The sequence below is a fragment of the Mugil cephalus genome, chromosome 9 (genome assembly GCF_022458985.1).
Source record: "Mugil cephalus isolate CIBA_MC_2020 chromosome 9, CIBA_Mcephalus_1.1, whole genome shotgun sequence".
In the NCBI taxonomy this organism is placed as follows: domain Eukaryota; kingdom Metazoa; phylum Chordata; class Actinopteri; order Mugiliformes; family Mugilidae; genus Mugil; species Mugil cephalus.
Window position 1 is genome coordinate 1,275,606 of NC_061778.1, and position 531,571 is coordinate 1,807,176.

A 531,571-nucleotide genomic window follows, 5' to 3' on the forward strand; every position below is an offset into this window, starting at 1 on the left:
AGGAGAACCAGCTGCAATTAATGACATGGTTTCTCCAGAGCTACGATGATCTGTCACAGGGCGGCTCTGCTGTAGAAAAGACACCTCGTTTTTTTCTATTTGCATTTTACCGTCTGTTTGACCTGTGTTTTAGTATAAGTTCTGTGTGTGTGCGTAGAAAGGAAGGGAAAACAGAGACAGGAAAGACAGGATGAACAACTGAAAGTCAGTTTAATGATGACACAACAAACCAGCAGGAGAAGAAACTGAATCTGACTTTACACAACGTGGCACAACATGCAGGTAACTCAACGGACGACTGGGAAAAGAGGGGGAGGGGGTAAAATACGCAAGGGCTGATGGGATAACAAGAAACAGGTGGATCATGAGGACAAAAGAGGACAAATGTGAGCACAAAGACAAAAACAGGAAGTAAAAACAGGTGGTAAGAAATGACCTGATAAATCAGTTAATTACCAGATATGTGTGTGTGTGTATATGTGTGTTTTAGAATCAGATCAGATCCTGAGATTTATCGTCCAGAAAAGTTGATGTTTAAAGAGTCTTATGCTTATTTAAGGACAAAGAAAACTTACAGCACTTTATTATTAACATGTCGTCACATGAAGTAAATTACAGCCGATTCAGCCGCAGAATAAAAACATGAGGATTCTTCTTCTCCTGGAGGGATAAAAAGAAAAAGTCAAGGGGAACAGGGTGAGGGGTCCTGTCTCAGGATAAAAGACCAAAATCATTCATCAGATCCAGAGAGCCACAACATTATGACCACTGACAAAGGGTTCAATGTTCTCACCCTCAACGCCCATCCTCTGATGAGACCTGCACGATATTAGTGGGTGGTCATAATGTTATGCCTGATCGGTGTATGAGAACTCAGATAAAATAAGTTAAACTGAAATAAACTGTCTTTCTCTGTCTCCAGGTGTCAGAACCCCCTGATGCTGCAGCTTAATCTGGTCACCTGAGACTGAACACACACTCATTAACACACACACTGGTACACACACACTGCTGCACACACACACTGGACACACACACTGGTGCACACACACACTGGTGCACACACACACTGGTGCACACACACACTGGTACGCACACACTGGTACACACACACTGCTGCACACACACACTGGTGCACACACACACTGGTGCACACACACACTGGTACACACACACACACACTGGTGCACACACACTGGTGCACACACACTGGTGCACACACATGGCCGGCATGCGTTCACACCCGCCCGTCCTCACGGAGCAGGAGGAGCTACAGAGAAGAGCCAATCAGGTCACAGATGAGGTAAATAACGGCTTCATGAATTATCATGTGTAAAAATTACGTATAATTATTATTATGTCTCCACTCAGAGTTCAGAGTTGTCACCAAATGACACATGAACTGAAGTTCCTGACATAAAGAAATAAGCTGTTCTTCCAGCAGGTGGAAGCCCTCACTTTAAATCTGCAGCTGAGCTTCTAATAGAAACAATAAGGACGACCTTTACTCTCTACTCAGCTTCACCTGTTAATAAATAAAAAACGTCTTGAATTTAACTCTTAATTACTCTGGAGGGTCTCGCATCCAGAGTTCATTTAAATAAATAACAACAGAGGAACAGTAATATAGGCAATAAAGGAACAGCGTCATTACGATGTGTTTCAGGTTTAATTGTGAAGACTCTGGAAACACATGACGGCTGAAATATGACTGGATAAAAGCTGAGAGACAGACAAGACATAACATGAGAAGAAAAGGATCAACAGGGAACAATTTAATCAGATTAATGTGGAAAATATTAAAATGTAGGTCAGTGTTTTTGATGAAGTTTAGGCCAAAACGACCCATCACTAAACACAACAACAACAACAATAATAAAGTCATTTAAGTTCAGTTAAATAAGGTAAATAACAGAATAATAGAAATAATGACAATAAGTAGTAGTTTTAAATTCTGATTAAATCAATACTTGTAAATCAATTATTTATTATTATTAATATTGTTGTTAATCATATAATATATTGTAGTTTTTCAACATATTCTTCATATACTTATTATATATTATATATACACTGTACATATACAGTGTGTGTGTATATATACGTATCCTTGTATATTGTATTTGATCTGAAGCTTCTCCTCCAACTCATCCTTAGAGCTACTGAGGAAAAATAAAACCATAGACACTAACGTCCTTATGACAGCATTCAGCTTTCCACACAGAGTCATCCTTTCACGACTGGTTCCTCCAGGGAGCGTCACAAGCTTTCTGTGTAACACGCCCACAAAATAAACGCATAAATAAATAACCAAAAATAACCACGGTGTGGAGCAGAGGGGCGTGCGCCCCACACAAAGAGATCTGCAGAGGCCAGCGCTCTGCCTGAGGGGAGTGTCCCCTTTAAGGACACCTGGCTCACCTGGTTGCCGTAGTGACGGCCGGTCTCCCAGGGCAACCGTCTGCAGAGATACCGATGAGCTCAGTGTGTGGTTCTAAACACACACACAAGCACTACTACAGAGAGAGAGGCTACTGCAGGTCAAAGACGTTCGTCATGTCATCGTCCCCCGTGGAGGGGACGTCCCCAGGGACAGACGTGGTATTTACACAGCGCAGCGAGGGGCGGGGAGGGGGGGCAGGGTCAACATGTGAAACAACAGGTTGATGTCACATCTAGGGATGTCCTGATCAGCCAGGCATTTTACAAATGATCAGATCACTAGGCTAAGACTTTTGTAGTTATTTATGTTAGATCTGCCTTAAGCCAAACTAAAATTAAAAGAGTGATATCGAATCAGAGGAAAAACATTACTTCAGAAAATATTCCGACTTCATCTTTTACATACTTTGCTGGGTTTTCAGACGAGACCAAAAGACGTCACCTGGATCAATAAAGGTCCTTCAATCCATGTTTGAGAAGTAACTCTCCAGACCAGCAGGTGGCAGCACTCACAGTTTGTAGAAGCATCTGGGTTTGAATCATCCATGTCAGCATGGGTTGAATTTGAATTTATTTTAATTTATTTGAGTAGGGAAAGTGATTTCTCAGATACAATTTGTTATTTTTCACAAAACAATTTGATACATTGATGATTATCTCAACTAAGTAAAAACAACACAATCAGAACTAATTTCTTCATGTTTAGCTAATTGGAAGGTGGTTGTTATTTATTTATATATTTATTTGAGTGATATCCAGTCATGTTTTATTAATAAGTGGTTGTTTTCATAATAAATAATTACGTTTTTTAAAGACATGATCATGAGGAAGATATGTATGAATGACCCAGTTACTCTCACCTGCTTAGAAACGTGCATCAGTTTCAGATCCTCGTGAGTTGTGAAGATTTGTTGCGATTTCTTCTAAATGAACGAATACATTTGTGTCTTCCAGTCACTGGAGAGCACGCGGCGGATGATTCAGCTGGTGGAGGAGGTAAATGCACATAAACAAACTCATGTTTCTAACTTTGGGAGGACCTAATGCATTACATAAGCTTTTGTCAGGATTGCCAAAAAAAAAAAAAAAAAGTTTTCGAGGCCTGTAGATGATGCAGAATGCTGCAGCTCGTATTCTGACCCTGTGTTGGCCTCTCTTCACTGGCTCCCTCGTCAGGTTAGGGCTGATTTCAAGGTCCTTCTGCTGACCATTGAAACTGTAAATGGCTTTATGCATCTTATCTGAAGGAAACTGTGACGTTTTTTGCACCTTCTCATGCACTTGTCTGTTCAATGTTCCCAAATCAGAAAAAAAGAGATTTGGTGAGCGTGCTTTTTCTTTCCGTTCACCAATGTTACGGAACTGTCTTCATGGAGACATTAGGCAGCGTGTTCTGTAGAGGTATTCACAGTTAAAGACCCAGCTGTTCTTGTACTGCTTCTGATGAGACATGACGTGTGTTTTAATTGTTAAAAGTGTTTTATCTCTGATTATTATTACGTAACTCAGTCATTTCTTAGACTGTTTTCCACACAAGCTTCCTCTCTTCGACGTCTTTTGCTTTTTAGTTTATATTCCCGTGATCTCCAGTTGGGCGGCCGTGTGGTAGTTGTTGGTTTTGAGATGACAGACAGTGAATCTTTTCTAAATGTAACTGCAACACTTTTTAATGTGTTTATGCGTTTATGCTTCCTCCCGCAGAGTAAAGATGTTGGGATCAGGACAGTGGTGATGTTAGATGAACAAGGAGGTAATCAGTTCTACTTTACTAAGCTTCAGCTCTCAACCACACCAATCAAGAAGGTGCATTTTACAAGGAAGAAGCGTAACCCTAACCCCTAACCCTAGGGCTTAGCCTCTGGTTTTCTCCCAGTGTCTTTGAACATCTTTGAAGACTGACTCTCTGATTTGAGATTTTGATTTATTGGGAACTGTTGGTGCACATTGTTTGGAAACGCCACCATGTGTCGAACCCTGTTCCTCTCTGCTCTCACCGTAAAATTAACCAACGGCGCCGTGAACCTCCCGTCCCTAACAGAGCAGCTGGAGCGCATTGAGGAAGGCATGGACTCCATCAACAGGGACATGAGAGAGGCAGAGAAGAATCTGACAGACATGGCCCAGTGCTGTGGTCTGTGTATCTGGCCAATCAGGAAGTAGGTCCAGGACCGAAACCCACAAACTGGTGCCCGGTTCCGCTAAACGAAATGTCATCGAGGTATTTGATGCCTCCGGAACCCACAGTGGTTAAAATCCAACTCATCTGAAGATAGAAAATGAAACATAATAAATCAATAATATATGCAGATGTAGATGCACAAACAAACATGCAAAACAACTTGGAACTGGGCACCAAGTGTAGGAAGCAACAGTTAGTGCAGAGTGGCATTTTTTATGATTTGCGAATAGTTCAGAAGCTGGTGTTTCAGTATTTGTGCAGTTTTTGGGGAAATAGTTGGTGATTTTTTTATTATTATTTCTGTTTGGATTTTGCTTTGCCTTCCCCGGCCACATCCCCTTGTGTTTTGCCCCCCTCCTCCTCCTCCTCCCTCCCCTCATAGAGCAGTTGGAGCGTATAGAGGAGGGTTTGGATCAGATCAACTCTGATATGAAGGAGGCAGAGAAAAACCTGACTGACCTGGGCAAGTGCTGTGGCCTCTGCTCCTGTGATAAGTAGGTGGAGGTGTGTGTGTGTGTGTGTGTGTGTGTGTGTGTTCATATGTTGATCTGCTGCCCAGTATTCTCAATAAAAAACAAAAAACAAAAAAAAAACACATTTGCATATTTTAAAATGAGTCTATGCAACTTCTCGTTTTTTAATGCTACAACATGAAACACAAAAACTCTGTGGACACTTTATTAGGAGAATGTGTGATGTAGTTCTGCTTATTTTAAAATATTACTTGTAGTTAAATTACCAGAGAGACTCGCTGCTTTTAGCTTTCGTTGCGTACTCGCTTTGCCTTTAGACGTGTCTTCTTAGCGCACGCTTCACCCGACAAAAGCCTTGATTCCTGAGAAACAGGGAAGAAAAGCTGCAGATGTAGACGTTGATTAAGTCACTTCTTCGTCTTCCTCAGACTGAAGGCGTTTGAGGAGAGCGGCGCCTACAAGGCGGTCTGGGGCGGAGCCTCTGGTCAGGATGGCGTCGTGTCCAATCAGCCGCCGTCGTCTCGAGTGGTGGACGAGAGGGAGCAGATGATGATGAGTGGAGGATACATACGGAGGTGAGGAGGTCGCTGGGATGCTGTAGGTGTGTTGTTAGAGGAGGCAGCTGCACGGCGGAGTGTGTGTTTGCTCTTCTTTACAGCAGGCTGCTATGTGATACCCCCAGCTGGACAAACATGGGACTGTGGTCGCAAACACAAGTTCCAATAATCACATCTGTGTGTGTGTTTTCGTGCTTTGGTTCCACGCAGGGTGACTAATGACGCCCGGGAGGACGAGATGGAGGAGAACCTGGCTCACGTCGGCAGCATCATCGGAAACCTGAAGAGCATGGCCCTGGACATGGGCAACGAGATCGACACGCAGAACGTCCAGATCGAACGCATACAGGGGAAGGTACGGCTGTCACCTCCGCACACTTCACTCTGCAGCTTCACGACTTATCAACACAGTGTGGCTCAGAACCCAAGGGAAAAGATATGGCTCGATTTCTGTCAAGCGTTGCAGTTGTGTTTCTGGGATTGAGCTTTGCCTGTAGGAAATATATCATTTATGGGTTTATTTGTAATCATTGTTAAGATTCAATTACCATTAAACCCTGTCCTGGGAGGAGAGTGGGCTTATAATGTGATACAAGCGCTAAAAAGTTTGTTCTCCTTGTCAGAATTCTCTGCATTTCTGCATAAAAATGAATTGGATTTCACATGAATCCTGAAATTAGACAAAGAGACACAAATATTAGACTTGTGCATTTGTTTATTCAGGAAAATCAGCCAATATTACATATGAGTGAGGTGAGCCTCCAGGATTACAAGTTCATTTGTAAAAGACAATAGGGACAAAGGAGCTTCCTGAAGAGTTCTGCAAAGAGAACAAACAACAAGAGTCTATTTTTCACTCAGAAGCAACTAAACCCTGATTTATTTAACAATATTTGAGCCCAGTGTTGAGCAAATACACACTCGTGACTTCAACCCGGGCCATTCCTGTGGCTGTGACAAACCCTCACTCACATTTCCTTCAGGCAGTGTAGCTTTTAATTAACGTCCCCTATGAGAAGAACCGGATCAGGAAGACACGCATGCTAAAAAAGAAACACAACTAAGATGGATTCCACCAAGAGAGTGCGATTCTGTTCGCCTCAACGCACACAATTATCTGCCCCAAACCAAACTTCAACCACAACATCTCTTCCAGATCTGAAGCTTCTAAATCAGTTTCTTTCATCTGAGTGAGCAAGTGGTGAAAACTGGAACCACATGTTTTTCATTTCTTGAACTTTGGAAGGAGTGTCTAATTTAGCTGGTGCAATAAAGCAAACATGAAGCTACACATAGAGCTGCGGTGTTTTCCTCCCGACAGGTTCCTTCTAACATTTCCTGTTTACCCTTTTTTTCCGCTCCCCTCTCTGCAGGCGATTCTCAACGTGTCCCGCATCGACGCTGCCAACCAGAAAGCTAACAACCTCATGAAACGATAGGAGTTTCTCCAGCCACTTTCCGTCCATTCTTTTCTTTTTCTACCAAACTATGCCGTTGCATGTCGTGCCAATGTGTTGCCGCTGTCCCCCTGTAGCTTTGCATTTGTCCCCGTCCATCATGAAATGTGCTGTAATTAGTATTACTGCTTTGATATCCCCGTAGTAGTGACCTCATCTCTTGTGTTTTGATATTTTCTTCGGGACTGGTCTAATTAACCCATTTGAAATGTTTTTGAGGGTTGTTGTTTTTTTTGTAGGAGTTTGATAGAAGATTCCTACACTTTTATTACGACTTGTCGGTCGTCACTCATCACAGGAAGCTTCTATGATCCCTGTGGGGAAAGTGGGTCACTGCAGCAGTGGACCACATGCATGTGCAGGAAAAACAGAGCGAAGAACGTGTCCCTGGGTCGCGACGTGCATCTTAAGCACATTTGTCGCATTTATTTGTACTGCACAGAATAAAAAAAAAAGAAAGTTAAGAGATTTGTCTGTGCAGAATATGTGACCATTGTCTTTCTGAAAACAAAATCCATCAGCAGCAGCCAGGTCAGTTCCCCCCACTTTCTCTAATCTGGGATGGCTGGAACACGTGCGTGGTGGCGCCATCTCCAGGCCCAGTCGGGTATTGCACAGAAGAATGAAACACGTATTTGCCTCCAGTGGAAGACCTCTGGCGGCACCAAGCGGACAAATGCGGAACTACGTCTCCAACCCTGACCTCTCCATCTTCTTCCTTATCCCAGGTTGATATAAAATGGTGGAGAATGGACAATGAATCTTACTCCGGCATCATTTTCCAAATTCTTTTTTTTTTTTTTTGCCTAAAACACCAGAAATCTAGGACAAAGTGGGGCAACTACTGAGCATGCATCTCGTTGTTTTGTTGTCACGAAATGCTAAATAATCAGTGGTATGAATTAAAAAGCATGGAAAGAAACGCGGCATAGAGCGTGGCTTTTTGGACTAATTAACTCATGCATACTCATCTGCATTATTATTATTATTATTTATTTTTTTACTTAAAACCGAAGGTTTTAAGACATCCGGGTCAAAGTGGTGCAACTACTGAGCATGCATCTCGTTGTCATGAAACGCTAAATTATGAATTAAAACGCGTGCGTGTTTTTGGGACTAATTAACTTGTGCAGGGTAAGTGGGAGGGATTTCCTTATGCGCATCATAAGTTTTTCACAATGGAATATTTGTGATTTGCGTGAAGTTTGTTGGTTTTGTGTGATAATTTAGGGGTGGGGGTGGGGGGGGGCAGGGGCAGTGGTTGGTGCACACTACGCCTGTGGCAGCTGGGGGCGCGCATCCGCCTCGAAAATATTGCGCGTTCAAGACGAAAGCGCTGCGGAGTCTGCGCATTTCGCTTCTTGTCGTCACTCCGAACTTTCGGGAGAACCACGGAGGAGGAAGGAGGGGAGAACCACGCCATTTTTTCCTGGTAAACATTTTTTTCAACCCAATTCTATAACTGTCTATCACTGGCGTTGCGATGGATTAAACACAGCGCACCGCGGATTTAAAGCGCAGAATAGAAGCGCTGGTAGCTACTGTACCGTGAAAATAAAAATAAAAATAAACGTTAGCGCAGTTAGCCGAAGCTAGCTGACATTTCGTCCTCTAATGTGGTGGTCGCGTAGCTGGACTCAGTCTGTGCGTTGTCAGTACGCGTTTGACATCCGGGATGAATGAACGCATCGGTGCCGAGGTTCGCGTTAAGTTAGTTTTCCCTGTGTCGGAGTTTGAGCCCGTTGTCGTAGCTAACGGAGATGGCGGAGTCCGTAGGCAGGATGGAGCCCAACAAAGAGCCCAGAAGACCCCCTCTGATTGGCTCAGGCCGGACACGTGACCACGCCCATGTTTATTTTACTCATTTCGCAATAAGAACTTCTCGACTGTAAATATTAACAATTATACATTCAGACAGCGTGTTTATTATCTATTTACCTGCGTATTGGATAAAAAAGATGGTTTTAATAAAAAATAACTTAAGACCAAACAAAGTAGGAGGAAACGCCTCTGTGACGAGAACTAACTGGACTGTGATTATAAACTTTATTATTATTATTATATTCTGTTCTATGTGATGAAGCTACTGGACACGGAATTTCCCTCGGGATAAATAAAGTATATCTATCTATCTGTCTGTCTATCTATCTATCTATCTATCTATCTATCTATCTATCTATCTATCTATCTGTTTAACATATCTTTACTAGTTAATAGTTGGTGTTTGCTGTTGTTGAGTATTTATTTAAATAAAACAGGATACTTTACTAATTTACTTGTTATTAAAGATGTATATTTAATAATAGTGCTAGAAATGATTACTCATCCCATGTTTATTTTAACGTCCAACCAGGAGGAGGCAGTATGGACACACAAGCTAATGAGAAAACAAGATTTTCTTGGAACGTGAAAATAACATATTGGTGGAAAAAATCAGACTTTAACAAAATAGCTAAAACCAAATCAAATCATTATTAACTCTCAGAAAAGTAACTATTTATCATATTTTTTTTAAGTTTGCTTAACTTGCTCAAATTTGTATTCTTACTCGTATTAGTTATTCTAATTCTAAATTCCAAAATGGAAATCAGCTCCTTTAAACCTCCTCCTGTTAAAATTAGACGTTGAGACTCTCGGGAAAGGCTTCGCACTGACGCACTCGACAAAATATTAGGTACAGCTGTGTAGATTCATGCTTTTGTGTGGAGACTTGTTATATTAGGAGGCGTTCGCTTTCCTTTGGGTCCCTAATAAACTGACAAATGAATGTTTATGTCCAGTCTACCTTCTACAGGTACATAGAAAAGTGACTACATTGCGTACAGATATATTTCAGTCATACTGAGACAAAGCAAAAGTACGTGTTCTGTTATTAAAATACAACATCTTGCTAAAACGTTAGGTGCACTAGTGAAAAGGGATTCCTCCTGTAGAACAGTATTTTGTGGTGCTGTTAAACTGGACCTAATGAATTGTGTATTGACTATAAGTGGACGAGCAGTAAATCTGAGTAAACTTTTTTTTTTTTGGGATCGGGGGGCATATCAGTGTCACTCATCCATGTGCACATATGACGTGCTTTCACCATCGGTTTTGTTTCAGAGACGTTCCGAAATATTGGCATTAAAACATTTATTTATCTCGGTATAAAAATCTTCTGTGTCACTGTTTAGTACCGTCTGGGTTCTGTTTTATGCTGCCACCAAGTGTTGGCACAGGATGATGTACTGGGCATTTGTTTATGTAACATAATCAGCATTTATTCAACATTTATTTTTGGTTGTTTGAAGGATGTGACATAAAGGCTCTTATCTTTATCTGCCTTCCACTGATGTCATATTACCGTCTCTCTTTTACCTCATTCTCCTTTTCGTGTCCTTGCCCTGTTGCTTTTGCAGGTTCTGTGCAGTTCTTAAGTCCAGACTGGCAGGCGAGTCAGGACCAGACAAGTCTTGGGAGGGCGGTGAGATCAGATTCAGGACGGTACCACGCTGAGTTTTAACCGAAGAAGAGGAGGCGGTGGCACCATGTCGGCCAAGTGGACTGAAGACGACGAGGAGTTCAGGTTGGAAAGAGTGAGAGGAGGCTTGAGGTCCAAACCGAGGTTCTCCTTCGACGAGGTCAAGCTGCTGCTGGAGGCGGTGAAGAGGAACAGATACATCGTCCTCAGTGAGTGGGAACGACGTCGTCTTTATTCTCTTGTACTGGAGAAATAATTAGGTCGTTGTTAACCCTCAGATTCAGGATCTCTGTGACGCGCTGTTCAGGAAATACACCGGTAACGAGGTAGAGGCTGCTCTGTTCTTAATGAAATTCTTAGAGTTGTTACAGATAAACACGTTATTTCCCTGCACGACAGCATTTGTTCATATTGAAGCCAACAGTTTCACTTGTTGTTGCTTTAGCACTTAATCAAAGAAAATTCCTGCATTATTTGGGACAGATTTTCCACTGGAGCTAAAAGTCAAACACGTTTTACAATTTCATTCCAGTTTTTTTTTCCAGTCCTAAATTGCCGCTGCATCTATAATGACTTCCTCTTCATATAGAAAATAATTTTAAAATGATTCTGCTTTTGAGTGGGTGTGTGTGTTCTGCTGCAGTCTTGTGCATCATGCCATAGTGAACAACATTACTCCCATTGCCTTGGTTTGAGATAACGCCTTCAGTTGCAACAGCTTTGCAACAACAACAACAAAAAAACATGTGGTTCCTTCAAGGACTAAATCCACAATGAAATCTGGTTCTGGTTTGAAAGTACCAGACATGCAGACATTGTAAACTGTTGAGCCTGTTCAGGACCGGTCGGATGGTAGAAATTGGTGGTGGTGTTTTTAATATGTGGTTCCTGTTGCTTGTAGACCATTCAACCAATCAACTTGCCTCCTGAAATGTACCTGGAAGGTGCAGCTCCTCGTATTCTCCGGACGGGCGCACCCCGTTTATTCTTTAGATGTTGAAGTAGTGAGTAGGGATGAGAACAGATACTTGGCACCATAATGGCCCCAGCGCTGACTCTAACAGTAGTAACCAGACTGATCTGGGTGATTTATTTGGTGCCTGTGAGTTTTTAGTTAGCTTAGCCTCCTTGGCTCTATTGCTGTGACGTCGCTACACGTGACAACACGTCAGTTTTTCACCTGCAGGGATAGAAGTGAACCTTCAAGATATCTAAGGACAAACATTTGTCAAAGGTTTGGCTCGACTTCACCTGTAAAGATGCAGACTGGTCAACCTGCAACAAGAGAGGGAACACCTGGAATTAGATTCAACATCTGGCCACGCGTAGCATTTTATTAAAAGACCAGAAATGCAACGTCTTTGATGCCTGACACTGGTTTTATTAGCATCATTATGAATTTTATTTCATATTGGTTCATTTATTTCACTTCACAAAATACCGTAATCCTTTAACACCTGAACATCCACCTGCATATAAAAAGAAAAAAAAAGCTTGCAGTATTTGAATTACCGTAACTCACCGATGGACAAAATTCAAAGTTTGCCTTAACACTGGGAAGTTGCGCCATCTGGGGGAAAAAAGCTGCCATCACGGTCATGCTGACGCTTCGCTGCTGTCGGCTGCAGGTTGGAGAGCGACACAAGACTGGGGAGACACAAACTAAGTTAGCCCAAACTAACATCACTTATCTTCTTATTTTTCAGGGAAGTTTAATCATGGTGTGTCGGCTGAAGCCAAGAAGCAGACCTGGGCTGAAATCACAGATCAGGTCAACAGTCTGGGAGAGAATCAAAGAGAGGTTAGTGTCTCTGATCTGGAATTTATTTGTAGTTTTTTTATATCTGAATATGATGAACTGTTAAAGGAGGTTCTGTTTTCTCTCCACAGGTGCGTCAGATCATGAAGAAATGGGCCGACCTGAAGTGTGATGGGAAGCGACGCATGGCGGCCCTGCGGGGCCCCAACGGCAGCAACGTGAGGAAGAAGAAACTGGGCCCCGTGGAGAGGATGGTCCATAAGATACTGATGCTGAGTCCTCAGGGAGGTGAGGCTGATCAGATTCAATGTGTGACCTTTAATAAGTGAACCGGGCTCTATCCAGTTTTTCCGTTTGTTGGATCTCAGGTTGTGACAGTGACCTGGAGATGGCTGACGATGAGAATTTTTCCAAGTTTTACGGTAAAGGGCCGCACACCGCCCCGACCCCCTACTCCTACCTCAGCCTGACTGACATCTCCCAGCCGCTACCAGGAGGAGCCTCCTTCGACATATCACCTCTTTCCTCACCAGAAAAAGAACTTGGCGGTAAGTAGATGCACCTGTATCATTCATATATAGATGGATGGGTGCATAGATGCTTCATTTATCTGGAGGGAAAATGATCAACATGTTTAAAAATTAATTCTGTTATAATTTAAATGTAGTATGAAATCAAGATGAATAGAGTGGTGTTGAGGGATTGCTTGTTGTTCTACAGCAGTCAAGGTTAATTGTGAGCAGTAGAAAGGAGAGAAACAACTTTTAATTTTAAGAAAGAAAAACCTGGGATGGTCACAGAAGACAGAAGTCTGGTTTCAGTGTTAATGGAAAAAAAAAAGGGAAAGCAATCAGTCAACATGCACGATTTTCAAGGGATCTCAATTCTGAATAATAATTCTGCAAAGTCTTCTTCCTTTTAACGGCCAAGCTCAGATTTTATGAAACATTATTGATTTATTTAAGATCCAGCTGATTTATCAGAAGCATCAACAACGCGTTCATATGCACAAACTTCAGCTGGTTTTATTCAAAGCTGTGCTAATGTTTTGCAGGTGATCCCGTCCATTCCTCCTCTGACCTCGACCTGGCTGACGAAGGAGGTAAGAATGTCCTTAGGGACAATTTAGACTCCGATTTAGTTTAGTTTTAATTCGATTAGTACTCTCAAACGATTAAAACATTTAATCAGATTAATCACAGGGTTGGTGTGGATTAATTTCGATGAATCACGATTAAATATCATTAATTCTTAATCTATATTAATCACATTTCAATTTGCATGAGCAAACAGACTCAAGAAAGAAGAGGATATATCTGCACATAACGTATTGATTAAACAGTTTCAACAAATCGTTAAACAACTGAACTACTTTTTTTTTTTTTTTTGAAACCACCCTGTGTCCACATTAATGTGTCCCTGTTGCTACGGAGACAAACTAACTTGTGGACATTGTCCAACCAGAGGAGAGCTGACGCTTCTTATTGAGAACAGTCTCTCCCAGTGAACAGTGGCTGCAGGAGTGGACACATATTAGCAGCAGCATTGGCAGCTTGTCTTTGTCTTGGTTTGTCTTGGTTTGTCTCCAGCTGTTAGCCGCGTTAGCCCAAGTGCTAGCAGAATCCCCGCTAACGTATGCTTGGCTTGGTTCATGTGCTGTTTGAAGCTGGAAAGAAAACTCCTTCCTGTAGAGTGTGATAATACTTTATGTGTCTCCACTGGTCCCTCTTGGTTTCTTTGTCCTCAAATGTCCCATGGAGAGGACCAACGTGCTGTTTAGCGTCTTCCATCTTTATGGGTTGGTTCTGCTGCCTGTCACTACCGGATCAGCTGGTGCTAACGCTAACACTACTTGGACAAACTGCCTTAAATGAGATGCTGCAGTTGGATTAATTGCGTTAAAGTTTTTAATCAGATCAGACGATGGATTAATCCGAGTTAACGCGTTAATTTTCACAGCCCTAAAATATTATTCTGGCTGCCATAGAAACGCCGTGGACACCCCAGCGATGTTTAAAGCAAACTTTAACCCGGAGCTGATGCCTGTTTTGTCATTTTTCCAGACCGCTCCATGGACTTTGAGGACACCGAGGACGCCTTGTTCTCCTCGTACCCTTCCTCTGCTCCACCGCCCACCTCCTTGGATCCGCTGCCCGACAACGCCCTGACCAGAGTCAAGCCGGTCCACACCTACTCCAGGACCAGCCAGGGCCAGAACCCCACCCAGAGCCACGCCCCCTCCTCGCCGCCCTCCTCCTCCCGACCTCCGCCCGGACCATCCTCCTCTGTGGCTTCCACTTCCTCTGACTTCCCTTCAGTGTCCGATTCGGATGCTGCGCCTCCCCCATCCCAGTCCCCCACCAGCTCCAAAGTGACTGCCTCCTCCACCTCCTCCTCCCTCCCTGCTCCTCCCTCCTCATTACCTCCCCCTTCCCCTGCGTCCTCCTCTCCGTCTGTCGCAGCCAGTGATGCTACCTCTCAGCCTGCAGCCTCTTCTACCTCCATCCCACCTCCACCGCCACCACCGCCACCACCTCCTCCACTTCCTCCTGCTTACTCCAACTCTCGCCAGCCTCCCCCCTACTCCTCGGTCCTCCCACCCAGTCAGCCTCCGCCCACGTCCGATCCCCTCCCGGCCGGGGCGTCCTCGCGCCGCCAGCCCGACCACGTGGCCCAGATGGTGTCCCAGAGTCTGCAGCAGCAGCGGGCCAGCAGGATGCTCCTGACCTCGGTGTCCCAGTCGCTGGAGGTGTTGGCGCAGTCGGTCCAGCTGCTGGTGGAGAGCCAGCAGGAGTTTGTGCAGGAGTCTTTGCTCCTCCAGAGGGAGACGGTGGACATCCTGAAGGACTTCTCCAACACGGCACTGACTATGCTGAGGGACAAGGCCAACAGCGGACAGCTGACGTACCACCATCCTGCTTCATATTTCTAAGGAAAATAGACAGAAATAAAACTCGTAGTATTTCAAAAGAGACGGAGAATAATCTTCTTGGTATGAATCCTAAAAGAGGTGGAACACATTCGACTCCAGGACTGAAAGAGCTGCTCTACTTTTTCTGAAAATGTGATGAGACGTTTTCCCAGAGGCGCCACTAGAGTCCTTCTTTTATTTTTACTTTGTAATTCTCAAATTACTACTAATTGTTTTTGTCACTGTACTTGACTTTTTAAACGGTGCTGACTGGAGACGGATGAAGGCTCAGCGGTTCTCAGAATGAATGGACTTTGTAAGGAGTGATGGAGAAAAAACTGTTGGAATCTCCTCTTGATGCTTTGCTCAGGAGCAGGAAGAAGGCGCGGGTGTCCTTATTATTTGTCTAATTTAAAGCTAATTCTCTCTCATTTGTCTGTGTGAGCTGCTTCCAGTATGTCCCCTGACTTCCAGTCAATGCAAAGTTTGTATCATAAGCCACAAGAGATAGAAATAAATAAATAAAGTGGAATCCAGGAGTTTGTTGCACATAAACGATCTGGAAACTACTTTAAAAGTGAAGTGACGTCTCTCCCTTCTGCAGTGAGGCTGTTCATACAGGACGTGTTTGTAAAGTTAGTTCCTTCCAGGTTTAAAGTAGATCATTAATACTGAAATCATCTAGAACTGAGACTCAGTGGCAGGTAATGCGCTTTCATAACCACCGATCAGCCGTAACATTATGACCCCCTTCCTAATATTGTCCAGGTCTCACTCGTGGTGATTATGGAGGCCAGGTCAACACCTTGTGATGTTCTTCGAGTTCCTAAAGTGTTGTTGTGCGTCTGTGTCAGTGTCGGGCTGCATCCTGCTGTGTCATTGTTAGCGGGTGGGGGTGTCTGGTCTGGTCCTGTCCTGTCCTGTCCTGTCTGGTCTGGTCTGGTCCTGTCTGGTCTGGTCTGGTCTGGTCTGGTCCTGTCTGTTCTGGTCTGGTCTGGTCTGGTCTCGTCTGATCTGGTCCTGTCTGGTCTGGTCTGGTCTGGTCTGGTCTGGTCTGGTCTGGTCTGGTCTGGTCTGGTCTGGTCCGGTCTGGTCTGGTCCTGTCCTGTCCGATCTGGTCTGGTCTGGTCCTGTCCTGTCCTGTCCTGTCTGGTCTGGTCCTGTCTGGTCCTGTCTGGTCTGGTCTGGTCTGGTCTCGTCCGGTCCGGTCCTGTCCTGTCTGGTCTGGTCTGGTCTGGTCTGGTCCTGTCTGTTCTGGTCTGGTCTGGTCTGGTCTCGTCTGATCTGGTCCTGTCTGGTCTGGTCTGGTCTGGTCTGGTCTGGTCTGGTCTGGTCTGGTCTGGTCTGGTCCGGTCTGGTCTGGTCCTGTCCTGTCCGATCTGGTCTGGTCTGGTCCTGTCCTGTCCTGTCCTGTCTGGTCTGGTCCTGTCTGGTCCTGTCTGGTCTGGTCTGGTCTGGTCTCGTCCGGTCCGGTCCTGTCCTGTCTGGTCTGGTCTGGTCTGGTCTGGTCCTGTCTGGTCCTGTCTGGTCTGGTCCTGTCCTGTCCTGTCCTGTCCTGTCCTGTCCTGTCCTGTCTGGTCTGGTCTCGTCCGGTCTGGTCTGGTCTCGTCCGGTCTGGTCTGGTCTCGTCCTGTCTGGTCCTGTCTGGTCCTGTCTGGTCTGGTCCTGTCTGGTCCTGTCTGGTCTGGTCCTGTCCTGTCTGGTCTGGTCTGGTCTGGTCTGGACTGGTCTGGTCCGGTCCTGTCCTGTCCTGTCTGGTCTGGTCTGGTCTGGTCTGGTCTGGTCTGGTCTGGTCTGGTCTGGTCTCGTCCGGTCTGGTCTGGTCTGGTCCTGTCCTGTCTGGTCTGGTCTGGTCCTGTCCTGTCTGGTCTGGTCTGGTCTGGTCTGGTCCTGTCTGGTCCTGTCTGGTCTGGTCCTGTCCTGTCCTGTCCTGTCCTGTCCTGTCCTGTCCTGTCTGGTCTGGTCTCGTCCGGTCTGGTCTGGTCTCGTCCGGTCTGGTCTGGTCTGGTCCTGTCTGGTCCTGTCTCGTCCTGTCTGGTCTGGTCCTGTCCTGTCCTGTCTGGTCTGGTCTGGTCTGGTCTGGTCTGGTCTGGTCTGGTCTGGTCCTGTCCTGTCTGGTCTGGTCTGGTCTGGTCTGGTCTGGGTGGGTGCTGCATGTCTAAGTAACGTCCACATGAATGAATGTCAGGTCCAGAAGTTTCCCAGCAGATCATTGAAATGTCACAAGATGGTTTAAATGTTATTTACGTCTCTGGTCAGTGGTCATAATGTTGTGGCTGATGGGTCCTGCTGCTCAGAACAGACCTGAAGTGAAGTGTGATCTAGTTAAACTTCCTTTTCCTGCGTGTTCTGTCACAGATTCTTAGAATAAGTGGAGATATAATATTTTTTCAGGGCGGTAGGATTCACTCACAGCTCCAGGCGTTTTTTTGTTTGTTTGTTTGTTTGTTTTGTTTTTCCATTTCTGGTTTTAAAAAGAGACACTAAACATATATATGGATAATTAGAGCTGCATTTGTAAAAGTCGTGCCTGGGGCAGGGGCCTGTGATAATTAGGAGTAAAAATAACTACTAATTGTGTCGTGACTGGAGGAGGCACTAAGCTGGACTCAGTCCATGGAACAGACCCCAGATTCCACAGTACAAGCTGCTGTTACCTACAACCAAATCTGAAGAATAAAGTCTTTATTATTAAAAAAAGAGAAAAAAACAGTTGTTTTGTGTCAGTATTTTGTCGTGGATCATTTCGAACCACAAGCTGTGCCTCTCACCACTGCTGTGTGACGTGAGCGCGCTTTACAACGACAAAGAGATGTTTTAGTTATTCCTTTCAGAGATACTGTATTTGATAAATGTTATGGAAAAAACCAGCTGACCCGAACGTAGCGTTGAAGACGAGTTAGACACAAACATCGAATGACTTCATTTTAGTTACTCCTTGGTGAATTTGTGACAGTTTGAGGTCAATATCCTGATGGATACAGAGCCAGATTCATCAAGTAGAAATTGATATGAAAGATATTTAAGTTGTATAATACTAATATACAGTATAATGTGCTTTTTTAATAATATCCTGCAGAGGGCGGCGTTACAAGCAGCACGTCAAAATGGACAAAAAAAACCACTAAAAAACAAGTAAAATAACGAGACTATTGAAATAAATGATTGTTTAACTATTAAGAACTACTGTAAAATGAAACCTTGCATCTTAATTGTGACCCTGTTCTCTCCTCTTCTGTCCTCATCATCATTTGCAGTAATTAGCAGTAATCTAATCAACGGCCTCACTGACAGGGCTACAGCTGTAAAACCACAAACTATGATAGTGTTGCTCAACACGTAGAATCAGATGAACTCCATTCACCATCAAAACGTTTAAAACAGGATGTTGCTGCAGATGAAGAAATGGAGAGGAAGAGCTGATCTGAACAAAGGATCAGGGCTCCTCAGGATGCTTCAACGTTTCCTCACACATCGATCTGATCTGAAGCCTCATGCACAGCGACGCTTAGATAATTTATATATTTCTGAGTGTAAACGATTTTCAAACGAGGCCTTTTACATAATACATAAGTCTAATAGATGAGTTTCATGTGTTTGATTGGGTTCTCTTTGTCTACTTTCGGGACTTGTGTGTAAATCTGATGCTTTGAATCGTTTTTATTGAGAAATGTAGAAATCTCTGAAGGGTGTAAAACATTTTAAGTGGCTGTACGTTGAAATAAAAATAACCCTGAGTGTTTTGCACAATCGTCCACATTAACAGCGGAAGTCCCTCAGAGAAAGGGTTCCTGTTCTGATAAAGACGTGACACACATGAGGACGACTCTTTGTAGAAGACACAGTGAGGACATGAGTCACCGAGTGCTGATGCTGTTTCTGTCTGTGTGGAGCTCAGGTAGGACTCAGAGGTTTTTACAAGTCGCATCCAACGATCAAGTCAGAGAGAATCTGGGAGACTCGCAAGCTGAGGCTAAAACTGTCAAACATATTGTGTCAGTGTTGAATCCATGGGCCTGGGATCGACTCACACTGCAGCAGTCTGTCTTTGCATTAAGATAAAAAGCAGGGAGCTTGTTTCTTTAGGATTAAATGTAAAGTTTACATGGTAAAGACCCACGGTGCATCTTTTCATGACCAGATTAACCTGGTGACTGAGAAAAAGCTACAAATATATTTCCCATGATTTCATTCATTTTTTATTTGAAAAGTGAGAAATGAATCATGTAAGTAAATCTATCACTAAAAGGTGTTTCTGTTATTTCGTCCACATCGTGTACCCAATAAATTCTGACTTTTCATTTGGAATTCTGACTTTTGTTCTCAGAATCGTGTGACTGCGTTTTTTTAATCTCAGTATTTCTTTGGTCGTGTAATCACATGACCAAAGAAATACTGAGATTCTTGTTGTTATTGGAATCCACTTTTTCATCATTTGGAATTCTTACTTTTTCTCTGAACTATGACTTTTGTTGTCAGAATTCTAATCAAATTCTGATTCCTTTTTACTCAGAATTCTGACTGAGATCTTGGAATTCTCATTTTTCTTGGGAATTGTGACAGAGATCTCAGACTTCTGTCAATTCTGTCTAAAATCTGCAGAATTCTGCAGTCTTTCTGTGAACTTTGACATTTTTGTCAGAACATTTCTTTTTTCTTGTAATTCTGACTTTTGTTCTCAGAATTCTGATCTTAATCTCAGAATTAAGGCATTTTGTCACGTGGATTGTGACTTTTTTTTTACATTTAGATTTTTTTTTCGTCTTTATTTCTGAAATTCTGATTCTTTTTATTGGAATATGAACTGTAATCCTTTTCATTTCATTTCACTTCATTCACTTTGGCTATTTTTCTTGAGTTCATTTTTTTTTTTTAGGTGTGCAGACCCATGAACAGCAGCAGCAGCAGCAGATCATTGCTGCAACACTCTTCTTCTTAGCTGAGCATCAACTGTCTTCCTTAGTGTTACACTACTGCCTCCTTCTGGACTTAACCCTTTATGACATCAGTCAGCTCTCTGCCTTCCACACTTCTGCAGCTGTTTGATGGTTTCCTTTATTTTTCTGCATATGCACCTTCAGGGTGAGGAGCATTAACATCTCTAAGAGCCGGTGGAAAGACAAACATGTCAGTAGATTCACTGAGTGTGTTCATGTTTCTCCTGTGATTTTCTCCTCAGGGCTCTGGGCTGAAGACAAACATGCTTCCACAGGTAAATGGAGGGAAAATGACACGATGAGAAACGTTGTGGAAATCCCTCTGATTCACTGATATATTTTGTGTGTCTGTTCAGCAGTTCCTGGTGATTACAGGGTGGTGAACGGAGGCGGCCACTGTTCTGGGTCAGTGGATGTTAATGATAAGGGAAGATGGAGAAATAAATACTCAGAACCCCGGGACCAGACGGAGGCCGCTGCAGTGTGCAGGAAGCTCAACTGTGGCTCTGTTGTGTCTTTACAAAGATATTTTAATCATGGTGGTTCAAATGAGGTTTACGGTCTACACATCACGTGTTCAGGTCAGTGTCATTAACTGTGTGAAGCTTCAGTTTCCTTGTTTTCTGTCACTGGTGAACTCACATTGTGTTTTATTGTGGCTTCTTACATTTTAGATACCACTTCCTTAATTCAGCGGCATCATTTGAGACAAAGAATGAATGAATGAATGAATGAACGTCTGAAAGTAATTTTGTCGGTCAGCATTACGAATCTTCACTTAACAACAAACATACACAATAAATTAAGAAATAAATAAATCAAGACTAGTTGTTCATTTCAGCTGAAGCATAGATTATAAATTCTGAACCCTTGTTTTCTTTTTCTCCAAATCAAATCAAACAAACTAAAGTATCATGGAATTTGTGGAGATGTGGACCCAAGTGTAGGACAGTGTACACTGTAAAAAAAAAAAATCGTAAAAAAAAGGTAAATTTCTGGCAGCAGGGGCGCCATAAAATACCGTAAAATAACGGAAAATTACTTTCTAGGAAAAAATACAGTTATTTTCCGTAATTAAAATACAGTTTGTACTTGCAATTTTAACAAGATTTTGTCGTATTTTCGGATTGTTTTAACATTTAATTAGAAACATTTTCACATTTTAAAACAATTAAATCACATAGAAATATGGTAAATAAATGTTGTATTACGAACAATAATGCTTAAATTTACAGAAATGTGCTGTTATTAATCGGTTTTAATGACATTATTTTATGGGAAGAAATTGTATAATAATTTGTATTTGATGTAATACAACAGTATATAACACAAAATAATGTGATTGATCTTTCAATACAGAAGTGAGCTTCTAGATGTTTAGCCCAAACTTCAGCACAGTAAGTCAGATATGGCAGCACAACAGTACAATACAGTGAGTATGGTGATTTGGAATTGAGCATGTTTGTCCTACATAAAGTTTTCATTGTGTGTGAAAGTTTGGACCTGACATATTTAAGATGAGATTTCCAGTTCAAGTTGTGGTCAATGATTATCCCTAAAAATGTACTCTCATGAACTCTTTCCAGTTTAACACTGTCAATCATTACTTCAGCCGATGTTTCCAGTTGTTTATCATAAGGGCCCATCAGCCTTGCTTCAAATGCATCATGAGTTCTCTGAAGTGTCAAATTGCAGTCATTTTATTATTCATGTTTGCATACGGGAAAAAAAAAATTGTAATGTGTAATGTTGAAATGAATACAATTTAGCACAATTCTAGTCCACTAATTTTGGATATTTTAACAACCAGTTATTAGTGAATTGTTTTGTGCAAGCATCACTCAGATCACTATCTGAGATGCCCCTCTGGACTGGGATCACACAGCTGGTCTTGTAAAACATGAATAAATACTTAAATTCATCCAGAACATCTTCTCAAGGTGAAATGTTCACACACTGCTTCTCCCAGTCGAGTCCGAACCACTTCTTACAGGTGGTGAAACCCGCTCTGCTTACGGCATCAGCGGCTTCCTCGCGCTTTCACTCCAACTGTTGAGAGCAGCCAGCTAGCGCTCATTTCCACACAGTACTTTCATAGATTCTCTTCAAACGCAGACATGGCAGTAGCAAAGAAATAAATTTTGCACTTAGCAGTCCTTGTTCTGTTGACATCCTGTTCGTGACGCCAGTTTGTTGTGGACATATGAGGTTGGTGGAAATGACACAGAAGACTCAGATGACTTGTAGTGAAATAAGGTTTACTGATCAGGAGAAATGGTAACAGCTGTTCATGCATTCAGAGCCAGAACCATTGTGACCAGCCCCTCATTCCAGGAGGAATATATAAGATGAGAATTTAGAGGTCAACCACCGGTTATCACCATCGGTGGCGACAGTCAGTCCATCCAGTCAACCATGTAGACCCTGTTTTGACTGTGGAAGGATCACAAACAGGTTTAGGCCAAAGAGACATGTTTAACATACTATAATAATGAAGTATTTCCTTCACAGTTTCCAAAGATATTTTTAGTTTATTTGATGTTTAATGATCTTGATCCCATGTAAGAAAATTACTTCTCTCCATGAAAACATGATTTCTACCATTTGAAGAGAAAGGAATTCTCTAAGTGGATGACAGGCCATCACTGAAACTTGTCCAACTCCTCCATGCTTCTGATGACTAGGACTTTAACCTGCCCTGGATAAAGATCTTGCAACTGGATGTCCATGTAGCATGTATCTTCTTCTGGTGTCTCAGTTGTCTGTGTTCTTTTTAGTCAAGTGTCCATTCATGTACACATTCGTTCGCAGTCAACCTTGTTTTTAACAGTGCGATTCTGTGAAAATGTATTCTCATCAACTCTTTCCAGTTTAACACTGTCAATCATTACTTCAACCGATGTTTCCAGTTGTTTATCATACTTAAAAATATTTTTTTTGATGCTTGATAATTTCAATAGGGATCCCATGGAAGAATTCTGGATTTTCTGTTTGCAAACTGTAATATTACAGCCAGTTTGTCAGTTTTGAAGAAGATGACATGCCTCTGTGTTGTTGATATCATCATACTTCCATGGGAATGTACAAAGTTGGACATGTGTCCCTCCACTGAATTGACAAGATTAGTATCGGTAACTTCATCTCTTCCATGTTGTGGAGTTACTGCATGGGCGTAGGACCAAGGTTTAATATCCAAACCTGAGATTATGATGTCGTTGATCCTTCAGTATTGTTCAAGTTCTGCCACCCGGGTTTCCAGCACTGCAGTTGTCTCGTCTTTCTGTTTATTCTGAGATTTTACCTCTTCCAAAAGATTCATGAGAGTCGTCTGCCTTTCACTCATTTTAGTGATCTCTTCTTTTCTCCTTCTCTCCTCAAACTCGAGGCCTGTTTCTGTTTCCAGCCTCATGTCGTCAGTTGTTTTCTATCAGTTTTGTTTGTTTGCTCTCTGGCCATGTTGCTCTTCTGACTACAGAGATGTTTTTTAGTCAGAGTTTTTTAGACAGAGTCAGTGGTGTGTCCCGAAGGAACGGTCCACATTTGATCTGCTCCACAGAGAGTTGCTCCTTCTCTCCTCCTCTCTCTCCACAGAATCATTGAGGCTGGTGAACGGGACCAGCCGGTGTTCAGGCAGACTGGAGGTGAGGTCCAAGCAGTCGTGGTCCTCAGTGTGTAAAGATGGTTTCCAGTGGCAGGAAGCAGAGGAGGTCTGCAGGGAGCTTAGGTGTGGGCCCCCTTCAGCCTTATTTGGGGAACTACACAGAGAGGCTCCACTGGGGTCCAAAAAGCTCCAGTGTCCAGGAAATGAGTCTGACCATGAAGCTGCTGTTATCATCTGCTCAGGTAGCTCCTCTTTCCACTTTTCCTCCTCCTTCTCTTTTCCTATTTGTAATTCGTATCCATCTCCTCCTCAGACTCCTCCTTCTCGCTTTCCTCCTTCCACTCTTTCTCCTCATGCCCTCTGATGGGCTTTAATGAAGTCACATTGGTCAGGTTCAGTTCTTCTTGTTCCTCCTCAGAGCGAGTTATCATGAATAACATCACCTTGTTCTGCACAGACTCAGTGAGGCTGGTGAACGGGACCAACCTGTGTTCAGGTAGACTGGAGGTGAAGTCTGACTGGTCGTGGTTCTCAGTGAGTGAAGATGGTTTTGACCAGCAGGATGCGGAGGTGGTCTGCAGGGAGCTTGGCTGTGGACCCCCCTCAGTCCTCCAGGGGGCGCTCTTCACAGGAGGTCCAGTGTGGAGAAAAGGCTTTGAGTGTGAAGGCACAGAGTCTGCTCTGCAAGCCTGTAACATCTCAGCTCCAGATAGAACCCCCTCCTCAGCCAACAGATCTGTTCAACTCACCTGCTCAGGTGGAGGAGGAGCTGCATCCTTCATGCAGCGTGCTGGCTTTCTTCTTGTACTAATTCTTTTCCTTTTTTCTGCTCAGATCCAAACTCTCTAAGGCTGATGGGAGAGTCCAGCGTCTGTGCCGGTAAGCTGGAGATGACAAACAAGGGAGAGTGGAGGCCTGTGGTGGACTGGGAGTTAATATGGAACCAGGTTTCTGCAGATGCAGTGTGCAGACGGCTGGGCTGTGGGACTGCAGTGTCTGCAAATATGAAGAAAGAACATGAGGACAGACCCGTGTGGTGGATCAAGTCCTCCTGCATCCAGTCAACATCTGTGCTGCGAGATTGTGTCACACTGACTGTTCTGGGTAAAACCTACTGGAGCATGGAGGTGGTCTGCTCAGGTAAGTCTGAACTCATCACACATTTAGCTGCTTTCTCTTCTGTCTGGTTCACATCAGGTTATCACTCAGAGACAACAAGAGCTGAAAAACTTGAATCTACAGCACATGCAATGAGCTCATTTGTCGTGTCGTTTGATTAGAAGAAGACAGAGATGGAGGAGGACATCAACAATAAACTTTAATGAGACTAAAGTTAACTTATCTATAAGTATTGTAGTTGAAGTCCATGTTCTGCTCTGTGAAAAGTTTCTCCAGTTCATTAAACCCCTGCAGCAGGGGGCCAGTGCTCTTCTTTAATCTGATCAAAACGTGGATGGAGTCTGGTGCTGGAGACCAGGTCACACAGAGTTCTTGTCAGATCACTGTTCTCTTGCTCGTGAACGTGAACCAGCCAACTACATTACCCACAAGCCTCAGCTGCATCAGTCAGGAGTCAGTTGAATCAGGTTTGAGTGTTTGTCGTCAGCTGTGATGTCTGCAGTCACTGTGCAAAACTCCTACTGACTTTTTGCTCATTTTTACTTGAAACCAACAAATGCATCTCATAGATCATTTTGTGTTTCAACATTCATGCAACTTCTTCTTTAAGGAACTCAATACGTCTGCAGCATCTAGTGGACATCACAGGAGCTGCAGCTCTGAATGTAAACCTACATCCCTCTGGTCTTTTCTACCTGTTCTCTGGCTCATGTTGGAGTTGGAGCTAATAAGACAAGTCTAGTAGAATTGTGTCATCAATTGTGCGTTAGGTTCCTGATCTGCTGTTGTTTTCCTGCTGTGCAGTGACTGAACTAATTTCATTCCTCTGCTCCTTCAGCTGACCCTCTCCCTGTTCCTTCACAGAACTGCTGCTTCAGCCAACAATTGTCACCTTTCCCAACAGTATGGAGGTCTTCAGGGTGGACCAGCGGGAGCTTCAGGTGCTCCTTGGCTCCAACTTCAGCATCATGTGCTACATCCCAGCCCAGTACCAGGGAGGTGACTTCCAGCTCCTGTTCACTGCCTCTAACGCAGCACTCAGCTACTCCCTACCAGCTGTCAATCACTCTGCCCATTTCCGCTTCACTTCGATGGACCTCAGCCACCAAGGCAGCTACAGCTGCATTTATCATCTCCACGTTTTCTCCCACGACTTCTCCTCTAAGAGTCAGACCATCTATCTCAGAGTCGGAGGTAACTCAATAAGATCAGGCAGTAGGAGCATAAATATAAAGCAAATAAAAGCTAGGAAGTGTTTGGACCAGTGTTCATTTTGACACATAGTCATAACTTCATGTAAAACATCAACTAGTAAAATATGACACTTCTTTAACTTCATAGTAGTCGCAGAAAAAAACTAAAACTAAATTAACAGTGGCATGATCCTAACACTGAATAAAAGCAATGTGGTGATGAGCTGTTCAGTAAATTAAAGAGTGTGCATGCCAGAGGACTGATCATTGTCAACGTGTTTCAGCCTCTGTAACAGATCTGATCATCAGACTCGTCGTCCTCCTGCTGGGAATGACTCTATCTGTCACTGCCATCTGCTGCTACTCTAAGAGACTGTACGTATCACTCATCAGATGTTCACTCACAAGACAAAAGGGATTTATTTGCTTCTGTTTTTATAATCTATGACATGTTTGCTGTCATATATTTCCAGGGCAGCCAAAGCCAGAGTCCAGGAGAAAACAACTGTGATTTGTGTTGGAGGAGAGAAATAGGAGCAGGAAGATTTGTTCTGGACTCACTTTGGATATGAAGTGTCATCTTTTTAAGCCTTTTGTTTATTATGAACTGAGTTGAGCCTTTTAACCTCCTGAGACCCTACATCCTCATACGGGGACATTAAGCTTGATTAAGGTAAATTATAAGTGCATAGCACATAAAAGCTCAGGTCTCAGGAGGATATATATCACCTGTTAGCTGCCAGTTCAGGAAGTTATTCAGCTTCATTTAGACCTGTTGTCCTCATAAATGGATGCTTTTGTCTACCATCTAGTGGTAGAAATGTTGAACCTTGTTTATTTTATTTACGCTTATTAGCTTTTCTAGTTTAATATGACGCACAGATTCTGTCAATAGAAACGAGCTACAACGTCGCTAATTAGAAAGTACTCGTTAGAGGATATTGGGACTTTATTGTTTGCAATTGTGTCTTTTTTCAGCCACGTTCAGGTATTAAAATCAACAGTTTTATACTTTGATACACACAGGTGACTTCATTGTATTATACAGTAAAATAATCCCTGTGTCCAGGATGTTGCATCTTGATAATGGTTGACTATTGACCGAGGTCACGGTGTCAAACATACGGCTCATGGGCCAAAAGCAGCCTGTCAGAGGCTCTAATCGGCCCACAGCATGAATTTGCAAAGTGACAAAAATTACGTAGAGCACGACAATTTGTCAGTGATGATAACTGCTCTTCCTAATTTGTCCACTGTTTTAGTCAGAGAAGTGGACAGAACACAACACTGAGACCCAGGACAGAACAACAGGGTGCAACACGCTCAAATTGCACTTATTTCTCTTAAGAAATTTCACGTTCTTTTAAAGCAAAGGTTCTCACAGTGCGGCCTGCGGAAACATTTCTGGCGGCCAGCAATGAATTTCAGTTGTTAGTTTTAATCCAACCAAAGCCCTTACTGTACATTGCTTTGAAAGGATGAACATCCATTTTATGGCCTTTAGCGACATCTATAGGGAAACGCGGTAATTGCAGGTGTGGTTAGACCTCGGAAGCTGGAATTAGAGGAATCGTGTCCAACCGAAAACAGCATCGCACGACCCACGCCAATAAGATGATAAGATGTTTTTCAAGGTTTTCAAGTTCTTAAGCCTCATTTATAAATTGCAACCTGGTCATTAAAATGATTACAAATGGGATTATTTTCTGTCCCCCCACAGCGACCCTCAGCCCAGTGTTTGGTTCTGAATCTGTCTCTCAGTCCTCAAAACTTTGACAACCCTTGTTTTAAAGGATAGGTTATTAAATATAAACATTCTCCTAATTTACTTGTTCTTCTTTGCACTAAAACAAATGGAAAAAGATTATTTTGTTGTCTTACTGGTACCGGCCCACTTAAGATCAAACTGGGGTAAATGTGGCCCCCAAACTAAAATGAGTTTGACCCCCCGTGATCTAGGTCAACAAAAGTTTGTGTAAAAGTCTAAAAGTTACTCCCTGATGTTACTGAGACAGCAGGAGTTTTAGATACAAGATAAACTGACTCTGACCTCTAACCCCAGAAAAGTCATTGGTTTTGATCCTATTGTCTGGTAGAACTTGAGACATAGACACATAATAAGCGTGATGCCGTGTTAATAATGTTATCCTGCAGAGGGTGGTGTTACCACCAGCAGGTGGTAACAAAAGAGAGAAAAATCCAAAAAGAAGAAGGAGACGTAATTGTGAAAATGTAAAATGTGATGTATTATTTTATTTTCCTCTTGTGCAGGTCTCATTTGTGAATCTCTCTGGCTGCAGACACACATGATTTACTTTTACATTTACACCTTTACCTTTACAGACATCAGTTTCTATGACAGTATCTGACCACTAAAATGTTTTACATGTCATTAAGAATCCAACATCCGTTTCTAACATCCTTTCAGGGGGCGTGTTTTATTACCACAGCAGTAATCTAATCAACGGCCTCACTGACAGGGCTACAGCTTTAAAAACACAAACCATGATAGTGTTGCTCAGCACGTAGAATCAGATGAACTCCATTCACCATCAAAACGTTTAAAACAGGATGTTGCTGCATATGAAGAAATGGAGAGGAAGAGCTGATCTGAACAAAGGATCAGGGCTCCTCAGGATGCTTCAACGTTTCCTCACACATTGATCTGATCTGAAGCCTCATGCACAGCGACACTTAGATATTTTATATATTTCTGAGTGTAAACGATTTTCCAACGAGGCCTGAAAGTAGACAAAGAGAACCCCATCAAACACATGAAACAGAAATATCACACTTTTGTGTTTATTCAAGAAAATGGTCCAGTGTTCCATGTGAGTGAAGCCTTGTGTCCAGTGGGTGAGTCTGTGAGCTCCCTGTAACTAAATGTTTATGGTAACAGCTGATCAGTGTCTACAGCAGCTCGGAGGAATCTGATCCCATTCCTCAGAAAGGAACCAGTTGAGTTGTGAGATGGTGGTGGTTTCCTCTCATCAACTGATGCTCCAACATTTCTACTGGATGAAGGTCAGGACTTTGACTTGTTCCTAAACATTCATCTGGTTCTTCTGGAGAACCACTGGTGTTCTTGGGCTCCTTGTCTTCCTCCATGACCCAGTTTCTCTTCACATTCAGCGCATGGACTCATGGACTCATGACATTCTTTTACAGTGTGGAGCATGCGCACATGTATTAAAACCCTGTATTAAAAATATCCAAGAAAGCTGGTTGCACAAGAAGAAGAAGGTAAACAGAGCCGGTAGAAGAATCAACTGGGGGATAGTGCCATCTTATCTGCACCATAAGTAGCGCACACATTACGTCCACGATTATCAAAGCTGAACTATGATCCATCTGATTGGTGTTTGAAATGCCGGTCTGCCGCATGAACGTCTCTTGTTTATTATATGATATATTTGGTCAACCGGAAAGGGGGAAGACATGTTCCCATCAGTTTTTTGACTTTCGCCATTGCATGTAAACTGGAACAAGGACCTCATTCAGAAAGTCAGATTTCGAGCACAGCTCCATTAAGTTGTGAAAGTAAACGCACTGACTGCTAATGCCAGCATACAGGCCACTGGTTAAATTCACCCAACCAGTTAGGAAACGCGTACTAGTGTAGCCAGAAGGGTCCTTAGAGGCAGTTGAAGACTGTTTCTCCATCACAGACTGGGACATATTCAAACAAGCTGCCACCTACAACTCCTCCACTGATCTCACAGACCGAGACAGTAATTGCCTACATCAGCAAGTGCATGGACGATGTTCCCACCACTGAGTCCATCACTGTCTGGGCAAATGACTGGGCCGTGACTTACAGGGAAGGTCTACAGGCTACTGAAGGTCCAGAACGCTGCCGTTAGATCTGGGGATGAGGAGGGCCTGAGGACAGCAAGGGCCAACCTCCCCCATGGCATCAGAGAGGCCAAGAGGCAGCACTCCAGGAGGATCACCCTCAGCTTCACATCTGCACATCTGAACTCACAGATGTCTTCACAGAAATCTTCAACATCTCTCTGAGTCAGGCTGTTGTCTCCACCTGCTTCAAAGCCACCACCATCATCCCGGTCCCGAAGAAGTCGTCTTCCTTCTCCTTCAATGATTACCATGCGGTAGCACTCACACCAGTGCTTTGAGCAGCTGGTCGTGCATCACATCTTTGTTTGTTTAGCTGATGCACCGTAGGCCCATTTCAATTGTGTTACACACAGAATTGACAATAAAGTTGACTTGACTTGATGAGCAACAACAACTCTTTTTCTGAGCTCCTCACAAAGCTCCTTTGTCCGTTGTCATCATACACTTCAACACAAACATGTGTTGTGAAGATCAGACTGAGACAAATCCCTGATCTATAGAAACTAAACCAGGAACTGAACCAGAACTGAGTCTCATCACATTGAAGGAAACACTTCTGGACACATGATTTATTCCTAGAGGAGCTCCTCTCTGATATGTAGTATTGTCTCATTTTCTTGAATAAACAAATACATAAGTCTAATAGATGAGTTGCATGTGTTTGATTGGGTTCTCTTTGTCTACTTTCGGGACTTGTGTGTAAATCTGATGCTTTGAATCGTTTTTATTGAGAAATGTAGAAAACTCTGAAGGGTGTAAAACCTTTTAAGTGGCTGTACGTTGAAATAAAAATAGCCCTGAGTGTTTTGCACAATCGTCCACATTAACAGCGGAAGTCCCTCAGAGGAAGGGTTCCTGTTCTGATAAAGACGTGACACACATGAGGACGACTCTTTGTAGAAGACACAGTGAGGACATGAGTCACCGAGTGCTGATGCTGTTTCTGTCTGTGTGGAGCTCAGGTAGGACTCAGAGGTTTTTACAAGTCACATCCAACGATCAAGTCAGAGAGAATCTGGGAGACTCGCAAGCTGAGGCTAAAACTCTGTCAAACATATTGTGTCAGTGTTGAATCCATGGGCCTGGGATCGACTCAAACTGCAGCAGTCTGTCTTTGCATTAAGATAAAAAGCAGGGAGCTTGTTTCTTTAGGATTAAATGTAAAGTTTACATGGTAAAGACCCACGGTGCATCTTTTCATGACCAGATTAACCTGGTGACTGAGAAAAAGCTACAAATATATTTCCCATGATTTCATTCATTTTTTATTTGAAAAGTGAGAAATGAATCATGTAAGTAAATCTATCACTAAAAGGTGTTTCTGTTATTTCGTCCACATCGTGTACCCAATAAATTCTGACTTTTCATTTGGAATTCTGACTTTTGTTCTCAGAATCGTGTGACTGCGTTTTTTTAATCTCAGTATTTTTTTGGTCGTGTAATCCCATGACCAAAGAAATACTGAGATTCTTGTTGTTATTGGAATCCACTTTTTCATAATTTGGAATTCTTACTTTTTCTCTGAACTATGACTTTTGTTGTCAGAATTCTAATCAAATTCTGATTCCTTTTTACTCAGAATTCTGACTGAGATCTTGGAATTCTCATTTTTCTTGGGAATTGTGACAGAGATCTCAGACTTCTGTCAATTCTGTCTAAAATCTGCAGAATTCTGCAGTCTTTCTGTGAACTTTGACATTTTTGTCAGAACATTTCTTTTTTCTTGTAATTCTGACTTTTGTTGTCAGAATTCTGATCTTAATCTCAGAATTAAGGCATTTTGTCACGTGGATTGTGACTTTTTTTTTACATTTAGATTTTTTTTTCGTCTTTATTTTTTCTGAAATTCTGATTCTTTTTATTGGAATATGAACTGTAATCCTTTTCATTTCATTTCACTTCATTCACTTTGGCTATTTGTCTTGAGTTCATTTTTTTTTTTAGGTGTGCAGACCCGTGAAAAGCAGCAGCAGCAGCAGATCATTGTGGCAACACTCTTCTTCTTAGCTGAGCATCAACTATCTTCCTTAGTGTTACACTACTGCCTCCTTCTGGACTTAACCCTTTATGACATCAGTCAGTTCTCTGCCTTCCACACTTCTGCAGCTGTTTGATGGTTTCCTTTATTTTTCTGCATATGCACCTTCAGGGTGAAGAGCAGCAACATCTCTAAGAGCCGGTGGAAAGACAAACATGTCAGTAGATTCACTGAGTGTGTTCATGTTTCTCCTGTGATTTTCTCCTCAGGGCTCTGGGCTGAAGACAAACATGCTTCCACAGGTAAATGGAGGGAAAATGACACGAGGAGAAACTTTGTGGAAATCCGCCTGATTCACTGATGTGTTTGTGTGTCTGTTCAGCAGTTCCTGGTGATTACAGGCTGGTGAACGGAGGCCACAACTGTTCTGGGTTAGTGGAGGTTTATGATGAGGGAACATGGAGAAATAAATACTCAGAACCCTGGGAACAGACGGAGGCCGCTGCAGTGTGCAGGAAGCTCAACTGTGGTTCTGTTGTGTCTTTACGAAGATATTTTAATCATGATGGTTCGGATGAGGTTTACAGACTACGCATCACGTGTTCAGGTCAGTGTCATTAACTGTGTGAAGCTTCAGTTTCCTTGTTTTCTGTTACTGTAGTGAACTCACATTGTGTTTTATTGTGGCTTCTTACATTTTAGATACCACTTCCTTAATTCAGCGGCATCATTTGAGACAAAGAATGAATGAATGAATGAATGAATGAATGAAAGTAATTTTTTCGGTCAGCATTACAAATCTTCACTAAACAACAAACATACACAATAAATGAAGAAATAAATAAATCAAGACTAGTTGTTCGTTTCAGCTGAGGCATAGATTATAAATGCTGAACCCTTGTTTTCTTTTTCTCCAAATCAAATCAAACAAACTAAAGTATCATGGGATTTGTGGAGATGTGGACCCAAGTGTAGGACAGTAGGTGAAAGTCAAGAAACATGTTCACAGGTAAATGATAGACACAGAATCATGACAGAAACCTAAAAATGATACAAAATGCGCATGGTTTATACATGTAATACAAAAACACGATACAATGAAATATTTACATACATACTATGTCTACATATCCTGAACAGGTCCCAATCAAACCACAGAAAAAGGAAAAAAAATCGTAGAATTTTTTATACTTTTCAAATATGTTATTTTTAAGTTTGGTTTTTAAATGAACACCACATTTACTCTCCTTTATTTCCGCTGGTAAACTATTCCATTGTTTACCACTTTCCTGGTAGTAGATCATTCCTTACTTCATTCAAGCTTTCTGCAACATTGTAGTCAAGCAGATCTTTGAACTTCAATGGCCTTGATTTCAGAAACAATGTATTGGTGTGTTGGTAGTAGCCCACACTGTGAACTATTCTTATAGCTCGCTTTTTCATGATGCACATCATCTGAAGGGAGCTTTTATATGTTTTAGCCCAAACTTCAGCACAGTAAGTCAGATATGGCAGCACAACAGTACAATACAGTGAGTATAGTGATTTGGACTTGAGCATGTTTGTCCTACATAAAGTTTTCATTGTGTGTGAAAGTTTGGACCTGACATATTTAACATGAGATTTCCAGTTCAAGTTGTGGTCAATGATTATCCCTAAAAATGTATTCTCATGAACTCTTTCCAGTTTAACACTGTCAATCATTACTTCAACTGATATTTCCAGTTGTTTATCATAAGGGCCCATCAGCCTTGCTTCAAATGCATCATGAGTTCTCTGAAGTGTCAAATTACATTGCAGTCATTGTATTATTCATGTTTGCATACGGGAAAAAAAAAATTGTAATGTGTAATGTTGAAATGAATACAATTTAGCACAATTCTAGTCCACCAATTTTGGATATTTTAACAACCAGTTATTAGTGAATTGTTTTGTGCAAGCATCACTCAGATCGCTATCTGAGATGCCCCTCTGGACTGGGATCACACAGCTGGTCTTGTAAAACACGAATAAATACTTAAATTCATCCGGAACATCTTCTCAAGGTGAAATGTTCACACACTGCTTCTCCCAGTCAAGTCCGAACCACTTCCCTTCCGGTTCCGGGTCACTGCTCCTGTGGTTGACCGGTCGGAGCGCTGAGCGGTTTTCCTCCTATTTCTACATTTTTCTATTACAAGTGTTTTGTTTTGTCTGTGTTTTTTGTCTTATTTGTTTTATTACACTGTCGGAATGCATGTTCCTGGAATGTTTTTCACTCTGGCAGCTCTACACACGTTGGTTTATTCGATCGCTGCTTCACCCTTGGAGACAATAAGGATTACATACTCGCGGGAGCTGCTGCTGCATCTCGACCTCAGTTCGGCTCCGTTCTCCCCCGACACTCTCCCCGGGGAGATTCGGAAACGGACATTCGAGTCCAGCACCAAACAGAAACTGCACAAGGCGACCAGACGGGGGGAAAGGAAGGGAGGTATCAGAGCACGACTTCGGCGAGCAACAGGTAAACAGCTGACTCTGCAGGCAGTCATCCTCGCCAATGTCCGCTCACTAAGGAATAAATTGGACGAACTTCAGGCTAATGAACCATCTGCCTGAGTACAGGAATGCGTCCATTCTGGCATTTACTGAGACGTGGCTTAATCATGGTGACGACAACAAAGCGCTGCACATCGATGGATTCGGGCTCTGTCTCTTCGTCCTTTTTACCTTTCCAGAGAGTTCCCTCAACTCTTCTTTGTCCTGGTTTACATACACCCCAAAGCTAACTCCACCTCAGCAACTGATCTCATCGAGAGCTCCCTGGACAAATTTGAACATTTATCCCCTGACTCCCCCAAATTCATTCTTGGAGATTTTAATCATTGCAATCCTGTTAAATCTCTGAAAGGCTTTGAACATTACATCCACTGCTCCACTCGTCTGGGAAAGACACTCAATAGATGCTACGGTTCTGTCCCGGATGCCAACAAAGCAGTCACCCCCCCTCGACTCAGCTGATCACCTCACCATCCTGCTAGCTCCTGCCTACACCCCAGTCATCAGGAAAATTAAGAAGGTTACCAAGACCATCAAGAGTGGACTTACAAGAGTATAGCCATCCTCCAGGGATGCTTCGAGTCTACTAACTGGACCAACCTCCTTTCCTCTTCTGATGACCTAAACGAACAGGTGGATGTCGTCTCTTCATACATCAACTTCTCTGAGGAAAACCTCATTCCCACCAAGACTGTCACCATCTTCCCTAACAATAAACCCTGGGTCACCAAGGAGCTTAAAACTATTATCAACAAAAAGAAACGGGTCTTCTTCTCTGGATCAGAGACTGAGAAAAAGGAAGTTAATAAAGAAGTCAAGAGGGCCATTAAGATTGCCAAGCTTAACTACAAGAACAAGGTGGAAGAAAAGTTTTCTCATGGAAACCTCCGCTCAGCTTGGCAGGGCCTGAAGAGAATGGCGGCTGTTAACCTTCCCATCAGCGACAACCCTGTTACCATCCCCGGCAGCACACCAGCATCTTTCCCCAATGACCTCAATTCCTTCTTCTCCAGGTTTGAGACCAACAACTCCACCCAGCTAGAGGACATCAGATCCACCCTCATACCTGACGACGGCAACGTCCCCTGTATCTCTTTCCTCACCACGGACGTAGTGAGGGCCCTAAAGAGATCCAAGGCTAACAGCGCACCTGGAGCCGATAACATCAGTGGCCGGGTCCTCAGACACTGTGCGGACCAGTTAGGGAGTGTCTTCCAGGAACTGTTCCAGATCTCCATCAACACAGGAACTGTCCCCAAATGTTGGAAACACTCAACCATTATTCCCATTCCCAAGAGAATTGGGTGATGAAGGCTATGGAGAGGCTAGTCAAGCAACACATTCTCACTCTGACCAACTCTAAATTCGACCCGCTCCAATCATATCAAAGCCACAAAAGTGTTGACGATGCCAAAGCCTTCATCATCGACACCATCCACAGACACCTGGGGCTTCCCAACACCTCCACCAGACTCCTGTTTGCTGACTTCTCCTCGGCCCTCAGTACCCTGCAACCGCACATCCTGGCAGAGAGACTCCAGCGCAGGGGCGGCCAACCCGCTGCCATGCACTCATGCCCCTTTGGCTGGTTTCATGCGGCTCTTAAGGGGCTTTCACATGACAAGTGTCAAAAACGCTCGGCGCTGGCGCTGCCATTCATTCCCTATGTGGCAAGCTCATAGACATAGAAAGATACATGCCTCACCCCCCCCCCCTCCTGCCATTCATTGGGAGCGATGAAGTAACAAATGGAGCCGGACTTCCTGAAAAACTGAGGGACTCAGCTGTTCTTATAGGCTGCGTACGAAAAGACCCGCCCCCACCTGCCTCTGATGGCGATGCAAGCAGAATCCCTCCTTCCGGCGACTTCATGCCCTAGAGTCGAACGAGGCGTCTATCCTTCATGTCTATGGGCAAGCTGACTAGGAAGCCAGTTTGAGTGACGTGAAACCCGTATGTGCGTGAGATGAAAATAGATAAGATAGATAGATAATTGAGTTGAGTAGTAAACAATTTGTGTCAAGTTCGCTCTCAAAATGGCAGGGAAAAAATGCACAGCAAAATGAAAATATGAAGATGAACACAGGACTTTTTTAACAGAGTGGGAGAGTTTAGATTTTGTTGTTGAGTGTAATGCCAAGCCATTCTGCCTTATATGTCAGGCGTCATTAGCGCATTTCAAAGCTTCAAATCTTCAGCGCCACTTAAGTTCACTCCATGCTAACATCGACCAGGAATTTCCAAAAGGGACTGAACTTCGCAAGCACAAGTTGGTCACTTTGAAAAGTCAGGCAGAAAAGCAGAAACAGTTTTTCCAAAAATTTACGAAGCACTCAGAGACCGTAACGCTTGCATCATATCAACTGGCTTTGAACATTGCACAGGCTAAAAAGCCATACAATGAAGGGGAGTTCATTAAAAAATGCCTCCATGACGCTGTTGAAATCTTGTCTCCTGAAAACGACAAACTAAAATGAATGGTATCAAACGTCCAACTGTCCTGCCACACTGTTGAACGCAGAATAAACGCGGCTATTGAATCACAGTTGCACTCTGACCTTCAAGCATGTGAATATTTTAGTGTTGCATTGGATGAGAGTTGTGACGTACAAGACAAAAGCCTCAATTGGCAATATTTGCATGGTCTGTGTCAAACGATTGTGTGATCAAAGAACTCCTTAATATTGTGCCATTAAAAGACAGAACCCGTGGCATAGATGTGAAAGAAACAATGATGGCTGCATTTTAGAAAGCAAATCTGCCCATACCGAAACTTACTACAATAGCCACGGATGGCGTGCCAGCCATGATCGGATCTGTGAACAGGCTTGTGGGGCTGTGCAAAGCTGACCAAACATTTCCCGGGTTTTGGAATTTCCACTGCATCATCCACAGGGAGCAACTCGTGTCTAAATCATTGAATTTAGACAATGTCATGAAGCCTGTGATGGAAATCGTCAACTACATCTGCACACATGCGCTTAACCACAGGCAATTCAGGAATCTCATCGCTGAGCTGGATCAAGGGCTTCCAGGCGACCTACCGCTATGCTGCACTGTGAGGTGGCTGTCAAAATGCAAGGTACTCTCTCGGTTCTTTGAGCTTTTGGATGCCGCGTGGCTGTAACACAGTAAAGAATGTGGCTCTTAGTCTCTGACTGGTTGGCCTCCCCTGCTCCAGCGGAACTTCCACTTGAGCAGCCAGCTCATCCTCTGGATCCTGGACTTTCTGACCAACCGAACTCAACGAGTCCGAATTAACGATAACCTGTCTGATCTCCTCACCACCTCCACTGGCTGCTTTCTCCACTGCTCTTCATTCTGTACACCGACGACTGCAGATCAACGCACCCCAACTGTCACCTGGTGAAGTTTGCTGATGACACAGTTCTCCTGTGCGGTCCCTCCCTCCACCATGGTTCGTAGAGTGGTGTGACTCTTCGTGCCTGGAGCTGAATGTCAGCAAAACGAAGGAGATGGTGGTGACCTTCTTAAGCAGCCAAAGGGATCTGGCAGCAGCTGTCACCACTATGATCCACGGTTCTCTGGTCGAGACAATTGGGGAATACAGATACCTGGGAACCATCCTGGACTGCCAACTGAGGTCCTCTTCCAACACCGGAAGGATCCTGAGGAAGTGCCACCAGAGCATGTACCTACTAAGGAAACTGAACTCTTTTTCTGTTAATAAGAACATCTTGCTGACATTCTATTACACATTCATTGAAAGTGTTTTAACTTTCTACAAATGCTGCTGGTATCACTCTGTAACTGTTCAGGACAGGAACCGGCTGCATAACATTGTCAAGGTGTGTTCTAAGATTATTGGACTCCCTGCTCGCCACCTGAGCACTGTGTACGAGCAGCAGGTCAGCGGCCTGGCACGTCGAATTCTCAAGGACTCAACCCATGCTCTGTTTCCAGCGTTTGAGCTGCTGCCATCTGGTCGCAGGTTCCGCTGTCCGGCCTGTAAGACCCAGAGGAGGAGAGCAACCTTTGTTCCCAATGTTATTCTCCTCCTGAACTCTAAGAACTATACGACGGTCACAATAACTTAAGTTCTCCTGTGTTACACTCAAGTCCAATATCACATGTGACACATTTGACACTTTAACTACAATCACTTTTTGTTTTCCTTTTTTTTTCTTCTTCTTTTTTAACCACGTCTCACTTTATTTATTTTATTTATTTATTTGTCATACTTTACCTGCTGTTTTACATTTTTTTTTTGTTTTTATTTTTGACATATTGGTCTTGATATTATTTTCCACAATCCATCTCTCTTCTGTTACTGGCAGCAGGCCAGCCATTGTACATAATATGCTGTTTGTTTGTTTTTTTGTTTGTTTGTTTTTTCTTGTTTTTTTGCCCACTTGCAATTTTTATTCTTTTGTTATCTTATTCTCTTGCTCTTATTTTATGTACCGCTCTTCACTCGCCTAATTGCCCTTTGGGGATAAATCAATTTGATTCTGATTCTTACAGGTGGTGAAACTCAGGCCCAAGTATCCAGACCCCGCTCTGCTTACGGCATCAGCGGCTTCCTCACGCTTTCACTCCAACTGTTGAGAGCAGCCAGCTAGCGCTCATTTCCACACAGTACTTTCATAGGATCTCGTCAAACGTAGACATGGCAGTAGCAAAAGAAATAAATTTTGCACTTAGCAGTCCTTGTTCTGTTGACATCCTGTTCGTGACGCCAGTTTGTTGTGGAAATATGAGGTTGGTGGAAATGACACAGAAGACTCAGATGACTTGTAGTGAAATAAGGTTTACTGATCAGGAGAAATGGTAACAGCTGTTCATGCATTCAGAGCCAGAACCATTGTGACCAGCCCCTCATTCCAGGAGGAATATATAAGATGAGAATATAGAGGTCAACCACCGGTTATCACCATCGGTGACGACAGTCAGTCCATCCAGTCAACCATGTAGACCCTGTTTTGACTATGGAAGGATCACAAACAGGTCTAGGCCAAAGAGACATGTTTAACATACTATAATAATGAAGTATTTCCTTCACAGTTTCCAAAGATATTTTTAGTTTATTTGATGTTTAATGATCTTGATCCCATGTAAGAAAATTACTTCTCTCCATGAAAACATGATTTCTACCATTTGAAGAGAAAGGAATTCTCTAAGTGGGATGACAGGCCATCACTGAAACTTGTCCAACTCCTCCATGCTTCTGATGACTAGGACTTTAACCTGCCCTGGATAAAGATCTTGCAACTGGATGTCCATGTAGCATGTATCTTCTTCTGGTGTCTCAGTTGTCTGTGTTCTTTTTAGTCAAGTGTCCATTCATGTACACATTCGTTCGCAGTCAACCTTGTTTTTAACAGTGTGATTCTGTGAAAATGTATTCTCATCAACTCTTTCCAGTTTAACACTGTCAATCATTACTTCAACCGATGTTTCCATTTTTTTTTATCATACTTAAAAATATTTTTTTGATGCTTGATAATTTCAATAGGGATCCCATGGAAGAAGTCTGGATTTTCTGTTTGCAAACTGTAATATTACAGCCAGTTTGTCAGTTTTGAAGAAGATGACATGCCTCTGTGTTGTTGATATCATCATACTTCCATGGGAATAAAGTTGGACATGTGTCCCTCCACTGAATTGACAAGATTAGTATCGGTAACTTCATCTCTTCCATGTTGTGGAGTTACTGCATGGGCGTAGGACCAAGGTTTAATATCCAAACCAGAGATTATGATGTTGTTGATCCTCCAGTATTGTTCAAGTTCTGCCGCCCGGGTTTCCAGCACTGCAGTTGTCTCGTCTTTCTGTTTATTCTGAGATTTTACCTCTTCCAAAAGATTCATGAGAGTCGTCTGCCTGTCACTCATTTTAGTGATCTCTTCTTTTCTCCTTCTCTCCTCAAACTCGAGGCCTGTTTCTGTTTCCGGCCTCATGTCGTCAGTTGTTTTCTATCAGTTTTGTTTGTTTGCTCTCTGGCCACGTTGCTCTTCTGACTACATAGATGTTTTTTAGAATCAGTGGTGTGTCCCGAAGGAACGGTCCACATTTGATCTGCTCCACAGAGAGTTGCTCCTTCTCTCCTCCTCTCTCTCCACAGAATCATTGAGGCTGGTGAACGGGACCAGCCGGTGTTCAGGCAGACTGGAGGAGAGGTCCAATCAGTCGTGGTCCTTAGTGTGTAAAGATGGTTTCCAGTGGCAGGAAGCAGAGAAGGTCTGCAGGGAGCTTGAGTGTGGGCCCCCTTCAGCCTTATTTGGGGAACTGCACAGAGAAAAGGAGGCTCCACTGGGGTCCAAAGAGCTCCAGTGTCCAAGAAATGAGTCCGACCATGAAGCTGCTGTTCTCATCTGCTCAGGTAGCTCCTCTTTCCACTTTTCCTCCTCCTTCTCTTCTTCCTTTTTGTCATTCGTATCCATCTTCTCCTCAGACTCCTCTTCCTTCTCCCTCTCCTCATCCTCTTTTCATTCTTCCTCCTCACACCCTCCATGCCCTTGTCCTTCTCCTCTTTCTCCTTGCGTATCACCTCCTCCTGCACCCCCTTTTCTTCTTCTACTCCTCTTCCTTCTCGCTTTCCTCATCCTCTTATCTATTTTCCTCCATCATCTGCTTCTCTTTGTCCTTCCCTTCCTTTTTCTTCTTCATCTATTCTCTTCCTCCTCCTTTGGCCTTCCCCATCTCCTTCTCCTATTCTCCTTACTTTCCTCCTTCTCTTCCTCCCCTTTGCCCGTCTACTTCTACTTCTCCTTCTCCTCATCCCCTTTGATGGGCTTTAATGAAGTCACATCTCATATTGGTCAGGTTCAGTTCTTCTTGTTCCTCCTCAGAGCAACAGTTTGTGAAGTTGCATATGGCTGGAGCCAGCAGGTGTAGCGGTAAACTAATGATGAGGCAGCTGATTAATTGGTTGTATGTGGACGAGAAGAACTGGGACCTGAAGGTAGTGGCTGCAGTGTGTCGACGGCTGGACTGTGGATCTCCAGTCTCTATCAGGAGTAGATCGATTTCTTTAAAGGCTGGATGGAGAATCAAAGCTGACTGTGATGTATTGTCATCAGACTGTCTTCTGTTTAAACCATCTACTTCAGTCATAGAGATCACCTGCTCAGGTAAAACTCTACATGTAGATGAAGCCTCTGGTACAGAGCTCAAGTTATGAATAACATCACCTTGTTCTGCACAGACTCAGTGAGGCTGGTGAATGGGACCAACCTGTGTTCAGGTAGACTGGAGGTGCAGTTTGACTGGTCGTGGTCCTCAGTGAGTGAAGATGGTTTTGACCAGCAGGATGCGGAGGTGGTCTGCAGGGAGCTTGGCTGTGGACCTCCCTCAGTCCTCCAGGGGGCGCTCTTCACAGGAGGTCCAGTGTGGAGAAAAGGCTTTGAGTGTGAAGGCACCGAGTCTGCTCTGCTGGCCTGTAACATCTCAGCTCCAGATAGAACCCCCTCCTCAGCCAACAGATCTGTTCAACTCACCTGCTCAGGTGGAGGAGGAGCTGCAGCCTTCATGCAGCGTGCTGGCTTTTTTCTTGTACTAATTCTTTTCCTGTTTTCTGCTCAGATCCAAACTCTCTAAGGCTGGTGGGAGAGTCCAGCCTCTGTGCCGGTAAGCTGGAGATGACAAACAAGGGAGAGTGGAGGCCTGTGGTGGACTGGGAGTTAATATGGAACCAGGTTTCTGCAGATGCAGTGTGCAGACGGCTGGGCTGTGGGACTGCAGTGTCTGCAAATATGAAGAAAGAACATGAGGACAGACCCGTGTGGTGGATCAAGTCCTCCTGCATCCAGTCAACATCTGTGCTGCGAGATTGTGTCACACTGACTGGTTTGGGTAAATCCTCCTGGAGCATGGAGGTGGTCTGCTCAGGTAAGTCTGAACTCGTCACACATTTAGCTGCTTTCTCTACTGTCTGGTTTACATCAGGTTATCACTCAGAGACTACAAGAGCTGAAAAACTTGAATCTATAGCACATGCAATGAGCTAATTTGTCGTGTCGTTTGATTTGCAAATGGAACTCAATTAGAAGAAGACAGAGAAGACAACAATAAACTTTAATGAGATTAAAGTTAACTTATCTGTAAGTAATGTCGTTGAAGTCCATGTTCTGCTCTGTGAAAAGTTTCTCCTTCAGTTCATTAAACCCCTGCAGCAGGGGGCCAGTGCTCTTCTTTAATCTGATCAAAACGTGGATGGAGTCTGGTGCTGGAGTCCAGGTCACACAGAGTTCTTGTCAGATCACTGTTCTCTTGCTTCTATTGCTCGTGAACGTGAACCAGCCAACTACATTACCCACAAGCCTCCGCTGCATCAGTCAGGAGTCAGTTGAATCAGGTTTGAGTGTTTGCAACTTCTTCTTTAAGGAGCTCAATGCGTCTGCAGCATCGAGTGGACATCACGGAGCTGCAGCTCTGAATGTAAACCTACGTCCCTCTGGTCGTTTCTACCTGTTCTCTGGCTCATGTTAGAGTTGGAGCTAATAGGACAAGTCTAGTAGAATTGTGTCATCAATTGTGCGTTAGGTTCCTGATCTGCTGTTGTTTTCCTGCTGTGCAGTGACTGAACTAATTTCATTCCTCTGCTCCTTCAGCTGACCCTCTCCCTGTTCCTTCACAGAACTGCTGCTTCAGCCAACAATTGTCACCTTTCCCAACAGTATGGAGGTCTTCAGGGTGGACCAGCGGGAGCTTCAGGTGCTCCTTGGCTCCAGCTTCAGCATCATGTGCTACATCCCAGCCCAGTACCAGGGAGGTTACTTCCAGCTCCTGTTCACTGCCTCTAATGCAGCACTCAGCTACTCGCTGCCAGCTGTCAATCACTCTGCCCATTTCCGCTTCCCTTCGATGGACCTCAGCCACCAAGGCAGCTACAGCTGCATTTATCATCTCCACGTTTTCTCCCAGGACTTCTCCTCTAAGAGTCAGACCATCTACCTCAGAGTCGGAGGTAACTCAATAAGATCAGCCAGTAGGAGCCTGAATACAAAGCAAATAAAAGCTAGCAAGTGTTTGGACCAGTGTTCATTTTGACACATAGTCATAACTTCATGTAAAACATCAACTAGTAAAATATGACACTTCTTTAACTTCATCGTAGTCACAGAAAAAAACTAAAACTAAATTAACAGTGGCATGATCCTAACACTGAATAAAAGCAATGTGGTGATGAGCTGTTCAGTAAATTAAAGAGTGTGCATGCCAGAGGACTGATCATTGTCAACGTGTTTCAGCCTCTGTAACAGATCTGATCATCAGACTCGTCGTCCTCCTGCTGGGAATGACTCTATCTGTCACTGCCATCTGCTGCTACTCTAAGAGACTGTACGTATCACTCATCAGATGTTCACTCACAAGACAAAAGGGATTTATTTGCTTCTGTTTTTATAATCTATGACATGTTTGCTGTCATATATTTCCAGGGCAGCCAAAGCCAGAGTCCAGGAGAAAACAACTGTGATTTGTGTTGGAGGAGAGAAATAGGAGCAGGAAGATTTGTTCTGGACTCACTTTGGATATGAAGTGTCATCTTTTTAAGCCTTTTGTTTATTATGAGCTGAGTTTAGCCTTTTAACCTCCTGAGACCCTACATCCTCATACGGGGACATTAAGCTTGATTAAGGTAAATTATAAGTGCATAGAACATAAAAGCTCAGGTCTCAGGAGGATATATATCACCTTTTAGCTGCCAGTTCAGGAAGTTATTCTGCTTCATTTAGACCTGTTGTCCTCATAAATGGATGCTTTTGTCTACCATCTAGTGGTAGAAATGTTGAACCTTGTTTATTTTATTTACGCTTATTAGCTTTTCTAGTTTTATATGACGCACAGATTCTGTCAATAGAAACGAGCTACAACGTCGCTAATTAGAAAGTACTCGTTAGAGGATATTGGGACTTTATTGTTTGCAATTGTGTCTTTTCTCAGCCACGTTCAGGTATTAAAATCAACAGTTTTATGCTTTGACACACACAGGTGACTTCATTGTAATATACAGTAAAATAATCCCTGTGTCCAGGATGTTGCATCTTGATAATGGTTGACTATTGACCAAGGTCACGGTGTCAAACATACGGCTCATGGGCCAAAAGCAGCCTGTCAGAGGCTCTAATGGGCCCACAGCATGAATTTGCAAAGTGACAAAAATTACGTAGAGCACGACAATTTGTCAGTGATGATAACTGCTCTTCCTAATTTGTCCACTGTTTTAATCAGAGAAGTGGACAGAACACAACACTGAGACCCGGGACAGAACAACAGGGTGCAACATACTTAAATTTCAAAAGTTTCTCCCCCTCAATCTGTGTGTGTCTGTCTTTCTCTGCAGGTTTTTCTGTGGTGCTTTGATAGATGGAATTGCTCCTGAATAAGGTCCATGCTAATAAAACAGGAAGCAAGGCACACTGAGACTTACTTTTTGTTCTAAATAAGTTTTTACATATATTCTGAAATTAAATATCCCAAATTTGACTGTAGAGGGCAGAAACCCCAGGGTCTTTCTGTGCATTAAGATGTTTCTCAAGCTTTTTCAAGTTCTCAAGCCTCATTTATTAATTGAAAAGTGTTTGCATGTGCAAATTACTGGATGCAGACCAATAAATGTGAATTGTATAGACACAACCTGGTCATTAAAATGATTACAAATGGGATTTTTTCTTTTCTATTCTATCGTATGGTAGAACTTTACACATAATTAGACACATAATTAGCTTGATGCTGTTCAAACAATGTTGTCCTGCAGAGGGTGGTATTACCACCAGTAGATGGTAACAAAATAGAGAAAAACGGCAAAAAATGAAGGAGATGTAATTGAATGTAAAATGTGACTTATTAATTTATTTTCCTCTTGTGCAGGGCTCATTTGTGAATCTCTCTCTGGTTGCAGACACACATGATTTACTCATGATTTACCAGTTCTGGGGGGATAGGTACTAACAAAAAGGACAAGACACCGGTTAAGGGTAGGGGAGGTCATAGGCTTGGGAGAGGAGGTATGTTTTCAAACGGGACTTGAATGTGAGGAGTGAAGGTGAGTCGCGGACCGGTTGGGGAAGAGAATTCCAGAGTCGGGGTGCTGTTCAGGAGAAGGCTCTGTCGCCAAAGGATTTGAGCTTGGATGTTGGTGCTGTCAGTGAGGGAGAGGAAGAGGATCGGAGGGCACGGGTGCGGCGGTGGGGGATAAGGAGGTCAGACAGGTGAGGGGGAGCCAGATGGTAGAGGGCTTTGAAGGTGAGGAGGAGTATCTTGAAATTGATACACTGTTTAATGGGGAGCCAGTGGAGAGAGTGAAGAATAGGAGTGATGGGTTGGCGGGACCGGGTATAGGTAAGGAGGCGGGCAGCAGAGTTTTGGACCAGTTGGAGTCTTTGGAGGGAAAATCAGTATATGATTTTTTGCGATGCGGCGGAGGTGGAAGTAGGAGGTCTTGACAATGGAGCGGACATGAGGATCAAAGGAGAGGGTGGGGTCCAGGATAACACAGAGACTGCGTGCCAGGGCGGAGGGAGTGATGATTGAGGTGTAGATCTGAGTGTCATCGGCGTAACAGTGGAAGTCCAGGTTGAGTTTGCGGATGATGTGACCAAAGGAAGAGGTAGCAGATGAAGAGGAGGGGTCCGAGGACTGAACCTTGAGGGACACCCTGCTTGACTGGAGAGAGGGAGGAAGTGTGGCCAGAGAGGGAGACGAACTGTTGCCTGTTGGTGAGGTAGGAGTTGAGCCAGTCGAGTGCTGTGCCCTCAACACCGAGATGGTGGAACCTTCGAAGGAGGATGGAGTGGTTCACAGTGTCAAAGGCTGCACTGAGGTCGAGACGTAACAGGATGTTGAGGGCACCGGGATCTGCAGAGGTGAGGAGATCATTAATGACTTTGACAAGTTTTGGTGCTGTGAAGTGGGCAGAATCCAGACTGGAGGGGTTCGTAAGGGGTTGTTAGACTAGAGATGGGTGTGTAGGGGCGTTGAAGATGCATTCTAGGGTTTTGGAGAGGAATGGAAGGTTTGAGATAGGGTGGTAGTTGGAGAGGTTGGCTGGCTCCAGGGTGGGCTTTTTGAGGATGGGGTGATGGAGGCAAGTTTGTAGAGAGTGGGAAAGTGACCAAGGGACAAATACTGGTTGAAGAGGGTGGTAAGGTGAGGGAGGAGGACAGAGAGGCAGAGCTTGGTTAGGGCCGTCAGGAGGGGGTCAAGGGAGCAGGTGGTTGTCTTGGATGCAGTTAGTTATTTATTTATTTTTTAAATACAGTACATACAATACAAATATGAACAACAAAGATATGAACAATGTGTATTTGTGTGCGTGCGTGCGCGCAAATGTGCGTGTGAGACCTATCATAATTTGTATGTTTACCAGTTAATACAATAATACAGAAATAATAATAATTATCACATAGTAATTTATATTATAGTAAGGATATATAATGAACATATGAAGTAAAACAATGCTTCCATTAATAAGTATTAAAAAAAGAAAGTAATAATGATAATAAATAAAACAAACAAAACCAACAGACATATACTTAACAATTAATAATTATAGTGATGATAGTTACTAAAAGTGAAGGATAGTGAGAGATAGTGGAGGGGAGGAGGAAGGATTTGTTTGATTTGTTTATTCAGTCTATTTTTAATTATTTTAATGTGGTGTCTCGGGCCCCTGCTGACTCCCTGGGAACCAGCCTGAGGGTCCCCACACCCTCCAGCCCCTGTCCCCCGCTCGTGTGTGAGAAAATGAGTGGTGACCAAATAGAAAGAGATTCCTTTGCAAGCTGTTGATTGAAGTCTTCCATTGAGATGTAGTCGGATAAGAGATTTTTCCAGTGAGCTATGTTTATGTTGTGTTTGGACTTCCAGTTCATGACGATAGTTTTATTGGCGATGGTTAGGGCAACCAGTAGGAGTTTATTGTTTGAGTTTGTCAGGTTTGACGCAGAGATGTCACCAAGTAAGTAGAGGGAGGGAGACAGGGGGATATGGCAACTCAAAGAAAACAGAAAGTGATTCGGTGACCTCGCTCCAGAGTTGTTCGACAGGTGTGCAGTGCCAGAATGTGTGAAGGTAAGTGTCTGGTTTATTTTGCATGCAGTTTGTGCAGGTTTCTGATGTGGATCCCATTTTTGCCAGTTTCTGTCCTGTGTAGTGAATCCTTTGAAGTATTTTATATTGTATAAGTTGTAGATTTGGATTTCTAGACATGGAGTAAATGTTTCTGCAGATGTGGTTCCAGAAGTCAGCATCAGGAGCAATTGCCAGATCTTTTTCCCACTTTGATGTAGGTATGGATAGAGTTGTGTCAGATTGTAAAAAGATTTGATATATTCATGAAAGGACTTTCTTTTTTGTATGGATGTTAATCAGGTTCAAAATTGGTGGGGGTAAATCTAAGTTAATGGTTCTGATATTGTATTTTGCTTGAATTGATGATCTGAGTTGAAGGTATTCCAGAAACTGCTTGCTCCTGATGCTGTACTCCTGGACCAAGTGAGGAAACGGGGCCAGTGTGTTGTTATGTATTATGTGTTCTAAGTGTGTTATGTCTTTTTGTGACCATATGGGAAGGTGGAGTGATTTTTTTATTACTGAGAAAGTCGGGATTGTTCCAGAGTGGTGTGAATTTGGAAGGTGCCAATGACAAGTTTGTGATTTTGTGGAATTTCCACCAGGCTGTCAGAGCTGCAGAAATTGTTAACAATCTAAAACATTGATGCTGTTTGATCGTCTGACTGAGGAATGGGAGATCTGAGATAGTGATGTAATTGCAAGTTGCCTGTTCTATGTCTAACAAGTGCTGTCTGATTGATGAAGGTTGATCCGTTTTAGAATGTATTGTAGTTGGTTTGCCAGGTAGTAATTATAAAAGTTTGGTGCTGAAAGTCCTCCGTGTGTCTTTGGTTTCTGTAAAGTTGTGAGTTTGATTCTTGGTGTTTTATTTTTCCAGTAGAATTTTGTTATAATCTAATCTAGTGATTTAAACCATGATGTGCCAGGTTGAGACGGAATCATTGTGAATAGATAAGTTATTTTGGGAAGTGTTGTCATTTTAATCAGTGCTATACGGCCTAATAATGAAGGTGGTAAGTTCATCCAGCAGAGGAGACTGTCTGATACTGATTTCAGTAATGGTGTGTAATTTAGACTACAACTCTGACAGCCTGGGGGAAATGTTAATACCCAGATATGTGATGTGATTTGTGCATATAGGAATGGAAAGTGTCTGGGTTGCCATACCCCCGCTGTTGCTGTATAGTGGGAGAACTGAGGATTTTTGCCAGTTAATTCAGTATTCAGAGATGTAAGAAAATGATTCAATGGTTTTTATTGTCTCTTGAAGGGATGTGTGGGGGTTTTGTAAGAAAAGTAAGATATCATCTGCATAAAGGCTGATTTTGTGGCGTATGTTCTGTGACTGAATTCCCTTGATGTTGGAATTTTGGCGTATAGCTGTGGCTATTGGTTCAATGAATATTGTAAACAGGAAGGGAGAGAGTGGGCATCCTTGCCTAGTCCTCCTGTGAAGTGTGAAAGGTTGTGAAGTTAGTCCATTGGTGATAACAGTGGCTGAAGCTGCTGTATATAGAATTTTTATCCAGTTAATAAATGATTCCCCAAAGTCAAATTTATTCATAGTTGATATGAGAAATGACCAGTTAACCCTGTCAAATGCCTTTTCTGCATCTAGTGTGGTAATGATAGTTTGTACATGGTGCTTGGAGGAGTAGTCAATTATGTTGTAGAGTCTGCGTGTGTTGTTGGAGGAGTGTCTGCCTTTAATGAAACCGGTCTGGTCTGGATTGATTATGGATGGCATTACTTTTTCTAGTCTGTATGCAAGTGCTTTGGTGATAATTTTGATGTTGGCGTTTATGAGAGAGATTGGACGGTAGCTTGAGGGTAGGAATGGGTCTTTGGTTTGAGAATCACTGAAATTATGGCTGTATTCATTGTTGGTGGCAATTTTGCGGTTTGTTTTATTTCAGTAATAAGTCTTGGGAAGAGTGGGGCGAGAATGGGCCAGAAGTGCTTATAGAACTCAGCAGGGAAGCCATCAGGTCCAGGTGATTTGTTGTTAGGCATGAGTTCGAGAACATGGAATAATTCTTCTGTAGTCAATGGATCTTTAAGTATGGTAGATTGATCGGGAGAAAGTTGTGGTATAGTGATATCATTAAAAAAAGAGTTGACCTGGTCTTGAGCAGGGTTTATTTCAGATGAATATAGTTTGATATAAAGGTCTTTAAAGATTTTATTGATTATTATTATTGATTATTGTGGTGCTTGTGTTGACTTCCCTGCTGAGTCCTTGATGTGGGGGATGGACGTTTTTTCTTTGTTTGCTCTGATTAAGTTTGCTAAGAATTTTCCAGATTTGTTGCTATGGTGAAATTGTTCTTGTCGGAGTCAGTGTACGTATTTGGTTTTCTTATTTATTATATCATTTAATTGTGATTTGTATTTCCTGAGCTCATTCTGTATATCTTCTGCTGGATTATTCATAATAATATTGTCAAGGTGTGTGATTTTTTGTTCCAGTTGAGTTTCTTCTTTCTGTTCCTTCTTTTTGTTGTGAGTAGAAAATGAAATGATGATACCTCTTAAGACTGCTTTACCTGTTTCCCACAGAAGTGATGGAGATGACTTTGGGGAATCATTTATTTCTAGGAAGGATGCCCACTCCTTTTTAATGAGCTTGTCGAAATCTGGATTACTGAGGAGCGATGTGTTGAAGCGCCATCTGGGGCTAGATTTAGGTAGACTGAGTCTCTGCCATGTGAATGTTACTGGTGCGTGGTCACTGATGGTTATAGGATGAATTTACTGTTTATTTAAGAAAGGGACAGTGCAATTTCATAGAACACATGATTACCCATGGTTAAAAAAGCCAGAATTAGCCAGAAGGCTAGTTTTCATCTGTAGTCCCCTGGCCTTGATGTAAAAAAGGCAATAAGCATACAATACATGTACAATATAATACAGATACATAAACAACACTTACTGTATAATTAAAAAAAAACAAACAAAAAAAAACAATCAAAATACAACACAACATTTTATCATAACATCAAAACATCAGAGCATCACAACATATTTTAGTGTTGGCAGCTATAGGTGTTGATAAGCCACGTTTTCAGTTTTTTTGTAAAGCCCTTGTATGTCGTGAGCAGTTTAATCTCCTCAGGTATTGAGTTCCACACACTTGCACTCCTTACTGACCAGGCCGACTTACTGAAAGTGCTCCTGCGCAAAGGAATATAACAGTCACCTCTGACAGAGCCTCGAGTGACACGCTCAAGGCTGTTTCTTTGGCTGATGAACTCTGCCAGAGGATCTGGAGCCAATTTATGGAGCACTTTGTAGGTCAGTTTTTGGTCTGCAAATGTGTGAAGACTGTCCCAATTTAAAATACTATACTTTTTTAAAATTTCACAGTGATGATAGTGCCTAGGTTTTTTATCCATAACTTTAATTGCTTGTTTGTACAAGATTTCCAATGTTTTTTTTGAGCTCTGACCAGCCTGGGACCAGCTAGTTAGGCAGTAGTTGAAATGACTGAAAATCATCGAATGCAAGTACATTTTTGCGGCTTCAGTAGACATTTCATTTCGAATTGCATGAAAATTAACGAGGTTTAACTTGATTTTTTTACACAATTTGCCAATATGGGCTTTAAAGGAAAGCTCAGAATCGATTATTATCCCAAGATATTTATATTGGTTGACAATTTGTATTTTTTCTCCATTAACATGTATGTCGGGGTCAAGTGATACTTTGTTTGTTTTAGTGAAATACATGCCTACAGTTTTAGAAACATTTAGCTGTAGACAGCACTCCTGCAACCAACTTGTAACACAGGACATTGCTTTGATGAGTTGAGCAGCAACAATGTCTTTGGTGTGACCATGAACAAAGAAAACCGTATCGTCTGCATACATTACGCATTCAGCTTCTGGACAGACAGTGGGCAAATCATTAATATAAAGACTAAATAAAAGGGGGCCTAATATTGATCCCTGAGGGACTCCAGAGGTTAGCCTAAGAGAGTCAGATATGCAGTTGTTAACAGATACAGATTGTGTTCGATCATGCAGATATGATTCAATCCATCCCACAGCGTTTTGAGAGAAGTTAAATTTTGAGAGTTTGGTTAGAAGAACAGAGTGATTTACTGTATCAAAAGCTTTCCTGAGGTCCAAAAACACCGCCCCTACAACTCCACCCTTATCGAGAATTTTTTTTATTTTCTCAATAAGGAAGCAAGTAGCCATCTCAGTGGAATGCTTGGATCTGAAACCAAACTGCATGGCATGGAGAATCTATGATATGTGGGATTATTGAGTTACTAGTAAGGAAGTAGTCGATGGTTGTACACGCCAACCATCGCCAGGACCAGTACCACTCATGAACTGTTTTATTGTGTCTGTGGATTGCTAGTTTCGTTTATATGTGGTGTTACTTCTGTCTATTGATGGATTAATGACTGTGTTAAAGTCTCCTCCTGTTATTATGGGACTATTTGAGTTGGCGATAATGGAGGAGAAGAAGTTATTGAAAAAGGATGGGTTATCAGAATTTGGACCATAAATATTGCCAATTGTTACTGGTTTGTTATTGATTGTAATATTTATTATGATGAAACGTCCTTCCGGGTCAGTAATAGTGGAGTTGTGAATGAATGAGATTTGGTTATGTATCAATGTAGCTACTCCTCTTTGCTTTGTATTGTAGTGGGCTGAGAATACTTGGTTAAATTGCGGTGATAGTAGCTTGTTATAGTCTGTTTTGGAGAGATGAGTTACCTGTAATAAACATATGCTTTTAACACTATTAATTGGTTAAATATTTAGTTTTTCTTTGCCTGAGAACCAATTCCACGGATATTCCAAGTAACAAACTTTAGCTGAGGCAACATAGTAACATGGGTTATATATATATATTTTTTAAACAGTTGTTAAAATTCATCTCTATGAGCGTGTGAATGTGTGTGAGCGTGTGTGTGTGCATGTGTGTGTGTAGAAACAAAAAGGAAAGAGAGAAAAAGACAGCAACGATAACAATAAACAACACATGGGGAGAAAAAACAAGACAAAAGAAACCTGAAAGTAAATGTGAGAAAAAGCATATGGTAGGTACTGTACAGTGAGACTTTAGCGTAATATTTAATACAAGTGGACCCTGGTTATTTTATTTAAGTGTAACATTTAAGTGGAGGGAGAGAGAGAGGGGAACTGCAGAGTCTGATGAAAAGTTTTATGGTTGTGTGATGGAGGGTGAGATTTAGAAAAGCCAGGGGGTTATGTCCTTATCTTTGAATAGTTGACCATCAATGTAAAGTTTGTCCATTGTTATGACTGCTCGCTTACCCTCCTTCATCATCTGCTTGCGGATGGGGAATAGCTGCTTGCGTCTGTGGTTCTGTTGGATACTGGTTGTTGAGTCCGTAGTCCGTTCCTTGGAGTTGTCTGCCTTGTCGTTGGACCAGTTCTTTTCGTTTGAAGTGCTTGAATTTTGTGATGATGGGCCGGGGTCGGGTGGTGTTGGAGTGTTTTTGTCCCAGACGGTGAACGCGGTGAAAGGTGATGTTGTTGACGGTGTCCGTGGGAAGTTGCAGTTGTTTAATCATGGACTCCTTGATTGTTTTTTCGGGTTCGCTTCTGTGTGGTTCTGGAATGCCGGTAAAAATCAAATTGTCCCTCATGCTGTGCATCTGCAAGTCCAGGATGGTTTCTTTCATGATTTTATTTTCTGCGGTGATTGTAGCGAGTTGGGAGGTGACGGAGGAAAGTTGGGAAGACATCATTGTTGCGGCTTGTTGAAGTGATTTATTTTCATGTGCGAGTGTGTCGATCTGTTGTTGGCTGTATTCCAGGCAATGTCGCAGGTTTTGAAATTCTTTGTGGAGAACTTCGATGAGTGCCACTCTGCCATCCAGTCCGGTGAGCTTATTGTCAATAGATATTAGCATGTCTTTAACCGGTGCAGCACGGTTGTGTCGGTGATGAAGGTGATGACGTAGAGATGGGTGAAGCTGGTGAGTCGGGTGTGTATGGTTTTTTGGCTTTTTGAGAGTGTCCCATGTTGCAGAGTCGGTTGTAACAATCGTCAATGTATGCCTCAAGGTTTTCCAGGTCTAATAATCTGGTTTATTGCGTGAGAAATGAAAAAAAGAAAAAAAAGAAGATGAAATAAATGAAAAGTTTGTGTATGCTCAGGTGTATCAGAGGTGTCTAGCAGCAGGCTGCCATGTTGCGTGTACGCACGGTCCCACGAGAGTTTGCGGTCACAGCACCATGCAAAGGATGAATTCCCAGTCTTGGATGCAGTCATGACGTCCAGGATGTAGGAGGACAGGGGAGAAAGCAGTGGGAGGTGGGAAGGGCGGGAGTTCGGGAGGGGGATGTGAGGGGATGGGTGAACCATCTGGGAAGTGTCGGTTGAGAGAGAGACCAGAGCCATGGTGGATGTAGTGGCGACGGCGAAGGATCCCAGCTTTGCAAGCTGCAGTAGCAGCAGCACCAGGGAGACGGTGGTTGTTATTGAGACGGTGAAGGTCAGCAGCAGTATAGATGAGTGGGCGAGAAGTAGGTGGAGAAGGAACCTGGTCTTGGGCAAATGAACGTATGTAATTATGAATCTATCATCTGTTTCTGACATCCTTTCAGGGGGCTTTTTTTATTACCACAGCAGTAATCTAATCAACGGCCTCACTGACAGGGCTACAGCTGTAAAACCACAAACTATGATAGTGTTGCTCAACACGTAGAATCAGATGAACTCCATTCACAATCGAGGGTTTAAAACAGGATGTTGCTGCAGATGAAGAGATGGAGAGGAAGAGCTGATCTGATCAGAGGAGCAGGGCTCCTCAGGATGCTTCAACGTTTCCTCACACATCGATCTGATCCGAAGACTCATGCACAGCGACGCTTAGATAATTTATATATTTCTGAGTGTAAACGATTTTCAAACGAGGCCTTTTACATAATACATAAGTCTAATAGATGAGTTTCATGTGTTTGATTGGGTTCTCTTTGTCTACTTTCGGGACTTGTGTGTAAATCTGATGCTTTGAATCGTTTTTATTGAGAAATGTAGAAAACTCTGAAGGGTGTAAAACCTTTTAAGTGGCTGTACGTTGAAATAAAAATAGCCCCGAGTGTTTTGCACAATCGTCCACATTAACAGCGGAAGTCCCTCAGAGGAAGGGTTCCTGTTCTGATAAAGACGTGACACACATGAGGACGACTCTTTGTAGAAGACACAGTGAGGACATGAGTCACCGAGTGCTGATGCTGTTTCTGTCTGTGTGGAGCTCAGGTAGGACTCAGAGGTTTTTACAAGTCGCATCCAACGATCAAGTCAGAGAGAATCTGGGAGACTCGCAAGCTGAGGCTAAAACTCTGTCAAACATATTGTGTCAGTGTTGAATCCATGGGCCTGGGATCGACTCAAACTGCAGCAGTCTGTCTTTGCACTAAGATAAAAAGCAGGGAGCTTGTTTCTTTAGGATTAAATGTAAAGTTTACATGGTGCATCTCACGGTGCATCTCTTCACGACCAGATTAACCTGGTGACTGAGAAAAAGCTACAAATATATTTCCCACGATTTCATTCATTTTTTATTTGAAAAGTGAAAAATTGTTCATGTTGTGAACAACGACCCTGCAGTAAATCTATCACTAAAAGGTGTTTCTGTTATTTCGTCCACCTCGTGTACCCAATAAATTCTGACTTTTCATTTGGAATTCTGACTTTTGTTCTGAGAATGTTAATATAAATCTAAGTATTTCTTTGATCAGGTGATTTTTTTTGGAATCCACTTTTTCATAATTTGGAATTCTTTTTTCTCTGAACTATGTCTTTTGTTGTCAGAATTCTAATCAAATTCTGATTCCTTTTTACTCAGAATTCTGACTGAGATCTTGGAATTCTCATTTTTCTTGGGAATTGTGACAGTGATCTCAGACTTCTGCCAATTCTGTCTAAAATCTGAGTGTAATTTTAGAATTCTGCAGTCTTTCTGTGAACTTTAACATTTTTCTCAGAACATTTCTTTTTTCTCGTAATTCTGACTTTTGTTGTCAGAATTCTGATCTTAATCTCAGAATTAAGGCATTTTGTCACGTGGATTGTGACTTTTTTTTACATTTAGATTTTTTTTCCCCTTTATTTTTTTTCTGAAATTCTGATTATTTTTATTGGAATTTCAATTGTAATCCTTTTCATTTCATTTCACTTCATTCACTTTGGCTATTTGTCTTGAGTTCATTTTTTTTTTTTTAGGTGTGCAGACCCATGAACAGCAGCAGCAGCAGCAGATCATTGCTGCAACACTCTTCTTCTTAGCTGAGCATCAACTGTCTTCCTTAGTGTTACACTACTGCCTCCTTCTGGACTTAACCCTTTATGACATCAGTCAGTTCTCTGCCTTCCACACTTCTGCAGCTGTTTGATGGTTTCCTTTATTTTTCTGCATATGCACCTTCAGGGTGAGGAGCATTAACATCTCTAAGAGCCGGTGGAAAGACAAACATCTCAGTAGATTCACTGAGTGTGTTCATGTTTCTCCTGTGATTTTCTCCTCAGGGCTCTGGGCTGAAGACAAACATGCTTCCACAGGTAAATGGAGGGAAAATGACACGATGAGAAACGTTGTGGAAATCCCTCTGATTCACTGATATATTTTGTGTGTCTGTTCAGCAGTTCCTGGTGATTACAGGCTGGTGAACGGAGGCCACAACTGTTCTGGGTTAGTGGAGGTTTATGATGAGGGAAGATGGAGAAATAAATACTCAGAACCCCGGGACCAGACGGAGGCCGCTGCAGTGTGCAGGAAGCTCAACTGTGGCTCTGTTGTGTCTTTACAAAGATATTTTAATCATGGTGGTTCAAATGAGGTTTACGGTCTACACATCACGTGTTCAGGTCAGTGTCATTAACTGTGTGAAGCTTCAGTTTCCTTGTTTTCTGTTACTGTAGTGAACTCACATTGTGTTTTATTGTGGCTTCTTACATTTGAGATACCACTTCCTTAATTCAGCGGCATCATTTGAGACAAAGAATGAATGAATGGATGAATGAACGTCTGAAAGTAATTTTGTCGGTCAGCATTACGAATCTTCACTTAACAACAAACATACACAATAAATTAAGAAATAAATAAATCAAGACTAGTTGTTCATTTCAGCTGAAGCATAGATTATAAATTCTGAACCCTTGTTTTCTTTTTCTCCAAATCAAATCAAACAAACTAAAGTATCATGGGATTTGTGGAGATGTGGACCCAAGTGTAGGACAGTGTACACTGTAAAAAAAAAAATCGTAAAAAAAAGGTACATTTCTGGCAGCAGGGGTGCCATAAAATACCGTAAAATAACGGAAAATGACTTTCTAGGAAAAAATACAGTTATTTTCCGTAATTAAAATACTGTTTGTACTTGCAATTTTAACAAGATTTTGTCGTATTTTCAGATTGTTTTAACATTTAATTAGAAACATTTTCACATTTTAAAACAATTAAATCACCTAGAAATATGGTAAATAAATGTTGTATTACGAACAATAATGCTTAAATTTACAGAAATGTGCTGTTATTAATCGGTTTTAATGACATTATATTATGGGAAGAAATTGTATAATAATTTGTATTTGATGTAATACAACAGTATATAACACAAAATAATGTGATTAATCTTTCAAAACAGAAGTGAGCTTCTAGATGTTTAGCCCAAACTTCAGCACAGTAAGTCAGATATGGCAGCACAACAGTACAATACAGTGAGTATGGTGATTTGGAATTGAGCATGTTTGTCCTACATAAAGTTTTCATTGTGTGTGAAAGTTTGGACCTGACATATTTAAGATGAGATTTCCAGTTCAAGTTGTGGTCAATGATTATCCCTAAAAATGTACTCTCATGAACTCTTTCCAGTTTAACACTGTCAATCATTACTTCAGCCGATGTTTCCAGTTGTTTATCATAAGGGCCCATCAGCCTTGCTTCAAATGCATCATGAGTTCTCTGAAGTGTCAAATTGCAGTCATTTTATTATTCATGTTTGCATACGGGAAAAAAAAAATTGTAATGTGTAATGTTGAAATGAATACAATTTAGCACAATTCTAGTCCACTAATTTTGGATATTTTAACAACCAGTTATTAGTGAATTGTTTTGTGCAAGCATCACTCAGATCACTATCTGAGATGCCCCTCTGGACTGGGATCACACAGCTGGTCTTGTAAAACATGAATAAATACTTAAATTCATCCAGAACATCTTCTCAAGGTGAAATGTTCACACACTGCTTCTCCCAGTCGAGTCCGAACCACTTCTTACAGGTGGTGAAACCCGCTCTGCTTACGGCATCAGCGGCTTCCTCGCGCTTTCACTCCAACTGTTGAGAGCAGCCAGCTAGCGCTCATTTCCACACAGTACTTTCATAGATTCTCTTCAAACGCAGACATGGCAGTAGCAAAAGAAATAAATTTTGCACTTAGCAGTCCTTGTTCTGTTGACATCCTGTTCGTGACGCCAGTTTGTTGTGGACATATGAGGTTGGTGGAAATGACACAGAAGACTCAGATGACTTGTAGTGAAATAAGGTTTACTGATCAGGAGAAATGGTAAGAGCTGTTCATGCATTCAGAGCCAGAACCATTGTGACCAGCCCCTCATTCCAGGAGGAATATATAAGATGAGAATTTAGAGGTCAACCACCGGTTATCACCATCGGTGGCGACAGTCAGTCCATCCAGTCAACCATGTAGACCCTGTTTTGACTGTGGAAGGATCACAAACAGGTTTAGGCCAAAGAGACATGTTTAACATACTATAATAATGAAGTATTTCCTTCACAGTTTCCAAAGATATTTTTAGTTTATTTGATGTTTAATGATCTTGATCCCATGTAAGAAAATTACTTCTCTCCATGAAAACATGATTTCTACCATTTGAAGAGAAAGGAATTCTCTAAGTGGGATGACAGGCCATCACTGAAACTTGTCCAACTCCTCCATGCTTCTGATGACTAGGACTTTAACCTGCCCTGGATAAAGATCTTGCAACTGGATGTCCATGTAGCATGTATCTTCTTCTGGTGTCTCAGTTGTCTGTGTTCTTTTTAGTCAAGTGTTCATTCATGTACACATTTGTTTGCAGTCAACCTTGTTTTTAACAGTGCGATTCTGTGAAAATGTATTCTCATCAACTCTTTCCAGTTTAACACTGTCAATCATTACTTCAACCGATGTTTACAGTTGTTTATCATACTTAAAAATATTTTTTTTGATGCTTGATAATTTCAATAGGGATCCCATGGAAGAATTCTGGATTTTCTGTTTGCAAACTGTAATATTACAGCCAGTTTGTCAGTTTTGAAGAAGATGACATGCCTCTGTGTTGTTGATATCATCATACTTCCATGGGAATGTACAAAGTTGGACATGTGTCCCTCCACTGAATTGACAAGATTAGTATCGGTAACTTCATCTCTTCCATGTTGTGGAGTTACTGCATGGGCGTAGGACCAAGGTTTAATATCCAAACCTGAGATTATGATGTCGTTGATCCTCCAGTATTGTTCAAGTTCTGCCGCCCGGGTTTCCAGCACTGCAGTTTTCTCGTCTTTCTGTTTATTCTGAGATTTTACCTCTTCCAAAAGATTCATGAGAGTCGTCTGCCTTTCACTCATTTTAGTGATCTCTTCTTTTCTCCTTCTCTCCTCAAACTCGAGGCCTGTTTCTGTTTCCGGCCTCATGTCGTCAGTTGTTTTCTATCAGTTTTGTTTGTTTGCTCTCTGGCCATGTTGCTCTTCTGACTACATAGATGTTTTTTAGAGTCAGTGGTGTGTCCCGAAGGAACGGTCCACATTTGATCTGCTCCACAGAGAGTTGCTCCTTCTCTCCTCCTCTCTCTCCACAGAATCATTGAGGCTGGTGAACGGGACCAGCCGGTGTTCAGGCAGACTGGAGGTGAGGTCCAAGCAGTCGTGGTCCTCAGTGTGTAAAGATGGTTTCCAGTGGCAGGAAGCAGAGGAGGTCTGCAGGGAGCTTAGGTGTGGGCCCCCTTCAGCCTTATTTGGGGAACTGCACAGAGAGGCTCCACTGGGGTCCAAAAAGCTCCAGTGTCCAGGAAATGAGTCTGACCATGAAGCTGCTGTTATCATCTGCTCAGGTAGCTCCTCTTTCCACTTTTCCTCCTCCTTCTCTTCTTCCCTTTTGTCATTCGTATCCATCTCCTCCTCAGATTCCTCCTCATCCTCTTTCCACTCTTTCTCCTCATCCCTTCTGATGGGCTTTAATGAAGTCACATCTCATACTGGCCATATTCAGTCATTCGTGTTCCTCCTCAGAGCCAGAGTTTGTGAGGCTGGATGGAGGAGCCAGCAGGTGTAGCGGTAAACTAATGATGAGGCAGCTGAGTGATTGGTTGTATGTGGATGAGAATAACTGGGACCTGAGGGAAGCGGCTGGAGTGTGTCAACGGCTGGACTGTGGATCTCCAGTCTCTATCAGGAGTGGATCGAGTTCTTTAGAACTTCGATGGAGAATCAAAGCTGACTGTGATGTATTGTCATCAGACTGTCTTCTGTTTAAACGATCTACTTCAGTCATAGAGATCACCTGTTCAGGTAAAACTCTTCATGTAGATGAAGCCTCTGGTACAGAGCTCAAGTTATGAATAACATCACCTTGTTCTGCACAGACTCAGTGAGGCTGGTGAACGGGACCAACCTGTGTTCAGGTAGACTGGAGGTGAAGTCTGACTGGTCGTGGTCCTCAGTGAGTGAAGATGGTTTTGACCAGCAGGATGCGGAGGTGGTCTGCAGGGAGCTTGGCTGTGGACCTCCCTCAGTCCTCCAGGGGGCGCTCTTCACAGAAGGTCCAGTGTGGAGAAAAGGCTTTGAGTGTGAAGGCACAGAGTCTGCTCTGCTGGCCTGTAACATCTCAGCTCCAGATAGAACCCTCTCTTCAGCTGACAGATCTGTTCAACTCACCTGCTCAGGTGGAGGAGGAGCTGCATCCTTCATGCAGCGTGCTGGCTTTCTTCTTCTACTAATTCTTTTCCTGTTTTCTGCTCAGATCCAAACTCTCTCAGGCTGGTGGGAGAGTCCAGCCTCTGTGCTGGTAAGCTGGAGATGACAAACAAGGGAGAGTGGAGGCCTGTGGTGGACTGGAAGTTCATATGGAACCAGGTTTCTGCAGCTGCAGTGTGCAGACGGCTGGGCTGTGGGACTGCAGTGTCTGCAAATATGACTGATGAATTTGAGGACAGACCTGTGTGGTGGATCAAGTCCTCCTGCATCCAGTCAGCATCTGCGCTGCGGGATTGTGTCACACTGGCTGGTTTGGATGAATCCTACTGGAGCATGGAGGTGGTCTGCTCAGGTAAGTCTGAACTCGTCACACAATTAGCTGATTTCTCTTCTGTCTGGTTCACATCAGCTCATCACGTACAGATGACAAAAAAACAGGTCAATTATATGGGTGATCTGACGTTTCAGATGAGATATTGTAAATGCAACGCCCACAAGAGCTGAAAAGCTTGAATCTACATCACATGCAATGAGCTAATTTTCCTTTTCATAGGAGTAGTGGACCCCACCTGACACAACTCTTCACACTCGGTTCACTCACGTGTCATTAGGTCTGAAAATGGAGCTCAGTAAGAAGAAAGAGGAGGAGGAGGACATCAACAATAAACTGGACATTGAAAACAAACATACAGTAGTGATTTAAATTTGAGTGAAAACTCTTAAACCATCCTCTAAAATAAACATTAAAGAGATTTAAGTTAACATATCTATTATTATGTAGTCGACACCTGCGTTCTGCTCTGTGAAAAGTTTCTCCTTCAGTTTAGCAAACCCCTGTGTTGCAGTTTGCTTAACTTGTTGTAATCATCAGGGTGCGGGACAGTGCTGTAGTCATCTCACGATGGACAACGTCAGTGCTCAGGGTCATTAAGGCCCGATTTAGACACCTGGGAGACGCCACCGGGACACTCATTAGCCACTAACCAATGTTTTCCACCTCCCCTTTTTTGATTTTAGACATTTTAAGTAATACAAAATACAGATAATATTTTTTACTATCAAAATATGATATCCGCACCTCACACCCTGCAGCATGGGGCCAGTGCTCTTCTTTAATCTGATGAAAATGTAGATGAGCCTGGTGCTCGGGTCCAGCTCACACACAGAGTTCTGGTTGGATCACTATAAGTGAATTGAAATAATGTACAGTTATCTGTACAGAGTGTTATCTGTCACATACAGATGAGGAGTTGGACAGGTGTATGGCCTGGGGCAGGAATGATTTCCTGTAGCATTCTGTGAGACAATGGAGTTGTCTGAGTCTCTTGGAGAACGAGCTCTGTTGTCTGTCTATCCTCTGGTGGGGAGGGTGGTCAGGGTTATCCATGACTGATAACAGTTAAGTGTCCTCCTCTCCACCACCACCACCTCAAAAGTTTCCTGTGCGCAGCCAATGACAGAGCCAGCCTTCCTGATCAGTTTATTCAGTCTGTTGCTGTTCCCCCAGCAGACCACAGCAGAGAAAGGGGTGCTGGCCACAACAGACTGGTAGAAGATCTCCAGTATCCTACCGCACATGTTGAAAGATCTCAGCGTCCTCAAGAAGTAGAGTCTGCTGCAGGCCTTCTTGTACACAGCTGTTCTGTTGGTCCTCCAGTTCAGTCTGTTGTCAATGGTCACCTCCCCCCCCCCCCCCCCCCCCCTCAGTCAGGTAGTCAGTGATCCAGGAGACAGTGGATCCACCAACACCCATCAACCGCAGCTTCCCACCCAGAAACAAAGACTGGATGGTGTTGAAGGCACTGGAGAAATCAAAGAAAATGATTCTCACTGAGCCTCCACCACCATCCAGGTGTGAGTGAGTGAGCTGCAGCAGATAGTTGACAGTTTCATCCATCCCCAGACTTGGCTGGTAGACAAATTGTAGGGGGTCTAAAGACAATCTTGCCTGCGGCCTTAGGCAGGACAGCACCAACCTCTCTAGCACCTTCATCACATGGGATGTAAGGGCCACTGGACGGTAATCGCTGAGGCCAGATGGACACGACTTCTTGGGAACTTCTTGTGTCTGGGGGGAGAAGTGAAGTGAGTTGTGTATTGGTGGTCTGATCCAAAGGGCTCACTGCAGGGGGTGGAGTAGGAGACTTGAGGTGCGAGATCGTTGGAGGCAGTGGTGAGGTGTGGGGGGATGGGGTAGAGGAGACAGGGGTCCAAGAGCTAAACCTGTTGAAGAACGTGTTAAGCTTGTTCGCACGCTCCAAGTTTCCTCCAGACAGCCTGTCTCTCCCCCCACAGCCAGTTATGCGCTGAAGTCTGTTCCTCCTGAGTGCTCCTTGTGGTCCACTGATCTGGTAGTATCGTGGTGAAGGATGTTTAGATATCACAGTCTCTTCTGTTTTTGCATTTGAGATCCACACAGAATCTCCAGGTGAGAGTTCTGGGAGATCCCTTGCTCTGTGTCTAAGATTGAAGTATCTAGCCCCCTTTTCTCGTTGTTCTCTCACCCTGTACCGGAGAGCTTGAAGGTCCGTGAGAGCTGGTTTCAAGGTCTCTGGAAAGGTGGGCAATGGGGTGTGAAGGCGAAGTCCCATGAGCAGCTAGGCATGGCCCTGTAGGCCAGTAAAGCACGGTAAGGATCACAAGCCTTCTTGAGCAGGTTTTTGATAGTCTGGACAGTGTGCTCTGGTTCCCTGTTACTCTGGGGGAACTTGTGGCTGCTGGTTACATGGACAAACCCGCAGTCTGCAGCAAAGGCTTTCATTGCCGCTCCTGAAAACTGTGGGCCATTGTCACTCATAAAAGTCTCTGGGATACCTGTCTGGTGAACATTGATTTGAGGTGAACAATCTGTGGACCTGGTTCGGCTGAGCTGAACTGTCTCAACAAAATGAGAATAATAGTCTACCACTAGCAGAAATGTGCTGTCTCTTAGGGAGAACAGGTCAGCGCCCACTCTTTGCCAAGGCCTATCTGGTAATTGGTTAGGCATTAAAGGCTCTTTTGTGTTAATTCTCTCCTTACAGCATTCTCTGTTATCAGACTACTTAGTCCAGGCCACCACACTGTCTGACCTGCACGATCCCATCACTTTACCCTGATGGCCCTTGTGAACCTTTTCCAGCACACTGATTCTCATATTAGCTGGTATAACTAACCGTGTGCCATACAGAAGAAGTCCATCATATACACTTACAACTGCTCTTTCGTTCCAGTAATGTCTAATTGGAGTTGGTAATTGGCTCTTGCCAGGTCAACCCTCCAGACAGTATTTCATTACCTTAGCACAAACACCATCTGCACACACCTGCTCCCGCAGCTCAGCCATGTAGTTGTCACTCACTGGGAGGCCTTCAACAACGCTGTCATAATAGGTCCTCCATCAGGCCTATGTCAGCCTGTGTTGCACCACTTGTAAGGGGTGAATGTGACAACATATCCGCTGCTGTGAGACTCTTACCGGGTGTGTGTAAGATCTTGTATGAGTATCTCATCAGGCGCATCCTGAACCTTTGCATTCAAGGGAGCAGCGAGTCTAGAGCCCACCCACGTAGTAAGCTCACCAGAGGAAGTCAGTCAACCTCTCACAGGCCCAAGTCAGAGCAAGCGCTTATTTTTCCAGCTGTGCATAGCGCCGTCAGTGACTGAAGTGTAGACAACCGGTGCCCACGTCTCTCCAGTCTTTTGTAACATCACCACCCCCAACCCATAGGATGACGCGTCAGCAGATAATCTCAGAGGTTTGTTGGGCTCATACAGCTGGAGAACAGGTGATGTCAGCAGCTCCTATTTGAGTATATTAAATATCTTTTTCTGCTCTGCACCCCAGTACCATAGATTCTTTTTTGGCAGGAGGTCTCTCAGCAATTTGTCCTTCTCCGCCAGGTTAGGTATGAACTTCCCTAAATGATTTACCATACCAAGGAAACACCTGATCTTGGTTGTGTTCATCAGTTCTTTAAGCTCCTGCACAGGTCTTGTTTTGTCAGGGCTGGGTTTTAGGCCATCAGCTGAGACGATGTAGCCGAGGAACTTCAGAAAAACTTCAAAATCAGCATATTCAATGGCAGGCCTGCTGCCAGTAACAGAAGAGAGAGATGAATTGTGGAAAATAATATAAAGGCCAATATGTAAAAAGTGTAAAACAGTTGATAAAGTATGACAAATAAATAAAGTGAGGCGTGGATAAAATTAAAGTGACATTGTAGTTAAAGTGACATTGCAATATTGTACATGAGGACATGTGATATTGCACTTGAGTGTAGCACAAGAAGACTTAAGTCATTGTAACTTAGAGTTCAGGAGGAGAATAACGTTGGGAACAAAGGTTACTCTCCTCCTCTGGGTCTTACAGGCCGGACATCGGAACCTGCGACCAGATGGCAGCAGCTCAAATGCTGGAAACAGAGCATGGGTTGAGTCCTTGAGAATTCGGTGAGCCAGGCCGCTAGCCTGCTGCTCGTACACAGTGCTCAGGTGGCAAGCAGGAAGTCCAGTAATCGTCACACCTTGACAATGTTATGCGGGCGGTTCCTGTCCTGTGCGGTTATGGAGTGATACCAGCAGCATATGGAGAAAATTACACTAACACTTTAAATGACTGTGTAGTAGAATGTCAGCAAGATGTTCTTACCTACAGAAAAAGAGTTCAGTTTCCTTAGTAGGTACATCCTCTGGTGGCACTTCCTCAGGATCCCTTCTGTGTTGAAAGCGCAACCAGAGGATATATCTACTAAAAAAACAAAAACAAAAAAAAAATACAACCGGAAGTGCCTCTTTCGCCTCTTTCTTTCCAAATTCGCACTTGTTCAGGTTGAGAGTGACTCCTGTTTTCTCTGCTCGCTGTAACACTGCATGCATCCTGTCATCATGCTGCTCCTTTGTGGTCCCCCATATGAAGAGGTCACCCATGTGACAGACAACCCCTTCAAGGCCTGCTGTCACTATCATGTTCTGGAAATGCTCTGGAAATGCTGGGAAATGCCAAAGGGAAAGCTGTTGAAGTGATAACGCTCAAATGATGTGATGAAGGTGGTAAGGAGCGCTGATTCTTTGGCCAAAGGAATTTTCTGGAATCCCATGTTTGTATCTAATCTGGTAAAAAAACAAACTGTGCATCAGTTAGCATGCCAAGAGTCTGGTCAACTCAGGGAAGAATAAATGTTTCCCTGCACACTGAGTCATTTAGGGTCGTCATGTCTATATGTATTCGGACCTTCTTTGGGGCTATGATCATGCTGCAGCACCAGTCCGTGAGCTGTACTAATGACCCCTAGACTCTCCATCCTATCTAACTCTGTTTTAACTTTACCCATTAGAGGTAGTGGCACCCGTTGTGGTACCTTCAGTGAGAATGGTTTAGCATCAGGTTTGAGTTTTATAGTGTAGGGCTTCTGAACCCGGCCATGACGATTGCAGAGCCTTGGGTAAGCAATTTTCACTGTGTCTAGGTGTAAGCTTATGCTGTCTAGCCTAGCCACCAACTTTAGCCATAGTGAAGCCGCTCTGTTCCACTGCGCTACCTGTAGATCTTTCATTACAATTAACTTCTCTGTGGTATTTTTCTCTTTGTATGAGAGTGTCTCTGTAGTAACCCTTGTGACATCTAATTTTGTAGCCCCATTTACCACAGTTGTGGCATTCCACGCCAAGCTCCTTGGGATAGGAAGGTCCACTGGATATATATGCCAATCCAACAAGCACGGCACAAGCCCTTGGAAGATTATCCAAACCAGTCAGGACTTTCACACCCAGTACCATGATAACCGATCTCGGGACCCTCTGATGTTTCACTCTTGCTAGATCATGTGACACGCTGTATATCCCTCTGCTCTCTGGAACAACTAAATCAGTGTATGAATTGTTAAGAGATGGCCAGAAATATGGTCTTTTACCACTAACCAGTAAAGTGTGAAGTGAGTATTAGTGTTGGAGGTTTGAAAACCTTTGAGCTTGGACCACCAATTGATTAACTTACATCATATTCTTTCAAGAGTTGGTCTGTAGATTCTCCCATTTAAACCATCAAGCACCAAATTAAAGCATCTCTGGTCACTTGGAAGGTTCCTCAGAACCTCAAATGCAAAAAATAATTATTTCAATAAAATAACATATGTAAAAGAAAATGCACACAATAGCAGCTTACATCCAGTATGGTCATCATCTTAAGACGACGTTTCCTCCCAACTCCAAAGACATGCTTATTAGGTTAATTAGTGATTCTAAATTGACCCTAGGTGTGAATGTGAGTGTGAATGGTTATTTGTCTCTGTGTTAGCCCTGCGATAGGCTGGCGACCTGTCCTGTCCTCTCACCCGACGACAGCTGGGATAGACTCCAGCAGCCCCCACAACCTTAGTGGTACTATAAGATGAGATGAGATACCTACCAGGTGCTTGACATCAACCTGCTGCCAAATGAGTGTATACAAACTATTGCAACTATGTTATCAGTATTTCCCCTACCATTATATTATTATTATTAATAATTAGTATAATGCAGACAGAGAGAGACACGGCCTGAACAACAGGCCAAAATATCTACGTTTTTTAACGGCACCATAACTGATTGTAGCGAGGCAAACTTTAGCTCTGCTACTAGTATAAGGTCACCAGATATCCCCAATTTATGGGGACAGTCCCCTCTTTGGAATACCTGTCCCCCATATGTATATTTTAGCATTTTATGACTGAGAAAAAAACAATTAGCACAACAAAAAACTTACTAAACTTACAGAATACCTTGAGGAGGACATCCTGCAACCTCGAACCTGCAGTTCCACACTTGGAACGAAAGAGCGCGGGAGTGAGTTTGTTGTCATCCTGGGGCTGAAAGACAAAATAATATTCTATTGTATAGATATATACACACACACACATACACTGGTAGATTTGTGAATTGAATACGAACGTAATCAAACAATTTTTAATCCTAAAAATGGTCTTTGTGGCTCATAATGCATTGCGTGGAGTACTACCCGCGTACCTAGGTAACCAACTGGCATTTTCCGCATTTATCGCAAGATTACAGATTCTCATCGTGGGGATGTTTTTTTCTTTTGCTTTTTTACGGGATGGTGATTGTTTTTGGCGGTAAATCGTGTACAATAAATTATCTTAATAAACACTGAAATACTTCACTGGGCTGTGAATGGAGACAGTAAAGGACTGCAGTCAAACCCACCTCCACATCTTAAAAAACGGTCTATCTAGTCTCATCTGTAAATCTCTATACCAACCATTACTGTAAAAGCCTGTAACTACTGATTCAAAATGAAAGCATTTTAAATACAAATTTCGCTATGTTCGTTGTGGTTCAGATAGTAACAACCAGGAAACTCATTGATTCCACTGACTATTTCCACTTAAAATGAGTGCACCACACTTTACATTTCCATTTCTTTTTTATTATGGTTCTGAACTTCAAAGTGAACACACTTTTTTTACACGCTTTTACCGTAATGACAGCCAACAGTTTCATTCAGACTTACAGCACAGTACAGTTGAGGTTTGAAGTGCTGTTGTAAAGAAAAACACTAGTCAACTACTACAGCGACTTGTTCAGAAATAATTTTTTCAACAGTAATATTTAAAATGATCTTACCTGTGGCAAGATGGGGACAGCAGCTCCTCCAGGTGACGATGACCACGCAAAAATGCACTCGGCGCAAGTGTGATTAAAACCAAATATCTCCAAATGAGTAAAATTAATCAATTTTCACCGTATTTGGTATTCCTGAAAAAAATATATTAAAATCTGCTCATTCTATCAGAGCTTTTTATTCAACAAAATCGTGTAGGATTGAATTAATAGTGTATGCAAATTTGTTGAATTCAGTTTGATTTCAAACTGCATCTAGCCATTTTTGTTGTGTAGAAATTACTAATAATTATTCAATAAATGTTACTTAACCCGAATCCTCCTTGTTCCAGTGTACTGCTATCGTTGCTCTCTGGTTAAATCTAACACCCATAGCACGTTGTCAGCCTCGTCTCCCGTGTAGTGAACTAGCTGTTAACTTGATTAGCCTCCGGTGACTCATTCAGGTTACTTGCCAGTCTGAAGTGCTCGAACCTCTGTATCCACTTCTGCCACTCATGGGGCTTGTAGAAGTCGAAGGAGTGTGGAGATTTCATGGTGGAAGCCGGCAGCGGTCTGTCTGACATCTTCCGGTCTCGTCCGCCGCAGTCCTGACGTCATCTTCCCCCGCGGCCCTGACGTCCCCAGTCGCTAGCAGCCGTTAGCTGACGTAGTCGAAGCTTGATAGCGTCAAGCTCCGTAACCAGAAATGCAACTAACATGCGGTGGACCAGTGCAGTAATGTTGTGTTATCTATGTGGGTTCTTTGTTCTAAAATAACACACTGTATATCTAGTCTTTAGAACATTTACTGTATGAAGTCAAGGTGGCATGTTACAGGTGGGGCCACATGTCATACCTGAGGTAACCCTGAACTACCCAGAATTCCACTGTCTCTGACATCATCATATCAACAAAATACCATTACATCACAGACATCACAGGAGCTGCAGTTCTAAATGTAAACCTACGTCCCTGTGGTCGTTTCTACCTGTTCTCTGGCTCGTGTTGGAGTTGGTGCTAAAAAGTCAAGTCTAGTAGAATTTATTAGTGTCATCGGTTGTGTGTTAGGTTCCTGATCTGCTGTTGTTTTCCTGCTGTGCAGTGACTGAACTCATTTCATTCCTCTGCTCCTTCAGCTGACCCTCTCCCTGTTCCTTCACAGAACTGCTACATCAGCCAACAATCGTCACCTTAGCCAACAGTATGGAGGTCTTCAGTGTGGACCAGCGGGAGCTTCAGGTGCTCCTTGGCTCCAGCTTCAGCATCATGTGCTACATGCCAGCCCAGGACCAGGGAGGTTACTTCCAGCTCCTGTTCACTGCCTCCGATGCAGCACTCAGCTACTCCCTACCAGCTGTCAATCACTCTGCCCATTTCCGCTTCCCTTCGATGGACCGCAGCCACCAAGGCAGCTACAGCTGCATTTATCATCTCGTTTTCTCCCAGGACTTCTCCTCTAAGAGTCAGACCATCTACCTCAGAGTCGGAGGTAACTCAATAAGATCAGCCAGTAGGAACCTGAATACAAAGCAAATAAAAGCTAGCAAGTGTTTGGACCAGTGTTCATTTTGACACATGGTCATAACTTCATGTAAAACATCAACTAGTAAAATATGAGACTTCTTTAACTTCATAGTAATCGCAGAAAAAAACTAAAACTAAATTAACAGTGGCATGATCCTAACACTGAATAAAAGCAATGTAATGATGAGCTGTTCAGTAAATTAAAGAGTGTGCATGCCAGAGGACTGATCATTGTCAACGTGTTTCAGCCTCTGTAACAGATCTGATCATCAGACTCGTCGTCCTCCTGCTGGGAATGACTCTATCTGTCACTGCCATCTGCTGCTACTCTAAGAGACTGTACGTATCACTCATCAGATGTTCACTCACAAGACAAAAGGGATTTATTTGCTTCTGTTTTTATAATCTATGACATGTTTGCTGTCATATATTTCCAGGGCAGCCAAAGCCAGAGTCCAGGAGAAAACAACTGTGATTTGTGTTGGAGGAGAGAAATAGGAGCTGGAAGATTTGTTCTGGACTCACTTTGGATATGAAGTGTCATCTTTTTAAGCCTTTTGTTTATTATGAGCTGAGTTTAGCTGACTCACCATCTTTGTCGTCTAACTCGCAGTGCGTCTGTGGATGAGGACAAAGTTACATATATTTACAATCTATCATATTCCATTTTAATTTTTGTTGAGATCCTCAAACAAAAAAAGACAACTGAGAACAGACTTGGATTTGTTCTGGAGTCGCTCTGTTGGGAACTGATCATTATTATGCTCCAGGCCAATCAAATCATTCCGACATAGAGTTGAATTTGTCATATAATGAAATCCAGGATGGATCTACAATTCCTGGGGGCATTAATCCTCTGGTGACCATGGGCAGCTGAGAACAAATTCACGTCAATCAGTACAATAATTATTTAGATTATTCTGCTTTAGCGCTTCACAAACACCCACCGTGGCATTTATAGCACAGCATCTGCTCACAAGCCTTATTACCAACTATTAAAGCTCTATTTGACACCACAGGGACAAAAAAAAAAGAAAAAATATTACCCAGGGACGAGCTAACCTCTGGGGAACCCTGTGAGGTAACTGCGTTTGTTTAAAACATGACAGGACATGTTGATATGAGCTGGGCTTTGGATTTATACCTAATAAAATTATTACTGAGAAAAGATTCCTTGAAAAGGCCTCGACCATTTCTATCAGAGAGTTCAGTCAGTGCATTTTTTTCAAGTTTTCTCTTTAAACCAGAAATGAAAACTATAAAAAAAAAAACTTGATTTTTATTTTTCAATCCAAAAAAATTAATTTCTTTTATTCTTTAGTAATAACAAAGCTTCGGGAAAAATCTAAGCTTGAGCATAAGTCAGCATTGTATTTACTAAGATGGCAGAAAGCAGCCCTGGTCCCACCCACTATCATGGAGGTGGGCAGAGCTTGTACTTGCTTTAGGTTCACTTTAGAAGAGTTGTCGTGGCGTCCACTTTTTATACATAATTCATTTTAGTACAGGGGTCACATTCAGTCCAGTTTGATCTCAAGGGGGCCGGACCAGTAACACAATAGCCTATTAGCTTATAAATAACAATTCAACTCCAAATATTTCCCTTTGTTTTAGAGCAAATAAGTACATCATGAAAATGTTTGCATTCAGTGAACTGCACTTTTAGAAAACATGCAATGAACAATGGGACATTTCTTAAGGAAAAGAAGTGCAAGTTCTGTTTAGTTCTAGCTTATGTCTCAGTTATGTCCACAACTCTCACTAAAACTGTGCGCACGCTTGGAATAGCTGTACTTTTGGGTACCTGGATTTTTGCTTAATTTTTCAGTCCAGGATGTTGCACCTTGGTAATAATTGACTATTGATCTAGGTAAACGTTTGCATAAAAGTCTAAAAGTTACTCCCTGATGTAACTGGGACTGCAGGAGTTTGAGACCCACCTGACTTCTATAGATAAACCCTTGAGTCTTTCCTCTAACCCTGGAGAAATCATTTGTTTTAATTCCTCTAGAAAAACAAAAGAGGCGCCATTTGTTTTCCTGAAATCTGAATAACACCACATCAGTTTATCCAAGAAAAATACCTTTTTATTTCATTATAAATCCACATAATTGTATCTATGAAAGCATAAAATCCCCATTTCGCATGTCGTCATTTTTTTTTCTTCTTCTTCTCCTTATTGTGGTCATTCGTTTCGTTATATTCAAAGTAAATCATGGGTATCAAACCATCGAAGACTGTAAGGTGTATGTCACATACAAACACAGACACTGTCAAACAGCATAAAAGGGGGGAGGGGGGGCAGTGAGGAGGAAGGAGGGGACGGGACAGCATGAGTTCTGCTGGCCATCTTTTAAAAAACTGCAGTAGCGCAGTAACGAGCGCCAGCTTTTAGTCGCAGGAACACATGCAGTCGCGTACACTCGTGTTCTGCAAGCGTGCAGCTGCTTTCCAGAGTCAAACAGATTCCCCATCGTGTAGAGATGGACATGTGTGCTTTAAGTTTTGGCGTTGAATCAAATCCCGCTGGTGCTCATCAGGGCTCCGTCCTCGGGACACCAAGGTTTTGTGTTTGTTGTTGTCTTTTTTTGTTGTTGTTGTTTCTGTTTTGTTTTTTTTTTTGTATTTTTTTTCAATACTCCGACACAGAGAGAACCAATCCACCATGGACGCAAACACACGGATTATTTCAACATTATCTAAGTCATCCACAGCCAGAAGAGTTGAGAGAAACTGGTAATACTGGAGAATATACTATTCAGTTTGCATGAGCATGAGAAAGAAAGACTGACAGAGATAGAGATAGAGAGAAGGAGATGAGATGAAGACATGTGATTAAAGTGCCAGAGAAGTTCACCGTTTAGTTTGATGCTTTTGAGACAAGACAGTGTGCTCGTATTTTCCTTCCAAGGCCCAACATGTAATCGTTTCTCTTCGTCTGCTGAGGAATAATAATTATAACAAGAAAGAGGAGTGTGCTTTCACAAGTCTGCATAAAGTCCCGATGATACTGTTGTAATCCTTTGGCATGTGACTGTATGCTGGGGAAAGAGAAAAGCGACGCCACCGACCAGAAAAAAACACATCCGAGACGGGTTCCCCCCCACCCAACATCCGCAGTAATCCGTTCAGCGTAGTCCCTGAGCAGAATTCAGGGTCCGTACAGATTCAAACTGTCAAAATGCAGAGACTAAATCCTGCAGACACCCGTTAGAGCCCCCGTCACATCTCTGGGTTCATCCTCCAGAGAGGAGGAGGAGGAGGAGGAGGAAGAAGAAGAAGAAGAAGAAGAAGAAGCTTTTTCCTCTGATCCAAGGATTTCGAGACCCAGTTAAGCACCGAATACGAATCCAGATCCTGGCCTGTGTCCAACATGTCCGTCCCTGCAGCGGAGACGTTTGCATATCAGCAGGTAGGATGGACGTCCTCCTCCTCCGGCTGCAGGACCCTTCTCTGTGTCAGAGGGTCAGGTGTGTCTGCGGGTCAATACCTGAAGATCACGACGAAGATGAAACCACGAGACACCTGAAGGAGACAAGAGGTTTTCAAGTTTTGTTTTCAAGCTTTTAAACTGGCACATCTCCCCTGCAGTTTATTCTTACAATATTAACAACTCCAAGGGGGATTTCTTGTCTGTCTTATCATTCTATCATTACAGCTCAGATAGCAGCATAACTCAAACATCACAAACATCAGCGCAACTAACAGAGTGGAAAACTGCTGCTATCCGACAGCTGTTGGTTTGTTAAACACGTCTAAAACTAATGAATTCATGTTCATTGAGGGATTCTGTAATAATAAAGTTTTGGCATCTATAATAATAATAATAACATTTTTACACAATATTAGTGCAACACAACATACATTTAAGACAGAGCATCAATTTAAATTCAGAGATTCTCAGAAATTTAAAGGATTTAAAAGAACTTTAAAATATTTAAAAGAGCCTTAAAAAATTTGCAAGAGATTTAAAAGAGATTTAAAGGATTTAAAAAAACTTAAAAAAATATTTATAAGAGCTTTAAAGGAATTGAAAGAGCCTAAAAAGATTTGAAAAAAAAAGCTTTAAAAAATTTGAAAGAGCTTTAAAGAATTTACAAGAGATATAAAAGATTTAAAAGAGCTTTAAAAGATTTAAAAGAGTGAGCAAACCTAACAATCATACACAACAGTAAATGGTTTGAAGCCTGTCGGACATCGGAGGAAGATTATTCCACAGTGTGAGCGCCTGGTAACATGTATACATATATAAACATATAACCACACACACACACACACACACACACACACACGTATATATATAGCATGATACAGCATCTATTATATTATATTTCATTCAACTTGTGCACCGAATGGACGACACATTGACAACAGAGACATTCTGTTCTACAAATATTGTGAAGAACTAGTTATAATGAACCCATTTAGATGTTGTTCATCTGTCTTTGAAAGATACATCATGTCATATTTCTAATTCTTGTGGACAAGGAAACATGCAAAAGAAATGTTGATCCAAATGAAATGTGACGAATGAATCAAGCTTAAATAAAGACTGCACCCCCACGGTATATTTTGCTCTTTTTTTATCATTAACAGGACTCGTGGTGGCGCCTGGAAGACGTCCCGTTGTTCTTTTCTTCCTTCTAAGTCAGCGTGTGCCTCATGTGGAGCTCTCTCTTTTTATTTGTCGACTTGAATATGTGCTTGTGATCCTACACACTCGAGACGTCCCAATTTATGGACAAAAGAAACACCGTGCACCAACCCTCACCCACTTTGAGCAGACTCAAAAAAAAGCAGCCCACAGTATCTGCAGGGGTCTGGAAGGTTGTTCATCAGCGCCGATGACTCAGTGGCTGCTGAGAATCCAGGATTTAAAGCCTGGTTCCTGCCAGTGCTCGACTTTTGAAACTCCCCCCTTCTCACCCACGGCCTCTTTCGTGCTGGTACTTGAAACAACAGTCTATTGTCTGGTGACTACAGTAAAGCAGATAAAGGTGCATGGGGAAATTACGTTAAGGAAGCTGTTCAGCTGTGATGCTGCCAACAGGGGGCGATAGATGGTAGCGAGAAGGCCAATTATAGTAAAGACTGTTTAAAAAAGAGAAAGGAACACGTGCAAGAGCAAATAATGAATCATTTAAAGAGAGAGTAAAAAAATAAAATAAAAAAGGAAATGAGACATTTCATTCAACTTTGTAAATGTGTCATTTAAATGCAAAGCAAATCAATTTATAATATTTTAATTGTTAATTTGTTGAAAGAACAATAATAAGGAGTAGTACAGCACCGAGCAAACTGCAGAGTTTTCTAGAGAAAAGGTCAGAGAGGTTTAGAGAAATGTTTGATGGACACAAAAATCAAAACCTCAAGTTTTAAATAAGTTCAAGTTTTGACGTCAACACAACTGAGTCAGTTGTGCACAAATAATAAAACATGACACCTGGAGTTTAAATACTTTCTTTACTTTGAGGATTTCCCTGTTGTTTTTTTTTGATTATTTAGTAAAGTTAGTGAGAGAGACTCAAAGAAAGTCACATGACAACAAACATCCTGAATTCACAATTCGAACGAGTGAAATCTAAGATGTGAGTGGAAGTGGCTGAGGAGATGAACTCTGGACAGAATGAATGGAGAGAACTGAGAGAAGAGGAGGAGCAAAGAGGGAAAAAGGAGGAAGAAGGAGGGTATGGTAAAAAAAAAAAGAGGAGGAAAAACAAAAAGACAAGAAGAGAAAGATCAAATAAAACGAAACCACAAAGAAAAGAGAATAATCTTTTATTTATCCCACAGTGGGAAAGGAGAGAGAAAAGTGAAGGAATACAAGGAGGAGAGAACAGAAAGAGGACACGGGGGAAGAAGAGGAGAAAACAAGAAAGAGAAAAGCAAGAAAGAAGAGGAGAGGAAATTAAAAGAGTAAAAATAGAGAACGGAGGGAGGGATGGAACGGAGAATAGAAAAGGGCTGGAGTCAAAAGGTGTTAATGAGAGACAAAGAAACGAGAAGAGGAAGTGATGGAGAAGAGGAGTAAACAGAAGAGGAGTGTGAATGAGCGGTGGAGGAAAAAGAAAAGTAAAAATAGAGAGAGGAAGAAAGGAGAGAGCAGCTGCAGAAAGAAATACAAGGGACGGAGTGAAGAAGTGTTAATGAGAGAAGGAGAAGGGTGAGGAGGAAGTGATGGAGAAGAAGGGAGGAAGAGGAGGAGGAGAAGGAGGAGGCTTACATAATGGAGCGACACCAATCTGCATAGTGTGGGAGCTCAGGCTGTTACATAAAGAGGAGTAATGCTGTTTACGAAGGCGAGGACGTATTTATGAAGCACTTAGAGGCAGAGACACACTCCACCTCCCCCCCACCTCCTTCTCATCCTCCTTTTTCCCCTCCTCCTCTGTTAAAGCATGCATGTCGTGTTTCCACTCAGGACGTTCTGTGGGATCCTCAGTGGGTGGGTGTCTGGTGGGGTCACCCTCTCACCTGTGTACATTGTTGTGTGTGTTTGTTGGTGTGCGTTTGCTCTCACCTCTCCCGCCTCTCCTCCCTCCAGCTGAGTTTAAGTAAATCTGAAAGACAGACAGAAAATAAGAGGAAGGAGGAAGAGATGCATCCATGATCCGTGATTTGAGACACTTGTTTTTAGTGTAAAAACACTCGTTTTGACAAATGATCTTTAAAGCTAGACATACACCGATCAGCCACAACATTATGACCATTGACAGGACAGGTGAATAACATTTAAACCATCATGTGACAGTTCAGTGTTCTGCTGGAAAACGTTTGGACCTGGTATTCATTCATTCATTCATTCGTTCATTCGTTCATTCGTTCATTTGTTCATTCGTTCATTCATTCATTCATTCAAGGTGTTGACCTGCCTCTAAATTCACTAGATCCCAAACTGATCGATTATCTGTGATCCGACATCTGACTTTTATGGATCCAAACTAGAATTTGACGACTATAAAATCTGAGATAATAGTTATAATGTGTTAAACTTTCCTTAAAAAAAAGAAAGGAAGTGGTTAATCTCAGAAATATTAAATCAGTGAGTAACAGATTAATGATGGAGACAAGTCGTCTTTATTCCTGAGCCAGCTGTAAATCTGTGCTCAGCTTTTCTATTTGCAGACTTCTCCTCATCCACTTCACGTTCCAATCTCCTCCTCCTCCTCCTCCTCCTCCTCCTCCTCCTCCTCCTCCCCCCACCTCATCCTGGAGTTTTCATTTTCTCTCCATCTCTCTTTATCCCTCCATCTATTCTCTCTCGTCAATAACTGTCTCGGGGCTCAGTGACTCATCTGTACCTCTTCTCTCTGGTTGGTTGGCTGTTTCTCTTTATTTCTTTTCGCGTGTTTGTTTTCTTTTCCTCCTCTGTCTCCAAAACTAAATATACCAAGTCCATAATCCTCCCTTCTGTCTGTCTCTCTTCTTTCTTTCTTTCTTTCTTTCTTTCTTTCTTTGGACGTCTCTCTCCTTCACCAACACAATCTGCCTTCCTGCTCCCTCTCCATGTTCGTTGGGTTCCTCAGACGCACACTACAATGACTTTGTTTTATTTTAGTGAAAGGGTTTGAGTCATGTGTTCACCAGAAACACAACACGACTGCTTTTTAGGGGGAGGTGATCTTTTTGACTTTTTACAGACGAGGAATTTAAATAAAGTTTTTGTGTAAAAATGTCTCTGAGAGTTTGTTATTTTCTGGAAAACTATTCGTGTTTGAATGCTGATAGGTCATCCTGCCCACGGGAGTGTGCACTTCTGGCCAAGAAGCTGGAACAAAGTTTTTAAATGTGGTAAATGCACATATAAGAGAAATTTCTGTTTTTGATTTTTAATATAGAAGAAATGAGTCAACGATGACTGAGCTGCAGAGCCGATCAATGGCCGAGCAAATGCGTGAATGCATGAATGTGAATGACAGGATGCTCCTATTTTCCCAAGATACAACAGAGGTAAAAATAATAAGAATAAAAATAAATAAATAAATAAATTCAAAAATGTCCATGTCCACCGTGGCCACTAGGTGTCACTGTGACTCTGCAGAGTGGCTAAGTTCTGGCCTCAGGTGGGGCTGGGGGTAATGGAGCGGGGTGGGGGGGCTCTGTGGGTCCCAAACAGTTTAGTCACTGTGCCATCCTGCTGCTCGGTGCCAGGCCTGGATAATAAAAGCAAACTGAATGATGCCCTGATGCCTCGTGGGTTTTGCCGAGCGCCCTGCGATTATATCTGCCTCTATTTCTCTGCTCTCTCTGTTTCTCTGGTTTGTGGGAGTCGTGAGGCGAGGTGGTGGGACTGCATGCAGGTTGAACTAATACATGCATTTCTGTGCAGTGTGGGTACTTGTTTTGGATCGCTGTATGGCTCACAGCTCCTCGGTGAAAAGAGAAATATCTTAAAAAAAAAATGGTGGAAAGGTTGAAACTAAAATATATGGTCATGGGAAAGTGTTGACTACAAGGGGAAGGGTCTGTCAATAAAAACACATGGAGATACCTGGGAGGGATACGATGACCTGCTGGGTCAAGATTACGTTCAGATTTATTTTTTCTTCCAGAAAACGAATCTATTGACGTCTTAAAATGTACCAACTACACCTTTACATCATTAAGCGTGCAGGGATCTCTGAATATGGAAATTTGCCTCCACTTGCACCTCCACCCACCTCCCCCTCCGCTCGCCTGCAGCTCGAGTGTGAAGCTACACAACGGGAGGCTGGAAACACTGGACTAATTCACCCATTCCACTCGTGTGTGTCCAGAAACGTGGCGGTAGTAGGCGTGTGAAGGTTCTTAGACAGTTTCTAGGTCATGGTTTATCTAAAAGCCTTCAGATGTTCCTCTAACAACCAACTAATGGCTGGAGACTCCACTCTGGAGCGAAGAAACACTAGATCAGAACAGATTCCTCCAGTCACACGTAAGTATCTGGTCATTATCCAAAAAACACAAAAGGAAAGGAAGCAACTGGACTTGATGGGGTTTTTTTTTGAAGATGTTTCATTCAAGTCATCAGTTCTAAAGGACCAGCAGAGGAGTTGCGGTTTAAACATCAACATCAGTGGGTGTTACCCATCAGAACCTTGCTTCACTAGAGTCTAGACTAGATACTCATCTATCATCTTCTTTCTCCGATGAAAAGTCAGTCAGAGGCTCTGACAGTCGGGGACAGTTGTTAAGACTGGATGGTAGATTAAAACAATGATAAAAACAACGGCCTGGTAAAACCAAAACAGAGTCAAACACCATTGTGGCAAACTGGGATTAATAGTGTTTCGGTTGGTTTAAATTATCTGTTCCAACTTAAACAACCTAAATTTAGTTTAACATTATATTTAACATTTGTTAATATCAAGAATTAAAAAAAAAAAAGAAACTTTAATAACACTCTGCACCCAAAAACTGTAAATATTAAACACACCAAGTTTCCAACAAGTCACATTTGGACATGGAAGGAGCTTTCATGGAGGCGGCCATCTTGTTTTCAGACTTCTGTAGCTGGAAGGCCGATAACTGTGACGTCGTTCCCAGTGCTGACTTCCACCCTCCGAGGTAAATGGAACCCACCATTTGTCCTTCAGGTGTAGGTGAACCAATGACAGGGGAGTATCTAGCCGTCGGCCGCTAACAGACTCTAGTCAAGTGAGTTTCTCGTGTTCCTGTTTTAATCCCAAGTCCTCCATCAGCCACATTTAGACCTGAATATTTGGATGAAACATCTTCTAGAAACTCTACAAGTCCATTTGCCTTTATTTTTTTAAAGTTTTGACTTAAATCCTGACCTGGAATACTGCAAACCGGTCATTACAGAAACACAAACCTGTCATTACTTGGATACCAGCCAGTTTTAGAACCAAAGACTTGGATGAAACCTCTTCAAGAAACCCAACAAGTCCAGCTGCCTTGGTTTAAGCTTTGTCTATTTGAATATAATGGTAAAAAAATAACATGGGATTTGAGCTTTGACTATGAAAATAAACCTTGTTCTGGATGACTGAACAGTTATATATCATTTAAGTTAAACTTCTAGATGTGCTGTCATATCTAACCTCAGCCAAGCAGGTTCTTCAGCTTCGTTAAAACTCTGATTGTCTAAATCTGTATTTTTTATTTATTTTTCATTTTCAAGGTGGAAATAGTCTTATTTTCTCCACATAGAAAAAAACCCATATGTTACCAAGGTTAAAGCGCTGATTTTCATTGAAGGACCTATTGATTAATTAAGTCTATACTTCCTGTTTCATGCTTCAGGCCAAGATCCTTGAGCTCTGATGGAGCGTCATAAAGAAAAGAAAAGCAGACATAAACCGTGATGTGAGAGCAGAACAAAAGGTTTTGCATGTAAATGCGCACACAATTCATTTGGTGTTACAGAGGCTGTATTCGTTTGTGCAGAGATGCTGATGGTATTTCAGCGAGCGGTGAGTCAAGCTGACCAACAAACACCAGCTCGATTGGTTTGGTTTGGAGAGGAAGGAGGTCCGTGTGTGTCTGTGTGTGTCCGTGTGTGTCTGTGTGTGTCCGTGTGTGTCCGTGTGTGTGGGAAATATTAAACCCACAACAAATGGCCTAAGGGCCGACAGAAGCCTCTGAGATTACTTCCTTAAAAAAAAAAGAAAAAGAAAAAATGGGTGTTTCATGTTTGTGTGTGTGTATACATGGTTGAAATGTGTGTTTGTAGATGGGAGGTGCATTATTAGACGGAGGGAAGAAGGGACATTATGATGGGTGGATGAACAGAGGATGTAATATCATAGGAGAATAGCGGGATGGGTGGAAAGTGGATGATGAACGGAGAAAAGAAAGGGCCAGGAGGAGGAGGACAAAAACAAAACAAAAGGAAGACAGAAGGAAAGAGGAAGCTGTAGAGAGATGATCTGAAATCTGGTCGACTATTTCTGAAAGCACGAGGCTGAGAAGACAAACGTTTTGTTGTTTTTTTTCAGCATAGACTGTATAAATGTGGACGTCTCACGGCTTCATCCAGACTCACTCACGTGGTTATTTCATTAATACTACGCTCTGCTCTACCTCCACCAGTTACAAGAAAGAGAAGAGAGGTTAGCAGTTAGCGGTTGTTATCGAGGCAGAGCAACTTATCGGTTATGTTTTGTCCTTTCGTTCTTTGGATACATTGATAAAAGTTGTGTTTTTATAAAACCCTTTTCAGGATAAAACTTCTTAAATCCTTTAACTCCTAATATACAAATACATTGATTGAACTCAAATTATTTTGACATATTATTACTTTTTTTATGAATAATGTGCTGTCATTGCATTTTTTGTGTTTTGTGCAAAATTTAAAATTATAAATAAAAACTTTATTGAGCTACTTCTTCCAAACATTTTGTGAAAAACAAATTAAACTCGTGACGTCTAACCGAGAACCGATCTCCCAGATCTCCAGAATAGAGCCAGTAAAACAGGCTGAAGATGTAGTTGACGTCATCTAGAAGCCGAATGGACCTGGAAGCGTCGGACATTCGGGGTGAGCAGATCTGGTACCGACACGGCCGTCCATATTTATACTGTCTATGGTCTTAAGGAGCAACAGAGAACTCAACAGGAAAGACAAACGTCCTCCAAACCCCAACATTTTAGTTCTCTCCATGCTAAAGGGAAGAGGCCATTAGAACAGTGCCCTCTTGTGGTAGTAACTCATGAGTGAAGACTCTGCATGGTGGAGGTTCAGATGTTGTCAGTTATTTAGAGGATTTGCCTTGTTACTGTATATATGCTACATGGATCGTACAGTACATGCATGTTCCAGTGCTTCTTCCCAGAAGCTGTAAGACTGTTAAACTCTGGTGGAGCTGTGTGAATTGCACAAAGTAATGCGGTTTTGCACAAACTCATTCTGCTGTGATGCTGTTTTTACTAACTTTATTCTTTATCTATACAGTTTTTATTTAATACCTACATATTATAGTCACTTATGGTAAACACAGCTCCATGACTGATGAGGTGATTGGGCTACAAAGCATTTTACAGCTCATTAAGATATTTAAAGGAAGTAGACCTGGGATATTTAAGTGAGGACCTTTTACATATTGACAGACGTTGGCAATAACATTTATAGGCCCGTTAATGGTGGAAATAAAACGATTATTTAAACATAGCACATCCTCCCCATAGAGTTACACTGTAGAATCTAACCTCTGATGTAGCAAACATGGCGCCATGGTTTGAGTTGGACAGACTCTCTCTAATATACGGCTCTGGTATCTCAGACCACATATTTACTGCACTGAATTTACTACTTGATGATCAAACGACTAAGTAACTGCATGTCACTGCCAAGAGGAGACAAAGCCAAAGACCTCTGAGTCTCACTCTTAAGGCACAATGATTAAATGCACCTTTAAAGTGAAGAAAACTCCAAATGCTGAAATAATGTTAGTGAACAAGGTCAATGAAAGAACACATGTCATGTTTCTTGTTAACTGACGGGAGAACACAAAGGTCACTGAGACACACGGGACATGAGAGGCTCACGGCTCATTCAATGAGCAGGACATCACTCATATTTCAATTCCTATGGAGATAAAAAAGAAAAGAAAAAGGAACTCATAAATAGTGTGGGGAGGAGAAAATCCTCCAGAGCCTCGAAGGATATCCGAAAATAGGATATACATCTCAATTTAGGAGAGAGAAAAATATCAGAGGAAACAGAGAGAAGGCGACGTGAAGGATAACAGACAAACAAAGAGACCTTGAACTCAGAAATGAAAGGAGCTGAGAAGAGAGCGAGAGGGACGCGCCGACACAAAACTACTCATTAAAATCAAACGCATGAATACGGGCAGCAACAGAGAGAAAGAGGAGGGTGGTAATAATGTGTAATAATGTGTAATAATGTGTGATATGGTTTGTTTTCATCGTCAAATAAAAAACGTAAAAAAACAAAAACAAAAAAGCAAAGCTACATTCAGTATAATAGAGCTGATCTGGTCGATCTGCAGCTAAATGCAGCTATTTAAGTTCCTGTGTCAATATTAAAAAGAGTCTCTGCATGCAGCGCCACCATGTGGTCAGTAGAATATTATGTGAGCTGCTGACTTTAATGGATCTCTACCTACCACTGGACCAGAACCAGGGACACATGGAGGGAGACTTGGAGACATGATCCAGATTTAGAAACAAGATGTAAAGGAAGGAAGGAAGGAAGGAAGGAAGGAAGGAAGGAAGGAAGGAAAGAGTAAAAGAAGGAAGGAAGGAAGGAAGGAAGGAAGGAAGGAAGGAGGAAGGAAGGAAGGAAGGAAGGAAGGAAGGAAGGAAGGAGGAAAAGAAGGAAGGAAGGAAGGAAGGAAGGAAGGAAGGAAGGAAGGAAGGAAGGAAGGAAGGAAGGTCAGACGTGTCCCAGACCACTTCGTCATATGGACTCAGACCAGATCAGTGTTCACACCAGGATTTATCCGTTTGATTCCTTTTGATGCAGCTGAGTTGCTCTGTAAGTTGAAGTCATGTTGACAGTATTTATTTAAGTTTCTCAGTAACTATGCGACACTAATAACACAACACAGAACTCTGCTCTGAGTCATTCTCACCATTTGGAATAAATGCTGACACTCGACCATACGAGTTCTCTTTGTCCGGCTTCTCTTTGTCCACGATCTGGACTTCAGTGAAAAGCTGCTGATGTTTTGAGTCTTTTTATGCAGAAATGTAGAATATTGTGAGGGTGATGAACTCTTTCTGCAATAACCTCCTGGGTATTTCTGTTGTGACTGTGACCCCTGGTTAGCTCTGTGACATAATGCATCTTACAAGAAGGCAAATAACACAGTACACGTACTTATTGATTCATATAAAGCCCACAGACCCTTAATCAGACAATAAGTCATTACTAACTGAACGTTAGCTGGTGAGAGGAAGCTTTGCAACGTATTCGGCAGCTTCCACCTGCAGCAGCTCAGCGAGCGACTGTTCATGAACGTGAACATTTCCCGGCAGGCTGAACAAACTTAGTTCATTACTCAAGCAACTCACTTCTGGTTCAACTCCATCACTTTCTCCCCCAGCCCCTCTTTATTTCAGATTTTCAATTTCAAACAGTCTTTAAATGAAACTCCTACTCTCTCTTCCTCCTCATTTTCACATTTCAAAATTTTCACTTCTTACGGCTGAAGCGTAAACACACGAGTCGTTTCCCAGAGGTGAAATATTCTTCCTCAACCAGCCGGTTCAAAGACATTTCATAACCAGTCAGTTCTGGCAGATTCATTGCTGCGGTTCAACCGTGAACAAAGAGACTGTAACATCGGTATCACACGATATTCCCGAGGATATAATGAGAATGAAAATGCCTCATGTAACCACCAGACTTCTGCGGGTGAGTGGAGAGCCTCGTGGATCTGTGGCGCAGTGGATAGCGCGTCGGACTTATTGGACTCATGTTTATTATAGGAGAAACAGAATGGGGGCCATATTAACCCACTGACACATATCGCCACCTAGTGTGGAGGAGGAAGTCATGTTCCTGTCAGTTATTGGATTTTCTCCGTTGCATGTAAACGTACGAGTGTTTAGTCGAAAACTTGGGTTCATGTGGCACCTCAAAAGTAGCTACTGCCATCTAATGGAACTTGTGTGTTACTACGTCCGTAACTGGCTGAAACATTAACATACACTAGTGCATCCACAATGACGCAATATACGGTTATTTTTTCTTTCTCTTTATCTGTTTGTAGAAACCACAGAGACCTGGCTATTAACGGAATACCAGCCACTATTAGAGGAAATACGTACTGTACGTGTAATAAGAGCTGCGATTGGTCAGTTTGGTAGTAGTATGTTTCCAGCTGCTTCTTCATTTTGTGGATCAATGAAGATGAAACAGATGGAAAAGTTAAGCTGAGGAGGTTCGGAGCTTCCAGCAGTTGCACGACTCGTCTTTGGTGAAATTTCACCAAAAGTTTCAGTCGCCATTTTTGAAAGCAAAGTAGGAAGTAGAACCAAAAATGCACCCGGGTGGTAAAAAAAGACACAGCGCCGCCTAGTGTTTGCTCTGTCTGGAATGAATCTGTCAACATCAAACATCAGGTGACAAGTATTTTTCTTCTGCTCTATCAATTCAAGTTGTCAATAAAGTTGGATAAAAAAATAATAATCTTCTGTTTGTGGCAGATTTAATTCTGCACAACAGCAGAACCACTTTGCCAATAAAGTTTTCACTTAATGTCTTTTATTTAGTGTCCATGTAAACACTGACGGTTCAGGCTGAAAATACAGTGTTTTAAATATAAATACTTTCTCGTGCGTGACGTGCTGCTAATCTGACATTGGACTGGTCGTACTTGCAGCTACTCACCAACGACAGGAGCGGCTCCTCGGCGTGAGGTGGAGTTCGGCTCCAGGCACCAGCAACAAATAAAAAAAAGGAGGGGTGGGGTCGGGAGGGGGGAGGGAGGGAGGTGGTGTAGTGGTTTTGGGCGAAGAGATCGGTGGGTGTGGGTCTGAGTGACAGTTTCTTGTGTGTTATTGGGAGATGGTGTCGTCGTCGTGGGTGGGGTTTAAGTCCACTACAGTTGTCCCTCGAAGAGAAGCTCCTCCCATCCCCTCTGACGATGATGATGGCTGGCAGTTTTTACTCCCACCTGGAACAAAAACAGACAAGAGGCAGACTGTTAAAAATATATAAATATATTAATACAGACACACCAGCATCTAGATATCAGTCACAACACAAATGTTCTTAGACCACGACGCCCCACTTCAAAGACTATCTCTACTCTATTTTATAGAATTATAATTTTATTGAAATATTAGATTCAATTTATTTTATTTTTATTTTATTTTATTTTTATTTTATAAGTTTTATTTACTATTATGTTTATATTCTTTTCTATTATATATGACTAGTATATATTCTGAGTTTATTAGCTTATCAATTTATTATTATAATTATTATTTATAATAAAATTAATATTTTTTGTCCTTTTTAAATCTAATTAAAAATATATATTTTTAATTAAATTTGCCTATGTATTATTATTATTATAAAATACTTAATAATACTTAATATTATTTTTCTTTTTTTATTTGTACTTATGCTCTTCTTACTCTTCCTCATTTTATTTGTATTTTATTTTTATTTATTTTTATATTTTACTGTTCTACACAGATGATGTGTCTCAGTCCTGTAAGCGTTTCCATGTGTTAAATAAAATTAAATGAAATACTTTTTTTTTTTTTAACAAAGAGGACCACCACCTTTTTTTTTTCTCTCACCTTGCCCTGCAGAGGAGGAGGACGGAGGCAGGGCGAGGATGTTGGCTCCTCCTGCTCCTCCTCCTGCTCCTCCTCCTCCGTTGGTCTGGGAGCAGACGTTGGCGTGGCGCGCCACAGCTTTCTGCTTGTAGTGGTTACTGTGCAGCTTGTACTTCATCAGGAGGATGAAAATGAAGACGAGCACAGAGGCCACGATGATGCCCCCGATGATGATGATCATGGTGCCGCCCAAGAACTGGAGGGAAAGATCAGAAACATGTGGACAATGGTTTATAAACCTTTACGGCTTCGTGTTGCTGTTGTGCCTCACGCTGCACCGACCTGGTCCCGTATGGAGTGACAGCGCCCGTACTCGGTCTCCGTGGTGAAGGACACGCAGCCCACCAGCTTGGTGCCGGTCAGGGCGGTGATGCCGTCGTCGTATACGGCCAAAACACACAGCTCGTAGTCCCGCGATGACGCCAGGTCACTCAGCAGGAAGTATTTGTGGTTGGCTGGGATCATCCTGAGAGAGAGAAGAAGACAGAGGAGGGCGTCTTAATTCATCAGCTGTTCCAACGAGGTCCAGAAAACAGAGAAATGCATGACACTCCATCCTCACTGTGTTCATATGAGAAACAAACAGGACATGAACGACACACAGTACATCCTTCATCCTGAGCCAGCTCCATGTCGCCCCGAGACAAAACAAAAGAAGAAGACAAAGAAGCAAGTTTTCCCCACGACCACACAGAAGACACGACCTGCTTCATCACTACAGGAGGAGGACGGAGACCTTTGTATTTCTGCAGAACTACGCACATCATTGTGTGTGTTGTTATCTGCACTTCTCTCTTCATCTTCTTCTTTGTTTGTAACATTAGCTTAATTTGAAGCACTAACCTGAACCTGCAAGTTAATGAGTTTCCCACGACAACTTCTTGCAGATGTTTAGGAATGAATGGTAGGAGCCTCATAATTCCAAATGAAGCAGATTGTGTTAAGTTTGTATTAACAGCATCGTGCAGAATCTTTGAACAATGCAACCCGGGAGCAGGATCTCTTAATAAAATACAGAATAAATTGCACTTATGAAACAGATGTAATTAGAGAAAAAAAGTCTTGTTAGATAAAAGCCTCTGTGTCATTTGAGTGAAATAATAATATTTGTATAAATCCATAAAGTCATATGATCTTTTTCAATGGATATTTTATTTTCATGGACCCTTGCACTTACACCACAGAGCACTAGGGGTCCACGAACCCCCAGTTGAGAATCACTCTTGCATGCAATAAGCTCTCAGTTTTTCTCACTGCAGAAATAAACCCACCTGACTATGACAAACACAGAAAGAAATAATTCACTTTTATTGCACCTTTTGAGAAAAAAGGTCCAGGATTATTTCCAAGTAAAATAAGTTCTTCCATTGATTTGTTACCGTTGTTAATACCCACTGGTGGAGTAAAGATAAATGTTTTTGACCCAAAAACCAAACTTCTATGATTTGATTTAAACTCAACAATAATGCAGCTCATGTGGATATTTGAGACCAACAGAGGTAAATAAAGAGCAGCCGCTGCCGTCATTTAGACTCCTGTGAAGCTACTGCACAAAAACCAAGCTTCACGTTAAAAAAGGAATTACATTTTTAAAGTTTTAATCCTGTTAATTTAAAATGACCACGTCTCTGATGACCAGTAGTGTTCCAGCTCCAAGGTGTTTTACCTGCACTACAGTACATTTCTACCTTTGCTTCCCGTGTTTTCTCCACCTCTCTCTTATGCTGCTGTCACAGTCGTCGTCTCTTTGTCTTTCTCCATCAACTCTTTTTTTACCTATTGACGGAGCAGCTGTGCCGGTGGTAATGACTCCTGCCCCCGTTGTGCTGACAGTCAAAATGTAACACGAGGCTCCGGTAAAGAAAGAGGAGCTTCTCCGATAATACGAGAGACTGAAGTTGAAGTAGGAAATTGAAGTGGAGGGAAACACACACAGAGGAAAGAGATGTTGCACTTTCAATTGTCAACTTGAAAATCAAAGGGTACAATGTAGAGTGAGATTAAAGCCAGAGAGGAGGGGGAGGAAGACGAAGGAGAGGAGGAAAGAAAACAAACAAGGGAGACGCCAAGGAGGAGAAGAGATGAAAAAGAGAAAGATGGAGGAGGAGGAGGAGGAGGAGGAGGAGGGAGCAAAATGTCAGCGGAGGAACAAGGTGAAGATGAGACGACAGAATGAAAAGAGGCAGAGACGAGAACACAAACTTTACGTTCCTTCAGTTTTTGGCTCAGAATGAGGCGTCACTCACGTACGTTTTTAACACCCGACCATTAACTGAAACTGATTTTCAAAAATCAAACACGACGTATGCGTCGCTATATAAATGAAATATGTGCTGCAGAGCATGTCGTCCATCTCAGCATCCCTCCAGGTTTGGAGCTTCATTCCTCTCTGAATAGAAGAAATAATGGCTTGTGTCCACTCTGCAGAAGCAACATGTGCATGGAATATCAAATCAAATATCAACCGGTATTTATGTAGCACTCTTCATACAAAACCAACTTCATCTCATTGAGTTAAATCCAAACTGAGACGACTTGAGGCCGACATGCACTTGATTTTTATATCATCTGCTTGTATTTGTTTTCTCTCTGTCTGTGTTTTAACTGCATCATCTTGAGCAGGACTCTCTAGAAGAAGAGGTTCTTTATCTCAGAGGGATCATCATCATCATCTGATGATGATGATGATGATCAAAAATAAAATAATTATGAACAGCAGGATCCGTTCAATGGCTCCATTAGAGAAGCAGTGAGTCACTGAGGCAACGGATATGATGAGTTTTGAAAAAGTGGCCTTTAGGTTGGAAAATGATGAGGAGGATTGTGTTGAAGTTTGGCACGTTTTTCTTCTCCTCCTTGAAATCCCATTAGATGCTGCATATGAAACTTGTCTTCTGAGATTTAATAAGATGTGATGCTAAATAGTTTTACCCTTCAGCCAGATTTATCTGTCTTATCTCCACATGAGTTTGGTAACTCTTTGTCTGGATTTCATTATGGGGTTTCCGGTGATGCAGAGGAAGAAATCTACTGGATAGTCCTCCAGCCAATCAGAGAAGAGAAGTTTGGAACATGAACTGATTAAGGGTTAATGCCACTGTTAACTGTTCATCCTCTAAAGTTATTTATCTTTCAATTTATTTTACAGCAGACAGTAGATGGTAGTAGAGGTGAAGTTGTTCTGTCCACACTGAATTAGTTTCATTACAGGGAGTCCATTTTTATAGAAATGTGGTCAGATATCTGCTTTAAAAAGAATTAATAATAATAATAATAATAATAACTACCAGGTTCCATATTCCAACACAAAGAGTCTGTCGCCTCCTTCTGAACTCCTCCACTATATTTCTATCGAGTGTCACATCCTCCATCAGCCTGGTTTCTACATGAAGGAGTAACATCTGTTTCTCCCTCCTCTTCATCACAGAAGGTGACGTTCTACCTTTCAAACTCCTCACGTATAAGCCGCTCAGGCAGGACCATGTGCCGGTCTGTTTGGATTCCTTAAACTAATCTGAGCGGCGGTGGCAGTGATGGAGGAGAGACGGGGGGAGAAGAGCTTGTAGAAAAGAGCTGACGAAAACAGAAAAGAAAGAACAAAGTATTCAGAGCTGCAGAGGCCGAGGTATCGATGGAATGATGATAGAGAGAACTAGGAAACCCTCTGAAACATTACTGCTAACACTGGACCCAAACACACACACACACACACACACCCATCAGGCATAACATTATGACCACCTTCCTAATACTGTGTAGGTCTTGTGGTGACTCATCACTGAATGGACTTGAGTAGGGGTGGGAAAAAAGTATCGATATGGCAGTATACTTTATTTATATATATATATATATATATATATATATATATATATATATATATATATATATATATATATATATACTTTTCCTTGTGATAAAATATGGATTTTAAAAGAAAAAGAAACACAGTCCCCACCTATATATCTTACTAAAGTGTTTCTGTGTGTGAGCCTGTGTCAGGCTGCATCCTACTGGAGATGGCATTGCTGTGGGTAGGAGTTGGGGGGGGGGTGTCTGGTCTGGTCTGGTCTGGTCTGGTCTAGGTGGGTGCTACATGTCTAAATAACGTCCGCTGACGTCCGTCCAATGAATGAATGTCCGGTCTTAAAGTTTCCCAGCGGAACATTGAATTGTCACATTGTGGTTTAAATGTTGTTTACTTCTTTATCAGTGGTCATAATGTTGTGGCTGACTGGTGCATGTACTAGTTTAAAATCTCAGTACATTCTATAGGAGGGACACTATTCTCTGCAGCCGGATGTGACTTTGTCCTTGGACGTAAACTGTGAGCTGCTCAATTAGTGAATCAAACAAACTGTACTGGATTATAATGATGTTGGGCTGAAGGACTGAAGCCGACACAGACACAGAGTGTGTTCGCTCTCCCCTCCGGGCTCTCCCTCTGCAAACGTGTGTGTCTTCCTGTGTTGTCCTTTGTCTGTGTGTACCTGTGTGTACCTGTGTGTACCTGTGTGTACCTGTGGGTCGGTGTGTGTGTCCCATATATTATTCAGGTGTCAGGTGGTGCGCGGCAGTTCCTATTTATCAACGCTGGAGCAGAGGTGACCAGACAAGAAATGGAATTATAAAGCCTCCCCTGAACCCTCTGGGTGTCTGGGGGTGTGTGTTTGCTGCTTTCACCGTGTGTGTGTGTGTGTGTGTGTGTGTGTGTGTGTGTGTGTGTGTGTGTGTGTGTGTGTGTGTGTGTGTGTGTGTGTGTGTGTGTGTGTGTGTGGGATGGTAAAACAGAAAAAGACATAGAGAGACACTGTTTGTTTGTGAGGAAGGTGTCACTGTGTGCGCTGGGCAGAGGCAGCAGGTCTATTATAGAGCTCTGGTCTGTAAGTGCTGGGTCAGACTAATGGTTGAAATGTCCAGCAGCTATTGTTGCCTGTGGCCTCCTCCTCCTCCTCCTCCTCGTCACTGGAGGAAGTCGTTCTGCAGCCTGAGGCTTCGACCATACACACAAAATACAGTGGCTGCGCCTCATTTACCTCCGAGGTCAGAAGTCAGAGCTGAGTCATCAGATGGAAGCCATCGCCTTTTCCCAATATAACCTGTTGGAAACTTGCTGTGTTCAATATTTACATTTTAGAGCACAGAGTGAAATTATTATTTTTTTTTTTACATTTTTTTTTTTTTAGAAATTCTTGATATTAATGAATTATTAATTATTCAGAAATTTCCTTTTTCCAGACCTGAATTTCCAGACTTTTTGTTAAAAATAAATAAATAAATGAAATTTATGCTGTTTGAGTAAATAGTTGTGTATCATGTTAAATTATGGAATTAATCATTAGTTTTCATTCATCTGAATATACATGCTGTATTGTCACCAAATGATTTCCGAAAGATTATAGCTGAGTAATGTAGCTCAGATAAATAACTTAAGACCAAACCCAGACAAAATCAGTTCACGTTTTATTTTTATTTTTTTATAGCAGTTGTTACATTGGTCCTTTTTCTTATTTTGCACTAATGACTTTTTTTTCTAAAACAACTGTGTGTAGTAAAAAGGAATTATTAAATTTTTATACTGTTAAATTGTTTTATATTGGAATAGTTAATGGAAACAGATTTATTTGACTGAAGTATTGTCCTGTGTTTTATCATAATCAAGTAACTAAAGGCAAAGTTATGAAGTTATTCAATGATCATGACATTTCAAGTAAAAAGTATCGGTATCAGCGATACTAGTCCGGTATTTACTTAGTATCAGATCAATACCAAATGTCAAACTGAACATACTGAAGAAAGGTTAGTTAAGAATAATTAGGAAAGTTGAGAGTGAAGCAAGAAGCAAAAATGAACCCGACTGACCAAAGAGACACAGCGTCAAAACTAACGTTTTGTGCTGTGTTTTTTCAAAGCGAGTCAGACTGACGAGCGTATTAATGACTTGTAACTGCGAAGGCTACATGCTACGTAGGTCATGGTGTCTAGTCCCACAGAGGCAAAAAAAAAAAAAAAAACAACAAAAATGCACTTATAGCAGGAGTCAGAACGAGCCATGTTTGAATGAGAGGAAGGAGATGAAGCTTGGTGGTCCAGACCAGACAACTCAACAAAACCAAGAACATCCCTGACACATACCTCTGTATGAGGTCTTTGTAGAAGCTGTTTGCCAGAAAAGAGACCAAGAGGAAAGTGGGAGCCAAAGAACCTGTGTCCTTAAATAGTTTGGAAGTAAGCTGAGGTCTGACGAACTCAAATGAAATGGATATACGTTACAGCCAGTCACGGTTATTCCTTATACTTTATATTTTATATTCCTGTTGCCTTAGGCAGAGAACGCGTTAGCATTCTGCGTAATAAAAGCCAGCAAAGATCCCAGATAGCTGCAGTTTAAATATGTCATTTAAGGCTCTGAATAATGCAGCGGTCGTAATGATGTGAAATACGTCGTTCAGGATATAGACAGAGAAACGGGACTCTCTGAATAATGCAGCGGCCACAAACCAAACCAAATGGAGCCACTGTGGATTTTATTCTTTATTTTTACGAGGCGTGTCACTAAACCTGAGCCATAGCCAGGGTTGGGTTTTATATAGGTTCACATTGTGTATGTATGAAAGGGCTGAAAGCTTCCATTCACTTTAAACGACACACTCCTCAAAGAAGAGGCTCTACATCTTTTAACGTCTTCAGAGGAAAGGTTCCAGGTTTGATCCTATATTGGCTCACCATGTTAAGCTGCCAAATAAGACACATCACCATGAGACAGATTAGTGACTTCACGGTGAAATGAGCACAGCTCAGTTCTGCATATCTGATCCTGTCCTCGCATGAAAAATAAAAGTGAATGACTCAACTGACGGCTGCAACAAGGATAAGACTCATCTCTCAGGAGCAAAGCCAGAAGCAGCATCACATGGACCCTTCTGGGTTCCTTTAATTGTGCACGGAAAAGGTATTTTTTGTTGAAAGGTTTAGCTCCTTAATGGATATTATAATATATTCATGTAAATAGATTTATGGGCCACTATAACAAAACAAGACAAAAAAGGAAAACTGTAAAAGAAATTTACCACATGTGACAAAAAACAGCAGAAGATGCACAAGACTGCAAACAAGTGCAGAAATGTAAGTGGGGAAATGTTGCTTCAAGCGCATCTGTTTGTAGAACAAGAGCAGATAGTTAACCACATGGTCTGAGACGCAGGCTAGTTTTAATTTACCTCTATTCATTTTATTCTCTAAGCGAAGTTTAATCCTCTGTATGTGGTCCTGAACAAAAAAGTCTTGTACAACCCTGATACAGACATTGCAAAACAAGTATTTTTTGTGCAAAACATTAAAGTCCCAGTGTGTGTGCAGAAAATTTCAGAAAAATGGTGGTTTGGGAAATTAAATGCAACCTTTTAAGAGCTCTTAATGAAATTAATGTCATGCAAAGCTGATATGAGGTTCAGCTCCTGAATGGATATACAATAAAGACAATTTCCTCTAATTCTAGTGAGTATCTGGTCATTAATCTAAACGTCTAAAAAATAAAGTGTAGTTGTCTTTGGTTTTTGGACGACTGACAAATGTTCTGGGGTTTAAACTAAATGATGAGGTTATAAGTTTGTATTTTCCCTGAGAGAAAACACAAGAAAGAAACTGAAGGAATAAACCAAACACCAAAAAAGCCTCAAAGCAGATGGATCAGAAAACAATGAAACTCTAAACTGCCTAGTACGTTTCCACCAGACGTAAACCACAGAAGCGCGGTGGGAACATGCCAACTATGACTCTCAGAATAAAGGTGCACCAATGGGCAGAGAGACGTCCAACATGCTAATTTTGTAATTAACATCATACAGTCAGATGTATACAGGTAGGACAGGACCTGAGGGAATCACCTGGCAGGATGAAGAAGAGCTCACCACTGATCCAATATCACCAGGGAGAGGTTTATTATACCAGGAACAAATCAGCATTTTCTTTATTTTATTTTGCCTTTTTTTGTCCACTCAACTCCTGAAAGGCTGATTAGGCTATAACATAAAATATACAGGACACAGATACATCATTCTCTCCACACCTTAGACACAAGATCAGACTTTCTCTACATGCACTCAGCCTCACTGCCTCTCTGAATGTCAATAAGAAAAGAAAGAGAGGAGAATGAGAAGAGGTTAAGTGTAGGACAAGAAATGAGGTAGAACATGCTGAACAGGAACTGAAGACACTGAGTTAACTAAAAAATCCCAGAGCAAAGGCTTTTTGGTCAAAATCAATCTCTTTGATGTGGATGGAAACAGAGGTGGACAAAGTGAGTCAGAGAATGACAGGTGGTAGAGAAGAGCGCTGCCGTCATTAGCAGGAGAAGGTCAGAGAGAGGCCTCAGGTCGGGTTTATGCTAACAACTTATTATACACATGCAGCCGCGCTGGTGAGTTCATGAGGCACAGCTACTGTTAGTTGAGAACCTAGGGAGAGCTACCCACTATTAGCTGGGAGGCTAGGAAGAGCTGGTATTAGCTTTAAGGTTAGGAAGAGCTACTATTAGCTGGGAGGCTAGGAGTCTAGGAAGACCTACCTACTATTAGCTTGGAGGCTAGGAACAGCTACTATTAGTTGAGAACCTAGGGAGAGCTACCCACTATTAGCTGGGAGGCTAGGAAGAGCTGGTATTAGCTTTAAGGTTAGGAAGAGCTACTATTAGCTGGGAGGCTAGGAGTCTAGGAAGACCTACCTACTATTAGCTTGGAGGCTAGGAACAGCTACTATTAGTTGAGAACCTAGGGAGAGCTACCCACTATTAGCTGTGATGCTAGGAAGCTAGGTTGAGCTACTATTAGCTGTGATGCTAGGAAGCTAGGAAGAGCTGCTCTTAGCTGGGGGGCTAGGAAGCTAACTCGAGCCACTGTTAGCAAGGTACTAGCTAAAGTTTCCAAGAAACTTTTCCTGTAGCTGATGTTTAGTTATTTCCCTGTGAAACCAAACTGACTGACACTCATGGAAACACTAAAGCACCTCCTTCTGAATTTTACATAGCACAGACTTGACCTCCTGCTGAGTGATGGGGAGACACCGCGATCTGAGCTGAGAGTTTGAGGAGGAAAAAAACCTTTTCTGATGTGATCTCAGCCTAAAAGCCCGACTGTCATCTTCTGCCGAGAAGTGGGACAAAGTGACATGAGTCTGAGAGGAGAAAACAGACTGAGATGTGTACTGTATGGGAAGAAGGGAAGAAGTAGAAATAAAAGAAGATGGCCTCTCAGTGTAAAGGGCTGATGGAGTGATGAGGAGGAGGAGGAGGAGGAGGAGTTGTGAAAGGGGAAACCTGATGCCGCATCATCTCAGCAGAATATGATCAGCTGAGACCTTGCTTCCCTTTTCCTTCCTTCCGTCCATGAACCTATCTCTGGATCAGCTGAGTCAAACAAACATCTCCTTCTTATTCACCGCACTGCAGCACAGTCTCCTGCTCCATCACCATCATCCATCCATCCATCCATCCATCCATCCATCCATGCATCCATCCATCCATCTCCCTCTTCTTTAATCTCTCCTTCAAGAGGCAGGCGGGATGGTAATTAGAAAACTAGCGTGCATAGAAATTCAAATTCACACGCCCACATGAAGCCTTTCATGCACACACACACACACACACACACACACACACACACACACACACACACACACACACACACACACACACACACACACACACACACACACACACACACACACTGGTGTGGGACAGAAGGAGAGGAAAAAGACGAGAATATTAAAGGAGAGAGAATCAATAGATTCATTTCCTGGTGCTGACAGAGGCTGATCTCTCCCTGGACCCATAATCCTTAGAGTGTATGAGAGAGACAAAGGAAAAGAGGTGAAGGATAAAGCTGGTCAGGTTATTCTCACCCTTGGGCAGACATGTGGAAGAAAGGAGGGAGTACTGTAAAAAAAAAATAAAAAGATAACATAATAAATCCTCCCCTCCCCTTTCGTCCCACCCAGACAGAGGAGTAAATGTCGATGTGTTAGTGTTAGTGTTATCTCAGCACTTCAATTCTTTTTTTTTTTTTTTTTGCTGGTGCAGCACATTGAACTGAGAACCTCAGTGTATGAGGAAACTGAGAATTAAAAGAAACACAGCACAGAGGAGGACGAGGAGGAGGACGAGGAGGAGGAGGAGGAGGTACACACCAGTTCATACCAGCTCTCCTCTTCCCTCAGACCTGATTTGCTCCTTTTTCTGATCTTTACTCAGATTGACAGTCAAGACAGAGTTGATGAATCAGATGTTTGGATGTTCCGTTAGATATTTAAACCAAGGGAACTTTAATCTCTTTGGTCTTTGAGACTTTTACAGTTCAGTCGTTCATGTGCAGTGATACATTTTTTTAGTGCGAAGAACCACCAGTACACTATGAAACTATGTGCATTTAATGAACTATGCTCCAGAGCTGTATATTCCGCAATGTACCATAGATAACAATTTAAATTCGCAGTTAAAGTCTCTGCTAGCAGTCGTTCAGAGCTTTACTACTTTATTCTGTCTTGTTTGTTTGCTATGCACTTTTAATTTCTCCAAGGTTTTTGGGAGTAGTAGGACTTAAGAAGAATAAAAACTGACTGTTCTCTTTAAACATAAAGTAGCTCATATGTTTTATTTCACTACATATTATAAAGTCAAAGTCATAATCTGCTTTATTGATAATAAACATGTGCAACACAGACACAGGACTGAAAACAGCTTCCTCAAAGGCCTACGATGCTAAAGTTAAACATAAAATGTACAAAAGTGAGATTTAAAGATGAATATATATATATGCATTCGTCTTTAAATCAGGTTCAAAGAAAAACAATTGAATTGATTCATTTAAAGATATCGTCTTTTAAGCCTAATAGCATAATTGTCTAAATCATTTTTTGACTTAATGTTTCAAAATCAATAAAAATACCAAAACAAATACCAAACGTTCAAATGTGACAATTATGTTAATGATGTATAAAATGTACATAAACAAAGAGAAAATAACTACTGCACATGACAAACTGACATAAAGTGGCTGGTTCTAACCCTGAGTCAAGGAAGGTGCCAAAAGGGATGAAATGAGTCAATAAATATAATGGACAGTAAAAATGTCGCTGATGTTACAAACCTGAAACTTAACGTCCTCATATGTGGACGCAGGGTCTCAGACTGTTAATGGCAGATATATTTCCTGAGGTTTGTCCAGGTTCAAACATCCAGCCTTCGACTATTACGTGAAGATGCATTTGAGGCCTTTTACTGCACAGTGTCACGTCCTCCACCACAGGAGGAGGAGGAGGTGGAGGAGGAGGGGGAGGAGGAGGAGGAGGAGGAGGAGGAAGAGGAGCAGGAGGAGGAGGGGGAGGGGAGGGGGGGAGGAGGAGGAGGAGGAGGAGGAGGAGGAGGAGGAGCCACAAAGAACAAGTGTGAGCGCTGAAGGAGCTGCAGGATTATTTCATCTGTAACACATAATTTGTTGGTGTGTTCCCCCGTGGCGAGGGCTGCAGTGGTAACCGCAGAGATGGTCACTGAATTCCAGTGAACTTCTGAAACATTTTCATTGCTCAATTTGTCGTGCTATTATGATAGGGCAGCAGCAGCAGCAGCCTGCAGGGAACAGCCGGCAGCTCCGGACTGGAAGACCAGCGGCTGAATGAGTCTCTCTCTCTCCCACAATCCCCTGACAACTTGCAGGATGAACCGCCGGCCGACTGCAGCTGCTCGGTTCACACAGTTAATGCAGTTCAGCAGAACTGGGCAGCTCCCTAATGTGAGTGTGAAACAGGCTGAAGAAGAACAGCAGGCGCGTTCCCTCCGCTTTCCCCAGGAAGATAAAGGTTAGCGCATGATTTGGATGAGCCATTTGTGGGAAAGGCTGAGCAGGAGGCTGAGCCTTTAATGAGGGAAGCGTTGTCTCAGAGTTAGCTTCAGGAAGAGGGAGACGGACACGGGCCTCAGCAGAGGAGCTGGTCTCATTACAGCGGAGCAGGAAGAGATGCTGTCACTGAGGCTGCAGGTTTCACTTTGCAGCCAAACATGAGAAACTGAAAGAACTGTGTGCTGTTAGCTGACAGCGCCTCGTAATTGAGGACTGCACTGGCTCAGCTTAAAATGCAGACTGCATTTATGATCGGTTATGGAGAATACTGTTGTACAAATGATGCGTTTGTTATTTTTAAGACCTCAGGTAAGAGGACGTCATCTTGAAGAAGCAGCTGATGCTATCGTATCGGTTTTGTTCTGTGTGTTGTTTTATTTTGAGGAGATGACTGAAGGTTGTCTTGAAGGTGAAATGCTGAGAGGGAAACAAAGTTCCCTCCTCTTCAGTCCACACCTCATGTTTATTCCAACATCTTCAATGAAAAAAATAAGTAAAACGTTCATAAAATCTGCAGAACTCTGAGCAGAAACCTGCTGCTTACGCTTCAATCTGATCTTTGAAATGATGTCAACAGCAGCAGAAATAAAAAGAAAAAAAGAAAACTACTTTTTAAAATTTTTGTAACTTTTTTTGTATTTCTTTTAAATTGTAATTAAAATAGGAATAAAAGAGACCTATTCTTTTTGTCTAATGGTTGTTAAATGAAGGTCCTTTCCCTTTTTTCATGCTACATGTTCCTGTTCTACTCGGGGAACGATTCCTTTCTTAAAAACCAGCCGAGTTCTATGTGTTCTGGGATGTATTTACTACATGATCTCACTTTGCTTTTATTGATATGAACCATTTTCCTCAGTGAACATTAATGTTACCAGAGCATTTCTGAATAAAAGTCAGTAAAAGAAAAGTTTTAGTTTTAGTTTTAGGGTCGAGAAGATTTGCAAGAGTCACAACTTCAATGCAAAATTTACAAAACGAATCACAGTTTGGATTATTCACTTTAACTGCATATAAATATCCTCATATATGTCACGCTGCTGTTAGAGGAGGAGGTTACTATGAAGAAAGAAAAACTCAAATACCTGATAATTACAGAAAATATCTTCTGATAAGTTACTCTTTATATAATACTCATCTTTATTTTGATAAGTAAACCAGTGAAACTCTGATCTTTTATGTAGTAATTTGATGTTGCATCTAAACTTTTGTCCTATAGTGAATGTCCCGCCGTACTCCAGGGGGTCCTGTCCCTGTCCACCTCCGTAGTTTTAGAGATTCAGCTCTATCACTCCACACTTTTACATTTCATGTTTCACGTTTCCCAGATAAACGTTCCTCCTTCACCCTCTCAATGCCCCTGCATTAAAGCGGCCGATGTATTCATTAAAAACTCCTGGTGGCGTTATGTTTCTGTCAAGACGAGCTCATAGAACGTGTCTCCAAGTTAAAGCTGCTGCATCAGATGCCTCCGTTAAATAAGTGCATGTCCACATAAAGCTGGAGACCCCCTCCCTCTAAGACACCAAGGAGGAGGAAGAACAAGGTCGGAAAAACGACGGCAATTACAGAAACAGAAGAGAAGAGCTCAGCGGAGCAGAGTGAAGATGATGAGGCTCAGTGCTGTGACTGGCAGAGGCCAGAGGGGGCGTCCTGATCTCCTCTGTTACAGAGTAATAAGTAGCAGACTGACACTGGTGCACTAATATCAAATAGTCTCTAGTAAACAAAGAATTTGACCTTGCAACAGATTTTCTTTTTCAGATGATCAGCTGTTTGCTTTCCACCAGCGAACAGAGTCTGAGCTCCACTGGAGCAGCTGTACGGAGTAAACGCTGAGCTCCAGGGAACGACAACAACAGTTGGTATAAAAGCAAGAGGCAGAGAGGTTTTTTTTTATTATTATTGTTATTATTTTTTGCTTCCCTCACTTCAATTTCCCCATCGAGTCAGAGGATCAAATAGTTGACCTTTAAAAACATAAGAAGGCTGCTTCTCCGTGGCCCTCGGGCTCCTACAGCAGACAGGAGAGGCTACGTAGAACATCCCCAGAAACAAATAACACCTGCACAACTCCCTGTCTGCTACACAAGAGCTACGAAAAATCATCCCATCTCCTCTTAACTTAGAACTGAAGCCTTTTCTTCAGGTAAACAACAAGTCTGGGTCAGACAAGCTTAAAGGAGGTTAAACCTATATTAGCTCAGGTTTATGCACGTAGCCGTACTCTATATACTAATTTAATCATCAGCGTGTAGTATTCACGAGAAGAGCCGACTAGTCGTCTCTTATATGAAACTTAAATGACAAATCTGGGCCAGAGATAAAAGGAAGTTAAGAAACTTCAATTAGCTCCGTTTAATGACTGTGTTGGGTTTTAACAGAAGGAAATAATCAGCTAATAAGAAACAGTGAATTAACTGCCATCTCATTCCCTTTAACTAGTTTATATTTAGATGAAACAGACCGTTTGCTTTATTGGAGCTGGTGATAATGATGATATGAATTACACAGAAAAAAAACAGTATTGTTTTGAGTACATAGAAAAAGATGGAACACGTTTATTCAGGTCATAACAGCATCTAAATGTTGTTGGAGGCGTTCGAATCTTAGAATATATGTTGGGTTTTATATTGATTCCTTTTTTTGCTTCATTTCAGAGTAAAATGAGACGTTAAACTGCAACCGTTCCAATAAAAAAAGAAAGAAATGTGTTTGACCGGCAGTGTAATTTCATTTAATCCGGAGAAATCTGAGCAGTAACAGTCATCAATCAAAGGAATGAAACAGGAACAGTTCACTGACCCTCTGCACTCTGTAGGACACGTGTGAGCGGAGATAAGAACAAAAACACTGAGCTGTGACAGCGACTCTGTTCCTCTCAGGGGGAAGAAACCATCACATCCTCCCACGGATCAATCCTGAGGGACGCCGCGGGTCCCAGAGCGTCGCAGGCCATGATAACATTTGATTATGCGTTTGGTTTCGTGTTGCTAGGCGACACAGCTGGCTAAGAGGGACCGTCCGGTGGTCAGTGATGGGGGGTCTACACCAAATGAAGGACGCTGCACTGGGTCCGGAGGCTGATGGCTCCTTTACTTTACTGATAGTAAAAACATGAAGGTGCCTCTGTTTCATTTACACTCGTCTAAATGTGTAATTATCTTTACGTATAATTAAAGAACCGTCTCTGCATTGATTCTCCTTCATCAAATAGAACTAAATCACATCTTTACATTCGTCTTAACGTTCTTGCCTCACTCACTAGTCTTCATATTGTCTTTTCTATTAAATCTTTTACCTCTTACTCTCTTTATTTTATTACTGCTGCATCGTCTTGATCTCTCAGCCTTCATCTTATCTTCCATCATCACGTCACCTTTTTTCTTTTGTCTCCTCCCACGTCTCACGCCTGAGTTCATCTCTACAACCGATTAAGTGGCCAGAACAGGGTTAGTTACTAGAGTCAAAGAGCTGATGTCATCTGACGACTGAAACCAAATCACCTTTTCAGAACACGCGAAGTCAACAGTGTATGTGCAGTTCCACTAATGACCACAAGAGGCTGGATCTGAACTCTGAGTCAATCCCCATAGACCTCCATGTTAAAATGTCCATCTTTACAGCACAAATACACATGTGTGCATTCATGACATTTATACAGGAGGTCATATTTTTAGGACTAGAATTGGTTTGAATTATATTAAGGTTCAAATTTCTGCAGAATTAAGGGCGTGAGTGACCAGGGGTCATCCAAACATACTCACTACTGTAGCTACATATATTCCTATATATTATTATTAATGAACTCCTCTTTAATAAATAAATAAAGCTGAATCTAGCTGAACACTTCAGAGCAGTATCAGAGGAACATATTGAGACGACTCCCTGGATGCAGCCTGATAAACTAATTCAATAACAACGTCTCTGTCAAATATTACTCTAACACTTTGACTAGCTTAGCTTTGACTCCTCGTGCAGCTCACAGAGTCTCCGAACTAAAACGACTGGATTTATTCGAGAGAGCATGAAAACGTTCACTCACAGTGCAAATATCAGGAAGCCTGGATCGACCAGACAGAGGAGACACTGAGTGGGTGTCGTGGTAGAAGTGAGACCAGTGTAAGGAGCTCAGTCTCAGACAGATAATCTGAACCGTCTCCTGCTGTGAGTTACTCCACGGCTGAAGGAGCAGCTGAACTCCCCCCGTCCCTCCTACCTGTAGATGAGGATGTCGTCCGTGGAGCTGTTGTACTGGATCTGGTACATGCGGACCCCTGGGATGTGGTTCTGCGGGGGCCATCGGATGGTGGCGGAGGTGGACGTCAGGTCGGACACGCTGACCCTCTGCTGGTCGGAGCGGGCGTGGCCTCCGCTCACGTTGGACTTGATGGACGTGGGGATGTCGGAGGGCCCCGGGTCGGGGTCCAGCTTGGGGTCAAAGTGCGGAGACGGGTTGACGACTAACTCCACGGGGGCGGTGGCCTCTCCGGCCGCGTTAGACGCTATACACGTGAACTTCCCAGAGTCCTACAGAACATCAAACAGGTGGATGAACCAGGAGTTCGTTAGTTTTATACTGGAGACAAAAGATTAGCAGTGAACTCCAGAAAGAAAGATTCAAATGCAGAGAAACAGAAGATGGTGAGCTGAGGAGTCACTTACCTTGACCGAGGCCTTGAGGATGTCCAGGGACCCGTTCTCGTAGCAGATGGTTCTGGACGTGTTCCCGATCAGCTTCCCGTCCGGACTGACCCAGTGCGTCGAAGGCTCTGGGTCTCCGATGGATTTACAGCGCAGGCTCACCTCCTGACCCGCCATCACGAACATCTTGGAGGTGTGACGGGTTATCATCGGCGGCTCGCAGACAAACTCCTCCTGTTAGAGGACGAAGGAGACAACAAAACATTAAAGTCTGTGTTTAAAGTTCAACATGAATGAGACATTCAAATTTCCACTGCTATAGATAAAACTTCCCAACAGAACATAGAGTCTAGACTAATAATACTGAATTTAATATTACTGCATATTATTATTTATCCTTCCAACGCAGTAAATTTACTCACATTCCTTGTAGATTTATACATCGTCTTATATATATGTGTGTCATATATATTTGCTTATACTATTGTATTTTTTATATATATATTTTTTATTTAATTTCAATTAACTTTAAATGTATTTATTAATGTATTTTGATTTTTAAATTAAAAAATAAATATATTTTTTTCTTTATTATCTTACGCCTATTTCACATTTTACCTTTTACTATTTTTTTAACCATGTTTTCTTATGTGATATTAATATTTTTGTATCTTATCATTCATCCTGTTTCATCATCCAGATTTATACATCATCATCAACTGTTTTTATATTTTGTAATTATTTTTTATTTTTATTTAAAATAACTTTCAACTATTTATTAATTTATTTTTATTTTTTAATTAAAAAATAAATGTAAATGTATTTTTTCTTCACTATCTTAGGCCTGTTTCTCCTATATCACATTATTATATTTTATTATATTATATATTTGCTTATACTGTTGTATTTTTTTAGCTACGTTTCTATTTTTATTTTTATTATTTCTATTTTTTTTAATTAAAATAAGTTTACATTTATTTATTGATTTCTATTTTTATTTTTAAAGAAAACATAAATATAATTTTTTTCTTTACTATTTTTCCTTTCACTACTGTTTGTCAAGGCTGATTTCTTATGTGTCACAGAACCGTTGAATGCAGGAGAATTCTGTCAAAAAGAGAAAAGCTGATTCTGGTTAAAATACTTTTAAAATATCTGAGTAACTTCCTGGGTTCCTCCACCAGCTCCAGAGTTTCAGAAGGAGTTGAGTTGTTTGCACATGAAGACTAAAGTGATGTCAGCCTGATCTCAGAGTTTTTCAGCCCTTGCATTATTTAAAACCCACCCAGTGGCTCCAAAGCCGGCGTAAATCCAGCGCCAGCCCTGGCGGAGTATTACCGCGAGGCCAGGCAGGAGCGAGCCCGGGCTTATCGGGGCTTACTCATCATTCCCACCACGCAGTGCGTCTCCAAACCCCCGTTTCTCATTTCTTTTTTTTCTGCTTGAGTCTTGTTACCAGCAGAGATGATTGCTGACCTGATGACCGCCGGGCTGCAGCTTCAAATAAACCACTAGTGCCTCTCGGCCCGGTATTACTTTCGGCCCCTCGATTGCTCCTGAAGCTCTGGGTAAAAGGCTGGGATTGAACTGTGCTGCTCCCCGGAGTGATGGAGAAGAGTGAGAGGGTGAGAGTTGAGCTTTTAGAGGTAAAACAGCACCAAGACTCATTTAGTGTCTTATGAGTGAATAGATCGTCCATATAACCCTAAAGTCTGTGGCGGTGGAGCAGCTTTGGCTGATGGCTGATGGCTGATGGCTGATGACCTCTGGTCCAGGTGGTGGACTCTCTCTAGACCTCACAGTGGTAAAGAGGCTATTACCTCTTTTAGCATTAATATGTCCTGACACTCCAGTGACACCGAGGTCTCGGGATCGAGGCTAATCCTCTTATAGTGATCCTACAGCCCCTCTCTGAGGGAGGTCCCTGGCTATTACTGGAGGGGAGTCAAAGGTCTGCGCGTCTTCCTCTTTAAGACGATACCAATTAATCCCCCCTTTATCTGCTGCTGCACCTCCACTTATCACAGGAGCTCTCAGGCTGCCCGGTGGGGTCGAGGCCTCTCCAGGTGGATGTATCATCATCTTTAAGGTAAGAACACTTAATTCTGCTCTTATCTCTCAGAGTATCAGCATAGATCTGCTGCTACACAACGCTCCCTCAACCTTTAGTCCAAACCAGCTGACTCAGACCCTGCTGTCCTATAGGCTCTTTATTAAACACCATAAGACTGGATCATGTGACCTGCACAGAGCTCGCCTGCAGCCAGAAGTATAACTCAAATGAAATTCATGCAACATTCATGCACAGTAGCGACTAATGCTGCATGTCGCTGTGGGTTTTACTATTTCTGTCCCTTGACGAGTTGAAATACGGATTTATTGCACATTTTATTACGTCACCCCCGACTTTCTGTCTGGAGTTCTGTGTTCTGGGATTATTTACTACATGATCACACTTTGCTTTTATTGATATGAACCGTTTTCCTCAGTTGACCTTTAATTAATGTTGCCAGAACATTTCTGAATAAATGTCAGCAAAAGAAAAGAAAGGTTTCGTTTTAGGGTTGAGAAGATTTGCAAGAGTCACAACTTCAGTGCGAAAGTGAAAAATCAAATCACAGTTTGGATTATTCACTTTAACTCGTTGGCTTTTCAGACTCTTCATGAAATTATCCCTCGAGGAGTGAATGTCTCGTTTATGTCACGGTGCTGTTAAAGCCAGAGGAGGAGGAGGAAAACTCAAATACCTGATAATTACAGTCAAAATGTCTCCTGATGAGTTACTCTTTATATAATAATCATATTTATTCTGATGCACTGAAACTAAGTGGCCATTGGTTCCTACATATTATTTCCTCCATTTTCCCGTGACGAGTTAATTTCCTCTGTTTTCTCGAGATCTCGACTTAATTATCTCATTATTTTGGGAAAACAAAGCTTTGTTTGTTCCAGATCTCCAGAAACTTAATCATTATCTATCAAACATTAACCACAGAGAAACAGCTCAACGTACAGTAGAGCTAATACATTATGTCACTAGTGTTATTACTACATCATTAGTGTTAGGAGCATCCACTGTCAGCGTGGCAGCTCACGTATGACAGAACTCTAGGATTAAATAAAAAACTTTGTTTCCCTGGACCATGAGATAAATAACTCATTAGCTCAAGAAAACAGAGGAAATAATGTGTATGACTGCACAGTAGATTAGAGCTTCCCTAATGTCAGACTTTATATTTATCCGTTTCAATGTTAATAAGCTCGACTCAGGGAAACACAATAAACCCAGTGCACATGTTCAGTTATGTAGTTGTGCCAAATAAAAATACTGACAAATAAACTCTATTCTATTCTGTTTTATTTTATTGTTGCCAAAGGGCAAATGTGAACCAATGAAAATGCAAAATTCAAAGTGTCAGTTCGTCGGTTCTGCTCTGCTCACCTTCTATGTTCTGTCCCTCACGTTTCTGAGCTCCTCGTGTATTTGAACTCTTTTTAACGTGTCTTCTGTTAAATCCAAGTTAAGTTTCATTAAATCTGTCTTTGTTTATGTTGCACATTTGTGGAAAATGGATAAAATGCAATGAAAGTCCGTTATTGTCACTGTTCAGTGGATTTGAAAACTGCAGCTCTCGACCAAAGTAAGAGTGAGACTAATATGAAGACATTACTATTGCACATGTCTTTCCTTTCTGTCTCCCTGGGGCTGCAGGTTAGGCCTCATTTAAACAGTGGTAAAGATCCAGGTGTAATTCTGGCGCCGATGTGGTTAAATTCTTTCATTTCTCCACACGTTCATATTTTATTGAATAAAATCTGAGTTTGTTCTCGTCTACGTTGCCTTTGTAACAACTCTCCAGGGAGCTGGGACGAAGAAAAGCTTTATTGCCATATTTGCAGTGATGTTTATTTAATGTGCTCGGTTCCTGTTAAATAAACCAACTGAACCACATGTATGTGGGTAAAGGCCAAACATCTGCCTCATCTTTGCCCCTCGTGGCTTCACACACCTCAGTAAACCAGATCCACGCATTTGCAGGGACGTAATCCAGAACCTTTTATCTTCCTAATGTTTCCTTATGAGATAAAGCGCTAACGTGACGAATGCACTCGACAGACGGTTGGTTCCTCTGCGACGCCAAACATCTGCCTTCGCTCGTGTGTCCTGGAGACGCGACGCAGGGACGGGTCCACGGAGGACAAAGTTAAAACAGCAGAAAATCATCAGGCTTTGCTCCAGAGCAGGATGGTGCTGGTCTCTGGGACCAGACTCATCGTTCAGCTGAGCACCGGTAAGAGCTTTAACAATGAGCCGCGGTCCAGAATCATCTCTGAGGGTTCAGACACGGGCTCCTCAATAAAACATAAAAGATCAATCCCTAAACGGTGAACACGAATAAATACGTTCAACTCGGTGATGATCAGAACAACTTGACTGAAATGTGAAATAAATGTGAAATTAAGTTTTGCACTGCTGAGCACCATCATTTATCCCACCCATCTATTATTTTATTTTATTATTTTTTAATTGCATTTTAATTTACAACTACAGGCCAAAAGTTTGAAAGAACATCAAACTTGTACATAAAAGATCATAGTTTCATTGGTTTAATGCAAATCTCAAAAGAATACATAGAACTCACAGTTTTTTTTTTTTTTTTTTTTACTTTTAGTCTGTAGTGTATTTCTTAATGTCTGTTTTTCTTCATGTGTAGCTGTGACCAAGTATTTTTCCTCGTGAATAACTAAAGGCTGAGTTTGATATTACTCGTGTCATGGTGGTTCTGCTTAATGAGTAGTTTTCATGCTACGTACAGTGGGGGAAATAAGTATTTGATCCCCTGCTGAATTTGTAAGTTTGCCCACTTCCATAGAAATGATCAGACTCTGGTTTTTATGGTTGTTTACTGGTTATGGGTATAGACAGAATATCAGTCGAAAATGCATAAAAAACACACAATCTAAAAGTTATAAATTGTTATGTATTTTATTAAGGGAAATAAGTATTTGATCCCCAAGCACAACACAAGTCAGTACTTTGTAGAGAAACCTTTGTTGGCAAGCACAGCGATGAGACGTTTCTTGTAGTTGGTCACCAGGTTTGCACACAGCGCAGGAGGGATTTTGGCCCATTCATCTTTACAGACAGTCTCTAAATCCTTCAAGTTTCTTGGCTGCCTCTTGGAAACTCGGAGCTTCAGCTCCTTCCACAGGTTTTCGATCGGGTTAAGGTCTGGAGACTGACTAGGCCACTCCATGACCTTAATATGCTTCTTCTTGAGCCACTCCTTTGTTGTCCTGGCAGTATGTTTTGGGTCATTGTCATGTTGGAAAACCCACCCACGAGGCATCTTCAGTGTTCTTGCTGAGGAAAGAAGGTTTTTGTCCAAGATGTTACAGTACATGGCTGCATTCATTGGCCCCATAATGCGGTGAAGTTGCCCTGTACCCTTTGCTGAAAAACAGCCCCAAAACATGATGTTTCCACCTCCATGCTTAACCGTGGGTATGGTGTTCTTTGGGTCATACTCACGTTTTTTCATCCTCCAAACACGGCGGGTCGAGTTAATGCCAAATAGCTCAACTTTGGTTTCGTCAGACCACAGCACTTTCTCCCAAGCCTTCTCTGAGTCATTTAGATGTTCACTGGCAAACTTAAGGCGGGCCTGTACATGTGCCTTCTTGAGCAGGGGGACCTTGCGGGCACTGCAAGAGTTCAATCCATAACGGCGCAGTGTGTTGCCAACTGTTTTCTTGGTGACGGAGGTCCCAACTGCTTCCAGATCATTACAAGCTCCTGCCGTGTTGTTTTAGGCTGCTCCCTCACCTTTCTCATCATCATCCTCACTCCATGAGGCGAGATTTTGCGGGGAGCTCCAGACCGAGGACAGTTGATGGTCCTTTTATGGGTCTTCCACTTGCGAATAATGGCACCAATAGTTGTCACCTTCTCACCAAGCCTTTTGCTGATGGTTTTGTAACCTATACCAGCCTTGTGCAGGTCTACAATCTTGTCCCTGACATCTTTTGACAGCTCTTTGGTCTTGCCCATGGTGCTGTAGAAGTTGGAATGTAAGAAACTGATTCTTAGAGCAGGTGTGCTTTATATACATGACGAGTTAAGATCAGGAGTATTGGTAATTAGTTGACTGAACACAGCTGTGTGCCACATGCGCACCAGCCAATCTGTAGGAGCCTGAATTCTAAGTGAATTGTTGGGGATCAAATACTTATTTCCCTTAATAAAATACATAACAATTTATAACTTTTAGATTGTGTGTTTTTTATGCATTTTCGATTGATATTCTGTCTATACCCATAACCAGTAAACAACCATAAAAACCAGAGTCTGATCATTTCTATGGAAGTGGGCAAAATTACAAATTCAGCAGGGGATCAAATACTTATTTCCCCCACTGTATATTTGTCCTTTTCTCTATTATTGCAAAAAGCAAATCTTTTTTAAACTTCTGGTTCATTGTGCGTGGACCTGGACTATATCTATATACGGTGAATCTGATGTAATCTCCCTCTGTTTTTGACGCGGTATCTTGAGCCCACCTCTCTGATGGTCCAGAAGTATTTCCCGGCCAGGTCTCGGGGCGAGGCGCAGGTCTCCAGGTCGTCCTCTCTGGTCAGCCTGCGCAGCCACACCAGCTCACAGTTACAGTGCAGCGGGTTCCCACCAAAACTCAGCACCAGCGCCGTGAGAGGAGACCCCTTCATCTTGGCGTAGACGGGGATGCGCAGGAACAGCGGGTCAGGGGGGATTTTCTTCAGCTTGTTGGACGTCATGTCCAGCCTGAGGATGGATGGAGACACAGAATGTGGATAGAGTTAGAGGGATGAACCTTATTTTCATTTCATTTCTGAGCCCATTTCTAACTTTTATTCCCTGATTAATCGTTAATATGACTTTAATTCCTCGTCTGATTTGAGTCCAGGCAGAGGGAAGGATGGATCAGTTCTCCTGTTTCCTCCATCAAACATCATCAGCCAGAAGCTTAAAGAACCACAGACGTCTACAGGAGGCTGATGGATCTAGAAACAGCTTCCACACATCTGAAGGAAGGTCTGAACTGTCCCTCCGTCCAGTCTCCGTCTGCAGCTCAGATTCAGTCGTTTAAAAGTAGATTGATTCAATCATTTCTTCACTTTCAGTTACACTTTTTTTTCCTAAATCTTAGAAGCGGAGGAAAGTCTTTCATCTCTCCAGCTCCACATGTGTCCAGGGAGGTGACGATGGATGTGACTTTAAAGCATGTGGACGTGTGACCTGGACAGATTTTACACCATGGAAACACTCACTGGGACAAAAGAGACATCTATTGTCTGTTTCCTGTTCTCTGATGATACTGATGAAGCTAAACTGATAAAGATAATTAATATCAGATCCACAGCTCAGGGAAGTAAACATGGTTGACATTTGCGAGTCTGTGTGGCCTTTCTGAGCTCAGTTAGTGGTTAATGATTCTTATTACTGTCATTAAATGAGGAACGACGCAGACATTTCACAGAACCTTTTTATTTCTAAACTTCACTTCTAATCTATTTCGAATCCTTTTTTCAGTGAACACAGCAGCTACAGATAAGTCTCATCTGAAGCTGCACTTAAAAGTGTCTAAATAAAGTTTTTTCAATCTGAATGACTGTCTTGTGTATTTGCATCCTCTTATTAAAGTTATTGAAGCCAAACACTTCATGTTCACTTCTTGTAATTTTCCTCACGCTAGCCTGGATTTGTGTTGAGACCACGTCACTTAGATTCAGTTTAAATGACAAACAATGATAAATTAAAAACCGAAGCAAAATAACACGATGAGCTCCAGAGAGAAAAGAGCAGGGCCTCGCAGGCCTCTCCAGGTGATAAATTTCCAGATGCACCTATGGTCAGAAGATAAACCAGAGAAGAGACTGTGAATGAGGAGAGGATGAAAAGTTACTAAACTCGTTTTGCTGATATCAAACAACCTCTTTGTGCAAGATCAGCAGCAAAGTCAAATCTGTTTGTTCTCTTCTCTCAACAACGTAGATATGAAATTACAGCAGAAGTAGATGGAGCAGAACGAGGTGAAGGGGTTCAACCCCCCCACACCGAGAAAAAAAAAAACACTGCATCACAGAATAAGATGAAAAACACGACTCTCTCTGTCTCCGAGGACAGAGCTGCGATTTTCGGAGCGAAGCCCTGGACCTGACGCCGCCTAATAACGCAGAAGCAGACCAACGCGAGGAGGAAACTCTATTTCCTCCCAAATTCCCTCCAGAAACATTCCACAACAACGATGACTTAACAAGAAGTTAATAGCTGTCGGGAGCAGCGAGCGTGCACCACTTGACAAATTTCAATTATGTTATTTCATGAGCAGCATCCTGGCAGTGTGTTCACCTGTGTGTGTGTGTGTGCGTGCGAATGGAAGCTCACCTGTGAGCTCCACCAGCTGGTCCAGAGACGTCGAGTCTCCGGGGCCAAAGTAAACCATTCAGCCTTTTTAATAAATGCACGACTTTACCTGGAGCTTGGCTGACTTTCACTTTCACGTGTCGGTGAAGGACTTAAATTAAGATTGATTGCTGTTAATGGAGTTTAAAGTTATTTTGTTCCGGTAAAACTACTGACGAGTGCACTGAGATCAGCCAGGCGGTAAAAAAAAAAAAAAAAAAAAAAAATGTTTTCATGTCAACATGACAAGCAGCAGATTGTGGATCCTAACTGAATGCAGTCAGAGCAATGTCACATCAAACAGATGCTCTGCAGCTGAACTGGGACCAAGGACCACGTCTACTGAAGGTTTGTGTGTTAATGACGTGCGGATCGTTACCGAAATATCGATACATCCGATACCAGGTCTTTATGCTCAAAAATCGATTTCTCAAATCAAAGCATCGATACTTTTGATACTTCAGTCATTGGAGGTAAGTCATTTCTTTTTTTAGTGGTTGCACCATTTTCACATATTTTATGTGATTGTGTCTCTGTTTGGTTTTTCTGTTCTTGTATCAGCTCGGCTACATAGTAAATGGGGCCCACTGCCTCAATATACTTCAGAGTTTAAAATAAATAAATAAATTACTCTGAATGTTTGTATTCTATATGAAGTTATCTTTATGATTGGTATCGCCGATACCAGTCTGAGTTTTACTCAGTATCGGATCAGAACTGAAGTCGCTGGTATCGGACATCACTGATAAAATAAATAAAATCTATAAAAATGTTAAAACACGTACAAACTGATTTCACAGCACACTCACGGTTGCGTCTTTAAAAAGTGCAAAATAGCGAGTCGGTTTCCACTTAGCACGTTTACCTCAGTGAATGTGCAATGTGGAGAATTTAGGTGCAATTTTGAGAGCGATGGGAGGAGAAAGTGCAAATATATTAATTTAGCACATGCAAAGTGATTTATCAAACCTGAAAGTAATTTTAAACATGCTATAGTAAACATGTCTATATTTTACACCTTCGATATAACGGCATCAAATATATTTTTGCACTTGCAGTCTCAACGGTGAACGGCAATAGTGCAAAAACAAAGCCCTCATTTACATATGACTGTTTGTAGTCTGTCTGAGTAAATCACCTGAAAACTGCAGTTCCATCCCCCGCGCAAAATTCTAGATTCTAGATTGTAATAACGCAGTTTGGGCTCAGTGGATCCGGCCCTGAGGGTTTAAAGAGGCTGTTTCAGGACCCTGTGCAGAGAAGCAGAGCAGCTGTCGGCTCGGCAGAGGGAGCAGTCTGGGTTCAACACTTCAGATCCTCGTCCCGTCTGGACGTCAGTGAAGGCTTCAACATCCACCATCATCCACTATGAACATGCCCCCGCCCCCCAGGTAAGACGTGCAGCCACAGCTCAGCCTGCTCCTGTTTCCAGAAGCTCATCTCTCATCACGGTGAGCTCTGACACGCAGGAACGTGCTCTGTGGTTTCAGTGGAAGGATGCTTTTAAATTCCTCGGCTTTAAAAGATGAACTCCTTTTATTCTTCATCCGTTCGAATATTAAAGCCTACACCGATCAGCCACAACATTACGACCGCTGACAGGAGAAGTGAATAACATTTAATTCTGCTGGGAAACATGGATCTGGCATTCATTTATGTGGGTATTACTTAGACATGCAGCATCTATCTAGACCAGATCAGACCCCTCCTGCCTCACAATGACACTCCATCTGCAACAACACACACAAACACACTTTAGGAACAACAAAAACATGAAGAACAGCACAACGTGTCTGTGGGATGCACTGGAACAAGCTTTACCACATATAAATAAATAAAACTCTGTTAAAGACGGGCCTAAAATATCAGTTCTAAACCAATAACAAGACTCCACCAGCTCTGAAAAACCCAAAGCCTGAGCTCAGGATGTTGTGTCAATCGAACCCCCGTGCTGCATCATCAGATCCTGACCTGGCCAGCTTGTGCAGGTTGGAGAAGATTCCCTCGGGGACGCTCTCTATGAGGTTGTGGTCCAGGCTGAGGGTGTTGACGCTGACCAGCAACGCGATGGTCTCCCAGGGGATGTCCACCAGGTTGTTGTAGCTCAGATCCAGGTCCTCCAGCGTCTCCAGGAAGTCCTGTGAACAACATGTGGTATCAACTTTTGTCTGCATAGATCAAAGCTTGAGAAGACTGAAAGGAGGAGGAGTCACCTGGAGGTACAGGAAGACATGGGAGAGGAAAGGAGGCAAAATAGAAAGACACAAAGAGGGAGAGAAGGAGAGTGAGACTACTGGGTTAAAATGACAGAATATGACGAGAGGACGCAGATAAAAGTAGAGATCTACTTCTTGAAGATGCTTCATCCAAGTAGCGTCTGCAGTTCTAAAAGACCAGGGGGAGGAGTTGGGGTCTAAATGCAAACCTTAAGACTCTGTCTCCTGTCAGCAAGGTTTTCTTTTTACTGTGCAAGGACTGATCTGAACTGACTGATGTTTAATCTGCTGGACACGAGACGACGAACAGTTCAGAAGGTTTTAAGTTTACGTCCTGCAGGTGTCCCTGGGCTGGACCTTTGGGGACACGTTGGACTTTTAACGAGCAGAGAGAGGACAGCGTCAGTTAATGAAGTGTTGACCACGGTTTATTTTAGGGCCGAGTTATTAAAAAGGTTTCCAGCTGTGTTCTCCAGGTGAGCGGTGGAGAGTGTTTCATGCTCCTGCATCATCACTGTAGCTGCAGAGGAGAAAGTTCTGCACAGGGAGGTGATGGCTGCACAAAGGACTGTTGGAGACGGACATTTAGATGCAGGCAAAGGACAACCTGTTTTAGAAAGGACCCCACTCACCCAGCACATGCACTCTTTGTCCCCCTCCCCTCAGGCAAGAGGCTGCAGAGCATGAAGAGCAGGACCAGACTGAGGAACAGCTTCTACCCAGAAGCTGTAAGACTGTTAAACTCTGGTGGAGCTGTGGGAATTACACAACCCAATGTTCTGCACATTTTTCTTTGCACAAGTTCATGCTGCTTTGTTTGACTTCTTCATTTACACTTTATATATCTTTTATTTTATTTATGTATGTTCTTATCTATACTGTTTATTTATTATTTACTATGAGAAATAATCCAGGACCTGAGAACATCATATGTTTGACGGCAGCACGCAGTGAAATTTGATGCATTTAAGAGCAGAGTGAGCACGATGTGAATGCTATAAATAAATTTACAGATAAACCCGGAACCGTTCATGAAGAGATTTTTGTCTCTTTTGTGGAATTCTTTCTTTTTATCGACGCAGCAGAATTAGAAGCAGCACAATGATTAATTCAATTTAAATTCTAATTTAGAACAGTTAAACGCCTGAGGACAACTCAGCAACTGTCTGGATGTATTTATCTAACGGGGTCGTGGTTCAGTTTCCACTTAATAAATTCAGACATAAAATCAAACTCTTTCTGTCGGCTGCTTCAGTTTTTCCTCTTCGCCAACAAACACAGGTCAGATGAGATCAGGAGCAAACTCAAAGAGATCCAGTAAATGAATTATTATGCACAGGAAAAAGAAGCAAAGATAGATTTTAGTAGATCTTGAAACACATGTTAACATTTAGGAAAGATGTTTTGAAATCACTTTCTGTTTACTTCAGGGTACAACTCACATTATTTTACACGTCGTGTGATAAATCCACACTTGACTCTCACACTACTTTATATTAAATAACTAAGAAAGAGGAGGAAGAACAAACCTTGGAGCCTTGAATGTCATGTGTTTATAATGGGTAACTTAGCTGAAAGTGATTTCTCAGATACAATTTGGTCGCCATGTTGGATGAGCTTTACTCCGCCCTCACCTGGATACTCCAAATATGGACATGGGGTTGTGTTGGGGCGGAGCTAAATCAGCCAGCCTGTTAAGACCCGCCCACCCAACACTCCACTACCTGTCACTCAAAGCCGGAAAAGCCTTAATTATGCAGAATATTAAACCTTCATAAAAAATAAATGACTGAGTTAGAAAAAACAATTCACCCCCGTACAGTTGTCATGAAAAATTAAATAAGCCATTAGGTTGTAAACATGTCTAATAATGCTGTAAAGTTGGGCTTTTTAACATGGGGGTTTATGGGGATCCCTTTTGGAGCCTCAAGTGGCCACTCGATGAACTGCAGGCTTTTCAACTTCTGCATGGGCTTCATCGCTCACACCTGGAGGTTGACGCTTGTAATGAACATATGTATATATATTTTAATTTAATATAAATGTATGCAAGATGTATCCCATGGACTTCGAAAGCCCATCAATTATATATATTGATATATTGGGGCAGTATATTAATAATAGTGAGAGTAGGAACAGTGTCGGATATCTGATAACGTACCTGGAAGGCCCCCTCTGATATACTGTGCAGCTGGTTGTTGGCCAGGATGAGGTGCCTCAGGTTCACCAGGCCCTGGAAGTGGGAGTCGTCCAGCGTGGTGAGGCGGTTGGCGTCCAGGTGGAGGGCGTGGAGGTCCTGGAGGTCGGCGAAGGCGTACGGCCTGATCTGACTGATGGTGTTTCTGCTCAGAGTCAGATGGATCTGGACGAGGAGGGGGAACACGAGATCAGTTTGATTTCTCCCAAAGCACCAAGCAGGTTCTTCGCCCTGCACCTCTAACTTCTAGTTACTCAGCTTTACTTTTAGTTTGAGCCTCTTTAAGATGAACTAATCTAACACCAGCAGGAATTTATTAAGATTCAATTGTTTAGAATGAAGCAGTGTCAACGTCTTTTTAGTCCAAGGGCCACAAATTTGGCCAAGTTTGATCTTCAGGGAGCTGGAAGGTTTCCCTTTATTTTAGTGCAAATAAAAGTACATTAATAAAACATTTTAATGAATTATTCTCTAACAAAACATTTTATGAACAATCTGAAATTCCCCAAGAAAATTAAAAGTAATTTCGGCTCATTGCCTCCATCTGCTGTTCAGTTCTGGGTCTCAGTGCCCTGATTTTTCTGCAACTCTGACTAAAACAGCACGACCCCCACTGGAATAAAAATAGACAAAAAATCTGCAGTTTCATTTCATTTGCAAACTCATCCCACGGGGCAGACTGGAACCTGTGTCTGATATGTTTGTGTTCCTGCGCAGGGAGGTCAAAGGTCAGGGACAGATGATGGAGTTTAGATCAGAGGACTAACATATGTTCAGTATATTTAACTAATAATGACCCATTCATGGATGCAGGTGCAGGTAAATACTCCAAACACACTGAGTGTGACTCTGCAGACGTACGTTCTATTAACACCTCAGACTCTGCGTTGTGATCTTTGGGGACATCTGCAGCGTCGCTTCTGTTAAATGATTAAAACCTCATTTCCCACGTTTCCCCCGTGTGAGCAAACATCTTAGAGGAAGCTGAGGAAGTCTCCAGCTGTGACGAGTGTGTCTCCATCTGCAGGTTGAATATCAGGATGTTTTGTTTGGACGAGGCCTCTGATTACAGCGGATTAATCCGAGGATTCACCTCAGTGAGGAGCAGATGTTCCTAACGTTCTCTGTTAACATTAACCTTCTCTGGAAACTCTCCCCACGGTGTTCACTTCAGTTTCTCATCTATTTATTTTTATTTTCACTGAAACGTTTCACACGCTGCTGACAACACAGAAAAAAACACTGTAACATTTAATCTGCGATGTTCAATTTATTCCTAAAGTTATTTTGGAACAAATTTACTCCTTTGGTTCCTTCTCTTCTCTCAGCCTTCACACTTCAAGCTGTGATGCTCAAAATGTCTCAAAAATACTTTTCTGTAAAACATGCTGATGCCCGTGGGCTGTGTTTTACTACAGGTGGAGATTGGAGCCAAGAAACTAGTGGAGGAAAACATCAATATTATAATGTGAAGTCAAAATTTACACTTGTTTGTGTCATGTTCAGTTTGTTACTTTAACTGTGTGCACATTTAAGGGTTGATGCAGGCGCAGGAAAATGGCTCTGTGTACTTTTTTTAAGGAAGCACCTGGGGATTCCTCTAGAGGACCTGGTGGAAGTGGCCATGGAGAAGGTCACCTGGACGTCCCTGCTGAGGCTGCTGCCTAACACTAACCCTAACACTAACCCGAACTCTAAACCTAATCCTGACCCTATCCGTGACCGGGATCTAGATAAGCAGATGACGCTTGTAAACAACAAACTAAATATCATTTGTATTTCTTTGTGTCTGTCTAATGCAGCCAAACCTTTTTGAAACACAGATATTTCATGAGAATATTTGAGTAAAATGTAGAATCAGCTGGAGCCGTAAAACTTTGATTCTGTAAAACCTCGGATCTTGATCATTTTAGTCTTTAGTTTTGGCTCAGCTCTGATGGCTAAGGCTGATATTTGAATAAGTTTGACGTTCCCCTGGCAGTGATTTCTTTGCCACTCGACTAAAACAAACTAAAGAGAGAACTGACTCCACTCATCAAGCTCAAGAGCCCAGTGGGTTTTACGTCCTGATCTGATTAGACAGAACAAAAGCTGAGCTCTGACCAGGCTGGACATGTTGGCGAAGTCCCGGTGCCTCAGCGTCGTGATGAAGTTGTCCATCAGCCGGAGCTCAGCCGTCTGACGGTCGATGTTGGGCGGGACGAAGAGGAGGCCCGTCTTGGCGCAAAGCACCGTGTAGGACGGCAGAAGGTTCTGGCAGGTGCAGCGCTTCGGACACAACATGGAGGACAGGCCGGGGGGGAGGGAGGACAGGAGGACGAAGAGGAGGAGGAGGACGATGAAGAGGGACGAGGTGACCTCCATGGCTGCTCTCCTGCTGCAAGAGACACCAGAGAAACGAAGGAGACGTCAGTTCATGCAGCTCCACATTTATTTATTAACTTTAAACTAGTTAATCTAGACCTCGTTATCTGTATGAATGGAGATTATTCATCAAACAACGCGTTTCTTTATTTTGCAGCTCAGAAAAACAGACGCAAAACAAACAAACACAACAAGTATCATCGTGAAAGGTTGGGAGGAAGATTTGAAGACAGGGAGGGGGTCAATTAAAAATTTTTTTTGTTTTTTTTAGAGCAGCCCGTTTCTTTCTGCTGAGTAAACGCTGGGTGCATCTTCATGATTACGATCTAAAGAGAACACAAAGTACATTCTGTTGTCACGCCTCATAAATTTCATTTCTTTTTTTTTTTTATTTATTTGTGCATAAAAATGAAACTAAACCATGGGTTCCTGCCAGCGAAGTGGAGGAATACATTAAAAACTGATATCGACTTCCATCCACTGGGTTTGTACGTTCAGCTCAGTGGAGCCGGAATAAATTCATAGGACGAGAAAAAGAGAAAACATAACATGCCCCAACACACACTCACTCATTCACTCATTCATTCATTCATTCATTCATGCATTCGTGTGGACTCCCCAATGAATACGCTCCGAAGAAACAGTTCCTCTGAGTCAGATGCAGATAAATAACAGAGGAAAGAGACGAGGTGTTTTATTTACGAAGCTGAAATATTCAAACTGTGCCTCAGAATACGGCAGAGAAAGGTGGTGGTGGTGGTGGAGGTGGTGGTACTGGGGGTAAATTCAAACACACTCAAATATCAGTGGGTAATTGGAAGAGCCAGAGGAGCATTCATGGGTTTGAGTGTTTCAAATCAGACGTTCAGGCAAGTTCACGGTGAATGTGAATGTTTTAATGCTTTAATGGATGGATGTCGGTTCTGTACCCACACACAGGAGAGAACAGTTCAGAGGAGACCAGAGAGTCGTAAAAGTCTCAGAGCGATGGTTTGAATCAAAGGATGAAGGGTGGATATGTAGATATGTCCACAAAGTGATCAGCTTTACGGCCCGACGGACACAACGAAAGGGACGATAAAAACAGTTTCCCCAAAAATCTCCTCAGTCACCTCTTTCTACTATATCTGGTATATTTGGAAGCTACAACGCTGTCATCCAGTCATTTACCCAGAGCAGCTCTGCAGCTTTGAGATGGAAAAAGTTTAAAGCACAGAGAATAAGGGTTTTTATGGAGCGTCATCCATGTTGGAGGAACTCGGTGAACAAAGGACTGAGGTAGACGCTGGAAAACGGTGAATTATTGTCGTGTTTGTGGCTGCACCAATAGGACTGACCATGAAAAACATTTGGATTTTTATAGACAGACACAAGTTATCTGAGTAAAGGAGACGCTTGTAGTTTGAAGCTAAACCGGAATCTAGAGGATAAAATCTGGACAACATCGGCATTCGTTCGGTCCATCTCTTGTCAGCTCATTGAAATGTTGCTGATCTGAACTCATTTTCTAGTGTAATGATAATAATATAATTCATGTCGAGCCCAGATGAACTTGTCATTCCAACAGATTTCATCCACTCTGGGTCATGATCTAAATAAAGGTCGGACTTTTACCTTGAATACAATGAGAACTACAGCAGATTTTAGATTCTCTGCATTTGAAGAACGGTGTTGATACTGTAGCAGGTTATTAAATGTGATCAGAACCAGACAGGATAGAAGTCAATGATGCCACATGTGGTCGCTGGATATGAATTATATTAGCATCATTACCACAAAGAGATGCTACATCAACAGTTCAATTACCTGACAAGACACGGGACGAACAAAGTTTAGCCTCATAGATCATGGTTTTTCCTTTCCTCTGATAACTTGTGTCAGTCTGTAACATTCTGTCCTATTGGCGCAGCCAAAAACAGACTGTGGACCACACTGCCTCTGGGAACAGATACCGAGTCATCAAATCCAGAACTAATAACTGAAAACCAGCTCCTACCCTCAGACCCCTTCACCCCTTCAATAACCTGAACATTTAGATTTATTCGCTGGGCCCATGGATATATTTGCATGACTGTTTTTAAAATGCTGCCATTCCTCTCTGAACCAATCACATTCATTTGTGTGTTGCTGTGTGTTTTTATTCTATATATTGTGTTTTGCTGCTTTAGTTTCCATTTTTATTGCTTCTGAACCAAAGAGCTTGAAACTGAAACTTCTTATTCTGAAATGTTATTTGTTGTTTGATATAGTTGTGGTCGGATTTGTTTCCGAAGACTATGGATGGAAATGAACTTGTAGCTAAGTCATATTTACACGGTGTATTCATTAATCTGTAGCGTCCTCAGAAAGTAAACTACTAAAAAAGTGTTTTCAGACCCTTCGTGTATTTGTCAAATATTGCATTAAGAATCACTCTTAGGTCGTCAAGTGTAATTTCTTTTAAAGTCACAGACAAAATACTAAACAAATACTTACAAAAGCCATTAGAAAATGGATTGGTTCCATAAAAACACAGAAGTTGCTTCGTGTCTATATAAAACCAGCACATTTGAAAGTTCTTCACAGACAAAAATGTCTAAAACCAGGAACCTAAGACAGGAAGTGATGATTTATTTAGTTTTTCTTCAGTTTTGAACTCATTCTCTGTTATTTCTTGACTTTGACACCAACAATGTTGAGAACTGGCCTTGAAACTGTCATGAATTTAGTTTTGTTAGTTCAATGATGACGTGAACTCAGGAGGAGAATCTGAGAATGTGTTGGTTTGATTCTTTGAACCAGTCTCTGACACAGAGTCATGTGACCAATGATCCGTGAGCCGGTTCCTGATCCTCCTCTGAGATCTGGTGTCGGCCGTAGGACCCCGAGAACAGATTTAATTTGTTTGCTCAGGACGTCTCAGCGTGAGGAAAATTCAAAGCAGCTCTTTTTGCGACTGCCAGCTCTGCTCCATCTCTTCTTTTCATCTGTGACTGAGTGCTGCTTCTCATTTCTCCGTCCTCTCCGATGATTCGGATGCTCCCCTCACTTTCCTCCCATCCCGTCATGGTTCTTCTCCTCTACCTGAACTGCTGCCTCTATCCGTCCGTTTCTCAATTTTCCCGCCGATAAGATGAATTTGTCATCCATCACTCCAGATAACGTCCATCTCCATCACTCTCTTCCTCTCAGGCGTGTTCATCCTTCATGTTCACACTGCTGTCATCTCTTCACCTCCATTTTCTCTTCTTCATAAAAGCACATTTAGAGCGGCGTGGATATGCAGCTACACGTCCTCATTATGTAAATACGATGATAACGAGCCGTCTGATTGGACGCTGACGTGTTCATTTACACTCTGATTGAGTTTCATGGTTCATTGATTCGTCTGTTACAAGTTTTCCACTTCACTTCTGACAACATCATCCACATTCTTTCTATTTCTTTCTTTCAATTCGTCCGTCGCTCCACTGATTTCACCCCGATAGCTTAGATAGCACTGTGTAGCATACACACTGTGTAGCATGCTACTGGCTTCAGCTAAATGCTAACACGGCTCATGAAATGTTCACCATGCTAACCCTTGCTAATGTGCAGTGATGAAGTAGTCGCCTGGTAACACTGGACATAAATATTATTCAACACGAAACTGGCAGAATTAATCTTACTGTTGCAAAACTCAAAGCATAATGACATGGAAAGGTGGTCATAATGTTATGTCTGATCGACGCAGCCGACAGTTAAAAACAGCTGAGACTAAAGTTGAAATCAGAGACCTTTAGTGTAGTGTTTGTATTTCAGTAGCAACAGGAGCAGAATGAGAGAAGGAGCCAAAGACAAACACTGAGTCAGATATGAAGCAGAGACACAATCAGAGAGTCGAGACACCGTGAAATTATTCTGGTCGTCTCGTAAACTTAAAGGAGCGGACGGAAGAAATAATGTGAAGATCGGTGTAAGAGGAGGAGAGGGGAGTAAGATTTGATCTCAAATAAGAGGACACATAAAGAAACAACGTACGGAAGAAAGAAGACGATGGAGAGAAACAGGAGACATTTTGTTTGGACGGTTCCTTTTCCAACCAGTGGGTGGGGATGTTGTGCTGCATCTCTTAGAAACACACGCTCATAGACACACATGTACAAACAGGAGGAGGGAAATAAAGAAATGGAGTTCTGGAGTAGAGAGAAGTTCTTCTTTGTCTCAGTGTGTTTATCTCACAATGCAGCAAATCTTCTTTTTCTTCAAGCATCACGTCGACTTGTGACTAATAACGTGACAACAACAACATGGACGCCTCCTGGAAGACAGGTGAGGAGTCCAGTTCATCAAGTGTGTGGAGATAAGGCTCATCCTACCACGACATGTCACCACCAAACGTCCTGTGGTACCAGAGAGAAGGAGGCTGCATCTGTCTGATAAAGTTATCAGAGCTTCAGGTGAAGTGATGCACTGGGAGGTTCAGACTGTGCAACGCCACCGTTTAAATGCTTAAATACTCACTTTTAAAACTGTTAATTGGTTTCCTTTACAATCTGACACTGAGTAAAATTCAGTCTGGTATCAACGATACCGATCTAATACTTTGTGCAAATACCTGTGACTGTACATACAAATACACACTAATGTGTCTGGTTAACTTAAATAAAAAGTAGTGCAGTTAATAGTTATGGAGCACATGATCCGTCTGATCTCAGCGTATGGGTTCAAGTTTACTTTTTTATTAGTGATGTCATCAGAGACTAGTCGGTGTCTAATTGACTTTATCACTTGACTTTAAAAAATCTGGACGCCCAGAACCAAACGAGGTGATGCACCGGGGAAACCGCCAGTTCGCCAAAATCCACCCTGCTGATACCAGGGGAGCGGCGCGTCAGGTGATACCACATGTGTTTCCATGCGGGAGGTGGAATGTGAGATACGATGTTTCTGAAAGATGAGAACGAGGTGGTTAAATAAGTAACTGGGACCGAGTATGTGAGCTCCTTGTCAGCTGCTTCTACTCAGAGCAGCTCTACAGGACAACGAGGTTTAATAATAGACTGAAAGAGCTTCAGTCCAGAAACAACGAGCCTCTCTGCAGGTAACACACGCTAAACATGATACTGCAGAGTTCAACGGCAAAATGTAACATTTAAAAAGTAGCTTTATTGTGTTTTGTGTTGTAATGAAGAGAGTTGCCAGGGGGCGCTAACGTCTAGGACGCACTGAGACAAATGAACAGGATCTCCCAGCAGGAGGCCCCCAGTAATGACGCTGTGCTTCTCTTGATTTGTGCGTCTCTTCTGAGTGTGACACACAAAACCAGCAGAAAGAATTGCAATTTCAATTAACATCAGTCACTGTCATTCCTGCCAGCGACATGCGAGACATTTAGACGGTGTGTCGGGGATATTGTCACTTATATTGAAATGAATTGACATTTCATTTCTGCTGCCATCACTGTTGCTCTCATTACAAGCCAGGCCTGGGTGAAGCTGGCAGGAACCAGGAGCTCCGATCAATATCGCTCCAGGTTCATTCTCTTCATTATTAGATTTATTACTGTTTTATTTACTGAATATTTAATCTGGTGTCAGGAGAATATCTGGGAGCATAAAAACACCATCACACCAGTCGTCTCCAGTCACATGAGCCCTGCAGCGCGGTCATTCCAGTCAGCAGTTTTTATCCGTCAGGCTTGAGTTCATTCTGGTTTCTGTCAACGCAGCCGGACGTTTATCCTGGAACCTGCATTCTGCTGGGACTCAGCAGCACGAGGCTCTGGCCACCTCTGGCATCTGCACTCTGCACAACAATACAGTCAGAGGCAGAAAACAGGAATAAAATCCTTGTTTGTGCGAAATGTTTTGGCCTGGAGGGGCTCTAATGTTTGAAATAAGCCAAGTCACATTTGGATCATTTGGCTGAGATGAAAAAGAAAAAAACATCCAGTCATCCAGTCATTTAAACTTTTACTTCTGGCCTTTAAACAAACAAACAAACAAACAAAACAACAGAATTTCCCCACTGTGGGATGAATAAAGGCTCATCTTATATTAACATCCTTTAAGACGACTGATATATATATTTTTATTTATTCTGTAGCCCTGATCTCTTGGCTATGGGAGATATATGGACAGGACAATATTCACATTTATTTATGCTTTATCCTCATTATATCAGTGATATCTGTCCCAATTACAAGTATTGTCATCTATTTTCTATAGCTGCTTATCCTCTGGGAGGTCATAGGGGCCCAGAGCCTGACCTGGTCAGGTCTACCTCAGAATGAATAATGAATGATATGAATCCTATGAATAATGACAACTCCACATTTATGTTATTTTATTTTTTAAGCAGATGTACAAGTAAATTAGGAGAATGTTTACATTTAATAAACTTTCGTTAAAAAGCTGCTGTTTAGTTCTGGGTCTCAGTGTTGTGTTCTCTTACCAAACAGTTTACAAATTAGGAACAGCATTTATTTTTTAGAAAAATTGCAAAAGTCTTCTATGTAAATTTCCTGGCAGCTCTGACCTCAGGATCCGTCCACGAATATATTCACTGTCCCTCGTCTGAATGCGTCCACGTCAAAGCTCAAAGATTCATTTTTATCTTCTTTAAACTTTTAATAACGGTGTTTGATTCAGAGGGTATAGGTATGATTTTAAACACATGTGCAGTTCTTTTGACATTAAATACCTTTTTGTGTCCAAATCTCCACCAACGCCTTGACAGAGGCTGTGTTTCTAATTTCTTTCCATTAATCGTCTGTTATCTGTAGTTTTTATCGTTCTACTTCCTGTCATTATAACACTTTAACGTTCCATCACTAACGTGAGGACTCCTTCAGGTTAATGATGGAAACTACGGTAGAAAACTAGTCATTTCTGCATGAAAGTGGTGTTTAAGCAGAGAGCTGATTATTTAAGGCAGCTCAACGCGCCAAAACCCGTCAAAGACCCGGAGGCTGAAATGTTTGTTCCTCCTCTAAACATTTTAAAACCTCGTTATCTCCGAGCTGTGACATCGATTAGCGAGGACCTCCTTCAGCTCGTGCGCTGATGCTCAGCTCACGCTGCTGCAGCTCTTTTCTTTCATTCATGTTAATATTAATGTCAAAGCAGCCAGTATCAATCACTGAGGAATCTGCCTCAAAGGCTCCAGGATCAAAGTCCCACAGCAATCTGCCTTTCAGGAAAAAAGTCCATTTAATAAGCCTTTGATCGCGCACGCTGCACGTCTCTAAATCAATGACTTTTTTGGGATTTTGTCTAGAGAGCTCATTGTGTTTGCTCCTGTTTGATCACAGGATTGCAGGCAATCAGTGAGTTAGTGTGCGCGCCTTGTTTGATGCAACAAAATAATTTGGAAAAGAAAAAAAAAGCTGCACACAGCGTCTCTGATCAATGCTGATTTTTAATTTTTACTTGTACTTTGAGCTGGAACCAGGAGATTTATTGTGTTAATAAACAAGGGCACCCAAGTGGTTTTCAAAGCTAAGGCTGCACCAATTTTCTTTCTTTTTGTTTCTTTAAGAGAAGCCGGCGCGATGTTTACTTTGTTTTGTTTAAATGGTTCACAGAATCCACAGGCACCAGGAGATATAATGAATGTTGAGCACACATCGATTCATACGGTGACACATCAGTCCACAGTCGAACATACGCAACGAAGCAGCTTCTGCTTCCCCTCCATGAATAAAACAGGATGCAGGTTGTTCTATAAGCGTTCACACATACAGAGCAGCGGAATGTAAGTCAGGACCTTTTACTGAGGTCTTTAATTATATTTGACCATAAAAGATCATAATTTGAGTTCATTTGACCCTTTTACAGTGAGTGAATGATGGCCAGTTTAACCCCGATAAAAGGCTTTAACTTTATTAAAGTACATGTTGGTACTGATCTGTGAGCAGGTTTACACTGGATTCATTCACCTTTCCATCGTGTCCTGCTCTGCTGCAGCTGTACGAGATTAAATATGATCAAAATGTACTTACTAGGCTCAGTCAAACCAAAGTACTAGATACTGATGAATTCATTCTGGTCTGGAGAGCATGACTGTGGAATGAATGAAGCTACAGATCGTTTGTACATTGACTACTGGCTCGAATAGTTTATTCATCTTAAAGATGGAGCAGCACACGGTCGACCGATTAAAGATCTAACACTCTGTGGTGAAGAGAGAGTAAATTAACCCTCACTTTAGTTATGAAATTACGCCCTGTCAACTTTAAAAATAACTTTAAGAGCAGCATGGTGGAGCAGGAAGAAGGTTCTGGGTTCTTTATTAATATCCACATTACAACAACTGCACAGCTGTTTTGATCCATGCTCTCATTAAAAAAAACAAAAAACCTTCTATTTATTTGGCTGTGACTTGATCTCAGACTTCAGTTCCATCGTATTTAGGAACGAAGAGTTTGCTTGTTTCCTCCCTTGGTCCAAAGACCTGCCTGTCTGTAGTTAATGGGTGATTGTAATTAGTCGTAGTTGTGCATGGTGACCTGTCCAGGATGCACCCGATCTCTAAGGATGAGCTGTGAGAGATAATGGATATTTGGAGCTCATTTGTTGTGCAGCGCTTGTCTCAGCAGTGAAGGGAAGAAGTCATTCTGTTGATTTCTAATGACGGTGTGTAATCTCAGCGGGCTGTGGGACCCCTCTGGTGACATTATCACACCATTTGCACCCCCTCCCCTCCCCTCACTCCCCCGCCCTTGGGAACAGCTCATCTCCTGAACAAACAGGAATACCATTATCACTGGCAGCCAGTGGCCCAGTCACACTGAGCTGAGGTTAGAGACGGTGAGAGGAACCGGAGAAGCTTCTCATACGACCACTGAGCAAAGAACCAGTCGACGCATCACAAAAACATCAGCAGAATGATTTTCGTCTTCTACCGTTTACGGCCAAACTGCTTCTTTCATGACTCTAAACCACCCGTCCCTGTCTGTATTAAAGCGTCACGATGACCAGTACTCCTTTATACTTTTTAGTTTTTAGATAAGTGCATATTGAAGTCTCACAATGAGTGAGAAGTTGCAAGATTTGACTTCAGTGCAGCTCAGAAATGACTGAGACTTTTCTGTGTTCTAAAGGAAACTACACTAGTGTTAAATCTGATCTGTTCTCAGGGCTGTGTCATGTGTTCTCTGTCTGCTCGAAATAAACCGCATGAAGCTTTCACCAATCAGATTTGGAGTTGGTGACGGCGGCTCCATGCTGCTAGCCAATAAAAACATCTGCATGTTCACGTCTTTTGATTGGACGGTCAGAGGTGGGGGTGGTGTGTGTGTGTGTGTGTGTGTGTGGGGGGGTACGATTCAGAGCTAACAAAACCAATTTGTAGCGACGTGCACGAGCTACATTATTTTTGTGTCGATGTAAATGCAGTCAGCATTAATTATCTGTACGACAGAGTAACTGAACTAATCACAAGTTTAGGTGAGAATAATGAATTGAATTAAAATGAATTCATATCTTTCTCATTTCATTGGGTTAATATTGACTCTCCTGCCAGATGTGATGTATGTGGTGCAGACGTTGCTGCAGGGAGATGGAGAAATGTTGAATTGTGTTTAATTGTGTTTCTTGCTTCATTCATTCTCACTATATAAGATACCTGTCTGTCTGTCTGTCTGTATAATATTGATTATTTTCTAACAGTGGAGCCATGATGATGGTTTTAGAAGGAGGTTTGATTGAGGTGTAGTTGTAACACTGGTATATACAGATCTGGAAGGTGTGATATTTAAAACAAAATGAAGCTGATAAGGAAGCATTGAGGTGCACATCTTTCTATTTTAGGTTTAAACTTTTCCTCCAGCTTCCAGTCTGCCACCACCATCAGCATCATCTACAGCAGAGCTCGACACAGCGTCCTGTCTCCCTGTGTCGTGGTTGTTTAGGGAGAGTAGATGAGTCAGTGTTAAAAACAACATGCAGAGTTTTCACAGCGTCGCTCTCACCTCCAAAGAACCTGTTAAAAAACTTCACACTGTGACACTGCGATGCACGTCAACGGCGTCATCCCTGAATCTAACTCGCACGTCTCAGTGACATGATGCGCAGCTGATCACGTCCTATAGAAAACCTCAACGAGTCATGTGACCTCACTAATTATCCCTCACATCATGTCTGAATCCAGTGGCTTCTACCTCCAGCAGCCTTCACATTTCACTGTTTGTCTAATCATGGACCATTTATGATGGTGAAATGTCCAGAAGAAGAACAGATTCCAGTCAGACGCAGCACTGAGTGATTCATGTGTTCATAATTGTGGGAGTCGATTGGTCTTTGTCAGTAGGAATATACCAAGAGTGTAACAGGGCTGCTTATGATTCTGTGGAGACCAACGAGCTGAGGCTGCTACGGTTCATGATGGATCAGTGTCATGGTGGCCTGGAACCCCACAGTACAAACACTGTTATTGATAGAAACCTCAAACCCGAGGCCGACACAGATGCAGTTTGCACACGGGCCCACCAGTGCATGTACGATTATCGGAAGCTGAGAAGTTTAAATATAGACTCCACTTTTATGAAGATGTTTCACTGCTGTTTTATGGAGTCTGTTCTTTTATCTGCTGGTTTGAGTCCCTCACTGTAGAAGACAAGAACAGGCTCGCTGATATAATGAGGCTGTGTGGCAGAACTGCAGGGGGAACTTCTGAAGAGCTCTCTGTTGGGGCTACCAGAAAAGCACAAACTATCCTGTGTGACCCTGCTCACCCTCTGTCCTCCCGATCCGGGCCTCTGCCGCCCGGCTGCCGCTACATGGCACCTCAGCTTAGGACAAACAGACATGAAAATTCTTTTGTGCCAACAAACATTGGCCTCATAAATACTCTGCTGTGATGACCAGTCCCTGACACACTGGTGCCTGAGGTCTATTGTTGGACTGTGTGATTGAATGTTTCTGTCTGTATTTTATTTGTGTTGTTTCTCTTCTGGCTGCAAAACAAATTGTGTGGGGTAAAATAAGGGCAAAGTTTGGAGAGTCTCCGTTGGGAGCTGATGTAGTTTGTGATGGACAGAAGAGGATGGGTTGTATCTGAACATTTACCGATTCATGCAGAGTTCTTTGTCCTCTCTATTGGTTGAAACGCCGCATAATGAAAATGACTCAAAATGACTGATATAAAAAGTATAAAGTGGCTACTGTCATTAGTAGCTGGTTTGCTTTTACAACTAGGACAAGAGAAAATGTGTCTTTAATCCGTCTCAACCTTAATTTCTGAACATGAAACTGTGTAAAACCACAGCTGATCTGACTATAAAGACAAACCTGTACAGGAATCTACTGGACATGTTGCAGGTTTAAGACACACATCAGCACCAGACTGAACAGTCCCCACTATAATGAGCCCGACATCTGAACGTGGCTATAGTGTCAGATATGATTCCTGTATCTGAGAAACTGATATCGGACGTAAACTTTGAAATCACCTAGACGCCAGCAGTATCACTACCTGGCTTTTCCCAGATAGGACCCTTCCTTCCCAGCATGCACCAGGAGCCCTGTGGTCCCTTCATGACTCCATTACTGATTCCCAGTTTATCTGCCAGGAATCAATTAAAGAGAGGTTCAAGAGAACAGCAGGGGTACGGAGGCCAGAACACCGATCAGCCATAACATTATGACCGAATATTGTGTAGGTCTCCCTCCAAAACAGTTGGACATGAGTCTTCTGAAGGCGTCCTGTGTGAGTGGGGTCATCCAACAGATACTTGATCAGTGTGGGACCTAGTGAATGTGGAGGCCTGTTCATCATGTGTTTTATTTTACCGTTTCTGTGTGCTACGGGTCTAAGTAACATCCACTCCAATCCTGTCTGTGGTCATAATGTTGTGGCTGATCGGTGAACATGCTCTTGCTTCTAGTCGTTTGGCCTGAGCTCGTGAACTAATGATTGTGTTGAAAGACATCGCTGCTGAGGCGACTCAAGGGAGGAGGGTTGTGTCTAAGTGTGTCACCGTGTGTGTGTGTGTGTGTGTGTGTGTCACGGCTGTGTGCAGATAATCAGAGTCATCATCAGGACTCAGATCTCTTCATCTCATCTCTGTCTCTGTGTGACTGAAGCAGAGTCAGGGTGAGTTTGTGACATTTAAACATTAAATAACTGTTCACATGCATCTTTAACTACTGTGTGTGTGTGTGTGTGTGTGTGCTTAATTACTGAGTTTGTTTTCGAACCTGTTTGATTGTGTTCCTGATGTTTATATGTGTGTGTGATTGTTTTCTTATTCAGTCCTGAATAATTTTACATAATAAAGACATTTACAGATGAAATGAAGCCGACATTTGAAAACACCAATCAGCTCTGTCTGCACAGGAGCTGCTGCCTCACGCTAACGACTGATGTCAGGAACAAAAAAAAGAAAGAATAGGAATTATATAAAAAAAAAAGATGGTTGCATAAATCGAGATTCGATTTTTATTGCTGAGGTTCAAAGAGTCCAACGAGCTTTACTGAACTTTACAAAAATACCTGAACAACCCATAAACAACCAGCCTCCACATCCTCACACACGCAAACACAGAGATTACTGCTGCTTCTACAAACACAGGCGGCCGTTCGTTGTTGACAAGAGGATTACCATGTCAATAAGAAGCAGCAGCAGAAAGGAGGAGCAGCAGGAGGAGGAGGAGGAGGAGGAGGAGGAGGACGAGGAGGGAGGCAGGGAAACAGGGCGACAAAGAGAATACGTGAGGAGGAGAAGAGGAGAGGTGAGGGTCTGAGCTGATAACACTAAGAGTGTGGTTGCTGCAGTGTGTCTCCCTGACGTTACATTGTTCATCAGACTGCGTGTGATCGGTTCAGATGAATTAACATAATCCACTGGAAGCTGCCACACGCCAACGAGTCAAACGCTGCAGAGTAAAAACGTTTAAAGGGAGGGGAGCAAGATGAAAAGTTTATTCAAATAATTCTTATATTCATAACTAACAGCGTTCACTGATCAGCCACAGCAGCTCCACTCACTTCACCCAGATAGCTTGGTTAGCATGCTACTGAGCTAAATGCTAACATGCTTCATGAAATGTTACACAAAACTGTCAGAATTAAACTTAATGTTGCAAAATTCAAATCAAAAACCCATGGATAAGCTTCAGCCACAACATTATGACCACTGACAGGAGAAGTAAATAACATTTAAACCAGGAGGATTATTTTTATTGGGTTTCATGCTCAGATACTCATGTTTTTGTAGAATGCATTACTTCTACCTCATTTACACCTAGAATCCAAGAGAGTTTCTCTTTCCTACTGTGGACAAGACACCGACAATAACTCCTACTACGACTACTACCACACTTATTATACTACTCTAACTACTTCTTGTGTTGCGTGCAGATCAGACTGTGACTTGGGTCGTGGCTGCTGTTTGAAACCTTTAAGCCTGTTGAGGTTTTAGGTTTTCAGCTGGATTTTACTGTTAAAAATAACCCAAAAACAAACAAACGAAAAAAAAAACACATTTTCATGTCTGAGCTTTAAAGAACGCTGTGGACCAAACACAAAGCTGAATCTAATAATCTGGGTTTTATGAGCACAAATACTCAGTGTCTCTCATCTCTGAACCGGTGCAGAGCTGCAGTCAGACTCTTCATCAGCAGCAGCATTAATCAACACCCTCAGCCTCACGGTGTGTGTGTGTGTGTGTGTGTGTGTAGGGGGGGATGTATGTAATCATGGAAATGTGAGTGAGTGTGCACACGCATGTTCGTATTTACTTTTGGAACAACTGGGGAGAAGGCGAGACGATGGCGAGGGAGGAGTGAAGGAAGTTTGACAAATCACAGGGAGGAGAGGAGAGGGATGAGGGAGGCAGCAGGAAAACTGACACCTCAACGCTGCAGCGGTACATCCTGTACTCAGCAGCACAGCCAGCGATAGGCCGTGAGATAAACACATTGTTCTGCACATCTAAGACGTTCACTTTAGTCTAATTAGGTATGCATGCACGTATGTAGGATGATATTATTATGTGGCAGAAGAGGAGACTGACTGGTGAACCCTGGTGGTTCCTCCTCCACAGACCCTGCCTGGTTTCTTTCTCAGTAAAGCTGGTGATATTCTATTATTTTATAAATTCCTATAAAAAGAGCAAAACTGACAGCGCGTACAGTTCCCAGATGTTCTAGTCTGTCTGTGGAGCTGACTGCGTACAACCAAAACCACTGACAGGTGAATAATATTGAGCTTTTCTTTACAATTCAGTGTTCCTCTGGGAAACCTTGTGGCCCCTGGCGTTCATGTGGATGTTACTTTAACTCTTATCACCTAAAAGCACACACTCCAGGCAACAGTGCTCCATGCTTTTCCTCCCATGCTGCACTGCGAAAAATTCTCAGGAACACGAGGATTCGGCTTCTGAACTCCCGGATCCTGGTTCAGCGTCTGCAGAAGATGTCAGCTCAACGTGTCCCAGCGTCGGACCCCGGGGGACACTGCAGAGAACACGTGTCCATGCCTGAGCAGCTCAGAGTTAATTTGTCATGTCAGTCATGCACACTGTCTTTGAGAAATTTAGACATTTCTGCATAAAAAAGACTCAAAACATCAGTGGATTTTCACTGAAGTCACAAAAGTAGATAAAGAGAAGCCAAACAAGAAAACACATGAAACTAGTTTCATTTAAACTGATAAAACACAAACCAAAGTGTTTTAAGACATTATTCTTTTAAGACATCTAAGTTTTAAGACATAGATTAAGATGTTGTGAAAAGAAGATACACGATGTGGACAGGAGGAGACGTGAGGACGTCTCACAGACATACTGAGGTGGTCCCGACATTATTTTCCCATGCTGCCTTGCAGAGAAGCTGGAGGTCAGGGCCTCGGAGACTCTGTTGATGCTAACAGGCAGGCGCTGCCAGCACTAATCAGCCCCAACAACCCGACCGCGAGGCCGAGGTCCGTGAAGGAGGCAAGGTCGAGGCGGCGGCCACGAGAAAATGAGTCTACCGGGGCGACGGCAAAACCGGCGTCACAATCTCAGAGCGGTCAGAGAGCAGAGAGCAACGGCTACGAGGTCTGATTCCTCTGTGGCTGCAGGCCGTAAACAGGCAGAGGGATGACCGGAGCTCACGTCGTTCCTAACTGAACATTTAGTTATGAGACCAAATTAAATTCTGTTTTTAGTCTGGTTTGGACATTTAGAGAGTTTAGAACGTCCCAGTGCTGCAAACATGTCCTCAAAAACTAGATCCAACCATGATGGAGTAACGCGAGAAAAACTCTAAATGCATGGAACTCTTAACTCTACGCAGATGCTTCTTAGTCTAGTCTTCTCATTCATACAAAGGACTTCACTGCACATTTACACACTCAGAGTTTGACAGACGGAGCTGATGGAGAGTCTCAGGGGGCCCATTGGGGCTTCTCACTTTTTAGCCTGAGAATCCCTTTTAGTCTATTTCATCTTTTTTTTTTTTTTTAATGATACAATGAAACATATATTTTTTTTTCATCAAGTGCATTACCAGTACCTCATGTACCTTTACACTGTCCTTGCACTCATGTCATTTTTGGTGTAATACACTTTTTTGAATCCTGCTGTTGCAGTTTGTTGATACTTGTGATATCAAACCACTACACCAGCCTCCTACTGGACTTTGGTTGCTTTATCACAAAACTTAAAACCTGATACAGTCTTTAAATATGCACCAACATGTACTTTTTTTTCCTCCTTATCAGCCACAACATTATGACCATTGACAGGAGAAGTGACTAACATCAACCATCGTGTAACATTTCCCATAGCAATGACACAGCAGGATGCAGCCTGATACACACACAAACGGGTAGTAATAGAAATCTGAGCAGATTCATTTTTCAGAACATTTAGAGCTGCATTCATTCCAATAAAAGGCTTCGAGACTTTAAAGCTGGAACAGGCCTGTGACAGTGATGCTGCCTGGTCGTGTGTTAAATCAGTTTGGTGCTTTAACATTTTTAGACAATTTGAAGTCGACGTCTCATCAGGAAGTTGAAATTCTAAAACGTACGGTCACAAAGACACACTGAGGAGGACTATCTGGAGACTTGTCATCTGACTGCTGCTGGAAAACAGGAAAATGAAGACTAACTAAAAGCTCAGACATGAGGAGGTGATATTTGCTGGTGGCTTGTAAGAAGCTGCAGGAGAGTTTAAAGAATGACTCAGCAGCAGCAGCAGCAGCAGCATCAGAGATGTCCCAGGTGTGTGTGAGTGTGAAGGATGGGTTTACAGCACAATGAACTGTGGTTTTTACACAGACTGAGCTGAGAATGAGTTTTTATGGGGGAGGGTGGAGGAGTAATCGTGTCATCGCCTTTGAGAATATCACTGTTCGACTCTCCACAGACTCGACAGGCAGGACCATTTTAAATAGAGAAGCTGACATTCCGGCTCAAAGAATTTCATTTCTGTTTGTTCCAATCCACGGAGTTTAGTGTCTAAGTGCTGTTTCACTGGTTGACCAGCCAAGAGATTACATGGGAAACACATGGCACCACATCAGTTTATCCACCGTCCATTTATTTAGAGGCGGAGGGAAGATGGAAGCCTCAGCCTTCACCTGCGACCATCCAGTCTCTGAACCCTCATCTGATTTAATGAAGCGAGGTTTAAACTTGAGCAGAACTTCCTGAAAACTAAAGAACGCAAAGAAAGAATGAAATAATCATGGTTAAAAGACCAAGATTATCGAAAAAATTTAAGGATTTCCACGAGCTTTTAAGGCTTCGTGTAGAACAAGAAACTGTAATTAGATAAATTCATTTTCCTGCAGCAGACGGGGAGTTCGTCACCTTTCTCTGGCCGATGAAGAGAAGCAGAGGGAGGGAAGCCTCATTAGCCAAAGCCGCTTGAAGGGAATCGTCACTTTTGTCAGGGGGAGAAAGAACGTCCAGCCATGTGGCTCCAGTATCGTGTTGGCTAGCATCTACAAACACTCACTGGGGACGAAGCTCTCGTTTGAAAGGCTGTCAGACTTGTTATGTCGTGATGAAAGCTCACGGTGTTTGCCTTAGAAATACCAGGAGGGTAGAAACAGCCACTGAAAATGTACCAGACCAAAATGCTTCACTGGGCTGGGATTGGGTCTTTTTCATAGTTTCACCTACAAAATGTAAAATAACTGCTCCTCTCTGTTGTGGATTGACATAAAGTGGAATCCAACACCTTTTTCTGTGACTTGCTGATTTGTGAAGAATGTTTGTGTGAATTGACGATTTATTTAAAAAAGAGATTTTGATTAAAATTGCAACTAGTGTGTTGTACTGAGACTGACAAGCTGAGTTTAAGTTGTTGCTACTGGAAAGAGGATTGAGACTTGACTTGACGATTACCACCTTGTTTTTTGTCAAACTACAGAGAATCTCTGACTTACTGCTGTTACTCAACGCATTCATTTAGTTTTATTTGATTTGTCTGAAAAAGCTTCTCATTCAGCCTGGAAGTTGAATTCCCATCTACAGTCTCTGGCCAGTTTTTAACTCAGTCCCTGTCGAGACTGATCGTATGGCTGCAGACTTCTGGATAAGTCTGATGCACCACCACCACCACCACCTCCACCTCCACCTCCACCTCCACCTCCGCCTCCGCCTCCGCCTCCACTCAGATTCTGCTGTTTGTGGTAAACAACCCCTTGCGTCCTTTTCTCATTTCCAAGGTGGAGAACAGAGATGACAGCAGCGTTTCAGTCCAGCACAGCTCAACTATTCACACAGAAACATTGATCAGTCAAATCACCCATCCAAATATTCACCTATTCATCTTTGTGTGTCCACCTATTATAACGCCCAGCCATCCATTCATTCACCTTAATTGCTTTCCGTCCCCATTCAGCCACAATATCTATTCATCTATCCATCACTGCAAACGCCCCGTCCATTTACCCACCTCCGTCCATTCACTGGCAGAGGATTTTTGTTTGGGACAAACAGAAAAAGAATAGAAATAGTCGGAATTTCAAAATGCTAAAGAAAGGAATGAAAAGAAGACAGGAGGAATTTGTGGGGAGGTTGTGTGTTTGTGTGTGAGAGATACTTAGAGAAAGAGAGATGTGTTTGGGTAATGGTCTCAGGGGGCTGAAAGAGTTTGTGTTGACCCTTCATCAGTATTCTCCACCGCTCTCCGTCTGCTCCGTGTCAGTCCGAACGATCCTGTCCAACCCCATCGTTCTCTGCTAATGTTTCAGTCTGAAATAAGGATCCTGGCAGACTTCACCTCTCTGCTGCCGCGTTACAGGGATTTCTGAAGAGGGGGTGAGGACGAGTTCAACCCAGAGAGCACAGCCAGGTTTCCTCCCAACAATAACGAGAAATACCGGAGTTCACATTTAGCTCAGTTTTAACCCCAAACCCCACCTCGGCTATGATTCTCCATCAACTTCATCCTGATAATGATTTAACAGGGAAATCGTTCAGACATAACTAATGGGTAAAATGTTTGCTTCAGATGGAAATATCTGGACAAATATTTGGATGGACTAATAGAAATTTGGTACACAGTCACTCTGGAGGTCCATCTATCCAAATATGAAGGTTTGTTGTGATGGCAAGAGGCTAAGAATGGTATCCCTCTCTCCTTAGCAACATATTCGACTTCCTCATGACGGGTCCAGAAGGGAGGTGCCTTAGGAGGCATCCTCACCAGGGGCCAAGGAGCTCAGGGTCATGATAGATTTTAAAAGTTAAAATATGCCACAGTGCTCAGCCTACGGCTCCAGCACAGGATCAGGAAAACACGGAGGAAACTCCACCGTTTCCTCAGTGAACAAAAACGGAGAAAGTTATGGAGCAGAAGATTAAAAGGAAGAACTGGATGTCAGCTGGTTTCTAACTATTATGTGATGAGGTAAATGTCAATGTCTCTCTTTGACGTTTGTTAAGATTTTATATAGAAAATAAAGTGATAGGACCTTGATCTCAAAAACACCCAACACCACTTTACATATGAATGAAGTTTGAAGTTAGCCTAGCCTTATGCTAGCCTTATGCTAGCTAGTTATCTAGACTGAAGGCTCAGAAAAATAGCAGCTAGCATCATATATACTGTGAAACCCATGTGTTCATGTAATTTATGTCCATGTAGATAAACACATTTAACTGACACGTCACTTTACCTCAGTTACTACTAAGTTACTATGGCTAGCATGCTAATGCTATAATAATAATACTAAATAACAGTGAGACTAGTTTAATTTTCACAATTTCTGTATTTTTAATTTCAACCTTATAACGGTGATGGATGAACAGAGACTGAGGAGAAGGTAAACAGCTCCTGGTCTCTTTTGTTTTCGTCTCCATAATCAAGTCTCATTTCAAGGCCTTCGACGTATAATAACAAACATCTGCACCTTCTTTATTTTCCATCATTACACTTAGTCATGTATCTTTTCTTAAGTATCAATGAAGACGTTGTTGGCTGCACAAAATGGAAATGAAGGATATTTTAATATAACATGGTTTGTTCTTAACGCCTTCTAATGTAACAGTCCTGCACTAATCTGACATTCAGTGTTGGTTTAGTGTTTTCATTTTGGAAGCTGTGGTTTGCAGAACTGTTGAATTATACATCAATCAGGCATAACATTATGACCACCTTCCTAACACTGTGTATGTCTGCCTTGTAGTGACTCATCAGAGAATGGACTTGGGCCTTCTGAGGGTGTTGAATGTTGTTATTGGAGGCGCAGATTGGGATCTAGTGAATTTGGAGCCCAGGTCGACACCTTGTGCTGCTCTTTTGAGTTGGTCCTATGGTGTTTTTGTTTCTAGGTGGTTGCTACATGTCTACACACCGATGAATGCCAGGTTCAGAAGATTCTCAGCAGAACACTGAATTGTCACACGATGCTTTAAATGTTATTACCTTCTCCTGTCGGTGGTCATAATGTTGTGGCTGATAGGTGTATATGTTGATCTCATTTATGTGAACTGATGCAGTATACCGGTTTACCGTAACTATATATTGGACACGCTGAGTTGAGTTGCAGCAATAAACTGCAAACCAAACATATGCTGCAACACTTATTCCATTTCTAAACAATCACATTTTGTGTTGACATGTTCACTTGCGCGAGGGGCTTAACACGTGTGACGGATGTGTGCGTGACTTGAATGTATACATAGCCCCCCCACACCACCTCCCACCTCCACCCCCCTTTTGAATGAAAGCTGCAGGCTTTCGTCGGTAATGATGCTGCAAATTGATCTGAAAAGAGCGTGATGATGAGAGAGAGCTGGAAACAGACAGAGGTTGATCTGATCTTTGAAACGGCTGCAAGTTAACCAGAAAGGTTTTTTGCCTGCCTGTAAAATAAAAGATTTGAAGTGGTTTGAAAACCATGCCCTCTAGTTTAACTCTTTACGTGCTGTGTTGCAGTTTTAATAATCCTCAAAGATAAAAAGAAATCCCACTAAAGCCTGAACACCTCCGCCTCAGCCACCGAACCAATGTGTGCCTGCGTGTTTTTAAAATACAACGTGCCACAGGATTTACATTGAGAAGCAGGTCAGATCTGAGCTGAGGTGTTAGCAGAGGTGAAATGTCTTGGCTGGAGAACTGTTTCATTACAAATAATGAAGTCATCTCCAGGTTAGGAGGGGGTTCTACTTCAGACGGGCATTTAAGGAGCTTGGAGATGAGGAGCTTCCTCATGAATTAACATAAAAAACTACATTTGTACAGTATTTATGTTGAGGAACGCACGTGTGAGCTGATCTTTTTAGAGAACATCCATGCTGTTTGGTCTCTGTATAAGCATATACAGTAAATATATGTAAGACGATGAAGTCACACAAAGAGACAAACACAAAGAAATCTCTGGGATTTTAGTTTAAATGTAATTCTATCCGTTCTGTATATGGCATTTATTAGGTCAGTCCACTTATTTATGATTTTTATTTATTTTTTAATAACACCACCAGCACTGACCTCAGTAAGTATTTAGTTTGTTTTGCACAGTGAAGCCCTTCTGGGTCACAGAAATAAACACACTTAAAGTTCAAATTAATTTCCATCTCAGAGCCTGCCTCCAGCTCACAAGGACCTTCTCCAAAAACGGAACCACAGAGGAACAATTCCCCCATAAATGGGCAGAGTGTTGCCTATAAAACATGTTCCACGTTCAGATTATATTTGCATTCGTTAATACACAGGATTAGATGTTACAAACCCAGTCCAACTGAAAACAGACCAGCTAGCAACCAACATGAAGACACCAGCTAACTAGCCTAGCCAGCAGCAGGCGGCAGAATGCAGCACATCATTGGGGTTTCACCTCCCTTCACCGATGTTTTGTCAAGTTTGACTCACGACACCTCAAGAAGACTTAGAGTGAGTTCCAGTGTCCTGTAGTCACCCCCCTCCATGCACCCACCACACAACAGCGTGACTTTCAATTACAGAGAGAATAGCTAATAGATTAGCTTAGCCCTTTATTCAACAAAATACACAATTGTGTCGGTCCGGTGTCTGAGCTGCTTCTCTCCACTGGATGGGAAGTTCCTGTTTTAAAACTCTCAACTCAGTAGTAACCTGTAGTACTTATTAAGTATTTTATGTACAGTGTAATGGCATTACTAAACACAGTCAGGGGTACAAAAGGGTAAAAACAAACTGTGGCATCGTTCATTTAAGTTTTTACTTGTGAAGAGTAGTCATGTGTTTTTACCACTGAAGACAGATCCTCGCAGCAAACCTACTGTAGAAAAATACATTATTATTATAATGAAATATTATAAAAGCTTTTATTGTTTGTGTGGTGATTCTCATCTGCATCCACTGAAACCCCCTCAATGCACTTGATTTGCAATTAGTTTGACATTTAGACTCCTAACTAGTGATAATTAGCTCCCATCACTGTGTCTCCCATTGAAAAGATGACTTTTTATCTCTGCGGCTGATCAGAGGGACGGCCGTTATTTATTCAGTTTCAAAGCATTATTATTCCATAAATACGGCATGGGTACAGATCATTAGCATACAGAGAGAGGCTCTGAGCTGGAGTCACTAAAGACAAGAGGGGAAGTTTGACATCCTGCTGCGGCCGGACTCATCTCCTCCTCGACTCCTTGATGAGCTAAACAGATAATCTGTGGTGAAGTATATTCACTTATGCATGTTACTCTAAAAAACTGTACACGCCAAAACGGAGGGAAGCATGATAAGATATTTGTGACTGTAATACAGCGATGTGTAAAATGTATTGAAATGAGTTTATAGACCGGACTTAAAGCATAAAAAACAGGTGCACACACTACTGCATGAATGGATGGGTCTAATGCAGAGAAGGAATTTCTCCATGTGGGATCAATACAGTATACCGTGTACAGTAAAGCAATTTCATTAATGCAGACTTTTTTTTAGAGTGTTAATAATTCTGAGGTCAAATAAAAGTTATATTTGTGTAAACTGAGCGTCTGCAGGAGGTTAAGTTTTGATGGATGTTCTAAAGAAACATTATTCATCCACAGAGGTTGGTCACAGCAGCTCAGTTGCACAGGAAAAAAAGCTGTCACACATAAATAAATAAATTGAAATCTCATAAAATAAAAATAAAATAATAACAAAATAAAATATACGAAAAAATTTAATAAAATATACATAAAATTATACAATAATTGCGCAATAAAATAAAATATAAATAAAAATCTAGTAAAATAAAACAATAAAATAATTACACAATAAAAATAAATAAAATGTAAGTAAAAATCTAGTAAAATGAAATAAATATGTATAAGCAAAAATGCACAACATTTGCAAATAAACTAATGTACAAGAACTAGAGAGAGAAGTAAATATATATTATATTATATTATATTATATTATATTATATTGTATTATATTATATTATATTATATTATATTATATTATTTACATAGAGAGATGCATGTTCCAAAAAGTTTTCCCATTGAAGACAGAGTTGTTTCAGGGAAGAAGAACTTGCTCAGGTTCGTCATTCATTCCACCTCACTGGTCCGTCCCTGACCCTCTCCCCCTCCTTCTGCAAATCACATCCTTACTTTCATTATTCCCTCCCTCCTCCTCTCTGGCTGATCTCATCTCCACCGTCCTCCCCCAGTGAAGCCCAAGGAGCCTGCCCCTGAGTGTGTGTCTGTGTGTGTGTCTGTGTGTGTGTGGCTGTTTGAGGTTTTGTTTGTTTGCCTGAGCGGCTGTGTGAGGTGATCTTTGCTTCGTCTGCCTAAATTTGGAGCGTGTGAATGTATTCATGCATGCCCGGGTGTTTTCAGGGAGCCAGCCTGTTTAAAAAAAAAAAAAGAAAACCAACTACGCCTGAGGATGTGTGTCTGCATGGGCCATGCATGTGTGTGTGTGTGTGTTTGGGTGACAGGATGCTGTGTTCTGCCCAGTGGGTGAATACTGTCCAGACTGGCAGCGGCCCTGCAGGTAGACCACCGCCTCCACCACCACCACCACCACCACCACCCCTGGAGGTTAAATGTGCGTGTGCACGAGGAACGAAAACATGCATAAGGTGCATCCCAGCGATAAGCTCCAAACAATAGAGAATGTGTGTGTTTGTGCTTGTGTGTGAGAGAGAGATGGTAAATGAGACAATGAGACAGCTGCTGACCAACGCTGAGTCTGTTCCACTGATAGCTGGAGTATTGATTCATTAGCTGAATTACTTTAACGTTGTTTAGTTACTATCAGACACGAGACAATGTGGTAAAATACAAGAAAAGAGGACAAAGGGAAAAGCTTTCCTGTAATTACTGAGGACAAACACGAGATAGAAAGACGAAAGAACCCAAGGCTTAACGTTAAAAACTCAGAGAGGACGTCGTTAACGTGAAACAAATTTGAGCAGATTCATGAGCTCAGAGGAGCGAACGTGAACACGAAGGCTGATCGATGTTTGAGCTGCGTGAGGAAAAGTGTTTCTCAAAGCTGTGCATGAATGAGCAGTTTGGCTTCATGGAGGCTTCTGGTCCTGGAGCACGAGGACTCCACGGCTCAGACCGACAGGTTTCAGCTCTCTTATAGGTGCGCTGTGACTCACGCCGCCATCCTGGCATTTGATGAGATAGCAGAGAAACATGTTCCCGAACATCGATTTTCTTAATCAAGTCTCGGCGGCTCATTAAAGTTACATCACGGAGAACTGGGGGTTGTTGGCTGTGACTGTTCACTACTCGCAGACTGGGAATAGAAAAACAAACAAGTTCTCTTCTTCTGGAGTTGATCTGGCCTGCAGGGTTTTCTCTTAGCTTTATTAGCCTCCTTAGCATTTCTCACCAGACCAGAGGATATACACTGACATTGTATATACACTGACACACAACATTATGACCACTGACAGGACAAGTGAATAACATTTAAACCTTGTGACAATTCAATGATCTGCAGACACACAAACAATACACTTCAGGAACAACTCAACACCTGGCCTCCAAATACACTACATCCCAAACTGATCAAGTATCTGTGGGATGATCAACCCCCCACTAACAACAAAAGAAGGCCCATGTCCATTTTCTGATGTCCATTCTTTCTAACAGTGTTGGGAAGGTGGTCATAATGCTATGCCTGATTGGTTTACAGTTCAACAGTTCTGCAAACCACAGCTTCCAAAATGAAAACACTAAACCAACGCTGAATGTCAGATTAGTGCAGGACTGTTACATTAGGAGGCGTTAAGAACAAACCACGTTATATTAAAATATCCTTCATATCCGTTTTGTGCAGCCAACGACGTCTTCATTGATACTTAAGGAAAGATACATGACTAAGTGTAATGATGGAAGATGTAGATGTTCATTATTATACAGTAAATTACTTGAGATGAGACTTTATTATGGAGACCCCTCCCCTCAATGTTCCCTCCAGGAACAACATTCAAGAGAGAGAGAGAGCTACACAATATTAGGAAGGTGGTCATAATGTTATGCCTGACACCCTTTCATAAGAGAAGCGTTAGATGTGTTTTTAAATCCGACATAGAATCATTACCAGTTGCTCCATGTAGGTGTAGCCTGAAACTAAAGGGAAAATATATTCAGTTTTCACTAAAGGGAAACTAAAGGGAAAATATATTCAGTTTTCATGGTGAAAATAAAAACACACAGACACTTCAGGTGAGTGACATGTTCAGCACATCCTCTGGATGTATATGGAGGTAGAACATATGGAGAGATTTGGTTTCTGCAGGGATTCAGGTTGGACGCGATGCAGACGTGAAACTAACGGATGTGAAGATCTGAGCTCAGTGAGCGTGAGGAGAGACGACGGTGCATATATAATATGTGCATATAATGTGTTTACTGTGGAGTTCAATACCTTCTGTTGTGTCACAGTCTGAGTGGCTCAGCCCTCAGTTTTAATCTAAGATAAGAGAAAGGATGAGATGGGGGAGAAGGTTGTCTCGTTTTAGAAATATTTGTCACAGGCTAAATGCAGCTAACTTTTACACCACACACTTTTTTTTTCATCCAGATGGTGTAACTGTAGTGAAGCTTCCACAGGAGTCAGAGCACGGTCCTGCTGGGGCTCCCCAGTCTGGACATCATCTACACCAGCCAGCGTGTGAGGAGGGGAAACAAAAACCAGAGACAACTCAAACACCGGCCACTTCCTGTTCAGGACGATCGTTCTACTTTATGCATCAAGACTGACTAAATCAGCAAATTAGCTAATTACAAAGTTCTCCTAACCTCTCTGTCACCTCTATTACTTCAAAACGAGCCATCAGTCAATCAGGTGGCTTCGTTAAGGCTCCGGGCTGCTGCTGCTAACGAGGCCTCTGTGACCTCATTGAGCTCTGGACTCTGGGACGATGCACAGGTTGGAATTCCCAGGCCGACCGAGGTTCATTGATCCAACGTGACGCAGGTAAAATCTAATTTATGAAGGTCACCACTCACCACCTGAGCTCACACAGGAGTTTACACCTGAGGTGAAATGGTTCAATCTACACTTAGACAAGGCTAGAGTTTACTGATCCACAGGGAAAGTAGCTGGCTGCTCATTACAAAATTAAATAATAAATAAATAATAAAGGATAAAAGAATGAATTAAATTAAATATAAAATATTTCCAGACGAACAAATCTACAGGAAAAAAAAATGGAAATAAAAGTAGACACAGAAGAACCTGAGGCCACTAAAGCTAAAGTTTAACTTGAACCTGTTCTTTTTCATTAGAGATCTGGACTAAAGTTACTTAAATGTCTCAGCAGGTTTGCTTTTCTCACTCAGTTCTTTGTGACATTTTGCAGATGCACAAAAAGCAGGGATGCATTTAATCTGGAAAATAAATAAATAAATAAATGTAAAGTAAATGAGTGAAGGCACAGCTTCTTCAGCCCAACACGTTGAATAAGTGTCTTTGCTCCCACTCACATATTAGCAGACTCTTTAAATGTGTCTTAATGTGCAGTGGATGCATCTGCAGGAATTACTGCTAATGAGTTAATGTGTTTGCTTTATGTTCATCACTTCATTTCATTTTCATATTTTCCAACTAGTGGCTTCATTAAACTTCGACGTTTTAATTCAATTCAGCTACTTAACAATCAGCTCGTGTCCTCATTACAATAACCTGTCAATCAGATCAGATGATTGATAAACTGAACACCGTTTCAGGTCCAATACGAATCATTTTACTGTATTTTGTTCCGTTTAACTTTTCTATTTCATTTTGCTGATTGAATTTGGAGCCTCTGGAGGACACGCTGTTATAGGAGATGAGAAGATGAGATTTCATTTCCTAAATGTGTTCTTTATTCTGCATCATTTCCCAGGAATTTAATAACAGTTTTGAAGAGCCTTACTAAATATTTCTTGATTTATTAGGGATTGATTAAATGGCGAAAACTTAAATATTTGAGTCAAACCTTTTAACCTGAGGCCGAGTACGACGACTTTTTACCTGAAGCACGGAGAGCAGAAAGCTGCCGAGAGCAGGAGGAATAATGAGAGCAGGAACCGGAATGATTGCCAAAAAGTATGTGAATTTTCTCTGATAGCAGAGTTGAAATCCCTTCTGACCGTGTTGATTATAGGCTTCTGAAAAGACTCATTAAACCTGAGTGAGGTGCTGCTTCACAATGTCAGTGTTTTGTCAGATGTGTTGTTTACCGCCGTCATAAAGGTCTGATTGAGTTTTACAAAGGCATGTAATCATATACCGCGGGGGCCCGAGTCGCCGAGCACACCTGGAATAAATGGGAGCGCTTTTCACACGCGTGCATACGTCCTGTAAACTCTGTTATTGTCCATTCATCGGCGTCCCGGCCCATTGTGTTTAGTGCGGGGCTGTAATTGCTATGTGCAGTTGGGAAAGAGAGTCTTAATGAGGAGTGTGTGGCGGCGCCATCGCTGAAACACTTTGTGGAGAGACTTTCTGAGACTGCTCGTACCAACAGTGCTCAGTAAGGGTTTCACTTTGAAATGTCAATCATGTGCACATAACAGGTTTGAGTTTCTGCTTCAGCCTCCAACAGCTTCAAAGGTAGCATCATGCTAAGGGCCAGATCTACTGAAGGTTTCTGTGTATAAAAACATGCACACGCAAAAAAATGCACAAACTGATTTACTAACAGTGCACACTAAAGGTTGCGTGAGGTGAGAAATAGTGCGCTGGCATCCAGTTAGCACGTTTACCTCAATGAATATGCAACAATTACACTCTTTCACTGTGTCTCCACACCCTGAAGGAGGTATTGTTTTTAATGACTGCAGCAAGTTCAATTAAAGACCTTTCCAAACCCATCCAAGGGCCAAGACCTGGATTTGTTATGCATCTTTATTATTTATTTATTTATTTTTCCTTTTCCAGTGCATCATTGGTTTTAGCGGCACCAGTACCACTCCAGCCATTTTTCTTTTGTTTTTAGGAAATATGGGGCGTTTACACACAATCATGCTTTTACACGAACTCACTGCTGACTGCACTTTTGTTAGATGCTAAGCTACATTTCGTTGCTCTGTACCTTGACATGTGGAATGGTAATAAAATCTAACCTAATCTAATCATAGAAACAGCGTCTATATTCAACACGTCTCAAAGGACGTGCAGAAAGTTTGTCCTATGCGTAACTACGCACACGAGGCTGCTGTTGTAGTGAGGAGGAATTCATGCATCTTCATTTTGCAACTAAATATTTCCCCATGAAGCACATTGGTTTTTATTCGGTAAATATCTAAACGGATCAGGTGTCTCCAGTAATAATTTGCGTGTTTCTTGTGAGCCTGACGTGGTCTATAGTGACTACTCTGTTGTGTGGGCCTCTTTTATTTGTCGATCCATCACTGTGCCGTGTCTTATAATTATATTCAGGCGTTTGTTGCTCTAATTCTCTAATGTGTTCATTAGACACCTTCCATGTTGCAGTCTCAATGCAACAGCCTCATTTACATACGTCTGTATGCACCTGCTGTCATTGATGCAAGTCTTAGTAAATCAACCGCAAACCAAAATTCTTGTGCACGCGAATTAGTCCACGCAGTCTAGGATCTTAGTAGATCCGGCCCTTAGAGCAGTAAACAGCCGTTCTTCCCTCTACACACACAGTGTTTCAGAGACTTGGCTGGAAGTTTGGTCAGAATGTTGGAGAACTTCCAACTCCTAAGTAAAATGATCTATAAAACGATTTTCCACCACTCCTTTACTTGCCCTCATCGGTTCCGTTAAACCAAATGCTCAGGAAGGACGGATTTATTCCAACCTGAGTTAATGTTTACACGGTTATCAGGTTTTCCTAATGGACCAGTTTTGGAAAGAACTACCCTGTTCTGAGAGGGCTGTTATTCTATTATTCAGGTTAGTAGCTGGATACCTTGGTTCAGGTAAACACAGCAAGCGTCTCGTGCTGCAGAAAAGAAATTAGAGCGGGCCGACACCTCACTGGTGTGTGAGATGGACAAGAATATAAATAAAAACTGCCAAAAACTGTTGGACAGAAGTTGAAACTGGCAGACATGAGGCCAAACTGATAGAGATGTTGTAGAGTAAGGAAGGAACTATGAGAATTAAAAGTGTGAGCATCGAACCATCAGTCCTAAAGAGAAATGACCTGCTCTCATTCCTATTAAACACCCTGCACATGCTCAGAGCAGTCACACAGGACATTAGATTATAATGAGCTATCATGATTTTCTTGTTAAAGTGCTAGAAATGCTAATGGTTCTAACTAATTATGAGCCCGTTTTCATGTCTTTTACACTATTTCCCCATTATTTAGTAAAATTTCCCTCCTTGTTGGATTAATCGTAGCTTCAAAAAATGTGGTTGACCTGCTGCGGCCCCCAATAAATCATTATGAAAATTAGTCCAATAAAAAAATAAAAAATGCACACAATCCTCAATCCACAACAAAACAACACAAACAAACAAAAAAACAAAGTGGATGAAAAAGGAAAACCACACAAAGAAAACCAGAGTCCAGCTCAGCGTTTGTGTGTGTGTGTGCTGGTGTGAACGCTCGCTGGTAATTACCCAGAGCTTTGATATGCTTGTCCACTCACACACAGGCCTTTTTCAGGCGGCTGTTAGCTTGTTTAAAGCTATTGTTCCTCCGCTCGTTTAATTAGACTGGAGGCTTTAGAAACATGAAGTGGGCCGTGGAGGAGGAGGCGGGGTGAACCAGAGGCCGGTGCAGCAGTGGTGTCCTCATTGTCCCTCCAAACTTCAATGAGGCCGAGCACTGCACAGACACACACGCATCAGCCATAACATTATGACCCGTCCTCATATTGTGTATGAGAATGGACATGGACCTGAGAGTGGAAGTGTTCATATGACTGATGCGGCTGCAGCATTCACGTGATTACTGATGTATGTAAGTATGTTCATTGACATGTGACAACTCTAGGAAGCTGTTAAAGTCCAAAAGAAAATGAGTTTGAGCAGCTCCTCAGCAGACGAACTATTTAAACTGATTTCTGTAGCAACATCTATTTTTGGAGCATGTGGATCAAAATGATTCAAATCAGGTGTCAGAAACTTACTGTTGTTAACTCAGAGACACAACAATAAGAAACAGGGACGCTTCTACAGATGATTTTTTACAACACGCAGTCGATCATTTAACAAAGGAGAAGACACACAATGGACAGTTACTTAAAGCTATGGACACACTGGGCCTTTTAAGCGACGCCGATGCACAGACACGAGGCTGTCAGTCAGAGACGTGCACACACACACACACACACACACACACACACACACACACACCGGGGCTGTTAATAAACGTATGGACGAGGCTATTCATGGGCAGCATGGCCGCGCCGAGGCCCGTTATTTAAAAAGCGCTGATGCCTGCTGGCAGCTGGAACGTAAACATGGACACGTCACGGGCTCTTTGTCAGAGGTGTGGACACATGATGAATGAGACACTAAAGACACGGCAACACATAAGGCCAATCAATGCTGCAGCCACACGGAGATGGAAAGCTGTTTAAAACGGTGATTAGTCCTCAGTGAGTCCATGCAGAGGGCACGGACTCTGCATGGACTCACTGAGGATGGACGTGCTGGTGCATCCAAATCACATGACCGACATAGTGCAAACTTCAAACTATAGACCAGTTTTCAAACAGTGTTGCTAGGCCAAATAAAACTAGATTATAATAGATTTATTATAAATAATTCACGCCACACTTTTTCCTGAATATGTCGTCATGTTGGTGTGTGTCTGGTGCACAGAGGAGAAAAAAGCATCCCATCAACCAATCGTTAGAAATAGCTTTGTTGTTTGTTAAATTTGTACATCAGCTTTTGACATTAACACTTTAGATTTGCATTCTAAGTTATAAAAACGGTTCGTTAAACATGTTTTTGGTTTTAACAGTGAAAAAAAAAAAAAATTTCCAACTAGAATTTTATGATTTTAATCAGGTTTTAGGTCCAATGTGTTAAGAATGTGTAAAGAATGAAAGGCAATGTAAAGAGTTTTTAAGATGCAATATAAAAGTAAAACCAACCAAGAAGTCAAAAACGGCCAATTAATAAACATGATTTTGGTTTTTCATGTGATGATCAGATAAATGAGTAAACATCTTTGAACAGGTAATTAGTTTCCACTCAACCATACAGAAGATGTGTTTCACCCAGTGAAACACGTCTCAATGTCATATTTTAAAGAAGGAATCACTGAAAAAAAAGACAGCGTGCAGTTCCTCTGATGTCCACTAGATGGCTCTTAAAGAGACTCTGTCCCCATAGATATTCAGGTAAAACATCCAACTTTGGGAAAAAAACAACCTGGTACAAAAACAGATTTGGTCTCTTTAGTGAATTTCTACATTCATGACAACTATCCAGGAGATCATTTTTATTTTTGGACAATATCAAACATTAAATTCATTCAGAATTAAGGGGCTTGGCTGCTTTGAGTGACAGGTGAAACTGTGTCTTTGTTCTAATTCTTATTGCTTGGGGCTTGTTTTGCTGTGGCCCACCTTCATGTTTTTGGCCCATTAAATTATCTCCATTGTGTTCGAATCAAATCTATTCAATTGCATCAATGAAAAAAGAAAAGGAAAAATAACAATTAACATTTAATAAGGCTTTGTGATTTCATTGAATTTTTTTGATGTATAAAATATGTGTTTCCATTTAACCTGCAAAGAAAAATAAACTGTCAGGAGCCAGAAGGTCACTTCTAACCCAGCTGAGCCTCTTTGTGTGCGCTGCACATGTCAAAGACGTAGTCTCATGTGTGACACACAATCATCAAAAAGGATCTGAGGGACACGGAGACGTGGTTCTTTAGAAAACAGAAGTGATGTGAGGATAATGAGCTGTTTGCTGTAGCTGGTACATGAGGAGGAGTCAACGCTGAGGTCAAACTATCCACTCAACAAAATGAGACCAGCTTTGGTTTGGTTAAAGTAACTGTGTTGTCTTTTTTTTTATTTTTACATTTGAACAGGAGAGTTGTGTATCTGGCAGCTCCTCAGAATCAACTGTGTGTTTATCTGTCATGGAAATTTCCAATGGCTGTTACCTGCCTGCAAGGTGTGTGTGTGTGTGTGTGTGTGTGTGAACATACGCTCGAGGAACAGAACACACACACACACCTTCCACGCAGCAGGACAGAACACACACACACACACACACACACACACACACACACACACACACACACACACACACACACACACACACACACACACACACACACACACACACACACACACACACACAGTGCTGGTGAGGCAGGTGAGTCCGACTGTGTGTTTGGACGCTGGACGGTGGCTGACAGGTGTCACACCAGGTAACATGCCTTGTTTTGTTCTCGCCTTGTCAGCCGCACACAAACACCTAACGGGAACGGACACAAACACACAAGTATCAGGCTGTTTGTCTGTGTGTGTGTGTGTGTGTGTGTGTGTGTGTGTGTGTGTGTATAGTGTTTGCACCGAAAATAGATCATTGTCAGGATGTTTAGCGGTCGGTGCACAGGAAGAATCAACATTATTTCATTTGATTTTATTGGATTTTTAACTGTGCACGTTAGTTATTGTTCACTCTAGAAAAATGTCTGTGTTCATCTGTTGAGCCTGTGCACTTTACCTCTTCACTGCAGGACAGTAACAAAGGTTATTCGTTTCCTTGGTATGTCTGGTACATGTGAAGAAATAGACAATAAAGTTGACTTTAACTCTCATTTAACACAAAACAATTCATTTGAAAATTGCCGAGATCGAGAAGAAACTGGAGATACTAAAGAGGAAACATGATACCACCAAGCGGACCAATCACAGCTCTAGCTAGTGATGTGTGGCTTGATACTGAAACATCGATACCTCCGATACCACATCTTTATGCTTCAAAAACCGATTATCAAATAAAAATATCGATACTTAGGATACTTCAGTCATTGGAGGTGATGTAGGAACACAGCTGAAAGTAACTCCTATTTTCAGGTTTACCAGACGCATTAGGGTGCATTTATACAAAGTATCAGATCGGTATCGTCGATACCAGCCTGAATTTTACTCAGTATCGGATCAGAAAGGAAATCAGTGGTATCAAACATCACTAGCTCTTGCACTCTGCATCACCGTGATGCACGGTTAAATTGGGGAGGTGCATGTTGGGCTATGGTGCTAGGGTCTGTCACCATGGATGCTATGACAGTTCCAAATCATGATGAGCTCCCCCTGGTGGCTGGCTGAAGCGTCGGTCACAAGCTCCACCCCAATGTTAGTGGGCGGAGCTTGAGCTAAAACACTAAAATACGCGTCAAATCTCTTTCTTTTTTTTTTTCCCCAGGATAGTTTCTATTATTCTAAGTAGTTAATATAATGTTGATGCACGTTAAAGAGTCTTATGTTAGAAGTATGAGTTATTTGAAGCTATGAAAACAGGATCTGACATCATGATGATTGACAGTTATCACTGACAACCACTGGAAGGAAGCAATCCAGTAGGACTTTGAGAGTAGGGAAATAAAATGCAGTGTATGAGCCATGATTTCTTTATAACTGAGGTAGAACAGAGTGCAGTATTAATCAAATGAATGTGAGTCTGCTCCAGAATAAGTATGTGCAGACTCTGGTTCAAACCTCTAGTGTCAGTTTGACCAGTGGGAAGAAGTGAGGCCATTTTTTTCTACAGTCTCTGGTCTGAACACTAAATATTCCTGAAAGCACTCACTTAAGGAAGCTGTCAGCCGCTCTTTACATCTTTAAAACCCCTTCAAATGTCTGTTTCCTTAACGCTCTCCCAACGCACATTTTCCCTTCATCTTAAAGCGTGCAGCAATTAGACCGACTTCAAAACACACTCATCTTTGTTTCCTTTGAAGCCTCCCATTCGTTAGGCGGAACTAAAAAAAAAAGAAGCTCGATCTCTTCTGCACCGTCAGCTTCACGCAGCGCTGCAGATATGAGTGATCACACAGGCAGAGATTGGAAGTCAACGAGGATGCAAATGAGAGCGCTTTGTGATTGCTCATCATTTCACGTGCTCAACCAATCGCGTCGAGTTACGCGAAGGTAAACACTGTTGTTTCGGAGAATTGCTCGGTTTGGAAATGAACTGTAAACAACTGCCTCTTTCAGCCACTTTACACTCAGATGGGATGTTGACTCAGAGGACAACAAACTTATTCAGTTACGTTCATTTCTAACACTGACACAGATAAGGGACAAAAGTTTGATCAGTTTCCACAGACTGTGTTTAAAAACCTGCACTAGCAGCTAATTTAAAGACGGTCAAAAGGAATGAGCAGAAGATTGATAGCAACATGTAAGGACAGTCCTCAATTTAAGGTAAATTTAAGCCTTGAAATAATTTAAACAGGTGAGTTTAGAAAAAACAATAGTTATAGAGATCAACACAGTCTTTGTACCAGACTGTAAAGATGTATTTCTGGTTTAAAGTTGAACATTTTATCCTGAAGGTCTATGAGAGAGCCTCTAGTAGACATTAGAGGAAGTGCATTTTTAATTTATTTAAGTTATTATTATTATTATTATTTATTTTTTTTTTATTTATTTATTTGTGCCACCTTTTCTCAGGCCTAGAGGTTGTAGTTTGGTTCATACACTGATCAGCCACAACATTATGACCATGGACAGCAGAGGCAAGTAACATTAACACATTGACCGGTTCAGTGTTCTGCAGGGAAACATTTAGACCTGGCATTCATTGGTGTGGATGTTACTCAGACATGTAGCGCCCACCTAGACCAGACCAGACACCCCCACACACACACAACTGAAAAAAACATAGCCCTAACCCTCCAAATCCACTAGATCCCAAACTGATCAGCCAACCCCCCCCAACCAACAACATTGTGTTACACCACAGGCCCCCCTCAGATAGATACATATTAATATTAAACTTCACTCTCGACACTCATCCAGGTGTTTGCTGCAGGACTGCTGTGTGTTATTATTACACCGTACACATCATGTACGCCTCACATATTTGCTCCCTAGGCTCACGCTACACGCTGTATATGACGTGTATGTTCACATGAATGTCTGATTAATGAGTGCCCTTGAAAAGGAAGAAAGGCCTTCAGGGATCCGCGGAGTATGAAAATAATTAGCCACTTCAAAGATGAAATCTAAGCAGGCTGAATGGAAATAGAGGCCGGTCCAGGATTTAAATATCCTTTCATAAAATTCAGTATCCAGAAGGATTAACACAGCTTCACATCTCTGAGTAAAAATAAACACTGATTGTACACCTGCTGTTTACTGTATCTGACACCGTGTTCTCTGTCCGATTCAGAACCAGCACATTACAGGATCAGCAACAGATAATAAAAAGGTGCAACCAGATCTTTATGGAAACACGTCACGCACTGGTGTCCTGACATGTCAACAATAAGTAAAGCTAGGTCTACTTTAGCAGTCAGCTACTCATATTTATGCTTTGATATATATCAAAGCATAAATAGAAACGGCCATGGAATTTGCATGTAATTGTTGTTTAGTGATACTATTTATAATGTTAGTGCAGAGCAGAAAGAAGACGAGAAGAAAGGGGCTAGAAGCATAATGAGGAGAAAACAGAAGAACGAGAGAAGAGACAATGAGAATGGAGAAGAGAAGAAGGGAAAAGGAAAGTGACAATAAGAAAAATGTGAAAGAACCAGAAACAACAGATTTTAAAAAATAAACAGTAAAGAAAGAAGAAGAAGTGAATGGAAAACATGAAAGACAAGAGGAGAGAAGAGAAGCAGAGATAAAAATAGAGGATGTGTGCAGTGAGCTGTCAGCTAGAGAAGTGTAGTGAATTCAGCTGGATACATCAGTCCAGGTGCTGTTACTGGCCTGGAGCAGCGAGCGTGCATCCCCCCCCCTCTCTCTCCACCCCTCCACCCTCCACCCCCCATCTCTCTGTTTCTGTGTTGATGTGTTTGTGCTGACTGAGAGGAAAAGTTCTCACTTAAACAACAATGAGGAAACCCAGAGGCGCTGACCTTCCACTGATGGACTAACATCCTTTACACACACCACACACACACACACACACACACACACACACACACACACACACACACACTGTGTTCATGTAATCAGGCACAGCACCTTCACCCCCGGCCTACCATCAAACACATCACGATACTCAGGGAGGATATAAAGAGGCTTTAATGGAGGGAGATAGAGCATGTCCATGGTTCTGTTGTTGGCTCTACTGGTCTCACTTAGTTTTAACTGCAATTAAAACATTAAAAAATAAATTTCCATGAGTGGATGCAGTAAATATCTATCTAAATATATTAAAAGTACAACAATATGTGGTAAATTGAAATACTTTTCTTTTATTTTCAAGTATAAAACATCTCATCAAACAAAAGAAAGTATCAAAGGTGGCTCATATAAAAAGACTCTAAAAAGGTTAAGGGAATATTTAACAAATAGCTGCATAGAAAAAAGACAATAATGGACTTAAGAACTTGACATTTGGGTCCCCCATTCCTGGGACATGTGTGACTTGTCCGGTGAAGATTAAAAATGAAGAGCTGACTATAAAAAATGTTTTTGACCAAATGAATTCCATCAGAAATTACCACTAAATGTTATTTACCCCTGCATCACTCCCCATGGAGAACTGTCTTTCTCTTTCTGCGGCTCGGTCAGTTAAGCTGCTGCACAGTGGCCCGGAGGCCTGCAGGGATTCAGGCCCAAATTCAGTGAAGGTGTGCGGAGGGATGAGCACTCACTATTTCCCAAAAGTGAAAGAGTCAGAAAGTCGTGCTCTGGAATAACTGCAAGCACTGAGCAAAAACTCCCGGGCATCAGAACGTTTAGATGCTAAAAATAGTTAAAATAGTAAAAATAATAGTTAATACAGGCTGGGCTCAGTCCAACACAATCAATCAACTAATCAATCAATCAGATTTTATTTGTACAGCACTTTTCAGAACAAGTGAATGTCATTCAAAGTGTTTGAGATTTTGATCTACAAATACGAATATTAAAAATAGAATGAAATAAAATACAGAATAAAAACAGTGAATAAAATTTAGAATCAAAATTACGATATAAAAATAATGATAATAAAAAAACTATTAAATAAAAATAGGAGAATATAAAATTGAAAAATAATAAAATAACCATAAAACTATGACACACCACACCCCAAAGGTTCCTCTATTGGATTGAGATCTGGTGACTGTGGAGGACATTGGAGAACAGTGAATGCATTGTCATGTTCCAGGAACCAGTTTGAGATGATATGAGCTTTGTGACATGGTGCATTATCCTGCTGGAAGTAGCCGTCAGAAGATGGTCCACTGTGGCCATAAAGGGATGGACATGGTCAGCAACAATACTCAGGTAGGTTGTGGCATTTAAACCATGACTGAAATCGAGACTCATCAGACCAGGCAACGTTTTTCCAATCTTCTATTGTCCAGTGTTGGTGAGCCTGTGTGAACTGTAGTCTCAGTTTCCTGTTCTTAGCTGACAGGAGTGGCCCCCGGTGTGGTCTTCTGCTGCTGTAGCCCATCTTCTTCACGGTTTCAGAGATGGTATTCTACATTCCTTGGTTGGAACCAGTGGTTATTTGAGTTACTGTTGCCTTTCTATCATCTCCAACCAGTCTGCACATTCTCCTCTGACCTCTCACATCAACAACTGCTGCTCACTGGATCTTTTCTCTTTTTAGGACTATTCTCTTAAAATCCCAGCAGATCAGCAGTTTCTGAAATAAATACACTTAAATGCCCTTTCTTCTCCACTCTGATGCTATCTATCCTGAACAAACAATTAAAAGAGAGGAGTCAAAACACAACAGGAAGGAGACTAGTTGTCAGGGTTTGGTGTCTTCAGAGATGAACTAGTGAACATATAGAGAATCCACTCAGCCTTTAGAGCAACAGAGAGGTGCAGCAGTGATGCTGCGTTATAAGATTCATCCTAGAAGTTCATCCAGGTCGAGGTCAGGGACCTGAGCAGATCTGTCAAACTGCCATGAACCGTATTCACCAAAGTTTGTGCACAGGGAAACTATGGAAAGAGCCATTTAAAGAAGCATTTAAAGAACAGTGACTGATGAAGTTCAAGCTGTGGTCCAGCTTATTGACCACCAGGATCAATATTCAGTCAAATGAACCTCTTCTGTGCAAAGTGACAGTTAAAAGAAAATATGTGAAGTAAAAACATTAGCAAGAAGGCTCCTCCATTCACTTTCAGAACTTTTTATTCAGTGTCTCACCATCATTTATTTAACATTTACTGCAGCAAATGTCTCCTCCACTTCCCTGATACATTTGTGTTCTGTGCAAATTTGCCGTCCACGGCATTCACAATCTATCAGGTCTTAGAGCTGCACACGTATTCACAGTGTTCACACAGAACAAGCATATCTAGTACAAAAGTGGGATGAAGCATTCAGCTAACAAGCTAACAAGCTCAGGCTTTTCTCTGTCGTTCCTGTGTGGCTGTACACTTTGACACAACGCCCTCAAAGGAACTGTTGCAAAGAAAAGAAAAAAACAACATAAGGAAGCAATCATTTCTCCGCCACCGCAGACTCGTTAAAAGCTGTCCATTCATGAAAGATGCCGTGTCGAAGTAGTGTGGGGCCAAACCTGGAGACACTGTCGCTGCTCACTTACTTAATGTACCCGAGGCTGGCAGAGAATGAATCAGCTGAAACAAAGCTAAAGCTAAAGAAACGCAGTGTGTACATGGATAGAAAAATTCAAAGGGGAACTGGATTTTTTCTTTTTGTACAATGTTGTCATGGTTGAGGCTGCAGAAATTCAGCCTGTAGTCCTAAATTGAAATCTCAATGTCAACAGTTGCAGGTCTGACGAGTCGTCCTTCAGCAGCACAGGCTGAGGCAGCACAGACAATATCCTCCTGATACCAGCATCATATTTCCGGATAGAACTAACTTGTGGTTTGATTTTTAATTTTCTTATTTGCTTCATAAATCTGCTGAGGATGCATCAACAAACTACATCCGTCTTCATACGAACCCTGTATGCGACCTTTTATATTTGTATATTTATGTGAATTCATTCAGTAGGATGAGGTGCGTGTTACACAGGACTATTTATTTATTTAAGTTTTTACAGCATCTAAACTTTCTGTTCTGCCCGGGAGTTTTTGCTCAGTGCTTGCAGTTATTCCAGAGCACGACTTTCTGACTCTTTCACTTTTGGGAAATTGTGAGTGCTCATCCCTCCGCACACCTTCACTGAATTTGGGCCTGAATCCCTGCAGGCCTCCGGGCCACTGTGCAGCAGCTTAACTGACCAACCGCAGAAAGAGAAAGATAGTTCCCCACAGAGAGTAATGCAGGGGTAAGAGGAGAGAAAACAAGGATCCTTTCTAAAAATCTCCAGACACACGACAGAAGTTTGTCAAGTTAAATTAGGAGATTAGCAAACGTGTGTGCATAGAAAACATTAGCATAAATTTGAGCATTTTTTTTTTTTTTTGTAATGCCCACATGGACCATCAGTTCAGCTGAAAACAGGAGACCTAACAGGGCACGCACACTTTCAGTTTCTTTCTTCGTCAAAAATTCCCAATCCAGAATTATATGGCTCTAGTCTGAAGCACAGTACGAGAGCGTAAAATAAGAGTAGTGACCTATAACTAAAAGAATGGACACATGAAACTAACATCAACAACTACCATCACAAACAGTGGACTGTTCAGCTGTCCCCTGTGTCTGGATCAAAAAAAGCTACGATCTAAGTGGAGCTACTATTAGCTGAGAAGCTAGGAAGGAACACTATTAGCTGAGAGGCTAAGGAATGAGAAAGGAACACTATTAGCCGAGAGGCTATGAAGGACTAGGCTAGGAAGTTCTATTGTTAGCTGAGAGATCGGGAAGCTAGGAAGATCGACTATCAGCTCACAGGCTAAGAAGTGCTACTACTAGTTGGGAGGCTAGGACGCTAAAAATATCTGCTGTTAGCTAAGAGGCTAAGAAGCTAGAGAGAGAAACTAGCTGGGAAAATGTGGTGCTACAGGGAGAGCGAAGTGTCCCCTCCTGAATAATCGGTTTGTCTACTCGTTATTCGTTCTAGATAATCATGCTGTTGTGTAAACACTTGTGGATTTAGACGTGGAAATGCGAAAAAAAAAAAAAGACTGGTTATCTGTTCCAGAAACCTAACTACCTAATCACCAGGGTTCTTTACATGGTTGTGAGGAAAACAATTTCGACATGACAGCAGTGAGAAGAATGTGGTGAGAAACGCAAAGTGAAACCAATCAGTGCTGCTACATTTCTTCATCTGCATCTCTACATACGATTGTTTAACAGATGAACGTTCTGTGAAGGAGACGGAGAGCAACAACGGAGCAAGCACATCGAGATAATAAATAGTCTCAATGTTCTATTGTTCATCCAAGAGCAGTGAAAGTAAAACCTGGAGAATACAATAAAAGCTCCAATAACAGTCCTCACAAATTTATCGTCTTCATTACCTTTATTAAATCCCCCTTTATCTCCCTCCTGTGCCTCTATTCATTCATTTATTCATCCCCTGTGGTTCTGTTCTAAGTGTGCAGATATGATGATTTTTTTTCATGCACTTTATGTCTCTGTGCGTTGGTTCCCATTAGCAGCAAGCTAAAAATCTGTCACAGACTGAGAGGCTTTTGTTCAGCACGCCTCGTCGTCACAATTGTTCCACACCGAGGCTCCTATCTGCAGCCAAAGCCCTCTAAAGCTTCACAGCAAAGAGGCTCTTTTAATGTGGCTCCATCACGGTGCAGAGAATAGAGCCGGATATATTCAGAATGATGAATACAAAATACATGCAACACACTCGGAGATGTGAGACTGTGTGATTCACTGAGCTATTCTCGGAGCAAACCTGTTGTTCTTAACCTCTGAAGATGAAACGATGAAATGTGCAAACTGTCACTAATCAACAGATTTTTAAAGACGCGGGAAAACACTGAGACTTGTAGTAGAATAACCTACAAGCAACTTCCCGAACTCCTAATGTTTTGTGGTGGAAAGTGTATCTGGAGTCTGGAGACCAATCAGAACGTGGCTGTGAGGCTTAACAGTAGCAATATTAACTCTGCAGAATTTAATGTATTATGTCATTAATTATTTCATAACGAGCTGCAGGATTTCTCATTTATGTGTTTAAGGTAAGTCCTGGTCTGAGACCAATGTTTGGATCCTATCTGCTGTTGTTGACAGTGGGACAGATGGAGGAGGTACAAAGAGGGAATAAAACATTTTGGTGTCGATTACAGAGGAGAAAAGGGCAGAATCTAGAGAACACAGGCTCCGATCAGGACTTATAGGTGACAGTCATCTGTCCCCGCCAACGTCATCATTGTGACCTTTGCAGGGAATCTCTGCAGCATCTGAGCGGCTCACAGAGGGAAGCTGTTCTCCGAGGCTTCTTTAACGAAGTCTTCTGAAAACTCATTCCGTCAGCATCAAGCTTGATTTTCTCCTCTAAATGGAGCAACTGGCAGGCTAATTGTCTTTAGTGGATCGCGACTGATTGCACCGCTCCTCTCTGGCGGCCAGACCCTGTCCTTCTTTGCACAAATTGTTTACCAAATAAAAAGCTAGGAAGTTCTACTATTAGCTAGAAGGTGATGATGCTAGGAAGAGTTATTGTTAGCTGGCGGGGATAAGATGCTAAGAAGAGCTACTGTCAGTGCTTCTTTGTGCAGACTTTTACTTAATAAAAAGCTAGAAAGATCTACTATTAGCTAGAAGGCTATGACCCTAGGACGATTTGCTGTTGGCTGGGAAGATATGATGCAAAGAACAGCTAGTCCTTCTTAGTCCTTCATGTTTACCAAAATAAAAAAGCTATGACACAATTAAATCTCGTGCTTTCAGTCATTTTTCCTTGGTGAAGTCCATAAAATATGAAGTCTTCGTCTGTGTTGTAAAGTTAGCATAAGCTCTCATCGTGTACTTGATGAAAAACACAACAATATGGCGTCAAGGCAAATCTTTATACTTTAAAACCCCTATAACCATTATCAGTGTTGGAGGGAAACACCCACACACTACCAGAAGATATCCATCTCTTATAAAAGCTGCTGAGAGGCTGAGACGAGGCTTTGCAGCTGCTGCTGCTGCAGATAGTCACGCTGTCCTCGTCTCCACTTTAAGAGGCTGCACAAATGTCCTTGATACGCTTGTCTTTTGCTAGCTAACAGATGTGGCCTTGCTCAGCAGGAGCATAACGTGCACCCGCACAGAGGCACATAAAGTGGCGGACGGGCAGCCAAGAGGGCACCCACAGACTCGTATTTATAAACCTGTGCACACTGTAACAGTACGGAACCGAGCAAAGACAGACATTTAGACCAAATATGACACATTATTTACCAGGAGCACAGCTTCTGAGTTATGTAGAGATGAGTCACATTTGCTTAACAACACCAACAGGAAATAAAAATGACTGCATGACACCACTCTCTAACTTATGGCACGCTGTAAACGTTTAAGAGCTATTTTCACTTTGTCTGCACCACTCTCACACACACACCTACCTGCCTCAGACAGCTGGTGGCTGACACACACACACACACACACACACACACACACACACACACACACACACACACACACACACACACACACACGGCCTCTCAGTTTACGCCTGTCACACCTTGCTTTGTGCACTCTGTCAGAACGACTGCAAACACAGACACACACACAGCCAGCTTTCCATTTTGCCTTTCTGTTTGTGAAGCAGACAAAAAAAAATCAACCTTCTAACCCATGGTGGGTTCGGTGTGATGTTGTCTGTGTGTATGTGTGCGTGTGGATGTAGGGATAGTGTATGTGTGGATTGGCATTGTTAAAGATCTATTTCAATTCTGGAAGATTCAATATTTATCAAATGGAGGCGCAGGTGTCTGACTGCTGGATCTGAAATTACCACTGAGAGTGAGAGACATTGTCTTTGTTTTGAGTTTGCACCAAATAGAATCCAGTGCTGTGTTTAAAATGCCTGAATCCGATAATGTCAGACATGTAGTGGACACTCAGTGAAAGAAAGGAAGGAAGAAAGATGTCACTTAAAGAGTAAACCTACCTGATCCAGAGGACCTCAGCGTTTATTTACCAATGGAGCCAATCAAGGTCGGGTCCAGCTGGGACGTGTGACGACTAGATCTGATCTGCAGACGCCTGAAAAAGAAGGATTTAGTTTGGTTAGAAAGCCACTGATACCTACAGTATGTGTGGAGTTCAAGGTCGTGGATTAACTGCGAAAAGCCTCTGCACAGGAACTTAGAGTCAGGAAAAACTGTGATTTTTGGTTACAATAACAATTAAATCAGTGAGCTCAATATGTAAAAAGTGATGGCACAAGCTGGGGCGGAGGTCCAGCCCCCCCTCCTCCTTAGGGACGTCCATGACTCAGAGGCAGGTCAGAGTCCAGCAGTGAGAGGCTGTTTGTCTGAATCATCTACCAACAACTCACAACGCGCATCTAAACAGACAAACAAGTGCACAGGATGGAGTTCTTCTGTCGTTTGAATCATTTATGAAGAACAATCCAGAAACCACAAGACAAATGTGACATGAAGTGAAGAACGTATTTCTGTGCTGAGACATGGGCACAGTTTTAGGCGCTGAGCAGAAACACAGAGGAGGATTTTTCAAATCACACACACACACACACACACAGAAAAAATAAGAGAACGCTGCTCAGTGTGGAGCTGCAGAGAAAAAGTGACTGGTTTGTGTAATCCATCACACTGTTTGTTCAGCAGCAACATCTCCGCCTCCCTCTGCTGTCAGTCACAATCAGTCACACTGTGAAAACACAGCAGCGAGGAGACTCTGGAAACTTTAGTCTACTCCAAACGATGTCAACTAAACTTGTACATTTTAATATTTTTTTGTATTTTAGTGCATTGCATAATAATGCTTAAAATATTAATGACTTTCACCCAAGAAGTGTGCAGGATTAGGAGGAGGAAGTTTCAATAAGTCATTAGTCCCACACAATCACAGGAAATGGAACTAGACAATGACTAGACAATGGTCCAGTGATATTTACAAAGTCTAGACAAGTCTCAAGAAAATTCTCAAATTCTCGTTTCAGAGAAGTAACAAGATCTACAGGCCCAAAACTGTGCAAATGTGCCAAATGTCACTGCACCTCATGCAATCAAATCTAAGAAAGTGTCTTTGGCATATTTTCCACTGAGCAGGTTTCATTCTAATGAATCAGGCTTTGGTTATTTGGAGGGATTTCAGCACAAATGCATGAAAAACGTTTTTCTGAACTGAAAACTATCGGGTCTTACCCCGTGATCTACATTGTACAGGTTGAAAAGTCCTGTCCAGTTGGTTTGAAATAAACTGAGCTATGGATGAGAGTCATGCATTGCTGTGTTTCCATTCCCCCTAGAAATGTGCAAAACCTAAATATCCCAATAAAAAACTGGTAATAAGCTAAAACACTTTGACGCTCTCATGAGGACGAGAATTTAAGAGAATTATGGGATATTACGATACAAGACTTTACGAGAGTTACAACTCATTTGCAGAACACATATGGAAACACGTACAAAGCACATTTGTAATGTCAGAAATATCACTTTTCAGAATCAAACCCAAGCAGCTTCTTTTAAATGCAGACAAACGAACTGAACTGAATCTGGTTGGACTAGAAAGACAGAGGACCATCATCAGAACTGTTCTACTCTCTATCTGACATCTGAATCACACATCATCCGCTCGGCTTCAACATCCCTGAGTAAAAGAGGAAGGTCCTCCTCACAGAGAGACCAGAGAGGCTGATATCGATGACGGCGCAGAGCAGAGGACGTCAATGCTTTGGCTTTAAACGAGCGAGTCGGGACGGTGGAGCTCTTTGTGCTCTAGAGGTCCGCCGCGTCTCTTTAATGAGACGGTGGTTCAGACCCAGACAGCGTGGCCTTATGGGAAGGATGCTGCTCTGGTCTTATTAAGATGAGAGCAGAGATAAGTGGAGGGGAGACAGTTAGCCTTGGCTCTGTCTGTGATCTGCTGACGTTCAGCTGTGAACAGGCTCCGGGAGGACGGCGTCGATGGTGGAAGATGATGGAGGTGATGAGGTGCTACTACTAGCAGGTCAAGACAATAGTGACTTCAACTACTCAACTGTCTGTCTACTAAACAGATTGACACATGTGTGATTGAAACTGTTTTTAATCCCAAAGCAGAAGCTTACGTCGATGCTGAAGGATATTTATAAGTCATGAAATTTTCAACAGGAAACAGTTTCATTGGTCAAATCATGTCCACAGAAGCATGTCCTGAATTGCGGCTTCTAGTAGCAGCAGGTAGCACAAACATTTCTTTTCACCTGTGTTTTCTCATGTTTACGCATAAAGATGATCAAAGTTAAAGTTTTCTTCATACAACAGGTGGGATAGGCTGTACTGACCCATCCATCCACCCAGACCTCCTTACATGGAACCTTGGGTCCAGACTGAAATCTTGACAATTATCAGAATAACTTGTTTTGAAACAGGAAGAATCAGCCACAACATTATGACCACTGACAGCAGAAGTGCAGAACATTTCAACCATCTGGTAATAATTTATTGCTCTACAAGGAAACTTTTGGACCTGGCATCTCCCAGTAGTGAGTTAGAATCTGAATCTCAGCTTCAGCCTGTTTGTGCCGGTTCAGTGTGTGAACAGTGTGTGTCTCTGTTGGCTGGCGTCTCTTTAAACAGCTGGAGAGTCCAGAGGTCTCAGATTAAAGACGGTCCACAGTGGAGTGTCTTTAATCTATCTGACTGTCTGTCTTTCCGTCCTCTTCTTTCTCTGTATTTTTCTCCTTCTCTCCACCATCAGTGGACAGTAACCCTGTCCTTCCGTCTGATCAGCAGTGAGTCTGTGCTGATGGAGATACGTCATCTTCATTTACTCAACACATTCGGGCCAAATGTTAAGTTCATTACTAAAGCACTTTTAAACCAGTGCAAAGTAAGAGAGACTGTGAAATATTAATATTCTGATTTATTGTCAATAAGAAAAACCACTGGTAGTGACCTTTTCAGTGTTTACTGAGGACACAGCTATGAAGTGTAAATGTTATAAAGTTCAATTTGTGTGAGATGAAGAAGTGTAGGGCATTTTGAACATATTCATAGAGTTTTGGAAGATTGGTGTATCAGGGTTCTGATTCTGTCTTTATCCCTCTCTGTGCTTCCTCCTCCATCCTCCATCCTCCTCCTTTAGAGCAGGTTTCATTTCAGGGGAGTGTCTGATTGCAGGTTCTGACCAGTAATCCTTCGTCTCTCTGTCACACTGAGAAATACTTTCTCCCTCCCAACTCTGTTCCTCTCCTTTTTTCCTGATCTGTCCATCTATGTCCTCCATCCTCAGTTTAATCCTCAAGAGGACAGCAGGTGAATAAAGAGGGAGGGGAGGGGGAGGTGGGGGAGGAGGAGGAGGAGGAGGACATTGAAGGGGCTGAGTGGGGCTGACACTGATCCTGTTTTCATTAACACAGACTCACCTTCCAGTCTGAGCTCTGGTGTAGAAAACAAGCTCTGCTTCCTGACAAACTTCCAACACATTCTATGGAGACTGTTATCGAGTTACAGCTCGATATTTATAAGTTGTTCAATTCTGTGAAATCCGCGAGTCACATTACACATAAACAAGTGTGAATAAAACGTCTCCAAATGTCCATTTACTTTCCTTCAATCAGAGCCTCAGAGTTGAATTTTACTCCTAATGTCTGTTTAAACTTCCTTCAGGTCACATGACCAAACCTTCACGTCTGAGATGAAGATGTTGAGGTCGAGATAGTTCCTCACAAGGTCACACATTACAAGGCAGAGGGAGTGGACCAGAGTCAGGAAATGAGTTGTGTCTGTTTGAATCTTTTTGTATTTCATTGCTTGTAGTGGTCGGATAAACAAACAGTGCCGAGAATGACAAATATCCAACAGGTATGAATAAAACAGGACGGGGAACGAGTGGAAAAGTCTGTCACTTGTCAAATTCAGGGATGGGAGAGGAAGGGGGGGAGAGGGGGAGACAACGGGAGGGGAGGATGAAAGGGGAAGGACAAGAACATAAAAAAACAAGACGTAGGCAAGGAGAAAAGACATGAGTGACGTAAATATGTAAAGGATGGATGGATGGATGGACTGATGGATAGATGGATGGATGGATGGATGGATGGATGGATGGATGGATGGATGGATGGATGGATTTTTAGGAAGCATGAATAAAGAATGGTTTGACAGGCAGTTGGATTCTTTCATAGATAGTCAGCGTGATGCAATGTTGATGGATAAACAGATGAACTGATATTTAGATTTACAAGGACGGATGAAAGAAGTCAGAAAAGATGATGGATATGTGCATGATGGATGGATGCACTGACCAAGAAAGCATGGATAAAGATGTTGGCTGGTGTGGACAGATGGATGGATGGATGGATGGATGGATGGATGGATGGATGGATGGATGGATGATTGGATGGATGGATGGATGGATGGATGGATGGATGGATGATTGATTGGATGGATGGATGGATGGATGGATGGATGGAAAGTTGATGCATATATATACGCGTTGGATGGATGCACTCACTAACATATAAAGGAGGGATGGACATGTTGGCAACAGTGAACAGATGGATAGATGGATGGACAAAGGACGGATACATGACTACATGGACAGGTGACCTAATTAATGGATGAACAATAGATACATAGAGTGATAGATTAATAGATGGATGGATGACTGCACTGATAAATGGCTACACAAGATGGATGGATGAACAAATGATTGATATAGGGCTACATGGACAGATGAACTCAGTAATGGATACACTGATGGAACAATGGATGCACTGATAAACTAATGGGTGGATGAGTAGATGGGTGGAGGGCTGGACATGTGATTGATGGATGAGAGGAGAAACATCCTGATGGACTCAAGGCTTCCACTAATTAATGGGTGGACAGGTCTGATCCCTCTACCACTTCCCTCCTGGTTGAACAAACAGCTGTCACGTTCTTGGATGCACCTCAAGAAGAAACAACGTCCAGCCCTAAAACGCAGCGGTCTCCGGGGTGAAACGACAACCTGGTCTAATTCTATTAATAAGTGTCATCTATCAGCCTGATGAAGTCACTAATCCTCTCTGTTCTCAGCTGCACTGATTAACACGACGTCACACTCACTTTGACAAAATTCACATGTACTGTTCCCAGACGGCACTGGGCGTTTTACAGACTAAATGCACAGTGAAGATATGTAACAGAGATGTTAAAATAAAAAAACAAGAAAACACCAACTCACTACTTATAAAAACAGAACTGCCTCCACGCTCAGCACCCTTGCAGTTGCTCGCGTGCCTCTGTGACGTTGAGACCAGGACGCTGTGGGAGTGAAACCATCTGCTGCAGGACTCCATGTTCTTCTCATGGCTGAACATGAATCTTTATTTCTGGCGGGATGCTCGGGCTCATTGTCACGCATGCAGCATGACTTCATGATCAGATTCCTTCCTGGTGGTGTGGTGCATCAGATGTGAACATTTGCACCTCCAACAAAAAGGTGCAAGAGCTTTATTCTGCAGAATATTTTATAAAAGGTATAGGGAGAACACATTTCTTTAAACAGAAAACTTTGCTGATATTTTTCATCTTATTCGTGGAGATTGCTTCCTCCGATGCAAAACTAAATCTTTTGAACAAAGAAATATGATTTGCTTGGCCCAGAAAATGTCCTTTCAATCGAAAACTGCTTTCCTTCATTTCAAGTGGCTGATTTTATAACAGAGAAAAGCACAGCACAGGACGCATCCTACATGAATGAATGAGTAGATCGATAGGAGGGATGGAGAGATAAACTGATTTATAGAACGAAACAGAAGAAGAAGAATAAGGAGAAGGAGAGGGGTGAAAAGAGAAGGTTTGCAAGGATGGATGGACAGAGAAGTGTGTAGTCAGCGGGGAGTCTGCACAACTGAGCATCCATCCTGCCAACACACGCACAGCACGGCACGAATGTATACAAGCAAAAAAAATATGCATTAAAGGTTTTTTTATGTGTGTGTTTGTGTGTGTTGGCTGAAGCTGGAGGTTGGCAGATGGTGACAGCCGCCGAGTCTCTCTCCCCCATGGGTCCCTCATCTCTCTCTCCACCTCCTCCCACCTCCTCCCTACAGCTCCACCTCCAGGGGGCTCCCCGCCAGAATTAAGCCCCACCAGAACATCTCCCAGCTGGGCACAGACCTCCGCCACCTCCTGCCTGAATGGAGCTAAACTCACTGAACGGTTATTTTGACTGGAGGTTAATGCTGTCAATAAATAATAAAGACTTTTTAACTTCGTCAGGAGCTGGAGACTTTTTTTCTCATTCGTGTTTCGTGTTTACATGAACCACTACTTTTAATCTGATCTCTTGTCTAACCAGTATTAGTTGCTCTTGTTTTTACACTTTTATTATTAAAGCACTGCCTTGATTTGGAAAGTTTGTGGGCTCATATCCACTTCTGCTGATGTGCTGTTTAGCCTTATAGGAGCCGGTCTTCAAGGTTTTCCAGCGGTTCTGAATTTGTTCCATGCTTCGATCTATCCCGGCTTCGATGAATTTTTGATGGACCTTTTTAAACAGTTCAGTATTTCCATTTTTTTCTGCCTTCTAAGCGTGCGATAATGCCTGACTTCGTTCTGAATCACTGTTTACATGACGTTAGATCAGTTTGGGACAATGTGAAAGCTAATGAAATTCGATTCGGTTTGGGTCTGTTTATTCCCACTGAAGTGTTGATATGGAGCATTTTCATTCGGTTTCTAAACCGATTGTAACTGGAATATTTGGCTCCATGTAAACCCAGCTACTGTCAAATGCTCAGCAGCATCAGTATCAAAGGAAATCTCTTTTTTTCACTCTTAATTTTTCTTTTTCACTACCGCACTTAGGGCTGAAGTATCACATTTAGGGATATTAGGCTGTTTACACAATGTTTTAAAATTGGAATTAGTCACATTACCAACCAACAACACACCTCAGCAAGACAAAAAGGACGAGCAAAATGAAATTACAAATGCAGAGAAAGTATCAGCCTCACAGGAGATAAATGAAATCTTTGGAGTAGAAGGAGGAGGGAACAGGTCTGAAGATGACTTTCTTGGATGATGTCAAAAAGGAGACGTCTGCGTCAGCTGCAGGAGCAATCAGGATACAAGTTCAACTCCTACATCCAAACCCCCGGGGCAAACCCAGTCCAGCAACACTCTCCATCCATCAGTACAGCTAGAGCCAGAGCTAATCCTCTGGTCTGCTCGTAAGAAGATAAATAATAAATAAACACGACTTCAGGAGATCTTCATTGGGGACCAAGCTGAACAAGTGGAGGCAAAACTAGACCTCTGGTCCAAGGTCATGAGAGAAAAACAGAGATGGTTTTAACAGAGATGACAAAGACGGGAAATACTAAATCAAGATAGTACTGCAGGGAAGCTGGAGCACATGAGAGGGCTGCTCATCGACCCATGACCCAGAGATCTTCATCTGTGGTTTGACCGGGAGGAGAGTCACCCTTAACGTTGGGTAAAATGTCCATCAGGACATCAGGAAGTCAGCTTCCTGACCACTACAGGAATTAGATGATGGAGCTCTGAGGAGGAACCAGAGAAGGACCACACTTTGTTCACTGTTAATTAATATGTTGAGTTGCTGAAGGCCATTTACACCCAGGAAGAGGAGGAGGAGGGGGAGGGGGAGGAGGCTCATACAGCAGTTTAATGATCCTATAATAATGTTCACCAGTGATCACAAAGAAAAACTAGAATTGTGAATATAAATCCATTGGCTTTGATGTGCTTGAGAGAGAGAACATTTCACACAAACAAGTCAATTATTGACTAAAAGTCCTTGATAGCAGCAGCAGCAGCAGCAGCAGCAGCTGAACAGGGAGGTGAAGGGAAGGTTAATGACAACTTCAGTGTTTAATGGAGACACAACAGGCACAAAACTGGCCTTGACATGAAACTATTCCTGCATAGTGAGTTCAGTCACTTAGATGAGTCCTGGATAAGATGAGGAGAAAACCACTAATGGAGAAGACACTGGCTTCTTAACCCAGGGATGGAGGTTTCAAGTCCCATCAGGGGCGACTGACTTTACCAAACATCTGTCTATTTACTCAGAACACAAACATCAGTGTTTAATCTGAACAATGAATAGATCACACGGCTGACACTGTTATTCATGGAGATGGTTTTCCAGCTACCAAACATCTAGAAATCACAATTTCTGTTGCCAGCTGCATTAAGCAGAGTCAGCAGACAGCGTATAGTTACTGATGATGACATTTCAAACATCTTCTACCTTTATTGTCCAGGACCTGAGGTCTGGTTGGACCCTAGAGACAAAGCCAGGTGATTTACCTGCTCCTCCAGGTGTACTAGACCAGATATCCACATTTTATCTGCTTCATTCAGTCCAATCCAGGCACTATTTAGTCAGACATATAGTTTGTGTTTGTTTTGTGTTCTCTAGAATATTGTGAACATTTGTTATTATTGAGTTAAGCCCACATGACTGTTGTGCCTCTTCCCACGCTGCAGATTCTATGTTCTCTTTGCCTTTGTGTTCGGGTTAAATTAAGCCAAATAAAGAGAAACGACAAAAAGAAGAAATCCTAAGCAGCGTGTAACCTTGTACTTCTCTTTTTTAATAGTCAAAGGCTTTCTTTTGTTTTCTTTTCCTATCCAGAGACCTTGTCTGTTTCCAGGAGACTAATATTTGTCCTCTACAGTTCTAACATTTACAGTTCTAATGTCAGCCTGAGCCTGGAAATGAGAACGATGAATTGATTTCTCAGTTGTAGCGTGCAGCGCACAAATACATTTATAAAGCTACTGTGAAGGAGCGAAGGAGCTATTTTTCTGTAAATTATTGCAAGCACAGGACGTTGTGTTAATATTCTTCCATTAACATCTTAATGTAAGGAGGAGAGGAAGGTCCTGACCCTTTAACGAAGGTACAGACTGATCTCATCCACCAATCAGAGGAGGAGCTGGTGGGAAGTGTCAGTCGTCCAGACGAGTCTATTTGTGACCGTGTGGGTTCTTGGTTGACTGATGGTGTTTTAAATGACTGATGAGGTGGATGATTTGGTTGAGTGCGTCCCTGAGGTGACGGACTGAGCCTCAGTTTACAAGCTGCATCTCAAAGTGGCCTTGTCCCCCAGCTCTGTCACGTCTATCATCCTTTTTTTCCCCTCTGTTGGCTTTAGTGTCTTTTTTCATCCCCCACGTATCCCCTCACTTCATGCCTTTGTCTTTTTTTTTTTTTTTTTTTAGCCGTTCCTCTTTAACTCCATGTGACTGGTGCTTTTCTTCCTGGATCTGTTCTTATTTTCACACTCTCTACAGACGTCTCAGTCACTTTGTTTCATCATATTTGTAAAAGCAAAGAAGGTGCTAGAGTTTGCACGAGTTCTGTGATGAACGTCAAGTCGACACCGACTCGTCTCTGATGACGTCACTAATAAAATCCCAGTAGAAAGTAATGAATCTTTATTCTTGACCTGAATCCATATGCTGAGATAGCTGCAGATATGTACAGCCTGTATAAAAACAGGCTGGAACTTTAAGAAGCACCTTAAGACCCAACTTTATTCCTTAGCTTTCAATGGCATTTGATGTCGCCCTGGGTGTTAATAATAGTTAATAATAAAATATATAAATAAAATATTTTATGTTTTATACGACATGTTGAATGTGAAGCACGTTGGTGCAAATGCTCTTTGCTTTTAGGGTGCTGTATACAGTAAATGAAATAAACATAAAATGTGTGATTAATATTATTGTTGAAGGTTTCTCTGTGTACTGCAGCTAAAGGTCTAATAACTTCATCAAATAGACGCAGAATAGACGATATGTGAAGTTGTTAATTGACGACCGTTCCTCTGCTACCATTAGCATTAGCAGAGGCCCGTTTGGTAGCACTTCAGTTGTATTTCAGGATGTACATGTCACATGTCAGTATAAGATACACCCTTAGATTCATGCTGTATTCCCATGTGGATCTCAGCAGTACAGCTGCTCAGTTCGTGGTCGGGTGTTCGTATGTTTTATGTATGTAAATTAATATTTCTAACTCTAGATGTCGACTTTGATACATCCTGTTGTTGCTGTTGATTAGAATCCTGCTTGATTAGAACTCACATGGAACTGGACTAGAAAGACACTCAGGACTCTCCCAGACCCCCCAAAAGAAAACCTAATGAAGAGACGAGTGGACTAATCCACAGCTTCAAACAAAGGATGCACAACAACACAACAGCACAACAGCACAAGGACAGAGGCAGACAAGAGTGGTGTCCAAAAATAAATCTGATTTCCATTATCCCTTTCTTTCACTACAAAGAGAGAAGAGATCACGCTATAAATCTCAGGTCATCTCTGTCAGAGTGTGTTCGTTTTTATAAGTGCTCCATAGAAATCCATCGCGCACGTACCGCTGTTCCACGGGGCCGGTGGCCGTTCAGTAGACGGATAGAGGGAAGGAGGGAGGCCATGAATCACAGAGGAAGGTCTACTCTGAAATATGTGGCTCTAAATCAAAGCGTTAAACGGCGACATGGCGGCGGAGGACGAGTCCGGAGATAGACGAGGAGGGAGAAAAAGAAATAATAGATCGTAACGTTGTGACGTTAAACTGGGATTAAATTTGTCAAAATCAAGTTGGAGAACGTCTCCATTAAACCTCAGTCAAAGACAATGAATAGATTGTGGAAAGCGTTTCATGTACAGAAGGTTTCAGACCCTAATCACTAGTAGTAGTGTGTTTTGGCTAATTTAGGATCTGTGCTCATCCAGGCCCCAGTACTGTACGTATTAATGAGCAGGACGAGCTGAGTCAGTCAAACAATGAGAGCCAGAGTTCCCATCAAGATCTATTAGAGGAGCTTTAAATGAGCTTGTCAGATCTGATGTTTTTTCATGCGGTAAACACCGGGGAAATCAAATCCTAGGGACTGGAGGGGACCTGAGGCTCAGGTTTAATGAGAAAGTCTCCACAGCACCCACCTCTGTTTTAATTTATCATCTCCTCGACCAGTGAAATGTGACAGGAAGTCTGGCTCCTTTCAAAGATTCAACTCTTTTGGCTTGGCTCCCATAAAGTGGAAATAAATGTGAAAAGACGTCTCTCATGCCTCCCAATTGGCTCTTCATTTAGTTTCACCCATTTTAACCTGACCTAGCGATTATGAATAGTTTGTGTGTTGGTAAACTTTCACTGTTTTCATAAGTCTTATTTTTATGCAATTTTGTGTTACAAGAAAAAAAAGTATTGTTAACATTTTAATCACCTGTTAACATGATGGTGTGATCGTAGTCTGTCCTTGCATCTGATTGGCTGCATGTGGTGACACTCATATTACGTCCTGCCCCTACCTGCATAGATTTGCAGAAGCCACTGAAACAGCATTGCCAGACATGATAATATGATAATTATCACATTTGTACAATAATATCACCCTCTGTAAGATCAATAATTCCTAAAATCCCATAATGTGTGATAACTTGACCACTTAAATACATGAATATTAGCAAACACAAACAGTTCTGTTTATTTAAAGGTGAAACTGCGTCATAAGCTCTACTATATGGCCTGTGGTCATGTTTTACTGTAGGTCCTCAGCAACATCAAATCAGTTACATCCCGTGTTTTTCCTCAAAATACTCTAATTTTAAGCTTCTGGTGCCATAATGTGTCACTTGTCAAGCTTCAGCTCTTTAAGGCCAGGTCTCTTAGGAGGAACAAAGATCTCTGAGAGCTGTGGTACGCGTGGACGTGGCCTTCACTGACCATCACCAACAAACCTGTTACCAAGGTTACCAGATTAATTTATACAATACATGGTGTATTTTTAGTTCTCATCAGTCCTGTAGTTGGTCAGCTTTGGTTTGACACAGAAAACTGAATGTGATGATTAAATGCACCACAGTTTATTTGAATCAATGCAGCGTATTAGATGGAAAAGCATCATTAATGCCTTTGGAGTTCAGGTGGTACTTTATTAAATAGGTATAGATATAGATTTTTCTGCTTTTTAGTCATTTAGTCTCTGATACTAATGATTCCATGTAGCTAATTACTTGACAGAGACGTGATTCTGTTGCTGCAGACACATGAGCAGTGTCTGAGAATAAAGATGAACCCAGAAAGATTTCCCTCCGCTCAGTGTCACGGCTGATTCAGAGGAGCCGCTGTGAAGACGAGGGTGCACTAGTAAACAGAAAGAACAGAGAGCTTTTCTCATATTTGGACTTTGAGCCTCCGCTCCTCCTCCGCTCCTCCTCCTCTCCCTGGAATCCATGTCAGAGCGGCATCTCCACGGAGAAGAGGAGCTTTCCGCGAGGAGTATCTGGTAAACTCCTATCAGCACCTTTGACGTGTGAAACCACCGAGAGACGATGCTGCTCATCTGACAGGTGCAGGGAGCTGAAAGAATGCTGCGACTTAAGTCTTATTTATGACATTTATGTTGCTTTAAAATGTCGCCTCAGAAAAAAAAACAAGTCTCATTGTGTCTCACTTCTTCACCTTTGGGATGCGAGGACAGCGATAGGAGAAGGAATCATAGTGGCACAAACTGAGAGACGAGACATTATTAACATGAAAATGAGACATTTTTGCACAATAATAATAATAATAGTGATAATACTGTAGTGATAATAATAATAACCATAGCAACGCTAGCATTCAGCCGGGCTCTGGTGAATTACTAAAGACTTCTCATCAGCAGAGAATGTGATGAAGCGACTGTCTGGACATAAACAGTGCTCTCCTTTAATTCTGGTACGATGTGCACCGGTTAAACTCAGACCTTCATTATGTTCCCAGTCAGTCTGTGGAGACAATAAACTGGTTACCGGGCAGGTTTTGTTTTTTAAAGAGCAGGACAACAATTTCAAATGACTTCATTAAGAGACCGGTGACCTTCCAGACTCAACAACCACTTTAATGATTGGATGTTAATGGGGTTTTTTTTATGGGGATTTAGTTTTTGAAGGCCAGAAGTAAATGAAAACTTCCAGTGATTCACCATCGACAGTCAGACAGTTTAAATGAAGATCGATTCATGCTTCATCACTTCTACACGGATCAGCCATAACATTATGATAATATTGTGTAGATTTGTGTAGATAATATTGTGTAGATTTCCAAACAGTTGTGACTCATCACAGAACAGACGTGGGCCTTGTGATGGCCTTTTGTTTTGAGTTGTTTCTAAAGCGTTTGTGTGTGTGTGTGTGTGTGTGTGTGTGTGTGTGTGTGTGTGTGTGTGTGTGTGTGTGTCAGGCTGCATCCTGCTGCCATCAAGGAGTGTCATGCAGTGTCATGCAGGGAGGCTCCACCCAGAGAGGCCCGAGCTGGGAGGCATCAGTGCCAACTGCCGAGCCGCCGCCGTGCCGCCCCAGAGGAAAATAAACTCAGCTTTGCACAAACTGACCTTTTAAAAATGTGTCCCAGGCAAAGTTGTTGATGTCTATCAAGAGATGTGAAATTGAAGACCTGGCTTTTCTTTACTCTTTTAATTCCTTCAGTTTATAACAAAGTTATCGTGTAAAGTGATTTAGATGGATGTGTAGGAAACACGAGCCGGTGGACTATGGAGGAGTGATCCCTGCTGGGAGCACATTAAACAGCCATGATGTGATTACACGCAGCCTACACGGCACCAGTGTTAGTGATCAGTATATGAAGCCTCCACTCAGAAAAACATCCTGAGTCATCACCAGGGTGTTCAATTGATTTAAGGAAAGAAAAAATAGATTGGGATCTACAGCTACAAGCAATCAATTAGTCATGGAAAGCAAAAGGAGCTGCATCAGAGACCTGGGAGGGAAGTAGCTTAGCATCGAAGATGCATTAGTATCGATCCTGATCAGCGTTACAAGAGGTTAAAAAGATAATCGAAAACAGGCGGCTCTTAATTAGAGCTCGACCAGTGACATCCCATAGTAACCAACAGGGAAACCTCTGGAGACAGAATACAACCTCAAAGCTGCTGATGAGAAGATCTGGGCAGGATTTTAATTTAGTTTAGTTTTATTCCAATATGATCTGAAAATGATCTGAAACCACATGAGAAATATCACACGACGTTAAAACCCTGAACTACAGGATTCCACACGTTTTTGTGATGGAGCTGCAGTTTTATTCTGAGCATTAACCAAGGTCACAAACAAAGAACATCATTCTATTCATCCATCCATCTATTTATACACACCAATCAGCCAATCATTATGACCACTGACAGGAGACGTAAATAACATTTAAACCATCTTGTGCTTTAGGAACAAATAAAAAAAAAATAAATGAAGAACAGCACAAGGTTTTTGATCTGGCCTCTGAATTCACTAGATCCCAAACTGATCAAGTGTCTGTGAGATGATCCACAGAGGCCCTCCCCTCAAAGACCCCCCCCCCCCCCCCCCACTACTAACAGCATTGAACCCCCTCAGAAGGCCCATGTCCGTTCTCTGATGAGTCTGAGTCTGTTTTGGATGATTAAAGCAGAGCTGAGTCAGATCACCTTCAGTAGGAGCGTCCTGCCCAAACCACAGGGAGCAAGAAAGTCACCTCCACCGTTAAAACTCTACCGCGTCCTTCTACAGGCACCACTGACATTTGTCTGACATTTAAACCAGCGCAACTTTTGACTTGGGCCAAAACGCACACTATGAAATAAAATAAAGTGAAGTGACATTCAGCTCTCACATCACCAACACCGTTGTCAGGAAGCCGATACCACAGCAGAGTTCACCCACAATATTCCTGTAATATTCCAAAACAGAAGGGCAGTAATGGAGCTCGAGAGACAGAAAGGGCAGACGGATCGTCTCCGTCTCCTCACCGTTCAAGATAAGTGTTTATTAGAGAATGTGGATGTGACGGGGCTGAGTGAGGGCAGGGCGGTGTCGGATTTACACGGTGGAGATAATCAGAACAGACTTCAATGTATCAGACAACGGAGTTTTATCATCATTTTAAAAGTCACTGGCTCCCAGCTCATACAGAGCAGAATGATCCCTCTGAGGCCGGGCTGCCACAACGTATTTAAACACAACAGTAACAAACTTACAAAAATAAGTGCTCATGAGTTCAGACTCAGCAACTCAGCTGTGTTTAAGGAGGTGGCTTCATGTTGTCAGACATTACAGTTCTCAGAAATCATGGCAACACAATAAACACACACAGCGCGTGAAGTCTCTGGCTCCAGTGTTTGAAACAAACCAATGAACAAAACTAAAAATTAAAATTAAAATGCACCTTAGCTGGTGTGTGTGTTTAAGTGTGACCGTGTAGGAAGCCTCACCAGGTCACAGCTAAATATTAAAGCATCCACAGTGGAACACGTTGCTGCAGGAGAAGAGTTTTAATGTGGGGAACTTCTCTGAATGTTGGAAGTCTTGACTGGAAGCTCAGGTTTTAATAATAACTGGAAAATATAAATGAATGACTGATAAACACATGATTATTTCTTACATTTATATATACTTTAAATATTCGTATTTGTTAAAACGAGAAAAAGTAACCAGTATAACTTTACTTCCTTTTTCAGGTTCAGATTAAGTTCAGAATTAAGTTCAGTTCACCTGGTGAGAACCTTTCTTTCAAAAAGTGTAACTGAAAACACCTTGAAGTAGGACTTGTTAATGAAAGGGCGAAATGCAAAATGACAATACTGATAATTACCAGTGAAGGTTATTCTTGAAGAAATAACTCATATCTGCAAGTAAAGCTTCCTTGATCACCCTTTCTGAATTTACTCCAGATGTTTGCACCGAGGAACGTGCCTTGGCTTTAGGCCTCTGTCTTATTCTGTAGGTTATTACGAATTCATTAGATTTTAAATGCACGTGTGATGTTTCAAGTTGTTGTTGTCTGATCATTTTAAAGTGACCATATGATATTTCTTCATTTCCACTCTGGCAACCGCCCACTGAAGAGATCTGAGGTCCAAACTCCACATTCTTTAAACTCAACTGCAAGAAAAACGTCTCATCAGCTGTTAGTGCACCACTTACAGCAGGATGTGCAGGTTTCTTTTGTTTTGCAGCATTTGATTAATGTTGAGTCCAGAGTCCAGTCCGGACTCCCAGCACGTGTCCCAGCACGATGAGTGCAGGTATTTGTTGGTTTAAATGTGACTTGGTGCAGATCAACCAGCAGCATCCATTTAAAGAGCTCACCAAACAATTTGCATTTCAAAAATCTCTTCAGGCAGAAACTGGAGAACTCAAACCTTGAAGAAAATATTCAGTGTATGAACGTAAAATAAATGTAAAATGCACCAGCAGAGACTACAGTCCTCTGCATCATTTCTCTCGTATTGATCAGCGTGTCTGCAGTCAGTTTTTATCAATCTGAAAACAAATTATTAGGAGATAACTATCTTGGTTGAGATAGTAAACACTGAGCTTCAGCTGTGGCTTCAGTAGAAACTCCTCCTCTACTCTGGAGCTCCTCTGCTGGAATACCAATGCTTTCTAATTCAGTGGCCTTGGACAAAAAACAAAAACAAAAAAATACTCTTTAGAAGGATTTTGGACTCTGCGTTCAAAGAGCTTAAAATACTCTCAGTACTCAGCACTGGTGGGAGCACACAGCAATTGAAAGTAATGAGAAAAATAAATTAGCCCTGTGAGGAGAGGGTTCTGGGTGCACTCCACAGCCTCATCAATATTTATACAACACGGTCAGCTTATTAATTCACCAGACCTACACGGTTCGATTGTTATTGAAGAAGGGCCACGGGCTTTTAAAGGGAAGAGGGGTTTTATTCCTGTGAATGTGCACGGTGAGCGTTCGTCTAAGTCAGAGTCCGTGGTCACGTTATCCTTCACGCCTCCTCTCGTCTGACTGATCACTTTCTGTTTGCATCACCACTTCCAAACTCTGCAGACCTCTGAACTCCTCATCACTCCCCCCGACCGAACTGGAGCTTCAGGCACAAACTCAGGTCTGAAGAGTTTTAGCTTTTAATTGATTTCTCTTGCACCGTGTTCTTTTATTTTTTGTTCAGGGAGCAAAGCCAGAATGTCATCGTACACTTTTTAAATGTGCATTTGACACTAAACATCTCGAATAAACAACAGCTAGAAGAAATAGTGTGGACTTGGAGAACTTTTCTTTTAGCTTTTATCTTGTTGGGGTGCAGGTGCAGAATTTACTGCACAGTAAAAATAAAATGAAAACTAAAGGTTCCACTGTTTTAACATCTCTGCAGTCAAACTGCAGCTGTTTAACACATCATTCCTACTCTGTGTGGACTAACGTGTGTGTAAATGTATATGCAGCTGTTTATGAAGTCTGAGCGGGTGTTTGTGTTCACGGATCACTGGAGGAGTTTCCACTCTCTCAGTTTATTGATCCATGTTCTCCTGTCTTCTCCCTGACTCTTTGCCTCCACCTCTCCATCATCATCTTCTTCTTCTTCTCTCTCCTCCTCCTACCATCTTGCACCTTTTACATTACAATAATGAAAGTGCCTCCTCCTGTCTGATCACAACTAAATAATAAACCCTGGAAGGACAGAACAAGGATTTTTTGTGCCTTAAAGGAATAACTGTAAGGAAGCAGCACTTCCTTATTGGAAGACATTAGTAAGTAGTTTATAAATGTAGTAATAAATACATAGTAATCATTTTACTATTTATGATACATTAAGTACAAGTATTAATCAGTGATTCATACAATCTGATTAATACGTATATGTTATTGTTAAATCTCATAGTCCTTGCTTTAGGTGAGCTCAAAATAATTAGTAAATTCTTTAATGTTTCATTTACAAACTGATAATTTGCAAAGTATGAAAATAATATCATTAGACACTTATAGCGCAGCGGTTCTCAGGTTTGTTGGGGTCCTGGACCTCCTGCATGTTTTTGATCTCTCACCCTCATCCCCTCACCATCTTCAGCTGCTTAGCTTCTTTTCAAGAGCTAACCTGAACATGCAAGTTAACACCTTCCTGCAGATGTTTCACAATAAGAGCATCACTAAGAAATGAATGGTGTATGAGCACTGAAACAGAAATTCAACTCAAAATTTGAAATAAAAAATCCTGTTCTTGTCTGTAGTTTAGGTAGATAAAGGTCTCAGTCACATAGAGTAAACATAGTAAAATAATCCTATTTCTATACATGTGATCTCTTTTAAAGGATATTTTATTTTCAAATTATAGCATATATGGAGCAAGATAAATGTATAAACTTCTTATTAATGTTTATAATAAGCACATGTCAATATATGAATATGTAAAATATCTCTGTAAATAACATGCTTAAATATGTTATATACCATTTTTTCCTCCATAAAGATGCAGGTTCTTATCTAACCCTGCATCTCCTCCACTAGTCACAGTCCATTTTTAAGTCCTTGGTCCCTCGATACGTAGAGATAACTATGCACAGTATCTCTTTATGAGACAAGGAAATGTCATCAAATATGGAATGAAACCGAGCTGAAAGCCACAGACAACACAATTTTTTCTCATTTTCAAAAAAAAGTCTCGAAACTATGGCTCCAAAATCTTGAATATTAAAGGAAGAAGTGCAAAATATTTCTACCATCGACACACCACAGTTTCTGGTGAGCACTCTTTCTGTGAAGGAGTTCATCAGCTGATGTCAATCACGTCATAAAGATGAGGCCGTTCCACAGAAAACTCAGCCACTCTAAATTCATGCATTTCTAATGTAGCCGTCCATCTATTCCCTATAAGGATGCTATTTATTGGTTTCATTTATTTTCATGCCAGAGAGCTCGGGTCTGTTACCTCTCTGGTCCTCTCACCACCTAAATCTCTCAAAAGCCACATTGAAGCCTGAACTGCCTGGCACGAGGAGGGTGTTGGAAGCCACGTGGCTTTACTTCTTTACAATTCTCTTTTCTGCCGGAGCCCAGATGGAGACAGAGCTCCGATCAAATAACCAGCATCCCCTGGGTGAGGAGAGGAGGCCTGGCGCCGTTAGATTAGACGTAGCCGTGTCAATAATGCAGCGGAAAAAATAAATCTGCTCACCTACTGAAGGAGATAACGGTGGTCGATGCCATGACATATAACAAAGACGGAGATATTCTTTAATGAAGCATCTAATAAAACTGATGCATGCACAGAAAACAGAGCAGAGCTCCAAGAAGCTGAAACACCTCAAACTCTCAGATCAGCTACAGAAACAACAATAAAATAGTGAAAACCTGCAGCAAGTTTAAGATATACAAATGACAATAAAGACAGAACAACACACTCAGATGAACACACGGGGAGGAGGAGAAACAAAAAGGTAGGTGGTAGAAAAACAAGCAAACATCCATTTACTGCTGGATTTGTGTATCAGATAGTGAGTGGGATGAAAACTGAGGGCATTCATTTCATAAATAGAAAACAACATTGTGACAGGGAGATGTGGAATGGGAGAGAATAATAGCAGGAGATAAAGAGGGGGAGGGAGGTGGAAGGCAGCGAGGAGGTGGAGAACACCCAGAGGTAGAGAAAGAAAGAGATAATGACAGAGAGAAACAGGGACGGAGCTTCTTTGTTGTCAGTGGTGACGATCATAGAGACACTAAACTCCAGCAGCCCCTTCTCATCAGCCTGCTACGCTCCACTAGGCTTTGGATGGGGCGGTGGGAGATCTAAACCAACATCTTGGAAGTGAGAGCTGTGATGAGAGTGATGTCTGCAGACTGTTAGGAGAACCCAGACCTGCTTCCTGTGTGAACCATCCTGAACATCTGACCTCCAAACCAAAAGACGCAGAGGAAGTCCTTCCTACAGATGAACAGGTTCAAACTTCCAAAGACAATGGTGGTCCACCTCTAAACCTCCATCCTCACATGCTACAGTGACGTTCTACCATCTCTCCAGGACCTGTAAGCCTCCCACGCCCTGAGGAAGGCAGGAAGCTGAAGTCTATCTCATGAACAACTTCTTCTAGACTAGTGGTTTTCAAATGGGGGGGACCCAGCATGGCACGTGGGAGGAAACTAACCAACAGTGGCATGATGCCGGTGAAGGTACCAGATCGGCTAAGGGAGCATCCGATGCTTCTAGAGGATATAGACAACTATATGTTCAGCTCCATTTGTCTCGGACTGTGTGATCGGTTTGTGGTTAGACAACATGATATGTTTTTCACAATATGTTTGGAAGAGATAGTTTGATAAAGTTGTTGTTTATTTATAGTTTGTAATGTTCCACAAAACACAAAAAATACGATGACAGCACATTATTCAAGTTCAATCCATTCATTCGTATAGACGGCACGAAAAGATTTAAGAAGATTTATCCTGAAAAACATCAAATCAATTCATCCAAAGAATAAAAAGACAAAACAAAACCCATAAGTTGCTCTGCTTCAGTAACAACCACTAACCGCTAAAACTGCTAACCTCTAAAACTGCTAGCCTCTCTTCTGCTTCTACTTCTTCATGTCAACCAATCATAAAACGCGACATCGCCGTCCCTAACGACTACCTCAGGTCATCTGGAAGCGTTGGATACTCCACCGAGCAGATCTGGTACCTACACTGGCTCATCTTCAGCACCATCTCAGGATAAAACGTCTTAAGAGGAAACTTTCAGGAATTCAGGTCCTCCCCAGGCACGATGTGGAAAATCTCCACAAGATCAGCGAGGCCCCGGAGGCCTCTTATGTGCCGTCTTTGTTCGCAGCTAAAGTAAAGAAAGCATTGACCGTATGTGAAGACCTGCTTCTTCTCACCGTTGTTGTGCTAGTGGAGAAGTTAAAGTCTGAGCCTTTGTCAGAGATGTAAAAATGTTAAAATTTGTTGATATTGTCAAGAAAATTGTGGAAAAACTTAATCATCAATGCTCCAGTGCTGTGTTTTACATCTTTATTTCAACCAAAAACACTTTTGTCTGGTTAAAGGGTACATCAGTGAAGAAAGGTTGAGAACCACTGGTCTGGTCCAGACTGTGACTTAGCTCCTCCTGAGGGTCTGGGAGACAGATCCTGCCCCATGCAAATGTCCAAACCAGTCTCAGTGTGTTACATTTACACAACACGCATTTCCCTTACACTCCTCCTCCTGCACACTCAGTGCTTCATACTTTGCATCATTCAAGGATCAGGACACTGGAGGTGTTACCTGCTTATTATCTGCTTAGATTTTTAAATTTCGACACAAACAAACAGAAAGTAAAAATAAAAATAATTTTCTGTACTATTAAAACCAGCTGGGAAATGTCAGTTATCTCCATCAGATCTTTGCAGAAGAGAATCTCTGCTAAACATTCCTCTGCCTTGGTGAAGGTCAGTCCAGTCATCACACTTTTATGCTCTTGATTTGTATTGAAACTAATTAAGAAATAACTCGACTACTGTGCAGAGCCTTAACATTCCTAAAACTGTCTGAAGCTGCTTTCACATCATAAACAGGGGCCATGTCCTAAAATGTCAAGAATTGCTATAAAAAGAATTACATTCTTCCGAAAGATGACACCTACAAACACAAGCGTGGCTCATTAGGCTGAAAACTCAAGAAGATATTCATGGAAACATCCTTTTCTCTTCCCTCTTGACTGAAAGTTTGGTAGTTTCTCGTCTCCAGACTTCTTCCCTAACATCCTGAACTGTTGGAGCGTGAACCAGTAATGTGATGCTCCATGGATCCTGAGTGTTTCCCTGTCTGGACTCGTCTCATTCCACTGCGAGGTTAGAGGTCAGGATCAGCCAGAGAATTAAAACCTCTGGTCAGGATTCAGAGTCGAGGGTGATTCAGCTGGCTGGACTGCACCAAATCATCCTGCTGAAGGAGGCTTTCCACCACACCGCCCGCCCCGCACCACCCCACTGCCATGAGCTGTCAGCACAACAATCCCTGGATGAGATTTGTAACAGCTTTGATTAAAACTACACAACATCAACAAATTCCCACGGACGGACAGAGCATCATAACTGTGAGTCTCATCATCTAGATGTCACCAGTTGTCTTCATAAAGGAGCTATGTTTCATGAGGCTGCTGCATTTTCACTGTAGTTACAACCAGAATGGGGACATTTTAGAGATGTATGGGCCGTTTAAGTCCCTGTAGATGGAATGAAGTTTACTCCACACTCAAACATTGTAAGTTGAGAAGCAGAAAGAGACAAAAAGCTGCAGGTATGCAGCACGGTGTTATGAATTTCCCTTAAAACTCTACAGCAATCAAGGAAAATAAGGAAGGAAAATAGCCCCCGTACATTTATTCATTTATTTTTCTGTGGTGGACAGTCAATCGGGAGACTCTCTGTTGGGAACTGATTAGCTCCTGCAAAGACCAATCTAATGTAAAGATGGACAGAACAGGAGTCCTACATGTTGTCTTCTGTCATCTGGTTTGAATTAATTAAATGTCTCTGATTCGTTGGAGGCCTCCAGTTGATGAATAGGTAATTTATTTTTCTCTATATCGGTTGAAGCATAGACTGTAAAAAAAGATGGACAACACAGAGCTCCTCTAAAAGCATGTGGAGCTCCCCCTGGTGGCTGGCTGGATAAGCTCCGCCTGTGTTAGTGGATGGGACCAAAAGTAAACATCAGATAATCATTTGGTCAAGAGTGGTGTCTGGCATTTTAGGTAATAAATATAATGCTAATGTATGTACAAGCATTTATCCGAGAAGTTTTACTTTAGTTATTTACAATAAAACAAAATAACATTTGACATGATTGACAGTTGCCAACCATTACATGAAAAAGTTCTGTAGGAAAGAAAATGCATATAATATAACATTTCGTTGTAACTGGTGTAGGCAGAACCCATAAGATGGCCCCATATCCTCAGGGCACTAGCTTCAGTTTGGAAAGAAGTGGGGATGCACCATCCGTATTTTCTATTGTCTGTGGTCGAAACATTCCCAATGATGAAATCCAGAGGATTTTCAGCCCCATATTCTGATGAGGGTTGACCATATATACGAATACAATGCTGTCGCATGCGTTCAGATTACAACCTCTCAGGAATTCCTAATAATCCACTGTGACGTCTGTTGCACTTTTCTTTCACTGGTAGATTTATATTTATCTTCTTTTTAAATGGCAGTGACCAGCTCATGGCTGCAGCTAAGACAGGAAGCTTCACGTGTTCACATCAGTTCACCATGTGAAATGAAATGAAAGATGAAACAAACTGTAGAATTAAGAGCTAAATAAATAAATTAAAAGGAACAAAAGGACCAACTCCAAAATGATGACCTTCAAAACATGACCTGTATTTTCCAGTTTCTGCATTTCATGACCAAGCCTCACTTGCTGTTTAAATTACAATCTCTCCTCAGTTAATTACACCTCGTTGCATTTCTGCATGCATGACTGTATTTGTGTTGCATGCTCATTTCCCATGGTGTCCTGGGACCAGGCTGGCCTGCATGCAAGTTACAAAACGAGGCGTGATTTCATAAAAAAAAAAAAAAGCGTGCACACATGCACATGACAGTGAGCTGAGAAGCTCAGACAAATTACCACAAAGTGCTGCGTAGATAACATGAATACACATTTTGCTGTGAATTAACAAAGTAGCCAATCCAAGGAACTCACATAACCCACCAGTGTTGCGTAACGTGTTGTGCAAAAATATGTAAATGGTGCGATTATACGCCGATGACGCTGTTGTTTTCCATCTAAGTTTGGCTCATTTGGTGCCGATGCGGGAGAAACAGCCCGGAGTCAAAGAGAGGAGGTGTGGATGAAGAGAGACTCACCGAAGAGAGGAGAGCAGAGGACGAGGGTAGCAAGAAACAGATGGATGTATGGGTTTATAATGAAAGATAGTAAAAGATGGCAAAGAGAAAGGACAGCAGGGGAGGGATTGCGGGAATAATACTGGTCTGTTCCACTCAATATTTTAACAGATGGCAACCCCTCACACACACATAGTCGTCTTCTGTCTCTCACACATGCACATGAAACACACTCACGCTGTGCTCACCAAAATAAGCAAAACACACCCACACAAACACGGATGGCTGGAAAACTGGGCCGAAGTCCAGGGGAAAGCTGGACAGTGAGTGTGAGTGTAAATCTGAGCGAGTTGTGTGTCCTCACGTGTCTGGGTGGACACAAATGTCTGCAGCATGGTGAGGAACATAGGCTACATGTGTTTAAGAAGACAGGTTTCATGCATTCAGAGGTCGATCAATAGACATGAACTACGCTGACAGGTCACATCACAACACACAGCTCAGTCATCTCACTTATCACCGCCGAGTGATCGACTCTTCACAGAATAACGTTGGGGTTTTGGTGGATGTTTACGGAAACTACAGAGATAATTGTGCACGTAATTTGAAGCCTATTGAGCAGGTGGGCAAATTATCCACTGCGTCTATAGTTCAATACACAAATGACATACATCTGTGTTGTCATGTGAATATAACAGCAGGGTAACACAAAGCACGGGTGATTGGGCGTAACAATTATAAACATCCACTCAACTCCCAGAAGACACAGCAATCTGTTCTGACTCCATGTCAGCTGACTTTCAGTCACTCCAAAAACACAATCACATACCACAGGCTTTTTATTCATACACGATATAGATACACACTGATCCATCATAACATTATGACCACCTTCTGGCTGGGGGGCTGGCTGGTCTGGTCTTCTGGTCTAGGTGGGCACTACATGTCTAAGTACCATCCACACCAATAAATACCAGGTCCAAACATTTTCCAGCAGAACGGTGAATTGTCTCAGGATGGTTTAAATATTATTTACTTCTCCCGGTCTTAATGTTGTGGCTGATTGGTGTATTTAAAAATGTTAAATGTTAAAAAAAGAGAGGGATAAAGGTGATGAGGAGGTGAACAGGAAGTCAGAGGAAGAGAGAGATGCTTGGCAGACGGAGCGTAACACTTTGACACCTTGTTGCGCTCGACCCTGAGTCACTGGCACAAGATGAGGCTTCTCCCACCAGCAGGTTCATCTACTGTAGATCAACAGATGGCACCAGCTCTGTGTGTGTGTGTGTGTGTGTGTGTGTGTAAGTGCACATGCATGTTTATTATTTGGTTTATTTGTCTGGGTCAGTGAATATTCGTGCTCTGACATACGCTCATTGCTACGACAGAAATAACAGAAATGTGCTCGTCGTGCTCTGAGATGTTTTCCTGCAGCAGCTCAATGTTGCGACGGTTCTACTGCTGATTAAAACATGAGCATCATTGTTAGCAGTTTCACAAACTTATTTGCACCATTAGAAGGTAATAATTACTTAAATTATTACAAAGTAGTCTAAAACTAAACAGAACACAGGCAGCCACAGCACCATTCCCTTCTATTATTTACAAGAATTTTATTTTTACTTCATCAGAATTTAATGATTCCCAGAGAGATAAGAGAAACCAAACTATCGAAACTCTACTGTTGAGAGCTGAGCCCCATTAATAATCATTATTTTTTCTTTCTTATGCATCATGGGGGATAATCGCTGTCGCTAATTGTCCCAATATTTCACCATCAGCTGAGGAGCGAGTCTCCGAAGGTGAAAGCCGTCAGCGTGGGTGTTTTACTGGGCTCATTTTGTCTCTTCTACAGATTCAATAAACTCTCTTCCACCAGCAGAAGAGGAAATGTCTTCAATTCACTCGTGTCTTAACAGAAAATATGTTGACGAAGTGGGAGAAGTCACGTTTGGCTGAAACATAAAGAGAGCTCTAATGAACCACCAGGGGTTGTGTGTACATTCACTGCAGCTCAATCACTGTGAACTGTCTGGGACGACACAGCAGATCCAATGAAATGAGCTCATTAAGAGGAACATGAACACGAACATTATTCACTTTTAAACGGTTCCTTCGATCGTCCTGCAGATGAAAACACTCTCCGCTTCTTTGAGATGATGAGTCTTCAACAACGGGATCGATATGAATCCGTGTTTCCTCCAGAGAGTTTGGCAGAAACGTGTCATAACGACGGGCCACAGAGTCAAATTAAAAAGAGCAAAACGCAGCATTTAAAGCACAAGAGAAAGAAACATTCAAACATCTGGTTTCATCTTCTCAGTTAAGCCAAGAGAAGAGAAGTTAAAGTCCAGCTGGTGAAAGAAATCCAACATGTGGTGGGGCCCAAGTGCTTCTGTTGATGGCATCCACCAATCAGGCAAAACATTATGACCACCTTCCTCATATTTAGATCTCCCTTGCGGTGATTCATCACAGAATGGACATGGTTCTTCTGAGGATGTTTAATGTTGTTAGTGGGGGTTTATGAGGGGAGGGGCCTCTGTGGATCATCCCACAGATACTTGATCAGTTTGGGATCTAGTGAATTTGGAGGCCAAGTCAACACCTTGTGTGAGTTCTTCATGTTTGATTGAAGTGTTGATATGTGTGATCCTGCTGCCATCAAGGAGTGCCAGTGCTATGGGGTGGGGGTGTCTGGTCTGGTCTGGTCTCGGTGGGGGCTACATGTCTAAGTGATGGTAGATTTGTGTGTTTGTATGGAACATAGGTGAATGTCTAATGTAACGGCAATTTAGTTCCATTTTTAAAAAGTTATTGAATCCTTGCTCCCTCCTTTATATTCATTCCCCAATCCATTTTTGTTCTCTTATCTCTCGGGGGGGTCGTGGTGACACTAAGCCTACCCTGGTATTCCAGATGTTAATATCCCTAGGAGAGGATTCTATAGCATCCTAAGGGATCCCTAGGTGAATGAATACCAGGTCCAAAAGTTTCCGAGCAGAACACTGAATTGTCACAAGATGTTTTAAACATTATTTACTTCTCCTGTCAGCGGTCATAATGTTGTGGCTGATCGTTGTGTGGCTGTAACATAAAGCCTAGAAGAATCAAAGGTCTGTAGACAAAATAAAACCTTGAAGAACCCTGGCTATCGACGCGCGAGGGAGAACTTTAGGTTGTATTATAATAAAATATAATAAAATGATGACACCACCACAAACACACAGAGACTCAACTAAAGAAGCTCACTACAATAACACTGCATCTGATTGGAGGAGCTATAGTCTGCTAAAAGATACTGACAGCATAATAACTGGTTGGAGGACTGTCTGACTGCGTGCAGAGGTTGACACATGGGCAGACGGAGCGTCCCCAGACTACAACGTGTTCTACAGGACAATTAACTTTGGCAAAACTAGGCAACCTTGAATTTGCAAAGACAGCTCTTGAAATCGAGACAGAGATGGAGCACAGTGGGACATCATCCAACTACAACTAAAAGCTAATTCTCATATCACATCCTCCTCCCACTCAATCAATGTGGGAAAGACAGCAGGAGACGGGGTGGAGGGGTGGGGGGTAAATTATGACTGACAGCAGCGGTGCAATCTACATCAAAGCCACATCGGCTCTGGCTTTTCCTCAGAGCAAATCTCTCTCTCGGTGAATAAACAAACAAAACAAAGAGAGAGATGGATGGACGGATGGATGGACAGATGGATGGATGGATGGATGAATGGATGGATGGATGAATCATGACTGACAGTGGTGGGACGCTGCAATCAGTGCTCACATCAATAGCAGCAAAGCTTCATGTTGGATCCTCACCTAAAGTAAATAAGATGCGGGGAAAGAGATGGGAGACGGATGGATAGAGAGATGGATAGATGAGGCCGGGGCGGGGGTGTTGTGGAGGGGTTTATCATCAAGCAATGATGAATGCGGAGACACATGTGGGACACTGTAAACACAACCCCGACACGAGGGCTCCCACACACATGGCTGCTGTTAGTCCTCATCCAGTTTGCATCCTGAGATACTGAGATGAGATGAGATGAGATGAGATGAGCCTGACAGAGACCTTCCTCAGTAAAGTTGCTATTAAGTACTTTATATGGCTTTTACTGTTTTACTTTCGTTCTAAGGCTGAGGGGAGAGGTGTTGGCTGAAGTGTAGTTGCATGTCCCATCACTTCTTAGCTGCTGTAGTTGGCTAGGCTAGTTAGCTGGTGTCTTCTTAGTGATTGCTAGTTGGTAGCTAACTGCTACTGCTAGCCTGCTGGTTTCAGTTGGACTGGGCTTCTGAATATGAATAAAAACATAAATGTGTGCAGATTATTATTTGCCTAAGTGTCTAACAATCCACTAAAGATTGTGTTGTAAATTGATGTCACATTAAATTGCAGACCCCCAGCAGTGTTTCAGAATTGAAGGGTTGGGATTTTTTTTAGCTGAAAATGAGATGAAAGAAACTGTGCAACATTTACAGAAATGAAAGCAAATGATGCATTTAAAGGTTAATATATTTTTCTCATTATTTAGTTTAAAGAGTTCTTGTTTACCACAAATCAGGAAACAGTCTGAGGATTAGAACACGATGAGACATCATAGCCTCTCTTTATGATCCTGGTCCTTCGTGTGTCACCAAAACAGCTTCAACCTATTGGGTCTGGACTCCCACCTGTTGGCACAGCTCCACAGGAACATATATATGTTCTCATGGCTGAATAAGAGCTCAGAAGGTGCCTTCCATCAAAACATATCTGTTAAATAATCCTAAAGACTGCACTGGAGAACCCATTAACACTTGCGTTATCATAAGTAATGTAATAAAAAGTCATCTGAGCAGAGCTTGCAGGCACGTCTCCAGAGTCTTTTGGCAGAACAAGCAACAGCTTGGCTCATTTCCTCCGTGTTAAACTCCGGATGCTGTTAAGTGAGACGTGTGTTAACCTCAGCACCTGATTGTCAAGAACGAGTTTACCAGCAGCTTAAGATTCACTTTGTCTGTGAAAGGCAGCGATCTGAAGCAGCAGCCGACCTGGGATCCGACTGGAGCTCCTCAAATCTCTGCCAGCGCACGCAAATAAGGCCAAATAAGGGGGGGATTCTGCACCACTTCACATTTTACACATGGTGGATTTAGCAAGAAGCGAAATTAAATGGCCCGAATATGTGAGTGAGTACATTAAACCTGAACGTTCATCATGGAAAAGTTTTTAAACAGCAGGTGGATTTAAAGTGATTTTCACCTGGAACACAAACTCACAGAGTTATGTCTGACTGATGATAATCATCGTTTAGTTGTGTTGTTGTTTTATCTGCAAATGGGTTGAAACTGATCGTGCAACATGATGCATTTAAAGGTTCATATATTTTCCAGGTCATTTAGCTTGAAGGGTTCCTGTTTTCTTTCTTTTTACCTCCAGAAACTGTTGCCACTAACTAGGAAACGCTCTTACAATCCCAGTCTTCTAATCAGACCAGTGGGGAACAGTACAGACAGTAAACCTGATGCCTTAATTAATTAAATTAAACTAAAAAAGTCTCCAAAATTTCCTGCTCTCAAACTGTCTCGCAACAATCTTGAGGTCTGCAGAAGGACTGAATGCTACAGACTCTTTATAACTGATCAGTTGGATGATGATGATGATGATGATGATGATGATGATGATGATGGTGATGATGATGATGATGATGATGACAATATGTTCAGGCACAAACTACTGCATCAGGTTGAGCTTCTGTTCAGTGCAGGTGAATGTGACCCCTGCTCAGAGCATGTTGCACCGCTTTACTCCACCCGTTGGTGGTCAGGATGTAGCATGCAGAGGCTGCAGGTTGCATACTATGATGCCGGGCACATTCTTTTAAAAAATACCCAGAGGGGGTTGGAGTGCATTCAGAGCACAAATTTAATATTTAAATTTATCCAACAACTGGAGGAATCTGGAGAGGGTATCATTATGGTGCTCAGAGCCGTGTTCGCTGTACCTCCAGGCTGAGGGGGCACTGGCTGAAATGTTTAAATATAAACAGATTCATAGGTTGTGTATCCGTGGTCTTGAGTCTAGTTTCATTCATTCAGTTTCAGTCAGTAACGCCTACGCTGATGTGAGAACCTTGACCTCTTTGGATCAGTCAGGTTTAAAGTAGAACGGCTCTGTTTCTGCACCAGCAGGACAGAATGAGTTCCTAAAAACTGAAAATAACTAAATGTGAAATTGTTCCTTCCACTTAATCCCAGCTGTAAATTACAGAGAACATAACCTCCTTATGTCCTGAACCTGCAGCTCAACCAAATCTGATGCAGAACCAGGAAAGAAACACAACACTGCTGCATTTTAAACTTGGTATGAGGTTAACTCTCCCCAGTGAAAGTGCCACGGTTTTCAACACGTGTTCCTACAGGAGATGTGGCCTTGCAGCGGTGCATTCATCTCCAGGGAGAAAGGTGTTACAGCGCTGACAACACGCTTTGCTTGTTAGCACGTTCAAAATTTTCTTTTTTTTAACCCGATCTGCCACCTCTGTAGCTGGGCCTGGTGAAGTGTATACAGCTACATTTAATATTATATTATGTGTGTAATGTGCTTTTGTCCGTTGATTCCTCTAGAAAACTGAACCTGGATAATTAATAGAAACTATCCAGAACAACTATAGGAATACAGCACATTTCTTGTTCTTAATTAAAAAAAACAAGTTTAGTAAAGAAATAAAATTATACCTAAGCCACAGAAATACACTGATCAGCCACAACATTAAAACCAGTGACAGGACAGGAGAAGTAAATAATATTGACCTTCTATGTAGCGGAGATGCATCAGTATCGATCCTGATCAATATTACAAGTGGTTAAAACGATAATCGATATCATCCCAGTGTAACCAACAGGGAAACCTCTGGAGACAGGAAACAACCTTAAAGCTGCAGATGAGAAAATCTGGTCAGGATTATTTTAGTTTAGTTTAAGTTTTGGTCCAAAAAACAGATCTGAAACCACATAAGAAATATCACACAATGTTAAGTCCCTGAACAACAGGAGTTTGACTATGAGCATCAACCAAGGTCTCACCCAAAGAAAATCATTCCACTGCTCATCATCATGTTCATGCATCTATCTATTTATATACACCGATCAGCCACAACATTACAACCACCGGCAGGAGACGTAAAGAACATTAAAACCATTTTGTGACGTGTGGATGTTATTTAGACGCCACCAGCACAAGGTGTTGACCTGGCCTCCAAATCCACTAGATCCCAAACTGATCAAGTATCTGTGGGATGATCCACAGAGGCCCCTCCCCTCAAAGACCCCCCACTAACAAACACAGGACCCCCTCAGAAGGCTCATGCCCATTTGAAGCGAGTGCAACAAGATTATCTTGTCTCATCTCAATCCAGCTGTTTGATGATGATCGTTGACCAATTAAACGAAGCCCTCGTATTCGAACTTCTTTTATCTGCCACTTTTCTTTCTTTATGTCCAGGGTGATCTCAGCCTCGGACACATGACTCTACCCACCTCGAGCTAATTTCCCGTGTATCCACAGCAACCTTTCTTTTGCATCTACCTGCCTACCACCTTTGCATTCCTTTCTGCCAGCCTTTCCCTGGCCTGCCTTCCCATCCAGTAATGACCTGGAATCTGCCTCTGCAGCCGTCGGCCCGCGGAACAAACCTGCACACGTACACCTCATTTTCACAGGAAAAAGGAAAAGGGTGCTCCCAGCAGACTACCCAGAGTGCATCAGCCCAGCGCTCTCTCCCCAGACAACGCTCGGCTCTGATTGGTCCCTGAGGATCACGCACGGCGGAGGCTGCAGCCAGTAGGAGCAGGCCATTATCTGACAGGCTATAATGAAGAGTATCTCGTTCCTTCCTCTGCAACAGACGCCGATAATGAAGCTGGAGAAGCTTTGAGAAGAATACCAGGGGAGCTTTTCTGGTTTCAGCCTCAAGTAACACCCACACCAGCCTCTCTAGAACCAGAACAAAGGAATCCTGGCTGTCTGTGGTGATATACACACTTACAAGGCCGGGCGTTATCTGCTCCCCCCTGCTGCTCCTATTCTAGCTCTGAGAGGGGGAGGAGGAGGAGGACAGAAAGGAAATTACTCTTATTAGAGTCCAGCTTTACTCTTTCGTCCAGCAGTGAGCAAGTTTGAAGCCTGCCAACACTTCTTTATTTATTTATTTTTTAATTAATTAAATTAGCTATTTAGATATGCAGATTTGTTGGTGTGAAAACATGTTCCAAGCAACATTCATAGTTTATATTATCACATCTGAACCAGAACCCATGCTGAGACGGATGTTAACATACCACCATTAAACTTGTTACTTTAATATTTATGGATGCAATTACAGTAAAACAGAGGTTTCCATGTAAACATATTTTCCATATTTGTGTGGAGCCGAGCTGATCTGGATGCAGCTCCCTGCTGAGTGCTGGGCTGCTGACGAGGTCTGCTCAGGTTGCAACGCGCTGGACACATAAAGAAAATGAGCCGCTCCTGGATTCGGATGCTTGGAGCAAAGTTATTTTCACATTTCACATCGACCGACCCCCCCCCCCCCAGTCATCCAGCCAGTCAGTCAGTCAGACATGTAACACAGCCCCCAGTCAACGCAGTGTGAAATCCAGACAACCTCTCACCGCTCACCATTCACTATATCTTAGTGTCGGTGCCAAAACTCTGGATGTTCATCCATAACTGTGTGTGTTGGTGTGTGTCTGAGCCTGTCTGAGCCTGAGGGACACTGCTCTTAAAGGGCCAAACCACCAGCGCTTGGCATTTAGCATAAATCACACATTTTATTACACGATAACCAAATACCAGGAAACATGGGATTTGTGGGGGAAATACAATTGACATGTACAGGAGAAGTGATTTGTAGAAAGGCTGCAGATGTAATAAAAACAAATGTAACACTAAAGCTAATTTAACATGCTATTAACACACACGACCCTAAAGTCAATAGCAACCAGCAGCAGAATGCAACAAGCAGTGGGAACACTATATTCAGTCACATCCTGATTCCAGAGATCCACGGGGTTCAGGCAGAAGGAATGTGCTCCTGAATACATTACTCAGCCGGACAGATCAGGGCCCGCAGCTGGATGAGGTTAGAACTCCAGCTTTAACAAATTACCCCTCATTTTGTGTCCACTAAAGAAAAATATCCCCGTGCCGTGTGAACCACGGAGACGCGGGGAGGAGCTGGCTGTGCATCCTCAGCGTTTCAGAGTCAGCATCGCAACGATTTACTCCTCGATCCGGCTCGGATTCAATTCTTCATGCTTCTATTTGGAGAAACCTGCAACTGTTTTAATGCACATTTGCATTTAAAGGAGGAAGAAATAGAGTGAAGCACAGAGAAAAGGCATCAATTTAAAAGAGTTTTACAGAAAGCTGTTCTTCCACACCTGCACCAGATGTTTCCTCATATTTTCCAGATGTTTCATGGTCATCATGTCTCTGTTCTCAACAGGATAACACACTGAGCGCGAAGAATTTCATTCTCCACACAAGTGCAGAGAGAGCAGCCTGTTCCTGCAAGTATGACAATGTCACACGTTACGTGGCTCTACTGCACGTGCTCTGTGGGGTATTAACCTGTCCAGGGTGACATAACATGTTCTTCTTTTCCTTATCAAGCCAAGGTGACTTACAGTATTTAATTTCCCTGCTGCATTAGCTGTTAGCTTGTTCCTGTAACACCTTCAAGTTAAACTGTCAGTCACTTCACACCTTCTCTCCACTGATTCACATCAAGAGGATTTTAATCTGACCCTCACACATTTCATTTCTTTCCACAAAATAAATAAATAAAATGAAAATGTTCACCCTCCACTCTTTACATCAGCGTTATCAGTCCACAGCGCGGAGCTGAAGGAAACTAATTAAGCTGTCTGACAACATTTTCTGTGATCACTGTGGAAATCAAATCCCACCGTGGCAAATTACGCCCGTCATTGTACGTCCACTAAAGTGTGATGCCGCCACGGGGCTCTTATCCGCTACGGTACATTATAAATGCTCAGCAGCACGTGAGCACAGTCACTCTGCAGAGAACACGATAGTTACAAGAGTCCAGTCACTCATCAGGAGGCATCCAGGAACAGAGGCTGTGTTCACAGGACACAGAAGATCTGACCAACTTATTGTCAGCAGGAGACGGCTTCAGATATTAAAGTCTCCAACATGGATGTTAACGCACAAAAAGACAACCAGTGACTTAACCTGCAAGTAAAAGGAAAACGGACACCAGTGGAGATAGTCTCAACTCTGAGACTCAGGTTAAAGTGAAGACGTCTACAGCAATGAAACAGCTTCCAGGACTTCAGCCACGTTGAAAATGAGAGAGCAGCTCGTCACTGGACAACAACCAAGATGCGTACATGTTCATGAGTGTGTGTGTGTATATGTACAGTGCATGTATATATTTACATAATTAAGACAGGAAGCACATTATAACGACCATCAATTAAGGATTTAAGGGAGAGGGGGTGGGATTTAATACGATTTTACTTCCACTCATGCAAATTAAATTATAAATTGTGAGAATTTTGCATTTTGCTTATCATATGCTGCAGCTGTGGATGCTTTTATAATGGTTACACTCACAACTAGGTATGAGCACTAATAAGATTTTATTGATACCAATGCAATTATCATTATGCTTATTGATCCGATTCTTTATCGATTCCCTTATTAATTCCTTATAAAATTCCTTTTATTAAAAGTAGGCGTTTGTGGTTTCATGAACAGAAACAGAAAGAGATAAGAGCTTGTGTAAGTAAACAAATAAGAAACTGGTCTCTGGATCCTCACCAGCTCGGCTGAGACTTGTTGACTGGAGATCGTCCAACACACGTCTCTCTCTGTATTTAAAGCTGCGTCATCGATACTTTATCATGTTGCTGCTGTTGACGTCCTCACATGAATTCACGTTGCTGCATATGTTGCACGTTGCGCTGTTCCCGATGAAGCCACTTTGGACCGTTTCAGTTTCATGTGAATAAAGATTCGGCACAACAATAATCTATATGGGAACCAACTCAGTGCCTGGTTTAAGGATCTACTCAGACATTTCAAACATTATTCCCACACATTTTTATTCACACTTTTCTCCTGTCCTTTTGAACAACCATCATTAAGTGGCTGACGGTTCAATTCTAAGACACATCTTCCTCTAAAAAAAGGACAGCGCCTCACCGTGTGCTTCCCTCGTGTCAACGAACCTCCCACTGAGCCGAGCCCCCCCACTCACTCCTCCTCCCCCCGTACACTGTGTGCTCCCAGTCCCCGAAATGATGGCAAAGCAGATTTCAAGGTCAGGAATATACCGAACTGTCAGAGCGCTGCCTGTGCAGGTTGTTGCACGGCCAAGAAAATACAGCTCTGCAGGTTGTAAATAGTGAATGTGCTGCTGCAGCCGCCGTTAAAATAAAACTCTTGCAGTTATACAACAGTTACATAACGATGAAGTAAACTGATGAAATAAATTTAATGTAAAGCTTTTGGGAATTGTGAGATACTGTCTGTGTTTCTTGGTTTTCTTTCCTACTTGTCGTTGCAGAATGCAACAAAGTTTGATCCACAAATGAAAAGATTCACACAAAAGTTTATATTTGACTGAGCTCAGAAAGACAGACTTTGAAATGAGGCTGGCATGCACACCTTGCAGATATTCCTCTTTTTAACTCTCAACTCCATGACTTGAAAATAATAGAATATTTTTTAGATGTGATTTCATGCAGACTCAGTTTGCAAGCCGTTAATGAATCCTACATCTAAATCTTAAATTGGTATTTCAGGTGTGAACCAGTGCAGATGATCAGATTATCTGAGCTGAACCTGGTCACAGAGAGAGGTCCTGTACCAGACTGGACCAAAGCTCCTGCAGCCTGCAGCCCGGCTTTAGACATGGATCACTAAGAGAAACTGCTGACTGAGGGAAGAGGAATTAGAATTTAAACAGGGGCAGAATATAGCACAGGATCTGGAAATACTTTGCTCCACAATACGACCTAAATATGATCAAATCCAAAAAGTTGGCATCTAAGTTCCAAAACGAAGCAAAAACACCTTCGAACGAGGCCAAGAAAGAAAAACCTCTATCCTAAACAGTTTATTTAAGAAGAGAAACATCAAATCTCTCCTGTTCTCTGAGACTCAAATAAAAGCGCATCCTCCTCTTCTGATGAGTACACGCCGTAGCTGATGACTGTAGCTGATGACTCTAACCAGTATCAGCCAGGATCTTCACAGATTTAGACAAGCAGAGCATGTTACTCCATCATTTCAGAGATGAAGTGCAACATTAACATGACAGTCACATCCACACAGACCTACCGGGGCTCCTCAGGGGAGCATTAGCACACAAAAGCAAAGTCGAGCAGCAGCAGTGGCAGCAGATCAGGCTGCTGTTATTGCCACACAGTCAAGCCTCTGGAAGTCGTTTCGGCACAGATGAAGAATGAAAAATTGCCCTGACATTTACAGCACGCGCCCCACTGCAGCAGAGTCGACGATCAGCGGGAGAGAGATGCAACGCCGGGTCGAGATTTTTTGCAATTATTAAGTTATCTTTGCTAATTTAGAAGATTAAGACTGAAATCCCACATCGCTCAACTCATTTCTCAGCGGCCGGCTCCCAGAATACAACACGCAGAGTTGAGGTTTTGTTTGGTGAATGAGGAAGGGGCTGCAAATCCTGCAGTGTTTATCCAGACTAAGCTGGCAGCATCTCTGTTTTGTTTTTTAGTGGTAAAGTCAGAATAGGCCTCTGTTCCCTGTGTGAGTTCACTGCTGCTGAGAGATGACATTATCTTATCACATCAAAACAAGGAGAACAAGTCACCAACAGTCACCACATCTAATTTATTAGTAAGTCCACACTCCTATCATATGAGCGGATAAGACTCTAAAGGAGTTAGTAAAAGTGTTTTTGCAGAACATTCATGTCACAGTGAAGGTGACCTTTGACCTTCTGGATATAAAAATGCCTTAACTTCATTTCTCATAGAAATACACAGATAATCCTGTTATAATAAGGGTGTGGATTACTGAAGGGAACCAAATCAGGTTTATTGTATTTATTATTTTGACCATGTATTATTTATTGGTATTTATTATTCTCCTTTTTAAATTTCATTTAATTTCAACACTGCATCAAAATGCTTTTTATTTCCACCTCTGGGGCTAAAAAATACAGAAAATATGAACACGTTCATATTTTTTGTACAATCTTATCTTGTGAAAGTAAATCCCATTAGAGCTGTGACTCATCTCTCCGTTGCTGTGAATAGTCACATTTATTCAGAGGTCACTGAGAGAACACACCCAGTATTTAAATGTGAAATCTTAATCCATTTCACTGCTCCACCAAAGCACATTTCATTCTATATTCAGCTGCAATGCTGATGCTAACGTCAGCCTCAGGCTGAACTCTCCACCTCCTTAAACTGGGAAGAACAAAGATCATTGTGCATGTGTGTGTGTGTGTGTTTGTTTAGTGTGGTGTTTGACACTGTGATGGAAGTCAAATGGTCGTTCATATGAATAGACCTTGGGGAAACTCTTCATTTGATTGGTTGTCTGCAGTTTGCATTGTTTTCTACGTGCTGTTCAGACCGCTGTTAAATATTACATTCAGTAAAACATGTCAGTGCCCGTTAAATCTCAATGAACTGCCAAGAAAAATATTCCTGGCAAAAAAAAGTGTTTCTTCTATCACTGAGAAACAGACACACAATCACACAGTCTGAACACACAAACATGAATCTGGCATCAGAATGATCACATCTGCCAGTTTTCATAACAGAGAAATATGTAACAAAATCCCCCAAAAACATGGTTATCTGAAATAAAGTGAAGAAGAAGAAGAAGGTGAAGAAGAAGAAGAAGGTGAAGAAGAAGAAGAAGAAGAAGAAGAAGAAGAAGAAGAAGAAGAAGAAGAAGAAGAAGAAGGTGTTTTAGCAGCTCTGGCTCTTTGACAGTCGCCACTAACATGACAACAACAACAATGGACGCCTCCTGGAAGACGTGTGAGGAGTCCAGTGGGTCATCGGTTCATTAAGTGTGTGGAAATACTTCACTAAAGATGAAGCCCATACTACCGTGACATGTCAGTCCTTTAGTACAACTAAAGTACTACTGCAACGCATCTGAAAAGGCATCTGATCCAAATCTTTTGGACAGGAAACGATCCGTGGTAACAGAGAGAAGGAGGCTGCAGCTATTAGACCTTTAGCTACAGTTCAGCTTCAGATTTAACCATGTGTCCTGTAGAAGGTCACGAGGGGGCTGGAGGGCGTGTGTTTATGTCGAGTGGTTTTGTGTTCTATTAGTTGACATTGTTGCTGTGCTTGTAGGGCGTGTTTTATTTGTCCTCGATGTCAGTGAATGCACCATGTGAGAGATGGAAGTTACAGTAGAGCTGAAAGTTTGGAGAGCTGCATACTAGAAGTGTCAGACAGATGGTGTTTACGGTGTTGATGTGGTCTGTGTGCGACAGCAGCCTGAGTTACAGCTTCAATAAACCTGCAGAAAAACCTCCATAGCTCCTTTTGTCTGAGACGCTACATTCAGGTATTCAGGTCAAGAATACATGTCATTGCTGTAATACATTAGTTTCTACTGTGTTTTTATGTGCGACGTCATCGCAAGTCGTTCAACCTTTACGCTCTATAGTATGATCCAGGCATTTTAATAATGATCGGCTTCAAACGTGAACTTTTGTAGATATTTATTTTAGCTCATAAACCAAACCCATGTCCCTGTAGAGTCAAAGCTGACAAAAAGACTAAAAATAACCAAAATTATGTGATCAATCATGTTTTCTGTGTGGAAGAATTTCAGACAGCAGTTAGTAACTAGGTGGTTGAGTCAGTACTGCAAAACAGAAACCATGGAGTCCACTCAGCTGACAACAAACACTGAACGCCGCAACGTTCAGAACCAAAAGCAGAGAACACAAGGTACGAGCTCCCCTTTCCACTGAAAGAAAGATTTAAGGGAAGACTTCAGGAATCTAAGGGGAGGGGATCAATTTCAGGACATTTGATGAGGACGACATTAATGATCTTGTAGATCTTCTATATGTGAACTGTGTGCTATATATCCAATGCGAACCATAGTATGACTGCAGACGCTGAGTCACTTAGTGAAAAGAAACCTCCTGGTGACTTTTTGGATGTCAGATATATAAAACAGACCAAACAATTCAATAACAAAGAGGCTCCAGCTCACAGTAAACATTTGTGAGTTCTTTGAAGCTAAACAGAAAAGTGTCAAAAGTTTGGTTTTGGCAATTTCTGGTGTCACTGCTGCACACAAAGCTGCTCAATTAAAGAGTTTCCATAGTTTGGGCTCTTTGATTGGAATTTGACAGAACACTGAACTCAAAGTCGTCCAACATCAGTGTGCAGCCGTGTGACAGCGTTTTATTTTCTGGCTTGTCAGTCAGAGTCAGTGTGAGAAGAACATTTCAAAGCCCGACTGTGAAAAGCAATGAGGCAAAAAAAAATAAAATAAACAAAATAAAGAAGGGGAAAATAAGAGATTTCAGTCTTAGCAATAAGTGACTGAGCTCTGGTGTGAAGATGAGCAGCAATAATTTGATGTGTGGATGCAACAAACATGTTCACACATCCAAGAGTTCAGAAAATCAAATTAAAACGCAAAGAAAACAAGCAACAAATTGCTCAGAAGAAAACCAAGAGCAGCCATCACAGTCCATCTACAACCAACAGCTTGAATAGAGGGTTCGACGCCCACGGTGTGGATGATAAATCCATCCAAGGAAAGAACAAGAGACTCACAAAACAGATTTAAGCCTCATGAGACAAAAACACAACCACAAACTAAACGGAAACATCAGTCTCCTGCACCGTCGCTGGCTGAGAGTCTACTGAGGTCATGGAGAGATCTGGGGAACTGGAAGTAAGAAGAGAAGGTGGTTATGCTGCTGCGGAGCATCACATCTGCTGGAAATACAACAGAAGAAGAAAATAATGATTCAGGAATTGAAAAAAAAAAAAAAAAACTACTTTTCTTTAAATACACATCAATGCAGACATCCAGAATGCAAACTGTACTGAAAACACCACAGGATCCGAGTCCAAAGTGGAGCGTTTAAATGTTGAGTCAGTTCAGGACACTGACTTTCTTCTCTCTCCTGTTCTATCAGACAGGCACTTGAGGAAGAGACGTGCGGCTGGAGCCACTTTATCTGCCTCTCCATCATCAAAACTGGACGCGTGTTATTGCTGAAGAAGCACTATTATAACTGACAAACTGCAGCTTTATTCTGGAGTACAACTTGTAGTCAAAGTTTTTATGCAGAGCCAGCAGAAAAGCCACAGAGACGCAGTCGCTGACATTAAATAATAAAACGAACGGTTAGAACAGAGCAGAGCGCCTGAATGTTCCCTGACACATATACATGAGGACGGAGGGAACTCAGCTACACAAAACATCATTCAAGGTATTTACACCATGTGCACATACGTCACACATTAAATCTGCTTCTAAATTATGACATTTAAATATACTCCAGCAGTCAAAAGTCTCATTGAAGTGAATGAGAAGGTGTCTACAAACTTTTGACTGGTGGTGTATATACTTAAAGTAGGTGAAGAAGAAAAAAATGAAGATGAAGGAGGGATGAGATGAAGAAAAGAAAGAAGAAAGAGGAGGAGATGAAGAAGTAGATGCAGACGTCGGTGGTTCTCCAGCTGAGTGACCATGAAAGAAACCAGCGTCCTCACGTCCTACTGTAATAGTCCTGTCTGCTCCACTGCTCTGTCCAGATCAATAAAGTTATAAAGTCGTGGAGGGAGGAGGTAGCGTGGAGCAGCAGCCAGCAGAGGGACGTGTCCTCGGCTGAGTCCAGCTCTGACCTTCAGTTCTCACTGAGAGGAAACAACCCACACGCTGACATATTTCACTTCCACGAGTGTTTTCAAAGTTCAGCAGCAGCATAAACATCAGGTTAATGAAACTACAGCTGCACCACCAGACTGCAGACCCATGACACACTGACAGCTTCCTGACAATGAAACAAACTGTAATATGACTCTCAGCCTGTAAAACAATAGTTGACATCTGGTTTTGATGCACACACACACATCTAGCCCAAGGAATGTCTCCACCACCAATCTAGCTTAGCTTCATTTCAAGCTAAACTGAACATGCACTGCACGTTAACGAGTTTCCCACAACACCTTCTTGCAGATGTGTCACAATAAGAGCATTATTAAGAGGTGAATGGTGTCTGCACAATGAAACAGTAGGAGCCTCAGAATTTAACACAGATGCAGATTGTGTTAAGTTTGTATCAAAAGCGTCATGTAGTAACTTTGAAAAACGCAACCTGGGAGCGAGATCCTTAATAAAATAAGGTATACACTTGTGAAACAGATGTAATTAGAGAAAAAAAATCATGTTACCCTCTGTAGTTCAGGTACATAAAGTCTTAGTCACATTTGAGTAAAATAATATTATTTCTATAAATGTCATATGATCTTTTTAAAGGATATTTTATTTTCACGGACCCTTTGTAATTACACCACAGACCACTAGGGGTCCAGTTGAGAATCACTGTTCTACACTAACGTGTTTACGTGAGCTAAGGACAGTTTTAACTTCACAGTCTAAAGAGAAGCTTCAGTGAAGATTATGACTGATTCTTCAGAACTGAAAGAGAAGTAGGTTTTATCTTTATGATGTTAAGTTTTTATTTTTTTGCTTGTCATTACAACAGTTGTTGCTCTTAAGGACCTGACTCACAGATGGAAGCCTCAGTTTTGAGGATTTATGAGACTGTTTTTAGTCGCACTGCAGGAACTTTTTCTCTTTACATAATCATGAAACAAACAAACACACAAACAAATGATCTGTTCATCCATCAGGTTAAAGCCCGACCAGGCCTCCTCCTCACGTTGTGACTTGTTGTTCGTCAGAGCTTCAGCTCTCGCTGTGCGTCTTGTTCTTCTTATTATTCTACTTGTGACCATTAGACCTGTTCATCTCATTACTGTAACTCTGATTCAAGGCCCACACCTGCCATTACAGCCAGCTCTCCGTCTCATTAGGGAACTCTTGTCACCGCAGCAGAGGATGTGACAGCGGCGACAAATTAGATGTGATAGAAAAGTCTTCAGTGACACACAGAGTGGCTGTGGGGAAAGATATGACGCTCTCTTCATGTGTGTGTGTGTGGAAAAAGAGTGTGTGTGTCTTAATGAAAGAAAAGCAAATTGTGAGCACACACTGGTTTAGTGGGAAATAGAAGAAGAAAATGAAGTGTTCAGGGTTTGTTTTGTACGGGGGCCAATTTCTCAGCGTGGGTGTGTGTGTATTTGTTTGTGTGTGCGTGCGTGTGTGTGTGTGCGTGCGTGCGTGCGTGCGTGTGCATGTGTGTGTGTTAGGAGATCTATAGCTACCTAATGGACCTATTTGCTTGTCGGAGTTGCTTCAAACGATTCAGTGGGAGCGAGAAGCTAATGTGGCTATTAAGGCAGCATTAGCTTAAGTCACTGTCTCACACACACATACACGGGGATGCACACACTGAGACACACTAATTGTGAGCCAATTCAAACGCTTTCTTCTTCTTCTATTATGCGCTGATGTAAAAGCTTTCTGAGGTGACCCTGGGGCCCGTGAAGCACCAACCTGCTGCAGATTTGTGGGTTTCAGCGTTTAAACACAGCCTTTTATTCCCATTCTCTGCTTTTAATGTCAATGACAAAATAATGTGTGTGAAAGCTGTGATGGGAAACTCGATGATACTGGATGATAATCGTTTTGGGGCCTTATTTTATTTATTTTTTTTTATCCCCACCCAAACTACAAGGTTAAGTGGAGCTGATGGTGTTGGAGGTGAGAACCTCAGCAGGTGCGTCTGCAGAGTTTCATCAATGTCCCCATTCTCTGGGGTGAAATGAAAAGCTAAGAAGGGCCACGTTATGTCTGCAAACTGAGTATTAATCCTGATCCTCCAATTTATAATACAGTGAGTCATTTCACAGTTTCTCTAATGTTTCTCTATTGGACGGAATGAAGATAAAAAAAAAGACTGCACGCACTAAACCATCGAATTACTGCTGGAGCAGAGAAATCTATTAAGGCAGGCAGCAAAGACCCAGCTTACAGCCATCAGCATTAAAATACATGTAAATACAAGAGTGATCCATCATACCTGTTCCAACCAAGAGGGGAGGGGACGTTTCAGAATGTCTCAGTGTCAAATGCTGCAACAACCGATACATCAAGTTGTACATGATTAATCTCTGAGGGCTGGTCACGTGTCTAGCACAGCCCGGTGCTCTGCATCCAACTCGCCTATATTGAATTTACATAAATGTCACTACAGCGTCTGTCTGTGAATGAGGCATAACCATAAATGACCCACTGATATGCAGATATATCTGGATGTAAACGCAGAACATCCTCAAAAAATTGAGAGGCTGCAGCTTCAGATTAAAAGCATTAACTGGAGAAACATGACTTTTATACTTAAGTAGTAACAGGAAATGTGACAAGACAAGACAGTGGACGTTCTGGGACTTTTTCTTGACTGTGGATCAGTTTGAAATATTTCAGGGAGCCGTGTTAAAAGAGGGAGCTCTTCATCTGCAGGTTCCTACTGTTCACAGACTCATGCTGTGTTCAACTGTGCCTTAAAGCCACAGGGACTTACATCCAACAATATGAACAGAACATCTCGTCTGTGAGGTCCAAACGAATTAAACACTGTGTAAATACAACATGTAGAACACAATAACACCAGCATCAAACCCTCTAAACCCTGTGAGTGCATGAATCCACGCATTGACTCACTGAAGCGAACAGTTCGGAAGCTGCTGCTCTTTCAACAATCACGCAGCAGTCTGCACGAAAAGCCACGAGATAACGGAACAAAGGCCGTTCTGATGAATGACTACTTGGGTTTGGTGAAAGTCTTTCTGAGCTCCAGAGATGTGTCATTATCATTTTGAATTTTCAAATGCTCAGCCGTATTAAAAATCCCTTTTCCACAAAGGCAGCATGTGTGTGTGGTCAGAAAAACAAAAGACAAAAGAAAACGTTCTGCAGCTGGTGGATTCTGAAGCCTTTGTAGATTCATGAATAAAGTTTCAGCAGACATGATAAACCAACAGCGCCGCGTTTGTCTCTAATTAGAAACCAGCTGCAGTCTCTTAATTAACGTCAGGCAATTAGATCTGGTTAGTCGCTAACAAACTCGGCCAATCAAACAGAGGCAGCGTTCCTACCTCTTTATGAGGAAGGGGAGGGGGGCAGCGGGGGGGAGGTGGTCCACTTCTAACGGGGCCCAAAGCAGAGCTGGTGCTCGTCCAGGTTCATGTTCCCGTCCATGCAGCGCCCAACTAGATTAGATCCACTTAAGAGTCCCCACATCTGTCATTGGCCCCATCAGCTGTCAGTCAATATGCCTGCACAGAGAGATGAAGAGCAGAGGATGAGTGGTGGTGAGAAGACAGAGGAGAGAACAGAGGGAGACACATTCCTCATCTCATCAGTGACAGAGTGACAGAGCTCAGAGTCTAGAGAGGAACAGCTGAAATCCACAAAACTGAAGCCTGGGAATCAATCAGCCTTTAAACTTCAGACAGACAGACGGACGGACAGACAGACAGACAGACAGACAGACAGACAGACAGACAGACAGACAGACAGACAGACAGATGGACGGACAGACACCTGGAGGAGGAGGAGGACAAGGAGGAGGAGGAGGAGGAGGAGGAGGAGGAAGAGGGGGAGGAGGATGAGGAGGAGGAGGAGGAGGCTTCAGGGTCTGGGCGTTTCATTTGGTATTTCAAGTTTACAACCACAAACAAAAACTACAAAAACAGCTATTATTAGACTTTTATTTTGAAATCCAAAAAAAATGGTCCCTGAATGAAGCAGGAAGTAGTCTCTTCCATTGCAAACAATGGTCCAGGTCTTTCTGGTCCAGGAAGTAGCCTCCAAGGACCAGAGGTGAATTAAATTGTTTTGTATGGTTTAGTTTTGCTTTTTTAAATAAATAAATAAATTTCTGTTCTTTATTTTAGAATCTAAAACATAATTTGAGATACCAAAAAAAAAAACGTGTCATAATAATAATAACCCAAACCCACAGACCTTCAACTAAACTCGACTGAAGCTGTAGGATTTCCTAAAAGCATCAAACCTTCTCTGGTTGCGTGTTTGGATGCAGAGTTAAACCTCCATGTTGTTTAATCAAGGCTCTGACCAGCAGCAGTGTCAGATCTGCCGTCTACAGACTGGGAGGAGGCTGAAGTTAAACTAATACAGTTTAAATATGGATCATGAATGCAACAGATTCGTAAACAGAAAATAACAATAAATAACAGATGAACTGATCAATCACATTTGTGGATCCTTATCATTTTCAAGGATATTTAAGAATCCACAAATGTGGTTGATCAGTTCATCTGTTATTTATTATTATTTCCAGTCTTGGATTTAAATCGTAGAGAAATTGCCACATGTTGTTTCTCTGGAGCGTTTTGAAAGCACATCCCTGACAGATGGCTCTTGTCTGAGTTATTTCCACCGAAGCGCACGACTGAGGACAGGAAGACAGATGGGAGCAGAGGAACAAACACCGAGTCAACTGGTTTACAGATTCCCTTTCATTGTTGTGTCGACAGTCAACAGCACCGAAGGAAGTCCTTGTTATTTTATTTTTTTTATCAATCACTGTGATTAAACTTTCTGAGGTGATGGGGAGAGAATCAATCATGACTGGAGACAAACACGTCTGAATACTAAGTTTGAAGTTGAAGAGGCAAACTGATGAGATGAGACTTTCATATGAACAATAGCATAAAGCAGATGGTTTGATTTGTAAATGTCTCAACAGAGGAACACAAACACATGCAGGAAGACAGATACCAGCACTGTGGAAAGTCTCTGACGTTTTAGGTGCTGAACTTAAAGTGAGGCCGCCTCCAAAAACAGTTTTTCACTAATTCTTTATCTTTAAAAGTTTGGTAAATTTTGGTGTTCAGTGTTTGGTTCTTCTTGGTGGAGTTTTTCTAGGTATTTGGCAGGTAGGTTGAACAGCATCGTCACAGTCATTCTGTGGATTCACTCCGTCTCATAGACTACATAAGAAGTGGACGCCATGACAGCTCCTCTAATGTGAAACTAAATCATGTGGAGCCCCCTGGTGGCTAAATGCAGTATATGTCGTATAAGCCCCACCCACTGCATGCCAGTGGATGGTACGTACACATACTGACGTATGTTTTTGTTTTAGTTATTTGATGCTAATAAACAGAATGTGACATCGTGATGATTGACAGTTGCCATTGACAGTTGCTCCAGGAAGTGATGTCATAGGGAGAGCAGGAAAAAATCAATAAAACAGAAGTTCAGTGTGTAATCCAACATTTCTTAGTAACTGGTGGAGGTAGAGCAGAGTAACCGACCACCCGTGAGAAGAAGTGTGACTCTGGCTTCTAGTTTTTAGATATTTAGATACTGGCTAATTAAATGGATGCTGGTAAGTTGCATTAAAGTAATTAGTGTTTTGAACTTCCTCCTTCATGAAAGGATAAAGTATTTTTTATTCTCTTTTAAATCCTCCTCCTCTCTCGCTGCAGTTATCTTGAGCATAAATAGCTCAAACACTTCATTCAGATTCATCTTCATGTACAATAAGCAGGAAATCAGTCAACAGCTGCTGGTTTGTTTTGGTGCATCAGCTGATCCACCCTCTAGTGGTGGATTGTAGTCAGAGTAAAAAGGAAGCTGTGCGTCCTGCTGTCAGCGCAGGTAAAGCTGCAGGTAAAAAAAAAAAAAAAGAAGAAGAAGAATGCTGACCTTGCCTGCTGCTTGTCGAGGCTCTACATGACTGTTATCTCACTCAGGGACAAACAGAGCCAAGACTGAAACCTCAGGGATTAACAACATCACAGGCAGACGGTGTGAAGTCCATCTCAGTCTCCTCCACTGCTTCTAAACCGTCTCCCTTCTTTTACTTACATCTCTCCCGTCTGTCACCTCGTCACTAAACGCCTCTCTCCTTCTCACACTAAGTTTCCAGTATTTCTCCCACAGAGACATATGGGAGATGACTTTGGCCCAGTTCCTAAACAGTGATTCCACACTTATAAAAAGATTCATTGAGGCTGAAGTGGAGAAGACTAAATAGGTGACTGCAGGAAATTGTCTGGGTTTCTAAGCACATTTTCTGGTTGGGAACTGTCAGCACTTCTGTAAAATGATGCTGGCATCCCTGCTCCTCCTCCTCCTCCTCCTCCTGCTGCCTCGGCTCAAATCAGCACAACTTGGCAACAAGTCCACCATAGTCCACCTCTTTTACTTTTCTCCTCTGGACTCAGGTCATTAAAAGGAAAAATCCTCATTAAACAAAACAGCAATTCATTTTGTCATTTTCATCACAATGTCTCCACAGTTGTGATGCTGACAAATCTTTCACATTCAGTGTGAAAGAAAGAAAAATAAAAGTTGCAGTGAACGTTGCATCTGAACGTGTTTTATTGTCAGCATCTGGAAACCAACCGGAGATGGGATGCAGAGACCAAAACCAGAAACAACACAACTGCAGACTAATTGTGAGAAAATTCAATTTTTCAAAATAATTTAGAAGAACTTTGACAGTTATGCAGCGCACAAACCAAACACCCAACCAACCAAACAAACAAATTGTCTCTTTATAATCATGAGTGTGATCCTGTCATTAGTTGGTGAAGCTCTTCAACAATCCTGATCCAACAATCCTATTGGTTTTAAAGTCTGCACAACAAAAAGCAAAGTAAAAATCCTTGTATCAAAGAAATACATCTTATATTTTGAGAGCTTTGTGCTTATTTTAAGAATTTTTGTCAAGCAAAAAAAGTTTTACCCTTTGGCAGATTTTTTTTTTCTTAATACAAGATGATTTGATTGAATATAAGGAATATTTTGCTTCTTTTTAGTAATGGTGTTTTCTGTTGCACAGCAAAAACAGAACAAAGTAATCATGTTTTCCACAGATCATCTGTGTTTTGAAATGTGGTTCTTATCAGATTCAGTCTTAGTATCTCAGTCCAGATGCTTGAACTGGATTAATCTGGTTTGCCTCACTCATAGTGTGACAAACAACTACAACGTTGAAAGTGATGAGGAGAATCCAAGCTGCTACTAGGAACATGACGCCAACATAAAAGTTCTGCCAAGACTTTGCATGGAAGCAAAGATAGAAAACCGTTTGTTTTGTTAAGAAGTTGGAACATGTAGCTGGTTCCACGGCTGATGGTGTCGTTAGCACAGCATCCATGCAGATGATATCAACCTCTGAAAATACCAGATATTAGAAACAAATCTTTCCCTTCAGTTTAAACAAATGAATCCAATCTAGAATAGAAACACTTCATGTCTTTGGAAAGTCTAGCAATTAAAGGTCATTATTAATATCATGTGGTCACTCTGGCCTGAAGTGTAAGTGCACACTGCACCTGGCTCTAACCCACAATGAAAAGAAACTGTATTCCACCGACACTGATTTTTATTTCCCTGTCAGATCAGACGAGCTGTGATCACAAAGTTCACTTCACTTCTGGTGTCACCGTCTGGCTCAGTACTCAGATTTAACTTCTCACTACACTCCTGTCACATAGGTTTAGAATGTGAGAGTCTGAGGCTTTAAGTGTCTAATGGGTTGTAAAGAAGCTACAAGGGGAACTTTGCAGCTGCTCTTTAACCCTCCATGGACCAGGAACCATGTGTGGTGACTTGGTGTCCTGGTTCCTCTCAGTGAGGTTTATTGTCATGTGGTTTTCATTGAGCCAATCAGAGAAGATCAAGGAAACATTGTCAGGTCTAATCAGGGTCTAATGTGGTCTACAAGGTCCCCCTCCGAACTGGTTTATTAGGAACCATGAAGAAGAACAAGTGTCCTAATGTTTCTAATGTGATGATGTTGACAAGTGTCTGAATCAGCTCTGATGTTCTGATGTGACAAATACATGTTTACATTAGTTTAAGGACCAGGAACCAGATATGGGACCAGGAACCAGATATGGGACCAGAACCAGATATGAGACCAGGAACCAGATATGAGACCAGAACCAGATATGAGACCAGGAACCAGATATGAGACCAGAACCAGATATGAGGCCAGGAACCAAATATGAGACCAGGAACCAGATATGAGACATTCATTCATCTGGATTTTCTTATCCGTCAATAACACTCTAGGGTTGAAATGTAGTATTTCCAAGTATTTCAACGAGTGCCCTGTAAAGGATTAAAACAAGACCAGCTGTTTCAGTTTAGATGCAGGAAAACCCATAAACCACCTTCAATCAATGTGATGAAGCTGCTTGTTGAGAGGTGAATATTAGAGCGCGATCACTGCACTGAGGTAAAGATTATGATTGGTTCATTTAAGCACACCTCAGATTTACTGATTCATTTGTACAATAGGCAACAGTGACAAATCACATACACTGTATTATGCATAAAGAGGAAGTTTAAATTTATCAGGGACGCATCTGAGAGCAGGACAATTAGTCCTAAAATCCAGTCAGTCATAGAAGACAATCATGGGCCCCAAGAGAAACAACAGAGTCAGTTTGGATTATTGGAAGAGACAGAAGACACAGGGACAGACAACATCTGTCCAAAGAACAACCAGCTTCCCTTTCAGATTTGTTGTTTAGAGAGATTTGTTTAATGTAGTTTTTTTTTATTATGGGAATGAAATACAATGCAGTTTGTTCAGCTGATGTTTAGAGAAAGTTTGTTGCACCTAAACTAACTAACTCACATTTTTTTGACATGTTTTGGATTTTTGTGAAAAAAACAAACAAACAAAAAACAAACAGATTTGCATCATCGGCAAATAATAGCTCATGTAATACAGATGATGAATTAACATAGTAATTTATATATATGATAAAAAGAGGAGTGGTCCTAAAATGGGATCTTGGGGAACCCCATGACTGATTAAGGCTCCAGAGTTGATGATGCATATTGATTTACTTGTGTCTTCCCCATTTTCTGCACTTACTATGGAGTTAATTGATTTAAAGAAATACTTTTGAAAGCGTCCTCTCTTTAATTTACGTGTCTCAAAGCTCTCTATGGACATCTTGTGTCTCTAAAGTAAAGAGCTCCAGTTACATCCACTGATGAGACCCCTTTGCTTTCATTCCAACCTGAAGACACGTTCTACAGAAGAAGCAAAGTCAGACCATGTAGTGATTTTTAAGATCTCTCCTCTACTCAGTTTCAAAAGCTGTGAGCAATGACCCAAACCAGCAACTTAAGAAAAAGGTGTTGATATCTTCATTCCCCATCCTGAATTTAAGAGTACACGAAGTGAAGTGAAGTGAAGTGGCAGCCCTGACATCTCTCTGCTTTTATGTCATTCACCACAAACTCTGACTCATCCATCTAAACTGGCAACCTGCTCCAACCTGGAAGAGAAAAAACAACTCCTGCTCTAAATAACCCCTCTTTCATGTGCCCTATTAACCCGTCCCTCCTGAAAATATCTGAGGTCAAGCTCACACCAACCTAACCTGCAAACCCCACACTGTGTGAATAACTCCCGTCATCACGCTCTTGAGGGAAATAACCTCCCTTTGAAGCCGATATTACTGGAAGTGGTGCCACGGAGAGCAGTTTCAGCCTCAGCTTGCAGAGCTCACCTGGCGCCATCTTGAAAATAAAATAAGCTGGATCCGGTTTGCCTCAGTATACCTAATGGCTCCATCTGTTTCTCCAAACTGGCGGCTTCACGCTGTATAAATAAGCCCTCTCCTATGAATCATGGCATCAAATAAACGCCATGTACCATCAGCGCCCAAAATGTATAACATCATGCCGCCTCAACCTGGCAGCCCCTTCTCCAATCTGGCAACAGAAGTGTTTTTCAGCCGTGTTTCAAGCCAAACAACACTCATACTCCTCTAATATCACAACTTTACATAGTGGCTCAAAATATTCTAGGGTCGCACACTACAATAATCAAAGCTGGCACCTCAACAATGTGTTAAAGACCAAAATAATGTCCCCTCTGGGTTTGTTTTCAAAGTGGGAATGTAGAGTTTATTGTGTGGGCTGGTACGACACTAAACCGAACAAAAGAAGCAGGAGAAAGAATGTGTTCAGGCTCAGGTGAAATAACTGATATGTTGGTTAAACCACTGCTCCAGAGATCTGTCATGTGAGGTTAGGTTTGAGGGTGGTGAGGCACAGGTTTATAAACAGGAACCAGTGGAAGAACCCAAAGGCACTAACTGGCTGTGTTTCATATCTCAAATCAGAATTATTTACACAGAGAGAATGTGCAAAAAAATAACACAAAATAGAATTTAACATCAAATCTTGACCTTAATAAAAATATTCAGGAGTTAAAACTCATGTTCTGATGATCTGATCCATTTTTAATACAGGCTGTTCAACAAAATGTCTTCGATTCCTCATCACAGTCAGAGAAAAATAGAATTAAACTAAACAGATTACTACAAACTACTACTACTACTACAGCAGAACAAGCAGGAACCCTGGTTTAATGTGAGATGGGAAATGAGACGACTGAAAATGTTACACACGTTCATGAAATATATGAACTAAACTGTGGAAAGAGTGAACATGTAATAAAAGTGAGTAGAAACGTTATGTTAATGACAGACAGAGCGATGACCACAGAGACAACTCTATTTCAAATACAGCTATAAAAATGATCACAATGACTGGAATCAAACAGAAATGACATTTTATAGATTAATGGATACACATACACATATTTATAGATACGTGACGCTATAAAAGTGTTTACCCCCTCCTGATTTGTCACAACTAAATGTTTCAGGTCATCAAACTGATTTAAAGTTTAGTCAAAGACAACACAAGTAAACACAACATGCAGTTTATAATGAAGGTTTTCATTATTAAGGGAAAACTAAATCCAAGCCTACATGGTATTTATTGTTGTTTATTCATATACATATAAAATATATGTGTGTATTAAAGTATACTTGTATGTTTGGATATGTATATATGTAGATATATGCATGTGTATATGAATGTATGTATATATAAATACACACACATAGTAAAAGGAGGAGGGAGATAAACAACTATTATTAATAATTTATGGGGTAAGGGTGGGAGTAAATAAGTCGCACTTCTTCCTACCCCTTTTTATTTTATTTATTTTTTATTTTATTTTAAAGATTGTGTTGACTATCTCTCATATATACATATCATTTATATGTTTGGAATAAATCACTTAATCTAAAAATCAACATCTACAATCAAGTGTTTGTGTTAACATACAATGAATCTTTTCCAGCTGTGGAGCAGTTTTGATCCACTCATCTTTGCAGAACTGTTGTAATTCAGCCTCATTGGAGGGTTTTCCAGCATGAACTTCCTCTTTAAGTTCATTCCACAGCATCTCAGTAGGATTCAGGTCAGGACTTTGACTAGGCCACTCCACGTAGTTTGTCTTCAGCCATTCAGAGGTGGACTCGCTGATGTGTTTTTGGATCATTGTTAATCAAATGAAATTCTATTTCATCTTGTGGATTAAGAGACTTAATCTAAGAGACTTTCTGATGGACATTATTGATTTGAAATGAATCATTACCCAAAAAAAACAGGGTACGTGATCTCTGATATAAGTCCTTCCCTGCCTCTGATAAATCACACGATGTTAAAATGACAAAATTCATCGTCATGTCAGTGAAGCATCTGAGACTGAAACACCTTCCTGAGCCAAAAAACCCTCCCGTCCGTCTGAAACCACATCGGATTCACCACGTCGTTGCCCTTCGAGATAACGGAAAGAAACGCCCATCAATCTAAACTGGCAGCTTTTCATTTCATCGGCAAAACCTGCGTCTCTCACGTCTGGAGACAAACGTGCCCCTATGAACCCGCCTTTACTCTAAAATTATGACGCTGTCAACTCTGTGGCTCTGCTCCAACATCACGTCTATGTGTTGGAAAAATCTCTAACCTCTGAGCGCAGTCATCCCCCTCTATAAAAATCAGCCCAATCTGACTCCTTCAATACCACAGCCCCTGACAAAATCATTACGCTTTCATTCAAATAGCTAAACTGGAACAGAAATACAGCACAAATAAAAGAGCACACTAACAGAGGAGGAATTATTCTCATGTCCTCCTCTGAAGGTGCATTGTATTCACTCAAATCTGAGTCAACACACCTTGGGTCTTTCTTTTTCTTCCCTTAGTGCAGATCCTTTTCTTACCTTGATAAAATAAAACCATCCATAAAGTTACAAATGCTCGTCAGAGGTGTCCTGGTTTCCTCCCCGCTGAGGCCCTGGAGGGCTGATGAGACACAGGATGAGCAAGGCCTGGAAGAACGTACTTTCAAAAATACACAGTGGGCATAGCTGTGTGAAGAAGTGGAGCTCATTATAATAGGTCTCTGGAGGATGAGTAAAGTCATATGACGAGGACCGAAAGGAGAGTGACCGCCTTTGGTTCGTGAACACGCCAACGATAAGGAGGTCTACTGTACGTGGCGTCCTTTGCCCCGACTAAAAATAATTCAGACTTAGAAACCAGACTTATGTAAGACTTCTGCATCAGACCCGACAATCTGGAGACAAAGCCTCCACCTGCCGACACGGCCACGTTCAAAGAGTCCAGCTTCAGTGCTCTGACTGCAAACATCTTCCCTCTGCACACGAGATCAGAAACTACTACAAACTGAACTAAAGTAGGATCAATAACAAACTGGAAGCAGACTCTTAAAAGTCTTCATCACGTCAATCCTTTCAATCCGCTGTGACAAATCTGACTACTTTCAAACACGTCAGGACTAAAGCCCTGATTAGCAGACTCCTCGGTCTTTATCCTGAACATAATCTGACCTCTCTGTTCTTTTTAATTGGGTTCAGTTTGAAGGAAGAAGGATGAACATACAATACTAATCCAGACCTAATACCTTATTACACTAAATTTATAATTTAACAAAGATAACTTAATTCAATCACTGTCCAAACCTGTCGTTAAAACGACAACACACACACTCCTGAAAGTTCAATTACTGCATGTAAATTAGAAAAAGCAGAGTTTTATTAACAAAGTAAACTCACAGTTCAAACTATGAAAGGATTAAACATCCACAAGAAGCCAAGAGGCTCCGGTTTGAGGACATTTTGGTAATTCAAGTTTGGTTTTGTTGACTCAAACTAAACAAGTAAATTAACCTTTGGTACTTTAATCTACGAAACCAGAAAGAGAATTGAAAGGAGAGCCAGTGGTGACTTGATTCACATTAAAGCAGAAGTTTTTGTATAATAATAATAATAATAATAATAATAATAATAATAATAATAATAATATGAAGGAGAAGGTGCACCAGGTTTATCTGGACTACACTTCCTGCTTCAGTCAAGAACCAGAAATCACCTCAGGAGAAATGACTGAAATGAACTCTTTTAGGTTTCAGACTACACTGGTTTTAATTATTGGGTCAATATATAACTGAGGGACGTTTGGAGTCCATGGGATATATATGGCATACATTTAAAAAGTAAAGATACACATATATATATACATATATTATTTGAATTCTATTTCCATTTGAAAGGACGACCTCAGATAATCCTTGTACATTTTAAGGAAACACAGAAGGAAACAGCAAAGAAAAACTATTTTCTAAGATACTGTCACTTCCTGACAGTTTGTCTTTTTCTGTGAAATCTCAAATCATCGGATTCGCTGGAATAAAAATCCTCCAAGCAAAACCTTTCCAGTGGATCACAATCCTTCCAAATTTATAATCCCATCCTCACCCCCACTCCCCCCGGCTTAGAACTCACTACAACCTGGGGCAACTTCTGCCCCACATCAAACTCAACCACTTCATGTCTGGAGAGTCCGACATGGCTCCACATTCTTTCCACTGTGACGACTCCAAATCCACTCTCCTCCTCCTCCTAAAATCTCTCCAACATGGCGACTCCACCTCCCTCCAACCTGGCAACCGCAGCAGGTGCAGGTAGCGCTCTGTGTGGAGATAAGTGGTGGACCACAAACTCTCCTCCTCCTCCTCCTCCTCCTCCTCCTCCACCTCCTCCCTGTATCACTGCAGCTTTGTTCAGCCTGTGTATCGACCGCTTACATGATGTGTGATGTGTGCACACTTGAGTAAAGTAAAAGAAGGTGAAGTTTGTCTCATTTGCAGGATGTTGAAAGTTAATCCCATAACTAGAATCTGGCACCAAAAACACACAATGATCTAAAAAGTGCTTTTTAATATTAAAATTAATATTAAATCTGTGTGTGTTTAAACAGAGTCTCTGCTTGGTAAATATGACACTAGTTGCTCGAGGCCGTGTTAGGCTGTGAGACCTGCACATCCCTCCCGTTGTTGTGTGTCTGTGCGTGTGATTATGCTCGCTAATGTGAAATCAAACATGTGCAGCCTGTGTGATTCACTGGCCCGCGCTGACACATCTGTCAGCCCAGCAGAGCAGATGTGAGAATCAATAGAGGTTTTAAAGGACAGGCAGGATGGAGGAGGAGGAGGCTCTGTCTAATCTCTATGCACAATGTGTTTGTGTGTGTTTGTGTTTGTGGTAGTTGACCTAACGCACTTCATCGTCACAGGAACCTCCAGTTGATTACAACCAGTAATAACCATATGGCCACGGTTTGCGTTAATGGAATAACATTACCGGGGCTGATAAATCGACCGTGTGTGTGTGGGTGTGTGTGTCGCCGCTTGTGTAGCACCAGTTTGTGTCTTTGTGTGTGTGTGTAGGAAGAGGTTTCTGACCCCATCATCACACAACAGCACCTTCATCCTTCAGCCTCTCTCCGGCCTTCCCTCTCTGGCACCAATCAATTCTCATCGCCGTAGCGACCGTGGGATTCAATTAGAGCCGCCTCGTCACAAAGGAGCCGCATGTGCTCGTATACCTGAGATAGATAGACAGTGTGTGTGCGTGTGCGTGTGCGTGTGTGCGTGTGCGTGTGCGTGTGCGTGTGTGAGTGTGTGTGTGTGTGTGTGTGTGTGTGAGTGTGTGTGTGTGTGTGTGTGTGTGTGTGTGTGTGCCCTAGCGACTCTTGTGACCTTGAAAATGCATCAGGAAGAGAATCCGAACATTTAGAAACACTGCTGCTGCTTTACAGAGTGGAAGGATGAACAGAGGAGGGAGGAGGAAGAGGACGAGCTGCTTCGTGTCCATCTAATGTTTCGAGCTAAATCTCTGCTCTGCAAAAATACTAAGAAGGAATATTTGTGATCACCCCTCGTCATTCGTCCAAATAAGGGGGTCCTTATTATATAGTACAAAGCCGTTGGAGCTGTGTTGTATAAAGTACCAAAAGCTCATACTTTAGTATCAGTAAGTGTTTCCCAGCGTTGAAATCAGGTCCATATTATCATCAGGAGAACTGATTTCAGGCCACATGTAAATGCACGTGGCCCCAGGAGGAAGTGGTCTTGACAACAAAATGATGCAGCTTGTTCTTGACACATTAACCAGGCACAACTTTTTTCTCGTGTTGTGCAGAAATGCTAGCGGCTACTCTGATACCCAGATGCTAATATTAGCAATGTGCCCTCTAATCTCTCCTGGGTACAGATCTTCATACTGTGTGTGGGTGCATGAATGAAATGACATCATGGCCAATGTCTGAAACCAATAAGAGAAGTGCCTCTTGTTGTCTATTTCCCACACTGTTTAGCATGTGTGATGTATGCTGCAGTGGGAGGGGCCTATGAGGACTTCCTTAGAGGTCGAGCCTTGGAGTATAAATGACCTTGCTGGAATGAACTTTCTTATTCTGCCCTACAGGCAACAACAAACATGAACAAGAACAAATGTCTCATTTCCGGCAGAGTGTGTAAAAAGATTTACTTTTCAAAAAATCACAATATAAAGCCCCGCCTTTAAATGATTTGATTGGCCCAGCAGATCCGACAGAACATTTTGTAGGAGAGTGAAGTGGAGCTCATGGATTCCCTTCAATAAATCAGAAGAACTGTTCACAGATCTACGACATCTATAGTGTAGACATTTTTTTTTTTTAAACTTTGGAGAACGTGGACACTAAATAAATAACACTGCATATTCAGAGAGTGACATTTTAGTTTGTCAAACCAGTAAAAACAGATAAAATACACATACAATGTCAGGCTCTAGTTTGTCTCCCAACAAATTTGAGGAAACAAGTCATTATTCACTCTTGACATGTGATAGAGAAAAACACAGTCTGATAACGTCAGGAAGAAGGTTCTGGATTTGTTTGTCTGTATCCTGCCTCCTCCAGAGGACAAGAGGTTACAGGAAATGTGGATGATTGAGCGAATGAATGAATGAATGAATGAATGAATGAATGAATGAATGAGTGCCGATGTTTGTATTAATCTGCTCTACTTGTATCAGCTATTTATTTGCAGTCAACAGTTTCTCCATGAACATGCATCTCTCTACAGCGTCTCTACAATGAAGAGTCTCCAAACAGACGTTTGTGACTTTGGTGACGGATGACACCAAAACTGGAAACCTCAACTAGATCCTGAAATGCTTCATGAGTCATTTCATCTGGTCATTTTCACATTTTCCTTTGCAGCAACATTAACATTCCTGCAAATGAAGCACTTGAACTTGTGAAGGCTGAGCACTCGTGAACCGCACACACACTCACACACCTTTTGAAGTCCAACTCGATTCAGTCACAGAGCTAAAAATCCCATTATCGGAGAGGAGAGGGAGGAGAGAGAAAAGAAGCGAATCACAAGAGAAAATGAAATGAAATCCTTCTCCTTTTCTCCAGTCTCTGGGCTCCTCAACGGCCTGATGGGAACAACAGGAGGAGAAACCATGAGAGCTGGCACTCACTCTGCTAATTCCTCCACATGTCTGCTCATTTTAATCAGCCCTAGATGTACCTGCAGTATGCACACAGGCTCACAGTGCAGGTGGATCCATGAACCAGGAGTGTGGACGCAATTCAAACAGGAAGCTACAAAGAAAAAAAACTGTCAGCTAGACTCAAGCTCTCTGAAAATAAGACCTGCAAAGACTTACACGTTATCCCAAACTGGCTTAAAAAGTCAACTGTAGAGTTAGGTTCCTTACAACTCTAGTACAGACACCTGATTAACCCCTAAACATCCCTCTGGGTCGTAAATGGGGCGGCAGTAGTTTTTTGAACCAATCGTAGCTCTGTACACCAGCTGTGATTAAGTAAATGGTGCATGATGCAATATGTTGTTGGAAAGTTTCATTTCATTCATATAAGCCATTATAGGATTCAACCAACACAGTCAACACAACTGAAAACTATCACAAACAAAAACAATAAAATGAAGAAACAAGCATTAACTCATGTGGAAAGCTTCATATCGATCCAACATTCAACATTATTCAGACCAAGACATCCCTTTGTAATAATAAGGGTCCAAACATTCCATTTCAGTAATCTTTGTTTTATCAAAAACTACATGTAAAGTTAATGTCAAAATCGCCACTGAAATCTGACCCTTAAACTAAACAGTTCATTTAATCAGTTGAGAGCTTTGTCCAGTCAACAGCTTTCAGAAGCCAATGAGAGTCAGCACGGAAAAGAAGCCCATTCCCCTTTCTTTCATTCACAGACTGAACCAGTTCTAGCCAACTTAGTGGATGACTAGCGTTACGTTTAGCCAATGAGCTGCTCTAAACAACGATATGCCACTTGTTTCCTCGCAGACAGACCAGTGCAGATTGGAGCTGGACGTCTGTGCGTAATTTGAACATCCAACCAAACAACAACAATAATGCACAAACAGAGCAATGTGACACAAATACTAAAAATTCATAATGAGTCCAGTTATTTTATTATGGGATCCTGTTGATACTTTAAGCCGTCAAATCGTAGTTTTTCCATGTGAATGACTGAAACAAGCTCATGCAGCCAGTCTCTAAAGTAATGTGGAGTAGGTGCTTTCCAGCCTTTCTTGTAGACGTTTAATCCAAACAGCTTCTTTTAAAGGAATGGTGGAGGAGTTGATGTTTAAATAGGAACATCTGTGGGTGTTACCCATCAGAAACTCACATGACCAGAGTCTGTTAATGAACAGATACTTGCCCATTATCAGTCAGAGACTCCAGCCTCAAGGTGTGCTTGGGGACTGAAGTTAAGACTGTGTTGTAAATTGATGTCAGATTAAATCAGCTAACAGCTCCTCTGTTCAGAGAAGGATTTTCAATCCTACATAGATGCCTTCCTTTACTTCTCTTTCCAAATGTGGACACTGTTGTCTCTAAGGCAGCGTCCTTCGGGCCATCTCTCCTCTATTGAGCCATGGATCGATCATGGATGGGTATTTTTGTACAAGTCTGTTCATTCCTCACTGCACTTTACAGCATTAACCACATTGCTCTAGTATGTGTTTGTGGTGAATTAATTGTTGCTGGATTTGAAATGAACAGAAATGCATTGTTTCTTGAAAAATTATTCCGTGGAATATCAAGCAGCGAGGAAATTACACAAACTATCTGACTGCAAAGGTGCCATGGTACCTAACCCTAACCCCAAACCTAAATCTAAGCACTGACCCTAGGCCCTTAACCTAACTGGGTTGGGTGGGCTGACCCTGACAGAGGGAGGCTGGATGGAATGTGCACGGGACCCCCCACTCCTTCAGGATGGAGAAGCCCTAAAGCCCTTCTCCCAACCCTAACCCTAACCCTAACCCTAAGGTAAAGTGCTTTATTTGTCATTGTACAGCATTGTACAACAAAATTGCACGGTTGGATGGAAGGTTAGCCCACCCAGCGCCTGGCATCCACTCAGACTGATGAAGGTGGGAGGAAACCCATCTAAACTCAAAACAGAAAGCCTCTGAGAATCGAACCCTCCACTTCTCACTGTGCTGCTTCAACTTTAAGGAAATTACCAGCAGCTAATATCACTGCATCAGTATGAGATGAACATAGAAATATGTGCTGTTCACTGGCAGCATTGAACAGTTGACCCTTTATATTTATGGCACACAGATATCTCACAGATACAGATGTACTGTATCTTATGTTCGGATCCGTTGGATGTGGCCAGACACGGTGGAGGGGAGATGAGTGAATCAATGAAAGAGCGTCCTACTTGATTAAAGACAGAAAGAATAGCTGTAAGACAAACTGAAGACAGGGACGGAGCCTTGTCACATGGAGGCGGGCGAGAAGATTCTGAAGGAGTCCTGATTGAAACATAATTAATGTGAGGATGAACCGGTTGATTGAGTGAAGAAGATGACGAGATGGATAACAATCACGCACCAGCCTTCGAAGCCTCTCACGTTCTCCTCCTCCTCCTCCTGCTACTTTCATCAGGAGGAAGGCTCATATCACAACCTTCCACATATTCCTCATTTCCTTTCTCTGTAATTTCTATTTTGTCTCTTTCATCTTGCAGGGTGGTCTGTTCAACATCTCTTCTCTTTTATCTCCATATGCTCTCTTTCTACTGTATCTCTAAAGTCTTTATTCCCTTGTGTTTCTCTTACTTTTTCTCTTTTTCATCTTTCCTTTCTGTGCAGCTCCAAACTGTCTGCAGCAAAGCCTGATTGGAAAAAGGGTAAATATACATATATACATATAAATGAGAGTTTTTCTTCTTCTCTGGACTTTTGTTTTTATTCCCTTGAGTTTTTCTAAAAGTTTCACTGCACAGTTTCCCCCTCCTGGTGACGTGTAAAGTGGAGTCTGGTATTTAGAGTGCAGGAGGAGAAGCCAGACACGACTATAATGCGGCTCTTCATTGAGTTACAGTTGACATTTCAGGTTATTAGAGTCAGTCTGTGTTAGACTCTTAGCAAAACCACAGAGAGACCATGGGCTTTGGATTTACTGGACTTAAACCCCCTTCTTTTAAACATTTTACATTTGCATGTAAGAAGTTGGAGCTTGATGATTGTGGATATTTTAAAAGTCGAGGTTCTGGTAGAGAAAGGAGTCGACCACGGCCCAAAGAACGTCCGAGGAGGAGGCTCTGACCTTGTGTGATGTTCAAACAACAGTCCCACAACTCTGTCGCCCGGTTGGTGAAACTCGACTCCGCTAATTTTACTGTCACCAGACTGTCTGGCTGCTGGACGCTGATGTTTCACAGAAGAAAAAAAAAATGAATCATACACTGTAGAAGGCATCGCTCCTGCTTAGTTTGCCTGCAAAATTTAAAAAGTCAAATGCAGTCTTTATTTAACCTCCTGAGACCCGGCGTACTCATATGGGGACATTATGTCTTAGGCTTGTGGCAGCCTTATGTTGTCTTCATAAGGACACTTCTTAGCGAAGGGTCAGTACTCTTATTTATTTATATTTATTAACTTTTCTAGTTTGACAGGACCTGCATATTTAACAAATTCACAAGTACTAGTTTGAGGACGTTGGGATTTCATCATATTCAGTTTTATATTTTGGTTGATTTAAACTGTAATATACACTGAAGTAATCTCCACACAATTCCTTTCCTTTCAAAAACTACTTCCAGTTCAAAGATGATGCTTATTTTTCATAATTCTTAGGTTCTACTGATCCCCAATATCTAAAGATCTTAATCTTATATTAAAGAAATGAAAATTTATTCCAAATAAATGCTTGAGTCTCAGAAAGTTAAAAAGAAAAGGACTTAATGGTAACGCCTGGTGATAAGTTTATTGAGATTTAAGGAAAATTGTTTTGTTACAAGGAGATACAGACAAAGTAAAATACAAATGTACAAAATTATATAAATATATAGAAACGTGAGATGTAGAAGAACAAATTAGACAGATAATATACTTTAAAATAAAGTTAATTACTGATTAATCTTGTAAGGTGAAGGGGTGGGACTAGATTTTTTTTAGATTTTTTGTTTACTTTTGTCTTTATTTTGTTCTATGTTTAGAAAAGAAAAAGAAGAAAGATAAGACAGTTTAGTCATCTCTATGAGAAATTCACAACATATAATATAATATAATATAATATAATATAATATAATATAATATAATATAATATAATATAATATAATATAATATAATGAGATATGGGTGTTACCCTGCAGGTGTTACAGCGACATGGCACAACAGAACCAAATACCAACACCTAACACTCCAGTTGTTCCTAGATTTTGTCCATTTAATGAGTCATTCATTGACCAAACAAAATAAAACTAGCTCAGACGTCCAGTAACTGACTGTGTATGTCGGTAAGTCAGTCAATCACCCAGTAAATCAGTGGAGGTCTCTCCAACGCGTTACCACCACGTTGAGTCAATATTTCATTTTGTCAGAGAGGAACTTCCTCTTCATCAATCCGTCAGTCTCAAGCAGCCACAATTATTACACCCGATAATTAAGTCTGGTAGCAGCCGCCTGTCAAAACACAAACACCTCTCTGATTGACCTGGATGTACCTCTTTATCTTCCTCCTCTCTGCTCAGAGTTAATCAGATGGAGATTACAGAGGCAGGGGATGAGAGGGTGTCATGGTGGACGAGATGCAGAGAGATAAACACAGAGACGAATCAAGAAGGATCCAAAAGGCGTTTAAAGGAGGCGAGCGCAGCGGCGTGATGGATGGCGGGATGGAGGGGAAGAGGCTGCTGGTTGGATAATGACGTGACGAGTGCTCTTTGTGCTCTTTGTAGTGTTCTTAACTGCTGGCTGAGAGCCAGTTAGTCGAGCTGAAACACTTGTGCTTATAGTTGTGAAGGACTCCATTTATATTCAAGTAGCCCCCTCTCTGCTTCTGTCTCTTCCTCAACCCCGTCCTCTTCATTCCTGATGAAAACTGTAAATTACTGTCTTTTACTGTAGCCCACATTACAGCTCCATCCACTGATCCACTGAGCCCACCCTCCAGAGAAAATACACCATCAGTGGTTGAATTTAACGATTTAAACTGGCGGTGTTTTACGTAGCTCCTCGTCCTCCTGGGGTTATGGATGTAAGTACTTTAATTATCTCTCAGCCAGAGCAGAAAATGAAAATGTAGAAAATGTGGACGAAGGCAGCAAGAAGGTTCTGGGTTCTGGGTACTCGGCCTCCTCCCACCGTCCACAGACAAGCTTGTTAGGTTGACTGCTGATTATAAATTGGTGTGTGTTACTATTATGGTCCCTGTTTGTGGAGCAGTTTATCTGACGACCTGAGGGAAACAATGTGGACTTTTTTAAAGGCAAACTAAAAACCAACCTTTTTAGTTTTGCTTTCAACTGAATTTTATTTACCTTTAAGTCGAGTTATTTATTGAATTTAATAAATTTTATTATGTTATATTTTTTTAGTTCGACTCTTAACTGAATTTTACTTATTTTCATCTTTTTAGTTTGGTTATTAATTAAATTTTATTTATTTTATCATTTTATATTTTTTAACTCGAGTTTTAACAGAATTTCACTTATTTTTTTATTATTTTCATATTTTTAGTCTGGCTTTTTATTGAATTGTATTTATTTTTATTTATTTCTTCAGTTTTCTTGACATAGTTGTGGGGGAGAACAGTGTATCTTTTGTGTCTGTTGTTTTTTAATGTAAAGCACTTTGGGCAGCATGTTTTGTATAAAAACTGCTCCATAAATAAAATTAGTTTGAATAATTGTCTCTCGACCCTCTCTGTACCCTGCCTGTTTCACATCTTTCCATATTTGTTGCTGAAAATTTTAACTCAATTTTCTGTCCAAAGTTGAAAAAACTTTTCCTCCTGGTTCCTGTCGTTTCTTCCAGCAGGTTTACTGAAAAGGCTGAAGAGTGATTTATTACTGATCTACACCGAGCTAAGGCGAAACATATTTCACTTCTCACAGTGCACTCACGGAGCCAAGACGTATTTAAAAATAGCTACGATTTAAAAATGGAATCAAAGTGTATTCTCTAGAAAGAACGAGCAGCACAAAGGAACCTGTCATTACACGCTGGAGGACTGGAGGAAGGATCACATTAACAGGTCTTTAAAGGACTCATTTCATCATTTAAGTCTTAATTGCATTCAGCATTTCAGTTGATTAAAGGAGCAGCATGTGCGTTTGTGTGTGTGTGTGTGTGTGTCGGTGGAACAGAAGGACTCAGGGTCAGTGCTCTGCCCAAAACCCTCAACGCTTCACTGTACGACTCATCAGTCTGATCCTGACACACAACAGCTGAGCTGCATGGAAAAAAAATATATATATAAATATATATATATGTTAAAATAAAGCTCCACACAAAGAGGTTCTTAAGTGTTAGAATGAGGCCAGATGGAAATAGCAAAGAGGACAAAGAAGGAAAATACAGAAAGAAGATGAGTAGTAAGAAAAGTAGATGATCAGCTGGTGTTTGAAGTCACACATCTTTTCACTCAAGTCTCTACATTGTGATGTGAAACTGTCCATGACAAAAAAAAAAAACGTTCATAGCAAACTTTCAGCTCATTTCAGTCAAACTGAAACACAGAGTTCAGACCAGGCCTGGTTCAGACCATATTTGGTATAAGGTGTTTACATGGAGCACAGATAAATCTGGTTCAGTGCGTCAGTAAACATAATATATAAAGTATACACAGCTACTCACAACACAAACCAGTTGATACACACACACTAATGTTAGCTTAGCAACTTATCCGGATTTGATGCGTCAACATGTGGAGGCTCAGCTTGACACAAAGGAAGCTGATGTAAACACAACCAACGACACAACAACGTCTCTAGTGGCTTTGACTTTACACCGTTTGTGTTAATGTTGTGTCTGTGTGTGTGGGTGTCAGAAAACAGTGCATCCTGCTTTCTGTCTGAACACAGTGTAGGTATGTGTCCTTCTGTGCAACATCTTATGCTGACTTGGATCTTAAGTTGTACTTATACTTTACTGTATACACAGATAACATAACATTATGACCACGTGACGGTTTATATGTTATTCATTTCTCCTGACGGTGGTCATAATGTTGTGGCTGATTGGTGCGTGTAGGACATGTTACTAGTTTACAGTCTCCCAGGTGGTACGTTGTCATGGTGACACCATCCTCCCATGGATCCAGAATGGACGTGGTTCTAGAAACAGAGCCGGTCTGGTGGATGTGATTCTCTCTATGAAGCAGATCCTGGTTTCTGAAGCTCCAGTTCTTCATCATGTCGGTGCAGAGATTGTAAATGTGTCTCTGAGCACCAGCAAAGCTCAGATGAACTGTAACTCAGCAGTCGGCCTGAACACCTCGTGCGCAGACTCAGCCCATTTCATCTGGATGGATTTCCTCATTTTAACATGAAAAGTAAACTGCTGTTTCTAATGGGAGCTTTAAATCGGCCCAGCTACTCCTTTACACTTTAATAAGAAACACAGTCATCTCTCTGCAAAGCAAAGAAGAGAGAATCCTTCTCTGTGTGTGTGTTTGCATTGGGCAGCGTCTGGGAGAGTCTCATCTAGGAAGACTCAACACCACTAATTGCTTTGTAGAATGTGAAGGTCAAGAGCTGTGCTGTCTGGTAGTTGATTTTGGTTTTGTTTTTTTTCTTAAAAACATTTCAGCAACACACTTGTCCAGATTAAATACGGACGACGAAATATGCTGCGTGTTAACAATATGAAAATGAAATTGTAAAGAAGGTCAGAGCTCAGAGTAAGGCCAGCATCAACCTGCAGTTCATCTCATGCACTCAGCTACAAACAGGCTTCTGCCTCTATCGTTCCGTCCATCAGCAGGATCCAGGCTGAACCACAACAAGACATGAAACATGTATCAACTTCTATCATCTTCTTATTAAACACACATCTGTTTATTAAGGAACACTTTCTCCATCACCCTGTTCTACATGGAAAAAGGCACCATATTCTTTACTAAATGAATAAACTAAACCAATACCCAATGAGATAACTGAATACTTTCCAATGTATGATCAACCAAAGATGATGCAAAGAAAATGAGCTGCAAACTTCAAACCAACCGATCGTCAGCATCAACTGCCCTCATAAAGACTTAGTAAGCGTGGTTCTGCCAGTATGCAATATGGACAAATGACTATACATATAACTGGAAAACAAATAATACACAATCACATCAATGCACTCACAGCATTACGTTAGCAGGTTGATTTAGCCTCTTTGTCTCGATTCCTATTTTTCTGCCTCATCTGTGAAAATGACATATAATAATAAATATATATTGTCACTTCTCTAAGGGCTGTATGAATGATTTTGGTCAGTAGACCTGTAGCAGAGGCACTGGGGTCGAAGAGCATGCACACCTCACAAAAATACAGGATGTGAAGTCACAGAAAGTGATGTCATTACCTAGTGAAAAAAACTATTCTGCACCTTACAGCTACACACAACCAACAAATAAACAGGGAATGTGACATTTAAAGAAAATGCTTTAAGGGCAACACAACTATAGATACAGCGTAGGTTAGCGATCATGTCAATCATCACTCCAACAAGACCAACAAGTGAGTTGGTTTTGAGGTGTGGAAGTGCACAGTCTAATCAGCGTGGAGTGTAAGTCCCAGTGTGTGAGATTGTGTACCTTCTTCATCACTGAGAATGAGGAACAAACGGAGGTCTGATGAACACAACAGTCTCCTGGATGTGACCTCCAAACTCACCAGGAGTCCCAAAGTAATCCTCCTTATTTGTTCCAAAAAAAGAAACTAATCAGAATCGTAATTACAGAGCTCCTCCCTGGAGCCCAGACACTGATCAATGGGACCACAGTCAAATAACCTGGAAGAACAATGACGTCCACCTGAAGTCCCCAAACCTCTGACCTGAGTTAACACAGCTCAGCCACAAACACAGGGAAACATCTGCACAAAACTTAGAACACGAGACTGTTTCCTGCGAAGGTCAGACAAGGCTACGCCACACAAGTCTGTGTTTGATCAGATCAGAAAATCTTTAACATTTCATCATTATTTAGATTTTTCTTTGTATGAGACTTTGGTTCCAAAGAAACAGAAGAAATTGATTTCTATCTGCTTAATTGTTATCTGCAAAAATGAGCAGCATCAATTAATTGAATCTACTCAGTTTAATCAAATTCAAAGCAGGAGCCTGGAGTTTTAGTTTAGTTTATAACGAATTAAATGAATTAAATTTGAAAATGTACCAACAAACTAAATTCTGAATCAGGACACAGACTTTAGACAAAGAAGTTCATATGAGGAGGAAGAGACTAATGATTAGATGAGACTAACTTAACTTCGTAGTACTTAGATGAGACTAACTGAACTTTAAAGTACTTAGCTGAGACTAATTTAACTTCGTAGTACTTAGATGAGACTAATTTAACTTTGTAGTACTTAGATGAGACTAATCTAACTTTGTAGTACTTAGGTGAGACTAATTTAACTTTGTAGTACTTAGGTGAGACTAATTTAACTTCGTAGTACTTAGATGAGACTGATTTAACTTTGTAGTACTTAGATGAGACTAATTTAACTTTGTAGTACTTAGATGAGACTAATTTAACTTTTTAGTACTTAGGTGAGACTAATTTAACTTTGTAGTACTTAGGTGAGACTAATTTAACTTCGTAGTACTTAGATGAGACTAATTTAACTTTGTAGTACTTAGGTGAGAGTAATTGAACAAAAGGACACAGACTTTAGACAAAGAAGTTCATATTAGGAGGTAAAACACTATTAATTTAATTCTGTGTGTGGGCAATAAATGGTACAAATCATAACAAGTCACATTAATGAAACAATACGTACTCAGTGGCAGCAGACTGAGACCGACAGCTCGGTTCAGACGATGCTAAATGAGCTCTGACTCTTGTGGGAATTAATCAGGCTGTGTTTGGCTTGCAGGGCGGTGATAAGGCAGAAAAAAAGAAATCACCTGTTTCTCTCGTTTCAGCTGCTCATTTATTTGGGACCGTGTTTTCCTGGCGGTGACGGGAAAGAGACGAAGGAAAGTCTGCGTCATCTCAGAGCTCACTCGTCTTCAGTGTCACCTTGACCCGAGGGGCTTTCGGTCTGAAATCATTTGACACCTTCCTGACAGAGTCCCACAGTATTTCAGTTATCTGGCAACACAACATCTGGTTACCTCTGAATACCTGGATGACTCAGGACGTCTTTTCACTCAAAGTTATGTCGAGTATTAATATTTATCAAACCAGGCGGATCACCTGATCGTACTTTGAAGTTCATACCTGACAAGTTTAACTCTGAAGGACAGACAGGAGGATGCTCATGAAATGCATTCTGGGACGTACAGCTGTCCGAGGTCCATGTGTCCTGGATAAAATAGAAGGTGCATGAACGTTTCCAGGTATTTGGGCTGTGGCAGAGTTAACCTGGATGATGGCCATTAAAAGGTTGGATGAGACATCACAGAGTGATAATTCATAGTTAGCTGAATGCTAATCCATGATACGCTGTTTAAATATGTGTCGGGAAAAAGTCAGAGAGCAATAACTTCATGTAGAGCAAAACAGCAACTATAAAGTACTTAGATGAGAGTAATTTAACTTGATAGTTAGCTCACTGAGGGCCATGGAGGCTGTATAATTATGGCCACATTTAGAGTAAAACAGACAATGAAGTGGAGAATCAACCAATCCCCATCGTTCCTTGTTGTGACCAAAGTGTCAAATATGTGACTTGAGAACTGCAGTCCATGAAGTAAAGATCCATCGTTTATATAGAGCTGATGCTCAGTGCTTGGTTCTTTTACGGAATATTTCATCCTCAGCTCCAGATATTAGATCTTAAATCATGTGCAGTATATTAAAACTGATCTACAGGACTTTCAGCTTGGAGCGCTACACACTCCGCGCAGCATATGTCACTGGTGAGCTTAAATTAAACTGACTGGACAACATGACACCACGCAGCAGTTAGTGCAGAGGCTGGAAATATAGCATCGCCTGTTATCTATTGATCTTGCTTATTGATCGCGGGCTGTGTTAAAGAGAGCACAGTTCATTTACATCATAACTGTTTGTCGCTTCATTAGAACGTCCTGTCGATACCTCATTAACACCGACACCAGACTCATCCTCAGGCTGCTTCCTGTTTCATCACTTCCTGCTCCAGGTTAGTTCAAGCAGCAGATGGATGACGGACATTTTTTTTTTTTTTTTTGAAATAAAACCAACAGCATTATAAAACCTGTATGTGCTGTACGTACTCCTCACTGTGTGTTCATACTCATGACTGTGTTATGTCGTGTGTTTGTTAGAGGACTGTCTGGCTCTGGGTTTGGGTTGGGGGGGGTCTGTGCGTTTTAAGTCCATTAAAAATGCATCGAGCAGGACGACTCCCAGCACTTCTCCATGATTGTATTGATTCCCTAAGCAGGCGGCTCTGACTAATATCTGATGGCATTAATGCTTGTTAAATATTTATGATGGCTCTCACTTTACATACACGAGGAGCTGCTCGGGTTCTTCTCCAGCGGAGACTCCGAGGCACATGCACGTATCCTATAGCCACGTGCTAGCAGAGCTGTGAGATTCTTTAGGCACAGACGTGCCTGAGGTAAATGTTAAAGAGGTGGAGCTCCACGTGGAACCATTTAAAGAAACGTCCTTTACAGAACAGACTGTGAAATAGTGGCGTTTGGACTATATACTGTAAAAATAAATGACTGATGCTGTTCTCATTGTATCCTGGTGATGCGAATTACAATTACAATTTTTGATGGCAGAGTCAAAGTAGGACCGTCTGAGATTAGACCCACACAGACTTTTCTTTGCCAGCATCAACTTGTACTTATTCTGGTGACTTCAGGCCGGGTTCTGTAATGTGCCTGTTGTTTTTTTTGTTACTGACTCTAAATAAAACTGAACTGTAATCAGATTACATTTGAATAATACTCCACTCTGCTCTACCTCCACCACTTAAACATGCTCTTACTTTTAAACTTCTTGTCCTACTCTCAGGTTCCTACGGGACCACGTCATGGAGCGGTTGTCAGTGGTTACCGTCAATCATCGTGATGTCACATCCTGTTTTTAAACTGTCACAATAAATAAATAAATATTTTAGCCTATATCCCATCCACTAACATGAACAGGGGCGGAGCTTATGACCTATACTGCAGCCTGCCACCAGGGGGACCTCTACATGTCTCTACTCTAAAGGGACATGTCTTATTTTAGAATATAGGTTAACACCTCAGCCATGGACGTGGGTCACACTCTAACATTGTGTTCATAAGTCACATGAGCATATTAACACTAAACACAAAATACATCTAAACATACTGTATATCTCTAATAGTGAAGGTCAAGTCAAACTCACTCTGACTGATCTGCCAATCACATCAACAAAGGTCAAAGGTCAAAGGTTCCTATGCTGGAACCATTCAGGTGGATCCCAATGAGCAAACAAATACCAAACACATGACTTCCATTTCCATCAGTGCTGTTTACATTAACCAGCATAAACTACACGTCCAAACTTTACCAGAGAGTCTGAGTCCTGATATTAAAGATAAAAGAAATAAGAGAAGCTTCCATGTCCCAGTAAACCATCATTATTCCCTCTGGTCTGCTGCAGCTCAGCTTTTGGACACTTAATGCTGGAATGACTCAAGACAAGTCACATTTTTGTAATCTTTGTGTTATCTGTGGAAGTCTGTAGCTCTAACCGCGAGCCATCTGTTTTTAGTTTTTTTGGTTGTGTTGTTTTTGTTGTGTGGGGGCGGCCCAGTGGATCCTGACAGCGTTCTATTCTCTGAGTGCTCTCAGACATTTATCATCTCACTATCCTCATACAGCGAGATGGAGACACTTGTCACAGCTGGAAGCACACTTATTGTTCCTGCAGCAGTTGTTGCTGTTGCAGCTTACCTGGTGTTTTCGGCCTCGGATGGGATCCCACCCCCACCCCCCCCACCCGCCTCGACCGCCGGCTCAAATTAAACAAGTCCCAGAAATGGCCGACAGCTCGTTGAGGGGATGTTACATTTTATTTCACAGCATCCCTTTAAAAGCGTGATTGAGTCATGGCTTCAGGCTGTTTGAGCAGAGCCATCACACACAGTTGCTCCAACAGAAGAAGTGATGCAGGACAAAGCTGCCTGATCATATTTCTTTTAACATCAGCTTCCAGCAGCAGAGATTCCCCTATTTATGATGCAGCACGGTCAGTTAAAAGGTAGACAGGCTGACTGAAACGATTCTGATCACATTCCCACTAAACTGTTTACACAAAATACAAAGACGTAATCACGTGATCAGTCCCAGAGCTTTACTGATGACGTGCTTCTGCTTCTGCTGAGCATCAGATCTGCTGGAAGTAGAAGTGGAATGGAATAGAAGAAGGTTTTTGTTTGTTTTCTAACCTCCCTCCCCTCCATTAAAAGGAAGAAGATATAGCAGAAGGAGAAGAAAGAGAAAGGAGATGAAGAAAGAGGAGGAGATGAAGGAGACGGGACGACTAATAGACTGTGGAAAACTAATAATTAGGGACGGGTGCCATAATGGCAACGGTGCTGATGCAAACAGTAGTAACCAGAGCGAAAAGCAGCACAGATTTGGGTGCTTCATTTTGGTGCAACTGAAATTTTAATTATCTCAGCCCCCTTAGCTACTGCGGCACCGATGCTACATGTGACGTCACATCAGTTTGTCACCTGCATGAACTCCACCGGTACGAAGTACGAGCTGCAGAGTTCAGACGTGTCTGGTGCAAATCAAGGGTGAAGTAACACGATTAAAGTTTGGTTGCACTTCATCTCAAAAGATGCAGAATCTGCAACGAGCACTTGTTGCAGGCTGAAGGAGATATTGTGCAAGGGAGATAACATTTCAAATTTGATTAAACATCTGACAAAACACAGCATTTAAAAAAAAAAACAAAAAAACAACAACTTAGAAATGAAGAATATGGTTTATACAAGTGACAAACGAGGATTGATGATGAGCTGATGTGTGACAGAGGAACCACAAGTAATCTGCTGCAGCTGCTTGTGATCTGAATCATTTATCTTTAAATGCATTAGAATAAAAATAATGATCCGAGCTTTTGACACTGTGCACTTGGCTCATGCAACATGTGATGTCACGTACACACAATGACCATACATACATACAACACACACTCAGTCACACACATGTAGAGCAGATGGTAACTCCCCTGGATACTTAGCATGCTGTCGCCGTTTCTGTCTCAAAACACAGACATTAAACACTTTCAAGATAATAACTCAGCTACTGATGAGATGCCAGATGACAATAAACACATGTGCATACATGCACACACACACACACACACACACACACACACAAACAAACTCAAACATTCCAGTTTTCTAGTTCCTCCTTTTGATGAAGAGTATTTGGTTAACTTAACAGGGACTGGGCACAGCTGCTGCTATGGCTAGGTGTGTGTGTGTGTGTGTGTGTGTGTGTGTGTGTGTGTGTGTGTGTCTTTATCTACCTAGATGACAGATAACTGAGCGAGGTATGACATCAAACTGTGTGTGTGAAGGTTCATGGTTTATCCCTAAAAAATAAAAACCAAGCTGAAGCAAACTGAACTTGTACAGTTTCTTGAAGATGTTTCATTCAAATAGCTCCTCTCAGCTAATTCATTTCTTAGCATTTGTTAGTCAGTACATTTACATGCACGTGAAAAAAAAAATGAATTATTGCCTTAATCCGACTTTAAATGGACGACTTAAATGCACGTAAACACGTTACTCCGACTAAAATCAGTTCTTCTTATCCGATGAAGACTCCCAGATAATGAGACTAGAAATTGATTTTGTCCAGCATGTAAACACCTTAGTCAGTCTTTAACTAGAGAACGCACATGCTCCACAACGGCTACACTGGGTAGGAACCCTGAATAAAAACATCCAAGAAAGTCAGTCACAGACGAAGAAGGTAAACAGAGCCGGTAGAAGAACCACCTGAGGGACAGCGCCATCTATCTGCACCAGAAGTAGTTTATTACATGACTATTTGATTTTCTCCATTGCATGCAAACTGGGACATGGACCTCATTCTGAACGTCCAATTTCAAGCATTAAGCGTGTATGTAAATGTGCAGAATGTTAACACGCTCATATTGCCTGTACACTGGGGGTCGATTGTGATATTTTAGGCTTCATGTTTGTGAGGCTGTCAGTGGGTCCATCTCATGCAACAAGAGTAAGACACAATGAAGACAGTGTCCATGTATGTGCTCACCATGTTTGAATCAACGCACACCTGCAAAGCTGCTTTTACACAACTTGAGAGTTGTGATTTAATTGGTTTTACTTCATTTGCATTAATTTGTTCCAGTCTCATTTCTGTTACGGTGGTGGTTGTTACTAAGACGCTATCGTGTGGAGAAAAAAGTAAAGATGAAAAAGGGCTATAAATAAAATGAGCATTTGAAACAATAAAAGAAATGTTAATGGAGAGCAACGAGTTTATCTCAGAAGGCATTTGTTTCATTTGATTTAAGAACTGAATGAATATATATGTGTAATCCAGTGATATTCTGCAGGACCAGATGTGGCCCGTGGGTCCTGGTTGACATTTAGTGTGTTAGTCCATCATTTATCTGTTTTCCAGCTCCAGAATGAGCAGCAACGCAGACTTTTCATCAGCTTTTCTTTTTTTTTCTTTTTAAAGAGTCTGTGCTATTTCTCTAAAGGTGCTGTGCAACAATTTTCTTCTTAGGATAATAATAAAAACAGAGCACACACGACATAAAATATAAATGGATGAGTTCTATTAAAATCCTCCATTAGAAGCAGCTCGAAGATTTTGCACAGTCACGCAATTGTTTTCACTTATTCCAGCTGATTACACACTTCTGCTCAGGCTCAATGTTGCCAGAGTTATGATGGCAATTATGCATGGTCACCAAATTCAGCGTCCCCTCATTTCCCGTTTTCCCTGCAGGCCCTTTCCTCCTGTTGTAGCTCTCATTAAAACCTACATAATTAACTAATTTGAGAAAGCTGCATTTATTCAGTAAACTGCAGGATAAGGACGACATGTGACACCAGAGCCAGGATGTCTAAGGCTAGAGATCGTCTTATCTCCCACATGCTTCTAGGAAGGAGCTGACATGAAGACACAAGAACAAAGCTGGTGTCTAACGGTTCTATTTTCAGCCTCTGATCCCGGACACAGATTGCGTCCCCCCCCTCTGAGGAACTTCTCCTATTAATTTGGTGTCCAACAAAACAGATTATTAGTAAAAGGGGTCACAGTTTGCATTCTTAGAATCCTTGTTGCAACAAGCCTATTAACTGACACTTGACCAAACATGTGCCACTCTTGTAATCGGGTTAGTCTGCTCACATGTGAGGCCAAACATCTGTTATTTTAGGGAAGGAAAGCAGATTCCACTTTCCACTTCACTGGAGTAAAGCGTCCCTGCAGAAAGAGCACAGGCCGAGCTGACGATGAATCACATCCAGGAAGTTCAGCATGAGTTTATATCCAAGAGTGACTCAACTTTAAAATGATTTATAGAACCTAAATCTCATCTGCGCAGATTAAATGCTTATTTTTCAAGATACAGTACACTACAACATTTTTTTGGGGAAAAAAGAAATAAGATAGAGAATAATTTGTTCATTATAATTTATGGTCGTTAGTTTGCGGTGTTCATTTCCAGAGCTCTTTAGGTCTGTTGCTGTTAATTGATAATTCTGCAGCCAATTTGGAGCGTCTGACTTTGGTAGTTAATTTTAAAAGTAATTTCAAAGTGTCGCTTTTAGCTGTTCATCTTGGAAGCAATTTGGGGCCAGTGATGGTAGAAAGTCTATTTAGTGACGCCGCTGATTAACTGAGTAGAACGGAAAAGGCAAAGTGGGACTGTATCTGGGAGATAATTCAGAGACTGAAACATAAAACCCGTCTAATGGAACTCAGCATGCGACTGAACATCCCGCCTACACGTGTGCCAGTATGTGGGACCATGTAGTGATATGAACTTCAATCACATTCACAGGACGTCGAAACAACAACCTCCATTTCTGGCTTTAAAGGCTAATGGTTTGGTCCAGAGCCAGTTTAAGCCAGTCATTGTCAATTATACCGATCAGCCACAACATTAACACCACTGACAAGAGGAGTAAATAACATCGACCATCTGCTGGGAAACTTTTGGACCTGGCATTCATTTACATGGATGTTACTTAGACATGTAGCTTCCCCCTAGACCAGACCAGACCAGACCAGACCAGACCAGACCAGACCCCTCCCTAAACTAACTGAAACTGAGGCTATTCCACTTTCCAAATCCATACTAGTTCATTTGGATCATTGTTACGTCTAATTGTCCTTAATTTGATCTGATTAACCACATTTCTCCTGGTCTCTCTGTATTTATTGATACATTTCACCATGTTTTTGACACTCAGGGGGCGTGGCCTCTGGGAGGAAGTGATGTCAGTGCATACCCTCTACATTATATTATGCTAGTTTCAGTTAAAAAAATATACAAGAGGGTTACAAGGGTTACCAAGGCAACAAGGACCTAAAAGAAGGTCCAGTAGAGACCCACTATCAGCTATGATGAGATGAACAAGAGACTCAGTTCTATGTTGATATATTTGTCCTGTGAAACGTAAAGTTGAGATGTTCTCTATTAGACATCATAACAGCCCCTCATTAAACGTGCAGCTGTAACAACAGTGTTCCAGTGAGCAGCAGTGTTACTTAAGGCCTGGGAGTGTTTACCGTCCTGGTGCCAGCAGCTCAGAGAGCTGTAGTTGTGTTCAGGACACCGTGCTCTCATCACACTGCATCCCAGACAGGAAACAGATTTTGTTTTTCCTCCCTCCCACAGTCTCTGCTCCATCCTGAACTCACTTCAATTATTCCACTGGCTTAAAAAACAAAACAACATCTCAGTTCCATCCGATGAACAGAGACACGCCGAATAATAACAACTGATTCTTTGTCTCGTTGTGCATCTGTTGTAGGAGAGGAGCTAAATTTCTCCGTTGTCAAGGGATTTTGAGACATAAAATACTTTGCATTCTAATTTCCTGAGCAGTGAAGTATTTCATTCTAAATTATTGTTTAAACTGTGTCAGACAGTGATGTTTCTATCAAACTGTCGTGCATCCGATCTCAACACAAATGCGTTAATTCTGCACATCTGCTCATGAAGAATAAAACCTGAGGGCGTCATGTGATTTAGGGACAAATAAAAGTCTATTTTACTCAAATTTACTGATTTTATCCATGTTTATGACACCTCTGCTGCTCTCTGCTTCTAGTCATAACCTTTTTCTAATAATAATAAAATATGACGTGATGAGACTGTTAAGGATGTGGAGGAGAATAAGCAAACTACCTGTCAGTATTTAAATCAGCTCCACCTGAACACATTAATGCATCAATAAATAAAATCCTTAAAAACACTGCAGCACTCGTCATCCGCCTCATCACTAATGTCATTCAGGCTCAACTCTACGCAGCAGGACAACAACTCACTTTTCTACAACAGATAATTATCAATGTTATAAATGTTAATGCACAGTTTGCACATTATTTATCCTTCATATGAAAACAATGTATATTTGCTTCTTGTACATTTGCAAAATGTACATTTATTTTATTTTACCAGATGCTCTCAATCGTGTTTTTTCATGTGGAGCTGAGCTACTGTGACCAAGCAGTTTCCCTTGTGGATGAATGAAGTCAGTCTGTGTCTTTTCTTAGTGATTTGAATCTTCTGAGAGTTTGGAATTTGTTGTTTTCTGTGAATAGGTCTGGTCTGTCCCAACTCTGATTCATCACAAAGCCTCCGTGATTAGAAAGTGAAAATAGGCAGAAAAAAGCTGTGACTCAAACAAAAAAGTAAATCACAGGTTTTTTCACCAGACTAGTTTTATCACAGGACCTCTGTGTGTTTACAGGACCGTGTTTGGTGATTTGTCACTTTTACTTTTACAAATTACTGCTGATTTGCACAGGATTAGGACGTAACAGACGACCCCTGAGATCACTACAAACGACCAGAGAGTTTAAGGCTATAGATGAAGCATCAGAAACCGACCCTGTCAAAGACATGTACACAGGCCTTGATCCGCCTCGTTCTTTCTGCCACCCTCCAGAAATGACATTTAAATACAGCATCACAGTATAATACTAACACATACCGGCCACAATATTAAAACCACTCACATGTGAAATGAACACGAGCTCGTTCCAGTGCAGTGCTCCGCTGGGAAAATTCCAGGTCCTCCGACACATACAGCACCAACCGGGACTCAAGGAACTCGATAGCTCAAGGTGATGACCTCAACTTCCAAACTCCCCAGATCCCGGTCCACTCGAGCCTCATCGGGATGAACAGGAACAAGCCCGAGGCTCAGGACTCAGAAAGGTTGAGGAGGATCTACACCATGTCAGGCATTAGGTGGTTTTAATGATGATGACGATTCTGACACAGCAAATACGATGAAAAGATAAAAAGAAAAAAGAAAAAATGAAGTGACCGTGCTTTGATTGCCAGATGGTGTTAAATTTAAACCTTTAATTGCATCCCAGCTTCATTAATACTTAAAGGGCTGAGGCTCAGGTTTCTGCAGCCACACAAAGTCTTATATACACAGTGTTTATTAAATAATTAACTAATATGCATCACGCTGGATGCATTAACACAGTCATGTGGGTTAGAATCTAAAAAGACTTAAAAAAAAAGGCTAAATTCAACACAGGTACGAACAATCGTCTCTCAGCCTCGATGGGCTACGAGTCTACGGCCTCACATGAAGCTCTGCAGATAAGACTTCACAGCGTCAGATTATAGCTTCATTCATCGTCATTAGCATCGTCCACGCTAACACCAGGGCTCTCAAGTTTTCACTTTGGCTTGGAGTCAGATTTTTTTTACTTGGAATCACTGATTCATAAGCAAGGCGTATTTAGGGCGCTCCTGTTTCACCCGACAAGGGAGGGCGATACTCGAGATCAACCGATACCAAGGAAATACAGGGTTAGTATCACCGATACCGATACTGATACTTTTATCTTGAAAAGTCATGATCAATGAATAACTAATTCAAATGTGTTGATGATAAAACACAGGACAAATACTTTAGTCAAATAAACCTGTTTCCATGAACTAATTACAATATATAACTATTTAACAGTATAAAAATTAAATAATTCGCCCCTTACTACACTAGTTGAATTAGAAAAAAAAGTCCTTAGTGCAAAATAAGAAAAAAGAATAATGTAACGAAAATAAAACAATGTAAACACAACAACAACATTGGGAAATAAAGTCAGTAACAGTTCAGCAGTAAATAAAAGCAACAATGTGATAATAAATATAAAAGTTAGTGTCGATATATAGATCATCTTCATAGATTCATCTCATTCATAGATTACTAATCTCTTTTAAATTCTACGTGCAGCAAGTTTTCTCTCTTTTTTTTTTTTTTTTTTTAAATCAAATGTCATGTGTGAACATGTTGAAATGCGTGTGAGACTTGAGATCTCTGCTAAAAACACAGGGAAGATGTAGAAGTTGAATCTCCTGTGGCGTGAAGTTAATTTGGTTGGTTGGCACGAGGACGACTGTGGCAGTTTGGGGAAAAGTCGCAGCTTAAGAGGTGATTCAAGACTCAGCTTCACTATCACAACTCTCCCATACTTAAAAAGAGCAGACTGAAAAAATAGAAGCTGATTCATAGAATCAAGGATGTAAAGGAGCAAACGAAGCAGAGAAACAGAGGTCAAGACTCTGGCAGAGCTTCAGGAAAACTATAGACCTTTCACATCTGCCTCCGAGAGGAGGAGACGGTTGTCCTTGGTGTTCTTTGTGTTTAATACATACAACACACACACACACACACACACACACACACACACACACACACACACACACACACACAGTGCACATAACTCATCCGGACACATTTATGACTTTCTATAAGCCTCGGGCTGCTCAGCAGACGGCTGATCTGCTCTCGAAGAAAAACACATATCAAAAATTTAGCCGGAGCATAAAATATGAATATATTAACCCAATGGCACAAAGAGACGGAGGGGGAGGAAGAGAGCACAAACGATACAGCTCACATGAAAGTCCGACTTTTTCATCAATAAAAAAATCAGGGCTGTTGCTGCTACTTGATTCTTTGAAGAAGAAGAAATGTCTGTGCAGTCAGCTGAGATGTTATTTTCAAAGCGCCGTGCATTCGTGGGTTTATTTGTCAAACCCACGGCACCGCAGACGTCTTCTCTTGATCTTGACATTGGGAGCCAGCCTCTTTTAACTGATCAAGGTCTGAGTGAAAAGTTTCTACCAGCAGCTCTCTGCAGAGCTCGACGGGGAAAAAAATGCAGCTAAAACTAAAGAAACGACAACAGGAGGACAAAACAATGACAAGGAGAGATGAAGGAGAGGAGAACAACACGACGTAAAGTGTCTTAACAGATGAGGAGGCAGAGAGGAGAGAAAACACCGCGGAGTGACGACCTATTTACAGCTGCTATAATTATACCCACACTCAGATCAGATGTACAGGACGCACGGACGCACGCACGGACGGACGCACGCACACACACACACACACACACACGCACACGCGCACACACACGCGCACACACACGCACACACACACACACACACACACACACACACACGCACACACACGCACACACACACGCACACACACGCACACACACACACACACGCACACACACACACACACGCACACACACACACACACACACACACACACACACACACACAGGTCCTGTTTCTTATCGTGGTTATATATATGTATATAATGTTCAGAGAATAGCCGCCTGGCCGCCTTTTAGCTTCTTTTAGCTCCATGTTTTGCGTTTTATTTTTTTGTGTGTGTTGTTTCCCGATGCAGGCAGATGTTTTCCAGACCTCCACGTTAAAGAGTCCAAGTTTCCAGCAGAAATAAAGACGTTTATGAGCCGGGAGTCAGGGAGGGACAGGGTTCACTTTACAGGCACCAATACTATTTGTATCACTACACCTGAATGTACACTGCAGCAAATAAACAAGGATAAAAAGACACTTGACTAATGAATATTATAATTAGATACACCAATCAGCCACAACATTATGACCACTGATTGGAGCTTAATATTTGGGAGTTATAAGATAGATAGATTTTTAAAACTTCCTGATGAAAGCTTCACTTCGTACTGTTGAAGTTCTCTGACGAAAACACGGTTTAACAGCAAAACTTAAATAACTTTATCAGAACCGGCATCAGACAAAGGAAAGAGGGGTCAGACAGAGCAAAACCTGCCTGGAGATCATCAAACAAGCGCATCACCTCTGGCTACAGTCATTTATTGTTACAGAGCTTCTCCTTGTTCCTTCTTTCTTTTCCGAACTCTTTTCACCTCAATATCTTGCTCTTCAGTATTCAACAAATCCCTGAATAAAGAAAAGGGGCAAGAAATCGATTTCTTAATGCACGAAGCACAGTGTGTTTATTCCACAGTGAGTGTGTGTGAAACAGTGTCTCACTGTGGAGGTCACTGTGTGATGATTCCCTGTCGTGACACGAACAATTAGTTCTATAGTGAGAAGACGAGGAGGACGGATGGAGTGAGGAGGGATACAAAGACAAATAAAGAGATGAGAGACTCCGAACTAACCACACGGAGACGGTTTTATTTTTTGTCCGTCTTCAGGGCAACAGGATTACAACAGCGACTAAGACTGAGTCTGACCTTTAGTGCTTTAAATGGTGACTCATTTGCATGGCAGAGAGACAAGCGTGAATCACTTTCAGGAGCCACGACTCTGACCTCTGCTCTTCACGCCGCTGACTCACATGAAGCAGGGCTGGCTTTTATTTTAAGGGCTGAGGGGAGGCCAGCATCCTGCTTCATATTCACAGCGCTGATTTTAACCAGCTTCACAGGCTGAGCTGGTTTCACGTAAAAATTAGTTCAGAGAAACTAAAACTAATTAGAAATAAGAAGCTTTGTATTGGTTCCCTTCATCTCAAGCTGAACAACTACGACTTCTACACACTTAGAGACTTTAACCTCCTGAGTCTTTCTCCATTTCTCTTTACTTGGGATTAGTATGACGACGTAGAAGTATAAAAACTAAGCATTATCTTTGAACAGGAAGTAGTTTTTGAAAAAAACATTCTTATGTGTGAACACAGAGATTATTTCACTCAATATTATAGTAAAGTCACCAATATGTAACAAAATATAAAACTGTTAATTTTCATGTCTGAACGTTGCTGTGCAAAAGCAGATGATAATTAATGAAATTATAGCTCGTTACTATTGATAGAATTTCCCTGTGATATTAAATTAGAAAAGTTAAGAAGCATAAATAAAGAGTTTAAACTGATTTGATGAGGTTTTCTACCTTGTCCACTTCAGTTATGTGTTCGGCTGCAGAATGAATCCACTGAATCCACTAACAAACAGTAAATAGTTGAGAGGATAAAAGTTTAAATAAAGCAGAAGAAGAAGCTGCCACAAACTTAAAACTAAACGTCCCCGTATGAGGACACAGGGTCTCAGGAGGTTAAGGTAGACTCCTAACATCCAACCATGGAAGTGTTAAAACTGAACGTGTTCTTGGACGATGAAATTCAGGAGGAGGTGAAGTACTACGCTCTTCTAGAGGAGGGCAGAGTTCACACCAGACTGGGAACAAAGACAACATCATTCAGAGGCAGCTAAACCCCGGCTGGGTCACCTGGGCAAGACCTAAAGCATCCAATGAAACAAGGATACATCACATCTCAGTGCATCTGTAGATTTTTCAACTTGCACAGGTTTTTTTCAAAATACACAAGAAGAGATTCCATGTGATTTATGTTGCATCAAATATAATCCCTGACTGTCACATTTTACCATTCTGATCCAAATACAGGACGCAAAGTGAGTGAGGCACCAGAAAAAAAGGAGCAATAAAAATGTACTATGATGATAAGAAGATGTGTCAAGATGATCGAAGTGATTTATAAAACCGACAGGCCCAGACACATGGAACCAGGAGATACTGAGGAGGACGGACGAGAGCAGAAACACAGGACCAAAAAAGGGAGCCGAAACAATCACAATGAGGAAACATCTTTTCAAAATAAAACAGGAAATGAGCTCAAGAAAAAAAGAGGAAACTCAACAGTTCATAAGGAACAGATACAAACGCACAATTAAACAGAGAGGATCAGAACAAGAAGATTCAAAAATCAGTATCGTGACAGAGATGAGGCCGGTGCCCCCTAGAGGAAGAGCTATGGCAGAGAAGCCTGCTGATATCTCGAATTGTGTTTCCTTAGAGTCTGAGGAAAGAGGGACACAAAGTGAGTTACACAAAGGTTACACACTGCTGCAACACAAAAGATCATTTCCTCATTTATTAAACAGCACCTGAATGGTCGGACAGGAGATCTGCTGTTAGCTCCGTCTGCCAATCACTGCACGTGTCACATCAGCTCATTAGCGGTGTCAGTGTTACAGGTTGTTAGCTGTGCAAAGTGCATAGCCACAGTTTATCTCTTTTAATAATACAAAGAGTCCAGAATCAGTGCATCTGGACCCAGGAACACATGACAGCAAACTACAGGATAAACGCTGCAGATTCTACACGATTTCCAAAGAAATCAGGATCCAGTAAAAATACATGTGACAAAGAAAGCCTACAAATTAAAAAATACGATTAAAGAAGCAGCCGGCTAATACCAACCGGAGTTCAGCTTACAAGGAATCAGGTTCTAGCTTCGGATTTACGTGTGAAGAGTTGAGAGGGTTTATGAGTTCCGCCTGAGAGATGTGTGTGTTTATTCCTGGATGATCCCGCAGCAAGGGGAACACACTGACTCACCAGCTGACACACACACACACACACACACACACACACACTCACTCAGATGTTACAGAAGATAGAGACATAAAAGTGATGATCAGAAAGCAGAGCATCCAGTGAGTCAATCTCAGGGCAACTCGAAAGAAATGTGTGTCTGTGAAGACTGAGATACACATCGATAGGGATAGAACGGAAAGACCCCAGGCAAAAATAAACAATACACACACACACACACACACACACACACACACACACACACACACACACACACACACACACACACACACACACACAGTGAATCAGTTTGAAGTTCAAGGATTACACGAAAACTTGGCAACAGAAGAAGATGTGACATTACAATCAGACACACGCAGCCAAATCTGAGAGCTTCTGAGGAGTAAGGACTCGTGTAACCATGGAAACAGGAGGGGCTCAGATCAGTCACATGACCCGAATTTGTGCGAATGAGTCCAGTTATTAAAAACGTAATGATTCGAAGCTGGATGTCTAGCTTGCACTTTTCAAGCCTTTCATAAATGAATGTGTGATTCAAACTGAATCTCCCACATTTGTTGCCACATCCTGTTTGACTGTCTTTTGTGTTGCCAGGCAACGTCTAAGGGTTCGCAAGTCTCAGCCGGGAAAGACATGATCCTGACAAGTTTAAAATCCAGGAAAAGGTTCTGTTGAAACGTTTTGACTGGTGGCTGCCGATGTCACTAGAGATGGATTCACCTCCAGAGTGTCGTCAAACCTGCGTGTCCTGCTCAGATAAGGCGACACAGCTCAGCCCCTCAGACTGAGGCTGCACCAGCTTCACTGTGGCTAACGTTATTTACTCCCCACAGTTACATGACTTCCAGCTTCACTCAAATAACAGACGCGCTTAAAGCTGCATTTTAACGCTTCTCACTGAGGCGACATTTACCAATTTTTTTGCAGGTTGTGGTTGGTGGTTACAGAAATAACCCTGGCTCTAAGCTCTTCAGCTGAGGGTCAGCGGGTTTCTTGCTGTACATACGGTTTATTGCAGGTCTGGGTAAACCATAAAAATGTGTTTCTAACATGCTGATGGAGGACACAGCTGATTCTCTACAAAAATGTATTATTTGAACTCAAAGAAGCAATTATTCGCTTATCTTCATCTAGATACAGTTGGTGACTGACGAAGCTGTGAATGTAAACTGAAAAGCATAGAAGGCTGTGTGTGTGTGTGTGTGTGTGTGTGTGTGTGTGTGTGTGTGTGTAGCTCTCCTATCTTTCTTAAGCAGTAATTGTCTCATAATTATTACCCATCATTGACTCTTTGATGACAGCAACATTATCATCCACTGAGGGGAGATACAGTAGATTACAGATCACAGAGAAGCGACATGAAAGACCCAGGACCAGAAAGTTAAAAGAAGAGATTTAGTGAGAATGAAGGTGTGTGGGTGGATATAGATATACAGTAGGTAATGAAAGGGTGGAGGGGACTGGATGGGTACCCACTTTATAACATCCTGTACAGAAAGTTGAGGTAAAATTTAAAATCCAAGTCATGTTTGAAGCCAATAAGCTGCAAACCTTTATTTTTATTTCACATGCAGATGACAGAACATTTCAGCCCTCGATTCTCATCCAGCCACGATAAAGGACGTCACTGATCAACCACGTATGGTCAATTAACTCATTTGTTGTTCTATGAGTTCATGTAGCTTTGTTAACAGGCTTTAATTCCAGAATACGTTGTGAGAAGAATGTTTGAGAAAACAGAACCAGTTATTAAACGGAATCTTTAATTGTCCTGGTTTATGTTATTCTCTTGTGGCCCCTAATGGCCACATTGTAAGTTGCTTGAGTTTAATTAAAGCAATTTATGAAGAGTGTGAGGCAGCTTTTGTTGTTGTATTTTTGAGCTCAGTACTGTGAGAATAAAGTGAGTGTGTTTAATGAGCGGTCGGATCGTGTGACCTTTACTTCCAATTTTAAAAAAAAGAGTTTCTGTTTTGTTTCTTAAAAAAAAAAAAAAAAAAAAGCTGCACCAGCGTAATACTTGAGTGGGGATGACAATAATACAAACATTGGTTGAAACAGAAGACAAGATGAGGGAGAATAGAAGCGTATGAGATGATAAGAAGAGAAAAGAATAAAAGTGGGAATCAGAAAGAGGGAGAAGGTTTCAGTTGATACAGTATATGCATTGAATTTCAGGATCAAAGCAGAAAAAAGGGGTTAAGCATTTAACATTTACACGCGTATGGTTGCCGCGGTTACCTTTTATAGTAATGCAGAATGAAAATCTCATCTTTCTTTTTAAAATATAATCTGTCCGTTCTCTATTATTTGCCTTCTCTGAAGGAAAATTAAAGTTCATGTTGTGAAAGTTCATAAAAAAATAAAAGAACCACGTGAACTGTACGTAGGAAGCAGCCGACCTGTAGCATTTAAATCTTAACATTTCGCAAAGATCACAACATTTGTCGAGTGTGTTCTTCTATTGATTTTCCAGCAGGAGAACAGGCTGTTTGGACGTTGTGGATTCCTGAGCGCACATATTCATTCCAGTCCAATAAAACCTCCCAGAGATTGGAATGAAGCGTGAAGAGTTAAAGGTCAGGCCGGCAGAAACAGAGACCGAGCCGAGTGGCGGAGATGGAAAAGGAGGTCAATGGTTTCCCACTTCTGGTTCTACACATGGGTTCCTCGGATAAGGAGTCAGACGTGATAAATGACTACGATTCGGGGCCGATCTGAATCACGGTAAAAAGACAGTTTTAGAGTTTTGTGATTTTCTCCTTGGAGAGCGAATGCACCCCAGAGGAAAACCAGCGTCTCCCGGTGCAGTACATCAGTTGAGTGGTCATATTTCCAGACCCCCATAGGGGCCCTCAGATGTTACCTCTGAAGAAGAGGAGGACAGTGTTGCGTTGTCTACAAATAGACAATCAGAGCCTGGAGGAAACAGTCCCACCACTATTTCTGCTGTGCTGCTCATGCTGGGGTCTGACGATTCAGCTCGGCAGCAGCTCTGAAGATCTTTATTTTTAGCCCGTGGCAGCTTCTCTTGGGACGGAGCTGCGAGAACAAATGAAGTCTATTTTCTGCATGTGCTCTTAAAAAAAAAACAAAGTTTCATCAATAATCCTACAACAGAGCAACTTACAGCTTCAATAAGAAGCTTGTGCGTGCATCACAACACTGTTCCATCTCCACTAATCTAACAAGCAGAAGGATGAGTCTTCAGGTTTCATCCTGCTTATTGAGGCTTTCCATGGTAGTAAGGGTTTAAAGTGGTGCAACGGCAGCAGAGGTTCACTCCCTCTGAAAGTCAGCGTGCTTTAGATGAATGGTTTGTACCAAATGATGTAGAAAATTGAAAAGGATCTGAGATATCCAACGACCTGGTCTCCGAGAGGATGGAATTGCCTTTTTTTCCCCCACACACACTAACTCACTGATTGACTGAGAATGAACCTCTTCTCCTTCGTCTTCTCTGCCCTGTGCTAATCAGATGGAGCTTTTAGATGGAGCCAACACACACAGGGTTAACCAGCTCCCCACGGCCGCTGGCTGCTGCTCTATTTTCAGAGGAGATGTTACAGGCTTGCTGGCCTCCTGCTGTGTGCATCTGCATATGGAGATATCTAAGGAGAGTCACAGAGCTCACGCAAGGCAGAGAGACTAGAACAGAGCCCAGGTCTGTGGGGAGCAGAGGTTCCCCTCAGACCATCATCCTGATGTGTAATCATGAAGATCAGACCTCACATGCTGAGCGCTCTCCTCTCCGTCCCTGCATGTTAAACACATTGTGAAGCAGGAGGAGTGGCAGCCTGACGGGACCGGCTGAAGGCACCGAGAGGAACGCAGGTCTGGAGCATCGTTCCCTCTGGGAGCGAGCACAATGAGCACACACTGATGAGCCAAAACATTATGAACGTTTACAGATGAATCACGTAGCACTGAGTTTTCATAATCTCTGTGTAGGTTGAGGGGATAAATGGGATGCAAGTGTCCCAACTGGACCTTGACCTTGGTGTGGGGAACATGTGGACCATTTAAAAAGGTCAACACTTGATTAGACCGATGAATTTCAGCTCATGGTGGAAATCTGATCTTTCTGTCCTAGTCATTCATTCATTTTCTGTAACCTCTTGTCCCCTGGAGGGTCATGGGGGCTGGAGCTGTCATTGGGTGAAGGTGGGGTACAGACACAGGGAGAACATGCAAACTCCACTCAGAAAGGCCCCAGTGAACCGATGGATTCAAACCCCTACATCTGTATCGCTGAACCCTGGATCCATGTGAATGACTGTTTGACATGAGCTCCCTACCTAAACATTGTTGGGTTCCCTAAAGACATCAGTCAAGTCTGAGGAACTATGGGAAAGTAGGAAGACTATGGCCCAAATAACAAAAGAGTGTTCGGAGATAAGAAAGAAGAAGAAATGGGCGTATCATGTTTGTCAGATTTTAACATATTCTTAGGATTCCTTTTTTGCTGTCAGTCTTTCATTGTACTACATGGAGCTGATTTAACCAACCGAGTAGACGAAGTCATTCTTTCCTCACCTCACTCTTATTTCATGCCCCAGCACACTACTGTCACACCGACCCCTTTTATGGACACAGGGATATTTATTCTGTCTTGTGCCTTTGCTCTGCAGCTCTGACCCCGGCAGTCCTCCGCTTGGACACTTGCACTCTGGACGATGCAGGCGGTGATTTGTTGCAGCTCACTGTGGATGAGTTAGCTAAACAAATCAGCTGCTGAGTTTCCACCCAGGATGTTTTATTTTATGAAATAGCTGCACAGACTAAAGTCCTCCAGTGACAGAAGACACGACGGATATGCAAAGGTCTGTGGTGGTGAGATATGATATTAGAGAAGCTATTTGAGTTGAGTTCACTCATTCATGGTCACACACATGTAAACACACGCTGCAGGAATAAAGAATAGCATCATCAGCTGTGCATGAGTCAGCAGGAGGTCCGTGACGGCCTTTACGATGCCTGTGCAAATTGTCCTTATAAAGACACTGAGAACTCACAACCAGCTTAGTCACAATGGGAACACACTGACCCCTGTCCCGTCAAAACATACTGTAGCCAGCTCCTAATGCTCCTTAGACACCCAGCCACTGGGTTTACATGGTCGTTCCAGAGACAGATGGTTTCATTTTTTAAAAAGTGTCTTCCCACTCGACACTTATTGAATGGTTCTTTGTAAAAACCATCTGGCACATCCAGAATCACGACTGCAGCAAACATTAATAACTCTGTATCCTAGAGAACGTGGAGGTATTATACCAGATGTGCCTGCCTCTGTGCCAAAGGTCTCACATATACATATTTATTTATAAAAAAATCTGTTCTTTTGAAACACACAAAACCTGTGAAGTTGTTAAAGTAATTTAGAATAAATACTGTTTCTTTCACACGACGTAAACAACAAGAATCAAAGTGGAATCAAAGACGACCGACAGAAAAAAGTTAAACATCCATTTGATCTCATCTTTTATCAGTCACCTTCAACATGAAGACCTGAAGAAGAAGAAGAAGTGACTTTTCAGTCTGTGCTCTCAACATTTCTGCCTTTTTAACATATTAACAAAAGCCACATGATTTATCTTCTTCTTGTTCACCAGCTGATTGGAATCAACCATTCATTAATCACACATTCAACTGTTCTCAGGCTGTTTCCTGCTCTGCTGCTCAACATTTGTAATCACTGCACACACACGTATATTCAAAGCACACGGAGACAGACTTCATTAAATATTCCATTATATATATATAAAAAAAAACCTACCTGAGTTTCATGGGAAGCAGGAAGTCCTCGGGTAGAGTCAGTCTTTTATGATGAATTCACATTCCAGTCACATCACCGGCCTCGGGGTTACAACGGGATGACAAGCTAACAAGGACACCCTCCTCCTTCCTGCAAGAAGAGGAGAAGAGGAGGAAGAAGAAGGAGGAGGAGGAGGAAGAGGAGGAGGAGGAGGAGGAGGAGGAGGAGGAGGAGGAGGAGGGATTGGGACAGAACAAGGAAAGAGTGCAAGGAGAAAGAGAAAGAGAAATGACAACATGTTGCATCACTAATTCATTAGTATTCCTAAACATTCTTTCCCTCCATCATCTGTCCCTCCTGTCACTTCCCTCCCTCCCCCTCCCTGTTTCTCTTCATCTGTGTCTCCCTCGACTCTTTCTTGCCTTTCTTGCCCTCCATTAAGCTCTGCCTCTTTTTTCTCTTGTACTTTCTCAGCTCATACCAAAAAAAAAAAAAAAAAAAAAACTGTGAAGAGAAACTCCAGAGCAGGTGGCAGCTCTGAACAGAATGAGTCAAACTTTTAATACACAGATAATTAACTAACAATAACTTTCCAATAATATTAACCTCCTGAGACCCGGCGTCCTCATATGGGGACATTATGATTTAAGTTTGTTGCAGCTTGTTCTGCTTCATTTAGACCTGTTGTCCCCATAAGGAGACACCTTGTCTGCATGTCCTGGTAGTGAAGGGTCAATACACTTGTTTATTTATTCTTATTAACTTCTCTAGTTTGATATGACATGAAAATTTTACAAATTCACAAGTACTCGTTTGAGGACGTTGGGATTTCATTGTTTCCAATTTTGCTTTTGCGTTAAAATAAGCAGTTTTATATTTTGGTTACATGTTGGGGACTTAAATTGTAATATACACTGAAATAATCCCTGTGTCACATTATTTATTGCAAAAACGCCTTTTTAAAGATGATGCTTATTTTTTTTGTACTTCGGCCCTGCTGAGCCCAAATACCAAAAGAGCTTAATGTTATCTTAAAGAAATTAAAAAATTCAAAATAAATGCTTGGGTCTCAGATTAAGTTTTAGCAGGAAGGAAGGTCACTCGAGATGCGTCTTCTAAATGGAGTTGGACAGGATATGGAGGAACACTTGAAGGCGGCGTAGCTAAAGAGGCGCTGAGTCCATGAGGAATCGTCTGCTCAGCTTCAGTGGCTTCATTCATACATTCATACCCTGCCTTCACCTGTCATGTCCAGTTCCCAATAGACAGGTGTGACCACACTAGGGACCATGTTTGGAGTTGGTCTGGGACACATGTGACCTCATTCTTTTGGTAGTGTGACATAAAAGACAACTTACTCCTTAGTTTTACCTCATTAATTCTGAAAACAAGCTCTGTAGGAAGAACATGAACAGGAGGAGGTAGAAACCATAAACCAAACCACAAATATCAGGTTTAGTAAAAAATCTAAATAAATAAATCTGCAGCCTTAATATATGGAGTTAAAAATATGTGTCTTTAGTAAGTGGTACTCAGTCCACTTACTCATCAAAATCTGAGTTTCCCCTAAGGCACGCTAGAGGTGAGAAACTGCAAAGTGAAGCCGAAAAGGATTGATTGGTTGGTTGGTTGGTTGGTTGGTTGTTTGGTTGTTTGGGCAAAAGAAGGTAAAAAACCCCCAAAAAGTTAAAAGAAGAAATGAGAAAGCCACAAAATGAAAACAAGACGCCTGAAGCAGGAATTCTTCTCTAGGTCTGATGCCAGGGTGGAGTGGGCGTAGTGTAGGTGACTGTTCTCCCTTCGGAGGAAAAGTTACATCACATCCGACGCATTGGTGAATACACTTTGTTTTCTTTAATACCTTTTTTTTTTTTTTAAGGAGGACGAGGAAGGAGAAGAAATCCCATTTTCGAAATGTATTAACTTGGGTTGGCTCCAGGCCTGCAGGGATGTACTTCTGTTCACGTTAGTTAATTTGGTTTGCGCGCTCATAAAAGATGGAAGTAAGCTAATTAAACAACTTAATGTAACACGACAGAAACACGATTTGTTCCAGAGAGACAGATGACGGAGAGAGGCGAACGCTATTAAAAAACAAAAAGAAAAACAGGAAAGTCCCGATGATGAGGTGCAACCGAGTTTGATATCCCAATCTAAATGACCGCGGGACGCGACGACGTGATGGACGACGGCAGAAACAACCAAAGTGTGTTGGTGAATGAACATGAATAAGAGAGAGGAAGAACTGCGTCCCAGGGGAGAGAGCTGGTGGAAGCGAGTGGGAGGAGGAAGAGTCTCGGCGTGTTGGATCTCAGAGGGACGCTGCGAGCTGTTTGTTCAGAGAAAGCACTGAACAGGAAGCTGCCTCCCTCTGCCCCTGTTTAGGAACGTTTGCTGAAACCAACAATTTTCAGCTGTTTGTGTTTAATGGAAGGATAAATCTATCATAATAATAATCTACAGCTCCTTATTTCAGCGGGAACCTGACACAACTGCAGACACGTTAGAGAATCACTGAGCTCACAACTGGTTCTTCGATTTGAGAAACACCTGCAGGTGGAAGCTGCTCATGATCCCAAACAACACGCATTTGTAAGATTTGGAGGACAAGATAAAAGTACATTATCTTTATGAGCTACATTCTTAGAAAACAGATTAAAAAGGAACTAACGCAAACAGAGGTGAGATGATGTGAACTGTGTGATACACCTGAGGAGGAGTCAGACTCAGAGGAGGAGATAAGCACTGAGGTGCCATCTCCCCGCCGGCCAGCACTTCTGACTGACAGCTGGATTAGCATTAGCACGACTACACAACAGCGGATTAGCACTAGCAACGGCCCGCCGCTACACACACAAAAAAGAGGGATTAGATATAGCACGGGCTAATGCTGCAAGCTAAGAGATTAGCAGTAGCCATAGCATCGCCCCGAGGTACATGAGAAAAGATTAGCAGCAGTCTGAGTCCACGCTGAACAGCTGAAGATGAACGGTGGAGGATTTAACATGGAGGATGAAAAATACACCACACAATTAAGATTATTGAATATGCTTATTTGGTGACAAAAAACACAACGTGCACAATAAAAACAGCAGTTTTCTAAATGCTAATGGGTGTTTTCCCCCCTTCAGGGCGTTCTACCGACTTTAAGTGAAGTCTGCACATGGTTCCGTTCTTTCAGACTCTTCCATGCTGTTCATTCACTTATTTTTTTAAATACGAGGCCGATAACTTCATCGGGATTTCATTATGGCCAATTAGAGCTGTCAGTTCACAACGGAGAGACTCCAGCCAAGTTGGTCTGCATCCAGGTAGGATGATTCTAACTAATTATTTTATTTTTATTTACATGTTCATGGAGCAGGGACAAATGCAACAAGTGTTATTTCGTATAAATACACCACATGTCATACATACAGGTCTCTAGCTAAAGCTCTGTCCCTGGTTAGGCCTTCATTTCATTTCCATTTACTTATTTGCACCACAAAGCCAGACAGTAATGTAGAAAAACAAACAAAAAAACAATATATATAAGGTGCCAGAGAGTTAGAAAAAAATTAAAAAATAACTGGGCTTATTCGAGGTACCTCCCCCACCAACAAAATAAAATACTATCAACAACAAAGGTAAAGGCCTTCGTGTGGGTAAATATGGGGTGAACAGTGTACAGGGAGACCAGGCCTCTACTGAGACTTCCAACTTTCTTGGTTGCATTTCACCTGGATGCATCTTTTGTGCATCTGAACCGGGTGATTTTTAGACTTCACACAGGAAGCACTTTGTTGAACCATTCCAGGTTTTAGCCAGTGAAATCAATCTGAATAAACGACTGACAGCTGGATTAGCATTAGCACGACTACACAACAGCGGATTAGCACTAGCAACGGCCCGCCGCTACACACACAAAAAAGAGGGATTAGATATAGCACGGGCTAATGCTGCAAGCTAAGAGATTAGCAGTAGCCATAGCATCGCCCCGAGGTACATGAGAAAAGATTAGCAGCAGTCTGAGTCCACGCTGAACAGCTGAAGATGAACGGTGGAGGATTTAACATGGAGGATGAAAAATAAACCACACAATTAAGATTATTGAATATGCTTATTTGGTGACAAAAAACACAACGTGCACAATAAAAACAGCAGTTTTCTAAATGCTAATGGGTGTTTTCCCCCCTTCAGGGCGTTCTACCGACTTTAAGTGAAGTCTGCACATGGTTCCGTTCTTTCAGACTCTTCCATGCTGTTCATTCACTTATTTTTTTAAATACGAGGCCGATAACTTCATCGGGATTTCATTATGGCCAATTAGAGCTGTCAGTTCACAACGGAGAGACTCCAGCCAAGTTGGTCTGCATCCAGGTAGGATGATTCTAACTAATTATTTTATTTTTATTTACATGTTCATGGAGCAGGGACAAATGCAACAAGTGTTATTTCGTATAAATACACCACATGTCATACATACAGGTCTCTAGCTAAAGCTCTGTCCCTGGTTAGGCCTTCATTTCATTTCCATTTACTTATTTGCACCACAAAGCGAGACAGTAATGTAGAAAAACAAACAAAAAAACAATATATACAGGTGCTGGCCAGTAAATTAGAATATCATCAAAAAGTTGAATTATTTCAGTAATTCCATTCAAAAGGTGAAACTTGTATACTGTATACTTTCCTTCCACACATAGTGATATATTTCAAGTGTTTATTCATTTTCATTTTTATTATTACAACTGACAGCTAATGAAAACACCAAATTCAGTATCTCAGAAAATTAGAATATTCTGAAAAGGCCAATGAAAAAAATGTTTTTTTTAGAAATGTTGGCCAACTGAAAAGAATGAACATGAAAAGCATGCGCATGTATAGCACTCAATACTTAGTCGGGGCTCCTTTTGCCTCAATCACTGCATTAATGCGGCGTGGCATGGACTCGATCAGTCTGTGGCACTGCTCAGGTGTTATGAGAGCCCAGGTTGCTCTGATAGTCGTCTTCAGCTCCTCTGCATTGTTGGGTCTAGCGCATTGCATCTTCCGCTTCACAATACCCCATAGATTTTCTATGGGGTTAAGGTCAGGCGAGTTTGCTGGCCAATCAAGGACAGGGATACCATGGTCCTTGAACCAGGTACTGGTGGTTTTGGCACTGTGTGCAGGTGCCAAGTCCTGTTGAAAAGTGAAATCTGCATCTCCATAAAGTTGGTCAGCAGCAGGAAGCATGAAGTGCTCTAAAACTTCCTGGTAGACAGCTGCATTGACCTTGGACCTCAGGAAACAGAGTGGGCCAACACCGGCAGATGACATGGCACCCCACACCATCACTGACGGTGGAAACTTTACACTGGACCTCATGCAACGTGGATTCTGTGCTTCTCCGCTCTTCCTCCAGACTCTGGGTCCTTGATTTCCAAAGGAAATGCAAAATTTGCTTTCATCAGAAAACATAACTTTGGACCACTCAGCAGCAGTCCAGTCCTTGGCCCAGGCGAGACGCTTCTTACGCTGTTTCTTGTTCAAGAGTGGCTTGACACACGGAATGCGACAGCTGAATCCCATGTCTTTCATGCGTCTCTTCGTGGTGGTTCTTGAAGCGCTGACTCCAGCTGCAGTCCACTCTTTGTGGATCTCCCCCACATTTTTGAATGGGTTTGTCGTCACAATTCTCTGCAGGGTGCGGTTATCCCTAGAGCTTGTACACTTTTTTCTACCACATTTTTTCCGTCCCTTCGCCTGTCTGTTAATGTGCTTGGACACAGAGCTCTGCGAACAGCCAGCTTCTTTAGCAATCAACTTTTGTGTCTTGCCCTCCTTGTACAAGGTGTCAATGGTCGTCTTTTGGACAACTGTTAAGTCAGAAGTCTTCCCCATGATTGTGGAGCCTTCAGAACAAGACTGAGGAACCTTTTAAAGGCCTTTGCAGGCGTTTTGAGTTAATCAGCTGATTAGTGTGGCACCAGGTGTCTTCTATATTGAGCCTTTTCAGAATATTCTAATTTTCTGAGATACTGAATTTGGTGTTTTCATTAGCTGTCAGTTGTAATAATAAAAATGAAAATGAATAAACACTTGAAATATATCACTATGTGTGGAAGGAAAGTATACAGTATACAAGTTTCACCTTTTGAATGGAATTACTGAAATAATTCAACTTTTTGATGATATTCTAATTTACTGGCCAGCACCTGTATAAGGTGCCAGAGAGTTAGAAAAAAATTAAAAAATAACTGGGCTTATTCGAGGTACCTCCCCCACCAACAAAATAAAATACTATCAACAACAAAGGTAAAGGCCTTCGTGTGGGTAAATATGGGGTGAACAGTGTACAGGGAGACCAGGCCTCTACTGAGACTTCCAACTTTCTTGGTTGCATTTCACCTGGATGCATCTTTTGTGCATCTGAACCGGGTGATTTTTAGACTTCACACAGGAAGCACTTTGTTGAACCATTCCAGGTTTTAGCCAGTGAAATCAATCTGCCTCACGTAGAAACACAGCGCTTCCTGTTCCTGAACACAACTTCAAAAGGAATAAAAGCCAGAAAATACCATGTAGCTGTCAGTGATACTGTTCTGTTAAAAATAAAGAATGAAAGAAATTCCAGACCCCGGATCTAAATCCTCTCTGACTGTGTTACACAAGCAGCTGCCAAACGTCAGTTGTAATTACTGAGGCGCTAACACTGGAGCCACCACCAATGACAGCTACAGTATGTCACGCTGCGACATCGCGAGCATGGAGGGCCGAGTACAAAGGAAATAAAACTGGCGCCGCTCAGTTCAGGCCTCATATAAGACAGAGAGAGAGAGAGAGAGAGAGAGGTTTATATTCATGTGGTGGAAGAAGAGAAGAATTTCAAGGTGTTTCCTTTTGAGCCGTTCTGACAATCAGAACCTTCACAGAGCAGTGTCCGGCTGCAGTGACTCAAAATGCAGGTGGCTGTTATTAATTTACCCAAAATCACAAACTTTGCAATTTAGACGTCACGTCTCATCAATGTTTAACCCAAAAAGATTTTTTTTTGTCCCTCCAGTGCAGCGGGTGTGATTTTTTTGTTTGTTTTTATCTCTTTAAATGTTCACCAAACAAAAATAAAAAAAAATAAAATTCTAATAATAATGGTTATAAAGCTTTTCAATGGGGGAATTTTTTGTCCTTAAGATCAAATGTGTCGGTTTTTGCGTAACTTAGTCATTTTTAGGCTAATTCAAGAAATTGACACCAGAATTCTAAAACCTTTCCAGGTTTCAGCAATATTCATTCAACACAGTCAAAAGGCTTGAGGTTATGTAAGGAAATAACAGGAACTCTTAGGGGTCAATGCAAAGATGCAAAAAGAGAAACAATGAAAATTTCACGAAGTTGATGGACCAACCAGAAACACATTTATACAAATGGTTTGTCATGTGACACAATGCATTAACTTACATGCATCCGGATGATGTGAAGTCATAACTTTTGGAAACATACTTATTTGTTTAATGACAGTAATTTGAAAAGTAGCTAAAGAAAAGTTGCTGCTTTGCTGAAGGTGAGTTGGAGTAAACGAAGAAGAAATTAAGAAGGTATAACTTTGTTTCTCTACACTTTTGTTTTTGTATAAATTGAATTAATGTGATGCTGTGATTAAGTGATCTGCTTCGGGTGCATGGATTTCATTAGCGCCTTCTTTCACATACAGACATGACTGATATCAGTCTTCTAATTTAATTTCCTCCAATTCCACCTTTGCATCTTTCCTCCTGATTACGCCTCCTATGGCCATCTCAGAATTAACAAACGAACGGACACATTCAAAGACAAGACACTTAGACACTTACACCCAATGTATTTACTCCAAAGCAACTTATCGCACAAAGATCATTTGTACTTGTTGTGTTTGTGTGTTAAATCAATGCAGTAGATCGACCTGTAGTTTCTACAAATTAATTCACTCCATTGATTTACTTTGTTTTATATTCAGCTCTTTGTGTTTTATTCATTCTATGACGACTAAGGATGAAACTTAAAGCCCCAGAAAGATTTTAACATATAATTTAAAATTAACTTCAACAAGAGTAATTAGACAGTTCTGTAACATACTGTATGAGGTAATAACAGGTTTGGTGCAAATACGGGAAGAGCCTAATCACAGAAGATAAAGCTGGATGAAATAATAAAGTTTTAATGAGCAAGATTTAGAAGACTAAGAAAAAAAAAGAAAGAAAATCTGCAGAGGTCAGGGAGGGTAGTCCAAAAATAGTCCAAAAATAATCCACACAAGATACAGGCAACAACAGGGAAAAAGAGACGAACAGACAAGAACAAAGCAAAACATGAAACAGAAGAAACTTTCAAAGTGAAACCAGAAGAATAAAAATCCAAACCCCAACTGAATAAACGTCCAACACTCAGACGAGATGAAGAGCGACTGATACACTTTCAAAACAAATTCTTTTCTGGTGAACACATTGCTAAAGACCTGCAGCAGGACGAAGGCTGATGTAACTCTGGTAGTAACAAACAAGACAGAATTAAAATAATGATAACATAAAAAAAGAAAACATTTAAAGTTCATGGAAAAGTGACCAGTAAACACTGAACTTCCTGATCTGACAAATAAACCACAGAAACAGTTTTGGTAACTCAGATGACGACATCAGACAAAGTACTGGCTTCTAAATGTAAAGAAAGAAGGAATGTGGGTTCGTATTCACGGCACGCCTGCTATCAGGCATCTGAAGAGGCTCCGGGGCCTTTTAACCCACAGCAGGATCCTTCCTGAACGGATCACGTTTCCAGGATGCTCTATTGACTGGATGTCAATGGGCATATTTTTCAGTCAGCGACTCTAATGAACGGTGCATGCTGGGAAACATGATCCGCTTATAACGGCGTGATTTACACACACTTGAACCCACAAAAGAGCACTCAGCGAGCACATGTGAGCAGATGTGCACAGACGAAGGCCTCCAGAGGGAACGTATGCACGCAGACGGAGCTGCTGCTAGACCTTCAATCATCAAGAAGTGGGTCTGTCCAGAGCCTACACGACAGATTCATTTAGATCACTGATACACATCCTGTGAGCCCAGAGCAGAGGCCGTATAGACGCTATATTGGCTCAGTTAACTAAACGAGAACAATCTTACTCTCATCTATGAACCAGGGAAAAAGAAAAACCTCTGATGAGCTTCTCATTAATCTGCTGATGCAAACATCCCACGATTCCCACCAGATCAGAGGAACCTTTTGACTTGAGCAGCAGATGTCTTCATGTTTCATTTCAAACATGAGATTCCACCGATAAGAGAAGATTAACACTGATCCGTCATATATGTCCCATGAGCCTGAGTTAATCTCTTGACTGATATGTTCTGATCATTAAATGCACAGGATCAAGGTTCAATGAATGAATGAATTTATGTTTACAGCACAGATTATAAACACATGGAAAACATGAAACATAGTTTTTAAAAAGCTATTTAAAGTAGCATCATACTTCATATCAGACTGTGGATGTTGTAGCGTTGCCTTCATCTGTGCTGGGGAACGGTCCATGTGAACTTGTAAGAGACACGGTTCTTAGCTTTCTAAAGAGTAAACACCTGTCCACATACAAAGTGATTCTCCACTCGTCCATGCATCTCTTTTATCTTACATCTGGTCTCTAGTGGACGTTCTCTGGTCACTGTTTGAGGCAGTAACTCTTTAGTTTATCCAAAAGCAATAAAGAAAGACAGGTGGACTTGTAGACTTTTACTGAAGAGGTGTTTTGTCTTTGGGGTGAACAAGTCCTCCTCTTCTTTAGCATATTTTTGCATATTGACCTGGATGACTGGGAACAGACACAACTCTGTGGTGTATGTCAGTTGTAGCATACATCACATGCGCTAAACATTGTGGGAGATGGACGACTAGAGACACTCAGAGACTCTAGAGACTCTAACAGAACGGCTACTAGCATTTCCACATTAACTACACCAATGTCCAGTTTCTGACCAATCACAGAGTGCTGCCAGGTTGATGTGTCGAGAACAAGCTACTGAAATATCAGTACTTCAGATTCCAGGTCTTTATGATCTAAAATCGATTCTTAAATCAAAATGTCGATACTTTCGATACACAACGCAACAAACCTTGTGAAACTCCTCAGGTTAAACCACAACACGGAATACGAGGCATTTATGATGAGGAGGACAGAAGAGAACAGGGTCACAATTAAGATGCAAGCTTTCATTTTATAGTGGTTCTTAATATTTCATTTTAATGGTCTCATTATTTTACTTCTTTTTTTAGTGTTTGAAACAGCATTTTCTCACATGATTGTGTCTCTGTTTGGTTTATATGTTGTCGTATTAACTCTGTTATATAGTAAATGAGGCTGCTACCTCAATATATATATTCAAATAAATAAATAAATGACTCTGATGTCTTGTCTGTATGAAGCTACGGTTTGAAATACTTTTTTCAGGTTTACCAGAGACATGAGGGTGTATTTACACAAAGTACCAGATCGGTATCGCCGATACCAGTCTGACCTTTACTCAGTATCAGATCTGAAAGGAAATCGCTGGTATCGAACATCACTAGCGAGAAATCCCAAATGTTTCATAAGGAGTGAAATGAAAATGTCTAGCTTCCCAGTGAGTATGTAAATGAATCATCTGTATCTGTCCCTCAAATAGTTTCAAAGCTGAGATTAGCACCATGGGATTTCTTTTGTCCCGTCAGGACTGGCAGTCTCTTCCAGTCTCTCCCAGTGTGAACATCCTCAGTGGCTTCCAGACGTCTTCTCTTGTCTTTCTGATGTTGACGTATTTAGTCTATGTTGCATTTGCCTGCAGATCCTCAAACTCCTCCTCCATATCATCTCAACCAGACATTATCTCGTGTTTTCCTGAAACAGCGCCACCCACAGCCTGTTCATCTCCTTGTGTCCTATCTCCTCCGCTGTTTCCTGTGTCCTTGTCTCCTAGCGAGGTTCATCCGTCCTCTGCGTGCCGGCTGACAGCGCTGACTGATGGCCGAGCGTTTGATACTGTCGGGGGCTTGATTGCCATGGTCTTGTTATCTGTCTCACCAATGGAGAGGAAACTCAATCTTAGTTTCAGCGGCTGCAAAATGGTTTCCACGGGAAACGCCCCTCACCATGGAAACACCATGTAAAGAGGTGCCTGAGTCGCTGCGTTCAGTCCAACACCTCGTCGTTTGTCAGCGTCCGTCAGGCTGTGAGTGCGTGAGCGTGTTCTCACAACGATTTATCAGCATCAGGGACGACGTGTGTTTACCTGCTGGAGCCCGTGTGTGTGTGTGTGTGTGTGTGTGTGTGTGTGTGTGTGTGTGGAGATGGTTTCAGGTGTGAACATGCGTGTCATCCATCAGTGTTAAAGAGATGTTTATGTGTGTCATGCAGAGGCCCTGACTAAAACTATTGGGCCCGGCAGCAAAAACTCACTAAACAAAGATGGACACGCTGCTCTGCGAGCTAAGGCAGCTAATGCTAACGTCAAAGAACGAACAAACAAAATAACAGGATAGGATCAGACTCTGTTTAGGATTATTATTAAGTCAGTTGCTTTCTTTGTTCACTCGTGTTCATTTTATCAACAAAGACGGTTGCAAGGTTTGTGAGGAAGTTAAAATAAACCCCAAAACATGAACGTTGGATAGGGATAAGGATATGATCGCTGCCATCTCACACTTGTTCCTCCTACAATGTAAAAGCTATTCAAGTGTTGGAGCCTTGACCATCATCACACTGTCTCTATGCCGTGGAAAAGACGAATAAATAAAAAAATGACATTTCATCTTCCAGGAATTTGTCAACATGAACATTCTTTGGTTTCGGACTTGTTAGGTTACTGTGGCTGTCACAGCGGTTCAGGAAGTGGATTGGTTTGAGCAGAAACTAGTCGGTGAGTCACGTTATTTTCAGAATATAGCAGCTACGTGCACCATTTTACTAGAAAGTTTCCAAAAAATATGCATTATTCATGACTTCATTATTCATCTTTCCTCTTTTCTCCTCCGTGGTGTGAGCTGCCCTGCAGGAGTCTGCTGGTGATTTCCTGAATACCTGCCTGAACCGGAGCCTCTGGGATTCTAACCTGTATTATAACCAGAGTCCAGACCGGTCCCAGGAGGAGGTCTGGTGAGAATGAGGAGACACCTGTACTCACCAGGAGCTTAAAGCAGTAACTCAACCTCCTCCTTCTCCACCACCTCCTCCCGTGACTCAGTCCTTCATGACTCCTTTTGTCTTCATACTCTCATAAAGGACTCCTCTACCTTTCCACTGTCCTTACTCATCCCTCTTCTTCTTTTATCCACACCTCACTTCTTCTTTCATTTCTATCCCCTTGCATCTGTATCCTTCATTGGATGCCTCTCTCAACCTTCCCTTCCTTATCTCCTTCCACGTCCCTCCACCACCCCCTCCTTGAGTTATGACAGATAAGAATTTGAGCTATCTTAAGCTCTGCTCCTCTTCCTAGAAAGTAATTTGGTTGTGGGTCGCTAAGTCACCCCCGACTGTCACCCAGCAGCCACCTCTATCACTGGCCGGCCATCTATCTATCTCCTCCTCCTCCTCCATCTTCCTCCTTCACACACACAGGAAACTAAAAGGAGAATAAAAAAAGTCTGAACAGAGCCGCAGACACATGGGGCAGAGGAATGATTCAGTTTAGGACGTTTTCACCAAATCAAAGACAAATCCAGGCGTCACAATCAAAGCCTCAGAGTCTACACAAAAGAAACACTATTATTATTCCTCAATATTCCTCAGTGTTTTCTTATCAGCCCAGACATGTACAAATGACGTGTGCATGTGCTTATATTGCTCAAGTTGTGTTGAGTATAAATAAAAGCCCACAATTATGATGTTATTACATCTATTAAAAAGTATTTGTATAGTATATGAGATGTGAGAGCATGCCATTTGTGTTAAACACAGTATCAGTGAATAAATCTAATACCAGAATAAGTCTCTATTAATTTAACTGATGACTTTCATGTCATGACTGTCATGACTTTCGCATTCACATTATGTCTGGAGTCTTTTCCTTCAGGTTTTAAATAACTGTACATCTCAATGGTCTAAAATATCATGAGCAGAAAAAAGCCGTAACATCAACCTTTATTAGGGATCAACACAATTAGCTTTAAGTACTACATGTGTAGTCTGAGCCGTTTTACTGTAGAAGCCCTGAGCAGCCATGAGTTCACGTATTATTCTTTTTCCATTTCCCCGTGATAACAAGTTAATTTCCTCTGTTTCTCGAGATCTTGATTTAATTATCTAATTATTTTGGGAAAACACACTGTGTGTTCTCAAGATATTTGTTTCTACGAGTTATTTATCTCATTATCTCGCTTTGAAAGTTTAAGTAATAGGTTTACTGTAAGGTGAGACGTTTGTTTTGTCCTTTAATGTCATAGATGACGATGAAGTTTCAGGCGATCTCAAGATAACAAACCATTGTTTTCCCGAGATAAATGACTCATTAACTCATTAACTCGTTATCATGGGAAAACAGAGGAAATATTATGTGTGAATGCATGGCCGCTTAGGGCTTCCTTAGATTTCTCCATCAGTAGTAGAAGGTTAAATTCAGAACTGAGCAGGTGTGTGTGGAGGGTCTGGGGGTGGGGGGCAGCTTTGGGCGGGGGGCAGCTTTGGATGGGGGGAAGCTTTGGATGGGGGGCAGCTTTGGGCGGGGGGCAGGTTTGGATGGGGGGCAGCTTTGGATGGGGGGCAGCTTTGGATGGGGGGAAGCTTTGGGAGGGTAGATGCTTTCAGGAGAAATAGAAAAAACTACACAAATGCAACATTGCTTCAGATGTGCTGGTGAAAGAAAATTTGCCTTGAATCCTGAGGTGCAACTTTTAGGAAGCGAAAGGGGAGCTGGAAAAGAGTTCCCAGTGTTCAGGTGTGTCAACTTCTTTTTTACACTAAAAAATGCTGTTTCCATCGCCATCAGCTTCTTTTATTTTAGTAATGCATGATCACAACTAGATCATAATTTATGTTATGTTGAACACATCAAGTAGTCGTCTTTCTGCTGCAGCTCCATGTTTTACCTGTTCAATAAGAGGTCAAAGTATCACTAAACCACCAAAACATAATTGCACCTATAGTAGCAAAATGGCAACAACAAGTGAGAAACTGAACTACTGCTTCAGCATGTGTGTGTTTTCTTTTGAATACACAATCTAATAGGTATTTATCTCTATGTGTGTATATGTGTGTGTGTGTTAGCACAGCCAGCATCAAGCACAAAGAACACAGCCGGAGGAGAAGGAGATGGGAAGAAAGATGAAGGATGGATATTAAAAGGGGGGCAGGCACAGACAAAAGTTGCTGGAGAGTAAAAGCAGCAGTAAGAGGCAGGGAGGTGCAGTGACAGACGGATGGAGGTGGAGGTGCAGGTGGAGGTGGAGGGAGGGAGGTTTGCTTTAATGGACTCGTCTGGATTCAGGTTGTTGCTGCAGGCTTTTGGAAAACCCTGCACGCTGTTTCTGTTTGTGTAGTGAAAGGAGAAAGCTACAACGCTGCACCACTTTCTACACGTCTCACTACAGGTTCTCAAAACCAGAAAGAGAAGAGTCCACCCCACCAGGAGAGAAAGGCGCGTGATTTTAACCAGCGGTTTAACTGTGAATCAGCCTGTTCCTCAACCTGTTTACACGATGCTGTGGAGCATGAAACCTGCTAGAAATACGACATATATATACATGTTTCCTTCCATTCCTGAATGCCCAGAGTAGAAGAAGACAATCAAGATGTCTCCCTGGAAACTCCTCACCTGATGTTTACCCCACATGGATCAGATATGCTCAGAGAGAATGGATTTATTCCAATGACCAGAGAGAAACCAGCTCATCAAGAGTTTACATGGTGATCATCACTGCTCTCAGTCTGACTGAAGCCTCTCTCTGATTGAGGCGCAGTAGTGTCTCATACAATTCTTCTTATATGTTAAGCTTTAACTGTGACCTTTGTGCACTGTGCACTCATGGAGCTCCACAAACTACATCTGCTGTCATGGCCTTATCAACCTGCCCCAGTCTCCATGGCCTCCTGCAGCCGTCCACTCCTACCTGGATGAATAACTCTCCATCCTGCCCATGATTCCTCGTATACTCTCAAACTGTCTCATAGATCATCCGCTGGATGTTGTGTTATTAGATCCTACGTGTTTCCTTCAGTCCGGTGTTTGTATCTATGACAGAAGTTTACCTCGTTTCTCCTCCCAGTCAGGAAATGATTTATAGATAAACGCGCCCTCGTGCTATTCCTGACCCTTCGCTTATTGGCAAGTAGACCACATAGTTCTGTTAACGTGAGCCTTATTGGAGGAGAATAAATGAGCCCAATGAAAAGCTTGTTGAGATGATTGATGATCTGCCCCTATGGTCTGACCTCTACTACAATACCTTCTACATAAAGGTTATGGTGGTCTAGCTTGACATCACATTTGTGCTCTGTGTTTAGCCTTAGCATAATTATTGCAATGCACCCAACTAAAATAAAAAAACCCCCGCAGCCTGCTGCTGTACATTGATCAGCCACAACATTATGACCACTGACATCTTCTGGACCTGACATTCATTCAGCAGGATGCAGTCTGATACAGACACACACACAAAAACACTTAAGAAGCAACTCAAAAAAACAAAAAAACTGTTCCAAATTCACTACACCCTACACTGAGGCAAGTCCCTCAGAAGGTCCATGTCCATTATCTGATGAGTCACCACAAGGGAAACCTATACAATGTTGGGAAGGTGGTCATAATATTATGCCTGATTAGTGTACAGCAACTTATCACCTAGCCACTAAAATGCCAACTGAATACATTTACTAAATAAAAAGATGAGCCCAGGGAGCTCGGAGCAACGGATATAAAACATTCATTCATTCACTGCTGTAGGGGAGTTCCTCATTTAAGCATTAAAGTTAAAATATAAGACTTTATGTAAAGTAGTCAGGCTGTGAAAAGCAACAATGAAACCTGAATTATAATCAGGTTGTTTGTGTCGTGGTTAATCTTTGTGTGAGCTCTGGTGGATGTTGTCGCTGTCACTTCCTCAATCAAAGTCTTTACTTAGGAATTAAACGTTCAGCTGATTCACAAGCTGAATGAATTCAGACTCTCTGCAGGTTCAGCACACAAAAGCAAAGGAAAGATAAAATCTTATAAAGATGGAGCACAGAAAAAGCAACTAACATAATGCTGACAAGAAACAGACTTAAAGAGACATTTTATGATATCAAACTTCCCGTAAAAGAGCCGTAAACACGTCTGAACCAGAATGAGTGCCTCGCTGCTCTCATTTCTCCTCTGCAGAGAGCCAACCTGTTGCCCGCTGCTGTCGAGAGGAACTACAGGGTCTGTTTAAGATGAATTGCGGCATCAAGTCTAGATTTATCTCAGGCACCAAATAAAAACTCTTGTTCTGCTGTTTTGCGCGTCGTCGTGTTCTCGTCAGGGCTTTGAAGACATTTGACGACTGATTTTCTTTTTGCTTTGCTGCAATCAGAAGAACACGACCTGGCATTTAAATGACAGCAGAGAAGCAGCCATTAGCTTCCTCCTCCTCCTCCTTATTTTCCTGTCTTGCCTTTTCCTCATTTTGTCATTTAACCTGTCGTCTACACATTTTCTGAAGATCTCCCATTAAAACTCTTTTGGCCACGTTCTTCCTGCCGTGTTTGCTTTATCTTCGTCCTCATTGAGTTCCGTTAAAGCCGCCTTCTTTCTCTGTTGTGGACCGGATGGGAGGAGGTGATACAGAGAAAGAGGGAGAGGTGAGAACAGGATGCACGGAGGAAAGTATTCTAGCCCTAGGGTTCGAAATGTACAGTTTATTTTTGTCTGGGGATGCATCTGGGAAAAAAACACACATCTATGTGTGCAGTTTGCTGTATTTCTTTTGCTGCTGCACAAACTTTAACCTGAACCAGAAACAGTCAGGGAAAGGATGTGTCAATCATTGTTCTTGTTTATTTTCCACCAAAACATCTGGTGCTTTCTGAAACAAGGCTGCTCTGTGCTGACAAATAAGAGAAGAAATATGGAGAATAATGCAAATTGAGCTGGAAAAATCCCACCAAGGTGAATTTGCATTGTAAATATTACTTTTCCAGTAGTTCATTCACCTTTTTTTTTTTTTTTTTTTTTCAATATAACATCTATTGTTTGCTTGTTTAAGAAGCACTGTGAGCCAGTGTGTTTTTAAGGATGGATGCTGGTGTAAGTCTGGCGCCAGACATTTGTGTCTCCTGTCAGATCATTACTAGTTCATGCAGTGGACTTATTATTCCTCTACTTTCCTTCTTTTCTATTACAGTTTAACCAATTCCTTAGTTAGGTTTAGAAAAACGTTTCAGTGTATGACAAGACCAACGTTTCTCTGTCTTTTTCTTGGTTGGATCTTATCTTTACACGCTCTTATTTTGACGACCACAGGAAGTCACTGAAACGTTGTTGCATTTTCTGAAAAAACACATTTTCTTAAATGTGGCTGCGTTTTCTGAAATATTGTTGTGTTTTCTGTAATGTTGGTGGGTTTTCTGTCATGTCGTGTTTCTTAAATGTCGTTGTGATTTCACCTTTAGGGCCACCATAGAAAAGGGAATACGATCCGTGTTGGATCGTGTTCCTGCTGATTACATGTGTGGTCAGTTTAGTTTAGTTCAGGTTTAGGGCTCAAACACTTTGTGGTGTTTCTGTCAGTGGCAGGTTTTCGTGCTCCTGCAGGGGACTGTGGGTTTAAGCAAAAGACTTTTCACCCATCTCAAATACAAAATGTGCATTAAAAAAAGAAAACGGCAGGGTTGCACACACCGTGACTCGGTATCAGCTCTTCTATCGTTATCTATCTTTTACGCCACTTTGATTTCCTTTGTTTTCGTCTCACTCTGACAATCCTCCGCACCTTCCCTCTCTGTCAGCACACTACCCTGCTGTCAGCACGTCTCTCTTATCATGTTCTGCATTCAAGAAGCTAATTAGCTCCGCGATTGTTAGCCGACGCAGCGCTGGAGCTGACTGACGGTTTATACACACACACACACACACACACACACACACACACACACACACACATTACTTGTCCTCTACAGTGGTTCCTCCGATGACTCTGCAGGCTGTGTGTGTGTGTGAACAGGGTTATACGCCTGCTGGATGCCCTGAGCTGCAGTTCTGAATCAGTTTCCTCAGCTTTTAAACCACAACATACATCAATAACTTTACATCACCGCTCACAGCTGCCTCAGACAGGAGAGCATGCTGTGCTGATGCTCAGAATTCCTTCAGCCGAGGCTTTATTTACATTTATCCGATAGATTAATAGGGAGGAGACCTCACTTCATCTCCTTTTACTGAAGTTAAACACGACGAGTCACTGAGGTCATGACTTCTTCAGCAGTTGAATAAATCAACTTGAGAATAAATCATGATGAGAGAACAATCACAATCTTTTAGTAATTGTAGAAAGTTGGCTTTTCAAAATGAGCACTTTGAAATGCATAATCATAAATTCATTTTAAAATCAGGGAGGAATCACAGCAGCAGTAATGCTGTGGAAAGCAAGTGGAATCTGAAGTCCAGCCAGAGTCAATAAATTTTACCCTGAAGGAGGCAGTAATATGCCCTGCGTCAAAATGAAAAGGAGAAAGAGAAAGAGGGAGGGAAATAAATGCTAGAAATAGATAAAGACACAGATCTTTAGAAAGACTAGTTTATCTTCTAACCACTGACATGCATTTACTGCCAGACTAAACTGTGGAAATGCAAATTCATAAGGTTAGGACTATGTATGCAACTGTCTGCCCCTCAAATCACTCCATAAACTACAACTGGTCCAGAACACTGCCGCCCACATCATATCCAGAACTCCCACTACCAGTCACAGCCACATCACAGCAGTTTCACAGCAGCTCCACTGGCTACCGATACACTACCACATCACCTTCAAGATCCTTCTTCTAACTTTCAAAGCTCCCTGAAGGCTCCTTGGACTGGCCAGTGTGTTTGTGGAGGGGGTGGGAGGAGTCATCCAGTTTGGATTCACTCTTCCCATCATCCTCCTCTCTGACACTGTGTTCAAAGAGTCCAGCTCGGACCTAGTCCAGCCATGCGGATCAGTTTGTTGAGTCTGTCAGCGTCCGTCACTCTCATCCTGCTGCTCCAGGATGCAACACACACAGGAGCACAGTGACACTGACACTGACTTCAACATCCAGCAGATGTTGAAGGAGCTCAGTCTCCTCAGAAAGTAGAGTTGACTCTGGCCCGTCCTGTAGAGAAGCCTCAGAGTTCCTCAACCACTCCACTTTACTGTGGAGTCCTGTTAAACGGATGGAAACAGGAGTTACTGGAGCCTTTTTCCTCCTCCTTTGTCTTTGTCACATTCAGCTGCAGGAAGTTGTCCTCGCACCATGAGACAGAGTTTCCCCGCACAGTTCTGTTCTCAGCCTCCTCTCCATCACTGCAACGTCATTTTTGTTGAAGGAATAATTCATGCAACAGAGGGTTAACTTGTCTTTTGTAGCTCCAGCCTCATAGATGCTGGTAACCATCACTATTAGACCTCATCGTCTGGAGATGTGTTCAAAGTTTGTGCAACAACCACTGATTGTAATTAACCATGAATTATGAATTTGCGCTGGGAAACGCTAACGTGATGCGTCGGCGCAGAGATGACACAGAGATAATTGCGATCAGATGTGACACAGCTTGCAAGCAGAGCTCAGACCTGCGGTGATATGTGACTTTGACTTTTAATCCACAATGACACCACAACTTAAAACGATATAGATCACTGCAGAGCAATTAATCTCTCTGCAGGGCTGCAGGCTTTACTGCTCTCATGAGGACCAGCATTTTATAGTGTGAAACCACAGGCCTTTTTTGTAGCTTAAAAAAAAAAAAAAAATCCATGTGTGGTTTTGACATTTTTATTAAGCGTGCGGCTTTCCAGGCTGCTTCATAGAAGAGTAACGGGGGGTGGAGCAGACGGAGGTAAAGAAAGGTGCGTTCTCTCAGCCGTTAATAGCGCTGCGTCACAAACACACTCAGTCACATCTGATTCAGCCGCTGCTCCGGTGACTGGTGACAGAGTTTGTGGACATTTAATCAATCTGAGAGTTGGACCAAAACTCACGGCTGCAAATGAAACATTATTGAATGCAGCGCTGCGTGGCCCAGAGGACGCCGAGCCACGTCTCTGCTGATGTGTCCCTGAGCAGGACGCTGGAGTCTGACCTCTCACCTTCCTCTCATTCTCACATCGAATTAAAAAAAAAAAACTCTGTGATTAGAAGAGCTCTGACATCTTGACTAAATGCATCGTTAAACGCTGCTGAATTCTGCTCTAATCTGCTCTGAAACTAAAACTCTGCTGAAGCTGAAGTTAAATATTAACTTCAGCTTCAGCAGAGTTTTAGTTTCAGCAGAGGTTTACTGTTCCCTTCCTGCTTCACTGATAAATACGTGGCTTATTTAGATGATAAATGGAGTGATTCGTAGAGATGAGACCACGTTTTTCTCTGTGATTTATCAGCCAGGGGTATAATTTCTCTTTATTTGCACCCGAAACAAGATTCGGTATCTAAATGTTTTGTTAAATCTTTGCAGGCATTTTAAGCAGCGGTGCATCTGGAGACGACTTTAAGCTGGCTGCTGTTTTGAGGTAAATGCTAACAGAAAGCTAACAGGCTGATCCAGCGTCACCATCATGCATGTACATTTATGTCTGCAGGAGACAGGAGAATACACCCTGAAGATGTTTTTTTAACTTGTGCCAGATTTGAAATGTTCACTGAATTAAGGCATGAATGAAGTAGTACAGATTGTGGTCTCAGATTTTAACTGATGGAGGATTTCTCTGCTCATGTCGGTGCTATGTGTCCTTGGGACCAGGACAGACCTTAAGAACCAACATATCTGTGTGTGTTCCACACTATTACCGTCATCAGGACTCCACCGTGTCACATATCACAGCCTATGGGTGCATTACTTAGCTCTTTATTCACAACCAAGACTAAATCAAAATCAAATCAAATCAAATCAATCCAAATTATTCTATTTTTTTAATGTATATCCCAATATCTACAGAGTGAAATGAATTCAGTTTAATTGAAGAGAGTAAGAACAGTAAGAACTGTGTACTATACTATACTATACTGTTTATAAGAGAGCTTTAATAGTTATTTAGTGTCTGAAATGCAGTAAATAATAAATCAGGAAATAAAATGAATCATTTTCTCCATTAAGTGTAATAGATTCTTGTAAACACAGTCTCAGAGCAGCCCGGTGCCAGGAGACTACAATTACAGTCCACAATAGGTTGAATGCACATGGAGTGCATCCATATTCATACAGTTGCCATGGCAACAGACACGTTTCAGCACAGCACCAACAACTTTATAAGCACACTGTAACTGAATGTGTTGTTTTGTAAAATTGAGAGAAGGAGGGAATGGGCCTTGACTGCTCTGAACAGCACTTTGGTTTTTAAAGGTGCTTTATAAATAAATTCACGTTGACATATGCATCACAAACTTTTACTGCACTAAAACATTTATTTGGCTAATTTCTTTCACCCACATTTTCTTGTATCGGTCAGTATGTCATGGGAAGTGGCCACATATTGTCTGGAGGAAGCGTTCACAGTAAAAGAAGAAAGCTCACTGAAATATGAAATATGAAATATACATTCATTTCATGACATCATGGGACTGATGCTGTACTAAATAAATAAAACCAAACTGTAAAACACTGAACAGTTTCACTCGGTCATGTCTGAAATGTATGGAATTAGCAGGAGTAACTTAAAGCTGCGGCCGTGTCTCTAGCTGCTGGACGTCTCGTCTGTAAACCTATTCATTATCTGTTCATTATCTCCTTATTGAATCCCAACGTATCACATAATGTTTTATTAATGTGCTGTCAGCTGGTTAAATGAATCTGTGGATGTTGAACATGTTGAGGAGTTAGCAGGGCTGCAGCAGGGTTAAGAGTGTCCCTTGGTGACGGACTTCTTTATTAAATGCAAATCAACATGTGGGGAAGGCCGGCGTGGACCTGCGTGGTGACCGCGGAGCTAAATAAATCAACAATCAAATCCTCGGTCCAGGAGGAACCGTGTAGGGTCATAATATCTATGGACCTCCGCACTGTTAGTGTAGATCTAAGTGCATCATTAAATAAAACCTGTTTCTGTCAGCTACAGCCGCTGCAAAACAAATCTGACCTTTAAACTATAATCCATCTGGATGAGCTCAAACACCTGATGATGATCTCCTTCATTATGAGCCTATACAGCTGGAGTATAAGGTGGTGCAGCTCGTACCACGCTGCAGCTGCAGAAATGGATCTGAATCAGAGCAGAAAACACACACGTCATTAACGGCTGCTGCAACAACTCACAAGAGCTTCCACTTAGGATCAGGAAACATCAACAGCAGTAACACAGAAACCAGGGCCACCGATTATCTGACAAACAATCAGACTTAGTGACTGGAGCTCAGATGAACTTCCATGAGAATAAAGGGTTTAAACAGCTGCATGGTTACGTGGCTGCAGAGGTCGAGTGTGTTCACACTTATGCCTCATTATGCCTCACAGTCGGTCTGCGCTTTTAATTTCACCAACAAAGAAAAACACTGTAATGAGAGTGTATTTATTTAAAAGCAACCTTCTTCAGAGTGATGTGAACATACTGTATGTGCTGTTTGTCCCACTGAGAAATGATGGTAATGTGTGACTGAGTCACAGAAAATGACTGGTCAGGGTGATGTGAACTTTACTACTGGTCAAAAATAAAATAAATAAATAATAAATAAAAAAGCAAAGTGTTTCAGTGACTGAGTTTGACCTTTTGAAGAACTCACTGGCTGCCGGCGCAGGGTCACCTTTAGGTCAACGTATCATTGAAGTCCCTGGACTTAAAGCACCTGTTTAGAGCCTGGATGAGGTATCCCAGAATGCACTCTGCAGGCTGATGTTCCGGTTCCAGAATGACGTCCAACGTTTTCCACAGTCTGCACTTCAGAGTGAAACATCGTTTTAATCCTGTTCTCAGTCAAGCAGAAGGCAATTACTTGGTCATGACTTAGACTTAGTCTTAGTCTGAACTGCTGCTTCTTGTAGTTTAGGAAGGAAGGGAGGAAGGAAGTAAAGGGAGGAAGGAAAGAATGGAGGAGCAGCAGAAAGGAAGGAACCAAAGTTCCTGTGGTTTCTTGCCGTTTATAGAGCTTTTAAATTTCAACCAAGGCTTCCAGACGTGTGCTGAGCTGGTTGAAGCTGAAATTAAAACTGGTGCAAGCAGCCGAACCAAAACACTGATGAATAAGTAATGAACCAGGAAAGTCTGACAGGAACCACATGCTGGGCCCCCTTATGTGCGGTCAACTGGTTAAAAAAAGTTTGCAGTCAAAAAGTTTCTTCTGAGGCGCTGACACACAGACAAGGAGACGAAAGTAGGACGAGCGTGTGGTGACAGTCGGTTCTATGAACATCCTGGAACCTGTGGATCCGTGTGACAGCAGAGGGAGGAATGAATCCATCAGTAAACACTTAGACCGTGCTGATGTGGAAACATGCTGGAAACATGCTGGGGGGGGACTCCTCCAGCTGTGACTCAGGGAAACCCCACCAGCTGCTCTCTTGTCAGGGAATACCCCCACGGTCCTGTTTGTGTGCCCTCCAAGGGATTCATCAAGAACCACGAGGAAACAAGGACTTTTCCTGTTGTTGTTGTTGTTGGCATTTTTTCAAAAGGCTCCATTCAGTCTGTAGTTCTCATCCATCCATCCAGACGCTTTATTAGATTGTGTGTCACCTAGATCTAATTTAGGTTAATTTCAAACTCTGTCTGTGAAACTTCGAGCCATGAAAACACAGCAAATCACAACAGACTGAACCAAGCAGAAGGAATCAGATCAAGAAACAGATCCTCTAGTACAGTGGTTACCAACTATTCTTTTTTTCACCCGTTTCACCATACACCACCAGTCACCATTTTAACCAGTATTGCATGTGTCTGCCTCTAGGTTTCATGAAGCTGGGAGAATGTGTCTGCAAACAAAGTACTTTAAATTAGAAAAAGTAATAATAACAACCAATATTAAATGTTAGGATGTAAATTTTGCAGAATATAGAATAGGATCTACAGTTGTTTTTGTATAAATTGAAACTGAATTAAACGGTTAACGGTTCGATGGTGCGTCTGTTTGTGCACATGGTTTGGAAGGTCCTGCTCTTCTTAGGTACCAGCAGGGGGGGCTCCAGGGAAAAATAATAATAAATCCATTCTCTCTGAGCACGTGTGTCTGCTCCAGGTGAGGAACAACCAGCTGTGGAGCGTTGGGCAGAAAAGGAGGATGACAACGATTCAGAGAAATGAAGTAACAGAGACAAAGGAACAAGTCGCCGGTCGCTAGGATCTCATCTCTCCACCTGCAGTTTGAAGGGAGGGTCCAAATATAACCGAGGCAGAGAGACGACGACCAATCGGTGTCAAACTGGAGCAGACGTCCCTCATCACAGGCGCTTATCAGCTGCTTCTAGCTTCTTTTTTTATTTTATTTTAATGGGGGTCACATTTCTAACACCAGTGAACTCAGCAGGGAGACCACTGAGCTCAGCTCCAAAGGATTTCTCTAAGTATGAAAGGAATCTGTTCTGATGAAGAGACGTATTAATATTTAGCTTGCTGTTCTACATTTTTTAATAAGACGCCTATAGGAGATTTAAAGCAGCATCAGCATCAGCGTGGAGAAGCAAAAATTGCCTCATATGGACCAAATCAATTTTCCATCCACCCTCCAGGCCCTTTATTCTCACTGTTACTCTGTGAAATAGTATATATTTGCAGATATATATTTTTTTCTTTTCTTCCAGGACCTTGGGATGAAAGCATCAGATGTAAACCTGTGCTCTGCTTGGAGGAATAAAGAGATAAACTGCAGCTGAGCTCCGGAGATGAATAGGTGTCATGGCCGCGGGCTGTGCAGCTACACCTAAGCCGCCCGAAGCCACACAAACACGAGATAAGCTGCTGGCCTACACGTCACCTCAGCCCAGACTAAATTCATAAATTTACATCAGCCAGCAGCACCAACCTGCAGGGCACACGAGTTATGTCCCATCCCTGAACTGGATGGATTATGAGGATCAGAAGTCTGATTCCGCCCCTTCTAACAGAGTCTGTGAGCTCCTCCGTACACACTCAACAAATTAGACACTAAATACTAAGTTCCTGCTGAACAGAGTCACTAATTACCAACAGTACAAAGGATCTGCTGTAGGTCTGATTAATCTTTTTTTTTTTTTTTTGTAATTTAGAAAGAAAACAAGCATTAATCAAATCCAATCACCAAAGATGGAGCATAATTATTAATAGAATCTGAAACAAAAAGATGTTTTTTCTAACTAACTTAGATGAGAACAAGTGAACAGTGGCAACTTAATATATTTATTTTCACAATAAATTATATTATTATATGTATTTTGGTTTTCATAAGAGTTAAAAAAATACTCATATCAAATCAGGAAGGAAAGAAGGAATTAGAAGTTTATTTTAATTATTTTTTTTTTTATTAATTCTTGTTTCTATGTTGGTGACTAGTGTAGATTTATGTCAGATTATTGTGTAGATGTTTGTAAATCAACAAAGCTAGATTATAACCAGAATAAAGAACAGAGCCCTGGATTTAGTCCCATTTAAGTTCACTTATAGGGTTGATACATGTTGAGTCAGGTCGTAATCAGCTGACTGGACATAACAGAGAACAACGAGGAGAAGACTGACTGGGGATCAGGTGATAGGGAGAGGATCATATGAATCCCAACACAGGGAGGATGAGCCAGGGAGGATTTTCTCTTCTCTGTCCCTGGGGATTTGGAGGACCAGAGTAGCCAGCACCTGCAATATAATCTGAGAAAATCATCCAGGGAGGTTCCCTGAACAGACAAGGTCCATGCATGATTTCTATTTCTATATTCCAGTAAATCTACGAACACACCGACATGAAACTGACTGAAACTGTGGTGTGGGTTCACAGCTGCTCAGTCGGCCGGAGGATTCAGTCATTAACAGATCCAATGGACTCCCATGGACACTCCTCGTAGTAAATCTATTCTCTCACACAGTCCATGTCACCTCACACTGAATACAAGCATTAGCACAATATGTGTTGATGCGTGTTAAAGCAGCCCTGGGTAGCGTGTAGTGCTCCCTGCTGGAGGCCCGAGCTCCTGCAGGGATCCACGCTGTGCTGCAGTATTCTGACTGACTGCTGCTGGGGTTTCCTACCAGGCTGTTCAATACGCCTCCACCTCGTCTCAGAAAGTCGTGGCAGCGACGGGTACTCTCCGCTCTCCTCCTCTTCACTCGTCCACTCCGCCGCCATGACAAAAGCAACTGGGCAGAGGGTGACGTGAAGAAGAAAACCCTCCTGAGCCATTAGCAGACAGGCAGAGGGAGGATGGAGTGTTTACAGTCGGCCGGCCTCTCTCCGCTCTCCAGCACTGTCTTTTTATTCCTCCCTCATCCCTCCGTCCTCTCCAACACTTCACATCTTCCTCTCGCTGCTCTGCTGCTGTCTGTCTGTTTCCATCTGGGTTCCACCGTTACTCATCCAGGTCTCCGCTTACATCACAGTTCATCCACTTTCCTCTGCTCTGCCTTTCACAGACTCTGAATAATCTGTGCAGTGAATCCCCTGAAATAATTATCCACTGATTGCTCCTTCATGTTCTGGCTTTAAGACGCCGGGAATGAAATGAGGTTCTTCACGCGTTTTTCTTTTTAGGATCAGGTTTAGGAACAATTAGGATGATATTTGTTACGTCGCAGCCACAGGTCATTTCATTCTTCATCTTCAGCCAAGTACAACAGATAAAAGATGGAAGGAATGGACTGAATAAGGCAGGAAGGAAGGAGGGAAGCTTTCAGTAAGTCACATTGTCTCCAGTTCAGACTTCACCTCTTTGTTGGTTCTTACAATAAAACCTCTCTAAACTATTCTATCGCTGTTTGTCATAAACATCATGATAAATGGTACGTGAGCTCCTCTCTCTCGCCTGTAATCTCTGGCCCACTCCCCCGCCCTCTCCCCCATCCTCCCCCCCTCCCTCAGTTCCCGTGCAGTGTCATCCATCCTGTGTATTTAAGGTGGACAATTTCAGGGTGTTATTAGGATGAAGAGGCAGAGGCTGAATGCAAGTCAATCCTGATATTAAGGTAATTCATCACACTATTGATGCTCCACGCTTGCCACATTCTGCATGCTGGGGCGTCCATGCTGTCTTAGTGTCAGTGTGTGTGTGTGTGTGTGTGTGTGTGTGTGTGCGTTGCTCAAGGCTCAGGGGCTAATATTGCTTCATAACAGACTATTTTCCATGCCACATTAGCCCTCCTCTCTCCATCCTCGCTGCCTGGCTTTTGTCTCAGGCCCAATAATAAAATCAGCCACGGGGTCCAGCGTGTGTTTGCGCAGCGCGGCTGATCGATGGGGGCCGTGAACATGCCCCCACTCGTCCCTGTCCTGTTGTAGGGAGCCATCGATCCGGCCTCGACAGCGCGCCGCTGAAGACGCGGAGGTGAGCGTGGAGACGGAGCTGAAGGCTCCTCAAACGGTCTGCCCCTACGCTTCCATTCAAGGATGGCACACTAGGTGCATGTTCATGACGGCTGGGGAAATCTGAGGTGAGCGGAGGACGGAGTCAAATTGGCTTATTGATAAGCAGGAAGATAAAATTGTGCTTGTGCAGCTGGTGTCCAGATACATAACAAAAACAACTGCTTGATGGCACAAAGGCAGAGCGTAGACTGTGTAACGTTGTGGGGTGGTGGTGGTTAGCGCTGATCCCTCACAGCAAGAAGGTTGTGGGTTCAGGCGACTACTTTGAAATAAAGCCATTAGCCATTTCAATAATAAACAACGGATTATTAGGGATTAGTAATTCCCTTTATGCTACACACATAATTTGGTAATAAATTAATTTAGGCAACAAAAAAGTCTGAGGAGCCAGTTAGGAGTCGAAAGAGCCAACTCTCCACAAAGAACCAGATTTCATCACTACAAGGTGTTGACCACTGACTGTTTAAACTATGGACAAACCCATCGTGACGTCACCCATTAGATTCTGAACCTCGAAAAAACTAAGCCCAAAGTGGGCGGAGCCTGCGGTGGCCATGTTGGATGAGCTTTACTCCACCCACACTTGGATACTCCAAATGTGGACACAGGGGGCGTGTCGGACATTGAGACCCACCCACCCAACTTTCCACTCACCCAAAGCAGGAACGCCCTCAATTATGTAGAATTTTACACCTTAATAAAAAAATAAATGAATGAGTTACAATAAATTCACCCCTGTACATTTGTCATGAATAATGAAATAAACTACCGAGAACAAAATCGCTGTCGTGTGCATGTTTAATGGTGCTGTAAAGTTGTAAACTTTACAGCTATGGCCTCCAAATTCACTAGATCTCAAAGTGATCAAGTATCTGTGGGATGATCCACAGAGGCCCCTCCCCTCAAAGACCCATAATGTTGGTCATAATGTTATTCCTGATCGTTGTGTCTGAAACATTACTTTTTATTGTTTTTAGCTTTTAGCTTGCTGTCTATTTTCTGTTGATGGAGGAGATTTATCTTCTTCCCATCAACCTTTGGGTGACATCTAGCTGGATCACTTCAACCCGGTCTGACAGCTGTTAGTGAAACAGTCACTAAATGTGACCTGAGGCCATCGACGGTCAGATGGAGGAGCTGGTGATTCCAATCACACAGAGGACAGAGGGGTGGAGGGTATGTCTCTGTTTCATTTTCACTCAGCGTCTTCCTACTTTGTAGGTCGCTGTCTTTCCTTGTTTCCAGTCATTGTGACACTTGGTTCAGGGAACAAAAACAGTAAAAGTTGGTAAAGTTTAGGAAAAGATGAGGGTTTGGGTTCAAACTGTCAAACAACTACCACTTTAAGATCTCTCCTCAGACTGTAATAAACCTGTTTTTTTTTAACCTGCACACCGTTTACATTATTCTTCTCACACATTTTCAGACACCTTCTTCACTGCATATGTGTGAAGGCTGTTTGTTATCACATACACTTTCTTGCCAGTTCATTAGGTACACCTATTGAATGCATTCTAATGTAAATCCTCCATCATGACTGTGCTAATGTTCAGTTGACGTTCAGGTATAAAGGTTGTGATTGAACTGGAGGGAGGACGGGTTAAACTGGATTGAATTAAACTCTGTAGTGATTCTGGGTCTGAGCCCAGCGTCGTTGCCTCACAGCAGGAAGCTTCTGGGTGTATGTGTAGAGGTTGTACGTTCTTCCTTTGCCTGTGTGGGGGTTTCTCTTCTCCAAAGACATGGTCGCTAGGTTAACTGGTGATCAATTGTGTAGTAGTACTGTGATAGAGCCGCCACTTGGCCGGTATCAGCTGAGATAAGCTCCAGCCTTCATGAAATCCCCTGAGGATATGGAGTTACAGATAACCTAATGAGATGGATGAATAAATACCAGAACCTGCATGAACATTCACTGCAGGAATGTTGTATTAGAATGAACTGTTTTCACTAGTGTGTTTAATGAACTGGAAAGTGGGTGTAAGCAGAGTTCTTTTAGATTTTCATCTCTTGATTGTTCACTGACTGTGGACATGCAAACAACGTTACCTCCTCAGATTGTTATGAAAAAGAGTCTGGATGATAACGAGTTCATGTTCACGGTACCATGAACTCCAGACATACAGCACGTTGTCAGGGCGTTTGTCTGACTCGTGATTTCTGACACAATGCACTAAAGAGGAGGCATCAGACTGAACGATTTAAAACAGAACTGAAAGGAATCTTTGTGGGGATCTTTGGTTAATCGTACATTTCACCAAACACATTCACAGCAACTGTTTGAGCTTTGAGACAAGGATGGATCTGGAGACTTCTGGTCCTCCCTCTTTCTTATTGAATGATAGAAGCAGAACACAATAGAAAGAAAGGAGTGAAATTGCATGGGAACAACAAATTACAGGAGAAATTGCAGAGTGTGATGCTTAGAGGATTAGAGTTATCAGGAAGGCATGTCTTCAGCAGAATGTGGAAAGCAATTTAGACTTTTACTTTACGACTTACAGACACAGCAGATTCGTTGAAATCACTGGCAGTTTCTGCAATTATTACAAATCACTGTACACCCCCTGGAAGTATTAGAGCTGAGTGAACAAGTTATGAAAGAATAGAGGCTGCATTTATGATGTTTTAAAGCAAAAAAAAAAAAAAAAAAAAGCAATATTGTTATTATGCACCGGTGGCAGGGTCTGATGTGCTTATGTACGTATATGCAGGTAAGAAGGTTCCTGCTTCTCTCTGCTTGTTGTCAGTGAACTTCCTGTAGAGTTATTAAAGTTGGATCACGCTGATAAAGGTTGTCCTCTCACTCTACCACTCCGCTGCTCTTCCCAGAGACAAAAGGCTTATTTTTAGCCGAGTAATACACACTCGCAGTCACGCTTCATCGTGAGCAGAAACCCCTTCACACAGAAGACAACACACACAGACTAAACTCTCACAGAGATGCCGCTTTGTGGATGGGAAAAAAAAAGAAAATGTCTCTCACACAAATAGAAGCGTGCACAAACTCGGGTTTCCTACGACACACTCTGAATCATTTAGGAGACATGTAGGTGTGTGCTGATTCTGCTCTGTCCTCCACTCTCATCTCATTTCTGACCTTTTTAAGGAGAAGCAGAACTGTGGCTGAAAATCTACAGCAAACTTTCCTCTTCATTAGGAGCCTAATGAGGAGAGCTGTAGGAATGGATGAAGCTGGTCTTGGATGGTCATTATTATTATTGTAAATGTGATATTGTGTATATTTCTACAGTTTATCATACAAGACGTTGGAAGGCAGAGAGCAGGTAACAGAGTTGGGGGAATCGGCTCTAATATTCACATTATAAACATACATCTCTGCATAAAAATGAATCAAAACAGCAACACATAAAGCTGACACAGAAGAACCAAATCAAACAAATTAAAATAAAATATTTAGTTTGTTTACTCAGGAAAATGAGACAATTTTACACATCGGTGAGGTGCACCTCTACAAGTTTATTTCAAGGTCTGATCAGTCACTGATCTGGGACAATGTTTAGTGGACAGATGAGACCAGAGTAGAACAGTTTGGTTTAAATGTTTGGGCATCGTCATGTTTGGAGATGAACCAACACTGCATTCCAGCATCAGAACTTCATCCCTCCATGACACATGGGGGCGCTAATGTCCTGGTTTGGGCCTGTTCTCCTGCATCTGCTCATCATTGATGGACCAATGAACTGTGAATTCTACCAGTGAACTCTGAAAGAAAATGTCAGGACATGAGTCCATGAGCTGAATGTGAAGAGAAACTGGGTCATGGAGGAAGACAAGGAGCCAAGAACACCAGTGGTTCTCCAGAAGAACCAGATGAATGTTTAGGAACAAGTCAAAGTCCTGACCTTCATCCAGTAGAAATGTTGGAGCATCAGCTGATGAGAGGAAACCACCAACATCTCACAACTCAACTGGTTCTGTTCTGAACGGGATCAGATTAGACCCTGATCAGCTGTTACACAAACATTTAGTCTAAAGGACTCACAGACTCACACACTGGGAACATGTGTTTACTGACTTTACACCTCACTGACATCAACAAAGGATTCTTTCTCTTGAATAAACAAACAATGTTTCTGTTTCCTGTGTTTGTTTCGGTTTCTTTAGCCGTATCCGCTCATGTTTTGAATTGGTTTTATGCAGAAATGTATTAAATTCTGAAAGGAGCAGAAGCTTTTAAGCTGCAGTTGCAGCTTGAGGATGAGGTGGAACGATAACACCACCAAACAACCTGTAAGTGTCAGAGGGGAGGACGCAGAGCTCAGTCAGCCGACTAAAACGCTGGGCAGTCTTCTTCTCCCTCTGTGATCAAGCCCTCCACAGCCAGAAGCCAGAGCAGTGTGCGGCTCATTAAAAGTCTAATAGCACCTATCAGACCCAACACATCAAGGGCCCTTAACCTTTCACAGCCAAGAAAGTCCCTAAGCTACACTCAGGCTCATTAAAATATACAGTATAACGTCTTCTCAGCTGAATGCAAACCAAACAAGAAGGTCAAACCACCAAACAGCTCATTAACAATCTGACATTTAAAACACACACACACTCAAAAAATAGTCTAACCTCGACAGTCAGACTCATTAAAACACGTTACTCCCGTTTAACTGCAAAATAAACAGAGAAGCCCAAAATACAGGAGCAATTATCAGGAAATGCGTAAATAAAGAAATATACAGTCAAAAATGAAAAATGAATTTCATGGATTGTTATTCACGTTTTTGCTAATGCAGGAATGCTATAAAGATTCATGATCCTCAGACATATTATTGTGATAAAGTGTATTCTACCAAAGAATAAATATTAATGGCAGGTTTTATAGCAGATGCACAAATACAACGAGTTTCCTGCTGTTTTTTCCAAGTCCGTGGTAAGCTACGTCTGCTTCTGTATTCCTAAGAATAAACAGGTATATCTGTCTTTTATTTGTCTTTTGCATCTTGACGTTTCTTTACCAGATGCGCATCGGATCTCATCTCCGTTTATTTTTTATGGAGCTTATCTCTAAATCCTTTTCTGTTTTCTGCAGCTAAAGCTCTAATAACTTTATCAACTATAGCTGATGTGCAGCCTCCTTCTCTCTGTTACCACAGGACGTTGGGCTGTTCCCTGACAGCCTTGTCGACTTAATGCTGAAAGAAAAAGTCAACAAGTCGATACAACTCCTGCAGAACAGAGAAATAAAAAATAAATATAAAAGACTTTTATTAGCCAAGGAGAAGTTTTAGGGGTTAAGAGGGCTTGCTCAAGGGCACTTCTGCTATGCATGCAGAGGTGATTATTACGAGGTGCCCTGCAGTCCCAAATCCACTTCTCTAACCACTTGTCCACAGTTGTCTTTTAGGGTCAAACTCTGCACAATCATCCTCAGAGAAGTAACGCCGAGATGAAGACCCTCTCTGAGCGGAGGGCACTTGAATCCATCTCCATTAAATCCGCATATTTACCCACACTTCAGCGTTGCTGTCATGGCAGCAAACGATCAATCAGTCACTGCAGATTAGAGCAGTCGCCCCATCTGACGAGGCCACCACCGCTCGCAGGAGGATGAGAAGATGATGATGATTTCCCAGTCATACATCAGATGGGTAGCCGTTTGGATTTTGTTGTGCTGCTCTTAAAATGTCAGCGAAAGCATTTAGTCCAGGTGACATTTATCTGCTGCAACATGCTGACAGTAAACAAGCCTCATTTCTTCGTCTGAACTAATGCGCTGGTTGATTAAAGCATATTCAGATGCTAGCTTCATTCCAGCCTTACAGCTTTTCCTTCTTTTACTCTCCTCATTCCTTTCCACTTCAGACTCGCATTTCTGCCTCTTCATAGCCAACATCAATCCAGCTGAACTCCTTAGTTTCTCTCCGAGTTCATCCCAAATTTGATTCTGTGTTTCATTCATGAGATCGATTGTGACATTTTATTGCCCTGGGGGGAAAAACTAGCCAGTCCTCCACTGCCATCGGATCAAAATGAAATATGAATAATGTATTTGAAGACTTTAAAAGCACCATATCATTACACCGAGAAGAGAATAGCGCATTTGTCCTGAATGGCTTCCAGTGACATGAGTACAACGATAATGAATGGAGTCAAGTACGTCTAATCACAGTACTGACTCAGGTGCAGGTACACAACAGTTCGCTGTATTTACACGGGCTCTAGCATCCAACTAATGATCAGGACAAAAAAAATGCTTTACAACAACTCAGAAAACACAAAGAACAGAACCAATTACAACCACAGGCCTAATATTGTGCAGGTCTCCTTTGTGCCTCCAAGACAACACCTTGTGCTGTTCTGCATGTTTTTTCAGTTGGTGTGTCAAAGAGTGTCATTGCTGTGGGGTGGGGAGGCCTGGTCTGGTCTAGGTGGGTGTCCAGTGTAATTAGAGTCTACAGTCTAATGAATCCTAGTCGACTCAGCCTGTGTGCTCAGCTTCATGGATTTTTTGATGGTTTCTGGATCTTTTAACCATTATTCTAACGTGACTTTTCACTCAGCAGTTGTGTCATTCCAGCGTCCATGTCCCCTGCGTCCTCACCCTCCTCTCACTGCACTGGAGCCATTCATTGTGTCCACAGCGGGCCCCTTCACTGCTGTCCTCTATGAGCTAATTGGCTGAATAAGTCCTGGTCTCACTGCGACAGCCTATGACATGCGCCCGGGAGACGTGTGCTGACAGCGCAGACTGACAGATGGAGGCGACACACACTAATGCACACATTATTGTTGCTGTACAGTAGCCTGCAGCACCGAAATAGAAAGGTTTGGCAGATGTGGAGACAGAAGTGTGAAGAGCGGAGCGGTGACCTGCGGTGGGGAGGGACCGACGTGGCAGAGACAATAGGAAGCAGATGCTGCGTTTCTGATGCTGATGAGAGAAACTGGAGCCATTATTCTGTTCTGAACGATTACAACACCTCTTTCCCTCTCCTTCAATTGATGTCACAACCTCCATCTGTGGCCACTTTGCTCTCTGGTCATTTCTTATGGTTTGTCATTTGCAGTTCTGGCCTGAGATTCTTTTGAGATTCTCTCTCTCTCTTTTTGTCCCCATTGAGGACAACATTGTATTTTTAGACACAGGAAAATAAACAATGTCTGAATTTGTTATTTCGGTATAAAAAGACTTATTTGATGCAGCAACAAACCAACCAACTAAACCAATTACAGTCATCTATTGTCCTTTTTGGTCAGCACAACATCTAACTGTCTCTGTCACAAACAGAAAAGCTTAAACTACCTGTTAATAACTACCATCCAGATTTTAACCTGTAACCTCTGAAAAATAAAATGGAAGTGTCCAAGACTGCAGTTCCTTTAAAGACCCCTAGAGGCTCCAGCAGCGAGTCCTCAGAGATCTCCACGTTACAGAAGAAATAAATGGTGCAATAAATGGGACAGCCTGGTTACAGAAACTGTTTTGGTCTCTACAGTCAGTTTCTCCACACATGCCAACTGTACAGGGACAAGGTTCATAGACACTGTTGAATCAGCAAGGAGTGAGTTACTGCAAAGATGGAGACGACCAGAGACACACACTGAGCTTCAGTTTGCGACATGCAATGTTTATGCTCTGTCCATTGTATTATACTTAGTCTTACATCTTCATGTGGGTCCCTGATCTTGGGGACATTGTCTCATCTCACGATCCGTCCTGCACCTGCCCTACATGGGTGAAACCTCTTGAGCAAATGTCTCTTCCTGTTCTTAAAAACCTGCGCCCTTTTCTCAAAGACCTGAGTTGCTTTCAAGTTTTCCAGTAACAGACACATCCAGCCTGATATGATCTCTCTGAGCTCTGTGTTCTCTGAAGCTCACAGCACAGCTGATATTTCCTGCTGAAGTCAGCGTGAGAAAAGAAGTTCCTGAAGGACAAACAGCTCCAGCGTACGCTGCCGCCGTCTCTCCGCCGTCCTCCCGGTCCCCTCGGCTGAACCCGTAGCCGTTGTTGTCCAATATGAGAGCGGACAGTTGTTTGTCTATTAGCGCTGCTAATCACACTGAGCCACCCACGTCAATAAAACTCATTATATGAAATGAGCGGCTCATCAGTCCAGCGCTGCCCTGCTTATCAGCACAGCCAGGTCCAATTCATCACAGCCGCTTTATGAAACATCATCATCTTTTTAAATCAGTGAGGGACGACCATGTGACACAGTACCTGCGTCAAACAGGAACTCCCGATAATAACACCAGATAACGTTTTATTGGCATCGTCTGATTATATTTATTAATAATCGTTTACTTTCTTGAAATAAAATACTTCCTGTCCCTGAACTGGGTTTCTGCTGACTGACGTTTGTATTATTGAGTTAGTGTTGTGGATGGAACAGTCTGACAAACACACATGGATGTACCACTGATTTGAACATTTGTAACAGGGAGATGACAAGGAATCAGTCAAGCCAGAGATCGGAGCACCACCAGTTAAAATGTAAATGAAAGTTTTTGAGGCCACATCATTATTTTCCATTTTCTTCCCATTTCCATTTGATCGTGTCACTGGTGTTGTAGGAACGCATGTAGCTGCCCTCATTACAGCTTCCTCTGAATATCACAAGCTCAGTAACTAAAAAAAATGTACAATGGAAGTGGAAGTGACACGAGTGGTATTTGTTCAGCTGCGGCTGCACCGTTTTAAAACGACTCCTCATGAGTGTTTCTAACAACAAAACCACTTCAGTGAAAATGTATTTCACGGCGCACAGAGCCAATTGTCTTCCACATTTCAAAGCGACACTCTGTGTTTGAAGATTTAATGAACGGAACCAGGAAAAACACAGACTGGGAGCACATTAAAACATACAGCTCAGCTAATTGACTGATACAGATGTGCTGTGTGTAGCCTGAGGTGTGATTGTGTTTGTGTGTCTGTCGGCTGCAGCGCTGATGCCAGATGTGTCAGCGAGTGTTTAAAGCCTATTAAGAGTGTCGGCTGTGATCGGCAGCAGCTGGATAAACAGTGGAGCTGACAGAACGTCGCTGTCAGCCACAGACACAAATCTGCATGTTATTGATTTGTGTGGGGGGGGGTGGGAGTGTGGGGGAGTGTGGGGGGGCTGCACTTGTGTTCTCCCCCTGTGTTCCTGTCCAGAGGTCAGGGTCAGCTGCAGAAAAGCACTCTGGGACATGCTGTCTAGTTGGTCTATAAAGCGACCTGTCAATAAAATCTATCAATAACTGAGATGGTGACTCTGTGTGTTACACGGTTACGGCATAAATACATTGACAGGTTTCATTTGTAGCTCTAGAAATGTCAATTTCTGACACTTAAAATAATCATTAATAGCGCTCAGACTAAGGCAACGTCTATAGATGATGATAATAACAGTATTGTGACGGATGCATTATTAAAGAGTGCCTTCAAAAAAAAAAAGAAAGAAAGAAAGTGATGTTCTACTAACTGAATCCCAGACATTAGACATTTAACATGAGAGACTGATGTCGTCCTCAATTTACAATGAACATTAGGACATTAAGCGTATTGATTGATCTAAGTATCGGTAGTATCGATACCAAGGCTAGTTTCAGTATCACTGCCAACATTTGGCTCTATGAGCAGTTTTTATATTTATCATTACATTGTTGCTTTTGTTTAATTATTTGTCAACTGACTCTGTTACTGACTTTGTTCCATTGTTGTTGTGTTGTTTACATTGTTGTATTTAGATTTTTGTTACATTTTTCCTTTTTCTTATTTTGCACTAATGACTTTTTTCTAAAACAATTAGTAAAATGGGAATTATTTAATTTTCATACTGTTAAATTGTTTTATATTGTAATTAGTTATGGAAACAGTTTATTTGACTAAAGTATTTGTGTTTTATCATAATAATAATCAACTAACTAAAGGGAAGTTAGGAAATTATTCAATGATCATGACATTTCAAGTAAAAAGTATCAGCGATACTAGCTCTGTATTTACTTGATATCGGATCGATACCAAATTCCCAGTATCACCCTCCCCCAGTCAACATGATTTCATTTTCTAAAGCGCGACCACAACATGCACTCATTGTAGTAACCATGACAAATATAATAATAAAACCAAAATGACTTGTACTAGTAGATTCAGGTTTAGAGACAGATTCAGATCAAAGTATTTCTCCATGTATCCAAATAATAGTTGGAGGAGTTAGCAGCCATGCAAGGCATCACGTGGTCCCACAGCTGGTCTCTACCCACAGACACACAGCTCTTCAGGATGTGTTTTTATGATCCATGACACCAGCAGCTTTACTCATAAAACCCAAAACCAACACAGACCTTTTAATTCATACTGGACCGGTGCTTTTAGGGCTCATCTCCATCACCGTTACCTCCCAAATCCACACGCTCATAAAAGATAATGTGTTATTACGCTTTCCCTCATTTTATACCTACTTTAAACACAGTGAAACTAGATATTTATAAGCCTCTAAAATAACATGAAACGTGGGTCAATAGAGTGATAGAAACTTTGTTCTTCTCTGTCCCTGTTTTACTGTTCCTGTAAAAACATCATTACACAAGTGATGCAGAGTCTCTATTAAACAGAACCAGGCAGTGAATTGGAACCATTACAAAGAAGGAAGAATATATAATATGGTTATTTGCTCATCATGAGTATGTGACCGCTATTACAGAGTTATCTGTGCAGGTCCGTACTTCAGAGCTGAGTGACACCTGGAAATGCTCCAGCAACACGTTCTACTTCCTGTACAGTGGAGGCTGGTGGGTGGTCTAACAAATGCATCATACTGATCAAACAGTTAACACAGCAGCAAAGGGAACATCACCTACAATACACAGTACTGTAACACAGTTACATCATCAGTGGTTCTCAACTGGTCTGGGTTCAGGACTAATCACCCCTTAATGACGAGCCACAACCTAAACCAAAGGACACAAACACCAAACAGGTTGACTCTTCAAACTACTGAGAAATACAGTATTAACAAAAAATTTAGCCCAAATCATCAGTGAATGACGGGGGCATGGCAAGACACCTGTCAATCACTCAGAAGAACTAAATGAATGGAAGCAGACTGCAGGCGCTGGGGCTGTAATAAATCAGCACATTTAGACATATTCCATGTTTTTCGGTGCTGTTGCTGCCTTTGGTTTCACCAAAATGTAAAACGGTCTGTTGTAAGTTATTTAAAAAATAACTGGATCTTTTTTGTGTGTTAGCTTGGGAGGGAGCCCGTTTACACCAGCCGTCCCTCTTCATATTTTTTATTTGTCAGAACATAATGAAATTTTAAACCGCTGATAAACTTCTGCCAACATTAGACAAAAACAGAAAACAGGGGACTGACTGCACTCGCACTTTTATTTTCTCGGTTATTTGTTTGAATGTGAACGCTTGGCAAGCCCCAATGCTCCAGAGTTTGCTCGACGCAGCCCCACAAATAAACAGTCTGCAACTTGTCTGCAGGGGCGCTGGAGCTCATTACCATGAATTTAAGTTTGTTTCAGTTCGGCAGAAATTTAAAATCATTACTTTTGCCTCCACAGCCGAATGGATAATGACACAGAGGATGACAGAAGGGGAATAAATCAAGAAGGGAAGTAAGAAACGTATTAAGCACGTCCTCCACTGGGAATGAGCGCTTGTAGTGTGCTTTAATTGACTCGTTGTAAGTGACAGACTGGAGCAGAAACCCCTCGTTGATTTGTTGAAGGAGCTCCAGAAGAAACTTGACCCAGTACTGCTAGGTAGCGAGCACGGGCTGGCTGCTAGCCGTCAGAGGGGTCAATACTTGGCTGTGGATCTCTGTCTGCAGTCCAGAGGCCGCCTGCTCCCATTACTGCTATCCAAAGCATCCAAAGCCTGCATCAACTTCCCTTCTCTTTTCCTTGGCCAGAGCTCAGTCATATTTCTGGCTCTGTCCTGAGTCCTCTACCACCGTCCTTCCCTCTCTCATGTGCTGGGCTTTCTTCCTCCTCCTCTTCCTCCTCCTCCTCCTCCTCCTGCTCTGTGTGACGGGCGCCTTTGCCAAGCACTTGAAGCAGAATTGAAATGTGTTTTCTTTCCCAGAGAAAAACATATATTTGCCTTGTCAGAGCCATATTTCTGCAAAGCTTTATTCTCTGTTTGTATTTCAGAAACAATCTCGGAGCTGTTTGTTGACTATCTATTGTTTCCAAAGCCTCTGAAATTAATTTGTCCTCAGGCTCAGTTGATTTAGTCGCAGTTCAGGCTCCACCCTCCTCTCCATGACAACAATTTGCTGCTTCTCTGCTCCGATGCCCTCACACCTTTTTAATCCCTGAAAATCAGAGTTGCTCTCTTTAATGAGTCCTAATTCCTCGCTGCTGTAACGTACACGGAGGGAACGAGAGGGCGACGTCTGCTTCCCACAACTATATTAGAGCGTTTATCAGAGTTACACACCTGCACGTGAGATTTCTGAAGCTGGGAGAGGGTTTTTGTAGGTCTGCAACTGGTAAAATCATTAATTGTTATTTACGTCCTAAAGAGAGTAAATAACTGTGAGGCTGCTTTTGAGAACATTCTCATAATTTATTCATTAAACAAATGTAATGATTAATTGATGGAATTTGGTGAAATGCTCCAAATATTCATGCAAACAGACTTGTGTGTGTAAAATGAAGCTTGCATGCTACTGTTTCTCTTTCTCTTTCTCCGCAGACAGTTTGGCTCTTTTCTCTCATAATGCGTGAGTGAGTCAAAGAGTATTCCAGCCTATCAGAGTTAAATGTGAAACATGCCGCTGTAAATGGACTGGGAGATAGAAATGATGAGAGCAGCTATCAGCAGACAGCGGAGCCACAATTACGACCCGGCTCCGATCTAAACCTCCACTCAGCGTCTGACTCAGCGACGGCCCGTTCCACCGGCTCAGTGTGCAGCGCAGCAGGTGTGGCAACTGATCTGAATGCAGATCTGTGAACCTGTCACGTCACTAAACTCCGAGAAACACGTCAGACCTGAGAACATAGATCTACTGCAAGCGAAAACCAGAACTTTAAAGAGCCAGGGAAAATAATCAGGAAGTAAAGCAGCTTTGTTAACAAATCTGAAGATCAGAATCAGAATCAGTTTATTGATCCTTTCAGTTGTTTCATTATAAATTGAAAGGAGATAAAATACAACTGGAAGAGGGTGTACATCACTATGAGTGTCCATCACTATGAGTGTCCATCACTGTCCATCCTGCTTCCCCCAGCATGCAGCGGCACACAGGACGGCACTGACCACCAGGTTTACATCCTGATAAAAGCTTCCCCAAAGTTAGTTATCAAACCTCTCTCTGAATATCTGCTAATCACAATCTCACCGAGACTAAATGGAAATCGTTCAGTGCTGTGACGAATGTCAGCGTGGTTCTATGAGGATGCAGCAGAGGACGAACAAAAAGCAGGAAAATATCAAACAATGACAGCGGCGGACTTAATTATGTGATTAAATGTGACATTTAAAAATGTTAAGTAGTCTGGAGTGGGGATGTGAAAAGAATGGATTACTGACGCTCATGCCTTTATGGCCATGTGGCCAAATAAAAGCAGCATAAATGAATAGATTTGACTAAAAGGCCGCTGCATCAGTGTGTCACGAGGTCAACGTGACTCAGTGGCTGAGTTAACGTGGCTGAGGAGCTGATGTGTAACAGACATGCAGATATATATTTTGTGAAACAGTGGCGTCTGTTTGCCTTCGCCTCAGGTTTCTTTGAGCTGCACTGATGAACCTCAGAGCATCAGGAATCCAGTCGTGAATGTCATCAAAGAATCCCAGCACAGCAAATGAAACGTTCATTCATTATGGATGATTAAGGTGGAACAGCTCCGTGCATTAGCACATGATAGAAATCATGACCCCTGAACAGACGCTCATTCATCTGCTGCTGTTACTGGCACCGTGACATCGTTCAGGGGCTCCCATGAGAGAAACACTCACGTTACCGTTCAGTCTGACATCAAGAGAACAGAGGATGTGCACACAAGAGTTTCTCTGGTTAAAGTTTTCTTGCAAAGTTGCTCCTCCTTTGCTCCTGACACAGGAGATGTTCCATGATATAATTCCATCTAAGCTACAACAGTCCAAAGCAAAGAGCTTTAATTAGCCACGACAAACACCAGATCAATGTTCAGTCAAAAAAATCCTTTTTAGATATGCACCATCTCCTGCATCCTCTTGTTAAAAATCCCACTACAGAGGAAGCCCCTGAAAAGCTGCTTGGATTCAAAAAGTACAGCGACAGAAGAGCTGAACAAAAGCAAAGACACATGATAGATGAGAAACCAGAGGGAGAAGATGGAGGAGACACCACAAACCTCTGAGGGCAGCATTAGTTTTACGCAAATATCTTTATTAACTGAGTAAAACTGTCTCATTCAAACTAAAATGAATCATGCACTTCAGAAAATCAATAGCTACAGCTCTATCAAGGACGAGACTTGTGGTTCATTAGCTGAAAGCTGGAGGTGAAGGTTTGGATGAAGTTAACCCATTACTAGTTAAAAGCTTAACTTCATACCTCAAAAACCAACTACATCTCAAAACTCACCATGAGAACTCCCTTTAACTCTTCTCATTTTAAGAGTCTTGGGTGGTTAAAAGTAGAGGAGAAGAGTTTCACAGATGGAGCTTGCATGATGATGTCCCTCAATACTTAAAAAATCATTTCATCCATGACCTTTCCACTAGAGGCAGTTCCACTGATTTTGTTCCACCCAGGTTTGAGAGTAACATGAGGAAGGAAAGGTTTATGTTTGTGGCAATAACTGTATTGAATAGATTCACATGTTTCAAGTTGGCACTTAAGTCGTTTTTCTTTATCATTATTATTATTATTTTTTACAGCAGAATATTAAGTCTGATAATGTTTTTATTTATCTATTAATTTCTTTGTTGTTGACTGAAAAACTCGCTGAGTCTAACTGTGTGACTGTTTTCCTTTAATGCATCTGTGATTCTCTGCTGTCCTGACTTTCCACTATCTGTGGATGGAGGCTATATTCACTCCACTGAGCCAAAATCATTGTTTTTTCAGAAGAACTGTGTGGACTCATTACAAATTAGCCCACAGATAATATTTTGAAACAGAACAGCGCCCATTGTCATTTACAATCCCTCCTAATCCGAAGCCTCCCTGGGGCGGCCGTGCGTGCCAAGACAGCCCCTTAATTCCTGTCCAATAATATAGGGTCCCCGACTGCACCGCTGTCCCAGAAGCCCCTGGGGTTGCCATGGTATTTAATAAGACTTGTTAAGATCAAAGGCACAAAGGAGCTTGTTGCCTCTCCAGGAACGCAATTAAGATGGAGGCAGGGATCCTCCACATACCTGATGCTACGCTAACGAGAGCGGATGCAGCCACTTTTAGGAGCCACGGCGCTGCCTGTGTGCAGGAATGTGTGTGAAAAAGCATGAGAACATTAAACAGGCTGCAGCACAGAGCGGGTCTTAGTGTGTGTCTGGAAATAAAAAATAAAAAAAAAAACAGCTCCAAAACCTGCACACGGGCCTGCAGCTGAGTGTGTGAGCGTTTAAATTGAAAGCAATGGGTGGGCACAGAGGGAGATGAAATGGATAATGGGTGCTCACTGAAGGCAGAAGCTCACCTCTAATGACACAGACTGATGGTTACAATTACTATAATCACTAATAGATTTAGTGTAACTGCCATTTTAATGTGATTTTTTTATGAATTGCAGAAATAACTTTGAACCAGAGCGAACACATTTAATTTAATTACATACGAAGTTCAATTATTGGGTTCGCACGGCAGCTTTTTTTTTTTTTTTGTTCTGAGGCAGCGGGGACGTCCATTAGAAGACACGTGTTTTGCTAAACAGCATTTTCACTGCTCTCAAACCTATTTCCTGAAAGTAATAACACACTTTCATTAAAATATGATTTTACAGCTCTCCGAACTCGGCATTAAAATATTTTCCGCAATAAATGGAGAGAAAATAAAATGAAGTCAAATCCGGTGTGGGAGTCAGGGCCTTCACCACCTCCTGGAGTAACTCTGATGGTTCATGATATCACTTTATCTTTTTTTTTTTTACCAAACTTTAAGGAATTATTACGATTTATTCATCTTTGTTTTTGGTATAGATTCAAATCTTAATCAGATAAAACCTTTAGAACTGTTCTGCAATAAAAGAAATGAAAAAAGTTGGTGATTTATTCATCAGTTGCATTTAAATGCAGCTCCAGGAACTTAAGCTTCTCTCTATACAGGTAGAAAAATCAGCGTTCACCATCATCCTGATCACTAATGAAGTATTCTGGGACGAAGCAGATGCTGCAGAGCCTTGACTAAGCACCTAAAAGCCCTCAGACTGTTCTCTGGCTGCCTTGTAAAACCTGCCCACCTTCATTCCTGTCCAATAATCACATTCTGAACATGGTTTGTGATGTTACTTCCCAAATCACGTTGAGCACAATGAAAAGGCTGCTTCCTCAGCTGTCTGCTGGACACTGGTGCATATAAAGTAGAGTAACCCTTCTTAAGAAGGTCAGTGTGTTCTTGTTAAAAGTTGAACCTAGACTATAAGTAGGGATGGGTACTGATAGTGTGGGTACTGATAATGGCCCCGGTGCGGACTGTAACAGTATTAACCAGGCTGATCTTGATGCCAGTGAGTTTTAATTAGCTTAGCCCCCTTAGCTCTTTAGCTGTATCAATGCTACTCGTGACGTCACATCAGTTTTTCACCTGCATGGACTCCACTGATGTACGAGCTGCAGGGAAAACAGTCCAAAATTTGGACTCTGATCTCATCTCATCTCATGTCATCTTCCATACCGCTTAGTCCTCACTAGGGTCACGGGGGTTGCTGGAGTCTATCCCAGCTGGCATTGAGTGAGAGGCGGGGTCCACCCTGGACAGGTCTCCAGTCTATCACAGGACTAACACTGAGACAAACAACCATTCACACTCACCTACCTAGGGTCACCTAACGAGCATGTCTTTGGAGGTGGGAGGAAACCGGAGAACGTAAGAAATGTAGCATCTCTGATAGTCTGCCAGAGCCCAGGCCACTGTTTTTATTAAGATAATTATGAATTGTATTTTATATTGGTCCATTTATTTCTTAGTCTTAGTTGTATTTATATTATTTAAATTAATATTCGTTCAAGTTACACGTCACAAAATGCTTTAAAACTAAATAATAAAAGGCATCGTATCTGGAAAAACTTTGTATGTTTAGATTCTTCAAGCACCAGCAACATTTCAAAAGTAGCAGGTTTAGCTCCAGTATCAGATAAAATCTTAACGATATTCATCCCGACTGATAAGCAAAGAATCTCATGGTTTGGGTGATGGACAGAAGAATAATATCTGTCACACACATCATCTGAGAATCATTAAGTTAAATTAATTTACGACAAAATGTCTCTGATTGGTTGTAGGACCGAGGTGTTTTTCTGTTAAATGCTCTGTAATCACATCCAGATGAAGCATTACTAGACGTACTCATGGTGAGTTCAGCCTCTTTTCTCTGCTTCTCAAAGATCACAACCATTTCAAACGTGTGAGGAGATCTGGGAGCTCTTACTGATGAATATTTTCCATATTAATGTAGCACAGATTTCGCCATTTAAGTGATGAATCACTTTGTTAATTGACAGCAAATTGAAGTCTGTTTTATCATGAGTGTCAGCTTCAATCACACATTTCTCCAGAGTGTTTAAACTAATCAGTCACATGGAGAAAGAAAGAATAAATTAGAAAAGGAAGAAAAGGGAATAATCATACAGTACACATGCAGACAATACACAGATGTTTCATCACTCTGATGGTTGGAGGATCAGGACACACATTACAGAGACTAAATACAGTGATGTCATCATCATCATCATCATCATCATCACCTTAATGGAGGAAGTTTAATTAGTGAGTGAATGACTCGAGGGTCGTGCCCCCTTCACCGAGGATGATTCCTCTTATCTCTGAAGCAGTAATTACATCCTCATAACGTGCCCCTGAAATGTAAATCTATAAAGATATTATACTCACATACATTAAGATGATGTCAGGGTGTCTTCTGGTCGGATTGTGGTTAATGTGTCAACGCTACCACTCAAATGTCAACGCGCTTCAAACAAGAAGACCACGTTTAGACATCTGTGTGATCGTCTGGTTCAGTCTTAGCTTCTTTATATAATTTACAAGCTTGTTGTGTTAAAGTGGTAAAAATACAACTACAAACATCTAAAGAGCTTCTTAACTTTAGCACCACTAACATCATTTTGGAAATTTTGTTGCAAAATAAACTCCATGTCAGAAAAGTCTGGTTCAAAGACAATATAACAAGACAAACTGACCTCATGAAGTTGTGTATTCAACATGGGAAGACAGGACTGCTAATATAACACTGCTACTAATACGACATGCTATGGCTACCGGAGTAGCATGTTCCTTTCCACCCTCAGAGCCTCCACTGCAGGCGGTCGCTAATGACACTGCTAATAAAACCCAGTGGAAAGTAATGAAATCTCTATTCTTGACCTGACATCAGACAGCTCATGTGCTCCAGACTGTGAGCTGCACATATGTATAGCCTGTATGAAAACAGGCTGCACCTCAGCACCAACAGTAGCATTTACTAGTCCTCCACAGTGTGTTTTTAGATGGGACAGTGGAGCAGGAACTTCACTGCAGCTAAAGGTCTGATAACTTTATCAAACAGCTGATGTGCAGCCTCCTCCTCTTTGTTACCTCAGGACGTTTGGTGAAGTCGTTGTTCAGAGGATTTGGACCAGATGTTTTTTCTGATGTATTGCAGTTATATTTCAGCTGTACTTCAGGACTGACATGTCACGGTAGTATGGGCTTCATCTTTAGTGAAGTGCTTCTTCATGAACGTCCATGTTGTTGATGCTTCAAGCGTGCATACACAGTGGAGGATGCAACACTGTTGCTTCATTAGACTAGTTGCATTAGTATCATAATACCATCCTTTCACAGTATTAGAGGTCAGAACATGTGAGATATTTTGTCTGTGCTTTAACACAGTCTCTCAAGGTTCAGTTTCCCTTTTAGAAGCACTCATATGATAACGAGACGTCATCTGACCTTATAGAGGAATAAAGTAACGGTGATATTTAGCTCATGATTTCACCCTCATGGTCTTAAAGACCAAAGACTAAGTGGTTGTTCCAGAGTTGTAAAATCTGGCTCCATTAAAGCTCCACTTTCTTTTGTCTCTTCTGATCCGGGGGGGATTTGATGTAGCGTTGTTCGTGTTCTCACACAACTTTCCCTTTTCTTGTTAACACAGATACGGTGACACAAATGTAAATGTTGTGAATCTCTGGGGACAGCGACAGCAACACGGGGTGATGGAGAGACAGAAAGACAAGCCCCTGAAAGAGAGGAAGGGACGTAACAAGGACGGCAGGAGGAGAGGCAGAACCCAGAGGTGCTGACAGACAGGATGGTCAATATAAATTGTGTGTGTGAGCGTTTGGAAAGCGCCATGGGATAATTGGTGTCAGAGCCCAGCTGAGGAATCCGCCATCGCTAAGATTCCACGGGCAAGCGAACCGTCTCCGAGAACAAAGGTGGACACAGACACTGATAAAGACCTGAAGACAGGCCTGGAGAGGACGGACACATCTCCTCACCAGGAAGCCCAGATTGTCCAAAGACAGTTTCTATTTCTGGCTGAAAAAAAGTTGCTGCAAAAGAACAGGGGTCAAACTGTCCATCTCCGCTATGGACAGAGACTAAAAAGATAATAGAACTCCCTACGTAGCAGAGACTCTACAACCGGTGGTCAGTGGTGGGTGGAAATAAGAAATGAAATACTGACAGTAATGAATCACAGGAAATACCAGAGAGACTGGCCACGTTCTAAATCACTAAGAACACAAATAAGCATGTTTCCCAAAATCCTGAACTAAATCAAATGAAAGGAGCAATCACACTTATATATATATATATATATTATTATCTTACAATTAAATATGAACCATACAATCCTGTCCAAGTTGTTGTTCAGTGGTTAGTTTCTTTGGCAGCTTAACCATAGTTATTATAGAAATAAGACGTTAACACTCACACCTACAGTAAATTTAGAATCACTGAACCTAACGAGCATGTCTTTGGATGGAGAGGGAGGAAGCCGGGTACCAGGAGAAAACCCACGCAATCTCCACACAGAAAGGACTCAGTCGGCCGATGGATTAGAACCTAGAACCTTCATGACACATCGATGCTGACCACCACACCACTGTCACCACGGTGCACAGGCCGTGAGCACATGTAGCACGTCAGCACAAAATTTCACAAACAGCTGACAAAGACTGAGAATTTATTCATTGTTATTATTTCAGTCTGTTTTTAAACAAATAGCAACAACAAACAAGTTCCCGCAGTAACTATTAACAACTGATAAACAGAGGCACGACTTTTATCCACAACGCAATAATAATAATAATAACAATAATAATAATAACAATAATAATAATAATAATGATAATAATAATAATGATAATAATAATAATGATAATAATAATAATAATTGTTTGCTCTCTTTTGACTAAAATGTTTGCAATTTCTGATCATATTTCACTGATCATATATAATTATTTATCTAAACTCATATTCTGGCCATTTTATATTGAATTTGTCTGGACTTTTATGCCAAAATAAATAAATAAAAATGATTTAGGGGTTTACGGCGCCAGCGGCTACAGGAATATTTGAATATTAAAAGATCAGGGCATCCATAACCCTTTAGAACCCTTTAGAACTAAACATTTTGCACATCTCTCCAGTGTTCAGCCACACTTTGAATTTTGTCCATTGGTGAATTACGGTGATTCAAATACCATAAGCTTTTTTTCTTTTTTATCCGTGGGTGGATGTTTTAAAGGGTTAATTAACAGGTCTTTAAGCATAAAACATAGCATTTAGAGTAAATCTACCTCCTCTACCTCCCAAGATGAACACACACCATCTGCCACCAGTGTGTGTGTTTGTGTGAAGTGATGCTGCGACACAAGGATCAGTGGAGTTTGAACAAACTTCAAAGAAGAAGTGCAACAAACCTGAGGGACTTAAATCCACTGGAATCCTTTCAAAAGGACTGAGCTGGGACAGTCTCACTGCAACACCATCAAATATCTATGTTCAAAGTTTTCGGACTTCTTATGGAGTCTGGATAACTGATGATGAGCTGAACTTTCAGGGGAAACAGAGTCAGTCATGGTGGAAAAAATGCAATAAATAAGAATTTTAGTAAAAAACACAAACAAAGGCAAAGACGTCAAAAAACAGCAGCACTGAAACTAGCGGGATTCTATTGGGTTTAATCATCGTTATCTCTTGAATTCTTCACAAAACCAAAACTGTGGTTTAACTAACCAATCACACCAGAACTGGACCAAGAACAAACAGTCAACCACCTCGTTCCAGCTAATCTCCCTGCACCACAGTTTTACTGATCACGACCAGCCTGAGGAATAGTTCAATATCTCTATGAAACAACATATTAATACTGGAAATTTCAAATTAATACTATAAGAAACAAATTAACTGAAAACCTTCAAAGCAATTAAAGTGTGAAAGCATCATTTCCCACCACTGCAGCATGAGGTAATTCATTCTTTTCCTTATGTATTTCCAGATATCATGTACATTTACAGTGACTGATTACAAATGGAGAGACATATCTGTCACAGCTCTGCTCCCAGTTTAAAGTCTATCAGAGTCCTCCTCCTCTGACTCTGCCTCCGTGGTCGTAGCTCATAAGAACTGACTTTAATTATAAGCTAACCTTTAAATTTGAGCTAAAATGAATACTCTAAACTACTCCTTCTCTCTCCTTCGTCTGCATCATTAGAGTGTTTAAAGCCAATTTGAAAGTCCACAGCCATAAAGGCCTCTATGAATAAATAAACTTCTCCGAGGTGCCATAACCAAATATGGTGAAGACATATTGGGGCAATGAAGCATCCTATAACCCATCTGTTTTCTCCTTAACTCCCTCCCTGTGGTCCCACTAAGCAACCTAACGGTGGATTAATTGTTTCTCTTTCTTCACGGCTGCGTCTTTAATAGAGACGTTCGAGGACCGCGCGGCTCTCTCTGCGTTCTCTTAATCGCGTGTCGGGGCTCGTTCTCAATTATAGTCCTGTTTGTTTTTCCCAATATTGACCACAGAGATCATTAACTGTGAACGGTGTATAATGCTGCACAGCCTGGTAACGATGCACGAAGCACGAAGCACGAAGCACTGTGACAGAGCTCACATGAAAACAGGAAACGCATTCCTCAGTTCCTCAGCTGCACCTGCTCTAATTGGGAAGAGGACTGATTCAATGGAGGCTGCACGTCCGGGAGTCTTGCAGGCTACTATAAAAATAGGACAGAATAAGACGAACCACTGGCTTTTCTGACTCATATCTCCTTGTGATATTTCCTTCTACTGTCCTGTGATTTGATTCTGATTCATTTAGCAGCAAATTTAAAACCAGACTTTTATAAAAACTGTGAATGTAGCCTTTAAGACCACAAGGAGAGCATGCAGAAACAGTTTTGATTTGTTTTCAACTCTTTAACACTTCAAACTATCTCAAACTGTCTGTCTGCCTCTCAATATCTGGTAGTTATTTACAATTTTCTGCATGTTATACCATAAATGGCATCATATTGGCTGTAAAGTGCTGTAAAGTGATAGCTCAAACTGTGACGTAATTACGGTAATACAAAGAGCTCCAAAACGTGTGGCTTTAAAGGGTTAAACCCGATCCCTGATGTGCAGTAATTTTGCTAAATCATTTTCTTATGCAGCCGTGTCTTCATTTTAATGACACCTACGTCTTTACATCCTCGTGGCCTCCGGGCATTCTCTGCTAGTGTTTATATAAAGCGGAGGGAGGTCACATGCCTCGGAACACGGGAGGAAATACAGATGGCAAAGCACACGGTAGGGAACACTTATTAAACACATGGATGAATTAGCATACAGTCAAGTGTTAAGCACGCATAAATATGCATGAACTCAGTCCTGGGTTTGTACACGTACAGCATGGACTATGCACGCACTTAAAAACTCCACACTGCAGTCAAGTAGATGTCCCCTGATTTTATTAGAGCTGGAGAAGAGATGATCTACTGCCTCCTTCCGCCATTTTTAGCTGCTGCGTTTTACTTTGGGCTGTTTGTACTGACGCAGGTTATTGTTGTCTAAGAACCGGAGCACATTTTGAACAAGGCGATAAATCACCAGCCAGTTTACTTTTACGTTGCCATGTTTGAATGATCTCTGCTGGAGTCACTATGTTCAGTCGCTGAAACCTAACTGCCAGGCCTGTAGGTATCGGTACCTCTACGCTCTGCATTACTGAAGCAAAACGATGACAAATTGTTTGTGATTTGAGAGAATTTCTGCATTAACCCAGGCAACACATTTATATGCTGTGCAGAGTGGAGAGAACTTCAGCTGATATCAATTTATTGCAGCGACCTGAGTGGAAGCAGCTCTAAAAATAGAGCATTCATGGCCCTGCAGTAGAGAAACATTAAAGGTGTTCAATCCTCGACGTGTTCACTCAACTGATAACACGTCCTCTGAAAGACGCCTTATCTTATCTTTAAACTGTAATTAAAAGTGGATTATTACTTAACAGCACTGTAAAAGAGAGGCTTGAATGGCCTTTTAATGTGAAACAGATGTAGATGATGGTGTGTTTGAGTTCACATAGTTCTCCATGTTGATTTAAATCTTCATTGTTCTACACGCAGCAGGGAGAGCAGCTACTAATCATGTAATCATAGTCACAACACGTCCAGAGATGTGTGTGACACGTCTGATGAGAGCCTCATCCGAAGCCTGTCGTATCACACTGAGCTGAGACGCCCACTAGAGACTGGTTTCACCAGAGTTTTGAGAGATATTTTAAATCCCAGCTGACTTTCCTCTGCCACAGAACAGAATAGGACAGGAGCGCTTAGTCAAATGTTTGGACACACCTTCTCATTCTGTTCACTGGGAAGGAGTGTGCACACTGTAAAGAAACAGTGAGCAAACCATCATCAGCATAGAGTTGACCAAGATTACTGAAACCTCCATTTATCTGTGGATATTTTTCATGTTTTTAAATGCAGATTACTTCTTTTCTTGAGAGAACCTGGGAGGACCAAATGTTTCTTTACTTTTCTGCTCATTTCTTTCTGTTTTCTGTCTCCTGCTTCCATTTGGGATTTTTCCCCCCAGTTTTGACTCACTCCAGCTCCATGGGGTTAAAGTCTCCATGTTTTCAAGCTGTCCATCTTGTTTTTATCCTGAAGTAGTTCTGGTTTAGTTTGGACTAAAGTTTTGGGTCATTATCTTGCTGTAGGATGAAGCTCTGACCAACTATACCAGAGGAGACTGATGCTGCTCTAAAACGTTTAGTCCCTTTAGTGTAAATTCATGTCATTAACATGTGTGACAGTCTTTAAATCATCAAATTCAAATTGTCAGATTCAGACTTAAACTGGATGATATTTGGCTTCATAACTTGATGTGATCAGTGTCTCTGTTCATGACAGATTAGCATGAATCACTCTATTAACCCGCTCCAGCTGTTTGCGGAGGAAGTCCTGTCTCCATATCTGTGTTCTGGTTGAGTGCTCAGCAGATGAGAATGAATGTGGTGGATCCTCTGAGATCAGATAGAGCGCGTTCCGTCGTTACTTTAGTCCGTGCTGCTTCCGGGTAACGTCCACCTTCAACTGATAGCGTGTGGACGTTCATTATTCACAGACATATTGTCAGTGGACGGAAGATAAACGGAGCTCCATTAGAGGACGATGTCATGCTTTCATAGAGAACCTGACATCACAACTCTCTCCTGTATCACCACATATTCTCTGCTGTTAGACATTTATCTGTCTACTCGCACAGCCAAACATCTACCCACAATGCATCTGTCCACACAACTTTATTTGTCCCTTAGACCCAGAGCTCCATCCAGACATCATGCTGGTGCTATCCAGGACTCTGTTACAGCTGGTGCTGAACTCTGCAGCTCGTCTTTTTATCTTTTAGGAACATGCAAACGAGAGCACATTTCTCCCTTCATCATACTCCCAGTGAGATTTTAGTGTCTGACTGTCTCCTGGTTTCCCCTAGAACATGGTCTACGCCCAGAGGAGTTCGCCTCTGCACATTAGTTTGGGCCAGAGACTAAACGTTTTCAAATCCCTTCTTAAAATCTATTTAGTATTCTTTGACATTTCATTCGGTTTGAGAGCTACTGTTTTAGTTCCTTTTATTTGTTTGTGTTATATATTGCTTCACGCCTCGACTTCTCTGTACAACATTCATTGTTCTTCAATGTGCTTTATAAACGAACTGACAATTGAAATCTTTTGACGTACAGACAGAAGTTTGTGACCTCACAGGTCAAATGTCTCAGAAACACAACCAGCTGCAGGTTCCTCATCCTGAGTCTGTGTCGGCAGAAACTACTCACTCCAAACATTCCTCTGCATTTTGGATTCTTGTTTAAAGTAATGTTGTAAAATGATTGTTAGTCTCTTACCTTTCTGTCATCTGGTTGCAAGATCAATCCTTCCTGACACCTGAAACAGAGCAAAGTAGAAACGGGTTTAGTTATCATCGCGTAACTAAAGACGGCACAGACTTAGCTAGCTTTAGTTTTATGAGTCTGAGACACACACGATACTTAACTATAGCAGATATATTCATTGATGGATTATCACTAAGCATCGATCCAGAGAACAGATCCTGGGGGGGCCATTATTAGAGGCTACCATGTCAATTGATCAAAACGGATTCAATATTCAGGATATTTATTGTCATATGCTCAGTGAAAACAGCAGTTTATACCAGACAATGAAACAGACAATAATGACACTAAATAAATGATAGAAACATATACCTATCAGCCACAACATTATGACCACTGTCAGGAGAAGTAAATAACATTTAAACCATCTTGTGACAATTCAGTGTTCTACTGGGAAACTTTTGGACCTGGATGTTACTTAGACATGTAGCCCCCACCTAGATCAGATTAGGAACCCCCAAGGGACCCCCACAAGGGACCAATATTAGGAAGGTGGTCATAATGTTATGCCTGATAAAACCTATGAAGAGTAAATAAAAAAAGGTGCAAGAGAAATCTGTTACAGTAAAAAAAAAAAAAAAAAGTTTTTATTGTGCTACAGATTTAAATGAGGTTTTCACATGTAAAAAACAAACAGATCGTACAGACATGAGTCTGCAGAGTGCTGCACAATCAAAATAAGTGAGCCAGAATAAACACCAAATTGCAGCACTCAAACTGTAGCCTAAACAAATTACTGCACAGCTATCGCTCAAACATTTTTATTACAGCAGTTAGTGAGCGAGAGGAACGGGAGGAGCAGGAGGAAGTCATGAGTCAGATCTGATGTTGCCAGGATGTAGTTGAACCCACTGAGTCAACACGACACCAGTTCCCGTTTCATCCTTTTGCATTTGTTGCCAAACTGCATCTCTTGGTAATAAAGAAAAAAAATGCTGAAACCGAGCGAAACTCGGAGGCAAATGGATTCATTTAAAAGACGCAGAGGCGGCTGACAAATGGATGTCATCACAGAGGAGAAGGAATAAACGCCGGAAAAACAAAACTCGTCTCTGTAATTTATTCTGCTGTTTTTTGCCGTCTACATGTCTGCGTATCTGATAGATGACTTGGGAAGGCCCGGGAGAGATGAAGTGTGATTTTAGGAGACTTGAAGCAAAGAAACTGAGAGCAATTCAGAAAATGAGCAAAAAAATAGATTGATCAATCAGCTGTAAATACACAGCCCTGCGTCTCCACATCTTTTCACCGCTGTGTCTTCTCTCTTGAGCCGCCTCCTCCCGCTTCCCATCATTCTTCCCTTTCGTCAGTTTGCTCCTCGTCTCTTAACTTCACCTCCCTTGCGCCTGTTCCTTCCCTTCCCTTTCCTTATTTCGAAGGAAATCTCATCAGACAGTGCAGATTATCAAAAGCCTCCTCAGACCGCCTGCCTCTGAATGAAACTGGACTACTTGAGCTTTAAAAGTCAGCCCCATGCTTTGATCTCAAGATACCATCGCTACCATCACATAGTCGGCTGTCCATGTGTGTGTGTGCATGGGCTGTGGAGATGGTTTCACAAAAAGGAGAAAATCCTCAGAAGAGAGGACACACGGTGGCTCTCATTCTGAGAGGGAGCCAATCTGGGATTTGGATTTAAATGATGTTTGGTAAAGGTTAGGTGAAGCCTTCAGTGGGCAGGTGTATCAAGGAGGAATTACTCATCTGAAATGCCTCCAGGTACGGACTGAAGTGGAACTTTTTGCGAGTGTTTTCATCAGTCTGAGGCCCTGGCTGCCTCCACCTGCTGCAGGAAGTCAACCTTATTTGGGAGCTGCGCCCTCGGAGCACCTCGGTGACCCGCGAGAGGAGGTCCCATGTTTCACTTTCAGCTCAATTAATTATGACGGCAAACGCAGGCAGCAGTTAATCTGATAATGACCGTCCTCAGTGCATTTTTATAATTGAGCCATAAAACAACAGACAGAGCAGACCTTCAAGCATTTAAAAAATAAAACCCAAGAAATCCAAAAAGCAGTAGCAAACATATAAACTGTGATGGAGTGGATGGTCGAAGACAGAAAACACACTGAATTCTTTCAGATTGTGAGTATGAGTTTAAATAGTGGTAAATGTTGCCTACAGCCTGAACGCCACAGCGTTTTATTCCCTCTGGTATTCTTAGCATGACAGCTCAGATCTAACAGTGACAGCTGATATAAATGGAACCATTAGCACCGACTTCAGACAGTGAACGCCTTCCGACTAGTAAGAACAACAATCTGATGAGGAAGTACTCTTTTTTTTTTTAATTCTTGGATTTAATTGGAAATTCACATCAAAGATTCATCCCCGCTCTGCTGGACATTTATCTAAAAGATAAATTTAAAACCATCTACAGCTATAAACTGATCCTGCTTTAAAGTCACATTGTTTCCCACATGATGTGTTGCTCTGTATGACAGCTGCCTGGATGGAAAATCATCAGTACATACTTTCTTCCCTCAACATTCTTTACTTTCTCTTTCAAAGGGATTTTTGTGCTTACAGACATGCAGCAGTAGCAGAAAGTTAAGGCTGACATACTCAATGAGAAGTAGTGACGGGCATCGAGAACAGGTTCTTTAAAAGAACCAGTTCCAACTGGTTCAATTCATTGATATCATCAGCCTTCATGCTTATCGAATCCCCTTATCAATACTTCTTTACATCCCAGTCCAGATGGTGGCGGTAATCCACCTAAAAGTTGTTTGCCAACCACCATAAAACAAAGAAGAAGAATCTTTAAGTTGAAGAACGTCATTTATGTCGCCATGTGACGAGGAAGACGTGATGGCGGAGAGACTGAAACTGGCTTCACTTCACCAGAAGGGACTGTAACAGTGCTACTCATGCAGCACTGTAATTATAAGCAAGAGCGGCAACACCACCAGCATGAAGAAGCATTGGCATTAAATACAGAGACAGGCATGTGTTTGACAATCTCCGGTCAACAAGTGCAGCTGCCGCTAAGTCTCACCAGAGCAGCGCTAGTGAGGATCCATTTGCCAATCGATAATGGCATCAGTATTAATAAAATCTTATCGATGCCCATCCCCAACAAGAAGTGAGAAACTTGTTCTTGCAGCTTGTTCTCAACCAATCAAGTGGGCAGAAGTTTTTTTTCGTGTGGTGTTTGACAACTATTCTGTGATCGGTCAAAAATTGGAAGTGGGCGTGGTTAATGCAGAAAAGTGGAGATGCTAGCAGACATTCAGATGCTAATATTCACTGCTAATTCACTGACAATCTCTCCTAGGTAGAGATCATACTGTGTTCATGCTGAATGAACGGCATAATCTAATGGATACCGTCTTCGTAACGACTGGCCCACATCCGAAAATAATAAGAAAAATGCCTTTCGTCTGAAATCTCCCATGATGCTTAGCTCGTGTGACGTATGCTGCAGTGGGAGGGGGTCTACGAGGACTTCCCGGAGTGCAGCTCTTGAGTTTCTTGTGAAGTATAAATGACCTCACTAGAACACAGACATGCAGACAGCTGCTTGTCAATAAAGCATCTTCCAATCGGTATTGAGTCTGATCGTGGCATTTTTAAATTATCCGTACTGAGGCCTCAAGGCGGTTGACCAGAAAGAGTTATAAACTATAGAGATGCATTTTCTTTTCATTGGGGTCATCTTTACATTCTTTACAGTAGCCGCTAGCTACTTCATGCTTGAGTTTAGGATGCCACTGTGCACCAACACCTGCTACCACTGTACCATCCACCACCTATCACATAGTGTCTTAAAACCAGGCTGTGGTAGTTATCCATGCAAAAGCATAAAAACCATAGTAATGAGTCCCAGTCTGTAGCAGCCATCAGGTCAGCGTCCCCACATTAGCCTCCACAGCTGATCACAGCCAGGCCCCTACATTGTTGTGCAGTGAACACTGGTCACGGTTGTCTGATCTGGTTATCTGTATCCCTTACTCCATCTACACGAGCATGCAATGATCTCATTCTGTTATGAAACCCTCCACCATGTGCCGTCATTAACACTGAGGCTTTTCTAAAGATGATAGCGGAGAACAATCAGGGAGGTCTGAAAAGTTCAAGCTGACTTTGATGATAACTGAGGGAGGAGGGCAGGGGGGAGGGAAGGATTCTAGGAAGGGCCAATCGTCTTTTATTGTGTGGCTTTTTCATGTTTTTAAAATGAAGGTTGCTATGTGGGCTAATGGAATGCGGCAGGGAAAGTTTTTATGCTGATGATGGTGGATAGTTTCGAGTAGAAGTAAAGGAGTAAACAAGAGAAGTGCTGAGACATGAAAGCATTAGCATCGAGACCTGCAGACTGGCAGGTTTCACCTAGCACACACGATATACATTATATGCAATAGACACATCATATCACACCTGCATCTACACACAAGCACCTATGCACTCACACATACTCTCACATAGAAGTAAAGGAGAGAACACGGAGTACAACTGTGCCATTTGAATGTACTTTAAGTGAGTTTGCAGGAAGCCTCTTGCAGCCAGACTCAGATAATTCAATAGAGCATAATTGCTTCCCAACGGAGTGACTCCAGACCAAGCTTATCCCTGAAGAAAGTGAGTCCACAGGCAAAGTTTGGGGCTTTTTCATAGTATCCAGTCTAGTTTCCAGGTATTTGTGATGATAGATATTAGAGGTGCCAGGGCCGCCTGGTTCAACACAACAGCCAAGACTCCAGTGAAGCTCAGAGGGACGTGTTGACTTGGAGGCATCTAGTTTAAAAATAATAGAATTTCCTTTACAAGCTACATCTGCTTTAGAGACATTTAACCAAATATTGAAGTGTGTAGCTTAGACCTGAAGGTATCCTCAAACAACTTGTCTAATAAAAAAGAAAAGTGCATAATAATTATGCACATGTCTGGGACTGTGTATGAAATGTAATCTAACTTCAATTAGAAGCTGCTGAAGTTATGCACAAAACTACTCCATTAGCACAATTTCACTGCAGTCACAGCTTAGTCTGAGCACAGCGCCATCTATGGGGAACTTAGATCCAGACATTCTTTCAACAGCAACAGGAGGTCATCTTTAAAATAAACTTTAAAGAGCTTTGTGGCCTATTGAACATGCAAAATTGTTTTTATCCAACTACCTGGAGTCATTATTGCTAGCAGCTGTTAAGACGTCCTCTAATCCTCTTCAAACAGAAAGTGTAAGGGTCCATCTTCATTCCTGAGTAAACATAGCAAACACAGTCATTTGTTATTGAGTTACGACTTCATTTGCTGCTGCCTTAATCTTCTCAGTTTCTGTTTGAATGATGCCAGTGCTTGGCATTTGAGCTTTTTCCTTCTTTGAACCGACTGTGAGAACAGGAACAGCTCCATACAGGAATAAAGTGCCTGTGTTTGCTCAGAAACAACCATAGGTCTCCAGCCGGAACACATAACATGAATTAAGGCCTCAGAGTCCTCATGTTGTGGAAAAAAACACCCTGTGTACACTCCTAGTAAATGAAGGCTAAATAAATCCTTTTTTAAAGACCTGCATAATATGACAGAGGGCCACAACTGTGACTCATTACTATTATCATCCTGTCACAGCAGCCTGTCTCATGGCACCGCTGCAGCTAATTAACCCCCCTCACATCTTCACTGCTGATTATCTGTGGTTGGCTACGAGGCAGAGGAAGGCTCTTCAATAACATGTACATAAAAATACCAGCCTGTGCACATAGCTGTGCATCCACACCCGTCAGTAGCACAACTACTGATTATTATTCCATTATTTTATGACCTGTAGGATGATGTAAATCGTCTTCATATAGCTGTTGGTTTGCCGTGAACACTTCACACCACATGAATATTCAGAGCACTAATGAAGCTGGCTCTGGAGCTGGCAGATGAACAGGTGGAAGAGGACAGTGCAGAGTGTCTGTGACCACGTTTGAAGCTTAAATTTTAGTGTTTGACCATGCAGATGCACATAAAGACTTATTCATTAGAAGCGTGATGGATTTGGGGCTTTAAAACCGTCAGTGACTACAACTACACCCTCCGACAAGGAGCCGTGGCAGCATTTATGAGCGGGGAACAAACAGCAGCACGCAGGCGGCTGGGTTACTCTGAATGAATTCAAAATGTCACGGGCTGGACGCTGTTCATTCAGGTGTCGGCTTTTATGGCCTCGGTGTCGCCTGAGGAGAATAGATGTGACAGTCCTTCCCTCCATACACGCCTCCAGGTTGTGTCTCCTTCTCTAACCGCCCGGTATTCTTCCCTCATATGAAGTCCATCTGACTCTGTGGAAGAAATGCTGCAGGTCTGGGTAAACTGAGAGCTGGACTAATGAGACACAGAAAACTCACGCCCTCTTTATATTTCCCTTTTCTTTCTACATGATCATTTTATTGCACACTTCAGCAAACATGGACCACTTCCACGAACCCACAGACCCTTGGTTTAACATTAGTGGTGTTATATTTGCTGTCCAGGACTCGAGGGCTACCACAGAGTTCATATCAATCAATCAATTAATGAACCTTTATTTGACCCACAAATTTGAAAAATTACAGGAGAAAGAGTGATGCAGAGTGACATGACATGTGGGCGTTCTTAACTGGGCTCGTAATGTTTATACACTGTTTTTACATGTGGTGGATTGTAATGCCGCTATATAAATAAAATTGAATTGAATTGAATTGAATTGAATTGACTATGTTTGTTGTTGGGGACTGTGAAGGAAATTTAACATGTAATACTAACTCCAGCATACTCACAACACATCATGTATGGACTGTTCATTAATATGCACTGACCTGACTAAATAAACCAATAAAATAAATACAACTGAATAAATTAAATAATGGCAGCAGTGGACAAGGTCGTTACTGAGATCAAACGCTGCAATGCAACCTGAGGAACATCAGCAACTTTATGGTGCCTCATATTTCCTCTGCTCATACTTGGTGCTACTTGTTAAATTACCCAATAACATGAGAAGGAAAATGATCGCTCCTTTTTTTGAGCAGTTATTAAATGGCCGTGTCGGCTGCATAGGATTATTATTGCTTCAGTAATGGCACTTTTTGTACTTTTAATTAAGTTTTTAATGAACTTTAAGTCAAAACAGAAGTGTAATGTAGTAACATCCTCCTCCATTTGACTTCTAGCGAAATATAAATTCTTGCAATTAACTTCTGACCTCTCGCTGAGCTTCAAAAACTGCACCAGAGCAAAGTTTGGATGAAAAATATTAAGAAATGAGCCTCTTGTTTACAACAACACCCAATAAATATGGTAGGTAACAAAAGGAATTCAGTTGTGTTTCTACATCTATGAAGGATCTCAGTCATGCAGACCATGGTTTATACAAAAGAACTGAAACAAAGATGACTTGGTTCTTCTCATAAAGACGCTCTCGTCATGGCCCAACTCTTCACCGTCCGTTTACAACTAAAGACAATTAGGATCTTGGATGAAACATTTTCATAGAACCCAACAAGTCTTTTTTTTGACAGCTTCATGTTTTTGTTTCTACATGCATGATATTATTATCGCATCAGTGATGGCTCATTTTTCTCGTCTACTTTTAATTAAGTTTCTAATGAACTTCATGTAAGTGAAAGCACAACTTTAATGCAATAAAATCTGCCTCTATTAAACTCTTTCTTCTAATTAGATTTTTACTTAAGTTAAAGATGGGAATCCATCTCCTGCCATGTAATGTCTGGATTAGGGGGGTCAAACTCATTTTAGTTCAGGGGCCAGTTTGATCTCGTAAAGAGTATTAACCTGTGAATAATGACAATGAATAATGTTTCCCTTTGTTTTAGTTCAAAGAATACCATTATGAAAGTGTTTGCATTTAATGAACTGTACTATTAAAAAAACATATGACATTTCATAAGAAAAAGAAATGCAATTTCTGTTTAGTTGTAGGTCCCAGTGTTGTGTTATGTTTACAACTCTCATGTAAGTAAAACTGTGTGACACCCAAGAATGGCCGTTATTTTATTGGAAAAATTGCAGTTAATGTTTACAATGTAATCTTTGCACTTTGCAAATTCATCCCACCATGGGCCACAGTGAACCCTCTGAGGGGACACTTTTGGCCCACAGACCTTATGTTTGAAACCTGTGGTCTGGATGGTTAAAGAGGCCTGAGCAGATCCACATGCACGAGAATTTCCCCATTGTGGGATGAATAAAGACATATCTTATTTATCTTAAGAAAACCTGCTTCCCGTCTGAAAACACGAAAGTCATGTTTTACTAATATAATTAATACCCATCCTTCCATTATTTTTTTAATACATTTTCCAGTTGTATTAATGCCCAGAAAGCCTGAGGGTTAGGGTTACACTTTACACAACACGACAGCGCCCTAGATCTTTTTCCTTTTATCCTTCGCAGCCTATTCTCTTCTCTGCACGGCACACCTGTCCTCTCCACGTCCTCCTCTCCAGCACAGCCTGTTGACACCCACCATCCCCACACCACAGGTACAGCCTGTAAACTGAGTGCACTTTGTGTGTGAGAGAGAGTCAGGGTAAGTGGTGTGTTGTGAAAGCACCCATGCATGCTTGAGCGTGTGTGTGTGTGTGTGTGTGTGTGTGTGTGTGTGTGTGTGTGTGTCACATTGATTCTGTGTTGATTTCTTCCATCTCTTCCTCATGAATGATTCAACACACTCCAAATAAGAAATGGTCTTTCTCTCTGACCACCACACTTTCCATCTATAAAACCTCTCCCACACAGACCAGAGAAGACTCCATCTCCCATGACACATGCCACTTTGGGAGCGTGCATGAATGTATTTGTGGAGTAGCTATGCGTGAGCCTCCAACCTTCAACCAAATGACAACGTGTGTTTCAATTTTGATTAATTTGCTGTAAATCCAGTCTGAGACAATGCAACTAGCAGATTATAAAGGCTGCCAATTAAAACAGAATTTGTGTTGTAGAATGGATAATAAATACACACTGGAAGCTTTGACTGTACATGAAGATGGACCTAATATGGTCAAAGAGGTGGAGCATGAGTGATGCTGAGGCTTAAGACAGCTAGCAACCTGCACAGACACACTTACCACAAAAATCACACCATTAAATGTGCCTAACCTCGACATAATTTTAAACATGTGATGTGTATAAAAATTCTCACGTGTGCAGTTGTCACTTAAAAACTGTTTTTGTTTTTTGTGTTTTCCAGACTGTAAACACATTTATTTGGCTGTAATGTTGGGATTTTTAACTTGGAGCTGCATGAGGATTGACTCACTTTTGGAGTCAGTCCCCAGTGGACATTAGAGGAACTGCTTCATGTTTCAGACCAAAAGACTGTAGAAAAAAAATGAGTTCCTCGCCTTTGTCACGCTGACTCTGGTATCGTATGGATGTGGACAGCGTTTAAATCCAGAGTCTGTTCTGTCTGAGAGTGGAGCCAAGTCATCAATGACCCACCTACACATCCTCCTCCAGACTCACTGGTGATTCGTCATTAGTAGGCTCTGCTCTGTTTATTTAATTTTTCCTACTCTCACAGAACCAATGGGACAGCTTCATGCAGCGGTTGTCAATGGCAATTGTCAATCACCATGATGTCACATCCTGTATTTATAGCATCAAATAAATAAAACCAAACATCAGAAAAGACTCTTGAACATACAGCAGCGCCCAAAATGACAGAAACCATCAGAAACTGTACTTTAGTGTACAGGTAAAAAGCAGGGGGAGGAGCTTATGACCTGCACCATAACCAGCCACCAGGGGGAGCTCCACATGCATTGGCTTTACTTTAAACCGGTCATTCAGCCCTGGAGATTGTTGCCATGTTGGAAGCAATTAATATCTTATATTCGTATATAACTCCTCTCCTTTTATCCACCCATACAGCAGTTTGTATCGATGACGTTCAAATGTATAAATACACATAAAACATAACAAACTTGTTGTCTGCGTTCAACCCATCTAACTGAGCACGTCTGGAGCAGTGTACACGGCGCCCAGGAAGCAGTTTGGGGTGTTTAGGTGTTTACTCAAGGCACCCCAAGCCACTGACATAGTTGGGGCATCACAGTCTGAAAGCTGCTTCTCTAAGCACCAGGCCACAGCTGGGTGTGTGCTGGTGCGTCTGTGTGTCTGGGGCTGATCAAGGAGGTGGCCTGAGGCTGTGACCAGATCAGATTGTGTTGGCGGTGCACAGCAGAGAGCAGCAGCGATCAGAAGGAGATGCTCAGCCTTAATCTGATTGTGGCTTTAAAACTGCACACTCGACTGGCTGGAAAACCCTGAGAGGGAAGTCAGGGACTGCAGGGCGGCATGGGCACATGAGCAGATGGAACAATAAGAAGTGTATTTTTGTAGAATAAAACCATTTATTATGAATCCATGGACTACCAATTTGTCTATTTGGTTGCTCTGTAGCCTGATTTAATAAAGATGAGCACTGAATCAGATCTGTGGTTTGACTGTTGGCTCTCATACATGACACACATCCTCATGTGATGTTTAAATGCAAGTCAGCCTACATGGGCTTGTGTTCCACCTGTGTGTGTGTGACAGAGGAAAAGATCAAAACAATGAATACATTTGTGGTGTTAATAAGACTGGGCGTCGCCGAGGTGTAAATAAATAAATGAATAATAAACACTATGAATAAGATTACTGGTTTAGCAGACAGTAGGATCTCATGACTACAATAAAAGTCAGTTAGAAGGAACTGGAACAACATCACACTTGAGCTGTACAGGTCTAAAGAACCAAACAACACAAAAAGCTGATGCAAAGTCACCTTAACTCAAAGATTCTGCAGCATTAGGTCGTTTTCAATCCACTGCAGTTCAGCTAATTATACTAGAATCAATGCAGCTTGGAGCGGCCACCAATAGCAGCACTCAGTCACTGGACTGTTAGCCACTGATGAGACTTTCTATCTTGTAGTGAGGCTGCACTTTCAGCAGTCTTCACAGAAAAGGAAATGTACAGTCCGACATGTTTGGGTTGTTCCTGATAACCACCCAGGAGAACAGCGTTAAGACGTGTCCAGGAAGGAGTTCTCCAGTAACTGTTTAGCAGACGTGTTACATGCAGTGAAACGCCATCTGAAGGGATGAGGTTGGTGAAGTGTGGTTGATGAAAATATGCAAAATTACAGGGAAAACCGTAGATGCAGATTAGTGCATCTACTCACAATTTGTACATCACTCAATGAGAACCATAGCCTCGACTCCAGCCAGACGTCACCAGCACGCGAAATCTCTGCAAGTTGGAACCGATTCTGCTGATGCTGCAAAGATCTGCAGGGCCGATTTAATCATTTGGGCGGGGCTTAATGTGGTGATGGACAGAACAGTAACAGCTACGTGTTTATCTGAGGACTATCCAAGCACATGCAGAGGTTTATATAGATATGAACTCGAGAAGCCAGCGTCCCACTGAATGACTTCCTTATGCAATAGTTACCACTATATTTAATAAGAGATGAATGAAAACCAGGACATGACCAGAATACCTCCACAGTTCCAGTATCTCTGACTGCAGCTGAGCCTCCCAGAGAGCCGGGCGTTTTCCTGTGTGGCGTACGGGAGCCCTGTCAGAGGTCGTGGGTTCACAGAAGCAGCATGAACACAACTGACAGGTCAAAATAATCTCCTGTTGCTCACCAGAAAATGCCGATGGAGGCGAGGAGGAAGCCGGAGCACCCACAGGGCATAAAATGAATAGTTTAATTTCAGCAGGAGACGAGAGTGGACAGCGGAGGTGAGAGACTCAAACAGTAAAAGAGGGAAGTTTTTCTCCACAACTAATGGTGTGAGTCACATTTAAATTTAAAAAACATGTTACCAAAACAGGGCCACACTGGTGAAAACCTCGGGGACTAAGCAGAAACATTAAGATCGTTTTGCGGCCCATATTTTAGCTTAATATGCCAGATGGTGGGCTGTTACCCCCCTCCATTAGACCCTGATGGATACAGTGATCATTGGGATACATTGCTTCCCCAATGCCATTTGAATGTTTCCCACTAATTTCATTTTAAATGCTATTTTTTTTTATTAATCATTGCCATTTTATTGTCCCTTTTAAGTTCCTCCCTGCAGCCAAATGCAGCGCAATCAGCCGGCCTGTTTACTGATTTAGACTGAACCATTAACAGGACACATCTACTGTTTAGCTTCAGGGCTGGCTCCAGTTCAGCCGAGTCCCAATCCACCTGCAAACTCATCAAAGCAGCAGCGCTCGCTTCAGCGCACACAGAAAAAAGCTGCTGCAGCCACCTCAGCACACGGAGCAAAGGCCAGAGCAGCGAGGGGAGGCAGCGCGGTCGAAGGGGACGAGCACAAGGTGAAGTTTTAAAAAGGGAAACTAGAGAATGTAGGTGACCCCTGCGTGACTCCTGAAAGATGCACTGAAACAAAGAGCTGCTCAGTCAATATCTGCCCCAGAGAAAGACAGTGGGAAATTAATGACGGTTTAGAAATGTTCTCACCAGCTGCATAATCACACAGAACTAGAAGGTGGACTTGAGCTTCAGTGCAAACACTAATCAACATGGACTGGACAAATAATTTTGTTATGCCAGTAGGTCTTAGATGTATTCCTTACATGTTTTCAAGGAAGTCTACAGATTCAGAATATTCCAAAATCAGTTTTCAAATATTAGCTTCCAGATGCAAAATACTGATTCCTTCTCACAGGCAGCCCTCCTTGTTTGACTATATTTATCTATGTGGAACTCAAACTTTGATTTGGAAACCTCTGAGATTTCACAAAATGATCCAAAACAAAGAAAGGCAGAAAAATCTTCCCATAAAAACTGTTTCTCCATCAGTGCATTAAAACAGTGACACCACAAAGCTCTCACGAGAAAGAAAATCATTAGGGGCTGACTAATTCCTGAACAACCGTTAGCGACTCATATGGCTGAAATGTCATCAGCCTGGAATAACAATTAGAATATGAGTCTGGTAACACACCATCTGGATTTCATCATGTTTCAGCTGATATAGAGAGAAAAGAAGCTCGCACCATTTAGTTGTAAACTAATTTAATTGTCGGTGCTCAGATGAAGTTCGTCTTCTCTCTGCCCAAACTATTTGATCGGTCCAGCAGATCTTTGCAGAAGAAGAATCAGCTTAAAGATGTGTGACAGTGGCTGATCCATGTTGACAGCAGTGGTGATCAGATTAGTTTTTGCATCAACTCCAGGTTTATGTGGTGGAGAAACTGGTGTTCCTGTTGTTTACTACATAATGTCAGTATAAAGTATTTAGCAACGTCCAAAGCAACCTACCTCCAGGAAACGATATGATGTGACCGTACACTTTAACTTTAAGGATGTGTGCCCAGGACACAGGTGGAGTTTGTTACTGATACAGTTGGTCTGTGTTTGGAGTGGAGCGCTGGGTCCTCGGCTCGTGTTAAGCTGCCAGAATCAGAGGTGATAGTAATCAGATCAGTGCTGTTAAAGGAGGTCATATTACTGTGATACTGCTCCTGTGTGTTTCTGGTGGGCTCCTAACCCGACGGGGAGAGCATGATTTAAGGAGCCCGAGGCCCAGTGTGACAGCGAGTTTATTCCATTTGTGTCTCGACTCGACCCGCAGAAGAAACCCAGGCCTGCAGGCATCTCTGCAGGAGCAAAGCCCTAACCTGCTGAATCCTTCCGCTTACTAGAGCATCCCGTATGCTCTCACAAACACATCCTCCAGCACCATCAGATGGATCTGTACGCGACAGCTGTACACCAGCAGCAGCTCTCTGTGGAAATGTTCCTACTCCTCCCCTCATAAGTGAATATCACGTGGCAGGCTGAGCTGCAGGGCATCACCCCCGGAGCTGCAGTTGAGAGGGATTCCACGTCTTCATCAAGATGTAAGCTTTCATTTACTTTATTACACAGGGAAGCAGCAGATGGTTATTTTCATTATCATCTACACAGATATTAAATATTTCTTCATAAAAGTTCAACTAATCCAACAGCCAAAGAGCTGAATGATGAGAGATCCAGAAAGATGATCCCTGAGACATGGATTAGGCCAGATACCTCAGAGTATAACTGGATTATCAGCTACAATTAAATACATGTCACAATTTTATCTACCATACTTGGAAGCCTGGAATCAGTAAATGTTTGGTAGTTTTCAGGCCTCTCAGTTGTTTAAATGTCCCATCTAAATGTACCTTAGATGGACATTCTTCAGATATTTGTGTATGAATTGCTCCTTGCTTTGTGCAAATGGCACCAACCCAACGCCAAGACAAAGGGGGAGGAGGGCTTTCTACATCACATGTGTGCTTTTTCTGCATGGGCTGAGAGCTAGCGGCTGGTGTCTGGGAGCAGACTCCAGTGGTGGCTCAGTCCGGGTCACCAGTAAATGCAGGTGGCTTTGTTGTTGTTCAGAGAGCCTTCCAGGTGGGACAGCGGGGCGCTGCTTCCGCATCACATCCTCAATCCCAAACTACGGGTCAGGCACAGAGCTGCTGATGGGTTCCAGCCTAAAAGCCGTGCAGAAACACACGAAAACCTGCCCAAAATATAAGAGACCTTCTGCTCAGTACTTTAACCACCCAGGCTGCTTACACCAGTGAAGCCATCAGGAAAAACAAGGCACTGGAAGCACGGAGCTCATCCAGAAACAAACCGCAGCAGCCGACCACTACAACTACTCACATCTAGCTAGTGTGAAGCTTTTGGAGACACAAGCAGCACACACATAAAAAAAAAAACACCCAAATGATCCCAAACCAGTACAAATCCCCCCCACCCACCAACTCTATTAACACCTGCTGATCAAAAGAAACCGGACGTGAAACTGCATGTTCTGGTAACACTAGTGGTCATTCACACGTTAATCATTTAAAAAACGACCAGCATTAAAGGAGTGTGTCATCGTGCTAATACCTTCAGCTGTGTGTTTGAATCTATTTACATGCTGAGTTTCAAGAAATAAACCGCAGAGACCAGAGCGAGCGGAGCAGAGCAGCATGTGGCCGACAGCGGCGGTGAAGGAACTTCCCCTGGTCTTCGTTCTCTTATCATCTCGGAGACAAAGCTGGTCACAGTTTGACAACATTATGATCATCCAGCGAGCGCTGACAGGATTACCACGTCCACCCACTCTGCTCCCACCACCAGTTACGTCACGCCACTCTGTGATATTATAGGAGATCAAACTCTGTGGTGATACAAACAGAGGATATCACATGAGGGTTTTGGAACCGCTGCCAAATGTGCACTTTGAGAGGAGATGACGCTTATGAAGAGCGCTTTGTGTCAGCTTCTTATTGCTGGTCAGGAGAGAGGGAAATAAATAAAGAAATAAACAAATAAGAGTAGAGGAAGAAAGAACACAGAAGATGACAGAAGAAAAAGAAGAAGTGTGCACAAAATAATGAGGAGGAGATTGAAGAGAGGCAGAGGAAGATGAATTAAGGATGAGGTGCAAGGAAGGAAAGAAAGAGAAGAAGAAGAAAAGTGTTTTATAAGAAAGGATGGCAGATTTTAAGCCTGACACCAGCACTGCTCATTTGAATAACATTAAGTTTCGATGACTCACAACAGCACCTATACACAGTTCAGAAAAAAAAAAAAAAGATATATAAAATTCATTATTTACAGGTAACTGTGAATAAATATTCTGTGTGTTTAGTGTAGTTGTTTTGCGTTTAAGAATCTGGGGCTTGTTCCAGAACCTGGTTGTGGTTTCCTTGTTTTATTGCTTGTATGGAGATGTGACGTTTGAGCCCGTGATGATGACACACAGGGGAGTTTGTGTGACTTTCAGCATTGCAGTGTGTGATTTGAATCACGTAATATTTCCAACCCGGAGAGGTTGAACAATGACGTGATGAAGAGAGGAATGTGTGTCACATGTTTCTGTTCTCTGCAGTCGGGACTGAGGGCAGAGGTTTAGAGTCCTGGTCCTGGTCCTGGGACTGGTCACCTCACAGCTCTGTTCAACCACAGATCGGACTCTTCTTCCTCCTCTTTCATCATCTTCTGCTGTTCCTGTTTTTACCAACTTCATTATCTGACCTTTCATCGCTTTAAATGACATGGAAGGAACAGGAAGTGAAGCAGATTTTTTTCTAAAGTAACCATTTATTTAATGCTTCAATTATTAGCAGATGTGTTCGTCTTTCTATGGATCATTATCAGACCTTTTTCTTTCCTGCATTTCCTGCATGTGTTAACTATTTTAGCTACAAAACTTGTGGTGTCATTTCCTTTATAATGATGGTTTATTTTCCTCAGATTAAACCGCTGTTCTTCCCTCTGGTGTTGTTGTACATTATGACCTTTTGCCTTTCCTCCCCTAGTTGCCAGATTCTGTTACCTTCACATCCATCTCTAACTTTATTTCGTTCCTTAGTGACCTTCAACCACCTCCCTTCTGTCTCCTCCTCCTCCGTCTCAAACCTTTGTGGCGTTTCTTCCCTCCGCAGGCGAGAGGTGACACGGAGCAGACAGCGGGAGGGAGGAGGCGGGGGGTGGGAGGGGATGACGGTTATGACAGGAACAATGAAGCCAAACAAGACGGGATGAGAGGCGAGGAGAGAGATGAGATGTGGAAGACGACAGGAAGAATATCACTTTACGCTGAGAAACAGAAACCTCAGGCAATCATCTCATGGAAGAGGAGGAGGAGGAGGAGGACGAGGAGGACGAGGAGGAGGTAAATGAAGGGTGGAGGGTTAAAGAGAAAACAAACGTGAAAAGAGGGAGAGGAGTGGTGAACTCTGCAGCCTCCCATTAAATAATTAAGTCTCTTTCTTATTCAAACATCAGGCTGGGTGATCTGGAAAGGAGAAGCAGAGAGGAGGTGACAGATGTAAGTGGGTGGTCAACAGGAGGCTGAGAGCGGAGGTGTTGATGGGGGAGGAAACAAATGAAGCACACAGGAAACCGGGAGTCTTGACTTATAGAAAACGAGGTGGAAAGCTGCGGGTAAAGAACACGTAACGAGAAAAAAATATTTCAGTTGTGTCGACAAAACTCAGAAATTAAAAGGAACGAGTGGGGTTTATAAAAGTGAAATAAGACAATGATGTTTTATTTTATTTTTGTCTACAAGAATCTTTAAGCTCAGCAAAAGTAATTATTTCAAATCTGTTTAGTTTGTAGTTTTCAGTATAGTCCAACCTTAGTCCTTCAGCACTGGGGGGTCAAGCTCATTTTAGTTCAGGGGCTTGACTTCAAGTGAGTCCAGTAACAAACAGCATAATAGCCTATAAATAACAACAACACAAAGGAACAACCTGCTGTTGTGGTCGGACATAGAGAAAGTAGCATATTTTATTGAATATGACAGAGCTGGACAGAGACGAGGAGGCTAATGAGTCCATGACGTCTAGATACGCAGAGATGATAGCAGGAGATGCCTTAACAAAACATCAGTGAAGGCGGTGCCCATGTGGAAACTCCAGTGATGTGCCACACACCGCCTACTGCTATTGGCTAGGCTAGTTAGCCGGTAGCTGACCGCTAGCCTGCTGGTCAGTTTTTCAGTTGGACTGTGTTTCTAAATGTGTTATTCCTCGAATCTTGGCACAAAGGATTGTAACATCTCATCCTGTGTAATAATGAATGCAAAGAAGAATAAGTGCCTTATAAAAAATATTTAAATTTAATGAACATTTATAATTCATTTCACAGCACATCTTATGAATTATTTTTGCACCTGCTTGCTGTTTAGTTCTGGGTGTTAGTCAGGACTTTTATTGGAAAATTGCAGATAAATTCTTGAATTCGTGCTTGGACCCTCTAGCAGGCTGGTTGTGGCCCGCGGGTCGTATGTTTGACTCCCCTGCTTTAGAGGGTCGCCCTGCCCCAGATGACACAAGGCAACTAACACGTGTGTAGCTTGTTAAATTGTTGCATTATAACACACGACACAGTATGATAGAAACTCCAAATTACCCCTTAGATCATTATTTATTCATTTTCTGCACCTCTTGTCCTCTGCAGGGTCGTGGGGGGGGGTCTATCCCAGCTGTCATTGGGAGAGAGGTGGGGTACGCTCTGGTCTTCAGTCTATCTCAAGAACAACACAATGCTGCCCCTCCCCTTGTAAAAATGGGGGGATAAAGGTTCATGCACGTCGCTTTAAATATTGCTTTATGAATCATATGCAGCACAAAGCTGAAATTGTGATGCCAATTTTGAATTATTATTATAATAATATCAACAGATTTATGAGTCAGTCCATGGCAGCCACTTAGTTAAAATGTGGCTTGGCCCAGCTTCCAGGCTGCATCAAATGGACTAGCTGATGCTCAGGCTAAGATAATCAATGTAACAGCCTCACCAGTTCACTTCCAGTATTAAGAATGCAAACACAAGGAATCTAAATAACACTAGTGAGTACTTCAACGTTTCCATCACAGGTGTGAAAAGTTAAAATGTGACTGGGGACAACGATGAAAAGATGAAACAAAGCAGACCACCTCCAGACAAAGACTTAAGCTAACTTCCTGGCACGCACGTCGCTGCTGTCAAACAACCGGCCGAGAGGGAGTTCCCAGCACGCTGCAGGAACCAACAGTGCATCTCAAAGCAGCCAGAACCAGAATCAATTCTTAACGGGAGACAGAGGGGGAGAGAGAGAGAGGGAGAAAGGGAAGGACAGAGCAGGAAATGGAAGCAAAAGAGAAAGAAAGGGAGATGCTGTAGTGGACGAGTGTGACCAATCGACAAAGCAGTGACAGAGGAGGATACGCAGCTCGTCTCTGCGCTTCCTCTGAAGGCCTCTTTCATTTCTTTCATTTCTTACTGGGTCATATTCACATCAAAGCATCTGAGTCTGTCTGTTTGGGAGCGCGTGGGTGAGTCCTGTGTGCGTTTCTGTGTGTGTGTGTGTGAAGCAGCCAAATGTGTGTGAGATGGAAAAACAGACACCACCTTCACCATGGAGCTGCTGCATGATAGAGCAGTGAGCTGAGCAGTAGCATCGGGGCTACTGATATATTAGACAGTTTTCTCTGGGAAAAGAAGTTTTACACAGCAAAACAAATAAACAGCTGAATCTTAGGGTAGAACTGCAGCTTTTGTTTGCTGTGCATTTTTGGAACAGGAAGTAAATGTTAAATGGAGAAGGGGTTGGATGAAATAAGCATAAGGCTTCTTCCCATTCCTTTTCAAACATGTCAGATAAAAACTGTTCAGATGTTCTTTTCTTTGTTTAGTTTTTTGTATTACAAGTTTGAAATGAAGTTTTCATTCATGATTAAGTCACTAATGTGTAACAAAACAGAAAACTGTTTATTTTAACACATGAGCAAACAATGAAGTCCCCATGTCCTCAAACGAGTACTTTAGCTAACTAACGAGCTAATTAGCGTCGTTGTAGCTTTGAGTGAATTTGAGTGTCATACTAGAAAAGTTAATAACCACAAAGGAACAAGTTACAATTGTAAAATCTGGTGATATTTTGTCTCACTTTTGTCCTGTGGCTGTCAAATAAATCTGCTGAATGTCCCCATATGTGGACGCAGGGTCTCAGGAGGTTAAGATACCAAAAAGCAACATTTTCCAAACCAAATGCGAATCATTTAGTTTAAAGAGACCATCAAGTGAAGATAAAACCAACATCCGGCCACTAAAGAACCTCATATTTTTGGGACAGTTCAGTGTTCAGCTGGGAAACCTTTGGACCTGGCATTCATTCATTCATTCATTCATTCATGTGGATGCAGCCTGACACAAACACACAAACACTTCAGGAACAACTAAAAAAAAGAAACATGAACAGCATAACGTGTTGACCTGGCCTTCAAATCCACTAGATGCCAAACTGATCAAGTATCTCTTTTGGAGGCACAAGGGAGACCTACACAGTATTAGAAAGGTGGTCATAATAACATAAGGTTAATCTAAAGTAAACCACCTTCTCTCAGCAGAACCCAGTTTTAAAAAGAGGAGGTGATTATGTAGAGTACGCTGTGTGAAGCTGGGATAGTCCTTCAGGCTCCAGTTTATTTCCATACAGGGCTGATCACTGACGTGATGTAGAATCAGTCAGAGCAGTTGAGCCTCCGTGAGCATGCACGTTTGACCTCAGCCCGAGTTACCGAGCGAATCACAGCCGGCGTTTATTAATAACATCAGCTTTCCCGCTTGTGTACACGAACACAGTGGGGAGCATGTGACTTGCTGCCGTTCGGCTGCTCTTAACACAGCTGAACTGTGAGGAAATTTTTGCATCATCTTCACTGTATATAAATAGCCTTTAATTACTGCGGGTCGAGCACAGATGCTCTTAGTCACACTCAGTTTCACACACAAAACACATACACACTGTGGTACAGGATTCACACAGGAGTCTTAAAGTGATACTCTTCAATGAACTATGTTTGTACTGTTACTAATTGGTTTAGAAGAAAAAAGAAAAGAAAAACTCACTGGAGCCACAGACCTTCAGCACGGATCAGGCTCGGTGACAAATAGTACCAGAAAAAATGAAATCTACATTAAGGACAATGACAAAGATATGCAAAGTTTACAAGCAGCTCAAATCAAATAATAGAAAGAGACAAGCTGTGCATTGAGTGCACTCAGGCATGCACGCTCAGGAAAAGCACAGGACTTTGGCTTTGATTAAAAAAACAACACAGAGATAATAATAATAATAATAAATGATCCCAAACCAGCCCACATTGTGTTTACCCGCCCAACTCTCACAACATAAAACTCAAACCGAACCAATTGGGTGTGAAAATGCCCGATCTGGCAACACTGCTGGCATCCAAGTCAAGATCACACGATTCATTAACATACGCAGGTGGTCAGAACAGAACTGGCTGCCTGCACATGTTTCATGAACCCCATGTAGCATTAATCTGTTTGCTCGAGTAAGAATAAATATAACATTCATGCATGAGGCTGAGGCTGCTGCCGAGGACAAACCGTGTTAGGGTTAAAATAAGTAGGATGACTTCTACAACAGAGTCGCATTATTTCTCTCCACCACGTTTTTCAGCCCGTCATACGCTGAACATACGCTACAAAGATGCTGCCGTTTTATTTTCTGGGAAGGTCACGCTGCTAACATGTATAATTCAGACATCACAAACATGAACATCTCCATTGCAGCCAGATGGTTAACAGTTCACCTGATCACCTGTTAACAGATCAGAGCATCTGCTCCAGTGGTCATGATAAAAAAGTGGCCTCCTGGCTCCTCGTCACAGACCGCTGGACTGATGAAGTCCTCCAAAATCACCAAAGCACCACCAGAGGTTAGTGGCACCGTTATCATCTTTAACTCCTGGTATGAACCTGAAAACCTGCCACATTCTAATCAGCTGTTTATAGATCTCAAGTTAAAAGTTAAAACTCTGCAGTGAACTGAAGGAAAGAACAGATATCGATCATGAAAGAATTTACAAAAACGATTTCAGTGTTAAAACTGCTGCCATATTAAACAGCCACATAAATAAAAAATAAAAGTGATTTGGGTTATGTAGACTGCTACTTGCCTAATTCTGGTGTGTAGTGTTACTGTCTGTCTGATTGTTCCCTGGTGCTGTTAAGCTCTGAGCTGTGATGGCATTAATAATTAAAGATCTTGCCTTTAGTGTCTTTGTCTTATTTTTACGCTTGTCTGAAGTAATCTCACGCACCGCTTATATCCTTTGTGTCTTTATCTCTGATCACTTTATCTGTTAATACCGATTCACCCCCAGCCTCCTCTGCTGCACACGTTTCAGGAAGCCACAGTGAGACGTGCTATTTGAACTAACAACAATTTGGTGATAATGCATTTGACCGCAGGGAAATATTCAGCCAGAGGCCAGAGGTCAGAGGTCAGAGCAGTTAGGAGTCAGATGAAGGCAGACTGGATTCCTGCTGACGGCCATCTTTACCGTCACACAGAGGTCACCAGCTGACCCGCTGACCTGTGCAGTGTCTCGCACCAGATTCAGTCAGGAGCAGGAGCAGCTCAGTGCAGCCCCGGCTAATCGATGCTTTTAATTCAGCTCGCTGATTGAAATAAAGAAGAGTCTGTCAGCAGAGAGGAGCTGCTGCACTGATACTGTCACCTTCTAGTGACTCTTCCCAGTGTCTGAGAGTATGTCCACGTTTATAATGTGGAACGGAGTCATATCTGAGACTTTCCTCTAATGAAACATGAGAAATAATCATTTGTTTTGAGGTGAATAACAACTTCAAGCTCTCTGCACTTAACCCTGTAAAACCGAATGCATCGTTGGAGCAAGCTCATTTTAGATTAACATAGTTACGGTTTGTGCTACTGGAAAAGTTCCAATGGTTTCTGAAAGCTGACACGTTGTATATTACAGCCAATATGGTGCCATTACAATAATTTCACTTGTGCCTCTCCCAGAAGGTTATTACACTCTTAAAACATGCAGCATATTGTAAATAACTGCCATATATTGAAGATTTTAGGTATTTACAGGACATTTACTGACTTTTTTTTATTCTCAAAATAAGCAAAAAAAAAAAGGGGCCGACGTCTTCAGGCCGAGGGGTCAAAGGGTCAACCAAACCCCATGGACTGTACAGTGGAGGAAGTTAAGAAAATGTTCATTTGACTCATTTTTGTGACACCTGACTGATCATCCAGAGGTCGGGTCAGGACGTTATCTCGTATCTCTGCTGCTCCCTCTTCTTAAATGATTTAATACTAGAGAGCAGCACGACAGCGACTGTGACAGGTTCACTGGCGTCAATGTGGAGAAACGTCAAAGATTAAGTCCAGCAGGACACAACTTCCACCCTGCATATGCATCATACAGTATTTCAGTCGTACACACAAACACACGCACACACGCATTAAGGTTCCGTTCATTAGACCTGTGAAAGTGTGAGGAGTGAAATGTTAATCGGCGAAGCTCTCCAACAGCACCCAGGAACAGCTTCACCATTAATACACACATGTGAAAACCTTCATTACAGTGATGTCTCAGTCATAGCCATTAGAAGTCAGGTGGTTATAGTGATACAGTGATTAAATCCAAGAAAACCTACAAAATTAGGCAAATTAAAAGAACGTGATAATCAAAGCGCTCTCACGCAGTCAGGTAGGAAGGAAGTGCAAAACGACATCATTTAACTTTCGCTTTGTACCAAATGACTGGATTTTTCACATTTAATAACATGTCAATTTATACTTAAACATTAGACGTCTGCATTATTAGAATTAGAATATTATCTGCAGGTTTGATATATTTTGAAATACTGATGCAACAATATCAGGGGAACATTTTCCAAAACGAAAACTAGAGCTGCCAGGTGGTTGCATGAGAAGATCATCTTCATCCTGAAGAGGACAAGTTAAGTGTCCACCTGACATCCGCGCTCCGTACAGAGAGGGACAATGAGTTTATATAATCACGCCCGGTGGTTTTCAGCCGAACAACTGTGAGCCACTCTTGACTTGCTCTGAGTAAGAACCGTGTGGGCAGCAACACAAAAGTTGTTTGCCTCCATTACTGGATGTTTGATCAGTGACTGGAGGAGCTGCTGGGTGGTCCGTGGAAAGGATGGGGGCACAGATGGTGCTGTCATTGGACGTTACCACCAGAGCGTGAACATGGATCATGTTCAAAATTCAAACGTCAGAGTGAGCAGGGCAATGCTGTCCGTGTGCTCTGCTCATGTTCATCCGATTGATTTGAAATACTAAAAACTGCTGCTGCATCCAAACAGAGCTGATAAATCCCAACTCGGCTGCAGAGATGCTCCGATCCAAGAGTCTATAGATCCTGAATACAAATCCCATAGAAAACCTGCTGTGGTATCCAGCTGGGTCTGATATTATGCTTTTATTTCTTTTAAATGATGATGTTGTGGTACGGATCAGTCAGGTCATGGTAAAACATACCAATGTGATGTGATTGTGCATCAGTCCACGAATGATGATTTTGTTGAACTTCTGCTACAGTGTTTACGACTCCTCTTGCACATACTAAACACCACTGAAGACTTTAAAATAAAACACATCTTGAGCAAAATAACCCCGTGTATAGCACAGTCAATCTCTAGCTAGAAAACAAACAAACATCTGGACTCAACTTTATGCCAAACCAGTGCAAAATACTCAATCTTGTTGCAGACCTGTGTTCAGCAGAGAGAATAAAGGATATTCTAGATATAGGTGTCGAAACAGAAGGTCAGTTGGTGTCGTGGCCATAAATCAAAGAATATAGAATGTACATTTGTAAATAGTATTTTACGTTTACCAAGGTATTTCTAGTTTTCGTACCTTGTTTCTTGGATCCTAGACATCTAATGGTTTTGCTCCATCTGCATTTCACTGTGCTTGTTCATTGACAATAAAGATACATGTCTACCTAGAAAGCATCACTGGATGTTAAGGTTGTTTTCACACCTTTATTCAGGAACAATGCAATTCAAGTCCTGGTTCCGATACGGCAGACCATCATGTTTACAGGTTGACATCGAGAGAAACTCGTGAGATGTAATCAACACTACATTCTTGGAAATGGTCAGTGGATTTCGAGAATCAGGACGAGTGTGGTCACTTGTATTTATTGCTTTGTGTGGAAAACAATGTTTATGTATATTATGGTGAGGGAAGAAGTGCTGCTGCCAGACATCTCTGTGAGCTGTGTACTCTTCCAAAGACTCATCAGATAAACTCATCAAGGAGGCGACTGAGTGGTGATTGACTGATAATCCATTGTGCTCTGCATACTTGTTGATGATGCACATTTAGGGGAAATGTGAAGTAGTCGTTAGAGAAGCAGCTTTGTGACCAAAAGGTCACAAGTTTGCATCCATGACGGAGGTGCCTCGAAGAAGCACCTAACCCCCAAATTGCTACGCGGAAATAATATCCCAATAAGGGATCGGTAAAGAAATAGTTATTTTTTGCAGTGTTCACACCTTCTCTAACCGGACTCAGCTCGGGTCATTTCTTCTGGACTGAAGTGGGATTGTTGTGTTCACACCAGATTCCAGGACAATGACTGAGGCGTGGAAGGACCCTCAGAGATAATTTCAGCTCATTATGACCTGCCGTATCGTCCATTAATGTCTATACTGTTCATGCTAGCGATCATTTTCAAATCAGACAGAGAAAGACTTGAAAGTGCCACCACCCAGCTAACTGTGCTAACTGTGCTAACTGCATTACAGACAAGAGCAGAGTTGAAAAGTGTCACGTTAGCATGAGTCATCAATTAGCACAAGGACTAATTTAACGGTGGTCCACCCAAAGTGCCAGAGCATTAGTTGGATTAGTAACTGTAATGTAATCGCTGTAATCCCTTACCTCGCTGTGGTTACTGGGGAACTCATTACATTACTTTAACACACCTCCGGCAAACTGTCATCACTTACTGTAGCAGCCACACAGCTTATTCTGAGACTCCCCAACACCCCCGAGGATTACATTTGATTAATATTCTGCTCCTCATTTGTTGGTAGAGTGGTTTGTTAGCTGTGGTTATTGGTTTCTGTTCGGTCTGTTGAATTTTAGGAAGAAAGCATTTTTGTGTGTGTGTGTTTTTTTGTTCCACAACCACAGGCTTTAATCTTTTTGGCGCTTTGTGCTGTTTTGTGATTTGGCTGAATTGGACCAAGACAATGGGACCTGCTTTCATTGTATTTCCCAGAGTGGTAACACGTATCAAGCCATACTGCTACACACACAAACACACGCAGCCAACACAACCAGACACACAAAGACAAACAATACACAGAGGAGAACACACACACACACGGACAGATTATTCTCTTCTCTAAAACAGGGATTAGTCAGATGCTCCTCTAATAGAAAAACTGTCCCAGATAATTTCTATTGCAGGCGTGTACACACACAATACACACACATTCAGTTCTGTGTGTATCTAGAGAGAGAGAATTTTGTTAAGGTTAAAAATGGAGAATTACCAAATGTTCTCATCCTTGTGAGTTTGTGCATTACATTTATTTTTTCAGATTTAACGAGTGGACCACATGTGAACTGTTGAACCATTTTAATCTGTATTGAAGCAAATCTGACGTTGTGATTCCTGGACTGAAGACTTCCCATGTTTTGTCTCAGTGGCCAGCAGCACTGATCCAATACTTCTGTCTATTAACTGATGCACTTGATAGGAAACGTCAGAGCGGATTCTACCTGCTAAGGAGACTTGTGAAGTTCCCCAGGAGTGCAGTGAGGACTTCTCCATCACAGTGCGGAACGGAAACTGCACCGTCATCTGTGGAGCAGCGTTCCCACCACTACAGGACATTTACAACACCCGGCGCATCGACACATCATCAAGGACTGCACCCACCCACAGCACACACTGTTCACACTGTGAATGTGGAGAGGGTGTGAGAGCAGAGGACGACCAGACCAAAAACGGTTTCTGTCCACAGGCCACCAGGCTACTGAGTCACAGACCGACATAATCACTGCCTCATCTGCACATATCAGTGACAATGTGACATGTGCAACATCCACTGTATCGCACTGACAGTATTGCAGTCTAATTGCGTGAAGGGAACTTGCAAAATAGGAATCCCATTGCTCAGTGTAACCTTGCTCTGTATATGACAAACTTCTTCAATCTTGAATCCATGACTCTGGTGTAGAATCAGCCAACGTTTACGGAGGGGTGGGGCATGAGGAGACTAAACAGGCTGGTTATGAACTCCAGCTGTGTCCTGATTGGATGTGGTAAGTGATTGGAGGATGTAAATCAAGTTCCCACCCCCTTCATGTCACCATGACCGCACCTTCAATCTGCATGGAGTGTTACCTCAGGTCTGTCCTTACACACTAATTCCTCCAATGAGTTGTCTTATCTTACCTTAAAAATAATAACAATAATAAAAAAAGTAATGCATGTTTTAAATGCAGAAAAGAAAATGTGATAATCCAGTAGAATAACGTTACAAAGAGATGGTGTCAGTCTCTATTGTTCCACAAATCAAACTACTTCCTTGCCCTCATCCCTCATGAATGTCCGACTGAAGTGTGCGTCGTGCCAGACCTTTCTCCTGAGTGTAATTTGTCTGTGTGGTTCCATTAGAATGAAAGGAAGTTGCTTATTAATTACTGCAGACACATTTCACCGCCGTGCCGTTCTTTGGCCTATTAATAAAGTCCTTGACTGTAATTAGCCTGAAGACATTACAGTCATCTCTAGTGTGCGTGATTGTTCCGTCCCTTCCTGCGGTAGACGTTTTACATAGAGAGGAAGAAAGAATGGTCATAAACCAATAAGAGGAGAGGAGATCTGATGGATGGATGGTCTGGACAATTAATTAGCTCATCAGAGCTGCAGCCGATACTAGCCAGCATTTCCATACTTTTTCCTACCGTGAGTTTCTAAGCATTATAAAGCACATGATGAATACATCTGGAAACAGTCCCTGCACCAGTCAGGAAACAAAGTTGTAGCGAAGACAGGAGGAAAAAACTCTGAAGACGTGAAACAGGCAGTAGCATGGTGAACTATTCCACAGTTTGACCATATGTTTATCTGAAGGAAACACCGTCCACCACTTTGGTTCCTACCAACGCATCCACCGTGATGATAGCGAGCTCAGAACAGGAGCAGATGAACTCAGATATAGCGTCTGGGTTTCAAAAACTCTCATTTTCCAATTTAAATTAATCTCGATTTGTATGATCTAGTTCAAAAAAATTTGTAAGACACACCATTTCTTACGCCCCCTTGTTTAAAATCTTTCTCTTTTCACATGGCAAAGAGATTTGTCCTCAGGTGAGAAGTTCCAACTCTGAGAGCACAGTCAGGATTTAGAAAGGATGACGACAGAGAAGAGTTGGACAAAAGACAAAGACACATGAAAGGTGAGAAACTAGAGAGAAAATACTGTGGAAAATACCACAAATCTCTGGAACCAGTGGCATTCAGTAAAATACTGAAACTGAATTCTTTCTACACAAATTCGTGTTGAATGGAATCGGGACCTCGTGAATCAGCCCTGGGTGCTGACCATACTTTCTTTTCAAGTACAAGAAGAGTCAGCTTCCTCTGTACACTTGCAATAGTTTTTCTTTTTTTATATATTTTGGTAGTTTCACTATTTGGAAACATACAAGAGGGTTACCTAGGCAACCGGAGTGTGGAATGTCCACTAGAGACCGACTAGCAGCCTGTGGATGGGGATGCACAGTCGTGGGTTGTATGGCCAAAAAAAAAGCTGTTAAAAAGAAAAATTAATTTCTTCACAGCAGAGTCTTTCCAACTAATCCTCTGCAAACTAAAATATAGCAGTTCAGCTCTCTGCAACACTTTCTCATGATAAACATCACAGTCAAACAACCAGAGAGCAGTGAGTAAAGACGGATGTCCGACTCTTTCCATTTATTTAAACCCTTCTGTCTGCTCACTGGACTTTAATGGACGTTAAAGACATTTGACATATTTTCAGTCTCTTGCAAACGTAGAATTACTTTTTACTTTCACAAACAGAAATAAAAAACTGAAGGAAAATGTAAAATCCTGATTTATTGACGTAGAGTAAAAACCTTTCTGTGTGGACTGTCACTAGGTTTCTCTGCGCTCATTGAAACTATCCTCAGTGTTGATGCTGGAGTGGATTTGAAGGCAGGCTGTGGTCAGCCTCTGCTCCGGTTGGGATATCACCCACTGGCTGTTCTTGTGGGGAGTTCCAGTGTGGACAAACTGCATGATTTAGATCAGATTCAGGCCACTCTGGTGGAGAGGGAGAGGGAAGAGGAGGGATAAACAGTCGGAGATCCCGAAGCAACGGAAAGGGTGAGATGAGAGACAGAGAGGTGACAGCTGTGATAAAGAAGTAAGAAAAGTGGAAGGTGGGGAAGTGAGAACAGAGTGCCAGACGCACTAATCACGAAGCTGGAGGAGAGGAGAGAAGAGAGATGAAAATTAAAAGCTTTGTCGGGTGGGAGATGGAGTGACTGGAGAGAAAGGGGGGAGAAGAAAAGAACCTGCAGGGAAGAGGGGAACATGGCATTCTCACCATCCCATCACGCTCTTTTTAGTTTTTACACAAACTCATGCACATACACACTTTTTTGACACAAGCTGACAAATGATTTATTTTTTTTTTTTAACTCCTCCTGACACATATTCAGACGGTGTGGAATAATTCAGCCGACTCAGCTCCGGTTCCACTACTTTGGCGTAATTGGAGAACTGGAAGAAGGAACATGAAAGCGAATGCGATTAGTGGCATGTGGAGAGAGCAGGTCAGATCATCCAACCGATAAAGAAAAAAGCCTCGCTGTGTAAAAACTAATAGACGAGGTGGGACGCAGCCACCGCCGGGGAAGGAAAACGCTGCAGATACATCAAGGAAACTAAGCGGTGGGGACCTTCTAATTCATTATGAGAGGCTTCGGGGTTATGGCTTTGAATTTTATGTTGGTTTCTCCTGTTTTTACACTAGTTTGCATTGAAGCTGATAGAATATGCATCATATCTGTATATAATATATCTCTAAATGTATTCCTCTCCGTCCATCATTTATCTAAATAAATAAAACTTCATGAGGCTTTATTTCAGATTTTCAGATCTCTGATCAATCTGCTCTGTACGTTTCCAAACTGTTAAGTCGACCAAGCTTCATGGTGAAATTCGAGACGTCAAAGAAATATAAAACCTATAAAAGGCTAAAAACATGCTCTGTGCCGTATGGTACAGATATAGTCGGTGGGTGGCGGCTTGAGGGTAGAAACTGAAAATCCCTCCTTTTATTTTACAGAAAGCAACATCACAAGCGTTTAGTTTCTAGAGTGAACAGCACATGTGGGGGCCGCTGGTCATGGCTAACAGCTGCCCCAGTAAACTACTGCGACTGAGCTCTGGCTGTGACCGTCCATCGATCACCTGGACTTTACTGGACAAAGCACAATCCACGTTTACTCCGGTGCATGAGGCAAACATGTCCGGACGCTAAGAACAGCACAAACCTGGAGGCCAACCACAGAATTCAGTTATCTTCTCCCAACCACCGCTCCCTCCGTCTGTCCATCCGCTGACCATCCATCCGGCTGCCTCCCCCATCTATTTGTGTCCCTCTCTACTTTCTTAATCCCGTGTTCTTTGATGCTCTCCATTTGTCAACTTCAACCCTGCATCCAATTTTCTCCTCCTTCTCCTTGCTCCAGTTGTTGTGTAACATCGACCCTTATTCCTCCTCCTCCTATCTTCTCCTCTATCCTTCCATCGTTCACCTTGGGAAAGGAACAGTATCCCACAAATCTATACTGCAGACTCTATAACAGAGTAACAGGCTTCTATCAGAACAGATGGAGCCATTCAGAAGGAACCAGATGTAGAGTGGTGGTATAAACCTTTAACAACCAACGTAAACTGTTGATGTGCTGCTTTCTCTCTGGTTATTGGAACAAATCCATTCTCTCTGAGCCTGTCTGCTCCATGTGGGGTAAAATCATCAGGTCGAGGAGTTTTCCAGGAGGGACAGAAACATGGAGGTAGAAAAACAATCAGTGACTATACGATGTGTACTTTGAATGGCAGTTGATTTGTACGGGGGAATGCGTCAGGCCTTGTGTAACCGTGACAGTAAAGGGACCGTTGTTTCCACTCTTCTCTTGCTACTCATCAGTAGTTTGGATGAACTGGTCTGTTTTTCTCAGCCTAGAAATATTCTCCTCTCACAGAAAACCCTTTGTCAGAGCTGACCATCTTTGTAAAGATACTAGACCTGTTTAATTCTTGTGTGCTTCTACTGAATAAATGATTCAGCATCATGCAAAAATAAAAGAGCAGACTCCTGTGATTCTCTCAGTAAACGCTGAATGTTTTCAACTATCATCTATGAACTATCGCTTATGAGTCTAGAAATGTTGCTGTGGCCACAGTGGAGCCTGAATCTAAATGACTTTGTGGCCACTGACTGCGAGCCAAGGAGAAAGCATGTGTTATTGATCTGCGCTGTTTAACCCGTGTAACTGACTTGTTGGATTTGAGCCAGTTTTGATAGCAGCAGGCAATTAAATCAATAATTAATTTACCAAAAGATAATTTGTCCCTCACAGGAAAAGACAATGGGCCGGTACATGACTACAGTCTGTCCGACTCCTGTCCAGTACACAACATTAACTTTTATCTGCATTAATTCTTTCATTCAGAGATTATGTCTTTGAGGTTTTTCTATAAAGAGAAAACTGACTGACTGGTTTAGGACACCTGACACTGATGCTGAGTCACATCACACGACATGGAACAGTGGATAATTATGGACATGGGTGTGTGAGTGGGAGAGGCGTCTGTGCTCTCCTGCCCACTCCACTGACTCACATAAGTCAATTTTAACAGCGTCTGGGGTCAGTGGATTGTGACGACTTTACCGGGAGTCAATGGGCCCGGTTTTACTGGAATGTAATGTGTGAATTGACCAGAAATGCTGCGGCATTGATTACTCAAATTGAGTTTTCAGCTCCTTCTAGGAGCAGCGAGAGAGTCGTTACGGCCATTGCACCGAAGCACGACAACGAATGAGGCTGATGCTGGTGTCATAACTATAGTTACTCAATTTACTCCTCATTAATCCACCACTGAAAACAGGACCCAACAGTACCCAGCAATTTGCTTAGAATCGCAGTAATTAAACTATTGATTTAGATTAAAACACCAGGCATCAGAAAATGCCAGTAACAGCATAGTTTACCCCTTGTGTGTAAGACAACGTGTCGATGCTTTGTCAATCAATGCGGCCGTCAGTCCATTTTAAATTTTTTGCCGAGAGGGGGAGCGACCTTCTCGTTCACATTTAGGTGGCGATTGATTCTTTGATCCAAACACGTCAACCTCAGGTGAGAACTGCAGCAGAAAAACAGGACGGAGAGCTTCAGGGAATAAAATGTGGACGAGCTCATCACAGCGTGTCTGGTAAGAGACAGGAAGGACGAGATATGGGGGGGAAGAAAAAAAAGAGAGAGATAAAAATGACCAGAAAAAGAGAAAATGGGACTGATAAGTAATATTCTCTGTTGACTGCTGGACTATCAAACCAATTTGTTCTGGATATTTTTCAGCACTTTCTGAAATTTCATGCAGCAAAAGATTAATCAGCGCATGAGAACAAACGAAGATAAGCCAAGAAAAATCAGTGAGAATCATTGTGCTTGTCATTTAAATGTAATCATTCCTTTAAATGAGCCAAGCTCAACCTAAGCGCCCGGTGCTCATCTATTCATTCATATAACTATTAATTTATTGTTTTTAACATCCATTGATTTATCAGGCCATTCCTGACTGATCCATCGAGCTCTCTGACACTCCATTGGACAGATCACACACTAGGACCATTAGCCCTCTCTTCTGAAGAACTGATTACAGCCACGAGGACAAGGGAGGAAGCACTTAGTGGAAAAAATCAAGTGGAACATTTGAGGGAGAAATCTCCCGAATGACTGACATTGATCTGCTTCTGTAACGACCTCAGCTCTTCTGGAAGCGTTTACACCAGACGCTGGAATCAAGCTGCAAGGGACTTGCTCCAGTTCAGCCACAACAGCATCGATGTGGACCGACGTCATTTGGAAAGCAGAAGAATATTGTAACAGCTGCTGTCTCTAATGGATCTCTGCTCACTGCTGGGCCAGAACCATGAACCATGTGTGAACATCAGGACTTGAAGAATTGAGGAAATGACACAATATGTGGAAACTGTGAAGGTCTTTGTTTCTGATGTGAGCTATTTTAGAGACAAAGCTCAGATTAGAATCAAAGCTACCACACTTAACTCGACATAGTTGCTTTGTACATATTAATATGATAACAGTGATGACTAACCACAGGTCGATATGTCCACAACCACAGGTCTTTTTTTTTTTTTATGACAGTGACTCATTTTCAATAATGTCATTTAGATGCATCTGATGCATTTCTACTAGTTGTTGAATGAATGAGTTCAACTCCTCTTCTGTCGTCTTTAACTTCCAGAGACTCGAGCTTTTATTAGGGATCAGTCTGACCTAAGGAGTATAAAAACTAAACACCATCTTTCAACAGGAAGTAGTAGTTTTTGAAAAAAGAAATAATGTCCTAATATGTGGACACTGGGACCATTTCATTATTTATATTATAATAAAGTCACCAATATGTAACAAAATATACGGCTGTTTATTTTAATACCTGAACATGGCTGAGCAAAGGCAGAATTATAAACAATTAAGTCTCAACGTCCTCAAACGAGTACTTGCTAATTAGCGCTGTTGTAGCTTGTTACAATTGATAAAATGCGTTAATAAGCATAAATAAATACGTTTTAAACTTCGCTACCACTAGATGGCAGACTAAAGTGTGCATTAATCAGGACAGCAGGTTTAAATGAAGCTGAATAAGGTTCAATAAAACCTGAAACTTATGTCCCCATATGAGGACATGAGGTCTCAGGAAGTTAATGGGACCCCGGACTCACTGTGTGTTCACATTAACCAAAGCAATGAGGTCACATGGGTCCCAGACCACCTCCACATGTGGACTCAGACCACATCTGTGTTCAAACTTGGACATAAAGCTGGACACCTGAGATCATAGTCCTCAGCTAAGCAGGTCTGACCAGGTCCATTCTGTCTGGACGTGTGTTGAGCATCAGAGGTTGACAGTAAGTTGGAGATCAAAGAGATTTCTCCTTATTCGAAACAGGAACCAAACTAAACCAAAGTCAAACGTGTGTTTTTAAATATACCCCTTTTCACTCATCATCACCAAGTTCTATTGGCTTTGTTGTTGTTTTTCTCTGTTCCGTCCTCCCTCTCTGAAATTCTAGTGCAAAAAAGAGCATTGGATCTCAAACACTTAATATGCCTCTGTTGTGCTTGTTTATATGTGCACCTTAGTCGTTAGTGTTTTCAAGGGCGTGTGTTGCTGAATCCATCAGGAGCCACATGCGCTAAATGACCACTGGACAACGGCCAAACACAGTATGCTTAAAGACTCCAGAGAACAGAGTGGGCGGGAGCTCTTTGCTCATTCGTTTAAGACTGATTAAAGATGAGAATGCTTTATTATCCCCCACGCCTCCATCTCAAACACATTAGAGTATAGACTCTGGCTAATTTGGAAATGCATTAACGTGTAGTCTGGCCCTAATGGTTGTGTAAAAACAGATGAACATGACCGCTGGCCAAGGAGAAAAGCGTGGTGTTATTGATCTGATGACCTGACAAACAACTCAAGCCTGTGTGGAGGATGTCAGTCTGCTGCTAACACGTAGTAATTTCTTTGGATGTCTCACCAGCACCCTGCTGACTGATGGATCTGCACGGCCAGAGGAGGAGGAGGCCTTATTGATCAGACAAATACTCTCCACTGATGATGCAGCTTCTGAGACGGCAAATGTAAGCACAGTATGGAAATATAATTTAGGAACTAATTTAATAAGCTGTAAAAGTCTGTGGTCAGCAAGAAATGTAGCATCACCAACGTACGTGGTGCTAAATGAGTAATGAATGGAAATAAAAAGGTCTCATTTCAACAGAAAAGATTTTACATTAACATCCATTTTACTTCTAAATTGTTCGGGAAACTAATCTGTGAAATTCACCTGTCAGTTTCAGGACTTTAAGCTGAAACCTGTTTGACAGCCGGTCGACACCTGCTGCTCGTCAAATTACAGAGGACGGATGATCCACCAGCCGTCCAGAAAAGATCAGGCTATGAATTCAATGAACGATATGAAACAAAACTGTCAAAGTGTCTTTAAACTCAGTTCCTCCGTGCAGAAGCGCTCCAGGCTGCCACCGACCACTGACCTCTCTCACACATCCACTTGTTTCACACAGGAAACATTTTATGAAGGAAGAAATGATTTTTGTAGAGGTCCAGGCTCCTCACAGTCTCATCAATCACCCTCAGCCTTGGTGAGAATAGGAGTTCAATTCTTAGTTTTTTAAATATTTAAATATTTTATTTTCAGAGGAAAACAGACAAAACATAACAGTGGAGAGGGCGACTGCCTCACCCCACCCCTCCCTTTACATATAAAGAAGGAGAAGAACAAAAGAAAGGAAAAAACACAGCCACGGTTCACTCTTTTTCACAGGTTTCCATGGTCATCCGCTTATACTCTTATTTTATGTTTTAAAAATGATATAAAGACAAATAATTAAGTAGAAATTAGTCATTGAGGAGTCATAAGGGTCCTCTCCGTACTGTAATGTGATCAAGGAACGGCTGCCTGATCTGTATAAACCGGTTTGCTTTCCCTGTCATTTCAAATTGAATATAAATATATAAATAATGTGCTTGACAGGTCTGTGAGCCAAGATTCAAAGCAGCGGGCAGTCTCTTTCTTCCAAACCATGAGAATAGTTTTCTTTGCAATGACCATCCCATACTGGATGTCGATATAGCAGCGATTCTAGCAGCTGTGACCAGTCTAGAGTGGCCATTTCTGGATTATGGGAGAGGCCATGTCCTTAAACATCTGAGTAACAGACAAAAACGTCTGATCACAACAGAAACTATGAGCCAACGTTCCATCAGAATGTTTGCATTTAACACAGAGTGGTGAAGAGTTTGGGTAAATGAATGTGGTCTATGTAGTGAATTAATGATGTCTAGAGTTAATTGAGCAAGAGTGCATGCTGATATATAAATATATCAGCATACAATTATCCTCCAACCAATAGGAGACATTGATCTTAGCTGAAGCATAATCAGTTCCCAACAGAGAAACTACTAGGTCATCTACTGTCATTTTAACAGATCAGTTAAAGAACAACCAACCGCAGTGAGCTGCTACATGAAGAGCTACAGGCTAACAAGCTCTAACCCACAAAAACCAGAACTCACTCAAAGGTTTTTAATTATTCCAAAAACACACATGCATCACATACCACCACTCGTCAAATAAAGTGTTACCAAGAAACTAAAAGCAGCATGCACCATCAGTAGGATGGGGTTGTCAGTGGCTGAATAAACCTTTGATATGCTAATCAACGTTTCCTCATTATGTTGACTGAAAACAATCTGGTCGCAATTACGTTTCCTTCATAACGTGTTTGTTGTTGCAGTTTAACGGTGAAGGAGGACCATGTTCAGGAGACAGTGTGGATGATTACGTTTACACCGCTCGACTCCTCCTGGTTTAGGTTAAAGAAAGATTAAATAGCATCAGCTGCAATAAACGTCAAGGGACTGGAAACAAGAAACACAACTTGTTTACTTCGAGGACACCCAATCATTATCCAGACTGTTCCCATCAATTCCCTCACCGAACAAAATGTTTTCCACTGAACATAATCCGAGCAGCAATTACAATTGCTATCAGCACATGATTAGGAAAATGAATTACAATCATTTAAATGTAATTTCTAGGAGCCGTGACTGGAGGACGGTGGATGCATATTAACGTCTGAGAGATGCTTCATCTATACTGAGATGATCTAAACTCAGAGCTTCACATGTGTGGACTGCTAAACCTGAAAGCCAAAAAAACAACTGTCTTGGCACTTTTTAAAAGTCTTCTTCTTCTCCTCTAAGTAAACCAGTGAAGCACTTGGCCCCTGGCTTTGTGGAATAATTACTCTGTAATGAGGGCCCTTGGGGGGAACCAGGGCATTAGGAGATAAATCATACAAACTGTTCGCATTTTTTTAAGTCCTCCAAATATGTCCCCGGGGTTCCCTCTGTACTCAGAGACAATTACGCTGAAAGAAAAAAATGACACCAAGCAGACTGACCTAGGATATGTTGTGTATAAGTGAATTTAAATGATATTATGATTATGATTTTTAAGGTGCTTGCACAAGTAACAAACCTTCAGTATTGAACAAAGACATGTACCCAAGTACTGTAGTGTAGTGTAGTGTTCCTGCGTCCTTTCTACCAAAGAGTCTTCAGACGAGCTCAAATCTTCACTGGCCTTGATTCCTGAACATGAGTGACGACAAGTATCTGTGTGATGATCCACAGAGGCCTCCCCCTTATAAGACCCCCCACTAACAACACTCAACACCCTCAGAAAAACCATGTCCATTCTCTGATGCGTCACCACAAGGTGGTGGTCACAATGTAAAGCCTGATCTGTGTATGAAGCTGCACTCTAGTTATTTGTTCCTCCAGTTTTAGATCTTTGCAGCAAACGGCATCAAGCGTATAATGATCTTAAGTGTGGTAAAGCCATCCGTCAGTGATGAGATGTTTCATATGTCTTGAATAAAGTGAACAGCGTGTCATTTTGTGCAGTGTAGGTGTTTTGGCTGGTGCCCGTGGGATTTACTGCAGAGTGCAGTTATGAGATTTAAGCCTCCTGTGGAGCAGACAACATTTAAAAGCAAATACAGTTTAGCAGCAAAGCGTTCAGATGCCCCGAGCACAGACGCAGCACCAGTGAAATGCAGTGGAATCGTTTTATCCAGATGAAAATCCAGGACATTTCACCTTTAAATTTAGAAGAAAAAAAAACTCTCTGCAAAGGTCAGTCAGCTGACCTAATGCTCCACTTACATTTTAATCTTTTTGAATCTCTTGGTGGTCTATGGGAATTTATACTCAACTTTCTTTCGTTTCTGGTCGGGGGCCTTTTCTTACAATGAGACGGGAAGTAACTGTTCACAGCCTCTCTCGCCCTCTTTGCTATTATCGCTCATGTGAAACATGTAATGGAAGATGAATCGACCTCTCTCCTTTAAATTATTTAAAAATGGGGGAAGATGAGCGCTGTTATGAGTAAATGGGGTGGAGGAGAGCAGGCATTAGAGTCTTGTTATCATCCCATTAGATAAAGCCCTTATCAGTCACCTGCACTTGAAGCTGCCATCAAACACCCCCACCCCACCACCTCATGGTCTGTTCCGTACGCAGCCTGGGGGATTTCTGAAGCTGACACAGTGTCAGACGAGCTAACACACACTGTATCACTGAAGCAAAAGACAGACGAAAAGAAAGAAATGATGACTAGAAACGTGTGAGGCGTTTGTCTCCTCTAATCTGCTGTTTGTTGACGCTGCTCTGCCTCTTGGAGAGCGGTCGAGTAGAGAAGCGAGGCGAGGGTCTTATTATCGGCTTCCCTTCCTCTCACTCCACTAACCATCTCCACCCCGACAGAGGGGAGGACAGACCAAATCCGACAGAGGAGAGGCTGTGTGGGCGTGCGCTCAGCATCTTTATATTGACTCTGATCCGTACACTGTGTGCACTTGAAGTTTCTGATCCTGTGTGGGTGTTTTATTTTTTGTGTTCCTCCTGTGAGGGTCAAGCTTTTAACAAGTGTCTTTGTGTGTTAGTGTGTTTTAACTTGTTTTGTCTCTGTTCACCGTCACATTCGTGGCTGATTCACTTTGGAAACGTAGGGATTTTTAGTTTAACCTCCCGAGACCCGAGCTTTTGTTTGCATTTTTAATTTCTCACAGATGTCACCAAATTGTGACAAAATATAAAACTGTTTATACCTGAACATGACTGAACAAAGACAGAACAATGAAGTCCCAACGTCCTCAAACTAGTACTTGCTAATTAGTGACGTTGTAGCTCGTTGTTGTAGTAAAATCTGTTAAATTTGTGAGTCATATCAAACTAGAAATGTTAATAAACATAAATAAATAAGTTTTAACCTCCGCTACCACTAGATGGCAGACTAAATTGTCCACTAATAAGGACAATGTGTTTAAATTAAACAGAATAAGCTGCAATAAAACCTAAAACTTCACGTCCCCATACAAGGACGCGGGGTCTCAGGAAGTTAATGATGTCAAACAGTCCAGAGTATCTCCTCTGCTGCAGCCTCTACTCTGGTTTCTGGTTAATCTGACATTCTTTAATCTGTTGCACTGTAATCAGTAAGAATATCTATTTAATTTTTTAAGATCCACCTTTAACTTGGCCAATAGAAGAATTTAGAAAAAATGAAACGCTGGTGCAATTTTAGACTAAAATGAAATTTTATCACTCAACTATCAGTTTGAATAATTATTTTCTTTAAAAAGAAATGTAGCTTCCATGACGTCAGGTTGTGAATATGCAGACTATTCCAATTTAGTCTAAACCAAATATTTCTGCGGTGACATCTTTTAATGTTGAAGAAAACAAAGAAAATGTGTAACTAGGGAGGGGATCAAGTTTTTTGCTCTCAGTCCTGAAACTCTGCTCCTGTAGATTCTTAAAGTTCTTGTCAGCTTTGTCTTCTCCTAAAATCGACTGGATTCAGTCTTTCAGTCTGAGAGAAGTCTGTGGAGAGGAGAGCTCGGTCCTTGTGTTCTCTACTCCAGAAATGTTCTGGTCCTCCAACTCTGCCATAAACTCCCTAACCCTCTCTGGAAACTTTTCTCTTCTTTTAAACGTTGCAGCATTCAGTGTTAGATTTTTGTGCAGCTTTGACCCCAGCTAACTCCCATTAAAACAGAAGAGGGAGATGACATGGGTCTGGTTTATGGCAGAATTAAAATAAATAACTACCAAAGATCAAGCTTGGCTGAAGCCAGATAGAGATCTAAAACGTGATTTAAAAAAGAAAAAAAAAAGCCTCGATTGTATTTGGGGGATTCAAATGTGTAAATATTGTGTGAATATTCCTACACTTCACTTTGACTAAACAAAGAACAAATAAATTAGCTATGCAGTAAACTTCTAGCTGAACTATTGGGGTATGCAGAGATGCCACATTTTTTTCTTGAACACTCATCTTTCTGAAAATTCTTTTCTGCTTATTGACATGACTGAATAAAGTCAATTTAACTCTGGTGGACTTAACCTTTTAAGATTAACAAGGCATTTCTAAACCACAAACACCCAGGACATTCCAGCAGCCTAGAACCATTTCTTGACATTTGTGTTGCTCATCTTGTTCACTAAAACGCTGTCATAGCATCTAAACACTGCGTCTCCTGCTTCAAAATGGCCCCTGAATAGTAATGTCTGCGATAACGCCATTAAGCGTTTTATTTTCCAACGAACTTGGGCAAGAAGTCATCGTAATTCTGTCAGATGTGATGGTGTTTTTATGAGCGAAGCGCCTGAGCCTGCAGAGGAGAGCCTGCACATCACCACAGCCAATAAGTGTAATGACGGTGTTTTATCTAATAAGATCAGCAGCTCTCTGTCTAATCCTCCAGCTACCTCCTCCACCGTCAGAGAGGCAGCATTAGCATTTTTATGGCGCGGCTACGGTATACAAATGTCATCATGATTTCTGATATGGGCTTCCATTACTCTCGTTAAGGCACCAACGCTTCAACAACACTCTCCCTGGATGGAAATATAACCAGCTGATGTATTCCAACACGGAGAGATAAATTCGGGCCTCAGCTCTGGAAACAAGTGGCCGTTGAGTGGGTCAGCTGACCCATCAGTTTGTGATGAGTGCTTAGTAGGAAACACAGGGTCATGGGTTCAAGTCCCACATGGAACAGAGCTTAGATCAATTATATCTGAGTTGTAAACATATTTAACACAGTTTTATTATAATAAGGTTTGACACAGTCTGATAGAATGAGCATTTAATCTAAAGCCTTGAACATTTCAGTTTGATAATATTGCAAAAAGCAGCAGAACCATAACTAGGGAACATTTTTTGTGTTCAGGCAGGAAGTTTAAGATGTTACCGACCTTTTCATCATCCGTCAGTTTTGGGAAAATGGACTACTTGGAACTGACAAAGAGATTCATCTTTGCTGTAAATGTAACGCTGTATTCAACTGGCTTTCTGCAAAGCATAAAAATAAATGTGTTTTTCCACAAACTTACAGTGACTTTTGTGTTTTTAAATCGAAGACCTTCCTCTCCTTTAAACTCCTTGTTGACTTTACTTCACGCCAGATGCTACAGTTTGTTTGGCTGACTGCCTTCCAGGCTGGGAGGTTTTCCCCAAGTGACCATTGATAGGAAATATTCAGCAAACGTATGGATTAGATTATGGAAACCAGAGCAGGGCCAAAATAAACACTAATGTGTGCACAACACAAAGACAAATGTGGACAAGACAGAGACAACCTAATAGAGCCACAACATGACAAGAAGGCAAATGGGAAATGCAATAAATCTTTCAACTTTTTCCAGTAAAGGATTTTTCAAATCTTAAGTTAATTATAAAACAGGAAATTGTTAGTTGAAGCATCTTACACGGGAAAGGAACAGAAGACCACATCCTCATCATGTCTTTCCTGCTTCATACAAACTACAGTTCAAGATTTAGGCTGACTTTTTTTTTAATGCATGTTGTCTTTATGCACTTCCCTGATGTTAACGAATAAATCGGTGTGAAAAGAAAGCAAACCATTACACCTAACAACCACTTATGTTCAATCAAGCTCTGAATAAACTCCCGATGTCTGCGATTCAGTCTTCAAGTGTTATTTAACGCAGCAGCTCCAGCCTCGAGATGCTTCTGGCAAAATGGATGCACGTCAGAAGAGCATTTTCCTGGAAAGCATCAGATGTACTTCAGTCTTTCATTATTCAGTGAATGCCTTTAGTTTAGTGCACACAGCAAAGTCTGATGGATCTGTCTACTTGGTGCAGGCTGTTGTACAAAGTCTCAATCTAGTATATCTACTGCTCTTTTTTCTTTTCTTTTTTTTTTAGTCCACCCATATGTGCATCTTATCTACTTATCACTTTCACTGTCCTGGTTTGTTTCGCATGTAATGGGTCACAAGGACACATGCAGTAATCATAGCTCATTGGAGAACTCCAACCACCACTCAATGCTGTTATCAAGGGTGTGAGGACAGTCTTCAGACAGATCATTATTTGGAGGTCAGTCCTATAGAGCAGGAGTGCAAGCTCTAGTGAGCGGGGAATCCAAGCAATGTCGGCAGCAGTGGATAGAAATAGTCCAGTTTTGGATCACATGCGGCTTAAGCACAACCAAATGGGGTGAATACAAAGATTAGAACACCTACAGTAGTATTCCTTCCACTGATTTGCTATTGCTCTATTTGAGCAGCGGATTCTGCTGAGACAAGTTGAAACTAATGCATAAACTGACACTGACAGACCACATAATGTTGGGATAAAGCTGCAGCAGTAAACATTAGCATTAGAGCAACAATGATAAGATGTCTACACTACACCTGAAGAAATATAACTTCCCTCACTAGTAGATGTGAATGAACCAGCACATAACACGTCTAGACTCCTACTGGCAGGTGTCCCGTCAGAAGAAAACGGTCTAGTAGAGTCCTGAAAGCCAAGCAGTGAGAGATTAATGGTACTAACAGGAGGGTGTATGTGAGGAGACCAAGACAAAAATGTCTATACCTACACCTGAAGGACAACGGACACTCCTTAGAGGACAACAACAGCCACACTTTAGCCAGAGAAGAAAGATGATGAAGGAGGAGAAAAAGGAAGAAGACGTCTATGTTAAATCACAAAACCCTTCCTCCAATCATGACCAGTCATTTTCACGACACCCACAGATGTTCCTGTTTAAACCACAACTCTTCACCAATTTAGAACTGAAGAAGCTGCTGGGATCAAACATCTTTCTAAGAACACATCCATTTGTTCTTGGATATATATACAGAAATGATGCTGGATGAGTCTGTGAGTCGGATATCTGCAGTAAATAGACTCTAATCTGCCCATGGAGTTTAAGAGGGTTCTTCAGACACATGCCCCACCCCCTGGTTTCACCTTTCATGGAGTATGAGGCCCAGAGAAGTAAATGAAAGCCAAGGAGAGCTGACTGTCAAACCCAGTGGACATTCCTGACACCGAGACAGAAGCTGAGATAACATGGACTAACTACTGGGGTCCATGCAGCTTGACTGCTGCCATCACTAAACATAGACTGAGATACTCTTCATTCCATGGAAATTGTTCAGTGAAGTGTTAACTGTCAAAACAAATCTAGTCTAGTGTTTTCCATCGTTAGAACAATGTGTGGCCTCAAACAGCACTCGTGCAATGGCAGTAAATTGCTGAATGGATATCAAAGATAACAGCTGCTTCCTCAGAAGTGGCTCAAAACAACATTTATCACCACAAGTGTCTAAAAACCGAAGAAAATGATGTGAATAGAAGGGAAGAGGCCACAGTGATCAACATAATAACCACTGCAATGTTCCTGTAATATGAAGGAAGGCTGTGTTTTTCAGAGCTTCTAGCCCAAGGCACAAGACTTGCTTTGAATTCCTGAGAATATTTTACAACCCTCATGGAAAAGCTTCTGCAGATCTCAGCAGGTAAATCATCTTAAACTAGGACTGGTCTGACAGAACCGTCAGACACCGGCCTGTTGTTAACGCTCTTCCCCAACTCACCAAAGTCACAGCAACCTGTTACTTTTAAGTCAAGAGCATTCACTCTAAATGTAGCCAAAGCACTGCACCACAAATACAGATTTAGTCACACAGGTGGGACCGTGGTCAGTTTGGTGGAGCATATTGGACTTTGTTTTTGCAGATAGTGCCTCCACAGCGTGTCCCTGTGCAGACCTGTCCTTTGTCTTCAGGCTGTTCTGGCCAAGACTGCAGACAGGCTGCCAGTACGGAGACGTTCGTCAACACAGATGCACGAGTGTCGATCAGTGGCGCACCCCTTCACAGTGAATTGTAAGGTTTTTTTTCTAATGGGGTCAGCCGGCTTTGGCCTCATTCCACAGTCTGAGAATTATTTCTAGACAGCACCATGCACTCTATCAGTCCAAACAGCCCGGTTATTTCTGCCCACGCTGCCATGTCCGACGCATAAGGGATTATTACTGAAACTGCATCAACAAACACACAGGAGCACACATCCTGGATTTATACAAACACACTCATTACCGCAAACCATTATGGATGCACTCGCACAGCGCTCTGTTTAATGCCGTCTGCAGAAACTAGCATCACAATCACATTTAAAGGATGCAAATAATAATGGACCAATACAGGCTTTTTTCCTTTCTTTCTTTTTTTTTCTGCATCTGATGGCATCTGCAGCACTGATAGGATCTTTAACCTCTCCCGTAATGACAATCATGATGGCTGTGAAGTAGAGATGAAACGAGGAGTGGGGAGAAGGATGAAACAGCAATTACACTTACGTCTCGCACTGGAGAGGTCAGGCTGAGAGCAGGAGCAGAAAAGATGAGGAGATGGAGGCTGGGGGGAGGTGATGGACGGGTCAGGGTGAGACAAGGAGGAGAAGGGAGAGGAGGTGTTAAAGGGGTAAGTTTGAGGTGGAGGACATGGCAGGGGGCCGTGAAGGATGGAGGGAGGCATGGAGGCAGAGATCAACGAGCTAAGGGACGGAGGAGAGCGCACGAGGGGGAGAAATGATGCGAGGAGGTTGGAGGTTAGATGCATGAAGAGTTCCAGAGATGAAGGACTGATGAATGGACAGAGGAAGGTTAGAAGGTCAGGGAACATGTCAGAGGAGTGGATGGAGGTGGCGAGGAGAGGTGGAGGGCAGGGTGGACGAGTATAAAAGAGGGGAAGATGAAAGGAAGAGGGTAGAAAGTACATGAAGGAGGAATGGACAAAGAGATATGAAATATTAACATAGAAAGTGTTTCAAATATTTCTGTTTAATAGAGGGAAGACAAACACACGATGGAAGGACGAACTAAGAGGAAGAGGCAAACTCTAATAGGAAAGACAGGAAAGAAGGGATGTGAAGAGGAAAAACCGAGGAATAAATGGACGGATATAGAGAGAAGGATGCACGGATGAGGAGGAAATGTTGAGAATCAAACCACAAATAGAGGACAGGATGGAGGGATAGGTGGGGATAAGAGGGCCAGTGGGGCTCATTCCGGTTGGATCAGGAGCTAAGCTGCTCTGATGTGGACTGGTCCACGTGGCACACTAACCCCTCTGCTCTCTGACACTCAACCTCTGAGCTACCGGGGCCTCTTAGGTCCAGCGCTGGATGTGAGGGTTCTGCCTTTACCTCAATCACAACTTAAATGACAGTCAGAGCCTTTGGATGGTTGGATTTACGTGTTTGAATCTGGTGACACATCCCATCATAGCTGGAGAACAGGGTCTGATACTATGTTTAAACTCAGGTGACACTAGTATTCAACTAATAATCAGAATAAATCCATTCTCTCTGAGCATATCTGATCCACATGGGGTCAACGTTAGGTGAGGAGTTTCCAGAAGGGACAGAAACATGGAGGCAGAAAAGATGAACCAAGCTGGAATCCATGTGGACAGAGACAATGGAGACGTGGAGACATCTTGGTCGTCTTCTAAGACATTCAGGGCTGAAGAAAGAATTATTTCTAATATCCGGCTCCACAGCAGCAGAACTGCTTTGGCATTTTTTTTTTTTTTTTTTTTTTTTTTTGATATGTAAAGTGATAAACCTGATCAGATTTCATCCAATCTCCATATAAATGGTTGGAATTTCTGACGGAACTAATGAAGGATAAGAAACATCCATGTAGACAGTGAGAACAGGGAACATTACACACGTTTTACTAAATAACTCCTTTACTTACATCTGGTGAAGTGGCAACAGAATATGATTCAAACATGGATCACAAAAGTGCAGAGGTTCAAAGCTCCACTCACTCAAGTACTTTTTCAGTTATTCTGCTTGATTAGACTTTGTTGAGGCTGAAGGACGGCACAGCAGCTGGGACTTCCAGGAGGTTTCAGTTATTTGTCTTCAACAAGTCGTATTTTTCCCCCAGCTCCAGACATTTGTGCTACAACCATTAAATGGTGTTACACCTGGTGTGTGTTTCCCTGACCAGGTGCAAGAAATCCACTGTGACAGTTCAGACACACCCACGTAGCTCTTTAGAGACGTCTCACCTGAGCAAGAGATGCATCGCACGTTCATCAATACCAAGTACGCAAATTTTGGATTTGTAAGTTTGACTCAGGTGCAGAGACAGTGGGGATGTAGTACAGTTATTCTGTAACTGGAACAGAATCATACTAGTTTCAGGGATGCCTGGCTGTCCTCGATAGGATGCATCCGAGCATTTCAACCAAACATGAGATGCACTCTTAGATTTAAACAGTATTTAGTTTCACAAGTAGACACAAAAAACACAATCACACACAAATCAAACCCCACGTTAGAATCATATCATATATACAGTCTATACATGATTACTGCTAGCTGAATGACTTGAATTATTGTGCTTATTTCACACAGTGGGGGGTTATGGAATCTTTGCTTTTTATTACATTATGCAGTGTATGAATGTTCTCAACAAAAAATTGTTGTTTTATTTTGACAATGCAATTAAAAGATTGATTGAAAGCTGGAAATGGAAATGGATTTCCACTGAGCTAACATCCCCTTGTGAAAACACATAATCCCCAAATGAAACCTGGTATCTGATGATTCCTGCACCACAAGAGTGTCACTGAGAAATAACAGGAAAAAAAGATGGACACGTAGTTTATAACTGGGAGGAACTGGAACGAGGGATCAGTGTGAAGTCAGGCTGAGAAGATGTTATCAGAGCGATCATGATTACTCCAGCTGTGTTGCTGCTACTGAACAAAAGAAGAAGAAAGGCCTTTGAAGTAAAAAACTGACAACACTGCAACTGATGTTTTCATGATTCATTCATGCTTCACATTCTACACGTTTTAATTTATGCATGAAGAGGCTGACACTGGCACCCTTCTTCCTGCATACGTTTCATCTGCCATGGTACAATCTGTACATAGCTGCTGCTTTTACTGCCCCAGATTTCAGATGAAGGTGTGTTGCTATAAAATACCGGCAGAGAATACATTTGTGACTTGGCTCTGAGTCTCCTCTGAGACGCCTTTCAGGGAACATCCTTGATGATGAATGACCTTTATCAGCTTTTGGGTCGTGGGTTCGATGGACGGAGATCTGATGAATGGAGAAAGCCGGAGTAAAGCTGCCCCCCCCTCGCTTTAAAAGCCAAACTAAAGGTGGGGTTACACAAAGCCTTTCTCTCCAAGTCAGAAATAAATGCTCATGACAGGAATAAATGACCGGGCTGACAGCTTTCAACACAGCCGACACAATGCTGCAGGGACAGCGGCGCCCTGCAGAAGCTTCTGTTGGAGGGGATGAAAGTAAAGCCTGGTGCTCAGCTATAGACGCAGTAGGTCTTCTTCATGTGCTTCAATGTTTCCAACATTAATAAGGTGAATAGAGACTTTACAAATTGTCATAAACAGCCCAATTGCAACTAGTCTGAATTTTGTGAAAGCCGGTAAAATCAATGCATGTGTCAAATGCAGAGAAAGACAGACGTACTGTATGTAGTGCAGCAATGAAACCAAATTCAATTTCTAACTCCTGCAATTTCAGTTATGAAAAGAATAAATACTAATCTTTTGAACTCTGTTGCTTCAGAAATGCAGCTGAATCGTACTTTTACTGTGAATCTTTTCACACAGGTGATAGAAAAGGCTTCGACATGCTCACTGAGAGACTTCTAGAATACTGCAAAAAAAAAAAAAACTTTAAAACTCATAATTTACAGGAAGGCTTGCTGATCAGTTCAGCTGTGCACTGAATGACTGAAACAGTCAGATCGTGCAGCCCTCTCGGTGTTGTCTGCAGACGCTAATGAAGCAGAAACGCCGATCAAAGCTCATCTGATGGCACTTCGCTCCTCGCTAACCCTGTTGTAATGTGGAAGTGAAATTACCTCCAGGTAAATTTTGTGGGTGGTTGATCATCTTGTCTGCTCTAATAGACACTCTGGCAGGAAACCAGTCATTTGTAAAGTTCAGCTTTCAGTTCAATTCAACAAACTTCACACATTGATCCCTACGGGAAGAGCTGATAATTATGTCACAGGAAGAAAAAAAAGGACGGCTTGGTTCAACTGAGAACAAAGGCTTCGATGTAAAGAAGAAAATGTCCTTGAAGACAACAGTAAAAGAATAAAAAGAGAAGTGGAATTTACATGTTTGTATCACGTTTGTCTCATCACATGCACATCTTTCCAAAATTGTCTCGATGACCTTCAGAGAAAAGACAGAGGAGGAGCAGAGGGAGATGAAGAAACACTGGATCAGTGTGCTCTCATCTATAACCAGCTATTGAAAAGGTAACAAGCACTCGCCCAACAACAGACGAGGGACTGATTTATTTTTCCTCCTTTTAACAGTGGGCAGATGAGCGAGGAACAAAGGTGAACAACTAGAGATGAAGAAACATTTTCAGCTTTTCTCTCTTAACCTGTTTTTCATTCAGAAGGTTTTTTAGTTGAAGGTGAGAAGGTTTACAATCTCCAAAGACCTGAAACTGATCATTTTGCATCAGAATCTTAAAGTTATGCAGATTTAAGAGCCTGGCTGCTTTGAGATACATGTGAGTGTCCTCACAGGTTGAAGCTTCTCTTGAATTAGATGAAACATAGATGGAGTCAGACTCGGCCAACATGGACACGACCACCCTGGACTTCTTTCATCTTTACATCTTCAATGCAACCAGGTCTGGTCTGGGTGGGTGGTACATGTCTAAGTAACATCTACATGAATGAATGCCAGGTCCAAAAGTTTCCCAGCAGAACACTGAATTGTCACAAGATGGACACAGAATGCAGCCTGGTAGAACAGCATAAGCGACCATAGAAGTGACAGTGCATGCTGTAGGTTTGCACTTACTTTACTTTTTATGTCTTGATTTATGCAGTGCAATCTCAATGAAGGGACTCTGATCTCACAAGCCATGAAACAACATGCAAAGAGCTTAAAGTGCTTCACCAGGACACGTGAAATGCGCTTGAAGTAATGACAATGTTGCACAAACGAACATCATCTTCAGAACTCTTCATCTGCAGCCAGGACTCCCAGCGGACAAGTTCAATTTTAAAAGGCTGTTTTTAAATATTCAGTGATGTACACAGAAAGGTGAACCATGAATGATTAAAGACAGCATTATGATGAGTGCCATTAAAACTCTCTACCTTCACCCTCGGAGGAGCCATAAAAACAGACTGTCATGCAAATATAGACATCCAGTGAAAATACAGGCATCCACTCTTTGGCTACGGGCGATGTGAGCTATGTCATTTTTCCACCGGTGTGTGACTAAATGAGCCTTAAACACCTTCAACTCTCTCTTTTGAAACTCAGTAATGGAACCTAATATAAGGGAGGTATTCGCACAGTGTTTAATGGACGCTTACATTTGGAACATCTTGCAGTTCCTTGAGTGAAGACATTTTATGATGGCCTCCAGGGGGAATTGAACCAGTGGGAGTGTAATCTGCTACCAACTAGAGCTCCACACACAGAGAACAAAGGTTTCCATTTCATCCGCACACTAAATATTCATTGCTGTCTAATGCATCTGCAAAATGACAGCTTTTCAGGGACAAGGAAAACAGCCTTTAAGTCGGTTTATTAGTCACATGTTAGAGGCCAGGATATAAGACAATGCTCTCAGCATATCAACTAATTTGATGTTAGACCTCGTCAAAAAATATTCAAACCCACAGATGTACGTTACATGTTACTGTATTAAAGTATTTTCAGGCATAGAGAAGCAACTCAGACGTCATTTAAAGGACAAACAGAGAGGTATCATGATGTTTATCACCACAACTTTAACAATAAATCATTCCTAAATGAATCTTCTTCTTTTTTTAGTGTAATATAGACTGAGATTTAGAATCAGCATTAGGAATGTCTCAACTGGTATCAGAGCCAACGCAGACATTAAAAGAATAATCAGATCGATAGGTTTCAGGCAAGACTGGTCCTCTGTAGTTATTATTGTAGGTCTACGTCTTCTTCGTCTCTTGTTTTAATGGTGGTTGACTAGAGTCAAAGCTGCAAAAGAATTGAAGAGGAACCAAATTCACATGACTAAACTTGTCTGCTGTGTGGAAGATTTATTGGACTGAATCCAGTCAACTCTAGGAGAATACAAGGAAAACAAGAACAGACTTTAGGAATCTGCAGGTGAGGAACTTTAGGATATTTAAGATCAGGTTGGACGATATCGAATAGATTGTATTGGACTGGATGGAGGCTCAAAACAAGTTGCTCAGTATCTGCAAGTTCCCCACTGTGGGACAAATAAAGGTTTTTCTATTCTATATTCATCTGTACCCTTACATATTATAGCTCAAACTATTCATCAAAAATCTATTTGAATATTCACTGAAATATCCTCATAGAGTAGCTTCATTAAAAAAACAAAACATTAAATTAAAGACCAATCAGTGAAAGGTTAAAGAAAATCATTAACCACAACCATACGTAACTAATTCATTACAGCGTTCGGCAGTTTCATCATCTGTCACAATACACAATGAGCAGACACGCTACAAATCCACCGCAAGCCAGTTCCCTGAGACGGATCGGCATAACTGTAGATAATGTGGATGCCAGGCTCCGGCGATCATAGCCGTCACCGGGGAGACGACAGCGACCCAGCACTGAGCAAGAGCCACAATAACATCTGAGCACTGGTTAAATGAGCTCATCAGAGCCCAGCCTCCCATCCTGAATGAAGAAAAAAAGAAAAGTTCTCCAACCAGTCTGGAAATGCAACTATTAAGTTTAAATGAATCTTCTTATTTCACTCAGTACAGAGGCCGCTGCCTCTTTGCAGTTTAACAGGGAATTATGTTGCGTTCTGTTCTGACTGACAAAGTCAAACTCTTGCACCATTAAAAACCTTTATTTTGGTGTTGTTTACTTTCTGTCAATTCCTGTTCAAGTCAGAAATGTATGAAATAACTAAAAATTCATCCAACATAGATGTTTTGTAACTGAATAGCCAGCATCTGTACGTCCATGATGAAACATAATAACATATTTTTCCTGTGCACATAAAAACTGAAAGTCAAGCAAACAGATTTTTCTGCAACCTCCTTATGAACTGATGCTGCTCCAGTAAAGATCTGCATGTCAGTTCAATCATTTTAGGGAGTCCGGTGGTGACGGAGGGCGGTGTAGACATACATCTTATCTGAGTTGAATTGGTAAGTAAAACTGTGCATTTTATTTGGTCTTTATGAGGAAGAAATGTGTTTTATTTTTATTGGCTCATAATGGCTCATAATGTTTCTTTTAATAAAATCAGGCGTAGGAACCATGAATTATTTCATAGATAAAAGTTATTTGTATGTGTAAAACAGAAAAGCACCGTCATTCCTCCACTTCTTTTCATCTGCTTCAGCCTTAACAGACGGCTTCACTTAATGCAGAGTTAGTTTTTTCTGCATTGGCTGAAACATGCCACAAAATGGATTTCCTGACTCCTGTTCTGATAAGTGTGTATCCAGCAACCCCAGGTTGGTGCATCTGCAGCAAATCCAGCATCATATATTCCAGCTAGTTCAACGTGCTCCCTAACAATCCCAGTTCAAACAACGTTCTGCTTGTACACAAGGATTTACATGTCAAACAGTAATCCTCGGGTCTCAGCACACTCCTGGAAATCTGCGCTCATCCCCGTCGGGTGGACATTCCTCACATTTGTTTCTGATACATCAGGTTCTCAGCTGATGCCAGATAAGGTGTTTCTCTGCACCTACCCGACAGGAAAGAGCTTCATCTGCAGAATTTTTGTATTTCATCAGCCAGTTCTGGAGAATCTATTTCTCTGATGTATTCATATTTTAAGCACCATAATCCCCCCATTCCTTCCTGCCTTTCTGTTTTGAATTTTTCTCTGCTTTCCCATTCTCCCAGCCTCTTCTTTTTCCCTCCTCTAATTCATCGCTCCTCTTTATTCCCCTCTTCCTTTCTGCTTTCCTTTCTTCTATCCATCAGAGCCTTCACCCTGTGACAGATTAGCTCTCAACTCACCATTACCGTTTAATGACCCGGCCTTACGTAGAGACACTCACCCATGAAACTCATTACATCAAACATGACATTCAGCACGCCATGTGTGTGTCTGTGTGTGTGTGTGTGTGGACTACAGTTTTACACAATCAGAGTGAGGACATTTGTGCAGAGTGAGGACGTTTTTGCTGGTCGTCACTTCTTTGCAAGGGTCCCAATTAGGTTAAGGGTAAGGTAGGGCCTAGGGAGCAAGGGAATGGGTTACGTTGATGACTGTCCTCACTGTACAAACGTGTGTGTGTGTGTGTTTGTGTGTTTGTGTGTATGAGACAGAGGGGGATAGAGGGGGCCAAGTTGGTAAGAGACACTCACAAGCAGTCCTAAAATTACCTGTGATGTGCAAAGAGAATCTGAACATGGACCTGTGTCCGTTAGCCTCACAAACACACATCTTGCACACAGGTACACACATACTACTCCAACTATCTTAGTGAGGACATTCATTAAGAAAATGCATTCACCAGCCCCTTACTCTGACTCTGACCTAATTACATCCTTCACTCTAAAACACCAAGTTTAAACAGCCTTGTAAAGAAGTGAGGACCAGACAAAATGTCCTCAGTGTGACGGTGTAAAACTCAAACTAGTCCTCAACTGCACTGTGTGTGTGTGTGTGTGTGTGTGTGTGTGTGTGTTATGTTTCCAGGGAAAGAAAGTGAAAAGTCAGTCAATTAAAGGAGGACTGTTTACTCCCTGACATCCCTCTGCACTGTAACGCCAGGACGCACGCACACAAACAGGCACATTTTGGGCACATTCAGACACACAACAAAACAAAGGCATGGACCACACACACACACACACACACTCGCTCTGTCTCTATCACACTCAGACATACATACATTCCAATAGATAGAGTCTATTTTTGTCGGGAGGCTGACAGCCCCCCGTCCCACTGTTCACACTAAGCTGGGCCACGTAATTGGCTGCCATCTATCCTTTCTCTCACTGTTCACTCTCTCTCTTTAATTCTGCTTTAGTCCGCCCACCCTCCTCCCCCCTCCTCCGATATCTCTCCATCCCGCACTTTACTGTAACCCCGGCGAGTTGCGCGCTGAACGTTAAAATCAAGCTTCCATTTTTTGCCTCAGCAGGAGAGCTGCATCACAGCCTGTGTTTACGCAGACGCTGAAGAGGGAGGCACGGGTGAGGGGACGAGATCTGAGGAGAAGCACGGACATGTAGGAGGAAGAGGGGAGAACAGGGAGGGAGGGAGGGAGGAAGGAGAGATGGGAGGGCTTGCAGGAGACAAAGGGAAGAAGACAGACAGAGACAGAGGGAAAATGTCTCTGGGGTATTTTTAGGCTCCTATCAAGCCTGTTATTTAACACCTGCTGGGAGGAGAGGAGAGGAGAGGAGAGGAGAGGAGAGGAGAGGAGAGGAGAGGAGAGGAGAGGAGAGGAGAGGAGAAAGGAGAAAGGAGAAAGGAGAGGAGAGGAGAGGAGAGAAGAGAGGAGAGGAGAGGAGAGGAGAGGAAGGAGAGAGAGAGGGAGAGGAGGAGAGGAGAGGAGAGAAAGGGAGAAAGGAGAGAGGAGAGGAGGAGAGGAAGAGAGGAGAGGAGAGGAAGGAGAGGAGAGAGGAGAGGAGAGGGAGAGGAAGGAGAGGAGAAGGAAAGAGAGGAGAGGAGAGAGAAGAGAGAGGAGAGTGAGGAGAGGAGAGGAGACAACATAGGAGAAGGTTAAGAAAATGAGAGAAAGAAATAAAGGACAGGAAAAGAGAATAGAGAAAGGAGAGAAAGACGGAACGGAATTTGAAAAACGAACAATATAGACATTAGAAATTAACTTCCTTAAATTCAGGATATCTTCATGAACACTTTCTGTTAGAGGATGAAATATCTGAGGTAGCATCGACACGCACCAGTTTTAGTGATGTTTAAGTCAATAATAGAATGAAATAAATTCAGTAAAGTCAAACTAAAGTCCCTGGTTTCTCACCTCACCTGACATGGACACCAGCACCACGTTCATTCATTATTAAGGAAACATTAACTCCAGACTAAAAGTATCACCGCTGCTATTTTCACACAGCGAGGAACTGCTGGATAAATGAATCATCAGCATCAGACGAGTGGTTTACCACCTCAGCTAAACAAACTCAAGAGGGAAACCCTGTAGACTGGGGTTATTTTGGGAAATACCAAAAATAAAAAAAAATAAAAATAACAACAGTCATTAAAAGCTCCACAGCTGTGAGGTCAAACCCAACAACCTTGGGCTCTGTGGATCAGAGACACCTGAGATCCTTCTGAAATATAATAAGTCTCTGTGTCTCCATCACAAGGCCCCAGATAGATCTGGAACATATATATATATATATTTCTATATGCCCCACTGAGAGAGTGAATAACAAAGTCTGTGACCCTCTTGTTATTGAACCTGAGCTACAAACCCCCCATCCTGCAACTCCTCTGAGTTTCATGCAGCGGGACCACAACAGCGCTGCATCCATTTTAATCACAGCAGCACCAGGTGGGCTTTCACTGAATGCGTCACACTCTGCCAGCTTCTACAAATGGTGACGGACTGAATTTTAATAATAATAATAATAATAATAATACTAAACCTGCTCCAGGTACAGGACAAATAAGAACCTCTAGAGTCGAGTTAAGGGGGAAATAAATAAATAATAAAACCCACTGATTGTTGAGTAGCAGGAAATGTTCCAGAATTAGACGTGTCAGACTATGATAAATGTTTAGACAGGAAACCTCTTCATTTACATCACTGTAAAGCCCTAAAAAAGCACAAGTTACCTCCACACATCAGAAACTGAGACAATTACCTTTTAAAAAAATCTCAAACACTGATTAAAGATAAACCAGACATGTACTCACATAGCTGGAATAGTTCTCTAAATCTGACACATACTCTCTGGGTTCGTGGCCCATTAGTGTTTTATTTATAATTGTGGGTCAAATGTTTTGTCGTGATCTTGTCCGTCTGTGTCTGGGTCTGTTATTGTCTGTTGTATGATTGTTGTTTTAAAGTCTCTCTCTGTGTTGTGTAGCTGCCGTGGGACGACGGCTGAAATTTAGCTTTTGCACTAGAGTCCAGTACATTTACACTGATGGATTAATGCACCAGTGTTGATTAACCTGTATTGTCCCAATTCAATAAACTCATAACTTTTGTTATGAGACGTAATCAGATGTGGCGTCACATGACTGATGATGATACGAACTCAGTCTAACAGGAGAGAAGGTGCTGAGAGCTGCAGGAGGAATCAGAGCACTGGTTCACTACGTGGCCGTGTTTGTGTTTGTGTGTGTTTGTGTGTGTGTGTGTGTGTGTGTGAGAGTAGTGTGTGTGTGTGTGTGCGCGTGTGCACTCACACTGTGTTTGATGGACAGTGAAATGGAGGCTAAATCTACAGAGGCTTCACCTTACAGCAACCTCCCTCCCTCCCTCCCTCAAACCACAGAGCTCTGCAGCAGTCGTGTATTCCTGCCTGTAAAATCCCAAGTCTTTTAATCTCAGACTGACAAACACACACACAGACACACAAACAAACACAGGCACCCTTTGGCCTCTGGAAGTCTCCACATGATTCAGAAATGAGAATCAGGCCACCAGCAGCAGCAGCAGCAGCAAAGCCTTGACAGCACATGACGGACGGACGGACGGACGGACAGGCAGGCAGGCAGGCAGGCAGGCAGACAGACAGACAGGCAGACAGACAGACAGACAGACAGACAGGCAGGCAGACAGGCAGGCAGGCAGGCATCATTCTGATTAGAGATCTCTACTTGTGTGTTTACATGCATGTCAGATAAAATGTCTCTGATGTATGTGTCTACATTCAACAAAATATCAGCCACTGTGGACCTTTATAAATAAAGTGGTCTGTGCTTGACTTGTCCAACCCCTGAGTGCCTCGAGTCTTGGAAGACGACCAAGACGTCTCCATCATGTCTGTCCACATGGATTCCAGCATCTTTTCAAACACTCGTTTGAACAACAGGTTGTTTTTCTGCCTCCATGTTTCTCTCCTTCCTGGAAACTCTTCAACCTGATGTTATGGATTTATTCCAACCAGAGAGAGTTATTAGGAGATCTAACTATGGAAGGTTTTCATAATCTACTGGACAGTCCTCCAACCAACCAGAGTCATCCTGTAACAGTGTTTCGAGTAGAAGCTGATAAAAACAAAGCATGTCCAGCATGTCCAACAGAAAACGCACAACTTACTTCATTGAATGAAGCAAATTATGAGCACAGAAGTGAAAATGACTCCCCACGAATAACAAAATACACAATTATACACACAAATTCAAATATGCAGGAGTTTACACCAAAAAGTTTTAGGTCAGAGGAAGTTGGAGCTGGTTTCCAGTCTATGCTGAGAGACTTAATGTAAAAAAGGAAAACTGAAAGATGTCAACCATCAGTAAAGTATCTTAAAACATCCTCATTCTTCACAGAGAAATCACAATCTAGAAAGAAAAACCATCAGAACACAGAATAATTTGCATATTTGCCTCCACTGATTTTCAATTTTTTGCATATTCATATTTTGTTGATTGATAATCTGAACAGCAGCATGCATCATCTGCTTTTGTTGCAGCAGAAACAACAGCACACACAGTCATTGTGTTCTTTTCTGCTAAATCACACTGCACCATCCATCAGAGAGCTGTCAGATATGACCTTCATACAGAAAAAGAGAAAGAGGGAGACATAAAACAAGAAAGAGACAAACTGAAGAATGTGTCAAAGCAAAAAGTGGAAGAAGGACACGGAGGGAGATAATATGAGAGACACATAGAGTGAGAGTGATGGACAGTGGTATGGAAGCAGAGAGACAGAGTGAGATGTGACGAGCATTGGATCTCCGCCCTGCTGAGATTAGCATGCTGTCGCCCTTATTGAATTTACAGTGGAGTCCTGATTGTCATGTGTCCTCACACGGTCGGCCCTCTGGAGGTCTACACCGCGGCAGCTCACATTCAATTTAAAATTCACACGTTATGCCACTTTCTCATTAATCCCCCGGCTGTCAGATCACATGTGAAGACTAACTCAGGAAGCAGGGTGGAGAAAAGAACCCCCCATCCCCCCTCCTCCCTTGTTACACTTCAGAGTTATCTGCTCTGAGCTTTTAATTCAATTCAGGCTGGATCTTTACGGCCCTGTGAGGGAATCCGGTTTGTCATTTCAAACAAAGACAGAGGAAAAATGACAAAGACTTGTTTGTAAAAAGAATAAAATAAAAAAAAGCAGCAAAGTGCCGCCGATGCGTTGGGGCGGAGGACACCACGATCACAGCTGGAAAACAATGTAATGCTACAGTCCTTTTCAGTTGTGGTTTCTTCATTCTCGGGTGATGTTTTGTTTGTTTAAACATCAACTCTCCAGAGCTGCTGTCGATCTCTTTCTTAACTGTTTAATTCCCATCGTTTGATCTTAGACCGGCATGGCAGATTAAAAGACAAACACCAAGAACCAACACAGACCTTCTCCCCCACGCCATCAGGACTCTGAACCCCCCCGTTCCAAAGACTCGACAATATTAGGAAGGTGGTCATAATGTTATGCCTGATTGGTGCATGTAATACAGTTGGGACCAGGAGGAACGTTATTTCATCTCTGGATGTCTTCTATTATAACATGTTGTGGGAGTGGAAACAACTTTGAGTCAAGGTTTTTTTTTTTTTTTTAAAGGTTTCACAACTGTATCGCCATAGCAACCAATAAGCTACCTTTTCATGCCAGAGCCGACGGTTCTTCACAAGCTTTCACGGTTCAAGGTTTAAATTTCAAATTGCCTTTTTTTTTTTGTCCAACAAAAATTCACTCAACAGAACTATTATCTTAGCCGAGAGGAACTAACTAACTAACTCATCATCAGGTTACGTCTCTGCAACCAGGTCCCAGTTTATGTCCAAGTTCAAGTGAAAACTGACAGAGAAAACAACGTAAACGACAAACCAGCCTGTGCTCACCACAGAAATGTCAGTGCCAGCTGAATTTAGAGGCAGTTTAATGTGGCTCCTGCAGTCATGTGAATAAATGCATGTAACCCTCCCAGCAGGGACGACAGTCATCAAAGAGGCTTGTTGCGGATCAGAGCGTCTGCCTTGTGACGTGTGCACTGACAATGTGTCTTTTAACCTAAACCGTGATCTTTACTAAATCCAAACAGCAACTGATGGCAAAGGTTAGAATCTAAGAAGTCAGTTCAACTAAGTCAAACACATGAATAAATGTAGCTAATGGGACATAAGCAGACGATAAAATCCAAAGCACCAATCATCTATGTGAAAACATGACACAACCAATTCTTCTGGAGTCAAAGTGATAAAAAAAACACCAGCTTGTGTTTTGTAGAGAGGTCAGAGGTTAGAGCTAAACAGATTTTACAGCTCTTCTTCATTAGCCTGACAGAGAAAAGAAACTGCAGTCCCTTATTTGGGCAGAAATGTGGGTCACACTTTTGACAAAAGCTTTGACAAAAATAAACTGGAGACACATTATGAGGAGGGGAGGTGAAGAAGAGGATGAGGAGAAGAAGAGATGAATTAACATCTTATCATGGTATTTGTGGCTTGTATGTGTGGGTGAGGATTTTACAGCATTGGTTAAACATTCAGATCAACCAGGAAATGAACAAATGGCTGTGAGAGTGGTTTTGAATACAGCATTTGTTCTGTAGCAGTTGACGTAAATCACCGGGCTCCATGTCTTTATGTTAAAGAGGTCTATTCTAAAATGGGACAGAATTAAGATAAATATACACCGCTGTTCTCTTGGCTTTACCGGGAATTCTTCTAAATTACAGTCATTTCAGTTCCCATTTCTGCAGCAGGAGCCGTGCTGGTGCTTGTGTTCTTGCTGTGTTGGCACACCACTGTCAAATGGATAGAATAAAAAAAGAAAAAGTCTCATGTGACGTCTCTAAAGCAAGTGAGAGTGGAAAAGAAATGAAATCTGCTGATAAGAAGGAGCTCCTGGGGGCCATAAAATGAAGTACAGCCAGCGTTTCATTTAAATGTAATGTCCTGTGTGGAAAACAGTCCAAGTATAGAACCCCTGCAACAAGAAAGGAAAAGCAGGAAAGTAAGAGAAAGCAGAAATGAAAACTCCAGCATGAGGTCAGGCTGGGAAAGTGGGCTGCCTGGTTGGATGGACAGATGGATGAGGAAACAGATGGGTGAATAGATGGAGGGATTGGGGGTATAGCTCTTGGCAGGCAGGGAGATTAAGCCACAGATTAATTTTTTTAACCGGACAGGATGCAGAACTGCCGCCGAAACGTAAATCACACATTACGATCTGGACGTTTGTGACGGCCTCTTACCTGCTTATCTGTCACCACAGAGGGGGTGGGCGTTATGTAACGATCCCTGATGGGTAACACTCCTGCAGCTGCTTCTGAGAGCTTCCTCTCAAAAAGAGGGAGGAAAAAAAAAAAAACTAGCCGCCTACGCTACATTTGAAGTCGTACAGAGAGGAAACATTTGTGCCTGACAGGTTGAAAGATCAAAACACAACCTAACTCAAGGAGCAGGGAAATAACTTCTGTCAATAAAACTGAGCGCAAATTAAATTAGAGATGTTTCAGGTTTGGTTTGTAGCTGCCAAGCAGGTTTAAGAGTAGGAAGCGTAGACAGGCTGGACGGTCTCCAGACCTGCTGTTTAGTTAACAGACTTTGAAGCAACAACTCACAGGCCTGATTCTGAAGTTTGATTAAGATTTAATGTCTTGTGTTGCTTTATTTGAGTACATTTCTGAACTACAGACTGTACAAAAAACAGACACAATGACAGCTGAAAGCATGTGGAGCTCCCCCTAGTGGCTGGCAGCAGTATAGGTCACAACTAAATCCCACCCCTTCGATGTTAGTAGGAGGGATTCAGGGACTGATGGCCAAACTAAAACACTAAAGTAAACAGAGTGAAATAATAGTCAAGACATTTCTCGTTTAAGGATGGTTTCTGACATTTTCAAATAGTTAATAATAACACTGATGTTTGTTCAAGATGTTTTGTTTTAGCTTTTTGAGGCTATAAAAGCAGGACGTGACATCATGATGAATGACATCCATCCACCCATCCATGACACTAGCACCAGTTTGACCAATGGGAGGAACTGGAGACGTCGTCCATGTTTTCTATCAAACATGAGGAAGTAATCAGAATACCATCAGTATGTCAACTATCAGCAGCTCCATGTAATGCCCTGATTTCTTTTTTGTTGTTATGAATCACATTCTCAGCTTGCGTTTGCAGAGACTTCATAAATGACAGTTTCTCAGAGAGGTAAATACAACAATGTGTCAAAGGTAAAAGAAGGTGGGAAATCAAAGCTGCGTGCGGAGGCGGAGATGCTCCCTCTCTCTCTGCTAATGGGATGTGAAGCACATTGTAATTCTTTCCATATGATAACAGTCACCACAAAACAGCACAGCCACAGTAACACATCTCAGCCTATTATCACACTGCCACCTGGTCTGACTGTTCTTTTTGTCTGTCTGGCTTCTGCCTACCTGACTGGCTGCAGGCTCTATGAGCCACTGTCTGTCATCGATGAGTAAGAGAGAGCAGGCCTGTCTGTCTGTCTGTCTGTCTGTCTGTCTGTCTGTCTGTCTGTCTGTCTGTCTGTCTGTCTGTCTGTCTGTCTGTCTGTCTGCCTGTCTGTCTGTCCGTCCAACTGCTTTCCTGTCAGGCCTTCTGTCCGCCTGGTGTCTCTTTTGCTTTAAATGCTTCCCTGCTGTCTGCCTATTTATCTACTTATCAGGCTTCTGCCACTAAATTAATTTAATAACGTATAAAAAACAACTTCAGATTCAACACAAACATGCCTGCAGAAGGAACTGACATAAACATGACATGGTATTATCTACAAATTATGGATGGATTCGTGATGCCTCCTTCAAGACCTTGAAACCACTACATCTTCAAATGAGCGACACTGATGAACGCCACGAACCCAAAACGCGTCCGTCCAATAAAGTTGCTCCATATGCTACTAGTGCCGCCGGGGACTTTCTACACATTCACAAGAGCTTAAATCTCCCGACGTGTCGTCTAAAAGTAGCCATAGCTAAAGGTAGCTATTTTATCCTGGAGTAAATTATGACAACATCAAGCACACATTTAAGCATTGCATCATTGATAAAACCTAAAAATAAAGTAATAACACTAAATAGTAAACTTAGATTTTTACATAGCTTCTTAAGCAAACACACATGTTTAGTGAACTATCCATGGACTGAACACACAATGGTCACGGTTACATGTTTTATTGATCAACTGAACAGTTTTCCTGCTTACCTTATATATTATATACTAACTGTCATGTAACATATGTTGCATCTGTATCATTATCAGATTCTACATGTTGTATATAAGATGTATGTATCTACGACAGACATATGTTCATCTCGTTTCTCCTTCTGTTTTCTCTTCTCTGTCCTCTCTGTCTCTGCCTGTCTGGCCTTCTGCTCAGGGTTTCTTCCTGTTAAAAGGGAGTTTTTTTCTTGCCATCGTCACCTTCATGCTGCTCTGGAGGTTTCAGGCTGGATTTTATAAAATGTCTTGAGACAATTTGTATTGTTATTGATGCTATATACGTAAAGTTGTATTGAATTGAATTAAAATTGATAACTGTGGGCTAACTCTCAGTATGGAGGAAGGTCAGAGGTCAGGATGAGCTGGAAACCACAGACTCTCATGTTGTTTTTCTGAGGACGGAAGCTGCTGTCATTCCTGAATTCCTGAATCTTACAGAAGGACAGACATTCTGTAATAATCTACTGTGCCTGGTGGAACTAAAGCCTTGTGTGATTAGTCAGATATTATGCATCACCATACTGTCACTGGAGACCGGGTTGATCACGTTCTTTCTGTCATATACAAACTGTACCTGGCATAATAAAACTTATAGAGATGTAAAAATTCCTTAGATTACAACTTTTAAACGGACTTGCCAGAGGCTGTGCAACTACAAAACCACTTGGTTCCGCACATGACTGAACACATTGAGAAGTCTGTAGGACGTCTGAAGGGTCAAATGTCAGACCTCAGTGCTGAGATGTCTCAGGTCTCTGGAGGCCTCACACAATAACTCCTCCTACATTCCACCTCTTCTAACCTTGAACTACAAGTAGTTTAAGTTGAATTCGTTATGGTGCTGAATTAATGAGGGGGCTCACCAACACCATGTTGGAGCTCCTTAAGGTTGACCCTGAAAGCTGCCAGACCTCTGCACTGAGATCTGCTTCTACTAGACTCAATTATGTATTCTGGTCAGTGTCTTACTCTGGATGTATATGAAGTGCTCACACAGTTATGGTCAGACTGTTAGAAGAGAATGGAAATAACCAGAGCACAAAGCGAGACATGTGTCTGATAATGGCCTCTAAAACTGAGCTTGTGCCTTTCACAGGTGCAGATGGTGAAACAGTAAAGCACATGGGAGAAGCAGATTCAGACCTCTTTGTGCCAGCCTCAGGACATATACTCATACCATGGATAATAAGAAATGACACAAATGTATTCATATGAACCCAAACCAGCAGAATAGTTCAAGGGGCTCACTTGTTAGGAGTTGTGTCTCATGCTTGCTTAAGCTGCAAAGTCGTCTTACTGCTCTAAACCTCCTCTCTGGGTTGGAAAAAAGAAGGTCAGCCCTCTTCAAATTAGCCGCGTTGCTTCTTTTTGCGGAAACAACTGAAAGGCTTTGCTGACAAAATTACCTTGTTTGCTCAACAGCCTCCTTTCTTTGACTATAATATTTCCATACTGATGCTACATTTCTTTTTGCAACCAAATATTGCTTTCAGTGGTTTTCTCTTGTTCCTCGCTGAAGCTCATACACATACAATGCATCCAAGAGCTCTTACATCAGAGCAGATTATGTTACATGGACAAAGCGTTCTCTTGTTGATAGAAAGAGGGAACAGTGTCTTTTACGTCTACCAACAAACATCTGCCCATCCTTCAAGGTGCCTGGAGTGCATCAGTGGTGATAGTGAAACAATATCTTGCAGTAAACCTGTAAACAAGCCACGAGCAGATGAGCTGTCTGTGGTGCTGAAACCTTACAAAGAGCCCTCCAGTCATACTGGAGCTCTCCGTGGTTCTGAAACTGCCTCCACTATACTGTAACCTTGTTAGGAGCTCTCGTGTGGACTCCAGAACATCTCCCATACGAGCTTCGTGGTCTGAACTACCTCCACAACTGTAACCTTGTAGACCTCGTGTGCTGATCCCTCACATGAACACTCTCATACTGGAGCTCTCCGTGGTTCTGAAACTACCTCCACTACCCTGTAACTCTCCGTGGTGCTGAATCCCTGTTGTCTTATCTGAAGCTGCCCCTGAACCACCACCAGCAGCTTGTCTGATGCCCTTGGATATTTTTGGACCTGCCCTTTCAGATCTTGCTCTGGAACAGAAGCTCTCTCAGTGTGGAGCTGTCCCTCGTTCCTAAACACTCACTGGCTCCATGTGGGCTTCTGTTGCAGAGCCATCCAGTATCCGTCCCGTAGCGCCCTGCTCTGTTGTGCTGTCTTCAGGATAAATAATCTCATCTAGCTTCCTCTCAACATGTCTCTTCCTGCCCACACAATGAGTGTCTATTTCTTTCAGGAAATACAGAAGCTTATAGTGTGTTGGTTATCTAACATACTGTGGGAACAAGAAATCGCATTTCCTTTCATTTCCTGATATTATTTAACCTCCTTTTTCTTTCCTCCTCCGCCCATCTTCCATCACCCTCTCTCTCTACTATCCTAACTTCGATGTTGATCTCCTTTCCTTTGCCCTTGTCTTGCTCTCCTCTCCTTCTTTTCTACCCTCTTCTCTTCCTCCTACATTCCTTCTCTTCCTTAACCTCTAGTGCTCTCTCTACTCATCTCTACCATCTTTTCCCCACCTCATCCGTTCCTCTTTCCCTCTATCCACTCGTGTTCTCATCTCCTAGCCTCCTGCATAATAGATGTGGCTGTAACGCCAGTCATTTGGAGCGGCATGATGAGGCAGCTTTAGAAACAGAGAGTGAGACAGGTCGAGAGAGAGAGAGACAGAGAGAGAGAAAGCTCCCCCAAAAATGGATTCTGTAACAGAGATTCCAGACGCGCGCAAACGCATCCATTCATTTGCGCGCCCATGCACGCACACATTCCCATACAGGCACGGCCGGGCTGCCAGCTTGGTCAATGCATCTCAACACACAAGTGGCAAAGAAAAAAACAAATGTCCATCACGCCAAAATGTCAACCTCCTTCAATCATCTGAACAGCAGAGGACACTCAGCAGCGAGCGGCTCGCAGCTTTTGGAGAGCTCTAAATAAATAGTCAGTGCAGTAACAGTGCCAGCACAGGCGCAAAAAAGAAAAGAGCAGCCACACAGTGAACTGGCTTATTGCAGATTCTAATCAGATTAATGATGATTCATTTCCTGGGTACTAAGAATAAAACTAGAGTTGGCACCGCGGTGAGCCTGGCATCCCCCGTGGCAGAAGGGAGAAAAAAAAAAAGAAAAAAAATCAGCTGCATAGCGGAGCTCGGTCCCACCGAGCATCCTCCGCCATCTCACACACCCTGCATTATTAACAGCCGATCAATCAGCCTTACCTTCATCGATCTCCAGCCCCTCTCTTCTTGCCGTGTATCTATTCTCCCAAAATCCTCTTCCTCTCCCGGTGACTGCACGGATAGGAGAGTTAAATAACAACGAGGAGCCTCTCGGGGCTTTGAAACGGGCGCCCAGGCTCCGCAGCTTATCCCAACTCCCGGTCTCCTCTCCTGCGCGTCTCCTTTCCCCGCAAAGAGAGAGAGAGAAGGGAGAGGCTATCTTTGTTTTTTACTAGGGCTGAATAAACTGGAGAGTGTGTGTTGGGGTGGGGGGGGTGGGGGTCCGGGAAGCGGCTAAAGCGGAATAGCCGGAACCTACGTACGCGCAGTGAGGCAGAACAGACGAATCCAGGTGCCGGTCGTCTTAACGTGCAAACCCACGAGAAGCTCTCATGTGCGCATAGATCCTCAGAGGAGAAGCCGATGGATGGATAGATAGATGGATGGAAGAAAGAGAGGAAGGACTGATGGGAAAAACTCCCAAATTAAGCTCCAACGTTACTCCAACAACGCGGTTAAACTCGAGCCATCCGCGTAAATGAGCAGTTTTCTCCTCAGTCCTCAGAGACGTGTGCGTATCCGAACAGAAAAGTGATGCTGCGAGGCTTAAACGGTAGAAATCCGGTTAGTGCTTCCAAAACCCCCACACACTTAGTGGTAACTACTGCCACCAACACAGAGGGTGTCCTTGAGAGCAAAGAGCGTCCTCACTCCCCAAAAACATGCAGATAATGCTGCAGGTAGGGCCTATAGAACACACCAAACTATTATTTCACTCCCGGACAAACATCCCCGTCCGCCTGCAGGCACGGCTGCAGCTGTACTCTCTTTGCTTTTTTATTTTTTATTTTCTATTTATAAAGCCACGAACGAAGATGGAATACGGGTCCGGGCGGTGTCCGCGTCCGTCCTCCGTTATCAAAAACAGGCGAATCAGTCTCACCTGACTGATAATCCACCCAGCACAAAGAAAACTGTTTTCAGCAGCAGGAAGAATAAGAAATGCACTTTTGAGGAAAAGGAACGAGCCTGTGGTCTGGAGCTCCACTCCTCGTTACCGGTGGTTGGCAGACCCGCAGCGGGCTGTGCATACCGAAAGAGGGAGGAACCAGCCCAGCTAATCCGCGCCGAGGCTCCGGAGCGTAACAGCCGCTCAGATTCCTCCGTGTGACCGCTCCTTTCTACCGGTGGACGCTTTGTGTTTTTAACAGACGGTCCAAGTTGGAAATTCAAGCCCAGATTCCAGCGCGTGCTTCCCGCCGGTTGGAGGCGGCTGTGTAGGCGCACGAGGAATGACTGACGGCGAAGGGAGGGTGGGCACGAGAGGCTGCACGAGGGGCAGAAACAAAAAGACACACCCATGGAAGAATATACATCTATAGTATTCATCCATCTATCAAATATAGCCACATCTATCTATCTATCTATCTATCTATCTATCTATCTATCTATCTATCTATCTATCTATCTATCTATCTATCTATCTATCTATCTATCCATCCATCCATCCATCCATCCATCCATCCATCCATCCATCCATCCATCCATCTATAGTCCCCCTCATCTGTATATCCATCCATCTGCATTCATCTATCTATAGTCTCCATCTATCAATCTATAGTCTCCATCTATCAATCTATAGTCTCCATCTATCAATCTATAGTCAGGCGGGTCATGTCTCAAAATGTTACTTCAAACTCAGAAACTCGAGACTCAAATGTAATAAACTATTTACACATGTCGACTCAAGTGAAATGATAAAATATTTGATTCCATAAAGATAACGTGGCTATTGTGAAAAGGAGCGATGACATCTATTCAGTTTTCATTCCATTTATACAAACTAGTGAATGCGTAAAAACAGATCAAATACCGAGCTAAGCTACTGTCACATAAATTGTGTTAAACCACCACGTGGAGTGTGTTAGGTTTACTTTGTGCACATCTTTTGTTGAAACTGAGTCAAAATGAAAGCAGAACAATTCATTTGTGTGCATACTTTTAACAGAAACAATGAAAAACACAATTTTGTATTCTGCCAAGTTTCTGAAAATGTTTCTATGTCGCTGTTTTTTTAGGGATCTAGAAAACATCAGTGAATATAGAGGAGTGAGCACCTAAAAGTCATTTGTTACAATCTATGAACCCTAGAAAGTGATGGTTAGGGTTAGAAAGTTTACACACACTATTACTCACACACCTTCTCATTGTTCTCATATTTTTACTCATTTCTACATTGTAGGTATATACAATCAAGTACATGAAGCAAGATATATGGAATTATGTAGAAAATAAGATATTTTATATTCCTCACAGTAGCCACCGATTGCTTTGTTGCCAGTGCTGCAAACACTTGGCCTCCTATCAACAAGCTTCAAGAAATGGTTTTCACTTCACAGGTGAGTCTTGTCAGGGTTCATTTGTGGAATTTATTTCCTTTTTAATGAGGTTGGGAAGTTGTGCAGAAGTCAGGTTGGTACATAGCTGACAGCCCTATTCGACAACTGTTAGAATTAATATTATGGCAAGAATTAATTAGCTAAGTAAAGAGAAATGACAGTCCATCATTACTTAAGGACTGAAGGTCAGTCAGTCCAGAACATTGCAAAAACTTTGTGTCCCCAGGTGCAGTCGTAAAAACCATTAAGCGCTACGACGAAACTGGCTCACATGAGGACTGGCCCAGGAGAGGAAGACCAAGAGGTGCCTCAGTAATCAGAAGTTAGCAGCACCTCAGGTTAGAGCCCAGATGAATGCCACACAGAGTTCTAGTAGAAGACACATCTCTACATCAACTGTTCAGAGGAGACTGTGTGAATCAGCCTCTACTAAGGAAAGACAACAAGCAGAAGAGCTTTGTTTGGGCCAACAAACACAAGGAATAGACATTAGACCAGTGGAAATCTGTGCTTTGGTCTGATGAGTCCAAATTTGAGATCTTCAGTTCCACCCAGCGTCTCATTGTGCAACACAGAAAAGGTGAACGGATGATCTATACATGCATGGTTGCCACTGTGAAGCACGGAGGAGGAGGAGGTGTGACGGTGTGGTGGTGCTTTCAAGGCACATTGAACCAGCGTGGCTACCACAGCATCCTGCAGCAACATGCCATCCCATCCAGTTTGTGTTTAGTTGGACCATCATTTCTTGTTCAACAGGACAATGAGCCCAGACACACCTCCAGGCTGCGTAAAGCTATCTGAGGGGGATGGAGTGCAGCGCCAGATGACACCTGGTCTCCACAATCACCTGACTGAAACCAAATCGAGATGGTTTGGGATGAGATGAACCACAGAGTGAAGTGCTCAGCGTCTCTAGGAACTCACTTCATTAAGCTCATCGAGTTATTTTACAATTTTTTGTTTACTACATAATTTCATATGTGTTCATTCATAGTTTTCATGCCTTCAGTGAGAATCTACAATGTAAATAGACATAAACATAAAGAAAAACCATTAAATGAGAAGGTGTGTCCAAACTTTTGACTGGTCGCGTGTGTGTGTGTGTGTGTGTGTGTGTGTGTGTGTGTGTGTGTGTGTGTGTGTGTGTGTGTGTGTGTGTGTGTGTGTAGTAGGTCGGTGCACAGGTCATTTATTTTGAAGTATACAGAGAGCAGATGTAAAAAGTGTGTGCCTGCATGTGTGACTGTGTCGTCTGATGGAGCAGCAGAGAAGGTTACAAAGAAGCAGCAGCACGGCAGGTCACATCTTTCTGACAAGTCAACAGCCTGATCTCTCTGTGAGTGGTCTGGAGTCACAAAAGAGTCGGGAAAATAAAACCTTAAATGTTGAGCAGGTGCTTGTGGGAGAGCGAGCTTTGCTCAAAACAAGCAACACATCAGCTCTGACAGAGCGCGTTGCTCTCGTCTCCACAGGATGGTGAATCAGTTCCTGGATTAAGGACATACACAAAAATGTAGTCATGTAGGATTGGTGATGTGATATCGCTAAAACACTTTTCCACTCTCATGAGGTGGTTTATCGGATGTATTAATATAAAAGTCTTGGCCACATCACTCCCATCACGTCTCACCTGTCACGTGACCAGTGCATCTGAAGTCCATCTTCCTCAAGAAAATTATGGGTTAACATGAGACAAGACTTTACGAGAGTTACAGCTCATTCACAAAACACTTCAGTGGAAACACGTACAAAGAGCAACTGCACTTTTATTTAGTGAAAAACTGTAATGCAAACGCAGCTATTGAGAACTGTAGGCCTGTTTACAAAATGGACTGATGAGACACCTTCTGGGGATTCATCCTTCTGTATCTGCAGTGAGTGATGGCATGAGCTTCCACTACGCTACAGTGTCTATATGATGCTCCAGAAAGATAAAAAACTGCCGAGGCCCCTTCATCCCCTTCAACAATAAAGATATGTTTGCTAATCAAAAGAAAAGAAAAAAAAATATATATATATACTAAAATAATATTTTATAATGGTTTTGCCACCAGCCAGACGATATGTGCTCGCTGTGTTTGATATTATCAGTGACAGATGGCAACAAGAAGGCTATGATGAGGGAACACATGCTAAACTGTGGGCTTGTTTTCTGTTTTCTGGAAAGACATCTCAGGAACGCACAAAACTTCTGTGTTAGAGAAACATATGGGAGATATAAATGAATGTGAATGTGCTTTGTTTGCTTTATGTGCTGTTTGCCATGGTTAGCGTAAACACTTCTTTAAAGTTAGCTTCCAGAGAGAAAAGAGAAAGCTTCTGGTCATGGGTTTTAAACACCGCAATGCATTCCATCCTGGATTTCACACTTTCATGAGTTTATTTTTTCCATTTCTTTGTTGTTGTTGTTGTTTTTGTCAATTGGGTTTGAATTGAGAGCAAAGAAAAGGATACGACATATCAGCTCCCGTTTACTGTGACTGTGTGATGGAGGACGGTGGTAAAGTGGGGAGAGGACGAGGGAGGAAATGGATGTGGGCGGCGTGAGGGGTGGCTGCTGTTTCCAGTGCAGCTGTGAATTAGAATTAGAGGAGGGGGGTGGTCACACGTGGGCCGAATGCTGAACAATGCGTCGCTGTGTAAGTGGGAACGTGCTTCGCATGTGCGTACAGTAAACGGCTGATACTGTTAACCTGCAGGAGGAGGGAGGTGACACAGCAAAGGAAGACAAACGAGCCATCCTGATGGATGAGACCTGGTAATAAACAGAGATAAGAGCTCTCCACCGTCACACACACACACACACACATAGAAAAAGATACTGTAAACACACACTTTAGTACGTCTAATGGCTCTGGAGGAGAGTCATGTCATGGTTGGTGGAACAAGCTGCTTCCTCACTAACTCGTGGTTTTATGAGATACTCAAAGCTCTGTGATTAATTATTACTATATTTAAATGATGAAACATGTAGATGAGATAGAAATACTGTGGTGTTCTCTCCATCTTTTTCATTCTGTTTATTGCACACTCACACTCACTCTCACACACACACACAAACACACACACACAGTAGCTTATACTGTAATCTCTGACCTACATGCACACATGTCACAACAAATGGATAGATTAACATGATAGATTGATGTGGTGGAATGAGAATATTAGGAAAGGCTTGTGGATGTAAAGGCCCACCACACACAGCTCTCTCTCTCTCTCTCACACACACACACACACACAGAGCTCTCACACACACACACACACACAGCTCTTACACACACACACACACACGGTGTGATCAGGTTTAATCCTGGAAACCTCACATGGGAAGATTTTTCTCACCGATGATTTGGTGCTCAACCACATTAAACCTCCTGAAATAATTCATCGTTGGAGTCCAGGACAACGCACAAGCTGCATTTCATTAAATAAATAAATAAACAAACAGTGCTGCAGCTGATTTCACTGATAAAATGAACCACGAAGCAGAAAAATGAAGCTCTGTGGCGTTTGGTGGAAAATAAGAGCTTCCATAATCTTTGGGAATAATGGAACAGTATTGGAAAAACGCTGGCCTGGTGTTTATGAGGTGATTAATGTGACGACAGCTGCTGCTGCAAGACTCACAGACCAGGAGAAATCTAGTCAACTGACGATTTCCCTTCCGAGCTGAATGTATTTTTGGATACAGATATACAGGACCTACACATGGTGAGAAGAAAGCAAGTGAGAAATGTAAAACATAAACGCAAAGCTGTAGAAGTGGCAAGACGACGCCTATTTTGTTGGAGTACAGTTACCAGTAAATGCTGCACTCAATAAACAACATATAAAAAAATAAATAAGAAATGCATGTTTCCAGGGACTGGTTGCACCAGTTGGAGTTGTGATAAATGTCCAGGCTACTGGAATTTAGAGTAATGTAGATACACTAGGGGCCAAAAGTTTGGAAGCAACTTCAAGTTTCTGTCTTTCTGAAAAACCAGTCTCAGTATTTTGGGATGTATTTACTGCATGAGTATAATTTACTGTGTGTGTATAATATAAAATGTATTTAAATATCCCTTGTATATGTCATGCTGTTGTTTTAGCCACAGGAGGTTACTGTGAAGAAAGAAAAACTCAAATACCTGATAATTAGAGTAAAAATATCTTCTGATAAGTTTCTCTTTATATAATAATCATCTTTATTTTGATGCAATGAAACTATGATCTTTTATGTACAAATTTCATGTTACTTCAAAACTTCTGACCTGAACACTTTTTTTTTTATCATTTTTAATTTAAATAAAAAGATGAACTACCCAGGTAATTAATTGTGTTGTTTTTTTATGCGTCATTGGAGCCACACTGTGAAAGATTCCTTGGAAGCAGAAACTGTGATCGGTATCGGCCACTGGCTCACCTGGTCGTCAGTGATAGGCTGCAAAAATTCTGCTCTGACTTTCTGCACATACTGATTCCACTGCAACAGTAAAAATCACATAAAAATATTCTGTAGGAAAACGTCAGATTCAATATGTGCTGTCAAAGACAGAGCGAATGTAAAGAGGTTAAAAGGTTTTTCATTACGCTGCTGAATAAAAAAAAGAAAGGAAATCTGTATAGATTTGCATTTCTGCTGCAAACTAAAGAATATGTTACATTTTCACCTTTACATTTGTCACATGAGGAGAGTGGTGAGTTGGCAGCAGCGTAGCAGCTGTCTGCGCTGACAGCTTCCACTTCCACACTCATTCAGTTCTCTAACCAACCAAAACAACAGAAACATCTTCATCTTCTCTGATACTCAGCTCAACATCACACGTGGGAGGTGATTCAGGGGTCGGGGGGGAATTTAGATGCTGTTTGTCTTTTCATTTTTTTGTTTTTAAGCTGCTGAATGATCATCGGAATCCTATTCTTCGGTTTTCATTTTCAACATACAGTATGAACTAACCTCAGCTATGATTACAAAAGTTCTTTGGGAGTTTAAATCCTAGATTCCATTAAAAGTATCAAGTAAACATCCAGAAGGACTAAGAACCAAACACATGTAAACTAAAATATTCACGAGGAAAAGAAAAGCTAATAGACCGGCTCTAATGGAATCACTTTTTTTCCTCTTCATTTCTAATGAACTAAGTTCAAGTCATTTTCTGCTACTGCAGGACTTCATAAAAACTTCTGCACTTCACCTATTTGTTTTTAATTTGGCAAACAATTGATAAAGTAACTTCCATCTCATCAGCTGCCCTCTGAGAAATCATCTCACACGGACGCCACCTGAATCGCAACGAGGTTTCCCTGCCTTCATTATTAGAAGCCTCCTGCAGGCCTCCTCCCAGGTGGACCCCACTGCATGAGAAAAGATTTCATTTTTCATTATCAAACACACTCTTTTATACCTGTCGCTATCATTCAGATTTAACAATTACCCAACAAGGCTTCAAACTACAAAACAGAGCAACAACAGTTCACCAAGACCAACCAAAACAAGGAGCTGGAAGAGGATAAAAACATCAGAGCTGTGGAGCTGTGTCCCTCAGTCACACCATTGTTTGAGGCTTGTTTAAAAATACTGATCTAGTGCAGGTGTATGAAGTTAGAGAAAGGATATTAGGTCATTCATTCACTCATGCTAGCAATGGTTAGAAAAAACTAAGCAGCAGTGGTGCATGTTGTTGTTTGCTGCAGCACGTATGGCCCACATCAGTAGACCGTCAGAAAATTAACTGACAAAAAAACCCTATGAATCTTCAAATCATTCATGAAGCAAAACAGGTTTTAAGACTGTAAATTCTCTGTATGACTCATAAAACTAAAAGATGTTATAAGATATTTTCATTGTAACCTGGAACCCAGACCAGCCAATGTTCATATTGTTGTGGCTGTAAGTCAGGTTGGAGTCGATCTATTGCGACTTTCCAGTTCAATCAACTCGATTAATGTGGGGCTTTATGTGGTGACAGACGAAAGAGTAACAGCAACAGACATCACCTGAGCATCGTAATGTTTAATTAGTTACGATAAATTAGCTGCCATCCGAGAAGCAGGATGTTTGGAGTCTGCTATCGTGTCTGCTGCATGTTCTCCCTGTGTCTGTGTGGGTTCTTCCCAGGTTCTCCAGCTTCCTCCCACCATCCTAACACATGCTGGTTAGGTTCATGGTGAGTCTAAACTGGCCGTAGGTGTGAGTGTGAATGGTTGTCTGTCTCCCTGTGTTAGAAGAAAACGAATGATTGAATGAATGAATGAATTTACTGCTACTGGCAAATGGGACATGTGTAGAGAATGCTTTAATCACCTGATGGAGCTGAATTAGCATACAACTAAATGTCTCTGACTGGTCGGAGAACCAAGGACGCTGGGACTACAGTGTTTTTAGTTGAATAAGCCCTATAATGAGGATAAGAATAATCAGATGGAGTTTTCAGGCTGGCTATATGACGATAATGCTATGCTATGTGTATTAGCTCCACATAAAAATGTGCATTAGCTCCCATAATCAGAGTAAAACCTCCTATCACTTTACTAATGTGTCTAATAGTCTAAGCTTTAGTCCAACATGACAGGTGTCAGCAGAACGAGCTGGTTCACGACACATTTATGTTGAACATTTATTCCGATGTAGAGTTTCCTAAACAAAAGGCTGAGCTCCTAAAAAAACTCACCAGGCGTCTGTTTCCTGTCAAGTTCTTACACGACAACAGAGCAATATTCTATTTATCGCGGCTGACAGAGCAAGAATGATTTTATTCGGTTTTGCGTCCTGGGCTTAAGAATTTAACAGCTGCTTCATTCAAGAATCTGAGTTTACGAAAAAAAAAAAAAGAAAACCTCAATGTAATTCAGGCAACTCATGAATTATGGAAAAAACAAGCCATTATGCGTGCACTGGAAGTACACAGACAAGCGTCGTGGTTTGGGAGGAGCGGGAGCACGCTGAATGGAAATATAATCAACCTGTATTCAGGCTGTGTGGTACAGGCTGACTGAGAGCACAAATGGGAACAAGTTTACATATGGGACTCTGAGTAAAGATATTTAACTATACACTTTCAAACAACAGTATCTCTGTCATGGAGTTGAGCTTCCAGGTTTGTAAGCACACAGGATACCACGTCTCAGTGGACTCCTGACCTTTGCAGTCTGCCATCTCCTTTCTGCATCTCGTCTTTGTTTCAGTCAATTATCTCATGAAGCAGAAATGCCTTAAAGGCAGTCGGGAATGTAAATGGCTCTGGATCAGCATCTGATGTTTTCTGACAGGAGAATTTCTAATTTCGTATGAAGCCACCAGCTGTGACATGCTGCTGTCATCCCTGTGGTTCCCTGCAGGCACCGGCACAGACCAGTTACAGAGCTGGAGAAAAGACTGAAGGGCCACTAGTCTGAATCCCTGTGTGACCTGAGAGGAGCCAGGGGAAACTCTGACATGGACAGTTCTCCCTCAGCCTGGTGCCGATGAGTATTGATCATAGACAGTATAAAGATGGACAGCTGAACAGCTCCTCAAGATTAAAGACAAAGCTAGTAGAGCTCCCCCTGGTGTCTGGCCGCAGCATAAGTCATAAGCTCCACCCCCTCCATGTTAGCAATGGATGAGACTTGGGCCAAACTAAAACACTAAAACACAAGTCAATTTTTTTTATTTCCAAGGATGGTTTCTACCATTTTAGGTAGTTAATATCATGTTTATGCATGTTCAACCTGCATTTTTTAGTTATATGTAGCTATAGAAACAGGATGTGACATAATGGCGACTACCAGTTGCCATGCAAACCACTCCATAAAGCGGTCCCATGGGATTGTGAGAGTTGTAAAAAAAAAAAAACGTTTCCTTGTAACTGGTGGAGGTAGAGCAGAGCGTGGTGTTAATTAAACGAAAATGCGAGTGAGTCTCGTGGAAGTGTGGGCGATGCATCGATATCGTGGCTCAGCGTGGATCCACTCTCTCAAACTTACATGGTGCCACCTGCATCCCCGGGAAAATATCGCTACTTTGGCCAAAGAAGTGGGGATGAATTGTCCATATTTATATACAGCCTATGATATTGATTTACACACATTTTAAAGGATAATGTTCCAGATCCAAAAAGCCATACTTTGGCAGCTAGCCCGACTTACCACACTAACAATATTATGGTTGCAGAAAGTTGGTCTGGAGTCTCCCCACTGAAAACTGATTATGTTGAATTTGCTTATGACCAAATGTCAGTTGAGTCAATAGCAGACTAAAAGAGACGTTCTCATGTTACGTTGTTTTCTGTCCCTCTGCACCTCTGCAGGCCTTGTGATAGCAAAGTCTCTGGGGGGTTCATATTCTTAATTGCCCTGATCAGCCTCTGGAGGTGTGGATAAGGAGCATGGATGGAGAGACCTGAGGTGACTCCACTCATCAGCTTCAGAAGACACCATGACTCATCGCTGTGCAGCCTATTATTTGATTATTTTCTATAATTCATCATAATAAACCCTTGAATTTAGTCAAATCTGATGTCCCTTCCCCAATTATGTCAGAGCCTTCAAACCACATCATAACAAACGACTCATCCAGGATCTGACAACTGGTTGTTTTAGCTACCTCTGGGTTTATGTCCCTCATGAAAACATACTCAGAAAAAAAAAAAAAAAAAAAAGATTTCTACCAACCAGAGAGAGCAAATATTTTCCTACTGAAGAGATTCTCAAAGGTTTACACCACCCCACTAAATCTGATCTGTCTGATGGTTCATAAACATGTAAACGTCACAGCTGATCTCATTGACAGATCATCCTGGAGTCTTTTTATTTAACTATCCATCCCGAGTCTGACTGTGTTACATGAGTAAATCGGAGGAGTGTTCAGCGTAACAATATTCTTATCAAGTGAATTGCCATGCACTCATCGTAATCCGCTCTAAACACACGAGTTACTTGTGCGTTCAATTAAAACTAATAAAACATCATGAGTCGAGCACGATCAATTAGATACAGATTTATTTAATGGTTATTGGTTTGAATAACAACTAAAAAGATAGACTTAAGAATGCTAAAGATGATTCTTAACTTGGCACTTCAATGAATCTAAAGTGCACCACACAATATGGGTTGTTTGGCACAAAGCAGCGACCTGACTTTTAACGAACGCATCTTATTAATGATTCATCATTATGCTTTTCACTTCACTTGGCATATAATCTATAATCTGATAGATAACGAGTCATTAACATTCATGAGACATTAGAAATTGCAATTCACTTCAGGCTGAATGTTTTATGAGTGATGATACAATGTGTTCCTGCAGCCACGCTCCAGTGCTCCGCGCTCACACACTGATCGAAGTTTGTTGAAGACATTGAACATGTCCAGTGTTCCGTCTACACATTATGCATAACATCAAGCATAACATTATGACCACTTTCTTAGTATTGTCTATGTCTCCCTTGCTGTGACTCATCAGTGAATGGACATGGGCCTTCTGAAGGTGTCTGGACACAGGATGCTGTTAGTGGGGAGGGGCCTCTGTGGATCATCCCACAGATACTTGATCGGTTTGATCACAGTTGATCACAACTAATGTTGGGGCTTTGAAATGACATCTCTCAGGGGAAACAGTAGACAAGGAAAAGCATTAGCCAGCTTCTGTTTGCTGCATCATCGTTCCTGGCGACGATTCCACTGGATGTGACTATAAAGTCCAGTCTGAGAGTCACGCATCCTTCTGCACTGGGGACATATGAGGCTTGGATCGCGTGGTCGTGATGATGCCGTCCCTCCGTTGTTGGGTGGACCTCTCCTCCAGATGCAGGACCCCAACATTGCACAGGGAACATCAGTGAGATCTGTTTGCTGCTTCTGTCCTCCAGGTTTTCTGCTGGCTGACAGGAGCTGACTGTAAAGTACCAGGCAGGTCAAATGACATCCTGGCATCCAGATAATGTGTCAACCCCACCGCAGCTGCCTTTGAGCTAGTGCTGCCTCAATGCTCATTTTAATCATCATGTCGACTGGTTACTGATCATCTGACAATAACAACATCGTCGCCTCCTAGAAGAAGGTGAGGAGTCCAGTGGGTTGTTGCAGCAAAGTAACAGTGATTCATCAAGTGTGTGGAAATACTGCACTAAAGATGAAGGCCATACTAGTGTGACATGTCAGTCCTGAAATACAACTGAAGTACTACTGCAATGCATCTGAAAAGACATCCGGTCCAAACCCTCTGGACATCAGTCAGTAACAACTTCACCAAACGTTCGATGGTAACGGAGACAAGGAGGCTGCACAGAGAAATACCTGTGACAACACACTACATACCAACAACACACTGTGGAGGACTGCTGAATGCTACTAACGGTGCTGAGGTGCAGCCTGTTTTTACACAGGCTATACAAATCTGCAGCACATGAGTTGTATGTTCTCAGGTCAAGAACAGAGATTTCATTACTTTCTAGGTTGTGCAAGCTTGAGGAGCTGGTCTTCCATTGAGGCAGACATGTACAGATGGGTGAGAGATCCATATCTTTGCTCGTCGTGAATCAATTAATTAATTTTGTAGGTCATCCTCACAGGCAGAGCAACCAGTCTACAGTGATATTTATTTTATTAGTCTGGAGTTTTTGCTGAATCATGTTGCCAAAGGTTTTGCAGATGGCTGCTGGTCTACAGATCAGCAAAAGGAAACCTATGCTCTAAAAGTCAGAAACTGCCCAATGTGCCTTAACTAAAGCAAATAATTCAAGACAGTTATCGGAAATAACAAGTTTTTTTATAAGCTATCCAGCCAAGAGCACTACAGGGAGAAGAAAATAAAACTGGACGTCAACCAGGTGAATTTTGATTCTGACGTGTGCTTCCTCTAGTTTTCCTGTAGCTTGGCCCACACAGCTTGAACAGCAGCCGATTTAAATAATGTAAGAGAAGCGAATCCACCAGAATTTTAATCTGCATCATTTGATGCTTTCTCCAAAGGATCTCTGGTACGAAAGAAAAAGAAAATTAAAGAAATGAAAAGTGAAAGTGAGTGAACTCAAACGGCTTTAGAGCATCTGTATTTAGAGACACTGTTCAAACAAGGTGGATTTACTCCATTTTGGAATAAATATCTTGGATAGTGGAGAAGTGTGCGCTCCGGGAATAAATTCTAAACCCACTCAACGGAGAATCTGCGCTCATAAAAACCTCAATCCAACTTAACCACCTCATGCATAATGAAAAACATTAACTGCTACAACTGTTAACACTGTAACCTCATCCATTTTACATCACACACCGTCCTTCTCCGTCTCCTCACTCTTCTCCCTCCGTGTGTCCCCTGCATGATTGTTCTTCTTCCTTAATCCTCCCTCCATTCCTCACGCTGTATTTAAACATCCCCTCCATTCTCTTCCCAGGGAATCTATCTATCTTTTTGTGTGTGTGATGGAGAAAAGAAAAACCTGTTCGTTATCTGCAAAATAATCATTCCCTGAGCTCATTTATTATTTCTACAGTATGTCTGCTTCCTCCATCCCTGTTATTTCAGTGTTGCCTATTCAACAGCCTCTCCTCCATCTCGACTGGAATCTCGCCACATGCATCCTTCTCATCCCTCTACTCAGTCTTTGCTGCTCCCCACCTTCCTCCTTTTACATCCATCCTGATTCCATTTCCCATCGGTGTCGTCGTCTCCTCGCACGTCCTCATTTTTTCTCTCTATTTTTTTTCCCCTTTTACCTTATCGCTAAAGTCTCCCGTGGTTGTTTTTATAGTATGAGGGATATTTAAAATAGTAGCATACATTTTTGGCAGGTGGAACACACACTGACTGGGGGATGTCGTCCATAGCTCCTTGATTTTTTTTTAGGTCATCGCGTTATGAGTTGTTGTTTTTTTTGTCTGACTTGTTCTTGTTTTTCTTTGCCTTGAACCAATCAGCCTGGTATGTTGTTTTTCTGTGCTGCTTTTATTTTATTTTTTTCTGGACTTTTTGTGTTTGGCTGTGTCGTTGGCTGTGGAGTGCGTTGTGTGTCTGTTGGTGTATTTGATAGAAAAACATAAGTTTTGGTAAACAGGTTGTATTCATGCATGAATAAGTGCCTTGTTTCTGCAGAGAACCAATCAGTTCAAGGAGAGTGCAGGAGGCCTGAGGACCTGGTGTCATCTTAAAGAAGTTATTCCCACCTTCCAGAGAAGAGGTACCCTACTTGTTGCTGGGTAGCATGACGTGTACTGAAGATAATCCACCATTATGTATAAATACTGTCATTTTTCTGTTCGGGGAGCTCCTCTCCCATACCCTGGTGTTGTGTGAGATTCTGTGCAGTGCTGGAGTAAAGAGACGCTGACTTCAAGACCCACATTGCAAGAGTGGTGATTTCCTTTTTCATTTCACAGTGTTCCAGAGATCAGCTGCTAGCGCTGTCCTTGTCCCCTGAGCTGCCCGGAGCGAGGCCTGAGATTCCTGTGCTGGGTCTGCAGTTGGAGGTGAAAGAATGGAAAGGAGGTTCAGGTTGTTGGTGCCGTCTGTACTCATGGTGAATGGTGAGGTCTTTGGCAACACAATGGATGAACTGTGTGCACTTGATGGGACCCAGAGGGAGTGTGTCGTGAGAAGTGCTTTGTGTCTAAATCTAAATTACATTAGCTCCGTTCTCACAACATGATTCACCGACCACTGAATGTGAACACTCTATAGTAACCCGTAATCGTGCTTCTGCATTAATTGCTGCACAGCTTCACTCCATAACTGACATTCACTCCCCTAGAAATGTAACAATGCACTGCGGTGCATTGTGCAGTTAGAGTGCAACGAGTGCAAGAGCTGTGATTGGTAGCAGTGTATTTACACTTTAGTATTTCTGGCTGCTTCTCCATCACTACGATTTTCAAATCGATCGTTTTGGATCACTAAAGAATCAGTAAGGTTAACTGAGGAGGTTTGGAGACACAAACTCATCTGTATGATCTTCGGCAAAAGTGAAGGAGGAGGTAGAAACAAAAATGACAGCGCTCATCTAACAGAATGACGAGCGCTTAAGTATAAATGGCTCATGCCAGCGCAGGGTCCATGTGTAGGCTACAACAGTCACTAAACATAAAGGCAACCAAAGAGGCTCATCCCTTTTTACAGATTTTCACACATAAATATATAAATGGATCAATAATCAGAGTAAATTTGTTTAATTCTCTTTTCCACTTGTAATTTCTGTTCCTCCATTCCAAAGAGCTGTTATAAGACGGTGATCACAGCACCAGAAACAAGGTCCTCGGAAGCTCAGAAACTAGCTGCTTATGACATTCAGGGAAATGCTAATCAGTTGCCAATTATGCAGCAAAGTTCCTCAAGGAAAATTACTACAGTCTGTTTAACTGCAAATGTAACTGTTAATGACGGTCCTAGATCAATACGATGAACTGCGAGAGTGACAAATTAATTTTGTGATTCTTGTCAAACCGTGTGAACATGACTCGAACTGGTCTGCTCCTGCCATCTTCTGCAATTAAACACGTTTTAGAGCCTTTACCAGAGACAGCAGCTACTCTCAGTAACACAGACCACATGTCTGCTGAATGTTTTCCACAAACACTACTTTTTATTTTTCACTATAGGACTGAAGAGATATAAGTAAATGCGGCCAGCTGAACACAAAAGAATTTACACTGAGAACCATGCACAAATCAGAGCTTAACCAAATCATCGCACAAATTAGTAACTGCAAGTATAACACACCTATATATATATATATATCATATATATCAAAGTTGCCAAAAACGACGAAGAGGAACTCAGAAATCATGTGTCAGAATGTGTGGTGAGATGATAGTAGTTGATCATCATTCTATACTATCGACCTGATTCAACAGCTCCAATAAAATAAACAGAATCCATGGAGTCTATTCAGGGAAAGGCTGCAGCCAGACAACAACAAAAAACTGGGAACACTTTAAAAGAAGAGACAAGTAGTCAAGGAGCAGACAACATCAAGGAGGAAAACTGAAGAATAGGTAACTACATTAGAGAAACTTTAGGACATTTAGGATCAGAGAAGACTCGAAATGGACGATACTCGATACTACTAACCACTAAAAACACAGGGCACAGGGCGCCGGCTTGTGAATGATGCACCACTTGTACAGATTTCTTAACCTTGTGGAGGATTAAAATAGCACTTCCCTTCAGTTTGCATGTGAAGATGTTTCTCTCTTCACCTACTCCTCTCCCTCTTATCTCTGTATGTTTGTCATTTTTCTGTCTCAGAACCTGACATTTTCCCTTTACTCTTCCTCCTTCCCTTCTTTCTGTCACTTCCTTCGCCACTAATCCCTCCCTCATATTCTCTCTTTCTTCTGTTTAAGTACCATCGTCCTGTGCTGCGATGAGAGCAGAGAAAAAAGACACGTGAATCAGTAGTTCCTGCGCCTCTTCTCTGCAAAGAGCCTGAAGATAAGAGAAGTATTACGGAGGAGGATGATGGGTAATTACGCTGGTCTGGAGATATATACGTTGCTAATCTGACCAGTCCCTCCCCCTTCATCTATAATTCTCTCTGTGTCCCAGTGTCTCTCTCTTTAGACTCAAACTTTCTCATTATCTGCATTGTCCGTTCTTTATTTCCGTGCCTCTGTCTTTCTGTCTGAGGTTGTAGAATGCGATATTGAAAATGGAACAAGTGCGTGTTTAATTCAACTCTTCTGGACTGCAGCCACTCTATATTCTGTGTCACAGTGTAATTTGTTGAGATAGCGCAGGACAGTAAAATCAATTAATTACATGTGAATATAACTCTAAAATGAGTTAGCAGTTAGTAGTAGCCTATAGCAACGATGTGCAGTCAGAAACATAGAAGCACAAACACTTTGGTTCTAGAAACATAGCACTGGTGCACAAACCTAATGAATGAATGAATGTTCTTATCAGGTTTGTAGCTGTGTTTCTGCAAATGAGGTTTAGTCAGGATTAGCGTTCGCCTCAGTGGATCCTCATTCTCATTCTCCAGAGAGTCAAGGAGCTCAAACAGAACAAATAATCCAGCAGTCTGGATCCCAGCGTCTTTGAGTCAGTCTGGATGACGTGAAGAAACGAGACACAACTGAACTGAATCCACAGAAGATTGTACTTCCCTCACTCACAGGTCTGATCTGGATTCTCTCTGTTGTATGTTCAAGGCCAATCAATTCTAAAGGCGCTGGAATGGAGCTGAACATGTTTACAACAAATGGCTCTGACTGTTTGGAGGACTATTTAATTGCATGCAGGGATGTTTTCACGCCCCATAGTGAAATGCAAACGCTCTGTTCTAGTAAGAATTGAGTGTTTAAGTCTGAATCCACAAAAAAACTAGAGATGCTCGATACCCGTTTTTCAGGTTGATGGAGAGTTTGTGTTAATAAAAAGCTTACTGCTGTAAGTCCTAGTTTGATATCAAATCAGTTGTTCACGAGTGTCACCCCCTCCCGTTCCACTCCGTTGCCTCTGAGTGTGGCTAGGCCTGGATCTAACGTGACAAGATGTTTGACCATAAAACCAGAAGTCAAGAAGTTCATCTCTCTCGAAAGAGCAGACCCTGAACGGCGAGTCCTCCGACATGCAACGCGGCCGTTTGTCTGTGAGATCAGAGTTGGGGCGGGGGTTGGTTAAATAAGGGTCTGTGTTAATTAACCTCATCAGCTCTCCTCGGCGTCACTGCCTCCTCCATCCATCTAGTTACTCTGATGTCTCACACCTCTGCTGACGGACCGAAGGAGTTCCTCGTGTGCCTGTACCATGATGACAGGAAATGACCGGGCAGCGGAATGACGTGTATCTGTGGAAACGAACGCTCCCTCAGCCTCCAAGTGAAATTTGGCAAATGAGATGCCATAGATGGGGTGTGGTGGGTGGGTGTGAGACATAAATTTGATCTGCCCGCTTCTCCTCCTCTCATCTTTGTCTTTTCAATCTCTCTGTCCGGCTGTCTGTCCGCCTGGAGTCGCTCTCATTGGGGCTATCTGACTCCCGGCCGCCTTAGAGAGCACTGAGGTGTAAAGCTATAAGGGTTTAAGTTATAGCGAATGATTTGAGTCAGTTCAGGCAAAACTGTATATGTGTGTGTGAGTGTATATTTGTCAGTGTGTCTCAGCTCATGTGGGAGTATTAATTATTTCGTGTGTGTGTGCGTGTGTGTGTGGATAGCTGCAGCAGCTAAAATACCAGCTGTAGTAAATTGTCCGTTCTCTCCCCAGCCTCCAAACCCGTATTTTGACTCCGGTCATTCTGCAGCAGCAGCTGGTGCACATGACCAAACGCGGTAGAGCTGCAGTCCCGGCTCTCTACATTTTCATTATTTATCTGTGCAGCTCTGACTGAGCGTGCATGTTCTCTCCCAGCGGTCTGCTGCTTTGTATTCACACGACTCCACGCATTCACACCTCAGAACTGCCACAGTCCATCCCAGCCACACACGGACCTCTGCCACGCTGCTCCGCTCATGAAAGACCTGATTTTCTACATGTCTGCTCCACTGAGCCGTTTGTAATGGAAACATGTAAGATGTGGAGTCCACAGTTTTCTGGTTCGTATTAAACTGTCCGGAACTCTAATCCATAGTGAAGGTAAGAATAAGTACAAACAAAATAACATTAAAGGCTAAATTTTACTGACTTTAAACAGTTTCAACATTTTGATCCCTACAGTTCATCAGTAAATGTCGACAGCTTAGGCTTAAATGTTTGTAATGGACACCCATCTTACATTCAAGTGAACGGGCGGAGAAGCTTGTTGCAGCTCTAAGATGTTTCCCTTGTTACAGTAACCTTCACTAAATGACTTTACTATTGCACATGTTTATTGCACGCTAAACTATATTGCTTTGCTTTCTACAATACAGTCATATACTGTATGTGACTTTGGAAGACACTAGCAATCACTAGCGGTTAAAATCAAAGTGCGTGGTTCGTTTTGTAAAAGTGGAGATGTTGGACATTTAATTCTGACCAAGATTTTAAATGTGTGGGGATAAAATAATTCAATCTAAAAGGAAACATCCACAATGCAGTGCCTTAAAATGTAGCCCATAGAGCAAAACATCTCTCTAGTAAAATAGTTTGGCTTAAAATATAAAACCAGACTTGGGGTTGTTTGATGAATATCTCAGATTCCAAAACGAGTGGAAAACGCAGTTTAGATAAGGGTCATGAAGGGTCTTTTTGCTGCATTTTAAAAATCCAATACACAGTCACCGTTTTATGATGAAAGGAGAGTTGGCTGTACAAATACCCAGCATTTGAATTAGGTTTACCAGTTTAGAATACAACAGACCTATGTGTGCAGTGCACAGTAGTGTGGTGGTTAGCACGAATGCCTCAGAGCAGAACGATCTGGGCTCCAGTCCACTGGTCGACTGGGGCCTTTCTGGGTGAGGTTTGCATGTTCTCCCTGAGTCTGCGTGGGTTTTCTCTGGGTACTCCAGCTTCCTCCCACCCTCCAAAGACATGCTCATTAGGTCCATTGGTGATCCTAAATTGGCCATAGGGGTGGTATGGTGGCGTTTTTATGGTTGTCTGTCTCTCTGCGTTAGTGCTGAGATAGACTGGAGACCTGTTCAGGGTGCATCCCGCCTCTTGCTGAATGACCACTGGCATAGGTCAGCCCCCCCGCACAACCCTCAAAAGGACAAGCAGTTATAGAAAACTAATGAATGATTCCGATCATGCAAAGGTCTGCAGGGCCAGTCATATTGGTTGAGGACAATATGTGGTGATGGACAGAAGAGGAACAGCAGCGTAGTCGTACGCGTCATCTAAGAGCTGTGGAAGTTGGTTTTTGGAGAACCTGAGTTTTCTTTTTTCTTTCTATCAGTTGAGAGACACTTCGTAATGAAATTCAGATTAAGTTTTTAACAGACTCGTATTCTGAATTGAGTCTGGTTACACAAGTATCTGAAAAGAACATGAATCCTGCAGATTGGATCCTGTGTGAAATGTGCAAATGCATCAGTGATACAGCACATTTAGTGTCTGGCTGAACTGTACAGAATCCTAAATGTAACAGGGAGCTGCAGCTGGAGCTTTTCTCAGACACTGTTCACAATGACGTGTCTTTCTCCACTTCCTCCGGTGCATCGTAGAAGTGGAAGAGTAAATAAATGTCTCAGCTGGAGGAGATGAAGTCAGCGTCCTCCTGAAGAGAAGCGTTTTACTTAGAAACAGAATAATGAGGAGTGACGGCTCATTATGAGCCAAGTGAAAAAGTCATTCAGTGGTGAGGGCAGAAGCAGAAACAGAAGGCCGGTGCCTTTTGGTTCTAAATGACTGGATCGTATCCACAATTTAAACACAAGAGAAAATTATCCTCCATGATCTGCAGGTAAATGTATGCACATAGACTAACATGTAAGATTAAGCTTTGTGCAGAAAGTTTGGAATAACAACTGGAAAAAGAAACGGAAGAAGCCTAATTATTTGCTAAAGCAATAAATGTCACATGGATGTTATAATATAGATACTACATTGTGAGGTGGAACTGTGAAATAAAGTACAACCTGGGTTTCATACAGAATCCTTACCTGCAGAGAAACTGCAGCTGGTAAATGGAGTGGACTAAACCTGACACAATTGTCTAAGTAAAGAAGTGAGTTGGCTAATAACACATTTTTATTGAGTCTAAAAGTTCAAATACAAGATTGAAAAACATATAGAATAGACTGAGCTGGCTCCTGCTGAATTTCAGGCTGAGATGCAACGATCTGTGCAAGTCAAAGTTTAGGATATTCAACCCACCTGTAGTCTGCTGGTGAGAGTAGATGTTGATCCTCTCTCGCTGACTTACCACTGACAACTAATGCTGTCATTTTTTTTCCTTCTAAGACAAAAGCACTAAAGTGCTTTTTTTCAGTGAGATGCACAGTTGCTTTATTTGGTGCTTCTCTTTGTGTTTTCATGTCAGTAAACCATTCAGGCTTCTAGAACCTGTTCACTGGGCCTGCTACTGTGCAGAAGAAGCACAACAACATATGCCACACAGGAGGAATCACAGCCGGAGAGAATCGTTCTGCAAGAGGATCTGCTGCACATCTGTAGCGGACCATTTACAGACCAGCCCACAGTACTAGATTGCTTCAAGTGGTCCAACAGTACAAGTCAAAGTCTCCAAAGTAGCCACCTTTAGCTTTAAAGACAGCATTGATGCATGAAGCATGAAGCGCTCTTAGCTTCTTTTCCATCTTCTTCAAGAGGTAATCACCTGGAATGGTTTTCCAACCATCGTGAAGGAGTTAGGAGGTGTTGAGCTCTTGTTGGCTTCACTCCGTGGTCCAACTCATCCCCACCCATCTCAACTGGGTTTAGGTCAGGTGATCAAGGAGGCCAGGTCGTGTGACTCAGCAGAGTAGCCCTTCCATGGCCTGGTGGTTTGTTTGGGAGAAGTAATACTCGCTCTTATTTTCATCATGAGATCCAGTTTCATTGTTCTTAGCTGAGCGGTTCTTGCCATAATAAGCTCAGAGCAGCAGTCAAATCGTGATCTGTGTCCCAACCCTAACTCTGCACAGCACAACTGAAAGTAAGAAGACAACTGTGACTATAAATGTACTTCACAAGGTACAGCTTCCATCAGAAAAAGTAAATATAAAATCATACATAATTCCATAGGAGGTTCTTCATAGTTTCAATGTTTTCAGTATTAAATCTACAAGGTAGAAAATAATAAAGACAAATATTTTTGATAATTTTGACTATTGACTATACATAAATATAAATGTTTCTGAACTGATCACTCATTAGTATTATCTATTTTTGTTTTAATCATCCTCCCGGTGATTTCATCTGTGTAAACAGTGACTAAGTTTTATCAGTGGAATCTGTTATCTGAGAGGCAGCGTTTCTATCCCCCACAGTCTAAATGTATTCCACGGGAAGTGAAGTGTGAACTGAGAGCCGACAGGGTGACCCTTAAATGCAAAAGAGCTTCCCAGAGATAATCTGGGACATCTCTCCCACCTGCGGGAGACTTCACAACTCAATTCCCCACCTCATCGTGTGGGAGGTAAACACCAGCTTTCCTATGTGGAGGCAGGGTGTGAATACCAGGCTCAAACATAGAATCACGAGCCACGTCTCCGGCCAGACGGCGCCAGATGGACAAACAAGATACTGGAGTACTGAGGCTTATAGCTGATGCAAAATTAGTATGGAAGATTTCACCATTCTGGATTCATTACAGTGACGCTAGCTGGTGTCAAAGCAGCAAAATGATGGGATGGGATGAGCTTTGTACAATGTTCAAGAGACATTCGTGATCTGAGGTGAGCACACACTGTGTGAGGATACCAAACAAACCAGGAAGAAGCTTCTTCCATTAGTACGGCACACAAGTAACGATTTGATCAGATAAATTAGTTGAAATGAACCAGGACAGTAATCACTACACAATGTTAGAACATGGAGCTTCAAATCTGCTAGAGATGTGACAAAAGTTTGTCTCCCCGCTTAACTGCCAACACTGAATTACTTCAGTAGAAGAAGACGATCAAGTTGTCTCCAACATCACATGGATTCCAGCTTGGTTCATACTTCCACTCCTGGAAACTCAACTTCTCAGAAAGAATAGATTTAGTTTAACGCAAGCTCAAGTGTTTATATGGTTATAAGAAATCTATATTTACACCACCTTTCTCAATCAGATTGAAAAGTCCTTCAGACTGGGCCAGTTTGTTCTGCTTGAGGTGCCATTTTTATTCTGATTTTAATAGACCTCTGTCCATACTCTGGACTGACAGCATCCGTGATTCACAATAATGACCATCTCTCAAGTTGGCTGTTGGGTTAATTTGACTAATGAACCAGTGCTCAGAATCACCACTTCGCAGGGCTGCAGGTTAGTGTGTCTGTGAAGGATCCCAGTCATCCAGGTCATGGTGTCAAAAAAGACGCTGAAACAAAGGCAATAGCATTTATATTCTCTTATTTCAAAGACTGGAGTTTCAAGTCAATAGTCGGTAACAATATCAAAACACATTCCTTCAATTGCTGGTAAGTATCTGGTCATTCACAAACCCTAGCCACAGGAGTGTCAGGGGAGCACCAACCACAGATGATCACATTTAAACCCCAACTCCCCAACAGTCTCTTAGAGCTGAAGAAGCAGCTTGGAGGAAATTTATTTAAGAAACTCTACACGTTCAGTTGTCCTAGTTTCAGCTTCTCCTTTGGATCGACTGCAGGGTTATGTGTCAGGGCCAATGACTGACCTCTAACAGGCAGTTACATTTATATTATTAATCATAAGACCCCCCACATTTGTACTTAAACCCCTACTCTCCATTAATTTATGAGAAGCTGCTTGGATAAAATGTCTTCAATGTCCAGTTGTTTTTGTTTCAGCTTTTTGGATACACCATGACCTGGAGGGCTGAGAACCTGCACATGAACCATTTACCTTGACCACTTCCAGTGACTTTTGTTTTTCCCTGGAGAAATGTCCCTTGCAAAGGTAAATCAGACACACAATGATTGGCTAAGAATCAGAATAAACGGCCTCGCAAATGATGAGGAAGAGCTGACATTGGTGTCATCTCTCATCTCTCTAAATGACAGCGCTGGCTCAAAATTATAACTCCTTCCACTGAAACACAATAAAAATACACATCTTTAAATTGGCAGGTGTTTCACAGTTAAGTGTGAACCCCAGACAGCAGCTGGGGCAGTGTCAGAGTCAGCCTATATAGCCCTTTGCAGTGCTACCACCGCCAACAGAGTCTCACCACAGGCAATTAATGGAACCAGCTCTATCTTCATTTTTCAGCAGACTGCAAACAGCAACACAGAAATTCATTACCACTTGCCCCAACTGTTTTTTCCTCTAATTTTAAAGTTGCTGTCAGAGCGATGCTGCGTGCATTGATATTGTTCAGCTCGAGTCATGAATATGAATGTGGACATATAGTGGAAATGCTCGGTTCACTGCCAGCATACTCTGTAGGTCCAACGCAATATGCAACAGCTATTGCTCACTGATGCACATACAATCATACATGCAACAACGCACACACACACACACACTCCAGTGAGAGAATTAACCATGGGAACTCATGGGGAGAACATTGAAATTAAAGCCCTGAATTCAAAATGAAGTCACTATGTTTACGCTCCTGACAGGTTACGCTCAGGAACGGTCACGGCTCGCAGCAGGAAGCAAGAGCAGGGCGCCCATAAAAAATGAAGACTTCACATATTTATTTGTTAGAGCAGCTTTTGGTTTCATTTCGACAAGCTAAGATATTCAGCTGGACTCTAAATCAAATTGAGATCCAGAGTGGCAGACGGAAGAGTGGGCAGATAATCGAAGGAAAGAAGAGGAGCAGGGAGGCAGAGGTGAGAGCCGGAGCAAAGAAATGGACGTGGAAAGAGTAGAATCCAAACTGAGCCAAGACCAAAACGCAGCACTGAGATATTTCAAAGATATTCAAATCAGTTCAGCATCATTTCACATTACAAATAAATTGAAGCATTAAACAGTTCAGGGGTTTAATCCTTTGGGGGGAGTCTGGAGACACAGTTCCACTTATTTAAAAGCCATCGTTATGTTCAGCTATAAACACATCGGAAGCCCATTCATACTGCAGGTCACTCTCCTACTATTCTCTTCCTGTGCAGTAGTTCTCATTAGAATTTTACAGTATTACACAAAAGAAAAGAACTGAAATATGAAGACTGTGACGTAAAAAGCCTGAATGGCGTCCAATACGTCGACTCTAAACAGTTCTGTGTGGAGCTGTTTGGACTTGCTGCTCCTAGTCTTGGTTTGTGCTGACTGTAGCAGAATGAGTGTTTAATGTGCGTGTTTTTGACTGACTTATAATGGAGAAAAAATAAAAAAGGTTTCTGGTGACATTTGTGATAAACTGTTAACCGGTTGACTGGTTTTATGTTTATGCATGCACTTCACTGTTGTGACTTGCCAGCAGATTTTGTATGTGTCTAAACTGTTTTTGTACCTATGTTGACTGGGACGACCACATGAATACTAAAATATTTTACAGTGAAGTTGAGCAGATAAATTATTGTATAGGATCTTACAGAAAGCAAGTGCTGCCAGTACTGAGGGCAGCTGCAAACCTGACAGCGAAGGCAATTTAAGTCCAAATTAACTACGTAGCAGCCTATACATTCAGCATTGTGGGATAATGGACAACGGCTCCACTGAAAGCTCGCAAAAACCATTGCTACCAAACCAACCCAAGCAACGGCAATCATGCAGTTTCACACACAATACACATGCCATACGGAAGCTAGTTTTGTGGCCTCCCAGCTAATAGTAGCTCTATCTAGCCAGATAAAAGGAAGTCTTTCTACCTGGCAGAGAAAAGGAGCTATCCCTAGCCTTGCAGCTAATAGTAGCTCCTTCTAGCCTCCTAGCTAATAGTAGTACTTGTTGACAGTGAAATGGCTTTGACTGGTTGAAGAACTATCGCTGCACTTCTCTTCTTTCTCTGGATTTGTTGAAACTTGCCCCATAATAACATCTTAATGAAATGTTACCAGATTCATATTCTGATAATCAAGTCAGCCCATGCAATGCAACCCATTTGCAGAGCAGCTTTCTAATGCAGATATGGGTCCCTTGTCTTTGTGCACTGTGTTTGTGTCCTTGTCATTGTCGAATTGTTTTGTTGACGTAAATCTGTAGACCGTCCCTCAATTCTGTTGGATCTAAACGTTCAATAGATGTGTTTGAACGAGAGCTCAGCTTCTAAAACCAGACTTGCTACAGACAGATAACATATTTTTTGTGGTTTTGAACTATTCAATGAATGCTGTGTTCCCTCTTCATTTACTCTGACCCTGTAACAAATACTGATTTGTACACAAGGGTGGTGATCGCAGAAGCGTTACCTTCATTAAAATTATTTTCATACAAGGGTTGAAGAAACCGACCTAGAGCTTGAATTTACTATGACTCAAAGTCTAATGTTACCACTATATATGGAAAGGTGAGATAAACAGTCGGTGTCGGTTTCGGTTGCAGGGTGTCCCAGATAAAGGGGGAGGGGAAAAAGTGTGAAGCTCAGAATGAAAGCAAGGACGTTTATCTCGGGAGTGGGTTCCAGGGAGGAACAGAGGACAACGGAGAGAAAGAGCGTGTTTGTGCGAGTGTCGGTATCACGGGGGCCCAGATTGTCTCTGTCGGCCCTCAGAGAGACATAGAGGTGAAAAGGGTGAGGACAAAGACAGAGACGGGCTTTGTTTAGTTTATCACTGACCCACACACGAAAATAGTGTGGAGCCTCTGACCCGAGACGACTGTCCAAAGCACACACACACACACAGCTATTAGAAACAGGACAAGACAAAGGTATAAAACAAACACTAAAGCAGGAGCTGAGTATGATGCACAATGTTGTAGCGGTTTCTTCTACCAAAGACAAAACACACTGAGACATTTGTATGGCCTCAAGTGTCTAGCCTGAGCTCTAATCCTAACCCGAACCCTAAGACATTTAAACAACCCTTTGAGAGACTATCAGAAATAGAAGACTGACCAAAATGTCCTCATTCTGACGGGTTAAAACTCAAACTGGTTCCCACAAAGATAGGTATACTAGAACATGCACAGCCTCCGTACATCCTCTCCAGAATCCTCTCACCAACCAGACAGATGGTGAACACGGTAATTATGAGAGCAATTTACCATCAAGTATGATGTTGTAATGTTGTAGACAAGCACAGCGGACAGAGGACTGACTCTGCTCCTGTGCTGTGGGCAAAGTTACACTGGCTGATGTGGAAAGCCACAGATGCAACACAGCGGTTGATTAGACGGAGAAACCAAACTGACAGGAAGTCTATGTGACGGCCAGTTCTCGGTCCACTAACAGCCCGACTGAATCTGTCCTGGATGAACGAGTGTTTAGCATGAACATCCTGTTTCCGTGATGTTGATTAAAGGCTGAGAGTTCTGAACAGCTCGATGAGGGAATGCTGCACGGATCTGACATTTAGACAACTGCTCTTAACAACTCATCAACACTTTTATTTTGCTGATGTGAATTCATTTTAGAGTGATAATTATCTTGTCACAAGTCTTGGCTTTGTAGTCACTGTTCAACCACTGCTTGATTCAAATGAGTGCAGGTAAGACAGGTAAGTAGAACCTGTGAGGACGCCCACACATATCTTGAACCCCCACTCTTAAATATTCATAACATTAAGCCTTGATATGATTGAAATAGTTGAGATTATCCCTTTACATTTGTCACGAATGGAGAAATTAGCTATAAGGACCAAAGCATTTTGTTTTGCAGCAGGCTGTGAGCTTTAGGGCTTCTCTCACTTTCTGAGCCAATTTGAAGTGGACATTTGAGGAACTGCAGGTTTGGGGAATTCTACGTTGGCTGAAGCTTGTTACATACTTAAGAAAAGAGAAATTTGTTCTTGCTTCGAAGGCTGCAAGGACAAGAAAAAGTTTGGTCTGGCCAGGTCATTCATACTTCATGAGAAACTGAAGCACCGAACTCCAAGGAAGTTCTCACAGGGCCTTCCCACTGCAGCTTACACCACATACGCCAAGCTGTGCGGGAGATGGATGATGAGAGGCACTTTTTTTTTTTATTATTTTCAGATGTCGGCCAATCAGTTCATTCAGCATGCACCCACACACAATATGCTAATCTCTACCCTGGAGAGATTAACGGCCTCATTGCAAATATTAGCATCTAGGAGCTCAGAGTGTCCGCTAGCTTTTTCCCATTAACCACACCCACTCAAAGTTCTGACCAATTACAGAATAGTTCTCTCATGTCTTGAGCATGAGCATGTAACAGCCTTAAAAGCAGAGGTGGCCTCTTGGTTGAGTGTCATTTTGAAACCAGCAACTGACAAGTCATGCCTGGAGTCAAATCAAGAAAGTCTAACTTCAGGATTGAAAGGCAGGATTGAAAACACATGGTCTCTTGTAAAGACTGAACTGTTCCAAGACAAGAAGGATCCATGTGAAGAACAGCAGGTCAATAATCAAGACAAGTCAAGTGTTGTGATGTGTATGTCCTCTAAGTGGATATGAAGTTCTCAAGTAGCAAGTAATGCCAAACTAAGTCAAAATACCAGGGTAATACAGAAGTGGACATTTTTGCAAAATAAGCTTCACTGAAAACATTGTGACAAAATGGAGGTTTTATATCTGAATCTGAATCCGACTTATCATCTGTTTATCAGCTTGTGTAATCGGCTGCTGTCAGACTGATTTAAATATTATCTTTTATCCGGTAAAGAGAGAGCACACAACAAACAGTTCTAATGCAGACTGATGTCTTCGTTTACCATTGCTCCTGGGTGCACTCCACTGGCTGCAGTTTCTGTAAGTTTCTGCTGGGTTGAAAAATGTGTCCGTGACTCTAATTCAGTCACAACAGCAGTCAACCTGAAGCATCTCGTCAGTCGTCCTCAGTCCTCCAGCTTTCAGGAAATGTAATCTTTCACCTGTCATTTGCGCTACCTCCTGTCAGAGCGTAGGAGGCAGCTCCCCAGTGTGAGTGTGTATAATTGACCCGGGTGCATCCTTTAATCCCTGCTGGGGGACCCTGCCAACCTGCTCTATGTTAATTGTGTCCTTTAATCAACCAGTTTGCTGCCTTACTGAGAGCCAGATGGTGTGAAACAACACCGCTGGTCTCCTGCCTCAGAACATGAACAATGATACGGTGGTAGAGCAGCAGTGGTAAGTCGGCTATCCTGCCGCTAGATACAATGAAACCAAGGCAGCACAGCCTCTGGGTTTAACTGGTTTGAATTCTAATGACAGTAGCGGAAGAGAAGATGCAATTAGTTGGCTCGCTTTGTGTTTGGTTTAAAGCCAAAATGTGAATAGATTATTCCGAGTTTCTCCTGAAGGCAGCAGTACTTACGAGGCTCTATTCAATAAGACGCCGTCAGCCATATTTAGCTGTGAAAGTGAGGTACAACAAATCTTTTTCATAGCAGGAGCTTTGAGCTGTCACAGCGGAGAAAGTACAGGTGCATTTTAACGATGGCTATGTTTAACCTGGTGGAGCTTCTCCTTTTATGAATGCTAAAAGAAACTGAGCTATCATTTATTAAAACTTTTCTCCAATTGTGACAATTCAAAATGTCTGTGGAAGCACACGTGGGAGATTTACACTCCCTTGACAGATCATGAGATACACTAGTGGAAACATTCTACTGTAACACTCCAGCACTCAATCTTCATGAAGGTTGTGGTGTTCAGCATTAGGACAAATAACCGAGGGATCAGTATTTACATAGTGGAGGCTGTGGTGTGTGGTTTGGAAATGATCTACTTGGCATGAGTCACTTTCTGTGCTAACTACTTGTTGCAGGATGCAGACCACAACAACTGTGGCTGGTCCGAAATGCATTTTCTTCATCCATGTCTATCAGTGGTTTGACAAGCACAGCAAAATCTCCATCAGTCTGCCTCCTTTGCACCATCTACTCAGACATCTTCTCTCTTTTCTGTTGCAGTGGTTTCAGAAAAAAACTAAAATGACTCAACATTAATTAGCTCTCACACTGAACATGAGCTGCTCAGTTTGAAGTACGCGGAGGAACTCAACACAGCTGGTTGGACACCGACTAGCAGAAGTGTAATGTTTACAACCTACACTCAACATAAATCCATTGCAGAATTATATACCAAGCGTTACAGTGAATAAGTATACGTCTAACATGGCAAATACTTGACATGCATGAATGACTCAACAGTTAAGTGGGATGCAGAGCCTTAAGGCATCACCAACGTTTACAAAATCAATTAAGTGATGAGCAGAACAAGAAGAATGACTCAAAAACTGACTGACAGTAGCAACATTCCTTTCATTTATCTACTATATTGTATGAGTAACCATTCCTCTGTGGAACTATCAGGTGAGGTGTTTGGTTGCTAGCTTTATATTTGAGACCAGTGTGTTATTTTAAACTACTGGGTTTTCTCCAGACAGAAAGTGGCTTGTTTACACATTGTTCATCATACTAAGACAATCAGTGTTGCTCTTTTTTTTTTTAAAGTCACTAAGCTAATCATTTCTAAGAGGTGGCCTATTTTATTTGTGCTAGAACAATCAACAGTGGGTTTATACATTGTTTCTAATGATTCTTCCCTGCTGCCTTTTGAGGCAGCATCAGTGATCTGTGAGACTGCCACAGGTAGCATGGAGCCAGAACATGAAACAATCCAAAAATAATTGGATTTCAAGGGAGAATTTTCATATTCGGCTGATTTTCCTCCTTCACAGGGCTGTAGACTTTACTTTGATGGTAATACTCTTTGCTGCTGCTGCTCCACTCAGCCTACGTTTCCGGAGATGAGAGAATCCGCTAGAGACTTTGGAATTAAATCTGCATACGTCCAATCTCTAAGCATCTCAGGAGACTTCTCTTATTTGCGTCACGGTTTTGGGTAAACCATTAATCCGTTTATTCACTTTGTGAAGATAGATTTACAAGTGTCATTATCCCAAGCTTGAATCTTTATTGCAAATCAGACAGAGTCACCCACACATTTATTTTTTTTAATCATCTTGCTCTGTACTATGATGATTCAGGCCTTGGGGAACAACCAGCTTTTATGACTTGTGAGCCTCTCTGCATCCAAGGAGGCTCGTTTTTCAGTAGTAACGTCTTGCTTTATTTACAGAAGAATTACAGTGTCTGGTGAGCCAGCCTCCCTCAGTGACAATGAGAAATTTGTTTCATTGACGGGTGGCCAAATATCTACATGTTTAAAATATAACCGAACACAGCTCTATAATGACAGGATTGTATCCTGCAGCTAATATGTATTCTTAACTAATATTTGCATGTTGCTAAATGAATCTGTTTTAGAAAGGAAACTGAGCTCTTTGAGCACATTGCGAGGACTTGTTTTTGTTTTTTAAATCTATATCATTCTTATGACAAAGATACAAAACAATATATCAGCCTAAAATTAAGTTTAAGTTGGAGTTGGAGTGATTGTATAATAATATAATATGAAAATACATGAAGTTTATACCTAAAATGCTAAATAATTTTACAAATGTTAATAATAATAATTATACTAAAAGTTCAGGATCCATTAGTCTGATAACAGATTAAGTGGAGTTTGTCTTTGGCCCTTGGGACTGCCAAATAAATGTATTTCAATTGCACCAGTTTACTAGACTTTAATGCATATAACACATTATTTTGCTAAATGCTTAAACTAAGAACAAGCGATAATTGAAGAGGAAGAGAATCACAGGTTGTCCAGCTCATTATGTTTTCAAGACAAACTTGAATTTTGACAAACTAACTAGTTTCTTGAAGCCGTTTCATCTGAGAACCATCTTCAGTTTGGGTTAGGGTCCCTGTGAAAATCCTGTTTTTCCCCAAAGTGAATGAAATTCAAATTACACTTTTTTGGCCAGAGTCTCCAGTCTCAACATGTGGATGAGGGTAATACTTTTTGGGGACAGATGATTTAGACCACAGATTGCTTCTTTTATTCTCAGCGACTTTTACAGAAGTACATTTGCGTGTTATCATCATTAATTCACTCACAGTTTGGGAACTGCTCTGCTCAGAAAGGGAAGTGGAAAAAGTGCACAATTTATTTCTGGAGGAGCCCTCTCTTCACTACAGGACACCAAGGGACCAGGGTTGTCAGGAGAGGCCACAACATCATCAAGGACAGTACACATCCCCAACACAACCTCTTCACACTCCTGCTGTCGGGGAGACTCTGTAGGAGTGTGAAATCCAGGACAACAAGACTCAAACAGTTTTCTGTCCTAAAGTCGTCAGACTCCTGACGGTTCATACACTGCTTCACTTCCCCATCACTCCCACTGACTGGATTCCTCTTCTGGCACCTTGTTTTTTTATGTTTTGTTCTTTGCAGGTTGTATATTTCTTCCAGATCAGGCATAACATTATGACCACCTTCCTAATATTGTGTAGGTCTCCCTTGTGTCTCAAAAACACTTGTGACTCATCAGAGAATGGAAATGGGTCTTCTGAGGGGAGGGGCCTCTGCGGATCATCACACAGATACTTGATCAGTTTGGAGTCTTGTGAATTTGGAGGCCAGGTCACTGAGAGGACGTCGATGTGTTTTGTCACCGCTTCTCAACTGATCAATTTAAGTCCTTCTCTCTGTCGGTCTGTCTTCACCCCTCCTTCCCTTATCCGTTGCCCACCTTTATGAAAAGCGCCTTGGGTACACTGAAAAGTGCTATAGAAATTCAAGTTCTTCTTCTTCACCTTGTGCTGTGCTGTTACTCAAGCATTTTTGATGTTTTCTCAAGTGTGTCTGTGTCTGGCTGCGTCCTGCTGGGGAGGGCTGCTGCCATCAAGACATGGGTGGCTGCTGTCATTGCTATGGGGTTGGGAGGGGGTCTGGTCTGGTCTAAATAACATCCACATGAATGAATAAGTTTCCCAGAAGAACGCTGAATTGTCACAAGATGGTTTAAATGTCATTTACGTGTCCTGTCAGTGGTCATAATGTTGTTCCTGAACGGTGTATTTAGTGTTGTTAATAAGGGTTCATTAAGACGTGTATTTTATTGTCGAAACTGCCACCTCTACTTAAATCATGAGTAAATTATGCATGTTGTCGTCCTTAAAGAATGTTCCTTTAGCCTTCAGGTGTAAGTGGAAAGCTGAATCCTGGCCTGAAGATGTTTTTGTATTGTTTTCCAACACTGCTCATGGGAAGCATGTAGAATGAAAAGTATCAATCCTAGAACAGGACATTGTGGAACCCCATGGCTGAACAAAAGAGCAACAGTTAAAAACTCAGCAAATGGGACTAAAATCACTCTAATACAGTCAAATATGTTATGTCTCATGCTGTAGGAACCAGCAGTTATAGTTAGTTCAGCGTAGGAAGCAGAATCTGGGGCTGTGAGAAGATGTTTGGTAACTTTTTGTGCCCATTTTTCCCAAACAGACGTGTCAGTTTGGAGAAGCACAGACACGATGATAAATGATGCAATTTATTTGCGAGCACTTGCTGTAAACAGGCCATTTTAAGTCATTTGGCCAAAATACAACTCCTGTCATTTTGTTGATGAGGATCCCTTGTCTGTCAGTGTCCTTGAGCGAGACACACCACACTACTTGTTCATTCAATACAAGTCAGTCAGGATGAGGACATTATCAGTTAAATCCCCAGGTAATAATACTCCAAGGGCACACTGAAGGAAGTACTGGATGCCACCCATTTATCTTGTTTGAGTTCATCTCCACAGATCCCGCTAGCAAGCAAATTCTCATTTATTAATAAATTTCTCATTTGGCGCAGTGAATCAGTACGAGGCCTCTGGCAGACGCCTTGTTTTTTATGAGTTGTGTTCTTCCCTTGTGCATCTGCCACACAGATTATTGTTCAGCTGTGCTCCAGAAGGCATTCTCCATCACAGCGAGGCTTGTAACCCTTGTTTGGGTCAGTAATGATAAGTCACATTTGCCTTTCGTCAGTGTTGTGTCCAGGTTAACAAAATAATGCAGTTTAAGACGGAGCAGATGTTTGATATTTGAATCCACAACTGGGAAATATTTAATGTGTTAATATGTATTTGATAGTGGATTTACAGTTAACACCGTCAACACCGAATCTTCAACCCAAACATCAAGCAGCTGGATCTGTGGCCTTAGCGCTCACACAGAAGAAGCAGAAGAAGCTGTGTTGAGTCGGGGTAAAATGAGCTGATAAAAGCCACGACCTCACAGCACGCCGCCACCACCTATATGCTTACACATATAAAAAAAGTCTGGCTTAGCTAGACCAGAACCATTCCTTCAGGTAGAGAGGGGTTGTGCAGGTGAAAAGATCCAAAGCTCCCTAATGGAAAAATAAAACAGTAGCTTCCACTTTCTGATGCACGTCTGAGTCATGGTAGCTTATACAGGTCTTTTGTCCCTTTCGCCACATCATGGTCCTGGCTGCTCAGTCATTCCTCTGTCACATAGTTTTTGCTCCACCTTAAATGCCTCCTACATCACCACCTCAGCCCAAGTCCCTTCTGGATGTCTGACCTCCTCACCCTAAAGCTTTACAGCTCTAATCTCTGTCTCTCAGTGGCTGGAAAAGAAAGAGAAAGTTCACCCTGTGTCCTATAATATAATGACCAATGCAGACACACCAACACATAACTAACAATGTTCACAATGGAGTACATCACTTAGCATAGGTGACGAGAGACGGTCACGAGAGAAGAGTGCGTCATCGTCCAAATATGCACAACCAACTATGGATCGTGTCAGATCATCATGAGGCTGAACAGTAAAACCATAATTACGTTCATATTACATGTTGCTGAGGACGTGGCCGCTTTCATCATTGAAGCTGGTGACCAACATACACATGCACACAAAATCCATTTGTTTCCCAGACTGCTGCCGTGCTCAATGGATAAATAAATAGGCCGATGAAGGGGAACGCTCTCAGGGGCTGTCTGGACTGTAAACAACACTATAGTGGTACAATCAATCTTTAATGCCACAATCACCTCTTCCAATAAATAACGCTGCAATGAATAGACGCTCTGAGATGCAGCAGGTAGCGAAGCATAGAAGGTGACAGGAGAAATGGAGGGCGGGGGAAAACAGGCTCATGTCGAAATTAAAAGAAAGGAACAAAAAGATTGTTAAGAAGTTTAAGTTCCATAATAAACAGAACTGAAATGAAAAGGAAGAAGTAAATCATTAGAAACAACCCAAACCCTGATCTGAACAGATATGTTAACAAGCTGCATTTTTACTTCATGAATCAGCAGGAGGCCGAGGCCCTCAGGTAGCATTGGGAATAAAATAAGAAAAACAAAGGAAAAAAAGATGAGGATAGGAAATGTAGAAAAGATGAGTAAACAAGGAGAAGAGAGGAATTACTAAACAGAGAGAAGATGCAAACAGGGAATTAAAAAAGACAAAAGGAGGGCTACAAAAAACTGCAGAGACAAGATGAATGGCGAAGCGGTGGACTGGTGTGTATATGTTTAAAGAGTGATAAAACAGGAGTTTGTAATGCGCCGCTGGCCGGAGGAAGGGGGGATGTGTGTGTTACAGACGCCAGAATCAAGTTGTTATTATGATGAAGGGATGTGGAGGAAAAACCAATCACAGCTGGCCTTCTCCCAACTCGGTGGAGAAGAGAGAAATTGCTATTCCCTCGAGGAACATCAATTTCGTCTGCCCACTCGCACACAAACACACACACACACAGACAATGCACATTGTGACGGGCTCTACCTTTACATGACTGCAAGAGGTTTTACCACCAGAAAGCTTTTTTCTTTCAACGCAGGCCAAATAAGCATCTTAACGGGTAATTGTGCATTGAAACTGCTGCAGCAGCAGGTTAGTGTCAAAACGCTCACGTCCACGCACTCAGGCGCATTTTAAGTGTTTGACTAGCGTTCAGCACTTTTATTGGCTCCTGTTTATTTCTGTCGATACGGAGCTTTCTGCATAAATTGACCAGTGGGCAGCCTTGTTTTTATTACTTCATACTCTCACAGGATGTGTGTGACCGACCCCGGCCACAGACAATGCGGGCCGTCGCTCACTCTGCTGCCTTTCTTCTGAATTATACAGTACACAGATGAATGTGCGTCTGTGCAGTTTACAGGTCTTAAAGAGATCCACTCTGAGCTGCGTTCACAGCCTCTCGTCTTCTCCCTGAAGTTCACAGCTTCCTCCGGGGAAAACGAGAGCGGCGAACAACAGGAAAAGTGTGATTCACCTTGTGAGCGTTGCACAGAGCACGGGAGATTGATCTTTTCATGATCCTCCTCCCAAGACATTCACACAGAACTAGAACACACACACACATATATACCTGTTCGGTAGGTGTAATGGAGGCCTGCATAAACTGCTTAGTCTTTTATTGAATGGGCGCACACACACACACACAGTGCTGTCAAGCAAAAATCAACAACGACAAGCACCTGATGAGAATGTCCAAATTACGAAAGTAAATGTCATTTAAATAAAGATTTTTCAGTTTAAATTTACACATATCACCTTTCAGGAGCCCATTTTTAAGTTCTTCATTACCAGAAGTGGCTAGTGAAGTGTGGTGTCTTCAGACTCGCTCAGGTCAACTCGGTCGTCTTACTCTACCTCACTAGTTGTACCAATATGCTGAAATAAGTTTGGACCTGACATTCATTCGTGTGGATGTTACTTAGACACGTACCACCCACCTGGAGCACATACTGTTATGCCAGATCTGTGTGTGTTCTCTCATTAGTTAACATACACAGTGCTGAGTATGACTTTAATGTGAGTCAGCTGTATCACTGATCTGCTAAAGGTCGCTAACATCCACTTAAAGCGGAACGTTAATAAAACTCTACCTGGTTTAGTTGTACAGGTGCATGTGCAGAAACAAGCTGATGGAAAGCAGTGCTGCCATGCTAGACATTAGCAGCATCATTAGCATCTGCTGTGGAGATTCTTTGTAGAGTTCCAGGAGGTTTCAGGGCCTTTTCTGTTGAGATGCTCATAGAAAGCGGTTGTGCTGCTAAAATCATGATCATCATGATTCAGACATTTTTCACCTGCCTGGCAGCTGGATCCACTTAGTTGGCTGTAACTCTTTATCAAGCCCAGACTTAATATATCACTGTGGTACCAAGGAAAAGCACTGACGACATGCAGACTTAGTTAGCATTCACACTAATAACTGAGAATAACAATGCAAAAGTAACACAGGAAGTCGGGTCCTTTGGAGCAGACCAGTTAGGATTAGGACTGATTTCAAGATTTTAGTGTGCGCTGAATGCTTCGGCTGCTGCATTTGTTTCAGATGTCCTACAACCACACGTCCTATTACAGCATCTCAGGTCTGCTGACCACTGTCTTCTGGTTGTCCACAGAACAAGGGGAAAGCTTCTAGTAGCAGATGCAGCCTCATTTGTGAGCATTAAAGTGACCAAGACACAGGTTTTTAAATCCAAAAGCCAAAGTCTGATGTCTTGACCATCCCATCATATAATAAAATTATAATATGACTGAATAACTTCATTTAGGAACGTGTGAATCAACCTTTCAGCATGTGATAAAATAAATAAATAAATAGAAACATAACAATAAACTAGAAACCACTGAATGTAGAGTGAAATAGCTCCTACCATGTCTGTAGTTCTCTTCCTCCACCGCAGCAGAAACTTCTCCCCGTGGAATCGAACAGTCCTGAGCGACACATCTGCGACGTCGTCCATTCGACGCTTCAGCCTCCTCCGGTTCGTCTGTTCAGGCGAACAACTCAAACGACGTCTCTCATAATGGCGGCTTCTTCACTTCAAGGTTAAAAAAAACGTTGTTCGGAGAGAAAAACTGCCCCAAACTCACACGTATCAGGTCGCACTAGCAGGCGAACACTCCACAGTCCCAAGGAAAGACGGGAAAAGTTACACAACTAACACGATCAGGTATTCTCTGTCCACTCCACCTGTTCCCGCCCGTCTACACAAACTTCCGTCTTTTCAAATTACCCAGAAGTCAACAGGAAATCAAACTTTCAAGACCGACACTTCTGTAAAGAAACAAGTAGACTAGTATTTATTCAGTGGAAATCTGAAAAAAAGAAAATATATTACATTTAAATGAAAAAATCACTACCTGAACTATAATCAAATGCGTGGAAAAAGGCAAATGCATCTTATCAAAATATTGACATGCAATGTAAATCAATCTGACATTAAATTAACCTGATCACAGGAGCTGTCAACGACAAGACTAATAAATGTATGCCAGATCATCTGGTTGCCGTGGTTACATGAATTCACGTCAGCTGGGGCAGAGGGATTCTTTTTTCATCAATCGAAAAAAAAAAGGTGCGCTTCTTTTTCAGCAGCAACTTCACTTTTTTTATTTTATTATTTTTGGGGGCTGAGGCAGAATGAGTTGAAAGAAACCTCAGATGAGAGGCTGCTTAATAAGGTGGAGGGGAAGGATTCTTTGTAGAAGCTGCTTTAATGTACAGCGTGCTCAGATGTTCTTTTAATGATGCACACACAACAATAGGCACAGGATGGTTAATATCACGCTTTCATGAAATTGGATAATTAGTAGTTATTAAGAAAACTGTTCTTCTCATCTGCCTGGTTATCCTTTATTCACATCCCGCTTTCCTTTGCTCCTGAGCCTCTTCCTCAAAGACATCATTAATTGACCCATCAACCATCTCTGTTACTTACTAATTCTGCAGGTTTTATGGGGGAAGCAGCTCACTTTCATCTTTAGCTGCTGGGTGCATGACATACACAACGTCCTTTGCGATGAGTGTCGTGAGTTTAACCTCTTGTCAAAGACATGGCTTCTGTACGGCCTCCTCTGGTTCTCTTAGGTTCTGGTTGCTGTCACATGCTTGGTTTGTTGCCATAATTGTTGACCCTCCCTTTAGTCTCTGTTAGAGCATTTTTTTGAAAATCCTGGCTTCATTAGTGTCTGTTTATCAACCTCTGGTTGCAACTTTGAAATCGTATTTTGAAAGTTTAGCAAGTTTTTGTTAAGTGACATAACAAAAGAAGAAAAAAAAGGCTTTTGTGTCAAAAAGCCATTCTGTACCCACTGTATGGACAAAATATAATAAATTATCCTTGTCCTGTTTGTTAAGAACTTGACCTAATCCTGTTCGTTGCACGGTAGATTTCTGCCATTACAGATGTTTACAGGTTTTAGGAAGGAAACACAGCTCTTGATTCTCCATGGACTAAGAGTTGTTTTCTAAATGGCACATGACAAGGAGAGTGGAGTAAAAACAAATGCTCCCATTCAATGTGTCAATTTAAATGTGCACTGCTCAGTATGGAATGTACACCTAAATGACACTGGTGTAAAGGTTTTGCTGATTTCATGGTTTACCGCCGGGGGTTAAGTGCCTCGTTCTGCAGCAAAAACATCGACGGGCAGCCGACGCACAAATAAAAATTGGATACAATCATCAATGCATCCCTGTGGGGCAGCATTGTGCGAGCAGTTTGATTCACCGGCACTGAATGAGCCGTATTACGAGTTTGTGCGCCGATGTGTGGCATTGTGTCGGGTTTTTGTGTATTGTGCTGCAGATAAGGCGGCTGTGTTGCCTGCACTTCGCCACATTGTTCCTGTGATAAGGAGGCAACGGAGGGAGACATTCTCCTCTGCAGGAGACAGAGATGCTATCAGTGGGGGAGAGGGTGGAGAGAACATTAGGGGAAGAAAGCGGAGGGGTGTTTGTAGGTGTGACGGGAATAGAAGGGCCAGGAGTGTGTGTTTACATAGTGTCTGAGATGGATCTGTGGATATTACAGGTGAATAGGTAAGCGTTGGGAGTAATGGATCTGGTTTTGCTGTGTGTTTATATGCGTGTGTGTGGGTGCGGATGAAATTTTTCCATTTTTGCAGATTTTTAGTTGAGGCCAGGAAAGAGGAAACCCAGCTGCGGTAACAACCAGCCGACGACTCATCTACTCACCCACAGCCTGGTATTATGGAAGAATTAGTCGGTAGTTTTAGGTCTCAGGTTCACAGGTTCTCTCACCAAATTTTAATGGATCAACTGGAGCTCCATTGATTTTTCCCCTTTCATCCCAAAAAAATAACATTGTGATTTAGGTGCACTTAGAGCTGTGATTTTGCCTTTTTTTAAATTATGGAGATTTGTGGAAAGCAGTACGATTTGTGAAAATTGTCTCCAGCAGAGGGACACCATCAGTCTCCTTATTGCACTAAATGAGAGATTTGGCAACATATGAGTAGGGAAGGAAAGAGTTACATGCAAAAATATATATACCATCTATATGTTCTGGTCTGATGGTGTCTGTGAAGGTTCTCCTTCCAGGTCGTGGTATTTCCAGAAACAAAGCTGAACAAAGGCAAGTGGACCAGGAGGGTTTCTTGAAGACCTTTCACTGCTCATTCAAGTAGTATCTTCAGCAGTCAATGAGCTGTTCCTTTCCATGATAAAATGTTACATTTCAGCTGATTAAACAGTGCAAAATGATAGAAAAAAAAATCCACAATGTTTTTCAGTGAAACTGAATTTGCAAAATTAAAATCAAGAATTGAGACCTGTACAATGACTTTGTCCACTTCTGCGTTCAATATACTGAAGTCAGGACTGATTCAGACATTCTTCATCTTTATTTAGGATCTGGCATAGGACTTGCCTTGAGTTGGGCCTTCTTACTACCCAGAACTTTATAGCCAAGATTCTTCTGGACATACAGAAACAACAACACATCAAAACATGACTGGCCTCTGGTCTTGATGCAGATTTTTCTCTGTCTTGATTTGTTCTTCTCTTGGAACCTCCTTGTCTTGACTTCTGTTTTGCAGCCTTCCAGCCTTGAACTTAGACCTTCATTGAACTCATGTTTCATCAGTTGTTGTTTGCAAGATGATACAAGACCAAGAGGCAAGGCTGAAAAATGAAGCCAGCACTGAGCTGCTGATTATTATTATTAGAAAGCTGGGACTCTTTTTAAAAAAAAGGAACAAAAAAAGAGTCAATCCTCATGAACCTCTGTTGTGAAAGAACCTATTTTCCAGCAGAAACAAACATTAAAAATGAATAATTTTAGTCTCTGTGGCTAATTTCTCTATTCAGAACAGTTTTATGGGGGAGAATATTATAAAACTCAACTGTTTAAAACAAACCAATGTTCAAGGTTTGATGTCCTAGGTTGCTAGTTGCCTTTAGCCTCTGCTCCATTAATGCTCCTCCTCTTCAGCCGTAATTGAATTAGCCAGAAGTTCAGAGGAGTCAGGGACTGCCATGTTGCACGCTGCGCTTCAGTGTCGTTCTTTAGGAAACATACGAGTGACGTAAGACAAGCGGAGGCATGCTCTGACACGAAACTGTATCAAAGAGGCCTAACAATAAAACCATTGGCTGTATGTGAAGAGATGCAACTCTCTTGGTGTGACTTCAGATAAAACACAACCTAAGTGATCAATGAGGCTCATTTTTCATTTCCACCATGAGTGTGTAGAAGTCCTAGTTTCATTTTATTTCTATTCAGTTTTACCATTAGGTGCTGCATAGTGCTGCATTTGTGTTGTTGTCTATGACTGGACATCGTCCCATGAGGGAAATAAACCCATCCTTGTTGGTTTATCTGTCCCGTGGGAGGAAAGCTGGTAACGAAGAGGAAGAAAGCCAAGTACAACACCTGGTCCAAGATTGCTGTGTTCAAGGGTGGACTACTTGGTTGTTGTCTGTGGAAATTCCTATGAGTTTCCTGGGATTTCCAGTCACGTCAGCTTGGAGGTCAGATGAGAAATAGTGCAGCTTTAAGGTTGGGTGAGACGGTAGAAAGAACTTCATGTTGGCTCTGGAAGACCCACCAGAGGGTTAAGGGTTAAAACGCTCAGTGAAGGCCTGATGACCTTTCCTCTGGGCCACGGCTATGGCCTTTCAGAAGGGGTGAAATACCAAACCTCAGTGTAATGTCATGTGTCTTCATTTGATCAAACCTGTAATAATTTTTCAATAATTTTACAAACTAGTACATTCCTTAAGCCTCACAGTTTCCTTAACCTACCATTTATATCTGTCCACGCACACAAAGAAGAGGTTATACCCACAAGTCATGACAAACACTGTGATGTGCTTGGAGTGTGTGGTCATGGCACTTTTAACAAACAGCCTAACGTCACATTCAGCCGCAAATCTTTCAAAGGAGAAGCTAAAACGCAGCGGCCCAGTGTTCAATCTGAATCCGCTCAAGTGTTCACTTTATCAGGAGTTCAGTGAGGATTTGTCTTTTAACGTTGTTTTATCATAGTCCCTCCCTCCCGTGGGCCAACAATGTCAGTCCAGCATTTTCTTTCAAAATAATCTAAAAAGGGCAGCCAGAGCTGTGAAGTTTCCCATCGGACACAGAGCTTAACCAATTCAACAGAGCAGGATGCTGTCACAGGCAGAAAACTATTTACAAGAATGTGTTCTTGCCATTTCACACAGCCCCTTGAATTTTAAACACGGGTGATGAAATTATGACTCAACCCAGTTCCAGTATCTTCCATGAAGATAACATTAAGGAGTGACCTGAATATTTCCCCATCTGAGGTGAACCCAGGACAAACACATATACACTGAAGGATGATATAATCCTTAAGATGTGCGTTTTGATTGATGATGTGGATGAGGCTTTGGTCACTGATGGGAATGCTAAGTGTGTCTCACTAGCATTAGAAAGCACTCTGGCTTAGGGCAGCCAACACTATCTGAACATTTTCTCTATGAGAAATGCAGGAGAGGTAAAACAGCCGGTGCATCTTCTTAGAATGTCAAGTTGTTTAAATGAAAAGCACACTGTGGGGAACTGCATCTGATCCCATGCTGTGCACATGTCCCCAGTAATTTTCCACACAACAGTATGTCATAATACGAGGAGTGGTTGCAGCAGTGTGCGCTGGTCATCACAACTTCTGCCTCCAGCTCTTCATCTAACGATTCACCGCGGCTACCACTGCTCACTCACATATTATTGTATTCGGAAGCGTGCAGAGTAGGGCCTGGATGTGTGTTTTTCCATCTGTATTTATGAGATTCAGACCTCTAAGTGTATGGTGCATGTCTGAGAATTGACTGCTGCACACCACTCTGGACACTCTGCTTTGCCTTATTATCCGGACAAAACATGGAGCTGCTGGTCCCATAGAGTTGATCAAATATTGAATATTTTTTTTCCAGGAAATGAATAAAACTCGTGTCATGATATCAACACAAAGAAGAAAATGAAAGTGCAAAATACTAAGAGTAGAAAAGCAAAAAGCACCGTTAAGTGTCTGCTAAATGCCTGACAGGCATAGAGCAACTGTTGGAGGTAGGGTGGGGAAAGGTATGGGGGGGGGGGGCTGGTTTTCAGTTCCTCGCTGGGTAGTTCCATTAGAGCAGACAGGGGTTAAGCTCCTTGCTCAGGGGCACTTCAACACTATTTACTGAGACAGAGCAGCTTTGAACTGTTGACCTTCCAATCAGAAGCCCTCTTCTCTAACCCCTCCACCCTCCCACAGGCTCACAGTGAACCCTAACCCCCTTGACCAGGCCTGATTAATGCGGGAGGCTAAAGTGGAGGAGACAGGGGAGGCTGAGGCCATTCCTCCCCTCTGTGTCACTTGCTCTTTCTGTCTCTCTGTGTCCATCTGTCTTCTCCACATGCTCCTCTGTGCTATAGATGTTCACAATATGTGGGTTTCTGCAGAGATTTAAGTTCATTTAATCTGACCTCTCTAGGTCTTTATCGTGTCACCACTGTCCCCAGGTGTCCCCTACTAATGAATCTGGATGCACCTGCGTTAAACCAGGGCTCTGTTTCTGCTACAAATGCTATTCTTGTTTCATTAATTGGCTTTTATTCAGGGTTATTTTGCATTTATTAAATATTTGGACTTGTGGTTTGAGGCCCACATGCATTACGTGACCCTGTGGGGCAACTCCTCTCTGGCAGCTGACGATCTTGGCCAGGTTTCCTGGTTTCATGGAGGATCTGCAGCCCCGAAGCTCAACAGATGTAAACAAATCATCCAAAGAAAATTAAGTCATTTTTTAAAATGATCTCCAAAAGCAATCAGACATGTTTTCAGATGATTGAATTTGAACTGGTATAATGTCCTGCTTCATTAAGGGTAGGGGACAGCCGTCTCATGGGAAAAATATTTATTTAGCTCTGACTAAATGCTGAAGGTTTGTGGGATTAAACTGAAACCAACATTGGCAGCTGGTAGCTAATGGAAGGAGCCTCTGGATTACTTTAGCCTGCCCTCATAATACATTTAACATTCCTTCCAAACAGCACGACCAGCTCATGGCTAGTGCGGTCTAGTTTCTGGAAACAGTCTGCAGATACAGAAAGCAACGACTGATGATTATTTAAAGGTCAAACTCCAGGGTACAGCCTCCAGCTGCAACGGCTGCTCTGTTTGCCGTGTGTGAAGCTATGGCTGGTTCAGGATTCAGCTGAGGTTTAATCTAAGAATCTACGGAAAAGTCATGCTTCACAGTCACACTGGGTGTTGACAACACCATACGGGGTGCAGAAATATCAACAACCCATCAGTAAACGCACACACACACACATGCACATCTGCTCAGTGTGGTCGTGTTGAACCAGAATGGTAATAACCAAAGCACTGCTATGGATAAAACCAGTATCATCTAAGGCTTCAGCCACAATCACAGCTACATTCTTTCTCAGTCAGTTGTGGCAGCAGTCGGCGGGAGAGCTGCCGAACCAGTGCAGTGGTGCAGATGTGCGTCTGGCAGACACGTCTGAGGGTGCACTGAATCAGGAGTCACGACCAGAGGGTATCTACTGCAGCACATGATGCTCAGCGGTGCTCTGGGTATCAAAGGAAATACAAACGAAATAGTTGAAGATTTGCTCTCACTGTGAAACCCTTCAAAACCACCTACAGCCAGTGGCTAAAACAAATCAATAACATGATGACATCCCAAATAAAATACTGTATAATTAATGATATGTGTATTTCTGTAGAGAAATCTATGAGACAAAACTGTTCAGTAACATACAAGCTGACCAAAGTGTAAGAATATCATTAGTTAAAATATAAATGTTGGTGTATTCAAATGATTGTTGTCATGTCTAAATAAAGTGAATCCTTTAACATAAATCCATTGGTTGATGTGCTGTTGTCTCAGCAGCTCAGCGAGATTTCAGGCAGAGAGGGAAAGAACTTTTAAAGGCTGGCTTGAACACACAGTTCTGTCCTGATGCTCATATGGTTGACCCCTCACCACAATAATTCATCATTGCTGTTGCTGAAAAAAGACCCGAGACCACACGATAAGATCTATTTCTCCTGCATCCAGAGGCCTTCAGAATGGAACTGGTGAGAAGTTGTTGACCTCAGCTCAGCATTCACAGCTCCATCAGCCCAAACTGACTGGTCAACAAACTGCAGTTTGGACCCTCCTCTATCGGCGGGTCATAGACTTGATAGACAGACATCAGCACATCAGGACGGGCACCTCCATGAGGTCCCGCCCTATCCACACTGTACACCCACGACTGCGATACTAACACCATCATCAAATTTGCTCATGACACGACCTTCATGGGGTTGATCCACTGAGACAATGAGGTTCCATACAGGGAGGAGGTCCAGAGGTTAGTGGTCTGGTGCAGTGACAACCACCTCAACCTCAATACCAGAAAGACCGAGGAAACCATCTTCGATTTAAGGAGGTTGAGGACAACACAGCACACAGGTCTAAGCATCAACGCAGAGGTGGTTGAGACCGCACAGACTACAACTTTCTCGGCCTGCACATCTCAGAGGACTTGGGCTGGACTGTGAACACCACCCACATTATTAAAAAAAACAGAGGACGCTGAGGAAGAACAAACTACCTCCATCCCTCCTGAAGAACTTTTACCATTGCACCATAGAGAGTGTGCTAACCTATTGATGTACGATGTGGTACGCCAGCTGCAGTGGGTCAACAAGAGGCCACAACAATAAAAGAGATGTTTAAAATGTATCAGTCCCACAGCAGATCGCTCACACCTGTTACTGGAAAAAATAAAACATCAAACCACTGGGCTCTAACTGGCCCATCAATCCCAACCACTTCTACCTTTACAATGTGTATGTACAAGTTCCTTCTTATACCAGCAGGCAGTAGTGTGTATCTGCTTTAGAATTCCATCTGCTCCTCCATCTCTGCAATTTTCAATTTGATGGTTTTGGATCAATGAAGACTGAACGCATTGAGGAAAGGCTCAATGGTTCAGAGATACAAACATTTGTACGAGTTGTCTTCAGCAAAATGTCAGCGAAAGTTTCAGTTGATAGAACGTTTTGTTGAAAGTTAAAAAGGAAGCTCAAGCCAGTTTAGGCTACATACACTGTCTCTCCCCATGGTACTTTAAATGAGTCTTTGCTTTTTCGGCCCTAGAAACCATTTGGGTGATTCAGACTTGCCAATGCTGGAACAGACCAATTTAAGAAATCATAATAAATTATCAGGCAGTTTCTTTCCAAAGGCACAAATATTTCTGTCTTGTTAGTCATATTAATTGATCGCCCACTAACCTCAGCAAACAAATAGTTTATTCAGAATGCTCCCATATTCTACAAAAAATAGGTAACTAAGTTATGTCTTGACATATTTTAAAATAGTGAAGAAAAGTATCTTCCGGAGACCTTCCCTGCACACTTTCAGCACATTCTTCTTTTTTTCATTTCAGTGTGGAAACATGTCTCAAACTTCTCAAGAAATCCATTTTATCTACCTTTTTCTGAGCCTTTTCAAAGCAAGGACTGTGTGAGTGTTGAGGGGCGCCGGCTGCTCTCTACATCCATCTGCTTCAGACTGCGATGAACAGCCTGTAATGGAACTATCACCCTAACAGAGCAGACTGAGAAAGCAGAGGCTCTGACAACTAATGGAGGTGTGTTCAGGTCCGCTGTGCCGCTTCTGGACGCATGTTTGTGTGTCTGTGAAAAAGAAAATGAGTTTGTGCATCTTGTGGTAAAAGTGAAAGAGCCAGAGACAAAGGCCAGAGGCATGGGCTTGCTTCTCTGGCCTCCTCAAAGCCGAGCTAAAAGGGGTTAGCTGGTGTTGGTGGAGGGGTCAACCTCTCTTCAAGTCCATTTGGTTTGTCTTTTTTCCTTTTTAGCTGCAGCGTCTGTTCCTCTGTTCTCCCTCCATCTTTAATCTTCTCTGCAAGCTGGGATGTTCAACAGAGAATGTGCACGAGTCTTTCAGCACATAAGAAGGATGTATACATTCTGATATATTATGTGTCAGTATGTGACCGACAATTGTTAGGATTTAAATCTTGCAGACAAATGGACACAAACCTAAAACACCAAAAGCCCAAAATCTCAATAAAATCTAAATATTGCAATAAAAAAAAGGTAAAAACGTCTACGATTCAAAAAAATCTAGATACAGTAGAGCTAAAACACATTTCATGAGGTGGTTTTTCAGATGTATTGATCTAACAGTTTACCGCAAAAGTGCAATGGCAACATATATTTTCCACATTTCCCCGTCACTGGTGTCACTGGAGATGATGCAGGGGGTCATGTGACCAGTTCATTTTGAGTCAAAGCCTCAAAGTGACAAGAATTTAAGAGAATTATGGGACATAGTGAGACGAGACTTTATGAGTTACAGCTCATTCATAAAACACCTTTGAATGGAAACGTACAAAGAGCAAATGTACTTGATCGAAATTTCAGAAATATCTGTAATAAACTGTAATGGAAACGCAGCTAGTGACATGGTGTATGAAGAGGAACTGGCAAAGGAGGTAAACAGGAAAGGAGGAAACAGGAAATGAACACATCCAGAAACAATTAAACATGATCAGGTTCCTCAGAGCTGAATGCGAAGATATCAGGAAACTGACAATGTGACGTCCTTGGAACAAAACATTAACAGGTTGAAAAAGCAAATAAAATGTGGACATTAAAAAAAGCAGAATGCTTTGCAGTCACTGCTCAGTCCATTCAACTCTCTGCAAGGTCAGTGGTTCATGTTCATGTCCATCTGCTGCATAAATAAAGAGCATGCTGCTTAGCCAACGACCAGAAGAAGAAAGAGTTTTAAGGAAATGAGAAAACAATCTGCACTTTAACTGTTGGTCAGGTTTTAGATTAAAACTGAACATTCTGAATTTGCTAAATCTGTACATTCAGACTATTATGACATGTTTTGTTTCCCACCGTGCCAAATTGACACGATGTTTGTGGTGTAATGTTACATTATTATTAAGAAATGTGCGGTTTCATCACCACAGCAACACATAATATTGGAGATTCTGTTTTAATCCTTCAATTATTTCAAGTAGATTCTACTCCGTCGTTGATTAGATTTCTTACAAATTAACATTTATGAAACTCAGCTCTTTCTGTGCAAGATTTTCCCCACAGACGAGCAGACAGTGGAGTTAATAGGGAAGATACTTGACTGCAGCTTCTCCACACTCACAACCAGATTTTATATATTTCTAATGTAGTATTTGATGTCAGTGTGCACATACTTGTCTCTCAGCTTGCTGTTGATGAAGAGTGTTTAAAATGCAGCAGGTGAGCGAAAATATGCATTTATTAGGGCATTTATTAACACATGACCCAGAGCGTGATGATTCAGTATATTTAAATCAATCCATTTACCTCTTAAACATTAGCTTCTCTATACTGACAGTCATTTCTCCAGAGTCACTGCTAACGGCTAACCTTAAAAATAGTTGGAAGAGAGGACATTCACTCAGAAGCAGATGCTTTCATTAAATAAGATTATTTTCATATGCAGCGTTGTCCTGGAGTACACAAATGTAGAAATGGCCGTCATGAGTCAGAGATAGTGGAGCATTGATATGTAGAACGGCTTAGGGCGACTCTAAATCACTGGACGTCTTTTGCTTAGAGGGAGCCGGCGGCAGTGTGATGGACAGGGTTTGGTGCTTGATCCCTGGCTTTAGACTGAGCCCTCTGAGAGAAGAGCACAACATGCACATACTTCCTTAAACCGCCAGGAAATGTGCAGGTGACTTGTGAATGGCTGAACTGGCTTTCGGGTATTTTTTTTTTTACTACTAACAGGTACGATATGTGTCCAAAGAAGAAGAAAGCAAAGAGGTAGAGTAACCATTGGTTCACAGAACGGCTGCAAAGCCACTGACAGTAAGATCATCATGCAGAGTAAAAGAAAGCAGCGGATGGATACTGTGGAGCTATTAGGATATGAGGAACCGGTGATTAGTCAGGTGTGGAGACTCTTAGAGGTGCCTTCACAGGAAGTCCGTGAGTATGTGAGCCCTTAATGCCCCCTTAGCATAGGTCAGCATTGATGCTGACTTTGCGTAAGGGAATTACCCACAGTTCATAGCGTTTCAGATTCGGGGGATGCTGTCAGAATATCTAAAAACAAACAAAAAACTTTTTTGTATGTTTTTTGTGGACGCTTCAACATGGCTGCTACTTCACACTGAATACATTAATTAGTTTGAAATTACCTTTTGTCCATCTTTGTCCATCACCTTTTCAGACTCTCACACTCAAACAGGTGGGTGTGCAGAGGTCTGAAATGTCAGAGAGATGGGCTGCCTTCAAATAAAGTTGTGTACAAAGTTGAACATATGAACAGCGCCCTCTTCTGGTAGCCACAATCTAACTGTAAGGTCAGAGGGTCACACACGTGTGCTGTGTTTGCTAACTTTTTCAGAAAAGCTGCAAGTGGATGATTTAGTCGTGTTTAGTTGTTTTTCCTTGTAATTTAATATTTTGTCTGTGATATTCCCATCCTTCCGTTTTGGTTTTCCTACATCAAGTCACCAGTTGTTAGCTAGCTAACCGTTAGCCTATGTGGCTTCTAGTTGCCTTTGTAACTTACAGCAGATACCAACATTAAGAGTGCTTGACTCTTCATGTCATAACCAAACGCTTGCGAGTTTCTTCTGAAGGCAGAAAAAATATTAAATAAACTTTTAAAAGACAGGTATAAATGTCCTTGTGAGCATATGAAGACAAACAGGATGTAAGACAAGAAACACACATTTCACATTTCAGAATACTTCACTGAGGAGAACTTTATAACTCCCCGAAGAACGTTAAAAAAAAAGTTAAAACCTGCACAGATCTAACCCAGAAACAATGATGGTAATACATGAGAAGAGAAGAGAAGAGAAGAGAAGAGAAGAGAAGAGAAGAGAAGAGAAGAGAAGAGAAGAGAAGAGAAGAGAAGAGAAGAGAAGAGAAGAGAAGAGAAGAGAAGAGTGTATGGAAGGCTTAGTAGTAGAGACGAGGCAACTTGGAGCCAAACTAAAGGTCAGCATGGATCAAACACTGATCCTCTAACCTCTGTGTACTGCTGCCAACTTGCCACATTGTGTGTGTTTGTGTTTGTGTGGGTGTGTGTGGTCGGCAGTCGTCTCTGGTGATCCGGAGTCCCCTTAGCTCTGGCTTTAAATAGGATAGGTCAACCATTAAACACACACATACATGAAGAAACACACACACAGATATGACTGCAGTGTGTCAGAGCTCAACAGCAGCAGTGACTCCGTCTCTCACCGTCTCACACTCCTTGTGTCTGTGCTGATATCACCTCCTCTTCACATTAATTGGTTGTTTGAAGTCACAACAGGGACGTGAAGAAAGCAGCAGCTCCACAACTCGAAGTTTTTTTCTTTTCCCCAGCTGACATATCTGAGCGCTTATTAATTTAACACTTGACGGCATTTTAAAAGAAAGGAATAAACTTAAATTTACTCCAAAGAGTCAAAGGTTTGATTTTCTGTTGCTGCAGCGACAGTAAATTATGGCTCTGTGTGGTTTCAGATAAGTCACTGAACCTGCTCTCAATATTTTAGACAATGAATTTCCTCTCTGACAGTTGGCAGGTTGTTCAACAGGTAGCTAACTACTCAGTGTCACACTGAGCTGGTTTACTTGGCTGCTATTTATCAGTTACTCAGCAGCTTCGGACGTTAAGACAGATTCATCAAATTTAATTTCAGGTATTACAGAAATACAGAACAAAGAGAGCGGTGGCACTGGAGTTGGCAATGTCCAGTGAATTCTATCCATTCATCTATCGTCTTCCATTCACCCGAGGTCGGATCATGGTGGCAACAGGCCAAGCGAGGAATTCAATACATTCCTCTCCCCATCAACACATTCCAGCTCTTCCTGGGAGATCCCAAGACGTTCCCAATCCACGCGGGATATCTATGCTAATCCCTTTCAGTGAGTTGTAGGTCTCCTCCCGGCTGGCCGCACCTAAACCAGATGTCAGAACAACCTCATCTTTTCATCACTAGTGAACGGCACCCTGAGAAACTCCCCCAATCCCAAAGGAACAATCCGTTGGTTTCCAACAGTGAACTATGTCCTGGGACTTGGAGGTGCTGACCCTCATCCCAACCACTTCACACTCTGCTGTAAACTCTCCCAGTGGTTCTGGAGGTCTCCGACTGATGAAGCCAGCGGACGCAAATTGTCTGCAAAAAAGCAGTGATCGGATTCTCACGTTCCCAATGAATGAAATGCAAATATTTACCAATCAGCCACTAATTATACTCTCAACTCAGCTCAGCTTTATTTATATAGCACTGGGTAAAATAAGAGCACAGGATATTTCATCTCATCTCATCTACTACTACCCTACTAATCCTCACTAGTGTTGCTGGAGCCTATCCCAGCTGGCATCAGGCGAGAGGTGGGATACACCCTGGACAGGTCGCTAGCCTATCGCAGGGTAACACTAACACAAACAACCATTCACACTCACACTCACACCTAAGGTCAATTTAGAGTCACTAATCAGCCTAACGAGCATGTCTTTGGAGGTGGGAGGAAACCGGAGTACCGGGACAGAACCCACGCAAACACAGGGAGAACATGCACCCAGAAAGGCCTGAGCTGGACTCGACCTTCTTGCTGGGAGCATCAGACATACAACAAACAATTAAATAATAATAATAACAATTAAAACAATTAAAGCAATGCAAATAATATACCAACAGCAGTCCTTGCTGGACAAAAAACAAAACAAAAAAAGAGCCTTTAAAAAAAAAAATCCATGTAAAACCCGTTGTCATTCTTTGGCTCTTGGATTTGATTGCATCAGGTTCCAATGGGACGGTGGAAAATTGAAACCCAAGTGATTGTTGCTCAGACAGACTGTGTCTGTGGCTGCAGGGCTTGTCTGATGGTGTTGTTTTACCTTGTGGAAGGAGAGTGAACTTTATTCATTTGATTTTGACAGAAAGCAACAGTAGAGTCGCTGTTGTATGTCAGTTCGGTTCAGTAAAGCAGAGACGAGCTAAACAGTCTGGGATTTTCACTTTTGGAGACAATACAGATTTGGACATTCACAGATAAAATTAGTGAAACCTCAAAATAATAATAATCATAATAATAGTTAGAATAACTGGATGTTTTTATGACTTTTATTGACTTCTTATTCAGTTTTAACCCAGAAAGGTTCATCTTTAAATCACTACATGAAATCTCTCTGACAGGAAGGGCTGCAGAAACTTTATCTAACATTTATACATGATCATATGAATTCTTGTCTGACCCTCAAAAATGAAACATGAGGAGCTATAAATACTGTAGACAGGATACAAATACCACAAAATAGGGTTTAAATACTGTATATAAAATGAATAAACTGTGGTAAACACACATACTGAGAAGAACACAGAAATTATTGAGATTATCGCACATGTTCTAGTTTAATTGCACTTGAGGTCAATAGTTGCACCTGAAGGTAGAGAAATTGCACATGTAGTGGAATGATTTCTGGACATGAATGTAGACTGTTATGCATGAGGATGGATATTGCAGGTGAATTTCACATGAAAGTAGCATTAATGTAGGATGAAGGCAGAATATAGTAGAACAATGAAAAAATTATGAAATGGAAAATAGACTTTCCAGTTTTATCTACAATGAATATTTAAAATATTCTAGAGACATAACTCACCATGATCAGTAGATGTTGTTCATTCAATACACACAAACAACAGATATCCTTAAATATCCCCTGGATTCTGCCACAATTCATTGTACATATGATATGAGTATGTTATAATGACTGGGCAGTATTCAGTCACTCCTCTTTTCCTTCTATCACAGAGCTTTTCAACCATAAAGTCAGTTTTATCCACAGACTAAATACACACTCCCAGAGGTTTTCACAGTTTGTGCTGAGTTCCTGTTATGTCCTTAACGAGCTCTTGTCTGTCACTGCTGGACTCACCCTTCTCAGATAGGGTCATTGGAAAGCAAATCTAAATACTCAAGTTCAAAAAGTAAGGAGGTGGTTTTCCAAGATTTTTTAACTTTACTTACTTTATTTAAACAAAATGTAAAACCCTGACCTGTATTGAAACTCAGGTATTACCATCAGCATACATGGTTCAAGAAACAAACTTATTTTTCACTTTACCTCCAGCATCATTTTCACAGTTTATTATCCTGCACCAAACATGGTCAAATCCCAGAGTTACCATAGCGTCCAGATGGTCGTGTTAAGAATGACTCCTCTGGAGGAGGAGGGGGGCGAGTCGTGCATGTGTGTGTGTAATGGACGGCCGAGCAGTAAAGATGCCAGGTGACATTTAACAGGCAACTTGGCAACAAGGGTAATTCCTCATCTGTAGCATCCATAAGACCCTCAGGGGCGGCTAATGGATAATTGGGAGAGTGAGAGACCGAGAGTGAGGGCTAATAACACACAGAGCAAAGAGAGACTGAGTGAAAGTGGAAAGTGAGGCTGAAGTTGAGACAGGAAAGAGTTGAGAAAGGCAGGGAGGGCCAGAGGAGGAGGAGGAGGAGAAATCTATTGGTCTAAATGATTTCTTTTCTCCATTCTAAGTCCCTGTGACAGACCGATAATGAGCACCCAGACGAAGAGATGGAAATGTACCAGAACCAGAGCGAGTCCAGGAGCAGAGCAGGAGATATGTGTGTTTATGGCTAAACTGCTACACATTAGCAACGGAGCTAATGTAGAAAATACTCATAAATGGTGCACATCTTTACAAAACTATAGCTCTGTCCACATATACAGTCATTTCTTGGAGAGTGTCATGTCATGGCTTCCACGGAGGAGCCTTATCGACAGAGCACCAAGAGCTGTGACTGGCTGTGGAGGCTAATGATTTTCTGACAGCTACACGTCTGGTAAAACCATTTCCACTATAGACCGTTGTGTCTAGACATTGATGCATGCTGTCTCAAGTATGTTTTTGGATGCTAGATAGAGTTTAGAGAAGGTCATTGTCACAACAGATTACAGGTTCCTGTGTCCTGGCATTTTAATGATGATTAGAAGCATCTGAGACTAGATCCATACTGCAATGTGCAAACGTAAAGACTGCAGTATTTGAAGCACCAGTTAGATCTGATTATTAAAAAGTTTTGGTTCCACTCTACCTGCTTCTGACTGAAATCACCCAACAATTCCTCTTCAGAGCTCAAATAATAGTGAGAACAGTTGATGTTTCCATCAGCACTCTGTGTTCTCAGTGGATTTATTCAAACAAGGTAGGTTTTTTAGTATTAAGAGCAAAACTGGACGAGAGGTTGTCTTTGTTTTAACATATCTGCTGTGCAGGTAGAGGGTATTTTATGCAAATTATATACAGTAGGTTTTAAAATATGTCCAGAGGTTGAAGCTCACAGTCAGAGGCAGATGGATTATACCACTTATTTACAAGATAGAGAAGAAGTGTGCTGGATAGTACACTTTGCATCTTTGCATGGCAGATTACCTGAGTGGATATCATGGTGTGATGAAGTTCAAAAACATCCAGCTCATTTTAGGGTGCTGTGATCCATGGGAGGTGTTGGAAAGTTGTTCTAGTGCAATTCCACCTGCTGGGAATGGAAGTTATGAGGCGTTGCATTATGATAACTCTGATTCCATCATTACATTTCATTCATTACATTTTTAAAAGTCACTTCTTACTAGAATAAATTAAATAAACTAAATTGTGAGTGCACATCAAAGCATGCAACGGTTGTAGTTTATCAAGGGTTCTTCTGGGAAGTCGCCTACACTTTTAAAATATTCCTTTTTAGTGGTATTAGTATCATGTTACATTTGAGCTGTGGGTGAGCCTTCATGCTGCAATCTTGTTGTGGTTGAACAAAACAGGTACTGAGTCATGTGTATTGTAACATTAGTGTTCACAGCTTTGATTTGTTCATGTTAATCAGCAAGCAAAGCCAGTGTGATCTCTCACAGCTGAACACTAACAAGGAAATAAATCCGTAAAATACTAGAAAAATATCTTCACAGATCTTCTCTTTGAGCTAAAATTAAAAAAAAAAAAGGTTATTTTTCATTATTGGTGGGTTACTTTGTAGTTCATTTATCTGACTCATCCTGCAGGTGTAGAGTCGGACACATCAATAAATAAATCCAGGGGAAACCACTGAAACAGTTGAGTGCTCATGATTAACTTGACCTGTGTTTAAATGTGCCACTTTGACCTTGTGTACGTGTGAGTGTGTCCACCACTATGTATATATGCATGTGTATATGTGTGTGTGTGTGTGTGTGTGTGTGTGTGTGTGTGTGTGTGTGTGTGTGTCGGCGCTGACATTAACAGACAGGCCTCCCGCTCGGAGACAAATGAGAGGGCAGATTGTGCTGAAACTGATGAAGTGGCCTGATGCTCATTAGACGGTTGCCGATACGCTGATGAATGCTCCTCGGTTTTAAGGCGGCATTCCCGTAATGATGAATGGGGTTGTATTTTAAGGCGGGGCATCTCTCGCTAGTTTTCTGAACTCCACATTCGGTGTTTATAGAATTATCTGATTTCATAAAGAAAGTCTAATTCAAACTAATTAGCAGTGTGTACGTGTGATTAACGAGCGATCCTGGAGAGCACAGGACGAGGCCAGTGGCTCAGGCTGACTCAGACAGGATATTGATTGGTTGGTGCTGAGGGGAACGTACTGCCAACCAACTCTTATTCTTACTCAGGACTCTTTTATTTGAATATTATCTGCCACTTGGTGAAAGGTCAATAGTAACTAAACAACAATAGAGCACCCTATAAAAATCTACCAGTTTCATAGGAGACCTGCCTCTAACATCTCCTCCTCCTAAATCATCCCTCCTATTATTATTATTATCATTATTATTATTGTTGTTGTTATTATTATTGTGGAGGTCAAGGCCCACTTCATAATCAGAAAGCCCAGAGACAACTGTCCCACAAAAACCACCGCGCGTGTTAATGAAACTCAGAGGGACGTTCACATGGAGACATGAAGTGGGTGGTATGAGGTATGAAGTGAAGCGAGTGATACAACACAAACACACTTCCCTAAGATGAAGTTGGTTTCTACGACCACACAGCATAGCTTGGAGCCCTGGGTGAATCCAGACATAGATGATAAGCTATCTCCATCCAGACACTACCAATATTTTTATATATGTTCTGCTTGTTTCACTAACTGTTAGCTACAAAGAGACGGCCTGGAAGCAGGCCCATATTCTGTCCAGCTATCCAATTATTATGATTATTATTACGATTAGTATTTTTTTTTTTTTTTTTTTAAATAAAAAAATACCTGCTGAACATATTTTAACATTCAGCAATATTCTGAGAGTGCAGATAAAACATTCTACCAAAGAGACGGACATTGAATGAACTTTTTTATTCAGCCTGTGGCTTAAGAGCTGGTGAATTAAGTCATTTGTTTAGCAGCACTTAACTAAGTTAAAAAAAAAAAGTCTGCCTTTCCTAGCGATCTGAATTCTTAATTAGCAAAGAAAGAAAATAAAAATGTGGAAATCTTAACTCTGTCTTTTAGGTTTGAGGTTCCTTTTAAATATTTATTGTTGGGCCTTTATTTGAGTCAAATGTAGCCCAATGGGAATCAAAGTGTAGACTCATGTGCACAAGCACTGTCCCTCATGGACTGTACTCTGCTCCCTACCCACTCGGCCATCCGGTCTTGGTCTGCTGGCGTATTTCACTTTAGACTGTGTGGAGTGGAGGCCTGACTAACGCTGCCACCTCACAGCTGTGCTGCTCGTGTGTCTAAATTATGAATCTGCAGCAGAGTGGGAAAAAAAAGATGTGAAACAAATAAACAGTGACTGAAAAGGATTAAACACAGATGATAACAGTGTGGGTGAAGCTCGGTCATTATTAGATTATCACTTTATTGGCGAGACGGAGAAAAGCAGGAGATCAGAATGTGAGCTATTGATTTCCAACCGGCGAGAACAAACAGGCTTCGAGATGATGCTCTGATTAGGCCGGGCAGCGTGATTAGTTCATCAATAACACAAATGAAAAACAATCTCTCTTTATCCATCTCTCTGGGTCTGTGTCTTTCTCTGCCTCTATTTCTGCTTCTGTGAAATAGATCTTTGCTGGATCAATCAATAGCGTCACGGACACACTCGCCGGTCACTTTCTGAGTTCACGTTTGAAAGTTCAGGCCACATGGAGTCTCAGGTGAACTCAGATGTTTGAAGCTGTTTGGATGGTTGGACAGCAGGAAGGTCTGGGAGAAAGATGAGATGAAAACTAAAAGGAAAAATCAAGTGTTTACATGGAGCTCTGTGAAGTGTTCATTTGTTTTAGATTCAAGTGTGAGATAGAGTCACTTTTAAAAGCAGTTAATCCACTTCCTTTTGCAATCATTAAGAATTCTCCTGCAGTTCAGTTACAGAGTTCAACAGGCAGCTTCTCACAATTTAGTACAACTGTAGGAAACGTCACTAGTCAAACATTTCAATATGCAGACCTCGAGAGAAAGACGCCAGCGCTCTCTAAAGCAGAGCAAAGTAAAGAAATTGAGTTTCTAAGCTGCTGTGAGTAGTTTAAAAAGTAATACACTTTTTGTAGAAATCGCCACACTGTAGCAAGGCGCTTTGAGTTAACCCAATAAAAAAGTTAAAACACAATAGACTCTCTTGAATCACTGAAAAAGCATATGTAAGCAAATGTTCCTCTCTGATGTGGGAGAGAGAAGAAGATGAGGTGAGAGATGATTCTGAAGGAGGCGGAGGGAGGGAGGGGGTGTGACAAAAATGTTCTGGATGCAATAGACGTCCCTAAAAAAGATAACTGAAGAGATTTTGTACGCTTTAGCTGTACTTTTCCTGTAGGTAAGTGGTTTTCACTGATGAACCAAAGAAAGAAATGTGAGGCATCAGATGGAGGTTGGTGTGTTATGAAAAAAAAAGGCGTCTGGTTTGGTTCAGGTTGTCAGATGCTGAATTTGCTCTGGTCCACTAACCATTTAAGGCTTATACATTCAGGGATTGTTTTTAAAATTAATAAATTAATAATATTAATAATAAGAAACATAAACAGAACAACATCATGTCAAACATAAACAGTCTCATGTTTTTTTCCACAAATAAACTGTTTGTTTGAGACAAGAAGAAGTAAAAGTGCTTCCATGATCCTGTCAGATTTTCTTAAGTATGATAAACAAAAACATTATGAACCCGGTACAGTCAGTCATTAAAAAAATAGAGTTGCTTGAAAAAACTATGTATCTGTTTTTAAATTCTATAGTACTAATACTTTCTTTGATTTGCTTGTCCAAACCATTCCACAGAGTTACTCCACAAACCAATATGTACATGCTTTTAGGGGCTTTACATTCTCCAGGTTGCTTGAAATAAAATGTTTTCTCTTAACTGACTCATAGCAATGACACACTTTGATGAAAAAAAAAAAAAAAAAAAAAAAATGCTTTAGGATCAACTCGCATGGAGAACAGCACAAGGTGTTGACCTGGCCTCTAAATTCACTAGATCCCAAACTGATCCAGTATCTGTGGGATGATCCCCAGAGGCCCCTCCCCTCAAAGGCCCCACTAACAACATTTTGTTCCAGAAACCACAGGTCCCCCACAGAATGCCCAGTGTATTATATTCATAATATTATGGCTGATCAGTGTATAAACATACAGAGAAAAGCTGAAACATGAGCAGCGAGACTTGGGCAGTTTCTTCTTGAAGGAGTTCCAGTCCTCCAGGGTGACTGAGAACATTGACATACGTTTTTTTATTCACACTTTTTCATGTTTCATTATCTTCATAATGAATAAACATCAGCATCTTTTAAGTTGATAAGTTTTGCTGTAGAGCTGGATCTTTTAACATGGAGGCCAGTGGGAATTGGGAGCTAGTCTCAAGGGGACATTAGAGGAAGTGCAGTTTTTGTCTCTTCTCTGTTGGCTTCATTTTTCAGACAAGTAGGAAACTGCACTGTCACCGTTCATAGTGCTGCTGTGGGAGCAGGGAAGAAAAATTAAACTTTAATTAACTTGTGGATCAGGGACTCTTAGGACTCTCGGGGCAGGGAAATCTAAACAGTCCAAACTCCAGCCAAAGTGGATTTATCCCGAGTCCATGCGATGGGGAGGCAACAACAGAATACACTAAGCGTTAAAGTTGGGTGAAAGCAAGTGGTTTAAAAACAACAGCTTCCCACTTTCTAAACTCTGAAACTTGAAATACATTAAAATAAGGGCCTGTAGAAATGTCAAACATATTTTCAAGTGTAGCTAAAACCTACATGAGTCACAGGCAAACACAAACCTACACACACACAGTCAGATCTCCATACTTGTAGCAACAGTCTCACTCCTTCCAGCACGTCGCCCACCACTGCCAGACAAGAACACGAGTGCACACTCTCTCCTCGGCTTGAAATCACCTCCTTTACGATCCTCATCCTCTCATCAGCAACACACACACACACATCACCTGTCCTCATTCCACATCACCTCTCCTTGCCATATCCATCAAACCAGTACACACACACACGGCTTCATACACCCTACCTCCACTCTGCTCACCTTTTCTAAGCTAATGAAAAAAAGATGTAATGCATGTGAGAACAGCATCTCTGCACTTTCCTCTCCTCCGCCCCGACCCACTTTGATCGCTCTCCTTCACCTCTCCGTGTGTCTGTCCTCCTCTATCGCTCTTTGTGTTTCTGTCTCCTCAGGCCTTGGATGCTTCTGCCTTCATCCTTGTGTTTGTCTTTGTCTTTTTGTTCGTTCCTCTCTTATTTAAATTCCTCCTTGATCTCTGATTCCTCAGTTCTCTTCAAATAAAGTAATATCCATTAAATCTGCTAAAAGTCTTTTACATTAAGGTGGGACTAGCACTGCACGACATAGTACAATATTTTATTACATTAGCAGCTTTTTACAAGACTCTTGAGCAACATTCAGGAGCTCTATTCATTTAGTTCAAATTAAATCTGATCTCGGTTCCTCAGATCTTGAACTGAATCTGTCATTTCTCAGTGTATTTCTGAAAGTGAAAGGAGGACGAGAGGCTTCCAGCTTAATAAAGCATCTGCAGGTTTATGATAACTGCTGTTTTTTTAACCTCGTACAGACCAAAACGAACAGAACTGTGTGATGTGATGAGGGTGCGGACGAGAACGGTGTCAGTGCTGTTTTGTGCTAAAGAGCAGATAAATGTTCCGACTACGAGGGAAGAATAAGCGAACCGAGTGATGCTATTGTTATTGATATAACAAAGGGGGTTAAGGTGTGTGTACTCGTATCCTGTAAATGTGATACTGTGTTACTTATGTGATCTTTTGTTACATCACAATTATCTAACACGACAAAGGAAAGGCCACGGCTCCACAGTGAACTAGCTAACACTGAGGCAGCCTCAGAGTCATTGATCTATGCTCTCACATGCAGCAAATTAAATGAGACAAAGTGGAACTGAAAACAACGCTGAAGCCAGAAATGACAAACTGCTGTGAAAAGGTTTGTCCTGCACCTGTAATGGAGAACCTTCTGAACGGCTTCATAAAACTGCTCCTTCTTCTGTGCGGAGAATGTGTTCTGGGATGCATGAGATTTTTCGGCTCCAGTGGCACCTTGTTAAACTGAACAGCGAGAAGTGCCCCGCGGGGCTGAACTTCATACCCCTTGACACGCACACATGTCTCTTGTGAACACTGAGAATCAGCCTCAGCTTGTTCTTGATGCGCCGAGCCTCCTCTGAATGAGAAAATGAGTAGCCGTACTCAATCTTCTTCTTCCTCTCTCTCTCTGCATCAGTTTAATCCCGTTCATTTCCAAATGAGAGTTTCTGTAATTACGACCGGTGAAATGAACAGAAGGTCGGCTGCATGTGACTTCTCAAGATTACTCTGCTGCTACTTCTCACACTGAATACAGGATGAGTTTGTTCTCAATGAAACTCTGGTGAATGCATCATTTTCCAACAAGAGAGAATGTTTATACCATATAGCTGTAGATAACACATATTTATAGTGGCTTGGAGTAGTATTTTCCCTCATACCTGAAGGACAAGTTAACAATGTACGGTACAATGATGCTTAAAAGCACATTTATGCATAAAAATGACTCAAAACATCATCAGATTTTCACAAAAGTCCTGAAAATAGACAAAGAGAAGCTAATCAAATCCAAAATGAGCCAATATTACATTTCAGACAGGAGCACTTCTAGTCATTCATTCAATGTCCAGGTCAAATCAGAGTCCATGTGTCCAGAAGTGTTTTCATCCATGTGATGAGACTCAGGTCTGGTTTAGTTCCTGGTTTAGTTTCTATAAATCAGGGATTTGTCTCAGTCTGATCTTCACATCACATGTTTGTGGACAAAGGAGCTTTGTGAGGAGCTTTGTCAGGCTGGAAAAGGTTCCACAACCACCTCTGAAGAGTCTGGAAGCCACAAATTATCCACAGAGAGTCAGACAGATATTATTCATGATGTGATGCTGCACAGTATAATAAGTCTTCATCGCTGTAAATATTTCTTCTTATTATTGTGATTTTTACCTAATTTAAATGCACCACATCCACTTGCACAGAGTCCTTCCCATTGTTGGAATTTGAGGTCTGATATGTTGGATTCAGACTTTCTTTAAATGTTTTGGTTTATAACTGTAATACATTATCCCAGATTCCATTTTCCATTTTGATTTCATGGGAAAAAAATAAATAAAATAAATCAAAATAAACCGCCACTCTAAATGTGACTCATCCATGTATGTTTATGGGTCATAATTAATGAACCGTGTTCCACAGTGTTCTGTTGTCTATTATAAGCATATAATGTATATCTGTAAAGAAATAGGGAACTAATACAGCCCATGAACATTTCCACTGCATCATTATCCTGACTTTTTCTTTCGTATTTTAATCTTGTTAAAAAATGCAGCTCATTAATCCCATGGACTTGATAATAAATCGTCTTCGGTTTCTCATGAGTTAATAAGCTCATGCAGTGGTATTAAAAGTGTTGCATAGATAAAGATCATCCATTATATAATTGTACAAACTAAATAATCTAATATATAAATGTATAGTCTCCAGATGTTATAGAATATTTCTATAATCATCTGTTTATTTGTGTGCACCTTTTTTTTTAGCACTTCATGGGAAAAAATAAAATATAACAAAGATCTTTGTTTGCTCTGCTCAGCTCTGCCATGTTGGGTGAAGAAGTCGCGGTGGATTCCAGCTGAAACTGAACTGTGAAGAACTGTTCATGGTGTGCTGCTGTTGGACAGATGCATGATGGGAGGTTTTGAAGATGAATGCTGCTGTATTTTACGTTTACGTTTGTAAGAAGAATTAGGGCTGTGCAGCACATTCACCGTGATCTACTCATTCATAGAGAGCCATAGAAAAGACAAGTGGGACAGAAGGTAAAGTATGAGTGTGTGGGCTTTGTTGGAGCCAGAGAATAAATGCTTCTGCATTTATAGAGATTCTATAGTTTAAGAGAAAAGACTTAAAAAACAGAGAGAGAGACTGAGAACTGCAGCAATTAGGGACGGTAAAGGGGAAATGTAATATAATTCTGCTTCAGTGGGCTTTCAGTCTCTGATGGACAATGGTTTTTTCTTGCAAGGTTACCCTCATGGAAAGGTAATTCTATCTCAATAAGAGCTCAGAGAAAAGAACCTACATTGGGGTGAAGGTCAGGTTCTTACCCTGGACCCTTTTTTTTGTTGGTGTTCAGCTGCAAGACTGAACTACAAGGTTCTTCCTCTTTTGGTTTGTTTCTCTTTAGTCCACATTCAAAATGGAGGAGAGCAGGATGCTGTGGGGAACTGGCCAAGGAAGCAGCCTTTATTTGGTCTAAGTAAATATGGGACACTCAAAATCTGTTTGATTTCACAGGGACTTTAGAGGATTTGGATCCCAACACTTCAGAACTACCCATGGTTGCCAGATCCCATCAGTGCATCATCACATGTGCACCTGTTACAGGGCTGCAGTGGTGGCTGAGATCTAACGTCTAAGCCCACATCTGAGGAACTCCCTGCAAACCTACAGAGATCAGAATCTCTGTGATAAAACTGGACCTTTTCTCCATCTCACAGTTTCATCCCTGTCTCACAGCTGCACTACGGGAATAATGATTTACTGTAAGTACAGACTGCGAGGAAGTGTTAAGTGGGAATTAAAAGGAACACGACGATTGAAAGGACAGAAAGAACCACGGCCTGGAGGTTTAAACCTTTCTTACTTTTCTCTGATATCGATGTTTGCCTGTTGACCATTAGAGATACTTATTCACCTACCCCAGTACAAACTGCAGAACTTATAGGGCCTGATAAGAATAATCCACTAGGAGAAGAGATATTTAAGGAAACAGAGCCAGGTGCTCCTTAAAGGTGATCCATCGACAACCACGCAACCCAAGGCAACATTACATCCTCTACAAAGAGACGTGTAGGAAGGTCCGGGAAAGAAAATCAATGCTTCCAACATACTGCACCACCAACTGCACGATCTATACAGAAAAAATATTGCTGCCAATACGATGCTGGAGCAACATTACCCTGTGAAATAGCCTGAGGAGGAAAAAATAGACCCATAAAGTAGAGCCGGACGCTGTCACGGCCGTGAAACATTCATTAAAGGCCAGTCCTTTAACTGAGAGTGGAGGAGAACGTCGGTTAGTGCTCAGGCCATTTATCCTATATAGAGCAATACAAGAGCACTGTTAGTGTGGGAGGATGGATGGATGGAAGGAAAGATGGCAAGATGGAGGAAGGGGAGGAGAGGGTGAGTGGTGCCGAGAGGTTATCAATTCTGCGATGGGGAGAGTAGTGATGGAGCAGATTAAGACAGAAAGATCAAGACAAGGGCTTCACTGATGAGGTGATGTACAGATGAAGGGAGGAATGATGAAATGAAAGAAAGGACAAAGGTTGGAGAGATAGAGACATACAGGAAAAGAGAAGCTGTGTGACTAGAAGAAAAAATAAAGAGGTGCTCCAGGACGGAGGAGTTTTAATTAGAAATACAAGGGCTGGGTGATTGAACAGATGGGCTTACAGAACGCGGAGGAATATATGGAGGGATGGAGGAACAGAGGGAGGGTTACAGATGACTTGGTCGCTGTATAATAACTAGAAGGGTGACTGAGTACTGTAATGGACACATGAAAGAAAAATAAAAGGGGGATTGGCAAAGAGAGAGGCGGTCAAGAAAGAGCGAGCCAAGTCAACAATGACGATGAAAAGACGCTTAGAGGGATATTACAACCAAATGTGATTATATTATTTTAGAACTGAATGCACAGAACATTCCTCCATAAGGCATCTGGATGTGCCACGACTTTGAGCGTCAGTTTCTTATTTTCCCACCGGCTGAGCAGACGGACTCCTTGGACGCTCAAAGGGGATCAATTTCTAATAATAAAAGATTCATTGTGTTTGTAAGGCTCAGCAAAACCTCGGTTCTTTTTCCGTTAACAGAGTAATCCAGCTTACAAACTGTTTTGTGGTTGGTCATAACTTTGCAGGAATTAAGGAAATAACCTAATAAAACATGGAGCTAGAGCGCGGCCCTGGTGTTTATAGCTGTTTCAACAGATGGTTTATGTTCCAACATGTACAGGAAGACTGTATATAAATATATACAATGCGTCTCCTTGCATTGGCTAAAACTACACACTTTACTCAGGGATACAGGCGGCGCCATCTTGTGACTTTTATTGTTTTTTATTGTTGTTATTTACACTTACAACAGACAATCATAAAGAAAGAGCAGTAAACAGTTAAAAAGATGTCCTCTTAAACCTGTAAATAATTATGCTTGACATCCACTTCCCCCATCCCATATCTCACCTCCGCATACGCACACATGCACAAATACACATGTGCATATCTTCCTCTTACACACACAGATATATACGATGCAGCTTTGAACAATAATTACATAACTAATGAAAATTAAAAAAGAAACAATAATACAAAGGATGGTGTGAGTGCGAATGGATAGGATGGCAGCCTGTCCAGGCCTCTGTACCCCGCCTCTCGCCCAATCACAGCTGAGACCGCCTCCAGCAACCCCCGTGACCCGAGTGAGGGTTGAGATGAGATGAGATCATTCCACACACCACACCTTGATAGACTAATGAGAATTTAGCAACAGAGATTCTACAGAAAGTAATGTGCAGTTCATTATTTTGTCTTGGAAGAAGTGCATGATAATGAGAGTTAGACTCAAAGTAACTTTGAAAAAAATGAGGTGCAGGAAAGCAAATGACTTTGTACATAAGAATCCCTGTTTGGTGCTTGTTGACCTCATACATTGTGCGTAGTTGCAGTTGTTTAAATAATGGTTTAGTTGGGGCTAAAAAAGAGTTGGTGTCAATTCTTACAAAGGATTTCTGAAATCTACATAATGTCAATAACTATACAAATCATCTCAAGACATTTTTACAAAAGCTGACCTGAAACCTCCAGAGCAACCTGAGGGTGACAGTAGCAGGTAAAACTCCCTTTTAACAGGAAGTAACCTTGAACAGAACCAGTTCATATGGAGGGACCATCTGCTGAAGACCAGTCGGGTAGAAACAGAGAAGATAGAGAAAGAAGAAGAACAGGAGAAACAAGATAAACAAATTCTGTCATAGATACAAACATCGGACTGAAGGAAACACATACAATCTAATAATACAACATATAGCTTGTATTATTAGCATATGTTACATTAGCTGATGATGTGACAGTTGGGCAGGTGTAGTTTATGGAACTCCTCAGGTCAGACATACAGCAGTTCTCAGGTATTAGTGTAGAAACCTGAGAACTTGTGCAATACATCGTCATTGATATAAATATTGGCTCTGTCTACATTATAATTCTTGTTTGTATTTCTGAAAATTTAGCCACGAAATCGATGCCCCGGCCACATTTCCTCCAGACTCACTCATGTTTCCGTTTCATTAATATTTCGCTGTGCTCTATCTCCACCAGCGACAAGGAAACGTTTATACTGGTAGATTATACAGTCGACTTATCGACTTATCTTTATTTTTTCCAACTCTCACAGTCCTATGGGAGAACATATAGCTTTCTATAGTTTCTATACCGTCAAATAATTAAATACAACTAAACTTCTCAATTTCCCCTTTCACAATTCATAATATGGTGGCCCACTACCCAAAAAATCAGATCCCCACCCGGCTCTGATTCCGGGGGCTTTAAACTAACAGACTATGTCCTCTAAAAAAAACAAAATGTGAACAAATCTGACAGATATCTGTTTGCACCTTTCCTGTTGTAAGAAAATTTCCACAGCCCTCTTTGTTGACCTTTCCAAGGCTTTTGACAGAGTGGATTGCTCCATTTTGAGGCAACAATTGCTGATATTGGTTTATGTGAGCATGCCGTTGACTGGTTTGATAATTATCTGTCGAATAGAAAGCGATGTGTTTGTTTTGACGGCAGCTCATCCACATTGTTAAATGTTTCAACTGGCATGCCCCAGGGCTCAGTTTTGGGCCCTATTCTATTTGTTATTTATGTAAATGCATCGGGCAGACTTCATTTCTATGCTGATGACACAGTCATGCCTGGCCTTTGGCAACTTACAGATCTTGTTTTTAATCTCATGTAACGTCAGCTCATTGAACTGAAACTAGTTGTAAACACTGCCAAAACTAAACTGAAGATTTTTTCCAGTGGCAGGGAAGTAACTGTATCTCCTGTCTGCATTTTGTCATTACAGGGGTGAGATAGAACTTGTGACCTGTTACAAGTACCTTGGCATTTTAATCGATGACCAGCTTTTTTTAAACCTCGTGTAGAAACCCTGGTAAATAAATAAATAAATAAAAAAGAGAGAATTGAAACTTGGATTCTTTTTCTGTCACAGTTCTTGTTTTTCTTTTTTGCTGTCAGGAAAAAAATGGTTGCTGCCACATTCCTACCTGTACTTGACCTTTTACATATGAATGCCAATGCAAATTATCTGCGATCTCTGGAGACAGTGTATCATGGTGCCTTAATGTTTGTCATGGGTTGTAAGGCCATCACTCATCACTGCACTATACACTTGAGCTGAGTGGCCGTCTCTGGCAGCACATCGCCTAACACATTGGCATATTTTTATTTATAAAGCTATCTTAAGAGTACTCCCCATCTATTTATGCAATTACATCTCAAAACCTCAAAACAATTACTGTTTATGTTCCAACAATTTGTACTTATTAAACATGCCCAAATCTCATTCTGAATTTGGTGAACACTGTTTTACGTACTCTGTACCTGCTACTTTGAACTCCCTGCAGAAAACTTTAAAGTTAAACAAACTCATCACCCTGGGATTTGTGAAAACCCGTGTGAAAGACCTTGGAGCAGCTACATACTGTACTTATCCTTGTTTTAATGAAAATCCAGAGTATTTTCCTGCCATGTATTCTGTTTGTGTTGTACTCTTCCCTTGGAAAGGGCCAAGGCAGTTTAAATGAAGGGCAAGAACATCCAAGACACATTTAGCAGATTTCAACCACTTTTAGTCAAGCTGAGCCCAGTCCTGAGAAAATCTCTGCATCAAGTTAATTCTTTTTGAGCCAAACATGAATCAGAATGTAAAAATGTGTGTGTGGAAAATGAAGCTGTGTGTTTAAAAGGGATGAACAGGAGATGATCGTGATGCATGTGAGGATAAAGAGGTGATATGGAGGGCAAAGGAAGTAGTTATCTCAATATTGAGGTTTAATGAATAAATCGTGGGTCACTGGATGATGACTGATAATGCAACAGGGTGAAAAGGTCAAGTTGTAACAGAGGAAGTCAGTGACTGACAATGGGTCCACATTAGAACGGACTCCTACCCTCACACACTGATGCATAAGACTGGCAGTGACCAGCGAAGGAGAAAAGAGGAATGCAGGTGAGCTGATGGATGGTGATGTCACCACGGTTACGATCGAAGCATTTATCCCAGCATGAATAATATATACACTTAACCGTCAACTCGTTTCTTCCCTCCCTGTCCATGCCGCCGTCCATCCACCCGTATCAGTTCCACCCGCCTTCTCATCTCCGCACAAATGGGAACAAACTGAAGCTGTAGAGAGTGTGTACATGTGTGTCGGTATGTGGCCTGTGTGTGTGTGTGTGTGTAAATCAGCATCTCTGTGTATGTTTAAGGTGAGGGAATATTAAACCAACACGGCCCACACCCACAGAGCTCTACACGGCAGACGCTTCATACAGCGATACCTCATTTTACTCCATGCAGGATGTGCATTTTCTAGTATTTTATATATTTCTGCATAAAAATGATTCAAAACATGAGCAGTATTTGTTTCTTCAGGAAAATAAGTCCATATTACACATCAGCGAGTTGCAGAAGTAAGTGTTCCCAGTGTGTGAGTCTGTGAGTCCTTTAGACTAAATGTTCCTGGTAACAGCTGATCAGGGTCTAATCTGATCCCATTCAGAACAGAACCAGTTGAGTTGTGAGATGTTGGTGGTTTCCTCTCATCAACTGATGCTCCAACATTTCTACTAGATGAAGGTCAGGACTTTGACTTGTTCCTAAACATTCATCTGGTTCTTCTGGAGAACCACTGGTGTTCTTGGCTCCTTGTCTTCCTCCATGACCCAGTTTCTCTTCACATTCAGCTCATGGACTCATGTCCCGACATTTTCTTTCAGAGTTCACTGGTAGAATTCACAGTTCATTGGTCCATCAATTATGAGCAGATGCAGCAGAACAGGCCCAAACCAGGACATTAGCGTCCCCATGTTTAAAGGTGGTTTTATAACCTTCTCCAGCCTGATGAACAATAACAACATATATTATTACTTGCTTTGAAACTGCTTCTGCTGAACAGTTTGTTATCCATCACAAAAGGCCTTGAATAAAAAGTCCAGTCATGGCTCAGCATTAGAATATGGAGGATCACATTAAATTATTTTTAGCTCTTTCTGAAAAACAGCAGCAGGGTTTGTGATCCTGAACACAAAGCCCGCCCACAGCGCTGACCAGCTGCATGCAAGTGAGACTGCGTCTCTTCCTCTGAGCCGCGTCGTCCCGCTGCGTCGTCCCCTGTGAGAGGAGGCGACGGGACACGAGTGTCTCCTCCTCTCCCGCCTGCAGCCGCTGGACAGGACACACTTTGATCTGTTGATCCTCCCTGCAGGGACCAACCAGCAGCCCCAAACACCTGACTTCCTTCCTCTGGCTTTGAAGGGATGCCATGTCAGGAGAGACCACACAAATACACACAAATATACACACACACACACAGCTTGTCCAGAGCTCCACAGCTCAGCATCTGTCCAGAAATGGACGGTGCAATGTATTGAGAGCCTTGAATAAAAAGACTTACATGCACACTCGCAATAATACATAGCCTCTCTCTCCAAGGCTGTTTCCCTTTTAACATGATGCCTGAATTATGCAGCAGCTGAGTAGAGCTGGGTCTTTAGTTATGATGAAGGGGGTTCTTTTAATTTTCCCACAAATAATAACACTGACAACACTTACTCTGAAATTTCAAAACTTTGGAGTTCCAGCTCAGGGTCAAACACTGGATGCATTTTATTCAGCTTTATGACAAGACAAGACAAGACAAGACAAGACAAGACAAGACAAGACAAGACAAGACAAGACAAGATAAGATAAGATAAGATAAGATAAGATAAGATAAGATAAGATAAGATAAGATAAGATAAGATAAGATAAGATATCAACAAATATAAAAAGACGTGGGTATGCTTATAAATATAAATGTACGTATGTGTACACATCTCCTATCGGGAGGGAGATGCAGACAGTGCAAAAACGGCAGGTATATAAATGAAAAATTAACGGTATATGTACATGTAGTAAGATTGAGAGGAGTATTGCACAAGTATAAGAGATATTGCACATGTGTAGTTGTGGGTCTACTGGGAGCAGGCCTGGTTGTAGAGTCTGACAGCAGAGGGGAGGAAGGACCCGCGGTACCGTTCCTTTGCGCCATAATGGGTGAAGAAGCCTGGAGCTGATGGAGCTTTCCAGGGCTCTGACAGGCCCATGCAGGGGGTGGGAGGTGCGGTCCTTGATTGACGACAGCTTCGCCAATATGAATATCCTTATTCTAAATTTGCTGTGAATGAAAATCGTGACTAATGAGAGCACTGTGTGTTTGTCAGACTGAAATAATGTGATGTTGTCAATCAAAGGGGAGAATGTCTGAGCATGGATGTAGAGGAGGGATCATGGATTCACAAAAACCCGTTCTCCTAAAAATAATGTAGCAGTCAGGTGACCACGGGGTCTTTCTGTGCAGGAGCTTACATGTACGTTTCCAGAGGTCTGGATATGAGTGGGAGTAGTTATGGGGCCCGTCTTTGCCTCTCATCCAATGGGATAGACTCCAACCCCCCATATGTGACCTTCTCAGACACAATTTGATTTTGAGGGGGCCGGACTAGTAACATAGTAGCATAATGACCTAAAAATAACTCCTTTGTTTTATGAACAACCTGGAATCTGTTAAGAAAAATAAGTGCATCTACTGTTTATTCTGGGTCTCAGTGCCGTGTTATGTTCACAACTTTTAGTGGACATATTAGAAACTGGGGAATTTTATTGAAAATGTCTTTTGTTTTTGGTAAATTCATCCTGCAGGGTCAGATTTACAGAAGAGAAAAAAAAACATGAGAAAAAGGAGGTAGATTTTTTTTTCGTCATGCACTTTAAGAAAAAAGTCGAAATTTCGAAATATATCGTCGAGAATAAAGTCGACCTTCAAACCGGCAGTACCGTATGTGTATTGTACTCTGTGGAAATGTACTGGGGTTTAATTAATAATTAATATTAAGAATAGAAAATTGTATTGTGATGAATACTCTTCCGTACAAATTAGACCCTCTGGTGGCCCGTTTTTGGCTGCAAGATATGTTTGACACCCCTGAATATATTAATGTGCAAGTGGATATTGTTGCATAATCTCAAAAATCACAAATAAGTATTTGCACCCTTTGAATTAAGAGGACGAACTATGTGCAAAGTTCTGATCTCTTATGTGCAGAGACGTTAATCTCCTGGGTTCAGACTTTCATGCAGTGCAGCAGAGTCGAGTGCTCTCCTGGGTCGAGGAACTAAAATTGGTCTCTGTCCTTTCCTTATTTCTGTCGCAGGCTAAAGAAGAGCGTCTTAATGAGCATACATCCCAGTGAAAGATGAGAATAAATGTGCACAGCTTGGGCTCCTGGGCTGAGAAAAGTTTAATAACCTGCACTGCTGAGCTATATTAGCGACGGCGGAGTGTGAATACCAAATGAAGCCAAAGTAAATAGACTGACTGCTGAGAATGTAAAGATCCCAGACATGTGAAGCTCAGGTTGAGACGAGAGAGGGAGTGTGTCCCATGTGTGGATCCAACGAGTGAGTTACTGAGTCACTCACAAAAACAGGTGGCTTCATCCATCTTTCTATTTCATCATCTCTGCTGACTGAAAGTAAGTGAGACACCAACAGAGGGATGGAGGAAGAAGACGAATGATTCTTCAGAGCAGTGGGAAATAAATAAATAAATAATAATAATAAAAAACACCTCTAGAAAGTGTTTAAATGAACACAAATAGAGTCCAGAGGTGGAATTTGACAGAGAAAGTCCAGGAAAGGAGGTGAATATTAAAACAAAAAGGTTCAGGAGGAGGCAGAAAGACAGGAAAAGAAGAAGACTGTTGAGGAGAGAGGGGGAGTCAAGTGTGCAGATGGTGGAACAGTTGTTGTCAAACTGTGCAAAAACAGTTTGATGTGCTTCACAAGACAAGTGTCTCTTTTCTTCCCCTCCGTCTCTGCCTCCTCCTTTCTAACTTGTCTCTTTCACTTCCACTTTCAGTTCATCTCCTTATCTCCTCTCGCAGTATGTTGCTCCCTGCCCAGAATGTGCCTCCCTCTCCTCTCTCACCCCGTCCATCCTCACCCCGTCTCCCCGACTTCCTCTGTGCTCCAAACTTTGTGTTTGAGGAAATGCAAATGAGACTCACGCAGAGCTGCTGGAGTGGAAACACCTCCTCCTCATCCTCCTAATTCACCAGAGCCGGTAAATGTAGTGGAGTGTGTGTGTGTGTGTGTGTGTGTGTGTGTGTGTTGTCAGTTTTTCCTGCAGCTGTGAGGATCAAAGTAACTTATGAGGACATTAACTCGCTGACCAAAGGAATTCAACACCTAATGGACAAGTTAGGACAGTAGCTGTGTTTGCATGGAAACTAGTATTCAGCTAAAAATCAGAATAGAAAAGCCTCACGCAACCACCTCATTCAGAACAAACACTCTGCTCATTGGAATAAATCCATTCTCTCTGAGCATGTTTGCTCCATGGGGGATAAAAAAAAGAAAAAAAAAAAAAACAGGTAAAGAGTTGGAGGGACAGAAACATGGCGGTAGAAACATAAGATGAGCCAAAGCTTGAATCCATGTGGACAACAGCACTGGAGACGTGGAATAAATACATTTAATTTATTTATTTATTTATTAACACACTTCAGCATGTACAAAGAAATGTAATGCAGATGAGGGTCTGTCCACATTGGCTGAACTTTTCTCCTATTGGTTGATTGGCGAGTGCATGGTCGACTGTACAGGCAGTGACTGACTTTAATATAATATATAACAGGAAACACTTCTATAATCCCTCTACTGGAAATGTTTCCTTGTATGCTGCTGATCCCCGTCATTCTCTCCTCCTGGCCACCAAGGCGGTCAGAACCATTTTCTCTGACAGCGTTTCCCAGACTGTCTTTTTAAACTCATCATCTGCAGCAGCCACAAACATTTCCTGGATGTTGGACACATTCCCCCCTGCTTCACTTCTGCCGTGAAGGCGTCAGACGTGAAGTTATTTCCTCTTACACCTGAGGATGAGTTGTGTGTGACAACTCATCTCTCACTAGGTCTGAAAACTCCCACCAGCCTGGAAACATTCAGGCTACAAACAACCAATAATGTAGAGGATCATGTTCTACTGGTTCTCACTCGGTAAACAAGACAGTATCGGGAGATGTGTTTGAGACGAGGCACAGAATCAGTCAGTCATGATCACTGTTAGATTTCTGTCTTACTGGATCCTACTACCTACTCTGACTCAGAGACCAAGGCAGCTTGATACTCTAAAGGCTGCGTGATGGGAAACACTTGGCTCTCAAATGATCCAGCAGTAGAACAGATATGTAGAACACCAACAGAGCATAGACGTCCTCTTCAACATTAGGAGTGACAAAACGTTCCTTTTAATATTTGCTTTTAAAGTCAAAGTCAAAGTCAAAGTCAGCTCTATTGTCAGTTTCCTCACATGTACTAGACATACAAAGCAAGAAACGTTTGTTCTGTTCCACAGTGAAGAGGTAAAGTGCACAGGAACAACGGATAAAGACAGACAGTATTCTAACACTAAGGTAAACAATAACTAAAGTGCACATGCAATGCAATAAAATAAAAATAAAATGAAATAAAATAAAAAGTTCCTAGTGCATTTGTAGACATAGCAGCAATGAGTTTTCCTGTGTGAGGTGGAGGTCGCATATGTGCAAAAGACAGAATAGTAAAAATAGTAGCAGCAGCAGATACATCAATGATATGAATCTATGAGGATTTAAATTATCTCTGGGGTCAAAGGTCCAGGTCTTTGTTCTCTTTGCTATGCAGTTTGTTTTTGTGCTTCATGAAAAAACATGAAAGAGGAATATATTTGGAATTTTATCCAAAATGACTCAATTCAATCTCACCAAGGTCTTTTTGACAAACGAAGAGCGGGAGAAAATATCTTGCTTCAGGTCTCAGTTGGTGATGGAGCATTCAATACACTGATATCCAATAGTTCATAGAAATGTTGAAATATGCATTACATAAATAAATAATTAAATCTCAGCAGTGAATGGGAGCAGCTCTTTGCTGGAATGTGAAATATTTTGATTAGCCCTTAGAGATGGAGCTTTCTGATGCAGGTCAAGGCAGTCAGTTTTTTAAAAAGATAAAAGTCCAAACTAATGAAATCAGGTACATTTAAAAATGAAAGTGCGTCCTGTCCTTCTTCCTGGTATCCTTGCTGGACTGGAGTCCTTAAAAATCTCTCAAATAACCAGTGAACAACTTACAAAAGATAATAAAAGTTTGTGGAAAAGTCCTTTTCTTTTAGATTTACTTTCCTGTAGCAGGAGAAAACTGAAAAAGAAATGAGAAACTAGAAACACTAGATCCATGCTGGTGTGTATGACGCAAGTGTGAAAAGGTCGAAAATAGAACATTCGCAGGTTTTACACCAGCGTTGAGACTGTAAATACATGTGAGAAACAGTTAAACAGAGAAAGAAACAAGGAGTGTGTCTAAAATTAGTGTTGACAGAAGTAAGAATCGTTCGGTTATGCTACTGCACTGTGTCCTTTTTTATTGTAAAAAGAAATAAATTTATAGAAGAATCTCCAAATATTCAAGTTACATCTGATCTTTTTTCTCTACTAATGATGGGGATTATTCGATTTAAATTTGAAGTATGTAAGCTAGTCTGAGCTTTGCTTTAGTTTTAGTGATGGAGAGTTGGTCTGGGGCTGCAAGGAAATGTGAACACAAGTGGAGGCAGGAAACTTGGATGAAAATTTAATAAATAAGCAAATAAAAAGTGCTGCAGGATAATCTCAAAACCTCAGGAAGCACGATGGTACATCAACAAGCAGGTGAGTTAACACGAGTCACTTTAACAGACGACAGGACAAAGATAAAGACAGGACTTCATGGACACACACAAGGGCCGACACAAGGAGAAACCAATCCCAGACAGAAGTGAGGAAGGAAACAAAACTTCAAGGAAGAAACCTTCTGAACAGAAACAGGAAACAGAATATCACGACAGATTACGTCCTGGTAGATGTCAGGTTATCGGACTCCGATTAGTTAGAGGACAGTGCAGTGGGATGCAGACGTATTTCTTTCTCTTTGAAACACCCCCCATGATGACATCCTGATAGCACGTTACCTGATGACAATTTATACGTCAGACTATCAGAGCCCTGATGTCACATAATGAGAAACCCGTCCTCTATGAACGCTGTGTCTGCAGCTGTTGTGCCTTAAGAAGACGTGGACCTTCCCTCCCACCCCTGCAAATGACTGCTTTGTCTGCCTTCCTCCGTTTTAAAAAAAAAAAATGCATTTATGTGAAACATGAAAGCCACTGGATTTTTCTCATTTGAGTCATCACGGTCTTATCTGCAGTTTTTAGCCGGTAATCGTGTTTCATACTAATTAGGACCTGATTGGACGAACAGAGACGGGTCTAATTGCTCGTTATCCCCTGTTTTGTGAAGCTGTCGTCTTAGGTGAGAGGTGGATGTATGCTGGAGGGGCTCGCACGCATACACAGACGCGCACAAAAGCTTTTCGTGGATGATCACTACACTCCCTGATATTACAAAAAAACACACAAAAAAAGTCATGCTGTTACACACCGCTGAGTTATATTTACAGGCTTGTTTGCAGCATAAAACGCTACAGTTAAAGCTGCAGTTCACCTTTTAGTGAAAACATTCACCGCTATTCTGCAAAGTGCTTCCATCTTGCAATTACAGCCGACATTATTCCGCTGTCGCTGTCGTACCTGCCTCTCTCTGCCCACACTGATTTCCACATCGATTTTCTCTTCATCCAGCGGAAAGCAATGTCCTCTCTCCTTATCGCCTCAAAACTTTGATCATTCGTTGCATTATGAGGCTGATATTTCTATTAACACTTGGCCCTGACGAGATCAAACCTCACTGTATGAGTCGTAAAGGAAGAAAAGGTTGCCTGTATTAAGTGGAAAACATTTGATGTTGTGTTAAAGACCCGTCTGATCTGGGAGATGTTTTTCTTATTAATCAAAGACGTGCTTCCACCTCAGAACTGGGATGCTTCATCGATTAATGTATAGGTCTGAAAAGCTACCTCTAACAGTGTCACAAAAGGAGTCTTGAATTGATCGAAGGCAACACTTGATGTACCGATCTAAATCAACTCAGGCAGCACATAGTCTGACAACAAACAGGATCCCAACTCACCAACTTTTCTTCCAATGCCAAATATTATTTTCAGTGCCAGACATTAAAGGCAGGATTCTGGCCCCATACATTTCAGACAGTTAAGGAAAGTCAGAGCACCTGAGGATTCTCTTGTGACATCAAACAGCTCAGATTCATTGAGGCCTGGTCTCTGTTAGACCCTCAGTTTTGTGTACTTTCAGGCACCAACACCTTGTTCTGTCACATGTGAGGTGGGACTTCCATGGATCAAATTAGTTTTCCCAGCACTGGGGAATCTGTTGGCCAAGTCAAAACCTTCTAGTCTGAAACTCTCAAAGTTACATCCACACCGATGCCCAACTTTGCCTGCTTGCCTCCTTCTCATAATGCATCTAGTTGCTAACTCCTCTGCAGGTAAATGACACATGTACCCAGTGGTACACATGATCCATCAGACGAGGACACTATCTCTTTTTGCTCCAGGGCTCAGTTCTGTAGACACATTCAGAGGTGGACATAGGTCAGTGTTGGAGGCTGAATGTTCCTCAGCTATGCAGCGACATACACAGAGAGTGTGTTCTAACACCTATCAATCAGAGCCACTAAGTTTCAGCAGTTTGTGCTGCGGCGTCTCAGTACCTACTAACTACTGCTGACAAAGACATCCAGACGTCACAATTTGTCGCCCGTCAAAGTCGATGAGACCCTTATGCTTGTCCACTTTCCTGCTTCCAATGCATCAGCCTCACTCTTCACTTGGCTCCCTTTGACAACGTAACAAGATAATCAATGTTATTCACTCCGCCTGTCAGTGGTTTGAATCTTGCAGCCGATCGTTGTATATTCATGCATCACTTCAAGCCTTTATGCCTGTCTGGGAGTGTTACTGTACACCTGAACATACGACAGAAATAACGGGTTGAGAGAAAACTGTCGACTTGTTCTCATGGAGAACATTCTAACCAGAGAGGGCCAGCAAATTGAGTCAGTTTCCACTTTTAAATACTTGTCATCTTCAAGGCTCATGTTGGTTTGTTTTTTATGTGAAATGGAAACTGGTGGAGTCGACCTTTTTCAACATTTTTACCTTATGTTGATGTGTTGTACATGAATGCCTCTATTAACTCTTTGAGAACACCCCGTATTACTCACTGGTGTGGTTTTATGTACAAATCCATTCCTGGCATATTTATTGTGCATATTTGTCTTCTCTTTTAAGCTTGAAATGTGGACAACACAGTTTCCGTTTTAAGGATATAAAGCATATGTGGTTCGTAAGGTGCCAAATGAATTGGGAGACAACTTTATTTTTCCTGCTCCTGCTGCATGGAACAACCTGCAGCCTGAACTCAAACATCAGAACTAAATATCTCTGAAGAAGTTTGAAAAGATGGTGGAATCTGTTGAGCCTTGTGTGTCTGTGTGCAAACGTTATACCTCGGCTTTTCTTTGTTATGCTGTGATTTCATGTCAAATCTTGCTGAAACTGTGTTGCTGCCACTCTTGGCCACATCTCCCATGTAAGAGATGTTTGATTGTAATAGGACAAATCTGGTTAAATAAAGGCTGAATAAAAAAGCCTGGTGTGTTTTTTTTATTTTTGTGTGTGTGTGTATGTGTGTGTGTGTGTGTGTGTGTTTATCTTTTGTCGTCTGGGTCCTATTTCGGAAGCCATGATTGTCAATCAACATCCCCTTTCCCTCGTCTACCAGCTGCACCGTGTGTCGTCCTGATTTTCTGGCACAGTGACATGTTTTGTCTCAGGAGCGTGTTGCACCCCCTGAAATCATGTTCAGTGTGTCAGGATAAAGCCCTTGCTGAAAACCCACCAGGGCAGTGATGTCAACAGCGCGCGGGCAACACATTTCATCACGGTAGTTTGTATTCAGGAGGTAGCTTTCAAAGTTACGCTCAAAATATTCATGATGACACAGTAATAGTGTCTTTTGCAATTGCTAGTGCTGTCATTCTGCAGCGTGACAGCGAGCAAACAAACACAACTAATCATATGTTTTACCATTGCCGTATGTGATGGATCCCTAACTGTGCTGTTACAGATGCAAATCTAATCGTGAGACAAACAGGAAACGGTTCGTAATAAAGGTCACTGTGTCAACAATGAGAAAACATGATGCATACCTCTTCTAATTGATCCTTCGTTACTTCAACCACCAATTCAAAGATGACAGGTCTGTACTTTCAACCTATTACTGTGGAATTGGTGGACAGATTGTATTTGCAAGAGAATATTTTTTAAGTGGCTACAGTATGATTCATTGATTGTATTCATATTCATATTTGAAGTTGAAAGTCTGATTAATTTCACCAAGATTCATTTTTGGCGCAGGTCTACAATAAAGAGCAGCAGCACCGTTGTCAGTCATGTTCTTGTTGTGTTCCTCCTCCATGGACGGAGCATGACCGGTTCTCCTGCATTTCATAGGAATGATTAGCTAGCTTACTGGATAATATGAAAAAAAAAACTGAAACAAAAACAGGTCATGTTATCTGTCAACCGCTGTTATTTCTGTTTTCAAAACAGTGCCTACAATTTGAAAAAACAAAAAACAAAAACAAAAAGCTAAACAATGACTATAACATAAAAGTCTATGAAAACTATCTGAGCAGTCTGTAGTCATGTTGACTCATGCTGCAAGCAATATCCCATGGAACACACAATTTGACACTGATTGACAAGTTGTTGCAGTGTCTCTGAGTTGTTAATTTCACTGAGGCCGAGGCATAAATGTGTGTCAAGTTGTCTGAGAAGAAATCTCAAGAGTGCGTTGTGAGTGGCTGATAAGTGGTGTCTCAGATCACCTCCTCCTTTCAGTGTCGGTTTCTCCAGTTTGACATGGAGAGCTTTGTCCACCTCGCCTTCGCATTCCTTGCTGCATGGAACTGTTTGCTTTATGACACATGCTCATGGATATAAAGATATATCACCCCAATAACCATCAAAAGTCTTAGTTGAGCTAGAGCTGGGAGCAAACAAATATTGTTGTGGCAGAACGTTCTGGAACTCCTCCGTTCAAGACTCACAATGCAAAGGTCTGCCCAGACATAAAACCAAACTGAGGCTGTGAGGGTTTTATATGGTGACAGACAGAAGAACAGTGGAGTACAAGTCATGTAAACACTGTGGAGTTGCATTCGTTTTCAACAATATGTCTTTATAGTCTGTTGAGAATTCAGGCTTCACCAGGCTCAGGAGAAACACCTTCAGACAGGCTTACATTTCACATGACATGAGAATCTCCATAGAATGCTGCCACATGTTCCACCTCCTCCTCCAACCAGTCAGCTGATTGCTGCTGTGCAGTGGTTTTGAAAACAGCTGCTTGCTGCAGCTGGAAACACTTGCTGTGTTTCCATTAACCCCTAGAAATGTGCAAAACAAAAATGGTAATGGACACACCTACATTTCGAAAAACCTCTGAAATATCTAAAGCTAAGACATTTTTACGCTCTCCTGAGTTGATTTTTCCGACATATTGATATAAAGGTTTATCGCAAAAGTGCGATGGAAAAACATTTTCACATTTCCAAGTCACCACATGATGACGCAGGGGGTCATGATTAATAAAATATTACATTCCTTAGAGCGTCCAGACGCAAAATACATTTACAGCGTGATCATTTTGCAGTTTTATGTCCAATTATTTTAGTGCTAACTCTAGATACTAAATACAAGTACTGTGGTAGGGTCTATTAAATTTAATTCTGCACATGTGCAGAATAAACATTAACCTCCACCTTGCAAAAGTTTGCATCAGGTGTCCAGCAACTACTGAACACTTCTGCAGCCGACAGTGAGTTTGAGTTTCACATGAATGGAGTAAACAGAGAAACTCAAGAGTCCAGTGAAGGGTTCAGGCCTCACATCACATCCAGTCTGACACGGAGAGAAGGCGAGACTCGGCTGTCTGGAGTCTGACTAAGCTCCGCCCACTTTGTGTGTTTGTGTGTGAAGACGTGTAAATGAAGTTTCACGTTGGTCTCTGTGGATGTGTGGATGGATGTGGTGTGCAGTTAAGTGTTGATCTCTGTGTGTCTTCAGTGACCTTATATCTCAATATCAGAGACTGCAGCCGTCTCACACTGAGCTGACTGCCAGCATCAGCACTACAGACCTAGCAGTGTGTGTATGTGTGTGTGTGCCTGTATGTGTGTGTGTGTGTGTGTGTGCGCGTGTGTATCGATCCCACTGTTTGACTTGTGGCAGTGTTTTTCTAGCCTGAGGTGCAACAGTTTAAGTTTCACATACACACTCAGTTCTTTCTCTTCGTTCCCTATGCAGTAGTAATGTTTTCTGCTGCTTTGTTCCTGTGTTTTCTCATTAGGATAAAAGAGTTTAAACTAAGACATCTCTTGAACCAGTCATGTGTTACAGCTCCATCAGCTCCTGGTTTTAAAGTCGCTGTAGGGTGGAAATGACCCTCCTCCTCTAACGCCATGACAAATACTGTGAGATGAAGGCTGGAGCTGAATAAACTTCTATCTATTATCCAAAAACAAGCTGGAGGAAGGACACCTCGAGACTAGAATCTCTAGACATGTACGGGTCTCTAGAGTACCATAAATACACAATCTTCCCACCAGTCCTTTAGAACTGAAGACGCTTTCAGGCAACTGAGCTTGTAGAGTTTTGTGCAGGATTTTTTCAGTATTGAGCACACACAGCTGTGGTAAAGAGTGGGGAGAAAACATGGATCAGTCAGGTGGGTTTATCCTGCAGAGGGTCACTAAAGGGGCTGGAGTCTATTCCATCTGGCACTGAGAGAGAAGGGGGGGTCATACCCTGGACACGGCTAAAGTCAGGCTAACGCTTCTGCATTGGATCTGTGCCATAGCTGTGTGCTCCTGACCTTCCCAGGAATGTAACTACATGTGGCAGCACAGACTGCAGCAGCTGTGATTGGTCTCAGATGTATTGCTTCGCCCACGTCCTTTCTTTTGTCTCCTACACAACTTCTCCTAAGATTTCTTCTCTAATTTCCGGGTTGCAGTAATTTCATTTGAACATTCATTAGCTCCAACTCCAATATCAACCACGCAGTTTCAGTCACAAACGTTTAAAGCACACAGAGAAACTCAATGCGGCTGATTAACAGAGCATTTAGCAGTGTAATTACAGAATAATGGCGACCCACCAGCTATATAAGTGTAAATGTATGGTATAAAGCAAACTTAACACAAAAATCACTTGCATGTGCACTTACCGCCAATTTAGAAACACTAATCAACAGCTGGAGAAAAGCAGGGATGGAGAGCAAGCTCCACAGAGAAAGGAGGTTCAAAGCACCACCCTCTTGCTGTGGCCGTGCAAACCACTGCAGAGTCACAGTATTATGCACCCGTCTACACAGATGAGAGTTGGTGAAAAACGTCCACATGCTTTTATTGTATCAGGCTTTAAAGTACAAGAATATGACTGTTTCATGGACAGCAGCGTAGACATGGTGCATATGAAACACATTATAACATAGGCCTTCAACAGGGGGTCAGCAAAGAGGCTGCAGGGGGGTCGCAAAATGTTTGGCTGATTAGTCATTTTTATTTATTTTATTTTTTAATTTCCCCACCAAGGACCTACTATATGTGTTCTATATTAAACCCGGCCTAGTGCTATTAAAAATACACATTATTATTATTATTATTCAGTATTAAGCTATTCAAATAATACACAGGTTTAAATATTTATTTATTTTATTTCAAGTTTAATATAGAACATATATAGTAGGAAGGGGCTTCCTACTTAATCTCTGCATCAGTTTGTCCTTGGCCTGAAAAACACTGAAGACCCTTGTATTAAGAACCAGGAGGACATTAGTAACTTTGAATTATTAGAAAGATTTATGGACAGCTTTAAAACACAGAGGACACTACCCAGAAATGATGATATTAACTCGAATACGACTGGATTCTGAAGACGTGAAGGAAATGAAGGAAATTACAAATGAACACACTATGTTCTACGCTACTACTACGACCCTACTACCACTACTTCCTGCAGTGTACACATGTGTGCGTGTGATCACAATGAAAGCGTATGGGGAGTATCAAAGCATCAGTCTACGTTGTGTGTTCGAGCAGCTCGGCAGCAGGAGGCTGGCTGACAGAGACAAGAGAACAACAAGATAAGAGAGAAGAGGAATCGCCTTCACACAGGACACCTGACAACAACAACCAGTGCTCGCTCGGGCCCACTCTCAGTCAGTTTACCTGTCACTTAGCTTCCACTGACTGGACGTCTCTTCCTGCTTTTGTTTGGGCTTTTGTTGAGTTAACACACTGAGGGCTGCTGAATCATCATCACTGTTCAACACCTTTAAAATTTAAAGTTTGAGGGTCCAGTAACATCCTGATTTTCACAAATTATATCTATTTATATCCATAGAAGGTATCCACTGATGTCAGTTCTTACTAGGGCCACGCCCCCTGAGTGGTAAATACATGTCTAAATGTATCAATAAATACAGAGACAGGGGAAATGTGGATTATTAGATCAAATTAAGGACAACTGGACTCAACAATGATCCATATGAACCACCAAATAACAAATGGTAAATGAACATTGACATGCAGACAGAAATCAGTTGTCCTGATATTTATATGGACCTGATTTCAACACCAGGAAATACTGTACTGATACTAAAGTATGAGCTTTTGATTATTTATACAACACAGCTCCAACAGCTTCGTACTAGAGGACCCTGATTTGGAAAAGTGGATTAGCCTCAGTTTCAGTTAGTTTAAGTTTCAGTTATGATAAATGTAGCTAAATGAAAGATGCTAACACTAAGAGCTTTACTGAGAAATACTTAAGAAGGAACTTAAGGTATGACCTCATCAAACAAATACAGCATAAATTAATATCCCCTGACACTAAATGTGAACCACAACACCAGGTTTCTGTGTCTGGATTCCAGTTGTTTCTTCTAATGCAGTGATAAGTTTACTTCTCTTTTCTTGACAGATATCTGTAAAAATATAAAATATATCTCTGACTGCTTTTCAAATCTGTTGGTTCAGTCAAACGAACAACAGCTCTTTATCTTTTTTTTCTCCACTAATTTTACAGTTTAGATGCTTTTAAAGTCCGTGATTCAAACTAATGCTGCTAATCTCCGTGTCCAACTGTCACTTTCTGCCACTCAGTGGCCGTAACCATGGAGACTCCAGCTAGCTGTGACATCATGTTCGTACCCTCTATATTATATCTCTATTTCTTCTGACTCATGACTCATTATTATGGTGAGTTCATGCTGCCAGTGAGATGGGAACAAGCAACAAGCAGGCATTTGTTTTCCCCATCTGTGTTACATACACAGATCAGGCATAACATTATGACCACCTTTCTAATATTGTGCAGGTCTCCCTTGTGGTGACTCATCAGATAATAGACATGTTCCTTCTGAGGGTGTCCTCTGGTGCCTGGCAACAGAATGCTTTTAGTGGGGGCCTTTGAGGGGAGAGTCTGTTCTTCATGTTTTTTGAGGTTTTTCCTAAAGCATTTTTGTGTGTGTCTGCGTCAGGCTGCATCCTGTCTGTTCTGGCCTAGGTAACATCCCCACGACTTAATGCCAGGTCCCAAGGAAGTAAGTACATTCCTAGTTTTGCATCTACTCATCATCGAAATACTGGACATGTCCAAATCTTTGTTGAGACTTCTCCCAACTATAAGACAAGGTGTTTGGTTCAAATTAATGTGTGTGATGCAATCTGGAGTCACGTCTTACACCATACCCCAAAAATCTGAGAAATGTTTTGTTTTTTTGTTCTTTTAATAAGCTACTACAGCCAGATATGACTGGACCCTTCAGTGCCAGTACACAGCTGATTGTGTCAACACTCAACCATAGGCAGCAAAACAAATGACTGAGTGAAACAAGAATAACAAAACAGAAAGACAACTTCAGAAAACAGGTAATTTAACAAATATGTCCACTACTCTCTGGGTTTGCAAAACATGTTTGAATGTAAATGAGGCTTGAAGCTGCATTCTTCCTCACGGCTCCATGCTATGAATGCCTTCCTGGAAAGATTTTATGTATTGTTACCATATGTTGAAACAATTAGCTCAAAAACGTTTGCAGCCCTCACAGTTTTCTAGATCACTTCGTAAAAATGACTCAAAACATCATCTTGGTTCCGGAGTGATGTTTGTTGGTGGACCACTGCTGTCGCCTTCAATCTGTCTGACTCTATGTGGATTATTGGCGACTTTCAAACTCTTTAGAGATGGTTTTGGAACCTTTTCCAGCCTGATGAGCAATGACTCACAAACGTGTTGTGATGATCAGTCTGAGACAAATCCCTGATTTATAGAAACTAAACCAGGAGAACAGATGGACTCTGATATGACCTTCAACTTAACTTTTAGCACCAGAGGTGCAGCTCACAGATGTGTAATACTGGCTCATTTTCCTGAATAAACAAATGTATAACATTTGTGTGTCATGCGTTTGACTGGATCTCTTTGTCTACTTTCATTTCTAAGCAGAAAATTGTTGAAAATTCTGAACGGCGCAAATACTTTTACTTTTTTTTTGATATTATGTTGTGGTCAAATGACACCTTATGCTTTCAAGTTTGTTTTGAGGACACCCTCGCCTCGGGACTCCTGCTCGGTGTTTCACCAGGCGGATGTTTATGTGTTGGCCCAAGTGACCCTGGAAACCACACATTTTCATATTGTTTGGATCACTGAACATAAGGCACGGCACCGGGGCGGCGCTGTACCATCGGCAGCCGTCCATCTGTGCAAAACATTTCCACTTTCAGGATGAATTACTGATTACAGTAAAAACAGCCCTGCAAAAATCTGAATGCACATGTTACATTGTTGGCTGTTGTTTTTGCTGCAGCAGGCCTGGAGGTATGTAACATATGATGTGGTCATAGAACTAGAGCACTTAAAAAATCTGTAAACTAACACATGTAAACAGATTTACTGATCACTCTTACTGATATTCTAAAAAGTCAGAGGATAGCTATCTCACTCTGCTGGGCTACAGGGAACTAACCTGAGTTTAATTGGTTGCTGCATGTGGGGATTTTTCCGCTGTAGCTCCCAGGGATTAATGCGAAAAAATAATTAGTGTTTCCACATCAGTTTGTATGCAGAGGATGAGACTGACAAATGTGCAAATAGGAGAATCACCGTGTTGACACTGTGCTCCTGAGACGTATCCTGGGAATATGAATCCTCACACATAAATTTCAATATACTCAGTTCACAAGTCTTTGATCAAAAGTGTGCAACGGTTTCGTGCCGCATGACATTTGCATAACAACGTTGCCAAAGATAAGTGTTACATAGTACAATCTGTTCTATTAGCAGTTCTTGTCAGTTTTTTGTTGCAGAAGAAAAGGTCAAAAAGAGGATGCAGCACTTTAAAATCAATTCCATTGTTCACTTTACACGATAATGAGTATAATTTAATTTCCAGTCCAGTAGATCAGTGGCTAATGCCAGTGAAATGGAATGTGTTTAATGGAATTGAGAAACTAATTGCAAAAACCTAAAACTAGATTGTATGACGTGCTCTGAGCAGGAGTTTTGAGTCTACTATCTGATTAAATTGTTTTAGCAAATTAATTATTTCTGTCTGTCTTCCCACTCACTGGAAGCATCTAAAACTTGATGCTGCTTTGGGGCCGCAGTGAAAAACAGACTAACATGAAGCTAAATGCTACTGGAAGAAGGTCTGCAAGCAAGACCAGGAAAAATGTGTGCTTCAGTACTCATTTATGATGAAGTATCATAGTGTATTAGCTCAATTCAGTCCAAATGCATTGAAGAATCATTATTGATCTTCACTTCCCTAGATTCCTTCTTCAGTTGTCAAGGGCTGGTGGAGGAGTTTAAATAGGAGCATCTGCGGGTCAGAAACTCAGTTGACTGGGAAAACATCTGTATTTTGGAATATTCAGAAAAATCTGAAGAGCCCTTGGTGTGCCCAATCAGCTTTGTTGTTTCCTTTCTTTCATCACCTCTGTTTGTTTCCTTGTGCTCTACTTTGCCAAGCTGATTGGTCCATTATAAGGATTTCTTTCCCCGCAGCTGATTCAACCCATGTAGTGCCAACGGGGATTCACTGTCACATCTATAGCGCTGCCTTAAATGTCTGAACACCACCAAGGAACACCACCAGCATGGCTGAAGTGAGCTGGCCTGGGTACCGCAATCCTGCAGGTGTGTCCTTACATCATGTGTCACTGTGTGGTGCAGAAACTACTCAGCTGCAGACAGAAAGGCTTTGCAATGTGTAGCAAGACTCTTCTCATGGACTGTTTACCCACTTTATGTCGATTGTGCCCCTGTTGTTATCCCTGCTTTTAGATGGTTTTGTTTATTGGTCTTTGTTAAATTGATCATCATCTTGTTTTCTATTGTTCCCTTTACTGTACTTCATGGTTTGGAATGACTATAAAAACTTGAAACTTTCAGATGACGGTTTTATATGTCTTCCTTGTTATTTATTCTGTTTATAACCATCTTGTTGGTGGTATGTTCCTTTCAGACACTTTGATCCCCAATTATAATTACTGGTGCAATTGTGTGAAATAGTGATGGGTCTTCTCTTGGGTCTCTGATTTCCTCCCATAGTCCAAAGACATGCTTGTTAGGTTAAATGTGAGTGTGATGGTTGTTTGTCTGTGTCAGCCCTGTGATGGACTGGAGACATGTCTCTGATGTACCCCTCATCCCAGGATAGACCCTCTGCAACCCTCTAAAGAAGAAATGGTTCCAAATGATGGATGGAATGATGGAGAGATATATACCAGCTTTTCTTAATGCTAACTAATTAGCATTTTTAACATGAAACTGCGACCACAATCCCTGGGCAGCCTCAGCCTTTGGTCACACCAGATGGTCTAAGACGAATGTACCATTGCCTCCACTGACCAGCTGCAAATTATCCATAGCTGCATGGCACAGTCCAATTCTATATGCAACCCTCTGTCTGAAGGAGAAGATGTAACATGCATTTGAAATTAGTTATTGAGTAACACGCTCACAGCAGATATCCTCTGGTGTCCAGTTTGTATAGTTTAGAGTTGAATGTTATATCTTCTGTCTGCTGGGGAGGTCACCTTTAAGATGGCAATTTAAAAGCTTTGCACTAGAGAATACGCACACACACACGCACACACATATTATACACATATATACTTACACACACACACACACACACACACACACACACACATACACACACACACACACACACACACTCTAGAGCCCACCCGGTCAAAGATAGAGGGCTTGATAGAAAGAGACAGCAATGGATTGTTCTCAGCACTCACTATGGTTAGTAGGTCTGCCCTGTGTGTGTGTGTGTGTGTGTGGAATAACCACACTTCCTTGCTTTAACATTGTTATTGGACAAGGGACAGTTCTTATTCTCTCTCTTCTCTCTCTCTCTCTTTTACACACACACACACACACACACACACACACACACACACACAGTCACTCTGCTTCTTGACAGCAAAGGTGACTTTTGTTCAGGAACGACAGGAAGAGAGATGGAGAGAGAAAGAAAAGGAAAAGAGGGAAAAAGAAGCAATGCTGAAATAGAGAGTGTTGAGGAACTGGAGGAAGTGAACGTAGTACAGAGAGGGGAAGAAGGAAGCGACTCATGGAACCGTGGTGTGTCTATAGGAAGAGGAACTATGTGTCTATTGTTATGTGTCATTTATGTATAGACGAGTCTCCCTGATCGGATTTAAAATGACAGATTCATGTAAACAGCAGGAAGGAAGAACAATGAATCATTAAATGGCAGGAGGCAGAGGAGAACAGCAGGAAGGACGTGAAGCTGATGTACACAGTTTCAAAATATAACATGTTTGAGACCTCATGTAATTTGTGCAGCAGCTTTATATTTGCACCCACTCGCACATTATATAGCTGAATGAACTTGTGTAAGTGAACTGGAGACAGCGTCACCTGTTCAGCAGCACAATGTACATTCAGATGTCACATACCAGAACAAAACCCAAATCTGTGCATGGAGTTACTTTGAACCATGACTAGTCCTGAAGCCTTCAGCATTTATGCCTGTGTGGTCAGTTGTGTTGACTGCTCTTCACACTGAGGACGTGAGCTGCACTTCTCACATTGGAGCTGAAGTGAATGGACGTGGATCAATTTACTTTCACTGAAATCACTACTGAGCAAAAAATAGACGTCTGTAGGATACAGTGTAGGATCTGGAGAAGCCCATGTCCACCCTAAATGTTTCTGAGTGAAACTTAAACATACAAATATCCCTGGTCTTTGGACAGAGAGGGGCTGCTCTTCTTTTATTTAAAAAGAAAATACCATCAATAATGGTACCGTTCCACCTGGGCTCACATCAGGCCTTGGGCAAAAAGTCATCTAAAGTGGTGGATGCTGTTACCTTGCAAAGCAAGATATTTTTATTTATATAGCACATTTCATACCAGGAGGCAACTCGATGTGCTTTACATAAAGACAAAGCATTTAAAAAGGGCAGCATGAAACAGAAAAAATTTAGTTGATATTTTGTGAAATCTGTGTTTCCATCAAATGTCAATTACATTTATTAGCTGCTCCCACTGACTGACTCAAAGACAAAATAAGTCCAAGAAAAATCAGTGGTCTCTTGCCACCACATCATTGCATTCTCCCAGTGTGTACACCCCTTTAGCTTCTGGTTTATGTAAACAATTCACTGTCATAGAGACACTTCCTGCTACCTGCATATCCAGCTGAAGATGCTGAAGATGCAGAAAAAGATGAGGAGAAGGGCACAAACCAACCTGCCTCCATCCACAGAGCGAAACCTCGATACAAACATGTACAGGTGTGAGTTAATCTGGGAACATGGTCAAAACATCTCGCCTGAACAGAGGCCAGCCACGAAAACACGAGCTGTGATTCAAGGAAGGCCGAGAAAACCAAGTGGGCTCAGAATGTTCTGCTCTCTGTGAACAGTTTTACATGTAACATGCAAGGTCGCCTTGTTCTCTACGTCCGGAATACACTGTGTGTAACTGTTTTCACAAAGGGAAGAATGGGGTTACGTTCTACAAAGAAAATTCACATGACAACAAATTTCCAAGTCGCTCTAAATGGTGCATTTTATAGAGCAATTTGCTTTCCATCAAGTGGATGGACACAAGGTTGCTGTGGGCTCCACAGTGAAACCTGGTTTGTACGTGAAACACTGTCTTGAGATGGTGCCAGCAGAAAATACTATGTAAGGGACGGTCAACCTGTAGAGAAGTCAAAGGTATTCACAACAGGAAGTCATCCCTTAGATCTTTAGTATGGAAACATTAAATGCTTTTAAGTGCTTTTTGAGTCTGGGTGGACTCATACTGGGAAATCATTTGACACCCAAGCACATTTGCCCCGTAAAGTCCAGATTCTACAGCTAGTGTGAGTGCAGGTGTACCATGCCTGAGTATGGTACGCTTCCCTGGCACAGTCCAAGGAGTTGTACTTTGGAACAGAACACTTTTTCACGCATGAGCACAAGCGCTGTTAAGTATGCAATGCACAAAATGTAACCATGACATAAAGTAAGTGACCATCACTCCATCACAACAACAGTGGCAGTGGCAAAAGGTTCAGGTTGGTCAGAGGAAGAGGGCTGACTATTCTGAAGATTTTATAGTTTAAGGCATTACAGCTGTGTTCTTGGGTTCTGTGTTACATCAGTCAGAATCAATAATGTTGCTGCGTATAAACAACAGCCAATTAAGGATGACGTCGCACCATGCATGTCGTATATCAATATGATGAGTCAACCGTGCCCTGGCCAGCTTGGTTTGGGTTAATGTGAAAACAGAAACACCATGTTAGTCCTCTCTAACCTGTTGGAAGATGCTGCTGACAAACTTTTGTTTTTAGTCCAGTTCTCCTTCTTCCCTTTATCTTCAGTTTAATTTTAAGAGGCTTAACTTGTGGTGCCACTCACTTTTTACAGGTCTCACAAACTAAAAAGTTATCACACTTGCGGTTTCAGGCTTTGAAAGAACTGTCAGCAGGTTCCGCTGGTTAGAACAGAAGTCAACAGCAAAGCAGTGTTTTTGTCCCAAAAGACTCAAAGCAAGTCGTTCCATAGACTGCACAGATAAAAATGGATAAACTGACTTCTGAAAAATTTCTGCATTGGGAAATAAATCCCAGACAGGTTTTTCAGACACAAAAACAAACAAACAAACAAACAAAAAAAAAAACGACCTCACCTGATCTTTAAAAAGATTGATGACAGTATGCGGTGCTTTGTAGACCAAATTATGCTCGCTTGCTTTAAAACAAAAAACATTTCAGATAATGAGGTTTGCAGCACTTGCAAAATGAATTGATCAATAGCTTCCTCTGCTATCTACGAAATCCACAGTCCTCATATTCCTCATAAGAAATTCCCCTTCTGGTGTCTCTTGTATAGAGCAGCAGAGAGGTACACAAACATGAACTGAAAGAGGGAACAATAATTAGAGAAACCCTTTTAAGTCCCAGCTGTCATAAAAGTCTTCTAATTACCATCATGGCTCTGCTAAGTCCACAGACTGTCAGTCTTATATGGTTGAAGCAGAAGATTGATTTTAGTTGCAAGAAGTGTGTGACTAATTTAAAAAGACAGACTTGAAAACAACCTGAATGTCATATTTTGAAGCGCAAATGATGAACTGCCTTAATTTTTTACTTTTATGCTTCAGTAGAGAAGTTAAACCAGGGAGCTTTTTCTTTAGTGTTGAGACACAAATTTGGTTAAATTCACCTCAAAAAAAGTAAGTTCTCTTCAGACAGGAGCGTAGCCAACCGCATCCACATGCGTCTAATTCAAGACAAAAGCTAAAGCCGACCGAAAACTCGCTACATTTTCACATTTACGTCCAAATAATAAGCCTTAAATCCTTGTAAAAAGAGACTGTCGTTCTGTTTTTGCTCAGTATATAGAATGTTTCCAATGGATCTTTGATGAACTGCAATAATACAGAAACTTAAACATTGTCTGCAAAGACAAACAGGCAAAGTTCTTTGATGCTCTCAGATCACTGAGAGAACTGGAAGGAAGTTAAGTAAACATCTCTAAATGGAAATGAAATGCACGCCTTAAAGACATAATGGCAATCAATGTTTTAAAATTTTCCGGGGCCTAACCCTAGGGCTCAAACAGGCCTGTGAGACTGCTACAAGAGCATGCACACACACACACACACACACACACACACACAAACACGCACACACTTACTATTCCTACTATTATTCAATATTAACCACAGAATAACAAAGGAGCCCTTACATTCTGCAGAGCACTTTAGGCAGTACAGGGCATTTTAAGTGACAAAGGGCACTTAAAGCAATCCCAGGAGTAAAAAAAAAAAAAAGGCAATTAAGGCAGAAAAGTGCAATCAAGGACAGATGGAGCAATTATGCCTACACACTTTCATTCCTTAAACTCCTCTGAAGTTCCTATTTTAAGACGAGGAGCTATTATGAATTCAGGGCAAAAGTCTTGACTGTCAGACACGTATATACTCAGTGAGAGAAGAAGTGCTGCTGACGAAGGTTAAAAATTCTTCTGTTTTCTCACCAAATGTTTTACATCTAACAGCATGTCATACTTTGAGTGTGAAATCGATGGTTCAAAGGTAAAGTCCAACATTTGAGAAACATACGACAGATGATCGGTCAGTCTTTTGAGAAAAGCTGCTCATTAAAACTCAGAAGGGTCAGTCTGTGATCTTATTGGAGGCTTATTAGCAGTAACTTTAGACTTTTTTTTTTCAGGTCAGTATCTGCAAAGCTTATATGTCATTAGCCTAACTTGATTGCCTAAGTCATGTTTATTGATTAGGTAATTATACTATTAGGCTAACAATATATTAGATCTATTACAGGGTGTGTGCTGAGCATGCAAGTGGTGGTATACACATTTTACAACTGTTTGAGTTGACAGCTGTGTCCTCCAACCAGTCTGCAGAGACACTAATTCAACATTCAGCTTCTGAAGACACATTTAGTTCCATGTGTTTTGATGATGTTGTATTTCCATTATTTTAAGTGACAGATGTGGATTATTCATTACTTTATTACTTCCTCATTAATTGAGGTGAACGTTCTGCAGTTTAGAAACCATGGCTCTGAACATATGTCCAGAAGGTACTGCACAAATGCTGGAAGTGGCCAAATCAACATAGTAGTTCATTCTGAAACGAAGAAACATGAAGTGTTGAGCTCAGCAGCATAAAAATGTCTGTATTCGGTGACCTCAGGATCTTTTCTTCACACCAGCCAGGAGAGGAAGACTCTACGAGAAGTCGCCCTGTTGTTTTTATCTTAGTCCTACGTATAGAGAAGACCTCACACAACCAAGTATGCAAAGACTCATAAAGACTCATAAACTCAAGAACACAAAGACCAGAGGATCACGGGAGTAACAAAAAACTATGGAGATTGTGCCATTTCCTGCATGTGATCTCCATCTGATCTGTCATAAAAGGGACTAAGGTCAGAAAAAATCACTTGCAACAGGTGATGGAGAATGTAAACAAGCAAACATTGCTTGTTCAAAACACCCAAGTGTATATGGAAAATGATCCTAAATGATGTGTTTTGTCTTAATTAAGATCAGCTCTAAGCTAAAGGTGTGAAGTCAAACCACAAGCTGCTGTTTCATGGTGCTCAGGGTCCACACTTTCTTTCTCTCTGTAGGATATAATTTTCTTTTTCTCAGTAAAAAAAAAAAAAGGCCGTTGCTCAGACAGAGAGGGGTAACTACGCTCTGCTGTCATCCTGTCAAACGTGCTCTTTGTGCCTCCTGTGCTTCTCTTACTCACTTTCAAGTTTCACCATCTCTGGGCGTCTTTAGATTCATGAGTTTAGAACATAAGTCATAAAAACCCCTCAAACTCCATAAAGCGGCGCACAACAACATGTACCACATGTCAAATTATACATGTGTTCAAAGGAAGATTTTTATCCCGAACGCGATGTGAGAACACATTTTGATAAGATGTTAGTTGTGAAGTTAATATATTCTGCTGCGAGGTGAATAACGCTGACAGTGTCGGTGCCTCAGGCTCAATTCAACCTTTTCACATGAAAATGCAGCAGGATCCTTGGAGAGTGATCACGGTTCACAAAGACGCTTAACTGATCAAATATGTTGAAAAAAAAATGTGATGCTTTAATATTTTACCACCACATCATTGATTACGTCTGTGTCACTGCTAGCCACAAGCCCTCATTAAAAAAGTCGAGAAAGGTTAAACTTTGAAAAGTACCACCTGAAAAAGGTTTCTAATCACAAGAGAGAAGGTTAATTCATGATTCACTCAGTTGATCACCAACATTAAAATTATTAAAGAAATAATAACTGATCTGATGATATACCGCAGAAAGGAGCATAATAGAGGGTACGAACGTGATGTCACAGCTAGCGGACATCTCCATGGTTACAGCCACCGAGTGGCAAAAAGTGACGGTTGATCTTTATGATTAGCAGCATTAGTTTGAATCATTGGCTTTAATAGCGTTTAAATTGTAAAATGAATTTAAAAAAACAAGTTCTTTATCCTTCAGGCAGGAAAATCCAAAAACCAAAAAGAATCATGAAACATGGCATGGTAGCATTGTAGTATTAGAACATGGGAACATGGAAAAGACATTAACAACACAACAAGGAACAAAGGGAAGGCAGGGCTATATATACACACGAGGGCTCAGGGCTGACAAGACACAGGTGAGACGCATGAGGATAATCACCACAGGTGACACCAATAAGCAATTAAGGGACAAGGAGGCACAAGACAGGAAACCCAGAACTTAAGAAAATAAAACAGGAAACACAAAACGTGACAGCCACAGATCCTTGACACTGAGAGATGTGGATTCTAACCAGGCTATGTCCACACAAGAGGAAAACCCAAACTTTTAACCTCCTGAGACCTGAGCTGTTGTTTGGTTTGCATTTTTAATTTCTCCATTTCTCTTGTGGGATTATTAGGACCTAAGAACTATAAACTAAGCATTATCTTTTAACAGGAAATAGTTTTTGGAAAAACTTATGTCCTCATGTGGACACAGGTATTATTTCACTCAATATTATAATAAAGTTTCAACTGTAAAAATTCTATCAGGGTTTCTACCTTGTTCACATTTGTTATGTGATCGGACATTTAGCATTTTTAGTTCTATGATGAGGAGTTTCTCAAATTAATGGTACTCTAACAATTAATTAGGGTCAATAAAGACCTCATCTAAATGCTTGCTTATCCTATTTAGGGTAAAATATCACTGAATTTGATAGACACAAGAAAGAAAACACAATTCTTCTCAAACAATGTGTGGAAATTAGCACTATGTGAGTGTGTGAAGGCACCATGAAAGAACAATTAAAGTTTTATTCATTATCAGTTTTCTTTCAGCATTAATCTACTAATAAGTTGTCCTGCTGATATTACTCACAACATACACCTGTTACTCTTTCTTTTTCTGTATGTCTGCAACAACAAAAAATACTGTGAACTGACAAGAAATACAAACGGTATGCATACATACGTTATGGTTCGCTGCCCACACAGAATCATCTAAAGTCTGTCTATAAAGCTGTGTGAAAAAGTAAGGCATTTAAAAAAAACACAACAAAATCTATACCAAACACTCCTAATCATGTGTCTATCAACATCTATCATCAGTCAGATGAAAGAACCATACCACATGGAAGGAGAGTGGCGTAGAGGAAACACAACAAGACATTCTGAAGAGCTTTGAGGGTTAGAGAGCCGTCGACGTTGCTAAAGGATTTTTGTCATCCTTCCAAGGAAAATTCATGCACAAGCGGATCTCCTAGGAGTCACCTTCACGCCTGAAACGGGACATCAAACCACCGCGGCTCAGCCTCAAGCTCATAGCTTCAAACCTGGCAACGTGGACTCTCGTTTGATCTGGTGACCTCACAAACCTTGCAGGAATCAGGCAAGACAACAACCCCCAGCTCCAGCAAAAGATAAAAGATATTTGTCCGGTTATACCTCCAGTCACAGTCCACTTTGTGGGTTTGGCACTGGAGTTAAATTTTAATGGGATTCCTGTATTTAGATGCGAGTGTGTGTGTGTGTGTGTGTGTGTGTGTGTGTGTGTGTGTGTGTGTGTGTGTGTGTGTAAGAAGAAGTTGGAATGGTTGTGATGACAGATGAATGCTGTCACATGAGTGTTACAGTGTTTATCTCTACAGAGACAGATGAGGATGAGATGATTCCCTTCTTGCTCTTCTCTTCTCAAGCTGGCTGCCATCCCTCTCTCTTTGCATTTCACCAGAAACAGAAGGAGGATGAAACACGGAGGCAGGAAGATGGAAGTTTGGCATCTAAATGAAAGTCCTCATCCACTGCCGGTGAAAAACAATGCATGTGACAGGTGCTGGTCTTCTCTCTCTCTGTTGGGTGACTTCCTGTTTGTGCCTCTGAAGTTTTCTCTACCTGCTGCTTCTGAATCCACAGGTCTCATCCCTCCACAGGGTGGATTCCTGTGCATGTGTGGGAGTGTTTGAGTGTGTGTGCGTTTCTTGCTGCTCACATCAAAGGAGCACCAGACTGATCCTCCCTACGTGACACTAATGCCTCCCTTTCCCTCGCTCCTCTGCTGACTCCTCATTTCCTCTCCTGGCTTCCTCTCAGGTTCGCCTCCTCTCTCTGCCTCTTTCATCCATCCATCTCCCATTCTCTCCTTCCTTTGACCACGTCGTTACCATTTCATGTCCTTTTCTTTCTTAAGTGGCTCTGGGAAAATGTTGCCCTTTGGACTACTGTTTTTTTCATTTTTATATCCCATTTCTTCCTGTCATCTTTTTCATTTCTCTTTCTCTCCGGTCTCTTCAGAGCTTCCCTATTTTACCTCCCCTTCCTTTCTTCTTTCTTTTAGGGATGCTTTTTTTGCCCTTCATCTGCTTCTTCGTGTCTCAGAAGTAATTAGCAGTTTTCTGGATAAATTGAGTGTGAATCTAAAAGCACAGCAGGAACATTTTATTTGAAATTAAGAGCAGTTCAGAACTTGTTTTTCTCAGAGTTTGCCAGAAACAGATGCAGCAGGGCACGGTGGAGGAAGCCAAAAACACTCCTCAGTCAGTCAGTGCGTTTACATTCACAGCTTAATGGAGCTGTGCTCAAAATTCGACTTTCTGAATGAGGTCCTCGTCCCAGTTTACATGCAACAGGAAAAATCGAATAACTGACGGGAACATGTCCTCCTCCTCCACACTAGGTGGCGTTTTGTGTCTTTTCAATGGGTTGATAGGTCCCCATTTCCAGGTGATCTATTGTGTCATGATAAACAAGAGTCGTTCATGCATCAGACCGGCATTTCAAACAACAACCAGATGGGTAATAGTTCAGCTTTTTAAACTCGTACTTAATGTGTGCGCTACTTCTGGTGCAGATAGATGGCGCTATCGCTCAGGTGGTTCTTCTACCTTCCTCTTCTTCTGTGACCAGCTTTCTTAGATGTTTTTGTACCATGGTCATACACCAGCGCAGCGGTTGTGGAGCATGCACACACACACACGCGTTGTCCAGTTAAAGTCTGATTGAGGCGTATACATGCTGGAGAAAATCGATTTCCAGGCTCATTATCTGGGCGTCTTAATCAGATAAGGAGCTTAGTTGGAGTAACGTGCTTACGAGTTGTCCAGTTATTTTTGAAATGTAAGAATAAAAAAGCAGCACAGTAATTTCACTTACGTGTCCAAAAAGGGGTGGGAAGAAGTACAAGTTAAAGTCAGATTAAGGCAATAATTTTTTTTTATTATTATTTTTTCATGTGCACGTAAATGTAGTGATGTGTGTGTTTCAAAGCCTGGATATACTTCCTGTGATCCCACAACCTTCTCACCTCTAAACTGGTTTGTGTCTATTAGCTAACCTAACTATTAGCAGGGCCATGTCTCCACCACTCCCCAGTCAATCTTACTTATACCCCAACCCAATCGTCCTAAACATCTATTTATAGTCCCCCATACTCTCATCCTCCTACCCTACTTATACTCGATTCCTCTCCACATTCATTCATCCTGTCTCCTCTCTTCTCTCTATCCTGGGGTCACCACCTGAGACTGAACCCCCACACTGAGTCTCCTCCACCTCCTCCAGTCTCATTATAAGTCCCGTCATTCACCCGTGTTCTGCCTCTCTACTCATTGCACTAGTTTACAGTCATTGTTGTGTTGTGGTTGTTGCTGGTTAATCAGGAGTTAAAGAAGAAAAAATTAGTTGAAAATGCATGATTAATGAAAGTCAAGCTCCACTACCTCCCTCAATCACCTTTAAAAAAAAAGAATTTGATCAAGTGGTTTAATTTAACTTTTAAAGTGGGCCCTTTCAGTCTGCATTAAAGCAATTAATGATGGACTACAGTTCTTTTTGGAAACACACACAGAAAAATGAATGATCCTGTTCAGTGCAGGTTTGGCTTATGGGCACCATGCTGCCCTTTATCGTTTCTCAAAAAGTCTTAATGTTTGATATAAATGTAGTTTTTCACCGAATTTGTGAAAAACATATTTTGTATATATATACACATATAAACTGAAAGACTTCTGCACTGGACAGTGTCCATAAAGTCAGCACCCACAACCCCATCAAATTTATTTCCATTATTTGCATATTCAGAAAACTGTGCATTGGTAGTATTTCCAGAGGAAATGACACAACGGCAGAAATGAAATGAATAATGAAATGAATGAATCCATCAACAGATTGAGTTGTCTTAACAGTGGCCCTATACATGTGTGTCAGGGCCATAGTTCCTCCTAGTCTTGGTGGGTGTAGACGGTTTAAAGGCTTCACTGGATGATACAGCGTTGCATTCAGGCTCCAGCTACAGGTACTTTAATGACAAGACAATAGAGTGTCGTCATCAAAGTGAGGTCAGGGTGGATGGATGGGCCAAGGAAAAAGTATAAATAAATTTATTTTAAGATGGAAAGTAGGAGAGCACTTCAGCAGATTTGTTTATTTATACATGCACGTTAGTGGAGAGAATAACATGTACAATGCACAAATTAAGGCAACATGAGAAGATTTTGTCATTTTGCCATGGGAAGTTGGACTGGATTCAGGTTTAAAAAGTAAATATTACTATAAAATGACCTGGGTGGGAGATTAACCTTTTTAATACAAAGTTTAAAGAAAAACAGCATAACTGATATCTATCTAAAGCCTAACATCAGCCTGTACGATGTTCATTCTGATAGTGTAGTTATTCCAGGGGGATCTCCATGTGCTGTCAGGATAGATGAGAGAAGTTTAAACTCATTTTCCTGGATCTGGTCCCCTGTGGTCTCCTCCCTGTGGGGTCCGGGGGTCAGAACATCTCCAGAGAGACCAGCCAACCAGGTGACTTATGTTAAGGTCATCCTGCATCATTCAATGAGGTAACACGGTGGGGACTGAGACTGTGGCCCAGTGATCTGTCTGTACGACTACGATACTGTTAGTCTGTCAATCACCACGTGAAGCTTCGCCCAAATGATTAAACAGACTAAACTAAACAGAGCACTGCTGAACATTATTGAAACGAACAAACTGAAACAAATCCTAAACCAGATATGGTCCAAAACTAACTCTTTAAAATATTATCTGTGTTAGGATTCCGCTTTATCCTTTCACAGAGATCTTTCTTTGTTCATATATTAAATGCTTCTGGTGTTTGTCATCATATATTTTGTGTTTGCATTTAACTAAACGTCCTTTGGGAATACAACAGTTTACTAAATGCAAGTTGTCACAAGAGCCAGTATGATCATATAGAGATTTTTTAATACACACTTTGCATGTTATTGTGTTTTTGTGTGGTTGTTAATGTGTTGCTAGCGTGTTGCTAATGCTGCAGCCAGTTACAGATGACAACTGTCTTCGACTTTGCCATAAGGAAACATTTTCTGGGTTATCCGCTTTTCTCTCCAGCCCACTGCCAGTCACAATGGACCATATCAAAAAAGATCTTGCCCACACACACACACACACACACAGATACAACACACATAAATGCACATCATGCACAAAGGCGCAAACACATCAGCAGTAAATTGCTGCTGATTCACTCCTGTGTACGAGTGACTCTGAGTCACAGCCTCTTGAGGCACCAGCCGCTCTGTGATTGGCTGAGAGACGCCAGCTTTTGTGTATGTGTGTGTGTGTGTGCGTGTGTGTGTATGCCCTGAAGCACCCTAATAGGTCTTGATAAGAGTCAATCAAAACAGAGAGAGGGGGCAAAAATAAAGACGGATCGACTGCAGAGAGAGACCAGAGGCGAGAGACAGTCACTGCAGGCGGAGAAACGGATGAAAGAGGGATGCAGATAATAGAAGCGATATAGAGAGACAGAGAGAGACTGGGAAAACAAAGAGCGAGAGACAAAGCAAATGAGCAGCAGAGACGGAGACAGAGGACTTGCTGGGACTCCCAAGAGGAAACGATGAGGAGTGTCCACATCAACGAGAGCCGACACCTGTTCCCACTCACTCATGCTCTTAGTATGAAGGAGTAGCTCAAAGGGCCGTGAACACTCTCCATCAGCGGCGACAGCACAGATGAAGCTTATACCCATGATTACAGGCCTCAGACGTGCTCATTTATAATTCTCCTGCACTGAGGCGGTTATTACCTGTGACAGTAACAGATGGACATCGGCCTCGACGATCACACTACACTTCAAAGAGAGAATGAGATGGAGCACTGTCATTTCATTTCTAATCTACCTGTAGTCGTGACACATCATTAAATGAACCAATCTTTTCTTAAACAAATAGCTGGGCGTCTTTTGAGTGAGGATGTATTCGCTGTAGTGCAGTAGATCAGGGGTCTTTAAGGCCAGGGCCCCCAAACTGATGAGATATTAAGTAGGGACCCCCCACCTACTATATGTGCCCCCCCACCTACTATATGTGCTTTATATTAAACTCAGCCTAGTGCTATTTATAAATATACAGTATTATCATCATTGTGCATTCAATAATAAACTACTCAAATAATACACAGGTTCAAATATTCCTTTTTTATTTCAAACGTGCAATAGTAGGGTGGCCGTGCAACTGCCATAAACACAAACATACTGGACTGGATTACACAACCGACAGATCAAGAAAATAACTGACAGATTCAAGTTTTAATTTCACCTGGGGACTGAATGGGCTCTCATGGTCAGATCTGGGGAAACTGATATCGTGATTGGCTCAGCACCGATAGGGGCGGTAGATTGACAGGTCTGGTGTGGCGCTCTGTGTGAAACAATGCGCTGTTGAGACAACTCCTGTATCACTGAATGAGTGAAGTGCTGACTGATAAGTAACGTGTTCTGCCTCCATTTTTCTCTCTACCAAAATATTCACGTCAATGTGGATTTAAAGAAATTTGAATTTGTGGGGGAATATTTACATATATATACACACACATAAATGTCTAAACCAAAGATTTTGCAAGCCCCCTGCAGTACCTCTGGGACCCCTGTGAACCTAAAAACCAAGTGAATCTTTCATTTAGAATATTATTTCTCCTTAATAATTTCAGCCACCATGCTCCTCTGTATTCTTATAACAGTAACTTTAGGGGCACGCTATGTACAGTATGTGCTGAGTTGTTCAATAATTAATGTGAATGCTGGCTCTACCCATCCTTCTTTTAATCCATTGTCAATCTTCCATAAATCATGCATGACCCAATATCATGAAACCTTAGCATATCTTCTACTGCCTCTAGCTACATGTATGAATTCATCTGCCAGTTTCTGATTCTTCCTCATCCTCCCACCCCCTCTCCTCCATATGAGCCAGGTTCAGTTCAAGGTTTCTTCCTGTTATGGCTCTGACCTAAGAACTGCCCCCAGATCATAGCGTCAAACTGAAACAACAAATCATTGTTAGTTATAACTTGACATAACAAGCCATAGCTTCCGGAGTTTAGTTTATTCACATTTTTAAGGAAGCAGGTGAAGTTTTGCTTCAAAGTTTTACTCATTTGAAATGTGTTGGACTCAGAATACTGAGAATAAAGAATGAATACTGAGAATAAAGAATGAAAAGAAAACTCTGCACCATCTCAAATGAAGGCTGCTTAATGATCAGCTTTGTTCCCAAGGATGAAGGATGATACCTGAAGACTTGAAGGCTGTTTTCATTTAGTTCGTCCATTTGTCTGTGTCCATGTGTCGCCTGTTCAAACCAGTGATTCAGAAACAACAACATGTAATTACTACTTTGAAAAGGGGAAGTTGTAGGTGGGAGGAAAAATGTCCACAAAACACAAATGTTTCTACCCTATTTAAAAATTGGAAATGGTCTCTGAAAATCAACGTGAGAATATAAATATATATATAAAACATTGATGATTCTTTCAGGTGTTTTAGATTGGCAAGTAAGCGAAGTGTGCAGGCTTCAATGCCATTAAATGTCACATTCATCCTCGCTGCCATCCCCCTCACAATTTAAATCTCAAACCTGAAGAACTGTCAGATGTTCATTTAAATATCAACAAATCCAGAAAGTGGGTTCGGATAAGATAAGAACATGTTAAAGAAGAAGAAGATGCAACCTGTGTGGATTCAATAAAAGATAAATAAAATATCGGGAGAAAGATCATGTTCATCTACAGCTACTAGCATGAGCTCCCGCTAATAATAAAAGCTGTGAGCGTCGGATCTCAGTCAAATGTACAAGTGATACCCAGCAGTGCATCATAAATATTCCATCCTCCTTGAGGGAGGGATGAGATACAGTACTACTGTCTCATACACCATCTCAATAAATGGTAATATTAAATATATGATGTTCCTCGAGGCTCCATTCTTGGTCCACTCCTATTTTCTGTCTGCATGTAACCCCTTCGGCGTATGAACTGCTCCTTTAATATTTATTATTGGTGACACACATTTGTTAATCTCAATTATTTGAGGCTTTGCTCAATTGAAAGGTGAGTTCATATTTAACCATATCTAACCCTCTGCAGCTTAACTTCTAAAAAAAAATATTTAGAATATCGCATACAACATATGGCATGTTGTATGGTCCATCTCCCAGGTCCTAGGTGACCTCTGGGAAGGAGATGTTCTGGGCCTGATCCTACAGGGAGGAGACCACCGGAGACCAGATCCAAGTAAGCGAGGTTAAACTTTCCTGATCTCCCCTGGCAGAATATGGAGATCCCCCTGGAATAAGCATGCTATAGGAAAGTTGCTGCTCATCTTACATGTCAAACTGTCCAGCAGACATTCTGAGTCACCCGCTTGGGAATTGATTCATTGCAGAGATCAAATTGCCCAGAGGTTTATGTAGAGATGAACAGAGGAGTAAATGCAACATCTGAGCATCATAGAGCAGCAAAATTAAATTCTAGTAGGATTTGAGTCTGGCTACACCAAGCTGGACACTAGTGTTTCAAGATGAATGAGCTGAATTAAAGAACCCGAGGAACAGGCTAAGTGTGCGGTCTGGACTTGATGTTCATTAAAAAGTTGTTTGCCTTGGACACGTTTCATCAGGTATATCCACTACTTCTGGATTTCAAACAATGACTCTCCTCATTTCAGGGTGTTGTTGGCCACGATTGTCTCGTCCCTTTAATGAGGAACCACATTCCTGCCATATCTGGGGAGGCCAGAGCGGACCTTAAGAAAAGGTGTGTGACAAGCAGGAGTATGATTTTCTATTATTTTACTGAATGTAGAAATCAGTGTGTGTGACTAATGTTACTGTCCTTGTTCTAAAACATGAGTTATTTGACCTGAGGGGAAAGTTGTAGGAAGGCATAATGAAAACAGGGAAACATCTGGTTTATTTAGTTTCACACTGAGTCAGTGGGCAGAGAAAAAAGCAGAAGAAGTCCATATAGCGTCTCCACCTCCTCAGACGCCTCAGAGACATTAAGGTCCCTCTCAAGGTGCTACGGAACTTTTACACCTGCACCATCAAGAGGACCTTGTGTGGGAGAACCACCACCTGGAGGGTAAACTGCACCAGGCAGGACTTCCTGGCCATCAAAAGGGTGGGAGCGGACCCTCAGAACCACCCTCCCCTCCCCAGCATGCAGCGCGTTTATATAAAACGTCCCCATGCTGTCTGTCGTCTTCGCCAGGAGGAGGATACAGCTGGAAACTGGACTCATCTGACCACAGAATCTTCCTCCAATTCCTGTCTGTCCAGTTCTTGTGTTCTTGGGGCTAACCTCTGTCTCTCATTGATCAGGGGCTTCTTGATAGCCTTGTAGGACCTAAAGCCATGGTCTAAAAATCAACCACGTACAGTGTGAGTGGAACACTGGACACCAGTTTGGTTTGACCACTGCTGTAGGGGCTCCTTTGATGTCATTTGGAGGTTTCCCCCGCACATGAGGATCAGGATGAGGTCATTTCTTGCTGAAGGAATCTTTGGACGTTGAGATCTTGGTGTATCTTCCAAGCTGTTGGTTCATCTGTTTCTGCAGTGTGGATCCAACTGATGAAGGACTGAATCCGCACTTCCTGATGATCTGAAAGCAGCTGTAAATTCCTGGATGAGAATCTGTATCTTCAGGCGCGTTTCCTGTGTTAGGTTCCCCGTTAGGTTTGGCCTTCATTAGTGGATCACTGGAACCAAAATGACCCAATACTCATACTTTCTGATGTATTTTTATGGAACCAATCATTTTTAAAGATTTTAATGGCTATTTTAGGATTTATTTAGTATTTTGTCTGTAACTGTACTAAAGGAAATCACACTACCTAAGAGGTAAGAAGAAACGAAAAGCAACTTAAGGAGATGACTACTGGTCTCTTCTTTAAGGTTCTGTGAAAAGAACTTTAATCAAAGTTACAAATCAGGAACAAAAAGTAGACAACACAAGGGGCACAAAGATCCATTCATGAGGAGCATCAGAGAACAAATACATATTAAGGTGAGGAAATACAGCTTGGAGACATAGAGAAGCAAAGATAAACTGAGAAAGGGAAAGGTAGGACTACGTATACACTTTGAGACTAACAGGGCACAGGTGACACACGGTCCGAGGAGGGAAAACACAGGAAGTAAAGCAACAGACTAACAGACTAAACCTTCAAAACATAAAAAGGAAAGAAACACAACAGAATTGCAAAAAAATATTCACAAGTCAATACAATGACAGCCTGTAAGAAAAGATTATTCCATCCAAGAAGCCTCAATGTAGGAGGAATATTTTTGTGCCTTAATTTGATATTTGTCGATTTTGTGTGGGCTGTGTGGGTGTATTATCGTGTGGTTTCCAGGCCTAACACTAACAGAGCTCATTCAGTTTTTTGTTTGTCTGCTTTTTGTTTTTTTGTTTTTAGACATCTGCCATCCTGCAAATCTATAAGTATAACTCATAAAACTTTTATTTCACCTGAGTCTTCTTTGTTGTCCTTGCATTTTTTTTTTTTTTGGATTAATGACCCAGTTTTAGGTCCTTGGATCAATAAACGGCAACATTTATCTGATTTTCAGGCTGAGCAGAATATGTGATGGGATTTCAGACTCGGCTCTTATGAGCAGCGGGAGGTAACGGGATTTTAAATTACATCTAAACACACGGAGTGAACCTAATAACGGCATACGTGGGTGTGCAGTCGGTGTGGGTGGGACAGAGGTGAGAATACATCTCCCCTAACACTGTTATTTCCATCTGAAAACGCTGCCTCATCTGTTTCTTTCTTTTCTTTTTTCTTTTTTTTTTTCATGTCTCGCTGTTAAAGAGAAGACAGAGGAGGAAAGCTCTTATCTAGAATGGTTAATCAGTGCTTACAGAGGCAAAAACCACCAAAGTAAAAGTCAACTTTAATGTAGCCTGACCTCTGACCCCGAGGCCCCTGGAGCGATGTAGAACAGAGGGCTGAGGATGGTTAAAGCTATTAAATGAGCACAATCATGCAAATATTCCTCCTGTTGCGTTCATTTCAGCTAACACTCATAATGGGAACATTATATTTGATTGTAAATTCACAATAATACATCCATTATCACCTAATGTTGTGTTAGATGTTTTTACCAGCTTTTTATTAGCTCTTGTGAAAATTACAAGTTGTGAACTTCTATTTGTAGGCTCAATTTACTTGAGCTCATACAACTATGAAAAAAAACATTATATAGATATTATTTTTACCACAGCGAGTTATCAGATGAAAGATACTGTACTATTTATCACGGAGTGCTTCATCTCAAATCTTTAGTTTTTTAAATAGTTGCACAACATTTTTTGTGTTCTCAGACCAACATCCCCTATTTAGTCACACAAAGACCCAAATCTTGAAAACTTGACCACATTACAATCACAATTAAAATATGAACATACACTCTTCAATATCAACATTAACAAACAAGAGACTAATCTACTCATCAGGAAGAAGTCCCGACTGAAGTTGTGGTCACCTTTCAGTCATCATCACCTGAGAGGAGAAGTCAGCTTTCACATGAACAAGTGATCAGGACGGCCCCAGGCCTGACGCGATATGACGTATCCAGGGTGGATGACACAAAGTCCTGTCTCCAACTTCTCCTCACAGACTCCATTGTAACCCTTGTCATGAACATGACTAAATACATAAATAACATAAATTGTCCCTACAAGGAAGCTCTTATGAAAAGTAATTTTCAAAAAACATCTAACACAACATTAGATGATAATGGATGTATTATTGTGGATTTATAATCAAATATAATACGGGGAACATTATGAGTGTTATCTGAAATGAACACACTTAGTCATCGTGCTGCAGAGAATGAACTGTGAGCCCCCAAAACCCTTTATATACCAGAGCGGTTGTGTGGCAATGTGTTTGTGTTTGAACTCTATATTATAAACTAGCTGTAGTCTTACCCTTCATTTCTAATAACACCATGGGTGTGTACAGGTTGAATAAAGCACACAAAATTTAACAAAAAAATTCTAAAGCCAGAACAAAGTCATTGAATCTTATGACAAACAGATGAAATTAATTGCACTTTCTTAAGAGAGAAACTTGTAAAACGGTCAGATTTTACTGAACAATGTTAAACTCAAAATAGAGGCTGTATTTCCAGCTGAAAACGCTCTCTCTTCCCTCCATTGTTCTTTGTGTTTGTGTTGGTGCATGGTATTACACATGAGTTATCCTCATGCTGAATATGTGCATGCATACGTTACATACGTGATGTCACTCCTTGTCAGGAACTCAAAGGCGACACAATTACAGAGTTGGAAGGTCGTTTATTCGAAAAGGGTCAAAAGCAGGAGGTCAAAAAATCAGGTAACAGTACAGAGCTCCGGGAGGCACACTATAGGGTCAGGAACACACGCTCTAGGGTCAGAACACACACTCTAGGGTCAGGAACACACGCTCTAGGGTCAGAACACACACTATAGGGTCAGGAACACACGCTCTAGGGTCAGAACACACGCTCGCGACAAGGCAACAAGACAATCTGGCACAGGAGGAATGGGAAGCACAGGGAGATAACGAGACACAGGTGAAACACATGGAGCAGGGAACACAATCACACAAGCGGGAAACTTGACAGGAAGGCAGGGATACGACACAGACTTCAAAATAAAACAGGAAAACTCAACTAACCTAAGTCTTATTTGTGTGGTCCTGACACTCCTGGGAGAAGGAAGCAAAAACATCTCCTTTTACTCATGAAAATGGGAAAAAATAGTAACGCACAGCGACTTGGATAAGTAACTTTAATCTGATTACTGGTCAGAATAGAGTAATGCGTTTCCGGCTCCACTGGTCAACGCATTGTGAAATTTAATTTCGTATCATTGTGCTTATGCGTCTATTTCCATATTAAAAATAAAAAGGATTTGCTTCAAGAAAGTGTTGGAGCGACACAGAGAAAGAATTACATTGACTTTTTAAAAAAACTTTCTTGTTTGCATCCGGTTTCAGTCGATGCTGAATAACTTGTAACTGACAGAGAGACACAGCGTGACTTACAGGTTAAGATGGAGGTGAGCTGCATACCTAAGAGGAAAGCAGACAGTGCAAAAAATGAGAAGAAAGAGGAAGAGGAGGAGGAGGAGGGCAGTGAAGATGGAGGGGCAGGAAGGGAGGATGGCACATGACTACTAATGTCGCACTATGTTGCTGAAGAGACTCTGTGCCAACACACAGACAGAGAGAGAGACGTACTTCCGCTGGGCAGTGGAGAGGAGAGTGGGCTATCAAAGAAGGTGAAGCTGTGTTGTGAATACTGATGATGCTATCTGTCATTCAAGAATGAGAGGAGAAAAAGAGAAAGTACTTCAGAGGAAGAGACTGATGCAGATGAGAGACGAGGGCGATGAAAGATGAGGATGAAGATGAAGGGGAAACATAAGATGGGATGGAGAAAATGAATGTGTGGAGGAACAGGTGGAAGAGAAAAAGAGGAAGAAAAGCGAGGAGCAAGGAATTAAGAAGAGAAGAGGAGGAAGAGACAAGAGAGCGGAGGAGGACGGGGTGAGAAGAGGAGGAAAAAATAGAAGAGATGAAAAGAAACAGAGCGGAGAGGAGTGACACGAGAGTCAACACTGAAACACGACTGGAAGAAAACAGGCAGAAAAAAGAATGAATGAGAATGTGAGAAAAATGGAGGAGAATGAAAAGAGGAGGAGAATGGAAACAAACGAATGGATGAAGGAGGGCAGCAGATAGAGAAATGACATGATAGTAAAATAAATAAAGGGAAGACGGGGTGAGGAGAAGTGAAAACACATAAGGACAGAAAGAGAAGGAGAACAACAGAGGAAAATAAGGAGGAAAAGAAGAGATAATGAGTGGAAAACGATAAGAAGGAATTAAAAGATAAGAACAGAGAATGTTTCTTTCATATATCTGATCTTACACCACAGTATCAGTTTATTTAATATTCTCAAGCTTCTTATCAGACGTTAGAGACATGACGACATGATGTTCGCTGCAGCTGAGGACCGGCTCTAAACGGTCCGTGCATCCGACAGCGTCAAATGACACGTGAGATCATTAACCGGGGCAAAGGACGTGGGCAGGAAACGACACAAAACAACACAAACAACAACAAAATAATGGTTGATCAGTGAGAACTGAAACCAAAGCTGAGACGCAAGAGGGTGGATCAAGTTTAAGATGTTTGTTTCAGTTATTATTATAATTTTTTTAATAGTTTTTCTATGACCAGTCTACAGTCTTCAACAGAAACAGGTCTGGTCTAGGTGGTTGCTACATGTCTAAGTAACTTCCACACGAATGAATACCAGCAGAAAACTGAACTGTCACAAGACAGGTTAAACGTTACTTAGTCCTTCTGACATAATGGTCATAATGTTGTGGCTGATCTGTGTATAAATTGCTTTCATACTCAACCTTCCTGCAGAGAACTCACACATGTGGAAACCACCACGCCTGTCAAATAATGTTGAAGAACATGAGAGTTGTTGGTCTAGTTTGAACCCAAACTCACGTTAAACTCACGTTAGACCAAAGTCACATGATAAATCACACAAACCGATCGAGGCAGCAGTAAACCTCCAATCATCAGTTACTGAATTTATACCTACACTGTGTTTAAGCACTTTAAACAGCCCCACTTCTCCAGACAAAGATCCGGGCTGCTGTAAAGGGTCATTTGTGGTGGTTATGTTTTGGCAGATCGGTGTGTACTAATTAGCTCCTCCACTCGGCTCTTTCACATCGAGTCTGTGAAGCCGCCTGTTAATGACATTTCCCACCCTCTAATCTGGTGTCATAACCAGTCTCTCACTGTTCTGAGTCTACGTAGCGTCCACTCAGATGACCTTCTTCTATGAGACAGACTAAAGGCCATTAACACACACAGTGTGACTCTGTCATGACACATCAACCAGCTCCTGTCACGCCGCCTCCTCTTAAAGTGCAGGGATGTAAAGAACGGAAGTCTGAGTGAATGTTCTCCCTTCGCCCCAGCAGCTAACAGCAGCCATGTTTGTTTAATGCACTGGAGTACAACATGATGTATGACGTTATCAGTGATGCTGGCATCGCACCAGACCATCATGGAGAAAAGAGCTAAGCTCTCAAGTGTGAGTGTGCAAAGCATCTAGTATTTGTATTTATATTTATATTTGTTGAGGGAGAAAACAGAAAGTATGTGTTTGAATATTATTTAAAATATGTGTAAAAATGTATTTATTTAGGATATGCATGTGTAAAAATAAATATTGTTTAATTATCCATTATAATAATTCTGGATGTAACGGAAGCTTTTTGACAGGATGTTTTTCTTGTTCTCAAATACAAATACTATTTGTTCGTATTTGTAAAAAAAAAAAAAAAAAAGTTATTCGTGTCCGGCTCGCAGGGGAAAAAGGGAGCAACACAAAATAACCAGGTAGTTTATTGTAACATGACTTGAATAAACACAACAAATCAGGGAAGAGGGCCGGTGGATGCTGTTCAAAGCAAAACAGAAGATAACAAAAGGAGGACTCTTTCAGAGCTAATAATCTTGCCATAAAAAAAGAACCCAGACGCTAACTTCCTAAGCTAACAAAAAGACAAACGAGAGAACAGCAGCCCTACACTTAGTGTGTGTAATACAGAGCAGATCCTACCGGCGGTGGAAACATCAGCAGGGTCTGCCTAAAACTAAGCTAAGACCTGGCCACTCTTCAGAAACAGAAAGAACTAGAATAGAGTCGCTACAGTTATCGACAGCTTTGGGCAGCGGTCACAGGATATACAATCTACTAATATACAGGATATACACACAAAGCAGAGCAAGTCACCAAGGCAAACTGACACCAACCGACAGCCGCCATGACTGAGGGAACAGCAGGTCTTATATAGGCGGGGGCTCCTGATTGATCAGCAGGGACTGGCTGCTGTAGACCTGCTGCACCAATCAGGAACAGGGGGGGGGGAGTTGGGCCTGGATTGGCAGGATCAGAGTAGGCCGCACCAATCAGGTCGTAAGGCGGAGCTTCAGGGTCCAGCAGCATGGAGGCAGCTTGGCAGACCAGGGAGTGATCAGGTTTCATTAACGCACAAACAGAAATGACAAGCTGCAGCCGTAACACCTACCCTCAAGACAAGGGATCCTCATCCATGGTCACGAGCTCTGGGTCTGAGCTCCGAGTCCAAAACGAAGTGAAGTTCATCCTGCATAAGATGAGCTGGGCAGAATCTGAGCTACACCCCCATGGAGATTAATATTTGACTTGATGCAGAAGAGGAACCCCAGGACCTGAGTGTTCTTACAAACCCACACTCTGATCCTTGACCAGATCTAGTCCCCGACGTGGGACGACCGCTTCGTCTCCATCACTGCTCTGCTGTTGACTTTGACCTCTGACATGACAGTGAGGAGCTGGAAGGGAGCGGAGGAAATAATGGAGGAATAAAGACTGCACTGCAGGAGAAAAAATAATAATTACGATCAGAGGCAGCAACATTTGGTGGTGGAGCTTTTATGTCTGTGTGTGTGTGAGACAGTGGTAAGCACAAAGCCTGTGAGTGGGCTGGTGAAGCACTGTTGCTCATCTCTATTATCTGCATGAGTGTGTGTGTGTTTGTAAAAAAGAACAGTCTGTGAAAGTGCATGGGTTTGTGAATGTGTGTCTGTGGCTGTATTGTTGTGAAGCAGATATTAGTGTTTGCACTGTGTGTGTGTGTGTGTGTGTGTGTGTGTGTGTGTGTGTGTGTGTGTAGGCAGGTAGAGAACTGTAGTTCATCTCAGCTGTCCTCAGGGTGCAGGACGAGCAGCAGTCTATCCGCCCACTCACACCTCCAACATCTCACACAAACACACAACCTTCATTTAATAACACAAACAGTGTTGTTGTAACGCGCACACACACACACGCACACACCTATACACTACAGATATTTATATATAGTCTGTTTCTGGGAGCGGACAGATGGAGGGGAGCTTGCTCACTGCTGTCACCAACAACCAAATTAAAAAACTAAACCATGCACATGAGTGTGTGTGATGTTTTTAGTGTGTGTCCGACTGCTTCAGTATGGAACCTATTAAAAAAGTCGTGGGGGTGGGGTGGGGTGGAGGGGTCACAGAGGAGAGCTGGAGGCACAATAACACCGTCTGGACCTGCACACACACACACACACACACACACACACACACACTGATATGTAACAGGTAATTACTGAAAACGTATCTTAAAGCTGCAGTGGTTGGTCCCTCCAATTACTGCTGTAAACACCGATCAGCCATAACATTAAGGCCTAATATTGTGCACGTCTCCCTTGTGGTGACTCGTCAGTGAATGGACATGGGGGGGGGGGGTCCTCTGTGGATCATCCCACAGATACTGGAGGCCAGGTCAACACATTGTCCTGTTCTTCATGTTTTTTTGAGATGTTCGTAAACTCCTTAACTGTTTTTGTGTGTGTGCCTGTGTCTGTTGCCATCAAGGAGTGTCATTACTATGAGGTGGGGGCTTCAGGTCTGGTCTAGGTGGGTGACACATGCCTTAGTATCATCCACAGAAATAAATGTCAGGTCCAAATGCAGCTCTGCAGACTCTGGTGGAGGAGCACCTGGCCAACTTTCTCCCTCAAACACATTGTAATCGGAGAAGTTTTTAACCTAGAATTCTGAATATTAGTAAGAGATTCCACTTGTCTGAGAAAATCCCCCCGTGATAGTTTTTGTTTAATTAATTTTGAGGACGCCACAATGTCAGAGACTTTGCTACATTGTCTGTTTTACATAAAACGTCTGTGGTGTAGTTTGCTAAACAGAACTAAATTATTCCGTTCCTTTGTTTTCAGTGTTTGCTGGTATTTGTTCGTATGCACAAATGGGAAAGCAATGCGCCCTGTCCCGTCCCTCGGTATTTTTCTAGGGCTTGCTGTGCAGAGTGCAAAGCTGCAGGAGACCAAATTTAAAAACACACGGAAGATGCGCTCAGATGTCAGAGTCTACAATTAGAGTTTTACGTCATTCATGTTTCACTTCTGAGACAGAAAAGACCTCAGTGATGGAGACTGTAAACCTTCAACAGCCTAAACACGTCTCTTACAATCAAAAAGACGTCGAAGAGAAAGCGTCTCATCAAGGCCGCCCCACATTCAGACTGTTCACATCCTTCTCCTTTTATCTGAATTCTCTCTATAACACCTCTTCTCCTCTGAGATCAGTGTAAATGTTAAAATAAATAGATTTTTTTTTTTTTTTTTAAAGAAGCGAGGTATCACGACATGACCCTCACATTTCAGTTTGAACACAGAAAGCAAAAACTATTCTGTGGATGATTTTAAGGATAAACACATTTTGTCACCGCTGACGCTCTTCTGCTGCCTCTCTGTCAACAGATAGACTGTGGCGGAGGCAGCGTATGAGTTATATGATTAATATGAATATGCCCTCAGGGAGACCCTCTGCAAATGTTTGTCCATTCTGGAGCTCTGTGAATGGCAGCGAGGCCCGCTGCGCCTCCTACGGAGCGGCCGTCGACAGAGCCTGTTAGTGTGAACCGCCACAAATAGAAAAAAAAAAACAGAGACGTGAAAGACGGGGAGAAGTGAATGCAGCCACCTGCTGAGTCACGCTGGGCCACACATGCACACCTCCTCTGTAGCTGCATTAGGTGGTTGTTCAGCTTTGTGAGGAATATTTGAAGGAGCCGCGTCCAGTGATTTATGATTAATAAATCATCATATTTATTTATAGACTCTGGAACATGAGCGTGGAAGCAGCTCGTGAAAGACTTTCCGGGCGAGTCACCTCCTCACTCCTCCTGGAGCTGCTGACGTCCAGATCGAGATCGGAATAAATGCTGAGGAGCCACTGTGAATAATTCTGACAATGTGTACGTTTAAAGGTCAAATGGAAAGACTCAAATATGGATAATTATTAATAATTAATGACTTAGTATTCATGCATGTGGAAGAGACTCAACATCAGCCCGAGTTAACGATGACTCACACCTGAGAGTTGTCTTTGAGACCTGTTTTATCCTCTTAACTGATTCTTCTGCACAGTAATCTGTTTTTGTTTTTACACTGCCTGTGTTTGTTTGGCACTAACTACCTCACTGTCCACGTTTACTATCTTAGCATTTATATTATACTCCAGGTTTGTTTTTTTAGCACTTCTTTAATTCCCAGCCAACACTGTATATACTGACTGTCAGAGTGCTGTTATATTATTGTATATTTTGTACATTCTTTCAAATTTTATATTGTATGTAATTCTGTGCTACTGTGATAAGGTTATCTCCCATACATAGGACAAATAAATGCTGTCTTATGTCTTATGTGTCCATCTGGGGAGCTGTCCATCTTTATATACAGTCTTCAGTCAGATATTCACGATGATAAAAGTCTTCCACTACACTCATGAGCTCATGTTCATGTTTGATTTAAAAAAAAAAAGAAAATCAAGTGAAGCTTTCTAAAAAATGATTTGACTTGTTTGTTAAATAAAGTGTCACTGTGTAGCAGGGTGAGCGAAGAACCGAATACAAGACGGGATGATCAGCTCAAAGACTTTAATGAGGAGTTAGAAGAATGAAAAAAAGATGCTGCAGCCTGCAGAGATAAGCAGAGGAAATATGCACAAAGATAAGCAGGGTAATCAAAAGAGAAAACCCACAGGACAACACGAAGGTGACTCAACAGACAACTTGACGAAGGACACGAGGGAAATGCAGGGATGCAAATATAAAGATAGAGTGATGAGATAACAAGAAACAGGTGAAGCATGAGGGGAGGAACACGTAGATAGAAGACAAGACAGGTGAGAGCAGCCAGGAGGGAGGGCAGGAAAACCAACAGGGGAGTCATCTTCAAAATAAAGCAAAGTGACAGGACGAAAACAGGAACTAATGTACAAAGTAAATACAGAATACACTAAAAAGAAGATAGAAAAAGCCAAAAATAATGTACTACAGTTTATACATATATAGTCCTTAATATTTTAAAAAACAACCTCCTGAGACAATAAGCATCGTTTTAACACTTTTCATTTTAAAGAATCCTTATTATTTTTGCAGCAGCAGCTCTGTGGCTCTAAATATCCTGCAGTTAGTAATTGATCAGCTGCTTTGATCGAGGCTGAGACGTCTCAATAAATATTGGACGGACCTCATGGACTCAGCTCAAGTGTCAGCTTGTATGTGCAAATTGATTTTCTATTATTGATCAGCAGCACGCACCAAAAAGTTTAAACCTAATAAAAACTGAAGATAAATGGCCTGTGTGTGTGTCTCTGGAGCCAGGATATCATGAATTAACCACTCACTAAATGTTTAAATAATAGCGTGTGAATAACATGCTGTGTGTCTTTTATGTATGAATCTAACCAAATGGGTTAGGAGTGGATTTCTAAAACCTGCATTCTAAAAGACTGATCTTCCATCTCATCTAATCAGTTGCTTCCCCCTAGAAATACACAAAACACAAATATTGCAACGTGTCTGTGAAGGTTCTCAGTCAGCCAGGTCATGGTATTCCAAAAAAGGGTTGAATAAGGTCAGCTGGACTTGTAGAATTTCTTGAATTCTCATCCGAGTAGCTTCTTCGAACTGAAGAACTGAAGAAGCTACTCGGATGAGTGGCGAAACGTCTTCAAGAAATTCTACAAGTCCAGATGACCTTATTCAACCCTTTTTTGGACAAATATTGCAATAAAACCTGGTAATGGAAACACCTACATTTCGAAAACCCTCTCAAATATCTGCATCAGTTTGAAATGAAGCATGAAGCTCTAGAGAGGTGTCAGTCATTAAAACTGACCAATCGGTCGTCGAGATATTCTCCTTTGAGTTTCACCGAAGGCCTCCTTTTACACAGGGTCCTGGTGAATTAGTTATATTTGAATCAACCGTCTTCTATCAACCCAAAACGTCATCCTTGGTTCAGTTTGTGTTTTGGTCCTGGATGACTGAGAACATTCACAGACGGACCTGCTGATTTATTTTCAACATCAAATTAACAAAAAACATTTGAACAAAGAAAGAAAAGACGGTAGTGAAACTGACCGCAGAACGCTTTGCTTGGCAGTAAAAGTTGTGCAAAGAAAACTGTGACGACACAACTGTACTGGTAAGCGAAAACATTTAAAGTCTAACTTATGGTAATTTGTCCCAAGGCGTGCGTTCTATAAACGGATTGAGAGTTTTGGCTATGCCTCTGTTTATTTATTTCAGAAAGCTTTTCCAGAGCTTTTATTTTTTTATTATTATTATTTATTTTTTTACTTTGAAGATAAATGGAAGGAGAATCATTTGAGCTGCGGCGGTGTCCTCTGTAATAATTAAGAAGGATTTGAGCGCTGTGGTGATGAAGAGCGTCGCTTTAAGTGCTGCATTTAATCTTGGAAAGCGTTAAAGGGAAATTCTATGGACATAAACATAAACATTCGGGAATACATGTCAGCGACGAGCTGATCCCCCCCTACAGTATTAATGAATCAATAGATTCATTAAAACTTTATTGCTAAGCTGCAAGTTTCAGGGTTTCATTTGCATTTATTTTGCATTAACGTGTTTACATGGCAAAGAAGCATGTCATGAAAACTACTTTAAATACTCATTAACGCAGACAGAGACATGGTGACGGTAGAGTCCTCGTTCAAGTGTCTTTGAACTTGTTTATCATGGAGTTCACAAAGGGAGCCTAAAGGTGCGTTCAGAGACGAAGCAAACCCAATATTTGTCTTGCATCATGCACACAAATTAAGACCGCCGGACGCCTCAAGGGCAGTCAGTGTGTGTGCAGAGACGCCGGCATCACCAGCTCGCGTGTTGAGCTGGTGATGCCGGCGTGTGGATTTGCGAGGGCACTGAAAAATATCTGTTTAATGCTCTGATGCAACTTGGAAGCTTTGAGTGCACGCACAGAGGATGAGTGGATAGACGGAGGCAGAACACGGCGGTCTACTGTTTCAAGGATTTTCAGTTCCAGGTCACGAAGGTTGACTATGAACTGCTGCAAAGAAAAAATGTAATCAGACAAGCCATAATAAAGTAGTCTGAAGTAGCCAGACTCAATTGTTATCAGAATATGAGTCTGGAAACACAACATTTAGATTTTATTATGGAGAAAAAAATGATAAAGAAAAAAATGAATGTGCATCAACTGGATATTGAATTTAACTGGTGTTTAAAGGAAATCAATAAAGGTCGAACTAATTCCCTCTCATTGAGAGTGTCCCTTTATCAAACCAGGTTCAATCAATCAATCAATCTGTCGTTTGAACGAGCTTTATTCAGCTCCGTCTCTTGGCCAAAGTGAAGCCTTTTCTCCGTCGGCAGCATCTCAAGAAGGAAATCCTTGCGTTCATTAGTTCACGACTGATCTGCTTTAATGCTCTTCACGTTGGCCTCAGTCAGGCGTCAATTTCACGTCTTCAACTTGTACTAGAAGGCTGCGGCCTGATTTATAACAAACACACCCAGACACACATCATATGACCTCTGTGCTGTGGCCGCTCCACTGGCTTCCAGTTGGTTTTAGAATAGATTTTAAACTTCTGTTGTTTGGTTTTAATGCCATTAACGGCCTGGCTCCCTCCTACTTATCAGAGAATCCTGGAAGGACTTTGCATTCCTCAGGTCAGGTTCTGTTAAAAGTCCCAAGGTCGAGATACAAACAGTGAGACGATGGTTCATTTGCTGTCGCTGCTCCCAGATTGTGGAACAAACTGACATTCGCACCATTTCTGATCTCTGTATCTTTAAATCGAAGCTGAATACCTGCTGTTTTAGACCAGAATTTAACTCTGACGAGGGCAGTCTTGACTTTAGTTGTATTTCATTTTTCTTAGCTTTTCCATTCTCTGTATTTCTGAAAGGCTTTTAATACCCCTCAGCACTGTAGCACTTTCCATTTGTGTTCTTATGTTTTTATGGATTGATTTTATGTGTTGTCGAGTGGAATTTTAACCAGTTTATCAATGAAAACCATTCTAATGAACATGTGTTGACAGCCTTTAATTTAAAAAAGGATGCTGCTGCAGATGAGCAGAAGCTTACTTCCAGAGCGTGAACAATATAAACATTCAAAAAGAACGATTAAGATTGTAAATGAGAAGAACGTCATGCTTAAAATTGACTAACGAATCAGAAACACCCTGATAATTGACAAATCGCTAATGAGCGGCTCTAGACTAACTCTGAAATGAAGGCCACGCAGCAGATAATGACGAGCTGCTACAGGAGAGACTGGAGAATGATATTAATGAATCATTAGGCAACGATCTGTGAAACAGACTAACCGTCGGCCTCTTGGTGCAGCGGGATAAACTCAGAGTTAACAGTGAATATGTGTCATGAGGAGCTGCGCCTCTAAATTATTTCATTAACTTGTTATTTATGCTACTTTTCTGTTGATGAGTTCACTGAAACCATGGTAACAAGTCACAATAAGCATCAAGATTACACATTCAGCCTGTTCTTTCTGTGTCCTCTAGAAGGAGATGGATAATAGAAGGTATATAAGGACCACAAGAGGACAAACAAACGATCAGCCACAACATTAAAACCACTGGAGCACAGGAAGAAGTGAATAACATTTAAACCATCTTGTGACAAATCAATGTTCTTCTGGGAAACTTTTGCACCTGACATTCAGTGGTGTGGATGTGACTTGGACATGTGTCACCCACATAGACCAGACCAGACACCCCCACCCCATAGCAATGCCAGTACTTGATGGCAGCATGACGCTTTAGAACTAAAAAAAAAAAAAAGTAAAAATAAATAAATAAACCATGAAGAAGCACAAGGTGTTGACCTGGCCTCCAAATCCACTAGATCCCAAACTGGTCACATATCTGTGGGATGATCCACAGAGGCCCCTCCCCTCAAAGACCCCCCCACTAACCACATTCTGACTGCATACATGTGCATGAAGGTGTGTGTGCACGTCATACTTTTTTGTTTTATGTGCATTCCTTCCTGCCTGGGGAGAATCTATCTTGTTGCTCTGTCCATTTGTGAAGGACTTAGATGCGCCCCTACGGCTCCCATTGTGTGTGTGTGTGTGTGTGTGTGTGTGTGTGTGTGTGTGTGTGTGTGTGTGTGTGTGTGCGCGTGTAATGGGATTATGTGGCTGGATAGGAAAGTGTTTGTCATCTGGGAGGATCCTAACTGAGGATGGGGCTGAAATACATAAATTGTAAAGAGAGTGAATCACCTGGGATTGTACACACACACACACACACACACACACACACACACGGACATACACGCACACAAACGCATAGCAAGGAGAAACAGAAGCATACATTAAGTCACACTGTTGTAGGTGCACAAAGCACATAATGTCTCTAACACTCCGCTTTAGTGATGACCGCCTGCTTCATTAAAATCCTCTAATGGTTTTACAGGGGGTTGTGATTATATCCATCTTCCTGGAGTCTCAGTGTGTTGTCAGGTTTAACTGCTGCACATAATGAGACCTGACTCTGTTGTCAGCAGCCTCCCCTGGACAACGTATCCTGTTGCTAGAGACACCAAACAAGAAGCAGCGAGGGGACAATGTCCCTGTCGTTCATCAGCAAAGAATTCAGACCAAAGCCATGATTCATTTTTCACATTCACTGAGCAACGGTCAGAGTTAAATATGTGAAGTGCAGAAGGAAATATTAAGACACATCTGCTCAGGCAAAAGATACAATAAATATACACTGACCAACCAAAACATTATGACCTCAGATTTGTACACAGGAATTAGGGTTAAAAATGTGACAAAAAAGGCATAATTTGTGATTCCATCTGGACATAAACGGGCTGAAACTTCTGTAAAATTGTTCAGATTCACCTTTTTAACATCTACTTTTGCATAGTTACTCATCAGATCTTACTCATTAAGGGCTTTTAAATCTCATACCAGGGGTGGTTTTTACTCTAAATAATGTGTTTCTTTTAGGGCGAGAACAGAAATTTATAATTTCTACTTTGTTCCAGATGAATTTTCTCTGACATAGTAACATTTATCTTTATTCTCTCACTTTTGTAGCAATCTCACTGGTGTTTGTGTCACAGGTGACCGAAATTATTCATACAGCCCTTAGAGTTGTGAAAGTATAACACATTTATTATCATATGTCATTTTCACAAATGAGGCAGAAAAATAGGCCTCGAGGCGAAGAAGGTTAAATAAAAAATAAAAACAAAGCTTAAGAATATAAGGGTACTACGCTTGGACTGCAGAGCCAGATTTCTACTTATCAGCCAGATGTCCTCAGGCTCTGCTGAAGCTCTAGGAGCTGGACAAGTCGTCCAATGAAGCCAGTAGTTTCTGTCATATTTATCATCCTCTGTCAGCAGCCGAACCGATAGCATGTCAGCACAGTGTCTGCGGTGGTGCAGTAGAGGCCTCAGTTCGTATTTCCTTAAGCTCCTTCAAAAAGTCCCAGCTGGACCTCCTTTATATCTGACGCCGTCCACTGGAGGTCCTCCGAGATTTGCAGCCCAGGAGCTTGGCCCCATGTCTTTTAGAGTCTGTTATCAATTCATTAGAAGAAGTGAAGGTATCAAAACAGATCCAGAGAAAAGGCAGACTGAAGGAATTGAAAAGAGCAGTGAAGGGAATCACAAGCAGGAGGTGAGGGGGAGACATGAAAGGAGAGGAGAGGGGGACATAATTTGTGATGTTGTACAGAGAGGTAGCCAGGTGTTACTGTGGCTTCGCTCTGTAGAACCGGACCCTCCAGCACATCCCTGCTGTGTGTGTGTGTGTGTGTGTGTGTGTGTGTGTGTTATGAGGATACTTCTAGCTCTGCTCATTACTCTCTTAATGGAACAGAGACATCTGCTGCGTATCCATTTCCCTCTTTTCCTCTGCGTCCTCTTTTATCTGCATCTTTCTAAGTCTTTCAATCACTCTCTCCTCCTCACTTTCCATCCCTCCTGAGGAACCTATGAAGGAGGTGGTGGGTGAGAAGATTCAGTGTGAGTGTGTGTTGCCAGAGTGCAGAAACGATAGAAGAACGAGTAGAAGAAGAAGAAGGATGACGGTGCCAAGTGTCCAAAAGGGACACTGGTGAGGAAAAAGACAGGACAGCAGACAGAAGGATGGAGGGTAAGTGGATGTGGAGAGGAGGAGAAGTGCCAGCTCCCGGCCCCAGGCTGGGTAATAATGATGCTAATGAGTTAGATCAACACGAGGCTTCAGTGTCACAGATTAAGATATTTTCTGGCTGGTGCTGCTACACTGTAAAAAACAACAAAATCACAATCTGTCTGATAGCAAACAAACATGTCGTGATTACAGGAAGACAACATTTTACAAATGAGTCACTCTTCTCATCTGTGTGTGTCATTACCTTTCTATTTCTGTCCAAAGACATGGTCATTAGGTTCATTGATGGTTCTAAATTGACCGTAGTCAGCCCTGTGATAGAATGGAAACCTGTCCAGGGTGGATCCCGCTTTTCACCCAATGACAGCTGGGATAGACTCCAGCGAACCTCCACAGGACAAGAGGTGCAGAAAAATGAATGAATCAGTGTTGCACCCTGTACACTGCTTAGTGTTGGTTGTGGATTTAGAAAGTGTCAATGACTCCTGCTACAAGATACCATCAATTCCATGAGCAGCACAGATGAGCAAAGGTCTAGACGAAACCTTGAACAAACTGTTTTATGAGTTTAGTGAAACCATAGAAACAAGTCACAATAAGAATCAAGAATTGAAGAATTGCTCAATCTTTTCTTTCTTTGTCCTCCAGCCGGAAGATGGATATTAAAGGTTATATACAGACTACAAGAGCACATATACAGTTGTTTCAGAGGGACATCGCTATGATTCTTTTGGTGTACCACAGAGTGAGATTAAAAAGCAGAAAGGGAAAGTTCAAGATAAGAGCACAGCTAGAGTTGAGCGGCCTCATGACTTTCTCTTTCAGGCCGAAGGAAGGCTTTATATGGAAGGCTTCTCTGAGGATGCTGCAGGACTGAGAGGTTCTGCTCATGTCCTTTTGCACTGTTGATTTTGGTTGATTTTGTTGGTGTGTTTATGTCTGTGTATGTTTGTATACAAGCTACTGGACACTGGAATGACTTGGGTTGTGCCAAGTAAGTACATGGAAAAGATATCCCTCTTTGTGTTTTACCAAAATAGATCCTGAAATCTACACTGAAAAAAGTCAATCTAAGAATATGTAATTTTAACATAATTAAGCCTGTGATAATAACAATAAAAAACAAACTTGACATAGCTCACATGTACAGGATGACATCTTAGATGTGGATTGGCAGCCACATTTCTCTCAGCTGTGACCACTGAGTTAGTTTACCACTTACAAACTATGTTCATAACTTTGATAACTAATTATAACACCTAAAGATTTGTCTTAAATAAAGTGAATAAAACTATTTGGCACAACTTAATTTTTACGAGTTATCAACTTAAAAATTATGAATATTAAACAGGTCATGATTAAAAACACTGTTGATTGTAGAAGAATTCCCATAACTCAATCTAGTTTGTTTGTTAAAAGTAATTCCATGAGAAGTGGTTGGAACTCAAAAAGACTGATGGAAATTGTTGTTATGCCAAAAGATTTCTTTTTTTAGAGTGTACCCATCCAAAAAAAAAAAAAAAAGGTTTCTGGCACGGCGTTTTGGTGCTGATGATGTCTCTTCCACTTGGGTGAAAATTCCCCCCGTTTATGCACACTGCATGAACCGTTTCCACCTGGCTGACACAGAAATGAAATCTGATTCCCCGCCATTTTTTTTTTTTTCCTGACAGATACAATCCAATTTCCTTCTCCGTGAACAATGTCAGCTTTTAAACTGAAGACATCCGGCGCCTGTGTTATACACATGTATAAGAAATAACAACAAAGAGGAGCGGGAGAAGGAGGTGGAGGAAGAAATTGAAGGGAACTGGAAATGGGAGAAAGTGAAACGACCGCCAGAGAAAATTAGAGGATAGAGAGACGGGAAAAAGATAGAAATATCAGAGCTGGGGGAGGGAAGAGGAGGAGGAGGAGGTGGTGGTGGTGGCAAAATGGGCTCCGAGGAACAGGTGCTGGATGGACAGATAGAGAGACGGAGGGAAAGAGGGAGTCATCTGGGAAGATGAGAGTGACGGGATGAGATGAATCTGGAAAGAAAATGAGGAGAGAGAAGCAGTGAGTGGGTTGAGGTATGGGGGGGGGGACCCAGAGAGAGACAAACTGAGAATAAGAATGAGGGGGTTGACAGACAGCAGCATGGATACAGAGAAGAAAAGGAGGGAGATGAGAAGGAGCTGCTGTATTTTATGTAATACTGGTTCCTGAATACATTATGAATATGCATGGTTATGTATATTTAGCCATATAAACCCAAATCTGAGTCAGTCTCTTAGGAAAAAAACAATACATCCAGGATAGAAATATATCTATTCAAGTGAAAAACTTTATAAATGATAGAAAGTTTATATATTTTATTTTGGGAACGCTGAGCTCCACCTCAGCATATGTTCACGATCCATGCTTCCATCCATACATTAACCTTGAGCTCAGCACCATAATTCAAGTCAGTCACGTACTAAGACGCCCTGAGCTCTATGATCCAAGTCTTCCGGGCATGCCCCCAAATCTGGGATGCACTTAAGAGCTAATTAGGTTTGTTGTAGGTCATGGCATCCAATTTACACCTTCTACTGGTTTACCCTTTGTGCCCATCTGTCTTTAAATAACTAACAAACCGGGCAAAGGGCTCTTTGCAACATGAAGTTAATGAAAGAGGGAGGTCATCACAGTTTGCTCCTTTTCATTTGGTAATTTAGTTTTAGCAGTTTACTTTTTCTTTATCTCTTTTGTGCCTTTTTTTTGACACTCTGGAGCCCTTGATTTTCTTGAGTCTAGATTTTTCCGTTCAGAGCAGAAGAAGACGCACAGTGACATTTTGAGCATGACTGGCCTTTTCCACTTCAAGCTTTTTAGACAAGAGACGACAGTGAAGCTTAATGAGACGTGATGCATAAAATATCACAGCGTTTGAGTCTCAATCCTTTCTAGCCTCAGAAAAATGGAGGCTAATGGCTAATGGCTAACCCAATTAAATGAACAGTGTCTAAAGCTGAATGACAGATTGACACATTTCAGCTCATCGCTTTAATCAGGGTCATGTGTCATGAAGAAGCAAGCAATCATTCTGAATAATGTATGAAGTAAAAAAAGAGGTAATTTTAGATGAAAACAGTCATTTATGTACATGCACATGAAGCCAACGGGGCACTTTCAAGGTGGTTTTAATCATGTGGCCTCAGTCAAACCAATCACATTCATCCACATACATACAGTATTTACCAGCAAAGGGTGGTGGGTTTGGAATATCAAGCTGTTGACATGGCAACTCAGCCGCTATCATGTTACACACTGTTTGCTTAATTATAAAACTACTGTGATGCACCCATTTGCTGTCTCGTGTCTGCACAATATCTCAATAGTGGTTTACTCATAGAACGAGGATTTGGCTGCAAAGTATCTCAGTGAGTTGCTGATCCACTGAACTTCTCAGGTCCCTAGAACAAGTACAGCCGGCTGTGCAACACTCAAAGTGCAGAGTTTGCTTTGTTTATGAGCTGGTTGTAGTAGCATGAGATGCTCTCTTTAACTTTGATAAGAATAATAACTAAATCTTTAATCTTTCAGAAACCTTGAAAAAAATAAATGATGATGAAACTGAAGTATATTAACACACTCACATGCACAGTCACTCCCAGACACAATGAGGGGGCTTTGTCCTTGAAACACTGATCACTGGCTAATAGTAACACACACATGGGCACCGGAGGAGGCCCATGAACAAGACTACTGCTTTTACAGCTGTGAACACAATGGTGTGCAGACACACACACACACACACACACACACACACACACACACACACACACACACACACACACACACACACACACACACAGGCTGTATATCAGTGATGAGTGTGTGTACGGTGTAGTGGGTATACGGGATGACATATTGACACAAGAAATGAGGTGAGATGGTGATCTGATCATCCTGACAGACAGAAAGATAAAAGATGGAAAACAAGAAAGACAAACACAAGAAAGAAAATGAGATAAAAAAAATATGCGTGATGGAGGAGAGATACGCCGGACGGTGAAATGCAAAGACAAGAAGGGACAGAGAGACAGAGATCGCTATCGTTAGTCATTCTGTCTACGGCTAATGACATGCGTATCTTGTCGGGCGCCTGGAGATTAATTAAATAAATCAAATTAAGATTCCACAATAGGTTGAGATGTAAAGGTCATCCTCAGAGCCTCAACCTGCTTCATCAAATTACCATCGAAGCTGAATTAACCTGCGCGCTGATTGTGTGTTGAGGATAGAGAAGACACTCAGATCATCTGGAGCAGATAACACAATAAGGGTTCAGAGGAAGACATCTAAAATAAAGTGTTCAACGCTGGGATGCTGCAGGCACAGCGGTGGTTTGAGATGAATGCTGTGCTAAAAAGATTGGCCAGGTCAAGGTTACTCTGTGAAACACCACATGTGTGGACAGCACATTAAAGGTGATGAGTATATGTGCAGCCGGATGTGTGTGTTGTGTGAGCACACAACTGAAAAGCCTCTGAAAAGCTTTTGCAGACGCATCTCAGGGACGGCAGCAGATTCTATGGATTTGTGAATACAATGTCTATTATTTACTGTAAATGCTCCAGGGAAATAAAGTGTCTGCAACATTGCATCAATATTGACCATTAACCTTCAACGCTGTCCAGAAGGTGAGCGTACGTTCATACGTATCAGCAGGTAACACACAGTGGCCAGCGTACACCCCCGTGTTTCACAGCTGGAGACCCTTTATTTCCTCACATCAGTCTGGAGAGATTTGAATGTGCTGTGGGAGGGTGTAGAACATAGGTCTTAAACAGGGGGTCCGCAACCCCTAGGGGATCCGTGGAGGTACTGGAGGTGGGTTGCAAAATCTTCACCCACCTCCGCCTCGTACCCACAGTTTAGACTGGTGACCAAAAGTTGAGACTGGTCTTCCTCGCTAACTGAAGACAAATGTTTACATTCTGTGTCTCTGTCAGTTCAGTTTAAAGCTGCTTCAGTGAAATGAAATAAATATGTGCACTTGTGTATCTATTACTCCTGCTGTTCTGTCCATCTCCTCATTGTTTTTTTTTTTTTTTTTTTTTTTTACTCTTTGGTGTAAACCATTTATCTTCACTTTTTTTATTCAATTTACCCTGCTCCTCCTCCTCCTCCTCCTCCTCCTCCTCCTCCTGCCCCTCCCTGTGAAAGTGTGCATGAGTGGGATGGAGTAATAAAGTGAGAGGAGCCGGTCGTCCACGTCTCTCCCACCTCAACAGTCACGCTCTCCTCCATAACCAGGTTACAATGCTCCTCAGTGTGCATGTGTGCATCAGTGTGTTGCCTCTTTGTGTCTCAGTTACCTACAGTTTATTGTGAAGTGTCAGATAATAATCACACACACACATACACACACACACATGCACGCAAACCTAATTATAAAGTATATCCTGCTGCTGTGTCTAACTCCTCGCAGACAGAAAACCTACAGAATGATATAACGTGATGTGAGTAGTGTGTGTGTATTTTCTTGCATCGTGTCACTTACCATAGCGCACACACATTTACATAACATAATAACCGCCGTGTGTGTGTGTATGTGTTAGTCTATCTGATGTCTAGTAACACGCAGTCACACACACACTCACACACACAATAATGTAATGCCAGAAACCCACAGCATGTGCAGCAATCCATCTTACTGATTTCATTACACAGAGATTCCATCACAACAGTGGTTCACTCATCTTCCTATATGGCTCACACACATATACAGTCATCAGTTCAAGTCTCATGGAACTTTCTGAAACATTCACACAAGTTAGAAAGAAGAAAAGCCTTTTATTGTCAGTGTATGCATTATACAACACAACTGAAAAATAGCCATCACAACATAAAAGTGAAGACGCATGATGGAGTCACAAAAATAAGGATTTATTCAAAAGATTTTAATGTGTCATTCGCAACCGTACAGCATGAGATAGAACAAGATTATCCAGTCAGGTCCTGGATTGTTATACATAGTAACTATAATGCATTAATACTAAATAAATTGTATAGATAAGTATAAAGATAAATCAAGCGGTAATATAAATAAAAAATGGCAACAAAGCAGCATGAATTTGTGTAAGGAAATTTGTGCTGAACATTGGGTTGTGCAATTCACACAGAGTTTATCAGTCTTAAAGCTTCTGGGTAGAAGCTGTTCCTCAGTCTGGTGGTCCTGCTCTTTATGCTCTTCCTGCATCTGGAGGCGTAAATGTCTGTTGTTGTGGAGAAGCTGACTCCAACAGTCCTTTGTGCAGGTCTCACCTCCCTATGCAGAGCTTTCTTCTCTGCAGCCACACCGTGATGATGCAGGAGCACGAAACACTCTCCAACGCTCACCTGTAGAACAAGCTGAGGACTGAGCTCCCAAGTCCACATTTTCATTAAAATCAAAACAAAAAAAAAGACAGGTGAGACATGGTGAGCTTCTGCAGCTGAAAGTCCTACTAGTCCTCTTCAACAAGGCCCTTTATTCAGTCCTCTCAGGTGTGGCTGGTTAAGGTGATTAAGCACAGGCCAAAGACATTTGCACAGCCAGTGGAAGTCCAACAACAACGCGAATATACTTAAAAAATACAACATGCACTCACAAACAATCCCATTCACAATAAAAAGAGTAACTACTAAAGCTTTATGATCACTGATTCTGATGGGCTTTTGAGGAAGAAACTGTTAAGTTGTCTGGTGTTGTGAATCTTTATGGACCCATGTCGCCTCCCAGAGGGCCGGAGGTCAAACAGGTGGTGGCCGAGGCAAGAAGAGTCCTTCACGATGTTTTTTGACCTTGACAGGTGGCAGACGTCTGCAGGGTCCTGGAGTGAGGGTGGAGGGTATCCCATGGTGCTCTCTGCTGAGCTGATGACTGGTGGTGGAGTTTTGTGATCAGATGCTGAGCAGCCTGCGTTCCACGCTGAGAGGCAGTATGTTCATATGGTCTCTATAGCAGAGCGGTAGAAGGCCACCAGCAGCCTCCTGCACAAGTTGTTTTGTTTTAGTGTTGGCCGAGAAGGAGAGAGTCAGAGATGTGGGTTCTGAGAAGAGGATGAGTGACTCCGAACTTCCTGAAGTCCAGGATGGACTTGGTGTTAGGGATGAGGGCGTATATATATATATATATATATATATATATATATATATATATATATAGGCCTTCTAGTTGATTTGTCCACATGGACACTGTTAGGACCCAGCACCAGGACTGCACTATACACTGATCAGCCACAACATTACGACCACTTACAGGAAAAGTAAATAACATTTAAACATCTTGTGAAAATTCATTGTTCTCCTGGGAAGCCTTTGGACCTGGCATTCATTTAGACCAGACCAGACACCCCCCACCCCATAGCAATGACACTACAGGATGCAGCCTGACACAGACACAGGCACACACACACGACACAAACATGAATCCACTTAAAGGTTCCTGCAGTTTGACACATTTATTTGTTCCAACTGTAGTGTGTACAGTTGGTGCAGTGGGCTGGAGGTTAGGCACTTGCTCAGGGGACCACGGCCATGGACAGGGAGGGAGGTGAACCTGGGAGCCGAGGGGTCCCGGTTGCACCTCTAACCACTACTCCACAAAACTGCTGTTCCCATACCGGGAGTCGAACCCGGGCCGCCTGGGTGAAAACCAGGAATCCTGACCGCTAGACCATATGGGACGAGGGACAACAAGAGTTCACTAGATCACAAGCTGTGTTCTGTATTGTTTATCATTTATTGGACAGATCCACATTAGCTGCCTTGTCGACCACTAATCTTCCTGGGGTCCACAAAGGACATACAATATAACACTTCCTGTAAGCCAGACTCACTCCACAATGCTGAGATAAAGACAGATAAACCTGTGGAGTTCAGACCATCTGCTGCAGGACTTTCTATGACTAGTTCTGTCTACATTTAAATGGATGTCTTGACTCGTTGCAATGTGCTGCAGAGGAAATTTTGGCTCGGTAAGACCCCTTCACAATGATACTAACTTCTGAAGTGCCTGAAACGTTTGCACAGCTTTGTGTGTCACTTACAAACTGGTGCTCGTGCTGAATGGGCTGCTGCTCTGTACATTCTGTTCTGATTTCTCTTTCTAATTGCAACAGCACAGCAGGTGTTTTTTGGTTGGACAGATTACCATGCTATTGGGTATTTCATCTGTGGTCTAAATCTAACTTTGGTAAATGTCTGATTTTGCTCCTAGTACCATATGTGTAAAACAGAATCAACTCATTACGTCCAGAAGTTGGCAAAGAAATAATTGAGCTTTTAAGTTTTCTTTCAGTATCCATGTGATGCAGTGCATATGCTGCTACCAAGAGGGGCTGCTAATTTGGCTGTGGGGTGTTTCAATTTTTTTTCTTAAGGGGGAGTCATGGTGTCTTACCTCAATCTATAATAAATTTAACTCAACGTAAATCTAATCCCATTGTCACAGTGAGCCTCGTTTGCCTGGTGTAGAACTTTCTTTCCTCTCAGCGTACAGATGCTTTTACTTTTTCAGCATATATAATTTATGTTGTCACGATTATTACTATAGTTAGGTAGGGAAATAGAAACCCCAGAACCCAATCTCAAACTGCATCTTGCATCCAGCTGAACCGTATAAGAGGCAACATTAAGCAACATGATGCTGGATGATGAAACACGGGGTCAGTATGAAATAAATTACAAGAGTGATGATCAAGTTAACCTCTCTCCATAACTTTTCTTCCCCCAGCACTGGATAAATGGTGCTGCCCCTCCTCCGAGTGCTCCGGGCACAAGTAGATACGCTGAGCATAAATCAGAACATATCCAACTTTATCAGCAAAACAGGCGAACAAAACAGTGACTTGGCTCCGTCGGTTGTTTGTCTCTGCCTTCAGCTCATTTCCGTGGCAGCAGCAACAGCGAAGTGGGCTGTTAGTGCACTGCAAAAAAATAAAAAAAATAAAAAAGAAAGAAAGAAAAGAAAACACTTGCAAATTATAGAACTGTAAGCTTATTACCGCTGAAATGAGAAAAATTGCCTCTACAGATATTTACAAAGGAGAGGCTTTGGGAGACTCACTGAGAGTATTACGCTTCAGTAATTAGCCTAGCGCCTCATACATCCTATTTCTGATGGTGATGAAAATGCAAGGAAATGTTAGACTTCAACAAATGTTGGCTGTGTTTACATGGACAATATTTCTTCAGCCTTTTTCAGAGACTCTGGTTTTAACTGTTTCTGTGCATGTTAAATAAAAAGATCAGAGAAGATATATGTGTTCACAAGCCCCAAAATATCAATCATTACACAACCACTGGTGGTTCATAAAATCTGCTGGAAATAGAACAGAAGAAGAAGATGTTTTTTTTCCCCAACTTCACCTCCAACCAGGAAAGTGTAAAGTAGAAGAAGATAAACCAAGATGTCTCCATCGTCTTAGCCCACATGGATTCCAGCTCTGTTCATCTAGTTAGTAGTTTTTCTATGTCCATGTTTCTGCGCCTTCTGCAACTAGAGGAAAACCAGCACATCAAGAGTTTACATTATTAAAGGTTTACACCACTCCTCTACACTTCATTGAAAACACAGATTATTAATGAAATACTAGTGTCCATGGGAATCCAAACCAAGTAACATTGAATTTGCCCATGATTAAGATTCTATTTGATAAAACTGCACTTATTTTTCATAGAACTTGTTACGTTTTGCACATATTAGCCTTCTTTATAGTTTACTGGCCAACATTTGTTATATGAGTCTTGTACAGATAATCTGTCTCCGACCGCGACCACATTACTGTATGAAAAAACAGAAAAAATGAGTGCTTCTTAAACAAACAAAGAGGTGACCAAGGCACTTTTGAGGTCCAACATTTAAAAGCCTTTATTAAAAGTGGCTTATACGTCATAAAAGTAAAAATGCACCTACGTGTTTTGGTACACTGCCTTCACCAGGGTGACAAATCAATCATGAAGACACAGTAAACCTATAGAGGGCATGTACTGACATCACTTCCAAAAAATGCAGCATAAATTAATATCACCTGACACTACATGTGAACGACAACACCAGGTTTCTGTGTCTGGATTCAAGGTGTTTCTTCTAATGCAGTGATACATTTTCTTCTCTTTTCTTTGGCAGATATCTGTAAAAATATAAAATATATCTCTGACTGCTTTTCAGACATGTTGCTTCAGTCAATTACACAACAGCTCTTTATCTTTTTTGTTTTAAATAAATTTTACAATTTAAATGCTATTAAAGTCTATGATTCAAACTAATGTTCAACTGTCACTTTTTGCCACTCAGTGGCCGTAACCATGGAGACTTGCTGTGACGTCACGTGCATACCCTCTATACCGTCCACTAAACACAGACTGAAGGACAGGATGTCTGCTAAAGGTCAGTGAAGTGGTCCCTACTTCTCGGAGGGGTGGTGGTCGTTTTAAGCGGCTTCTCTTTTTTGTACATGATGTCACTTCCTGTTATTACCTACAGGTTTAATTTATCTGTCGGTCTGATGAAGGCAGTGTGCTACAAGGCAAAGGTGCATTCTAACTTTTACACTGTATTAGCCACTTTCAATAAAGGCTTTTTAAATTTTAGACCTCAAGAGTGCCTTTGTAACCTTTTTCTTTGTTTGCCTCATTCCTGCATGACTTATTGTATTGACTCATTTAAGTCCTATTAGTTTAATGGCATCAATGAATATTTTAGAAGCGTACAGAGTTGAGTAGCTGCTAGATTAACCTCTCAGTGTGTCTCTTGGTAACCCTAACCCTTACCTCCAGTTGTTGTGAAGCATTTGAAAAGGCATCTAACTGAATGTCAAACCATCATCGTCTTGCTTCTCTGCACTTAAACTAGTGTTTTCTTTTTCTCCTAATGACACGTTACATTCTTGTCAACGGGACCACTTCTGACGTTTCATAATGCAAAATTTTGGTTTTGCCTTTTGTGGAACATGTTTGACAATGAAAGCTGCTCCCAGAGGCTGTGCAGCAGGAAGCTGCATAAAAGAAAATATGCCGATTGTAATAATTGTCAAATCCCACAGACACACACATTTGTCGGGTTGAAATGCAGAATTCAGGGCCTTGATGAATCAGACTCTCCTATGAGAGAACCTTGTAAAAATATGAAAATGACTTATTCGTTTGGGGACACATCTGTGACGAAATACTTTAAAAAAACGTCAAGGTTGAATTTTGAACTTTTTTTGAGAGCTGTCTAACACATCCCACAGCTGGACTCAGTGACACAGTCACGTGCTCCTCTGCAGTCTGACAGATTAAACAATCATCTGAACTAAGCCACTGAGCCCAAGTCATGCCAAAGATGGGTAGATTCATCCTCATTAACACATAGAAGAACAGAAAAGGTCAAAAATGTTCAAATGTATATTATCTTAGGAGCAGTGATGTGGAGCGAGCAGGAAAAAGACGAGTGAGTCACAGAAAGGTAGAAACCAAGAGAGTTAACTCAGGGCTGAAAGTAAAGAGAGATTTGCTCCATACGTACATAAACCAGCGACACAAAATGAATTAATCAGGGTGGATAAACTAAGATTCATTCATCCACGAGGGAAATTGCTTGGTCACAATAGATCAATTGCACATAAAAAGCACATGAGTATCAAGTAAAAAGAAAAACAAGTGAAGATGAAATGTAATGATGTAAAATCTGGTAAAATAAAACAGTATGAGAAAAAAAATGCAAGGAAGTTCAAGATATCTGAATGTACATGACTCAATGCAGTAATGACACTGTACAAGGTGTTATGGAATAATAACAATGGAGAACACCAGACAAGGACTTTATTCATGTCTGAAAGTCTAATATTAGTGTAGAACAGCGCAGCGTGGTGGAAATATGTCTGTTCAGGGACGTGGAGAGACGGTACAAAATAACACTGCCTAGAAAATGACACATCAGACCAAACTCCAGTAATTTTCTTCCTTAATTAACAGATTGATGCAAACAGTGGCAGCAGTGAGTGACCCTAAGGAGCACCTGGAGCTTGTTGCACCTTTGGATGCTGGTGCAGATGCAGTGGATGCTGAGGCGAGTGTGATGGGCAGGTGGTGGCAGAGAGTTCAGCTCAGCCCACAAACCCTGAACAGAGGCATAATAAAGACTTGCAGACACGATGATGTAATAGTAGTCCAATTTGCATTTCAGACCTTGAAGCTGTTTGACTGTGGCTGTGTCTAGAAGAAAGAAAGAAACAACTGAACTTTTAACTTTAAGATCATCAAAATAAGCCTTTTAACAATAGGATGTAAGTGTTTCTGTTAACTCTGTGAGTGTGAATGTACAGGTGTGGGAGTCATGACACGTGTTAGTGTGTGAATAGGTGCAGAGTTGACCATAGATTTGACTGGATGACTCCCAAGAGGAGCCAAGATGGCAAAGCTGTTGTTTGAGGCTTCCGTCGCTTCTTGTTCTTGTCACAACAATAATTTAAAAGCCTCATGATTTTTGTAAAGTGAAGCGATGCTGCTTCTCTGGTCTCATTCCTGTCTGCAGAACACCACACATTACACACATTACACTGGATAAAGTAGTATGTAAGTTTATTTTAAATGACTGACACAAGGCCATGGAGTGCTTGAGTCCATGCGTCATGGAGTGTTTGCATGTATCAGAATTACCCCAAACATTATTTATCTACTCTTAAATTCAAGCAGAGAAAGTTTCAGGACATCTAACCTTGAAAGCAAAGTCCTCTTTGGTCTCAGCCTTCGAGCAGCGAACAACAAACAAAGCTCTAATACTGGGTGTTACGACCCGGCTCCAGGGCCGTAACATAAAGTGGAGACGTGACGACAGGGTTATAAAAATAAAAAGAGTTTATTTTAATACATTATATAAAGAATTAGGCAGTGGATGAGCCGTGCTATATTCATAAACACTGATGCAGGTGGGGGCCTGACCCTCCTCAAGAGATAATAAACCTTCATTTGAATCCTCAGTAGATAGGAGGGTGGTGTAAATAAATCATGGATGGAGTTTCATGAGTCTTCTGGATAACCTTGGACGTCCAGTAGCATCTATGAGCTAAGATGATGCTATTATAGAGTCATAAATTCTTGCCAGTCAATGAACAATTATGGCTTACTTTCTTTTATGAATTGTGTGAGGCTATTAGGACGACAGTGCCAGAGACAAACTACTGGAAATACAACCAGCCTGAGTAGTGACATTGGCTTCTGTTCTGGAAAAACCTAAAAAACAAAAGAGAAAATAATTGGAGGACCTGTCTGTGGGTCCCACTGATGTGTATCTGTTGGGATAGTGTGTGTTGTCTCACTTTAGGCTGCTGGCAAACATCACAGAAAACCATGAGCCAACACCAAATCCCTGCCACCTGGACACACCTAGGATGCTATAAAGCCATACTTCCCTCTGCCTGCAAAGCCTCTATCCTCAGGAGAGCACATGGAAAGAAGATTGCATGGCAGTCATGAGGAACCTTAAGGCTGTACTTCTGTTCCACTGCGATCTGTTTTTCTGCACTGACACACACACAAACACACAGCTTCTTAAATATCCTACAAATAAACTCTGAAACAAAAGCTGATGTTATACCCGTCTCAACACACGTTTGGTTCTGCAACAACCTCAAGGCATGTCTGTCTGGAAGATAAGATCATATCTGACATGTCCAGGTCTCTCTGGAGGAGACAGTCCTATGTGTGTGAGAGCATGAATGCTCCCTCATCCCGATTCATGGTCCGGTCCGCCCGCTCCCTGACCTCGATGGCCTCCGTAATCCAGCACTTCAATTTGTTATTTTCTGCTTTAATGACTCTCGCTCCAGTCCAGTCCAGTGCGGTGCAGTGATCTGATATGGCCGCTGTTCTTCTGCTTTTTATTTTTGTGTTCTTGTGAGTCCACCTGATGTTTCCTTTTCCTTTGTTCTTATGTTGAAGGTTCTCCTGTTTCACAGATGTATCTCGGGTATCTCGTAAATGATTATCCGTTTTTATCTTACCTTTTGGGTGCACTTAAAGTCTGAGTTTTTGAAGGGTTTGACTCTTCTGAAGAAGGCGGCAGATGACAGTCAAAACATGTCAGGTATTTAAAATCTGACCTGTCCCATTTGTCTTATCAAAAGAGTCAAACACCTTTATTGAAAGTTTAAAGAAAAGAACATTTTAGAGCCAAGTCCAGTACTGGGTCTTCGGAGACTTTTGCTTAGACATGAAGCTTTGTTCACCAAACCCTGCAGTTTCTTCTTGAGAGGACAGAGTTGTTCCCATCAAAGCAACAAAAAAAGGGGAAAAGAGTTGTATCTATCAAATGTTTCTGCCCAGAGCTCCAACTTGACAGACAGATTGTCATCTATTCTAGTATGCATCCTTTGAGGCTGCCGCTCCACCCATGTGGGCTGCCCCGTGCTGAGAGTGGAGCGACTCCATTATTCAGCCCAGGAGTAGGGGTGGTAGATGTGGAGGAGGGCTCCCTGGGAGGAGAGCTGTGCATATATTAAAGCGTAATTAATCTGCAGGAGACAGAAGGATGAGGAAGGGAATGGAATGGAGGTAGAGAAAGAGGGAAACAAAGACAAACTGAAGGATAACAGAAAGGACTGCACCAGAGAGAGGAATGGGAAAACGAGGAGAGGCAGAAGTGTGTGACAGGGAAAGCAAAGGCTGACAGAGAGTGATAGGGTGGGCTTGAGAAACAGGGAGACAGAGAGAAAGAGTATAATTACAGAGGTTGAGCCACAGGGCTCCTCTATGGATCATTAGCCAGCTTAAAGAGCCGGGGCCCTGGCTCTGTGAGGAGAGACTCTGCAGAAAAGGTCACAACTTCTGCTGCTCTGGATGAATACTCTGCAGCGTGTTCGGGCTACTTTGCTTTATTTATATTGGGACTCAGGACACACACAAGACACACAGGCCTGAAGATAAGAGGCTAATAAACTGCAATGACCGGGAACTAAATACACAGTCACGCATGTAAGATAAAAACAGGCTGTTCAGCGTTTTACTGCTGCGTTACCAAACTGTTTAGATAACCCACTGATCTTGAGACGGGAGAACAGCTTGAGAGGTTTTCTCTTCGACAGGATGTCAGAGTACGAGCTCACCTTGAAGATATGTTGGACATTCATCGGTGGCAGGAACAACAAATAGTCCCTGTCAGCAGCAAATATTACACCGGGGCTGAAGGAGAACGGATGATAAAATAACAAATCTTCAAACCACAGGCACTCTAGCATCACACAGGAGAACAGCTGGGTCGATCTCGGATTATCTCAGCCAGGGATGCCCAATGATCACAAAGGTAGTGCAGGTAGATTGCGTGACTATCACTGACTCCACGGCGATGCACAATGCAGTGATGGATTGAGAGGCGGCAAACACAAAAATGTAAAAAGACACAGTGCAGACTAGCGTTTGGGTGGTGTTCTTACAGGGCGAGACAGACTGATAAGCCCACAAGTAGGAATGGCTCATACCAGTGTAGCACTGCACTGTTATTCTGAAATGATTGCAATATGATTCAAACCCAAACATTAATGTTTACTCCTTCAGTAGTGATCATAACTTATACTCATTTCATGTAATTTTTTTAATGTAGGTGAATCATTTTGCCAAAAAAAGAGTGGGCACCGCTCATAGAGGGGATTGTTGACCAGTATTTGAGGGTTGACTACATATGAACATAGCTGAACCCTCTATGGTATCACAGATAGATTGGAGCGGTTTTTAATCTCAGTGTGGTCTTTCTGGCCGCTTCCATCTTGGTCCATCATGTGTCTTTCAGCCTACCCTCGACCCTGATAGTAAAGATCTGTCTTAGTCCACGTCCAGTTCATTCACGCTGCAGAAGCAAAGTGCCTCAGCAGCAGCTTCCTGTGACGGTGGACGGATGATGAACATGAATTCAGACGACAACCCACTATTACATGCATCTGCTAATCATGTAAGCTGTCAAAGGAGCAGTCTGTTTAAGCAATCTATCTTGGGAGATCATGCGGTAGCCATGGCAACACACTCCTTTTTTTTTTTTTTTTTTTTTTTTAAATCTTCTTCCCTCTCCATCATCAGTGGTGCTAAAGTCTGAAGCCATTCAGGTGTTTTTCTGTGTTCCTCATCCAACACCATCCATCACAGCCGGTTGTTCCAGATAAATAAACCCGATTTTAATTTCCTCCCACGGGTCCACGGTAGCCCTGGTGCATAAGAACAGTGACCAAAGAAAAAAGCTGATCTATCCAGGTTGGACTTTTATTTGTGTGTTTTATATAAAAACAGTTCATATATTCTATTAGATTTTTGAAATGTGCTGCTGGTGTGAAAAGAAACAAAAAGCAGCTGCAGTCAGGGACAGAAAGTGAGAATAAACATTTATTCAGGTAATGTCTGAGGAAGCTCAGGCTGCAGCTACCCAGCAAAAATATAATGAAGTTACTGGTCCAGTCCATTTTGTTAGAAAATGGTGGAATAATGAGCCAGCCATTGTGAAGCATGGATGAAACGGCTGGTGCTGGCGTAGTGTCAGTGCTGCAGTTTTCTATTTGAGTGCATGAAATGGATAGAGTAAACAGAAGAAGAGCCGTGAAGCATACGATGAGAGACAGAACTCGACCACAAAGAGCAACACCTACAGAACCTCAAGCTACGATGAGAGCAGACACCACCCACTCAGCTTAACTAACTTGCAGAAACTTCAAAGCAACAAGAAGTGGGACTTGACGAGTAAAACTTCTAGGATTAGCATATTACATGTGAGGCACATGCTGTAAACATGTGCAGCGCATGCAGGGAGTGGGAACGTGTACTTTAAATGGCTTATGATTTATTTATTTTCTTAATCAGTCTATATGTGCTGAAGTCCTTCATGAGCACGTCTTAGAGCCTCTTTTCTTGAGATGGTGGCTGGCACTGGGTTTGGATTACAGCTTTGAAGATGCTTGTCAGGGCTCACCAGGCTATGAGGTGCGTTTGAAGTCCCGGTGGCTGCAGCTCTTGTTGGACTAAAAGCATCCGCTCCGGAGTCATCCTTATTAACGGCTGAACTCCCGTTATCGGCTAAACTCCTGCTGATCTGCGCTGCACTCAGCAGCTCACACTGCACTCATACACATACTTCATACAGACGCACACAGCACTAGATGGTGGCTTCATGCATGCTGCTTGTAGTGCAAATGTTCCAGCGGATGGTCACATGAACTGCCAGTGATTGGTGGGAGTATGTACAGTAACATTAAACTAATCCACTCCTAATTCATTGTTCCCAAAGGTGTTTTCTCAGTTTCCCTTTTCTTCCTCCAGACCGTTCTTCATCACTCAGCTCTGTGGACTCTCGGGAAACGTATATATATATATATTATTGTTATTATTGAAGTTGTTTTTCCCAAATCTGTGTCAAGATTTAAAGAAAGTGTAAAACATTGTGTGCAATTTGCTATACAGGAATGCCTTAATTATGTTTTAATGAAGCAGAATAAGCTGCAATAAAAACTAAAACTTAATGTCCTCATATGGGTCTCGGGAGGTTGTGACCACCTTCCTAATATTGTGTAGTTCTTCCTTGTGACACCGAAACAGTTGTGACTCATCAGAGAATGGACATCTATGAATGGCCTAAGAATGGCCTTCTGAGAGGGTGGTGTCTGGTAACATGATGTTGTTAGTGGGGTCTTGTTCTTAAAGTGTTCTTGTGTGTGTCTGTGTCAGGCTGCATCCTGCTGCAATCAAGGAGAGTCATCACTATATGGGTGCTTCATGTTTTAGCAGAATCTATACAAATGCCAGGACCAAAAGTTTCCCAGCAGAAAACTGAAATGCCACAAGATGTTATTTCTCCTGTCAATGGTTATAACGTTACACCTGATCTGTTTACATAGCGCCTTATTATTTATTAAAACCTTTTGCAATTGTCCATTTTCTCTGGACACAGAGACCAGTCTGTTGTCTGCAGACTAGAACAGGCAGAGTGAATCTGAGTGTCATAAACCAGCTGTCACAAACTTGAGTCTTTAGAAGTCGGACACAGATTATCTTAGAGTGCAGACCCATATTTTTTATCACATCAACAGCAACAAAGTTTAAAGATTTCAATACGGTAGCGCAGTCAGTCAGCTAGCTAAGAGAGGCCTGGTTTCTATCCTCTTACACCACGGCCACTCAGGCATGGTGCCTATCTAATAAGAGCTCAACTCGGCCTAGCAGCTACCTGACAGGAGGGAAGAGAACACGGCCCACACAAAAGACAACACTGGGGAGAGCCAAGCCTGTGGCACACCTCTGAGCAGCTTGGACCTCAGCATCAACACCTCTCTTCCCTCCAGGCTTGTACCAGCTAGTCTCACACACACTCACACACTCTCTCTCTACACTCAGGCACATGCTGCTTCCATTATTTTATTTCACCGTGCAATTAATTACTAGCTCTTGCTCAGATTGTTGGTATTTTGCCTCTAAATTTGTGTCGCTCCCAAGAGCAAATCCACAAACGATGTCAACTCCGTTCAAATTAATTGCATTTACATGCAAAGTGTATTCAGCCTGCGTAAACGTGATGTTTGGTGGAGAAGGTCAATGAGCTGTCAGTTAAAAAGCAGCATATATAGTTGTTTTTTTTCATCGCCTTACTAAATTTATGGAAGAAGCGGCTCTGGAAAACTGATAAAGGTCTTGACCTTCCATGGTGGTTCTGTTTGTGTTGGGAGCTGCTAACAGCGCTAATTACTGCTGTGGAAATAAGAACCAACACAGACCTGCTCTTCACGCACTGAATGTGACTTTATTCCACCTTTACATACAGTTTTCATTGTTCTGTTCCTGTTAGTAACAGCCTCTCTGAATATGTTAGTCAGCAAACACATGAACTTGTTTTTTCTGCTTTCACTCTTTTTGTTTAGCTTCTGCCAGTTGTTGCCTTTCTGCTGCTATTTCTCTGTAACATTCTGCCGTTTGTACACATCCAATCATTGTTGCGGTAATGAAGCGCTCCCCTTGGGGATTGATCAAATTCCTCTTATCTTAATGCAATCATGACAAAACAAATAAAGGGTTCTCCGCCTTCTCAAAAACAAGAAAATGGAACTGATTTGATTTCGATTATTGAACGGAACAAATTGCCTCACACGCCACCAGTAGCTCAGAAATGTGCAGGTGGTGGTGGTTAACCGATGCAAGCGATGCCGCATGCATATCTAAACCAAAGCTCCTCTGAGCCGTAATGAGTGTGTTCGTGGGAAGCAGCTCGGTGTTCAGAGCTCATGGTGGCAGGAAGGAGTACAGGGTTAATGGGTAGAGAGAAATCACATTACTGCAGGTTGAATGGAAGGATACAACTGTGCACAAATCATTAAGATAAATACATTATAATACTTGAATGTTGATTAAGAATTAATATCTACATCTCTTACACATTCAACACTCAACTTTGAAGCCAAATCCCGACTGTCTAACCATTATATATTTTATACATAATTGACAAATCTCATATTTTATATATTGTATACATAATTTATATTTATATATTATCCTTTTCTTTCTGCACTGAATGGACTGTCAGACTCTCTTTCACTGGAAACAGTCACCTTCACGTTAAAGGGTAAATATGTGGAGATCTTTTATGGTGTTCTTAGAAGAGAGGAAAGCATCGGAGGCATGTTCCCCCTGTATGTAAACCGTTTGTTTCTAGTTTGTTTTATTTGGAATGCCTTTCTCTAAGGGAAAACTGAGTTATCTTCTGGATTGCCAGTGAATCTGAAGGATCATTTATTGTTTTGGACTGTGCAAAATAATGCATGCTACTGCTCTGTCATGTTTACCTTGTTGGAGATAAGCCTTACTGTCACAGTTCTGTTTTGCACTTGTATTATTTGTATTTGTTGTGGGGTGGTATTTGTTTGAAAAAAGAAAAGATAAAAAGTAGAAATATTCTATTTTTACATTTTGGGGGCGTGCACATGGATGTACATCTCCAGTGGCACTCTAATACACCAGAGGTTGTGAAAAAGGCCCACCAGTGTCTTCAGTTCATGAGGATCCTCAGAAGGGTCAACCTGAGGAGGGAGCTGCCGACCACCATCTACCGCTGCTCCATTGAAGGTGTGCTCACCTACTGGATATCTGCACCATGGTGAACAAGTTTCATCAACACCACACAAAATATTACTGGCCACCCTCTCCTTTCCCTGAAGGACCCCTGCAGCACCCGCTGTCTCAGAGGGGCACCAGGTGTCTAAGTTCTTGCCCTCTGGCAGGAGATAGGGGGCGCTGAAGTCACAGACTGAAACAGTTTTTTCAGTAGATGGTCATTTAGGATGGAGATGGCTCTATTGTAAAAACTGTTCCCGAGTCTATACAAATAAATCCATGTGCAATAATCTGTGAACACGGTGCAACATCCTATCCTATATGTGTACTATGCATTCTATACATTTATTTTTCATTACTCCTTTTTTTAGATAGATATATGTATATATTTTATGTATATATGTTTTTCTTTATACGTCGTTTTAATATTTAACTACACTTTTAAGTGTGAGTGCTGTATGTATGTATGTATGTATGTATGTATGTATGTATGTATGTATGTATGTATGCACAGCGAAGGGGTGGAGATTGGTTGCAGTACTTTATGGAAATGACAGCTGAGTGACAACAGAGAGAAAGAATAATTTTTACTTGACCGCTTCTGACTGATGGTTCAGGTAAGACATTGTGAAGGATGATTGGTGAGTTTCATTAGTGTGAACAGGAATACTAGTGGCAGAGCAGCAAGATGATCCAAAATCCAGTCGACTCAAATAGACAATGCCTGCAGAGTAATGTTATGAGTCATTTTACTTCAGATTCAGTGCTATGCACGCCTGAAACCTACAGAAATAACTGGGTTTCTATTTAAAAAACAACAACAAAAAAAAAAAAACAACCATTAAATCAAAGAAACTGGACAGACAGGATTGTGTAAATGTGAGTGCATGGTGTGTCTTTGAGGGTGAAGGTTGAGCATCATATGTGAATTCTACACGTGTTTTTCTCTTCGCTTTCCCTCACTGTGTTAACAAATATCCATTTTTCATGAAAAGAATTCTGTGAAATGTTCCTTGCAGGTCAAATCAAATTGTCTTCAGTTGAGTTGACGTGGCAGGTCCAAGGCTAAGTGGCTCCAAGAATCACCAGCCATGTGCGCCGAGTTCAAGTGTACTCTGCTGTAGTAGAAGGACAAGGTCGTGATGTAAAGCCTGCGTCCTGTGGCTGACATGAGTCAGTGACTTGACTCGTCTTGGTTTGTGTTGATAGGTCAGATTTGGAAGAAGATGATAACAGAAACCAGGAGTTTGTTTCTTAAACGTGACACTTGTTCAAGCTAGTTCAATGTTAGATTTTGATTTAAATCAGCCTATTTGTCCTTACCAGCTGTGAGTAGAGAAAGATTTAAAGTTTACAGCACAGCAGCTCTGCATAAACTGACCAACTGGAGGATGTGGCTCTGGGACAAAGACGATGAAAGTACTTCCATAATCCCCTTTTTACGACTTGCCGGGATGCAGACAATGATTTCTAACCTGCATCTAATTAATGTGAAATTTCTGTCTTTTCCGTTGGCCTCGTACACTTTCTACAAAAAACTCAGAACATCAACCGCAGCAACAACAGCAGATTTATGGCAGAGGAGACAAAAGAGTGTCAAGTTCAGACAATAAAACACCATCAAATAGAAAATGAACAAAAGTTGCTCATAAGCAAAGGATTAATGATCAAAGCCTCCCACAAAACAACAGCATGGCTTTCAGCAAAAAGAAAGGTTATGTTCAACATTCAAGGACAACTTTACCAATCAGCTTTTCTTCTGTTAATGGAAAGAGTCTTCAGCACAGAGGGTCAGTTCTCATGTTTGATTTAGTTGTGTGTTGCCACCATATAACATTTTTTTCTTACATACAAACAATAGCCTGTTATTCATCCACTTATCCAGTGACCGCTCATCCCCTGGAGCAGGGGTACATTATACAAGGACCCAGGAACTGGAACTTCTTTCCAAAGACACCACCACCCAGTAACTATATTCCAGGTGCAAGAACTGTTCTTATGGGCAATATCTGTACACATATATCAATCTATTATTATCCAATTAACACCAACTGCACTTCTTTCTATTGTGCTGTAACTGGACCTCAGGACTTAGTTCCATCCCCTTTCATGTACCTTTTTTTTTGGAATGACAACAAAAACCTTGAACCTATAATATACATACACATATAGATATATACATACATACATCACCGGCCACTTTATTAGGTACACCTTGCTAGTAAAGATTGGACCCCCTTTTGCCTTCAGAACTGCTTTAATTCTTGGTGTCACACTTTCAACAAGGTGTTGTAAACATTCCTCAGAGACATATTGACATGACAGCATCACACGGTTGATATCTGATCACATCTATGATGAGAATCTCCTTTTCCACCACATCCCAAAGGTTCCTCTATTGGACTGTGACCTTGTGATTGTGGAGGCCGTTGGGGTACAGTGAACTCATTGTCAAGGCAGGATGGATCCATGCTTTCATGTTGTTTAATAAAATCTGACCCGGCCGCACGAATGTTGCAGCTGAAATCGAGACTCGTCAGACCAGGCAACGTTTTTCCAATCTTCTATTGTATTGACGTACATACATACACATATATAGATACATACATACTGGGCATAACTGCATGAACTTGTATTGATGACTTGCACTGGTTTCTTACTTGGTCCGGCCCTCACATTCATTTTTATAGCTCTTCTTTAGTCGATATAAATTGGAAACTAGCTAAATAAATTGTACTTCAACTAAGTGTTAAATGTCACAGTGAGGATAGATGATAGACTAACATCTAAAACATTTTCTTAATAGCACACCTTATATCGCAATCGATATGTCAGGGACCCCTGCTCTGGAGGGTGACCCACCACCATGACCCATCCCACCTTTCACCCAGCTATCACTGGACAGGTCACCAGCCTATCACACAGAAAAACAAGCCTCCACTCACACGTACAGCCACTTAGTCACCGGTTAACCTAGCTGGCATGTCTATGGAGGTACACAGGCACACGGAGAACAAGAAAACTCCACACAGCTGGCATGTTCTTGTTTCTTGCTGTGAGGCGATGATGTTAAACACAGCACCAAGATTTTTGCAGGAGCAAAAAACTTTCATGGATGGAACAATATCTGCTGCAGGATCGTTGAGTAACTGTAGCTTTTCAGGACCTTTAATCAATGATCTGACCTTAAAGTCAAAGCAGCCACGAACACATGAATTGGCTTCTACACAGCTTGCAGAGACTTTTCTACTGGAGTCAGGAAACATATGGTGGAGTTTTGCATTAACCTAATTAACAAAAATCAACCACTAAGCTCCAAGCTGCAGCCATGCATTACACTTCTTCGTCCACGGTCATGAAACTTTCTTAGACTCTTTCCACGAATCTCTGAGCTACAAATGTATAAACCTGCTGAAGGCAGCGGCTGATTGACAGCAGAGCGGATGAGAGCTGAGTGTTGGTGTGGCAGTAGGGGGCGTAGAGAGAGAGAGTCGTGATCTTTCCAGTTTTAGTCCTAAAAGGTTGTTATCAAGCGCTCAAGGTTAGAGACCCTGTTAAACTGAGACTTTGATGTGAGAGGGAGAGAGATGAGAGGCAAAGGAACAGAAAGAGCAGAAATAACAGAACAGAAATAAAAGTCTGAGTTTGAGTTCCATGAAAACAAAAATGTTCATTTGAATAAAATAGAGGGTATGGATTAACGTCAGTTCCTCTTGGGAACAAAATCATGTCTAAATGTATCAGTAAATACAGAGATATTGGGGAAAATGTGGATTATCAGATCAAATTAAGGACAACTGGACTCAACAATGATCCATATGGACTACCAAATAACATATGGTCCATGAACATTTACATGTGGCTAGAAATCAGTTCTCCTGATTTTTATATGGACCTGATTTCAACACCAGGAAACACTATACTGATACTAAAGTATGAGCTTTTGATGCTTTATACAACACAGCTCCAACAGCTTCGTACTTGAGGACCCCCTGATTTGGAAAAGTGGATTAGCCTGAATTAGTTCCAGTTAGTTTTAGGTCATTTCAGTTCTGATAAATGCAGCTAAATAAATGATGCTAACGCTAAGAGCTTTACTGGAAAGTAAGTAGTAGCAATACTGTAGCATTCTGTTTGCTTTATCATTATCATTATTACTGTTGGAACTGAAATAGTTACTGTCAACAACATCACAAACTTCTCTGACAGCCTCCAGAACGTAAGAAGTAACTTAAGGTTTGACTTCATCAGTAAATACAGCATAAATTAATATTAGCTGACACTAAATGTGAACCACAACACCAGGTTTCTGTGTCTGGATTCCAGTTGTTTTGTGTCAAATCTGTTGGTTCAGTCAATCACACAACAGCATTTCATCTTTCTTTTTTAAATTAATTTTACAATTTAGACACTATTAAAGCCTATGATTCAAACTAATGCAGTCCCACCCTCCAAAGACATGCTTGTTAGGCTGATTGGTGCCTCTAAAATGACCATAGGTGTGAATGTGAGTGCGAATGGTTGTTTGTTTCTGTGTTAGCCCTGCTATAGACTAGCGACCTGTCCACCTGATGACAGCTGGGATTGATGCAACCCCGCGACCCTAGTGAAGATAAGAGGTGGTAGAAGATGAAATGAGATTATGCACGTTCAAACAGGAGTCAGTGCAAAAACTCTCATATAACACAACACCAGACTAACAGTGTTTCTAATGGCTATTGTGTAGAAGCTGTTTCTTAATCTGTTTGTTTTTTGCCTTTTTACATTTCATGTCTTGAACCATCTACCAGATGGAAACTGCTCAAAGAGAACATGTCTGGGGTGGGTTGGGTCCTTGAGTGTGTGCTGTGCAGAGGCAGCCGGTGACGATTCTCTGAAGCGTTTTCCTGTTCGCTGCTGTACAGACGAGGTTCAAACACAGGCTGTTTTTCCACTAACTCATCTTTTCAATCGTTATGCTACAGAGCAAGAATGTAAGTTGAGCATTTTGAATGTTGCTGATGTTTTGGACATCCCCATGGAAACATCTTTCACTCTGATATGACTTTACTTCAAATTTAGGAGCATGTATTTCAAAAATGTAAATGAAGAAAATGAAGACTTGTGTGCTCAGGTAAACATCAGATATGTGGCAATATATGTTGCTGTTTTTTTATTATTGTAAAGTAAACCTTGAAGTTTCCCAACACAGACACGCTAAATCTCCTCCAACGTGTATTTCTGATGATGCCATGTAGCTTTTAAAAAGAACAAGTGGACTTGTGTCGGTGTCTGTGACATGAATAAAACTGAGTTGTGTCTTTTATTGGCACTGGAAGCATCCATAACAGATAGTAATAATAACAATAATAAGGTCTTCATGTTTTCTTTTGATAAACTGTGAGTGTTTATTGATTCTGCTGCTCGCTGGGAGGAAATAGATTGCATTCCTTGGCCTTGGCTAAGGGATGACGGCGTAATGATGTACAGCCATTAACATCTGATATTATCTCCATACTGAGCTGGTCATTCGTCACCCTGCAGATCTTCGCCAAGGAAATCAAAGTCTGGGGTAGCTTTAAAAGGAACCTCCTGAAAATAAAAACACAGAGCTGTATCTAATCAAAGCCCGGTCTGTAACGGTTCTGACTTATCCTTGTGGCTGATGCGTAACCAGCTGTAGCTTCATGAAGACGCTTCCTCCAGATGATCAACAGCATTAAAACGTTAGCAGCAGATATTTACTCAGGATTTGGACTCACACTTCTCCACAGGCAGCTGCTCATGTCATCGTGCAGGGAAATGCTGCTAAAATATTTCTTTCAAGTTGTTGTTCCAAAACTGGGATCGTTTATCTCTCAGGTCAGTTCATTTATTCAGGTGTGAACACAGGAATCAGCTGACCGAGCTGATCCCTGGTCTAGAGAGGGTGGTCTCAGCCTGATTTGACTGGCTTCTTGGTCAAACAGAACAGCAAAAACACCAGAGACTTCACTCCTGCTTCGATCATGTCCAACAAATTTCCTAAAAATCCATTTGTCTTACACAAAATTATGACCTGTCCCAAAAAGTTGGAAGAATGCAGAGGCGAGGACGGGACAGTATAAATATGGATGGAACAGCTCCTCACAATTAAGGCCAAAGCAAATACAGGTCCCCCTGGTGGCTGGGTGTAGTAAGACTCATAAGCTCCACCGACTGCATGTTAGTAGGTGGGACTTGGGCCTAAATATTTTTTTCTAAGCTGACTTCAGTCAGGTTAGGCGGTTTGGCCAATGAGAGGAAGTGGAGACACATTGGTTCATGTTCACAGGACAACTGAGACAAATATAAATATGGACAACTAGTCAATTAATCCCTGAATTGGAACAAAACTAACAAAACAAACATGGATTTACATCTCCTTTGTTGCTGTGATAAATCAGAGAGCATGATTGAAGCCAAATGTTCGTGCCGCAGACTTTTTGTGCATGAGTTCATGTTTCCTTGATGCATTTTTTAGTTTTTTTTTTAGTGAATTTATGCTCACCTGAGGCAGATATTGATCTTTAAAAAAAATACTGAATGAGAGACAAGAGAATTTAATTCTCATCAGCTGTTTCAGCATCTAGAAGAGCACTTCCTGTTTGTATGACCGATTTTGTCCTCTTGTGATTCTCATTGATACAGACATGAAGTAAAACTTGCAGTTTTCCCAACTTAAAGAAAAAGTTAAAAAATAAAAATAAAAAAAATCCTGAAGCTCCTTTTTTTCTCCATTTTTCTTTTGTAGGTGCCCTAGGCAAGTTGTTTTATTTCTTCTTTGAGGATTTGTATCCACCTCCTATTCTTCTGTTCTTTTCATTACAGCTCTGAGTGACTCAGTGCAGACCTTCACCTTCAGATGACATCATGCTCCAAACCAGTTAAAGGAAACAACTTATTTACACCTGCATTTACTGTTAGTCCAGAATATTATTATGTGGTTGATTAAACAGGCATCCCAACTTCAAAACGAACCTTCATCAAGTGTGCTTCATTATTAAATCATACATGCTATCCATCTGTTTATTTGGAGGAAGAGTAAATGACAGGAATAGAATATATTGGCCACAGCATCCAGCCAATAAGAGCTGTTTCAGACTCCACAGCAGCCCCCTGACTGGCTAAATAAAAACACACTCTGCAGACTCTTCACCTTATTTATCATCATCAGAGCAGCTCCAGGCTTCACATGTTGGCAACCGCACAGATTAAAGCTCTGTCTCCGTGGTTCTCCAAGTTCTGGGAAGGAGTTACCCAGAGAGCGAGGCCTCATGAATCTTCTGTGATTTATTTCTTCAGGGCTTCCTTCCCGGTCCCTCCTCGGTTTGGACTCTGCATGTCTTTCTGGGGGTGAAGCTCTCCTGTGCATTGAACTCAATCCACAAAATGCCACAAACAGCGCACAATATCAATAGAAAAAAAGAACACATCCCATGACCTTTGCAAAGAATAAAGCATATAAACTCATTAAACAATGCACATATAGAAATGTGAAGGTCTGAAGATCATGGCAGGCTGGAAGGTCATTGTGTGTGGGTGACTCTGATATAATGACTATTATTTGTGAGGTCCACGCTAAAAATAAACAAAACCTTAATCACCCCCAAAACCCCAAACACACACACACACACACACACACACACACACACACACACACACACACACACACACACACACACACAAGCTCGTCTCTGTCCGAAACAGCGGCTGTCATTTCAGAGATGCTTTTATCTAAAGTGCCATGCTGAGCAACAATACCCCGGCTGTGTGTGTGTGTGTGTGTGTGTGTGTGTGTGTGTGTGTGTGTGTGTGTGTTATGAGAATGGTGCAGAGGCATGAAATCTCCAACCCTGCTGCTGTTAGTGCTGCACACACACACTCTCGTATTCCTCAATAATAATAATAAATCACACATTCATCTATATTTCTATAAAAAACAACTCAACCACCAACAAACGTTCACATCATATCAAATGGTGGTGCCATCAGGAAATCACCAGACTTAGGATTTCCTTCAATAATAATGATAGAAACTACAAATCCAAAGCTCTTGGTGGGCACTCACATCTAACTATACGTTTGACACACTTTAAGAAGAAGGGGCCGTCAAAAATATTCCCACTTTGCTGCAAGAAGAAGGAAGGAAATGACTTGGAAATAGAAATGATTCCTGCATCCTGACCTTCCAAAGATGCTTAACTGAAGAGATGGAGGACCCAAGCACAGGACAGGCACAGGGAAGACAAGATGATACGCCGCAGGTCAGATTAATTTATAGAGTTTACAGAACAAAAAGGTGCTTCTGTCTCCAAACTAGATAAATCCAAATGATGTCAAACCAGATATGACCCAAAAGAGTAAAAGTCCAAAACCCCCAGAAACAAAGACACGCAAAGAAAACGCGCAAAAAAACTTCTGATGGAAAAGCACAGGTGCATCAGGGAAGAACAAAGACTGAGAATGAGATGTGAGACAGTGAAATTAAATGAAACTACAGACAAGGAAAAAGAGTTCACAAGACACACAAGGGTCATGAGGGCACAGCCAAACAATCACTAAAACAGGAAAATCTGTTACATGGATCTTAGATTAAAACAGAAAAGAAGAAGTGAAATAAAAAGACTCACAAGAAACTGAATGAAGTCCAAACTCATTGAAGAATATATATAAGTCTGTGTCTTGACAGTGAAAGAGTGGACAAATCTCCTTTAAACATCTGGGTTGACTTCATCTTCTGCTCCACTAGGACAGGAAAAAAAAAAAAAATCTAAAATGCTCCTTTGAGGATGCAGGTACATTGTGGCCAAAATGTCTTCACTTGTCAAAAATACGCTTTGAAGAATTGATACGTCACAGAAATTGCAGAGATTTACCAAAACACGTCTGCATTCAGAAAAAGAGAAAAAAGAAAATGATTTGAAGAAGTCAGAAGTGGGAAAAACTCATTCCCCTTCGACTTTAAAGAGCGGCCAAAATGTCGACCATCCCCACAACATGTCCTTTGATGAAAACATTCTTCAAACCTCATGATTTGAAAGTGCTCTCATCTTTGCACATTATCATTTGATGCACATCAGAGAGGTGAACACCTCGTCCATAGATGTGTGGAGCAGCCAGCTGTTCCCACTTCCACAAATATGCTCCTGCTTTTCAGAGGCTGAAGTTTAAAAGGACAGGAACCTTCAGCTTTGTTTAAAACATAAAACAAAAATAAAGGCATCCTTTAACCCTCTATAGTACAAAGTTACTTTTTAATGTTTAAATAAAATGAGACACCCGTTTAATTTGTGAACATTATCTCAGGGAAGAGGAACTCAAATATGAACCAGATTTTCGTTACTGAAGAGTCATTTTTTCCTCTTGTTTTTGTCCAGATGAGTCACCTTAATTGGAAAGTAAAGAAGTATTTGAAAATCTTTTAGAACCAGAACAGATGCAGGCCGGGGTCCGTTTGGATTCCACAATGTCAACTGACAAGAAGAAATGTGTAGAAATGAATGAATGTGTTCAAGTGTTTGAACTACTGCAGTAGAACTTTGTGGAATCAAACTTTTTTTTTTTTTTTTTTTTTTACTGATATTGTTATAGCATCCAATATCAAGCAGGAAAAACATTGAGACTAACGGATACTATAGCGTGTCCCATAGAGCGTCACTGGACTCAGTTTTCCCACTTTAAACATGTGCATTATTCAAAGCAGTGAGAACGTTATGAACTTCACCAAACATCATCACATTCCAACAGTGTCCTCACCCCTATGATCTAAACCTCACAGTCCTTACAAAGATACAAGCACACAAGTACATAGACTCACAACACGCAATGGAGGAGTTCTCTCTCAATGTCTCAAGTGAATAGAAGTTGACTCTTGGCTGATTCGTGTACAAACGCTCGGCTAGGCCTGTCCCACTGACTTATTGGTAGGGTAATAAATGGAGCACAGCCAGATGGCCTGGAACCTGCACACACTGAATCCTTCCTCAGATGGAGCGGAGCAGAGCAAAGAGGCATGGAAGTCTGAAGCTTCACAATTAAAACACCTGAACATCCTGATCTTCAGCACCATTAACTCTATGAGGAGGTTTAATCATAGACCGAGTGAGACTTCCACACAGACTGACGAGCAGCAGCTGAACTCTATTTCCACGCAGCCAAGAAAATCTCAGGTTAAACACAAGCAACAGGAATCGATCCAAAAGGCGTTTAAAGAAAGGCAGCCGGACTTGTAGAATTTCTTGAAGACATTTTGCCACTCATCCAAGTAGCTTCTTCAGTTCATTAATGGGAATTAGTGGCACCAGTTTCTGGTTCTTATAGAAACAAGTCAAGCAGTATTCTGATGAGTTTTATTCACAGAGTTTTTCCTATTTAAACCTCAACTTCCCACCAGTCTGTTAGAACTGAAGAAGCTGCTCGGATGAGTGGAGAAATGTCAAGAATTTCTTTGGATATAAACCATGACCTGGAGGAGGACTGAAAACCTTCACAGACAACTGGTTTCGACTGAAACCGAGAGTCACTTAATGAAAACTTGTCAGATCAAGGGTACAGAACTGATGGATAAGCTGTAGAGGATAAAAGATGTAGTTAAAATGAAGCGTACATTCGGTCAGTTACGCTGTCTTTGACTCTCTTCCCACTGCTCCAATCAGCTGACTGCGAGAGCTTCCAAGTGAAGTCTTTACTACAGTCTCAGTCGGAAATGTGTGAAACCGTGGGAACTTAAAACTTCAAATAGAATTTCATCATGTTGACGTTGATTTTTTCCAAAGTTACTGCAAAGTCCTCCTCTTTGTTCAGTTCCAAAGGACACAAGGACAACTCAAATTCCCAACTCAACTTTATTTTTCTTCCAACTTTTGTTCCGTTGGTTGGATTTATCAGTCAATAGGTCAGTCAAAACGGTTTTAAATGAATCTTAAATGCCAGTATTTCAATAGATTTTTTTAAATGAAGTTACCCCTTAAATTGGATAGAGAAGAATCTAAGGAAAAATATCTGATCTGCCCACATGTAACATTATTATTATTTTCACATAGTGCAAACTCATTCATCAAAAGTCAATGCTGCCACGTGTTACACATCAGTTAAACATGAACTTGAATGCAGCACTTCAAATGGCAAGAACGTAAGTAAGAAATTTGACAGATTTTTGGCGTCTTTGGACTGAACCCGAGTGAACTGGGAGCTTCTACTGTCTGAAGTTTGTTTGATGGAACGACTGAGGAGCTCTATACTGTCTCAGGTGTTTCAAATCAGTGATGGCGACTGATCGGGAAATGAGCAGCTGGTTTGTTACCCTGGTGCACTCTGGGAAATGTAGTTCTGATCTAAACAGTGTTGTAAATAAGGAAAATTTTAAATTTAAATCTTCTCTGCTAACGTCATTAGATCCTCCTCTACCCTGTTCACCACATCACATCCATCACCACCACCTTTCAGACTTTTCTACTTTCATGTTATTTCGTAAAATCTTTTTCGTTCACTCACAACAAAGTGATGAAGCTGATTTAGGTGAAGGAGCTGCTCATCGGAGGGTTTAGACAGACAGCTGTTCTTATTTCTACCACAGAACACATGAAGCTATGGGCTGCTCTTCAAATTGACTCAATTGCAGGATGCACAGTACGTTCACAAGTTCTTAAATCTACTTCCCAGCTTTCAGATGATGATTCTCTCAGACGGTTGAACATTTGATTGCATCCAAAATACCCTTCATAACAGTGTTTTCTATATATATAGCATGGTTTTGAGTTAAGTAAAAAGTGTTGAGAACTGTCATCCACATCCTAAACTGACCAGCATGCATCAGTCGCAAGACAAGTTGTGTTTTGATCGAGGCGGCATTCAATGTCAGTCACTTAAACAAAAAAATAAAAAAATAAATAAAACAAAAACCTGACTTTGTCGAGATGTGACACTGACTGATGTGACGAGGTGTCCCTACAGCTACATATGTCATAAACAAAGCTGAGCTCAGACATATTCCACCTGTCGCCCAAAGCTGCAGCTACAGAAACTCTGGACATGTGTAAATATATCTGACAACTTGTTCCAGTCTGATGTCAGTGAGGATCTATGAGATGTGCATCGTTCCTCCGAGGAAGAAATGTTTGTGAATTGTGAAACCTTGGGAACTTAAAACTTCAGATAGAATTTAATCGTGCTGAATTAGATTTTTTCCAAAGTTACTGCAAACTAGAGGAAGGCTACACAAACACAGACACGGTGCTTTTAGTTAAAAGTATACTACGTTCAGTTAGTTCTCAACAATGATTTGTCTAGACATGTGAATAGCGACAAGACTAAGCAGACGGAGCCAGGCTAAAATCCCTGAGCCAGATGCAAACAAGTTGATAGACGTCATAGTTATAAAACTGCACAGCTAAGAGCATAAGGGGATGAATTAATAAAGTGCAGAAATTACATAGGAGACTCATTTAGCTTTAATGAAAATAACTTCTATACATAATTTCTCCACTATTTTAGTAAAAGAAATGGACAGAACACAACACTGAGACCAGGGTCAGAGCAGCAGACAGACATAGGCCCTAACTGCATTTACTTTTCTTAAGAATTTATTTATTTATTTTTAAAGGATAGGTTATTAAATGTAAGGATTCTACTAATTTCTTTGTTCTTCTTTGCACTAAAACTAATGGAAAAAGTCTGGACCTGTCCTTATTTATAGGATTTTATTCTGTTACATTACTGGTCCGGCCTCTTGAGATCAAATTAGGGTTTTATGCCACATAAAACCCTAATTTGATCTCAAGGGGCCACCTCTGAACTAAAATGAGTTCCTGCTGCCAACAATGTGGACGCCATGACATCTCCTCAAAAGTGAAGCCAAAGCATGTGGAGCTCCCCCTGGTGGCTGGAGGCTGCAGTATAGGTCATAAGCTCCACCTCCTCCATGTTAGTTTGATGGGACTTGGACCAAAGTAAAACACTAAAATACGCATCAAATCACTCATTGTTTTCCATGTTTCTGTCTCTCCTGGAAACTTCTCTCCTGGTGTTAAGCCCACGTGGAACAAACATGATCAGAGAGAATGGATTTATTCCAATAACCAGAGAGAAAATGGTTATTTAAGGTTTACACCACCACCTCTTGGTCAGGCCAGTCTGTTCTGAATGAAGTTGGTTGATTACATGAGGCATTTTTATAGTCATCATTCATAGAATACCGTGCAAACTATAAAGCTCTCTGCCAGATGTTGATCTTAGGCACATTTTGAATGGCCAACTTTCATCTACTACCTGCAAACAGATTCAAGCTGCAATATGTGCACTGATCTGGGTGGAAACATGAAGAATATACTAGAGAAAATGTATTTATTTATTTATATATCAGAGGTTAAGGAAGTCCCAGAGTGAAATAAAACCCCAACATTATAAAATATGTATGTATGATGTCAGCGCTGAAGCAAGCATGATGTCTGCTAATCTGGTGTAGCCATTATGGGGTGTGTTTCAACTGATGCAGAGACATCATACCTCTTCATCAAGTGATCTTAAAACCAACTCCGCAGTACTCAGATGATAGGTATGACTACGTTGCTGCACAACCCAAACTACTTAATTGGCCCAGCAGATCTTTGCAGAACCATAATCAGGTCAACTTTCTGTGGCTTCCCCAGCCAGACCGCATCCAGCTGTGTTCATCAGAATGCTGGATACTGAAAGCAATATACATTAAATGTACATTCCATTATTGCAAAATATCTTGAATGCGTCATAGCTACATATAAGTGCCAAAATAAAAGTTTGGTCATTAGATTTTGCTTTAAAATGGACTTTCATATTTGCAGCCTTGTCAGTGTTTCTCTTCAGTTGCTCTTTTTCATTTTGTCTGACTCCTGTAACTTAAGTAATGATACTCGGCTGTGGAGCATAATGTCATTGGATGCATCTGACAGCCCACAGAAACACATTCAGAGGAGGAATAAGAGGCAACAATGGATCTCGAGAGTCGTGAAGATGCACATCACAAATACTGTGATTCAGTTGATAGAAAAAGGGGCGATAAGAGAAATGACATTTATGTGCTTATTTAGCCAGGGGACTGCACTGAGATAGAAAAAAATAAACTCTTTGCAAAGGATAACTGGCTGTGATATGTCTGTCTGTCCAGTGGGAATATCCCCTTAAATTGCTACTTAGACTTTATCACAGTTTACTGTGGAAAGAAGTTTCACCATCTGAGGACCAGTCCCTCCTGTCTGAGCTCTCAGAAAGGAAGGATTTATGAACAAAGAGATAATGACGGATAAAGCAACAGACGAGGGAAGAAAAGCTCATGGAGAGCTGTGTTAAAGTGTCTGTGTATCGTTCAACATATTTGTCTTTTCATACACGTGAAACAGAAAATCAAATGCTGCTCTGGTTTTAGGCTTTTTATTTTATTTGTGTTATTATTGCCAGATCAAAAATGGAACATTTAAAACTTGACTTCGGAACCAATTTAATCTTGACATTTCATTATTCATTTTTTTTCTGACCTGTAGGTTAATTGTCGGCTTCCTCATGTGTTGCTGTTGGCTACCTATCGAGCCGACACAATAAATACCTCAGAACCGAAAGTTACATTTTTTTAATATTTCAGTTGGTGAGACACAAACTGAAGCTTTAAGATGAAAGAACTTGGATAGTTCCTAGTTGATTATTTCTGAACTAAAATCACCCCTTCACTACAATGGTAGAAGCATATTAGACTTTACTGACACAAGTCCTACATCGTATTCATCCACATGTTTACGTAAAGGCACAGATCCACAGTTTAAACAACTGCTGTGCAGTTTGTGCCAAACTGGTGACATTCTGCAGGTTTCTTCAGTCATGCAGTTTATCCGCACCTTCCCGGGTAATTCAGCACATTCACCTCCCAAAGAAGCTTACTCTGGGGCTTCAAGGCACAGAGGGGCTTAACATGTACTTTATGTGGGTCAGTAAATTATGCAAAGGTTTGGGTGTAATGTATAGCAGGTTCAAACTAAACACAAAACCTTAACCAAACATTTTAGTGGGAGCCTGGGAAGGAGAAAATGGGACTCAGCGGTCAACCATTACAATCAGCCGAGGCCCTTAGACTTCAGACTTGAGTACTTGGTAGTTTAGACTTGACACAGGTACGGGATTGCACACACGAAAAGGGATTCTGGGAAACCTGGCTATGCCAAGTCCACACAAGTTACCTTCCTAGCAAGGAGTTTGTTCTCACTTTTCAGGCTGCGAGAAGAAAATGTTTGACACATCAGTAGAACTATTTTCTCATGTGGTGTCTGAGTGTAATCAAATAAATTCTCACTTCTTGTGGAGTATGTAACAAGATTAAGATAAACTTTGTGCTTTGTCTTCTGAACCGGGAAGACAAGTCAACCACACAAGCAGCAGGCGGAGAGGGGGGGTGGAAAGTCACAAGTGTCTAATTAAGCAACGACTTGACTCTTTGTTGTGCTGATAAAAGATGGGCGAGAGCATTGATTATGCTACACTGCTGTGCATTGTCTGGATAGGAGCAGGATATGTACTGGTCTTCAGCTGATGCCTAAGTCAGATTACATATAAACTCCATACTGTAGGCAAATCAGATTAATTACTGAGATCAGTTATTTACACGTGACCAGATCTGATTCTTGTTGAAAATTGCAAAACATTATCTCAATACCTACTCAGACATGTGCTATCGTCCTATTACAGGGCTATAAATAGGGCGGTGGGTACAGCCATGCATGCATGTGGAGGGATGAAGAAGGAACCAGAGTCAAAAGCTGGAGGAGCTTGAGGAGGTGGGCAGCACGTCTACATAAGCTAATGATTAATAGCTTCATTAGGCTGTGTTATCCAATTAATGAGTGCTAATGAAATCCTGCAGGCAGGGTTGTGTCTGCACAGACATGACACCATGAAAGAGAAAAGCAGGGCAGCTGTGTTTGCTCATTTTTCATCTGGATAATGACGCACAAGCACAAATGACACCACTGCAGCTGCACGAACACATGTACACACACAGAGAGGCACGTCACACAACTTGTGATCTGTCAGAGTGTCTGACATAAACACATAGCGCATTCTGACTCACACTTAAAACATGCTCCCTGTTCATTAGAGCCTGTATGGGGACAATTATCCAGCATTAGACAGAGAGATAAAAATCACCTGCAGTCCAAATGAGTTGACCTCCTTCATGGAATAATGAGAGCTGCTCATTCCACAAAGAAACAGATGTCCATTAGTGCACTAGTAAAAGAAGGGTCGTTAAGATCATTAAACTAATTAGCGCTAATGTCCAGATAAATGGTCGGCAACGCTATACGTTTGACTAACAGCACAGAGACGACGCAACATGACAAGGAGAAAAGAGAATGAGGTGAAATGTTTGGCCCAGTATTTATATTATACACCAACAATGTGTATGTAAGTTCAGTGTTTCAGTGGAAACATTTGGACCTGACATTTTAATGGTGTGGATGTTCCTTAGACATGTTGCCCCCCACCCATAGTAATGATTGCAGCAGCCATCCCCTGACACAGACACACAATCACTTTAGGAACAACTAAAAAAACATAAAGAACAGCACCAGGTGTTGACCTGGCCTCCAAAGCCACTAGATCCCAAACTGATCAAGTATCCCCCACTAATAACATCCCACCCATGTCCATTCTCTGATGAGTCACAACTGTTTTAGAGAGTTACATAACATTAGGAAAGTGGCCATAATGTTATGGCTGATTGGTGTATACGTACATATATTGTCATTTTGATCCAATAAACATAAAAGGTGAATTTCCCTGACATGAACATTTAAAAACATTGCAATAAGACGTCCTCATAGACAGGTAGCTGAGACAGCAACACTTAAAGCATGTTCCCTCGGGTCCAGAGTGGTGCTCAAGGATCTATCCACTGGACAAAATCCTGCTTTGAAGAAACATGTATGATGTTGGGAACTCAAAGAGTGTTGGAAATGCTTTTGTGGCTGTTACATGATTTCTAGCCTCAGCTTTGATCGAGAAATAATCAAACAAACAAGAATTTCATCCTATATCTCCCTTGAATGTTGATGACAGAGAAATAGAATTCAGTTAAAAGTCTCAATCATAAATATCTGATACATTGTCCGAAGCCAGATATGTTAATCTGGAAACATCAGTTGGTCCTGTAGTCATATTTTCCTGGCCGATCCTGAGCTGTTCAAAAACCAGATGTGATCATTCCCAGGAATGTGGCTTGAACCTCCCTGCTCCTGTTGGATCCCGATCAGAGGCAGAACAACCTCACCATATTGTTTATGATGCAAAAGGAGCAGAAGTTATCCTTTTGAATAAGAGATATATCAGGTGAAACATACTGTTGACATACTCGTATACATAATTGATAAATGTATTTTCATTCAGTTGGTTGTTTGCTTGTAGAATCTTCCGGTCACTGGATATTACCGTAATATGCTCCGTCTATAGTACACACACTGAAAGCCTGTCGACGTTTTAGTGCTCGCTGCTGGATTCAGATGGGTGACGCTTCCCCTCATTGCAGGAAGGTGAAGGTCAGGCCACTACTTCTGTCTCCGTCTCTTTCATCATGTCTTTCTGTCCTTGCGATCTTCCATACGTCTGCATACATTTCTCTCTTCCCGGCTGATTTCACAGTGCTGTTCATCCTTTAGCTGAACCTTTCATCCACTGACTTGAGTTCTGTGAAACCATGTAACAGCCCATGTTCCATGTTCCTCTGACCCTTTGATACCGAAAACGCCTGCACTTAAAGCACTTGACCTACTCTGCAAACCACCTTTGCAGAATGATGTCTACATATAGCATCATCTGGATGCATGCAGTAAATATTTATTTGTTACCTCTAAATATTAAATATGCACATTATGCACACTTTTCATGTGTTTCTCTTTGGACTAGAAATGAATGTGAATGGACCCATCTAATTCATGGCAGCAGCATTGTTTCCAGCAGCTGTTTTCAGAGGAAAAAGTGCTGATGCATCAAACCTAAACAGACGGATAGAGCTGAGGGATGCAGGTGAACGTAATGGACCATTTAACAGTCACATAATTTATGTTTCTTCATTGGATCCACATTGTAGTTGTGTTTCTGCAGAAGCTTCACCGTACCAATGCAGTAGCCTGACGTGCACATTGGCAGAAATGGAACCACACATAGGGAATGTCGTTTAAACCAATCACAGCAGGGTTGAAGCTCCATCTCTCAGCGACAGGGTCAATACTCTCTCCTTCTGCTTCATGCAAAACATCTACTCAGACGTCTTTTCTCTTTTCTGCGTCGCAGTGATTTCTGTAGTTCAACGTAATATTAGCTTCAACACCAGTGTGAACTGCTCAGTGCCTTTCGTTTGAAACTCAGTAGTATGCTGCCACTGAGACTTTTAGCAGCATAATTGGAGGACGATGACGCCGGACCAGCACAAAAACTCTCACCATGATGCAGCTGTGATGTAGATCATCTGCAGAAGTAGAAACCAAGCTTTAGGCTGTTATCCAGTAATCATCACCGATCGACTGCAGTTTTGATCTTCGTAAAACATCAACAATGTAAAACATCAAAACATCAACAATGTTGACATTTGCACATATCCTTTGCACATTTGAACAACATTCACACACACTGAATGTCCTGGCACTGTGACATATGTTGCATTATGCTGTTTGTTTGTTTTTTCCTAACAAAAACCTACTCAATGTAGTGACATACAGTGCTGTGTAGAAATGTAAGTAGTGCCAAAAAAAAACTAAAAAAACTAAAGCAAGAACAAAAGTCAGAAAACAAGGAAATTTGAGGCTGAACAGAAACACGAGGGAATGTGAAGAAGAAATCCAGGGAAAGATAAATAGAGGAGAAACTTATATATACAACATACTGTATATACACAATGGGGCTAATGAAGCACAGATGAGACAGAGAGAGGGGTGCAGAAGGAGAAACTAATCAAACAAGCAAAGAAAAACACAAAATACCAATGATGAAACCTTGAAAACATAAAAAAAGGAAAGAAAATCAAATGGGAATTGCAGACAATGTTCAAAAATGTCAATATCATGACCCACTGTTGTGCTTCCAGTGTGTTCCAGCTCCACAAGTGGCAGAAAAAGCTGATTTAAAGCTGAGAAGTGTGTGTATTCAGGTCACATAGTAATCCAGTTATGCTTCTGAGAGTAATGGGAGTTTGTTCTGAAGATCTTTTTAAAATGTTCAAAGATTATTCTGAGTGGATAAAAAAATATCATCCACTAAGCGCTAAATATATATATTTGACCAGGGTCCTGAGTTCTGACTCTATTTTCTATTCTAGGATGCAGTCATTTTGTTTTTGAAGCTAATATTTTATTATTCAGTGGACAGAATATGTTTTATCCGAAATAGTTTCAAGAGTCTTGGAGGACTCTGGAGACACAGCAGTGGGTGTTTGAAATAGTTTCCTGGGTGTTTCAAACATCACCAGATGATTTTTTTAAAAAGAAAAAAAAAGCAATGGCTGTGTGACCTGAATGTATGATAACACACAGAGGCCACTAACCGCTGGCAAAGGTTTTAATGTCCTTCAAGAGATGGGCCAGTTTAAGGAAAATGCAGATGCATTCCCTCTGTTCTGTTTCACACTGATGAGTGGTTTTCATTATCGTGAGGAGGTCTCTCAGCTGATTACACCTTCAAATGATGGCTGCTGAGAATGACAGTGATGTGTAAACCATGATCATTAATGTTGTAGCTGCTTTCACTCTGCTGCTTTCAGTCTGAGTTTGTTGATGAACTTAAAATGATTCATTAAGAGGTTAATCACGTCTGTCTTTAGGTTTGGAGTGGTGAGCAGACAAAAAAAAAAAAAAAAAAAAACTTATTCATAGGAAGCTTTGATTCTGTCTGTTTTTTCAATGTCAAGTGAAAGATTAGATTAGATTGGAACTAAAGGGCCAAGAGATCATTAGCCTGACTCAGTTCTTTCCAGAAGAGTCTGGTAAAATGCCATCTAAATTTAACTATACTTACCTGCATTAATTGGATGCTCCTCAAACCAATTAGAGCTACTTTGTCGTGGACAAATTCTATTCCACAACATTCAGATGTCATGCACAACCACGCCGCTGATACTCTTCTGTCCAAAAAGTTATTGATTTGGTAGATATTTACAGGGGCAGAATCAGATCCCAACGGAGACACTCCAGAGCAACTTTCTGTCTCAATATTTGTGTGGGCGGTAAAAAGTTTGGACTGGCTTCTAGACTGTCTTCATCAGAGGACTGTAGTGTTGAAAGAATTGTAATCTACGGAAGCCCAAAGCGGCCATACATTCATACATATTATTCCTCCGTTTTCTCATGATAGAAAATTAATTTCCTCCATTTTCTTGAGATCTCCAGAAAATTAATTGCTATCTAGCAAACATTTAACCAGGAAACAAACGACTGACCTTACAGTACACCTATTATAACAGGCTATTATTCTGCTACACTGTAGTGTTAAGGGCGCCCATCAGCATGACGGAACTCTCTTGAATTAAATATATCGAGATCTCGAGAAAAAGTAGTAATGATTTTACTTCCTGTAAAACCTTTTTAAAGAAGAGAGTTTCGTTTAGCTGTTTTTCAGAGTTCAGTCACATCCACAGTGATCCATCTCACCAGGGCTTCAAACTACTTTTTTTTTGCTGAACCACAGTAGTTTGGACCAATCGGGCTCCTGTAGGGAAACACTGGCAGCTACAGGCGTGTTTTAGGTAACACACTGTCTCAGGTGAGTACAATGACAAGAGTTTGTTTAAAAGTCAGATGAAGGTGGTGAATGAATATTTGATTTTTGTCTATTTTCCCACTTTTTACAGCTGAGTAAATAAAGAAACTGAAAGGGAAAATTGGTAAATTCTTCTCATCTTTTTTTTTTTCAACCAAGCAAAACATCCAGACGTAAGCATACCTGTACCCTCAATCCAAGTATTCAGAATACATTACTCAGACTGAGTAACGTAACTGAATATGTTAGAAATTACATTTTTGTATTCTGTAACGGAATATGTTTTGAAAGTGGCCTTTCCCAACACTGTCTATGAATGTATGTAGCAGCTGAATAGTTTGTGTTTTCTGTCAAATCTCCTGCTCGTCTTCTCTCACACATTCTGTCTTACCTATGCCCCCCACCCTCACCCCCCTTCTGCCACTCGAGGAGGCAGTGAAAAAGAAGGACGGTGTGGGCGTCAATTGCTGCTCCACATTGCTGCTCAGCTGACAGGCAGGAGAGAGGAAGAAACAAAGAGGAGGAGTTGGAGGTAAAAGGGAGAGAGAAGGAGAGGTGATGAGAGAGGATGGAGAACGAGAGAAAGAGTGTTTTGTGTCTGCAGCTGCTTCTGTGACAGAAGGGATGGAGAACAGAACAGAATGTGCTCCATGCATGTTTGTGTGTTTGTGCATACAGGATGTGCGCTCTGTGCACGCTGCCATACGTATGAATTTGCACGGCTGTATGTGAAGAAAAGACGGCATGCAGAGAGATGAAGAGGTTTGTTTTGATACAGAGATGAAGGTAGCATTGACCTAAATACTAAAAAGCATGTTTCACACAGAGGAAATGAGGCTCTTAAGCCCAATGATGTGGCGCCTCTGCAGCACAGCCACTCAGCTAACAAGGAGAGGTTTAATGACCCAGGAGAACAGTGCTGGAAAAAAGTAGATATGATAGTTTTATAACAGCTTAAAACAATCATATGTTCGGTCACTTGAACTTATTTGTCTCAGAGAGGAAAGAGAACATGAGCTGGATGCTGATCCGCCTTAACAGTCTCTACAGTATGGTATGTCATTACTGTCAGTTAACCTTCCTCTGCTTCTAAGAGTGCTTGAAAAACATCACACCAAGACCTTGTGATGTAGCCAGACAGATGTCCTGGTAATAAGACGGATGCCAGTCTGTACTTATATCCCCCCGTACTCTCGGTAGACCCACTGACAAATAGAAAATCAGGACTGATAGTAAAAACCCTGCAATCTCAGGTTATATCTCTACCTTATATGGTAGACATGTACACTTTTCACACATTTTTCGATTTTGTTGGACCGCCTCTAGCTTTGATTACAGCTGCGACATTTTTCCAATAAACTTCTGCGATGTCACAAGATTTATTTCCATCTAGTGTTGCATTCATTTTTCTCCAAGATCTTGTATTGGTGATGGGAGAGTCTGACCACTGATCAAATCCTTCTCCAGCTCATCCCAAACATTCTCTATGGGGATCAGGTCTGGACTCTGATCTGGTCTCATGCTCCATGAACCTACTATCTGAGCCACATTTATCCTGGTGTTGTCGTCTTGGAATATGGAAGAAAAACTCCATGGATGGAAGAACATAACTGCTCATTCAGTGTATTCAGGTAGTCAGCTGACCTCATTCTTTGGGACCAATGTTGATGAACCTGGAACTGAGCAACTGCTGCTTTTCTTTCATTTCAAAAGATTTAGTTATCATTCATCACCATCAATTTTTCTTACCACGTTTCTTCCATGGAAGACGATGGTTCCCCACTATGCTTCCAGTTCTTAATAATGCAACGTTGGATAGTTCTTCATCCAGTTTTAGAAGTTTCTGTTTCAATCTCCTTGATGTTTTCTCTGCTTGATGCAGACTGATTATGATTTGACCCTTCTCAAACAGACTAACATATTTTCCACCACCACAGGATGTTGAAGAAATGAGAAGCTCCTCATTGCATCAGTTAAATATCTTGTTGAATATGAGCTGAAAGAAGATAATTGTCGATGTAGGAATTATCCAGTAGGAGGCACCTAAATACTTGCTTAGTAAAATCAAGGTGGGGATTTTTGTATTGGGGTATGTACTAGGGGTTGTACCAATTAGTCGACTTTGCTGCTGTGCCACAAAGCTTTTAGCAGGAACTTAAAGAGGGTCCGTGCGTCACGCAGTCATTGGAGAGACAGTCCAAAGACAAACAGTCTAAAGACAAACAGTACAAAAGAGACAGTACTTAACATTTGGAAGACAGTGCACTTACAAAAAGACACAACACAACAATTGAGAACAATAGAGAACAGCGCTGACTAACAGATTAGTATGAGTTAGTGTGATTATGAACATGGTTTCCATTTCCTGTGCTGGAATTGGAGATCTTTGTCCAGAAGACTGCAGCACTATGAACAGATAAGATTCTGTACAGGACCCTCCAGCTCTAGAGGACCCTGAAGGAAGGAAGTAAACACCTCACGCAATGGGTGAGACGTCCTTGTTTCTAGCATCAGTGAACTAAGTGGTCATCATTGAGACATGGAACCCTCAAAACTGTTTGAGGTTACTATAGAGTGTATAACTGCCCTCACAGTAAGAGCACTTACAGTCACACTGATGTTACAAATGCCTGTCTAGGTTTGATGTGACTTGTCATTATTGAGTGGAGCTGAAGAAGCTACTTGTTATAGGACAAAATAATGCAAAATAATGTTACTTGTCCAAAACCCTACCACCAGGGAATCCTTCAACACTCTATCACCCTCTTCCTGTTGCCTTCCACTGTGGCTGCTGGTGTGAATATGTGGAGCTGTGTGAAGTCTGTTCCTTCTGGTCACATGGTTTGTTGGTGTCAAATCAGCCAAGTTTAGAAAAAGGGTCAAACTAATATAAAGAGATGTGCAGATACTGGTGCACTGAGCAGCATCTGAAAATTATTCATGATCTATTATTCAGGACATAAACAAAGCCTCACACCTCGGCACAGTCATTAACGGTTACTGATTGAGACATAAAAATCAGGAAATGATGAACGCTTTGGAAATGATGAACGCTTTAAAATTAGACCAGCACTGACTCAGACTCTATTGCAGCTGTTTTAAGTTGCAAAATGATCATCTAATTCAGATATGTCAAGAAGATCAGTGTCACTTCATGTGCTTCATTGGCTGAATTACTGATTTTCTTATTAAAAAAAAAATGCACGATGAATCCTCACAGGTCAGGCCTGAGGCTTCACAGCTGTGATTTTTAATAAATCTTCACCAAAGGCTGAGCTGTACGCGGAAATCACTGCGCAAAATATTCTCGTAATTCCATTTATGGCTGATTCCCTCAAAGTGTATTTCGAGCCAGAATCAGATCAGTGTTGCTAAGAGGCCCACATATTCCACAAAGGGGAAATGATGCCGTTAGAGACTCAGTGATCTGGAGCAGCAGCAGCATCTGCAACTCACTAAGCTCAGGACTCCGAGGGACGGCAGAAAATTTCCTTCAAATGCTTTTCATAATAAATAACAATGAATTATACATTTTTTTATTATTATTATTATTTGATGCACTTTCAATCCAAAGTAAATAAATGCTGCAGGGTGCTGACATAATGAATCCAAACAGAGACCTAATGGTGTGTGTGAGAGAGAAAGACAGAGACCGAGAGTGTTAATGCTGGGTAAAATTCATGTGTCTTGTGTTTGTGTGTGTGTGTGCATGTGCGTGTGTGTGTTTTCGGAGGCTAATGTGTGTGAGAGTGTGCGTCACTGTGGTTCCCCTGCAGAGGTCTGCCTGCTGTAAAACCCACTTTATGTGCAGATTTATAGGAGCCAATGATTTTCTTATTTATGAGAAACATAATTTACTGAAGAGCAGACGGAGCCCATAGGAGCCAGCAGCAGTGTGTGTGTGTGTGTGTGTGTGTGTGAACGTATACCTATTCATTTCTTTTTATTTCAGTATTCAGCCCATTCCCATTCCCAGACTGATGTCCAATGGGTGTAACTGTGGAGTCCATCGATTGCTACGCTGCAGCCTTTTTTCATGTCTATCAACCATTTATTTTTGTGCTTTTTAAAGTAGGCTAACATTATTCTGGTGCAATTCCCGTAAAAAGTTTACGTTCTACAGCACATTAAGAACATGTACAGGATGAAAACGATCTACAGCTACAGTATGTTAGCTGCTTGGATAGGCTGTATTTATACTGGTGTCATGACAGTTAGCCAACAAAGTCATTTTGTTGTCAACAAATTCAGCTCCATGGCTCTCACAGGACTATGACGCTGTTACTCTTCTATCCGTCACCACATAAAGCCCTGCCCAAATGATCTGATCTGGTTTTTAGCCTAAAACTTAAGGCTTTTACATGCTCTGCGAGAAGCAAGAAATTTATTCTCATTGCAAGAACAAAATGACATCATTTTGAGCGAGCTCCTTCTCTCTATTGTTGACCATTTACTTTTCTCTAGACATATATATGGGCCTATACTGCACCTCTCTGCAGTGGGATTTGAATTCTTACTTACCCCAAAACAGTCACATATATGT

The 531,571-nt window shown here is 41.8% G+C and overlaps 6 protein-coding genes and 1 non-coding gene across 11 annotated transcripts; 5 read left to right on the plus strand and 2 right to left on the minus strand.

The window, feature by feature from the left end:
* The first annotated feature begins 1,135 nt into the window (after window positions 1–1,135).
* zgc:101731 (SNARE_SNAP25N and SNARE_SNAP23C domain-containing protein) lies at window positions 1,136–7,572 on the plus strand. 2 transcript variants are annotated; one of them, XM_047595121.1, is made up of 7 exons: window positions 1,136–1,303; window positions 3,397–3,438; window positions 4,144–4,192; window positions 4,481–4,598; window positions 5,523–5,669; window positions 5,862–6,006; window positions 7,025–7,572. In XM_047595121.1, the coding sequence occupies exons 1-7, from the start codon at window positions 1,223–1,225 to the stop codon at window positions 7,088–7,090; spliced, it is 648 nt and encodes a 215-aa protein (XP_047451077.1). In that variant the 5' UTR covers window positions 1,136–1,222; the 3' UTR covers window positions 7,091–7,572. The 2 variants fall into 2 exon arrangements, with proteins under 2 accessions (XP_047451077.1, XP_047451078.1); XM_047595122.1 differs by lacking the exon at window positions 4,481–4,598 and adding an exon at window positions 5,004–5,115 and having other exon boundaries at window positions 1,137–1,303.
* Window positions 7,573–8,376: 804 nt separating this feature from the next.
* Window positions 8,377–15,820, plus strand: zgc:113149 (uncharacterized protein LOC541363 homolog). Its single transcript, XM_047595117.1, has 7 exons — window positions 8,377–8,540; window positions 10,507–10,777; window positions 12,275–12,369; window positions 12,459–12,615; window positions 12,696–12,875; window positions 13,382–13,429; window positions 14,391–15,820. Exons 2-7 carry the CDS (start codon window positions 10,636–10,638, stop codon window positions 15,257–15,259), a joined length of 1,491 nt encoding a protein of 496 aa, XP_047451073.1. The 5' UTR covers window positions 8,377–8,540; window positions 10,507–10,635; the 3' UTR covers window positions 15,260–15,820.
* A 1,567-nt stretch (window positions 15,821–17,387) lies between these two features.
* On the plus strand, window positions 17,388–27,099 carry LOC125014079 (scavenger receptor cysteine-rich type 1 protein M130-like). Of its 2 annotated transcripts, none has more exons than XM_047595115.1 (9): window positions 17,388–19,136; window positions 20,418–20,450; window positions 20,532–20,756; window positions 23,767–24,018; window positions 24,234–24,533; window positions 24,611–24,916; window positions 25,760–26,089; window positions 26,373–26,463; window positions 26,562–27,099. In XM_047595115.1, exons 1-9 carry the CDS (start codon window positions 19,055–19,057, stop codon window positions 26,620–26,622), a joined length of 1,680 nt encoding a protein of 559 aa, XP_047451071.1. In that variant the 5' UTR covers window positions 17,388–19,054; the 3' UTR covers window positions 26,623–27,099. The 2 variants fall into 2 exon arrangements, with proteins under 2 accessions (XP_047451071.1, XP_047451072.1); XM_047595116.1 differs by having other exon boundaries at window positions 19,064–19,136; window positions 20,535–20,756.
* Window positions 27,100–30,862: 3,763 nt separating this feature from the next.
* Window positions 30,863–45,061, plus strand: LOC125013782 (scavenger receptor cysteine-rich type 1 protein M130-like). Its single transcript, XM_047594677.1, has 10 exons — window positions 30,863–30,908; window positions 32,194–32,226; window positions 32,310–32,531; window positions 40,548–40,805; window positions 41,275–41,556; window positions 41,631–41,930; window positions 42,008–42,313; window positions 43,062–43,391; window positions 43,675–43,765; window positions 43,864–45,061. Exons 1-10 carry the CDS (start codon window positions 30,863–30,865, stop codon window positions 43,922–43,924), a joined length of 1,929 nt encoding a protein of 642 aa, XP_047450633.1. The 3' UTR covers window positions 43,925–45,061.
* Window positions 45,062–56,040: 10,979 nt separating this feature from the next.
* On the plus strand, window positions 56,041–61,041 carry LOC125013784 (scavenger receptor cysteine-rich type 1 protein M130-like; the record flags this gene model as incomplete). Its single annotated transcript, XM_047594679.1, has 6 exons — window positions 56,041–56,053; window positions 56,135–56,359; window positions 59,355–59,606; window positions 60,138–60,437; window positions 60,515–60,820; window positions 61,022–61,041. Coding segments are annotated over 6 exons (1,116 nt in total), but the record flags the coding sequence as incomplete, so codon positions are not given.
* Window positions 61,042–71,635: 10,594 nt separating this feature from the next.
* si:cabz01090165.1 (uncharacterized protein LOC100333421 homolog) lies at window positions 71,636–367,406 on the minus strand. 3 transcript variants are annotated; one of them, XM_047594881.1, is made up of 17 exons: window positions 366,111–367,406; window positions 307,021–307,100; window positions 301,853–301,892; window positions 248,718–248,846; window positions 204,475–204,654; window positions 160,527–160,621; window positions 117,322–117,595; window positions 115,183–115,383; window positions 112,777–112,943; window positions 108,924–109,164; window positions 102,384–102,596; window positions 101,938–102,248; window positions 86,116–86,299; window positions 85,795–86,029; window positions 84,875–85,160; window positions 76,091–76,130; window positions 71,636–73,095 (listed from the first exon to the last, which is right to left on the minus strand). In XM_047594881.1, the coding sequence occupies exons 7-15, from the start codon at window positions 117,580–117,582 to the stop codon at window positions 85,042–85,044; spliced, it is 1,932 nt and encodes a 643-aa protein (XP_047450837.1). In that variant the 5' UTR covers window positions 117,583–117,595; window positions 160,527–160,621; window positions 204,475–204,654; window positions 248,718–248,846; window positions 301,853–301,892; window positions 307,021–307,100; window positions 366,111–367,406; the 3' UTR covers window positions 71,636–73,095; window positions 76,091–76,130; window positions 84,875–85,041. The 3 variants fall into 3 exon arrangements, with proteins under 3 accessions (XP_047450837.1, XP_047450836.1, XP_047450838.1); XM_047594880.1 differs by lacking the exon at window positions 307,021–307,100; XM_047594882.1 differs by lacking the exons at window positions 76,091–76,130; window positions 307,021–307,100.
* Window positions 367,407–493,823: 126,417 nt separating this feature from the next.
* trnae-uuc lies at window positions 493,824–493,895 on the minus strand. Its single transcript has one exon. It is a non-coding gene; the product is annotated as a tRNA-Glu (tRNA).
* Between the last annotated feature and the right edge of the window lie 37,676 nt (window positions 493,896–531,571).

Bases quoted from the DNA above. Each gene is read 5' to 3' on its own strand.
- LOC125014079 (XM_047595115.1), top strand. From the start codon at position 19,055: ATGAGGACGACTCTTTGTAGAAGACACAGTGAGGACATGAGTCACCGA. The intron at 19,137-20,417 runs GTAGGACTCAGA...TTTTCTCCTCAG, and splicing joins TCTGTCTGTGTGGAGCTCAG to GGCTCTGGGCTGAAGACAAA. The intron at 24,917-25,759 runs GTAAGTCTGAAC...GTTCCTTCACAG, and splicing joins CATGGAGGTGGTCTGCTCAG to AACTGCTGCTTCAGCCAACA.
- LOC125013782 (XM_047594677.1), top strand. From the start codon at position 30,863: ATGAGTCACCGAGTGCTGATGCTGTTTCTGTCTGTGTGGAGCTCAG. The intron at 41,931-42,007 runs GTGGAGGAGGAG...TTTTCTGCTCAG, and splicing joins TGTTCAACTCACCTGCTCAG to ATCCAAACTCTCTAAGGCTG. The intron at 43,392-43,674 runs GTAACTCAATAA...AACGTGTTTCAG, and splicing joins CATCTACCTCAGAGTCGGAG to CCTCTGTAACAGATCTGATC.
- si:cabz01090165.1 (XM_047594882.1), bottom strand. From the start codon at position 117,582: ATGGAGGTCACCTCGTCCCTCTTCATCGTCCTCCTCCTCCTCTTCGTC. The intron at 109,165-112,776 runs GTCAGGATCTGA...ATCCATCCTCAG, and splicing joins AACCTGCACAAGCTGGCCAG to GCTGGACATGACGTCCAACA. The intron at 102,249-102,383 runs GTAAGTGACTCC...GATGTTCTGTAG, and splicing joins TCCTCAAGGCCTCGGTCAAG to GACTCTGGGAAGTTCACGTG.
- zgc:101731 (XM_047595121.1), top strand. From the start codon at position 1,223: ATGGCCGGCATGCGTTCACACCCGCCCGTCCTCACGGAGCAGGAGGAG. The intron at 4,599-5,522 runs GTAGGTCCAGGA...CGTCTTCCTCAG, and splicing joins TGTATCTGGCCAATCAGGAA to ACTGAAGGCGTTTGAGGAGA. The intron at 6,007-7,024 runs GTACGGCTGTCA...CCCTCTCTGCAG, and splicing joins TCGAACGCATACAGGGGAAG to GCGATTCTCAACGTGTCCCG.
- zgc:113149 (XM_047595117.1), top strand. From the start codon at position 10,636: ATGTCGGCCAAGTGGACTGAAGACGACGAGGAGTTCAGGTTGGAAAGA. The intron at 10,778-12,274 runs GTGAGTGGGAAC...CTTATTTTTCAG, and splicing joins GAACAGATACATCGTCCTCA to GGAAGTTTAATCATGGTGTG. The intron at 12,616-12,695 runs GTGAGGCTGATC...GTTGGATCTCAG, and splicing joins GATGCTGAGTCCTCAGGGAG to GTTGTGACAGTGACCTGGAG.